Raw genomic sequence first — 576,716 nt, forward strand, 5'->3', positions numbered from 1 at the left:
TGGTAACTCAAATCTATAAATATTGGTTTATGACAAAATCACTGAAATCAAACTAAGCTGTTTCTAAGAAAAACATTCTATATAAAATCCCAGGCTGGTTTTAAATAAATAAACCTTTGAAACAATATAAAATTTTGATTGAATCCCCCTTGGCACAACTTGAAAGAATACAAAGTATAATATGACTCCATAATGAATATATACTGCTACTTGACAAACATGTTCACAAATGAAAATTCCTTGCAAACTGTTCCAAGCCAGTTATCCAGATGGAAGTCTCTAAAGTATAGGTTCAGCCTAGAGTTAGAAGGGACCTCAGAGACCTTCTAGTCCAACCCCTTAATTTTACAGATGAGAAAACTAAGGTCCAGAAAGACTGAGGCTTGCCCACATTCACAGAAATGATGTGTCAGGCAGTATCCAAACCTAATTTAAGGGCCATCAATTTTCCGACCATACCACATTACTTCAAAATATAACTTGTATGTGTATGTATGTGTGTGTATTACACACACACACACATATATATATATATATATATATATATATATATAGTGTGTATATTATACATATATAAATTGTTGTTTGTGTAGAGTATATGTAGAAAGAGTCTCATTAAGAGAGAATATTGGTAATCTAATTTGAAAGACATGAAAGAGATATACAGGTATTTGACACTTGAAATACAAAAACCAAAAAAAATGAAAGAATCCTTGAGAGAGTGAAAGGAGGGGATGCCATGGAAGGTTTTAGTAGTTATTTTCTTTCTTTTTTTTCTGAGGCCATTGTGGTTAAGTGACTTACCTGGAGTCACACAGCTAGGAAATATTAAGTGTCTGAGGTCAGACTTGAACTCAGATCCTCCTGACTTCAGGGCTAGTGCTCGATCCACTGTACCACATAGCTGCCCCTTAGTAGTTATTTTTATGCTAAAAGTACTAATCATCACCCTTAGTCTCTTCAACATGATAAGATTTAGAATATGTTCAACTTTCAATAGTTTTCTGTAGCCCAAATCTATACATACTGGAGATTATATGTTATCAGGAAAGACAAGAACATAAGTAAATATATACAAAATGAACTACAAGCAAATTTGAGAGGTGGAAGGCTCAGGAAAGGCTTCCTTTAGTATTTAAACAGAAAGTCAACAAAAGATTTTCCAAGAGGTAGAAGTGAGAAAGGGGGCATATGGGAAAACTAGCAAAATTTCTAGTCTGGCTGGATCAAAGTACTGAATAGGAAGTAAAATATAATCATTAGAAAGATATACTTATGTAGATTTCATAATTTACATAATCATAAACACTTTTATGTTTAGAGGCAGTAAGGAATATTTGGAGTTTATAGAATAGGAGGGTAACATGATCAGACCTGTACTTTAGTGAGATCATTTTCCACAGTGTCTTCCAAAACTTCTCATTTCTTCTCTCACTGTACTCTATCCACACATTCTCTCAGCTGAGAACCCTGTCTTACATTTCATAGAAAAATTGATACCATTCACTATGATGGTTGAATAATTCTTAAAATTCAAATCCACTATATTCTTGTAAAACAAAACTTATCACCAAAGGACCCTGCTTATAAAATATTTTAGATTGGTGAATATTTTAATCATAAACCAGTACATAGAAAACATGCAATAGCAACTATGTTTTGGTTAAAAGAAGAAGTTTCCACTAATTTAGAAACTTGGTGAATAGAAGTTATTTCTAAGAAATCAATTTAGATGAAAAATATTTATTATACATTGGTTGCCTAGTAATTTGGTTTGATCCTCTTGGAGACCAGAATCACAGAATTTCAAATGTAGCAAGTATCTTAGAGGACATTTAATCCAATCTGTAACTAATAGGAATTATCTCCACAACTTCTCTAATAAACATCCTCTTCTTGAAGATCTCTAATACTAAGTGTTTGCCATGTGCCCCATACTGTGATGAGTGGTTTTTGTTTTGTTTTGTTTTGTTTTGTTTTTAGGAGTACTCCACAGTTAATTATTAATAGAATATAAGAATTGCCTCATCAGGTCAGCCCCATTTCCCACCTCTTCTCAATGATAGTCCCTCAATATTGAAAGAGGTCCTCCAAGGCTCTTCTAATTTTTTTTAATGACACAACAGGCTTATCTTCCACGAATTCACCTAGACTATTCCTAATCCCCAGTTACCTGTGTGAGTGGGACTACTTGCTGGTAGTAACAAATTCCTTAAGCTTACTCTGTGTTATGTTAAAGGATACTTACTTGTAATCACTCTATTCCAGCTATAAAAGAAATCTACTCTTCTGACAATTCTGGAAAAAAAATTCATGTTCATCTGTTGGAATACACAGGAGCCACCTGACAGTAACTGCTGGAGATCCAACCAGAATGGATCTTCTCTTGTGAGAAGATAATACAAGGAGACTGAGAGACAGTTGCTGTTCTCTGACCTCTCTGACTAAAAGGCTGTTGAGCTGTCTGACCCTCTCCCCTTCCCTCTGCCTCCGGTTTATCTCATTCCCAGTCTGCAACATGTGTGTCAGCAAAGGCTGCCCTGCAACCCCTTCAGATGCTATGACTCACAGCTATGGAGGCTCTCAGAGAATTGACCTGTCCCTTAACATTCATCTTACACAATTTATAGACTTCAACTATCACATTTCTAACCTTGCTCTCTAACTTGGAGAATGCTAATTTTTAATGCCAAATCAATATTCTTTTCTAGTTTGGTCATGTCTTTCTCAAGCTATGACAAGGATTAACAAGGAAGGTACTGTAAAAATTCAGGTTTGTTTTTTTTTTTTTTTTTCAAATCATCTTATTTGATTCTCATGGCCCTGGGAGAAATCTACTATTATTATCCCAATTTTACAGTTGAAAAAACTGAGTCAGTCAGAGTTTAAGTGACTTATTAAAAGTCACACAGTTGTTGATAATTTGAGGTTGCATTTGAACCAATCTTCCTGACTTCAGGTCCAGCATTTTCTCTAGCATGCCAGTTACCTACCTTCTACTTGGGAGCAAGTAAAAATCTCTTCCATGTGAAAGCCTTTTTTAATATAATGTGGAAAAACCATCATGAGTTTCCTAAGTCTTCTCTTCTGCAATATTAAATAGCCTCAGTTTCAATTTTCATGCAAAGGTTTCCAGTCCTCTCCTTCACTACCTGATTTGTAAACATTTGAGACACCAAGAATGGAACACAATATGCATTAAATGGAGAAGCACCTTGTCCATGTGCTAGGTAGTCTGCTAAGCACTTTTCAAATATTATTCCACTTGATAGATCAGAATGATGGCATCAATTATCTAGACCTTATCAATCCAGCCTAAGAAGTGCTCTTTTTTTGGTTGCCATGTCACACTGTTAAAGGCTATTGACCCTATTGTCTACTAAAATTTCCAGACTTTTTTCAAATTGCTTTTAGTTATAGATCCCCTTTTCTCGACTTGTGACATTCACTCCTTTAGCCCAAGTAATCCTCTCAACTTCATGTCATCCTTAAATTTGATAAGTATATCAAAGCATGTATTAAGTGTGTTAGGTATTATACTAAGCACTGGGGTATAGAGAAAGGCTGCCCTCAAGGAGCTCACAACATAATACGGAGACAAGATACAACCAACCCGGTATATGCAGAATAAATTGGAGGTAATCTCATAAGGAAAGCACTAACATAAAGGGGGACTAAGAAAGGCTTCCAGCAGAAGGCCAGGATTTAACTGAAAATTGAAGGAAAAGGCAAGGGAGAGACAAAGGGGCCGCATTACATAAACCTTCTCTTCCATATAGTGATAAAAATCCTGAATAGCCCAGGGCCAAAGGCAGGTGCCTTGGCCATTCCCTCCAACATGACTCAATTCATTTATCAGTATAATTGTATTCAGTCATTCAGTTAAACCTAGCTACCTACTTATACCTTTAAATTATCCACATGTCTCCTTCTCTTCCACAAAAGTAATATCATTATCACTGCAGCTAACATTTAGTTTCTATGTCAGGCACTAGGCTTTACTTATTATGGCATTTGATCCTCACAATAATCCTGGGAGATAGGTTCTATTATACCCATTTTGCAGATGAAGGAATTGAAGTAAACAGAGCCTGTTACGTATCCAAGATCACACAGGGAGTTCAATGTCTGAGGCAAGATTTGAACTCAAGTCTTTCTGACTTGAATCTGGCACTATTACACCTACTTGCTCCTAAATTTGTCACAATTTGCCATCATTTCTCACTGAAATTCATGTGTTATGCTACAGCCTTGCCCTGATCTAGCAGTTTAGTTGTTCAGCCATTTCAGTTGTGTCCAACTTTTCATGAGCCCCAATTGGAGTTTTCTGGTTTGCCATTTCCTTCTGCAGCTCATTTTAAAGATGAGGAAACTGAGGCACATTAGGTTAAGTGACTTGCCCAGGGTCCAATGTCTGCGGTCACATTTGAACTCAGGATGATAAGTCTTCCTAACTCCAGGTTTTGCACTCTCTACACTGGATCATCTAGCTGCCCAGCAGTCTAGTAATACTGCCAAAAACAAAACAAAACAAAAACCCTGCAGTTACTATGACATGACCTGTCTTGAATACCTGTTTTGAATAAATCTATTCTGGTTCTTACTGAGTCTTCTCTTTCTGATTCTTCTTAAACCACTAGTTTAAAAATACATTCATTTCCTGACAATAAGTCAACCTTATCAGATGAGAACTCATCATTTTGCTTTTAACAAAAGCATGTCAGATGTCCAGAGACATTTTCCTGACACCTCTCCTTCTCTCCAATTTGTCAGATTGCTGACTCCAGGTGAGCAATCACATCCACTAGTTGTTTTGTTTTGATTTGGGGTTTGATTTTTTGGGTTTGTTTGGTTTTTTTTTTTTTTTTTTGTATCCTGTTTATCCAGATCAGATGATTCAAGGAAATTGAGAACAACTAACTACTCTCTTTATTCCTTCATTTATCTTAGATCTTAATTCCCTTTTAAAAATTTTTTAAAATTTCTAATCATGCTGAGTCTGAAGCTCATCCTCCTTGGCAAAGAAACAGATTTATCTCTCTCCCCCTCCCTTCCTTTTCTCTCCCTCCCTCCCCCCTTTTCTCTCTCCCTTCTTTCTCTCCTTCCCTTCCTCCTTATTTCCCTCCCTCCCTCCCTCCCTCTCCCTTCCTCTTCTTCCCTCCTTCCCTCTTTCCCTCCCTCCCTCCTTCTCTCTCTCTCTCTCTCTCTCTCTCTCTCTCTCTCTTCTTTCTCTCTCTCTCTCTCTCTTTCTCTCTCTCTCTCTTTCCCCCTCTCTCTACCTAAATTATTCTATTGGAGATATGATTAAGTGATAACTTCCTCTTTTTCCAAATTCCTCTCTGATATTCTTTCCAGCATTTTCAACAACCTAATAGTGGCACAAGATAGTCAACACTTTCTTCACTATAAATTCAGAAAAAGAGAGTGATTATACATAACCTACATAAGATATATCTTTCACTATTCTCTTTATGTATTGCATCCTATACAATCTCATTATTGTTCACTGGTAAAAGGAATTGAAGTGAACTTCTCTAAGAATAGAACATACCAGAATTCACTTCTTCCATCACTATTTTTCATAATTGCACCTTCCCTGCCCCAACCCAAATCTCTTTTCTCTGCTTTATTTGCTGCTTCTCTTTCAAGAAAAATTCAGGCTACAGGCTTTGTTTGTTTGTTTGTTTGTTTTAACTACCTCGGATAATACTTTTCTCATTAGAATGAGTGATTAAGAGCAATTTATTTATCATATCTAAGAATTTGAGTTACTGCCAACAAGATAAGAAATTAACAGCTTGTACATCAGGGAAGAAATTTTCAAGTTCAATGTTAAATAATAACTAAGTTTAATATTTATTCCTTTTATTCTGATGGAAAAAAAATAGATGAAGCATTCATGTTTCCACATGAATGAGCAACTGATTATGTATTTCTTAGATAATTAGATTAGATAAGATAATTAGCTGAGCCCAGAAGTAAAAAAGGAAGAGGAAAGTGGGTGGGAATAAATTTGAAAAAATGCAAACCACTTTTAGTGATATCCAGATGCTCCCTAACACACACACACACACACACACACACACACACACACACACACAATCATTGTTTTAACAGTATTTTCCCAGTAATGCTGTGATTCATTTAAAATTCAGAAAGAATTTTAAATAGCAAATGAATCAAAGGAGAAAGCATAGTTTCTCCTTTGGTTATAGTGTGTTACCCAAAAATGACTTGCAGGCACAAAGTGGTATAAGATATCATTAAAGCATACCCACTAGAAAAGGAGGTAGTCAAGTAGTAAAAGCAAGAGATGATAGCCTAAATGTTGTACTTGTTCAGTTGCTGTGCAATCATCTCAGTTGTGTCCAACTCCTTGGGACCCCATTTGGGATTTCCTTCTCTAGTTTATTTTACAAATAGAGAACTGAGGCAAAAAGGGATATGTGATTTACCCAGAGTCACAGAGTTAAATGTTTGAGGCTGGATTTGAACGAGTTTTTCTGACTCTAGGCCTAACACTCCATCCACTAAAATACTGACTTGTCCCACTTTACACCAGCATCCATAAAATATTAAGATATCAAGAGCAACTTTTCTTAACCCTTTTTGTGTCATGTAACCCTTTGGCAGTGTGATAAAGCCTAAAGAGCCTTTCTCAGAATGATGTTTTTAAATGTATCAAATGTCCAGGATTACCAAGGTCTAATCAGGATGTAATTTTTTTCCCTTCCAAATTTTAGTGGACCCCAAGAAAATTAAAAATCCCTCTTACAGAGGAAAGTGTTCAATGTATTAGACTAAGAATTTAGTGAATGAAATAAACAAGAATGGCCTAAGTGAGGAAGGCATGGATGAGTTGTCATCTGCCTTGCAGAAAGAGCACACATACTTACAGGATCACAACTCCAACAAAGCAGTGACATTTCTAGTCAAAAAGGATTGTTCTTTTTCTAGCCAAGACCTTGTTTCACTTCACCGTATGGAAGCTTGGTAACTTAATTAAACATTGTATTTTGTATCTAAGCAGCAAAGAAGGCTGTAACCTGAATGTCAATGACAATAACTACAGAAAACTTATGGATATCATATCCACAGCACCACAGTACTTTTCTCCAGACCATCTCCTACCTAGCTCATTCACTAGGGGCTACTTTCTAAAATACTCCAATTTCCACAATAAAAATTATTAGTAAGACATTTTTAGATCTTAAAAAAAAAAAACAGAATGCTACATTTCCATGTCCCATTAAAAAAAAAAAAAAAGGCATGTTGATACTACATTTTTATTACTACACATTACTGTACAAAAACCAAAATGTGGAGCTGAAAACATCTGTGAATTTCAATAACAGATTCTCTACCAAGTCTTAGAATATCTATATAATTCATTGTACGTTAAACAAATGATTATCTCTACTACTTTTCTACTGACAGGTATTAGCTGGATTTTCACTAAATTTACACAAGTCAGAAATGCTTACTCAAACTAAAGTAAGCTTTCTGAATCACAATTACAAAAGAAAAAAAAAGTAGCTCTCCAGGAGCTCATTCAAACATTCTGTAAAGTATTGTAAAATACAATATTAATTTAACTCAACAAGAATCCAGGTGACAAGACATCAAGTATTTAAACCCTCCAGAGATGGTTTTCACCATATAAGAAAGGCACTTGACATGTAATCCAAAAATACAGGTAATTCACTTGATTCTTAGAGAAACTGTTAACATCCCAAAATTAGAAACAATGACGAATAGGTTTGATTAACTTTTCTGAATCATTCTTAGTTACATATAAATACATAAGTTCTCCATTTCTGATCAATTGGGACAACCAAGAAATAAGTGAAAATCCTGACTGGCATCCATGTCATGTTTTCTTGAACTCCTGGGTTGAGTAGTCACAAAGAATGTCTTTCAAGGATCTTCTCTATAGAAAGTATTCCTTGATGATTAATTATATAATCAAAACAAAAGTATCTTTAAAAGCTAGATTTTCAAGTAAAATGTTCATTCTTCTTCTTGTCTTTTTTTACTCTTTTGTTCTTTCCCAGTTGCTTGGATGATTCCTCCTGAAAAAGGCAAAAATCAATATGGTTTTCTTCAATGAAAGAGATAGATAAAGGGCAAATATATTTTGTCATAATGCAAATGTGCTTAATTTTATTCTACAATAAAAAGAAGATTCATAAATAAAATACAAATAGTTTTAATGAAAATCAATTATAAAGACACTTGTAATGGTGACAATCAAGATAAAAACATAAAAACTCACAAACTTTTCACACCTCCCTTTCAAGCAGATGAACATAAAAAGAATTATCAATAATTATCTACCATTGATAATATTTCACAAGCATCTATAAGATCACATTTTTGACTTCTTTAAAATATTAAAAATAATCTAAGTATACTTTTGAGATATTTTTTAGGTTTCATAACATTTTCCAAATAAGAATATGACTTTTTGTAGGTTAAATTAATATATAACAAGCTTTAGTAGGAATGGCAAGGTTTTCAGAGCCATAAGAAAAAAATATAGCAATAATAAGTCATTAGTTAACTTCTACATACATAGCCAGTACACACACACACACACACACACACACACACTATGGCTATGTTACAAAATCATATAATTGCCATTAAAAAATTACATTGGTATATTAAGATTAAGCTATTGTCAAGAAATATGAATTCTATTAATAAAGAAGCCTCTTTATGTGTATTGTTATAAGGGTATTGAATTCTATTTTGAGGATAACTGGATAAACTTTAATTATGGATCACAACTGTTCCCACTTTCTTCTCTCCAGGGAAGAGGAAGGGTAGATAACTAGTCAGATAAATAATTATATATTAATATGATTTTAGCATCAAAAGTTCTCCAGCAATATCAAGGAACTTTCTGTTTGGATAACAATCAGCCTTAGATTATAAAAGGGACCAACTAGGGCTAGGAAACCAGTAAACTAATCCAAATTCAGCAGAGGATATTCTGGGATAAAAGATTTTACTATTGTATAGAAACCACAAGTAAATCAAATCAGCCTAAAGACAATAATGAAGACAAACATTAGCCTGAGGAATTTACAGGTTAAAAAATTTAGATACTGTGTGGTAGGGTGATTAGTAGTTTTCATTTATTTCTAAAAGTAATTTTATGTACTTTTAATTATCTTATTCAATTGAATTATTTCTGAATTGTACATTTTCTTTTCTCTTGTATTTAATCTTAGATGTGCTCTATCAGGAAATAGACACTCAGAGGGGAATATAATATCCAGTTGTAATTACAGGAGCAGAAAAAGGTGGATAAGGAAGACATATAGCAAATTTCTAAACCCAGGGATTAAGAAGGTTCAGGAAGCTGACTTCCATGGCCTTGAGGTGAGAGTCAGTGACCAGTGAAAAAGCAAGTAATGAGGATGAAAGCCCTAGAGCCCTAAAGATAAAGGACTTCAAGACTGATTCCAAAATAGGGAACAGGGATACCCCAGAAGTTAGTTGAAATCATCAAGGCCTGAAAACCAAGGTTTCATCTTTTTTACATAATAGGATCCCATTTACTATTCCAGGGGACCAGAAAGAAGGTGAGCTTATGAAAGCAGAAAGGTATTACTTCTAGGTAGATACCTAAGAAGTGACAGGCACAGTATTATCACATCACTTCACACTAAAAAGCAAGTTGCTAGAATAAAAGCAAAAAGAGCTTGTTTTAGGGGGGTTAAAAAAAAAAAAGTGACCTCAAGTGATATAGTCAAATCCAGATTCTGAAGGTAGGTAGGACTTTAGCTGTCACCTTGCTTACTCACTCACTGACTAGTAAGAAAACTGAGACTCAAAGGGGTGGTGAATTGCTTCTGGGCACTCTTCCAGTTAATAGTAAAAATATAACACAGTAAACCTTACTCCTACAAGGGTATTTTTCACTATACCACACCACTTTTACTTGTATGTCTTAAAGAATTTGTAACCAAAAAGGGTCTATCCAAGAATCACACAAAATATGAAATGTATGGTTTAAAGGTTTTAAGTTTTCAACTGCTTTTTTCAAACCTCAGAAGACAAGATATGTTATCTTTAGATACTATCAATAACAACTTACTGGTGAGTTTGTATAGTTCTCTTGAACTAGTATGTTTCTGGCACAGTTGTTGATGTGTTTAAAGCGATCTGGTCCAAGTAAAATACCACCATACCAGCGTGATACCACCACCAAAACATTCCGTACATTCAAAATCTGTATTTTTAAAACATAATTATTTGTTGTTAGGATGGATCTGTGATTTAATCAGGGCATGGCACTCCCCAGTGTAGAAACTACTTTTAATAATGCAAACTGAAAATTGTCCTTCAATTTATAGCCTCTGACTTAGTAAATAACTTGCCCAGAGTCAAACTGTACTGCTATTGCTGGTATATGTACAAAATGTACTTTGAATTAATTCTTCATCACTCTAAAGTTCTCTATCCACTATGTCATGCCACTTATAAATTAGTTATACATTTCCATATATAAATACAAGCTTTAAAGGAAAAAAAAAAAACAACTTCATATAAAATACAGCACAATGGTACTTAAAAATTAACTTCAGCAGGCACAGCACTAGGATCATATGAAAGTATAGAGGAAATCAGATTAGCAGTCAGAGATCTGCAGTCAGGATATAGAATCATGCAATTTTTGAGCTGGAAGGGATACAGAATTATACAGAATTTGACCCAAACTCCTCATTTTACAGATAATGAAAATGAAACCTAAAAAAGTCAATTCAATTCAAATCAACAAACACTTATTAAATTGATTAAGTTCAAAAACCTTATTCTACAAAACTATTTAAAAGGAAAAAGAACAGTTACATCAAAAATACTTTTAAAATCTCATGTTTATCTTTCTTCACACTATATTGTCAAAACATATTAATATTCATCTTTCTTTTACTACATAAATTTTTATGAAACATAAAAACCTTGATTTTTTTTCCTAAGACACATTTTTAAATGATTACAAAAAGCCAAGTTTTTCAGTTCACTTAAGGTTCTGGAGGATAACTTTAACATTTGAAACTGAGGAAATGAAAAACTTTAGGTTTTAAAAAGAGGAAGTAGAAGAGCAAAAGAACAAGATTTGCAACTGAAAACAGCATACCCAGCAAATTTAAGCATAGTCCTGGAAAAAAAAAAAAGACATTCAATGAATTGTCAGACTTTCAAGATTTTTGTTACAAAAAGACCTTAATAGAAAATTTAACATGTAAGACCCAAGAGAAATATCAGGTAAACATCAAAGATTAAATTAAAAGAACTCACAAAGGACAAACTATTTATGCTTTATATGTAGAAATATAAACCATATGTCTAAGACTATCATTAGTAGTTCTTTATTCGAAAGAAAGCTTTGCATAGAACTGAGTATGATGTAATTCTAAAAATCCAAATTCACATAGGAAAAGGTAAAAAGAATAATTAGATTACATGAATGAGGTGTGAGACCGAGAACTGACACAAGGAATTAGGGGAGGAAGCCTGGTAGTTCTGAAATCCTACTCACAACAGGAATGGGTTAAAGAGGGAACGAGAGAGAGAGAGAGAGAGAGAGAGAGAGAGAGAGAGAAGTGTTCTAAATTTAATAAGAAAAAGAGGGAGGAATAAGATAAAGAAGAGAGCAAAGAAGGGTATGTTAAATTAATGGGAAGGGAATAAGATTTGTATATTAACAGAAATAAAAAAAAGAGGGAAGGAAAGATAAAGTGGAAAGGTTGGGAAGAGAGATAAGTGAGTGATTCTTGGAGGAGGATAAGTTCAGCAAAAGTAAAGTTAAGATAGGAAACCAGCAGGAATAAGAAACAAGAGATATACACAATTATAATAAAAATGACCAGGAGTAGGAATTATTAGGAAAAAAATCAGGTGTAGTAATCATTTATCTCAAAGTTAAAGTTAAAATAGATTAAATCAAAAGAGAAAACTAGGAAGCTACATTATATATCAGTCATATTAATCAATATTGTTTTAGACTATTTAAAATAACAAATTTTAAATTTGTTTGTGTGATTGCTGTGATGTAGGAAATGGTGGGTTTAGAAATTGGTGGATTTAGAAAAATATGGAAAGACTTGGAAGTAAAAAGGATCATGTTATCCACCTTTCAAGAAAGGAAAAACAAGCACAGTACAAACTTTATGTAAATATATATGTGTGTATGATTATAAACAACCATTTATATGTATATGTATATTATAAATGCATATTTATATATGTGAATGTATATGTGTGTGCATATATATATACATACATGTATATATAACATCATATTCTAGCTGCATGAATGGATTTCAAAACAATGCTTTGAATATTTTTTGTTCTCTGTGCCTGTTAAAGTGGTAATCAATCTCCCTCTTTTTATCTACTTATATGGAAAAAAAATATTTATCTATGTAAAAAAAAAATCATTCAAAAGTTATTCTATAGATGGCATAGAGTGATTTGCTCTTATCTGAATTCATTTTTTTTATTACTGAGAAAAATCAAAGTACAGTGCTTAGAAAAGTTTTCTCTTATTTCTACCTGCATAAGATGAAGGAGACGTCCACCTGCTGCTGTTTCCCCATCATCTTCACAGTCCTGCAAGAAAGTCCGCCTATCTTCACAATATATTCTGCAAACATACATACTATTGTTAAACTCTAGAGACCCCAAATATCATTTTCAGCAAAATTTAAAAATTATTCTACAATATTGGCTGCTGTTGTCAAGATTTCCAAATTAGTACATCTGTAAATAATTCTATCTGAAGGCCATAATTTGGATTGGTTGTTCCACAATTTCTTATTAATTATCATTATTTTAAGGGATAAACTCTCTGCTAAAGTATATCTGTGACATTTCATTATGGCATGGAGAAATCCTTAGATTTTCAAAGTTATACGTACGGAACACAAACTTGCAGGTACCACTAAAATGGACAGGCTTTGAGCTACAAACTCATTCAGAGTCCAAATCCAATCTCAACTCCAATTTACAGAGGACCATCAAATAAAGGTTGGCTTCAAAAAGCTATATTTTCTGGGACAGAAAATTCCTGAAGACTGTCTTACTATAACACCAAGGGGCTATGATATACAGACACTGAAGGAATATCTACAATGATTAAAAAAAAAAATCAGGAAAAGGTAGATTCTAAATATTTTTAGTCTATTTTAGTCTATAATATTTTTTGTCTAATGAAGCTATTATTACTTGCAGAAACATCAGATGCCACTCCTTCTTCCCTGCTTCTTTCAAAGATATGTATCTTTTTCTTAAGATCACAGGATCTTTAGGATCACAGTTGATTAGAAGCAACAAATTAAAAGGAGAAAATTGGGTGTATTGATAGCAACAAGAAGTGATAGTTGACAGTTAAAAATTCTATAATCAATCTAAAAAACTGGACAAAACTAGACTGGTGTCAGTCTAGCACTGTTGTATCAACTAGTTCTTAAAACAGTATGCCTCAATGGACAGAGTGCTGGACACCCAGAAGACTTGAGCTCAGTCCTTGCCTGTGATACTTACAAGCTATATAACTACTGGCAGGATATGTACCTCAGGAAAACCTTTAAGACTCTACGGTATATCAACAACGGTACTGTCTGAGGATGTATTCTGATGGAAGTGGACCTCTTCGATAAAGAGAGCCTTAATTGATCAAAGATGGACAGAAGCAGCTACACCCAGAGAAAGAACACTGGGAAATGAATATAAACTTCTTGCATTTTTGTTTTTCTGGTTATTTATACCTTCTGAATTCAATTCTCCCTGTGCAACAAGAAAACTGTTCGGTTCTGCACACATATATTGTATCTAGGATATACTGCAACCCATTCAACATGTAAAGGACTCTTGCCATCTGGGGGAAGGGGTGGAGGGAGGGAGGGGAAAAATCGGAACAGAAATGAATGCAAAGGATAATGCTGTAAAAAATTACCCTGGCATGCATTCTATCAATAAAAAGTTATTAAAAAATTTAAAAAAAAGACTCTATGGTATAGATGGGTTCTGATAGGGTAGCAATTCTACACAGATGAAATCACAGGCTTTTAATATGTAATGTTTAGAGTTCACAATCATAATGAAAATATTAAATTATCAAAAAGAGATTAAATAGTATTTGGTAAGTTCTGCTTTAAGAGTCAAGGAAGTATGCAATTTAGAAAAAGTTCCAACAAAAAATGTGTAAAACAAATCCTTGTTTTTCATACAATTCTCAAATGAGGTTACAAAGTAAACCAGATAGATAAAGTAAACAAGCCCTCAACTGAATGGTAACTCTTCCAAATGCCCTATTCCTTGAGGAGTATAGACAGATAAAGATTTTATTGTAAGAGTTTGTTCATTCGGATTTTGATGATTGAAATTCTTATTTGTTTTCAATTTCATTTACTTCAGATACAGATTTTTTTTTCCCTTAATCTGTGGTTCTTTGCCTGGCTTTAAAAACCCTCCAACATGCCCTTAATGATCTCTCCCCTTTCACCAATTGCATGTGTTATATTCTAATCATGACTCACCTGTAAGCATAGATATTGTGGGTAGCATTGGCTATTTTCTTATTCTCATATAATTTGGCAAGAACCATTTTTACCTTGAAAATAAAAACAATTATTTTTTTCTCATACAAGAATAGTTGTAAAAGCTTTATAAACAAATTAAGAAACAATTTCACCTTAAAGCATTTTAACATAGTCTGTCATTCTAATAAAAATATTCAAAAAGCTCCCAGGACTGATGTTAATTGTTAGAGCTAGTCTTTTATCATTTTGACATTATATTTCTTCTACTTCAGATACTTTACTTGAGATTTCACACCAGGTAGAATTTCACAGGGCTTTAGATTTTAAAATATTCTCTATTCTGTTTTTATTGGGTATAGAAAGAAGGTTAGTACTGTTATCTGGAATGGAGAAGTTGGGGTTGGTATCTTTGATTCCATCTCTGAAGTCAAATCAAATGAAATCAACATATTTATTGGACACCTACAAGCAGAAAACACCACAGAGTACAAATTTTACTCACAATAACAATAACATTATGATAACTAGCCCTTATATAGCACTTCACACAACAACCATAGAAAGTAGGTGTTCTTATTATCATTCCCCACTTTACAGATGAGGAAACTAAGGCAGACAGAGAATAAATGTCTTGCCCAGGATCACCCAAGCTAATAAGTGTCAGTGACCAATTTTTAATTCAGGTCTTCCTCCATGGGGCACTGAATTCTATTCTACTAAAGAACTGTAATTTGCCTAACCAGACGCAATAGCCCAAGATGAAAATATAGATTGCTTTGAAATATTAAACTTCACAGCGTACTATGTTACATGACTTTTAACAATTCACATAAAGTATTTTCCAAATTTGAAGATATTTAAGAGCAATATTTAGATCAGGACAAATCTTAAATGCATGAAGTTATCTCTGGCAAGTACATAAATATAGAAATATATGTGTATATATGTATATGCATATGTGTACATATGCATATGTACACATATGCATATATAACAAGAGTCAAAATAATCTTAAAATAGGAAAAACATTTAAAATGTGTGATCTAATAGGAAAAATATTAAATAAAAAGTAAAGGTTAAAGTAACAGTTAAATTTAATTCTAATTACTTTGGCACAAAAATGAAAACAACAATTTTAATACTGTAAACTTACCTGCTTAAGGAAAACTACAGGAGCTAAATGTGCTTGAAAAGTGCTTCTTCGGTCAGTGATTGGAACACCATGCTTAATTGATGGTAGTTCTTCGGTATCTATATGTTGAAAACATGGCTTACTTTATTTTCTTTAATAAATACTTATTTTCAATTTCTAAGAAATACTGAAGGTAGTAAATGATTTTCCATGTCACTCTTTATACAAGTTCCCATACAACATTTATGTTCCACACTGACACAAGACTGGCATTATCTACTTCAGTGAGAATGAAACTATATGAAAGTTCATTTAAACTCTCCCGGTCTATTTATTAGTAATTCTACTAATTTTTCCCAAAATATTCCTACCTCTATTTTCAAATAAAAGCTGAAAAAACTTATTAGAGAAACTATAGATTTTCAAACAAATTTTAAAATATAACTTTGGAAATAGAGGTAAATAACAGTAAACCACAATTAAAAGAATTTTTAAATTGAAATAACAAGACAAAAATGGAAAAGACTGAAAAATTACTATTTTATAATGAATAATGTAAAAACCAGTCTGCTAAGTTAAGAATATTGCTGTTCCTAAAAATGCTTAGTTAGCTCTGATATTTTCAAACTGCTGGAGTTTTGATACTATCCTGCTGCATTTTTTAACTGAGCTACTGATCCTAATCTGTAAAATTGGAATGACAACAGTACTTATTTTGCAAAATTGCTGTAAAGTTCAAATAAAATTAAGTATTTTAAAATTTTACAATGTTTTGAAATATTTTACAAAACATTAAATCACTTTATAGATGTCAGTTAAGATGATGGTGACAATGATTTAATGGATATAGTTTCCAAGTAAATTAGATATTCAATAACAATATACCTGATTGGTTTTCAGTGATAACAAAATCCAAGGCTTCAATTGTATTTTTTGACTGATAATCAAAAAAATAATCATCTTCACAGTCAACATCTTTCTCTTCAGTTGTCTTCTTTATGTCCGGGCCTAGTCAGATACATATGATACACTGAAATTCTTTGTTTCCAAAGATTAATGTCTAAATTTGCATAACAGGCTTAGCCTAAACTATGGCAAGTGAATGGCCTACCCATGAAAATCAACAAGAGATATTCAGGTTTTTTTACTCATAAATTATTCCTCTTATTCTGCAAAATAGTTCCTGTATTTTCCAACAAAATCTTCAAACAAACTTATGAAAATATTTTTTCAAATGAAATCCAAATAAATTTTAAAATATTATTATGGAAATATGTACAAATAACAGTAAATCTTTACTTAAAGAAGTGTTAAATGAAGTAGAGAATTTAGATAAAAGTCTTATGGAACTGTAAAAATATTTTAAGACAACCAGTTTATCATTAGGATTCCAAAGGGATGCTAGTCAATGGTGCTCAACCTTTCTGCAATTTTTAGATTTCACTGCTGTTTTTATTTTACAACCATTCCCCACTGCTAAAAAGTGTTACAAAGTACAATCTTAACAATTAAATTTAAATTAATCTTTTTTTACTTTAATAATTATGAGTCACTTGCTAGGATAACTGAAGATTTTATTATAAAACTAGAGGTGGAAATTTTGAAAGTATAAAAAAAGGCAAAAGAAATATTCACATCAATAGGACAAGCTTAAGATAATAATAATACATTTTTCTTAAAAATACTAAAATTATGTATGTGCCCTTATACTATGATGTGAATACTTATTGGCACAGGTGGTTAAAATGCTTAAAATAATTACCTCTTTCTTTTTGTAGCACATAAACATCATGCTAAGGCTGGCTCTCTATTACTGATTTTCTGTGGAATTTATATTTGAACTATTACTTACACAATTATTCATTACATCCCTCGAACCAGCTAAAAACAATTCTACCACTTGCTGCAAGATTATAAACTTTATTACAAAATCATATCAAATAATGTTCTTGTTTATATGAGGCTATTCTGGTCAGTAGAAAAGACATTGGAACTTGCCAATAAGGATTCAATTATAGCATTCCATAAAATATATATTTATAATATCAATTGTATTACTTGAAACAAGTCACTACAGTTTTTCCAAAGCTCCTTTTTTAAAAACTGGAAACTAATTTAAGTTGATATAAGGTCACAGAGCTAGAGATAGAAGGAATCACAAAGGCCACCTGCTCTAAACACCCTCATACTGCAGATAAGGAAACTGTAACTAAGTGATTTGCCTAAAGATAAACAGGTAGTTTGTCGTAACAGTGGGATATGAACCCGGGCTTCTTTCTACATAGCTATTATGTTCTTTTCACTGTATTATGATGAGTTCAGTATTTTCAAAAGAATGGATAAAAAAATCCACTGATAATTTTATGGGATTCCAAGAAATACAGTAGGATGATTACTTTTGTGGCAACTTTATTCCTGATAAGAGCAAGCTATAGAGAAAGACCAACATGAAAAGAGTAAGAATGAGGTGAAAAGAAAAGAAAAGTACTAAGAATAACATTTACATAATATTTTCAGGTCAGTAAGTATTGGGACTAATAACATTTCTATAATGCTTTCAGGTTTACAAAATGCTTGGCATATGTAATCTTATTTAAGCTTTCCAACAATCCTATGAGATTCCAGCAACCCCATTCTGCAGAGTTATTGCTCTCTGCTGAGCTAAGGCTCAGGGACATTAAATGATTTGCCCCTTGCAGGATATGAACTCAAATATTCCTGACTTGAAGTACAGAGTTTCATCCCTTATGCTATTCTGCTGCTTATTGGATAGAACAATAGTTTCAAGGCTATAGAAGTCACAAACAAGATTGGGGCTTGGGGATTCCAAGGATTCCCTAGCTTGTCCTAAGATCTTGGACTGTGATGACCTTTCTCTTGTTTCAATGATTACTACTTTTGGTTTCTGTCAATATTTTTCAAAGTTTTTAAACCAAAATAATTTTAGGCAATCCTGCTAGAGTCTATTCTTTCATAAAACAGATTAGTACAAAATATCATGTTCAAATATTGTGCTGGGGTTGAGGAAAATCTAACAGGTTTGAATTATCAATCAACAGAGATAAGGTATGTAAAGTAAGCCTTAAAATGCCATACAAATCTGAGTTTTTGTTGTTTTTATTAGTAGTCAAAAGATACATATTTTATAGAATGTCTATAAAATGTCTGACAAATATGAATCTGTAGAAGGCTAGAAATAGTCATGGGACTTGCATGTATTTGTGTGTGTATGTGCGTGTGTAAGTAGCAAAGGAAATGTCATAAGCAGATGAATTTCCTAAAAGAAATTTCTTTCATATATCCTTAACTTGGACCAAGAACAGTCATGCTTCTGAATTTAGAGGCCTATGTGAATTCACTATTAAATGAAATACAAACTGAAGTTAAATTTTAAATCCTACCTGATTCTGATATCTGAGATTTTTCTATTAGAACTTCTCGAATTTTCTCCACCCACAAATAAAGAATACTTTCACCAATGTTCTGTCTGGAAAAAAAAATCCAAAACAAAAAAGTAAGTCAAGAATTTCAAAATATGTCTTTCTTATATTCAAGAAATTATTTGAGCATACCTAATTGTAACAGTCTGTGGGTGTTTTGCAATTTATAATAACAAGACTTACATACAATGGCTTATATGGATATTATGTAATACTCTGCTTCAGAAATAAACATATAAAATGTATTATTTTAGAATTTTGACATTTGGATGTTATGGTACTTTTACAAAGTAGATAAAAAATTAAGTAAAGAGATCTCTCTGAATTTTGGACTTGATTATTCACAAATGTGAAGAACTATGCCTACCTACAGAGTATTTAATTACTACAATCTAAGTAGTACAAGTGTTAGACTATCACTATTAAAATTACTGCATATTTTTCAATCTTTCTGAAAGACTTTCAACATCTCTGAAACAGAGAGTTAGATGGTATAATAGACAGAATACCAGGATAGAAGTCAGAAAGATTTGAGTCCAAATCCAAACTCAGACATGTACTAGTTGTGTGCCCTTCCTGAGGCAAGTGATTAAATTCAGTTTCCTCAACTAAAAAAAGTAATTTAACAGCATAGTCCTCCCTGGACTATTGTGAGAATTAATATTTGTAAATTTTTGTATTTGTAAATATATTGTATAAAGTATATTGTAAATATTTATAAAGTATATGATACACAGTAAGTACTTAATAAATATTAGTTATTATGATGATGATCTTAAATTTGACATTGTGTCTTTTCTGGAAAACTAGATTTTTGCTTTAACATACTAATTTATGAATGTTTTTGTTTTATATATCTGGAAAGAATGGGAACAAGGCGACTTAAGAGAAGGGGTTATCCCGAACTTTTTTCCTGCCTAATTTCTGAGCCTTCAGATTTACTTAACTATGCCCTAGTATGATTATCACTCAGCTTGCTGATTCTACAAATGGATAATACATTATCCTTACTTGGCTCCTGCCCCGATTAAAAATGAGAGGAAAGGGGAAAAAATCCACAGTGGCAGAAAAGTTCATATTTATATTGTTACTTTAGGGGCAACCATGCTGCCATTGCTTAAAATGTTTGGTAACACCTCTTTTGGAACTGTCTTCAGTAGTAATTAAGTAAGATTTTAAAATGTTATATAATCACACCTCATTTTTGATCCAAAATGGTATTTAAATAATTTGGCCTCATCTCTAAAATTTGGCTCTGAATGGCTCTTGACTATTTCCAAAAGACAAATCCTCCTTCCAAAAGAAAGTTTTAACACATAGATAGGCATCAAGTCCTAGAGGAATTCCCAAAAAAGAGTTCTAAGAATGTTCAAAAATGGGTACAGTCAAATTAGAAAATGAGTCATACTGTTTCACAGTCTAACATAATCCCTTCTCTACAAAAGCCCCTAGCAATTATTATCACTTCACACAATTACTTAAGTAATCACCTATTCATAAGGAATAATACAAATGATAATCAGTCTATTTAGTTAGTCAATAAATATTTATCAAACCTCTAATATGCACCAGGCAACTAAGTAAAGCAGATACAAAGAAAAATAAAGACAATCCCTGTTCTCAAAGATTTTTACAGTCTAATACCAGCACTGTAAGAAGGAAGACAACTAGTGAAAATGTCTTGGGAACTTTGGGCATAGTGGTGTGGCTGGAGAGGGGAGAAGTGTAAAATAATTTGAGATTGAAAGGATAGGGAAAGTAGTAAAGGACAGAGGATTTTATATTTGATTCTAGAAGTAATTGGAAATCACTGGAGTTTACTGAATAGAAAGTAACAAGGTCAGACTATGCTTTTAAAGGGATGGACTGGACAGGACAAGGGAACAACCAGAAGGCTATTATAATACTTTTGAATTTTCTTATAAAAATGATGTTATTCATTATGTATGCTTATGTTATTGTTTACATTATCTTCAACAATTTTCCCTTCATCAATTTTCCCACAACCACAAATGGGGAAAAAAAAGTGACATTTTAAATGTAAACAGTATTTTTATAATTTCTTATTGTTATTAACATGAAATAAGACTTGGTTTGAGATTTAATTATGGTAACATTATAATTAAGTACTCTTTTGTAGCACTAAATATTTTAATATCTACAGAAAAAACAAACAATATTATTCTAATGATGTAAGAATTTATATAATTTATACTCCCAAAATTTAAGATGCAATCCATTTTATCAAATTCTAATTTAAAGAGATTCCAAATAAGGTTTGTTTTTTGTTTTTTTGAAAGATTGTTTTTCTGGAACACTAATACATTGTTGGTGGAGTTGTGAACTCATCCAACCATATGGAGAACAATTTGAAACTATAACCAAAGGCTATTAAATTATATATAGATTGATACAGCAACATCTCTACTGGGTCTGTATCCCAAAGAGACAATAAAGGAGGGAAAGGGTTCCAGATGTGCAAAAATGTGTGCAGCAGCCCTTTTTGTAGTGGCAAGGAATTGGAAACTAAGTGGATACCCATCCATTAGAGAATGGCTGACTAAATTATAGTATATGAATGTTATTGTTCTATAAGAAACAATCAGCAGGATGATTTCAGAAAGGCCTAGAAAGACTTACATGACCTAATGCTAAGTGAAGTGAACAAGACCAAGAGAATACTGTACACAGCAACAACAAGATTATGTGATGATAGCTGATGGTCATGGCTGTTCTCAACAATGAGAGGATTCAGGCCAATTGCAATGGTCTTGTGATGGACAGAGCCATCTGAACCCACAGAGAGGACTGTGGAAACTGAATGTGGATCACAACATAGTATTTTCACCTTTTTTTATTGTTTACCTGGTTTTTTCCTCATTTTTTTCCCTTTTTTTTGATTTTTCTTGTGCAGCATGATAAAATGTAGGAATATGTATAGAAGAATTGTACATGTTTAACATATATTGGATTACTTGCTGTCTTGGGAAGGAGATGGGAGGAATGGAAAGACAAATATTTGGAACACAAGCCAGTACCAAATAGTTTTCATGACCACTGCTTTATAATATAGATTTCATAGATGAATGTTGATAAATACCTTTGCATATTTGAAAATAAAAATTATTTTTAAAAAATATTTTTAAATGGATAAGGAACTGAAAAGAGGTTGTTTTTACATGTTAAATTACCTTATATTTATAAATTAATTTATGTTCTTTTGTGATTCCTTTGCCTAAAGCTCCCACTGCTGGTATTTCTCAGTAAAGGAATATTTAAGAGGCTTCTGGCAATTCTTCTTGTAAAGCTTTACCAACTACAAATATCACCTAAATTATAATCATGTATAATTTCTGAAGTTTGTGATACTTTGTAAGTTGCTCCTTATAGGAATCTTTCAAGAAAAGATTGCATGACCATTTGTCATGCATGTTGCATAGAGAATTCTTATTCAGGTACAGGTTAGCCTAAATGGTTTTGAGATCGTTTTAATTCCTGTTATTCTCAGTATAAATGAAATGCATAAAAGTTATAACCAAATTATTATAACCAAATAAAATTATAAAATATATGACACATTTTAATTTATTTTTCCACCACATTTTTTTTTTTTCATATGTTCTCCTGTCATCTTCACAGGGACTAAAAGCTCATGTTTCCTTTATATTTTTGTTTATACAAAAACTTTTTAACTTAAGTTATATAACATATAACTTAATATTATATCAATATATATTCAAATATATAATCAAAATTATCTATTTTGTATTCAATAATGAAATACAGTCCCTCTTTGCCCATAAATTCTTTCCTTCTCCATAGACCTGAGAGGCAAACTATCCTTCCTTCCTTCTAAATTACTTAAAATATCACTCGTTATATATAAATCATGAATCCATTTCAACCTTAAATTGGTATATGGTGTTAGGTATGGGTCAGTGCCTAGTTTTTGCCATACTAATTTCCAATTTTCCCAGCAGTTTTAGTCAAATAGTGAGTTTTTATCCCAAAAGCTGGGAGTTTTTGGGTTTGTCAAACACTAGATTACTATAATCATTAACTATTTTGTCCTATGAACCTAACCTATTCCACTGAGTGACTACTCTATTTCTTAGCCAGTACCAAATAGTTTTCATGACCACTGCTTTATAATATAGTCATAAGTCTGGTACAGCTAGACCACTTTCATTTGCATTTTTAAAATTAATTCTCCTTGAAATTCTTGATCTTTTGTTCTTCCAAATGAACTTTGTTATTATTTTTTCTAAATCTGTAAAATAATTTCTTGGGAGTTTTATTGGTATGGCACTAAATAAATAGATTAATTTAGGTATATTGTCATTTTTATTATATTTGCTCAGCCTACCCATGAGCACTCGATATTTTTCCAACTGATGAGATCTGACCTTATTTGTGTGGAAAGTGTTTTGTCCTTTACATTTTTTATGAAGTTATAATAATATGGTTCTCAGAACCTTATTTATAACTGCTATCAAATAACCAGCAGGGGGAGTTCAACTTCTCTTAAGATTCTTATTAAAAGGTTGAATAAGACTTGTATTCTTAAAGGGAAAAAAAAATGATTTTCAAGTGACCTTACATATTACCAGAAGAAAAATAAGACTTTACATTTTATGTGAAGTTTTTTTTTTTTTCAGAGAAAAAAAAGTGAATGAAACCGAACATATTCAATGAATGCTGTTTGAATAAAGAGTGAAGTGTTTTAATTAGTTCTATAAATATTTGCTGTATGGTAGCTCTTTGAGCCATACAGTCTGTAGCCAAAGCAAAAAGATAATGGGTTTGGTTACCTGTAACCAATCTTTACACTTAAGGATCAAAGAAAGATATAAAAATGGACACTGAAAGGAATAAGGTCAAAGTAAATTAAAGAAAACTTTTCTGGTATTTCAACTACTGAAGAAATTTGGCCTCTCAACATTTAAGCTTCATTTTACATGGAACAATTTCAGAATCAAACTACAGATGGTTTAATGCCCCACCCCCAACATAATGCTTTTGTTTTCAAGTCACTAGAACATCAATCAACAAACATTTATTAAGCTTCTAATAAGTTCCAGGCACTGTGCTAAGACATAAAGAATAAGCCTAGGGAGTTCACATTCTACAAATTAGCAACAGTCAATAATGGACAGAGCTGGGGAATGAAAGACATAGTGATATACTGTGATGGAACTATAAAATTGTATGAACATTTCAAAAAGCAATTTGAAATTATGTTAAAAAAAAAAAAAGTAACTAAAATGTCCAGAAATCAGAAACTCCATTATAAAGTTTATACATCAAGGAAGTCATTGATAAGAATAAAATCCCCATATTTACATCAAATTATTTATAGCAGCACTTTTGGGTATAGTAAAGAATTGGAAACAAAGAAGATGCCTATTAATTGGGGAATGGTTAAAAAAATTGTGGGATAGGAATGTAATTGTAATATTGCTGTGCTATAAGAAAAGTTGAATGTACTGAATACAGAGAATCATAAAAAGATGTACATGAAGTAATGCAAAGTGAAGAAGAGCCAAGGAATCAAGAAAGCCAAGAGGTAAATAGAAAGAACAACCATACACCAAAAATTCAAAAGTGAATGTAACAAAATTATGAAGCTTAAGTACCATTCAAATGAAGAGCTATGAGAAGACACTCTCAATTCACTACTTCAGAGATGAATTACACATTGCATATACTTTTGGACTTTTTCAATATATTAATTAATCGTGCTGATTTTTTTTTCCTCTCTAAAGAACACTTTTTTAATATGAGCTGGTTCTCTGGTTCAGAATTAAGGGAGCAAGAGTTGGAATAACTATAAGAAAAAGGCTTCAATAAAATCATTTTTTAAAAAGCATGGGTTATTTGCAGCTTATCCACTCATCTTTAAAAAAATAGGTTATGGGGTTACTCACAACAGAGTATTTTTTATCATAAGAAATCATGAAACAATGAAAGATTTAAATTAGTCACAAAGAATGGTTCCCTGGCAGTCAAATCTCCAGGTTTATTATCCAGAGTTCCATGGCAGTTCCTCCAATGCTTCTCAGTAGATAAGGCAGCTTCAAGTCCTTCTGTGATCTTCCAGGTGCCAAGTCAATTAAGAGTCAATAATTAACTGCCCCCTGTGGGTGAGGGGCTGGGTTACTGTGGCACACCCCTACTGAAATTCAGCACCTCCTTGAAGAACCAGTGCTTTGAGGAACACTTATTCAGTAATTCCTTCTTCAAGGTCTTAGATTTGCTCTAATTAAGCATTCTAAGAAACTCTTAGAATGATCCTTGATAAGAGTGTGTGTGTGTGTATGTGTGTCTGTCTGTCTGTCTGTCCTCCCAACAAATATATCTGCACTCAGGTGATGCTCCAGCTTGGCTGAGGGACAAGTCATCTAAGCTTCTATTAGCCCTCTCAAAAGACTGGCCTCCCAGACTTTGTGGGACTTTACCTTAGGCTAGATGCTGTATTGAGTGACAGGACCCATTTGTCTCTGTGAAACTGAAAGAGATCAGTAGTTAGAAATCAGCCAGTTGCTAAGAGGATATTATGACCAACCTGCACACATCCTTGCTCAAATTAACTTTTGTTGGTCACCAAAGGGGAAAAATACAAAGAAAATAAGCATTTATATCGTGCCTACTATGTCCCAGGCACTGAACTAAGCACTTTTTTTTTTTTTTTTTTTTACAATTTTCTCACTTGATCCTCAAAACAACCCTGCAGGAGAGTGCTATTATTACCACCATTTTACATTGAAGAAATTTAGGTAAATAGAGGTTAAATGACTTGCCCAGGATAATAAAACAAGTAAGATGATAGAGTTTGGGGGGAAATTTAAGAGAAGAGAGGAATCCCCAAATTCCAGGATGATTATATATGAGTCCCTGGTATACAGAAGCCTTGGAGTTCTTTGTGATTCAACAATACTGGGCCCAAGGAGATCCCTAATCTATAACCTAGTTATCTAAGTCTAAAACAGAGATACTGCAGCAACTTGATTTACACCAGGCACCCAGGAAATAAATGGGGGTTTCTAAAATTGCTCTATATATCCCCACATAGAAGTTGGGCAATAAACCACAGAGCTTGGAAGGGAGAAACTGCAAAAAACAAACCAGTTACTTGAAAAAGAGTTTTTAGAAAATCCCCCTTCCCTCAACTATTTGAAACAACTTGTTTTCAAGATAGAAGCAGCTCCAACAATCCTCAACTTAGTGTGGAAAGCTAATGTTCTATCTATCCAGTTTGGCTAATCTGGAACTGTTAAAAAAAAAAAACCTTCCCTAAGAAGCAAAGTGCCAAGACTTGGCATAGACCTCAGAAAAAAAGTTAGCTAACTACTATATTAAGTCTTTATAGATGATGAACAAGAGCTGTTCCTTTCTCTTGTCTGTTATGTTCATATATATGAATAGTCTATTTGGTGAGAAAGAAATGAGAGTTGGTCAGGAAGGACACTTTCCTGAACTATCTGTTTAGCAATAGTTTAATTTGAGAGTTTTAATCTGTTTTTCCTCAGACTGATCAATAAAGAAAAAGGAGAAAACAATAAAAGGCTTTTTTTCATTCGTGAGATTTGCTGCATCAAACAAGAGCTGCACTGACAAGGTAAATTCGTGATTCCAAGCTCTTCTAGAAATTCATGTATTTTAGCACAAATTATAGTGAGAACATGATTGCACTTTGATACAATTACATTACATTTTCAATTTCATGATTAGTTTCCCTTGATATCTTTCCTGTATATGATTAAACTAGAAACTGACAGTTGAAAGAATCTGGATGTCTCATTAACCAGAATGAATTTTCTTATGCAAGTACAATTCTTGTTTCCCAACCCTGTTTAGGATCCACTGTCACAAGATGGGAGATAGCAAGAGTACAGATATTGTACTTCATACTTTAGTTCAACCCTATGTAATATACATTAATACCCATGCTTTCTTAGAACAGAACTGTATAGTATTCATAATTTCGCAAAAGTTAAACTAATCCATTCATGTGAGTAGGTATTTGATCAAGAACATTCTCATTTTGCTGAACAATGATTTGCATGTTTTGTTACACACTTTTTTTTCTTATCGACAGGTCTTATAAAATATATGCTGAGGCCAATCCATCAAGACAAGGTATCAACAAAGCTAAATGATCCCTAATTTATAGTTTTTGGAATGCAAAATAAATGTGTCCATGTATCCTTCCCCTAAACAACTGAAGCTATGCCTACATTCACTAAGTACTGAACTGCAAGACCTAGAAAATGAATTTTATATCCAAATTCTATGATTTGGAATGCTTAAAATTTTGATAATGAAAAGTAATAAATTTTCACATAAAAATCAATTTGGGTCAGTATAATTTAATGCCAATAGGAAAAAAGAAAAAAGGAACAGAGAAAAAAATGCCATTGACAGAATTTAGGATATTGCTATTATATAGAAGCCCTTTATAAAAAATTTAGAATCAAGATGCAGGAAAAAGATTTAAAGCAAAACTAACATCAGTCCCAACATTTCCAGATTTGAAAAGATAATAATTTTTAGGCTTTGAAATTTGATTTCCTAAACTATTAACCATGTAATTCTGAAAGGTTTGTTTTTTATGGGATTTTTATTTTGCTTTATTTTAGCTAAACCTGGGAATTCATCATATATGCAGGAAGAGCCAAGTGAAAACTACCTTTACCAATGCAGCTATAATCTCAGGAATTTGCCTGTGGCACTGAGAGTTCAAGGGATGAGCCCAGGAAAGGCCAATCAGAATCAGGTGCAGATCTTGAATCTAAATCTTCCTATGAAGCCCACTCTTATTTCCTCACTCTACTAACCTCTCAAATCTACAAAAATGTAAGAACAATTGATCTCTTTGGGCTCATCAGACCCATTTCCACTGGGAAAAAAAAGTAAGGTGTTTTTTTTTTTTATTATATTAGTGAAAGAAAATCACAAAGGGTATAGGACTATTCCTTACAGGTTATGTAACAAGTAGCACAGAAAAAGATGCCCTGCTCAATCTTTATTTTGCTTGTTTTCTTTGCCAAAGGAAATAATTTTTATACTGGAAAGCACAGAACAAAAAGTTACTATGAAGAAACAAGTGAAAAGTAAGGAGATGGGGGGAAAAATCACATAATTGTCCTTCATGAATTTAAATCACAAGGCCCAAATGAACTTAAGATGCTCAAAGAATTATCTGATGAATTTAAGTCAATGTCAATGATCTCTGAAATATTTTGGAGAATGGGAAAGGTGTCTCAGAACTTGAGAAGGGAAAATAGCAGTAGCCCAATCAACTTAGCTTTGATTTCTGAAAAAATTCTAAGACATATTATAAGGATGGTAAATAAACACCTAAAAATAGAAGCTCAGTGATTATAAAGAGCCAACACATATTCCTCAAGTCATTCACAACTTCATCTGGAAGTCATCTGCAAAGAGAGATGTCAATAGTTTAAATAAATATTTATTAAGTATCTGTTCTGTGCCAGGCACTGTGCTAAGCACTGGAGATTCAAGACAGGCAAAAGATAGTTCTTGCCCTAAAAGAGCTCATAGTCTAATGGATAAGAAAGCATGTCCAGAACTACTATGTATGATCAAGATATATAATGGATAAGTTGGAAATAATCAAGAAAAGGGAAGAAGACTTGTGAAAGGCAGACTAACCAGCAGTACATGCACTTAGTAGAGATGTTGTGAAAAGGTGGACTTTGCATCAGATTGGATATTGTGGAGTGAAAAAAAAGGAGTCAAGAATGACACCTTGGGTGGCCAGAAGGGCAGTAGTGTCCTCAATAATAATAGGAAAGTCAGGGAGAGCTTGAAGAAAGAGTTCAGTTCTGGACAGGCTGAGTTTACTATGTTTATGAGACATGCAGTGCAAAATATCTAACAAGTAGTTAGGTAAATAAGCCAGAGGGCAAGTGAGGTTGGGGCTGGATAAGGAGAGTTAAGAATATCAGAATCCCAGAAACTGATGAGATCACCAAGCCCAAGAGTATATAAGAAAAAGAGAGGAGGGCCCAGGACACAGTCTTGGAAGACAACCATGGCTGGCAAATGAAGATGCAGCAAAGAAGAGTAAAGATAAGAAGGAAGGGAACTAAGAGAGTAGTGTAACAAACACATAGAGGTAATAGTGATCAAAAGCATCAAAGGCTGTAGAGAAGTCAAAAAGAATGAGAAGAAAGGCCTATTAGATTTGGCAATTAACAGGTCATTAGTAACTTTGGAGGATTTTCAACTGAATGATGAGGTCAGAAATCAGACACAGAAGAGTTAAGAAGAGTGAGAGGAAAACAAGTAGAAACACCTATTATAGATGGGCTTCAGACACAAAAGGGACATAGAAATATGGGGATTTAGGGAATAATAGCTAACAAGGATTAAAGGATCACATACAGGTTTTTTTCAAGATGAAGGACACCCAGGCAGTAGGAGAAAATGACAAAATGAAGTACATTTCTTGACTTGATTTTGAAGAACTGATTGATGAATCAGAAATGGCAGGAAAGGTAGGTTCAGTCCAAGTCACAGCTACACCTTAGAATGCAAGAGAGGGAAGGGAAAAAAGGTAGAGTATATAACATGTTAGATCTTAGGAAATCGGGGTATTTTTTTTAAGTTTCAGAAAAAGAAGAGCAAGGATCTCACTGCCAAAAAAAATCTACAAGGGAAAACAGTGCAAAAAGCATAAAAGGGCCTCAATAATAAAATAGTAAAAAGGAAAACAAAAACCATCAGAATGAACAGAAAAGACAAGTATCAAAAAAAGATCAAAGTGATATACTTTGACATGCTCAGATTTTTTTAAAGATGTGCAAAACAATGGAAGCAAAGGCAAATAGATGAAGGTTAATACAAAAAAAAAAGAAGAAGAAAAAGAAAAAAATTAGTATTTTCTTTTAAAATATTCTCAACAATCACTAAAATTGCAATGAGTTGAGGCTGTATGTAATACTAAGCATAATGAAAACACTTTGTTAGGACCTCTGCTTTTAGTGAATGGAATAAGGATAGCACACAATAGAAAAATGACAAAACTGTTCAACTATTATATTATGCTTCTGTTTTCTCTGTCAAGAAAAATTATCTTTTGAATGAGTGATATTGGTTTCTAGAAAAGTTGTAAAGATTTCATAAAATTACCACCCCAATCAGAAGAATCATTAAACAAACATGCTAAGGGTTGCCATCACACAGAACTTTTGTACCAACACCCAAGGAAACTTTTCTTGTTGTTTAAAAGATATCATTGAGGGGCAGCTAGGTGGCGCGATGGATAGAGCACCAACCCTGACGTCAGGAAGACTTGAGTTTAAATCTAACCTTAGACATTTAACACTTCCTAGCTGTGTGATTCTGGGCAAGTCACTTAACTCCCATTGCCTAAGGGGTGGAGGAAGATATTGAGGTGAAGTTTGAATCACAGCTCTGAAACTTCAGGAGAGAAGTCACCTCTGTCTCAAATATAAAATGCAGTTATTCAAATTTTTGTGATCTCTCCCAACTCTAACATTTTGTTATATTCTTTTTTAAAATAGCTTTTTATGTTTCCAAAAACATGTAAAGATAATTTTCAACATTCACCCTTGAAAAACCTTGTGTTCCAAATTTTTCTCCCTCTCTTCTCTCCCACAGAGAGCAAGCAATCCAATATAGTTTAAATATGTGCAATTTTTCTAAATATATTTCCATATTCATCATGCTACACAAGAAAAATCAAATCAAAAAGTGAAAGAGAAAAAAAAAAAAGAAAAAAAAGCAAACAACAAGGTGAAAATACTCTTCTTTGATCCACCTTCAGTCTCCACATTTCTCTCTCTGGATTTGGATGGTTCTCTCCATCACAAGTCCATTGTGTCTTGAATCACCTCCTTGTTGAAAAGAGCCACATTCATCACAGCTGATCATCACATAATCTTGATGCTGTGTACAATGTTCTCTTGGTTCTACTCACTTCATTTAGCATCAGTTCATGTAAGTCTTTCCAGGCTTCTGTAATCAGCCTGCTTATTATTTCTTACAGAACAATAATATTCCATAACATTCATATATTATAACTTATTCAGCCATTCCTCAACTGATAGGCATCCACTCAGTTTCTAGTTCCTTACTGCTCCAAACATTTTTGCACATATGGGTTCTTTCCCCTTTTTTTTGATCTCTAATAGAGACCCAGTAGAAATACTGCTGGATCAAAGAAAGGGTATGCACAGTTTGATAGCCTTTTGGGCATAGTTCTAAATTGCTTTCCAAAATGGTTAGATCAATGCACAACTCCACCATCTATGTAATATTCTTTATGTCACTTTTTTACAGAAGCTGTTAAGTTCTGTTTTTCCTCCCAGTATCACCAGAACTTGTACTCCAGGGTGGTTCTAATAACTATATACATACTTAAGAACAAATACCTGACTGAATATTGGTATATAAATGAAGATTAATGAAGTCCCATAATTAGCAAAGACAATCTTTAAAAATTGAAATTGAGTCCTTAGAGCTCTACCCTGGTCTTCTTTCTTTGCCAATTTGCAAGTGGTGTCATATTCTGGATGTTGCTAATTTGATATCAATAGTAGTAGAAGAACAACAGAACTTTAATCTGATGGGCCAATATAAAAGTGGTAAAAAGAAAATTACTCATCATTTTCTCAAGAAAACATTTATTTAAAGCATTAAATTTAATCATTCTTATATACTTATCACACATGCATTACTTATAATTATTCTTTTGTTTTAGTGCTACCAATTTTATAAAATCCAAAAAAAAAAAAAAATGAAAGAAAATATAACTACATTGATGTTCACTAGCTATAGTAGAGTTTAGGTATTTAATTACCATATCCAGATAACCAGAAAGTAGTGAAAAATTAAAAAAAAAATTCTCTCAAAGTTTTTCAAGTTTTTATCAGAGATTAAGCCTATATTTATTATTCTTGCTGGGAGAACATTTAACGACAGTTTTTTAAAAATACTTTCACATATCACAGTTCATAAAAGAATGTACTATAAATAATAAGCAACAGGGAATTCTTAAAATAAACAAAAAAATGATGCCTTGCTTACACATATATTTCCTCAAGGCTGTTTCCTAATTCCACACGATCTTGTTCTCTAAGCCAAGGAGCACTGCAATTAAATAAAGCACATCACTGAATAATCTTGTCTTCAAATGTTTTTAAGGAACAAAACAAAAGCTTTTTATTTTATTTTCCATAAGCATTTATTTTACAGAGCAGACATTTTTTACATATTACCTGTGACATTATCTCAAAATCACAGAATCTGATTATGACCATTTGGTCTAATTCACACAATCAAGAATTCCTTCTATACCAACCAGCCTCTATTTAATAATCTCCATAAGAAGCCTGTTCCATTTGTTAACAGCTAGTCCACTAGTGAGGAAGGTATTTCCTTGGTTAAGTCTGAAATCTGTCTTTATTCTCTTTACTCTCTGATCTCTGGAATTTAGAAGAATTCTAGTTCTACCATCACAGTCTGTTACATAGCTGAAGAGCAATCATATCCTCCCTAATAATCAATTACCCCATCAAATACATAATTCCTTCTTTCCTCAAATAGTACTGTCTCCAATCTTCTCAAAATCCTATTCCTTCTCCTCTAGACATGATCTAGCTTGTTAATATTCATCTTAAAACATGGAGTCCAAAAGTGAACACTAGGCTCCATATGTGGTCAGATCCATTGCAGAGTAGGAGAAGAGTCTCCTTTCTAAGATGTTAGATAAAGATTAAACAATATAATTACCTTGCTTAACTGTCATTCTCAATATATTCTAAGCTTCCAAAATAACTCAAATTTTATATTATTGTTTTTCTTTCAAGGAGAAATTAAGATTTAATTCAGTTATTTTACTTGCTACCTCAAAACCGCTACTTCAAGTTGCAACTGATCTTAAAACTATTAAAGCCAAACTCCCTTTAAAATAACCAATAAATAATACTAATTTAAGCTTGGTTAAAGGTTTCATTTTCCATTTCCAAGGATAATCTTGTTAGTATTTTACACATTTAACTTCTATGTTTTTATTATATTTTTAGACTATGCATTTATCTCATTCCATTTTTCTAACTCAATACTTAACAAGTTGATCAAGTTTACATAATTTTAGCACCTATTACTAAATACCTGAAAAACATATGCATGAAAATAATCTTTTTTTAAAAAGCAATTTAAGTATAATTCTAGAAAATAAAAATAGAAGGCTTGCTTACTTCAGTTGATAAATGGGTGGAGCTGTATCTGGATATTCAGAAGGTAGAATCACCTGCAAAGCAGTTTAAGTGTTGATTTTTACTGAAATCCAGGCTCAAAAAAATTACATGAAAATATATGCACTAATCATATTCTTTAATTACTAACTCTTAGAAATGAATTTATTCCTTTATTAAATAGTAACCATTGAACTTGTTCTTTATTATGATGTCTCTGAACATAATGCATAGCAGCAAGAGCTCTGAGCTTAAAGTAAAAAAACATGAATTCAAATTCAATCTCAAATCCAAATTTATTAGCTGTGTGATGATTCTGGACACAACCTTCAGCCTCATTTTCCAGGATTGTAAAATGGAAGACTCACAATAGCACATACCTCACAAAGTTATTGTGAGGATCAAATGAGCTAATATTTGTGAAATGCTTAGCACCGTGTATGAAACATAGTAGATACTTAATACATGCTTTTTCCTTTCCCTTCCCTTCTGAACTGAATTTTATTTGAGTTGTTAATTTAATAAACATTTATTAAGAGACAAAGTACTATTCTAGATTCCATGGCTACAAAAAGGACTGACTGAGTCCTTAACCTCAAAGAGTTTACATTCTATTGTAATGTAACTGTTTCTTTTCTTTCTCTCTCTCTCTCTCTCTCTTTTTTTTTTTTTTTTTTTGATGAGGCAATTGGGCTTAAGTAACTTGCCCAGTGTCACACAGCTAGGAAGTGTTAAGTGTCTATGAGGTCAAATTTGAACTCAGGTCCTCCTGACTTCATGGCTGGTGCTCTATCCACTGTGCCACCTAGCTGCCCCTGTTGCTATTTCTTTAAGATGTGAGAAGAGGCCAATTATCTTCTTGAAAGAAGCAATGATATTTGAAAATAAAGGTGGCAAAGTATAATTCCCATAAGATCTCTTAAATCCCTCCCTTTCTGGGCACATACACAGTCACCAACCTAGTTCATGCCTAAATCATCTTTTGTCTGGACCATTGCACGTCTACTAGATGAATTCCCAGATCCTGTTCTCTCCCCTGTGTAAACCTGGTCTTCCACACATCTGCTAAAAACATCTTCCCAAAGCACAAGTCTGACCATGTCAGTCTATTGTGTCTAAAATAAAATACAAAATACATATATTATATTTAACATATACTTTTAACATATTTAACATGTATTGGTCTACCTGTCATCTGGGGGAAGGGGGAGAGGGGGGGAAAGGAGGGGAAAAATTGGAACAAAAGGTTTTGCAATTGTCAATGCTGAAAAACTACCTATGCATATATCTTGTAAATAAAAAGCTATAATTTAAAAAAATAATAAAATAAAATACAAAACCACACTACTTAGTTTGTCATAGAAATTCCTTCACAGCCTGGCTCCAGGTGTACCATACTGGACTCCTCTCCATCTAAACTGATCATTGCAATTCTTCCAATTCTGTCTCCTGAGGGCAGGTTTTTGTCCAGGCAGAAACCCAGCCCAGCCCAGTATTCCTAACTCACCTCTATCTCTCATGCTCTCTGACTTGAAATCCTGTTAGCAAAATATAAGCAGGGACTTTTTTTGTTTGTTTTACTCCCTCACACTTAGCATGCTCCCTACCCAATTTTTTTTTTGTGGGATTTAATTTAATTTAAAACATGACTATAATTGAGAAACTTACCACAATGTCAAAGATATAAAGTATGTTATTAATATTTCACAACATTTTTTCTAAGCTACATTTGTAACTTATGCTTATACATTTTGTGTAAATATTTATACATATGTATAATTATGAGAAAAAAAATCACCAAACAAAAAATAAGTCGTGATAAATCTATGTTTGAATATTTAATATGCAAATTAACAGCCTCAGATTTTCAAGTTCCTTTTCAATTAATAATGAGATCAGTGCAAAAGCAAATACTGTTAAATCATCCAACTTCTCTAATTTTATAGAGAAAGCCATATAAAATATTAGTTAACATAAGGTTCAAGAATAATATGAAATTTACCACCTACATACAATCAAGAATTGACAAAAAAAAATTAAGCATTCAAGAGAAATTTGTTTAAAAGCATAAAAATATTTGGCAATCATAAAAGAGAAAATACAGCAACAAGAGAAAAATGGGAAAAAAAATACCTGTAAGCAGAGTGTCCATTTGGGTTTTTCTAAATTATCACTAATCTTAATACAAAATATTCTAGTCTCTTCATCAATAACACACCACTCATCGCCATATATAGATGAAAGTGCTTCAATTTCATCAATCTGAAACAAATTAAAACCCAAAACTGGTTTTCGATAAAATCTCAACAATAAAACCAAAATGTAGAGTATAATTGCATTTAAAAACCTGTGTTTTAGGATTATTCCCTGCTTTATAATCCCGCTAAAAATCACGAAGCTGATGAGTGACATCTGAGAGTAAGCTCCTCCTGCAAAGGGTTCTCTCCATGACAACCACCCTACGTCTGTCATCTTTGGCAATTTTGTCAATAGCTTTCGACAAGGCTCCTTTTCACTGATTTCATCTAGCGTGCATTAGCAATACATCACAAAATTTAGTGCATGCCCCTGCATGCACAAGTCCACGTACACACGTACACACACAAATACACACGCGCGCGCGCGCCGCGAGAAAGAGGATGGCATTTTATGCCCGTTTTACAGAGATGTGAAATGGCCAGGCCAATCCCCCCGGGATGCTCGGGATATAAAAGAGGGAAAAGGCAGGGGTGGAGAGAAGCCCAGTCCTCGGGGCCGGGGTCCGCAGATCTAGCCGCAGAGACTAGGTGGGGCTCAGTCTACGGACTGAGATGTCACTTAGACCTGATGGAATAAGGACGACCGAGCGCGGCCGCCGGGTCCCTTCCGGCTCCCAGGCCGAGCCTCACCTGCCTCTGACTGCTGTCAGACTCCGCTGCAGCCATGGGACGCCTCTTGCCCTCTTCTCCTCACGGGTTCCAGAAAAGAAGGAGCCTGAACAGATTCAACCAAGTGATGTCAGGAAACCCGGAACTATTAAACCAGGGGGGGAGGGGGGCGCGGCAGCTTCCGGGTCAAGCAGTACCTGGGCGGAGAAGTGAGGGCGGTACCCCAAATTTGCCGCAATCCTACCTGCTCGTCTCCGCTTGCGCTTTAAAATTTGAGACGCTTTGTATTCGGTCTAGGAAGAGCTTTACATCTACCCTATAATAAAATGGGATCATTTTCCTAGGATTATAGTGGGATTCAAATGAGATAACAAGTCCTTGCCAACCTTAAAGCATGTCCTATAAAGTATCTATAGATAATAAAATAACTCCTTGTCCCTCTGGCCCCTTTTTTGTATTTTCGCAAGCTAAGTGTAAGTTTGTGAGAAAGGCAAAGGTCTTGCAAATAAACTATATATAGAATAAATTGATATTGGTTTCAGAAGGAAGACTGAGAAAGGCTTCTTGCAGAAAGGGAGATTTTAGCTGACATTTAAAAGAACTTATTCATCATGCCTTAAGGGAATTTCTCGAAGAAGAGAAAAAAGACTTCCAGAAACCTATAGTTCTGCTTTGGTACATGTGATGTCTAAGCTTGAGTCCAAATCCCTCTGCAATTGGGGGAATTGTACAAAGAATTGTGTGAGGACATATACTAGAGACCTTTGGAGGGATGTTTTGATCCAATTGTTCTTATTTCACCACCTTAGGAAAAAACAAACAAACCAAAAAACCTTTCTAAAAATTACTAAAGGCTCACTAATTCATGCTTAACTGATAATCTTGGAAGGAGGAGCAGGAAAAGCACCCTGGTCAAGATTAATTAATGGCATTAGAGAAACCCGTATTCCATCCTCAGGACCACTTAATGACATCTCTAAATGCTGATGGATCCCCAGTTCTGGTCCCCAGAATTTCTTCTTCTCAAAAGGCACGGGTGGGAGGGGTACTAGACCCCCTTCCCCAAATTAACTAATCAGAAACATCTTCAGGTACAAAGAGAAAACATTTATTTAGTTCCTGCAGGGAGAGGCCCAAGCACACTGGGGAGACATCTCAGCTCCCAATATGTGCTCCACTCCACAAGCTGGAAGCAATAAAGCTGCTTAAATAGCAAAAGACCCCAGCCTTTTCACTGGATAGACTAAAAGGAAGTAACCATTATTAATCAATGGTCACCAATGTTGTCTATTGAGAAGATTAGAAGGGAAGCAATAAACTGGGAAAACATTTTTACAGTCAAAGGTTCTGATAAAGGCCTCATTTCCAAAATATATAGAAAATTGGCTCTAATTTATAAGAAATCAAGCCATTCTCCAATTGATAAGTGGTCAAAGGATATGAACAGATAATTCTCAGATGAAGAAATTGAAACTATTTCTAGCCTTTTGAAAAGATGCTCCAAGTCAGTATTAATTAGAGAAATGCAAATTAAGATAGCTCTGAGATACAACTATACACCTGGCAGATTGGCTAGAATGACAGGGAAAGATAATGCAGAATGTTGGAGGGGATGTGGGAAAACTGGGATATTGATACATTGTTGGTGTGTGGTATAGAGAGATACATCTTCTACGTCCCTCACAGTGGAATTGTGAACACATCCAGTCATTCTGGAGAGCCATTTGGACCTATTCTCAAAAAGTTATCAAACTGTGCATACCCTTTGATCCAGCAGTGTTACTACTGGGCTTATATCCCAAAGAGTTTTAAAGAAGGGAAAGTATCCTATATGTGCAAGAATGTTTGTGGCAGCCCTCTTTGTAGTGGCTAGAAACTGGACACTGAGTGGATGCTCATCAATTGGAGAATGGCTGAATGAATTGTGGCATATAAATGTTATGGAGTATTATTGTTCTGTAAGAAATGACTAGCAGGATGATTTCAGAATGGCCTGGAGAGACTTGCATGAACTGGTGCTGAGTGAAATGAACAGGACCAAGAGATCATTATTTACTTCAACAACAATACTATATGATGATCAATTCTGATGGATGGGCTCTCTTCAAAAATGAGATGAACCACATCAGTCCCACCCAGTGAATCAGCTTCACCTAACTAAAGAACTCTGGGAAATGAATGTGAACCACTACATAGAATTCCCATTACCTCTATTTTTGTCTGCCTGCATTTTTTATTTCTTTCACAGGTTAATTGTACACTATTTCAAAATCTGATTCTTTTTATACAGCAAAATAACTGTATGAATATGTATACATATATTGTATTTAACATATTTAACATGTATTGGTCTACCTACCATCTGGGGGAGTGAGTGGGGGAAGGATGGGAAAAATTAGGACAAAAGATTTTGCAAATGTCAATGCTGAAAAATTGCCCATGCATATATCTTGTAAATAAAAAGCTATAAATAAAATAAAATAAAATAAAATAAAATAAAAAACCAATGTTGTCTACTTCCTGTGGGTCCCATCGCTTCCTGTTACTAACCAAGGGTCTTGGCCTTTACAAATCTCTAGGCCTACAGATCATGTGACTTCCTGCAACCTGGGCCCAACACCTGATCTTCTAGTTCTGCAGACCTCTGGGAATAGGGATCACATGACTTAGGCCTAGTCTCATAGACTTCTTAAGAAAGCGTCATCTGTCTATCTCACTCAGGCAAAAAGGGGAAAGAGGATGGGTCAGAGCTGAGGGTCTATTCAAAACTGCATACCTAAGGAAGGTGCACCAATAAAGTCTCTTATCTGTTGCTCCTTATTTGTCCTCTTCCAAAAAAAAAAAAAAAAAAAACCATCCTGATTGACAATACCTCAATAAAAGACATCCTGTCTCCTTATATGGTTGAAAAGGCATCTCCTTATTTGACTCCTCCTTATCTCTCTTTCATAATTTACATACTATCAACCTGCTAGCTAAGCCCCAATTTTTCAGTATATAAAGCCCTCTTGAAGTATTTTTAATTGGCTAGACTTTCTATTGAGGCTAGCCCAAACTATGGAGTAAATAAGCTCTTTTATGACTTTCAGATAATCTCTTTGAATTGTTTCAAATTATGAACCATGACTCTCACACACTTTAATACCACTTCTGAGAGAGAGATAGGGGAAGGAGGGAGTAGAAATTGGGATAAGGATCCTCCAAACTTATATGGGTTACACAAATGTCCGTGTTCATTTACTTAGGCCTATTAATTTATTAACAAGTGAGTAGTTTAAAATACTCGATAAGTTTAGTTTTGTTACTCATGTATCTTCAATAGAAAGAGATTCATTGCTTTAAAAAAACAAACTTTCATTGTGAAATTTGTCTCATCAACCAATTATAATGAAGAATGCTAAGAAAATGAGAATGACTTAAAGAATACTCATTAAGAACTATTTCCAAGTATGAATAACATTCTCAACTCCCCTACAATTTGTAATTACAGTATAATCATTAGCATAAACCAAGAAACTTACTGAGAAGTAATCGACCACTACCTTAATAAGCAATTAGTCCTCATAAACAATCCTCTCTCTTATGTGGAAGCAGATTGTACTAAGACCTCAGTTCTGCTAAAAGAAATTAAGAATTTATGTTGTAACAGTATATGTTGTTGGCTGTGCTTAATATCCCACTGATTCCTTCAAATCAGGAGCCATATCAAGATAAAGTACAGAGTTGATATCAAGATAAGGTGCTTAGTTCTTCAGATATCAAAACTGTTTATTAGATTTAGAAGAATATCCTTTTGTTAACTGAAGGAAGTATTCTTTAGTTTATTAAGAGAGATTTTTTTTTTTTTAATGTTGGACTTGACAAAAAGACAGAGCCTTTTTATTTTCTGAAAGATAGGTCATCTTCAAGAATAATCTCCATATATTCTGTTTGGCAAATCAAAACACCTTAAACTAGCTGTTTTCTTTTTATTCTGCTGTGGAATATTTATTTTGGTTTAATGATAATGAATGTAAGTTAGAAGTTCCTTGAAGCAAAGGAGATTGAAATCTCCTGGTCTGAAATGTATACCATATTACATATAAGTATATAATAATTTTACGTGTTTTTGTAAAATATGTGCTATGTACTTTGAAATTTTATTTTTACAAGCATTTATTATCTCTTCTTTCTACTGCTATGCCACAAATGAACAGCTTTCTTTAAAAAGGAAAATTCTCATAATAAATATGTATAGTCTAGAAAAACAAATCACCACATTGACTCTGGCCAAAAAAGGTATTTATCATTCTATATTTGAAATAAACCAAAAGAATGGCAAAATAACGTTTCATCTTCAGTCCTTAAACTTGTAATTATCATTGGAATGGTGATTTTTTCTTTATAATATTCTTGTCATTATAGAAATTATACTCCAAATACTGCTCATTTCACTATCTACCAGTTAACAGAAGTCTTTCTAGTTTCTTCCAAAATGGTCCGTTTTGTCATTTGTAATGGCAAAATAACATCCTATTAGCATTCTCATTGGATAGTTTCTTTAGCCATTCATCAATAAGTGAACAGTGCTCTTTTTTTTTGTAATTTAAAATTATAATTTAATTTGTTATAGTTTTTTTAAATTTTATTTTATTTAATAATAACTTTAAATTGACAGAATCCATGCCAGGGTAATTTTTTTTTTACAACATTATCCCTTGCACTCACTTCTGTTCCGATTTTTCCCCTCCCTCCCTTCACCCCCTCCCCTAGATGGCAAGCAGTCCTATATATGTTAGATATGTTGCAGTATATCCTAGATACAATATATGTTTGCAGAACTGAATAGTTCTCTTGTTGCACAGGGAGAATTGGATTCAGAAGGTAAAAATAACCCGGGAAGAAAATCAAAAATGCAAATAGTTCATATTCATTTCCCAGAATTCTTTCTTTGGGTGTAGCTGCTTCTGTCCATCATTTATCAATTGAAACTCAGTTAGGTCTCTTTGTGAAAGAATCCACTTCCATCAGAATACATCCTCATACAATATCGTTGTCGAAGTGTATAATGATCTCCTGGTTCTGCTCATTTCACTTAGCATCAGTCCATGTAGGTCTCTCCAAGCCTCTCTGTATTCATCCTGCTAGTCATTCCTTACAGAACAATAATATTCCATAACATTCATATACCACAATTTACCCAGCCATTCTCCAATTGATGGGCATCCATTCATTTTCCAGTTTCTAGCCACTACAAACAGGGCTGCCACAAACATTTTGGCACATACAGGTCCCTTTCCCTTCTTTAGTATCTCTTTGGGGTATAAGCCCAGTAGTAGCACTGCTGGATCAAAGGGTATGCACAGTTTGACAACTTTTTGGGCATAATTCCAGATTGCTCTCCAGAATAGTTGGATTCGTTGACAACTCCACCAACAATGCATCAGTGTCCCAGTTTTCCCGCATCCCCTCCAACAGTGAACAGTACTCTTGTTGCTATTTGAATGGTCTAGATTCCTTGTGGGCTAGAGATTAGTGGCTATAAGAGAGTTATTAAGAATATCCTTTAAATTGGCCATAGGTTTTAGAAGTGAAAGAATTCATTCATTCCCAAATATTAGTTGCAAAATGAAAGTTTATTGTTAGATAGAAATCAGTTAGCCAAGAGACTGATATAGTGGCAGATCTATGGAAAATGGAGTTTTGCGCTGAGAATGCAATTCTCAGTGGACAGAAGGTCCTGGCAGAAAAGGGAGCTGACAAAGTCCATCTTCAAAGACTTTAGTTGATGAAAGCTTATTATATTGGGTGTCTTGATGGGGGGCTAGGACAACCAGCGCAGATCAGAACCAGAGAGGGCTGGGAGAGCCCAAGTTGGCTCACATCCAGTGGGGACAAGGATAAGCCAGGATCTCCTATTGGAATTCAAAGGGATGCTTTTTGACCAGGATTTGTAATTGAATCAAAGGCTCTGGAATCCTAGAAAGACAACTTGTCTGGGGAGGATATATCTCAGCCATGAGGTGCTGAGAATCTAAAAGGAATCACAGATCAATAGGGAATACAGTTTCTTAAAGGGACCACAACCCTCTTCATTCTTAGTTTCCAATTTTTGTCTACTCTGAAAATATCTTTTATAAATATTTTCACACATATGGGTCAAAGAGATATGAGAATCATGTGCATAGACATGACATTAAAACCAAAGAAGCATTAGCAAAGAGATTAAAACAACTGATCAGCAGGATAATAACTATGACCAAGTGAGATTTATACCGGAAATGCAGGCTAGTTCAATATCAGGAAAATTATTGCTACAATCCACCATATTAGTAACAAAACTAACAGAAATCATATGATTTCAATAGATGCAGAAAAAGCTTTTGACCAAATACAGTACACATTTCTATTTTAAAAAAACAAACAAACAAACTAGAGAGTACAGGAATAAAGGGAGTTTTCCTTAAAATAATAAGCAGCAGCTCTATCTAAAACCAACAACAAGCATTATTTCTAATAGAGAGAAACTGGACATATTACTAATAAGATCAGGGGTGAAAAAAGGACATTCATTATTGTGAAGTAAGGACTAGTTCCTTGGAGGGCCTCGAAGTCAGTCAGAGTCAGGATAAATTAAAGTCCTTGGTCTTTAGGGGGAGAAGTGAAGGAGACAGACAAACTGCCACAATATAAGATCTTCTCTTAAATAAACTTACTTTTTGTAACAAAGAATGGCCATTATGAATTATTCACATGACCAAAACCCAACATTTGTTGTTTTTCCTAAAGCATGTCATTTGCTATATCAGTCATATTGATGTGGGGGTGGTCCCTTTAAGAACTGATTCCCAACTCCTCCTAGTTGAAGCAATATCAATCCAGGACCTTTTGATTCACAAATCCTGGTCCCTTTGAATTCCAATAGAAGATTCCTGCCTGTCCCAGCTCCACCTGGATCTGAGCCAACTTCGGACTCCACCCACAGGCCCCTTTAGTTAAATCTCTCCTTATAAAAGAATCAAGCTAGAATCCTCTCTTTGCAGAGGTTCCAAACATGTCAGCCTTATACCTGGCATGCCACAGATCTCTGTCCAAGGAAATCCTATTTCTGGTGCTCTTCTTATCTCTACCTTCATCTATTTCCTTAACTATACTTCCTTACTTCCAAATCCCATAATAAAGCTCTTTTTATCAATCTAGCTTTTGGGGCCAATAAATTCCTTTGTTGGGAACTCTCATGCTGCTACTAGACTTCAGTTAACTCTGTATCCTTGTACTGAATCCAAAGGGGTTGCAGTGGAGCTCCATTTGACTCCCTGTACCCTGAACCTGCCACTAGACCTCAATTAAACCCTAATTTCATTTAGGTACCCCATATCTAGACCTCATCAATATCAACAGGATCATTGCTAAAATGTTTTCCCTTCTTGCTGTAGCCTTGAGTCCCAGTTGAACGAGATAAGGTGAGATCTTTCAAGACAGTTGTGAAAATCGAGTAAGGCTTCATCTATTTCAAAGTTTGAGTAGGCCTGAAGGACTTTAAGCATTAAGTCAAGGGCACACTTAAAGTGTCTCCTCCTTGCTATTGTCCTAAGGGCATACTTAAAGTCTCCTCCCTGCTATCTTAAGTACATACTTAAAGCCCCCTCCCTGTTATCCCCCTAAGGGCATATTTGAGCACCCTTCTTGTTATCCTTCCTATTTTTGCCAAATATGGGCAACTGTGTACTTATTGGTCAAGTTCAATTTCTTGGGTAGTCCATGCGTTTAGAATGTAAAATCCTCAGCCAATAAGGATGAGGGTCAGTGGTGGGAGGGGGAATTTGCGTTAGGGATTAAAAGCGAAGACCCTGCCCCCTACAGTGCTTCCTCCCTTCAATTATCTGTTCCATGGGTGGGACGCCCCATTCTCGTGAGAACATATAATAAACTTTGCTTTGCTTTGCTTCTAGAGATCTATCCAGTCTTTTTTTATTAATGGTTTCTGACCCACACACAGTGAATAAAATATAGTGCTCTCCTTTGATCTGAACCCCACTCCAAACCCACATCTCTCTCTGCCTTATATGTGATGCCCTAATGATTTTCTAATGAGTTTAAATATCCTGCAATAAAGGTTTATTATTATACGAATTTACTGCTTCTTTGATTTTTTTTTTTGGAAACTTCTTTTACATCTGGAAAAGGCTGAAGCTGAATAACATCCTCTTTTTGGACTTAACATTGTAGAATTTTAAGCTGTGGAATCCAATATATTCTTTCTCTGAAAACTTTGAAATCTGCTTTCCCAATATTGAAACATAGATCATACTATGCTCAGTTTTCCCCTCTGTTCCAGGTCAGGCCTAACTGAAATCAGTTTGGTGATCCAGGCTCAGAATTTCTATGAAATGGAACTACATGACATATGGAATCAATTAATCAATAAACATTTATTAAATAAATAATGTGTGCCAGATATCAAGTTAAGCACTGGATACAGAAAGAAACAAAAGCCAGTCCCTGCTCTCAAAGAGCTTACAATCTAATAGGGAACATGATATGTAAGCAAATACATATAAAGCAAGCAATGGACAAGATAGGAAATAACAGAGAACGCACTGGAATTAAGAGGGGTTGGGAAAGGCTTCCCGTAAAACATGAAGTTTTAGTTGGGACTTAAAATGATCCAGGGAGATCAATAGTTAGGGTAGAAAAGAGGGGGTATTCCAGACATAGAGGACCCAGCCACAGAAAACTCCCAGAGCCAAAAGGGTGTATCTTATTTATGGAAAAGCAAGAGGGCCACAGTTATTAGATAGACAACTACATGTTGGACAGTAAAATATAAGTATATATAAAAATGTTATGCCACAGTTCTCTTTAACTGTCCTGACTCAGTTTCCTTGTACAAGTTTCCCTTGTCCCAGTCTCCCTAATTACTCCCCTAAGCTGTAAATCTCCCTCTGGTCCATGAAGGTTGAGGACCAATTAGTCTAAGGATATAAATTGTTAGCCCAAGCAAGATAAACAAGAGAGTAGACCTCCTGATTATCTTCTGTCCTTGAGAATTTACAGCATCCCTCTAAAATATTCCAAGATATTTCACTAACATCTTTATCTCTGGGTATTCAGACATCCTGTCTCTGGGTTCCTTTTTGATTGATAGCCTTTTCCATCTGGGCTTCCCGCTCTTTTCTACTCTTTCCCTCTTCTTTGTCTCTAAAAGGTATATAAAGGTTACAGATTCACCATTCATTGCTGGAGAATGGCGGCTGGCTGTGGATGCTGGACGCTGGATTCTTTGAGATGATAGTCTCCTCCAGACCTGGGACCTGGCATTACAAAAGTAAAAGTAAAGTATAAAGTATAAGACTGGAAGTGTAATGCCGGAAAAACTGAGGCAGGAGAGAGATTAGAGAGTTTTTAATATTTTATTAATGGGAGAGTAGGATTGACTGGACAGGACTCTCGTCTCAGATTATCCAGTCAGACAGAGATAAGTACACTGGGACCAAGGAATCCATATTGGTCCCAGGGCTGGAGGACCCAAAGAATCCAGCGTCCAGCATACAGCTGCCAGCCGCCATTCTCCAGCAATGAATGGAGGAACCCCAACTTCTTAAATACCTTTTTGGAGACAAAGAAGAGAAAGGGAGGGAAATTTTTTTTATCAGGGAGGGGAAGCCATAAAACCTAAAAATTCCAGAGACAAAGAAGTAAAGATATCATGGGTTAATCTTGGAATATTCTAAAGGAATATTGTAAATCCATAAAAGAATCAGGAGATCTACTCTTTTATCTTGCTAATTTATAACCCGAGAGCGGAAGAGACAGAACAGTAAATGAAACTGGGACAGGGAAACTGAGTCAAGACAGTTAAAGAAAACTGTGGCATAACATTCCACACTCTCTCTCCTAAATATTCAAACCTTTGAATCTTAGCACCTTCCTCTAGGTACCCAGGAGGTCTTTGACCCACCTTATGTAAAGCAAATGAGCCAAAAATAAAACTAGAAAAATGTAAGGACTCATATGGCAAGAGCAAGTCTCTCCCTGATAACCCCAGAGTTAACAGCTGTACAAAGGCTCCCTTGTTGCAAGCATGTCAGGCCCTCTACAGTTCTGGAGCACCACCTCAGCCAGAGAATCCAGTTTTAGATGGACAGTTAGGTCTGTGGTCATTTGTGCACTTAACTCAGTCTCTGCTTACAAAGCAGCAGGGTCCAAGGCCCATTCAGAGAGGCAGCCCTCTCCATGGGGGAAGGATGAGTCTTGTAGTAGCTCTACCCGTCCCCACCCAGAGAAACAGGACTGCTATTAGAATACAGATTTCTGAGCAGATTATGCACAGCTAGACCATCAAGGCAGGCAAACTCCAAACTTTTTAGGTGCCTCAAGCCAAACTTCAAGGTCCTTTGAAATCCTGAAATACTTAATGAACTGGGGTTACAGGAATGGAAAAACAGATCAGAGAGACTGCCAGTGTCAGGAGAGGTGTCTGATTTCTAAAACTTTTCTAAAAAATAATCCCCAAAACTGAGTCTGCCAGGGAAATTTTAACAAAATAAGGGATTCCAAAGCTAAAGCATCCAAATTCAATCTGAACTAGTGAGACAGGGGGTGGGGCAAAAGTGCTTAAGGCAAAGTGAATAGGAGCTAAGAGTTTCCATTCTTTCAGGTATTTTGAAAAAATATACCAATTTCCCCAATGTTCTATCTCTACCTCCCCTTTTTTTTTTTCTCACGGAAAGGAATTATCAAATGACCATTCCCCATATAAATCCCAAGAGCAAATCAAAATCCCTATACATAAAAGACTAATACAGTAGCATTTCCTAAAAAGGCCTAAAAAGCCCTCAAACATAACAGCAATAATTACAGTTTTAACAAATCCCATCCCTAATCTTAAACACACAGTAATAGATGATCCAGGCAAGGTTTAACAGTCAGTCATCAACCATTCCCAAAGTCCCTCATATCAGTCCAAAGTACAGTCGATGCAGGGTCCAGTCCATGGTCTCATTTTAAAACTGCTGCTTCAGGCTGTGAAGTGATAGGAGGCTCTCATTTCTTGCAGAGTGGGTGCGTCATGCTGACAATCAAGGCTGATCAAAGCTGATCCAGGTTCCAGAAGCAAACCAATATCTGTAATTTGACCAAAATCTAAAACAAAAACACAAATCTAACACATAAAGATTAGATCAGTCTCAGATAGACTCAGTTCACCAAACTGTTGCAAAACATGAGGAGGCCAAAATGGAATGGCCAGCAGTTTCCTATGTGAAGAGACGAGTTTGCTTTACAAGTCAAGCAAACGGTTGCAGTCTTACAGACCCCTGTTAATTGTCCACTTCTCATGTAGAAACCTTAAAGGAACAAAACACAAATATCCAGTAACAGACAGATAACCAGGCGAAATAGTTGCCCAAGCATTTAGGATACAATGATTACATATAGCCAGACTGAAAATAGCAAGGCTTGACATAATTGAATTGCATTAACAATTCTATTGACCATTGCTCTGATCAGAGAGATCAGTTACAGAAGGAAAAATTCAAGAACATAACTATAATATAACATAAGCAGTTGAGTTTTAACAGCTTATCAATCAATTGTCCCAGTAACTGTCAGAGGGTAGAGCTTTAAAACTCCCAAATAGCATTAGCTAATTAACTCTAAGCCAAAAACTTTTACCTCCAATAACAAATGTCATTAATCAAATTTCTGATAAATCTTAAACAAAGAGTTACCATAACCTTACAGTAATAACAGAAAGAAATTTCGCCTCAGTAAGTTCACAACTTAGAACAATTATCATATCTAGGTAGATGTTACATGAGTGAACATTATACATACAAATCAGTTTGCTTTTAAAATACCCAATACATAGAAAAATATCCCAAATTGCATATTGTCCATAACAGAAACATTTTCAAAAGGCCAAAGAAAAAAAAACTATTATGTTCAGAGGCCCTTTAAATAACCTCAGAAAGACCCAATACAATCAATTTAAACTTTATACAAAAGACCCAATTCCACATAAAAGAATTCAAGAAGGTTTTTTTTTTTTTTTGACATAGCAATTAAACTAGAAATACTCGGACCAAAGTATGGATCACATTTATGACCATATTCCTCAACCAAGAAAACTTTTATCTATCAAAAAAAAAACAAGTATTCAATCAATTTAACCTAAGTTAATCATGTCCTTAAAAATCACAGTTAGCTGCACTGCCGCAATCAGATAAGAAAAAAAAAAAAAAACAGCAGGAACACACTTTAGAGGGGTGAGGGGAGGAGAGGATTCCACATAGCCACCCTTTCCCCACTCCTGCCCCCTAGAAAAAACTTCCCTCAGGTTCCCCACTCAATTTCCTACATGGGGATCCTTTTCAAGATTTAACCCATCAGTTTCCCAATATCAGGTTTCTTCCCAAATCCACCCATTTCCAACTTTCTCTTTCCCCCTGACTACATACTTAAACAATCTCCTTAAAGAACTTTTCTTCCCAGATGCTCCTTTGGTAAAGTAGCAGAAAGCAGTGGGGGTGGGTGACTCCTTCCCCCACCTCTTCACCTACTCCCAAAAGTCTTTCTTTCACTTTCCTAACACCATGCGAACCTTTAACTTCCCTTACAAATCAGTCCTTCCTAAATCACCTGCATTCCTCTTTCCTTTTCCCTTCAAAAACCTGTAAGATTCACCCTATAGTGAATAACCCAAACCTCCACAAAACCCACACTGTCCAGCAGAGCTGGATTTAAAGTATAACTTATGTTAACAAATAACTCAATACATTTCAAAAGGTAACAAACTGAATCAAACTAATACAGCTGTTTTTTAAAGTTTTTTCTTCTACCACATTTCTTCTAACAGCTATTAGCATCTTATCTCCAGAGCTTTTTATTGCCCAGGCCAGGCTAAGCTTGAATTTTATTGCTCTTTACTCTAGTAGGCTTTTCCTAAAAAAATTTTAAATCACAAGCAAATTTTCCTTAATCATTGTTCTTAAACTTAACAAAGCTTTTAAATCAGCAAAAACAGACTAGGGGCTTTTTCCAGGATTCCCCACCCTCAGAGAGAAGTTAGTTTCACTTTGAATTCCTGTTTCCCATTTCAGAATCCAAAGGGGCTTCTGTGAACTTCCAAGGAAGCCCATTTAGTGCTTTTCTCTACCTTCACAGAGAATGCCTAGATATTCCATTCAAACTTCTTTCCTTTAAAATGTTAGTTATAACTTTCCGAACTTTCAAATCCCTTTCAATCTATTTTTTTCATTTCCCTTTTTTTTTTTTATTTCTTCCTTTCTCTCCCTTTTCTCCTTTTTTTCTCACAGGCTGCTGCAATCAGCCAGAAACAGAAGAGAGAGAAAGATTTTTCAAACTTCTTGATATTTTCTAGGCCTGCAACACAGAGGCTGAATTCTTATCTCTTACAAGCTTCCTAAATTTTAACACAGACACACACAGACAAACATGGAGCTCCAATTTACTATGCACAGTTGCAACATTGTTTTCCAACCAACAACATAACAGAAAAACCACACAGAACATAGAACATATATCACACACACTACACAGTTACAACATTAAGCAAACATACCCAGAGGATATTTTCCAGCGTCCCAGAAAATACCCGTCTCAGAATTTTTAAACCCGTCGGTATTTATTCTGAGACCACAGGTTGCTAGCAACAGAACAGACCAGAACCAGAACCAAAACCAGATGGTACCCCAAAAGGTACCCAGACAGACTCTGTAGGCCGGACTGAGGCTGAAGAACCGCTTCCTTTTCCTAGGAGGCTCTGGGGTAGCCAGAGTGCTGGTCTTTTCTCAAGGAACAGACCCAGGTCCTGAGCCCCCCCTCAGGCCTAGGTCTCTAATCTCTAATCCAGTTCTCAGTTTCTATTATCTCAGCCGGACCTCCAAATTGTAATGTAAATGTAAATGTAAATGTAATGTAATGTAATTGTAAAGTAAAAGTAAAGTATAAAGTATAAGACTGGAAGTGTAATGCCAGAGAAACTGAGGCAGGAGAGAGATTAGAGAGTTTTTAATATTTTATTAATGGGAGAGTAAGATTGACTGGACAGGACTCTCGTCTCAGATTATCCAGTCAGACAGAGATACGTACACTGGGACCAAGGAATCCATATTGGTCCCAGGGCTGGAGGACCCAAAGAATCCAGCGTCCAGCATACAGCTGCCAGCCGCCATTCTCCAGCAATGAATGGAGGAACCCCAACTTCTTAAATACCTTTTTGGAGACAAAGAAGAGAAAGGGAGGGAAATTTTTTTTATCAGGGAGGGGAAGCCATAAAACCTAAAAATTCCAGAGACAAAGAAGTAAAGATATCATGGGTTAATCTTGGAATATTCTAAAGGAATATTGTAAATCCATAAAAGAATCAGGAGATCTACTCTTTTATCTTGCTAATTTATAACCCGAGAGCGGAAGAGACAGAACAGTAAATGAAACTGGGACAGGGAAACTGAGTCAAGACAGTTAAAGAAAACTGTGGCATAACAGAAGGAAGAAGGGCAATAGATTTTGAAGGATTATAAATGGCAAACAGAAGATTTTATATTTGAACCTGCGTACAACAGGAAGCCACTGAAGTTTATCGAATAAGGGATTGACATGATCCAACCTGAGTTTTAGAAGAAAAATCTTTTTAGTGGCTGAATGGAAAATGAGTTGGAGTACAGGGAAACTTGAGGCAGGGAGACTTACCAACTGGCTATTGAAATAATCAAGGTATGGAGGCGGGGGAGGGAGGGAGGAAATACCAAGGCAGAAGATAATGAAGTCCTGCCTTAGTTTCATCAAAAAAGATTAACAAAATTTTGTAAATAGGTTTGTATGGGACCTTTTTTCTTTTCTTTTCTTTTCTTTTCTTTTCTTTTCTTTTCTTTTCTTTTCTTTTCTTTTCTTTTCTTTTCTTTTCTTTTTTCTTCTTGTTGCCCTCCTGGAATATGTGTTTAACCGTGAGATCTTTGGGTCCAAAAATAGAGACACTTTAATTTCTCTTTTTCTCTTTCTCCATCTTTCTCTCTGTTTCTCTCAATTCCAAGTAGTTTTCCAGACAAATTACCAATTCACAGCTCAAACAGTATGCCTGTCTTCTGGAGGCTGCTCTAATTCTCTAGCTCGAAGCCTCCTTTTTTCATTTAAAATTTTATTTTCAGTTCCAAACTCATTCCTTCCTCTTTACCCTCCCATTGAGGAGACAAGAAAATAAAACCCTTTACAAATTTTTTAGAGACACAAAACAAATCTCACCATTAGGTATAACATATAAATTCCATCTTTCATCAATATTGCTAATTTTCTGAAAAAGAAATAAAATCTCAGTTGTTTTGATATGATTGGTCTCATTATTGGTGATTTTGAACAATCTTCCTTATGGTTACTAAGTATTTATAATCTTTATTTTGAAAACTATTATGTTGCTATACAATTTTTCTTTGAATCCTGATTATATACTATCAATAAATAAGCCAATCAGGAAAAAGCAAAGGAAAATTGGCTTATATATTTAAATGTTACTCACTTCATCAGTGGGTAATGGGCACGTGTGTTTAATACTTTGACATATTGTGTGTGTGTGTGTGTGTGTGTGTGTGTGTGGCCAAAGTATTACAACATTAGGCAAGAAAAGGCACCTATTAAAACGAGAATAGTTATCGTGTATTATAAAGAAAAGAATGTGTCTTTGTAACATAAACATTTACACAACAACAAAAGAAGCAGTATCTTCTTTATCAGCCATTCAATAAGCATTTAATAAATCTACTGGTCTTACAGGGTAAAAAGAAGGAAACAACTTCCTTGACCTATCAGTCTCGGAATTTTCTTTTGTAGTCTTAAAACTTGAATAGACTGAAGTGAGATATTGAAAAGGAGTTTGCTTTAAGTTTTCCCTGCAATAAATGCCTAAGGAATCACATAGTTAATATAAGGCTAAGTACAGGATAAAATAGTTACTTCATCTGCTATGTATTAGGCACTGTATTTAGTACTATGGATACAAAAGGAGGAAAAAAATCTCTGCCTTAAAGGAGGTCACAATCTAAAGAAGAAGACAATAAACAAATGTGTATGTCTATTCATGTATATATGTACATGTATGTATATATGTGTGTATACATGTGTATATGTTATGTACAATTCAATATGTACAATATGTACAAATTCAGAAACTGAAAGGAATTTTAGAGGCCTTCTAATCCAATATTCTCATTTTATAGTTGAAGAAACTGAATTTAGAATGAAGAAACTCCAGAGTTCATTGACTTTTACAAAGACATACATCAAATAGATGAGGTGAGAATTAAATTCTAATTATCTGACTCCAAATTCTAGAACTCCACATGTGTTTTCCATACTGCTAATCTAAGTCTTTTTTTTTCTCCTTCCCCATGCTGCGTTACAGTTCTCCAGTAGTTCTTATTACATAGAGAATTCCTCTCTCTCTGCAAAGTAATTTATACTGTTAGGTTTATTGAGTTATTGAGTGTAATTGTTTCAGATCCTTATTTGCTTCGTTTATTCTACTGAGCTATTTTTTCATTTTTTTAACTGTCATCAAATAGTTGTGTTGATTACTGCTTTATAATATAATCTGAAGTCAGAAAGTGCTATTCCCCCTTTATTCTTACTTAAGAAAAATTATTTCCTTTCAGATACTTTATCTTTTATTCCTCCAAAGGAATTTTGTTATTATTTCTGGAGCTCCATGAAGTAATCCCTTTGTCATTCCTTTGTAGTTTGATTGGCATAATCTATGAAGTAATTGAAGTATAATTATAATTTTTAATAGTTTTTGTATCATCTAGCTATGATTAATAAGCATCCCTTCGAAGCAACAAACTGGGAAAACATCTTCACAGTTAAAGGTTCTGATAAAGGCCTCATTTCCAAAATATATAGAGAACTGACTCAAATTTATAAGAAATCAAGCCATTCTCCAATTGATAAATGGTCAAAGGATATGAACAGACAATTTTCAGATGATGAAATTGAAACTATTACCACTCATATGATAGAGTGTTCCAAATCATTATTGATCAGAGAAATGCAAATTAAGACAACTCTGAGATACCACTACACACCTGTCAGATTGGCTAAGATGACAGGAAAAAATAATGATGAATGTTGGAGGGGATGCAGGAAAACAGGACACTGATACATTGTTGGTGGAACTGTGAACGAATCCAACCATTCTGGAGAGCAATCTGGAATTATACCCAAAAAGTTATCAAATTGTGCATACCCTTTGATCCAGCAGTGTGTCTATTGGGCTTATATCCCAAAGAAATACTAAAGAAGGGAAAGGGACATGTATGTGCCAAAATGTTTGTGGCAGCCCTGTTTGTAGTGGCTAGAAACTGGAAATTGAATGGATGCCCATCAATTGGAGAATGACTGGGTAAATTGTGGTATATGAATGTTATGGAATATTATTGTTCTGTAAAAAATGACCAGCAGGATGAATACAGAGAGACTTGGAGAGACTTACATGAACTGATGCTAAGTGAAATGAGCAGAACCAGGAGATCACTTTACACTTCGACAACGATATTGTATGAGGATGTATTCTGATGGAAGTGGATTTCTTTGACAAAGACTCAGTTTCAATTGATAAATGATGGACAGAAGCAGCTACACCCAAAGAAAGAACACTGGAAACGAATGTGAACTATTTGCATTTTTCTTTTTCTTTCCAAGTTATTTTTACCTTCTGAATCCAATTCTCCCTGTGCAACAAGAGAACTGCTCGGTTCTGCAAACATATATTGTATCTAGGATATACTGCAACATATCTAACATATATAGGACTGCTTGCCATCTAGGGGAGGGGGTAAAGGGAGGGAGGGGAAAAAATCAGAACAGAAGCAAGTGCAAGGGATAATGTTGTAAAAAAATTACCCTGGCATGGATTCTGTCAATATAAAATTATTATAAAATGAAATAAAATAAAATATTTATATATTTAAAAAAAGCATCCCTTCAATAATTTAGATAATGTCATTCTTTATGTCACTAAAGCAAAGGGCTGACAGACTAGAGTGTTCAAGGACCAAATCCTTCTCTCTGCCTATTTTTGTAAGATCCAAGAGCTAAGAATGTTCTTTATATTTTTAAATAAAAAGAAAACTTTATTCAAAAATTAAAAAAATATATATTCTCAGCTTTTCATTCAAAATGGTTGATGTTCTGGATTTGTTTTTTTTTTTTAATATGTTTTAAGTCTATTTTGGTATTTTGGCTATCAGATATATTACACGTTTCATAATTATTTTGAGTGAGAGATCTCATTCTGTTATTTCTTCCTGGTTTTTATTAAGGTTAAGTAAAAATGCTAATGGTTGCTATGGATTTATTTTATATTTTTCTACTTTATTAAAACTATTATTAAAATTGGTGTCTTTAGTATTTCTATGGCATTCACTGGGTATTTAGAAAGGATAATTTTGTCTCCTCTTTGACAATATTTTTGCCCAAATTTCTTCTATTTTTTGTTGTTGGTATTTCTATGTCAAAGAATACCATTCTTACTTTCATATTACTGGAAAAATATAGTGTTTTCCCATTTTAAATAATACTAGCATTTAGGTTTAGAAACTTATTTTTATTATATTAAAATAAAGCCTTTCCATTCCTCTCTCATTTGTATAAACGTGTTCTATTTATATTAAAAGCTTTTTGTAATCTTATCACAATTATGTGGTTTTGTTTGGTTTTGTTTTTAATATGATTTTTATATTAATTGGCTTAATCTATAGATTCTATACTCTTCAATCCATTCTGTACAATGCTTCCAACAAATTATATTTCTTAAAACAATACTTTATGATGCTATGCTATGCTATACTATGAATGGCTCAAAAGTGCTCAGTGGCTCTTCATTGCCTTTCAAATAAAGTTTGAATTCCTTAACTTGACATTTAACACGTTCTGAAATTTGACCTATCTTTCCTTTCTGGTCTTATGTCCCACTCTTCTCTTATATATATATACCTTTTGCCCTTAGGCACATTTTTTTTTTCCATTCTCTTCCCTTCCCTTCCTCTTCCCTTCCTCTTCCCTTCCCTTCCTTTCCTTTCCCTTCCCTTCCCTTCCCTTCCCTTCCTTCCCTTTCTCTTCCCTTCCCTTCCTTCCCTTTCCCTTCCCTTCCCTTCCTTCTTTCTTTTTCTTTCTTTCTTTTTTCTAATATTCATCTTCCTTGTTCAATTAAAAATTTTCATTAGTATTTAAGTGATTATTGTTAGTTCTGTCTTTGAAATTCATATAGCACTTATTGTCTGTGCCATTCTTAGAATCCTATAATCTTGAGTTTGATGAGACCTTAGAGGTTAAGACCTTCTATTTCAATTATACATTCTTGACAAGATTTTTTAAAATAAATTTGTCTTTTATTCAATTAGCCCAAATCTGCCATCTCTTTCTCCCCTTCCCCAACTAAAAAAGAAAGAAAACAAAGCTTGGTTGGTAATTGTGTTTATAAGCGTTCTCATGTGTTTCAGAGTTGTTTTTATAACATTGTTATTATGGAAATTGTTCTTTTGGTTGTGCTCATTTCACTCTGCATAAGCCAATACAAGTTTTCCCAAATCTTTCTGAAACCACCCCCTTCATTATTTCTAACTGCACGATATGATTCTATCACATTCATATACTATAACTTGTTTCTCTATTCTTCAATTGATGGACATCTATCAGTTTTCAATTCTTTGGCACTACAAAAATAACTGCTATAAATATTTGTTCTATTCCCAGAGACATTCACCATGACATATGGTTATCTAATCTCTGCTTGGACACTAAAAAGGGCTTATTCTATTTTTAAACAGTTTCAATTAAATGTTTTCTTATGTTTATAATATTTCTCTAATCTATGAATTTAATAGCCCTTTTAAAATGGAAACAATTTTAGTGTGGCAGACCTTTTTTTTTTTTTTTTTTAATAACTTTTTATTAACAGAACCCATGCCAGGGTAATTTTTTACAACATTCTCCTTTGCACTCACTTCTGTTCCGATTTTTCCTCTTCCTCCCTCCACCCTCTCCCCAAGATGGCAAGCAGTCCTATATATGTTAAATATGTGGCAGTATATCCTAGATACAATATATGTGTGCAGAACCAAACAGTTTTCTTGTTGCACAGGGAGAATTGGATTCAGAAGGTAGAAATAACCTGGGAAGAAAAACAAAAAATGCAAACAGTTTACATTAATTTCCCAGTGTTCTTTCTTTGGGTGTAGCTGCTTCTGTCCATCATTGATCAGTTGGAACTGAGTTAGATCTTCTTTTTGTCTAAGAAATCCACTTCCATCAGAATACATCTTCATACAGTATCGTTGTTGAAGTATATAAAGATCTCCTGGTTCTGCTCATTTCACTTAGCATCAGTTCATATAAGTCTTTCCAAGCCTCTTTGTATTCACCCTGCTGATCATTTTTTACAGAACAATAATATTCCATAACATTCATATACCACAATTTACCCAACCATTCTCCAATTGATGGGCATCCATTCATTTTCCAGCTTCTAGCCACTACAAACAGGGATGCTACAAACATTTTGGCACATACAGGTCCCTTTCCCTTCTTTAGTATCTCTTTGGGGTATAAGCCCAGTAGTAGCACTGCTGGATCAAAGGGTATGCACAGTTTGATAACTTTTGGGGCATAATTCCAGATTGCTCTCCAGAATGGTTGGATTCGTTCACAGTTCCAACAATGCTTCAGTGTCCCAGTTTTCCCGCATCCCCTCCAACATTCATCATCCTTTTTTCCTGTCATCTTAGCCAATCTGACAGGTGTGTAGTAGTATCTCAGAGTTGTCTTAATTTGCATTTCTCTGATCAAGTGATTTGGAACACTCATATGAGTGGGAAAAGTTTCAATTTCATCATCTGAAAATTGGGCAGACCTTTTTCTTAAATGAATCTATGAAGACTCCTAGTAATCACTGTTTCCTCCTCTAAGTACTCACCAACAAACCATTTATTTCTAATTTTTCTTGAATATATGTTAAGTTCATTGAACATATGTTAAGGTCTTTCATTTCTAGCATCCATCTTTCTCTACTCTTAAAATAGGGAAAATGTTTGCTTTCATCCAGTTTTTTGGTGTCTTTCCTATTCTCTACAATTTCTCACAGCTTGCAGGTATCCAGATGTTATAATAATTACCAAGTTCAATGTATGCAGGGACATGGAACATCTAATTTCCTGCACCTCAACAATTTATATGGATTTGCTTGGCGATACTTGACCTACTTTTCATGCAGTTTTTTTTTTTTTTTAGCCAGTCATTATTTCCAATCCTCTCCAAAGTCCCAGCCCATAAAATCCTCCTTTAATAAGATTTAACAAGTCTGAAGTATATTTTTACTGGCACTTCAAAGCTCCACCAACATCTAGAGAGTGTTCAAAAAAAAAAAAAAAAAACTGGGGAAGCAGTGTGGGTTATTTCTAGCTTAGGGACAACACTAAAGGGGATATAAGCATAAGGTACTGGGCTTTGCAAGAAATTAATGGGAATTGTAAGAAAATGGGAATGGTCACATTCAAAGTACTCCTGAGCTAAAGTTACTCTAGCATGCAATCATAGTTAAGATTTAGTCATCCCATTTCTGAAAATTTTATGGAAGGCTTCCTATAATTTTTCTAATTCTGCTGGGGGCAAGATTAGTCGTTCCCCAAGCACTTGTATAATATTCCATTTAAAAATTATTATATTTTGGAGGAAATGGTTCAAAGCATTTGAAAGCACCAAAAGCAATATTTATTATTACTTTAAAATTTGATCTTGAGCTATTTGAATAGCTGACACTTTTATAGTTGTAATGTTTACAAAGCAATTCACATATATTGTTATAATATTCAGAAAATAACCCTTTAAATTAATTATTATCTCTAGCTTATAGACGAGGAAACTAAGACTCGGGAAGGTTATTGAATTATTTATGGTTATTCAGCTAATAAGTGTAGGAAGGAGGATTTGAATGTAGGTTTTACCTAGACTGAGTCAAGTTATATTTGTAATCTAAAGGTATGTTTGAGAATGTATGATTTAAGGATTGATGAGAGTCTTTTCAGGACTTCGTTATCTTGAGATACTACTTCTTGTTGCATTTTAAAGTATTTAAAAATTTAAAAGACATGAGATAAAAATGAGGGCAATAAACAGGATTTATAGGAAAGAGGAGCAAGGTTCTATAAATATGAATTGAGACATGTGATAAGGAAGGTTATGTGAATTATTTGTGATTACATAGCTAGTAAGTGTTGAAAGGAGGATTTGAACATAAGTTTCTTCTGGATTAAAGTCAAGTTATAGTTGTTATCTAAACATGTTTTCGAGGATATATGACTTAAAGATTGATAAAAGTCTCATTATCTTTAGATGCTACTTCTTGTTGCATTTTAAAAATTCAATGATAAGTAAGATATAGCAGTTTGAGACTAAAGGGAAAATCTAGCATATGATAGAAAGTAATAAGGAAAAAAAGAGAGAGATATTCCTAAAGGAATCTATGTGAATGAACATCTGCAAACTAAAATTTTAAAAAAACACACAAGTGAAAATGAGGACAATTAATTGAAGAGAGGAGCAAGATTCTGCAAGTATGAATTGAGACATATGATTAGTGCTAAAAATAATTTTTTAAAGGCTTTTAAAGTTCTGGTCAGAGCAAGAGAAAGATCTCCAAAAGGATAAGACCTCTGCTTGAAGTATATGGAAAGATAATAACAGATTATAAAGATCTTGCAGAAGTCTTTGTTATTTTTTTTCCCAAAGAGAGTCTCATTTTCTGGATGGAAATTTTAGAACAAAAAAAAAATTAGTTAATGTAGAATTGATTATGCAAATTTCATTGACAATCGTCAAATACTATACATATAGTACTGTGAATGGAGGAAATTGGGTAAAACTGGAGAGTTTTTATCTTTATTCTCAACTTCATTTCTGGCTTCTCAGATAAGCTAAGGCATGAGCTCTGAGGTTTCTTTTTCTCCAAGCAGTTAAATGTTCTCTGAATATCAATTTAGTTAAATAGCTATGTCAGCTTAATATCAAATGTAATTGATGCAAGGTACTTTGATAAATGTTAGAGATATAAAGATAAAAGTGAAATATTACCTGCTCTCAAGGACTTTAAACTGTAATTTATCATAGCCCTAAATATATAATGTAATTAGTTATATATGTTTATCATACATTTCACATTTTATTAATTTATTATGCCTGACCTAATGAGCTGGTCTTGACTATTAAATATTCTATTCCTCAAAAGTGTAATTTTTAGAAATTTGTATAGAAATTTAAATGTAGCCTACTTTATAATATAAAGATATGTTATCTGGTTTTGTTTTTTAACCCAGTCTCTCTACCTATATTTAATATGAAATGCTATTTAATAAGGAAAGGAAGAAAAGGATTTTTCTGTTATCCTTTTCTCTTTATATATGTTTCATCCCTATCTACTTCTAAATTAACTGATACCACTGTGTCATTTTTTGATAAGTAAAATAAAGCAGGGACATTGTTGATCAATTGAAACATAATTTGCATATAATGATCATGTTACTCACTGCATTAAGTTGATTACGTTTCTGTCAGTCAAATCTTCACAAACAAAGCAAAACCATTAAATGAGAAGATATCAAAAATGGAAGGGAGAAAACTATTTTCTTAGTTCCATTTGCCTGTTTTTCTTGGTTTCAGAAAAATTTACTGTAAGAGACAGTATGAAAAAATAGGAAGAGAGAGCTGCTATGTTCCTAGTCATTTTAACACTGTATTGACATATATAAAGTAATACATATTAGCGGGTGGATAGAGCACTGGACCTGGAAGGAGGAGGAGCTCAGACATTGGTTTCTGACACAAGCTGTATGATTCTGGCCAAGCAACTCAACCTGTTTGCCTCAGTTGTGAGTTGGATTGTTGTGAGGATTACTCAGGATGATAATTGTAAAGCACATATTAAGTGTTATATGTTTGCTATATGGCCTCTGTGCACTGCTAGAAGGGCATAGTAAGGTACTAATATTTCTGCGAAATCTTTTAAGTTTATAAATGTTTGTATTATTTCAAATAGAATACTCCTAGTTTAATGCTGTCCATGTTTCTTTCAAAAATGTTTTAATTTAAAGAAGTTAAAGCTCAACTTTGTAATCACTGATCTCCTTAGGAGAACTGAAGTTTCCCTCCCAAGTCTTGCTTGTTTATATTTTTTCTTTTTGTTATACCAAAGCAAAACCAAACAGATTGCTTTATTTACTGCAAATATAGCTAATTTTCCCATTTAACACAATAGTAGCATGTTTTCACTCTTAAGTCTACTCTACCAGAACACTACTGAAAGATTATTAACATAGAATCAAAGATCTGAACCCGGAAAGCTATGGTTTTGGTCCAACTCCCTCACTTAATAGATGAATAATCTGAGGCCTAGGGAGAGGAAATGTTTTGCCCAAGTTGACACACGTAAATATTTGAACCACATCATTTTTTAAAAATCATGGCTCCCCTCTTTTTAAGGCATTGTTGGGAACCACGTGTAGAGGTGAACTCCGTTTGGATGCAACACGCCACCCTCTGGGGTTTATGCACCAAAGTACGACCTTCCCAGGTTCCCCAGAGTAGACAGCTCCCCCGGGGTGAGCGCATTGTCCCCTAAGGTTCGGTCTAAAAGCGTTCCAAAGCTTGGTCTTCTTTCCGAAGTTTATGGACTCTTTTAAAGCTGCCAGCGCCCGCTGGACCCGGCTGACCAGAGCAGCAGACTGGAGAGCACGCGCTCCCAAGTTCCGCCCCGGCTACTGCCAGGTCTGTCACGTGCCTTGAGATGCTGGTGGTGGTAGTGGGACAATAAAGGGGGCTCGGGGAAGCGCGCGCGCTCCCGCTAGGACTGCGGGGACGAGGCTGCGGTGCACGCGCAAGGAGCGAGCCGCGTGCGCGGAGGCGGAGGCGGAGGCTGAGGGAGGGAGGGACGTACGAATGGATCCATCCAGCTAGGGTAGGAGCCACCATCTCCAGCCACGTGAGCCCTAATGCCCGGACCTAGGGGACATCTCTCTTGAGAGTACGAAAAAACGAGAGCAGGCTGACGCTTTCCAGAGGGGAGAGGGAAGCGAGTAGGCGGGGAGGGGGCAAAGGGTGTCGCGGCAAGGGAAGAGTCCATCAGTCTGTCCGTCTCCAGTGACGCTTCCTCCCCTCCCCCACTCCCTCGCTCTTTGTTCAGCCTCCGGTCTCCGCCCTGCTCGGAGCGTCCGCCCGGGGGGTCTGACTCCGGTCTGCGCCTTCAATTCCCCGCGATCGTTCTCCAGGCGGCCCCTTGGTGGAGAACTCGGCTTTCCAGCGCTGGCCGCGCCGCAGGAAGTTAGTTGCTCCAAGTAGCCGGCGGTTAGTATCTGTTGCGGCTTCCAGCGGGTCTGGCGCCCCGGGCTGGTGCTGCGGGCTTTCTAAGCACTGGCGTGTGTTTGTTGTTGTGTGTAAGGGGGCGGGAAACAAGCCTGCCCTTACTTTCCTTTCCTCCCGAGCTGAAGATCGTTGCTTCATTCACTGGAGTCAGGAGCTACTCATGTGACCAGTTTCACTTCGGACCACGGGTCCGTCTCACTGGCTGCATGGTTGTGTGGATTCGGGGAGGGGGAGTAGAGGACCCTTGAAAATCTGCGGCTGCGCAGCCTATCTTAAATCACTTTCAGGAGTTGTTTATGTACCTTGAGACTAGAGGTAACGCGGTTTTAGCAATTTGACTTGATGGATTGGAAGGAGCTTTTGAAGGTGTCTTAACTATCTACACCAGTTTGCCTGTATCTGGCTTTTTTGGGGGGGGGAGGGGGGAGGACGAGACTTAATGTGACTTTGAGCTGTTAGCAATACAACTTGTAACTTTAAACGCGTATTTTGAAATGTTATGTATGGATTTACGCGGCTTTGCAATAGTTTCAAATCTCACTTTAAAAAGTATCACTTAGAGCATTCATGAATTTGTAATTTTCTTCTGTATATTCTCTCATGTAGCTTTTGCAATATTGTTAATTAGTGCGTTCTGTTGGAGAGAAAAAAGCCTTAATGTCCTTATTCAGGATTTGGAAAATTCTTTTTAAGTGGTATTATATACTAAATAGAATGCTGGGTTCAGAGTAAAGAAGATCTGGATTCAGTTAGCACTTTTGACACTAATTGGTCACCCTGTCAACTTGAGCAATTTATTTCATCTGCTTCCTTATCCATGAAATTTCCATTTCCTAGCAGTTAACTTCACATAAGGGTTGTTTTGAGATTCCATTGAGAAAATCTAGGTAAAGTGCCTTGTAGAAATTATTACTCTTGAGCGAATAATACTTTCCAATCCCGATATAGGAGGTTATTACTATCAGCATTTTAGGTAGAAATTCCTAGTTCTTATATTAGAACTTCAAAAAGCTTTTTCTTCTGTTAATTAAAAAGTGAAGGGATATAGTTTCATCCACGTGCTAACTATTTAAGTAATGCTTATTATCTATAGAAAGAAGGGAGGAAGTTGATAATAAGCCTTCTTTATTGTGAAGAACAGAACCGTTAGTGATGGACCTCTCAACAATTTCAGCAGCATGTTTAAGTTAAAGTAACTGTTGGGTGTGAATGCGGTTTTTGTAGAGTCTTGAGGTCTCTGATAACATAAATAACGCCTGTTGAATTAGCAAAACTTTGTAGCAGTGTGGGGAGCTCTAATGCCTTTAGGTTTATATGATGACTCTTTCAGCCAACACTTTCCTTTTTCTTCCTCTTTTCTTTCCCTCATTTTGGAACTTTCTGATCATTTGCAGCTTGAAAATTTATTTAAAAAGCCAAACCAAACCACAAAAAATTTTTACTTTACTTTATTACTTTACTATGATTGACTACTTTAAAAAATAGTCATTCCCTATTTTAAATAGTCAATGCTACTTAAATATTCTATTGTTTTATAATTCATTTTTCTTTCTTCAAGTATATTTGTTTTGAGGTGTCCACAAAACACAAAAGTAGAAGCTGATGACTTTTCCTAGAAATAAGAAGTAGGAAGGGGGAACAAGGTTAAGCCATAATTAGCCGTCCTGGTCTAAATATACACATATACCTTGCATTTGCCATAAGAGCTATTATTGTCTTTTACAGATTGATTTCAACTTCATAGGATTTGAAACATCAATATTCCTTATTAGGTTTGCTGTTTTTTGCTAGTTTTTGTGACTTGTTCAGAATAGGCACAAATTATATATTTTAATTGTTTAAATTGTGTAAAACAAATGTTATTGAATTATGTTTCAATCCTTTGCTCTTTTATGCTATGGCATCCACATTCTACCAATCTTCAACTCTAACTATCATATGTCTTCTCTTCCATGCTCTGAACACAACTGGAGGATTGTCGCATATTCTTGACACATTCATGTGCTCTATCCCTCTGCTTCCAGAATTCTCTCTTCTCTCTTGACTTCCTTGACATTTCCCTCATGTCCTTCTACCAGTTTGACCATGCTTAAGTTCCCGTTGTTGATGAATCATCAGTTTCCTGCTCCTTGACAGTAGGTTAAGAATGTGTTCTAGACCTTCCTATGTTCTCATTAGCTCATGTATACAGTGATCATCTCTACCCAGATGACTTCCAAATCTATATATTTTGTTTTATCTATCTTCTAACCTTATACATCTTTAGAGACATGTCTGTAATCTCTGCCTGGATGTCACATTGGTATTTCAAAATATGTCCAAAATACTTTTTTTCTAGGTTGTCTTCTATTTTTTCAAGGGTACTGCTACTGTATTTTTAGTTACTTATTTTGTACTGTGAATTATCCTTAACTTTTCCCATCTGGTGTCATGTGAAGTCACTTCTTTCTCTTTGTACCATCTCTAGTATCCATCACCTTCTCTACAGTTTTCTTTCCAATACCTTCATTTAGGCAACTTTCCCCCTTATTTCCTGTAATAATAGCATACTAATTGTTACTGTCTTTCTCTTCTCCAATGGTTTTTTCATGCAGCCTCTCTGGTATAGCTGCAAAGATAATGTTAGAGCTCTGATTTGGTCATGTCAATCCCCTGGTTAGCTTTCAGCCTGGTATTTTAAGGGGTACAGAGTCAGTATGGCAGAATGAGAGAATGTTTGCCTAGCTATGCCAACATACTTCCTCTCTAACAACTTAGAAAACTTGCCAAGACAAGTTCTGAACAGGAGAGCCAAAAAGAAGTCATAGTTAGTCATTTTTTTCTGGCTTAGGTCAGTTTAGGAGGACAAACGGATTTCTTTGGACACTTAGATGGTGTCCAGGATGCTCAGGATGGCAATAGCAGCAGGGACTGGACCAGGAACATTCCAGTGCCCAGGTATAGAAAGGGGATAAAGAGAGAACCAGGACATGAAACATTAAGAGAGATCTGAGGGTTTCTCCTGAACTAGTGCTGGGAGCAGGAACAGATGCCATGTGGCAACTGTCACCCATTACCCAGTTCTGGATCATAGATCCAAGGCTCTGAGGAGTGACTGCAACCAAGCTCAGCCTAGCAGAGTATTGAGTCTGAAACAAATTCCAGAAGCTTAATAGTGTGGCTTTGAGCCCAGGAACTGAAAGGTGACTCAGTTTAAACTCTTAGCCCACCATAGAAATCTGGTGGAAAAACCAGGGCACATAACAAGACCAAATGGGAGCCAGCATTTCATTTGCTTTGAACTTGCAGAACCTGTTCTGAATCTCCAAGAGGGCAAATAGTGAATGAACCTAACAGTGTACCAAAATTCAACCACATACAAGCCAACGCAGGTCAGAAGTTTTCAGAGTTCAGATCCAGAGGGCAATGAATAGGCCTCTTTCTGAAAACTTGCAGGATTCTAGACTGAACAGAAGTGATCAGAGCCTAACTTAATATATTAATCAGAGTCAAGAAGTAGACTGGAAGAATCTGAGCAAACAAAAGAACCTGACCATAAAGACACAAAATAAAAGACAATAACATGGAAATATATACAAGCAAAACTTCAAAGAAGAAATGCATATTGGACATAAATCAAAAAAATTATTAAAAGAGTTGAAGCAAGAGCAGAAGAAAGATTTTAAAAAGATTTTTTAAATCAAAGAAGAGTGGTAGAGGAAAAAAGTGGGGAAGTAAGTGAGAACTAATCATGAAAGTTATGAAGAACATTAACAACTTGATAAGAGACTTTAAAAATCTAATTGAAGAAAATAACTCCTGAAAAATTGCAATTGCCCAATTAGTCAGCATGTTTTAAGTGCCAAATATATGCCAGGCACTGTGCTAAATATTAGGGATACAAAAAGAGGTAAAAAGCAATACTAACTCTCAAAGAACTTGAGGAACCTAAATTAGGTTCTAAATAGAACTTAATGATTTCATGAAATATCTAAAATAATAAGGTAAGAAAAATTATATTCAATTAGAAGTTTAACTTGATCCTGGAGGTCTTGTAGAAACAAGAAGAAAGTAACATTTCACAAGTTTTTATCTCAAAGTTCTTGAGAGCAAATTATTCTCAGTATTCCTTGTTCAAATTCTTGAATGTGACTTCTTATTTATTTTCTGAGATAAGCTCTAAAAAGGGAGCTTTTGCTGGAAGGTTTATAGTTCAAAATCATACCAGAAAATGACCTGAGAGAGAAGTGGGGTAGATAGAACCCACACTGGAAATGCACTGAGAGACAGACATAACATGTTTTTTTAAGAGGCAGTATGGTCAATTATTACCATGAACTTGTGGCATATAAGGCATTGCTTGCTTGTTCTTATGATGTGGCTTGGCTCTTGTGGAGACAGAATCTCTGTTCTGCTCTAAAGCTTTCTTTAAAAGTTTTCTGTATGACACAAGTACCTCTAATTGTGTTAAGTATAAACACAGTCCTAGTTTTGACTCTGAATAAGGTTAAAATGTGGGTTAAAATTTCTTGCAGATAAGAACAAAACTTAATTTGTTTTTTGTCTTTTATTATCAGATGAGTATTCCAAAGTATTTCTTTAAGGTAATATTCTTTTTTAAATTTAGTTTTTAATTATTATTTTATGTTTATTATATCACCATCATATTTTATGCATGTATAGCCTTTCCATATGACAAATAGTATTTTTTAGAGAGAACAAAAAAAGCACAACTGATTCATTGAAAAAATCCAAAAGAATGTGCAATGTGTAATACTTGTGGCCCTCACCTCCATAAAGGGTTTGGTTGGGATATCTTCTTTATTTGTATTCCATTTGATCTTTATAATTCTATTTTATTTATTTTGCTTTTTTGGTATGTAGTTGTTATTTCCAGTTACATTTTTGTAGTTATTATGTATATTTTCCTGGGTCTGCTTGTTATTAGTCATATAGATCTTTCCATGCTTCTTTGTATTCATTACACACACCATTTTTAATAGCACTCTAGTATTCTATCACATTCATGTATCACAAATAGTTTAACCATTTTCCAATCAATAAGCATCTTTGTATATGACTTTTTGATCACAAAAAGTCTTGCCACAAATGTTTTGGAGCATATAGGGACTTTTTTCTTATCAATGACTTCCTTGGGGTGTGAGTCCAGTAATGAAGTCTGCACTTCAGAGGATATAAACAGTTTAGTCCTTTTATTTGCACAATTACAAACTGATTTCTGTGATGTTTTTACTATTTTACAGCTCCATCAATAATACATTGACATGCCTCTCTTCTCACAATCCCAGCAACATTGAATGTTTCTAATTTTTGTCAATTTTGCCAATTTTTCAAGATGTGAAATGAAGTCCCTGGACTATTTTGATTTGCACTTCTCTTATTAATGTTTTTGAAATTTTTTCATGTGGTTGTGAATTCTTTGCAGTTCTTTTGAGAGTTATTTGTTTATAATCTTTGTATGTTTAACTATTGGGGAATGGCTATTATATACATATCTATAGATGTAGATAGATATAGATGTGTATATGTATATTGTTTACCTATCTTGGAAACCAAACCCTGTGTATTATCAGAGAAATTAGCCAATAAATAGAAGTATATATAGAATAATTTTGCATATATATGTATATACACCTATATTTTATCCATTAGTACTTATTTGGAATTAGTTTTTGTTATGGGACAGAACTTGAAACAAGGTTACTGGAATTGATAGAGACAATGCTTGTGTACTTAGTTCACACCTTTAGAGTTCACACCTTAAGAGAGCACATATAAGGAGGAGCCCACTAAAGGACAAGCCCACTAGAGACTTTGGGAGAGTCACAAGTCAGAAGCCCACAAGCCCACTCTCAGAGGCGGAGTCAAATTCATTCCAACTTCCATCTTTGGAATGGCTGGCTGGAGGCTTAGGTTGGAAAAGAGCTAGAGGCTGAATCTGGAAGAGACAAAGGACTAGCAGCAAGAGCTCTCGGAACCAAGGAGAGAGATAGGCCTCTAAGAAAACTAACCAGGCCCCAGGAAAAGATTCAAGACTTTGAAGAAGAAAATAAAGGATTTGGATTTTAACTCCTGGCTGTGTTTTGGGGTGATTACTCTCTACTGAAACTAGGGCTGCCTCCAGAAGCCCCCCCAAGAAACCTGCTCCCAGAGAACATAATATTTTAGAGAAGAGAACATTATAAATTTTTGCTTTCCACTCTTGCTTCTATTATTTTGGTATTATTATATAGAAATGTTACTGAATTTTGAGGATTTATTTTGTAACTTGTAACTTTGCTGATTCCATGGAGTTTTCCAAGTTAGCCATTATCATCATTAACAACAACAAAAATCCTCTTTACCTATCATTATGCCCTTAATTCCTTTTCCTTGTCCTAATGCTATTGGTAGCATGTAAAAAAACTATTATCAAATAATTCTATTATTTTTATTATTATTTAATATTAAGGTTTTTTTTTTGGTACTTTCTGTTCTTTTGGGAGACCTATGATCCCTAGATTGTGCTACACATAATTTCTTTGCATAAGTATTTTTGCTTGTATAATAAGTATATTTTTAATTTTTTTTATTCTTCTAGATTGTCCTTCAGTTTTGTGTATTTGTATTCTCAATCTACTCTTCTCTTTTGTTTCTTTAGTGAGGCTTGCCATTACTTCAGTTTTTCTTTTTTGCTCATTAGTATTATTTTTGCTGAGGCACTTGGGGTAAAGTGACTTGCCCAGGGTCACACAGCCAAAAAAGTGTTAAGTGTCTGAATTCAAATTTGAACTCAGTTCCTCTTGACTTCAGATCTGGTGCTCTGTTCACTATACCAACTAGTTGCCCTTTGTTTATTATTTTTGTTGCATAGGATATAAATTCTGCTTTCATTATTGTCGTTTTTATTTTAAACCACTCTGGAATAATGTGTTGTTGAGATTCCCTGTTCTCTTAAAATTCCACAGGATCTTCTGTCTTATCCTTCATTTTGCAGTATTTATGTCTGTTCTTATTGACTGGATCTGGAGATCATATTCCCTTCTCTAACTACCTTTCTTGTAATTGATCTTTTTATATTTAAGCTCTTTGATATTTCTAGAAATCTTTGATATTTTCAGTCTTTTTCTCACCATTATTTTCTTTGTCATTTATTTCCTGAGACCCTCACCTCTGATTGTGGTTTCCTTAGGGATTGGATCTCAAAATGTTTCAGCCACTTCCCACATTGGGCAATTCTCAGTATTTACTACCCCTAAGTTTCTGCCTCAGCTGATTGCTGTGCTTTTTCCCTCAAGCTTGGTGTGATGCTACAGATACCTACATACAGGGTGGGTGTTCTGTTCTCCTTACCTATCCTATTCTCTTTATTCCTTAGTTCTCTGGCATGGTATCAACAGTTCAGAATCTGCTTCTCCTGGCCCCAGCAGTTTAGAGCTTTAAAGTGTAAGTGTTTCTAGTTGCATTTTCCAGCAGCCATTTTTTTTTTACTTCTGAAGGACTCTATGACCAAGCAGGTTTTGGAGGCCTAAGCAAACTTATGCAGCTTGGAACCTTGAGATCTGTATAGCACTGGAAAGAGGGAGGAGGATTCAGGATATAGGGTTCTGATGTAATCCTCTGTTGTATCCTTGAATTTGCTAGTGCAGCCTCAGTACTTTTACTATATAAAGTGGGGAAGGAATGCTGAATGAGCTCAGGGCCATTGAAATTCAGTTCTTGGATTTTGTGGAAGGGAGGAATAGGTTTACTTTCTTTTGGACTGAATATCATAGACCATTAAAAAAAAAAAAAAAACAGCTGAAATTGCTTTTTCCTTAACACAGTCTGTGTTTTGAAGAAGCTTGAGAGATTGTGGGGAGTAGAAAAAAATGTTTAGTTTGCCATATTATTGTTCATATGACATGGAAGGCCCTCAATATCTTTAAGGTCACATTGGATTTCTTTGTGTATTGTGAGTGTTGAGAATACAAATAGATGAAACAATTCTGACACAAGGAGTTACATCCTAATGGAGGAGAAAAAAAGATAAAATGTTTAGTGTATACAGAATAAAAGAAAAACAGATGCAGAATTATTAAATATAAGGTAGTATGAAGGGGCACTGGCAGTTGAAAGGATAAGGAAAGGTTTTATGTAGAAGGTAGTCCTTATGGTATACTACTATATATGATATGCTATTGCATGTTAAAATTAAGTCAGCTTTGCACAGAGGAGCAAAGATTAGGTTAATAATTTTGTAGGTTTCCTATATGAAAAACCAGTCTATTGTAAGTATGATGTAAAGAGGTCAAGAAATTTCTGGTACATAATAGGAGCTTAATAAATATATTTTTTGTCTTCTTTCACACCATGGTCTACTGTATGAAAGTAGACCTAGCCTTTTATGTGGCTGAAGTCCTCCATTGACATGATCACAGTTTTGTTTACTGTGTTATAAAAGGGGCAGTATGGCAGATTGGAGAAAGAGCTTAACTTAGGGTGTCTCAATGCAACATATACCTAAATAATTTTATTTTAGGATCCACAATCAATTGGCTATGGGCTCCGGTTGTGTTAAAGTTGATTGTAGGGAAATGTTGGGAGAGTTTACTTGGGTTGCTATCTCTTCTGTGCCATCATGGCTCTGCCCTCTTTCAGATATGACTAATTGAGTTCATCAGTTTTATCTATTTGTTCTTTTTGTCCTCAAAGTCGGGGCCAGGTGATTTGAATTCCTCAAGAGCAAGAGATAACTTTTTATTCTCTCCTTATCTTAGGTGTCAACTCTCCATTAGCTATTTTTGTTCTGTCATTTTCAGTCCCTTCCCCTATTAAAGCCTTAGTTTTGTTTTTATAATAACATGGAATTAAAAGAGACATACTTTGCATCCCATCACCTTACCTTCTTTAGGAGAGTGTTTAGCCTACCCTGCTAACAGCCACGCAACTGTAGCAGAAATGTAAATATTATTTATTTGTGTATATAACATGGATTTAGCAACTTCTTTTTCTTACCATTCATGGCCCCTACTTACTGAAAATTCTAGTTGCTATTTTTAGAGACTCCCTGCATGGAATTTTTTACTGGCATAGTCTAGTATTCAACTTATCCTGACCCAAATATAATTCACTACAGAATTTCTTCTACTTTTCATACTAGTTGGGATTTGCAACTTTAAAAAAAATTTACTTGTATAACTTTAAGCACCTGTTTTGGTCATTTGTATTCATCTATCTAGCCTTTACTTAAAGGCCTCTGATGCTGTGGAGTTCATTATCTCTTAAGGTAGTCCATTCCATTTTTACATAGTTCTAATAGGAAATTTTTTCTTACATTAAACTTAACATTAAACTTACATTAATCAGGTTCAATAATTTCTAATCACCTGTACCTAGTTTTGTTTTCTGGAACCAAGCAAAATATGTCTAATCCCTCTATCATATTCTTCCCAGGTTTTTCTTCTCTAGTTAAATATATTTAGTTACTTCAACCCATCCTCTCATGATTTGTTGTAAAGGTCCCTTACCATTTTGTCCTTTACCATCTTCCTCTGGACATCTTATAATGTAATATCAAGAACTGAGTACAATGGCATTAATGGGACTTTCTTCTCAATGATACTGAGAATAGATTTTTTTGGATTGTTACATTGTTCTCTTGAGTCATTTACAAATTGCAGTCTACTGAAACCTTCAGAAATTTTCCCTACAAACTAATGTCTGGCCATGTTAATTTATTTTATGTTTTTGAAAGAGATTTTTAAAAGTTTAAGATTTTACATTTATCTCAAATTTCATCTTATAGATCTGGTTTTCTTTAGGCATTCTTTTTTCTATTCATAACTATTTCTTCATGTATTCATAGAGTAATTTCCAGTTGATGTGGCAAATAGAAATATAATTAGTAAATATTTATTAAGCACTTGAGGTGAACCAGACACTCTGCTATGTGTTGGCTATGGCAAAAAAATGAAATAACCTCTGACTTTAAGAAGTTGACTTTCTTTTGGAGGAAATAGATACAGATATAAGCATATATAGAATAAATACAAGGCAGTTAATGAAAGAGTGTGCCAAGAGATGGGGAATCCTGAAAGGCTTCATATAGAAGATGGGAATTGAAGTGTGTTTTGAAAAAAAGAGAAATTCTGTGAGGTAGAAGTGAGTGAATGAATTTCACTCATGTTGAGTACTGAATGTGAGAAGCAGAGACAAATACAATTTAGCTGTACAAAATACTGAGGGGGAAGTACTGGATAAATATAGAAGTATAGGTTGTGAAGGACTTTAGACTGGATTTTAAAGGTAAGAGGGAGTGACTGGTTTAAGTATGATAGTGGCATGGTCAGATTTACTTAATGAAAATCACTTTGATACATGTGGGGACAATAGATTGGAATGGAAAGAGACTGGTGGGTAGCTTTTAGGATAGTTTAGGTGAGAGGTAATGAGGGTATTAAGGTGGTAGCTGTATAAATAGGGAAGGGGTTAGATGTGAAGGAAGTTATGGAGGTAGAAATGGCAAGATTTGGGGGAGGGGTGTGTGTGTGTGTGTGTGTGTGTGTGTGTGAGGGGGGGGGAGGGAGGGGGGGTGAGGAAGGAGGAGGAGGAGGAGGAGAGGGAGGAACCTAGAGGAAGAGAGGGAGGGAGAGACAGGGAGCCAGAGAGAATATGAATGAATGTGAAACATAATGCTGAAATAATGAATGTAGTAGACTGCTAGGAATGGTAGTGCTCTTAACATGAATAAGGTAGTTTACTGGTAGAAGGGAGGATTTTAGAAAAATAATGAGTTCTCCTTTGAACATATTGAATTTGCACTGTCTCTAAAGCATCGAATTTAAAATGTCTTGTAGGCAATTAGTGATGTCAGGTGTGAGTCTGGAACAGTAATGGAGCAGAAAGGTAAAGTGAGTAAGGACTGAGAAAAGACCATCAGTTTAATAACTAAGAATTGGCTGGAGAGAAGTTTTAAGTCATTGACATCAGAAGTCAGATTTCTAAAGGTTGAAGTGAATGGAAGGGAAGTAAAGGCAATAAATATTGACAACATTTTTGAAGAGTTTGAGTAAGATTTGAGAGTTTGTGAGAAGGAAAGGAAAGAGAGGGAGGAAAAGAAGGAAAAAAGAGGAGGAAGAGAGAAGAGTCAGCCAGTAAATTAGGATGCTGTCTGGATATGCTTCAGGGGATAGTAAAGTTTAATGAAGGTTTTTTGAAGATGGAGGAGATTTAAGCATATTGTCTAGCTATGCCTCCCATATTTTAAAGTTGTACAATTGATGTTTTTGAACCGATGAATAAGACCTTACATTTATCCTCCTTAAATTTCATCTTATTAGATTTGGCCTTTAATTCTACTAATCTGTCAAATTCTTTTTTGTGGCTCTTCATTTGTTTTGGATTTTAATTTTGACATTTAATTTGTCAACAGTCAACAAGCATGCATTAAACATCTGCTGTGTGCCAGACATTGCTAGGTGCTGAGGATACAAAAATAAAAGATTGCTAACTGTTCTCAAAGAACTTATGATCCATTGAGGGAAACAATTGGTACATATATAAATATATGGAGAGAATAAATAAGAAAACAAATATATTCCAGATGAATGATTTTTTAAGGGCACATTAGTAATTGGAAGGATTACAAAAGGAAGTGCTTGTGCTGTGTCTTCTTTCTCTTTGTCTGGAAGATAATGATTCCAGGTGAAGATGAGGAAAGAATTCACTCCAAGCATGGGGGACAGTCATTGCAAAGTATGGACAGATGTCCAGAGTCTGGAGCACAGAATCTGGAGAGATGACAAGTTATATCATCCGAAGATGCAAGAAATGGTCAATTTCTTTGGATTTCAGGGTGTGAGAAGGGGAGTAATATCCACTGGACTTGGGTCCATATTATGGTTGGGGCCATATTATGAAAGTGTTTAAAATTTTAAACAAAGGGAGTTTGGATTTTATAATAGAAGTAGTAGGGATCCTTTTGGGTTTTTGTGGGAGTATTTATATAGATCTGTGCTAGTAGACAATCACTTTGTGAACAAAATGTAAGATGGACTTGAGTGCTGAGAGATTTAAGGTAAGGTGATCATTTAGGAGTTTTAGGTGGGAGGTGATATGGGCTTTGAACTAAGGTCTATGAGAAAAAAAGGGATGGTAGGATGCAAGAGATGTTATGAAAGTAGATTTGGTAACTGCTTGGATACATAGGATGACAGAGAATAAGAAGTTGAGGTAAAATTAAGGTTACAAACCTAGGAGATGCCTTTAATAGAAAATTTGGAAGAGAGATGGTTGGTGGGTAGGGAATATCATGAGATCTGCTTGTTAGGCAATTGATGACGATGAGATATTGAAGTTCAGAGAAACCAGGACTGGATATAGAAATCTTTCTATATAAAAATTTCCATACAGAGATATTTAACCCATAGTGAGTGATGAGGTCAAAGAATGTATAGCAAGAAGAAAAGAGGCCCCCATTAGTTGAGGAACAAATTGGAGTGATACATATATAATTGGCTAATTAGGTAATGTGAAATTTTCCTTCCATATTCAGGTAATGTAAAAGTTTTATAAGCATATTAGCACATTGTTCTGAGTCATGGAGTCATGAAGAGAATTTTGGATTCTGTTTTTTTTTTTTTCCAGATTTGTTTATCTGATAAACAAATAACAAAGTATTTATATGTGTTAATCCTTGTACCACGTGCTGGAGATGCAAATAGAAAGCAAGATGAGAGAGAGTTAATGTATGGGAGGATTTAGCTGCTAAGAAGATGGAAGGCCCTTATCCATGTTAGGATTTTGTAGCACAACAAATGACAATGCTGGGGATTCCGGAGGGTATTGTGGGCAATGCGTATGATGAATGGGCAAGTTCAAAGCATGAAGGACCTTAGAATGCTGGGGGGAAAGCAGATGGTAAAACATTGTTGTATTCATCTTACCAGATGGATTGGAACTTGATGCATTTCTGGGCTCAGGAAACTGTGTCTGCCCTACAACTGGGCACTAGATGAATTCAGGGTGCTACTCCAGGAGCTATTTTATTTGTTTTTAAATCCTTATATCACTGATTTATTTGGTTATAGTGTAAAGTTAAGTGAATTAATTGATGGTTGAAAAGCATTTTAAGCACTTACTAGTTTTTAAAATGGGACTTGAGATGACAATTGTAATAGAGGGGAAGTGGGTCTGAGGGTCAGTTTAGGAAAGAGAGTTTCAGGGCCCCTGTTTTAGGGATATTGAGAAGTAGATGTCCACTCAGTTACATTGAGAGAGGTAAAAGGGAAAAGAGGATTTCTAAGAAGGAATAGGGATCCCTAGTAGGATCTGGGTAAGGGCACATTTGCCATGGGAAGAGGAAGAGCAGGAGAGAAAGGAACAGAATTCCCTTCAGCCTGGTCTGCTCTGATCTGCTTGATTCTTGCTTTTTGGTAGTTGATATCTTTCTTTTTTTCCTGGCAATTTACATAATTTCCTTTTATGATGTAGTCTGGAAGTCTCATAATCTGTGGGGCAGAATTGAAGTTTTAAGTTTCGCTTTGTGGCAATTCATTGGACTTGTTCATTTGAGTCATTTATTTTTTATTATACCTTTTTATTTACAAAACATATGCATGGGTAATTTTTTCAACATTGATCCTTGCAAAATCTTCTGTTCCAAGTTTTCCCCTCCTTGCCCCTCTGCCCTCCCCTAGATGGCAGGTACATCTTGCCAATACATATTAAATATGTTGAAATATATGTTAAATGTAATATATGTATACATATTTATACAGTTGTCTTGCTGCACAAGAAAAATCAGATCTAGAAAGAAAAAAAAAAACCTGAGAAGGAAAACAAAAATGCAAGCAAACAATAACAGAAAGAATGAAAATGCTATGTCAGTTTCCGTAGTCCTCTCTCTGGATGCAGATGGCTCTCTTCATTACTGAATAATTGGAACTGGTTTGAATCATCTCATTGTTGAAGAGAGCCACGTCCTTCAGAATTGGTCATCATATAGTCTTGTTGTTGCTGTGTGTAATGATCTCCTGTTTCTGCTCATTTCACTTAGCATCAGTTCATGTAAGTGTCTTCAGGCCTCTCTGAAATCATCTTGTTGATCAATTCTTACAGAACAATAATATTCCATAATATTCATATACCATAACTTATTAATCATTCTCCAACTGATGTTTTTAGCTATTACAAAAAGGGCTGCCACAAACATTTTTGCACAATTGTGCCCCTTTCCCTCCTTTAAAACCTCTTTGGGATATAAGTCCAGTAGAAGCACTGCTGGGTCAAAGGGTATGCACAGTTTGATAGCTTTTTGAGCATATTTCCAAATTGCTCTCCAGAATGATTGGATCCATTCACATTTTCCCACATCCCCTCCAACATTGTCATTATCTTTTCCTGTCATCTTAGCCAATCTGACAGGTGTGTAGTGGTACTTCAGAATTGTCTTAATTTGCATTTCTCTGATCAATAGTGATTTGAAGCACCTTTTCACATTACTAGAAATAGCTTCAATTTCTTTGTCTGAAAATTGTTCATATCCTTTCTGTCCTTCAAATTATAACTTTGTCTTACATTGTTTCTAAATAGTTTTTCAGTTTGCTTTTCTATTTCAATAACAGTTTATTCCATTTTTGTTCTTTTGTGTTAATTCTCCTTTTTGCTGCATCTAATGAAAATTTTAGGTACTCTGTTACTTATTAATTACAGTGGCCAAAAATTGTTTGAGAAGAACATTCAAAGAGTTTTGTATCAAATCTGACCAGGATATATTATTCTAAGACTCTTGACAGATAAAATCCATTTCTTTTCATTTGGGAAAGAACAATTTGTTTCTAGTAAAAAAACATTTTTTCCTCTTTTTAATCTGATAAATATTTCTTCTGATGTTGATTGTTTTAAAATGCTTATATCAGTTATTGCAGTAGGTAGATATGAAGTGAATGAATGGGTAAAAAAGCATTTTAAGCACTTACTAGTCAGTCAGTCAGTCAGTAAACATTTATTAAGCACCAGTTGAATGCTAGGCACCCTGCAAAATACTGGAGATACAAATAAAAATAAAACAAATAAAAAAATTTTCCCTATTCACAGGGAACTCACAATCAAATGTGAGAAACAACTTGCAAATAATGATTTACAAAAAGCTATTCTCCTGCTTTCCTATGGGGTACGATAGAATTCTATACCCAATTGGGTATGTATATTATTCCTTCCTTGAGCCAATTCTGATGAAAGTAAAATTAAAAACAAAACAAAAACAAACAAAAATGTAAAGTTCAAACATTTCTCCTCTATCTTCCCCTGTACTGTATAATAGTTCTTTCTTTCCTCTTTTATGTGACATGACCCATTCTACCTCTCCCCTTTGTTTTTTTTTTTTTTTTCTTTTCTTTTCTTTCCTTTTTCCCCTGAGGCAATTGGCATTAAAGTGACTTGTCTAAGGTCACACAGCTAGGAAGTGTTAACTGTCTGAGAGCAGATTTGAACTCAAGTCCTCCTGACTTTAGGGCTGGCAGTTCTATTCACTGCGCCATCTAGTTGCCTCTTCCCTTTTGCTTTCTTCCACTACATTCTTCTTTATCACTCTTTAATTTTGATATGAGAAAGATTCCTTTCTTTGTAATTCCCAAACCCCCCTAGTTAATGTAATTACTCTTTAACTCACAAATCCCTGGTCCCTTTGTATTCCAGTAGAAGATCCGGGTCTGTCCCAGCCCCTTGATCTGCGCCAACTTTGGGGTTATACCCAAAAGCCCCTTGAGCTAAATCTCCCATTATAAAAAGGACACGCTGGGACCCCCTCATTGCAGAGGTCCCAAACATGCTAGTCATGTGAGTACCCTCTGTCCACTAGATCCTCTGTCCGGTGCCCTCTTTATCTCTACCTTCACCTGTCTCCTTACTTCCAAACCCAACAATAAACCTCTTTTATCAATCTGGCTCTTGGGCCAATAAATGCCTTTATTGGGGATTCACGTTGCTACTAGACCTCATTTACGGTGTATCCTTGCGCCGAATCCAAGGGGGATGTTTGACTCCCTACACCCCAAACCTGCCACTAGACTTCAACTAAACCCTAATTTCATTTAGGCACCCCAAATCTAGACCTTATCAATTTTACTTTTACCCTCTTCTCTATATATATTTCTTCTGTCACAGTAATAAGAAAGTTCTCAGGAATTACAAGTATCCTCTTCCTATTTAAGAATGTAAACATCTTAATCTTGTTATGTTTCTCTTTGAGTTTAGTATTTGAAAGTTAAACTTTCTATTCAGCTTTGCCCTTTAATTATCATTAACATGCATTGTTCATGTAATGGGAATATTCCTTTGTTATTTTATTTAGAAATGAGTACAGAAGCAGAACAACAACTTCTCCATAATGCCAGAAATGGCAACACTGAGGAAGTTAGGAAGCTCTTAGAAACTGTAGAGCGAAAGGAAGTAATCGCCAATATTAATTGCAAAGGTAAGTTTGTTTAGATTCTTATTTTTCACATTAGTCTTCATATGCTATCTACTTTTATGTAGGCATAATATTATTAATCTTCCTAAAGTGATGAATAGTTTGTAATAACTTTATAATTTCAATTTGCCTTCCCTTAGAAGCTGTAAGAAATCTTAGTGAAATATCTGAAGTATTTTTCTTCATCCTTTCTTTTTAAAAATTTTTTAACATGTTTTTTCCATTTACTTGTAAAAACAATTTTTAGCATTAGCTTTTTTAAAAATTTGAGTTCCTGGGTCAGCTAGGTGGCACAGTGGATAGAGCACCAGTCCAGAAGTCAAAAGGACCGAAGTTAAAATTTGACCTCAGACACTTAACACTTCCTACCTGTGTGACCCTGGGCAAGTCACTTAACCCCAATTGCATCAGGGCAAAAAATTGAGTTCCAAATTCTCTTAAGATAAGCAATTTGGTATAGTATATAGAAGTATAGTTATGTGAAACATTTCTATATTGGTCTTTAAAAAGTATGCTTTGATCTACTCTTAGACTCCATTAGTTCTTTTTTCTGGAGATGGATAGCATTTTCCAATGTAAGTCTTTTGGAATTGTCTGGATTATTGTATTGCTGAGAAAGTCATTCACAGTTGATCATCATAGAATATTACTGTTATTATATACATTATTCTCCTGTTTCTGTCCACTTCACTTTGTATCAGTTCATAAAAGCTTTTCTAGGTTTTTCTGAAACTATCCTTTTTGTCATTTCTTACCCTATTCTATATCTTCCTTCTCTCTTCTCCCAGTGCATTCCTCTTTTTTACCTCATGATTTTATTTTTTTAGATAATCATACCATTGTGGTCACTTCACAGGCTTGCTCTCTGTCTCTAAGTATATTCCTTCTGACTGCCCTTATTGATAAAATTCTTAGGAGATATAAGTATCATTGTCCCATGTAGGAATGTAAATAGTTCAAAACTTACTGCCTATCTTTTGTTTCCTTTTTTTTGAACCTTCTTTTTGTCCTATCCTTGAGCACCTTAAGCACTTTCACCAGGGTTCCCTCTCCCCTGTGGCTCTAGTGAACTAGTGCTGCTTCTCATCCTGGAACTGTGACACAGAACTGAGTATAGGTTAATACAGCAGAGTCCTATATCCAGTGCTAGCAAAGGGTCACCTGTAATCTCCTGATTGGTTATCTGACTCCCTTATTGTCTTTGGGATGAGACCTCCAGAAGCCACTCTTGCTGATTCACTTTCCCCCACAGTTTGCTATTGACTTTTCAGAGCCCACCCTGCACTAAATTGTATTCCACTCTCATCCCAGTGAAACAGACCTTTCATGTTGAACTTCTAAGCTATCTTGGACCAGAAAATTATTTCACTCCAACCTTTTGTTGGTTTTGCCAATCCAGAATTTGTTTTGAGATGATATTTTAACATTATTTCAAGGGGAATTTGGGAGAATTTCTATCTTTATTCCATCATCTTGGTTCCATCTCCTGCCAACATGCATTTTCAAAACTTCATGGAATATAGTTTTTACATGCTTTGAATGAGGTATACATAAGCTTTCTGATAAGAAGGCTTTCCATTTTCTAGGGCAGCAGAACTACTGACATTTGAAATCTGAAAAGGTTCTTTCTGCTACCTCTTTCCTGGCCTTTGTGTCTTAAGATTTTTGTTGACAATGTACCTTGTCATTTTTTGATTCCTAGTACTAAATTCTGGATTGTTATTGTTAGGACTTTGCCCCTGAATTCTAATTCCAGCTTTATACTTCTTCTGATACTATTGTTTATTCATCCAGGAATGTATTCAAGTGATTCTGCTGTAGCACCAGCCTTTCCATCCACATCTTTTCAAATGCTATGAGAAACAAAAATATATAACATTTTGAAAAATACATAAAAGTATATTAGAAATATTTAACCTAGTACAATATTCAAACAGATTTTTTAGGATATTGATACTATACAAAAAGGACATCTTTATTAAATTGAGTAACTAAGGATTTAGAATCATAGAATTTCAGAAATGGAATCAATCTTAGATCATTTAGTCTAATCATTTCATTTTTGTAAACAAAGAAATTGAGTTTCCTAGGAGTTAAATAAGTTGTTCAAGATCATATATATGATTAGTGGAAGATCAGAGACAAGAATCCAGATCTCTTAGTCTAGCATTCTTCATGCTGTCAGTTACATATAGATATATATTTTTGCCTTTCCTTTTTTTTTCTTTTCTTTTCCCTGTCCTTTCTTCTTGTTTTAAGATAGATACATTTCTATACCAATGAAATAGAAAATTACCTGAGAGACAAAATTACATTTATCATTGAAAATGAATTGCCCAAGGTCACACACTCAGAATATATCACAATTGCTTAATAGATTTCCTTGCACTGGGGCTAAGCATTGTTGGAGTAAATTGTGCTGGAGGATTAGAAAAAAAAAAATCTCATTATCGTGATAACTTTGTTACATAGTAACAATTGCTTTTACAGTTATTATGAATGTAAAATTTTTCATTTGCCTACAGTTTGTGTTCTGATAACATTTTTAGGGAGAAGTAAATCTAATTTGGGCTGGACTCCTCTTCATTTGGCATGCTATTTTGGACATGGACAAGTAGTACAAGATTTGTTGAAGGTATATTTATGGCTTTTTATTTTAAAGATTTATGCTTAGTAGTTTATAATAAATATTGTTTATTATTATTATTTTAATATTTTATTTTCCCAATTACACATAAAGACAATTTTACATTCATCTAAAAAATTTTTGAGTTCCAAGTTTTCTGTCTTCTTCTTCTACCTCTTTCCCTTCCCTAAAATGGAAAGTAATTTGATATAGGTTTAACAAATATTTTTGAACTGTCCTTATAGGAGAGTAAAAATATATTTTAGTCAATAATAATACTAGTAGTTGCTTTTTAAATTTAACCAGATCATAAGATGCATTATGGTTCTTACTAAGAACCTTACTGGTTCTGTAATAATAATTTAAAATTATCTGAAGTTAATAATCTTCTTGTGTGAAACTAATTTAAAACTTATAATTACTTTTGAATGCCAGAAGATTTTCATGATTTCTACAAATATCTCCAAAGTAATTAAAGAAGAAATAGGTTATTTTTTTAAACATTGCAAATTGAAGGTGATGTTTCGAAAATGTAAAGGATTCATGCAATGATCTAAATTATTGAATATCCTGTAATATATTAGTCACTGCTTTATCAATTTTTTAAAATATAAGTTAGAAATTTACATTCTTTTCCTGCTTTAGATCTAAAGAACTCAAGTTGTACTTTCTATTTCTTCCTATTTCAATATAAATTTTAAATTTTGTTAGTCATTTGTTTTTATTCAGTGGGTTAATTGATCTGTAAGAAGTGTTAAACTAATAAATAGTGTCATTACAGAATTTCTTTAGTTTGTGAAATATTTTATCAAGAAAAGTTCTATTCTAGTGTCACATCATGATATGAATGCAACCCTAGTTTCTCAAATGCTATGATTGTAGAGTATAATATTTGGCAAGTTCTACTATGTTCAAAAGCTTTTCATATTGTACTAGCAGCCGACGATTTCTGAGGACCAGCCTAACCAAGTATGAAGAGGTTCCTCCCCCAGAGGCTGGCCATTTAGTAATGAATTCTGCCATGACAACCTGTGAAATGAAGTAAAATACAAAATTATTCTCATTCCTGTGATCCCTCCTTCTTCATCTATAGTGACAATAGCAGAGTGATGGGCAAGGAGGGAAATAATGCTAAGAATCATATAATTTTTAGGCCTGATTCTCTCATTGTAAGCTCCTTGTGTAGCAGCAGTTGGGAGTAAGGAGATTAGGAAAGGTAGAAAAGACCTTTTGCAGAAGACCTTTTGATTTGAACTGAGTCTTAAAGGAAGCCAGGGAAAATAAGACAGAGGCAAGCAACAACAAATGTTTATTAGAAACAGCATAAAGGTTATTAAAGAGATTTATATACAGAAAAGAAGGTGACTTGTGTAGTGTGCCTCATTTTTAATCACATGTCAGAAGATTGAGAGAAATATCTTCTATTGCTTTAAAGCTTTTCTTTCTTTAAGTGCCTGTAGTATTTGAGGCACTGAGAATACAATGATCAAAAACAATTTAACTGCTACTTTCCAGAATATTAGACTCAAATGGGGTTAGGAAGTCCATACAAAAAAGTAGACTATGATAAGAACAAATGATAAGAGTTAAAATACTGTAAGAAAAATTGAGGACAGATTAGTGAAATGTTTCATTAAGTAAGTGGCATCTCAGTTACATTTTGAAGAAGATGTAAAAAGACACAGATGAGAAGGTAACATTGTATTCCAGGCATGGGAAGTAACATATTGAGAATGCATAGAAGTGAGACTACAGAGCAAGATTATGAATAGTTAGTAATCCTATTTTGGCTGCAACATGAAATACATGAAGTAGAGTAAAATAAAACTATAGAGATAGGTTGGATCTGAAGTGCAGAAGAACTTAAATTCTAGACCAATAAAGGGTTCTCTATTTTATTCTTTAGGAAATAGAAGTCTGCTATACTTAATTTATCAGGATATTTGTTAATTATTAACAAAGCCCCCAATCAACAATTATTAATAAATTATTAACAATTTATTTGATAAATCAAAATGTTATCTTAGAAGCTTTCCTGAAGCAAGATTTCTCCTGTGAGAAGGTCACAATTATATAAGATTCTTTGTAGAATGTATCAATACAGATTATCTTTTTAACATTTTTTTATTTTTAAAACCAGATTACCTTTTTGACAACTTTCTGATCAATAAGCAGCTAGCTGGCTCAGTGAATAGGATACTGGACATGTAGTCAGGAAACTGAGTTCATACTACCTCAGTTTTTTATCTGTAAAATGGAGATGATAATAGCATCTGTCTCTTAAGGTTGTTATGAAAATAAATTTTAAGGCATAAGATTTATAAGATTTTTTTCATATCCTAAAGTACTTCATAAATGCCAGCTGCTGTTGTTATCACCACTAAGACATTAGAGAGAGACATGCTTATCAAGGAGTTTTTTATTGTCAGAGAGGAGATGTAGTATGCCTTTTAAGTGATGTAACCTTCCAAATACTCCTATTTTTAGATGACTCAAGTTTGGAACACTGCAGAACCTCTTTGATAAGAGCTATGACTATTCAAAAGATTAACTTAACTAGTCAAATGGATTATGATTTAAGCCCAGAATATAGGAGGAATAAGAGAAAAGTAGGCTCACATTGCCTGTGGGAAAAGGCAAAATTATTTTAATGACTCTTAATTTCATTCCTAGAACAAAGGACTGTCTTTTAAATACCATCACTCTTCCAATGTTGTCTTATGGCCATGAGTCATGGCATATTACAGTCTCTTAGGATTTGAAATTGTGGATCATCCTAAGGGTAATGGAAATGTGCATGGTAGGTGCTAGCAGATGCTAGCATCTTATTAATAATAAATTACAAAGGGTAAATGGTATAAAGCATGCCAAAGAAATGTAACACTTAACAGGAGATGGGATGGTCATGAGGAATGACAACTGCTCTATTAGTGTCCTTGTAGTGTCAAGAGAAAGCAAGTTGGATGGACGCTCTCTGGAGAACAAATGGAGGGCATTTCTGCACAAGTCACAACAAGGTAGGCAGGCAGATCAGGATCCCAGCATGCGTTGGTGGGAATACCCTTTTTAAATTCATAGGCCCACTGGAGTATTTGAGAAGGAATGGGGACTCAGTAAATGATTTTGGGTAGGAGAGTCATGTGATCAGACTGGTATGTTAGGAAGATAAATTTGGCAACTATGTGAATAACACATTGAATTTATGCTTTGTAGATTATTTGTTGTGTGGTCATAAAAAAGACATTTTATTTTTATGAGCCTTAGTTCCCTACCTGTAAAATGAGGGGGTTAGACTAGATTATTTCTAAAATCCTGATTTCCTATAAGATACTGTCTAGTATACTAGTTCAGGCACAAGTATCTGAATTGGAATGATAGGCCAGTGAATAGAGAAAAGTATAAGAGTATGAAAATTGATAATTGTTTCTATATAATTGAGTTTTTTGCATTCCTACATATTTTTGTCATCCTTATGTATTATATTTTATGTGTTTAAAAATATTTTTCTGGAAAGGGGCTATAGGCTTCGTCAGACTGTCAAAGGGTCCAAAATACAAAGTTGAGAAACCCTGCTTTAGAAAGACAAATTCTTTAAACAAGATAATTGAATGCAATTTTATTCTCCTTGCTCTACTTCCCTGGATTACTTTTTATTCATTGACTATTTTTTTTACTGCTTCTTACTGAGACTTTAGTAAGTGTTATTTTCTTCTTTCTTTATACCTACTGAAATTCTGCAGTCCTTTTAGATCCTTCAAGAATATCATTTCATCCTTAAAGACTTTCATGGTCTCAATAGGAATGGAATAATCTTTCCTTCCTCATATAAGTAGCATTTCATATTTTTTTTTTTTTTTTTTTTTTTTTTTAGCATTTGTAGTGTTCTGTTTTTGGTATATTTGTCATATTCCCTTATTAGATTTGAAGCTTCATGATGACACAGAATTATTTTTATTTTTTTTAATAACCCACAATATTCTGTAATAAAATCACATATTTAGATCTAGAAGAGAACATAGAGATCATCTAGTCCAGCTCCCCCATTGTATAAATGAGGAAACAGGACCAGAGGAAGTAAGTGGCTTCAAATGTGGGTCCTATGACTTCTAATCCAGCATTCTTTTCATTTTAGCTGTACCATGCTGTGGAGATTTAGTAAATGAGTTTGGAATTGAATTATTTTGGCTTTTGTTTATTTATTGAAATATTAAAGTTTTATTTTTTATCTTCTAGGCAGGTGCAGAAGTAAATGTATTAAATGATATGGGAGACACTCCACTTCATCGTGCAGCATTTACAGGGCGAAAGGTAAAAATAGATTTTTAGGCATCTTTGTGTGTGTGTGTGTGTCACTCCATATGCACAGTATGACTTCATCTATGTATTTGTGTTTGTATTTATGACGTGTATATAATGAAAATATAAACCTTCCAAATGTGAAAACATTTGAAGAGGACATGATTTTGATATTGTATATTATACCTAAAGACTAAAAATAAGGGTTATTTTTTACAGAAGGGAATAATTCTTTTTTTTTAAAGATTTTTTATAGCTTTTTTTTTTATTGACAAAACATATGCATGGGTAATTTTTCAACATTGTCCCTTGCACTCACTTCTGTTCCAACTTTGCCCTTCCTTCCCTCCAACCCCTTCCCTAGATGGCAGGTAGTCTCATACATGTTAAACATGTTAAAGTATATCCTAGATACAATATATGTGTGCAGATCAGTACAGTTCTCTTGTCGCACAAGAAAAATCGGATTCAGAAGATAAAAATAAACTGGGAAGATGTTGGAATCCTTACTAACTGCTAAGTAATTAGAGTTGATCTAATCTTACAAGAAGTTGTTTTGGCCAGAACCTGAAACAAGGTACTAAGTAGAACTAATCAAGACAAGGCTTGTGTTCCCACCTTTACTCATTGGAGTCCATAAGTATGCTAGCTTCACAAAGTACACTTTCTAACTTCAAGAGAGTCCACACCTTAAAGCTCTTTGGGCCAGAGAGCACTATGGGAGAAAACCCATAATCCCATTCTTTCAGAAGGTTCACATATAAGGCGAGACAGCCATTCCAGAATACACTTTTTTCCTCTTGGCTGGCTGATCGCGCTGGACTCGAAAGGAACGACTCTTGTGCAGAGAACACTTTAACGGATTTCAGTGGAGCTACACCAGAAGCCCTCTCTCCGCGTCAAGTTGGTGGCTGGGCTCCCCAGAAGGAGATAAGAGAGACCTTCCATCTCTGTCTTGGTTGGAGGCAGAAGAAAGCAGAGTCAGAGGCTGAGGACAGAACCTTTGGATTTGGAGACATCCGAAGGACTCCAAGCCTCTAAACCGGCTGTGTTTTGAGAAGAACAAACTCCAACATTTGAACTCTAACAGGAAGAAAAATAAAAATTCAAGTAGTCCACATTCATTTCTCAGTGTTCTTTCTCTGGATGTAGCTGATTCTGTCCATCATTGATCAATTGGAATTGAATTGGATCTTCTCATTGTTGAAGGTATCCACTTCCATCAGAATACATCCTCATCTAGTATTGTTGTTGAAGTGTGTAATGATCTCCTGGTTCTGCTCATTTCACTTAGCATCAGTTCATGTTAAGTCTCTCCAAGCCTCTCTGTATTCATCCTGCTGGTCATTTCTTACAGAACAATAATATTCCACAACATTCATATATCATAATTTACCCAACCATTCTCCAGTTGATGGGCATCCATTCATTTTCCAGTTTCTAGCCACTACGAACAGGGTTGTTACAAACATTTTGGCACATACAGGTCCCTTTAGAAGGGAATAATTCTTAAGCAGATTCATTAGTCTGAATTATTTTTTGTAGAGTTAGATAATAGTGAAGTTAAAGGATCTTAGAATTTGTTTAATTTGGCCTTTCAGTTAATGCAAGAATCATGTCTATAGCAACTATGACAGATAATCATTAAGTCTAAAAATTTCTAATGATCAGGAGCTTACTTCCTTTTTGGGCACCACCGGCCATTTTTAGGATGGTGCTCTCCCATCTACATACCACTTTGGCTTTGAGGTCGCTGCCTGAAAATGGCACTTTGTAGACGTAGTCTGACTATTCCTATATGTATCTATTTATTGTTGAGGCTCGTATTTTTCTAGTATAATTAATATTACTGATTTCTAATCATTAAGTTCTGGATAAAACCAGAGAAAAATAATTAACCTAATTCTGACTGTCCTAATCAACTCTGCTTTAGCTACAATTGTAGTTCTCATTGCCTTCTTTTTTTTTTTTTAATTATTATTATAGCTTTTTATTTACAAGATCTATGCATAGGTAATTTTTCAGCATTGACAGTTGCAAATCCTTTTGTTCCAACTTTTTCCCTCCTTCTCAGCACCCCTTACCCCAGCTGGCAGGTTTACCAATCAATACATGTTAAATATGTTTAAGTATAAGTTAAATACAATATATGTATACATGTCCAAACAGTTATTTTGCCGTATAAAAAGAGTCGGACTTTGAAATAGTGTACAATTAGCCTGTGAAGGAAATCAAAAATGCAGGTGGACAAAAATAGAGGGATTGGGAATTCTATATAGTGGTTCACACTTATTTCCCAGAGTTCTTTCGCTGGGTGTAGCTGATTCAATTCATTACTGCTCTATTGGAACTGATTTGGTTCGTCTGATTGTTGAAGAGGACCACATCCATCAGAATTTATCATCATATAATATTGTTGTTGAAGTATATAATGACCTCCTGGTTCTGCTCATTTCACTTAGCATCAGTTCATATAAGTCTCTCCAGGCCTTTCTGAAATCATCCTGCTGGTCATTTCTTACAGAACAATAATATTCCATAACATTCACATACCACAGTTTATTCAGCCATTCTCCAATTGATGGACATCTACTCAGTTTCCAGTTTCTGGCCACTACAAAGAGGGCTGCCACAAACATTCTTGCACATACAGGTCCCTTTCCCTTCTTTAAATCTCTTTGGCATATAAGCCCACTCATTGCCTTCTGATTGCTGCAACTCTACCTATACCTAGAAAAATCTAGCCCCTACAAGTGTAGGTTTGATCCCCTAGGCTCCGCCCAATTCCCATTCTCAATAAAATATTCTTTCTTATATAAAAGGGCAAGTTGACTCTTTTTGATCCCAGTTTTATTTTCTATGATAATTTAGAATACATTTATTCGCTTTTTTACATGGCAGTCCTTCAGACTTTTGAAGATAATTATCATATTAACCTGGGAAGTTAGGTAGTGGAGTTGACAGATCTAGAGGCAGTAAGGCTCATCTTTTTTGTAAGTTCAAATCTCAGACACTGTCATTACTTTCAAATACTTCAAATACTTACTAGCTGGATGATCCCGGACAAGTCATTTAACTCTGTTTATCTTTGTTCTTCATCTGTAAAATGAAGTGTAGAAGGAAATTACAAATCACTACAAGGTTTTTGTCTAGAAAACTCCAAATAGGGTAAAAACGATTTCAAATGTGATTGAAACAATTGAACAGCAATATCATATTGATTTATGATTTCATATATTGAGAAAATTATTCCTCTTAACTTATAAGAGATTTTTATGCCTTATTTATGTAAGTGTACACACACACACATACAGATATATATATATATATATATACTCAATACTCAGAAGCCTCACTTTCAATACTCACTTAATAGACACTTTTTGAAAGCATTAATGCTAGAAAATGTACAGGAATTAAGAAATGAATATATTGAGTAATGAAGACATTTTCAGAAATGACTATTTGACTGCCACTTCCTCCTAATGCATATAAAAGAGATGTATTAAATTAATTCCTCAGTGGTTAGAGTACTGGACCTGGAATCAGAAAGATGAGTTCAGATTCTGCCTCAGACACTTACCAAGTGTAAGACACCCTGACCAAATAATTTTATTATTTATTTATATTTGCTGAGGCAATTGGGGTTAAGTGACTTGCCCAGGGTCACACAGCTAAGAAGTGTTAAGTGTTTGAGGCTAGATTTGAACTCAAGTCCTCCTGTCTTCAGGGCTGGTGCTTTATCCACTGCACCACCTAGCTATCTTCTTGAGCAAATCTTTTAACCTCTCTCGTCCTCTATTTCCTCATTTATAAAATGGGGATAATCATAGCTTCTGTGTGTCAGTGTTCTTATGAGGATATAATGAAGTAATTTTATAACATTTACAAACCTTACAGTATTATATAAATGTTGGTTTTTATTATTATAACAGATATTAATGACCTAAAACATTCTAATAACCTTATTCCTTATTAGACTTGGTATATGACTAGTGTTCAACAACAAAAAATATCTATCATTTGCTTCAGATGATAATAGTCAACATTCAAGATTAATATGATTATATGAAAACTGACTCTTGTGATGTTAATAGTTTATAAGATTGATCAAGAAAGAAAGAATCTTTATGATAAAAGTCTAATTGTGACCCTTATTCATATTTCTGACATTTATATTTAGATAACCTTTTAGATAAAATTGGGTATTAGCTGAGTATTAAAAATAAATTATGACGTGCTTTATTTTGTTAAATGTTTCCTAATTATATTTGAGTTTACTTCTTCCATCCTAAGAAGTATGACATGTGGGCAGTTGATGTGTGTTTGACTTACTGTTGTAAGCTATTGACATTCTTTTGTTTTTTTAAAAATTGTTTAAGGAAAATCTGTTCTCAGTTCCAAGTTCTTTTCCTCCACCCCCACCTATTAGCAAGGCAAAAACATAAAAGCCATCATAAGTATTTATAGACATTACAAAATACATTTCTTCATATCTCTCAGATTGGCTTAGATGACAAAGAGAATAATGAATAATATTGGAGGGGATATATGAAAACTGGAACTAATACATGGTTGATGGAATTGTGAAATGTTCCAATCTTTCTGGAGTACAATTTGGAACTATGCTCAAAGGGCCATGAAACTGTATATATCCTTTTTTTTTTTTTTTTTTTTTTTTTTAATTAAAGCTTTTTATTTACAGAGCATATGCATGGGTAGTTTTTCCAACATTGACCCTTGCATAATCTTTTGTTGCAAATTTTTGCCTTTTCCTCCCCACCTTCTCCCCTATCTGGCAGGTAGTCCATTACATATTAAATATGTTGAAATACATGTTATATCCAGTATGTGTAACTGTATATATCCTTTGATCCAGCAATCTCACTACTGAGTCTGTATCTCAAAGATATCATAAAAGAGGAGAAAGGACCCACATGTGCAAAAATGTTTGTGGCAGCCCTTTTTGTTGGGGCAAGGAACTGGAAATTGAGTGGCTGCCCCTCAGTTGAGGAATGGCTGATAAGTTATGATATATGAATGTAATGGAATATTATTGTTTTATAAGAAATGATGAGCAGGATGATTTCAAAAAAACTGGAAAAACTTAATGAACTGATTTTCCTACTGATACTATAATGTTGTCATCCCTATTAGTTGACATCTAACACATGCTTGGGAATTCAAAAGCTGTCCTCCTATTATGAATAGTTTACCAGAAATTTTTTTGTCTAAGTAATACTTTAGGTGGAATAACTCCTTTTTAACCTAACCAGTTTATTTTGTTTGTGGAAGCCTAAACTTGGTCTAAAATTTAAAATTGGTATTTAGATCCATAGCTCTTTAAAACTTTGCCAAGAATCTATAAGATGCCAAATATTTTGACAAGGAATAAACCAGTGTATGTGAGTGGTACAGCATTAGGGCCAAACTAGTGTTACTTTCTTTCCCCCTATTAGTTCTATTTTTGTTTCAAAATATTGCTTCTATAAATATTAAGGATTTTCCTGTCTCTCATAGAAAAAGGCTTCTTGATTAAATGTATACCTATTTATTTACATGTTTTCTCTATCTTACTATCAGCTCCTTGAGGACAGGGACTGTTTTTTGCTTTGGTTGCATCCCCAGTGCTTAATATAATGCCTAGCACATTAGGAAGTAAGAGCTTAATAAATGTGCTTGACTGACAACTTTATGTTATTCAATAGATAAACAAAATTGGATGTTCATTATTCAAAGAACTCACTGACTTTGTTGATAAATTTTGACAAAGCAAATATTACAAGTATTTCACATGAGTGATACTGAACAGACAACTGAAAAAAAAGCTCCAGACAACTGAACTTTAACCATTCACCAAATTATAATTTTTTCATTAACATTTTTATGAAAAGTTTTCCCTAATAAATTATACATTGCTGTCTTTTTTTTTTTTTTTTTAAATACCAATATGATTTCATTTTTTCCTAAGTATGGGATTCATGAAAATGTAGAAAATATCTCTCTGCCTATCTCTCTCTCTTATTTTCTATTTAGATTCCCTTGTTGTTTAGCTAAGATAATCATTTTCAAGCCTGGATTATATCACTCTCTGAGAATGTGATTGCTTTCAAAGTCTGGGATCAAGAGATGTCTCTGTGTAACAGAGTAAACTTTCAAAATGGAGTCTCTGGAGAGGTAGATAGGGGCCTTTACATCTAGCATAGTAGCTACCTGGAAACATATATTTAAGATACTATTGAGACAGGATTAAATAGATTTAGCAGCACTATGGAGGGCTTTGGGAAAGGGATATTGGGTTTATTTATTAATTTTTGTAATACAAATTAGGGTGCAGATTTGTGTTTAAAAAAATAAGATCCCAGGATTTAGAATTAGAAGGTCATCTGCTTTAGAGTTCATCTCCTTTTTTTGAACTTTGGCTAGTGATTTTGCCTATTTGTGCCTGTATTGTCATTTAAAAAATGAGAGTATAGGAATAGGTTCATGGATCCCAGGGTAAGAATCCCAAGATCAGCTTATTTTCTACTGTCTGTAAACAGAAACATCTTACTCATTCTTAAAAAATAGTTTCACTTGACCTTATTTTTTCCTCAATTTATTGTCCTATAATTCTTCTTTTCATAACCAAAATAAAAAAGTTATCTTCACTTCCACTCTTTCTTTACATACTCATTTATTAATGGATTACATTCTGTTTCTGAAATAGCTTTCCTTTTTAAAGACTTTATCTTTTTTTTTTTAACCTCTTTGCAGGATATGATGCTATTGACTATCTTTTATTAGTATTTACTCTCTTTTCTCCCCAATTGTCCTGTTTGTCTGGCCACTCTACATGAGTCTTTTTTCCTGTATAATCAACCTTTTCTTCCCAACATTAGTGCATATGCCCCAAGGCTTTGTCTTGGGCTCTTTTTTCTCTCTATACATCCTCTCTTTGTGATCTCACTAACGTGGATACAGCTATTATTTCTATGCATGTGATTCAACTGCCTGCTTGACATTTTTATCTGTAAGTCTCATGCAAATTTCAAACTAAACATGTGTAAATTCATTTTTTTCCTTAAAGTCTTACTGTCTTCCCAATATCCCTATTTCTATTAAGAATATCTCCATCCTTCTAGTCACCCAGGTTTATAGCCTAGAAATAAACTTTTTCCTTTCCCAAAGCCCTCCATAGTGCTGCTAAATCTATTTAATCCTGTCTCAGTAGTGTCTTAAATATATGTTTCCAGGTAGCTACTATGCTAGTTCAGATCCCTATTGCTTCTTGCATAAATTATGTTTATGTCTGTAAGCCTCCTAATAGATTTTCCTGTTCTGAGTCTTTCTCCTTTTCCATTCATCTACCACACAGCTGCCAAAGTGATATTCCTAAAGTATATGTCTGTCCATGTTACCCCAAACTCCAATAGCTCTATTTTGCCTATAAGATAATATACTAACTTTATATTTTGGCATATAAATTCCTTCTCAGTATAGCTGCAGCTTATATGAATAGACAAACCCTTGCTTTTTCTCGTGGATTTTAGTGTCCAGCCATACTGGATTATTTGTTATGCCTTATATATTCCGTGCTTTCATTCATGGGAAGTTCTCGCTCCTTTAGAATCCTTAACACAAAGTAGACATGTAATAAATGTCTTTTATTACATGTTTTTATTTTTGTTTTTGTCAGATTAATTCAATAAGTGTGATATAATCTTTGTAGGTGACCGAAGTCTTTACCTTATTTGGCATAGATATTAAAATTAAGATCTACTTTTACTTTTGATTTCTCCTGGCTTATTCCATTCTATTTTGCTTGTTTTTTATTACATGGTGATGAGGTACATGAGGCAAGAGTCAATGTTTTATACATTTATACTTCTATTCTTTTTCTTTTCAAGTCTACTACTTAGATTAAATATGGCAAATTGAAATTGCTCCATAGAGTATCATCTTTTCATACTTATTCTTTTCTCTAATTTTATAATGACTTTGACCTTTGCTTTAACCAATTGATGATCTTCCTGAACATAGCTGTTATTATGACTGCTATGTAGATAATTTCTTTTATTGTGCAGTCAGTAGAGAGATATGTTGAAAGGGTGTCTTATGAAGAATATTAAAGAAGCCTGGATCTCTTTATAACAGACCTGAAAGATAGATATCCCCATTTTATAGTTGACGAAACTGAGATGGATAACTATTATGACTGATCCAAAGTCTTGCAGATTTGATTTCAGATCTTCCTGTCCTCACACCCAAGCTATTATCCACTGTGCCACCTAGCTTATGTAACATCTAGGTGTCACAATGAAAAATGACAAGAAGGTACAAGTGACAATAGTGGGAATAGATCTGAGTTGTGTTTTAAGAGTTGAGGAGGTAAGGATTATGAGCCAATGTGATTGGGAGCTTGGTGGTCCCTTGAATAGTAATAAGGAAGTTAGGAAGTGAGGAAGGTTTGTGAAGAAAGATGATGAGTTCATTTGGACATGTTGAATTTAAGATGCTTGAGACATTCATTCTTTTATTAATAGTCAGTTGGAGGTGTGAAACTGGGAGTCAGGAAGGATTAGTTAGGTCTTATCAAATAGATCTGAGAATCATTTGTATCAGTGTGGTAACTGAATCCATGGGAACTAGTTTTTTATCATAATTGAAATAATGTAGAGGGAAAAGATAAGACGATCCAGGATAGAATTTTGTGTTAGTTGAAATAATCTCAAAGACTATTGAGAAGGAGCAGTTGATAAGTGAGAGTAGGAGAACCACGATTAAACAGTGTCATGGAAACCTAAATTGTGATGATTGACACCATCATAAGGTGCAGTCAGAAATGATGAAGGCTGAGAAAAGCCATTGGATTTGATAATTAGGAAACCATTGATAAAGTTGGAGAGAGTAGTTTTAGTTGAATGATGAAGTGTGAAATTAGATTCTAGAAGATTAAGAAGACAATTGAGAAAAGCAATAGCAGCATCAACTATATATGGCTTTCTCGGGGAATTTGATCACAAAAAGGAAGAGAGATATGAGAAGATAACAATCAGGAGTTAATGGACTGAGTCAGTGTTTTTTGAGTATTGGAAAGACATGGATGTGTCTTTCTTGAAGAAGTATCACTTGAAGATGATATTTGGCCAAAGGATTCTGAATAGGAATCTGCATGTCTTTGATTTTTTTCACTATCCAAATGATGTTTTCCTTTCTCTCTGCCGCTGTCTCTCTCTCTATCTATATTTGCATGATTCCCAAGTTCCCACTTCTGTGATATGATATGATATTTAGAAAGTACACTTAATGTGAGCAGCAGTGCTCTTTAAGCCAGAAACCTGTCAAGCTCATCCATCTCCTCTATTTCTGAACTAACCATACTAGATCAGTCATTTAGTTATTCATTTACCAGATACTACTCTGTACAGCCCAATTAGAACAGAGTTAACAGCAACACAACTTCTTTTGACAGAATGACAAAATCACTTCAAAACCCTTCTGCTTTTCCTTGTCAAGTTAGAGTTGACAGCAGAGCAATAAACCTTATGGAAAGTTTCACTTTCACAGGATAGATCTGAAAGATCATAACTGTCACTGGTAGTTCTTGATCAATGAAATCAATTCAAACCAATCAGAAATCATTCAGCTAAATCCTTCTCTCCTCTGATTCCCTCTAACTGTCACAGTTTCTTGCTAGTCACTTTTCCTTCCTTCCTTCCTTCTGTATCTTTATTTTTGCTCAGTTTCCTTATACCCCTCAACTCCAAAGTTGCTGATTTCTCTTGTCCTTCTGACTCTCATTATAGTTATATATTTCAGTGTCATAAGTGAGAACCTTCTGATTCAGTGACTCATATTCTTCATAAAAAGACCTCACTTGTCACATTTCTCCTGTGAAATCAATTCCTTTTTCAATCATTTCAATATCTAGATGTTTGTATAATTTCTCGTTTTCTAGTTTTACTCTTTTAAATTTTAAGAGTTAAATGCAAATTAACAGAGGCATCCATCAAGCCTTTTCTTAACTCTTTTAGCAAGGCAGTTTGGTGCTCTTGAAGCTGTTTCTTTATAAAGAGCTTTTTCTCTTTCTCTATCTCTCTGTCTCTCTCCCTACCTCCAACATTAAGATTTCTCCACAAGAGAAGCATTGATACATTGATAACAAAGTGATCCAATTCCTTAGATGCTCATTTTAAATCATTTTCTCTTCAAAATCCCATTAGAAAACTTTGTTAAAGTTTTTTTTAAGAAATAAAAAATGTTCACCTACATTAGGAACAGTATCCTTTTGACAGTCTTCTTTTACAGAAAAGTATTTTTGATGAACTTTTCATCTGTAGCTGCACTGTATGAAAAAAGCTTTTAAAAGATAATATACTTCATGTAACATAAGTTAGGATTATTTTCATGGTTGTCTATTTGCTCATTTATTGTGAGCCCTGGCTAGCAGGAAGACCAAGTATGGTGCCAAATAAAGTTTGTTTTTATATTTATGGATATGATCAGTTAATGAAGAAGTATCTATTAAGCACGAGGCAGGTAGCTGGGTGGTACAGTGGATAGAGTGCCAGGCCTGAAATTAGGAAGACTCATCTTCTTGAGTTCAAATTTGGTCTGAGACACCTAATAGCTGGATAACCCTGGGCAAATCACCTAACTTTGTTTGCCTCAATTCCTTCATCTGTAAAAAGAGCTGGAAAAGAAATGACAAACTACTCTAGTATCACCACCAAGAAAACCCCAAATGGCATCACAAAGAGTCAGAAATGACTGAAAAACAACTGAACTACCAATGTGTTAAGTATTATGCTATGCAGTGGGAATACAAACATAAAGAATGAAGGAATCCTAGCTCCCAAGGAGTTTATCTTAAGGGAGAGACAAATACTTAAAAAATATATATACAATATAAAGTAAATAAATAGAAATAAAAACACAGTCGTTAAATGGTTGGGAAATTAAGAAAGGCTTCATTCAAGAGATGATGCTTGGGTTATGTCTTTTTTTTAAGATATATGCAATTCTTTTTTTTTTTTCCCTGAAGCATTTGGGGTTAAGGGACTTGCCCAGGGTCACACAGCTAAGAAGTGTTAAGTGTCTGAGACCAGATTTGAACTCAGGTCCTCCTGACTTAAGAGCTGGTGCTTTACCCACTGTGCCACCTAGCTGCCCCATGTACAATTCTTTTAAACATATTTATCATGTTGTGCAAGAAAAATGAGACCAAAAGTGGAGGGAAAAAAAGCAAACAATCAAACCAAAAAAGGTGAAAATACTATGTGATCCACATTGAGTCTCTAGTTCTCTCTCTGGATGCAGGTGGCTTTTTCCCAAGTTTATTGGAATTGCCTTGAATCACTGCATTGTTGAGGAGAACCTAGTCCATCAGAATTGATCATCATATAATCTTGCTGTTGCTGTGTACAATGATCTCTTGGCTCTCCTCATATCACTTAGCATCAGTTTCATGTAAGTTTTTCTAGGCCTTTCTGAATTTAACCTGCTTATTATTTCTTGTAGAACAATAATATTCCATTATATTCATATATCATAACTTATTTAGCCATTCCTCAACTGAGGGGCATCCACTCAGTTTCCAATTCCTCACCATTATAAAAAGAGGTGCTACAAATATTTTTGTACATGTGCATCTTTTCCCTTATTTATGATCTCTCTGGAATACATACTCAGTAGTGAAATTGCTGGATCAAAGGGTATGCACAGTTTTGTAGCCCTTCAGTCATAATTCCAAATTGCTTTCCAGAATGGTTAGATCGTTTCACAACTTCTATCAACAGTGAATTAGTATCCCTGGTTTCTTATATCTCCTCCAATATTTATCATTATCTTTTCCTGCCATCTTAGCCAATCTGAGAAGAGTGAGGTAGTACTTCAGAATTGTTTTAATTTGCATTTCTTTAATCAATAGTGATTTAGAGCCTTTTTTATATGCCTAGAAATGGCCTTATTTTTTTTTTTTATCTAAAAACTGTTCATATTCTTTGACCATTTATCAATTGAGGTATGATTTGAATTTTTATAAATTTGTGTCAGTTATCTATATATTTTAGAAATGAGGCCTTTAGTAGAAACATTGGCTATAAAAATTATTTACCAGCTTTCTGCTTCTCGTCTAATCTTGGCTGCATTGGTTTTGTTTGCACAAAACATTTTAAATTTAATATAATCAAATTTATCTTGCATTTCATAATGTGCTCTAGTTCTTATTTTGCCATAAGAAACTCCCTTCTCTGCAGATCTGAGGAGCAGACTATCCTTTGTTCTCCTAATTGCTTATAGTATCACCCATTATGTCTAAAGCATGTACTCATTTCAACCTTATTTTGGTAGAGGGTGTTAGATGTTGGTTAGTGGCTAGTTTCTGTTGTTAAGGACTATGCCTAAGTGAAGGGGCAGGTAAATTCTCCAAGAGCCTGCACAGCTGTGAATCATAACATCTGAAGGAGTTATAAAGCACCCTTTGCTGATGCAGATGTTCCTTGTGGATGGGGAATGAAGTAAATTGGAGGGAAGAGGAGAGAGGTCAAACAACAAAACTGCCTCTCAGGAGAGAGGTCAGAGAACGCATGGCCTCTCAGTCTCCTTGTATCATCATCATCTTCTCACATGAAGGGATCCATTCTGCTGGTCTGAGTTGGATCCCCAGCAGCTACTGGCAGGTGGCTCCCATAACATCCAGCAGCCACTAGAAGGTGGCTCCTATATTGCAACATGTCATATTATTTTTCAATTTTCCCAGTCATTTGCGTCAAATGGTGAGTTCTTATTTCAGAAGCTGAAGTTTTTGGATTTATCAAACACTAAATTACTATAGTTATTGACTACTTTATCTTATGTACTCAATCTATTTTACAGATCCATTATTATATTTCTTAGCCAGAAGCAAATAGTTTTGATGACTACAATTTTATAATATAATTTTAGGTCTGGTAGGGCTGTTCCACCTTCTTTTGAATTTTTCTTTTCAGTAATTCCCTTGATATTCTTAAGAAGTAAGGGGAGTAACTTGGAGGTCTCAAGACTAAACAACTACCAGGATTTTGATTGGTGCTACCCCATATAACTGTAGAGGGCTGAAACTATTGGGTTGATGCATTGAGGTCAGGACTGCTGAGCGCTTGAGGCTAACTAGTGATTGGACAATACTCTATGGGCATATGCTTGGAAAATGGTCCTTTACACTATCTGTGCTGGCTCAATGATTGGTTTACAAAGGATTGTAGGAGGTATTAGGGGGTGGAGTAAGACTAGCCAGAGACACATTCTCGGTGGTAGATGAGGGAGAAGGCGGTCGCGGATATTCTGCTTCCATCCTGTTCAATCCTGCGTCTAAGATTGAGAATAAAGATTAAAGACTTTTGCTTATCCTGACTCTGGCTGATTCTGGGGTGTCCTGAGTGCTAGCACAGTCATTACATATAACAAATAGTATTTTTTTTTATTAAAACTTTTTATTTTCAAATTTCAAAACATATGCATGGATAATTCTTCAACATTAATCCTTGCAAAACTTTTTGTTCCAATTCCCACCCCTCTTTCCCCATGTCCTCTCCTAGATGGCAAGTATCCAATATATGTTAAACATGGTAGAAATATGTCAAATTCAACATATTCATTCATATTTATACAATTATCTTACAGCAAAAAAACCCAAATCAAACTGGAAAAAAATGAGAAAGAAAATAAAATGCAAGCAAACAACAACAAAAAGAATGAAAATGTAATGTTATAAAATACACTCTGTTCCCATAGTTCTATCTCTAGGTATAGGTGGCTTTCTTCATCACAAGACCATTGGTCTGAATCATCTCTTTGTTGAAGAGAGCCATATGGGTCGATCAGAGTTGATCATCATATAACCTTGTTGTTGCCGTGTACAATGATCTACTGATTCTACTAATTTCACTTAGCATCAGTTCATGTAAGTCTCTCCATTCCTCTCTGAAATCTTCCTGTTGATCGTTTCTTATAGAACAATAATACTTCATAATATTCATATACCATAACTTATTCAGCCATTCTACAACTGATGGGCATCCACTCAGTTTCCAGTTTTTTGCCACTACAAAAAGAGCTGCCCAAGTAGTATTTTTTAAAGGAAAAAAAGAGGAAAATATTCATACAATTGATCAGTACATTTTTAGAAGCAAAAATATGTGCAGTGTGCAATACCGGTGGACCTCCTGCCTCCATAAGGGGTATGTTGATGTATCATTGCATATATATTTATTCAAGTCATGTTTGAGCTATAGAATTTTCTACATTCAGTTTTGACTGTGTGTGTGTATAGTTCTTAACATTTAAATTGTTGTCATTGTGTATGTGGTTTTGTAAGTTTTGCTTGCTTCATTCTGTATCAGTTTTTATAGATTTCAGTATTCGTCACATTCATCATTTCTTATAGCAAAGTAATATTTCATTTAAAATAGCTGTGGGGGAGTGAGATAGGTTATAGGGAGGAACAAAAGGAATATTTTGCTAGAGTTAGGATCAAGTTATGGTTGAATAAATTTAATTTGGAATATTCTAGTTAGCATACTTGTGAGACTTCATTCCACTGAAACTGCTCTGTCCAAATTTGTCAATGGTCTTTTCTCTGATTACTGTCTCCCCGAATCTGCCCTCCTTTCTATCACATTTCTTTTCTCTTATTCCTTTTCCCTCCTACTTTCCTGTAACATAAGATAGATTTTTATATCCAATGGAGAATAACATATTCTCTCTTTGAACCAATTTTGAGGATTGTAAGGTTCATTCACCACCACCACCATCTCCCCTATCTTCCCCTACAGTATAAAAGTATTTTGTTGCCTCTTTTATGTGAAATAATTAACCCCATTCCACACCTCCCTTTCCCTTTTTCCTTAATTTTATTTTTTTTAGATATTCTTTCCTGTGCCTTCTGTGTATATATATTCTTCTTTTGCCATAATGAAAGTTTTCATAAGTTAGAAGTATCTTCCCATGTAAGAATTTAAAGTTTAACCTTATTTAAGTTCTGTATGATTTCTCTTTCCTGTTTACGTTTCAAATTTTCTTTTTTTTTTATCTTTCATTTAATATATTTTATTAATTCAGGAAAAAACAAGCATACAAACACCTTTGTACACGTTTAAAGAAAAAACTGTAGTTTGCAAATTAAAAATTCAAATAAAAAACAACAACCTCATGAGACAGTCTAGTTCTTAGCAGCAACTACAACAATAACGATCACTATTATGACTTCTAAAAATCCAACCCCTTATTAATCTCCCAAAGGGAGATTGGCCAAGGCAATGTTAGGAATGCAAAGTAAGATGATTCACAGAATGCATATTTTGGGTCTATTATGGTAACTATAAAAGCTTTTTTTTTTTTTTAATTTTTATTTAATAATTACTTTATATTGACACTCGTTTCTGTTCCGATTTTTTTTTCCCTCCCTCCCTCCACCCCCTCCCCTAGATGGCAAGCAGTCCTTTATATGTTGGCTATGTTGCAGTATATCCTAGATACAATATATGTTTGCAGAACCGAACAGTTCTCTTGTTGCATAGGGAGAATTGGATTCAGAAGGTATAAATAACCCGGGAAGAAAAACAAAAATGCAGATAGTTCACATTCGTTTCCCCGTGTTCTTTCTTTGGGTGTAGCTGCTTTTGTCCGTCATTTATCAATTGAAACTCAGGTCTCTTTGTCAAAGAAATCCACTTCCATCAAAATATGTCCTCATACAATATCGTTGTCGAAGTGTATAATCTCCTGGTTCTGCTCATTTCACTTAGCATCAGTTCATGTAAGTCTCGCCAGTCCTCTCTGTATTCTTCCTGCTGGTCATTTCTTACAGAACAATAATATTCCATAACATTCATATACCACACTTTACCCAGCCATTCTCCAATTGATGGGCATCCATTCATTTTCCAGTTTCTAGCCACTACAAACAGGGCTGCTACAAACATTTTGGCACATACAGGTCCCTTTCCCTTCTTTAGTATTTCTTTGGGATATAAGCCCAATAGAAACACTGCTGGATCAAAGGGTATGCACAATTTGATAATTTTTTGGGCATAATTCCAGATTGCTCTCCAGAATGGTTGGATTCGTTCACAACTCCACCAACAATGCAATAGTGTCCCAGTTTTCCCGCATCCCCTCCAACATTCATCATTATTTTTTCCTGTCATCTTAGCCAATCTGACAGGTGTGTAGTGGTATCTCAGAGCTGTCTTAATTTGCATTTCTCTGATCAATAATGATTTGGAACACTCTTTCATATGTGTGGTAATAGTTTCAATTTCATCCTCTGAAAATTGTCTGTTCATATCCTTTGACCATTTATCAATTGGAGAATGGCTTGATTTCTTATAAATTTGAGTCAGTTCTCTATATATTTTGGAAATGAGGCCTTTATCAGAACCTTTAACTGTGAAAATGTTTTCCCAGTTTGTTGCTTCCCTTCTTTGCATTAGTTTTATTTGTACAAAGGCTTTTTAATTTGATGTAATCAAAATTTTCTATTTTGTGATCAGTAATGGTCTCTAGTTCATCTTTGGTCACAAATTTCTTTCTCCTCCACAAGTCTGAGAGATAAACTATTCTATGTTCCTCTAATTTATTTATAATCTCGTTCTTTATGCCTAGGTCATAGACCCATTTTGATCTTATCTTGGTATATGGTGTTAAGTGTGGGTCCATGCTTAATTTCTGCCATACTAATTTCCAATTATCCCAGCAGTTTTTATCAAATAATGAATTCTTTTCCCAGAAGTTAGGGGCTTTGGGTTTGTCAAACACTAGATTGCTATAATTGACTATTCTGTCTTGTGAACCTAGCCTTTTCCACTTATCCACTAATCTATTTCTTAGCCAATACCAAATGGTTTTGGTGACTGCTGCTTTATAATATAATTTTAGATCAGGTACAGCTAGGCCGCCTTCATTTGATTTTTTTTTCATTAATTCCCTTGAGATTCTCGACTTTTTATTGTTCCATATGAATTTTGTTGTTATTTTTTCTAGATCAATAAAATATTTTCTTGGAAGTCTGATTGGTATAGCACTAAATAAATAGATTAGTTTAGGGAGTATTGTCATCTTTATTATGTTCGCTCGGCCGATCCAAGAGCACTTAATATTTTTCCAATTATTTAAGTCTGACTTTATTTGTGTGGAGACTTTTTTATAATTTTGCTCATATAATTCCTGACTTTCCTTTGGTAGATAGATTCCCAAATATTTTATGGTATCAACAGTTATTCTGAATGGAATTTCTCTTTGTATCTCTTGCTGTTGGGTTTTGTTGGTGATGTATAAAAATGCTGAGGATTTATGGGGATTTATTTTGTAGCCAGCTACTTTGCTAAAATTATGAATTATTTCCAATAGCTTTTTAGTAGAATCTCTGGGGTTCTCTAGGTATACCATCATATCATCTGCAAAGAGTGATAGTTTGGTTTCCTCATTGCCTACTCTAATTCCTTTAATATCTTTCTCGACTCTTATTGCCGAGGCTAGTGTTTCTAATACGATATTAAATAATAATGGTGATAGTGGGCAACCTTGCTTCACTCCAGATCTTACTGGGAAAGGTTCCAGTTTTTCCCCATTGCATATGATGCTTACTGATGGTTTTAAATATATGCTCCTGACTATTTTAAGGAAAAGTCCATTTATTCCTATGCTCTCAAGTGTTTTTATTAGGAATGGATGTTGGATTTTATCAAATGCTTTTTCTGCATCTATTGAGATGATCATATGGTTTTTGTTTGTTTGGTTATTGATATAGTCAATTATGCTAATAGTTTTCCTAATATTGAACCAGCCCTGCATTCCTGGTATAAATCCTACTTGGTCATAGTGTATTATCCTGGTGACGATTTTCTGTAATCTTTTTGCTAATATTTTATTTAAGATTTTAGCATCAATATTCATTAGGGAGATTGGTCTATAATTTTCTTTCTCTGTTTTCAGCCTACCTGGTTTAGGTATCAGTACCATGTCTGTGTCATAAAAGGAGTTTGGTAGGACTCCTTCAATCCCTATTTTTTCAAATAGTTTATATAACATTGGAGTTAATTGTTCTTTAAATGTTTGGTAGAATTCACATGTAAATCCATCTGGCCCTGGGGATTTTTTCTTAGGGAGTTGATTGATAGTTTGTTCTATTTCTTTTTCTGAGATGGGACTGTTTAGGATATTTACTTCTTCCTCTGTTAGTTTGGGCAAGCTATATTTTTGGAGGTATTTTTCTATTTCATTTAAGTTGTCGAATTTATTGGCATAAAGTTGGGCAAAGTAACTCCTAATTATTGCTCTAATTTCCTCTTCATTAGTGGCGAGTTCTCCCTTTTCATTTTTAAGACTAACAATTTGATTTTCCTCTTTCCTTTTTTTAATCAGATTTACTAAGGGTTTGTCTATTTTGTTGGTTTTTTCATAGAACCAACTCTTAGTTTTATTAATCAATTCAATAGTTTTTTTACTTTCAATTTTATTGATCTCACCTTTTATTTTTAGAATTTCAAGTTTAGTGTTTGACTGGGGGTTTTTAATTTGTTCCTTTTCTAGCATTTTTAATTGCAAACCCAATTCATTGACCTTCTCTTTCTCTATTTTATACAAATAGGCCTCTAGAGATATGAAATTTCCCCTTATTACCGCTTTGGCTGCATCCCATACATTTTGGTATGATGTCTCATTATTATCGTTTTCTTGGGTGAAGTTATTAATTATGTCTATGATTTGCTGTTTCACCCAATCATTCTTTAGTATGAGATTATTTAGTTTCCAATTATTTTTTGGTCTACTGTCCCCTGGTTTTTTGTTGAATGTAATTTTCATTGCATCGTGGTCTGAAAAGGATGCATTTACTATTTCTGACTTACTGCATTTGAGTTTGAGGTTTTTATGTCCTAATATATGGTCAATTTTTGTATAGGTTCCATGAACTGCTGAAAAGAAAGTGTATTCCTTTCTGTCTCCATTACATTTTCTCCAGAGATCTATCATATCTAACTTTTCTAGTATTCTATTTACCTCTTTGACTTCTTTCTTATTTATTTTGTGGTTTGATTTATCTAATTCTGAGAGTGCAAGGTTAAGATCTCCCACTATTATAGTTTTACTGTCTATTTCTTCTTGCAGCTCTCTTAGTTTCTCTTTTAAGAATTTAGATGCTACCCCACTTGGTGCATATATGTTTAATACAGATAGTGCTTCGTTATCCATGCTACCCTTTAGCAAGATATAGTGTCCTTCCTTATCTCTTTTAATTAGGTCAATTTTTGCTTTAGCTTGATCTGAGATCAGGATGGCTACCCCTGCTTTTTTGACTTCACCTGAAGCATAGTAGATTTTGCTCCAACCTTTTACCTTTAACCTGCATGTATCTCCCCGCTTCAGGTGTGTTTCCTGTAAACAACATATTGTAGGATTTTGGCTTTTAATCCATTCTGCTAACCGCTTCCTTTTTATGGGGGAGTTTACCCCGTTCACGTTTATGGTTAGAATGACCAATTGTATTGTATTACTTGCCATCTTGTTAACCCCGATTTATGCTTTTCTCCCTTCTTTCCCCTTTCCCTCCCTTCCCAGTATTAAGCTTGTGAGCACCACTTGCTTCTCACAGCCTTCCCTTTTTAGTATCCATTCCCCCGCCTTAGAGTTCCTCCCCCTATCTTACCCCTTTCCCTCCCAGTTCCCGTATTCCCTTCCTCTTAGCTTATTCCTTCCCTTTTCACTTTTCCCTTCTCACTTTTCAGTGAGGTGGGAGAAGTTTCACCATAGATTGAATATGTCTTAAGATTTTTCACTTAAAGCCAATTCTGAAGGCAGTAAGATACCCACTATATTCATCCCCCTCCATTCTTTCTCTCAGATATAATAGGTTTCCTATGCCTCTTCATGAGATGTACTACCCCCACTTTACCCTTTTTCTGATACAATGTCCTTTCCACATCAATTTCTAGAACAAGGTATACATGTATTCTTTATACATCTATATAGTCAAAATATAGTTCCCAAGATTAATCTTTACCTTTTTAGATTTCTCTTGAGTTCTATATTTGTAGATCAAACTTTTTGTTAAGTTCTGGTTTTTTCATCAGAAATAGATGAAATTCGCTTACTTCGTTGAATGTCCATCTTCTTCCCTGGAAAAAGATGCTCATTCTCGCTGGGTAAGTTATTTTTGGTTGCATACCAAGTTCCTTAGCCTTTCGGAATATCATATTCCAGGCCCTTCGATCTTTTAATGTGGATGCTGCCAGATCCTGGGTGATCCTTATTGTGGCTCCTTGATACTTGAATTGGGTTTTTCTAGCCGCTTGCAATATTTTTTCCTTCATCTGAGGGTTCTGGCATTTGGCCACTATATTCCTTGGTGTTTTGATTTTAGGATCCCTTTCAGTGGGTGATCGATGAATCCTTTCAATGTTTATTTTTTCCTCTGTTCCTATGACTTCTGGGCAGTTCTCTTTGATAATTTCCTGGAAAATAGTGTCCAGGCTCTTTTTTTCATCATGTTTTTCTGGGAGTCCAATGATTCTCAGATTGTCTCTCCTGGATCTGTTTTCCAGGTCTGTTGTCTTCCCCAGAAGGTATTTCACATTTTTCTCCATTGTTTGATTTTTTTGGATTTGCTTGACTGATTCTTCTTGTCTCCTCGAGTCATTCAATTCCACTTGTTCAAGTCTGATTTTCAGTGAAGTATTCTCTTCACTCACTTTTTAAAAATCTTTTTCTAATTGTCCAATTGAGTTCTTTTGTTCTGTGGAATTTTTTTCCATTTCGCCAATTTTGTTTTTTAGAGAGCTATTTTCTGTTTCCAGTTCACTAATCCTATTTTTCAAGGATTTTACTTCTTTATCCACTCTCTCTTTGACTTTCTCCAGGCTCTTTTGCCAAGCCTCCCTCTCCTTTTCCCAAGCTTCCCTCTCCTTTTGCCAAGCCTCACTCTGCTTTCCCCATTTTTCTTCTAGCTCCCTTGTGAGAGCCTTTTTAATCACTTCTATGAGGTTCATCTGTGCTGAGGAACAGATGATCTCCTCCTTTGGGGATTCACCTGGGGACTGCCTGTTTTTAGTCTCCTCAGGATTTAGAGTCTGCTCTCTATCTGTGTAGAAGCTGTCAAGGGTTAAAGTCCTCTTCAGCTTCTTGCTCATTCTGTCTATTAATCAGAGACAAACTACCAAAGAAAAACAGAAAAAACTGGAGTCTTTCTTTGGGGGAGGGGTTGGGTATGTTATCGAGCTTCCTCTACAGACTGCAGGGGGCAGCAGCGAGGCACTAGCAGGACTGTGTGCGCATGGGCTCTGAGATCCCAGAGTGTGCTGAGTCACTGTGGGGGGGAAGGCGGGGACGGCCAGGTCCCGAGAGACTCCAGCTGTTTGGGGTTGTATTCTTCAGCCCCGGTGTTTTTAGCTTCTCTGCTGGGCTGCTAACTTGCTGCCGGGGCAAAGTATCCAAACCTGTAGCGAAGCTCTCCCCGCAGAGACGGCTGCGATCACTCCCCACCCCCTCTCCAGTCTGCTCCCGTGCTCTCACTGCCGCTGCCCTCAGCCTGCGCCCGATCTAAAACCGTCCCAGCCCTCCAGTAAAGACAGACCTTTCTTGGCGGATCTCAAGGATGGCTTCTCTTGGTAACTATATGTGGGTTTTTTTCAGTCAAGCATTGATTCAGAGGCTTGTAATGAAGTGGATAGTGAGAGAAAGCGTGGAGCTTATGCAGCTGTGAGCCTTCTCTCCGCCATCTTAACCGGAAGTCCCTTTCAAATTTTCAATTTAGCTCTGGCCTTTTCATTAATGCTTGAAAGGCTTCTACTTCATTGAATATCCATTTTCCCCATTGATGGCTTACACTATTTTGTTATGACCGTGTATTTAAAATCAGCCGGAGTCAGAAATTCAGGTTAAGGGAAAAATCTTCAATCTTTATTGAAGTGAAGAGGTGAAAAAGGATTGCGATAGCAATATGGGCAGCTGCGACAGGAAGCCAGCTAGCAGAGGGGGATCGGAGGTGAAGGACAATCGTGATAGCAATGTGAGCAGATGTGACAAGATGCCAGCCAGCAGTCAGTCTCTCCATTTCCCTTTCCATTCCCATGCCTCCACCCACCAAAAACATCATTTTCTATGCAAGACATCAGGACTTGGACAAAGAGTGGGCAGGGGCCATTTCTCTATTCTTAATAGAGTATGGTCCAATTATTTAGCCTCACGTGCTTGGGACCTCAGTGCATCAATTCAAGCCTCAGCCCATTACACTGTTTTGCTGAATAGATAATTCTTAATTCTAATGTAGCTCCTTTGCCCTTTGAAATTTGATACTCCAAAATTCTTGATGCTGTAATGTAGAGGATACTACATGTTGTGGCTCCATGATACTTGAATTGTTTCTTTTTGGCTGCTTTCAGTATTCTCTTCTTGACCTGGGAACTCTGTAATTTGTCAATATTGTTCTGGGGAATTTTCCCTTTGAGATGTTTTTCAGGAGATAATTTGTAGATTCTTTAAATTTCTATTTTATCCTCCATTTTATCCTCCATTTTCCTTGAAAATGTCTTGAAAGATGATGATATCTAGGCTATTTTTTTTTTTTTTTGGTTGTTGTTGTTGTTTGGATCATGGATCTTAGGTAGTCCAATAATTTTCAAATTATCTCTTCTGGATTTCTTTTTTGGGTCGGTTTTTTCATTGAGATGTTTCATATTATCTAGTGTTTTTTCATTCTTTTGATTTTTTTTCTTGTTTCTCAATCTCTTATACAGTCATTAGCTTCCATTTTCTCAATTATAATTTTTAAGGGATAATGTTCTTCAGTGAGCTTTTTTACCTCTTACAATTGACCAATTCTAATTTTTAAGGAATTTTTTTTCTTTAGTGAATTTTTGTGCTTGTTTCACATTTGGCCAATTCTGCTTTTCAAGGCATTCTTTTCATCACTCACTTTTTAAACCTCATTATCATTTAGTGTATTCCATTTTTTAGGGTGTTAGAGTTTTCTTCAGTACTTTTTTTGTGTGTGTGTTTCCTTTACCAAGCTGTTGAGTCTTTTTTTTTTTCATGACTTTCTTTCAGCACTTTCATGTTTCTTCTCAATTTTTCTCTCTACCTTTTTTACTTGATTTTTAACATCTTTTTTGAGTTTTTCATGATCTGAGGCCAGTTCATTTTTTTTTTCTTGGAGGTTTTAAATATGGAGCTTTGGCTTTATTATCTTCTTCTGAGTGTATTTTGATTTTCCTTGTCAACATACTAACTTCCTTGCTGAGAAATTTTTTCTTTTTTTTAAATTAAAGCTTTTTATTTACAAAACATATGCATGGGTAATTTTTCCAACATTGACCTTTGTATAACCTTTTGTTCCAAATTTTCCCCTCCTTTCTCCCACCATCTCCCCTACCTGGCAGGTAGTCTAATACATGTTAAATATGTTGAAATATGTGTTAGAGCCAATATATGTATACATTTTATAGAGTTATCTTATTGCATAAAAAAAAAATCAGATCAAGAAGGAAGAAAAAGAAAAGCAGAAAGAAAACAAAATGCAAGCAAATAACAACAGAAAGAATGAAAAATGCTGTGTTGTGTTCCACACTGTATTCTCATGGTTCTCTCTCTGGGTGTAGATGGCTCTCTTCGGCACTGCATGAGTGGAACTAGTTTTAATCATCTTAATGTTGAAGAGAGCCACATCCATCAGAATTGATCATCCTATAATCTTGTTGTCGTGCATAATGATCTCTTAGTCCTGCTCATTTCACTCAGCATCAGTTCATGTAAGTTTCTCCAGGCCTTTCTGAAATCATTCTGCTGGTCATTTCTTACAGAACAATAATATTCCATAACATTTATATACTATAATCTATTCAGCCATTCTCCATTTGATGGGCATCCATTCAGTTTCCAGTTTCTTGCCTCTACAAGAGGGCTGCCACTAACATTTTTGCACATGTGGGTCCCTTTCCCTCCTTTAAGATCTCTTTGGGATATAATACCAGTAGAAATACTGCTGGGTCAAAGGGTATGCACAGTTTGATAAGTTTTTGAGCATAGTTCCAAATTGCTCTCCAGAATGGCTGGATCCGTTCACATTTCCACCAACAATGCATCAGTATCCCAGTTTTCCCACATCCCCTCCAACATTCATCATTATCTTTTCCTGTCATCTTAGCTAGTCTGACAGGTGTATGAGAATTTTTTGCTGCTGTTTGGTTATTTTTAAGTCTATTTCTTAACTTTTTATTCTTTGTTAATTTTGGGCTCTGCTTTCAGAGTAGAAGGCACACTGTCTTAAGTTTTAGGGATTTTGTGCAGCTCTTTTCAGATATACTCCTAGAGACCTGTAAGTTTTCAGTTTTTCCAGGGTAGTGTGATCTAAGGAGAGGTTCATTTATTGCTCTTCTGGCCTGTGCTGTGATCTAAGAGTAGCCACAAACATTTTTTTTTTGCTCTGAAACTGTGAGGAGAGTTCCTGATCCACTCTGGTCACAAGCTTTGGTGTGCTAGGAGCACTAGTCCTGCAACTGTCATCCAAGATTCTAACCTGGATCCAAATATGGACAAAGCAACAGAGTTTTGCCTCCAATGCTAGTAAAAAGACCTATAATATTCTTCTTTTCAGTTGTGTAACTGATTAATTCCCTTATTGTCTATGGGTTGAGAGCTCTGGAAACGAACTGCTACACTGCTGATTCAATGGCTCCCAAAACTGGATCATAATTTGTTGAGCCTGATCTGCAACTGGAACAGCCTGGGATGGACTATACTCCACTGTAATCCTGGTATGACAGAGTTTTCCTGCTGATCTTCTAATTAGTCTTTGGCTGGAAAATCATTCACTGTGTCCTTTTGTGGGTTTTATCACTCTAGAAATTGTTTTTACAACATTTAAAGGTTTGTGGAAGGGTTTTGTGAAGAGCTCAGTTTAGTTGCTGCCTTTTCTCTACCATCTTCTTTCAGTTATCTTTTCTCAATCCTCATTTTCCTAAACCTACTTTGAAATACTAATGCCGTTTATCTGTGAAATATTTGTTGGTGAGTAGTAGTATGGGATGGTGAATGGAAAGATGACTTTGATAGCAGGAAGATCTGGTTTCAAATTCTATGACACTTATAATATGTAATTATGGGAAAGTCACTTTATTTAGAAGTAACTTGGCCTAGACAACTAAGATAACAACTAAGATAATAATAAAGATAACAAAGTTGCAGATTTAGTGCAAACCTATATTGGTAGAGTTTCTCTTCACCTGGAAGTTTCTTGCACTGATGGATTTACATCAGTCAATTTATTTGTGAACAATTTTTGTTAAAAATGCTTTGCTAAAACTTTAAATAGCTATATGTATTATAGTGTTCTAATTTCTTAGTATAGTAAACTTGTCAAAAGAAGAAGTTTAGTCTGATATGACTTGATGAAGCCTTGTTGCTCAGTGTTATCTTTGTCCTTTTCCCCTAGATTTTTCACTAAGTATTTCTTTAATAGTCTGTTCCTTTTTGAAAATTTGAACCTTTTATATGAATGTTGTGGAATATTATTGTTCGGTAAGAAATGACCAACAGGATGATTTCAGAAAGATTTGGAGAGACTTATATGAACTGATGCTGAGTGAAACGAGCACGGCCAGGAGATCATTATATACTTCAACAACAATACTATATGATGATCAATTCTGATGGACGTGGCTCTCTTCAACAATTAGATGAACCAAATCACTTCCAATAGAGCAGTAATGAACTGAACCAGCTACACCCAGCGAAAGAACTCTGGGAGGTGATTAAGAACCATTACATTGAATTCCCAATCCCTATATTTTTGCCTGCCTGCATTTTGGATTTCCTTCATAGGCTAATTGTACAGTATTTCAGAGTCCGACTCTTTTTGTACAGCAAAATAACAGTTTGGTCATGTATACTTATTGTGTATCTAATTTATACTTTAATATATTTAACATCTACTGGTCATCCTGCCATCTAGGGGAGGGGGTCGGGGGAAGGAGGGGAAAAATTGGAACAAAAGGTTTGACAATTGTCAATGCTGTAAAATTACCCATGCATATAACTTGTAAATAAATAGCTATTAAAAAGTAAATAAATTTTAAAAAGCCCAAAAAAGAGTGTAGTGCAAAAAAAAAAAAAAAAAAAAAAGAAAGAAAGAAAGAAAAAAAAAAGAAAATTTGAACCTTTTACATTGTTAAATCCCATGTGTAAGGAGTGTCATGCTTTGAATCAAGAGGATTTTAGTTCACATCCTAACCCCTCTGACCTTCATAGAAATACTTTTTAGGGTTATTGAGAGGATAAAATGAGCTCCTATATGTAAAGTAAAATTGCAAAGGTTAAAGTAATATGTAAATGCTATCATTTATTACTATCATATCCCAAAGTCTTTCTCAAAGGTCATTGATAGTGGCTCAGTAATCACACCTGTAATTTCTTTATTCCTCAGACATGTAGTTCCCATTTGGCCAAGTGACTTCCATCTCATCTACTCTCTCTCTATTCATCTGGGATATCAGCTTTCTGTTAGTTCTTTTGATATTGTTCTTTCCTGTCCAAATGTTTTCCTTGGCAGAGAAAATAGAAGCAAAAGAAATGTTTTTAACCCTCCTACCCACTCTCAAAAGTGCTGTCCTTTGTGTGATCTCTGTCTTTTTTCCATACCATTCCTTATGCTTTTTATTGGCCTCTGTTTTCCTTCCCATATGTTATTCCCATTACTATATTACTTTGTTCATCTGTATATCCCTTTAAATTATAATTTCTCTTTAAATTCCAATGGTCTTTTTAGAAAGTTCTTTCTTTTTCTTATCTATATTTAGATAGACTCATCCTTGTATAACAGGTACTGTAATGCCGGAGAAACTGAGGCAGGAGAGAGATTAGAGAGTTTTAATATTTTATTAATGGGAGAGTAAGATTGACTGGACAGGACCCTCGTCTCAGATTATCCAGTCAGACAGAGATAAGTATACTGGGCCCAAAGAATCCATATTGGTCCCAGGGCTGGAGGACCCAAAGAATCCAGCGTCCAGCATACAGCTGCCAGACGCCATTCTCCAGCAATGAATGAAGGAACCCCAACTTCTTAAATACCTTTTTGGAGACAAAGAAGAGAAAGGGAGGGAAAGTTTTTTTTATCAGGGAGTGGAAGCCATAAAACCTAAAAATTCCAGAGACAAAGAAGTAAAGATATCATGGGTTATCTTGGAATATTTTAAGGGATATTGTAAATCCATAAAAGAGTCAGGAGAGCTACTCTTTTATCTTGCTAATTTATAACCCGAGAGCGAATAATCCTTAGTTTTACTGGGTCAGAGACAGAACAATTAAGGAAACTGAGACAGGGAAACTGAGTCAGGACAGTTAAAGAAAACTGTGGCATAACATTCCACACTCTTTCTCTCCTAAATATTCAAACCTTTGAATCTTAGCACCTTCCTCTAGATACCCAGGAGGTCTTTGACCCACCTTATGTAAAGCAAACGAGCAAAAATAAAACTAGAAAAAATGTAAGGACTCATATGGCAAGAGCAATTCTCTCCCTGATAACCCCAGAGTTAACAGCTGTACAAAGGCTCCCTTGTTGCAAGCATGCCAGGCCCTCTACAATTCTAGAGCACCATCTCAGCCAGAGAATCCAGTTTGAGATGGACAGTTAGGTCTGTGGTCATTTGTGCACTTAACTCAGTCTCTGCTTACAAAGCAGCAGGGTCCAAGGCTCAGTCAGAGAGGCAGCCCTCTCCATGGGGGAAGGATGAGGCTTGTAGTAGCTCCACCCGTCCCCACCCAGAGAAACAGGGCTGCTATTAGAATACAGATTTCTGAGAAGATTATGCAGTTAGACCATCAAGACAGGCAAACTCCAAACTTTTTAGGTGCCTCATGCCAAACTTCAAGGTCCTTTGAAATCCTGAAATACTTAATGAACTGGGGTTACAGGAATGGAAAAACAGATCAGAGAGACTGCTAGTGTCACAACAGGTGTCTGATTTCTAAAACTTTTCTAAAAAATAATCCCCAAAACTGAGTCTGCCAGGGAAATTTTAACAAAATAAGGGATTCTAAAACTAAAGCATCCACATTCAATCTGAACTAGTGAGATAGGGGGTGGGGCAGAAATGCCTAAGGCAAAGTGAATAGGAGCTAGGGGTTCCCATTCTTTCAGGTATTTTGAAAAAAATATACCAATTTCCCCAATGTTCTATCTCTACCTCCCCTTTTTTTCTCACAGAAAGGAATTATCAAATGACCATTCCCCATATAAATCCCAAGAGCAAATTAAAATCCCTATACATAACAGACTAATACAGTAGCATTTCCTAAAAAGCCCTCAAAACATATCAGCAATAATTACATAGTTTTAACAAATCCATATCAAATCTTAAACACACAGTAATAGATGATCCAGGTAAGGTTTAACAGTCAGTCATCAACCATTCCCAAAGTCCCTCATATTAGTCCCAAGTACACTCGATGCAGGGTCCAGTCCATGGTCTCATTTTAAAACTGCTGCTTCAGGCTGTGAAGTGATAGGAGGCTCTCATTCCTTGCAGAGTGGGTGCGTCATGCTGACAATCAAAGCTGATCAGAGCTGATCCAGGTTCCAGAAGCAAACCAATATCTGTAATTTGACCAAAATCTAAAACAAAAACACAAGTCTAACACATAAAGATTAGATCAGTCTCAGATAGACTCAGTTCACCAAACTGTTGCAAAACATGAGGAGGCCAAAATGGATTGGCCAGCAGTTTCCTATGTGAAGAGACGAGTTTGCTTTACAGGCCAAGCAAACGGCTGCAGTCTTACAGACCCCTGTTAATTGTCCACTTCTCATGTAGAAACCTTAAAGGAACAATACACAAATATCCAGTAATAGACAGATAACCAGGCGAAATAGTTGCCCAAGCATTTAGGATACAATGATTACATATAGCCAGACTGAAAATAGCAAGGCTTGACATAACTGAATTGCATTTAACAGTTCTATTGACCATTGCTCTGATCAGAGAGATCAGTTACAGAAGGAAAAATGCAAGAACATAACTATAACATAACATAAGCAGTTGAGTTTTAACAGCTTATCAATCAATTGTCCCAGTAACTGTCAGAGGGTGGAGCTTTAAAACTCCCAAATAGCATTAACTAATTAATTCTAAGCCCAAAAACTTTTACCTCCAATAACAAATGTCATTAATCAAATTTCTGATAAATCTTAAACAAAGAGTTATCATAACCTTACAGTAATAACAGAAAGAAATTTCGCCTCAGTAAGTTCACAACTTAGAACAATTATCATATCTAGGTAGATGTTACATGAGTGACCATTATACATACAAATCAGTTTGCTTTTAAAATACCCAATACATAGAAAAACATCCCAAATTGCATATTGTCCATAACAAACATTTTCAAAAGGACAAAGAAAAAAAACTATTATGTTCAGAGGCCCTTTAAATAACCTCAGGATGACCCAATACAATCAATTTAAACTTATACAAAACACCCAATTCCACATAAAAGAATTCAAGAAGGTTTTTTTTAACATAGCAATTAAACTCTTAGAAATACTCGGACCAAAGTATGGATCACATTTATGACCATATTCCTCAACCAAGAAAACTTTTATCTATCAAAAAAAAACAAGTATTCAATCAATTTAACCTAAAAGTATGTCCTTAAAAATCACAGTTAGCTGCACTGCCGCAATCAGATAAGAAAAAAAATGGCAGGAACATACTCAGGGGGGTGAGGGAAGGAGAGGATTCCACGTGGCCACCCTTCCCCCCCTCCTGACCCCTAGGAAAAAAACTTCCCTCGGGTTCCTCACTCAATTTCCTACATGGGAATCCTTTTCAAGATTTAACCCATCAGTTTCCCAATATCAGGTTTCTTCCCAAATCCACCCATTTCCAACTTTCTCTTTCCCCCTGACTACATACTTAAACAATCTCCTTAAAGAACTTTCCTTCCCAGATGCTCCTTTGGCAGTGGGGGTGGGTGACTCCTTCCCCCACCTCTTCACCTACTCCCAAAAGTCTTTCTTTCACCTTCCTAACACCATGCGAACCTTTAATTTCCCTTACAAATCAGTCCTTCCTAAATCACCTGCATTCCTCTTTCCTTTTCCCTTCAAAAACCTGTAAGATTCACCCTATAGTGAATAACCCAAACCTCCACAAAACCCACACATGTCCAGCAGAGCTGGATTTAAAGTATAACTTATGTTAACAAATAACTCAATATATTTCAAAAGGTAACAAACTGAATCAAACTAATACAGCTGTTTTTAAAAGTTTTTTTTTTTCTTTTCCACCACATTTCTTCTAACAGCTATTAGCATCTTATCTCCAGAGCTTTTTATTGCCCAGGCCAGGTTAAGCTTGAATTTTATTGCTCTTTACTCTAGTAGGCTTTTCCTTAAAAAAAGTTTAAAATCACTAGCAAATTTTTCAAACAACTAATTCCCAAATTTCTTAATCATTGTTCTTAAAACTTAACAAAGCTCTTAAATCAGCAAACAGACTAGGGGCTGTTTCCAGGACCTCCACCCCCAGAGAGAGGTATGTTTCACCTTGAATTCCCTTTTTCCATTCCAGAATCCAAAGGGGCTTCTGTGAACTTCCAAGCCCATTTAGTGCTTTCTCTGCCTCCACAGAGAATGCCTAGATATTCTATTCAAACTTCTTTCCTTTAAATGTTAGCATACTGCTGTATATTAACTTTCCAAACTTTCAAATCCCTTTCAATCTATTTTTTCATTTCCTTTTTTTTTTTTTAAATTTCTTCCTTTCTCTCCCTTTTCTCCCTTTTTCTCACAGGCTGCTGCAGTCAGCCAGAGACAGAAGAGAGTGAAAGATTTTTCAAACTTCTTGATATTTTCTAAGCCTGCAACACAGAGGCTGAATTCTTATCTCTTACAAGCTTACTAACTTTTAACACAGACACACACAGACAAACATGGAGCTCCAATTTACTATGCATAGTTGCAACGTTGTTTTCCAACCAACAACATAACAGACAAACCACACAGAGCATAGAACATATATCACACAGACTACACAGTTACAACATTAAGCAAACATATAACATACCCAGAGGATATTTTCCAGCGTCCCAGAAAATACCCGTCTCAGAATTTTTAAACCCGTCGGTATTTATTCTGAGACCACAGGTTGCTAGCAACAGAACAGACCAGAACCAGAACCAAAACCAGATGGTACCCAGACAGACTTACTCTCCCGAATGCCGAATCAAATGCCGAATCAAATGCCGAATCAATTTCGTTGTCCACTGTAGGCCGGATTGAGGCTGAAAAACTGCTTCCTTTTCCTAGGAGGCTCTGGGGTAGCCAGAGTGCTGGTCTTTTCTCAAGGAACAGACCCAGGTCCTGAGCCCCCCTCAGGCCTAGGTGGAGACCGAGAGATCTCTAATCTCTAATCCAGTTCTCAGTTTCTATTATCTTGGTAGGACCTCCAAATTGTAATGCCGGAGAAACTGAGGCAGGAGAGAGATTAGAGAGTTTTAATATTTTATTAATGGGAGAGTAAGATTGACTGGACAGGACTCTCGTCTCAGATTATCCAGTCAGACAGAGATAAGTATACTGGGACCAAGGAATCCATATTGGTCCCAGGGCTGGAGGACCCAAAGAATCCAGCGTCCAGCATACAGCTGCCAGACGCCATTCTCCAGCAATGAATGAAGGAACCCCAACTTCTTAAATACCTTTTTGGAGACAAAGAAGAGAAAGGGAGGGAAAGTTTTTTTTATCAGGGAGTGGAAGCCATAAAACCTAAAAATTCCAGAGACAAAGAAGTAAAGATATCATGGGTTATCTTGGAATATTTTAAGGGATATTGTAAATCCATAAAAGAGTCAGGAGAGCTACTCTTTTATCTTGCTAATTTATAACCCGAGAGCGAATAATCCTTAGTTTTACTGGGTCAGAGACAGAACAGTTAAGGAAACTGAGACAGGGAAACTGAGTCAGGACAGTTAAAGAAAACTGTGGCATAACAGTACGATCTTTTTAAGGACTGCCTGAAGTTGTTCAGGCTTAATATACATCTTTCCAAAGAATGATAGAAATAGAGCTAGAAGGACCCTTAGAGGTCATATAGTCTATTTTTCTATTTTACAGATTGGAAACCGGGGCCCCACTGCGGATTTGCCCAGAGTCACACAAATAGTGATAGAGGCAGGATTAGAGCCCAGATGCTCTGACTCCAAAGTCAATGCTCTTTCCTTTGTACAATATGTTTACAGTTGTATTCTACTGGGTTAGCATAGGTTCATCTCTAGATCAACACATATTTACAAATGCCAAGATGAAATATCAAAATTGGATTTTGTCCTCTTCTCCAGAAAATATTCTTTGTCATTTGAAGCTTGTTTTCTATTATTCTGCCTTAGTAAAGAGCATAGTAGAGGAAGAGAAGACTGCAGGGGCCATTTGATCCAACTTATTTTACAGAAGAGGAAACTGATGGCCAGGAAAATTATAAGACTTGTCTGACACAGATAGTATCATAGAAGATGAAGAATTCTCTTTTTTTTTTTTTTCAATTCCAGTATATTTTATTATCTTACCACATTCATAGTTAGTGAATCAAATATAGAAATAATTCTATATAACCAAACCAGAATTGAAATTTACCAAAATCTTATGAATTTATGAATGTTATTTTAAAATATAATATTTGTCAACCCATCTTCCCAATGGAAATCAAAACTCATACATCTCCCCCTCAGTTTGTAATGTAGAGTGAAATTAGAAAAACTATTTTAACATGTAACCAACCCTAGATAATTGAATACTTTTAAATCGCTTTGTCTTTTCTTCACTCTTTTAAGTTCTTTTTTTTTGTTTGTTTGTTTCTCCCTTTATTAATGCATTTTGAACCATTTTCAGTTTATATTTAACTATGGAGTGGTAGAGTGTTCTGAATCTGTACTGTGGTTTTGATGGGACATGGGAAAGTAATAGTATAAGTAGTAGTAGAAGACAGGCTTTGAGATACAGACTTTAAGTTTCCTCTTTCAGCCCCCACTCTCACTGGCAGGTTGGGTCCTCAGAAGGCAGCTAGCTATTTCTCCCCTCAGGCAAGGTCATAGAAGTAATCTTGAAGGTTGAGGTTTGTTATGAGCCCACAAGTGTGATTTTCATTTATTATTAAATAGTATATTCATCAGCCAGTCAAACTTAATTAGCTTTAAGAAGTAAATATTTACTGAGCTAGAATAGTACTGAAGATGTTCCCCAAGTAGGAGAACAAATATTTCTAAAATCTAGGGAGAAATGGATTCAGGCTTATTAAAGAACATATGTGACACAGGAGTAAATGACAGCTTTTCCTTGCTGAAGTCCTTTATTCTTCTTTTTGGGATCCTCACGAAGTTGTTTTGGGGTATATTATAGCTTTCTTCTGGGTTCTTTGTAAAAACTTGAAACTACTTTTTTTTCAGGCCATGTCAGCTTTTAATAACAGATACTGTCATCAGCCAGTGCTAGCTAGGGACACTTTTGCTGTCACAAATGGAAGCATCAAATTTTTCAACCTTTTGAAGTTCACAATTTTGTCAGTAGAGAGTGGAAGAAGACTGGGTTGGGAGGACAAAGATGAGACCAAGGCTCACCTTACCCAAATAATTTTATATAGGAGCTTGACTAAATCTCTTTACTACTATTAGATTGATCCACTACTATAATTTCTTGTTCAGTTGTTTTTCAGTCTTTTTTCAGTCATGTCTGACTTTTGGTGACTCCATTAAGGCTTATCTTGGCAGGGGATATTGGAGTGGTTTGCCATTTAATAGATAAGGAAATTGAGGCAAACAGTGTTAAGTGACTTGCCCAGATCACACAGCTAGTAAGTGCCTGAGGCCACCTTTGAACTTGGGAAACTGAATCTTCTTAACTCCAAGTGTAAAAATTAAAAAGCCTCTAGGAGCAAGGAATGCAGTTCTAGGCATGTGGGAGGACCTGAGGGATGAGAGATACAGAGGCACAGATGAGTTCTATGTGGAGGTGGGGCATAGCCCCAAGAGGCAGTGTCTGACCCCAGGTACCACATCTCCCTCCTTAGTGCTCTCAAAGCCTAGCATGCCCACCTCCCTTTTCTTGGGCCAATCCCATTATGACCTGCCCATCCAGGTTCCTAGAGGACCTTCCCTTCCCCCAATCTTCAGGGGGAGTCTAATGCTATCTAAGAAGAAAGTTCTCTTTCGCTTCACCCTTACCTCCTAGTCAGTCGGTCTCTGTGGGATCCAGGTTTGGTGCCTGAACATGGATAAGTGTGGCCTAGCCATGTCGTCGACAGATGAGCAATTAAAGAGTAGCCCAAAGGGGAGTTATAAGGATAGAGTAGCGTTACAGGACGCTACACCAAATATGGCATTCCATCCACAGCACTACTTACCAGTGCCTGAATTACTTTTCCAAAATCATATAGGGACCAAGTATCAGGGACAGGAGATAAAAACTGGGATTTTGGGATCTAAATCCCAACACTTTCTCCATTGCATAAGCTTCATAGGATATATTGCCTAGTCAGCCAATCCAAATATACTTCTTGTATTTGCTCTTAGCTTAAACCTGCTGATTAATTTAAGAGAGGTGTATGCCTTGTTTTATGCATGTCAGTCTGATTGACTGATTCAATCACAAAGTCCCCACCTGCTGTTTTCATTACAGTTCCTTGGACCCCCAATATTATAGTAGAATGCTAGGAATTGTCAAATTATTTAGTTCTTTCCCCTTTAATTAGATAAAATAGTTTTGTCTGTGTGATACTATTCATTCAGAGTCTTAAAAGTAAATCCATGCCAAAATCTCAGCAGTTTCCCCTCTTTGAATGTACTTATAAATCTGTGAACATGTTTCAGGAAAATGAAAAGCTTCCAGGATTTTGTTGGGATTTAGAATTTCTAAGATAGGAAGCTTTATATGTATATGTGTTGGAATCCTTACTAACTGCTAAGTAATTAGAGTTGATCTAATCTTACAAGAAGATGTTTTGGGCAGAACCTGAAACAAGGTACTAAGTAGAACTAAGTTCAATGAGTTCACACCTCCCTTGAAGCTCGTTGGGCCAGAGAGCACTATGGGAGAAAACCCATAATCCCTCTCTCTCGTATCCCACAATTCCTCCCTCTTGGATAAAAGAAACAGACAGAAGCTCTCGGTCAGATTTCAGTAGAGTTACGCCAGAAGCCCTCTCTCCGAGGCAAGGCAGAATATTTTCCACTTGGCTGGCTGGTGGCAGAAGTGTTCTTGAGAGAGGAAGACGCTACAAGTCGAGATTTCACCGGAATGACATGAAGAGTTGGAGCTGGCTGGAGGCTGAAGAAAACAGAGGCAGAGGCTGAAGGAGCTCTTGGAACCAAGCAGAGAGATAGGCCTCTAAGCTAACCGGGCTATATTGGAGATATTAAAAGATCTGAACTTTCATCACCTGGCTGCATTTGGGAAGAAGATCACAACATTTTGGCGCCCAACGTGGGGCCAAACAAACCCCTCAGTGGATTTCAGTGGAAAAGCTCCGATCCTGATTCAAGTGGAAAAGCCTCTGATCCTGATCCAGTGGAAAAGACTTCAACCCAGAAATTAGGGTGAGTGCAACAAAGAAATTTTGTTAGAAGAGTTAAAGTAGAATTTCAGCTAAGATGGGACAGATATTTAGAAAACAGTCTGTTTCTGTTCAAGGAAAATGTTTAGAGAGCATTGTCAAAATTATGGAAAGCCAAGGTTTAATTATAAGTTTACAGCAAATCACTGAACTTTTACAAACTGTAAAGGACATATGTCCTTGTTTCTCTCTTGATAAGGGATTAGATCTAAATGAATGGAAATTGGTTGGAGAGGATCTTTGTCAATTCTATGATAAAAATGGGCCTAACTCAATAATTAATACATATAATGTAATACAATTGGCTATAAGAAGTTATTTAGGTGATAGAATGATGAAAAGGAAAGTACAGGAGGAAAAATTGCCAACTTTACTAGGTGAAAAGGAGGACGAATCAGATGAGAATGGAGTTAATTACAATTCTGAGTATGATACTTCACAGCAGGAGGAATTAGGTGATTCCACATCTCATGACCCTCCCCCCACAATTAACCCTTCATGGGTGGAACAAGGGGGAGGGAGAGAGACAGAAACACAGTCAGCTTCTCCTGTAAAGCAGAATTTAACAAGATTAGAAAAAGCATTAATTAAGGCAAAAAATGAAGGAGAAGATATATCTGATTTTATAAATGCATATCCTGTGATTGAAGAGCTCAACTCCTCAGGTCAAAAAGAGAGAAAATACACTCCTTTTAATTTGGGAAAAATTAAAGATTTGAAAAAGGGTTGCACTCTTTATGGGGCTACATCATCTTATGTGAAGATGTTACTGGATAATTTGTCTTATGAAATCTTAACCCCGAATGACTGGAAATCCATCACTAAAACATGTCTTGAACCAGGACAAAATTTATTGTGGCTTTCAGAGTTTCATGAATTATGTAGGATTCAAGCCCAACACAATAGGCAAACAGGAGCTATTGTACAAGTTGCTTTTGACCAACTAACTGGAGAAGGTCAGTATGCAGAGAGTTCAGAACAGATTTATTATCCCATAACAGTGTATGAGCAAATTTCTAAGGCTGCAATAAAAGCTTGGAATTCTCTCCCTGGACAGAAAGATGGAAATAATGTTTTCACAAAAATAGAGCAAGGTCCCAATGAACCTTTTGCAGATTTTGTGGGACGTGTACAAACAGCTGTAATAAGAACCATTGGAGACAATGCAGCAACAGAAATAATGACTAAACATTTGGCTAAGGAAAATGCCAATGAGGTTTGCAAAAGAATTATATGGGGGCTAGACAAAGATGCTCCTTTGGAGGAGATCATTAGATGCTGTGCCACAGTGGGCACAAATGCTTATTATACCCAGACTATGATGAACATGGAAAGACAAGGTCCTTCTTGGCAGAGGAATTCTAGAGAAACTCGTCGATGTTTTCATTGTGGAAAAGTTGGACATCTAAGAGCCCAATGTAGAAATGGAGATAAAGTGAGAAGACAGGGTGAAAGAAAACCCAAAACCCCATGTCCAAAATGTAACCGAGGCTTTCACTGGGCCTCTAATGAGAGGCAGGGCCCAGCTCTAAAGTATCAATCAAAGGACAGGTGGGGCATGATAGCAACTGAGGTTACACCCAGAGAGACTTTAGAAATTCAGGATTCTGATGTCATCAACCAACAGAAAAGCAATCAGGATTACAGTTGGGAAGAATACAGGCCTTTTAAGACAACAAGACAATATCCAATGCAAACAGCTCCAATGTAATTACCAGATGATGAGGAGAAATCCCAAATTTGGTAAATAGAAGGGAATTAGGTTAATTGCTTGGGGAAGAGGATCTGCTTATATTTCCACAGGTGGAAAAGGCTAACAATGAGACTGTCAAAAGAACTTTAAAATCTTCAGCTTTCAGTTCCTGAAAAACCAGCAAGAATCATTGGGTTCCCTGAGAATGAAAAATTGTTGATGAGACTTTTTACAGTACTTCAGAGCTTACAGGAATTATTAGATTCCTGGCACATGAACTAATGGACAATGGATTGCTTATGGACTATTTCTAGGACTTATGGACATGTGTAAATTTTCAGGTTGATTTATGTTGTTACATTACTACTAGCCTGTGTTATATTACTATGTGCTTATGTATTTTAAGCAATTGCAAGAATCATTGGATTTCTTGAGATGAAAGATTGTTGATGAGACTTTTGCAGTAGTTAAATTTTCATGTTGATTCATGTTATTTGTTACATTACCACTAGCCTGTGTTATATTGCTGTGTGCTTTTGTAAATTATGTATAATGCCTCCCATATTGATGGATTTATGTATACCATGTATATCTGTTACAAAGTTCTGGCCCATATTGATGGATTTATGTGTACCCCCTCAGAAACCCCCTATGTTTTAAAACAAAAGAAAGGGGGAGATGTTGGAATCCTTACTAACTGCTAAGTAATTAGAGTTGATCTAATCTTACAAGAAGATGTTTTGGGCAGAACCTGAAACAAGGTACTAAGTAGAACTAAGTTCAATGAGTTCACACCTCCCTTGAAGCTCGTTGGGCCAGAGAGCACTATGGGAGAAAACCCATAATCCCTCTCTCTCGTATCCCACAATTCCTCCCTCTTGGATAAAAGAAACAGACAGAAGCTCTCGGTCAGATTTCAGTAGAGTTACGCCAGAAGCCCTCTCTCCGAGGCAAGGCAGAATATTTTCCACTTGGCTGGCTGGTGGCAGAAGTGTTCTTGAGAGAGGAAGACGCTACAAGTCGAGATTTCACCGGAATGACATGAAGAGTTGGAGCTGGCTGGAGGCTGAAGAAAACAGAGGCAGAGGCTGAAGGAGCTCTTGGAACCAAGCAGAGAGATAGGCCTCTAAGCTAACCGGGCTATATTGGAGATATTAAAAGATCTGAACTTTCATCACCTGGCTGCATTTGGGAAGAAGATCACAACATATATGTCTTTTCCTTTTTTTAAAAAAAAGTTTATAGATTTTGTTTAAGATACTGAGGGGGAGAGCATTAAGTAGCATTTAAAATTTTTGACTTGAGCAAGCAGGTTAATATAACTATATACTAAATCAAGAACAGACATTGCTGATTTTATTCATTTTATAAAATTGATATTGAAAATTCCTTCTTTAGATAATTCTCCCTTTGGGATGCTTTGGGGCCAAATATAATCTCTAGATAATTTTTGTGTATTTTTTTTTCTGCAGTTGACTGGTGGGTGTAAAACATGTGAATGTTTTATCCTATAGATTATTCTTTAAATTCCAATTTCAATTTAATTCTACAAGCATTTAATGAGCACTTATAATGTTCTAGGCACTGTTAATGTTATAGGGTTACAAAGGCAAAAAATTAAAGTCTTGTTCCTCAAAGAGTTTCCATTTTACTGGAAGGATATGTGCTTAGATAAGTAAATATGAAATACATAATAGAAATGTAAAGTGATTTTGAAGTGGTGACAACTTCTGAGGACTCAGGGTATCAGGAAAGGTTTATTATAATTTGTGACACTTAAGTTGAGGCTTGAAGGGAACCGGGAACCAAGAATTTTCAGAAGCTTAGATAAGTAAAGGAGATTATTTCAGACTTGAACACCAGCCTGTGCAAAAGCGCAGAAGCTGGAGAAGAAATACTATACTTGGAGAATAACAAGGAGACTCATTTGACAGCAAGAATAGAATTCATGAGGGACAGAAATAGGAAATCATCCTGGGACCATGGGTTAGAGAAAAACTGAAGGTGTTTGTGTGTCCAATAAAAACGTTTATATTTTATCTTCAAATAATAGTGAAATACGATGTAAGAAACCACTTAAGGTGGAGAATGACATGATCTGATTTGTACTTCAGGCATAGCAGTTTGATAGCTTTATGGAGGAAAGGAACAGGGAGTCAGGAAGACCTGAATGATTTTTGTAAGTAGAGAGAAGGTCATGGATGAAAAATATATTATGGACAAAGCATGAAAACAGCTTTCACACCGGAAAATGAGGAATCCAGGATTGTGAACCTGGGATATTAAATTAATAATGATGCTCTCTATAGAAATGGGAAGCTAAAAGATAATTGTATAAATATGTATGCATATATTGGATTTAACACATGTTTCTACTATATTTAACATAATTGGACTACTTGCCATCTAGGGGAAAGGGGGGATATTGGAACAAAAAGTTTTACAAGTGTTAATGTTGAAAAATTGTCCATGTATATGTTTTGAAAATAAAAAGCTTTAATTAAAAAAAAAAAAAGAAATGGGAAACTAAGAGAGGCAGGTCTAGGGGAAATGATGAGTTAGCAGTTGATACATGTGGCATATTTATGGGTCATCTAATTGGAACTGAGGCTCGGGTGATTCAGGATGAATGCTACAGAGGATGGTTGGGTATATGGATTTGGAAATTATCTGCATAGTCTTGCTATTCATTTAGATCAGACTGCTTTACCTGTTCTTGACTTTTCTTCCCTGAAGGACTCTTTACTCTCTATCACCAGGTAGGTAACATATTTCTGTTTGTTTACTGGAATCCTGATGGGTGATTACATCATCAATTATCAACTGTGCTTAATAAATACATTGATCAAAGTTCCTAATTCTTTCAAAGTGGTTTGTCTTTTTTTATTATTATTATTATTATAGCTTTTTATTTACAAGTTATATGCATGGGTAATTTTACAGCATTGACAATGGCCAAACCTTTTGTTCCAATTTTTCCCCTCCTTCCTCCCATCCCTTCCCCTAGATGGCAGGTTGACCAATACATGTTAAGTATGTTAAGTATAAATTAAATACAATATAAGCATACATGCCCTAACAGTTATTTTGCTGTACAAAAAGAATCGGAGTTTGAAATAATGTACTGTTAGCCTGTGAAGGAAATCAAAAATGCAGGCGGACAAAAATATAGGGATTGGGAATTCAATGTAATGGTTCTTAGTTATCTCCCAGAGTTCTTTCACTGGGTGTAGCTGGTTCAATTCATTACTGCTCTTTTGGAACTGATTTGGTTCCTCTCATTGCTGAAGATGGCCACGTCCATCAGAATTGATCATCATATAGTATTGTTGTTGAAGTACATAATGATCTCCTGGTCCTGCTCATTTCACTCAACATCACTTCATGTAAGTCTCTCCAAGCCTCTCTATATTCATCCTGTTGGTCATTTCTTATAGAACAATAATAGTCCATAATATTTATATACCACAATTTATTCAGCCGTTCTCCAATTGATGGGCATCTACTCAGTTTCCAGTTTCTGGCCACTACAAAGAGGGCTGCCACAAACATTCATGCACATACAGGTCCCTTTCTCTTCTTTAAGATCTCTTTGGGGTATAAATACGCCCAGTAGAAACACTGCTGGATCAAAGGGTATGCACAGTTTGATAATTTTTTGAGCATAGTTTCAAATTGTTCTCCAGAATGGCTGGATGTGTTCACAATTCCACCAACAATGTATCAGTGTCCCTGTTTTCCCACATCCCCTCCAACATTCCACATTATCTTTCCCTGTCATTCTAGCCAATCTGACAGGTGTGTAGTGGTATCTCAGAGTTGTCTTAATTTGCATTTCTCTGAGTAATAATGACTTGGAGCATATTTTCATATGGCTAGAAATACTTTTAATTTCTTCATCTGAGAATTGTCTGTTCATATCCTTTGACCATTTATCAACTGGAGAATGGCTTGATTTCTTATAAATTAGAGTCAATTCTCTATATATTTTGGAAATGAGGCTTTTATCAGTACCTTTGATTATAAAAATGTTTTCCCAGTTTATTGCTTTCCTTCTAATCTTGTCTGCATTAGTTTTGTTTGTACAAAAACTTCAATTTGATATAATCAAAATTTTCTATTTTGTGATCAATAATAATTGCTAGTTCTTCTTTGGTCATAGATTCCTTCCTCTTCCATAGGTCTGAGAAGTAAACTATCCTATGTTCTTCCAATTTATTTATAATCTCATTTTTTATGCCTAGGTCATGAAGCCATTTTGATCTTATCTTGGTGTACGGTGTTAAGTGTGGGTCGATGCCTAGTTTCTGCCATACTAATTTCCAATTTTCCCAGCAATTTTTGTCAAATAGTGAGTTCTTATCCCCAAAACTGGGGTCTTTGGGTTTGTCAAACACTAGATTATTAAAATTATTGGCTATTTTGTCCTTTGAACCTACTATTCCACTGATCAACTAGTCTATTTCTTAGCCAATACTAGATGGTTTTAGTAACTGCTGTTTTATAATATAATTTTAGATGTGGTACAGCTAGGCCACCTTCATTTGATTTTTTTTTCATTAATTCCCTTGAAATTCTTGACCTTTTGGTTTTCCATATGAACTTTGTTGTTATTTTTTCTAATTCATCAAAGTAGTTTTTTGGGAGTCTGATTGGTATAGCGCTAAATAAGTAGATTAATTTAGGTAGTATTGTCATCTTTATTATATTTGCTCACCCAATCCAGGAGCATTTAATATTTTTCCAGTTGGTTAGATCAGACTTAATTTGTATGGAAAGTGTTTTGTAGTTTTGCTCATAAAGTTTCTGGTTTTCCCTTGGCAGACAGGTTCCTAAATATTTTATACTATCAGTAATTACTTTAAATGGAATTTCTCTTTGTAACTCTAACTGTTGTGGTTTGTCTTTACTATATTTTTGTCATATAACTTGTTTTCCTTATCCTGTTCTTTTACATTAGTTCAAATAAATCTCCCCAAGTTTCTCTGATGACATTCCTTTTATTATTTCTTATAGCACAATATTCCACCATGTTTATATGCCATAACTTGTTTGACCATTCCTCAGTTGATGAGTATAACTTCAGATTCACATTCTTTGTCACCTCAGAGAAAGCTATAAATATTTTTGTACTATCATTAGAGTTTGTTTTTACTTAGGACAGGCCTCACCCTCAGTATGTGTCTTCTTTTTAGCTCCCCCTTTGTCTTCCCTGTTGAGTGAAATAATTTTTGTGCTCAATTATATGCGTGTATGTATATTCTTCCCTCCTTTGACCACTTCTGTCATCTCCATCTTGTTTTTATAGATTTCTATTTGCATTTCCTCATTATATGAGATAATTATTTATAACTTTCCTTTCCCTTTGTGTAAAGGGCTGAAACTTCAAAAAGGTGTGCTTGAATCACACAACAGAGCACTTAAGGCTAATTACCTATTCAATGTGAGACAATGACTCTATTAGCATACATTTGCATAAATGGCTCTTCTCATTGTTAGTGCTTGCTGAATGTTTAATGTTAAGATAATCAGAGGCAAGGATTGGAGGCTGAAGGGAGAGAGACAGTCACTTGGAGACAGGACTAGGAGAGAGATGGTGACTCTGGACTCGAGAATCCAGGATTCCTGTTTGGCAAACCTTGTGGCAGTTTACCTGCCTCTTTCACTTCTCCTCATAAAGACCAAGGACTTTAATTTATCCTGACTCTGGCTGACCCCAATGCCATCCAGGGAGCTGGGCCGTACTTTACACCTTTGTTCCTTTACTCTTATATATTCTTCTTCCTCCCTCTTTTCATTTTTTTCTTAAGATTATTAAAATATAACAGAATCTTTCCTAGTCTCTCCCTATAACTTTTGATGATGATAGACTTTGAGGAAATACATGATATTATTTCCCATAAAAGAATGGAAAAAAATGTATCCTTAGTTAGTCTTATATGACTGCTTGTTCATATAGTTATCTTTATATATTTTTCTTAGCTTTTCAATATAGGTTTGGTTTCTTCATTAGAAATGCTTGAAAGCTCTCATCTCCATGAAAGGTTTATTTTTCCCCCTATAGTTTTACCAGTTAAGTGATTCTTGTTACCTATCATTTTTTGTCTTTGGGAATACATATTCTAAATCCTTTTTCCTTTAAAGTGGTGTCTACTAAATTGTGTGGACACAATCCTACTGATTGCTTGTAGTATTTTTTTTTTCTTTGACCTGGGAGCTCTAGTTTTGGGTTTGTTATTCGTAGGAGTTTTCATTTTGGGATTTCAAGAGGTAGACTCTCTCTACATTTAAGATGTCTTTTTAAGACATCCTGTAAATAGGATGTCTAGGCTCAGTTTTGGTTATGTCTTTTACATAGTCTATTGATTATTAAATATCTTCTCTTTGATTTGTTTTCTAAATCAATTGCTTTTGCTATGAGAGACCCTATATTTTCTTTCATATTTTTAGTCTTCTAAGTTTTAATATTTTTTGTTGTCCCTTGGTATCATTGGCTTAAATTTGTTCTCTCCCATTTTCAGGAAGTAAAGGTTTTGTGCCTCTTGTTCCAAGCTGTTAATTTTATTGCCCATTTGTTCTTCTATACCTCTCATTTCTTTTTTTAAAAGCTTTTTATTGACAAAACATATGCATGGGTAATTTTTCAACATTGACTCTTGCAAAAACTTCTGTTCCAATTCCCCCCTCCCCCTTCTTTCCACTCCCTCCCCTAGAAGGCAGGTAGTCCCATATATGTTAAATATGTTGAAGTATATGTTAAATACTATATATATACACAGTTATTTTGCTGCACTAGAAAAATTGGATTTAGAAAGAAGGTAAATAACCTGGGAAGAAAAACAAAAATGCAAGCAAACAATAACAGAGTATAAATGCTATGTTGTCATCCACACTCATTTTCCAGTGTTCTTTTGCTAGGTATAGCTGGTTTTGTTTATTACTGATCAATTGGAATTGATTTGGATCCTCTCATTGTTGAAGATAGCCATTTCCATCAGAATTGATCCTCATAGTGTTGTGGTTGAAGTGTATAATGATCTCCTGGTTCTGCTCATTTCATTTAGCATCAGTTCATATAAGTCTCTCCAAGCCTCTCTGTATTCATCCTGCTGGTCATTTCTTACAGAGCAATAATATTCCATAACATTCATATACCACAATTTACTCAGACATTCTCCAATTGATAGGCATCTATTCAATTTTCAGTTTCGAGCCACTACAAACAGGGCTGCCACAAAGATTTTTGCACATATGGGACCCCTTTCCCTTCTTTAATATCTCTTTGGGATATAAGTCCAGTAGTAACACTTCTGGATCAAAGGGGATATGCACAGCTTGATAACTTTTTGAGCATAGTTCCAAATTGCTCTCCAAAATGGTTGGATCTGTTCACAACTCCACCAACAATGCATCAGTATCCCAGTTTTCCCACATCCTCTTGAACATTTGTCATTATCTTTCCCTGTCATGTTAGACAATCTGAGAGCATACCTCTTATATTTTTTCCATTTTTTTTAAATTAAAAATTTTAAATCTGTAGCACTCATTTCATTTGTAAGAACCATTTAATTCTTTTTTATTATTACTTTTTTTATTATTTTTATTATTTTTATTTTATGTCTTCCAGGAATTCTAGTTGGATTTGTACACAGGCTGTGTTTTTCTTTGAGGCTTTGCTTATAGATGTTTTGAAGTCATTCTCTTCTGGTTTTATATCCTAACTTTTCTTGCTTTCATAATAGCTAATGATGGTGGAATTTTTTTCTTGGGGGGGGTGGGGGTGGGGGTAGTTGCTCATTGTTCCAGCCTTGGATGTCTTTCAGGGTCTTTTACAGTTGCCCTCACTTTGGCCCAGATGTTAACCCTGAATTCCATATATGAAGCAAATGTCTGGGCTAGTCATCTTTTTTTTTTTTTTAAATCTCTTCTCATTAGTATTTTCTTTTTCCAATTACATGTAAAGATAGTTTTCAACATTCATTTTTTATGACTGTGTCTTCCAAATTTTTTTTCTCTTCTTCCCTTATCTTCCCCCTCCTCAAAACAAAATCTGAATTAGGTTAAACCTGTGCAATCCTTTAAAACTTATTTCTATATTTGTCCTATTGTTGAAGAACAATAAGGCCAAAAGTGGAAAAAAAAATCACAAGAAAGAAAAAGCAAGTAAACAAAAAAAAAGTGAAAATACTATGCTTCAATCTACATTCGGTCTCTGTCTCTCTGAATGCAGAGTGCATTTTCCATCCCAAGTCTTTTGGAATTGTTTTGAATCACCACATTGCTGAAAAGAGGCAAAGCCATCCCAGATGATAATCACACAGTCTTGCTGTTATTGTACATAGTATTCTCCTGGTTCTACTCACTTCACTTTGCATCAGTTCATATACGTCTTTTCAGGCATTTCTGAAATCAGCCTGCTCATCATTTCATTTCTTATGGAACAATAACATTCCATTGCACATATATACCATAACTTACTCAGCCATTCTCCAACTGATGGGCATCCACTCAGTTTTCAGTCCCTTACCACTACAAAAAGGGCTGTTACAAACATTTTTGCCTATGTGGGCCCATTTCCCTGTTTTATGATCTTTGGGAAGCAAACGCAGTGGAGACACTGCTGGATCAAAGTGTATGCACAGTTTCATATGGCCTTATCTTGCTGCTTTCTTGGAGTGTTGACTATAACACAATATTCTTAGGCTCTTAGAAATAAGTCAGAATGAGAACCTTCAGACTTTCAAGGATCTCAAAGCAGTCTGATGAATATGATCTAGGACAAAGTGTAATTGTTGTCTCTCTGCAAGTTTCTGACCTGGATTTGGGTGGCGGAGGCCAGAAAGCTTTCTCATTCAGAGTGACAGTATGGTTCAGAGTGATAGTATTGTAAACTTCTAATTCCCTTGATATTCTTGACTTACTGTTTTTCTAGATGAATTTTGTTATTTTTTTTCTAGCTCTAAAAAGTATTTCTGGTAATTTGCATTGAACAAGTAAATTAATATAGGTAGAATTGTCATTTTTATTATATTGGCTTGGCCTATACTCATGAGTAATTTATATTTTTTCCAGTTCAGATTGGACTTTATTTGTGGAAAACTGTCTTGTAATTTTCCTATAGTATCTAGATTTGTCTTGGCAGATAAGACTGTCCCATATGTTTTATATTATCTATAGTGATTTTAATGAAATTTCTTTTTTCTATTTCCTGCTGTTGGACTTCGTTGGTAATTTTAAAAAATGCTGATGATGTTTGTAGGTTTATTTTACTTTTAGAAATTTTGTTAAAGTTGTTCATTCCTTCAACTAGTTTTTTTAGGTTTTTTTTTTCCTCTAGGATTCACCAAGTGCATAATCATATCATGTGCACATATCCTATGTTTCCTCATCACCTATTCTAATGCGTTCAATTTCCTCTTTTCTTTTCTCATTGTTATAGCTAGAATTTCTAATACAACATTGAATAATAGTGGTAATATATGGTTATTGCTTCACACTTTGCTTCACACCCGATCTTATTGGGCTGGCTTCTAGTTTATCCCCATTATAGATAATGATTTCTGATGGTTTTAGATAAAGATTACTTATTTTAAGTAAAACTCCTTTAATTCCTATGCTTTCTGCTTTTTTAAAAAATAGGAATGAATATTATAATTTGTCCAAAGCTTATTCTGTATCTATTGAGATAATTTTATGATTTTTGTTGGTTTTATTATTGATATAGCGAGTTATGCCAATAGTTCTAATATTGACCTAGCCCTGCATTCCTGGTATAAATTTCACTAGATCATAATGTATGATCTTTGTGGTATATTGCTAAATGTCTCTGCTAGCATTTTATTAAAAATAATTATATCAATATTAATTAGGGAAATTGATCTGTAATTTTCTTTTCCTAATTTTTCCCTTCCTGGGTTAGGTATCTCTAGTATATTTGTATCATAAAAAAAAAAAAAAAAACCCAAAAACTGGAAAAGAATCCTTCTTTGCCTATTTTCCTGAATAATTTATATAGTATTGCAATTAATTGTTCTTTAAATCTTTGGTAGAATTCACTTTTGTGAATCTTATCTAGTCCTAGAGATTTTTTCCTAGAGAACTCATTTATTTAATTCCTAAGATGAGGCGATTTAAGTAATCTATTTCTTCTTCTTTTAGTATGGGCAATGTATATTTTTATGAATATCCATTTCACTTCAATTATTAGATTTATTTGTTAAGTTCATAAAAATTGCTTTAATCTCCTCTTCATTGGTGATGAATTCACTCTATTTTTTGATGATTAATTTGGTTTTCTCTTTTTTTCAAATTAAATTAACCATTGGTTTATCTGTTTTATTAGTTTTTCAATAAAACTAGCTCCCATTTTACTTATTAATTCATTAGTTTTCTTATTTTCAATTTTGTTAATTTCTCCTTGATTTTTCAGGATTTCTAATTTAGTTTTTAATTGGGGAATTAACATTTGTTCTTTTTCTGTTTTTTTAAAATTTCATGCCCAGTTCATTGATCAGATCTTTCTCTGTTTTATTGATGTTAGCATTTAGAAATATAAAGTTCCCTCTTTTTCTGAATCCCATAAATTTTAGTTTGTCTTCTCATTATCATTCTCTTTATTGAGATAATTTTTTTCTATGATTTTTGACCTAGTCATTTTTTAGGAATGGATTATTTAGTTTCCAATTTATTTTTAAAGTATGTTTCCATCATTCTTTATTGAATACAATTTTATTGCATTATGATCTGAAAAGGAAGTTTTTTTTAATAATTCTGATTTTTTAAAATTGGGTTGTGACATTTTTAGATCCTAATACATAGTTATATTTGTGTAGGTGTTATTTACTACTGAGAAAAATCTATATTTCTTTCTTATTTTCATTCATTTTTCTCTAGTAGTTTATCTCATCTGATTTTCTAAAATTCTATTCATTTCCTTAACTTCTTTCTTATTTATTTTGTAGTTAGATTTATCTGATTTATCTGACAGGGGAAAGTTGAAGTCTCCCAATAGTAAAGTTTTACTATTTACTTCTGTAACTTTAAAGTTTCATTTAATCTGGGATTCCTGCCCTAGTTATTTCTTTGCAGGCTTCAGACTGTGCTAGACGTTGAAGCTGAGATTCTGTTCTGCTAGCAGAGTCCCACTTATATTTCTACATGTTTCTGACCTTGCTTCTTGATTTTTTTCTTAGTTATAGATCTGACTTGTGTTGTTTCTTTTACTTAATTACCCTTTAAAAGAATGTAAATGTTGTCTTATTTACATATACAATCAATTTCATGATTTTAATTGTTAGGTAAATATTACAGTGAAATCAGTTACATCACCAATGTGGTTATTATATTGGCCATTTGTAGATAGAATAAATGTGTTCAGAAATATTTTCTATGTTGCATTGTCTTTATACTTTAAAACCAGAAGAGCCATTATAGTCAGATTTTATGTCTTAATAATAGCTAAGAATCATTTTTTTCACTTTTTTTAGGAATTGGTAATGCTTCTCTTAGAACATAATGCTGATGCTGCTGTTGTGAATGGGAGTGGACAGACGGCAAAAGAAGTTACTCATGACAAAGAAATAAGAAACATGCTTGAAGGTAATAAAATCTTGCTTATAATTATAATAACCTATCTAGAAACTAGCTTTTTTTGAAACTTATTCTATGTAGAATGTGACTAAGAATGAAGGAAACCAAAATTAAAACAATCAAAATATCAAATGGATACCATCGTGTCCATTAAAAGTTATGAGCATCTCCAAGTGAAGCATGTCCTAAGGAAGAAAAGACTTGAGGATTAGATTGTAATGGGCATGAAATATTTCATTTGAATGATTATTTGAAAGGTTTTAATGAAATATTTGAATGATTATCACATTAAAGAGTTTAAATGCTAAGAAAAACAGAATTCACAGAGTATTAGGAAGAACTTGAACAAAAATATTGGTCCAGAAATGGAATAGACATTCATTTTCAGATGGCATATTCTCTGTTTTTAGAAATGTTGTAGCAGACACTAGATAAGAACGTATCACAGATAATTTAGAAAGGATTAATAGCACCAATGGTTAAGATTCCTATGTTGCTTTCTGATCCTAGGATCTTAAGATTCTTTAGAGGAAAGAAAGAGGTAAAGGAGAATGATGAATCAAAGTTTTGATTCTGGGTAATTGGAAGAATTGTTACCTCACTGGACTGCTGGAGATTAGTCTGAATAGGAGTATATCTTTATGTGCGTGAACAGGAATATCATAAAATACTTAATTAGAAGTACAATTTTGATAAAATGAACACACATTTATTAAGTAAACAAACATTTATTAGGTCTGTACTAAGTAGTGGCTGATAGATTCAGCAGACAACTAAAAATTCTGTTTTACTATTAATCCAAGTTTCAGCCTTTTTTCCCCATCTCTTACATTCACTTCTTTTTTTGTTATTTCTGGAGAAGCCATGTTTTTCCTTCTTTATGTGTCCCCCTTATTTCCTTAACTCATCATAATTTATTTTCTTCCCTTTCCATTCTACTGGAACTGAATTCTCAAAGATAATAACCTCTTAAATCCCTGGATCCAATGAGTTATTATTCTCCTATCCATGTCTTAAAACTTCTTTACCTACCATTTCTATTGAACCTAGGCTAACTCTAACTTTTACCTTAACCTGAAGCCTTTACAGATGTACATGTTAATTTATAAGAGAAAAAGAAGAGGGTTTTCAGTAGTATCAGAGGCTACAGAAAGATTGAGAAAAATGAAGATTGAGAAGAAGCCATTGGTTTTTGGCAATTAAGAGATCACTGGTAACTTTGGAGAGATCAATTTTGGTGGAATGATGAGGTCAGAAACCAGAAAGGTTTAAGAGGAAGAGAAGTTGAGGGATATGTAAAAGTCCTTCTTAGGGAACTTAGCCAAAAAGAAGAGAAGATGGAGATAGATAATATGTACACCCATGTGGGTGTTTGTGAATGTTTTTGTACACACACACACACGTATATATGTACGTGTATATATATATATATATATATATATATATATATATATATATATATATATATATATATATATATACATACATATAATAACAGCAGGGATGAAAGGATCAAGAGAGTTTTTTTTGTTGTTGTTGTTAATATGGAGGAAACATAGATATGTGTGGAGATAGTAGTTAGAAGAAACCAATAGATAGGGAAAAATTGAAGAGAAGTGAGAGGGGTTAGCAGCTATTTAATGGAAACATCAAAGTTACTTTACTTCTGTTTTTTGTCATTGAAATTTTTGAAAAATGGTCCTCTGACTTAGAATAGATTACATTGCATTTTTTTTTTTTTAAACCAACAGCTGTAGAAAGGACTCAACAAAGAAAATTTGAAGAATTGCTTTTGGAAGCAGCAAGAGAAGGAAATACCACAGGACTGACAACATTGGTAAAAAAAATAATAATAATGGATAAGCAAATCATGAAGTAGCTTTTTGTGTGTGTGTGAATAACAACAAATTTCATACATTGCTAATCTTTTTTCTAAGAGAATTGAAGAGCAAGACTAAAATACTTTGGAGAACCTTTTTTTAAAAACGTGTTCAGTAGCTTTGTATTACTTATAAAATAAATATTAACTCCTTAGATTAGCTTTTAAAGCACTGTACAATGTTACTCTAATGTATCTTTTTCCTTTCCAGTCATATTTCACTGCTGTTCACTCGCACATACTCTACATTTCAGCTAAAGTGTATTATTAGCTCTTCCTTGATCTCATCATGCTGACTTGTACTTCATTCATGCCATCATTCATATCTGATAGTCATAGTCATTCCTTCCTTTTAAAAATAAATTCCCTTTATGTTTTTAAATGCTACTCTTTGAACCCTCAATTCAGATGCCACCTCTTTTGTGAAGATTTCACCAGCCTAAACAGTTTTCTTTTTATAATTTTGTAAAATTTCTGCTTCTGTCAGGCTATACCCTATATTATGTTTCTTTCTATACATGTCTTAATCCCCTTAATAGACTATAAATTCCTTTAGGTAAGGACTATTATTTTTTACCTTTGTAGGTCCAAGATCTTTCACATAGGCAGCCATGTGGCATAGTAGATAGTGTTTGAAGTTAAAGGCAAGAAGACTTAAGGTTGAATCTTCTCTCAGTTACTTAACTATGCAACCCTGGGCAAGTCATTTCTTGCACTTTGCCTCAGTTTCTTCATCTTTATAATGGGGATAATAATAGCATTTACGTTCCAGAATTGTTGTGAGGATAGTCATAAATTCACGACCTTTATTCACCTTCAAAGTAGTATTCTATCTTTTGTTCTACTTTCTATAAATCCTTATCAAGCCTTAAATTTTTAATTGTCCTGAATGTCATCTGTTTGATTAGTCAACTGAGTTATTTATTTGACTTGTTAAATGAACTGTAATAAAAATGTCTTTGATTTCCAAAATTTTAGCTCCTGACTTTTTACATAAACACATTTTTAAATTTGCAAAATGAAAAAAAAAGATATATGTTATATTTCTATATCTTTAAGGTATATTGTAATATTTTGTTACCTGAAAGGGGAAATGCAGGGCAAAGAATGAATATTGGTAAAATTAATTGTTAATCACAAGATATCTTTTGAACTTTTCAGATCTATAAATTTATCCATTTTGAAATAGCAATTGTTATTCCATTAATGAGATTTTAGTTATAAATGAATGCATAGTACTTAATTAATTAATTAACATGTAGTTATTTGAAGCATTTCTGTCATTTTCAGCTCAACAGACCAAATCCTCCTAATGTTAACTGTTTTGACCAAATGGGAAATACACCTCTGCATTGTGCAGCCTATCGTGCCCACAAGCAGTGTGCCTTAAAACTTTTAAAAAGTGGTGCTGACCCTAATCTGAGGAACAAAAATGGTAAGCAATAGTGAATTTCAGTTTTTATCATCTCATAATTTATAAATTTAATAAAATTAAATGTGTCATTATTCATTTTTACAAAAGAGCTTTAATTTAATTATTGGATAGGATAGTCCATTTAATCTTGAAAGTGAAAAACATTCACATACTTTAAAAAATTAATTTTATTTCCAAATTAGTTCATTAAAAATAGGGATAGAGACTAGACCTCTTATTTCAGTGATCTTAGGTACTCTCAGATAAGGAAACTTTCTCAATCAATACAGTTCTGTAAGCTCTCTGTAACTCAGTATTCTAGAGAGTTGCTCAGAGCCATGCATGAAAGAGAACCTGGCTTGCTTGGGCTCTTATAACTAATCTGTGTCTGAGGTACTGTTTGAGCTTAGTTTTTGATTCTGTCCTTTCTCTGTTCCATATTGTTTCTCAGAGATGTTTCTAATCACAAATAATATTTTAGTAGCATCTAATTGCTGCTTCAATTAAATATTGACAAACCATTATCCTAGAAAGTCTGTTACAAAAAGTTCCATTACCTTTGGGAAATGGGTTGGTTTGAAGAAAATTATGGATATGTTATATAACTGAGCTAAAATGTGTCATGTTCTTTCATACATATATTTTACCATCTAGACTTTAAAAACTTTGTAGGTTTTGTTTTAATTGTATGTCCAATCCTTTATATAGCAGTGCAATGACTTTTGTTTGCTTTTGTTTTTTATAGTAGAAAGAAAAATAGCATAGTACAGTGAATAGAAAGCCATCCTCAATTTCTGCTTCTGACATATACTGACCTTGGACAGATCATTTAATCTCTCATGATTCTAATCATCTTTAGATTAGTAGAGGGAATTTCCTCCTCTGAGAGCTCCCTAGACCAGTGATGTCTTATTTTCATTCCTGAAAATACCATTAAATAATGGTGTCATGTTTTAATATTCATTTGATGAAGCATAGTATTTTGAGCATATACAAAAATATAGTTCAATTGTGCTAGTTTTTTGCTCCAGTAAAAGTTTTCAAGTCTGATTCTCATGCTAAGAGGCCAACGTGAGCTTCAACTTTTGCCATCTGTTACTTAATGAAATAATAAATTTATTTTTATTTCTGAAAACCTTGCTAAACATGAAAATGGTTAGATGAAATTATGTTGGGGTTCATTTCTTTTCTAGAATTTCAAGACCCTTTGGGGTTATCTTAAATCTTGTCACATGTTGATGGCCATGAAAAAGGTTGTATAGAACTGGACCAAAAAGGTGATGTGCAATGGAAAATTCATATATATATAATTATGAGGGAATAGAAAAGAAATATAGCTACAATAGAAAATACTAATTATGTGTCACAATTGGAACACTAGACTCATAATACCCTTATGCTCTGCACATATTTTTTCTCATTGCTTTTATGTAGATCAGAGACCCCTTGACCTAGCCCAAGGCCTAGAAATGAAACATGCACTTGGTGGTAATAAGGTATGTGTGAGTGTAACAAAATGTTTGCACACATATTTATTTTAGAAAGAAAATTTATGTTGTAAAATATCATTTTAATGAGGAAATATTTTAAATAGGTTGTCTACAAAGTATTGAAACGATACGAAGGTCCTCTCTGGAAGGTAAGTCTTTTGGTTTATTTTGCTTATCAGAACTCTTAAAGCAGAGAAAATGTGTCCTTGGAAGTGTCATCTAGTGAATTTTTATTAAAAACAACATCTAATAATAAAATTAAAAGGATTGCTAGGAGTCATCTAATCTAACTTCCTACTTAATGTAGGAATCTTGTCTGTAATGTGCTCTTACTTTATTCTAAAATATTTCCATGTTGTTAAGAGTTGAATCCTTTTTTTGATGTGAAGAAGATGATTAACTTGTCCTGGAATAGCTTACAGCCTATTTGTAACAAATCTTATGGTTCAGTTTTTAATATGAACCATCTTTATAGTTTTTTCTTCTATAAATAAAATGTACTTGTATATATATGCACTCCTTCTGTATATGTATTGGGTTTTTTCTGTGAAATCAGTTCATTAGAAACTTTTCAAAGTTATCATTGTTAAGAATAGCTTATGTACTAACTTTATAATTTAGGTCAGAGAAGTACTACTTATTTATATTAACCACTAATCTGACTAATAATAACATTTGTTTTGGTTTTATGATTTACTTTTCTAAAATTTTGACCCTAATCATCAACAAATAACCATTTCATTATACAAAGAACAGGAACATGTATTTTTACTTCATGCAGTACCTCAGTTTGTATTTGATCCTTGAATAATATCTTACCATTTAATTTTAAAAAGTTTATTCTAAAAAGACAATTCTGATCATTTTAAAACTTTGCATATTTGGTTTTAAATTATATGCTAGCTTGCTTAAGTGATTTATTTTCTCCTCAGAGTTCAAGATTTTTTGGCTGGAGACTGTGCTGGGTAGTATTAGAACATGGAGTTCTTTCATGGTATAGGAAACAGTAAGTATTATTTTTCTTTTCTAAATTTAAAAATGTTCAAATCTAGTACATAGATAAAAAATATTTATTTTTACTTTTTTCCCTCTGGAAGGCCTGATGCAGTGAGTAATGTTCACCGTCAAGGATGCAAACATTTGACTCAAGCTATATGTACGGTACGAAGAAAATTTGACCTTTTGATCTTTTTAAAAACAAATTTTAATTAAGACTTAAAAATTAATGTTAGTAATAATTTGCTTAAGGAGCTCTGTAGAACTTGACATTCCATGAAATACAATGCTAGTGTGAAAACCAATACTAAAATTTTCATTTAAAAAAATTAGTATTTGTAGAATTTGCCATCCTGGGGATCTGAAAATGTAGGGACAAGGGGTCAACTTTAGATTTTTCAGCACAAATTTTGGGCTGAGATAGAAAATTGGAAGAGGACCACAAATAATAAAAAAAGTTATTTGAAATATTCTTCTATTTATAATTGAATATCAATATAATTGGTATTCTATAATTCACAGTATTCTTACAGTTTTATTTATCTACTGGTTGAAATATTTGACAAATTTAGAATGCTAATTTAAACTTAAAAGGAAGTAGAAACCAAAATGATAAATGAGATGTTATAGCTATAGCAGATGATATTACATAACACAACACAGTGAAGGAAATCATTGCCCATGCCCACAATCTATTCCTGGAAAAGGTATCAAAAAGAAAAATATTGAAAAATGGACCATTTTTTGTTTGGATTAAGAAGACTTGGTCTTGTTAATTGAAGTGATACACAAAAAAGATAAAACACTGATTTAATTGTATTAACAAACGTGGAAACTGAGCAATTTTACTCAGCTCTGGATGTGGAGAAGAGGATGAGAAGGGAGAGATAGTTCATTAAATATACAGATGGGTGAAATGAGGTGCTAAAAATTGGGAACTGTGTACAATTGTTGAGAAAAATGGATGCCTACTGTCCTGAAACAGAACTCTAAAATAAAATGGGCTTTAAATTAAAAAGATTGAAGGTGACAAGAAATTGCCTATTTATAAATCCTTCTACAAGAGATAACACAGAGTGTAGATCAAATGAAGGATGAAGAACGACCATTTAATAATCAGAAATTTATAGGTGACAAAAATGCAAGAAAGGAGTTAGTAAGAAAAACCATAATCTCAAACAATTGAGCAGAAATTTTTGGCAAAAAATATGATGAATTAGCGATTCTAACAAAAAGAGCCAAATTTGACTTTATTTAGATATCATTGAACTTGGGTGGGATAATGGTTAAAGACTAGATTTGGGTTCTGGCTCTGGCAAAAGGTAGAGTAGATTGATTTTTTTATTAAAGGTTGTTAATTCATTTTCTTGGCAAAGATCCTTAAATGAGCTGCCATTTTCTTTTCCAGTCTATTAGAGAGATATACTCATTTGAGGAAAACCGGGAACCATAGCAAAGGAGGATACAATACAGAATATTTTGGCAAAGATCAAAGGAAGAAAAAATAGAAACAGTTTTATTATGGAAATATGATACAGACCGTTTGGACAGAAAGAACAAATAGATAAGGAATTCATGAAGTAGATTATAAATTTTGCATAGAAGCATTTTATATATATAGCAGTGGTGAGGGAATTCAATAATCCAAAGATTCTATTAGAACTTTCTCACTTTGCCAAATGCAGAGTAGCTAATGATATTTTACTTGTTTTAGTGGAAATTTCATTTTTAAAAATGGAAGAACACATAAGGGGTAGTTCTCTTATATTGCACTGATTGTTATATAAAACCCCTCAACTCCAACTTTCACATTCCCTGTGTTACAAGGAAAAAGAAAATAAAACTTGTAAAAAAAGATGGGGACAGCAGATTAAGGCTTGTGGGGAAAGAGAAAGCAGCTTGGCTATATACTCTGGACAAAAACCTGGGAATTTAAATATAATCCTTCCTCAAAAAAATATGAACAGAAGATTGAAGGAAGAGGTTAGATAAAATAGGATGAATATAGCTAGTAAGGAAAGACAGCAAAAGGATTTTTCATTGTTTTCAAGGAAAGGAGAAAAAACAAGATAGAACTGCCATCTGAGGTAGTTGGGATGATGATAACTAATAACAGATAAAAAAGTGTCTCATAATAATAATAGTAATTTTTCATCAACAAGAGTACATTATCATGGAATATGAAATTTGGAAGAGACCTCAGTAGTTAGCCAGATCAATCATACTTAAAAGGAATTATCTGCTGTACCTGACATCTCATGACAAAATGACAAAAGTATACCTGTTACTTAAACAAGTCTTCAAAGAAGGGGAATCCATTTTAGGGGAACCTATTAAGGCATCCCATTCTGCTTTGGTGACAACTGTGTTAGGAAATTTGGGATTAGAAAAGACAAAACAAAAATGCCCATTAAGGAGTATATCCTCAATATAGAGAGTAAGAAAGCATATAGATACATGTAAGTATCTTTGATAAATTCATGTCATCATATTCACATGTGCTGTGTCTTAACATACTGTAAGAACTAAGTTTGGAACAAATATAATGAACTCCAGGAAAAAGGGAGTCAACAGGCTAGCTAAACAAGGGCAAACCAATAGAACAGCAGCCCTGAAGTCAGGAGGACCTGAGTTCAAATCTGGATTCAGACACTTAACACTTCCTAATTATGTGACCCTGGGCAAGTCACTTAATCTCAGATGCCTCAGCAAATAAAGAAGGGCAAATGGGGCAAATTTTTTTTCTCCCTTGAAAATATCCTGAAGATTTATAGGGAATATGGAACGAATGCAGTTTATTAAGTTGGGGATGGGGTCCATATATTCAGAAAGATCTTAGCTATGGGGATAAGCCTTCATTCTGTGACCATATTTGCTGAGAAGATTGGATAAAACTCTGGAAGAAATTAGATCCAGACCAATAACTTTCCCTGATGTCCCCCAGATCAATACCAAATCAAACCTCTGAAGTGTTTTTTTGAGTAACAGAACCCACAAATATTTGGAGTTTAACAAATTTCTAGTAGAAGATATTTTGGAAGAACTTTAGGAAAGATCTGTTTCACTTGGGCAAGGGCGGGAGGAAAGGTGGCAGAGTGCAAGGACCTAGAGTGGTGTCGCATCTGCCAGCCAGGGAATCAGACTCTTGGCCAAAATACACCAGCATTGGCTACTCTCCTGGTTCAGAAACCAATGGTTCAGCAGATTAGCAGTGAGACATCCAGTGTAAATACAAAAGGCAAATCGTGAGCCTCTGAACCCCAGAATAACACAGCAGTTGGTTACGCCCACCCAGCACAGGAAGGAAGTCAGGAGCACTGTTGCCTACAGAGGAAGCTTAGGACAATCTCCCCTTTGCCTTAAGAGCAGATCTCAGCATTTAAAAAATGAGCAAAAAAAGCAAAAAGAACTCTGAGCATAGGTAGTTTTTATGGAGAAAGAGAAGAACAGTTCTCAAATCCTGAGGACACTAAAGGCAGATCATCTCTAGATGAAGCCCCAAAGGGCAATATGAGTTGGTTCCCATCTCACAAGGCTCTCTGATGGAAGAATTCAGAAAGGATCTTAAAAGAGAGAAGAAAAATGGGGAAAGGAAATGAAAGCTTTGCAGGAGAGTTTGGAAAAGGAAACAAATTATCTGAAGAAAATGCCTTACAAAATAGATTTAGTGAAATGGAAAAAGCATATAACTCCTTACAAAATAGATTTGATAAAATGGAAAGAAAACAACTCCTTGAAAAACAGAATTTGTAAAATGGGGGAAAAAATCCATTGAACAAAACAACTCATTTAAAAATTCAATTGACCAAATGAAAAAAGAGCTAAAAAAGCTAACTGAAGAAAATAATTCACTAAAAATCAGAATTGAACAAATGGAACTGAATGACTCAATGAGACATCAAGAATCAAACAAAACCAAAACAAAGAAAAAATAGAAGAAAATGTAAAATACTTCATTGAAAAAACTGACCTAGTAAATAGATCTAGGAAAGACAATCTAAGAATTATTGGACCTCCTGAAGACCATGATGAAAAAAAAGAGCCTAGACATCATCTTTCAGCAAATCATCAAGGACAACTGCCCTGATATCCTAGAACCAGAGGGTAAAAAAGCCATTTCACCTATCACCTCTTGAAAGAGATCCTAAAATGAAAACTCAAAGGAATGTCATAGCTAAATTTCAGAATTATCAAATCAAAGAGATAATATTGCAAACAGCCAGAAAGAAAGAAGAAATATTGAGGAGCCACAATCAGGATTACCTAGGACCTAGCAGCTTCCACCTTAAAGGATGGAAGGGCCTGGAATCTGATATTTTGAAAGGCAAAAGAAGTTGGATTGTAGCCAAGATTCAATTATCCAGCAAAATTTAGCATCATCTTTCAGGGGAAAAGATGGACATTTAGTGATACAAGTAAATTTCATTTATTTCTTATGAAAAGCCCAGTGCTGAACAGCAACTTTGATCTTCAAATAGAGAACTCAAGAGAAGCATAAAAAGGTAAAAAAATGAAAGAAAAAAATAACTCTTTAAAAAGTTAAAAAGCTTACATTCCTATAGAGAAAGAGGATATGTTTAATTCTTGAAAACTGTATCTCTGTAATGAGTATACTTAGAGGGTACAGGTATAATTTGATTTTATTGTGATAATATAAAAAAAAATCTAGAGATGGAAAGGGGATTGTACTGGAAGAAGAGGAAAATGAAGGTAAAATGGGATAAAATACATCTCATAAAGAGACAAAAAAGATCTATTACGATTGAGGGAAAGAAGGGTGGGGGTTGAACATTGTCTGAATCTTATTGTCAACAGATTTGGCTTAAAGAGAGAATATCAAAGGTATTTAGCTTCACAGAGAAACTTGTCTCACCCTATAAGGAAATAGGAGGGGAAAGGAGAAAGGAAAGGAGGAGGCTAAGAGAAGAGAGAACAGAATAGCAGGGGAAATATAAGAAAGCTGGAGGGGCTGCAACAGAGGAGAGCTGTTTGAGGGAGGTGGTGTTCAGAAGCAAAATACTGGGGAGAAGGAAAAAGGGGAAAGTAAAAAGAAAAGTATAATGAGAAAAATAAGATGGTAGATAATACAGAATTAATCATTTTAACTGTGGATGTGAATGGGATGAATTCTCTCACAAAATGAAAGCAGATAGCATACTGGATTAAAAGCCAGAATCCTACAATATATTGTTTACAAGAAACATATTTAAAGCAGTGATACATATAGAGAGAAGGTAAAGGGCTGGAGCAGAATCTATTATACTTTAGGTGAGGTTAAAAAAAAAAAAGCAGGGGTAGCGATTTTGATCTCAGAGCAAATAAAAACAAAAATAGATCTAATTTAAAAAGATAAGAAAGGAAACTACATCATGCTAAGGTTAAAGTTACAAATTTCCCCCTAACCATTGTTTTAGCTATATCCCCCAAAGACTGGTTTTATTCTGATTGTTGTTGTCTTTAATGAAATTATTATTCTATATAAATTGTTCTTTGACCTGTCTTTTTTAGGATTAGACTATTTAAGAAGGGAAAACAGAAGTAGTAGGGGAAAGGTGTAAGAAAGGGGGAGGGACTCTAAAGGAGGAGGGCTATTTGAGGGAGGTGATCAGAAGCAAAACACTGGGGAGCAGGGAAGGGAGATAAGAAAGAGAAAGGCATAACATAAATGTTAAATAAAATGGTAGGGTATACAGAATTAGTTATTTTAACTGAATGTCAATGGGACAAACTCTCCCATAGAATAGAAGCAGGTAGCAGACTGGATTAAAAGCCAGAATCCTACAATATGTTATTTTCAAGCAGAGTCCTACATACAGAGTGAGGGTAAAGGGCTGGAGCAGAATTTATTATGCTTCAGGTGAAGTAAAAAAGACATTGATCAGGGTAGTGATCCTGATCTCAGATCAAGTAAAAGCAAAAATAGATCTAATTAAAAGAGATAAGAAGGAAACCATGTCTTGCTAAAGGGTACCATAAATAAAGAAGCAAATAAACATATATACACCAAGTGGTATAGCATCCAGATTTCTAGAGAAGTCAAGAGAGCTGAAAAAAGAAACAAAACTATATTAATAGGGGATCTCAGTTTTGCTCCCTCAGAACTAAATAAATTGAACCACAAAATAAATAAGAAAAAAGTTAAGGAGGTAAACAATGTTAGAAAAGTTAGATATGATAGATCTCTGGAGAAAATTGAATGAAGACAGAAAGGAATACACTTTTTCTCAGCAGTTCATGGAACCTATACAAAAATTGACCATGTACTAGGATATGAAAACCGCAAAATCAAATGCAGAAAGGCAGAAATAGTAAATCCATTTTTTTTCAGATCATGATGAATAAAAATTGCATACAATAAAAGGCCAGGGGGAAAACATACCAAAAATTAATTAGAAATTAAATAATCTAATCCTAAAAAGTGAATGGGTAAAACCACAAATCATAGACATAATTGATAACTTTATCCAAGAGAATGAAAATAATGAGATAACATACCAAAATTTGTGGGATGCAGCCAAAGCAGTAATAAAGGGAAATTTTATATCTCTAGATACTTAATTGCACAAAGTAGAGAAAGAGAAGATCAATGAATTGGGATTACAACTAAAAAAGCTAGAAAAAGAACAAATTGAAAACTCCCAATTAAATATCAAATTTGAAATACTGAAAATAAAAGGGGAGATTAATAAATTTGAAAGTAAAATAGACTATTGAACTAATAAAACTGAGTTGGTTTTATGAAAAAAAAACCCAACAAAATAGATAAACCTTTAGTTAATTTGATTAGAAAAAGGAAAAAAGAAAATCAAATTGTTTGTCTCAAAAATGAAAAGGGAGCACCTTCCACTGATAAAGATAAAATTAGAGTAATAACTGTATGCCAATAAATATGATAATCTAAGTGAAATGGATGAACATGTACAAAAATATAGATTGCTCAAATTAACCAAGGAGGAAATAAATTACTTACATAGTCTCATTTTAGAAAAAAGAAATTGAACAAGCTTTTAATCAGTTCCCTAAAAAAAAATTTCCAGGTCCATATGGATTTACCTGTGAATTCTACCCAACATTTAAAGAACAATTAATTCCAAAACTATGCAAATTATTTGGAAAAATTGGGAAAGAAGGATTCCTACCAAATTCTTTTTATGACACAGACATGGTGCTGATACCTAAACCAGGTAGGGTCACAATAGAGAAAGAAAATTATAGATCAACATCTCTAGTAAATATTGATGCAAGTCTTAAATAAGATATTAGCAAAGGGATTACAGCAAGTTATCTTCAGGATAATACACCATGACCAAGTAGGACTTTTACTAGGAATACAAGGCTGGTTCCATATTAGGAAAACTATTAGCATAATTGACTACATCAGCAACCAAACTAACAAAAATCATATGATTATCTCAATAGATGCTGAAAAAGCATTGACAAAATCTAACACCCATTCCTATTAAAAACATTCAAGAATAGAGGAATAATTGGAGTTTTCCTGAAAGTGATCAATAGCATCTATGTATAGTTATCAGCAAGCATCATATGTAATGGGGATAAACTAGACCTATTCTTATAAGATCAGGGATGAAACAAGGTTTCCCACTATCACCATTGCTATTCAATATTGTATGAGAAATGATGGCTTTGGCAATGAGAAGAAAAAGAGATTAAAAGAAGTAGAGTAGGGGCTGCTAGGTGGCGCAATGGATAGAGCACCAGCCCTGAAGTCAGGAGGAATCTGGTCTTAGACACTTAACACTTCCTAGTTGTGTGACCCTGGGCAAGTCACTTAATCACAATTGCCTCAGCCAAAAAAAAAAAAAAAAACAAACTAATTCTGTATACCCTACCATTTTATTTAACATTAAGTTATGCTTTTCTCTTTCTTTTCCCCCTTCCCTGCTCCCCAGTATTTTGCTTCCGATTATCTCCCTCAATCATTTGGTTTCCTCATTACCTACTTTAGAATGAGGAAACCAAATGTTTACTTGTGATGACTGCATATTTTAAAATCAGCCAGAGCCAGGAAGTCAGGATAAGGGAGAATCCTTGATCTTTATTCTTTGCAGAGGTGAAGGGGAATGGTGCTACAAAGTGAAAGCAATTGCAACATGAATCAGGCCAGCAGTGCCTCTGGCTCTCACACTCCACCCACCAAATCCTCTACACAATCTCCTATACAACACATCAAACTTGCACAGAGAGTGGGCGGGGCCATTCTTTCTCCAAGCATATATTAATAGAGTATTGTCTAATTGCTAATTAGCCTCAAGTGCTTGGGACCTCAGTACAATTACTCAAGAGCTTCAGCCCATTACAATTACTCTTTGCAGATGATATGATGATATACCTGGAGAATCAACTGAAAAACTGCTGGTAACAATTTACCACTTTAGCAAAGTTGCAGGATACAAAATAAATCCATACAAATCAGCATGTTTATATATTACCAACAAAGTCTAGCAGCAAGAAATACAAAGAGAAATTCCATTTAAAATAACTATAGATATATAAAATATTTGAGAATCTTCCTGCCAAGGCAAAATAAAAAACTATATAAATACAATTACAAAATACTTTCTACACAAATAAAGTCCAATCTAATCAATTGGAAAAATATCACATGCTCATGGGTAAGCCAAGTGAATATAATAAAAATGACAAACTATCTAAATTAATCTACTTATTCAGTGCCATACTAATCAAAATCCTAAGTAGTTATAAAGAGTTAGAAAAAAATAATAACAAAATTCATCTGGAAGAACAAAAGATCAATATTTCAAGGAAATTAATGAAAAAATATGCCAATTAAAGTGGCCTAACTAAAATCAGACCTAAAATTGTATTATAAAACAGTGGTCATCAAAACCAATTGGTTCTGGCTAAGAAATAGAGTAGCTGATCAGTAGAATAGATTAGATTCACAGGACAAAATAGTCAATATAACAATCTAGTGTTTGACAAACCCAAAGACCCTAGCTTTTGGGATAAAAACTCACTATTTATTTGATAAAAGCTACTGAGAAAATTGGAAACTAGTTTGGCAGAAACTGGGCATTGACCCACACCTACATATACCAAGATAAGGTCAAAATGAGTTTGTGATTTAATATAAACAGTGATACCATATAGTTTACTTCTCAGATCTGTGAAGAAGGAAAGAATTTGTGGCCAAAGAAGAAATAGAACTCATAATTGAACACAAAATAAATAATTTTGATTATATTGAGCTAAAAACTTTTTGTACAAACAAAACTAATGTAGAAAAGATTAGAAGGGAAGCAAAAAACTGGGAAAAAATTTTACATTCAAGGTTCTGGTAAATGCCTCATTTCTAAAATATAGAGAATTGACTCAAGTGTATAAGAATTCAAGCCATTCTCCAATTGATAAATGGTCAAAGGATATGAACAAACAGAAATTGAAGCCATTTCTAGTCATTTATTTGAAAAGGTGCTCCAAGTCATTATTGATTGGAGAAATGCAAATTAAGATAACTCTGAGATACCACTACTCACCTCTCAGATTGGCTAAGATGACAGGAAAAGATAATGATGTGCATCAGAATGTGCATTCCTTTAGATTCAACAGTATCTCTAACTGGGCTTGTATATCAAAGAGATCTTGAAGGAAAGGGACCCATATCTGCAAAAATATTTGCAGCAGCCTTTTTTGTAGTGGCAAGAAACTGGAAACTGAGTAGTTGCCCATCAGTTAGAGAATGACTGAACAAGTTATGATGTAAGGATGTTATGGAATATTATTGTTCTATAAGAAATGATTTTAGAGAAGTCTGGAGAGACTTACATGAACTAATGCTAAGTGAAATGAGTAGAACCCAGAAAACATTGTACACAGTTACAAGATTATGTGATGATCAATTCTGATGGACAAGGCTCTTTTCAACAATGAGATGATTGAGGCCTGTTCCAATGATCTTGTGATGATGAGAACCATCCACACCCAGAGAGAGGACTGTGAGAACTGAGTGTAGATCATAACATAGCATTTTCACTCTTTATGTTTTTATTTGCCTGCATTTTGTTTTCTTTCTCATTTTTTTCTATTTTGATCTGATTTTTCTTGTGTAGCAAGTTAATTGTGGAAATATGCATAGAAGAAACATGTTTAACATATATTGGATTACTTGCCATCTAGGGAAGGGGGTGGAAGGAGGAAAAGAAGGAAAAAATTTGGAACACAATGTTTTTCAAGTGTAAATATTGAAAGTTACCCATTAATATGTTTTGAAAAAAAAGAGCTTTAATAAAAAATAAAAAAAAACAATTTAATTTAATTAATGTTCATTTTCCCAGGCTCTTTCATGATATTTAAAGTTGGATTCTGCTCTTGGGATGGACAGGGCATTATCACAAGCAGCTTGTGGTTAGTTCATGGGGTCATGAGTACAGGATCTCCAAACTGGCCTCCTATGCTAAGGCTTAGGGCCTTGTAGCTGACTTCCTGGGGATGGCCTGCTGCTAGCATATCTAGACACTATCAACACTTGACTGCACTCCCTTATTAGATGAGTGAGAGAGACCTTTCCTTCCAATCTGATACATTGTTATGGACTTGAAAATTGTTTCAGCCCCATCCTTTTCTTGCTTCTTAGTTATTTGGTGGTGAATTCAGAAGAATTCTTTTCTTTCTTACTCTACCATCTTAACTCTGTCTTCATTTTCTATCTATATAAATTGTAACAAGTGTACAGCATATAATATGTTATATTTATTATATTATCTATATATTATAGCATATAATAATTTATAATGGTTTAAAATATGTTTGACTTCTTCAGTTTTGCTCTTTCTCAAAATTGAGTTACCTTTCCCTTTTAAAACTAGGTTCTTTTTTTTTTTTTTGAACCAGTATGTAAAAGACTATTAGCAAAGTATTAACAAGACATTTTATGTTTTTAGAATTTTATAGTGAGATATTGTTAGAGGTGGATTTTTCTTTGTTTTGTTTTATATTTCAGAATTGATCAGCTTACTGCTTTTCTTTTTATCTTAGGTAAAACCTACTGATAGCTGCCTTTTCTTTATTAAATGCTTTGATGATAGTATGCATGGTTTCAGAGTTCCTAAGAATAGCCTTCAGCAGTCAAGAGAGGTAAAATATCTAAATTCTTTTTTCTTATAATTTTAAAAATGTATGAAAACATTCAGAATTTTTAAATGTTTAAAAACTTTTATTTTAATATTTCAACTACTTTATATATTTGAAATATGCTACTTGATTAAGTTAGGTCTAGTTTGAGAAGTCTTGTTTATGACCTTACATAATTACAGTGTTTTTCCTAAGTTATAAACATTTCTATTAAATAAAATTAGGGATTTTCTGTTTCAGTAATTTCCATATTTTGTTTTCAAAATACTAAAAGTTTTCTTTTTCTGGTGTCTTGCTTGTTAAATCAGTCTCTAGTCCTAACTAAACCCTATATGTACGATTTAGACCTCAATAAAGTAGATAACTACAATTTTACAGTCTTCAACTTACTGAATATTTAAGCTAGAACAAAACTTGAGATATATTAATATTTATTGCTGAACTATAATTATTGCTGCTTATCTCTATTAAACGTTGTAAAAATCTAGAGAAATGGAAACATTGAGTAGAATTTGGAGAAGTTAGGGCATCCCAGAGTGTCAGAAGGCTTTCGGTTTTTTAGGGATGACCTGAATGATGGGAAATAATGAAAATTATGCAAAGTGTAACAAATGTGAACTATGTGAGGATTTATATTTGTAGCAAGCATCTACCTCTAAAGTGTACTATTAAAGTTCCTTCTTACTTTGAATCAGTAGTACCATATAACTTTATTATGGGAACATTGGATGCACACTGGAACATAACCTTTCATTTTTTTCCTAGTAGTGTTATTTTTCCAAATACATATAAAGGTAGTTTTCAACATTCATTTTTGTAAAACTTTGCATTTTAATTTTTTCTCCCTTCCTCTTTTACTTACCCCTACTCAAAGGCAGAAGCTTATCTGATATATGTTATATGTGTACAGTTCTTAAACATATTTTAAACATATCTTCTGTTAAACGTATTTGTCAAGTTTGTGCAAGAAAAATTAGACCAAAAGTGGAAAAAAAAAACAAAAAAAACCATGAGAAAGAAAAAACAAACAAAAAAATGAAAATATTATGCTTTGATCCACATTCAGTCTCCATAGTTCTCTCCCTGGATGCAGTTGGCATATTCCCTCCCAAGTCCATTGAATCACTATATTGTTGAGAAGAGTTAAATTCATCACAATTAACTGTCACATAATCTCGTTGTTACTGTGTACAGGGTTTTCCTGGTTTTGTTCAGCCTGTTCATCATTTCTTGTAGAACAATAATATTCCATTACCTTCACTTATTCAGCCATTCCCCACCTGATGGGCATGCATTCAATTTCCTGTTCCTTGCCATTACACAAAAAGCTGCTAGAGACATTTTTACACATATGGGTCCTTTTCCTTTTTTATTATCTTTTTGGTATATAAACCTAGCAGTAAGACTGCTGGATGAAGGGTATGGGCAGTTTTATAGCCCTTTAATTATAGCAGAACACAGTCAGCATGTAGCTAAAAATTGACATTTTTTTAAAGGATTGTTTTTGTGTAGAAATTGTATTTTTAGTTTTGTAAAATCAGTTAATAGGAAAAGAATGTGTTGATCCTTAATAGAAATCCATATCTATTGTACTGCAGTATTTATATCCTGCAAAATAAGATAGCTATGCTTTTGAATATCAGAAATTAAGATGAAAGAGCATTAAGTGACTTGTCCTAAGTTTGGCAGTGCCAAATTTGGCTGTGTCATTTAAAAATAAAATCCTCCAAACTATCAAGTTTATGTGCACATAGTTCTTTGAAAAGCATTTAAGAATATGACAAGATTTGACTGAATTATGTTGAAAGAAAATAAAACATAATCAAGACCTATGTCTTTAGACTTGCTATTCTCATGGCCTAGTGAAAATAGTAATTTCAAAATCACAATAAAAATTAGGATACTAGGGAAACAATTTGAGAAATTAAGAGTCTTTAATTTGTTGTGCTTACAATTTTAATTATAGTTAAAATCCTGCCTGGGATTGTCACATAAATGGATGTTTATTTCTGGTTTTCAGAATCCTATATTTAACTACAACTTAAGCCCACTATTCAATCTCTAATTGCATTTATGACTAGTAAAATTATTGGAAATGTCAATTCAGGAAATAGATTTTTTTTCCTTCTTATTGTACTTATTTATTCATGTCAAGGCCAAATGACTTATTGTGACGTGTTTCTGTTTTGAGCCATTAGTATTAATTTTTCATATGTAACTTTTTCTGTGATTTCAAGATAGCTAAATTATTGTATTATCTCTTTTGTGTGTGAAAATGTTTTTCTGTTTCTATTTCCTTCAGAGTTGGCTGGAAGCAATAGAAGAACATTCTGCATATAGTACTCACTACTGTTCTCAGGATCAGCTAAGTGATGATGAAGAAGAAGATGATGCTGTTTCTATAGTAGATTTGAGGGAATCTTTACAGGTAAATTGGCTCCTTACACAAAAGTAGAATAGTTTGTTTTTCTTTTTGTTGAGTCTATCATAGTAATATTTATCTCTGAGTACTATGGTAGAAATTTATGTGACAGGCAGCATGATGCAAGGGCTAAAGCTAGTTTTGACTTTAGGAAGACCTGAGTTTGAGGTCTGCTTCTCATTCTCTTTATGTACCAAGGAAAGCCATTTAACCTCCAAGATTAAAAAGTGGAAGAATTATTAGCTTGCATTGGTGGAGAAAGTTTCCTCACTGGGAATTTCCTACCTAAATGAAATCATAAGTCTGGTCATGAAATATATCTGTAAATATTACCCAAAAATCTGATTTGATTGTATATTTGCTAGTTGATTATAATTCTGACTAAAGACTTCTGCCAGCAGGGGGAGCCTGACTACTGTATACCTTCCTGCCCTTTATGACTTCACTGCATATTTTAGTGTTTAAATAATGCAACCATAGAGATGTATAACATAGTTGGTAGTTTCATTTAAAACCACTTGTAATCTTTAACTACTCCGTTTAGAGGTAAGATAGTATGTCAGTGTCTAATTTGTAAGGTCCTCTGATGTGACATCAATGCCTTCCCTTGTTTTAGTGATTGATGTAGTAATGTCATAATGTTTAGTTCAAGTAAAATAGGTGCTTTTTTGCAGACCTTTTTTTTGCCTTGATGCTACTTTTTCTCCCATGCATCTCATACAAAAAGAGTAGAAAATAGTAGAAATGGAACTGAAAAAAAAGATAATTAAACCTCTTTTGACAAACAGCAGAAACTTAGTCACTATATTTAATTCTTATTTTATTTTATTATGCAAATAAGGGGAATATGTAGATGAATAAGTAATTTTATTTTGAATTTAAGTGTATCATTCTCCAAACTATTCTTGATTTAAGGACCAGAGTTCCCAAATGAAAAAAGAAATTTGATTGCTTGGCCATTAGGCAGGCAAGGTTTTTTGTTTGTTTGAAAAATTAAAAGAACTTGAATTATTTCATGATCTGGTAACAATCTTATATAATATTATTATTATTAAGGACTGCTTTTTACTAGTAGTTATTTTGTTCTATAACCTATTGACCAAATGGAAACCCTTTATATAATCTTTATAACATAGTAATTTGAAGTAATGATAGCTTTTAAAGCATATTATTTCATAACTTAGCAGTTTTAGCCCAAAATTCTATTAGTGTATGGATACTCATTTTACCCATGCAGGTTTTCTCTCCTTTTTCACTTAGTAGAGAGTTTCATGAGTTATGGCAAAAATAATTCATTACTTGATGAACATTCTAGCTATGGACCTCTCAACTTAGTTACTCTGGTCTGTAGACATGTTACTAACAAACCAGTACCAAAGAATTTATAGTTTAGTAGAACTTACCAGAGTTTAATGTTGTTCTGGTATAACTTTTGAGTTAACCAATATCATTGTTAATTCTATTTTAAAGCATTTTTTAAAAATCCAACCAAACCGTTTTGTTTATTAGGAATAACTTAAATTTGTATGACTAAAACCACACTTAAGCTTCAAAGTAGAATATTAAATATTTCAACCCAGGAGCCAGTTTTTCAATAAGTAAAATATTTTTCTACTAATTATCCTGTAAATAAGCAAGCAATAAAATATTAAAAAATCCAACCCAGTATTCCAAGAATTTCACTAGGATTTAGACAACTTATAATGGAAAGTGGACATAACTAAATAGCTTATTATCTTTCTAGTTGAATGGATCTTGAAGACTAGTCTCTTTTTTAATTATGTTTTGAAAACTCTCAACTTATTAGATTTAACTAAAATCTTTAATGCTACATGGATAGTCTATTTTATAATGTTATCAGGTCCAAGGGATAGCTTTTAGTTTTTAAGTTACTTAAAATCAGAATTGTTTTATCAGATTATTACTACCGTCAGGGATTGTAGATGTATCGCCAACAAAACTTTGAATGCCAGTAGGTGAAAGCTTTAATGAATTCAGTCCCTTGGCCCCTTTCCTCTAGAGACCAGTCTAAAACTGGCCCAGTCTGAGGCTGATCTAGGAAGTCTGCTGAGGAGAACTGGAAAGTCCAATCTAGTCTCAAGCCATGCTTGATGCTGAGAGTATCTGAGAGGCCAGGTGAGTTCTAGGGCACATATGATGGTATGGGTCTTCCCTGTGGTTTCTCAGGGTATCCTCAGACCCTCCGGATCACTCTAAAAGGAGCTTGTATACCTCCAAAAGTATCATTGAACTGACTTGTGGCTTCCATTGATTCTTTGAACTGAAGAGTAACTAAGAACCTGGTTTGTTTCTCCATTTACCCCAAAAGTTGGACTATTATTACTGAATATCAAGAATGTAAGATACTATAAGTACAATATCTTACACCCTTTATTAAGTTCTAAGGCATCTGAGAAATGTATATAAAAATATATATCCCTTTACCTTTTGGGGAAAGAATTAACTTCACCCAAAACAAAGAAAGAATCCTAATAGTAAAGGTAATATTGCTGTTAGTGATTGTCTTGGCCTCAGTGAATCCCTTTCCAAAGGGGACCATCTCTTTCAGATTAAACTCCTTCCCTTCTTCTAACTCAACTAAAAAAATCTAGTCCCATATGAGACTAGTATTCTGGTTTATACCTCTAGATAGATCTTAGGGGCAAAAGGGAAGGCAGAGTTTATGACTTTTCCATAACATCAAATGGAGCACTTTAATTTTAGCAATTAAAAAGGGGAAAAAAGACAGGAAAGTTCAAGCACTGTGTTGGGTACTCATTGTCTTTTCATAATGATGAGGAGTGGAGATTTTTTGCTGGGATTTCTAGTGGTAGTCCTGAAGAGATTGCTGACTCAAAATTAGATGATTAACACTATTGGAATATTATGTAAGACTTAAATGATAGTATTGAAGCAATGTCTAAGAAGAATAAATGACACTACAAATTAAAGGGAAGACTTAGTGACCCCAAAGGCCTTAATTTTTCATCTGCTTAAACAAATTTTAAGATTTCCTGGTATATGATTACCATTTGGTAAAAATCCTAGCAAGTTGGAGGATGTGCTTTGTGTTTGTACTGTCATAATACCTTATTCTATTCCCCCCCCCCCCCCCCAAGCTACTTAATATAGAAGAAATGGTACCAGGGACAGAAATATACATATTGTATTCAATTAAAATTTACATGTAGCTAGAATCTTTTCTAGCTGATCTGTTTAGGTACCTCTTAAAACTACTTAATTATTGAACAAGGAACTTTTTTCATTGCACATCAGATGGATAAATGGGGCAAAGATATCTGTCACTCTCACTATGTAAAGATGATAGACTGTATCACTTGTTGTCTTTAAGGATATACCTTCTAAGACTAAGACAAGACTTCAGGCATTTCCACATTTCTTACATATGCATAGTCTGTAAATGAAGCCAGGGTATTTTTTAAGATATGCCTTTTGCTTTTATCATGGAGAGGAAATAAGAGAAGAATGATACTGGATCACACATGGACATAAGGGCTAAATATGTACATACCGATAGTGGTTATTTTCTATTAATGAATTAAAAGTGATGCATTTGGTTGCAGCACACATTTTCACTGCCCCCAGACTGACCTTTTCCAATTTTTTTGTCCCTTATCCTTATATCTCAGAATATAACAAGTATTTTTCTGCTTTTGCTTTTAATTAAAAAATATCCTTCCTTCTCAACTCATATAATCAATATTTTTATATGCTAGTGCTTATCTGGAAATATAAAGAACACTACAGTTGTTGGGGTTTTTGTTTTTTTTTTTTTTTAGAAGAGAATTGTATTGTAACTAATGCTGTAGCATGAATAATTCTGCATCAGTTGGGCTAAACTTACTTCAGTAGTGGTTAAAAATGTATGAGGTGAAATAGGAGAGAAAGGTGTTTACTTGTGTCACCTTGAAACTTTGTGCAAGAATGGAGCCAGTTTGGGGGCAGCAGGATGTTCATTGATAGAAATGATGAGACAATGTTAGGGGTACAATGTGGATAGGATGCATAATGATTAAGTTCTAATAAGAATGCAAGTCATTTAGTAGTTAATAAATGATTAGTTAGTAATGTGGTTAGTACCATGCCAATTCTATCATAGAGAGAATGTATAGGCATATAATTTTGCTTATTTATTTTTCCTTTCTCATTATGCGGATCCTTTGAGTAAAGGTGAAATTAAAATGACCAAAAAAATAAAGATTTATGATTTATTTGAACCTTTAAATTTGCAAAGGAGAGGACACAATAGTTATCATTATATAATCCAAGGAAGTAGAATTCTGAATTTGTGTTGCTTTTAAGCATCTTGGTTTGCAGAATTCCAAAGTAAAATGAAGATTTATTTCTAAAATTGACATGTTTCTCCTTTTTCTCAAGCTTTGTCTTGTTTTGGATAATATCCTCATTGGACCCTAGGTGGGAGTTATACGTACATAGGATGCTGAAGTAAAATCAACTTATGGTTTCCAAATGTTAGTACCATCTGTAGTATTTTTTTAAGTGGCTCTTTAAATATATTTTTAAAAGTGTCATTTCTTATTAAAGTTAATAACTTATGCCAAAACTGTTTATAAAACAATTTAAGAATTCCATTTACCAACCATATTAAATGTGTTGAATTACTTTTAACAGAATTTAAGGAAATAAATAGATATATACAGATATAAACAAAAAATAAGTATATACACACTGCAAACTTCTGTATACAGAAATTATATTTACCTTGAGATAAATAGCTATAGATATAAACATAAATATATGTTTAGGTGGTTATATCTCTATATTCCTTTATCTATGTAGCTCAAGGTAGATATGATTTCTGTATATAGAAATGTGTATTGTAGAGTGCATCTTTCTATACCAAGGTAGAGATATAAATATATATTTAAATATAACTACATAAAGCACATATCTGTGTCTATAGATATATAAACTATATCTATTTTTATATAGCTGTTTATCTCAAGTTATATATAATTTCTGTTTATAGAAGTTTATATTTTGTATATTTTATTAACTTTAATTAATTAAGAGCCATGGAAGACCTTAGCATATGTGTTTTCTCAAAAGTCATAGTGCTGTATTAAAGCTATTAAATTCATAGAGAAATTCCCACCACCACTACCACCACCACCACCACACTATTTTTCCCATTAAGGAAATAAGTCTATAAGTATTGTTTTACTTTGTTTAAAAACATTACCTCATCTACTAGTCTGAAACTGAATTAAGTAATTAATATTTGGGATTGATTTATTAATTAAGGTAGGAGGAATAAGCAAGACTTTTCTATAAGCATGTTTTCATTTTATTGTCCTTGATTTTATTTTCAGAAAGCACAAGAATGCCAACAGAGACTAGATAGAGAGATTTCCAACTTTTTCAAAATGATTAAGGAGTGCAACATGGCTAAAGGTAAAAAAAAAAAAAAAAAAGGTGGGGAAATGTATACTACATTTTTAAAAATATGTTTTTATTGACATATTTTAAAAAAACATAATAATATCCTTCAGAATCTTTATCCTTTACTGAGAATTATCCTATGTAACAAACAGTATTTCTTTAAAAGACAAATTTTAAAAAAAGAAAGTGAAAAACATCAACATAACCAATTGATACATTGAAAAATATGAAAAAATTTTAAAATATGTGTATTTTAGCACTTATAGATCTTCACATCTACAAAGTGTGGTGGGTGGAAATGTCTTCTCATATCTCTCCTTTCAAGAAATTCTTATTTATAATTTTGTAACTTTCATTTTTGATTTTTTTTTTTACATTGTTGTAGTCAATTTGTGTGTGTGTGTGTGTGTGTGTGTGTGTATTTATGGGTGTGTATATTTACCTCACTCTTTCTCAGCTTGTATAAGTTTTTCTATCCTTGTTTATATTTATCACATTGATTATTTCTTGATACACAGAAATATTCTTTCTTTTAAGCACCACATTTTTTAAAACTATTCCCTACTTGATGGATATCTTCTTTGTTTTCAGTTCTTTGCAGTCACAGAGAGTTCTGTTGTCAATATTTTGATTTATACACAGGAATTTTTTTTTGTATCAATGGTCTCCTTTTTAAGTCTACTAATGAAATATCTGTATTAAAAGATATGAATATTTTAGTCACTTTACTTATATAGTTTCAAATTGCTTTTCAGAAGAATAGTATTTATTCACAGCTCTATCCATAATGCATTGGTGTGACTTTTTTTCCCATAGCCTTTCCATCATTTTACTAGTCCCATTTTTTTGTTATCTTTGCCAATTTGGGGATATGAGGTGAAATCTCAGGGTTGCTTTGAATTGTGTTTTCTCTCATTTTTAGCAATGAGAGCATTCTTTCATGTGATTATTAATAATTTTCAATTCTTCTTTTGAGAACTATTTGTTTATATTCTTTGACCACTTATTTATTGAGGAATGACTTTTTATTTTATCTATATATGTTTGCTAATTGCTTTTATGTCTTGGATACCAAACCCTTATCAGATAAATTTGATGAAAATAATTTTTCTCTATTAAATATTTCCATTCTTATGTTAGGTGCATTTATTTTGTTAATGCAAAATCTTTGAAGTTTCATGTATAATCAAAACTATGTGTTTTAAGTACATTACATTTCATTATAAACTGTTACAGTAATTGCTAAACAATTAGGTAATTTTAAAGTAAATGGTTATTTTTGTTTGATAATTTAAAATAGATTTTGTTTTAGATTTGGAACTATTTTTGAAACAAAAAATTCTTTTTAATTCATTAAGGAAAGTTGCTTTCTAGTTTAATCCTGCAAATTTTCACATTTGTCATTAAAATAAAACAGAATTATTAGGGTGATGTATTTTAGAGTTTTAAATCACCCTGACTTTCTAATAGGAAGTTTGTAAATGTATGACTTATTAAGAATGAATATATATATATTTATACTAATGTTTCTGTCTTTTTTTGTCTAATGCCATTTCAATATTTCCAAATCTCTTGCTAATGTTTTGAGTTGTTTTTTTTGCTTTATCACTTTCTCTCTCCCCTTACTTTTCTCCCTCTCTGGTGGATAATAAGGAATTGATTATATTTATTAAAATCTCTTGTTCCAAAATACTATAATGTAATCAGTTCTATCTATTCAGCTGTTGGTAATCAATAAGCAGTTTTAAATCAGCTTTACTCCACGACTATTTTCTTTTAGCTCAGTTTCAACTTCCTCTGCTGCCTACCTGTTTTTCCCTTATGCGGAACCTTCAAAAACATAGTGATTGGAAACTGATTTCCATTGGAATAGGGTACTTTGAATGAGGAAATATCTTCTAATGTATTTTGGCACTTCCTTGTTTCTCAGAATCTGAAAGAGCTGCCCGGGGTCCCAAGAGCTTATTAGATGACCTATCTATTGATACGTGGATGGAGTAGAACTTGAACCCAGATTTTCCTAAATTGGAAACAAGTTCTCTATCTGTTATGCTCTGCTGCTTTTCTTAAAAAATAATAAACCAGTTTTAATGCTTAACTCAATCTAGCTACATATAGTTAGAATAAGCCAGCTGAGTGATGTAGTGAATAGAGTGTCAAGTCTGGACTCAATAGAGACTCTTCTTCATTCAGTTTAAATCTAATGTCAGAACTTACTAGCTGTGTGACCCTGGGCAAGTCACTTAGCTGTTTTTGCCTCGTTTTCTTCATCTGTAAAATGAGTTGCAAAAAGAAATGACAAACCATTCCAATATCTTTGCCAAGAAGTCCCCAAATGGGGTCACCAAGAGTCCGACACGATTGAAACAACTGAACAGCAACGTATGTAGAACAGTTTATTTAATTTGGTGATTACCTGTTAGGAAAAAAATAATATTTAACTTCTTACTGTAGTTTTAAAACATCAAATTAATACAATGGCATTGAATAATAGGAAAGCTTAGTATTACTTAATATATTGGTCATGGGTTGAAGGATTGAGGCAACTTCCAGTACTGTGAATCTTGCATACCCGTCAATTATGCTCCTTATTGATTACTAGCCAGCTAGATATAATTAGCTTTCAGATAAGGGAAGGGAGAAGAAATGTTTAAAACTATCTTTGCATGTATTTTGAAAAGTAAAAAGCTATTTTAAAAATCATTTTAAGATACAAGGTTTTCTTTTAAATTGTCAGTTTTTAAAATTTTTGTTTTTATAAGGTTACATTCTTATTCATGTGAAATTAACACAAGCAATAACATACTTTTAAAGCTTATGTCTAATAAGCTAGAAAGTGGTTTGATTTTTCAGTATTAACTTTTGACAAAATGACTAAAGGAGAATGTGGATGTTAGTGTTTTTGTCATATGTACTTTATTAAAACTCATTAAAACAAAACAAAATGCACAGTCCTTTCTGATAATGATATATACTTATATGAAAATGTTATCTGGTCACTCAAAACTTAATTCTAAACACTGACTCTACTGAAAAGTCTGATTCAAATAAAAATAAAATCTAAATTATGAATTTGGGTTGAAGTTTTTTTTTTTCCATAAAAGAAAATGGGGAGTGATTTATAGCACAGATTTTGTAAGAGGAATTAACTGATTTGACTTTACTGCCAAAAAAATTTCACAGAATAACCTTGTACCATGTGTTCCTTAAAAAAACCCAAATAACACCCACATCCTGTTCCACATTGCAGATATAGTTTGCCAGTGACTTTTTAAGAAGCCTGTAGAAAAAATCCTGCTCTTATAGTAGTAATTATTGGCTTTAAGTTCAGAGAAACAGCAGTAACATTAGGATCATGATTTTTATTTTTCATTATTCTTGCCTTGACAGTTTAGTTTAATGCACAGACTCTTATAATAACCTTATGTTATACAAAAATCTGGACTATACCTATTCAATTTTTCTGTGCACCAAGCCTAAACCATCTATCTTTTTTTTTTTCTTCTTCTTTTTTTTTTTTAATTACAGCTTTTTATATACAAAATATATGCATGGGTAATTTTTCAACACTGATCCTTGCAAAAACTTCTGTTTCAACTTTTCCCCTCCTTCCCTCCTCCTCCTCCCCTAGGTGGCAGGCAGTCCCATACATGTTAAATATGTTAAAGTATGTATTAAATACAATATATGTATTTAAATATACAGAAGCCCCCAAGAAACCTGCTCCCAGAGATGATAACATTTTAGAGAAGCTTATTACACAGTTATTTTGTTGCACAAGAAAGATCGGAGTTAGAAAGAAGGTAAAAATAATCTGAGAAGAGAAAACAAAAATGCAAGCAAACAACAAAGAAAGAATGGAAATGTTATGTTGTAGTCCATACTCATTTCCCATTGTTCTTTCTCTGGATGTAACTGGTTCTATTCATTACAGATCAGTTGGAACTGATTTGGATTCTCTCATTGTTGAAGAGAGCCACATCCATCAGAATTGATCATCATGTAGTCTTGTTGTTGAAGTGTATAATGATCTCCTGGTTCTACTCATTTCACTTAGCATCAGTTCATGTAGGTCTCTTCAAGTCTCTCTGTATTCATCCTGCTGGCTAGACCATCATTCTAAAGCATTTTGTGATGCTCTTTCTCCAAGACCATACAATCCCAGAATTTAGAACCAGAAGTGGTCCTTTGTCTATCTCTCTATACTGAAGCATTGTTTTCCTGTTGTCATTTCCCATGTATTCACATATTCACATGTATTTCCATAAATTCACATCAGTTGAATTTCTAAGTGGGAAAAAAACCAAACTATTAAAACAGAAGTTAGATAAGTAACTTTTCTGAACATAATAAGCTTTAAAATCAGCTTCTGCCCAATTTAAGTAAGTAAACAGAGAGTAGAAGTAAGGAACTGGAGACTGAGTGACATCTGATACCCCCATTCTTATATATACAAAGTTCACAGCCCATGGCCCATTCTGGTTTTTGCAAGTGGGCATAATTTTAATATCTTAGGCTCTAAAAGTAGGTCCCAGGTTGTTGGTCCTGTTGCTTCAGGCAGTAGCCCTACAGATTATTGTATTCAACCCCATGAATCTTTGCTTCAACACTTGATTTTTCATTCTCTAGTCTCCTGCTCCAACTGCCATTTCATTTTGCTCATTTGCAAAATGCCTGATACCACTACTAACCTCTTCTTTTACTATAGTATAGTAGTGCTCAGTTAAAAAAAAAAAAAAAAAAAACTTTTTGTGAAGTAGAAGTTTTTTACTTTAATGACCACTCCATAGCACAAGGGTCCTCAAACTTTTTAAATAGGAGGCCAATTCACTGTTCCTCAGACTGTTGGAGGGCCGGACTATGGTAAAAACAAAAACTTTGTTTTGTGGGCCTTTAAATAAAGAAACTTCATAGCCCTGGGTGAGAGGGATAAACGTCCTCAGTGGCCGCATCAGGTAGTTTGAGGACCCCTGCCATAGCATCTTCAGGCTCTGAGCATGCAAATCTTTCAATAAGTTATATCTCAATCATAAAGGACATCATTTTTGTTTATGAAGCAAATGAAAGAAACTAAAATTTAATTAAACTTAATTTTTAAAAATTAAAAACTAACCTTTTAAAAACTATTTTGCTTAGAATCCATTTTAACCACACACTTTCCCCCTCTTCTAAAACTTAGTCTTTTTAGTCTTATATTTTTGGATTTTTAAAAAGCATCTTTCCAACTGAATACTGCTCCTTTACCCCTATGCTTTGCCATGAATTAACAGAAGTTGAATTTCAAGACTAGTAACCAGAGGCTCATCCTTTTAAAATTTAGCTGATTTTTGCCTTCTTTGCTAATACTGAACATATTCTATTGGATGAACTATGGAAAAGAAAGGGGAGAAAAAGTTGATTTTTCCAGTGGCAGAAGTAGTGAGTAGGAATGATGAGTCAGCTTGCTTGATTCCAACAAGAAGTGAGCTCCTCCAAGGAGAAGTGCCATTTAAGGAGACCTTTAGAGAAGAGAGTCTCAGAAGTCTGTTATGAGTTGATCAGATCATTAAATTTGTTTTCTTTTTTTCCTCCTATACCGGAACCTCATGGAAGGTGGCAGAAGGTGACTAGGGAATTAAGGAAGGAAGGTAGTAATATCAGGTGTGACTCACTTTTTGCTTTTCCATTAACACATTCATTTGTATACCCCTGTAGGAGTAGGTGGGTCTTAGTGAGGGTCAGTATCATTGTAGTACAAGTGCAACTAAAATGGAGAGTAAAAATGGGACACAATTGATAGTAGCAGAATTGACAGGAATTGGAAGCTGATTGTGTAGGAGAGGTGAAAGATAAGAGTTGGAAACTTCAAACATGAGAAACAAGGATTATTGGAAGTAGAATAGAAAGCCAAGTGGTTTTGTGGTGGGGACATGTTGGAACATGCTAAAGTCATTGAGATGCTGATGAAAAACTTAAATGATCATCTGCTTTAGGCACTTACAGGTGTGAAGTTCAGAAAAAGGAGCTCAGGACTGGATGTACATGAAAGGTGGTAGTTGAAGCTATTGGAGTACATAATATTTCTAAGAGAAGAAAGGAGAGGACCAGCATACCTATAGTAAGGAATTGTAAAGATAATCAAACAAAGGAATAGTTTAAAAAAGTTGGAAAACCAATACTTCAATATATCTGAAACTAGTGGAGGAGAGAGAGAATTAGAAGGGAATGATCAATATTTGAAAAACCTTCAGAGGGTTTATGGAAAAGGATGGATAAGGATGGAAAAGAGGTCACTGGAATTGGTAGTTACTGATGATCTTAAAAGTGAATGGTTTTCTTAGAGTGGGGGAGAGTGAGGCAAAAGCCAGGTTAAAAGGAGTTGAGGAGAGAATGAATAATCCACAAATTATATTACTTGCTGAATTACTATACTGAATAAGTCAAGATTTGATTTTTCTCTTTGAAAGATATAATAGAAAAGGACTAAAAAAAGCCTGTAGATCTGCAATCAAGGTGATAAAAATAATCTTTCATTTTGATGAGCTGAAGGAAATATAATTAGCTTAGATACTACAGCTTAGGTGTTTGCTTAATGTGATGATTTTGTGAGTAGCTGCTGACTGCCTTTGTGGCCAGAAGTTCAAGTGGAATGAAATTTCTATAAAACAGACATGCCTCTATCCCTAACATAGAAATATTTTTCCTTTCATCTCAAATAATTTTTTCCACGGTCTTTTATTGTCTTTCTATTCTTACAGATACCCCATTCTTAAGTAAATAAATGCAGAATTAAGTATAATATGTACTTATAATATAATAATAATATATAATATAATACTAAGCATATAAAAGCAGAATTTACCCAATTGGAATTATGTCCTGCTCAGAATATTTTTTCTCTAACACATATCCTGCTCATCTTTGTTCTTTGATCCAGGAGTTCCCAGTTAAAGTGTTGCATATTGGTGGAACCACTTACTGTCACTGTAAGAGTTACATTTTTGTTTGTTTAACTATACAGGCTTGTTATATCTGAAGATGCTGTGATGCAGTTTTTTTCTTTTTTTTGGATCGGGGGAGTGACAGTGAAGGGAAATTAAACAGGTGGCAGGAATAGCAGAATACAAGTGGTGTTACCAAATACTTTTCTCATGGCTATTTTTGTCATCTTGAATTCTATTTTTGTTTTTTCTACAGAGATATTCTGTGGATATCTAGGGCACTTTCTATTTTGGTCTTTTCTTGCAAATACTTGTATATTATTAGTTTTCTAATTGACCATATGTGATAAAATATATACTAAAGCTAGATTAATTTAACAAATACAAATATTTGCTAAAACTTTCTTGTAAAGTATATTCCTATTGAAGCTTATAGGAGTTTGGAAAATGATTGTTTTGTCTTTACACCTTTGAACACAGATATTAAACAAAAGTTAGCCATGTTATCCAGTGGATTTCTCACAGAGGAAAATAGGGAATTATCTATGATTTTTAACTTTTTATTATGAATCTGTCTAAAGGACCACTTCATATGGTAGTAAAATTGTCTTTTGTTTATACTGGCAATAAAAGGATAATACATTTGTAGACAGTATGCCCAAAAGGAGCTTGGGAAAGCCTCTCTGTGCCCCCTGGAACACTTCTTATCTTTTTTTAAGGAGATGCTATTCCCCTGACAGCATTCACTCCTTGATAAATATGATATGAACTCATCTGGGCCTGATTACTTCTTTTGCCTTCTTAACCTAATGAAGATGATGGTCCAGTGTATACACTTGGGTTTCCCCTTGGACTTGTCTGTGTAAGAAGAAAAGCAGAATGAGATGAATGACAAGTAAAAGAATTGGGAGTTACAGAAAGGAGAAAGACTGTATACATAGACTTAATTTCTTGGAAGTGAAACCTGTTCATTTCCAAGATCCCTCCTGAAATTCACCTAGTGCTAGGAAAGACAGTGGCAAAGAGTTTCTGGGTAAAACCTAGAGCTACCAGAAGCCAAGCAGACAGTAGGAGTGACAGTGCCAAGGATGTGTCCCTGGACTGTACATCTTGGATTTCCTCAGAAGAGGAGTTTGTAAACCAAGCAGAGTGATAGTTTAGGATATTGAGTTATATGGACTGTCCAGGTTTAGAGGGATGGAATGAGCTTTCCAGAGACTTTGAACAATTTTCTTGGGGTCTGAGGAGGTAGGAAAGGTGGACTTCAACCCTAGGGCAGACCATAATTCAAGAGGACTCTAAGTTATTGAATGCTGGGTGACTAGAAAGGAAAGGAACATTGTTTTAATTGGTTATAATGTTTGAATACAGGTTATTTTGGGAAGTTTTGTTATATCAAATAAAGTGTGTTATATATTCATCATTTTTTTAGTATAGGAATTTGAATGGGAAGTGAAAAAACTTTTCTTAATAGTATAGAAATATAGTTTAGTTTGGACAGAGTTTTGCAGCTCAGATGATAACATTATATAATGTTACATGGTGATTATAACAGAGTTAGAAGATAAAGTGTTTTCTAGTAGCTTGAGGCACAAATTACTAGTCAGGAAGATCAAAGAGATAGTATTGTGGGCTTTAAAGGTTGCAATGGTAGGAAGTCATCAAATGAAGTGGGGGAACAGAGAATGTTCCAAGAATAGAGAAAGAAGGTGGTGTTTTCCAAATTGTAGAAAGCCTTTGCTTGCCAGGCAAATTATTTGGAAGCTCTCAAGTCAGTTTAATATCTTCTTTCAAAACCTGTCATAATACTTTGTTTCTCTTCTGATTCCTTAGCATATTCTACTTGATGTTATAATTATTTTTGTACTGGGTATTGTCTTTATTGGACTACATGCTTTTTAAGAATCGGGGCAGCATCTCATTTATCTTTGTCTTATATCTAGCTCAGTGCCTTGGTATATAGTACTTGCTTAGTAAATATTTGTTGAGGGGCAGCTAGGTGGTGCAGTGGATAGAGCACCAGCCCTGAACTCAGGAGGACCTAAGTTCAAATATGGCCTTCCTAGGTGTGTGACCCTGGGCAAGTCACTTAACCCCAATTGCCTCAGCAAAATAAATAAATACATATTTGTTGAAGTTTTGAATATGGATATATTACAATAAAAATCAGCCCCCCATATTTTAGTAATTCAAAAAATCTGTGATTTTCTGTATGTATATGTGTGTATATGTGTTAGGAGGGTTACTCCTACCTGAAATTATCAGTAGTATAAACAAGTGATAAAGAAATTAATGAGAAAAACTTTCAAAGCTGTTCTGCTTGTTTCTTCTGGCTTTCCCTCTTTTTTATATCTTTTACAGATATATTTTCTCTTTTCTTTCAACTTTTGGAGCTTAAGCCTATTAGTAGTATTTCTAGGCCAATTTCTATACTCTATGGGGCATAAATGATTTACTTTTTGGTCATTTTCCCAAATGTTTCTAGAATGGTTTCTAGAATGGCTGAATGAACATCAGCAGAGCATTACAGTGGTCTTTTGCTCCCAGCCTCCTTCCTTCCTTTCCCTAGCACTTAGCATAGTACATGGCACACACGAGATATTAAGTGCTTGTTGATTGATAGATTTAGAATATTGCTACATCACAAATTGAAACTGGAAATTGTTATTTTTCACTTCGTTTCTACTTTTTCTTTATTTTCTTCTTGATGTTCTAGCTTTTTTATTTTCTATTCAATGTTTAAATTATTTTATCTAATTTTTATAAAGTATCTTTTATAGTTTTTTTGGGATTGGCATTGATATACTATTGATGTGTTTTATGTATGTTCTATTAACATAAATTTAAAGCATAATGTGTTGATCTAAAAGAACTATCTTTTTAAATGTAAACATTTTAGATGAAAAAGCAATTTTCAAAATTTTAAAAGTTATTTTTAGGAGCAGCTAGATAGCATAGTGGATAGAGAACCAATTATGGAGTTAGGAGGATGTGAGTTCAAATTTGGCTTTAGACATTTAATAATTGGTTATTATTACTTAATCCCAATTGATTTTAAAAAATCAGTTTTGTCTTAAAAATGTACAGATCTCAGGCTAAACTTGCAGTAAAAATAACTACTTATAGGTACAGAAACATAATGGCTGCTATCTTTTAATTAGGAGTTATTAAATGGCTGAAATGTTATTATTATATGTGGTTTCCTATAACAATTTTACTTATTAAATATCAAAGTAGAAACAGTATCATCTCAAATGTCTTCTGCTACTAATTATATTATGTATTATCCTCACTAGGCTCTGTTAAAATTTGTTTGTGGTTACTCTTTAGGAACTGTAGCTCTTCAGTGAAATTACATAACTTTTAACCTAGTTTCAGACCACCAAGTTGGCTTGTTTTTGTTGTCATTTTTTCTTAGTAATTTTCTTCCAATTCAAGTTCTTGAGATAAATTACAAAAAGAATTTAAAAATACCAGGTCAACTATTTGTTTTAGTAATATGTATATTGTATTTAGAAGCTCATAAGCACTCCTAAATGAAACAGTTGGTGGTTCAGTGGCTAGAGGCCTGAGCCTGGAATCAGGAAGATCTGAGCACAGATCTGGCCTTAATAGCGTAATATTATAGGTTTGTGACTCTGAACAGATCATTTAATCTCTGCTTGCCTTAATTTCCTCAATTGTAAAATTAAAATAATAATAGTACCTATGTTGCTGGACTATTGTGAAGATCAAATGAAATAGTATTTGTTTAAAAAAAATTAGTATTTAACACAGTGCCTGGCATATAGCAGCCATCATATAAATGATTCTTGCCTTCCCCTTCTCTATTTTAATTATGCCTACTTTTTGAAATTGCATTTATGCATTATTCAGAGACTGCATAATTAAATATTTGCCATATGTATTGCATTGTACTAAATGCTTGATTATATAGATAGTTATTTGGCATAGCAGATCAAGTACTGGACTTGGAGTTCGGAAAAATTATATTCAAATATATAACAGATACTAGCTCTGTGATCCTGGACAAGGATTAACTTCTCTCAATCTGTTGCCTCATCTATAAAAACAAGGATAATAATAACACCTAATTCTTTGGGGTTTGGGGGGATTCAAATAAGATAACATGTAAAATACTTTGCAAAAAACCATTATTGTCGTATAGTTTTTTAAAGGCTTTAAAAAAATTATTTAAATTGTGGTTTTGATTCCCTTAACTCTTTTAGGAAATAAAGTATCAGATTACATTATAAATTTCTTAAAGGCATATGTTAGTCTATTTTTTGCCATATTTCACCTGATATTTTAGTATGTAGCATTCAGCTACTCACATGGTAAAGGACTAGTCAGGGCAGTCTAGATTTTATTATCAAGGATTAAGGAGATATGATTAAGTAAAAATATGTAAGATTATAATTGGGATATAATGTATATTCTAATAAATATTTATTAAATATGTTCAAAATGCAAAAATAAATGTCATTGAGAGTTCAGAGAAGAGAGATTATTTCAGGGAAGTAGAGATATTTATATTGCAAACATGGTACATAGTGTTATCATTGAACCTCAGATTTGGAAGAGACCTCAAAGTCATCATCTGCCCTCTGTTCTACAAGTAGTCACCTGAAGTTCACGTTAGATCTTTCATGAGGAAACTCAGTGCCTTTAAAAGTTATTTTCCTGCCCTATTTCTTACTTGTGGGTATGAGCCCAGGGATTGCCAAATAACACCAAAGTATACAGAGCTCGGGTCTCTTATCTGGAATCGGGAAGAGCTTAAGTTAAAATGCAACCTTACATACCAACTAACTGTGTAACCCTGACAAACCCCTTAATTCTTAGTCTTGATTTTATTAACAATAAAATAAAATGGAGACCACAACACCACCCACCTTACAGAGTTGTGAGAATCAAATGAGATAATTGTAATATGCTTATAGCATAGTGCCAAGCACCTCATAGATATTTAACAAATACTTGATGGTTTTTTTTTTCCCTTTCTTTTTTTCTTAGGCAGTCTGGTAGCTCCCTCCACCCATGGGCTTAATGTATTGCTCCAGACTTAGTGTGCCTACCTGATCAGCTTTAGTTTTGTTGCATATCAGAACTCCTCTAGTTGAAGCAATCCATCCCCCTCTTCCCTATCAGCAGTGTTTACAGGAGTCTGCTACCATTACACTGGCTGAATTTCACTTTTGGATAGCTTCCATTTGGGGGCAGTTTTTCTTTTTATTAAACTTTAATACTACTTTTCAGTTTTTATTCATTGCTTATAGTTATGCTTTCTGGAGCCAGAATGAATGTCTTAATTTTTTCACATAATAAATCTTTAGATAGGTATTTGAAGATACTATTGATATTCAATCAATCTTCAATTTTCATGGGAATAATCTTTAAAATGATATGACAGTAAAAAGTGCAAATATTGATACATTGGATTTATGGGAAATAAAAGGGAAGATTCTCATGACCAAGTTGCTTAAAATATACTTTTTTTGCAAACAATTTTTTATTACAAAACATTTATTCTGTTAATATATACTTTCCCTAATACAGTAGCCATGAAATAATCCATAAATGCATTACACAAAATAAATTGATAACATGCAAAGCATTATTTCTTACTAGTAATTCCCTAAAATTGAATTCTATGACCATTTGTGCTAACATCGATTAAAAAACTAAACAGAAAATCCATTGATTTCACACTGCTTTACCTTGGCCACCTCTGAAAATCAAGAGAGAGGTTGCTGGGACCTTAGTTGCTGCTGTTAGACGACTCTGAATACAGGTATCTTTTCACTCTGCCGTGGTAGTGTGAACAAGACTAGTGAAGTACCTCACGGGATCCTAGCTGCTTTATGATCTTGATTGTATTGTGGCTTTCATTTTCTCTACTGTGCATGGTTGCACATTTGAAAATGAAAATGAGGTTATTAATAAAATCATATGAATGCTTGAAGACATAAAAGTTAAATGCACAAATATTGAGGATTGATTGCACTTCCATAATTCTGTTTTCCAAATAAATACCTCTGATTTTGTTTATTTGGTGATCCTGTTGCACAGCTCCTATTCATATCACTGTTATGGTTTCCCTTCCCAGCATAGTCTTCATTTTGTTAATTCCCTTTTAAACTAGTGTCCAGAAATGAAATTATTCCAAGTATGATCTAACTATCTTCATTTTAGACTATCTGCTTTTTTAAATGAAGGTTAAGATTATTCAAGCTTTTTTGGCTGCCTTGTCACACTGTTAATTCTAATTTGCATTCTATTAAAACCCCTACATATTTTTCACAGAAACTATTTGTTGATTAGAACCAGGTCTTCATCTTGAATTTGTGAATTTGGATTTTTGAAACCAAGTGTAGTGTAGAGTTATTAGTATGATAATTTTATAGTAATCATATTATTGTTATTATCCGGTAGTAATCATCATTATTATAATTATATATGTGTGTATATGTATATGTGTGTGTGTGTGTATGTTCTTCAACAACTAGCATGCAGTCCTCAATAAGAAGTATTACTGATAATGATGGATTCTGTATAATTTGTTCATTATAGTTCAAAAGTATCATTACATTAGTAGTATTTGAAGGTATTTGTGTAACATCAGTATTGCTAAAGTACCATTAGTTTTATTGCTTTTTTTATTTATAGAAATTCTTCCATCATTTCTTCAGAAAGTTGAAGCTGTCTCAGAAGCCTCTGGAGAAACTTGTGCAGCTTTGAATGATTGTCTTAATCTCTTCACCAAACAAGAGGGGGTAGGTATTTTGATATTAAATTACCTCAGAATTATTTTGACACTATATCAGCAGACTAGACAGCATTTCTTATGGCTAGTGCTAGAAGAGAATTGTATTTTAAGTAACCCAAAGTTATATATTAATCCAAGTTTTGCTTTTCACAATTTAAATAGTGATGTGAATTTTTACTATCTTGTTCTCAACCAAATCAGAAACTGGGGATACAGTTTAGGGGGACATAATTTTTAATAATTTGAAGGCAAAAAGCTTTTGGGAGATATGGAAAATTTTCTATGAGGAAGAGGTAGACAGAGCTGAGCCTTGAAGGAAGATGTAAGATGAGGGAGTAAGTTGTAAGTATATAGGCTCTTCCAATGTAAAATAAGAAGATGAAATGTCAGGTTTGGGAATAGTTTGGATTATAGGATTATTGGATTATACAGGAAATCAATATGACTACATCATATAGTATTTAAAGAATATGTTATTTTGGCAATTAATAAACTTGTAGAAAGTTGAAACTCTAAGGGACCTTACAGGTTAATGATGCCGATCCCTTCATTTTGCAGAGAAGGAAACTGAGTCCTTAAGTGTTGAAACTACTTATCACACAGTAGCAGATTCTTCTGCTGTATTTGTTTTTCTTCATCTCAGGTTACTCTCACAGGTGGTTATAATCAAACAGTCAATCAACAGGCATTTATTAATTTATACATTGTACCAGATAATCTGTTAAATGCTAATATAAAAAAAAAAAAGCTCTTTTTAGGAACTCGAATTCTAACTCTGTGTACATCACAAATATATTTAGGTATATACAAAATACCTACAAAGCAAAGCCCAACCCCTCTCCCCCCCCAAAAAAAAAAACAAAAAACTCAAGAACAAATTCATCTAGGATTCCTTGAAGAAATGAAGCAAGCATTTTTTAAAAAGAGCTAAAATGTTTTTTAAATGAAATTAAATACTTTTGAAGAGAAAACATGGAAAAGAAATGAGTTATGGAAGAAAGAATCAGAAATGGAAATACCTGCTTGGGCAGAAAAGATATAAAAGCTTGTCCAACTTAAATTTCCTGAATATTAGAATAGATCAAATTGAAACCAAGGACCCCGTGAGATAACAAGAAATATTAAAACCAAGTGAAAAGACTGAAAATGTAGAAAAAAATATAAGGTATCTTATAGCAAAAATCAACTGATCTGAAAAAACAGAGGAGAAAAAATATTTAAGAATCATTAAGCTACTTGAATGCCATGACCAAAATTCTATTTCACATTTCAAGAAATTTTAAAAGAAAACTGCCCAAATAATATAGAGCCAGAGGGCAATGTATATATACAATTTACAACAAAAAGTGAAAATACTGTGTTGTGATCTGGACTCAATCCCCACAGTCCTTTCTCTAGGTGCAGATGGCTCTCTGTCATAGGACCATTGGGACTGACCTAAATCACCTCACTGTTGAAAAGAGCCAAGTCCATCATAATTGATCATTGTATAATCTTATTGTTGCTGTGTACAATGTTCTCTTGATGAAAAGAATAGAACTGTATAGGAGTTTAATAGAACTTTGCGATTTAAAATTAATCAGAAATATAAAAAGGTAAACATTAGTAAATATTAAGAAAGATTAAACAAAGGAAAAAACTGTATTCTAATGTAGTGGAACGATATTTTTGTTGTCTCTGAAACCTGTCATCATCAAGTGTCCTAGAAAGAGTCTAATGGGATAGGAGGTCTGAGAGTATTTCTTTTGTGTTTTGATGATATCAAGAGAATTGTGGAAGAGTCAAGATGACAGATCAAGAGAGCAATACAACTTTGTTGTTCAGTCATTCAGTTGCATATGACTCTTTATGATCCCCATATGGCATTTCGTGGCAGAGATATGGATTAATTTGTCATTTCTTTCTCCATGGATTAAGGCAAACAGAGGTAAAATAAGTTGTCAAAGATCATAGCTAATTAGTGTCTGAAACTAAATTTGACTCCAGGCTCAATGCTCTATTCACTGAGCCATCTAATGGCCTATACCTTAGCTCCCCACTATTTCTTTTTCTTCCAATTAATATTATTTAATTTTTTTCTCAAGTACATATAAAGATAGTATAGCTTTTCAACAATCTCAAAAGTGTACCAGACTTGAAGTCTGATTGGGAAAACAAAGGCCAAAATGAATAAATTTTTTTCAGTCAAAGACAGTTTAGAGGGACAAGTAGAGAGTGGTCTTTAGACAGTAGGGAGAAGCTCTGACCAGGACTGAGTTCAAAATATTCCCAGAACCCAAGAATTGGAAGAAGGCCAAGACATGGAACCAGGACAGAAAAAGATCTCAAGTGAATTAGCTCTGGGTTCAGGAATGAGTACCATCTGACAGCTCTGTCACCTGCTACCCAGTTCTGAGTCTTATTTACAGAGTGGATAGGAACAGTCACAAACATGAACTGTAGCTATGTATTTTTCAAGGAACAAGTTCCAGAAACATAGTTGTGTAGCTTTGATCCTAGTAGTAGAGTGGTGACTTAGTTTTAGTGTTAGCCTAACAAAGTAAAGTTGCAGTGGAATTTTAAAAAAGCAAATGATATTAGTAGAGGGGAATATGGGGGAAATCAGCAGATAGGACTTAACTGAAGAAAATAACTCCTTAAAAATTACAGTTGACTAAATATAAGGTGATGACTCCATGAGACATCAAGAAATAAGAAAAAGAATCATAATTCTACAAAATTGAAGAAAGTCTGAAATAACTCGTAGGAAAAATAATTGATCCAGAAAACAGGAGAAGAAATGATTAAAGAATCATTGAACTCTCTGAAACCCAGGAACATAAAAAAGAACATAGTCATTATATTTCAAGAAATTGTAAAAGAAAATTGCTCATTTATTATAGAAGGCAGATGAATTAGGTTTACAACAAAAGGCAGAACAGAAGCTGAAAGAATCCACTAGTTGCTTTCTGAAATAAACTTCAAAGTGAAAACTCCCAGGAATATTATAGCCAAAACCCAAAGTTCCTAGTTCAAGAAAAGTATATTATAAACAACCAGAAAGAATAAATTTAAGTACTAAGGAGCCACAAAGAGGATCACACAAAATTTAATTAGTCTAATTTTAAAAGAGTAGAAATCCTGGAATGATATTAATAGAAGGCAGGTGAATTAGCTTTACAAGATTTGTTTGTCTACCAAAAGATTTATAATAGTAGAAGGGGAAAAAAAGGACCTTGAATGAAATAGAAGACTGAGCATTCCTATGAAAAGATCAGTTTTGTATACAAACAAGGGAGTCAACAGAAGTGTTTGCAAGGGTCAATGTTGAAAAATTTGCCATGCATATGTTTTGTCAATAAAAAGCTATAATAAAAAATTTTAAAGAAGAAAAAATAAAAAAAAAAGGCTTTGATTAAAAAATGCACAGTTTGATAACTTTTTGAGTATAGTTCCAAACTGCTCTCCAGAATGGGTAGATCCATTCACAACTCCATCAACAATGTATTAGTGTCCCAGTTTTGCCCCATCCTCTCCAACATTCATCATTATCTTTTCCTGTAATCTTAGCCAATCTGACAGGTATGTAGTGGTATCTCAGAGTTGTTTAATTTACATTTCTCTGATCAATAATGATTTGGAACACCTTTTCATATGAGTAGAAATAGTTTCAATTTCATCATATGAAAATTGTTTGTTCATATCCTTTGACCATTTATCAATTGGAGAATGGCTTAATTTCCTATAAATTAGAAATATATAATTTCTATTATATATAGAATTTTGGAAATAAGGTCTTTATCAGAACCTTTAACTGTAAAAATGTTGTCCCAAAACATTTATTGTAAAGCCTTTTATTTTCAAAACATATGCATGGATAATTTTTTAACACTGACCCTTGCATAGCCTTGTGTTCCAAATTCTTACCTCCTTCCACCACTTCGCCTCAATAGCAAGCAATCCAATATATGTTATACGTGTTAAAATATATGTTAAATCCAATATATGTAAACATGTTTATACAATTATCTTGCTGCAGAAAGAAAAATCAGATCAAAGAGGAAAGAAAATGAATAAGAAAACAAAATGCAAGGGAACAACAACAAAAAGATTGATAATGTTAAGCAGTGATCCACACTCAATTCCCACAGTCCTCTCTCTGGGTGTAGATGGTTCTTTTCATCATGAGATTATTAAAACTGCTTCAGTCATCTCAGTGTTGGAAAGAGTCACATCCATCAGAATTGATCGCCATATAATGTTGTTGCCATGTATAGTGATCTCCTGGTTCTGCTCAATTCACTTAGCATCAGTTACGGGGAAGAAAGATTGCGATAGCAATATGGGCAGCTGCGACAGGAAGCCAGCTAACAGAGGGGGATCTGAGCTGAAAGGGTCATTGCAATGGCAAATGCAAGCAGTCTCTCCTTCCCCTTCCTTTTCCACTCCCCTGCCACCCACCAAAATTGTCATTTCCTATACAACACATCAGGACTTGCACAAAGAGTGGGCGGGGGCCATTCTTTCTCCAAGCTTATATATTAATAGAGTATGGTCCAATTACTATTTAGTCTCATGTGCTTGGGACCTCAGTGCATCAGCTCAAGCCTCAGCCCATTACATCTCCCGCTTTCTTTTGTTTTAGAACACAGATGATCATGCCATCCCTGACTCCTCAGGGAGGTCAGAGTCCCCAAGGGGAGGTGATCACACCCTCCTTGACTTCTCAGGAAAGGAGGTGAAAGCACCGAAAAGGAGGTGATCACGATCCCCCTGACTTCTCAGGAAGGGAGGTGAAAGCACTAAAAAGGAGATGATCACACCCTCCCTGACATCTCAGGAAGGGAGATGAAAAGCATCAAAGGGAAGTGGGGGTAGCTAGCAGGTTTTTGGGCTGAAGGGTCTTATTATGCACAAACCCATCAGCATGGGAAGTATTACACAAGCACATAGCAACAACGCAGAGGCTATTAGTGATGACTCTCCCCACAGTCCGTGCAGGCTTGATGTGGTATAACAAACATGAATTATATACCCAAGTAACGGTATAACAAACAATATAAATCAACATTGTGTTGTAAAAGATTGCCAGAAGTCCTAGAAGGTGAGTATGTAAACAGCAGTCACACATGCACCTTCTTCAGCAGCCAAGAGATAGTCCAAAACCAATTTATTGTCCATTGCTTCACATATCAGGGAATCCAATGATCCCCCCAAGTTTTTGAAGTCCAACAAAAGTCTTTTTATGTCTTAGGGAATCCAATGATTCCAGTAGATTTTGAAGTCCTGTAACAGTCTTATCATTTCTCAGAAAATCCAATGATTCCTGAGGGCTTTCAAGTCTTATGTCTCAAAGAATCCAATGATTCCTGAGGGATTTAAAGTCCTACAACAATCTAATGTCTCAGAGAATCCAATGATTTCTGAGGGTTTTGAAGTCCAATGATTTTCTATGTCCATGAGTCAAACGCCATAACTGCCACACTCTTTCAATGGTGAGCACAATCAGCAACAGAACCACCCGATGTTTCTTGGGTCTTCTTCGTTTCAAGGGTCTGCTCCGTCTCTCTGCGATGGACAAGGCAAATACGGCTCATTGGTACCCATCTGATTCCTTCTTCACCTGTAGAGATATAAGCAAATCCTCTCCCCCAAGCAGTTAGCCTATCTGGTCCCTTCCATTCCCCACTTTCTGGGTCTCTCCACATCACCTGACGATTATCTAAAGATAGTGGAGCTGCTCGCACTGGACACTGCCCTTCTGGTGGGTTATAAAACCTGTCTGCCGGAGCCATTGCATCTTAGTCAAAAATCAAGAAGTTAATAGTATAAAGTGCTAGATTTAGTAGTTCTCTAGGGTTACCTGTGGCTCCCCCTTTCTTTTGTTTTTGGAGTAGTGTCTTAATGTCTCTGTTTCTCCTCTCTACTATTGCCTGTCCTTGAGGATTAAAGGGTATTCCAGTGGTGTGTAGAATCTTATACTGTGCACAAAAATGTGCAAAATGTTTGGAGGTGTATGCAGGACCATTGTCTGTTTTTATTGCTTGTACACCCATAATGGCAAATGCTTATGTGAGGAATTCAGTGACCATTCGGGCTGTCTCTTTTGCTGCTGGTATGGCAAAAGTGAATCCTGAAAAGGTGTCTACCACAACATGGATAAAAGACAGACAACCGAAAAATTTATAATGGGTCACATCCATTTGCCAGATTTCATTGGGTCTCATATCACGAGGGTTCTTCCCTGGAGGCAGTGTAGAAGTGTGGAAAGAAAGGCAAGCTGTATAGCTTTTTACTATGCTCCTAGCTTCCTCTTTTGTAATCCCAAATTGTAAACGCAAAGCTCGAGCAGCCTGATGGTATTTAGAATGGGATTCCCGGGCCTCCTGAAATAAAGGTGTACTGGTTAACATAGTTAAAAGGCTATCTGCCTTCGATTTCCCATAAAAAATAGGACCTGGAAGTCCACTATGTGAGTGGACATGCAAGTTATAAATCTTACCTGGATGTTTTCTCACTTGCTCCTGAAGTTCCTTAAAGAGCTGATATATATTAGAAGCTGCAAATTTTATTTGGGCTGTGACAATTCTTTGTACCACACCTACTGAATAGGCTGAATCAGATATTATATTTATGTCTCCTGGGTAATAAGTGAGAGCTAACATGATTGCATATAATTCATTCTGCTGAGTGGACTGAAAAGGAGTTCTGATTACTCTTTTATAGTTAAGAGATGAGAGTATACAGCACAAATATTGTGTTTGGATGCATCTGTAAAGATAGTTGGTCCTTTAAGAGGAACTTTAGAAACTTTTTCTTCAAAAATCCATTGCCAATTATGTAAAAGTCTGGTTATCTTTAATGGAGACCCATGTGTAAAATTTGGAGCCATGGCTAATAAAATTTGCCACTCTGGGATGGTCTCACAACACACATTAATTTGTGTATTGGTGTAAAAGGTGTATATCTTATCAGGTCTTGCCTCAGATAATTGTAGTGCTCGCTTAATGGCCTTTAACAAAATTCTAGCCACAAGCAGCGGGTAAGGAGTAAGTCATTGTTCTGGTTGTGCCGGGAGGTTCACCCACTCTATCACACTGTCTCCTTGATGAAGGACTGCTGTGGGTGCCTCTTGTGTGGCAAAAACTGATATTTCCAAGGATTTTTGAGTGACTCTTTCAACCACACTGGATAAAGCCAGTTCAACTTTTCTCAAAGCCTCTTGAGCTTCTTTTGTAAGCTGGCGTGGTGAATTTAACCACTGTCTCCCCTTAAAATATCATATAATGGTTGTAACTGATACGTAGTCAAGCCTAACACTGGTCGCATCCACTGATATCTCCTATCAATTTCTGAAAATCATTTAAGGTGTTTAGCTTCTCTGTTCTTAAGGACAGTTTTTGTACTGTAAGCACCTTAGGGTGTACTTCATATCCTAAATATTGAAAAGGAGCATGTCTTTGAATTTTCTTTTCAGCTATGTATAATTTGTAGTATCTTAGTGTTTCTATGGTCTTTTGTAGACATGCTTCTAGCATTTGTTCCTCAGGTGCATATCCCAATATATCATCCATATAATGTAATAGCATAACTTTTGGAAATGCTTTTCTTATTGGAGCAAGAGCAGCAGCAATATACATTTGACACATAGTGGGGCTGTTTTTCATTCCCTGTGGCAAAACTGTCCATTCATATCTTTTATAAGGCTCAGCTAAGTTAACGCTGGGCACTGAAAAGGCAAATCTTTTCATATCCTCCTTATCCAGAGGGATAGAATAGAAACAATCCTTAATATCGATGACCCAAAGAGGCCACTCTTTAGGCAATTGAGTACGAGATGGAAGTCCAGACTGAAGAGTTTCCATAGTTTCCATCTGTTCATTTACTTTTCTTAAATCAGTGAGCATCCTCCATTTTCCCGATTTCTTTTTTACAACGAACACTGGGGAATTCCAAGGACTTAGAGAAGGTTGTAAATGCCCTTGTTCAAGCTGCTCCTGTATGATATCTGATAAGGCCTGAATTTTATCGCTACTAAGGGCCACTGTTCTATCCACACTGGTGTATCAGTATTCCATTGGATAGGAACAGGTGAAAGTGTTGGCAGGCCTTCAACAGCAGCCCTGCTTTAAAAACCGAAGTACTCATTTTTAACCCTAATTGTTGTAAAACGTCTCTTCCCCACAGATTGATGGGAATTTTTTCAACTATAAAAGGAGTAAAAACTCCTGTTTTGCCTTCAAAAGTCCATCTCATAGGGGCAGCACTAATTTCAGCTGCTATTGATCCTCCTACTCCAGACATATAGATGTCTGCTTTAATCTTTGGCCAGTGACTGGGTCAACTGGCACTTCTAATAACTATACGATCTGCACCTGTGTCTACCAATCCTTCCAATGGTAGGCCATTTATATAGATCGTGAGCATAGGTCGGTCAGCTGTTACAGCTGCTGTCCAGTATATTTCTGGATGTTGTGGTCTGGAGTCAGAATCTGGGTGACTATCACCAGGTTGCTTATTAGGATTCTGTATGAGTAAACCTGATGCTACTACTTCTCCTGGGTGATAAGTCACACATTGTCTACCTGTATTAGTGACTGGGATATTATCTACACATTCCCCAGTTTCCCACATTAGTGTGTGGATGGACACTGTTTTGTATGTACAAAAAGGAGGTGAAATGGTCAAGCTTACTGTGCCTGGAGGTAAGGGATCCATAGGCTGGAGAGGAACAGATTTCACCTCTCCAGGGAGTATCTCAGTTGTCCCAGCTGCATACAACTCTATTCTCCTCAATTGCAATCTCTTTCTCCCATCAGGTTGCTTCCTGGTTGGTTGACTGTGTAATCCCCTTCTCCCATATGGCTTTCTGGCTGATTGGTCAGATCTGGGTACTGAACTTGTAGGCACTCTCTGGGTGCACCATTGGCTGCCATCATGCCCCAAGTGTTTTTTGCCTTGGGCCCTGGGGCTGGGCCCCTCATCCCGTTTCCCTGAATCTGTCTACATTCTGAGGCCCAGTGGAAGCCTCTGTTGCATTTTGCACATGGGGTATTGGATCTTGTTCTCCCACCTTGTTTTCCCATTCTATCTCTATATCAATATTGAGCTTTCAGATGCCCTACTTTTCCACACTGAAAGCATCTACGAGTCTCTCTGGAAGTCCCTTGCCAAGAGGGACTCTGTCTTCCCATGTTTGGATTTTGGGAAGTCTGCATCATAGCCTGGCTATAAAAGGCATATGTGCCCACTCTGGGACAGCATCTTGTGATCTCCTCTAAAGGAGCATCCTTGCGCAGTCCTAGTATAATTCTTCTGCAAACCTCATTAGCATTTTCCTTAGCAAGTTGCCTTATCAAAATGTCTGTTATTGGATTTTCTCCATTTGTTCTTGTGATAGCTGTCTGCAAACATCCCACAAAGTCAGCAAAGGGTTCATTTGGCCCTTTGTTATTTTTGAGAAGGCCCCACCCTTGTCGTCTTTATTGTGGAGAGAAGCCCATGCTTTGATAGCATTAGCAGCAATTTGCTCATATGCTGCTATAGAATAATTAATCTGTACTGTGACATCTGCATAAGGACCTATACCTGTTAATATGTCACAGGTGATTGCAGCATGAACTCCACTTTGACTATTTTGTTGGGCTTGTATCCTACAGAGCTCATTGTATTCAGAAAGCCACAAGTAGTTTTGTCCAGGTTCTAGGCATATCTTTGCTATAGATTTCCAGTCATTAGGGGTCAAGAGTTCAAAAGCCAAATTCTGTAATAACATTTTAACATAAGCTGATGTAGCCCCATAAAGAGTGCAAGTTTTTTTCAGGTCTTTGAGGATATCTGTATCAAAAGGAGAGTATCTTCTTCTTTCTTGACCTGAAGAATTAAACTGTTGAATAACGGGGAAAAAATGTGGTGTTGAAATTCCAATACATTTCTTCCTTCCTCTTTGGCCTTAATTAGTCCCTTTTGCAATCTACTCAAAGGAGCAGCTGGATGCAGGGGGGGGAGGTGCTGGTGCTGTCACTGCCCCCCCCCCCCCACTACCCCTCCTCCCTCCATCCCAGAGGGTGGAGTTGATGGAGGAGAGTCAATTACCTGCTCCTTAGGTGGGGCTGAAGCTGCCTCAGATTCACCCCACCCTTGAGCCTCACTTAAATCTCCATGCCCTGTGGGCATATGGCCATTAATCTGTTCTTTGTCTTCCTCCTTTATCTCAGGCTTCCCCATTTAGCTATTCCTAGAGTTTTTTCCTTTTCTCCTAGAATTTATCAGTATCTTAAGGCCAACTGTATCATATTGTATAAATAGAATGCCTTGATGGAAATTGAATGAGGACCGTTTTCATTATAATATGCGGAGAGCTGTTGACCAACCAATGCCCAGTTATCTAGAGAGATTTGCTCTTCCTCTAAGAACCAAGAGGAGGTGCGTTTTAATGTACCCAGAAGTCTAGCTGCCTGTTCCCAAGTTATTAGTAGCCCTTGATCTTCTATCAGCTTAAGCAGGCTTTCTATAGCACCACTGCTGGGTGGGGCTGGGGGTAGGGGGGTTGGGGTGGGGGATGGAGAATCTTTACCTAGGATCTGTCCCATTTCAGCCAAAAAGTTACTAGTTTAGTCTTTAAGAAAATAAGTTCCCTGTTTGTCTTATACTCACCTAAGTTCCTGGTCACTGGAGACTTCTTCAGTGAAAGTAGGGTCCTTGGTTCCCACCGACCACGTCAGGAATTCAGGTTTAGGGAAAAATCTTTAATCTTTATTGAATTGAAGAGGTGAATAAGGATTGCGATAGCAATATGGGCAAGAAAGATTACGATAGCAATATGGGCAGCTGCAACAGGAAGGCAGCTAACAGAGGGGGATCGTTGCAATGGCAAATGCAAGCAGTCTCTCCTTCCCATTCCTTTTCCACTCCCCTGCCTCTACCCACCAAAATCGTCATTTCCTATATAACACATCAGGACTTGCACAAGGGGGGGGGGGGGGGGGGGGGAGGGGCATTCTTTCTCCAAGCTTATATATTAATAGAGTATGGTCCAATTACTATTTAGCCTCATGTGCTTGGGACCTCAGTGCATCAACTCAAGCTTCAGCCCATTACACTATAAGACTTTGCAAGCCTCTTTAAAATCATCCTGTTGATCATTTCTTGAACAATAATATTCTATAACATTCATATGTCAGAACTTATTCAGCCATTCTCCAACTGATGGACATCCACTCAGTTTCCAGTTTTTTTGCCACTACAAAAACATTTTTTTTGCCACAAACATTTTTGCACATGTGGGTCCCTTTCCCTCCTTTAAGATCTCTTTGGGATGTATATATCCTGTAGAAACACTGATGGATCAAAGGGTATGCACAATTTGATAATTTTTTTGAGCATAGTTCCAAATTGCTCTCCAGGATGACTGGATCTGTTCACAATTCCACCAACAATGTATTCTTGTCCTAATTTTCCCTTATTTCCTCCAACCTTCATCATTATCTTTTCTTGTCATTTTAGCCAATCTAATAGGTGTATAGTGGTATCTCAGAGCTGTCTTAATTTGCATTTCTCTGATCAATAGTGATTTATAGCACCTTTTTATATGACTAGAAATGGTTTTAATTTCTTCATCTGAAATTGTATGTTTATAGCTTTTGATCATTTAACAATTGGAGAATGAGTTGAATTCTTTAAAAATTGAGTCAATTCTCTACCTATATATTTTAGAAATGAGGCTTTTATTAGAACTGTTAAAGGTAACAATATATCCCCGATTTAATGCTTCCCTTCTAATCTTGTTTGTATTAGGTTTGTTTGTACAAAAACTTTTTAGCTTAATATAAACAAAATTATCTATTTAGTGTTCATTTATGAGTTCCTGTTTTTCTTTGGTCACAGATTCCTTCCTTCTCCATAGATCTGAGAGGTAAACTATCCTATGTTCTTCTATTTTGCTTACAGTATCACTCTTTATGTCTAAATCATGAACCCATTTTGACCTTATCTTGATATATGGTGTTAGGTGTGGGTCAATGCTTAGTTTCTGCCATACTAGTTTACAATTTTCCCAGCAGTTTTTGTCAGATAGTGAGTTTTTATCCCAGAAACTGGGGTCTTTGCGTTTGTCAAATACTAGATTACTATAGTGAATATATCCTGTGAATATAATCTATTCCACTGATCAATTGGCTCTATTTCTTAGCCAGTACCAAATGGTTTTGATATCTGCTGCTTTATAATATACTTTTAAGTCTGGCACAGCTAGACCACCTTCGTTTGCATTTTTTCCCATTAATTCCCTTGAAATTCTTGATCTTTTGTTCCTCCAGATGAAATTTGTTATTATTTTTTCTAGATGTGTCAAATAATTTCTTGGGAGTTTATTTGGTATGGTATTAAATAAGTAGATTAATTTAGGTAGTATTGCCATTTTTATGATATTCGCTTGGCCTCCCCATGAGCACTTGGATATTTTTTCAACTTACTAGATCTGACTTTATTTGTATGGAAACTGTTTTGTAGTTGTGATCATATAGTTCCTGATTTTGCCTTGGCAGATAGAGTTTTAAATATTTTGCATCATCTACAGTTATTTTAAATGGAATTTCTCTTTGTAGCTTTTGCTGCTAGACTTTGTTGGTAATATATAAAAATGCTGATGATTTATGTGGATTTATTTTGTATCCTGCAACTTTGCTAAAGTTGTGAATTGTTTCTAGTAGTTTTTTAATTGATTCTCTAGGATTCTCTAAGTATACCATTATATCATCTGCAAAGAGTGATAATTTGGTTTTCTCATTATCTACTCTAATTCCTTTAATGTCTTTTTTTTTTCTATTGCCAAAGGTAATATTTCTAATACAATATTGAATAGTAATGGTGATAGTAGGCAACTTTCTTTCATTTCTGATCTTATTGAGAATGGTTCTAGTTTGTCCCCATTACATATGATGCTTGCTGATGCTTTTAAATAGATGCCACTGATCATTTTAAGGAAAAGTTCATTTATTCCTATACTCTCTAATGTTTTTAATTGGAATGGATGTTGGATTTCATCAAATGTTTTTTCTTCATTTATTGAGATTAATTATATATTTTTTGTTAGTTTGATTATTGATATAGTCAGTTATGCTAATAGTTTTCCTAATATTGAACCAGTCCTGCATTCCTGGTATAAATCCTACTTGGTCATAGTATAATATCCTGGAGATGACTTTCTGTAATCTCTTTGCTAATATTTTATTTAAGATTTGTTTATCAATATTCATTAGGGCAATTGGTCTATAATTTTCTTTCTCTGTTTTCACCCTACCTTTCAGCATCATATTTGTGTCATAAAAGGAATTTGGTAGGAGTCCTTTTTTCCTTATTTTTTTCAATTCATTTATATAGTATTGGAATTAATTGTTCCTTAAATATTTGGTAGAATTCACATGTAAATTCATCTGGTCTTGGAGATTTTTTTCTTTGGGCATTGATTAATAGATTGTTCTATTTCTGTTTCTAAAATGAGACTATTTAAATAATTTATTTTTTCTTCTGTTAACCTGGGCAGTCTATATTTTTGTAGGCATTCCTCCATTTCATTTTGATTATCAAATTTATTGACCTATAGTTGGGCAAAATAACTCCTAATTATTGCTCTAATTTCCTCTTTATCTATCAAAAGTTCTGCCTTTTCATTTTTGAAACTAACAATTTGATTTTTTTCTTTCTTTTTTCTAATCAAATTAACTAAAGGTTTATCTATGTTGTTTTTTTTTCATAAAACCAGCTTTTAGTTTTATTAATTAATTCAATAGTTTTCTTATATTCAATTTTATTAATCTCTTTTTATTTTCAAATTTGTTTGTTCAATAGTTTATTTTACTTTCAAATTTATTAATCTCCCCTTTTATTTTCAGTATTTCAAATTTGATACTTAATTGGGGGGTTTTAATTTGTTCTTTTTCTAGCTTTTTTAGTTGTAAGCCCAATTCATTGATCTTCTCTTTCTCTATTTTATTCAAGTAAGCATCTAGAGATATAAAATTTTCCTTATTACTGCTTTGGCTGCCTCCCACAAATTTTGGTATGTTGTCTCATTATTGTCATTCTTTTGGATCAAATTATTGATTGTGTTTATGATTTGTTGTTTTACCCATTCATTCTTTAGGATTAGATTATTTAATTTCTAATTAATTTTTGGTCTATTTTATTGAGTGTAATTTTTATTGCAGCATGATCTACCTTTCTGCATTTGATTTTGAGGTTTTTATGCCCTAATACATGGTCAGTTTTTGTATAGGTTCCATGAACTTCCAAGAAAAAAAGTGTACTCCTTTCTATCTCCATTCAATTTTCTCCAAAGATCTATCATATCTAACTTTTTAAAAAATTTATTTACAAAATGTATGCATGGATAATTTTTCAACATTGATCCTTGCAAAACCTTCTGTTCTGAATTTTCCCCTCCTTTCCCCCACCTCCTCTCCTAGATGGCAGGCAGTCCAATACATGTTAAATATGTTAAAAATCATATCTAACTTTTCTAACATTCTGTTTACCTCCTTAACTTCTTTTTTATTTATTTTGTAGTTTGATTTATCTAGTTCTGAGAGAGCAAGATTGAGGTTCCCTACTATTATATCTTTGCTATCTATTTCTTCCTGCATCTCTCTTGATTTCTCTTCAAGGAATTTGGATGCTATACTACTATGTTTAGTATAGATATTGCTTCATTATCTACGGTACCCTTTAGCAAGATATAGTTTCCTTCCTTATCTCTTTTAATTAGATCTATTTTTGCTTTTATTTGATCTGAGATCAGGATCACTACCCTGCTTTTTTTACTTCACCAAAAGCATAATAGATTCTGCTCCAGCCCTTCACCTTCACTCGGTATGTATCACTCTGCTTAAAATGTGTTTCTTCTAAACAACATATTGTAGGATTCTGGTTTTTAATCCAGTCTGCTGTCTGCTTCTGTTTTATGGGAGAGCTCATCCCTTTCACAGTCAGTTAAAATAACTAATTCTATATACCCTGCCATCTTATTTAACATAAGTTATGCTTTTCTCTATCTTTTCCCTCTTCCCTCCTCCCCAGTATTTTGCTTTTGATCATCTCCCTCAAACAGTCCTCTCTGTTTAAAGCCCCTCCCCCTTTCTTACACGTTTCTACTTACTACTTACTATTTCCCTTCTTAAATAATCTAATCTTAAAAAATATGCAGATCAAAGAACAATTTATATAGAATAATAATTTCATTAAAGATAATAACAATCAAAATAAAACCCATCTTTGTGGGATTCAGCTAAAACAATAGTTAGGGAAAAATTTGTAACTTTAGAATGCTTTTTCAAAAACAGAAAAAGAACAGATTAATGACTACATCATGTTTATAAAATACTGCACAATGAATTAAAATACCTTTAATAAAACACCAAAATTGAAATCTTTAATATCAAAGGAGAAAGTAGCAGAATTAAAAGTAAAGCAAAAAGTATTGACTAATAAATAAAACAAGTAACTCTTTATTAAAAAAACAACCTGCAAAATAGATAAGCCATAAATCAAATTACCACACCAAAAATGAAAAAGTGAGTTTATAAGTAGTGAAAAGGATTAAAAAGAATTATTAGGAGCTATTTTACCCAAATCTGTGCCAATAAAAGTGTTGTTCTAAATAAACTGGGTGAAAATTTATAATAAAAATTAAAAACCCACATTAACAGAGTAGAAAATAGAATATTTAAATAAAGTTATCTTTGAAAAAAAGTTGAAGAAGCAGTAAATGAACTTTCAAAGAACATAATTCTAGGATCTTACAGATTTACATGCAAATAGTAACCAACATTTAAAGAATAATTTTAGTATTACATAAAGTATTTCCATGGGGCAGCTAGGTAGCGTAATGGATAGAGCACCAGCCTTAAAGTCAGGAAGACCTGAGTTCAAATGTGGTCTCAGACACTAACACTTCCTAACTCTGGGCAAGTCACTTAACCCCAATTGCCGGGGGGGGGGGGGGGGGGGGGGGTTGCGCGGGAGAAGAAAGTACTTTTAAAATATATAAGGGGGTATCACAAACTTCTTTTATGATGCAAAAATAGTCTTTGTGTTTACATTAGGAAAATTCAAAACAGATCAAGAAAACTACAGAATATTTCCCTCATGAATATTGATGCAAAAATTTTAAACTATGTATCAGCTGGTAGACAGCAATATATAATTCAAAGATCATACACTGTTGATCAGCCTAAATTCGTATTAAGAATGTAGGGCTGCACTATCACCATTACTATTTAATATTGTATTAGAAATGCTAGCTTTGGCAATAAGTGTTGAGAAAGAGATTAAAGGGATAAGAGTAGGCAACGAGGAAACCAAATTATCACTTTTTGCTGATGATATGCTATATTTAGAGAACCCCAGAGATTCTACTAAAAAGTTATCAGAAACAATCCACACCTTCAGCAAAGTTGCAGGATACAAAATAAACCCACATAAGTCATCAGCATTCTTATGTATCACTAACAAAACCCAACAGTTAGAGTTACAAAGAGAAATCCCATTTAAAGTAACTACTGATTGTATAAAATATTTAGGAATCTGTCTGCCAAGGGAAAATCAGAAACTTTATGAGCAAAACTACAAAACACTTTCCACACAAATTAAGTCTGATCTAACCAACTGGAAAAATATTAAATGCTCTTGGATTGGGTGAGCGAATATAATAAAGATGACAATACTACCTAAATTTATCTATTTATTTAGTGCTATATCAATCAGATTCCCAAAAAACTATTTTGATGACTTAGAAAAAATAACAACAAAGTTCATATGGAAAAACAAAAGGTCAAGAATTTCAAGGGAATTAATGAAAAAAAAAAATCAAATGAAAGTGGCCTAGCTGTACCAGATCTAAAATTATATTATAAAGCAGCGGTTACTAAAACCATATGGTATTGGCTAAGAAATAGACTAGTTGATCAGTGGAATAGGTTAGGTTCAAAGGACAAAACAACTAATAACTTTAATAATCTAGTGTTTGACAAACTCAAAGATCCCAGTTTTGGGGATAAGAATGCATTATTTGACAAAAATTGCTGGGAAAATTGGAAATTAGTATGGCAGAAAGTAGGCATTGACCCACACTTAACACCGCACACCAAAATAAGATCAAAATGGTTTCATGACCTAGGCATAGAGCATAGGATAGTTTACCTCTCAGACTTGTGGAAAAGAAAGGAATTTATGACCAAAGAAGAACTAGAGATCACTATTGACTACAAAATAGAAAATTTCGATTATATCAAATTGAAAAGTTTTTGTACAAACAAAATTAATGCAGACAAGATTAGAAGGAAAGCAATAAACTGGGAAAGCATTTTTACAGTCAAAGGTTCTGATAAAGGCCTCATTTCCAAAATATATAGAGAATTGACTCTATAAGAAATCAAGCCATTCTCCAATTCATAAATGGCCAAAGGATATGAACAGACAATTCTCAGACGAAGAAATTAAAACTATTTATAGTCATATGAAAATAGGCTCCAAATCATTATTAACCAGAGAAATACAAATTAAGACAACTGTGAGATACCACTACACACCTGTCAGATTGGCTAGAATAACAGGAAAAAATAATGATGAATGTTGGAGGGGATGTGGGAAAACTGGGACACTAATGCATTGTTGGTGGAGTTGTGAATGAATCCAACCATTCTGGAGAGCAATCTGGAATTATGCCCAAAAAATTATCAAATTGTGCATACCCTTTGATCCAGCAGTGTTTCTATTGGGCTTATATCCCAAAGAAATACTAAAGAAGGGAAAGGGACCTGTATGTGCCAAAATGTTTGTAGCAGCCCTGTTTGTAGTGGCTAGAAACTGGAAAATGAATGGATGCCCATCAATTGGAGAATGGCTGGGTAAATTGTGGTTTATGAATGTTATGGAATATTATTGTTCTGTAAGAAATGACCAGCAGGAAGAATACAGAGAGGACTGGCGAGACTTACATGAACTGATGCTAAGTGAAATGAGCAGAACTAGGAGATCATTATACATTTCGACAACGATATTGTATGAGGCCATATTTTGATGGAAGTGGATTTCTTTGACAAAGAGACCTGAGTTTCAATTGATAAATGACGGACAAAAGCAGCTACACCCAAAGAAAGAACACTGGGAAACGAATGTGAACTATCTGCATTTTTGTTTTTCTTCCCGGGTTATTTATACCTTCTGAATCCAATTCTCCCTATGCAACAAGAGAACTGTTCGGTTCTGCAAACATATATTGTATCTAGGATATACTGCAACATATCCAACATATAAAGGACTGCTTGCCATCTAGGGAAGGGGGTGGAGGGAGGGAGGGAAAAAAAAATCGGAACAGAAACGAGTGTCAATATAAAGTAATTATTAAATAAAAATTAAAAAAAAAAGTTATCAAACTGTGCATACCCTTTGATCCAGTAGTGTTTCTACTGGGCTTATATCCCAAAGAGATACTAAAGAAGGGAAAGGGACCTGTATGTGCCAAAATGTTTGTTGCAGCCCTGTTTGTAGTGGCTAGAAGCTGGAAAATGAATGGATGCCCATCAATTGGAGAATGGTTGAGTAAATTGCGGTATATGAACGTTATGGAATATTATTGTTCTGTAAGAAATGACCAGCAGGATGAATACAGAGAGGACTGGCGAGACTTACATGAACTGATGCTAAGTGAAATGAGCAGAACCAGGAGATCATTATATACTCAACAACGATACTGTATGAGGATGTATTCTGATGGAAGTGGATTTCTTTGACAAAGAGATCTAACTCAGTTTCAATTTATCAAGGATGGACAGAAGCAGCTACACCCAAAGAAAGAACACTGGGAAATGAATGTAAACTGCTTGTATTTTTGTTTTTCTTCCCGGGTTATTTATACCTTCTGAATCCAATTCTCCATATGCAACAAGAGAACTGTTTGGTTCTGCACACATATATTGTACCTAGGTTATATTATAACCTATTTAACATGTATAGGACTGCTTGCCACCTGGGGGGAGAGGGTGGAGGGAGGGAGAGGAAAAATCGGAACAGAAGTGAGTGCAAGGGATAATGTAAAAAATTACCCTGGCATGGGTTCTGTCAATACAAAGTTATTTAAAAAAAAAAAAGGTTTTGTAAGGGTCAGTGTTGGAAAAATTACCTATGCATATATTTTGTAAATAAAAAAGCTTTAATTAAAAAAAAAAGATTATAGAGCTGGTTTGACATTAGAAATATAAACGTAATAGGCCATGTTGATAACAAAAAATCATATGAGTATTTAAATAGATGTTGAAAAAGGATTTTGTCAGAACACAGTAGTTATGCTTATTAAAACCATTAGAACATGTAGGAATAAATGGAACTTTTCTGAAAATTATAAGTAGCATATATCTAAAAGTAAGACTAGCATTATTTGTAATGGGGCTAAGATAGAAGCCTTTCCAATATGATGAAAGGTTAAATCATTATTAACATTACTAGTCACTAGGCATCTAGAAATATGGACTGTAGCAATACAAGGAGAAAAAGTGAATTAAGAAATTATTAGAAAACTAATGAAATCAAGAGGGTGAGGTCTTCACTTGCAAGTGAATTGGGTTTAAGTGAGGCTGAGCTCTGCAAAGTCATCAGCCTCATTCTCTCTTTCAGAATCATTGGAATTCATTGGCACAATATAAGTCAGGATAATTGTCATGGCTCCCCAATTGAAGGAATAAACTTAGGCAAAATGCAAAGAAACCATTAGGTCTTACAGATAATATAATGATGTATTTAGAAAACTCAGAAAGTGCACTTAAAATATTAAAACCATTTACAACATTAACAGTGAAATCTTGTAGGAAGATGTACAAACAGAAATTTCATTTAAATAATTAAGGAGAGTTTAAAATACTTAATCTACCTACCAAGATGCATGCAAGAAATATAAGAACACAATTACAAAACACTCTTTAAATAAGTGAAATATATTTTACATTTGTAAAGGTTAAGAATATTAATGGAATCAGTGAAGTAAAATGGCAACAAAGGGGATGAGTGGTACCAGATAACAAAAAGCCATAAATATTAAAACAGTCTGATCTGAGGTAAGAAAAAGAGAGATTGAATTAGATACCTAGATACACATATATAGAGAGAAGCATGTGATCACAGCACCCATTGTTCACTAATTGACAAAGCTTTTTAGAAAAACTGGGAAATAGTGTGGTAGAAACTAAATTTAAACCAATAGCTTAAAGTACATATTAAAAGAAGTTCCAAGTAGGTATGTAATTTGGACACAAAGATTCATATCCTAAGCAAATTATAGGGGCATACGAGAAATTATCTATCAAATTTATGGAAAGGTGAAGAATTCTTGACCAAACAAGAAATAAGATATTCACTAAAGGTAAAGTGTACAATTTTGATTACATAAAATGTCCAAGTTTTAGCCCAAAGAAAACTCATATGGCCAAAATTATATGAGAAGCAGAACTTTTGGGAAAGAATGTTTGTAGTAAGTTTCTCTAAAAAGTCTTATTTATAAGAAAAACTTAGTCAAATTTGTAAGAATAAGAACCACTGTCTATTTTGTAAATATAAACAACATTTTCAAAGGAAGAAATATTTTTAAATTCTCTAAGCTATGAATAGCAAAATACAAATTGAAACAACTCTGTGATACACACATTAGATTGGCTAATTTGACAAAAAGGGAAATGATAAATGCTGGAGAGCATGTGGGAACACAGATGTTTTAATGCAGAGCTGTAGACTGATCTACCAGCCTTTCTGGAAAGCATCATCTTGAAACTATGCAAAAATTCTATTTATACTCTGCATATACTTTGACCCATTAATACTGCTACTAGTTTTATATCCCAGAGATATCAAAGAAAAAATAAAAGGACTTATAAATGTACAAAAATATTTATAGGAGCTCTTTTTGTGGTGTGAAAGAATTGGAAACTGAAGGGGAGTTTATTAGTTGGGGAATAATTGAACAAGTTTGAGTATATAAATAGAATTCTGTTGAATTGTAAGAAATGGTGAAGGAAGTGGTTTCAGAAAAATCTGGGAAGACTTAACATGAACTGACACAGCATGAAGTGAGCAGAGCCAGGAGAAAAAATGTATCATAACAAAAATATTGTAAAGACATCACCTTTGAAAGACTTAAAAACAAAGATTTATGACAAAATCAATTTCTAAAGAGATGAATGGACTCAGAGTACAAATTGGACAATATATTTGTCTTTCTTTTTTCTTTTGGACATAGCTAATTATTTTGCACAATTATATTTAATTGTAACATCTTGAGATTATTATTATTATTATTATTATTTTTTGGTGTGTGTGTTTTGTGTTTGCTAGCTTGATATATAGGAAGTGAGGAAGGAGGAAAAATATAGAACTAAAAAAATGAAATTGAATTTTTAGAAAATGGAAAGGGAAGGTAAAAGGAATGCCTTTGGGAAGAAAGGAAAGGAAAGCTAAGTTACATCATTTATCAGTCTTGGCAAGTAGAGATCTATCCAAACAAGATAAAATGAGTAGCGTTAGTGGCTCATACTTGATCTTCACTGATATTTGTCCTAGTCAAAAGAGAGAAGAATCCATATATAGAAAGTTCAGACAGATATATTTCATTCAGCAGGGAAATAAGAAACAGGAGTTATAGGAAGGATAGTTTAATGTTTGTTTTAGTCCTAATCATAATAAACTCAAAGGATTTATACATTTAGTTCTCTTTTTGAGATGGTAAAATCTTAATGGGTGCTCATCATTTAGAGAACAAATGAACAAATTACAGTATGTGATTATAGGGGGATACTATTGTACTGTGAGAAATGAAGGGGCTTGTTCCCAGGAAACTTAGGAAGATTCATATGAATTAATGCAGAATTAAGTGAACAGAAATGGAAGAACAATTTATACCTGACCATAGTATTGTAGGAGGTAGCAGGGTGGCCCAGGCCAAGTCAAGAAGATATGAATTTGATGTCTGACCCTTATTAGCTATGTGACCCTGGGCAAGTCACTTAACTTTTGCTTATAATTCACTAGAGAAGTAAATGTTGAACTCCCTCATATATTTTTGCTAAAAAAAAAAACACCAAGTGGGACCACAGAGTTTGACATGACTGAAACAATTGAATAACTTAATAAAAATAGGGATAGTTTTAAGAGAAAAGAACAGTGAGTTCTGCTTTGGACTTTTTGAGCTTAAGATGCCAATCAGGCATCTACTTCAAAATGTTCAGTAGGCAACTAGTAATGCAGGACTTTAGATAAAAGCTGGGCTGAATATAGATCTGGTCATTGTTTGAATGTAGATAATTTTTAAACTCATGGGAAACTAATAAGATCATCAGGTGAGAGTTTAAAGAGGAAAAAAAAAAGAAGAGAGTCTAGATAGTGTATTGGGGTCACTAATGAGTATTTCATGGATTGAGATCTATCTTGAACCTGAGGAGTGGTCAGACCAGTGGGAGGTACACCAAGAGAAAGCAGCTTCATAAAACACAGAGAAAAATATATAAGGAGATGGTGATCAACAATGGCAAATGCCATACATAGGTCAAGAAGGATGAGGAGTTTAAAAAGCTATCAGATTTGGCAGTTAGATATTAGTAATCTTAAAGAGATCAGTTTTGGTTTAATGATGAAGTTAGAAGTGATGTGGTCAAGATCAGATGGTCAGATCAAATGAGAATTTTTTTTTTTAAAGATGTGGACACTTGTACATATTTGTAGCAGCATTGAAAGAATAGTAGTAGTTAGGAAGAGATTGAAGTTTATTGAATGAAGATGATAATTGAGACAATGAGATCGAGTATGTGTGTATATAAAGGAGTTAGCTTATGCCACTGGAGTTTAAGATGAGATTATGATAGATGATATTAGAGGTCTCTATAAATAGCTTTAATTTTGGGGGTCAGATGTATTATAAGCCCTTAACTGAGCATGTGATCAGATATTTCAGAGTTACTGAACGTAGAAGCAAAACACTTTAGGTGATAGAAGATCAAAAATATGACCTTTCCTACAAATATCTGAAGGTTATAAGATTTAGGGTCCTGATAGTTGATTAGATTGAGGAACTCCTAAATTAGAACATTTGAGGAAAAAATCAATGTGTATTTTGAAGTTTCTGGAATGAGACCAGGACTTTTGATGAAGAAATAGACTATGATTTAAGCATGGAACGCACTGTTAAGTAATTACAGTTACTGTTACAATAATTCTTACTGTAATCAGAATTATCAATAATGTCTTCCTGATTCAAGAATAGGTGATAAATTTGGATTAAGTAAACTTTACAGGAGTAGAAATTGCTGAATGATTATAGGGAAAACTTGAAAGTGAACATTAGAAGAAAAGAGTTATGGCTTGACCACAGAAATCATTTCTGTGATCTTTTATTTGTGAGGGAAATGTAGTACTTAGAACTATTTCTTCATACCTAGTTATAGCTGGGCTTGGAAGTCCTAGGATTTAAATTTTGACTCTGACATTCTTTATTCGACTTTGGGCAAGTTGCTTAACACTTAACCTCAGTCTCTCTTTAAAAAAATTTTTTTCCAATTATTAGGCTTTTTCCCCTCTTTCCACCTTTCTTCCTCTTTATCACTCCCATTGTAGGAAAGGTGGGGGAGAGAACTTTGACTATGTCTAACAGTGTTTCTCATTCTGCATCATTTCTGTCAGGAGATGGGTAACAATATTTTCTCATCCATCATCTAGATTTATGGCTGTTATTTCATTGATCAGACTTCTTAAATTTCAAAGTTGTTAATTTTTACAATGTTGATGCTGTAGTATAAGTTGTTTTAATTATGCTTGATTCACTTAAAATCACTTTTGAGTGTTCTTCAATTTTTCTGAAAACTGTCTCTTCATTTTTTGCTACGTAATACATTCCATTATGTTGATAGATCATGATTTGTTCATCCATTTCCTAATTCATAGGTAGACCCTTAGTTTCTAATTCTTGTTACCACAAAAAGAACTGTTAAAATGATGTTTTGACATATAAGACCTTTTCTTCTTTATTTGATCTCTTTGGCATATAGGCCTCATTCTGGTATTGGGTGTGTCAAAGAGTATATATATACGTAATAACTTTTGGGACAGTTCCAAATTGCTTTCTAAAATAATTAGCTCACAGCTCCACCAAAAATATATCAATGTGACTTTTCCCTCAGAGCCTCCAACATTTGTTATTTCCTTTTTTTGTCAGTGTTGCCAGTTGATAGGTGTGAAGTCGAACCTCACAGTTTTAAAATTTGTATTTCTCTAATTATTCGTGATTTGGAGCATTTTTTCATATTGCCATCCCAATCCATTTTTCATTCAGCTCTCAAGGAGTTTTCTGAAAGCACAGGTGGACTAATGGACCTTTGTCACATTCCCCTGCCCTTCAACTCAATAAATGCCAATGGCTCCCCTATCACTTGTAGGATCAAATAGAGGATCTTCTTTGGCATTCACAGCCCTTGAATGCCAAAACCCTCACTCTCTGCTCTCTAATCTTTTTGCAGCTTACTCTTTGCCAAGAAATCCTCAATCCAGTAATACTGGCTTCCTTGATGTTTCACAAACAAGACAGTTCATCTCTTAGTACTGAACATTTTCTTTGGCTGTTTCCTATGACTGGAATGCTCTCCCTCCTCATTTCTACCTTCTGGCTTTCTTCACTGTCCTTAGATATCATCTTCCACAGCAACCCTTTCCCAAACTCTCTTAATTCTAGTACTTTCCCTCTTTTAATTATTTCCTGTTTATCCAGTATAAATCCAGTATAAATCTTCTTTGAATCTATTTGTTTGCTTGTTCTCCCCTTCTTTCCCCCGCATTGGACTGTGATCTTCTTGAGGGCAAGAGCTATCTTTTGCCTCTTTTTGTAACCCAATTTCTTAGCATAGTGCTTGGCATATAATAATTGCTTATTGACTGATTTACAGGCTATATATAAGCTAGTTTATATTTCTTCTCTTGAGAACTACTTGCTCATATTCTTTGACCAGTTATCAATTGCAGAATCGAAGAACCTCCAGTTATTAAATGAAATAGTATTTTTAAGGTGCTTAGCATAAATGCCTCTAACATATTACACAGCATTTATATGCTTATTCCTTCCCCTTCTTCCCTTTACCTCCAGTTTCTTAATCTTTAAAAGGAGATAGTACTTGAATGATCTCCTTTTCCTGTTTTTGTGAGAGAAGCACTTTGTAAATATTATTATTGAAATCTCCTTATTGTCACTCAAATGATGAATAGAGAACTTAGTGTATTTGTTCCCAAGTTAACCCAAGATTATGACTAAAATAAAAAATACTATTTGCTAAAATAGTTAATATTTTAGATTGAAAGCTTTTTGAGAGCAAGATGTGTCATATCTTTTGTTCTACAGAACCTAGCACATTTTCTTATCCATAATAAACACTTAATGTATATATATTGAAAGTTTCTAGATTAATTTAGTACAATCAGAACCCGAATTAAAAAACTATGCCACCATGTTATCTGAAAGGATTTTAAGATTACTACTTAGAGAAGAGATTTCAGCCTTTATCCTTCAATTGGTTGTTAATTTTATGAATAGAGCTCATGTTTAGATTTCCTAAGATGAAAATTTACAATGAATTATGAGAAGCAAAGAAGTATGTATGACACTCTGTTCAGTTCACTATGTTTTAGGAATATAGGCAAATGAATCCAGGTATCAGGTCATTACAGCAAACATTTATTAAATTCTTAATAAGTGCAAAGCCTTTAGTTGGGCATTGTTATTGATTTAAATCATACATTTTTTAGGGCTTTAAAAAAAGTTTTTGTTGATATCTTGTGTTTTCACATGATCCAGAATATTTCATTCCTAACCCAACAGCTATTTCTTTAAACAAAAATGTTTTTTAAAAAGATTCATCAAAAGCCACTCTTAGGTTTAGGTGTGCTTTCAATACAGATTTTAGCAGCTTACTTCTTTAGAACCTGCATAATAATTTTTATTTGTGTTTGCAGTAATGACTCTTGAGATGCTGAGATTACTTAAATTATCAGAGAGCTTCAATGATAGGCACTATGGTGTATTCACTAAGGCAACAAAGTAGCCTGATAGGAGTAGAAAGATTTTCATGTGGAAAATCGTTAGTTCTTGCTCCTTTTCGTTTTTCCAGTTAACCAGAAATTTAGTTACTGAAAATTCAGGGTAATTGGGGTTTTGTTGTACTATATAATTATAATCTAAAGGAATCATTTGCTGTTTATCATGTTGTGCACAAACTTTGATCTTTCATTTTGCCAGAATCAGTCGATTAGTAAGCATTTATAAAGCTTCCCACTGTGTCAGGTGTTTTGTTGAATTTGGGTGGATACAAAAAAAAAAAATGCAAAAACAACTTCTGCTCTTAAAAAGCTAATTTTGTAACAAGAGAGCCCCCCCCCACATATATTATAAGTATATATATATATGTGTATGTTTCTTAAAGGTACAGAATACATGGAACTTAACCTTAGAGGCAAAAGTACAACCTTCTAAGTCTACTAAATCTAAGTATTTTCTTTTTAAAAGGCAGAGCTAATTGAACCTTAATTTTTCTGAGGACACAAACGGCATTTCTTGACTCAGAAAGTTGGCTCAAATACTGAATGAAGGTGATGTGAGTAATAAGATATTTGTGAAAGGTTCTCAGCATGTCAAACTGGTCGTGTCTTGTTAAATAAGAGCAATTTTCTTCCCCGTAAAAGGGAGGAGTTGGAGAGGATTGTTTTGACTTTTAAAAGGGGTGGGGCTAAAGGTGCAAAAACAATCTGGGGAAGAGCCCTAGAAGGTGAAGAGGGTCAAGTCTAGACCAAGCCTACATTTCTGAGTGTGCGCGTGTACATAGCCCACTTTAGGACCTCGCAGGCGCCTCTACGCTACTTGCGTCCAAGTAGCAGGCTCCTTACTTCCCGTCCCAGAAAAATCCGGACAGCTGCTCCGCTCTGCTCCTTTTCCTGAGGGGTTGTTTGCAGGGGCTCCGGCCGCTCCTCCCTCCACTCTGGGCTTGCCCCGCCTTTCCCGTTTTCTACATGTGACTCGGTGCCTATCTGCAAGGAGGGAGGGAGACTAGGGCAGAAGACCAGGATCAGATCAGGAAAGCAGAGCTCCCCGGGCCATTTGCAAGAAAGCGCAACTCCTACTGATCAGGCGCCTTCTACGGGCAGCCGGGGGGGGGGTCACTGGCTGGCTCCCATCGAAGCCAGAAACTACAAGTACTTGTCCCGCCTGTGTGCAGGGACGCAGCGGGCCCCGGGGACCCTGACTCTCCTCTCTCGCGATAAGCTTTTTGCAGAGGGGCTGCAGCCCGTGTCTACCGCGAAGGCTGTAATTACTGCCGCGGCTCAGCTGCTGTTTTCTAGACTCGAGCTCTGGAGAAGGTAACTGTCGGAGCTGAGATGCTGGTCGATCTTATGGGGATGGCAAGATCAGGGGTGTTGTAGCTTGGGAGGGGGCTGACAGCGGGAGTGCTGCTGCTGCTGCTGCTGCAAAATCATTGAACAGTATTGAACTCGCATCCGGGGAAACTGTCTGGAAGATCCCGCAGTGTGTGTGTGTGTGTGTGTGTGTGTGTGTGTGTGTGTGTGTGTGTGTGTGTGTGTGTGTGTGTGTGTGTTAGTTATTGATGTGGCCAGGTTATCAGCCTCTGAAATGGGTTGCAAAGGAGGGAAAGAGTGGACTTCAGCCAAAAATCTGCGTGAATGGCTTCTGGCCAAGCTTACAAGGGGAGTAGTTTAGCTCCAGAGAATTGGTTGGGGTGGGATGAAGAACGGGAAGCTGACCCCCATTGTGCCTGACTTAGGAAAATACTGCAAGGTGAATGCTTAGGTTGTCTTCTTGGTGGGGGGTGGGGTGGAGTAGGTATTGCTCTGGGAAAGACTTGGAACTAGAGTTAAATACCCCTTTGATTATTTGTGGGATTTTTGTTTGTTTTTTTGTTTTTGTTTTTTGGCTAAATACTGCTCAAAGGTCAAATAGGAGGCACTGAAAGAAACTGTCCTAAATAACCTTTCAAGTTAGTGATTTGTTGCCTATCACCATTCTGCTTGACATTGAGATGAACTTACCATGGGTTGTTGAGAAACCAAGTAGAAAAATGCACTGAGAAAGAAATGGAAATGTTGATATTCAGAGACTCAATTTAAAATTCTTAATATTACTTAATGTTTTTGCTTATCCCTAAGCTTTTGAGCTTTTTGTGGAAATCTTTTAGAAATGTATCTCGTGTATGATGTTATGCTAGTCTTTTGGGATGGGGTGGGAGAGTGGAGGTGTTGAGAAAAGAAGAGAAATGTAACTGGATGCCTAAAAAAATTATTTTAATCATTTTTTTAAACCTATAAATTTCTGGATTTTATTTTGTATATGTACTAGTACAACATTTGACTTTTGAAAGCATAGTTCTTTTATCTGGACAGCTTTTCCAAAATAGAAAAATGTTTGAAATGTGTGTTGGTGGAAATAATATATACAGTGGTGGGTTAGAGTCTCTGGATTGAAATAATAACTTTGCTTTCACTTTCTGGTTTCATTAAAGTTTGGTTTCAGCCCAGATGCTGATATTTTTGGCAAGTTCAGCTCATTTTTATTTCAGTGGATATTTAGTATGAACAAACTGTGGGGTAAAAGCTATTTTTGTCCTTTGGCTCAGTATAATTCTATTTCAAGCTGAAATTCCATTTCAGCAGTAAATGAAGTATCTTATTTGTTACATTTAAAGAAATGATGTCCTTTTAAGACAGTCATGTTTTGTGATCCATTTTCTCCTGTTTTGAAGGATTGGAAATTTTAGGGTTTTAAGATTAAATTGCTATCAAGATGCCAAATGCAAATCCTTAAGCCTCAGCTATGTTCCTTACAAAAGGAGAGGAAAATTTATTATTATAGTATGTTTAAAAGCTCATCAAGATGTAATTTTTCATATTTATACTTTAAGTATCCCACACATGCTAAAATTACTATTACTTCAGTGTTTGAATCACAAAGTCAGAGGGCCCTCAGAGATCATTTAGTCCAATTTGTACCTGAAAGGAGTTTCTCCCGTAACGTACTCCCAAATCACAGATTTTATAATTGATTTGTTTTAAATGTACTGGGATATCAAGGCCACAGAGTACAGTAAAATATGTAATTATTTTCATTATTAAAAGATATTATATTTCTGTCACTTAAACTACTAGGTTTATCAGCTCCAATGCCAGAGAGAAATTTAATATTGTATAGCTTACATATTTAATATTTCAGAAATTATTTAAGAAAAGCAATATATAATACTAAAACTGTTATTCTTTTGAGTTTTTCCCTTTACCTATTCCTGTATGAAACATAATTAAAGTTCATTTGCAACTTTAAATACATAACAGAAGTACTATCTTGATCAGGTCTATCAATCATCCCCCCTAGTGTCCTATTTCTGAAAGTGATACCAAGGAGTATAAAGCAGGAGAATATTGCCTTTGAATTCATTCATAGATATATCACTACAACATTATTTAATTTTAATTGGCTATTGTTCTATCCATTAATTTTTTTTAAACAATCTATTCATGTTTTGGGATCAGTATAACCTTTGGGAATAGTATAAGTTTTATTCTTTGCTGAGCTAAGTAATATTTTCTTTACTTTGTCCTACAGATGTCCTCTTCAAAGCTTAAAAAGGTTGCCCTTTCCTATTAGTAATCTGGGATTTGGCTGACAAGTCTGTGTTCACCATAACTATAACCCTCATGATTTGCTCACAAAGTGGCACAGAAAAATGCATATAATCTATAGGATATATAAGGTCTTTGAGGTCAAGGAGTGTTTTTTACTAGCACAGTGCCTTGCATATGAAAGTTGGATTAGATTGTAAACTTTAAAACACTGTGTAAATGAGAATTATTATTTTATAAACTTTTAGTTTACTATATTCTTTTTTATATTGAAGTTTTAATCTCTTTCAGTCTGTAGCATCTATCTTAATATTACATATATAGAAAACTGTTGAATATACATTTCTGATGTAAAAGTTTTCTCATATTAATCATAGGAGGTTTTCTGGTGTGCCTCCATTTTTAGAATGTAGAAAAAAATGACCCAGAGAACAAATGACTGACCAAGCTTATATAAATGGAAGAAGCATTTTTTTCAAGCTAGTATTCACAGATCTTGAGTTGTAATTTATTGTTCTCACTATTTATTTCTTCTTTGCATTTTTGGTGCTTTATAAATTGCTTTTGGAAATATTTTATTTGCTCATTAACACCTCAAGAATTTGGAAAATTCGGGCCTTTTCTAACGAATAGAAAAAGAAGTAAATTAGTAAAACAAGTTATTTTCAATTTTTAAAAATGAAACTAATGGCAAAGAATTTGTGTAAAGAACACTGTGCAGCGGTTGTAGTGTGTTTTGTTTAGATTTTTGAGTTACATTCATTACAGATTAGTTCAAATCCAAGATTAACAAGCATTCATTTTTACTGCTTTTAATTTTTCCCCCTGATTTTGTAAGTTAGATTTATCCATTAGTTGTAGATAGGATCTTGGGACATCTCCATGAGAAAGAAAACAGAAAATATAATTTGTATTTTATCACTTATCAGTCCTACCCAACACTGTATATCCAGGCTTGGCATTCACTGGTTCTGCAACCTCAAAACATTTGAGAAACCTTGGGCTCTACCATGGCTTTAAAAATTAATTAGATATCGTTTTGTATCAAACTATATCCTGCCAAAGTGAGATAGTTCAGGATTTTGTACATTATTTCCTAAAATTTTGAAATGTTATAAGAATTTTATTGTGGTCTGATTTCATTTTCAAAAATATAGTTATTTGACAGTGACTTTTTTTTGTTACATGATATTTTTATTGTATTTTCATGGCCCAAACTTCAAATATTAAGTAAAAGCTACTGTATCCTAATACAAATCACCTGGTCATATAGTCTATCTTAGCATTTGAATTTAGTATTGTAGTAGTTCAAAGAAAATTCTGTTTACTTTGTTGTCTTTTGATTACCTTTCTTTCCATATTTGACTTTTCCTAAGTTTTCTTTACCCTGTATAACCTCCCAGCTGGAGAATGAGATTGACTCTCAAGTCATTTTTTTTAAATAAGATTTTGAGTTAGAAATTTTTTTTCTTTCCTCTCTCTCCCTCCCCCCCTGCAACCTCCAAAGCAAACAATTTGACGTAGGTTATACATGTTCTGCAATCATGTTAGTCATATTTCAGTGAGATTGACTCTCTCTGTTCAAGTGTTGTCCCTGGCTTACATAAACTGTATGACCTTTGGCAAAATCCTTAATTAACCTCTTAGTTGTTCCAACCCATTCTCTAATACCGTAAATTATAGAGCAAATACTAATCCATATTGAAGGAGTTCTTCATTAGGAACTCCCTTCTCTGATGAAATTGTTACCATCCCCAACTCCAAAACACAAAAAAGGCTATGGTAGAGTACTTAAGAGCTTTGCTCCAAGTTGTTGTTTTTTTTAATTCATTTTTCCTTCCTTTCCTTCCCTTCTTTTTGTGTCTTTTGTATGTGTATTCTACAAACTTACTCTGATTAATGAAATTCCTTATAGAATTGGATTGAATCGTACATCCACATTAGTCTCTTTGGACAATTGAACTTTTATTCTTTATGGGAATTGTATCCTTTTTTGTCTTCAGAATTTAATTCTTTAGAGAATTTCATCATTTGGGGATCAGGTGCCATTATAGAATTTTAGTTTCTGTAATTCTGTTCTTTTTCTGAACCCTCCCTCTAAAAGAAAAGTTTCAAAATTGATGGAATATGTTAAAATAGTGCTAAGTTTTTCCCTATCACAAATTCTAAGATGAAATGGCTTCTTATGTAAAAATTATTATCTTATTCTGGTCCCCCTAAGCATCTTCTTCCTTTATGATCAGTGTAATAAGTATAAGTAGCCACTATAAAATGGCAATAGTAGGAAGATTGCAAGGGAAACCAAGAGGTCACAAACCCTCCCAAAATTATCAAAAGATCATAATTTACAAATTGTATCATTATATTACCCCAAAATTACATCCTATCAATAGGTGCTAAATCAGGGAATGTCATCTAGGCCTTGTTACTGGGGCCTTATGTTCTTGTATTATGTAAATCTCAAGGCATGTTCCAAATGTCTTTAATAAGACCATTAGATCACCAAATATGCTGATAAATTTGAGATGATGCGTTAAAGTTTTACATATAATTGAGATAATCTGGAGATGCTAGTGAACTAATCCCAAAGCTGCATAGGTAAGTAGTAGTCTTATTGTCCCCCAAAAACCATATAAAAAGTGAGACTTCAATTTTCTTCCCCCCATCTCCATCTAGATACAGGCTGTCAAGTTCTCTCAACTCTAATCTGTAAATACCTATTACGCTCTGTGCGTCTCCATTCCATCTTCTTTCCTTGTTCCCTGCCTTCATTCACCCTATTACTGACCCTTCCCTGTCTCTGTACCCTTTTTCACTATGTCTCTATTTTCTGGGCCTGTTTGTCCTTGTACTTTCTGATTTCAACTTCAATTCCAGCTGCCATTGTGATCTTTCTCCATGAGAAACCAAAGAACCAGGTTTGCCTGCTTCATTTCATAATTTCATAAATTAATGATCAATTCAGCTTTCCCCTCAACATTATCATTATTTATATTTCAGCAGCCACTTTTTCTTGTCACTGGGATTCAGATCTAGAACAGCAATTGTCCTTTTTGTCAAGTCTCAGGATATCTTGACTATTCTGGTTTGAGCAGAAGGTATTCATTCCATCAACTGTCTAGATAATTGGAAGTTCTTCATTTTACCTCTATCATCATCATCATCATTATCATAACCATAATCTTTAAAAAGAGTTTTTTGAATATTTAATGTTTGCCAGGCATTGTATTAAGTGCTGGGCATGCAAAGAAAAGCAAGAATATGGAGTTAATACTCTAATGAAGATACATATTTAATAAGTGTGTATATATGTTTATATCTATATTAAATACACATATATGTATAGGTATGTGTATACACACACACATATGTCTATATAAGATTAAATGGGAGGTAATCTCAAAAGAAATGTACTAGCAGTACTGGTGGGAGTAAGGTGAAGAAAAGCCTCTTAGAGAAGGTAGGTTTTCAGCTGAGTCTTTATTGAGACCAGGAATTGCAGGGGAGGAAGGAGAACAATTGGGGGTGGGGAGGGGTCAGATGGGGAAGGGAGTGGGAGGGGAGGAGAGAAGGGGGAGTTGGAGTTATGGTTAATGTTACCAACAGAGTGGATCATAGAGTTCATCGACGGGAATAAAGAAAGTGTAGGAACTGAAAAGATAGGAACAGGCCAGATGGGGTGTGAAAGGCTTCAAAAGTTACACAGAAGATTTTCTATTTGATCCCAGAGCCACTGAAGAGTAAGGAGGTGGCATGGTCATGCTTGTGCTTTATAGAAAGATCTCCTTGGTAGCTGAATGAAGAGTGGATTGGAGGGGGGAGAGACGTGTGACAGGAAGGCTAACCTATTGCTATTGCAGTAGTCTAGAAGAGAGGTGATGTTGGATGGCGTATGCTAGGAGGTTGGGTATGTTTGGAGCATACTTGAAGGCTTCTATGAAGGTAGAGATGACAAGACTTGGCAACAGATTGGCTATGTGGAGTAAAGTGAAATGAGTTGAGAATGACAGGTTGTTAGTCTGACTTCCTGGGAGGATGTTGATGATTTTCACAGTAATAGTAAAAGATGAAGGTTTTGGTGGGGAAAGAGTTCTGTTTTGGATATGAGTCTGATATGCTTACAGATTATCAGATGCAATTGGAGCTCAGATGAGCTTCTTTTTGATTTATGCTATATAGAGAAGATATGTGTGTGTGTGTGTGTTTATCAAGTTGTTTGCATGTTTTCTCCCCAGTAAGCTTTTAGGTCTTGGAGCAGGGACTTTCTTTTGCCTTTCTTTGTATCCCCAGCAATTAGCATTATACCTGGCATATAGTAGGGGCTTAATTAATACTGACTGAATAGGAATGAATGTGGAGCTTACAATGAATGGCTTCAATTTTCTCAGTAATATATGATCAGTCAGTCCCTGCTTTCAATATAATAGGAAAGATGACATTTACACCATATACAAACAAGATACATACATACAACACACACATCCACACACACATACACAAACACACTCACATACACGATAAGTTGTAATTAATCAACAGAGGAAAGACATTAGAATTAAAGGGCAGGGGGAACGAATTGGGAAAGGTTTCCAGTAGAAGGTGAGATCTTATTCAGGACATGAAGGAATCCATGGAAACCATCCAGCAAAGATGAGGAAGTGAGGAGGGAAAAACATCCCAGGTTTGGGGGATGATCAAAGAAAATGTCTGGAGTTGACTTAAGTGATTTATTCAGGGAACATTAAAGAGACAAATATATCTGGATCACAAAATATGATGGACATTAACTATAAGAAGACTAGAAAGATGGGAGAAGGGCAGGTTGTAAAGGGCTTTGAATGCCAAATAGAATTTTATATTTAACCCTGAGGTAATAGAGAGCCATTGGAATTTATTGTTTGGGGATTAAGGAGGGAAGAGAATTGGTAAATTTTGACGGCTGATATAGGACTGGGAAGATTCATATGGCAGTCATATCATATCAGCAAGGCTTTTCAGTAATTTAGGCATGAGGAGGTGAGAGCATGGTGTTAGAAGCAAGAAGGGAATATAGCCAAGCAACAAATTGGAGGTGGATGGGGGAGAAAGAGGAGAAGAGGTGAGGGAGTAGAGAATTGAGACTAACACCTAAATTGGGAGACTGGTGATAGCCTTAGTAGTAATAAGTAAGGATAAGGAGTGGGGGAAGGTTTAGGAGCAAAGATAATGAATTCTGTTTTAGAATTTAGAATGTTGAGTTTAAGATGTCTATTGGACATTCAGTTTGTTCAATAGGAGTAAGAGATTCAAGACTGAAGGTCAGCAGAGCAGTTGGGACTGGCTAAGTAAATTTGAGAATCGTCTGAATAGAGTTAAGTGAATCCATGGGAGATGATGAGATCACCAAGTGAAATAGTATAAAGGGAGAGAAGTGTAAGGTAAGGTCCTCAACTGAGAGAGTAAGGAGAGGAAGTACTATGGGACCTAAAGGAAAGAAGATAGACTTTGGAATAGATGATGTGGTTTGTGGGAAAGTAAATTGATTTGATGAGAGATAAAAGAGAATTACCTTGCTGTGGTTCAGGACCCAGTTGAAATTATAGAATTTACTAAATTTGTAGCGGACTTAAAGGAAGTTTGTGAATAGTTTCCTCACATCCTCATTAATTTTTAATGATAATATTGCTCTGATCATTCTCACCCTAAAATTCTTTATCATATTTACTCTACATTGATTCCTGTATTGCCATTTATGAGTCTATCTTAATCTCTAGTATTTCATGCCTCTGCTTGCCATCTTACCTATCCCACTTTGCCATTCATCTTCCTGGGCTACATAGTTTTCTCATTTATAAAATGAAAGGGTTGAACTAGATGGACCATTCCATTTCTAGATCTACTACTATCATGAGAAGGATACAACTTGGGAAGGATATACCTTCCATAAAATATATTGCATACAGTATGCTCTTTTAAAGCCCTATTCTTATCGTGAATCTTATAGGATCATATATATCTAGATACCAACTCTAGGCCAACCTCCCCATTTTGCAAATGAGGAAATGAAGACCTTAAGGAGGTTAAATGATTTGTCTAAAATCACATATGTAGTAATGTTCATAGGTAGGATTTGAATTCAGATACTCTTGACTCTTGCGAACCAAGTCTTAGTGAAATAGATTAAATTTGCCTCCTTATTCCAATGTTCATTTTATCAACATGAGATCATAGAATTAAAATGGACCTTGAAGGCTATATAGTTAGTTACTCTCCTCTTTCATTGCAGAAAATGAAACAGACCTGGAGAGAGAGGTTAGGTAATTGTCCTGAAGTCACAAAGTAGAAAGTAGCAGATATGGGATTAAAATAAAGTTTTCTGACTTTAAATCTAATGTACTTTTCCTTGCATAGTAATTTAATCTCTGCAATTATTGAGCTTCCATTGATGAGTTTGTTTAGAAAATATTAGACAATTTTTTGGAAGTGATATAGAACAGGTAGTGATGTTCATCCTTAATGGAACTTCTTTATACCAATGAAATAGGGCATCTGGTTTAAAAAAAAAAAAAAAAGGAAACATTTTGATAGGAACTGGAGAATTTAAAGTGATAACAGAAAGAAAACTTAAAACTACATTATTAGGAGTTGAGATAAGGCATTTCTGAAAATGTAATATGTCAAAGAGAAAAGAAAACTTTAAAATAAATTGTTTATCCTACTACCTTAGCCTTTAGTATTACTTTGAACTCTTCTTGAATTTATACTGCTCAAGTCCTAGGAATTCTTACATTAATGAAATTTAATTTGTTTCCGTTATCATCTCAATGGCAGTGATGAACTGTTGAATTGTACCATTTAAGATTGAATTGTACAATATTGAGGGTACAATATTGACCATAAGATTTCATGATGATTCCTTCTTATCCTGGTAACTGATTCAAGGAGACCTGCTTTCAAAAATATTAGAGATTTTCCTTGTCTTTTGAACATGTTGGTTATTTTTTATTCACCTGTATTTAGACATTTGAAGTCAAGTCATGGATTTGATTAGTGGCTTTTTCTTATGTTTTGTCTCCTGTAAATTTTTGTGTACCTGCTTTTTTTTTTTCTTTTCTGTGCTATGCCTGCTCTTCATAGTATCTAGTACAATGGTTGTTTGCATGTATATTCTCTAGTTAAATGCTATCATGAATCATCTGTTAACAACATTAACCCTTTTTGAAGATTAAAAACTATACATTGTGCATGTGTTCTATAGGTCCTTATGTGCAAAATATACCCTTATGTGGGTATATTAATAAGTATAATGAAAAGAATTAAGTTTTTGATAGGGTTACAAAGTATATCTACATCAGAAGAGAAGTCCAACTTAAGGGACTAGGTCTATTTTTGTTAAGGAAGTAGTATTTGAATTGGGTCTTGAAGGAATGGATATGACTTAACTTAAAGAAATGGATGTGAATATGCGACAAGCACATTCTTTGCACTGAGAACAATGTAAAATTAGTACATGGAAAGAAAAGGATGGATCGGATTTAGGACAAAACAGAGAGCATCACAAGAGCATGAAGTATATATGGGGAAGTAGTGTGAGGTTAGCCTCCTTGCTGCTTGTATACATTTGAGAAAGAGAGACAGAGACCTTATGCTTTACAAGAATATTTTCTAGATGAGGAAATTAGGCCTACAGAGACTGAATGTCTTGTCCAAGGGCATGCAGGTAGTCAACATGAATTTATTAAGTACGCACTATGTACAAAAGTGGGGATACAAAAAAAAAAAAAGCAAAAACTCATTCTAATACAGAGAACAATATGTAAGTGTCTGTACATACTTGATTAGAGAGAGTAGATAGAAAGTAATTTCAGATGAAAGACACTAGTTAGAGGTAGAAAAGGTGGCCAGAAAAGATCTCATATAGAAAATAAGATATGAACTAAACTTTGAAGAAAGCCTGGAAAGTAGGGCATCATAGGTGAAGAAGTAGAGCATTCCAAATGTTTAAAGGCACAGTCAAGACCATCTTTCTTTGAGAAACTATAAGTAGGTCATTTTATCTGTATCATACCGTACTTAGGGGAGCAAAGTGTAAGAAAACTTGAAAAGGTATGAATGGGCCGGATTGGGAAGGATGTTAAGTGGCAGAGGGCTTTATATTTGATGCTCAAAGTAATAAGGAATCACTGGATTTTCTTTAGTAGGGAGACAACATAAACCTGCTGTTTAGGAAAAATCACTTTGGTAGCTGAACAGAGCATTGATTGGAACAGGAAGAGACTTAAAGCAGAGAGATCTAATTAGAAAGCTATTTCAGTATTCTAGGAAAAGAGGTGACAAGTGCCTTTACCAGACTGGTAGCTGATTGATTCGAGAGAGAGAAATTTCTAGGAGAGGTGTTTTAAAGGTAGAGATGACAGGGTTTGATAATGGATTGGCTATATGAGATGAATGAATCATAGAGCATTATACCAAAGTGGCAAGCTAGGCCTGTACAGTAATAGGAAAGTTGAAAAGTGAGAAGTACTTCTAGAGAAAACAGGATAAATCTGGGAATCATCTTCATAGAGATGATAATTGTACACATGGGAGCTGATGAAATCACCAAGTGATAATATATAATAAAAAGAGAAGAAGGACGACTTTGATGGAGCCATGGGGGAAATCCATGGTTAAGAGGAATAACCTGTATGGAGAAAGAGACTTCTAAGGCGCAGGATACAGATAGGAGAACCAGGAGGAAACAACGTCTTGAAAAGGTAGAGATTATGTCTAGTAGGAATGTCAGCGTTCTTAAATGGCAAAGCAGGATTTGTTCGACTCAAAATTCAATGCTCTTTCCCCTGTGCCGTGATGCCTGTACTGGAGGCATGAAACTTCCTAAACTGAACTAGATTACAGAGAGCTTTGTGTGTTAGGCTAAGGAATTAGTCATTTATTTAGTAAAAATGAAGGAGTTTTTGAATGTTTTTGAGCAGTAAAGTTATAAGACTTGTGTAATTAAAAAATAAATTTGTTGGTATGAAGGATGGACTTAGCATGAGATATTGGAGGTGGAAAAACCAATAAGATGAAATATAGTATAATAGAAGGAGCCCTGGACTTGATGTTACAACATCTGTATCTGAATCCCTCCTCTGACCATTTCTTTCTCTGAAAAACAACTAGGGATTAGGGATGGGCTAGATATCTTTTTGGTTTTGAATCTATTGTGTCAGAGACCTATTAGTAGGTCTATTTGTTAAATATTTGTTAAATTGTCTATTTGTGAAAACCACTGTTTTCAAGGCCAAACTCATATGTTCCCGCTGAAATCTTCCCTGATTGAATCATCCCAAATGAAAGCAGTCTTGCTTTCCAGCTTCCTATTCAAACTTTGCCTACCTTTCCTTTTCCTCCTTTACATTTTGCTTTATATCATACAGATTTGTCATATACATCCTCGATGAACTAAATATTCCTGAAGGGCTGAGACGTGTTTTTCATCTTTATATTTTTTGCACCTATCACAGTGTCTTGCATATAGAAGGCATTTAGTAATTATTTGTTGTAATTAAATTAGAAGTGAAACTTACCCTAATGTATCAAGTGTTAAAGACAGTCTTAAATGTAAGCTTTGTACCTATGAAATGACAGCTTGCTTTGGTTTATATGTGTTTATACACACACATACACACACACACACACACACACACACACACACGTTTTGAAAAGAAAGTGTCATAATGAATTGCTTAACATCCAAGTCCTGGAGTGCTGCTAAATAAGTATTAAAGCAATGCTTATTGCCATTTTTGCTGTTCCAGATATTAGATGGGAAGATGACAGCAGGAGATCCCTCAAACATGTGTTAGAGGATGAGCTGAAATGAACATAGATCAGATGGTAATGGACTAAATTATAAGGCATAGAAAAAGTCACTAAAGCAGATAGGACAGAGTTATGGTAACAATGATAAATGAAATTCAGGTGTGTTTGGTTAAAAAAAAAAAAAAAAACGTGGATTTAAGAAACAGAGTTCTCAACAATAATAAGCTTTAAAAAAAAATCACCGAAGCTACCAAACTAAGAATGTTTTGGCTAAGTATAACATAGGGTAGCAAATCAGATGTTTGGTATGTTTGCCTATTTAGCAGCAAGGCTGTGCATTTAATGGGCATACTCTATCTAAAATAGGGAAGATCCAAGTGCTAAATCAGCCTCAGAAACTAACTATATTTGTGATTCTCGCCAAGTCACTTAACCTGTTTGTCCCAATTTCCTCAACTGTAAAATGCACATGGTCACAATATTAACTATGTAAGGTAGTTATGGGGATTACTTCATTTCAATTAAGTGGATAATAATTAAGCTCCTACTATGTGCTAAATACTGGAGAATTAAATCAGAAAGATAATCTCTGCCTTCGTGAACCCTTAGAATCTAACATGGAAGTGGTGGTGGTGAGGTAAGAAGGCAAAACATAGAAAGAAACTGAAAAGGACAAGTACAAGTTAGGAAAGGCACTAAGGAGTACCCTGTACAGAGACATGATGTTTCCTGGGGAAGAAAGCAAGCAAAGCTGCTGATGAAAAATGGAGTTATCTGCAAAGTTCTGAGCCCTGTATAAAGGGATGCATTGGAGGAGTTTATTGCTCTACCCTCCAGCCTTCTAATCAGAAGGGAGAGGAGACTGAAGGAGTTGAGAAAAGTTGAGTTAGTCTGCATGGTAATAAGATTGCAGGTGATCAGCTTATCCTGGGGTATTCTTGTGAAGTGGAAACCAGTAATGTGAAATGGAAATTTTTGTAAAGTGCTTAGCACAGTGTAGACACTGTAGACACTGCTCCTCCCCCCCCACCCCCTTTCTCCATGTCTGTAGGCTAGTAATACTTTCTGCTACAAGACTAATCTTAAAATTGCCATTGATTGAGGTATACTGTGTAGGTCAAATCATGTTCCTTTTTGTTACAAATTAAGTTATCATTTCCATACTCCTGCCTCCAGCATTTTAAAATTGTTTTACTCTGTTGTATGGCATAAATCCTCCTTTTCTCCTTATCATTCTGAATAATACACCCTGCTTTAATTCTTCATTACTTCTTGCATGAATGAATGCAGTAGCTTCATTGGAATCATAAGATTTAAAACTAAAAGAGTTGTAAAGATCCCCTACTCCTGCACACTCATTTTAAAGATTCTGCTCTTCAAGTGATTGACCTAAGGTCATATAGATATACTGTACTTTTAACACAATAATCCAAACTAAAATATGGTTATGCCCCAACATTTGAAAATAATCTCTGTCTATATAAAAGCACCCATAAGAATAGAGGTAGAAAAATTAATCACCTTGGACTATTGATAGGAATTTAATGGCCATCAACAAGCATAAGCATTTTGATGTACAGGTCTCTTTTATATAGTGGGGATTAAGAGTGCAGTGTCATGCGCCGCACCCCCTCTTCCCCCCCATGATCTGAAAAAGCAAAATTTTTTGGTCCTACCTCTATACCAAGGAAAAAGTCTGAATTTTTTTTTTCTTTTTCTTTTATGGGGTACTTACTGTATCTTACTGTAAAATTTGGGTTGATATTACATGGCACTATACATTATATTTTGTATATTTCTGAACTTATAAACTTTTTTTCTGTGGCATTTTCTGGTTTTATCATGTTATTTATGAAACTCCCCAAAAATTCTCATTTAATTTTTTATGCTAACCCAAAATATGTCAATACTGTGGGGGGGAAAGTTGCAATGTAGGAGGGATAATTACCATGAAGAATAAGAAAGATTATATAAGGAAATGTGAAGTTCTGTTATATGCAACTTTTTTATGTGTATACATACATAGTTATATATACATATAGTTAAAGAATCTTTTTTCTATCCTCTTATACACTTTAAAAAAATTATGCACTTAAAATGCTTTACGGATGCCCTTTTTTTAACTTGTTATTGCCCCCTAATTCCTTTTACTTTCTGCCAAATGTAAGTCATCCCTTGTAACAAGTATGCATAGTAAAGCAAAAAAAAAAAAAAGATTAAAAAACAAATTTTAGCCATGTCTAAGATTGTATGACTCATTCTGTACCTTGCCCATCACCTCTTTGCCAAGATGATCATAATTGTAATCTAAAAAAAAAAAAAAAATTGAATACTGTTCAATAACTAGTAATAGTTGAATACCTTAAAGTTCCCAGAAGCATAAGAAACATTTTAATGCTATGGCTTTTGAATTTAGTTACTTGAAGAACTCATTCCCTGAAAACACTAAAGCCAATTTCTTCAGTGGTTATCTGAACCATGATTTGCTTTTTTTTCCCCTTCAGGCTCTACTTATCAAATAAAATGTCCCAGATAAAATTTACTTAAGTTTTTAGGAACAATTCATTTCTGTTTAGCCTCTGTTGGCACTTCTTCCTCCTATCTCCTTTACATAAATGTCCCCAGATGCTCTCTCTTAGGCTCTCTTCTCTCAGTGTACTTTCTCCCTCATTTATGCCCATAGTTTCAATGACTTTTTCTTTTTCTTTTCTTATTTTATTTTATTTTATTTTATTTAATAATAACTTTATATTGACAGAATCCATGCCAGGGTAATTTTTTTTTACAACATTATCCCTTGCACTCATTTCTGTTCCGATTTTTCCCCTCCCTCCCTCCACCCCCTCCCCTAGATGGCAAGCAGTCCTATATATGTTAAATATGTTACAGTATATCCTAGATACAATATATGTTTGCAGAACTGAACAGTTCTCTTGTTGCACAGGGAGAATTGGATTCAGAAGGTAAAAATAACTTGGAAAGAAAAACAAAAATGCAAATAGTTCACATTCGTTTCCAGTGTTCTTTCTTTGGGTGTAGCTGCTTCTGTCCATCATTTATCAATTGAAACTGAGTCTTTGTCAAAGAAATCCACTTCCATCAGAATACATCCTCATACAATATCATTGTCGAAGTGTAAAGTGATCTCCTGGTTCTGCTCATTTCACTTAGCATCAGTTCATGTAAGTCTCACCAGTCCTCTCTGTATTCATCCTGCTGGTCATTTCTTACAGAACAATAATATTCCATAACATTCATATACCACAATTTACCCAGCCATTCTCCAATTGATGGGCATCCATTCATTTTCCAGTTTCTAGCCACTACAAACAGGGCTGCTACAAACATTTTGGCACATACAGGCCCCTTTCCTTCTTTAGTATTTCTTTGGGATATAAGCCCAATAGAAACACTGCTGGATCAAAGGGTATGCACAATTTGATGACTTTTTGGGCATAATTCCAGATTGCTCTCCAGAATGGTTGGATTCGTTCACAACTCCACCAACAATGCATCAGTGTCCCAGTTTTCCCGCATCCCCTCCAACATTCATCATTATTTTTTCCTGTCATCTTAGCCAATCTGATAGGTATGTAGTGGTATCTCAGAGTTGTCTTAATTTGCATTTCTCTGATCAATAATGATTTGGAACACTCTTTCATATGAGTGGTAATAGTTTCAATTTCATCATCTGAAAATTGTCTGCTCATATCTTTTGACTCAATGACTTTTTCTATGCAGATGTCTTCCAGATCTATTTCTCCAGCTTTGATCTCATTGCCAATAATCTAGACTTTGATTTGTAGTTGTTTGCTGACCTGCTGGATAAGTTTCCACCCAGATGGAAACTTTTGTTACCTAATATTTCGCAAGTCGCAAAATAAATTTATCACCTTTCTTCCTAAACCTGTTTTTCTCTCAAATGTTTCTGTCAATAGTATCTCTATTCCCTCATTCATTCATTCCTATGTAAAACTCATCACACACCAAACCCCCATCACCTCTTACTTGGACTTGTTCAGTGACCTAATTAGTTACTGCCATAAATCTTTTTATTTCACCCCTGTTTGCCTCTATCTCCTATGTCTGTGTGCTTTTATATTAATTGTCATCCTCACCTCTTCCACCTCAAAGAATTCTCTCACCTCATATTAAGACTAAATGATGTCTTTACTGATTCTCCCAAGCTGTTCAACCCTTCTTTTACTATCTTTTATTTAACTCCATTGTGTTTGTATTTTTTCCATTTTTAATAAGTTTGTTATTCATGTATATTCGGGTTTTTTTTTTTAATATATGTTTCCATATGAGTCATGTAAAGAGAGAAACCAAAACCAAAGGAAAAATCATGAGAAAGAAAGAAAAAAAAAGAATGGTATACTTCAATCTGCATTTAGTCTCCTTAATTTTCTCTCTTTTTGGAATGGTATTTTCTATCCAAAGGTTATACGAATAGCTTTGGGTTGCTGAATTGCTGAGAATTAATTATATCGTAGTTGATTACCATGCATTCTTGCTACCACTGGGTAAAGTGTTTTCCGGCTTCTGTTTGTTTCACTCAGCATCAGTTCTTGTAAGTCTTTGCAGGCTTTTCTGAAATCAGCCTGTTCATCATTTCTTACAGAACTATAATATTCTATTGCTTTCATATACCACAACTTATTCATCTATTCCCTACCTGATAGGCATCCACTCAGTTTCCAGTTCATTGCCACTACAAAAAGAGCTGCTACAAACATTTTTGCACATGTGGGTTCTTTTCCCTCTTTTATGATCTCTTTGGGATATAGACCCAGTAGTGTTGTATTTATTTTGTGTATTTTTAATTTTATATATATATATATATATATATATTTTAATTTAATTTATATTACATATATTTATTTATTCTTTATATATATATATACACAAAAGAGAATTCTCTCTTTTTAAAAAAATTCTGAGTAAAAAACCTGATATATTTACAGTAGGTGTTTGGTAAGTGCTTATTGAGTCATCAAATCAATTGCTAATCCTTATCAGTTTTACTTCTGCAGTGTCTTTCATATCATATCTATAATGTCCTAACTCTTTATCATTCTCACTGATACCACCTTAGTGCAAGTCTTTATTATCTCCTGCTCAATATGAATTATTACAATATAATTATACCAATAGAATTTTGAGTATAAAGGTTACCTCAAAGATGATAAGCTTTTTTTTAGATGCCAAAACTAAAGTCCAGAGAGGTTAATTGTTGATCTAAAATCACTCAACTTTTACTGGCAAAGTTGGAATTGAAGACTGAACCTCTGGATGCAGTTTGTTTTCAATATATCATTTGCACTGCATGGTACTGAGGAGTATTTGTAATTTTTAAGATCATAATATTCCATTAAATTCATAAATCATAACTTGTTTAATCATTCCTTTATCAATGAAGCACATACTTGGTTTCCAATTTTTTGCAATTAAAGTATTTTTGGATATACATGCATATGTATACATACACATACAGACACATTATATTATAATATATGTGTGTGTGTGTGTGTGTGTGTGTGTATGTTATAACTCTGCATAAAAGACTATAACATTTTAATGTTTGTTCCCATAACTTCAAAATCTTTTCCAGAATGAATGAAGAAATTCATAGGCTAACAAACTATATTAGTGCAACTTCTTTCTAAGGCCCAACCAGCATTGAATGTTTCTGACCTTTGTTATTCTTGCCACTTTGTTGGATATGACATAAAACCTCAAAGGTATTTTTATTGTCATTTCTCTTATTATTAGTGTTTTGGAGTATTTTTTCATAGGTGTGTTGATACATTGTAACTCTTTTTTTGAAAACATTTTATTTTTTGACCACTTAGATACTAGGGAATGGCTCTTAGTCTTATATATTTACCCATTTACATTTTAGGTATTGTACTTTTTTTCAGGTATTTAATGCAAAGAAGGTTAGGTTTTTTTTTTAATCTATGAAGATGCCCAACAATAGAAATACACATTTCTTAGTCACTTTGCCTATGGCTGTCATTCAGAAGGGACATAAAGATATATGCATATATATTTATAGGTTTATAGATATATACATATTATACATATAACAATCTTCATGCTTTATTTTTTTTTCAATTTTCCTTAGACTGTATACCACAGTTAGCAATCTTCTGATTAGGAATCACAATAAACAACTTTATGTATACATGGCAATATTGGCTGTTTTTGTGGAATGTTGTTAGGTTGAAAATGAATTTATAGAATTTTACTCATGACTTTTTATTCATAGGCTTTTTCAATTACATGGGATGATATTTTTATCACTTAACAATACTAACTATAGAATAGAGACTGGAATTGTTTCTGTGATGTCATTGGTTGGGAAAATTCCTCCTGCTAATGCAAATCAATGCCTTCTTTATAATTTGTAGTCTCATGAGTTTCCTAGAGTGCCAAGAAGTTAAGGGACTTGAGCAGAGTCATATAAACAACACTGCTTAATCAAAGGTACCCTTATTTTATTGCATTTGAGACCAACTTACTGTTCATCATTATTTTTACATTGTATCATTTTCTTTGGCTACCTACAATGCAGTTGTTCTTACTGCTTTGGTTACTTAGACTTGATGTGCAATAATGTATGCAATGTAAACAGAAAACCCTGTAAACAAGACAGAAAATATGTGGGTATGTAATTTTTGTTGTTAAGGATCTATGATTTTTTTTCATGACTCAGAGACCATCTTTCCATCCACTAATCAGTGCTACCCACTATAACATGATTTACTTAGTTTGTTTTGCCCATTTGAGCCAAAACAGTTTTTTCAATCACATTTCATATTAGTGTGTATATATGATCTAATAGAAGTGCTATTTGATTTCTTAAAGTCTATTTTATCTCTAGCATCCTATAATTCTGAAGTATTAAACCAGAGTCCAACTGGTTTTTATAAGTTAACTTTTCCTTGCCAGAATATTTGCTACAAGTTTTTGGACACATTAAACTATTCCCAAAGACATCCATTCTGCCACTGAGTAGTATATAGCAAACAAGGAAAATAAGACATAGGGCATTTGCCTACTTGACTATAGTTTAAAATTGTTAGAAAAGATAATTAATTGTTTTAGGTAATAGATGAATTTGTGGGAGCTGGCTAAAGGAGGGCGAAGAAGGTTTAAATATAATTTGTAGACTTTATTTTAAAAAATTTCTTCATGTGAAAATAAGAAAGAGAAATAAATCAAGTTTGTGGATGTTTTCCTTTATTTTCTTGTTAATATTTTCTTTGTTTCTCTCTTTTTCCTGTGCTAAATAACTCTCCTAATATCCTACGCCAATGTATCTTTGTTTCATTGAACATGATCCAGGATTCTAGAAAGCTGTGTCACTAGAGTTTACCAGACAGAAAATACTTTTGATATAGGTCTGTTGATAATTTATACAATCAGTCCTTCCTCAGCTTTTCCATTCCTAGGAAATGGAAAGAAAGTAAAAAATATAAATGTTGATTTATTGAACTCAAGAGAAATAGAGGGTTAAGTTTCTGGACCACTAAAAACTAATCTTTTTAACCACCAAAAACTAGAGATTATGGAAAATGCATTTTTCTGCATACAGTTCTTTATGACAAAACATTAATTCTGATAATATGCAATATTCTGAACATGAAGTAATCCATAAAATTGGCAACATTTAAAATATTTTTCTCACTAGAATTCCCTAGAATCTCTATAACTTTTGTGTTAATATCTCAATGTTTTAGAGGAAAAAAAATTTATTTCAGATAATTAACTTTTCATAACACATGAAATCTAAAGACCACAAATAACTGTATAAGGCTAATTGTACAATATTTCGGAGTCCAATTCTTTTTGTACAGCAAAATAACGGTTTGGTTATGTATACTTATTGTGTATCTAATTTATACTTTAATATATTTAACATCTACTGGTCATCCTGCCATCTAGGGGAGACGGTGGGGGGAAGGAGGGGAAAAATTGGAACAAAAAGTTTGGCAATTGTCAATGATGTAAAATTACCCATACATATAATTTGTAAATAAAAAGCTATTAAAAAAAAACAATAACAAATTAGTTACTTAAAATTAAAGTAGAAGTGTGAGATAGTGGAGTGAGGCCATTGTACTGTGTCTTATATTGTTATGCAATCTTTTAACATGGACTGTCCTCTTAAAACTAAGGGAGAATTTGCTAGGGCTTTGCTGCTATTGGAAGGCTCTAAATTCTCAATATCATCTGTCCTTCAAAGCTGGTGGATGGCGTTGGAAATTGTGAAGGACACATCACTTTGAAGTAATCCATCAAAGGTGTCTGCTTCGTGAGCCATTTGAGATTCTTAAGTATCTCCCAGCCTGGCATCTGCAGCTATTCTGGCAGGAAGTTTATCTAACACTTTTATTTTCTCACTAAGCTGCATGACTGACTTTGCATTCTTGGGTTTAGAGTCAAGAGTACTTGCACACTATGTTTTGGGGACATAATTGCCCCACAAAGCTGGAGTTTTAAAGGCAAACAATAAAAATATGCAATGAACACTCAGGAAACACTTTATAAAGATAGGTGAACAAGACTGTTGAAGCACCAATAGAACAGCCAGCTGCTCCACAAACTTGCTGCATCATTTGTCTTATTTTTTCTGTTGCAGGTAGCTGAGAATATGCATGGTTGCCAAAGAAAGTAAAATTGAGGTTCCTAATACAGTTACGTAGATGCTTGGAGTTAAGAAAACTTAGGCATGCAGATGCTATGGATTGGCTATAGATTGTCCAAATATCAAACTAGAAAAGTCTGGAGACTCCTCATTAGAGCAGTTACAGGATTGTACATGTTTTTGACAACAGTAACCCCTAAGATATTGCTATCTGCCTTGTTGGAGGGAACAAACACACAGCTAGCTGGCACAGTGTATAGAATGCTAGGCCCAAAGTCTCATACTTCTTGAATACTAGTTGTGTAACCTTGGACAAGTCACTTAATCCTGTCTTCTTCAGTTTCCTCATCTATAAAATGAACTGGAGAAGGAAATGGCAAACCACTCCAGTGTCTTTGCCAAGAGATCCCCAAATAGGGTCACAGAGGGTCAAGAGTGACAACTGAGTAATAATAGCAAATAAATACTGAAGCATAAATTGGACAAAAGGAGGGTCTAAAGAGGACAGACAGTGGCAGAATGAGCAACTTGAAGATGACATGATAGTTAAAAAAAAAAGAAGTTTGCTCCTAGGGGAAGTTGTGGCAGTTCATGAACGTTACAAGAGATTGTGACAGAGACATGTGTTCAGAGATAAAGCCTTAAAAAAGTCATAGACTCTAAGAGTTGGGGACAGCCATTTGTCCAATCTATACATGAAAGGAGTTTCCCCTAGAAAATAGCCCAGACAAGACAAGACTAAGCCTTTCCTTGACATCTTTCATGGGAGTGTAGGGGATTTTATCTCTTTACAAAACAGTCCGCACGACTTTTCTGACATCAAACTTTTCATTGTTACTTTGACCCATTGCTTCTAATTCTGCCCTTGGAGACAAGACAGAACAAATCTAGCCTTCCCTCCATATAAGCCTTTTCAATATGAAGTCAGGCATATTGCTTTTCTTGGGAAAAAAAATTGAGATAAAAAAATTACATTGGGATTATTGCTATTTTTCCCCTTGCAAATATAAATCAGTTATAATAATCTGCGGTCTTGTAAATGACAGAAACAGTCATTTCAAAAGTTTGCTTGGAAGAGTAATTACTATGTAAGGACAAGAACAAAGTAATTTGGATTTGTACTCACCCGTGGACAACATTAATACAATCTCACATGTTACAATTTGACAATGTTGATGTATCCTGTGAACACAGGCCCCCTCCAAATGAACTAAGGAGTAATGGGAAATGATTAATTATCATGAACTTAATAAAATTCCCAGAGTTAGGAAGCTTATATTCTTTTGATCTGTGTTAACATGTTAATATGCCACATCAACAGTAGAATTAGGAAAAATAGCTTTTTTTCCCTAGCAGTTTTTATATTTATATCCTTTGACTTATTGATTTATGAAGATTAATTTGCTCTTAGGAGGCAGCTGATGGTGTAGTGGATAGAGTGCTGGGCACGGAATCGGGAAGACTTGTGTTCCAATCCAACCCTAAACACTTGTTAGCTTTGTGATCTGGGGTAAATCACTTAACATCTATTTGCCTCAGTTTCCTCAACTGTAAAATGAAGCTAGAAATAGCACTTGCCTTACAGGGTTTTGAGGATCAAATGAGATAATATTTGCAGAAGTACTTAGCATAATGCCTGCACAAAGTTGGTGCTTAATAAATTACTTATTCCTTTTTCTTCCCCACCCCTCCTTTCCTTTCGTTTTGGTGGTACTGTTGCAAATTGCATTTCTATCATTTCCTAAAAGCAAAATCAGGTAAAAATGCCACTGAATGGCAGTAGGACTTTTTAATCATAAAAATTAAGGGGCCCCAAAAGGATTTAACCAATACTAGTTCACTGAGGAAGCTGGGCATACTTGATTTCTAAATACAAATGCATTTGTGGTTCTCATATTACCCTTTTTAAATCACCTTTAACTGAATATATCCTATCTGAATAAAACTCAGATGTTTGGAAAGAATTCCCTGTAAAAGAAAGTTAAGAGTTCTTTTGGGAATGAGAAATCTCATTTCTTTTTCTTTTTATTATAAAGAAGGAAGGAAATAACTGTTAAATAACTTTTGGGAGTACAAGAATATTTAAAAAATCATTTATCCAGTAGGATTTTGCCAGAGGGAGGGGTGTGTGTGTGTGTGTGTGTGTGTGTGTGTGTATAAACATACACATGCATGTAGGTACATGAAAACATCTGTTCTATATGTTATATATTAAGATACCCTCTTAATATTTGGCATTTAAATGCCATCTGTGAGCAAATTTTCAAAATATTATCATTTAACAGCCTCAATAGTAGTACTTCCTTGTTTATATTTGTACAGTTCTTTCTAGTTTACAAAGCACTTCAGCACTAGTGGTCACTAGATTTTCACAATGGTTATTAGGTAAGGCAGGGATTAACTAATTCTGGTTTTACAGACAAGGAAAATGAGGCTTTAAAAGTTAAATAATTTTATTCAAGGTCATAAATAATGAAATTAAAAGCTATAAGTCTTTATTCTTACTCCTGTTCTTTCTCCTCTAGATTGTATTGTCTTTATGAAATATAATCAGAACCAGATTTTAAAATTTTATTTTAATTGATTTTCTAAAGTTATGAACTCAATGATTTTGAGGACATATCCTCATCTTGCTTGCATAATCATTGATGACATTGGGGGATGGGGGATTGTTTTGTTTTTGCTTGTTTCCCAGTGACTACTGAGTTGTTGTTAATTTTTTTTTTAATTTACTAATTTATGGAACAAAAACATGAGGAGCTTGGAATCAGGATGTTAGTTACAGTCATGACTCTGCCTCAGGTAGGATAGATTACTTAGGTTTTTTTGTTTTTAAATTTGATTATTACTGGAACAAAAGATGGTGGACTTAAATCCAAGTACCCACCTCTGTCACTTCTTGTGTGACCTTAAGAAATCACTGATTTTCCCTGGGCCTCTCTTTCCTTATCCATAAAAGTGGGCAGCTAGACTAGATTGCCTAAAACCTTCCTTTCAGTTCAAGGTCCAGTGCTTCTAAGTTTAATTATGCCATGCTATAGAGCCTTTAAAATTATATAAATGGAAATCCATACATTATTAAAATATTAGATTTGTTATTTGAAAGTAAAATTGTCACTACATGGCAGAAAGGATTTTTTAAATATTAAAAAACAAGAGATCTGAAAAGGGTGTATTTAATACTATTTCACTGAGAAAGCAGGATATATTAGATTTCTAAATACAAATGGATTTGTGGTTAAATATAAGCCATCTCTTGCTCTAAATGTCTCAGGAGATGGTTTCTATTGTTTTTGCAACACAAAGTTATCTTGACAGACTTTCCGCATTTCTTTTTTACCCATATTTTCCCTATTCACATCAGCCTTTCAGTTATTTCTAACTTTTCATTCTCATCTATATGTAAGTTATTGCCCTTTTTGGTGACTGTCTGAACTGAAAACAAGAGTTAAAAGCTTTAAGAGGGGAAGCGGGTTACTAAAATTGCTAAAGAGTTTTAGCTTATTTTAAAGCAGGAACCACAAGTTAATGTTGATGTTCTGTGTTGTGTACATTCTGATTTGTTGTAATGTGCAGTAATTCAGTTCAGCATTGGGTAAGGATCTGCTATCTGCAGATAAGACATGAATGACAGGGTCCCTACTTGTGTGGAGTTTGCATTTTCTTGGCAGGAGACAAACACATACAATGATTATACTACAGAATGAAACAAATGCAAAAGAAAACTATAAACTCTGTAAAGACTGAGTGGGAAAACGATCAATAACTTAGCTATCTGGGGAAAGTTGTTAGAAAGAAGTACAAACTATTTTAGAAGACAAAATGAAGGGGAGATCATTCATTATTAGGAGTAAGAAGCAGCTGAAAAGAGGACACTGGTAACTGTTGGGGAAGGGTGGGATGGAGAATAAGGAGATGAATAATTCTTTCATTGTATTATAGTAGTATGAAATAACAAGATTGTAAAATTAGGATGGCATGAGTAATAAACTGGTTCTTTTTAATACATTGAAGTTGAGGCTTAATTGTTTATTCTAAAACAAATGTTATGAAACCCAGACAGGTGACTTCCTTGCTCTTAGAATAATTATTTATTGATCCACATATCCCAAAAATGAATTTTCTGAAGTCTTTTTTTTTTTGCATTTTAATTTTTTTCACTGTACCTTACTTAGTGTTTTGGTTTTCCTTAAGTATCAGTGACAAAAGACCTTAAACACACATTAACAGTGTCTGTTTATCTGTACATATATATGTATGTTTACATATGTACTTGCATATACATATGTGTATATAGTGGTAGGACAGATGGCAAGATGTCCAGGAAAGTAGGCTTTGTTTTCCTGATGGATTGTTTTTTTTTTCTCTTACCAGTTTACCAGTTAAACATTCTTCAATCATTTGACACATGTTTTGTTTCAGTTTTTTGTTGTTCCAAATGTGGTTGCTGTGAATTATTTTATTCATGAATCTTTACTTGCTTTCATTAACTTCTACTATATTCTAATGGTGACATTTTAAGATCAAATAATATGAATAGCTTAATAATTTTTCTTATGTAATTTCAAATTGATTTCCAGGATAGGTTGATCAATTGACATCTCCACTAGAAATGAATTTGCATCTCTGCTTAATAGGATCATAGATTTAAAGCTGGAAGAAACCTTATAGACTATCTAATCTGGTTCTTCTCATTTTGCAGATAAGAAAGTAGACTCTTAGGGAAGCTAAATGACTGACCTTACTAATAAAATAATAAAACATGGAAAAAGTATAGGAGAAGTTTCATGAAAAGCTAAAGCCACACCTGGAGTTACAAAAACTTGATTTCAAATCCAGTCATGCTCTTCACAAAACCTTTTTAATATTTACTTTTCCCATATTGTATTATCTTTGCCAATTTGATGGATGTAAGGTGATGCTATGAGATTGCTTTATTTATTTATTTAGCTAATCAAGAAGCATTTATTAGGCATCTACTTAACCATTCCACAAAACCAAGTCAATTCCTGTTCTTACATTCTGTTTGACATTGGAGGGTGAGGCAGGGATAGGAGCGAGCAGGGGCAAGGGCAGGGGCAGGGGCAGATGGGGTTTGAATAGTTTTTCAGAGATTTTCAACTCATCATCTGAAATCTCTTCATCTTGGAGGCTGACTTAGCTTTGTAACCCAGCATTTCCTCTTTATTCTGTTGTTTCTCTCCTGTTTGGAGCAAACTTTTTCTAAAACCTTTCTTCCCTTTATGGAAGCTTAGAATTTTCCAGGCAACTCTTTATTTCCCATAAGCTTCTTTGTTTTGCTTTAAATACATGAACACCATGCCTTGTAAACTCATTTCAAATTCTCTTTAGTAATAACTCTATTGCCCTACCCCATCAAAATGTAAACTCTTATAAGGCAAGGATTGCTTCTTTTTCTTATTTGTATCCCTAGTGCTTACTAGGGTAGGTGGCACATACTAGGCACTTTAATAAAAGTTTGACTTTATTCTTTGAAAACCTTATCTTTTGATTATTTGTCTACTGAAGACAGATTTATACCTTAAATAGATCTGTGCAAATTCCTTGGAAATTTTGGATATAACATCTATAACATCGTTGTGTCAATATTTAAAGATTTACCTTTATGTTTTCTTTTTAAAAAACACATTGATAGCTTTTGGTTTTGAGTCACTTTTGTTTCTAAATGTATTCCTCCCTAACATAACAGAAAATTTAAAAGATCCAGAAAAAGTAATTCATCAAAACTAATCAACATAACAATTAGGTCTGAGAGTATGTTTCTCATCTCTATCTGCCTCCTTTTCCTTAATTGTAAGATGGGGATCATAACATCACCTACCTCACAAAGCAATTGTGAGGATCAAATGAGATGTTTGTAAAGTGCTTAGCATAGTGCCTGGCTATGTATAGGTGCTTAAAAACATGTTTTACCTTTCTTTCTCTTGTTCTCCTTACCATCTCATAGAGTAACCATCTTGGTTTAAGTCCTGATTACTTCTTACTTGAACTTTCACATTGCCTCCAATTGACCTCCTTAGTATTGGTTGCTCCCCTCTTGCAATCTATCCTCAGTCCCAGTGCCAAAATACTCAAGTACAGACTTGATCCCTACTTTGTAAGGTCCAGTGGTTTATCTCTTACCGCTAGGATCATATTTATAGAAACTCTTCTTTTTGGCTTTTAAAACCCTTATCAACTAGGTCCCTATTACGTTATATATTTTCTTTCCACATTCTTAAGGTCTAGCCAAATTGATCTTCTCTTTTTGATATCTTCATGCTGGCTAACTCCAATGCATAGAACATTTTTTTCTTCTTTACCTCTATTTCCTAGGACACCTTTATTCCTATAATTTATGAATAAGTATTTATTAATAAGTGTCTGCTATCATCTGAGTATTCAGGACTCAGCTACACCACTTTCTACATAAAACATTTCTGGTGCTCCTCCCTGCAATTGGTAATTCCCTCCCTGCCATATTTATCATTTATTCTATATAGTCTTATATATGAATATGTTGTTTCCACCAATAAAATATATGTACTCTTTGAAAAGAGTGATTTCTGTTTTATCTTTTCATCAAAAAGTGTTTGACACATTGAAGATTCAATAAATGCTTGTTGATTGATTGCACCAGCAGTATCAAAATTTTAAAAGCACCTAACCATTTTCTTTCAGTACATCTCAGAGGGAAAGGTATCAAAACAACTAAAAAATCTGAGATAATACTTTTATCAGAGAGTAAAAAAATGGCCTAGAAGACATTAGCAACTTTTGACCCACTTGCCTGCTTTTTGTCTCTAAAAATCTGAGGACTTATGTACTTACTATGAGCACCATCAATGAAACAATAAGAAAAGGACAAATAGCTTTTTTCATGTGAGACTTTTTCCCACCTATCAGTTACATCTTTACCATCACAGTAGGCAGAGAGGTGCTTTAAAAAAGTCTTTTTTGTTTCTTGTTTATTGATTTTCAGAAAGCATTTGGCTTAGTTAACTGCAGGCTTACCGGCTCTCCTGAGAATTAGGCTCTCTCAGTGCTTTGTCCATGACAGACTTAACTCTAGAGATTACTTCAGTCAGGACTCCATTGAGTATTGATATACAGTCAGGTGTTTGCCAAAAAATATCATAAGAAATATCCTTTATATGGTCAAGGTAAAAATAGGATTTCACTTTTCTGTTTGAAAAAATTTTTCTTTATACTAATGCTATCAATCTCTAAAACAAAGTCCCTAGAGAAAATAAAAATAATTCAAAAGAAATTATTTCAATTGTACATATTGTTAAGTTATAAAAACAAAGAGAATGAATAAAACCATTAATTTTTTTCTCTCCTTTTCTGTAGCTGGATAGCTAAGTCATGGCTTAGTTCATTAATATGTATATATTGAATAAATATTTCAAATGGATACTGAGCTGGGCATTAAATTGAGGAACTGAGAGAAAAATTAGAGAAAGTGATTGTAATTTGGAAAATTATATCATTTCCTCAATAATGCCCAATTGCCCATCAATGCAAAAATTCCACTCTGTATTCTTCTTGCATTGTTGTAGAGTTGTGGAATATAATCAATCATAAAAGAATTATAACAGCTATAACTACATAGCTATATATAAATATATATAGTTAATTATAACTATAACAACTAAAAGGTAAGGGAAAATTACATGGTGGCTCTATAAACAGGCTGTTACATATTATTAAAGATCACTTTATGAAAGAAGCAAAGTAAAAAGGATCTTGGCTTCATTTAGGACTTAAAATAACTGACAAAGAAGTGGACTGGTTGACAAAAGTGCACTTTTAATCTTGAAATGCAAAATGAACAAGAAAAAGGTCATTTATTGAGTAAGTCTTCTATTGAGAATTTACAATAAAATGTTGCTAAGAATTCTTTAAGATAAGATGTGACCTGTGTTGGTGGAGGAAAATATTCAAACTAATGACATCAGCAATCATTCAAAGTTTAGTAAAAAGTTATTTTCTAATAATTAAATTTGTCCTGTAATGTCCAGGCTAGCTTTCCAGAGGGCCTTGGGACCAGCCTTCGTCTTAGCAGAATAATCACCATGTGAATAGTCAGGAATAAAGTCCAACGTCTTTATTGTCTCCTTCAGTCTCCCAGTCTGAACCAGTCTCCCCCATAGTGCAGGAGGCAGGAGAACCACCAAGAATCTGGTCAAAGATAGAATGTCTATTTTCCAGTCCTTGTTAGTCCTTATATATCTTATTGTAATTACATCATTACAGCATACTGATTATGTATGAACTTAGAGAACCATTACATCACCATGGTAAGTATTAATATATATATGAACTAGAGAACCATGATCTCATCAATTCCACTGAGTTAATACCTTGTTTCATATATACTTCTCCAGAGTTCTGGCTCTCTACATCTCCTGGCTCTCTACATTGTCCAACTTTTATAATAGGCTGAATCTAGGAATTAATAAAATTTCTAAAACAATATATTTAAACAAAAGCTAGATGATTGTCTCATTTGGAGGAAGAAAGGAGCTTAGAAGTCATGTCATTCGATTGCATTTTATAAGTGATGAAATTATTTTCCTAGAATCACACAAATAGATGGTAAGTAAGATATATAGGTTCAAATTCTGGCTCTGAAGTTTACTACTTTTGTAACTTGTATGAGTCATTTAAACTTTTGGAGACTCATTTTCCTCAATTGTAAAATGAAGAAATTGGACAAAATGATTTCTAGGTCCCTTCTGTTTCTAAATATGTGATCTATAATCTAAACAGAATCATAGGATCATACAGTGAGAGTTTCAATGGACCTTAAAAGTCATCTTGTCTAACTTCTTTATTTTACACACAAAAACACCTGAGGCCTGGGGATCACTTGCCCCAGAATCACAGGTATTTAGTGTTAGAGGCATGATTCAAACTCAGGTCTTTTGACTCCAAAGAAGACATGTGTATGTGCACTCACATATGCATGCACGCACACAAACACACATCTGTCTATAAAGAGTTTATAAGTGGGATTATCCCCATTATAAAGAGATTATCCCCATTATTGAGCCAGGGATGCCAAGACACAAACCCAGAATAAGAGAATAATTTCACAATATATACAAGCACAACCTCAAAGAAAAATATAGTTTGGCCTGCTAGAGAGTCAACTAAAATTTCTGAAAGAAATGAAGAGTTTAAAAATCATACCAATAAATAAAATGAGATATTTTGAAAAAAGAATTGGGAAAAAAATGAGAAAGCTAGAGAAAAGACTTGGAAGAAGATGTCTGAAACCTTGTCCAAGTAATAGGTCCCCTGCAAACCAGAATTCCCCAAGAAATATTAATGATAAAAGAAATAAAGGATACCTCAAATCCAAAGCAACTTGTCCAGGAAAATAGGTGGAGGGAGAAAAGAAACAAAGAACCGTTGTGTTTTTTTAAAAAGCCATTAAATGTGGGGGGGGGCAAGAAAAGGGGGTAGAATCTATATATTGTATTTCAGAGCACCTAGCTGTGCTGCAGTGGATAGACTGTGAGGCCTGAAGTCAGGAAGATGGATCTTCCTGAGTTCAAATCTGCTCTCAGACACTTACTAATTCTGTGACCCTGGTTAAGTCACTTAACCCTGATTGCCTCAGTTTCCTTATCTGCAAAATGAGCTGGAGAAGGAAATAGTAAACTATTGTGAGATCTTTGCCAAGAAAACCCCAGGTTAGGTTGTGAAGAATTGGACACAATTCAACAGTAACCATATTTTTAAATATGGTGAAAATTGCTCAGACTCAGTAGAACCAGAGTACAAAGTACAAATAGAATCCAATGATTACCTCCTAAAAGACACCTCAAAATGAAAATTTGCAGGAAAACTATAGTCAAACTCCAAAACTTTGAGGTTAAAAAAAAAGTTGGGGCATCTAAAAACAAAGGCACAATCAGAATTTATAATCTTTGTTTTTCATAGTGCATATATTGAATGCTTCTATTATAAGACAATATATAATTAGGTAAATTACCTTTTTTTTTTAACAAGGCTAAATTACTTGTCATTATAATTCAAAAAGATGACGAGTATGTAGCATATTGATGTATATAATGAAGCATAAAAGTAACTTGAAATTTTTACAGAAACATTACCTTATGTTAATTTGCTAACTGTATTTTGAAATGAGTCATTCCTTTGGCAAAACAGTCCAGCAAACAGTATTTTTGATCCATAAAAATGTAGAGCCATGTAAATTTAGAAATATAAAGTGTGTCACTATTGTCTTTTTCATCAGTAAGAGAAAACTATTGTAGATGGTGTGTAGTATTGTCATTTTATTCCTATTCCCATTTTGCTTTGAGGGGGAAAACAGTACATTAAGTGAAAGTAAATACAAAAGAGCTTTTAAAAATTCTAAATTAAAATTCCAAAGCTTGTTGAACAAAGCAGTAGAGTGACTGCATGAAATATTGGTGGAATATTCAGGGAGTGACTGGCACTATGAAAGAATGCTGCATTGTTTACACAGCCATGGTTGTTACACAGGTTGCTTCTCTTGAGAGCTGTAGATAATTATATTCATTCATTTATGGCTTCTCCCCCATGACATAAACTTGATGTCATTTTTATGTACATCAAAAATTATGTAGTTTAGATTTTCCCAGTTAAACTCCAGTGGTTTCCTGTTAGCACTAAGATCATCTACGAACTCCTCTAATCAGCATTTAAAGCCCTTCACAACCTGACCCCATTCTACCTTTCCAGTCTTCTCCATTAGTCAGCCATCTTCATGCTCTTTATTGTGCTAGACTAGCCACCTTGCTGTTCCCCACAAGGCTGTCATTCATCAGCCTCCTTCTGCGTGAGACTTTTCCATTTTACTCCAACTGTTAAAACCATACCCTTCTTCAAGGAGATACTTTGTATCTGCTTTGTATCTTTGAACACCTAATGAAAGTTCCTTGAAGGGAACAAAGCTGTTTGACTTGTGCATAGTAGGAACTTAAAAATTTGTTGATTGATTAGGTCTTACCACTTCTTTCCTTTGTATATTTCTTCTGCTCATATAATCAAAACTCCATTTCCATTTTACACTGCTTTACACTTGTGTTTTTTTAATAAGAAGGTTTTAAAATTTTATTTTCCATATAGATTGTGAACTTCAGATGAGCAACACCCTCTCATTCATTTTTCCCAAAAAGTACTTACATGTAGTAATTTACTCTAGGCAGTGGATGCAAAATTTGCCTTGTTTTCTCTTACAGTTTTTCAAGTTAGTAAAATTCAGTTAGCATATTCTGTCTTGTTTTCAAAGAAACATCTAATGCTTCCATGAAAAGAGATGAATGGCTCTTTTGCAAATGTCACCTTAAATGAAATGCTGTTAATGGAGACAGTTTTGGAACTAGTTCAAAAACACTAATAAGATTGTCTGGCTTATTCTGTTACATTGACATTCCAGTTGGAACCTTAGAGGTGATTAGGTCTGTAAACACCTCATTAAGTAAATTCTGAATAAATCAGATTCTGCTCTTCCACCTTCACTTGATATCTAAAACATTCTTCCCTAATTTATTGTTTCCCTAATCCCTGTAATCCATAATTATTGCTCTATAAAAAGTATTTTGAAAATTTTCACCTAATTTAAGATTTAGTAGGTACCTCAAAGGTCACCTATCCTCAATGCTTTTCTCTTCAAGAGGCCCTCCTACAACATTTCTAATAAGCTTTGGAAATTTCTAAGGAGAGGAAATTCACAATCTTTCATGACATTTCTTCTGTCTCCACTTAATCTTTTCAAGCAGGTTATTCGGGATGTCCATTAAATATCAAACTCCACATGTCCCAAACTGAACTTGTTTTTTTTTTTTTTTTTTCTCTTCTTCCCTCTTCTTAACTTGCCTTTTATTGTCAAGGGCAACACCATTCTCCTAGTCCTTCAGCCTTGTAACTTCAGGTGTCATCTTTTAGTCATTATCTTTAATGCTTGCATCTTTAGAATACAACCCCTTCTCTCCTCTGACATTGCCATCATTTTATTTATTTATTTATTTATTTATTTTTTAAATTTTTATTTAATAATTACTTTATATTGACACTCGTTTCTGTTCCAATTTTTTTTTTCCCTCCCTCCCTCCACCCCCTCCCCTAGATGGCAAGCAGTCCTTTATATGTTGGATATGTTGCAGTATATCCTAGATACAATATATGTTTGCAGAACCAAACAGTTCTCTTGTTGCATAGGGAGAATTGGATTCAGAAGGTATAAATAACCCGGGAAGAAAAACAAAAATGCAGATAGTTCACATTCGTTTCCCAGTGTTCTTTCTTTGGGTGTAGCTGCTTTTGTCCGTCATTTATCAATTGAAACTCAGATCTCTTTGTCAAAGAAATCCCCTTCCATCAAAATATGTCCTCATACAATATGGTTGTCGAAGTGTATAATGATCTCCTGGTTCTGCTCATTTCACTTAGCATCAGTTCATGTAAGTCTCGCCAGTCCTCTCTGTATTCATCCTGCTGGTCATTTCTTACAGAACAATAATATTCCATAACATTCATATACCATAATTTACCCAGCCATTCTCCAATTGATGGCATTGCCATCATTTTGGTCCAGGCCCTTATACCTAGGCTATTGTAATAGCCTGCTAGTAGGTCTGTGTACCTCAAATATCTCCCCATTCTGATCTATTTTTCACTCAACCACTAAAGTAATGCAAATTAGGACACATATCCTTACAGCAAGCCAGAATCTCCTTTATTCAGAGGTGGCTATTTGCATTTTAGTTTTTAAGACCAGATATAGCAAGCTTAATCTTTCTTCTGCATAAGTCTAATAAATACTAGGAAAGTACCTATCATATCCTCATTTCTTATGTTTTTTTCCAGCATAAGCATTCCTAAGTACTGCAATAGCTTTAGTATGGTCTTCAATCCTAATCAACCCTGACTGAAAGTATTTCCCTTTATCAGCATCCTTCCTAAAATGTAGCACCCAGAAGTGAACAGAGTTCTTCAAGATGTGATCTAAACAAGGAAGAAAGGAAGAATACAATAAGATTATTATTGACTTTCTTGTTCTGGCTATGGCCTTTTACTGGAGCCTAGGATAGTGTTACCTTTTTTAAAAAATTTATTATGTCACATTGTTGACTCATTTTAAGTTTATAGTTTGCCAAAACGTGTTAGATATTTTTCACATGTATGTAAAGGTGTATTCTTTAGGATGATTTGGTAATTGAGAGATGATGAATAATGAGGTAATTGGTAATTCATCTTTGACATTCATCTTTGGAGACAGGAGACTTGAGATGGAAACTCTGACATGAGATTCATGACATCATGAGAAAATTACTTAGCCTTTCTGAGTTTGATTCCTCATCTTCAACTGGGAAACATTTGTCATTACATACCTGTTGGCAGCTGTTTTGTAAATCTTAAAATGTGTTAATTCTTATAATTATTGATTATTCTTGCATCTCAAAACAAATAGTTCTGAACATAGTGCAGTAAATATTCCCTCTCGATCCTAAGGAATATATAATGATACAGATTTGAAGAAACAGGAGAAATTTATGCCTTTTTGTTTTTAATCAGTATGAGAAAAATGTTGTAGGTGGTTTGGTAATGTTTCCATTTTAAGTCATCTTCTTGAACATATTTTTTTGGGGGGAAAGCTTTTGAAATGCTGAATCCATTATGGTAGAGTGACTAGGCATGAACTATTGGTGGCATAATCAGTGAGTGACTGGCACTAGGAAAGAATGCTGTATTGTTTTCGTAGTCATGATGAATTCAGTTTGGAACATGCTGAGTTTGAGATGTCTGCAGGTGGAGATATATTCCTGGTAATTTCGTCCTTCACAGGGTAGATTTATGAAAGGGAAAGGAAATGGTTCTTCTGGATCCATTCCTGACCAGTAAGAAAGAACTAGTTGCTGAAGAGTTGAGGAAGGATAGCATTCCAGGAAAATGAGACAGAGAAAATGACTAGAACTGAGGGAAAGATGGTATATCTTTGTGCAGCAAAGCAAGGTGGCCATTGTCATTGGATTGAGGAGTAAATGGTATGGATAAAGACAAGAAATTTGAGAACTTTGGATGTCAAGCTGGATTTTGTATTGGGTTCTGGAGGTGGTAGGGAGCTACTGGAATTTATTAAATAAGGGAGTGACATGATCAGACCTGCACCTTAGGAAAATTACTTTGGAGGCTGAAAAGTTTGAAATATGGAGAGACTTGAGGCAGATAGGCCCACCATTAGCTATTGCACTAGTTCAGGTGAGAAGGGATGAGGGCCTACACTAAAGTGGTCAGGCTGAGGAGAGAAGGGGAGATTTGTATTTGAGAAATGCTGCTAAGGTAAAATTTGTAAGGCATAGAAACAGAATAGATTGTGAGAGTAAGAATTAAGAAATCAAGGATAACATCTATAATGTGAATCTGCGGAATTAAAAGGATGTTGTTCTAGAAAATCATAGGGAAGTTGGATGGCGGGAAAGTTTAGGGGGAAAGATGAGTTCAGTTTTGTACATTTAGATATCCAGTTCAAGATGTTTGAAAGCATTTGGAGATATGAAATAGGTCAATTTAGGGTAGGATAAGTAGATTTGAAAATCATCAGCATAGAGATAGTAGTTAAATCTATGAAATGATGAGTTCATTAAATAAAAGAAGTAGTGTAGAGGGAGAAGAACAGAAGGCCCAGGATCGAACTCTTAAGTTAGTGGACATGACCTGGGTAAAGATTCAGAAAGGAAACTGAGAAGGACTGATCTGATAAGAGGAGAACCAGGAGATAGTGGGGTCTCAAAAACCTAAAGAAAACAAGTATCCAGGAGAAGAGGATGATCCTCTATAGATGTCAGAGGTTACAGAGAGGTCAAGAAGATTGATAACAGACTGCTAGTTTTGACACTTAAGAGATCATTGGTGACTTTGGAGAGAGTAATTTCAATGGAATGACAAAGTCAAAAACTGGATTGTAAGAGCTTAAAAGAGAGTAAAAGGAGAGAAAGTGAAGGCATCTATCGTAAATAGCTTTTTAAAGGAGTATAGGCGTAAAGGACAGAAGAGATATAGAGGATGGTAGTTATCAGGGATAGAGCAAAGTGAAGATTTTTTGAGAATGGGGTAAGACATAGTTATGTTTATAAGCAGTAGGGAAAGAGCCACTAGACAGCAAATAAGTGAAAATAAATGACAGCGTGGGGCTGACAAGAGGCAATCTATTGGAGAAGATAGGATTAGCCTGGAAAAAGGAGTAAAATTAACTCCGCATATGAGATTGGGTTTAAGGAAGAAGTAGTACCAAGAAGAATGATCATGAGAATAGGAAGTATGGAATAAAAATTTTTAACAAAGAATTAAAAATTGAAATTAGTAAGAAATGGTTAGTACACTAGTAGATGCTTTCATTAAGTTAAGTCATTAGGCTTAGATGAGTTACAGAATCTTAGGATACTAGATGATTTCTCAGAAGTAATTGCTGAACTGTTTTTGGTGTTCTTTGAAAAAATTAAATGTGTGAGATTTGGTAAAGAATGGAGATTGGAAAATGTTATTATTTTTTTTAAAAAGGGAGACTCAAAATCATTTGCCTGTAAAAAAATAAAAAAGATAATGATATTAAAACCATGCTTTGTGTGTCACTGGGAATGAGAAGGGTTGGAGTAGTATAGATTCATGAAAAACTAAACACTTATTAAGCACCTATTATATACCAGGCCAATGCTAAGTGTTGGGGAACGCAAAGAAAAGCAAAAAAGTCCCTGCTTGTAAAGAGTTCACAGTCTAAAGGAGGAAGCAACATGAAAACAACTGTATGTAAACAAGGCATATATAGGATATACTGAAGAAATCAGTAGTGGAAAGGCAACTAGTTGGTCGTCAGCATATAGATAGTAGTTAAAACTATGAAATGATGAGTTCATTAAGTGAAAGAAATTGTATAAAGGGAGAAGAATAGAAGGCCCAGGATATGCCAGGCTTGGAGTTGTAAAAACTCATCTTCCTGAGCTCAAATCTGACCTCAGACACTTGCTAGCTGTGTGACCCTGGGCAAGTTACTTAGCCCTGGTTACCTGTAAAAAGAGCTGGAGAAGGAAATAGCAAACCACTCCAGCATCCTTGCCAAGAAAACCCCAAATGAGATCATGAACACTCAGACAGGATTGAAACACATAAACGGCTACAGGAAAAGCTTCTTGTATAAAATGGAATAAATGAGAAGGAAGCCAGGAATTCGAGGAGGCAGAGATGGGAATGGTGAGCATTCTAGGTATGGAGTCAGCTCATGCAAATACCTAACCTTGAAAGGATCGTCTTTTTTAAGGAGCAATAAGAAGGAGCAACAACAATCCGGGGTCACTGGATTACATAGTAAATCATGAGTTATAAGATTTAAGAAGACTGGAAAGATGTGATGGGGTTTAGGTTATGATGGACTTTGAATGTTAAATAGGATTTTCTATTTAGTCCTGGAGCTGATAAACAATCACTGATGTTTTTATAGGTGGCGGGAGAAGGGGGGATGACATTGTTAGCCTTTCTTTTAGGAAGATCACTTTGATAGCAGACTCTAGTGAGGAGAGATTTGTGGCAGGTTGAACAGCCAACAGTAGTCTAAATGAGGGGTCAAGGGCCTGCACCGGCTTAGTAGCAATGTTAGGAGGGGATATATTAGACTGAGCAGGGGAATGTATACTTGTATTTCAGGATGGTATTTGACAAATTTTAGCATTGCATTTTGTGAGTGAGAGAAAGTAAGTACTTGAATGACTTATCCAATGGAAACTGTTCCAGTGGAAATGGTATTGCTTAGATGCTTAGTAGGATTATTCCTTAGGACTTGAATCTGTCCAAATATAAAATCAACTGCTTTGGGAGATAGTAATTTCAGTTCACAGAAGTTCATAAGTAAAAGCTGAATGACTCAATTTAAAGGAGTTTCTTGCTCAGTTACAGGTAGTTAATGGTAAAGGTTCTTGTCAACTGTGAGATTGTATGAATTCTGGGATTTTGTTAATTCTTTTTCTAATAGACAGTTGGAGATGTATACCTGAGAAGGTCGGGTGAGTAGATTTGGAGATACAGATTTGGAAATTATCTTCATAGGGTTAATGAGATCATAGGATTTTTTAAAAGTTGTGTTGATTTACTTGTGGTATTAACATTAGAAACATTTCCAGGTTACCCCCATTTGAGAGCTTACCTGTAAGAAGCAAATTAAGCAAAACTACAATATAGTGACCTTATTTGAAACTACAGGCAATATTCTACATCTATTGCATCCCCCAACTCTCTTAATTATATTGTTTCACCTCTCACGTCATTGGAAAACAAAAAAGAACAAATTCCTTGGAACAATTATGCATAGTCAATCAAAATCCTCAGTTGTTACTTATACAAAATATGCATCTCATTCTCTACAGTGCAGGGGTCCTCAAACTAAGGCCCGCGGGCCAGATGCGGCAGCTGAGGATGATTATCCCTCTCACCCAGAGCTATGAAGTTTATTTAAGGGCCCACAAAACAAAGTTTTTGTTTTTACTATATCTGGCCCTCCAACAATCTGAGGGACAGTGAACTGGTCCCCTATTTAAAAAGTTTGAGGACCCCTGCTCTACAGTCAGGAAGTTGTTGCTCAGCTTGTCCTTAGCTTTGTAACCCTATGAACCAGAGCACACCCATATGGTCCATGGGGTTTTCTTGGCAAAGATACTGGAGTGCTTTGCTATTTCTTTCTCCAGAGGATTAGGGCAAAAGAGATAGGGTGACTTTTCCAAGACATACAGTTAGTGTCTGAGGCTGAATTTGAACTCAAGTCTTATTGACTTCAGGCCTGTTGCTCTATCTGAGCCACCTTGCTACTTTCTAGGCAAGCAGAAGTTAAGGGACTTGCTCACAGTCACACAGCTAATTTCTGAGTCCAGTTTTGAATGCAGGCCCAGCATTCTATTTACTGAATCATCTAACTTCCTCTAAGACCTGAGTTCATATTTAGCCTTGGACACTTACTAGCTATGTGACCTGGATAAGTCACTTGTCCTCTGTCGGTTTCCTCCAATGCAAAATGGAAATAATGGTATCTATTTCCTAGAATTGCTGTGAGGATAAAATTAGATAATGTTTGTAAAGTGTGTTTGCTTCCTTCTTTCCTTTAAAATTATCTAAAGATGGTATGGCTTGGTAAATAGGGAGCTGACTTCAAAATTGAAAAGACCTGGATATCAATTTCTGCCTTTGTGCTGTTTGACCATGGGCAAATAACTCTCAGTTCTCTAGGCAACTCTCTTTAAGACTAAAAGTTACTGGGGAAGATGCCAATCTGCAATGGTGAAGTGAATTTCCTCATCTGAATGTTCTCTATACCAGTATCACAGGTCCAGTCTATTTCCCTATTATAAAAATTATCTATGATTTCTCCAAGTAGGTGATTACAACTTTATGTTTGGGCATGAGAAAGAGTTCCTTACTGTTCTTTCCTCATCTTGTCTAAGCCTTATGATCTTAATTGTTTTTTATGTGAACTCCTTTTCCAATTTAAGAAGAGAAAATTTATTTTCTAGTTTCAGTGACTTATGATTTGTGGCTTTTTGTATATAATTATGTTGTTATTGTTCAACAGTATCAACATTAAGAAGAATTTTTATGAAACAAAAGAAGTCTTGATAATTTTTAAAAAGATGACTTTTATAATGCAAAGGAATTCCATGTTAAATAGCTACCTTAGTAATTTGTGTGGGCATTATATTAAGAATAGAGACTATTCCAAATTGTTTTTCATTTGGATTGGATAAATTACAGTAGATGTTTATATAAAGGGCAACTCCCTTGGATTTATACATATTCTTTAACTAAGTATTTATAGAATGCATTACAATCTTAAGGCTTTAAAGTATTTCTATTCCATTCTTCTGAGGGTACCTCTTTCTTCCATTCACCTTGATTCACAATCTCAGATTGTCTTTGACTCTTCCTTCTTCCTGAACTATTATACCAATAAAATTGCCAGAGCTTGTTAGATCTTTTTCCCCAAAGAATTTCATGTCCATCTCATTTTCTGTCCTTAAGCAATTCCCTCTTTCATTGAGGCCTTCTTTTTTTCCCCTTGACCCTATAGCAATAATCTCTTTACCTCAGCTCTCTTCTCTCGAGTTCATTCACTACACATCTGCCAAATTACTATTCATAAAAGTTGGAGTCTAACCCTATCACTCCTTTGCCCAAGAGGTTCCAGTAGTTTCCTCTTGTCTCTGGAATAAAATACTAACCTCTCTTTAAAGCTCTTCTGAGTCTAGCTCCAGCTTACCTTTTGAGGTTTTCTGTGACTTTTCTTTACACTTTATGCATGCTGTTGCTTGCACAGTATTCCTTTTATTTTACTAACATGCTTTTTCTATGAGCTATTTGCCATTTGTAGGATATATTTTCCTCTCCCCCCCCACTTCATGTTTCAGATGCTACTTCTTCCAAGAACTTGTTCTGATTGCCCCAAATGCCAGTACTTTCCACCTAGAAAGTACTTTGTGTCTACTTTGCATCTATTTTGTATTTTATTTTGTTAAGTATGCTTTTCTATCAATATAATGCAAGTAAGCATCTTGAGAGCAAGAATTATTTTGCTTTCCTTTTTGCCCCTTCCTTCCCCATTTCTAGCATAGTTCATGACATATATAGTAGACAAGCATTTAGAAATGTATAAGTGAAGTGTACCAAAGGAATGAAAAGGTAACATTAATACATTGCATTCTGGCTACAGATAATGCAGGGTATTTCAAGGGAATATCTTGTCTTTTGTTATGTTGACAGTGTCACTGTGTTGGTCAAGAATTAATGCTCAAGAATACTAGGCTGTTTGAAATATTTCTTTATGTAAGTTTTCCTTAAAAATGTAATGACATCATAAAACCTTGGCTATCTAAAATGGAGCTCTTGATTAAACATTCCTAAATTCACTTTGCCACAGGGTGCTGAAATCTCCAGTGTCCATTTCTCCTTGGCCAGTTCTGCCCCACTCCCTTCCCTAGGGACTGCAGGGTGCCTATAGAGCAAATAAATTTCAAGGCTTTATTTTCTCCCCATCTCTCCTTCCTCTCGCTCCCATCATATTGTGGGATCTCTTCTTTTCTTTCCTTTGTGTTATGAGTTTTCTTCACCCTCCCTGTCTTTTTTTAAATACTTGGCCCATGGACATTATATAGTACAAGTTTTAGGTCCATAATTGATAGTTGAGATAATTTCACTCGCCATAGAAGGAAGACACACAAATGAATTTTTAATTTAATATTTTATTTTCCCCAATTACATGTAAAATAATTTTTTTTCTCAGTTGTTTCCTTCCTTCCCCTCCCCCCAAAAGGGAAGCATTATGATTTAGGCTATCCATGTGCATTCATATAAAACATGTTTCCATGTTAGTCATGCTCTCAAAGAAAACAGACAAAAACAATCCAAGAAAAGTAAAGAACATGAAGATTAAGTATGCGTCAGTCTTCATTCAGACTTCATCAGTTCTTTCTTTGAAGATAGATGGCATTTTTCATCATTAAATTCTTCAGAATTTTCTGAATCATTGTATTGCTGAGAATAACCAAGTCATTCTCAGTTGATCATCAAACAGTATTTTTGTTACTAAGTACAGTGTTCTCCTGGTTCTGCTCTTTTCATTTTGCATCAGTTATTGTAAGTCTTTCCAAGTTTTTCTGAGAGCAACCTGCTTGTTATTTCTTATAGAACAATGATATTCCATCATAATCATATATGTCATTCCTCAATTTTCAAATCTTTGTCACTACTAAAAGAGCCTCTGTAAATATATTTGTACTTATTAGCCCTTTTAAATTTTTTTTAAAATCTCTTTGGGATACAAATCTAGTAATGATATTGCTTCATCAAAGGGTATGCATGGTGTTTTATAAAGCCCTTTGGGGCATAGTTCCAAATTTTTCTCCAGTATGGACACATATTTAAAAGACTTTTATTACTAAAGGTTGAGATGAAAAAATTTTCCCCAAACCTTCCTTTAACCAGAAAACATTTCCTGCATCTGTTGAGCACAATTTTACAGTATCTATTTTAATACAGTTGCTAATTATTTTAGCCAGATTAAATTGAATTATTCTGATTGGAGTAAGTTTAATCTGTGTGTATTAAGAATAAAGTTTAAAAAGAGAATTAGTAGTTTCTTCATGCAAATTGGCATATGGTTTCAAATTATTTTGAAGCATAATTTTTATCACTCTGAAGAAATATGCATTACAATTTTTTAAAAATAAATTTTTAAAATAAATTCTTCTAGCCACCTCTTTGTTTTCCAGAGTGGTAGATATTATTGCATGTATATGTTTATTTCTTGTACTGGGTGTCTTTTGATTGAACTTTTTGTTTAGTAAATTCAGTATTCTTCATAATGGCAGTTGTTTAACCTATTCATGCAGCATGGGTTGTTTAGTTGTAGCCATCTTTCAGATTTTTCTTTTTAATGTGGAAAAAATGTCATAGCCAACACAATTGGGGAACGGCATTTCCCCCCCTCATAAACATCACAGAAATGATTTCCAACTCATTAATTGGATACATTTTTCTGTTTTTGCCACTATTTCCAGCCTCTTTTTTATAACAACTGTTGACACATGTGAAAAGTTGAGCCTTTCTTTCAAAGATGCTTAAGAGATGCTCACTGCAAGACTTGTAAACAACTAATTCAGAAATAACCATTTAAATTCAGTGCATCTTTGTTGCAAAATGTTTTTCCGCATCTGATTATTAGTATTCTTATTTTTGTAAATCTCAAGAATCATAATGTTCTTTTTTCCAGATGTGATCAAGAAGACAGTGTTTTAAGAGTTGGAAGGAATATCTAAACACTCAGTTTCTTTTGGTGGTAGTATCTTAATATCAGTCATCTTTAAAGCTACTTAAAATATACTAAGCACATAGCAGTGATACACAAATGAATATTCAAGTCCTATCTCTGTTCCTTCCCCTCAATTATTTGGCAGATCTGGTCTCTTGCTACAGTATATCCCTGAAAAGTATATTGTAAAATGTATCAACATAAATCATATTAGGTTTTATTATGGGGATGTTGTTTTAATTGGTGGTTTTTTATTTTGACCAAGGACTTGACATTAAATAACCCTTAGGTTCAATAATAAGCCATAAAAATAAAATGTAAAGCTCATAAATCTATATCTGTTCAAAATAATAGGACATTCCACATTATGAAATATACTCTGTATATCAGTTATAAAAGGGATCTGAGTGTATATAAAACACATAAAAATAGCTACAAGGTGTTACAGATTTAACCCTCTTGAAATTGATTTGTTAACTAATATTATTAATTGAGCATTTATTTAACACAGGCTTATAGATTTAGAGCTAGAAGGGACCTTAGAGGTAGAGTCCCCTTATTTTGCAGTTGAAGAAATAGAAACAAAAAAATTACATGATTTGCCTGACGTCATTCTGCTACTAAGTGTCTGAAGCAAGATTTTGTTGAAGCTCTTCCTGACTTCCCAAGCCTGATATTTTATCTACCATGCTGCTGAAATGCTTCACTCTTCTTAGAATTTAAAAAATTCCCTGGATAATTTGGATAGTCTATACTTTTTCTTAAAAGCTGTCCAGGGAAATTGGAACTCATACCATATCCAAATATTTGAAGACTTAAAAAGTCTTATAAAAATAGACTTTAAAGTTGTGACAGTTTGGAGAGGATTTTCTTGTTTATTCTTTGCCTTAGCCAAAAATAGTTGACATTTCCATGATATATTGAAATATATAAAGCATTTTATTCAAAAGAATTGTGAGAAATAGCTAATTTAAGTAATAGTACCTGCATGTTACATAAGAAGAAAGTGATAACTAAGAGATAAAGGTCTTGTCCAGGGTTATATAGCTAGTAAGTTTTGGTGGTAGGTCAAGTTTGGGTCTCCCGTGACTCCAAATTCAGTGCCTTTCTCCCACTAATTCTGAAGGTAAAAAAGAGGTAAGAAAAAAAGAAGCTGGCACCAGCTTTGGGCAGAAAGGGAGTGGAAAAGACAAAAACTCAAATCTTATCTGGAGTTGGCAGCTAGAATAACTCTGTGAATATGCCTTAGGGCTTTTTTAGTAGCATTAACAAAACCAGTTCCTCATCCTTCATATATCTCCTACTCTCCCAGGGAACTGAGATAGGGACTCTGTGATCTGATATCTAAAGGCAAGAGAAAATGAAGTATAGGAGTTTATTAGGAAATGTGGAATGAGTGGACCAATGAAAAGAAGGATTACCAATGAAAAGGATGAGGAAAATTGGAAATTCATCTGTGCTGATGGAAACAGCTCTGAATTTCTAACTCACTAGTTCTCTGAATAATTATATGGAAAATCTATGAGTACTCAGTGAATTGAAATATGTAAACACAGTAAGTACTATGTTCTCCAAGATTGTGATAGGTAATATAACTGTATAATGGAAAGAATACTCTTTCTAAATCAGATAATCTGGATTCAAATCCTATCTGTACTGTTGACTACCTGTGAGAATTTATGGGAAATAACTTAATCTCCCTAGACCTTTCCGGATCTAGTCTAAATAAATGATCTATAGTTTTGCTTATGGATAATTAATAGATAATTTCTACAATAGTGACTTGTTTTTTTGGTTCCTCCCTCCCTTTCCTTCTTTCCCTCCTTCCTTCTCTTCCTTCCTCCCTTTCTCCCTTCCTCCCTTTTTTTCTTCCTTCCCTTCCTTTTTTCCTTTCTTTCCTTCTTCCCTTCTTTCCTCCCTCCCTCCCTCCCTCCCTCCCTTCTGTCTGTTTATCTAGAAAACTGGCAGTCCACTTCAGTCCAATAAAGATAGGATTATCAAAAGGTCATAGATTTAGAGGTGAAAGGCAACTTAATTGCCGCCTAGTCCAGTCCTTCAGCTCACAGATAAGGAAAAAGCTGAAGTACAAGGTACCAAGATCACCTGGTAGTAACTGGCAGTCAGTATTGCTACTCAGGTCTTTTGATTCCAACTCCAATGCTCTTTTTATTTGTTGTTGTTCAACCATTTTTCGTTTTTATTATGCCATACTAATAGAAGTGTTTCTTATTTTCCCCTACACAATAATTATAAATAATTCAGAACTCACTTCTTTTTCCTGTTTTATTTCCTCGTTTGTTTATTTTGTCTGCACCTTATTAATGGAATAACCTGTGAGGGATATTTCACTCCAAACCCAACAATTATGGATTCTGTTGACTTATTTCAAATCCTCAAGTTTCCCCTGGCTACATTACTTTAGAAACTCTGGAGTAGGGGTATTTGTGTATATAAAGAAGCATTGTATAAAACTTAATTGAAAATACCAACTTAGGTCTTAGTATGATGGATTTTTATTTTTATTTTTGCACATCTGGTGTCTCTCAGCTGTGTTACTTATTTTTGGAAAAACAGAATAATTGAAAGTGGAATAACAAATTAGCCTTTAAATGTATTTTTCTTAAGCCTCACTGATATTGTGACATACAATGTAGCCAACTATTTTGGATGTTTTAGGGACTACTTATTTTCATATTTAGGCATTTCCTTTTAGGATAAAATGTTAAAAATTAGTTACATTGTTTTAAAACTGATCCTCTTTCTAGTATTCATTCAACAAGTCCTTGTTGGCCCTAGAAAGAAAAAAGATTAAATGATGAATAGTTCTTGCCTTCCAGGAATTTATAATTCTGTCTAGGTGGAGGGGTGGAACATTTATAAGTATATATAAGTATAAAATGATGTGAAGAGGGAGAGAACATTAACAGTTAGGGGAATTAGGCAAAGCTTCCTATGGGAGTTAGGTTTCCTTGAAGGAAATAATGGATTCTAAGAGACAGAGGTAAAGTTTTACAAGCACAGAAGACAGTTTGTACAAAGACATAAATAGGGGATAAAATAAAAAGTTTGGAGAGCAGCAACATTGTCTTTATGATGATGAACTTATTAAGGGTAGTAATATGAAACAAATCTATACAGTTATACAGGAGGCAGACAGTGAGTAATTTTTAATTGTCAAACTCAGGAAGTTGTACATTTGTATTATGTCTTAGTCTATAATAGGGAGCCACTGAAGATTATTGAGCAGGAGAGTGACATTTTCAGACCTTTGTTTTAGAAGATTATTTTAGAGCTGATGATTATTTTAGAGAATGATGATTAGAAGAAGAAAGTCTAGAAAAGCGTGTAGCCTAGTCAGGATTTGTGAAAATAGTTCCGATCAGGTGTGAAGGGGAATAAAGGGTTAAACTAGGTGTGAGTAGTTATGTAAATAGAAGAAATGCCTAGATACAAGAAATCTGGAGGTAAAGTTGATAACACTTGACAATTGATTATATTTGAGACTAAGAGCTAAAGAATGAAAATTAGAGAAGAACAATGAGGTTGCTAACTTAATCTGACAACTGGAAGGAATTTAGCATTTTCAAGAGGGAAAGGGGGGAAAAAAGTTTACCATGGAGAAGATAACATACGAAACATGAGACATCCTGAATTTGAGTTGTTAAGACCTCCATTGGAGCTGTCCAATAAACAGTTGTTGCTGTCTCTATATCCTAGAAGAGCCATTAGGGTAGAATGGTATATAACTTAAAAAACAATTCTGTTTGATAGTAATATAAACATTGTGTAAGAAGAAATTAATCATGAGTAAATTTTACCTTTTTGAAAATCATAATTAAAAATAACTTTTGTTCCTTCAACCTACTATGACAGCTTTACGTGAACTCTATGATACTGCATTCTCTTCTGCATCTCTCATAATCTGGCACTGCATCATGCATTTTGTAATACAAACCAAAGATTCTGCATCCCTGGTAATTTAAAAAACAATGAGAATGTCATCAAAGTCAAGCCAAACTAAAATAATTTAATTTGAAATATGGAGGGTAACATTTCTTAAATAGAATAAAAATATTAAAATGACTTCCATGCAGACTGTTTCACAGAAAGACTAAAAATGTGTTGCTTGTGTTCTTCTATAAGCGTCTATCTTTAGCAGCAAATAAATATGTTAAGGAGATAGCTAGGTGGTGCAGTGAATTAGAGGGCGAGTCTTGGATTTCAGGAAACTCATTTTTTAAAATTCAGATGTCAGATACTGAAGCTTAAATTCTTTGCCACATACTGAGAAGACAGGATTTATTGAAAAAGACTATGATGATTGGAAAGATTGAAGGAAGAGGAGAAGGGGATGGCAAAGGATGAGATAGACAGATACTGTGTTGGCAGCAACAAATGTGAGCTTGCGCAGACTAGGAGGTACTAGAGGATGGAAGGATCTGGTATACTATGATCAATGGTCACAAAGAGGCAGGCACACACTGCTGACATCTGTACAATAACATGTATGTTGTCCTGTTACAACAAGAAAAAGGCCAATTTTCTGGACTATTTTTTCCTATTTATTTTAATGAAAAGTTAATTTTCCATTAAATATAGTAATTTAAATATTTCCATATTACAAAAGTGGATCAAGCAACTGAATCCCCTTTTTACCTGCTTCAAAAATCTAGAAATTCTGAATTCTAATAAGTAATTTGTGGTTTTTGACTGAATTTATTGCTTTAACCAGGATTAATCTTTTTGCTTGGCATTTAAATTATCATTAGATTTTTGCCTTGATTCTATTCAGTAATACTCAAATACAATTAGGTATCTGTGATAACCTAAAATATTTTTTATAATACAGGCTTAAGTGTCTTTATAATTCAATTTATTAACTGACTATATGAATAAATTAAGTGAATGAATACTTGCCTGTTTCAGTAAGGAGAAGCTTTACTGATTAATTACTCTACTAGTTCTATTTCTGATTCTATTAAAGTTTTTAACACTGATTTTAAGATATTCTTTCTATGTTGTTCAAGGCCAAAGATATCTTTATAATTTCTAAGGAACTGTTACATTTATAGGGAATAACAAAATAGGGATATGTCTGTTCATATGAGACCTTTTTTTGCAGATGAGAAAATATACCTTGGACCATTATTTCCTAATGTAGGCTTTACATTTCCTTAAGGTCCAAATTACTAAGGTAATATAAGAATAGTTCTGGTAGAAAACCTCTTTCTACCATTGCAGGATTCCTCCCCCTCTTCTGCATTTATACCCTTCTTCCTGCCCTCAATAAATAGCATAGGGTTATAAAGTAGACTATAGATTAAATATGAATAATCAATATGACACTCTTTCATTGAAAAGAATATTTGGAAGTTTATTGTTAACCTGCAAAAGTAAATTAACATAAGATGACACTTTACTATTATGTGGCTGGAAATCAGTCTCTAAAAACATTGAATCCATGATATGCCAAGGGCCTTCCCTATATCTTCTATATAGCAAAATCAAGTATGTTTTAATAAAGTTCAGGTTTTTTTTAACCTTACAATATAGTTTGAATTGGTCCAGAAACCATGGAGTTTCAAATAGGCTAATCTTTTAAGTATATAGTGGAGGGAAATTTGGGATATATGGAAAGATTATGAAAAATATCAATGTTAAGAGCTAAGATTTGATTGTGCCCTCTAAACTAAGACTATATCCATTATTTACAACTTGTAAAATAATTTAATGTGAAAATAAAGAAGCATATATTTCTGGATAAACATTGAATGTGAATGTTGTTTCATTTATATAACCACGGGGTGCAAATCAATCCTGCTCATTAAGGAGGCAGAATAGTATCTCCATTTTCAGTCTCAAGTAATTGTTATTTTGTACAGCTGTGCACTCAGTAGCCAAGAAGAAATGAGGAAATCTATTGCTGCTGGATTTAAAGGAAATAAGGTCAGTTGAAAGAGCTAGACAAGATTGACCTACAAGTCCAGAATCTCACCTATCTTAAACACTGGATAATTGGACACTGTGCTGTGAATAATGAGTATCAGTGTCCCGCTTAAAAGTTTTTCTTTGAAAGGAGTTGTTCATTACTTTTCACTTTTTCTCATTTTATTGCACTTTACCTATCTGCCTGATCTCAACACTTTATGTAATTAAATTATGTTATATGTTACATAGTGTATATGGCTAAAATGCAGTTTAATTCTAGAACTTTTATAAATTGTCTTTTGTGTGCAGAGATGTTTTAAAAAGTCCTTTCCTATCTGTACACTGCTGCCAAATTTAACTTGCACATTTGATCATCTTAATGAGCCTTCTCCCAGATCAAAAACTTCAGCAATTTCTCATTGCCTCCTGAATAAAAAACAAGGTACTTCACTGATAATTCAAAGCTTTTCAAAATTTGATTACCCCATCTAATTTTTCAGCCTTATCACACACTAATACAACATCTTACACATAGTAAATAAATACTTGTTGAATAAACAAACTTTAAAATGAAATTAAGGTATTATTTAGAAATTTTCAAGTTTTAGAATAAATTATTAGTATCCTCTAGCTTTATGAGTATTACTTTTAAGAGGAAATGTTTTTGTTCCTTTAAAAAAATTGAACATTTGGACACATAGCTATAATAGGAAGAGGATATTTTTTAAAATTACCATTAATAAATATTTTAAACAGTTAACATATACAGCACATTATACAAATTCAATTAAACTCTAGTCAGCAGATATTAATAGCTTATTATGTTCGATGGCTTCACTGTACTAGAAGCCAGAGAGTTTTTTATTAGTAGATTAGATAGATTAGGTAGGTAGGTAGATAGATAGATCCTTTTATCCAAGAACTTCAAAATAAAGGCAATCATATCAAAGTTGAATCATAGGATGATAAAAAATAAGGACTCTTAAAATGTCATCTAATTCAATCCCTTCATTTTACACATGAGGAAACTACAGTCTTGTGAGCTAAAATGGCCTCTAAGCAGCTCAGTCATGTAGGTAGTGAAGGGTAGAGCAAAAATTGGAACTTTACTTTCCTAACTTTCAATCTATTGTTCTTTTTACTACACCACACTAATAAATTACCCTTTATACACAAAAGTTAGGCAAGTACTGATGTAAAAGCATTGTATTAAGAATATTCAAATAATATTGACTTTTTCCTTCATACAATAATCTGCATCTATCTGAAATCTGTTGAATGGAGGTGTGAAGAAAGTATATAGGGTGCCATTATTCTGGTGACTTTCAAACAACTAAAAGCATCAAATAGTAAGAGAGAAGAAGATGATAGTGGTGGTTTTTAAATGGAAAGATTGTATTAATGTATACTTACGTACTTATATAAAAGGATGAAAGAGCTTTGCCAAATATTTTTTCTATTATATGTTCCTTGCCACAGAGATGAAATTTTGATCCTTAAATAGGAAGTTTTCTTCTTTGCAGAAAACTAATTTTGAAGCTGTTAAAGTGTCCTTAGATAAGTTGAAAGAAGAAAAAATAAAATAAGAAACAGAAAAACTCCCCATCCCCTTTTTTACTCCTACTCTTAGAAAAAGTGAGAACAGATGTAGATGTCACAGAATTGGAGAGTTGTTTATTTTATAGCTGTTTAAAGTTGAAAGACAACTAAAATTTTGATTTAGTTTTATTTTAATATTTTTGCTTATATCTTTGTTGAACTTGAATTGTTTCTTGTCATTTATTACTGAGCTCTACTGAAATTGAATTTACGTATTAAATAAGTATACTTGGTGTTTCTTGAACAATTTTGTTGGTAGAGCTTGCTTTCTTACCTTTTATCATGGCTTTTGAGGACTTAATATTTTGATATTTTGAAAACTGAAAGAGAAATGATGGAGACAGGGTGGAGACCACATTGATTTATATTGAGTGATTGGATACACATTTCTTTTGCGTGAAACTTTGTAGACTACTATGCAAAAATAATGTAATGAGGGTCCTCAGGTATTTTTTTCCCCCATTCAAAGAGAGCAGGAGTTATTTTGGGGAATGTGTCAAACTTCACTTTACTTGTTGGGGGGGGGGGAATAGATTGCTCTTAAGTAGCCCATTTGAATGAATGATTATTTGGAAAAGGGTCAGCTATTTTAAAGTATAATTTTATCTAAACTAAGAGAATACTCTTGATCCATAATAGCTATTACACCTCAGATTACAGAGGGAAAAAATATTTTTCAATTTACTTGACCATTATGCAAGAAATTTACAAATACTGGAAACACACTTCACTGACTTTTTCAGCTTTGCATGATGTCAGTGTATATTGTACTATTTTTGTTCCTGTAGCTCTAATAATGACAGTCTAGTTGCCATGATGATAAACAGTAAGATGCCTTAGGAACCATAACTAGTCCCAAGATGGCAAAAGGTTAATTTTGTTTCTACTGTGAACTTAGCTATTCAATAAACAATGTTTTTAACTTGCATTATGGAGTTTTTGAGGAGCTGCATTCTGTGACACAGGTTTTAGGAGTACTGTGCCCCAGTGCATTGACAGGCACTTTATAAATAAAAGAACAGGTTGAAGAGGGTTCTGGGCTGAAACAATGAAGGACTCTCAAAAGACATCATTATATGCTGCAGAAAGAAGGTAATGTGAAATACAATTTGGAGAGTAAAATAAACTAGGGACAGCAATTCAAATGACAGTAATTTGAGAAAATAGCAATAGGAAAATTTATAGGACAGAGCAAAAATTGTGAGCTAGTTCCACAACATCCAAAACCCAATAAAAGGAGATTGCCGAGTATTGTGGATTTAAAAAGTATCCCTAGAATTCTGGCACTGGTGAATCTACCTATGACAAATCTAATTTCTGACATCTGACTTGCTATTTTCTCAAGGCTGATTGAATTCCAGCCAAATTTCAGAAATGTTTATACTTAGAAATTTGGCCTGATCTTCTGAGGTTGTTCCAAGATGACTATGTGACTGCATGACAATAAGATTATATGCCTACTATGTTCTGTCCTATGGAGTTTGGAGGTTGATCTTTTTTGTTTCATCAAAGTGCAGGGTATACTGCAAGAATAATTTCAATTAGTGTTTAATATACAATGAATTCATTAGTAACTTGTTTCTCTGTCATTAACTTTATAAACTTATTGGATATAATCTGGCCAATAATATTTGTTCAGACTTTTATTTCTTAAAATGTTATTGCTTCATTTTATTTTTGTATCAACTTCATTTCCAAACATCTTTCTCTTCTCCTACATATATCCATCCCTTCTAAGAAAAATTAAAAAAAAAAGGAAATACACATTTTAATGTATTAATTAGTAGAATTCTGGTATAAGGAATTGATTTTTTTTAAAGCTGAAACCTTTTTAATGAAATAAGTCTTACTCCATACCACATATATGATAGCAATTCTCATTAGTACAATCAATATGTAGGAAAGAAGTGGATTATTCCATTACTTATTCATTTAAAAGAGGAATATTCCCTGTTTTTTAATTCAACTTCCAGAACCAATAAATTACTAGATTTTGCTGATGCAGTACTGATTGCTTGCAACTGCATTTTAGTTTTTTTTTTTTACTTCTTAGTCTGTTTTTAGTAGACAGAACTGCTGTGAGAAAGGGACCCAGAAGAACCCAAATTTTGTGTAATAATTTTGCTCATTTCATCCACAAATATATAGTATGGTTATTTCACTTCTCTTACTATAATTAAATTGAACCAAAGGCTGTTTAGGGGTAGTTACCTTCAAGTTTTTATTTATATACATTTTTATTTCTAGGTGAGGAATTTGAAATTGGAACAGGAGCAAGAGAAAAATAAAATCTTATCAGAAGCATTAGAGACTCTGGCAACAGAACATCATGAATTAGAACAGTCTCTCGTTAAAGGATCTCCACCTCTTAGCATCCTGAGTGAGGAAGAGTTTTATGATGCTCTTTCAGGTAAGTACAGAACCATTCATAATTTATTATTCACATGTGATATTTTATTGTTATTTTTCTTAAGAAAACTACAGCATTTTGATCACTTAAGTACTCTCAAAGGTAGGTATCAGCATTAGTTTCATTTTATGGGAATGAAAAAGGTAAAAGCTTGTCGATTATCACTCCTAAATTTACTCACTTTTCTTTTAATTTGTCACATTCTTTAGGGAGACTTCAGATTTTCTCTGAGTCCTGTCTTCACAGTCATTATGTTTTGCTTGGATATAGAGGTTATTTTCTTTTAATTAATTTTGCACCTCTTCTAGATAGTCCTTCATTTATGTTTAAATGTACATTTCAAATTGATATTTTTTTTCCATTTTGTTCCTATGGTGAGACTTGCCATAGCAGATTCTAGTTTTCCTTTTCTGCCCATTCTTTTTGCTTTCATAATTCTCATATCTCTTCCAAAACACTCTGAAATAGTATATTGTGCTTCCATGTCCTCAAATTCCACAAGATCCTTTGTCTTATCAAATGCTGGATAGTTTTCCTTTGTTCTCTAATATTTATGGACAGATGCATAAACTTGTTTATTATATCTGGAGGCTGTATTTCCTTCATCTGTTCATTTTTTCCCTGCTGATTTTTCTGCTTATGTTCAAGGTCTTTCAGTTTTCTTCATGGGATCTTTCAGTTTTTTCCTCCACTATTTTCTCTACTGCTCTCCTTCTGACTGACTCTTCTCTAATCAAATTTCCCTGAGGGCTGTGTCTCAGAACTTCCCAGCCTCTTCTCACCACTCTAGTGCTATTGTAGGTTGTTTTATGTCATTTGTAATTTGGGACTCCAAAGCAGTAAGAGGATGGAGTAGGTGGGGGAGGTATAGTGGTTAGAGTGTGAGATTGATTCTGACCTTGTTTGCTCAGTTTTTCCTATAGAAATTTTTTTGTGGCACAGAATGCTGCTGAGTTGCTGACCCCTAAGGTTCCAGCTAACTTTCACAGCTTAGAACCCAAATCTTTTCCATGTCACTGGAAAGAGAAAAGGGGGGCTTCTGGGATCTGGAGCTTGGTTATTTGTAAAGCTTTTGTTCTGGTTTTTGGGTCAGCTAGTTTAACTTTGCTTCTGGTAGCATGGTGGGTATTGGGGGTAAGGTACTGAGGGAGCTGAAGATACATAGCCATTCAGTTTTTTTTTTTTTAATTTTGAATTCCAAGTATCATAGACCATGGACATAAATGAAGTTGCATTGTCTTTGGTATATAATTTCTGTTTTGAAGAAGGTTAAGAGGTCATGTAGATCAGAAAAATGTCTATCTAGTTTTTCATCTTATTGATCAACTAACAGAAAAATCTGTCATCTACATTTCTTTGTCATTTTGTTCATTTCTATTTCTAGCATAATAGTGGTAACCAATAACTATGAAGACTAAATATACTATTTTCTTTTATCAGAGCTCTTAAAACTGCATAAAATATGTTCTTTGAGGAATTTATATTCAAACCTGATTGTTCAGAAATCTAAAGAAACTTCTTTTCCTAAGGGGCTTTTCAAAGAAAGATTTTATTTTAAAACTTAGGGTGGAATAGAAGCAGCTTGTTAATCAACTTTAGAAACAGTCATGATCCATTGTTACCACGCAGTTTCAAAAAGGATTTGAACTTCCAGAAGAGAGATTTTGGTGCTTGTGAAGTAGGCTCAGCATAGGCTGTGATTGGATTCCTAGGAGGTAAATGAAGGAGAGCAAGGTTCTTAACCAGAGTGTATGGAAATAAAAAGGAGAGTAAAGTGACAGGAAAAAAATATCAATGGGGTTTAAGTGGAGAATTTTGAGATTAGTAAATTTGTTACATAGAACACATGGGAAACATTGGAATTTCTTTTAGTAAATGTTTTTTAGAATAGAAAGAAGAAAGAGTCTGATTAATAATGGTATTACAAAATCTTAGAGATGGAAGGGATCTCAGAGGATATCACTTTAACTTCTGCATTGTGCAGGAATCTTCTATGCTGTAATTATATTTAAATGTTACTTTAAGATTAGTAAAGCATTTTGTTAATCCAAAGTCACAACTCTGTAAGACAAGTGTAGAAACTGGATTTATTACAAGTTGAACATGCATGTGAAATGCCTCAAGTGCAAAAGAGTCCACAACACAGGCAGAAACTTGAATATTTATGGATTACAAAAAAAGGTGGTCTCATGGGAAGAGGAGCGGGCAATTCCCTCCCAAATGGGAGTGGCATGGAAGGAAGAAAGGAGCAATAGGAAAGGGAAAAAAAATCAGTTCTCCCCTCTTCAAGGAGGGGAGAAAGGCAGAGTAGGGGAAGAGAAGCATAAGTAAGATGGCAAAAAAAGCGTTATTTCCCCTCGGGAACTGCCGGACTATGAAGAGATGGTGGTCTGCTTATCTGTATGGGTCGCAGCTATATAAATTAGTCTGGTGCAGACGGATTAGCATCTGCCTTGTAGCTAGTTCAGTTGTTAATAGTTGATTAACAAATTGCTTCTATTCCACCCTAAGTTTTAAAATGAAATCTTTCTTTGAAAAGCCTCTTAGGAAAAGAAGTTTCTTTAGATTTCTGAACAATCAGGTTTGAATATAAATTCCTCAAAGTACCCAGTCCAGTTCAACAAGAAGAGGAGGACTCCATCCTTGACTCGTTCAGGGCTCCTGCATACACTTTGGTTCAGTGTTTCTGGAAAATATGGCAACTCAAGAAAATAAGTTCAAGGAGGCCTTTTCAGACTTCCAAGATTATATGAATCAGAAAACATGAAAGCAACCAAGATGCATAGAGTAGCCATAAGCACATCTCAGGTAGGATTTAAATTCAAGGCCCCTGCCTACAGAGAAAAAAAAAAAAATGCAAACAATTATGGTATGTCCTTTCCACTTCATTATGCTGAAGTTTAGTCTGGCCTCAGATACTCACTAGCTTTGTGATTGTGGGCAAGTCACTTAAACTCTATTTGCCTAATCCACTGGAAAAGGAAATGGCAAAACACTCCAATATCTTTGCCAAGAAAACCTCTAGGGTCACAGAGTCAGGCATTACCGAATCACTGAACAATCAGGGTATTTATTAGTCTCTTTTTTTCAATGCCAAACCTTCTCAGCTCCCTCAACTCTTTTCTATCCAAAATTCATGATTAGTTCTAGCTTATTAGTGTTTTTCTTAAAATATATTGCCTACAACTGAGCAATGAATTTTAAATGTGGTCCAGGTGGATGCATAGTAGTAGGACTATCAATACTCCTTAATTCTGGACATTATATTTTTTAAAAATTAACTTCAATTTTTTGCAGTAACCAAAGCTCTGCCTTTTCTCTCTCCCAGATTTTCTCTTTAGTTGAGAACAAAAGAAAAACAAAAGATTAAATAATAAATAAATTAAATGAAAACTAAATAAATAAATAAATAAAATGTTAGATAATGAATAAATTAAAATAATAAATAAATAAAATATTACAAGTGTATAGTCAAAACAAATTTCTGCATGGGCCATATCTAAAAGATACATATGCATCATTCTGTACTTTGAATCTTTAACTTCTTTATCAGAAAGTAACAGATTTTTTTCATTTATCCCTCTAAAATCTCGGCTGCTCCTTACATTGACCAGTGATTTAAATCTTTCAAAGTCATTTATTTTTACCACTGTATAAATTGTTCTCCTGGTTTTGTTCACTCCACTCTTTATTCAAATTTTTTCCAAATTTTTTTTCCAAATTTATTTGAAACTACCCAATCATCCTTTCTTATAGCACAATTCTATGATATTTATATACCATAATTTGTTCAGCTATTCCCCAATTGATGGATACTCCCTCAGATTCCCATTGTACATCATCTCAAAAATAACTATAAATATTTTTTTATATCTCCTTAGTTAGGAGTTTATTTTGCTTAGGACTTCTCTCTTTTAATTTACTTTCCATATAGTTTTCCTTTCTTACCTTCTTTTTTTCCTTTTTTTCCTGTTGAGTGAAATGGATTTTCATATGCAATATATATGTGTATGTATATTCTTCCTGTTTTTGAGCAGTTCAAACAAGAGTAGGGTTCAAATTATATTTGCTTCTTGTAACACCTCTCTTGTTTATATAGATATTTGCTTGTGTAATATGATTATGTGAGGTCATTTTCCGTAATCTTCCTTTCTTATTCTCTTCCTCTTTCTTTATATCTTCAAGGTATAATAGAACCACTCCCAAGTTTTATCTCATTAGACTCCTTCTATGAAACAATAATAATAGGTTTCAGAGGAGACACATATATCATCTTTTATCATCATATTAGGATCATATTCCTAGGATTTTTGTTTTATCTATTATCATTATTCATTTATGTTTGTCTTTTTATAACTTTTATGTTTGAATTTCAGAGTTTTTCTGTAGTTGTAGTCTTGAATGTCTTAAATACTTGAATGTTTTGGAGCTTTCTTTTGTTTGTTTGTTTGTTTGTTTTTAACTAAAAGGTCGATTTTTCTCTCCTGGAGGACTAGACGAATTTTCCTGGTCAATTATTTATGGTATATATACTTAGCCTTCTAGAATATGATATTCCAAACTTTCTGTGCCTTTATTGTGTTGGCTACCAAATCATGAGTGATTTTGACTATAAACTCATTGTATCTCATAAACTCGAAGATCCAATACAGGCAAGAATTCACTATTTTGAGAAAAATTTCCAGGATAATTGGAAGCACCTTGTTTGAAACTTCATAAATAAATAATAAATGAAACAATACATCCTTACACTATTTATTAACATTCTTTAAGTGGTTACATAATGGGTATCTAAAGATAGACATACAGGGTGACAAACCAGAGAAAAGTAGAAGAAATTACCAGTATATATTTGTCATGGATTTTATTTTTCTTGTTTTCTCAATGGATGGATAAGAAAAGTTGGGAGGGAAAGAATTTGAAATTTATACTTGAATTTTAAAAAAAGAAAAGAAACTGCTTTAGTTCATTAGACTAGAAGACAAAGTACAAATTTAAAGAATCCACTAGCTACCTCCTAAAAGAAACTCCAAAAGTAAAATTCCTAGGAACATTATTGTCAATATGCAGAACATCCAGGTCAGATTAAAAAAAATACTGCAAGCAGCTAGAAAGAAAGAATTCACCCACAGTCAGAATCACACATAATTTGGGAGCCACTACAATAAACCTTTTCCATGCCCTACTCTTCCAATGTGTTCCTTTCTCCCACTCTTTCCTTTTAAGATTACCAAAACATGAGCCCTCATAATTTTAGTGTTTATAGGAGACACAAGAAGTATCATCTCCCCTGTATGAAAATATAACCAGTTATTCAAGTTGAATCCCTTACTTGTAATCTCATATATACCATTTCATACTTCTCTTGCCTCCTGTATTTGAACTTCAATAATTCTACTCAGCTCTGATTTCTTCATCAGGAATGTTTGGAATTTTTCTATTTCATTAAAGATTCATTTTCCTCTAGAAGATTTTCCTCACTTTTGTTACGTGGGTTATTCCAATCCCTCCATTTGTTCATAGCATTGTTTATTAAATCTTGTATGATTCTGATTGTGGCTCATTTGTACTTAATTGTTTTTTTTTTACTTCTTGCAATATTTTTTATTTTACCTGGTAACTCTTGATTATAGCTATAATGTTCTTGGCAGTTTTTATTTTGAGGTTTCTTTTAGGAGGTGGTGAGTATATTTCCACTTTTACTTTGCTCTCTGAGTGAAAGAATCATCAGATATTAACCTATTATTGCACCCAGAACAAATTAATGGATCCCCTGAGATCTTTCCCTGTTCTGGTACTTTCTGCTCTAGTGTTCCTTATTAGCTTATTATTAAGTTGCTATATCCTAGAATGCTCTGCTCAGCCCACTTCTTCCCAGACTGCATTTCTACTATCTGCATATTTCTCTGGCTGCTTTCCCAAACTACCCTGGGATGGAAAAAAAAATGACTCATTGTGACTTCATTTTGGATTTCCTGATTAAAATTCAGACCATCTGGGCAGTTTTCTTTTTAAGATTTCTTCAAATATATCTTCCTTCTTGCAGGCTTTTAAGTAATCTTCATTATTTTAAAATCTTTTTTTCTTGATCTATTTTCCAGGTCACTTTTCTTTTCTATGATATATGCTATATATTCTATTTTTTTTTGACTTTGTTTTAATTTTTTTTATGATGTTAAGAGTTTCAGCATGATTTATTCAAATTTTCAAAGAGTTTGTTGATTGGGCATGATTTGTAATTCTTGTCCAAAGCTATTAATCTCTTTTCGATTTTTGTGGAAAATTCTTACTTCTTTTCTAATTTTTTCCTGTGCCATTCATTTATTTAAAAGAATTAAAGTGTAAACTTTTTTTTTTTTTGTTAACTCTTACTCTATTTCTTCTAGGAATTCTTGTTGAATTTGTAGCTAATTGGGTTCATGATCTAGACATAAAGTATGATATAAATAAATTAGAAGAACATAGGATAATTTACCCCTCTGACCTGTGGAGGAGGAAGAAATTTGTGACCAAAGAAGAAATAGAGATCATTATTGATCACAAGATAAATAATTTTGATTATATTAAGTTAAAAGGTTTTTATACAAACAAAACTAATGCAGACAGGATTAGAAAGGAAGCAAAAAACTGGGAAAACATTTTTACATTCAAAGGTTCTAATAAATGTTTCATTTCTAAAATATATAGAGAATTAACTCAAATTTATAAGAAATCAAGCCATTCTCCAATTGATTAATTGGTCAAAGGATATGAACAGACAATTTTCAGATGAAGAAATGGAAATTTTATTAATTAGAGAAATGCAAAATAAGACAATCCTCTCAATGCTGAATGTTGGAGGGGATGTGGGAAAACAGGGACACTGATACATTGTTGGTGGAACTGTGAAAGAATCCAACCATTCTGGAGAGCAATTTGGAACTATGCTCAAAAAGTTATCAAACTCTGCATACCCTTTGATCCAGCAGTGTTTCTATTGGGATTATATGCCAAAGAGATCCTAAAAGAGGGAAAGGGACCCATATGTGCAAAAATTTTTGTGGCAGCCCTCTTTGTAGTGGCAAGAAACTGGAAACTGAGTGAATGCCCATCAATTGGAGAATGGCTGAATAAGTTATGGTATATGAATGTTATGGAATATTACTGTTCTGTAAGAAATGACGAAAAGGATGATTTCAGAGAGACTTGGAGAAATTTACATGAACTGATGTGAAGTGAAATGAGCAGAACCAGGAGATCATTATATATGGCAATAACAAGACTATATGACCAATTCTGATGGATGTGGCTCTCTTCAACACTGAGATGATTCAAACCAGTTCCAATTGTTCAGTAATGAAGAGAACCTCTACAGCCAGAGAAAGGATTATGGAAAATGATTATGGACCACAACATAGCATTTTCACTCTTTCTGTTATTGTTTTCTTGCATTTTTGTTTTCCTTCTCAGATTTTTTTTTTCTAGATCTGATTTTTCTTGTGCGGCAAGATAACTGTACAAATATGTATACATATATTGGATTAAATATGTATTTTAACATATATTGGACTACCTGCCATCTAGCGTAGCTGGTGGGAGAAAGGAGGGGAAAATTTGGAACAGAAGGTTTTGCAAGGGTCAATGTTGAAAGATTACCCATGCATACATTTTGTAAATAAAAAGCTATAATAAAATAAATTTTAAAAAAAAGAGTTTGTGATTAACCTATACTTTTCTTTGATTCTTTGATTCTAGATGTTTTAAAAATCATTCTCTTTTTCTAGGATTGTGTTTTGAGCATCCCTTTAGCCATAATAGCTTTTCATGGAAGGATTTTTTTTTTGTTTGTTTGAATATTTATTCATCCTACTTTCTGATTTCTGATGTAGAATTGGGCTCTCTATATATCTAGAGAGACAATTAGTTTAGTCCTATTACTAATTTCTTTGGGTATTGAATATCATGTTATTCTAAATGCTTAAGGAGAAGCTTATTCTGGGAACCTGCAAGCTTTATGTATCCCCAGTTATTTGATTCATGATTCATGCCAATAGGTGATTGCAGTCTCCTTGTTCTGAGTACTAAGTTCTTAAAATCAGTTTAGGTCTAATCAACAGTAGATTGTTCTGCTCATATAGAAAGTTAAAACTGCAGGCTTCCCTTGAATCTGGTATTCTTGCCTTTGTTGTTATTTTTCAAGCTTCATACTATACTAGAGTTTCAGACTGTAACAGAGACCCTGCTTTGCTCTAAGGCCACACCACTGTAGCTTGCTTCTAAACTTATACTCTTCTTTGTGTATACTAGTAAAGCCCATTATGTCAGCCCTGGGAACAGGTCCCATTCTTGATCCATCCTGTATTTGTGACTGGGATTTGAATAGTGAATGACAGAGCTGCCTGTTGGCACATGTTTTCATACTCTGCATAAGCTTGCTGTATCCCACTATGACTCTGCCATCTTCTCTTGCCCTTCATTGAAATGCTATACATGGGATGTTCCCAGTGTTCATAGACTTCTCATAGACAGTGTTCTTATGCTGTAATAGTCTGGGAAATTACTTACTGTGACTTTTCTTAGATTTTCCAATCAGATTCAGTCTACTACATTTTTGGGAGTGTATTTGGAGGAGGGTTGGTAGGAAGTTCCAGCTGTATTTCTTCCTCCTTTGCTGTCTTATTTTTTATGTACTTACCTCTTTGTGGTTCTAGTCATACAATTTAGAATTACATTGACTTCTTTAGAATGCTGATTCATGTTGAACTTGCACTCTATCAAAGTCACTCACTGCTCTATAAAGTAAGATTTATTTTTCATTATTTTTAGGCTCTCATTAATCCATGCTTTACCATTTCTCACTTTATGTAAATAGATCGCTCCACAAATTTCTATGTAAAGTGATTTTTATATGATGTAAATTTGCCACCATTCACCTCTTTGACTTAGCTTATATAACAAAAGTATACATTAAATAATACTTTTATATAAGTCATAAAATGTACTAAAATACAGACATATTAAATACTAAACCATAATAAGGAACAGAACTATGAAAGGTAAAGTTAATTGATAAAGTATGCAGAGTATACAGAGTATACAGAAAGGTTAATATAAAAATAAAATAAACTATGTGCTCCTTCTCTAGCCCCTATACCAAGGCTTTATCACTGGTGATTGGCTGTGCAACTTTTTTTTTTTTTTTTAAAGAACAGTAAAAGATGAAATGACTGAGGAAACAAAAGTTCAAGCTTTGGAACATTTATTAAGCAGAACATGCTATTTGCTTAGCAAATCAGGACCACTTCTCCCCAGTTTAGGACTGGATTCAGAATATGGGAGGGGACAGATTTTTATACATTAAAAACAATCAAATAAGATCAATTAGTTAAAAGAAAACTATTAACCAGGATGCAAAATTAGGTAATCTGATTTCTAACTAGAAGAAAGATTAGGGACTTTCTAAGTTGGGATGGGGAAAGGAAACAGGTACAATTTCCTGCAATTGGGTGGGGGGGAAGACCCACTTCCTTCAAGTGTCTATATTCAGTCAGAAAAACATAGAAACACTAATTAACCAGTGTAGAGAATAGTTTTTATATAGGACTATGGGTTCTTTGAGATGTATAATAATGAGAAAACTGTATCAGTCTTCAGATCTAACTGGGTTTCTAGTTAGCATAATCCAAATCCTTAGTTAAGGTCTCTAAGCAATAAGTAGAGGTAGTTTGGGTTTCCAATAACATAGGCTAGGTTCAAACAGTGCAACAGTGTCCTCTCCCGGTCTCCACAATAGAAAGTAAGTTTTTATTCTTTGTATTTTGAATCACAAGATAGAGTCAGGGTGGTTCACTCAATTTTCACTTGCTGTCCTAATCACTTTAATTCCCTCAGTGCTGTCTAGAAAATGATTGGATGGTACCTATCTTATATATATATATATATCTGATAATAGCAAGTAGTATTGTCCTCAACTAGTATTTGAATTTTTAAAAATCTTAAAAGGATTTGGTTCCATCTTACAAGAAAAATATTTGTTCAGATGAAGAAATGCTTCTGCCAGCTATTTGATTGTGAACCTTTTTGGTTCAGTCTCGAGTTTTGAAGTTTTCCAGGCTTTGCAGCTTTTATCTCTGTCAGATCCTGATAAAGAATTGTCATTTGGATTATTTTCAGAAATCTTTACAGAAAGTTAGATTTGTGTAATGCAAATTTATATAAAGTGTAGGACTGTGTCCTTAAAAATAAAGTATGCTGCGTGTGTGACATTTTGAACTTATTCCATAATGCTTATTAGTGTGGCAATGATATTGCTGCTGATTTATAAGTTAGTATGAATATGCCTATCCCTAGAATTGGGAGGAAGGAGTTGTCCTTAATACAAAGGAAAGCTACATTTCTTTTTATGGAGTTATAAAGGGGAAAATGCAAAAGTATAAAAGAAAAATGAGTAATAAATATTTCAAAACAGTTATTTTATAAATTATATGTAGTAATTTATCCTCTCCCAATTGCAAATCCAAAAGCTTCACGTCCTATTTGTACGTAAGCATACAAACAAGCTACAGAAAAATCTGTGATTTTTGAATGTTGAAATTCTTAAAGCATTATTCTTATTACTATCTGCTTACTCTTAATGTTTTTTTTAAGCAATATGTTAATGATTTTTTGCTTGCTAATGTTTCCTCTTCATGCTATTTTCATTTAAATGTTCATGAATAATTTACCATAAAATCTAATTGTGTAACCTAGGAAAGCCAGTAAATGTTCTCAGATTTTCTTATGTCATATACTTGAGATAGTTTCAAATATGTTGGAAAGTTAGGAAGGGATAATGTTTATAAAGAGCTTTAAATGACAATAGCGGGACTTCTGTTTTATTCTAGAGATATAGGGAGATACTAAAGTTTGAGAAGGGGTGACATTAAAAGAGTTTATTGAATATTGAAAAGAACTGTACTTTAAGAAATAACTTTGACAGTTGTGTGGAAGAGAGATTGGAATGAGAAAAGTCTTAAGGAGACTAACCAGAAAATTATTGCAATAATGAAAACTTAAATTAGGGTGAAGAGAGAAAATGGGCCATAGCTAAGAGGTGCCTTGGAGATAGAAATGACAAGACTGCTAGGTCTTTAAAAGTAACGCTGGGAATTGAAGATAAGTATTCAAGGGTAGATACTGTAGGAGTTATCATCTCTAATTCTGTACAGCAGAATCTAACACAGCCTAAGATTGGGTTAGTTTTTTTTGTCTGATATATCACATTTTTTTATTATAGCTTTTTTTTTTTTCAAAATACATGCAAAGATAAATTTAAACATTCACCCTTGCAAAATCTTGTGTTCCAAATTTTTCTCACTCCTTTCCCTACATCCCCTTACCTATACAGCAAGTAATTCAATATATATTAAACATGTGCTGTTCTTCTATACGTATTTCTACATTTATAATGCTGCACAAGAAAAATCAATCAAAAAGGAAAAAGATGAGAAAAAAAAGACAAGCCAACAACAAAAAAGGTGAAAATACTATGTTGTGATCCATATTCAATTCTTCTAGTTCTTTGTGGATACAGGTGGCTGTCTCCATCACAAGTCTATTGGAATTGGCCTGAATCATTGTTGAAAAGAGCCATGTTCATCCGAGTTGATCATCACATAATCTTGTTGCTGCATTTCACTCTCACTCTCATAACTCATGTTTTTAGTCACTGAAGCCCTCAGATCTTTTTTTTTTCCAGTGATATTTTATTTTTCTAATTACAAGGAAAGATAATTTTCTGCATTCTTTTTTTTTCTCAGTAGTATTTTATTTTTCCAAATACCTGTAAAAATAGTTTTCAACATTCATTTTTTTTATTATAGCTTTTTATTTACAAGATATATGCATAGGTAATTTTTCAGCATTGACAGTTGCAAATCCTTTTGACCCAACTTTTTCCCTCCTTCCCCCTACCCCTTCCCTTAGATGGCAGGTTGACCAATACATGTTAAGTATGTTAAAGTATAGTTAAGTACAATATATGTATACATGTCCAAACAGTTATTTTGCTGTATAAAAAGAGTCGGACTTTGAAATAGTATACAATTAACCTGTGAAGGAAATCAAAAATGCAGGCAGACAAAAATAGAGGGATTGAGTGGTTCATAGTCATCTCCCAGAGTTCTTTCCCTGGGTATAGCTGGTTCAGTTCATTACTGCTCCATTGGAACTGATTTGGTTCATCTCGTTGTTGAAGAGGGCCACGTCCATCAGAATTGATCATCATATAGTATTGTTGTTGAAGTATATAATGATCTCCTTGTCCTGCTCATTTCACTCAGCATCAGTTCGTGTAAGTCTCTCCAGGCCTTTCTGAAATCATGCTGCTAGTCATTTCTTACAGAACAATAATATTCCATAATATTCATATGTCACAATTTATTCAGCCATTCTCCAATTGATGGGTATCCACTCAGTTTCCAGTTTCTGGCCACTACAAAGAGGGCTGCCACAAACATTCTTGTACATACAGGTCCCTTTCCCTTTTTTAAAATCTCTTTGGGATATAAGCCCAGTAGTAACACTGCTGGATCAGAGGGTATGCACAGTTTGATAGCTTTTTGAGCATAGTTCCAAAGTGCTCTCTAGAGTGGCTCGATGTGTTCACAATTCCACCAACAAGGTATCAGTGTCCCAGTTTTCCCACAACTCCTCCACTATTCCGTATTATCTTTCCCTGTCATTCTAACCAATCGACAGGTGTGTAGTGATATCTCAGAGTTGTCTTAATTTGCATTTCTCTGATTAATAATGACTTGTAACATCTTTTCATATGGCTAGAAATAGTTTCAGTTTCTTCATCTGAGAATTGTTCCTATTCTTTGACCAATTAATCAATTGGAGAATGGCTTGATTTCTTATAGATTAGAGTCAATTCTCTATATATTTTGGAAATGAGGCCTTTATTAGAGCCTTTGACTGTAAAAATGTTTTCCCAGTTTATTGCTTTCCTTCTAATCCTGTCTGCATTAGTTTTGTTTGTACAAAACCTTTTTAATTTGATATAATCAAATTTTTCTATTTTGTGATTAATAATGATCTCTAGTTCTTCTTTGGTCATAAATTCCTTCCTCTTCCATGGATCTGAGAGGTAAACTATCCTTTGCTCTTCCAATTTATTTATAATCTCATTCTTTATGCCTAGATCATGAACCCATTTTGACCTTATCTTGATGTATGGTGTTAAGTGTGGGTCAGTGCCTAGTTTCTGCTATACTAATTTCCAATTTTCCCAGCAATTTTTGTCAGACAGTGACTTCTTATCCCAAAAACAGGGGTCTTTGGGTTTGTCAAACATTAGATTATTAAAGTTATTGGTTATTTTGTCCTTTGAACCTAACCTATTACACTGATCAACTAGTCTATTTCTTAGCCAATATCAAATGGTTTTGGTAACCACTGCTTTATAATATAATTTTAGATCTGATACAACTAGGCCACCTTCATTTGATTTTTTTCATTAATTCCCTTGAAATTCTTGACCTTTTGTTTTTCCATATGAAGTTTGTTGTTCTTTTTTCTAGATCATTAAAATAGTTTTTTGGGAGTCTGATGGTTATAGTGCTAAATAAATAGATTAGTTTAAGTAGTATTGTCATCTTTATTATATTTGCTTGCCCAATTCAAGAACATTTAATATTTTTCCAATTAGTTAGATCTGACTTTATTTGTTTGGAAAGAGTTTTGTAGTTTTGCTCATATAGTTTCTAATTTTCCCTTGGCAGATGGATTCTTAAATATTTTATACTGTCAGTAGTTATTTTAAATGGAATTTCTCTTTGTAATTCTAACTGTTGGATTTTGTTAGTGATATATAAGAATACTGATGAATTATGTGGGTTTATTTTGTATCCTGTAACTTTGCTAAAGGTGTGGATTATTTCTAATAGCTTTTTAGTAGAATCTCTGGGGTTCTCTAAGTATACCATCCTATCATCAACAAAGAGTGATAATTTGGTTTCCTCCTTACCTACTCTAATTCCTTTAATTTCTTTCTCAGCTCTTATTGCTGAAGCTAGCATTTCTAATACAATATAGAATAGTAATGGTGATAGTGGGCAACCTTGTTGCACTCCTGATCTTATTGGGAATGGTTCCAGTTTATCCCCATTGCATATGATGCTTACTGATGGTTTTTAATAGATGCTACTGATTATTTTAAGGAAAAGGCCATTTATTCCTGTTCTCTCAAGTGTTTTTAATAGGAATGGATGTTGGATTTTATCAAATGCTTTTTCTGCATCTATTGAGATGATCATATGGTTTTTGTTAATTTGGTTATTAATATGGTCAGTTATACTAATAGTTTTCCTAATATTGAACCAGCCCTGCATTCCTGGTATAAATCCTACTTGATCATGGTGTATTATCCTTGGGATGATTTTCTGTAGTCTTTTTGCTAATATCTTTGTTTAAGATTTTAGCATCAATATTCATTAGGGAGATTGGTCCATAATTTTCTTTCTCTCTTTTCAACCTAGCTGATTTAGGTATCAGTACCATGTCTGTGTCATAAAAGGAATTTGGTAGGACTCCTTTCATTCCCTATTTTTTCAAAGAGTTTATATAGCATTGGGGCTAATTGTTCTTTAAATGTTTGGTAGAATTCACATGTAAATCTATCTGCTCCTGGCAATTTTTTCTTAGGGAGTTGATTAATGGCTTATTCTATTTCTTTTTCTGAGATGGGACTATTTAAGCAATTTACTTCCTCCTCTGTTAATCTGGGGAGCCTATATTTTTGAAGTTAGTCACCCATTTCACTTAAGTTATCAAATTTATTGGCATTCAACATTCACTTTTGTAAGGTTTGTATTCCAAATCTTTTCTCTCTCCTTCTCTTAACTCCTTCTTCCCCAGGACAACAAGCAGTCTGACTTAAGTTATACATATACAATGTTTTTTAACATATTTCCATATTTGTCATGTTGTGCAAGAAAAATCAGACCAAAAGAGAAAAAACACAAGAAAAAGAAAAAAAAAAAAAAAAACGGTGAAAATACTATGTATGTTTCAATCCACATTCAATCTACACAGTTCTCTCTTTGAATGTGAATGGCATTTTCCATCCCAAGTCTATAGGAATTGTCTTGGATCACTGCATTGCTAAGAACCACTAAATTTCTCATAATTTGTCATCACAATCTTGATGTTACTCTGTACAGTGTACAGTGTTCCCTTGATTCTGTTCGCTGCATTAAGCATTATCATCATTCATTTTTGTAAGATTTAGAGTTCCAAATTTTTTTCTCCATCCCTTACCTTCCCGAGCAAGCAACCTGATATGTTATACATGTACAATTATTTTAACAATTATTTCCATATTAGTCATGTTGTGAAAGAAAAATCAGAACAAAAGAGGAAAGTCATGAGAGAAACAAATAAACAAAGAGGCAGAAGGTCAAAGTAAATACTTCAATCTGCATTCAGTCTCCATAGTTCTCTTTTTGGTTATAAATAGCAGTTTTCCATCCCAAGTATATTGGAATCATCTTGAATCATTGTATTGCTGAGAAGAGCTAAGTCTATCATTACATAATCTTGCTATTACTATATACAGTATTCTGGTTCAGATCATTCTTATAGATGGTTTTTATTTAAACATCCTTCTATCAAGTTCAGAACCTGAAAAGGGGAAGTTAATTTTAAAAACATATATATTTATTTTTATTCCTTGCTTAAAACACCAAACAAAATGTGTATTCCACATAGTAGAACAGAAAAAGAACATTCCATCATGTTGAACTTCTCTTTTTAAATAAATATATGTTCATCTTGAAACTTTCAAAGTTGCCCTGCTTGTCTATGTTTCTTTGTAACTTTTCTTCTCTTCATTAAAAAAAAAGTCTCAGTGGTCCTCCTTTCCTTTCCCTTATTATCCCTAGTTATATTCACCTTTCCCATTTGCCCATTTAAACAATTCCCTTCTTCATCTTGAGAGTGTCAGTTTTCTCTCAAGAGATGGGTAGCAAGTTTTATGAATCTTCTGTCCAAAAATATGTCTTATTATTCATCTTAAGGGTGTCAGTTCTCTATCAAGAAGTGGTGAATAGCAACTTTTCTCAGTTTGACAACATAATTGATCATTGCATTGATCAGAGTTCACAGATCTTTTAAAGATGTGCTTCTTTGTGATGTTTGTTTCACTCTGCATCAGTTACATAGTCTTTCCAGGTCTCTTTACACCATCTCTTTTTTTTTTTTTTTTTTTTGGTCATTTCTTAAAGTAATATTACATTATAATCACCTACCATGATTTGTTTAGTCATCCCCCTTCATTTCTAGTTCTTTGCTACTACAAAATACTGATATAATTTTTTTTGTAAATATAAGTCCATTTTCTCTTTATTTTATTTTTTTTAAATAACTTTTTATTGATAGAACGCATGCCAGGGTAATTTTTTACAGCATTATCCCTTGCATTCATTTCTGTTCCGATTTTTCCCCTCCCTTCCTCCACCCCTTCCCCCAGATGGCAAGCAGTCCTTTACATGTTGAATGGGTTACAGTATATCCTAGATACAATATATGTGTGCAGAACCGAACAGTTTTCTTGTTGCACAGGGAGAATTGAATTCAGATGTTATAAATAACCCGGGAAGAAAAACAAAAATGCAAGCAGTTTATATTCATTTCCCAGTGGTCTTTTTCTGGGTGTAGCTGCTTCTGTCCATCTTTGATCAATTAAAGCTCTCTTTATCGAAGAGATCCACTTCCATCAGAATACATCCTCAAACAGTATTGTTGAGGTATATAATGATCTCCTGGTTCTGCTCATTTCACTTAGCATCAATTCAAGTAAGTCTCGCCAGTCCTCTCTGTATTCATCCTGCTGGTCATTCCTTACAGAACAATAATATTCCATAACATTCATATACCACAATTTACTCAACCATTCTCCAATTGATGGACATCCTTTCGTTTTCCAGCTTCTAGCCACTACAAACAGGGCTGCCACAAACATTTTGGCACATACAGGTCCCTTTCCTTTCTTTAGTATCTCTTTGGGGTATAAGCCCAGTAGAAACACTGCTGGATCAAAGGGTATGCACAGTTTGATAATCCATTTTCTCTTTAAAAAAACCCTTTAGGTATTTATATCTAGTAGTGCTATGTTTGTTCAACACATATGTATATACAGTTGAATGACTTTTGGGGGCATAGTTCCAAACTGTTTTGGAAAGGCTAGATCCAATTCATAGATTCACCAGCTAGAGTATACTGTTTTTCTGCACTTTCCTTTTTTTTTTTTTTTTTTGTCATTTTGCCATTTTGTGGATATGGACCAGAACTTAAAACTTGTTTTAATTTACATTTTTCTAATGTGTAATTCTATTTACATGTTTTTGATTATTAATGATTTCTTCCAAGGAACCATTTCTTGTGACAAAGTATTTTTTTTTAGGGGAAAGGAGAAAATCATAACAGGTGATGGATACATTGTACAAGTTTTCAGACTTTTTTCAGTGTGCAACTGCTGTTAATCTCCTACCTCCAGGAAGGGTAGAGTAGGGGTTGTTTTTTTTATCTTTCTTCATGTCATGCTTGACCTTTATAATTGTGTGTGTGGGGTGTGTGTGTGTGTGTGTGTGTGTGTGTGTGTGTGTGTATGTATGTGTATCTGTCTTGGGATCCCACTTACACTGCTGCCTCTCTGGTTCATGCTTTCATCATTCCACATGATGTACTGCAGTCATTTCCTAATTTATCTCTGAGCTTCAAGTCTTTCCCTTTCTCACCTACCAGAATCATGGTTTCTGATGATACTCTAATACCAGTGAGCTCAAATATAAACTTTTTGGCATTTAAATTCTTCCTAACCTGCCCCATTTCTTACACTTTCCCCACACTTTATTCCAAATGTTCCTCAACATGACCCTTTCTTTTTCATCTCCCTCTTTTATGCTGGGCTCCTCCAGGCTTGGAAGACTCTGACTTTGAACCTCTTAGTTTTTTTCCTGGTTTCCTTCAAGATTCAAGTAAGCCTCTACCTTCTAAAGAGATATTTCTTTGAACCCACCATTTGTACCTTCATCTCTTTAGTCTAGATGTATCCTGTGGTTACCTAGAACATATTGTCTCCTTCATTAGAATGTATCCTCCTTGATGGTAGGACTATGTTTTATAAACTCTCTGTATCTCTCAGTGTTTGTCACAGTGCCAGTCAAACATAATAAATGCTTATTGACTAACTGACTCCTTTTTAAGTGCAATCTAGAATTGCATCCTAGTGGATTTATCTGTATACTTCACAAAAAACTTTATGGGCCAAGAATTTCAAGAGAAGAGATTGCAAATTCTGAATTTAGTAGTCCAAAATGGAACATGTGGAAAATTTTCATATGGATAAATTGAGTGCTGAAGATATTTATTTGGTTAGAGTTATGTATATTTTGTAATATTTTTTAGCCTTTGAAAAACAGGTTAGTTTATTTAAAAATTTTTGTTGACATTTTTAATTTCATTCATTGGCATAATTATTTTCAGTATCTTTTTTCCCTTTCCCTCTCCATCCCAAATGTTCTCAAGGAACATTTCATATAATAAATAATATAAATAAATGATTCTTATATATTTTTAGGAAAAGGGGTAAAGTCAGTACAAATGATGGACACATTGTACATGTTCTCAGATTTTTTCAGTGTATAATGTGTTAACCTCCCACCTCCAGGAAGGTAGATTAGGGATGTCTTCTCATCTCTCTTTGTTCATTCATTCATTGATTTTATAATTTTGTTACATACTTTTTGATTTTGGGTTGTTATTTTTTTCATTTACATTGTAATTATCATGCATATTTTTTCTTGGCTTTGCTCATTTTACTCTGTATCACATTATATAAATCTTTCCATGCTTCTCTGTATTTATTTTAACATGGTAGTTTTACTTGTATGGGAATTAATAATTTTAAGTTAATTCCTAAATTCTACTATTATATGCAGCTAATTTTGACCTTGGCCTTCATTTGGAGTATCTACTTGAAACATCTCTCTTACCTCTTTTTGTTTTTTTGTCTGCCAATAGCATTATGTTTTATTATTTACTTCCTCACTAAGCCATTGTTACAATATCTTAGCAGTTTTTCCTTTGCTTGTTTTTTTCAGTTTATAGCAAATTTAGAATAGCATATAATTTCCCCCTCTATAGTAATCATAAGTAATTTCTATTTTATTTTTTGGATTTAGGCAGTCTGGAAGCCTGTCCTTATATCTGTATCTTTCTCTCACGCTGGAACAAATGTTTGAGATTTCCTTAGGGGCACACATTTGAAATGTTTCCAATGAGTGCAGAATACAGAGTTAATTCATGGACTTTGCATGCTTACCCTTGATGATTTAATAAACCATAATGTTAACTAAATATTTTAGTCAGCCATAATGTTTACTAAATATTTTAGTCACTGTGATATTTTGTTTTCAAAATTCATTGAAAATGCAATCACTTTAGCATTATTTTCAAGTATTATTAAAGTTATATATATATATCTTTCTTCCCTCTCCTCTTCTGTCCTTTTAATTTGAAGGATTTTTAAATCCTTAGAGGCTCTTTAGCTATAAAGACTGATTGGATTGTTTCTAAAGAGTTTTCTCAATTTTCTAGGCTTCTGAAAATCTCAATCTATGTAGGGAAAAAATCATTTTTAAACTTCATTTCATGTAAAAGACTGATTGGAACATTGATCAAATACTGTTAGCACAGTATGTTTTAATATTCCATTCTGATACAGCTAACAATCATGTTGTATAGTTCTTAATTGTTTGAAAGGTGTTTCAAATGATTGTTAAGGCCTGTTTTAAGCAAATATTTGAAGATAAGTATTCATGAAAATATTTCCCTTTAAGCATGTCATTCTTTTGTTTTTATTCATGCTACTCTTTTTAAGTGTTAATTCATCTATGTAAGGACCTTATTAAATTGTACTTTAAACAAGTCATTAGTTTTATAAAATTAAGGGCTTTCTTTATAGTCTAGAACAGTAATTCTCAGTTTGTGATTCAGGCAACCTAAAGATCTCCAACACACTTTTAGGGAATTTACAAATTCAAAACTGTTCATATTAATTGTAAGACATTTCAATTTCTGTAATAGTAAATTCAAATTCTAAGATATAAATAGTCCTAATATAGTAACAATACTAATACAGTAAAATTCTACTCCTAATGGCAAATTCTATTGCTAACATAGTAAATATTATTCAAAATTTTAAAAAAGCTCTTTAACAGGGGGTTGAAATCCTTAATTTTTAAAAGAGTATAAAGGGACCCTGAGAGCCAAACATTTGTTTTAGAGTACTTCTCTTACATAATATAGTTAGATTTTCAGGTTAGCTTTAAGAATATTTATATAAAATATATGGTAATTTCTTTATAATTTTTTTAATCAAATGTGATATAAATGATTGTGCCTTATTTAAAAAAAAACTCATTAATTTGAGATAAAGCATCAATCAGTAAAGGTTTTCCATATTAATATATTAAGGATTATTATTTTGAGAAACATGTTAAAAATTCTAAAACACAAGTTAGAACTTGATTTTCAAAAAATAATAATTGGGACTCAAACTGTGATTTCATTGCTATGGGAAACTTCCAGGTATGGGAATTCCCTAATCCACTGCAGATTGGTACTTTTCTTTGTAGCTTTTAGTCTTCAAGAATTGCCCAGAACATTAGGAGGTTAAGTGAATTGCCCAAAATCAAACAATTTGTATGTCAGAAGTACAACTTGAACCCATGTCTTCCTGACTTTATTTTTTTGTTCACTAATTTAGAAAGCAAAAAAACTCTTTAAAAAGAAGAGAATATTGCTGAAATTTCATGTCTGTAGGAATTAGAGTATACTTGGTAATTCCAGAAATTAAAAAAAAAAATTACATAGATGATAGCATAATTGTGTTCTTAAAAATTCTAAAATATTTAATACTTGATATTACATTCTCTATAATTGTTTATACATAGGCAGCAGTTTTTATTTTGTTAATGATATTTCAACATAATTATTTTCCTTTAATCTTATACATTTAGACTACCAAAGAGGCCTGTGACAGAAAAATAAGTTAAAAACTCTTATATTAATGGCATAACATCTTAGGCAAAACATCTGAAATTGGATTGCAATTGATTTATATTGGTTTATGGATTGATATAGATGTTTTGTGGCAAAGTCTTATATTAATTTTTTTCAGAGTTGAGGTGATATCACTTATGTCATAATAGTCCTTTACAAATTATTACAGCACAACTTTAAAATAATTTTGGGTAGGGTTATAAACTTTTGTGATGGTTTTAACTATTTCTGTAGTTGCCCAAACTGGTTGACTTCATATTTTCCTAGAAATGTCACTTGATCTCTGGGAGTTCAGTCTGTTTAGGTGTAAATTTTCAGCTGAATAATGACACAGAATGTGGAATCTTAAAATTGTGATTTAGTTGAAACTGTGGAGCTAGAAAGGACCCTGAATAGCGGCCAGGCACCAGATATCTTTCATGTGACATTGTCTCCTACTAATACATAATGGGGCAAAAATAGCAGTAGAGGCAGGAGAAGAAGAAAAGTGTAAAAAGATCTCATCTTAGGAAGACAGCTTTTCTGAGGATTTTGGATTTTCTGGGTTGTGTGTGTTTGCTTTGGTGAGTGTGGGTATCCTTGTGTGCATTGTATATTCCTCAAGACATTCTGTTGATTCAGACTGTGTAACCATGCTATTGAGCACCTAGAATTTCTGCCACAATGAGCCTCTCTCGAGGTCAGCAGTAGTGATGTCCTTGAGCAAGAGTACCCTCAAAAGTACACTTTTTTCTTTTCGACTTTGTTTTACTTTGGTGGTATCACAGATTGGAGTGCCCTGACATCTTGTATTTGAATTCACCAAATCAAGGCTTCGTTTTGTGAAATGTTTGTAATTATTCTAGCAAGCAAAATTTATTCTGGAACTCTTTTAGTACACACTGATTATAATAGTTATTTGGGACTATATTATACTTTGTCTTTCGTAATCAGTTTTTTTTTTATGTGTATATCTTTTTATCACCACATTTAGACTTGTAAGCTCTTTGAAAACAGAGGCCATGACTTATATTTATTTGTATCCCTCAGAAAGTTCAACACAGTGCCTTACACATAGACGCTTAATAAATATTAGTTGATTTTTCTCATTGCTTGAAATGGTGCCCTCCACAACTATCTTATCTTCTATTATTCTCACCCATTAGTCTTCCCTAAAGGATCTCAGTGACCTCAATAATATTCTCTTATTCTTTTACTATCTAAGGGCTACAGTTGGACTAGGAGGCTATATATCTGTTGTCTCCTATTCTTATTATATGGTTTGTCAGCTTTCTTTTCTGTAAGACATTAATGCCATTTTGTGATAATTCACACCGCTAATATACTGCAGCTGACTTACACTCTTTTACTACTCTCCTTCTTTCCATTACTCCTATTTGTCATTTTGATTCTTCAGAGATAATCAGGTTCCATGATTTAAAGCCACATAGTGTTTCTGAGAGAAACCCAGCATTAAAGTAAAGAGTTCAAAATTTGGAGCTGCAGACAATTTGAGATTACTTCACAAATGTGATCCAGTCTAACATTTTATTTAATTTTGGACCCATTTTACTGTCCATTTTTAGTACCTGTCTAAAGTATGTGTGTACATTTTTATGTTACTTATGTTTGATATCTAGACATAGAAAGATTATAGACTTAGGCCATCCTGACTCTAACACCAGCTATGTATCATTCTGCCTTCTCAGGGTATATACATATATAGATATGGCTGGTTTGGCCTCTTGATCTGCCTTTCAGATTCTAGACCATGTGCATTTTCACCTCTTTTGCTTTGAAACTGTATCTAATTAAATTAATATTTTTCATATTGCATGAATTTCGTTGAAAACATTTTATGGTGTACTAAAGCTTATTGAAATTAGTCAGACTTCCTCTCTAGAAAGAAGCACCAATGACCACTCACTTCATTAGGATTTTTTTTTTTAGTACATACTTTGTACAGGATATCTTCTGTGATTTGAATTACTAAGCCCGTCTGGTGGGTATTCCTGTAATTCATACCTTGATTGTTGGCAGCATTTAGCAGATTATTGAAAAAGTTATCTCCATTCACTAGCACAGCAGAGTCACAATGGAGCAGTGACCTTGGTCAGAGTTTCCAGATTGAAAAGAGTACTTGTGGTCACTTATAAACCATTGCACATTACAGGACCACAGTAAGCATACCCCTCTCTGGATCATAGAACCTTGGAAGTGCCAATAACTTACAGGTCCCAAGAATTACTCCTGAAAATATTTATAGAAAAAATCTGAAACTTGGGATACTGCTCCTTGAGAAGCAGAATTCCACTTTAACATAGTTAAAAGTCAAGAAATAGACTGGAAAATGAACAAACAACAATAAAAAAAATTCTGACCATAGAAAATTAGTATGGTGACCGGGATGATCAAAACACACTTAGAAGACAAGTCAAATTTTCTGCATCCAAAGCCTTCAGGAAAAATATTAATTGGTTTCAAGCCATAAAAGAGATCAAAAAGGATTTTTTTTTAAATCAAGTAAGGGAAGTAGAGGAAAAATTGGGAAGAGAAATGAGAGTGAAAAACAAAATCATAAAAAAGAACCAGCAGCTTGGTAAAAGAGGCACAAAAATCCAATGAAGAGAAGAAAGCCTTGAAAAGCAGAATTGCCCAAATGGAAAAAGAGATGCAAAAACCCACTGAAGAAAATATTTAAGTTAAAATTGGGCCAGCAGAAGCTAATGACTTTATAAAACATCAAGAAATCAAAACAAACAAAAAACAAAACCAAAGGAATGAATAAATAAAATATACAATATCTCATTGGAAAAGCAACTGACTTGTAAAATACATCTACAAGAAATAATTTAAAAATTTTTGAACTAATAATTAAAGTTATGACAAAAAAAAGAGACTAGGCATCATCTTTCAAGAAATTATCAATGAAAGGTTTCCTGTTACTCTAGAAGCAGAGGCTAAAATAAAAATTGAAAGAATCTATTGATTAATTCCTAAAAGAGATCCCAAAATGAAAATTCCTAGGAATATTTATTCAAATTCCAGAACCTCTAAATCAAGGAGCAAGTAGCCAAAAAGAAGCAATTCAAGTATCACATAGCCATGGTCAGCATAGCACAAGATTTAGTAGTTACTACATTAAGACTCAAAGGACTTGGAATATAATATTTCGGAGGGCAAAAGAGCTAGAATTACCACCAAGAATCAATTACCTAGCAAAACTGAGTCCAATCATTCTGAGAGAAAAATGGACATTCAGTGAAATATAGGACTTTGAAGCACTCCTGATGAAAAGATAGAAGCTAAATAGAAAATTTGACTTTCTATAGTTAGTAGAAAGCTTCAATAGAAGCATAAAAAGATAAACATAAAAAAGAAATCTTAAGAGACTTGATAATGTTAAATTGCTTATATTCTGACATGGGAAGAGAATATTTATAACTCCTAAAAACTTTCTTGAGGCAACTAAGATTACACAGTGGATAAGAACACTGGCCCCAGAATCAGCAGGAGCTGAGTTCAAATTTGGTTTCAGACACTTAACACTTCTTAGCAGTGTGACCTGGTCAAGTCACTTAACCCAGATTGACTTGCTAAAAAACAAACAAACAATTTTCTCATTATTATGGCAGCTTGAAGGAATATACATTAACCAAAAAGTAGAGCTATGTATTTGAATGTGATATGATTATCTAAGAAAATAAATTAATTAAGGAATGAGATGCACAGGGAGAAAGGGAAAGGAAGAGGTAGAGATATGTTATATCTGACATAAATAGAGACCTAAAAGAGATTTTACAGTGGAGAGGGAAGGAGTGGGCTTAATAGGGAAAATATGATATAGGGAAAATACATCATGGGCAATCATTAATGATAAAAAAAATCTACTTTGAGTTTCTCTGGTAAAGACTTCATTTCTCAAATATATGGAAAATGGAATCAAATTTATAGAAATAAGAGCCGTTCCTCGGTTGATAAATGGTCAAAGGAGATGAACAGGCAGTTTTTAGACAAAGTTATCAAAGCTGTCTATAGCCATATGAAAAAAAAAATTCTCTCAATTACTATTGATGAAAGAAATCTAAATTAAAATAACTCTGAGCTACTACTTTAAACCTGTCAAATTAGTGAATATAACAGAAAAGGAAAATGACAAATGTTGGAAGGGATGTGGGAAAAATCAAATACTAATGTACTGTTGATGAAGTGGTTTAGTTTCTGGGGAGCAATTTGGAACTATGCCTAAAGAGATATGAAATTACATATACCCTTTGATTAAGCAATACTAATTATATATATGTATGTGTGTGAATGTTTGCCTATATACATATATACATACATACATACATACACACACACACACACACACACACACACATATCCTCAAAAGAGTAAAAGAAAAGAAAATGGACCTCCATATACAAAAACATATAGCAGCTCTTTTTAGTGGTGGCAAATAATTGGAATTCCATCAATTGGAGAATGACTTAACAAGTTGTTATTTATGATTATGATGGAATACTATTGTGCTTTAAAAAATGATGAGAAAGTATGCTTTCTGAAAAACCTTGAAAGATTTACATGAACTGATGCAAAACTAAATGAACAGAACCAGCAGAATATTTTACATAGTAATAGCAATATTACTTGATGATCTTCTATGAATAACTTAGCTATTCTCAGTAACACAGTGATTCAAGACAATTGTGTAGAACTTATGATAAAAAATTGTTGTCCTCCAGACAAAGAACTGGTAAAGTCTGAAAGCAAATCAAAGATACATTTTCTTTATTTTTTTATTTTGAAGTCTGGAGAGATAATTCTTAAAAAGATTTTTTTATAGAGGTGAGAAAGTTGGCAGATGATTCAGCAGATCCTGATTTGTCTCTCTTTTGTTTATTGTGGGAAGAATACCATCCTTGTCCTTTATTATTCTTTTGGAATCTTTTTTTTTTTTTGTTATTTTTATCTTGAACATAAATCCCCAATTGCCTTTAAAATTATGTTATCACTAGCATGCTTTTCTTCCTTGACTAACTGCTACAATGGATGATGAAGCAGAAATTCTCTTAAATAGCTCCATATCAGAAGTAGCTATATCTTTGTCAGAGGTCATATTTGCACTCTGAGGCATATAGAGGGGAACAAACATATGCATTGTTATACCATAGGTTATCTCAAATCGTTTATTATATACTTATTGTGGTGAACACATAGGTTAGAGCACTTGGGTACTTGCAAAGATTATTTAAGAAGTAATATCAAACTCAAATATTGATCTAGAAACCCATAAATTAACATCATCTATATTGTATTTTTATGTATTTTATTAAACATTTCTCAATTACATTTTAATCTAGTTCTACCCAACACTCAGGGGAAATTTTGATGCTTTTGGTTTAGATAACTGGTGAAATTTTGATACTTCTGGTTTAGATAACCCATGGACACTGCTTTTTTGGGGATTGTACTGTAGTATGAGGATAAGAAACAGACAACAAATATTATAATAGAAATAATACACTATAATTGTGTTTGGGTGTTGCAAAATAAATTGTTGTGTGAATTCTGAAGGGAGGGAAAGGTCATTTTAGTGGAAAAACAATGGGAAAGGAAACAACATGGCTTATGATGTCCTTAAAATAGTCTTTGTGCAAATAAGATCATTTAAGAGATTTAGGCTCAAAACATACATGTACTATTGTCCAGCTACTAATTTTATTTTTTGCTAGATTATAGTGCTAAAAATTAATGAAGCATATACAGCATCTTATTTTAGCACTATAAATTTTGGAAGAATAAAACTAATAGGGAAGAAGACAAGGGGATAGCAGAAAATGTCATATTCCTACTAAGGAATTGGGAGTGAATTCTTTGATTAAAAAAATACACTTGAAGTGCATATTAATGATTTTTTACTACTAGAACTATTCCCAAATGATAATTTCATAAATCAACTTTCATTCTAACAAAAACTTAGTAATTCTCAATTTTTTAAGTTCATAATAATTTTTTTTAAGTTCATAGGGATTCAGAAAAATTGCCCTGTCTAGGAATAATGGATAAAGGACTTAGTTAAATATTCTGAATATTTGGCCCCACAGGGGGCCAGCAACCTCCTAGTTCTAAGGCTGGAGAGAGGCTTGAGTGATAAAAAGCTCAGAAGAAACCTACAAAAAAAAAAGACTTCTGATGTGATGAATAGAATTATGCCATAGCGTAGTCCTTTTTGTACTACGGGAGTGTGGTGGCCTTAGAATGTTCCTTCTCGTACAACATCTCATCATCATTGGAATATTGTTAGAAATATTGGTACTACTCTTATTAAAAGGAGAAGGGTAGAGTGGAAGTGGAATCACATGATTATCCCGGAGGTTAGTAGGAACGCAGAACTGAGAGACTTTAGGAAAGTCACTGAACCTTTTTGGCATTTTATTTGTAAAAGGTAGGCTACTTTAAAGGGTTTTTTTTTTTTTTTTTTTATAAAGGATCTAAGAAGATAATTCATCTACTAAGTGCTTTACTATTTGGGCATACAAAGACAAAAATAAAACAGTCCCTACCTTCGAGGAATTTAAAATCTCCTGGGGGAAATCTGGTATGTCCACAAGCAAGTAAATACAAAGTATATACAGAGTGACTAGTAGTAATAAGTAATTAATAACGAACTAATGGAGAAAATCAACAAACATTTTTTAAAAAGTTTCAAACCTCTTTACACATTTTACATAAGCTTGAATTTTATCTAGATTGCTGTAACTAAGATTAAATATAGATTTTTGCATTTAGAATGTATTTAATATTAGAATTAATTTCTTGTCTTTATCATTTGTTCTATAAATTCAAGCAGAGCTTAATGCTTTGTAGAATGTTAGCTTTTTATTTACACTGTATAGATTCTCTGAAATCCCTGTAAGGGAAGTTAACAAGTTGTCTCAAGCTGTCTCAAGGACAGAATAGTCTACTAGAGTTTCAGAGTTTGGTTCATTGAGGGAGGTATCTGTTGTTTCTTGAAGTAGCATCAAAGATCTAGTCATTAACATGCACCTGCTCTACTACAGATTCAGAGTCTGAACAGTCCATAAGTAGATTGGAAACAGTAACAGCACGTTCATTTGAAGAGAGGAGAGAACATTTGAACGATAGAAAAAGCAGAATGTCTGAAGGAAAGGATTGTGGTGGTGGAGATTCCCTGTCCAATGGCATCAAAAAACACAGGTAGGATGATCTATTTTAATATAAAATAGTTGTGAATTTTGTGGTGTGGAAAAAAATTGTTTGGATTCAATAAAAATATTTTCTTTTTCTAAATCTTCCCTCTGCCTCGGGTGCTTAATGTGCCATTGCTTTTCAAATTGCTTTTTCTTCTGTCTGCTTAAGAGAAGTATGTAGAAATTAAGGGGATAAGGCACAAATTTTTTATCTTTTCCATTTGTTTAAGCAAACTACTTTGCAGACAACCTATAAATGCTTCAGTTGCCTTTCTCAGACTTGTCTAAATGTGCCTACTGAATTTGATGCTGGGTTCTTTTTTTTCATCATACATCTTTTATGACGATGCCTTCTATTGCTATTTTAGTTTCCAGTCATTTGATCTTCTTGTTGATTTTATTAAGAATGAATGGTAATATTGCCAGCCTGATGACACAAGTTTAAGCAAAGACAATTTAATAAGAACCACTCTTTGCTGCACACGTCCAATTTACATTGCCTAATAAACTTAGTCCATTTTTTATCCCCTTGATAGTTTAGTCAGAGACTTTGTAGAGTTAATGAGATGTTATAGACACCACTGTTCTCCAGTTTCAGATTAGAGGTATAAGACAGTTCAATATGCAAATGTCACATTAATATCACAAATTATTAGTGTTTAAAATTAGTAAGAAATTGATTTCATGTAGTAAATGACATTTCTCTGTTGGGGAAGAAAAACTACTATACAGTAGATTTTTTTTGCTTGGTTTTCCAGTGCTTTTCCTTAATTTAGCGATGACAGGGAGAGGCCCCACTATGGAACAAAGGAAAATATGCCCAATTTATATATAGTTAGAGGACCTGAATTTAAGTCTCAGCTTTTCCCCTTGTGACCTCAGTGACATTGTATAAGGCACTGAATCTCTTGGCCTCAGTTTCTCATCTGTAAAATGAAAAAGTTGGAATACATGGAATACATGATCCCTTTTAGCTCAAAATCTCTGATCTTAATCATTATCTTAATTACAGTATAACTTGGACAAATCACTTTCTTTCCATGATGATTTTTAGGAAAGAGTAAAGAGAAGTGTGTCAATTCAATTCATAAGTTTTAGGAGCTCTCTGATTTCTACCATTGCCTCAGTGGAAAGAAATTTGAGGAAAAAACAATCTACTTACATATTTCATTAGCATGCATATCTTTTTCCTTTAAAATCTCCAAATATTTACTCTGATAATATCATGGATTGGTTAAGTTGTCAAAGGTTCTTTTTTTCAGTTATAAGACATTCATATGTTTTGGCTACACATGTATAACCTATATCAAATTGCTTACCTTCTCAAGGTAGGGGGAAGGGAGAAAGAGAGAATTTGGAGCTCAGAATTTTTACAAACAAAATAGCAAAATAAAAAGATGTGGAGAGGGGGTAAAGATATGCCCCAAACTTGCCAGTGATAAGAGATTTTCACTAAAAGAAAATCCACATTTATAATTTCTTCTGTGATGACTTTGGGTAACAACTGTGGACTCCTTTGACTGCTTTGTGAACATAGGACTGAATGTGCACTCTCCAAGGATGACATTTATCCACAAACATAGTAGATTATTTAAAAAGGAATGTTAAACTTTGACTCCTTGACAAAAAATTATTAACCATATCAGTTCAATGAAATAATGTATGTGAATGTACTTTGAGAGGTACAAGTATGATGATGTCAGTGTAAATAGCATTGAAAAGTGGCATAAAATAGATTTGTTTTGTTCTTTTTCTGAGATAGGATATACTGTGTAGTATGTCTGACTAAGATCACACAGAACATTTGCAGCATTGGGCTGTCTTATCACAAACTTCTTTATCCTGCCTTCATGTAGTCTTCATTTTGTTCTTTTTAAAGTGTTTTATTGGTACTTTCTGCAGTTTTCTTTTTCTTTTTTCTTTTTTTGAGGGGTTTAGGGGGGAGAAGGGATAGACATTTCATACCAGACCTTTCTTCCCTTTCCCAGAGAGCGCTTCCATATAACCAAGAAACTTGTTGGGCAGCGACTACCTCTGAAAGACTAGAATATATACTGCTCCCATAACTTACTATCTTTCTAAGAAGAAAAGCTGCTTGACAATCAGTGCTCTCCAGAAATGGGGTGAGCAGTCTCAAGTAGCAGAGTCCCCTCCCTGGAGCTTGTTAAACAGATGCTGGATAGTGGTTGAGACAGTTGGGGAGTTTCCAAGGGGATAGAAAAGAGGGAAATAGACAACAATGATAACTGTGAATGTAAAGAAGCAGAATCCAACAAAAGTTACTTAAGACATTACACACACACGAAGATTCTCACAGAATTAAAATAAGGGGACAGAATAAAATCTATGTTGTTTCAGAAGGGATACATAAGCAAGAAAATTACATTATGCTTAAAGGCACTACTGATTATGAATCAGTGTCAATTCTTAATATATATGTACTGAATATAATTGCTAGGAAAAATTAATTGAATTTCAAGGAGAAATAGACAGCAAAGAGTGAGGGACTTTACTTAATGTAGTCCATTCAGACTTAGGTAAGTCCTCCCCGCCCCAAAGAAAAAAAGTTAAAAACTTGAATAGAATTTAAAAGATGATAATTGATAAATAGAAAAAGAAATGAATTCAAAAATTCTTGGCTGCGCATAGTATCTTTTCGAGTTTTTCCTTATTCCAATCCATCTTCCACTCAGTCACCAAAGTGATTTTCCTAAAGTACAGGTCCAACCATGTTACATAACTAGTATCAATAAACTCCAGTGGCTCATTTCCAGTATGTAATACAAAATGCTCTGGAATTCAAAGCCCTTCATATACTAGTGCCCTATTAAATTTCAGTCTTTTTACACCTTACTCTCCAAATAAGTATTCTTTGATTCAGTGACTCCTGATTAATCCATGAACAAGACACTACACCTCTTGACACTTTCTCTGGCTATTCCCCATAACTGGAATGTTCTCCCTTGTCTGTTCTACCTACTGATCTTCCTGGCTTCCTTGAAAGGTAAAAACCTTTTCTTTTACCTGAAGTCTTCCCTCTCCCCTCTCTTATTTCCCTGTTAATTATTTCCTATTTAACCTGTATTACACCTTGCTTTGTAGATATTTGCTTACATGTCTCCAGTAGGCTTTAAGTTCTTCTTCTTGTATCCCCAGCCCTTAGCACAGTTCCTGGCACAGAGGAAAAATTTAATTGATAGTTCAGGAGAGATAGCTTGGGAAAGAATTGAAGGATTGAGAGTTGGGAGGTTACAGTGTAAATAAAAGCAGAGGGACATGTGGGAAGTTAATAGTTTATAGTCAGATAAGAAGATGTAAGAATTGTTTAACTTTGAAGTGGTACCTCTGTGGGCAAGGACAAGACCTAGGATATAACTATTTTGTATGTTCCTGAGATGTAATGGAAGAGTAGGTCATAGGAAATGAGCAGATTGAGGAACTAAGTGGTTCTGAAGGAAGAGTTAATATGCATGCTGAGAACCTCTAGTACGAGGGCAAGAGTTGGGGAGGAGAGGAAAAAGGTGAGTCATATGCCAAACTTGTTGAGAAGGAAAGAAGTTGCATAGAGGTCTGCATAGGGTTTTGATTGGGTAGAAACATGAATCTCAAAGGAATATAGGTTAAGTGACAATGGGGAGCAAGAAGTTATTGATTCCCTCATCTCAACCAGTAAGTTGAGGGAAATGAGTAAAGGTGTAACCAACAATGAAAAGGGTGACCAGGGAAGCTGTGTCATCAGGGGGTACCAAATTTCTGTAATAACTAGATGGATTTAGGATGAAGAGGAGTCCATTACCTGTGGAACAAGTATTCTAAGAGGCACAGTGGAAGGGTTGGCTGGTGTTTGGTTGTAACTACAGGGTGAGAGAGGATTAAATTAGATGGGAATAAGGAATTAGATAGGAGGGAAGGGAAATAGGGGTTAGATGGTGACTTAGAGGTTTCAGAAGCCCTGAAATATGTAAAGTATGACAGGTATGAGAATGTTCCTGATTGAGCAAAAGGTAACACTCCCTTTTCCAAAGCAGGCTGGAGATTGGATTGGAGACAAATGTAGTACCAAAGGAAGGAATATTTGTTCATTTTGTTACTTCTTGTCTCTCTAAAGCCTGGATATTAGACAAGAAGTGGTACAGCAGGGAAAGAAAATCTAGGTCTCCACTTTCCTCTTCCTCTTCCCACAAGGGACAAGTCAAGCAGGAGCAGGAGATAGAAGACCTAACGCCAAAGAGAAGATTGATCCTTCTCTTTTCTCCTTCCCTAAGGTAATAAAAGTGTTAGGACTTAACCCATACCAAACTATAGGAAACACCACCAATAGAACTTTATAGAGTCATCAATAATTACTTTTGCAAGGTAACCCTTCATACAATCATCTAGTTACCTTTATGTAATCATCTAGTTACCTGACAACATGCTTCAGATCAGAAGTTTCTCCAATATTTTACAAAGCTATTAGGGATTCACTGAAAGAATATGTAATTGAAATGCAAAGTTTAAAGTTTTGATTTCAAAGTGGAGGAGAAATGTAGAAGGACTCAACAACTTTACTGAGAATAACTGGTCCAAATCACTTACTTCTAGCTTATTAATATATTACTATGCCTTAATATTATATTGAATTAATACTTGATTTCATAAGCAAGAGGAACTAATGGTATGATAATTCTCTCCATCAGTAAAACGTTTTATGATTTATTAGACACATAAGTCCAAACCTAAGATAGAAAAAGAGGAACTGATGTATTCAGAGTGCCACAGCGGGTAAAAAGGTAGGATTTTAACCCAGGTCCAAGTCCGGCACTCTTTTCATTATATCTCATTGCCTTGAAACAGAGTAACTAAACTAATATTTAGTTAAATTACATTTTTAGTTCCTCAGTTTTCTATATAGACCATTATCATAGAAATAATATTTCAGTTCACATTTAAATAGAACTTTATGATTTACAAAACACTTGTCATAACCATCCTGTGAACTGGATTAGTTTTAAATATTATTTCCAGATTACTGATGAGGAAATTGATAATCAAAGAGATTAAGTTACTTGCTTAGTGTTTACATGGTTAGTTACTTTTAGAGTCATAATTTGAACACAAGTCTCCTCTGTCAAAATCCAGAATTTAGGTTGGCAAGATTTATTCTGCACTGTCACACTGATCCCTACCCCAAAATTTTATATTCTTTTAGGAAAACTCAAATTTTTTTCATGATTTTTAAAATATGTTCCATGTATTTTTACAATTTGCATAGCTTATCTTTCATTTTAAAGTACAAGGAGTATCTGTCCTTTTTCATAATCCACATATTTTTTCCTATCTTTGATGAAGTCACAAAGATATCATCTGATTGTTTGTAATGACAACAGCAGATTAAAATCCTAGGACATAGGTCATTAAATTGCTGACTCAAAACAACAAGAACAAAACCAGGAAGTATTTTAAGTGTTCTGGAATTTTTTTTTTTACAATTTTGATTTGGCATATCAAAAGATATCGGAGCTAGTGCTTAATTAATTGTTTATCTCTGAACACAGATGAATTTTTAAAAATAAAGATGGGGTGGGAGATAAGGAGAGATAATTTAAAAGCCTCTTTTATTGAAACAGGCATTTTATCATTTTACATTTTCCTTGGTTGTCTTGGATTTTTCTTTTCACTTGTACCAAACTGAATTTGATCCATGGTCCAGATTGATGGTCAACAAATTAATAATGGGCTACTATAACAATGGACTCAGATCAAGACTAAATACAATCCTTAGGAAAGCCTTCAAAAGATAATTTATACAGAGGAAAAATATATTAATTAGGCAACTGGACTATAACTAATATATAAGTAATTCTTTTCTGGCATTATTTTGAAGCACTTGCCAAATAGCCAACACACCCAAATAAAAAAAGCAAAAAAAAACAAAACAAAACCCTGAAACAAAACAAAACAAAACTCTTTCCAGGAGATAACAAGTAGAATTGGGGATGGATTCTTGGTTGTGGAAAGAAACCCAATAGTACAATGAGAAACTTGGGGGCATTATGTCAAAAGAGAAAAGAACAACAATAAAATTTTAATTCTCCTAATAAAAAACAAGTGGCAAAGCAGGTAAGAGGTCTGGATAAGCACTCAAGAAGACTTGTATTTAAACCCTGTTTCAGATGCATACTGAGCAAGTTTCTTTAACTTCTCAGCCTCCGTTTTCTCAACTGCAAAATCAGAATAATAACAATACTTATTTCTCAGGATGGTTGTGAGGATGTGACAAGAAGCTAGTGGCAGCTGGCATTTACTAGTGCTTTAAGGTTTGCTAAGTTGTTTACAAATATGGTCTCTCATTTAATACTGGGAAAGAGTTATTATTATTAATCCCCAGTTTACAGGTGAGGTTATTGGAACAGAGAAAGATTGAGTGATTTGGCCAGAATCACATAGCTAATAAACTTCTAATCCAAGATTTGAACTAAAGTCTTCCTGACTCCAGATCTAATGTTCCACCTATTTAAAGTGCTATGTAAAATGTAGAAGTGCTACATAAATGCTAACCAGTATTATAAATGCTAAGACATCTTCAGTGTGAAAGCTTATCAAATAAATAAAGGTCCTGGTCTGTTCATTTCATGAGGTAAACTCAGGCATTCAGCTTAGACTTGTTATCACTCATTAATTCATGATGGATTATTCTCCAGTAGAATATGAGCTACATGTCTTGTTAATCTTTATTGCTTTTACAATCTGCATCTCTTTTATTAATTTAAATTATTTCACATAGGAACAATTCTATTTTTCTATATTTCTCCTTTTATTTACCTAGCTTGAATTCTATATATGTACATATGTACATCACCTTTTCCAGAGAAAGATAGCACTTCATTCTCATCTGTCATGATGGGTTAGTAGGTATGTAAGAATGGGTAAGTCATCTAAGTTCTCAGTGCTCTAAGTCACAGGTTTCAAAAGCAAATAGAAACAGAGGCCACCAACCATACATAAGGATCCCTGTAAGTAACATACTGACTTAATTTTAAAATGTAATATGAGCTAAACTTTATTGTATTTTTATTTATTTTGTTAAATACCTCTCAATTATATTTTAATCTGGTTCAAATCATACTCTGGAGTATTGTGGGCCACACTTGTGGGGCATGCTAAATGCTAACAACTCTTCTCTAGGAGACTTTTATAAGAGTATAAATTGTAAAGAAGGTGATAACAAGCATTGATAGAAGGAGTTTCCTTTATTCAGATATTCCTCATAGTAGTGAATCACAGGTTTAACACCAGTGTCTATCTCTATCTTTAGGAGTGGCAGGCATCTTGGTATAAAAGATAAGAGTTCTAGAGTCCATAAGATTTAACATCTTTAACATTTATGAAATGTGTGACCACGGGAGAGTTATTTAGTTCTACAAGCTTCCATGTCCTATTTGTAAACTAAAGGAGTTGCATTGGAGGTCCCAAGGTTTCTTCTAGCTCTAAATCTATGATTCTATGAATTCAGACTAAGTATACTGGTGAATCTTGGTTTCACAGGCCAAATAATGAAACAAAATCAAGAATTGTATTTGGATGATGTTTAGTTCTTCTACATGTCACATTGTAGGAAAAACATTGATTAACAACTATTCAAGGGACCAGGATTGTGAAAGACCTTGAGATCATACCCTGTGAAGATCAGTCAGAGGAATTAGAATGTTTCATTTAGAAAAAAAGAAGAATTATGGGGAATATGATAACCATCTTTTAAATATTTGAAGGGCTCTGCTGTAGAAGATGTATTAGACTTGTTCTGCTATGGCAGAGTTAGGAGTATTGGGTTGAAGTTGCTATAAGACAAGAATTATATTCAATATAGAGAATAGCTTTCTAATAATTTGAACTATAAGTTAAAATCAGTTGTCTTAGACAACAGTTGATTCTCTCAATAGTAGTCATTTGACCATTGCTTAAAGACTTTGTTGGAAATGTTGTATAACTTATATATACATGATGTTTAACATGTTACATGTTAAACCTGTTCATGTACAGGTTAAATCATTTTTGAGATCTCCTCAAACTCTGACACTCATTTATACTTCAAGTTATGATGTCTAAGTATGTGCACATCATGTTATATGTTTCTTGAATATATATATATGTATATATATATGAGACTAGTTTTCAAATCAGATAAATAAATTTAGATGCTATGGTTACCAATGCCTGTTGATATGAACAGAGCATCCAATCTTGTCAAGTATGGAGCACATTAAAAATACAAAGACTAAAAAATAACCAATAGAGATTACTAAAGACTTATAAATAAAATTATTTTGATCTCATCCTCTTGGATTTATATATTTTGTTAATTTAGCATTTGCATTTTAGATTTTTTGAAAAATTACTTTGGAATAAAGGAAGTCTCTTGGAAATATTTAAAAAACCTTCTATGAAAGTACTTTTCTATTGAAAATTTGAGTTTTTATTGTTTTGCCGTGTGTGTATGTGTGTATGTGTGTGTATTATCCTGCTTTGAAGTGGCAGGAGAGCAAAAACCCAAAGTCTTCAACATTTTAAATTTTGAACTGGAATTTTAGAAAGAAGTAGTTAGAATGAAAGTATTAATATTAGAATAAAAGTCATTTACTTTGGATAAATATGTAGAAAAGGAAATTGCTTATCTCTTATTGGACATGTTTTGTACCATATTTTAAAAATTAAATCTCTTAGAATAATTAAATTGAGTTTCTTTCTATTTAGGAAACTATAATTTGGCTGATTTCCACAAAACTGGCTATAAACTTATATTGTCAGAATTGTAAACAAGAGGTGACTAGAGGCTCTTAGCTCTATTATTCATTCACTGGTCCCCTGACACCACTTTCCTCATCCAGAGGTCTCATTACTTTCTAGCTCTGATCACGAGAGTTTTAAATGCCTTATATAAATATCATCTTCCTGTTTCAATGTGCTCTGTAAAAGCTTAGGATCAATTTAGAATTTGTTTTACTTTTGCACTTATTTGTTACAAGCATTTTGTTTTCCTTTTTCACCCCATCTCCTACCCATGGAGGAGGGGAAGATGTAGGACAGAGAAAACATAAATGTTTAATAATCGAAAATTTTTTCTAGAATACTCCTAATTCTTAAAAAATGACAAAGGTATTATTTATTAAAGAAAGTTCCTTAATTTTTAGTCTTCCTTTGTTCATAAGAAAGTATACACACATACATATTTATTCTACATTCTCAGGAAATCTTTTTTCTAATTTGTCTATGTTTCACTGATTTTAATTTTATTTTTGCCATTCTGAAAAAATATTAAGCCAAATAACAGACTTGCACCTTGATTTCTGCTGGCATAAGGAATTTAATACCGAGAAATATATTGAAGCAGAATTTTTTTCCTCATTGGAGCACTGCCAATCTAAAGTTTGCCTTGAAGAGAACACTACCTCAGGGGATGAGGAGTTGTTCAGTGTTACCTTTCTTTGGGACTCCTCTGGGTTCATATGTAGGTGTTCTTTATTCTAAGTGTACCTGATAGGTGGAAAATAGAATTACAAAATAAATAAAGGGCAATTACATGCCTTTTAGGAAAAAATATTAACCACCAGATTTCTTTCCACAGTGACCTGCTTTGGCGCATGCATTAAAAATTGGTTTTTTGTTGAGTAGGAACACAACCTGTTATTTTCTTGGTATAGGGGGATTTTCTCTGAGAACCCACTCTACCAATACAGATCAGCTTTTATTCTTTTCATCTCATGGTCTTAGCCAATTGTCTATGGCTCTGAAAAGTTAAGTGACCTGCCTAATGTCACACAGTCATCATGTGTTAGAGGCAGGCCTTGAATCCCAGATCCTCCTGCCTCCCAGTCCAGTCAGTTTTCTATACATTATGCTACACTGCCTATAGTTTAAATAATTAATTGTTTTTTAAAAATGATCTGCAATTTTGCATATTACATTTATTTCATAAGCCAGGAATGCTTTTCATTTGTCTGGACTGATTTGTTTATTAGGCATTGCATACAACATTTGAGTAATATAGTTCTCTGTTGATGAAAGAATTACTTTAAAAGTGTCTGTATTTCATATGGATGTTCTCTTTATAACAATTGTCAGTATTCTATTTCTGAACTTTTTACTTAGTATAAAATGTGACTTTTGCATAGCATTAACTCCATTTAATAAGTATTTTTCCTTTTTGTAAAACAGTTATTGATACCTCAATCAACTCAACTCTACTTGTTTTATCTCAGAGAGTTAGTTTCTTTGTTTCTTAGACTAATTTTTCTGGAAATTGTCTAGTAACTGATGGAAGAGTGTTTTCTAATATACATTTTACAGAATGAAATTGGAGCCTCTGTGAGAAAATTCTGATGCTACTAATATGACCCCTTTCAAATATTAAATAAGAAACTATTATCCTTATGTAATACCTTTAGGACATAAAATTTCATCAGTATAGATGCTACTTCACTAATCCAGATCGCAATCTTTCTATTTTTAATATAAACTATTATATGAAACTTCTTAAAATGTAACTTTTCATTACTTTCTTGAAGATTTTTTCATGTAGACAGAAGAGATTAGATTTTTTGTGTCTGGTCTCAGAAGGCAGATTGAGGAATACTGAATGGAAATTCAAAGTGGTAGATTTAGGTTAAATAGTAAGAAAACTTTTTAACAATTAGAACTATAGCAAAGTAGAATGGACTGTGTCAGGATGAAATACTATTGGATGGATGTCACTTATCAGGTATGTAGTAGAAGAAATTCTTGTTAAATGATGATTTGGACTAAATGGATTCTCAGGTTCCTTCCAATTCAGATTCAATAATTATAATGCAGGACTGATTTTCTCTTTAATTTGTGTAATGGCAAAGCAAAGGATGAGATTATGGTCCCAAAGTATTCATTGGTCACGTCACTATTCTAGATGCTGTTACCTAGCCTGTAGGAAGCTATGACATAAATTTTTAAACAGTAATAGCACATCATAGAAAAGGACATATGGACATAATGAGAGTTATTCAGATTTTAAACAGAGCTATGAATTCATTTATCAAATAAATGAAGGTTGAAAATTAGTTGTTACTAAGCAATATTTAAAGAAACCATTTCTTCTCCCTCCATCTCCCAAGTACATTGTCTTTCCAATCATCTCCAAATCTTTTCCCAAAGTGTGTGTGTGTGTGTGTGTGTGTGTGTGTGTGTGTGTGTGTGTGTGTGTGTGTGTATCAGGAAGATAGAAGCATAATCTCATCATGGAAATGATGAAGCTAACCCTTTGACTCATTGAATTGATTACAAAAGCTAGGACTCACATTTACATAGTGCTTTAAATCTCTCTTCAGCTTTTACAGAATACCAGAATTAAAAGGGAAGTTTCCAAGTTTTTTAGCTAAATTTGTAACTGAGAAATCATTTTACCTTTTGGTTTCAGTTTCTTTTTTTTTCTTTTCTTAATAACCTTTGTTTGCTCTGAAGGAGTAACAGGGGAGACAAAAATATATAGGTTTTAGCCACATATCACATGGAAAAGTTTCATAGTCCTTAGGATGCAGAAGCAAATCATATGTTAATACCTCTTCTTTAATGCTATTTCCATTGATGTAATTTTATCAGTTTTTTTTAATATCGATTATATCAATTTCTGGTATTGAACCCTTTGAAACCAAGGACATTGTTGCCAACAACTTGCTTTTCTTGGTATTCAGTAGCTATGGCTATAGTACCCATAGGAGCTAGTGCAGAGTAGCATCTCCACAGGGATAATGTGGCTGTGGAGTATTAAGTGCCTAATGCGTACCAGGCACTGTGCTTAGTACTGGGAGTACAATGAAAGGTAACAGACAGTCCTGCCCTAAAGGATCTCACAGTCTAACAAGTGAGATCACATGTCAGTGACTACAAATAGGTCAAATTAAAAATAATCAAGAGAAGGCACTAGAATTAAGAGAGACCAGGAAAGTCTAGAAGGTAGGATTTTAATTGAGAATGGAAGCCAGGAGGCCTAGATAAAAAGGGATGAATCCTTTCTTTATATTGTACTGTGTACATGGAAATGTTGTCTTTTTGTATTTAAATTAAAAATAGTTATTTTCTCAACCCCTCAATTCTCTCTTAGACCATCAACCTTGCTGTAGCCACTTTCTACTCTTTCACCCATCTTGACCAGGTCAGTTCTGCTGTTCTCTTGTTTTGGAAATATCCATAGATTCCTTGTGAGGTATTGACAGTTTGTCAGAACTATCAACATGAAGATATCTAGGAAGATATATATAATAAACTCTGGTTTATTATATATATATATATATATTTTAAAAATCAGGATAAACTCTAATTCTGAGTCAGGAACAGAGATTTCCTAAAGCTTATATAATTTCTTTTTTTTTAATTGTGTCTATTTTTAACTTAAATACAAAAAGACACACAAAAAAAGACCATTTCCATGTACAAAGCACGACATAAAGGATTGGATACTTACTCTTCTATGAAAAAGCATGTAATAAAGACTACACATTGTTTCGAAGCTACCCTGCTTTTCGGTGCTTCCTTCTTAAGTTTTCTTTTGTTCTTCCCTATGTGACTTAATTTTTTTCTCCCTCTCTCAATACCCTGCCCTAAAGAAGGTTACAATAAAGCATAAGTATGTGAGAGAGAAAGAGAAAGAGAGAACGACACTATACATACTTTTATTCCTTTGTCTGCAAATGGACAGCATCTTTCTTCATAGGTCCTTTGTAGCCAATTTGAATATTTAACTTAAATTGAATTGATCATTTAAATTTGTTCTTAGAACAATATATCTGTTACTATGTATAATGTTCCATTGGTACTTCTCATTCAGTTTTCATTATTTTGTGTAAGTCTTTAGTTTTTAAAAAATCAACTGGCTCATTCTTATAGCCCAGTAATATTCTATCACAATCATATGCTACAACTTGATTAGTCATTCTCCAGTGGAAGGATATCTGTTATTTTATCTAATTTTATTGGTATAAAATGATAGCTCAAAGTTGTTTTAATTTGAATTTTGTAATTCAGTGATGATTTAGAACATTTTTTTCATGTGACTACATAGTTTTGATTTCTTCACCCACCTATCCTTTGACCGTTTATAAACTGGAGAATAAGTCATATTCTTATAAATCTGACAAAATTCTTTATATATTCATAGAGAAATGAGATCTTTATGTGAGGGATTATGTTAATTCCCCCCATTTTTTTTCTTTCTTTCTGATTTTGACTACATTGATTTCATAGAAAAATTTTATTAATTTTAATTTAATATAAGTGAAATCATCCATTTTACACTTAACAGTGCTTCCTATTTTCTGTTTATTCATAAATTGTTCTTCTGTCCATAAGTCTGATAGTTAATATGTTCCAAGTTCTTCAAATTCCATTTTAATTTTGAAATGGTTTAAGATATTAGTCTATGCCCAATTTCTATCAGATTATTTTCTAACTTTCCCAACAATTTTTATCAAATAATGAATTCTTATCCCCAAGACTTAAATCTTTATGTTTGTCAAAACAAGGTTATCATAACTACATATGATGTACAAAAATGTTCATAATTTGAGCTTTCACTGCTGCCAAGCTATTTTTCTATACCTTTTTTAATAACCACTCTCCACAGTAGCTCATCAAAATTTTTCATCTCTCATCAAGCATAGAAGCCACTTCCCCATGCCTTCTCATCTCAGAAATTTACTTTTAAATCTGACTGAAAAAATGGATAGTATTCACCAAGAGTTCCCTCTTCTCCTCCCTTCATATCAGTCAGATGTCTTCTGCTAGTATATTTTACTTCACTCCTATCTCACATGAAGAAGTAACTCTCTTTTTTGCCAAAGCAAACCTTTGTGCCATCAAAAGAATCCCTTTCTGTCCCATATCATCCAATGGATTGCTCCCTCTGCCATCTTCACTCATGTACTCCTTAGCTATTAAATGCTTCCCTATTGCCTAGAGACACGCTCATGTATACCCTGCATCTTTCCATCCACTCTTATCATCCTATACTTATTCTGTCATTGTGGCTAAACTCCTTGAGAAGACCATCTCTAATAAATGCCTGCATTTCTTCTTCTTCTTCTTTTTTTTTTTTTAAACTAGGTGCCATCTGGTTTCTGGCTTCTGGCTTTTATCTTTTGAATGAAACTGTTCTCCCCAAAGTTACCAAAGATTTTCCAAATCCAGTGACCTTTCCTCATTTCTCATTCTTCTTAATCTCTCCACATTCTGTGACCTCTTATTCTTCATCCTCTCTTCTCTCTGGATTTTTGGAATGCCACTCTCCTGGTTCTCTTCCTATCTATCTTATTGTTTCTTCTCAATGTCCTTTGTTGGTTTGCTTTTTGGGCACATCCACTAACCAGGGGTGTCCCAGATAGTATTGTCCTAGACTTCTCCCTCTATATTTCATGGTGATCTCATCAGCTATTATAAATTTAATTATCTCTCTGCTGATCATTCTCAAATTCACTTATCCAGCCCTACCCTCTCTGCCAGTCTTACAGTCTTATATCATTAACTGCCCTGCAGAGCCTTGGACATCTTAAACTCAGCATCTCTAAAATTGAGTTATTTTTCCCCTAAATCCTCCCCACCTCCAAACTTCACTGTTGATGTGGAGGGCAACATTAGCTTTCTGTATCTATCCTCAGGCTCCTAACTTTGATGGCATCCTTGACTTTTCCCTGTCTCTCACCTTTCATTCTTCCTCCTCCTGTTGCCAGTCCATCCTTGCATTATCTCTGAAAGTGCCCTTTTCTTTCCTCTGCCACTGCCTCTCTATGGCATAACCCATTATTACTTCATACCTGAACTGTTACAGGAGTCTGTTGTTGGGTCTTCCCCACAAATTTCTCTTCCATTACATTCTCCAAACAGTCACCAAAGTGAATTTTCCTAAAGTTCAGGCTCAATCATTTTACTGTCTTTTAACTCAGTAATTCCAGTGCTTCCCTGTTATTTCAAGAATCAAATATAACATGCTTTATTTGTCATTCAAATCCAGTCCCTTCTTACCTTTCCAGTCCTCTTACTCTATCTAAAAATACTGGCCTCCTTGCTGCTTCACAAACAAGATACTTTATCTCTTGCCTCCAGGCATTTTCTTTTGCTGTTCTTCTGGCTTATAATACTCAGTGTCATTATCTCTGCCTTTTGGCTTCCTTTAAACCCCAGCTAAAATCTCATTCTACAAGAAGCCTTTCTCAACTATCTTAATTCTGTTGCCTTCACTGTTTTTTCCTGTTTATCCTTTAATCTTTTTGTGTGCACATATGTATATGTTAATTATGGCTGTATATTACACATATGATATATATATATATATATATATGTTTGTTAATCATCTTTCTCATTAGGTTGTTAGCTCCTTAACGACAGGGACTGTTTTTTTTTGCTGCTTTTCATATCTCCAAGGCTTTAATACAATGTCTGGCACATAGTAGTTGCTCAATAAATATTTATTAACTGAGTATACTTGGTTTTCAGTAGCATCAGTTCAACAAACTTTTATAAAGTATTTGGTCCAAGCAAAAATTTACATAAAATGACAACTTTGCATCTCTTCTAGTAAAAAAGACAAAATATAAAAAATCCCAAACAAGTAACAATTAGAACATTTCAATTCTTTTTCCTACAGAAAATATTTTATATTACCTGTCCGATGGGAGTCAATTTACAACAAGCATTTATTAAATATTGACAATATTTCAAACACTCTACTAATTGCTAGAGGTAGAAATACAAAAAATGAAACAAACATTATTTTCAAAGACTATACATTTAACCAGGAAGTTAACAAAAATAAATGAATTTGTTTATTGAATAAAGATGATTATAAAAAACATTGGGAGCTGATAAAGTTAGCCAAGAGTGTAGAGAGTGGAGAAGAAAGTCTAGGATGAACTTTGTGTAACATCCATAGTTAGGGTGTGTGATCTACAGGATGATCCAGCAAAGCAGACTGAGGAGGAATAATCAGATAGTAGAAATAAGGATTATTGTGGCAAAATTCTTTTTTTTTAAACTTTTTATCTTATTTTAATAGTTTAAATTTTTTTAATTAACGCTTTTTTTGCTTTTTAAAAAAATTATAACTTTTTATTTATAAGTTATATGGATAGGTAATTTTACAGCATTGACAGTAAAGCTTTTTATTTTTAAAACATATGCATACAGTTTTCAACATTCACCTTTGGAAAACCTTATGTTTCAACTTTTTTTTTCCCTCGCTTTTCCCCACTCATTCCCTTAGAAGGCAAATAATCGAATATGTTAAACACGTGTACTTCTTCTATACATAATTCTACATTTGTCATGGTGCACAAGAAAAATCAGATCCAAAAAAAAAAAAAAAAAAAAACCAGAAGGAAAACAAAAAACTAGCAAAGAACAATAAAAAAAGGTGAAAATACTATATTGTGAAACATAATTAGTCCCCACAGTCTCTCTGGACGCAGATGGCTTTCTCTATCAAAAGTCCATTGGAACTGGCCTGAATGACCTTGTTGTTGAAAAGAGCCATATGTTGCAAAATTCTTGTGTAGCAAGGGAGAGAGCCTAAAGAAGGAAGACAGAGTAGTTAGAGCTGTTAAATGTGGCAGTCAGAACTATTAAATGGCAATTGAGAAATCCTTAGCAACTTTAGAGAGAACTGTTTCAGTTGCTTGATTAAATCTGAAGCCAGAGAGCTGAGGACTGAGGAATAGAGGAAGTAGAGGCAACAAGGGTAGACTACTTTTCTGAGAATTTGGCTGGGCAGAGGAAAAGTAAAGAATTACAGCTTGAGGAGATGTAAGATCTAGTGAAGGTTTTTAAAGTACCAAGAGAAGTTTTATTTACCCACTAGGTCTGTTGAATTCTATTCCATCTGTGTCTGAAAGGTTGATTAAATAGATTATTTTGACCTTGACTTTGTCTCCAAACACAGCAGACTGCTAGCATTCTAAAGTGAAGTTACTTCACTGATACTTAGGGTAGTCAGAAAGTAAGTGTTAGAAAATATTATGGTAGTATTATGTGTCAGCTGTCAGGAAGGAACCAAAAATTTCACTCTTTCTCTAGAAATTCTAGCCTTCTGACGGTAGACAGAAAACAGCTCAGTATTTAAAGGAACTTAAATCAGGCTGAACAGAATGGCTGTGTAATTCAGTAACAGATCAGATACTACTTACTCTAAAATCGAGGATGTGGCTTGGAGGAGAGAGACTTGGAGGCCTAAAAACCTCATGGCTTCTAAAGAGGCAAGAAATAATGGTATCTGGGATCCAGCTGAGCTCTGCTTTCTCTTGAATCTGTTCAACCTTGTTATGTCTATGGCTTTGTCCTTCATCCCTACACCTTTTCAGGGATATTTATGTACTTCTTTCCTGTACTTTTCTAGATGGTTTAATGCTCTCAGAAGTCTGGGTCCAGATTTACACAGTTAGAGGAATCAATAAACTGCCCAGACCCTCTTGTTCAGGGTCAGACATTTTTCCAGGGCAACAGCCATCTAGATATCTAATCCCATTTGACAGGATTTTAAAAATAGTCTAGTTTACCTCCCAGTTCCCTTTTTATAGTTGAAGAAACTGAGCTCTACAAAGAGGAAGGGCCTTTTTAAGAACACATAGATTATAAGTAGTAGCTCTAGCATCCAACCTTAGGTATTCTGATTTCTACTCCCCCAACATTTTTTTATGGGAATGATCTCTGCCTATTTTTGTTACTATAGTTATTTCCTAGATTTGCCCTTAATCTCTTATTCATCTTATTATTATTATTATTATTTTGGACACTGTTAAAAGAGATTCTGAGTACAGTCCACCTGCTCTGCTTAGTATCCCAGGTGACTCTTAAGATTCTAGTTGTAGAGCTCCCTGCTTTAAGGCCGACTCTCTAGCCACTCTACCATCCTCTTATGCTTTAATTTAGGTTAAAACAACCTTCTCAATATCCATTTCATTACTTCTTTTATTTTCACTTCGTAATAGTCTTTGTAATGTTATTTAAATGAAGTCTTCACCAAGCACTTAGCCCAATTGTAACTCCTAAGTAAAAGTCAGAATGCATATTCCAGCAGTTCTCAAACTTATTGGTCTTATTTATTTATTTTAAACATTCATTTAAAAATGTTTTTTTAATTTAAAAAGATTTTGAGTTCCAAGTTCTTTCCCTCCCTCAAAATCCTTCCCACCACTACTGAGAAGGTAAGCAATGTTATATAAATTATACATGTGAAATCATGTCAAATATATTTCCATGTTAGCCATTTTACAAAAAAGGACGAGAAAAATAAAGTGAAAAAATTATATTTCATTGTACACTCATAGTTCTTTAGTTCTTTCTCTGGAAATGGATAGCATTTTGCATTATGAGTCTTAAAGAATTGTCTTGGAACATTGTATTGATCAGAGTAGCTAAGCCTTTCACTGTTAATCATCGTTAAAATATTGTGGTTTTGGTGTACATTCTTGTCTGGTCACTTTACTTTGCTTTAACTCATATAAATCTTCCCAATATTTTCTGAAACTATCTCCTATATCATTTCTTATAATATAATAGTATTCCATCATAGTCGTGTACCATAGCTTGTTCATCCATTCCCCAATTCAGGGCATCCCTCAATTTTCAATTCTTTATCAAAGGGTAATGGTTTTATGGCCCTCTGAACATGCTTCCAAATAGTTAATCCAGAATTAAATCAATTCACAACTCTACCCATCTATTAGTGTCCTTATTTTTCTACCTCTTCTCCAGCATTTCTCATTTTTCTTTTACATTGGTTACTTAATTTGATCCTTTTATACTTTTTTAAAGTTATTGAGGAGCCCAAAGAATTTTTGTTTGTGTGGGTTATTTGTATAGATTTTTGCTGTATTAGAAATTAAAGTTGATAACTTTTTAGATGTTTATGAATTTAATTCAAAAACAACAATAATTTTAAGGAGTATAACATTTTCCAAAGCAAAAATAATTTAATAAGAAAAGTAGAATTGTTTTACATATTACATATTTTTACAACTCTTTTTCATGTCCAACTTAATAGAAAATAACTGAAATTCTTTTTGAAAATTTTTTTATTATAACTTTTTATTTACAAGACACATATGCATGGGTAATTTTTCAACACTGACCCTTGCAAAACCTGTTCCAACTTTTCCCCTCCTTCCCTCCATCCCCTCCAACCTGTCCCCTAAATGGCAGGTAGACCAATACATGTTAAATATGTTAACATATATGTTAAATACAATATATGTATACATATCCATACAGTTGTTTTGCTGCACAAGAAAAAATCAGACTTAGAAATAAGGTAAAAATAACCTTGCAAAAATGCAAGTGGACAAAAACAGAGGGAATGGAAATGCTATGCTGTGGTTCATATTCATTTCCTATAGTTCTTTCGCTGGGTGTAGATGGTTCTCTTCATTATTGAATAAATGGAACTGATTTGATTCATCTCATTGTTGAAAAGAGCCATGTCCATCAGAATTGATCATCAAATAGTATTGTGGATTAAGTATATAATGATCTCCTGGTCCTGCTCATTTCACTCAGCATCACTTCATGTAAGTCTCTTCAGGCCTTTTTGAAATTATCCTGCTGGTCATTTCTTACAGATTAATAATATTCCATAACATTCATATACCACAAATTATTCAACCATTCTCCAATTGATGGGCATCCATTCAATTTCCAGTTTCTGGCCACTACAAAGAGAGCTACCGCAAACATTTTTGCACGTACAGATCCTTTTCCCTTCTTTAAGATCTCTTTGGGATATAAGCCCACTAGTAACACTGCTGGATCAAAGGGTATGTACAGTTTGATAACTTTTTGAGCATAGTTCCAAACTGCTCTCCAGAATGGTTGGATTTGTTCACAATTCACCAACAATGCATCAGTGTCCCAGTTTTCCCACATTCCCTCCAACATTCAGCATTATCTTTTCCTGTCATCCTAGCCAATCTGACAGGTGTGTAGTGGTATCTCAGAGTTGTCTTAATTTGCATTTCTCTGATCAATAGTAATTTGGAGCACTCTTTCATATGAGTGGAAATAGTTTCAATTTCATCATCTGAAAATTGTCTGTTCATATCCTTTGACCAATCAATTGGAAAATGGCTTGATTTCTTATAAATTAGAATCAACCTCAATATATTTTAGAAATGAGGTCTTTATCAGAACCTTTGACTATAAAAATGTTTTCTCAGTTTATTGCTTCCCTTCTAATCTTGTTTGCATTAATTTTGTTTGTACAAAAGCTTTTTAATTTGATATAATCAAAATTTCTATTTTGTGATTAATAATGATCTCTAGTTCTTCTTTGGTCACAAATTCCTTCCTCCTCCACAAGTCTGGGAGGTAAACTATCCTATGTTCTTCTGATTTATTTATAATCTCATTCTTTATGCCTAGATCATGAACCCATTTTGACCTTATCTTGGTGTACAGTGTTAAGTGTGGGTCAATGCCTAGTTTCTGCCATACTAATTTCCAGTTTTCCCAGCGTTTTGTGTCAAACAGTGAATTCTTACCCCCAAAGCTGAGATCTTTGGGTTTGTCAAACACTAGTTATTAAAGTTTTGTCCTGTATACCTAACCTATTCCACTGATCAACTAATCTATTTCTTAGCCAATACCAAATGGTTTTGGTGACTGCTGCTAAAATATAGTTTTAGATCTGGTACAGCTAGGCCCCCTTCATTTGATTTTTTTTTCATCAGTTCCCTTGAAAGTCTTGACCTTTTGTTCTTCCAGATGAATTTTTTTGTTATTTTTTTCTAAGTCATTAAAATATTTTGGGGGGAGCCTGATTGGTATAGCACTAAATAAATAGATTAGTTTAGGTAGTATTGCCATCTTTATTATATTCGCTCAACCTATCCAAGAGCACTTAATATTTTTCCAATTGGTTAGATCTGACTTTATTTTTGTGGAAAGTGTTTTGTAGTTTTGCTCATATAGTTCCTGACTTTGCCTTGGCAGATAGATTCCCAAATATTTTATACTATTGGCAGTTATTTTAAATGGAATTTTTCTTTGTATCTCTAACTGTTGGATTTTGTTAGTGATATATAAGAATGCTGATGACTTATGTGGGTTTATTTTGTATCTTGCAACTTTGCTAAAGATGTGGATTATTTCTAATAGCTTTTTAGTAGAATCTCTGGAGTTCTCTTAAGTATACCATCATATCAGCAGCAAAGAGTGATAATTTGGTTTCCTTATTACATACTCTAATTCCTTTAATTTCTTTCTCAACTCTTATTGCTGAAGCTAGCATTTAGTGGGAAACCTTGTTTCACTCCTGATCTTATTGGGAATGGTTCCAGTTTATCCCTATTGCATATGATGTTTATTGACAGTTTTAAATAGATGCTACTGGCTATTTTAAGGAAAAGCCCGTTTATTCTTATACTCTGAAGTGTTTTGAATAGGAATGGATGTTGAATTTTATCTAATGCTTTTTCTGCATCTATTGAGATGATTATATGGTTTTTTATTAATTTGATTATTGAGATGGTCAATTATGCTAATAGTTTTCTTACATTCCTGGTATAAATCCTACTTGATTGTGGTGTAATTATCCAGGGGATGATTTTCTGTAATCTTTTTGCTAATATCTTATTTAAGATTTTTGCCTCAATATTCATTAGGGAGATTGGTCTATAATTTTCTTTATCTCTTTTCAACCTACCTAGTTTAGGTATCAGTACCATGTCTTTGTCATAAAATGAATTTGATAGGAGTCCTTCATTCCCTGTTTTTTCAAAAAGTTTATATAACATTGGAGTTAATTGTTCTTTAAGTGTTTGGTAGAATTCACATGTAAATCCATCTGGTCCTGGGGATTTTTTTTTTAGGGAGTTGATTAATAGTTCTATTTTTTTTTTTCTGAAATGGGACTATTTAAGCAATTTACTTCTTCACTCTATTAATCTGGGAAGCCTATATTTTTGAAGTTAGTCATCCATTTTACTTAGGTTATCAAATTTATTGGCATAAATATGGGCAAAGTAACTCCTAATTATTGCTGTAATTTCTTCTTCATTGGTAGAAAGTTCTCCCTTTTCATTTTTAAGAATAACAATTTGATTTTCCTTGTACTTTTTCTAATCAAATTTACTGAAGGCTTATCTATTTTGTTATTTTTTTTTCATAAAACCAACTCTTAGTTTTATTTATTAATTCAATCATTTTTTTTTACTTTCAATTTTATTAATTTCTCCCTTTAATTTGAGAATTTCAAGTTTAGTATTTTATTGGGCGTTTTAAATTTGCTCTTTTTCTAGCTTTTTAAATTGCAAGCCCAATTCATTGATCTTATCTTTCTCTATTTTTTCAAGTAAGCCTCTAGAGATACAAAATTTCCCCTTATTTTGGTCTGTTGTCTCATTGTTGTCATTCTCTTGGGTGAAATTATTAATTGTGTCTATGATTTGCTGTTTCACCTCTTCATTCTTTAGGATGAGATTATTTAGTTTCCAATTGCTTTTTGGTCTATTTACCCCTAGCTTTTTGTTGAATGTAGTTTTTATTGCATCATGATATGAAAAGAATGCTTTTACTATTTCTGCCTTTCTGCATTTAATTTTGAGGTCTTTATATCCTGATATATGGTCAGTTTTTAATGTAGGTTCCATGAACTGCTGAGAAGAAAGTATACTCCTTTCTGTCTCCATTCAGTTTTCTTCGAAGATATTATACCTAACTTTTCTAATATTCTATTTACCTCTTTAACTTCTTTTTTATTTATTTTGTGCTTTGAGTTATCTAATTTTGAGAGTACAAGTTTGAGATCTCCCACTATTATAATTTTGCTATCTATTTCTTCTTGCAACTCTCTTAATTTTTCCTTTAGGAATTTAGATGCTATACCACTTGGAATAACTGAAATTCTTATATCTATTTCAGTATTCAATCTGTTGTGATGTTATTTTGATTGAAGTATATAAAGAAAATCCAACCTTTCACAATTATGTAATTATAAGAAAAGCAGGGTTTTTTTTTTTTCATAAGCAAATAACATCTCTGTATTATTCTGAAAATAGATTTGACATAGAGTACCCTCTGAAAGGGGGTTATCCTCTGGTAACCCTAAGCATTCAAATATCTCACTTTAAGAACTGTTGATCTATTCATGTAAGGGTCTGATTTTCAAACTTTCCCTCTGAGGATGTTAAAATCTATTTTTTTTATTTTTTTTTCATTTAAAATCTGTTTAATTAAAATTAAAAAGTAAAAAAAAAAAATACTCAATAAAGTAATAACAGATAGAGCCAATTCTAAAACCCAGTGTTCCAATATAGAAAGTTTAGGATGTTCTGAAATCCTTCCTGATGCATCTTTGGTAGGTACAGTAATTTCTTTAAAATACTTGTGGACCACTTGATAAAACATCCTGAAACCTTTGCTGAAGCTGGGGGAAGGATACATAAATGTGTGTTATAATCATATCTTTGTATTTAATCATTTCATTTTATAATCACATGCTCAAATTTTATTTTTCACAGATAATCTTCTCTCCCTATGTCTTATTTCAAAGTTTCAATATTGTCTTCAACCTAATAAGCGATAACCTAATGCATTTTTTATTTTCTTAAGAAAAATGTAAAGATTTTTTTTATAACAAGTAGTTGAAACTTTATCTGAAGTAGGTCTCCAAGGAAGTGCAGAATTGCCAGACAATTACTTTTTTCCCCCTCCACACAGGAGGCAGGATGTAGTCTTATTAAAATCCTGAGCCTGAATGCACTTAAACTCCCTATTGTAGGATGTTTGCCTGACACGTTCTGTCTTTTTAATTTTTATTTAATAATTACTTTATATTGACACTCGTTTCTGTTCTGATTTTTTTTTCCCTCCCTCCCTCCACCCCCTCCCCTAGATGGCAAACAGTCCTTTATATGTTGGATATGTTGCAGTATATCCTAGATACAATATATGTTTGCAGAACCAAACAGTTCTCTTGTTGCATAGGGAGAATTGGATTCAGAAGGTATAAATAACCCGGGAAGAAAAACAAAAATGCAGATAGTTCACATTCGTTTCCCAGTGTTCTTTCTTTGGGTGTAGCTGCTTTTGTCCGTCATTTATCAATTGAAACTCAGGTCTCTTTGTCAAAGAAATCCACTTCCATCAAAATATGTCCTCATACAATATCGTTGTCGAAGTGTATAATGATCTCCTGGTTCTGCTCATTTCACTTAGCATCAGTTCATGTAAGTCTCGCCAGTCCTCTCTGTATTCATCCTGCTGGTCATTTCTTACAGAACAATAATATTCCATAGATGTTAAAATCTATTAAAAGGCAATGGGGTAAAGTAAGTAAAAAAAAAAAAAAACCCAAATGTATATTGCAAGCAAAAAAAGGAAAATATTTTAAAAAGAAAAATATGTGCTTTATCACTAAGTGTTCATATATACTTGATAATGATGTGAATTTAAGCTTTTGCACTTAATGCAGCAATAGTAATGAATTAAATACCAGCAAGAAACAAATTTGTTACCATATTTCTAAGATGAACTGCTATTGGACTAATAGGATAAATATTAGATTTCAAAAATTTAGTATGAAGTTCACATTTCCTAGTTTTTATTCAGCAAGCCAGGTCAAATAAAATACTGTTAGATAATACTCCATTTTGTGATAAGTAGACAAATCATTAATAATTTGTCATCAATTACAAAAACCCAGTTATAAAATTGAACTGCCAAAAAGACTAGATGCTGATTCCTATTTATCAGTTTCAGATTATCAAACTATACTCTCCCTTAGATTTCCTTTTTCTATCTTTATTATCTTGGAAATTGGAACTAAATTAATTTAATGTTTCCTTTTGGCTTGGAGGCTTCTTGAATGCTACACCCAGTGTGTTGTACAGTGTGATATGTTCTATCAATCTGTAATGACAAGTTGTAGACCAAGTAGTGGTCCATCAGAAGTCTAATCCAATTTAAAACAAACAAACAAAAACCTATCACTGGAATAATAGATGGTGAATTTTTTCAGTACCCACAATTCATAAAAACTATATATAGGGCATAAAGGGGTTGTAATCTGTATTGTTAGAGAGAATCTCTACTGATCAAACATTGATAAATTTTAATATAGAATATGATTAATAAAAAGCTTGAACTCATCATTCCAGAAACCTGATTTTTATTTTCTAAATCAAAACTTCTTAAACTGTTGTTCATTACTTTATTAGGGGGTCACATAATTGAATGTGGGGGTGACAGTAGTAAAAAGTATCAAATATTCCACCAAGATGTAATTTTTTATATAAAAATAATTAAGTGCTTCCATCTCATTAGTAGGCAAATTTGCTTTCATCTTTAATAAATGGTACATATATCAAATAATTGTTTCATGATAAATTTCTTTTATCATTTATTGTCAGTGTTTGATATATAATCTACATTGCCAGAGTCATGTAAAAATTTCTTGGGAGAAAAGGGGTTACAAAAAGTGGAAAAACTTAAGAACCTCCGTTCTAAATTATATATTAAAAATTATGATTAAGCATTTAAATATTATTATTTCTAATCTTTGGAAGTGCTGCAGATGTCATTATCTATATCCCAAATGTCAATATCTCAAAAATATCTGTAACTTACTGTTTTAAGAGAGTTGCTCAGGGTCCTGGGGAATTAGATGACTTGTCAATAGTTGCTGTCAGAATTAGTACTTGAACCCAAGTCTTTCTGACTCCAAGATCAGATTTCTTTCTACTTTGCCTCTTCTTAAAAAAAAAAAAAAATCTGCTTTGGTAGCAGGGACACAACAGAGATGGTTGAAGAATAGCAAAAAATGAACAGCCATTATTTGAAACTTTTTAAGGTAAAAGGAGGAACTTTGGGGGGGTTTTGTGGAAAGGACTGTAAAGAAGCTATTAAATTCAGTTCACTGAATATTTATTAAGTGCCTATTGTGTGTCCCACATTCTGTTAGTTTCTAGGAATACAAACACAGAAAATATAATTATTCCTACTTTTGAGAATGGCAACTTATTGATTATTTTGGATCCATAGTTAGCAGGAAAAGAAAGAGAAATCTTAAGTAAACTACATAACCTACCTTTCATACTTCCTAGTCAGAATGGTTGGTGCTGTATGTCTGTTGCAACTCAGCTTTTTAAATATAGAGGGAGTTGTATTCTTTTTGGTTCTTTATGTCCCAGTAACGAGGAATCCTGAATAGAAAAAGAGTTGATCAATTTCTGGCACTGGAATTTGAGATTTTTCTTCTAAATAAGAAAGTCTAATAAATTGTGGGACTGGGCAATTTAATTTTTATACCATATTTCCCTTTCTGAATTTGTTTCAAGTATACTTTTGAAAAGTGTGTCCTATATTAATTTCAGCAAAGATTGTGGTTTAATAAAGATTATGAAGTCATTTACTAAAAAATTTATTTGGATTTTTCTAAGTGAGTACTCAATACTATCATTTACCTATTGTTATAGGGATTTCTTGTGCTTATTTTTAATCCTCCTCATTTATCCGATTGATGATCAGAAGTTTCTTTTAGGAGTTAATTTTTAGTCGATATTTTAAGCTTCCTGATTGGATAGATTCCTCCAGTTTGGGGCATTTATTGAGCATTAATTATGATAGCATTCAATGTATTAAAGAGCTTAATTCAGACTTTATTCTGTAGACTTTTAAAATCACATAAGACTAAAACTTTGTAGGAAAGTTTGTGGAGCAACTAAGTGATACAATAGATAGGACTTTGGATCTGGAGTCAGGAAGATGTGACTCCAGCATTTTTACATACTTATTACAAGTTTTGTGACCCTGGGCAAGTCTCTTAATCCCTATTTGGGGTAGTTCCTCATCTAGAGAATGGGGACACATTGGAGAAGGAACTGCCAGATCACTCCAGTATCTTTGCCAAAAAAACAAACAAACAAACAAAACCACCCTGAATCCAGTCATGAAAGTTGAACCTGAATGAACAACAAAAATGTGCCAGGAATTGTGTTAAGTCTTATATAATTATCTCACTTGGCCTCACTACAACCTTGTTAAGCAGATGCTATTATTATGCTCATTTTACATTTGAAGGAACTTAGAAAAATAGAAGTTAAGTGATTGGCCCAGAGTCACACAGCTAGTAGGTATCTGGGGCCAAATTTAAACTCAGGTCCTTTGACTCCAGAGGCATAACTCTATGTACTACACCATCTGTCTGCTACATCATGAAATAACCAAATCCAACTAGGGTTGGATAGTTATGGTCCTCTTTATTAAATACTGATTGTTATGGGGATCCTGCAAGCTGCTGAAATCCATTTGAATATGATAGCACTTTAGATTGGAGGGAGATATTGGATGTACTCTAGTCCAACTCCCTTGTTTTTCTTTTCTTTTTTTTTTTTAATTTTTATTTAATAATAATTATATTGACAGAATCCATGCCAGGGTAATTTTTTTTACAACATTATCCCTTGCACTCGTTTCTGTTCCGATTTTTCCCCTCCCTCCCTCCACCCCCTCCCCTAGGTGGCAAGCAGTCCTATATATGTTGGATATGTTGCAATATATCCTAGATACAATATATGTTTGCAGAACCGAACAGTTCTCTTGTTGCATAGGGAGAATTGGATTCAGAAGGTATAAATAACCCGGGAAGAAAAACAAAAATGCAAATAGTTCACATTCGTTTCCCAGTGTTCTTTCTTTGGGTGTAGCTGCTTCTGTCCGTCATTTATCAATTGAAACTGAGTCTTTGTCAAAGAAATCCACTTCCATCAAAATATGTCCTCATACAATATCGTTGTCAAAGTGTATAATGATCTCCTGGTTCTGCTCATTTCACTTAGCATCAGATCATGTAAGTCTCGCCAGTCCTCTCTGTATTCATCCTGCTGGTCATTTCTTACAGAACAATAATATTCCATAACATTCATATACCACAATTTACCCAGCCATTCTCCAATTGATGGGCATCCATTCATTTTCCAGTTTCTAGCCACTACAAATAGGGCTGCCACAAACATTTTGGCACATACAGGTCCCTTTCCCTTCTTTAGTATTTCTTTGGGATATAAGCCCAATAGAAACACTGCTGGATCAAAGGGTATGCACAATTTGATAACTTTTTGGGCATAACTCCCTTGTTTTTCAAATGGGAAAATTGAGGTTAGATAATTTGCTTAAAGTAAATTCAAGTCTTCTGATGTCAGATCTACTGTTCTTTCCAAAACTCATGATAATCCTTTCTGTGTTTTGGGTATTATTATTAAAATGTCCTTTTACCTTTTTTTTTTTTAAACATGAAAATAAAACTGAAACAAAAATTTTTGGTGACTGTAAGTTGTCTGACTAAAAAATTAACATCATATGTGCAGAACTTTACCTTGTATAGCATTACTTGATCATAGACATCATTGATATATTACGTTCAAATCCTGTTGTAACAGAGCAAAACCCATTATAAAGTCATCTGGCGTGCTATCAGACAAGAAAGAGAATCTGAAATGAGCTTCTAATAGTGTTCCCTCCTTTGAAAATGAGTCGGTTTTCTGTGCCGTTTCTAACACTCTTGCTATGGAGGTGCCTGTTTTGTTGTTCTAAGATGGGTTTTTCTATAAGCGTTTAGTTACACCGAGAAGGGTGTGTCTCATCGGGCTTAGATTTCAGCATCATCCAAAGAGAACTAAGGCAGTATCCTGAGCTGCCTTTTCTTCTTTGCAGTCTCCCTTGGCAATTTCATGTACTCCTAGGGAGTTAATTATCTACACAAAAGACTGTGTGCATGTGTGTGTGTGTGTATGTGTGCACCTCGTGCCTGAGTGTGTGCATGCATATGTGCATGTATATTGAGGGTGTCCCAGAAGTTATAGTGCAGTTTTATATTTGGCAGGAATACATCCTGGAGAGGTTGACTGTACCATCCAAGCCATAGTCCAGACTCGCCACATCCAGAGTAGCACTTAGTTTGTGTTTGTTTTCTTTTATTCAGCTTGCTGGGTGCTCAGGAATAAAAAAGACAGAGGAGCTTATATTTCTGTTGGGGAATGTAACCTGGTATATGTAGATATACAGAAAGTATATTCAGAATTAAATACAAGATAATTTTTAGTGGAGAAAGGACTAACAGTAGTTTCAGGACATTGATGGTATGGACTCCTCATAATAATGTTTTTAAATGCATAAAATAAAACACATAGGATTATAAGGGAAATCTAGAAAAAGGCAGTTGAATAAGTCTTAAAGGAAACTAGAAATTTGAGAAAATGAAAAGAGAATACCTTTTGGTGTAGGAGGATGGAGAGCCAATACAAAATGTACAAAAGCCTGTTTTTGAGGAACTCTAGGAGGACCAGCTTGACTGGACTATGGACTGTGTGAAGAGTAGTAATGCATAATACTGCTGGAAAAGTTTGGGATTGAGATGTAAAAGATTTAAAAAAAAAAAAACCTTAAGGACTTTATATTTGATTTTAGAGGGAATAGAAATTAGGTTTTGGAACTTAGTAGCATGGTGATAATAAATTAGAAAGTAGAGAAACTTAAGTCAAGAACATAGAAGCCTTTATTTTTTGCAGCACAGGCAAGTGGTGATGAAAGCACAAGCCAGGATGGGGGCATACAAGTAGAAAGATGATAACAAGTAAATGAAATGTATTGTGGGAAAAAGCCAGGATTTATCAAATGATTAGGTAAGTGGAGTGAAAGAGAGTGAGAAAGAGGTCACCCAGTTTTCTAACATTGGTTGACTCTGAAGTTGGTAGTACATTGACAGAAGTGATAGGAGAAAATTAGGAGTAAATTAAGGGCAAAAGTGAATTCATGAAAAGTGAATATGTCTCAAGCACTGTTCAGTACTAAGAATACAAATGCAAGCAATTCAGTTAGATCTTTGTTTTCAGGTAGCTTACTTAGGGGAAGACAATACACTAGCAAGTAATAATCAATACCAAATGTTTTAGATAGGACATTCAGAGGAAATAGTGACAGGGGTCATAGGGAATTGATTGATACCTTTTTCATAAATAGTGATATTGATTTAGAATTGGAAGATGTGTTGGGCTTGAATTTGAGAGATTGGGAGGAAGATATGGAAGAGATAGATAGTTTCCTATTTTCCCACTGACTGCTCACCAATCCAAGGGCCAGGAGTGGGATCTTAAATTCCAAATCAGAAGTAGAAATTTGGAGACAGTTGATGAGGTATAGAGATGACTAGCAAATGTGGTGTGGTATATCTGAGCCTTTACAGACATGTTAGATTTGATATGTCTATAGGATATCTAGTATGAAATGTTCAATAGATAATATGAGTATACTACTCATAGACTTGATTCTGCAGATCATAGAGGTTATCCCATCTTTTTTTTATTTGGAATAATTGAGGTCCCGAAACATTGTGACTTTACCATGTTGATGATCCAGGTTACACATGATGGAAAAGGAATTGAAACTCATATCTTCTAACTAACTTCAGAATTCTTTCCTGTTCACCAAGCACTTTTCCTCTAGATCAGAGGTAGAGAACGTCCAGCCCAAGGACCATATAAGATCCATGAAATCATTTGCTAAAGCAACTGAAGACAATGATGAACTGAAACCTAGGTATAACAACCTCCCACTGCTTGACTTCTATAAGTTGGTAATTTTGTATATCTGACAAATGATGTTATAAATGGCCCTAAGCAGAAAAAGATTTCCCACTCCTGTCCTAGATTTACCTTTATTTGAGAATTCTTTATATCTGTTAAAATGTTACTGTTTCAATCAAGTGTTATAATGTTTTATTGAGACTTCATTTTATTTCTTGACCGATATATTTTAATACTAAGTAGTATTGCCTAGAGAACTAGCCTCAGAGTCAGGATAAGACCTGACTTCAAGTCAAACTAAAAACCATCTCTTAACTCTGTGACCATGGTGAGTAATTTTTTCATTTACTCTCTCAATGAGAAGTAACTAGAGTGGAAAGCTTTTTTTTTTTTTAATATATATAATAATTATAACTTTTTATTGACAGAACATATGCCTGGGTAATTTTTTTTACAACATTGTCCCTTGCACTCACTTCTGTTCCGATTTTTCCCTTCCCTCCCTCCACCCCCTCCCCTAGATGGCAAGCAGTCTTATACATGTAAATATGTTATAGTATATCCTAGATACAATATATGTGCAGAACCGGACAGTTCTCTTGTTGCACAGGAAGAATTGGATTCAGAAGGTAAAAATAACTTGGGAAGAAAAACACAAATGCAAACAGTTTACATTCATTTCCCAGTGTTCTTTCTTTGGATGTAGCTGCTTCTGTCCATCACTGATCAATTGGAACTGAATTAGATCTTCTCTTTGTCGAAGAGATCTACTTCCATCAGAATACATCCTCATACAATAGCATTGTTGAAGTATAAAATGATTTCCTGGTTCTGCTCATTTCACTCAGCATCAGTTCATGTAAGTCTCTCCAGGCCTTTCTGAAATCCTCCTGCTGGTCATTTCTTAGAGAACAATAATATTCCATAACATTCATAATACACAGTTTACCCAGCCATTCTCCAATTGATGGGCATCCATTCATTTTCCAGTTTCTACCCACTACAAACAGGGCTGCCACAAACATTTTGGCACATACAGGTCCCTTTCCCTTCTTTAGTATCTCTTCGGGATATAAGCCCAGTAGTAGCACTGCTGGATCAAAGGGTATGCACAGTTTGATAACTTTTTGGGCATAATTCCAGATTGCTCTCCAGAATGGTTGGATTCATTCACAACTCCAACAATGCATCAATGTCCCAGTTTTCCCGCATCCCCTCCAACATTCATCATTATTTTTTCCTGTCATCTTAGCCAATCTGACAGGTGTGTAGTGGTGTCTCAGAGTTGTCTTAATTTGCATTTCTCTGATCAATAGTGATTTGGAACACTCTTTCATATGAGTGGAAATAGTTTTAATTTCATCATCTGAAAATTATCTGTTCATATCCTTTGACCATTTATCAATTAGAGAATGGCTTGATTTCTTATAAATTAGAGTCAATTCTCTATATATTTTGGAAATGAGGCCTTTCTCAGAACCTTTAGCTGTAAAAATGTTTTTCCAGTTTGTTGCTTCCCTTCTAACCTTGTTTGTGTTATTTTTTTTTTTTGTACAAAGGCTTTTTAATTTGATGTAATCAAAATTTTCTATTTTGTGATCAATAATGATCTCTAGTTCTTCTTTGGTCACAAATTCCTTCCTCCTCCACAAGTCTGAGAGGTAAACTATCCTATAAAAAATAAATTTATTTATAATCTCGTTCTTTATGTCTAAATCATGGACCCATTTTGATTTTATCTTGGTATATGATGTTAAGTGTGGGTCCATGCCTAATTTCTGCCATACTAATTTCCAATTTTCCCAGCAGTTTTTGCCAAATAATGAATTCTTATCCCAAAAGTTGTGATCTTTGGGTTTGTCAAACACTAGATTGCTATAGTTATTGACTATTTTGTCTTGTGAACCTAACCTATTCACCTAACCTATTCCACTGATTAACTAATCTATTTTTTAGTCAATACCAAATGGTTTTGGTGACTGCTGCTTTATTAATGTAGTTTTAGATCACTACAGCTAGGAGTGGAAAGCTTTTTAATAGAAGATTGGTTACCAAAGGGAAAAGAAATTAGGAAAATATCTTAAAGAAGACAGAAGTTGAGTTTTTTTTAAGGATAGGGTAATTATGGATGTGTTTGTAGGCAGTATTTTGGAGAATGCTTAAAGAATAGAGGAAGCAGAGGACTGCTGTTATAATTTAAAGAGGTTTACTTTTTCCAGATATGTCAACTTCTCACTCCTCTTTAGACTGAACTCCAGATTTTGTCACCTGTGTTGCAGAAGCCCTTTCATCCTGGAAACTCACTACGGTCCTGGAATTTACACATTAGAAGTTTCCTCTGCCCTTTCAGCTTTTCACTCTAATTAGATGGTTCCTTTCAGAATTTCTTTTGAAGGAAGATGACTAGACTGGCCATGTCATTTTTTTTCTCTAGGCTGCATTCTCAGTGTCAGCAGATTTGCCTCATTACTTTTTGAGAAAAATAAAAGTATTTATCATAAGTTCCTTCTCTCTGAACAATTATGTTAAATTCCCTTGATAATATACTCCATTCTCATTTTCTTGTTTTAGTATCTGATGAAGCAGTATCTTTTTTCATCACTAAGCTAGTCAATTTTCACTGATAACTTTTCTGTTATCAGTGCCTTTTCTACCAGTTTCATCCTTCAGCCCCTCTCCTTCCTCTATTCTTTAGTTTTACCCCATTGCTGCCTACCACTCATCCAATATTCCCCGTCCTTAAAAAATCTTAACTTATGTCTTCTCAAGATATTTTCCTAAATTTTTCTTCCCTTTGGTAGCCAGTCTTCTATAAAAAGCCTTCTACTCTAATTATTTCCATTTCATTTCCTCTTCCACATTCTAGTCCAGTCTGGTTTCTGACATCATGACTTAGCTAAAGCTGTTCTGCCCAGATTTGCCATAACAGTCTCATAATTCCTCAATATGAATACCTTTTCATAAACTTCTGCAATCCTTTTTTCCTGGATAATTTATTTTCCCTGGGTTTTCATAACACAGATCTCTTACTTTTCTTGGTCTCCTTTCCTAGATTAATCAATCAACATTTATTAACTGCCTACTATATGCCAGACACTGTGCTAAATGTTAAAGGTACCAAAAAAGGCAAAAAGACAGTCTCTACCCACAAAGAACTTACAATCTAAAGGAGTAGTCAGCATGTAAAAAAAACTGACCAAGACACGATAAATAGGAAACAGTTAACAGACAGAAGGCACTAGAATTAGAAAGAGCTAAGAATGTCTTCCTGTAGATGGTGAGCTTTGATTTGGGATTTAAAGGAAGCCAGTTAGGCAAGTAGTTGGAGCAGAAGAGGAAGAGAAGTACAGTCTCAGGAAATAGCTCAGATCCAAGAGACAGAGTGTCTTATCATGGAACTGCTGGGAGGCCAGTGTCACTGGACTGGAGGACATATAGCAGAGAGTAAGGTAAAGAAGACTGGAAAAGTAGGAGAGGGCTAGGTTAGGAAGAGTTCTAAGTGCTAAACAGCATTTTATATTTCCTCCTGGAGGCAATAAGAAGCCACTGGAATTTGTCAAGGCAGGGAATGTGACTTGATTGAACCTATATTTAAGGAAAATCACTTTGGTTAGTGAATGGAGGATGGATTGAATTGAGAAAAGACTAGACCCACTAGCAACTATTATAATCATCAAGGTATTAGAGAATGAGGGCCTGCATTAGATTGGGGACATTGGCAGGGGAGAGAAGGGGGCACATTGGAGAGTTGTTACAAAGATGAAATTGACAGGCCTTGGCAAAAGCTTAGATATGGGGATACCCACTCCCCAGTCATGGATTTTACCCAGAACTATTCTGAGTCTGCTGTTCAGTTTCTGTATCCTTTCCCAATAATATTTTCTACCTCTGGTTCCATTTTCATGTCTTTGTGCTCCAACAACTATCACCAAAGGTTTATTGGCCCTTTACCACTGGAGGTATCTCAAGACTCCACAAATCCACAATAGAACTTATTCCTCTCCCCTTCCCCATAACCACTCAGTCTCTAGACTTCTCTATTTTTACTGATATAATTTGGTCATTTCACTCACTTACCCAAGAACTTTGAATGCTTCCAGGATAAAGCATTCGCCTTAAATTGACAATCCATAATCTGGCTTCAACCAACTCTTTCAGGTATATTATACATGACTTCCCTTCCTATACTTTATATTTTACCCAATTCTGCACTCCATTTCCTTCTTCCAAGCTTTTGAACAGCCTTCAATGACTTCTCTTAGTATCTCAAGCTTCCTGGAAGACTCAGTTCATTTCTATACTACCTCTTAAGGAAAGTCTTTTGTGATCTTACTAATAATCAGAATCTAATGGTTAGAACTCCCTTCTTCTCTGGTCATTGGTATATATTTATGTGTTTTCATTTCTCATCTTCCCAAGAGAATGTAATCTTGAGGACAAAGATGTATTTTGGCTTTGTAACTCTAATACTTAGCACCATGCGTATCATAAGTTCTTTATAAAAACTGGATTGGAATAGATCACTTAGAAGTCTTCAAGTAGAGATTAGATGACCACTTCTTGTTGTAGAAAGAATTCCTTTTCATGGATAAACTGGATTAAATGATCTCAAATCTCTTGGAACTCTGAGTTTTCTGTGATTCTGTGAATGTTTCAAAGCTCATTGATTTTTAAAACCATATTTAAAACTGCCCTAAGTAAAAATGCATTAAGATAATATAAATGCAAAGATTCTTGAAGAAATTAGGGAGTTTCTTCCTGTGCCATCATACACTGTTAAAGATAACTGTTTGTCTGATGTTTCTAAAGCCAGTTAGTCATTTTGATTTTATAAACTAAACTAACTAGAGCTTGAAGTAAATCAGATTATTCTTTACTTTGCCTTTTTTTGTGGAGGGAGGGAGAAAGTCATTTTTGTTTTTTTCTGTTTTAATTTTGGTCTGTACCTATGGATACTCTGAGCATGAAAACTTCTTGTGTATCTCCAATAATGGTGCACAACTTATCTGTTACTCAGAAGATTCCTTCAGTTTAAGTGATTAGCCTTGCATCACAGAGCTGGTATGTATCTGAGTCAGGATTTAAACCTCAATGACTCATTGTCCACTAATCCCATTGACCAAATTAACAGGATTTATGTATTTGTTTGCTTTGTCTTGATATTTGTTTTGTTATTGGGTGTTAAAGACTTAACTGACATTGTTAATCCTTTTCAAAGTGGGAAAAAATCTATAGAACTGGATATTAAAAGTTTGAAAACTAAGGCAGATTCAGTTTGAAAAAGGCTATGTTTGTATAGTCTTGTATAATCCTATATGTTTATATAATTTATTGAAAAGAATTTATTACCCTTACCCCCAAAAAACCCAAACTGGTTTACTGATTTTTTTCACTGTCAAGCTAATTTTTGTACTATTTTAGAGTCCTTAATATCATTAATATGTTTGATTAACTGAACCAGGAGTATCTCATTCTTAGAAGTTCTTTTAGGATGTTTCTTGTCTGGGCAAAGAAAAAAAGTTTAGAATTTCGCATTCTTAAGTATATTCCAAGGAAATGAGGAATAACTAATTTTAAAAAATTATGTGTGTGTGTGTGTATACGTGTGTGTACATACATATATATGTGTGTGTATGTGTGTGTATATATATATATGTATATATATATACACATACATTTTTTTAAGTATCCATATGTTTAATTTCTCCTATTTTGTATTATTATAATTGGCTTGGTTGGATATGAAGTTTTTTCACAAGTGAACTTTCCAAATAGTGGTTTACATGGTTAAAGTTTCTATGAAAATATTAAATATTTTTATTAAAAATTTATATTATATTCATTTACTTGATTTTAATCTTTTTTTAATGACTCAGAGATATCATTATGAATGTCAGTCAAACTGCTGCATAATACAGTGATATCCTTAGGAACTATTGAGGTGTATATGGCTGTTTGCCCCTACACCAAGTGGCTCTAGATGGCTATGCGTTTATATTTCTTCTGTCTGCTTTTTTGTTCTGTCTGTTCTTGCTGCTGTAAGCTATTATTTCTGTTGTTCTCTCTGTTGTTTCCTGCTTTTAATAAGTTGTCCTAGTGAGAGCTTGAAGATGACTATACCTTTCCTATAAAGTTCATAGGCTTTGTGATGATATTTGCTACTCGAATGCTTTTTTTCCCCCTTTCTGTTTTGTAGCTATGTTCTGGATAATTAAGGTTATTAAAAGTCTAGCCTGTAGATAAATTTTAGGCATTGATCTTCCTTTATAAAACATAATACAAGCTTATGTTGCCATGAAAATAAGAATAGTAGAATATTCTTGGACAAAATTACCTGCAGACTAATTCTATAATGGTTTCTAATCTAAAAATGATTTTAAATCTTGGCTATTTTTTGCAACACTAAACAGTTTTTTAAAATGCAAAGTTTCCTTACCAGTAACTTTGAAAGCCCTATCCTTTGGAAAAAATGGACACTTTTGTCCATCAAATATAATTTTCCATTATTCTGCACTTTTTTTTCCTCCCAAACTTGTTTTTTATTTTTTGAAAATGCAAAGTATTTATATTTTAGATTTGAAGAGGCAATAACTTGAAAATACTTTTTCATATGCATTAAGCAACCAGTGTTTTCCCAGAAGTTGATAGAGGTCATAATGTTATTTTTCTGTGATTTGGCTTTTTTTCATGAATAAAATAAGTTTATTTACAGCACCAAGATTCGATGTTAAATGTAAATGACTTAGTACTTTTTCAGTAATTATGGAAATAAGGAGTACTATATTATAGATTTTTAGTCCTGTTATCTGATTCAGTTTTTACTCAGAAGGTTTCTGGTTCTTGGATAATTGGATAATGTGTCATTTAGAAACTATCTGTGGTCATCAAATAGATTTTTTGGATGAAATAGCATTTGAGTATATAAATAATAGAAAAGTATTTAGAATTTCATCATTAAAATTTATAGTGAATATTCCTACTTAAAAACTAAGTGTGGAAAAAAGTTAAAGGTTGGATGACTATAAAAATAATTATGGAATAACTTTTGTTTGTTTTAAAGTCAACAAACTGTGTGACCACTGCGCTAGCACCCAGGACACCCCAGAATCAGTGGGAGTCAGGATAAGCAAAAGTCCTTAGTCTTTATTCTTGGTCTTTAGAGGCAAGATTGAACAGTATGAAAGCAGAAGCTCTGCAACCGCCTTCTCCCTTGTCTACTGCCAAAATGTGTCCCTGCATAGTCTTATTCTACCCCCTAATCCCTCCTACAATCCTCTATATACACCAATCATTGAGTCAGTACGGATAGTGGGAAGGACCATTCTCCAAGCATATGCCCGTAGAGTATCGTCCAATTGGTAGTTAGCCTCAAGTGCACAGCAGTCCTCTCCTCAGTGCATCAACTCAATAGTTTCAGCCCTCTATAAAATTGTAGTATTCTGGGTTTAGTTTTTTGTTTTATTTTGTTTAACATTTGTACTCTAAAAAGAATTAGTAATGTGTATAATACTTTGTCCTAATAATTTGCCTTTATAGTCTTGTAAAGCTTTTTCATTTCACATTTTTCTTGACCTGCGTAAAAAGACCAAAATATTGATCAGCGCTGAATACCAAAACCAGTTATTTAGATGCCTTCTAGTATTTCTCAAGATAACTTTGTACTATATGAGAACCTTTTTGGTTTGTGGTAAGGTTAATTGAATACTTTGTTTTTAGTATAAGGCAGAGCCATTTCTGCCCTTGTCCAAGGGAATTGAATTTTGAAGTTGCATAATGATCTTAGAAGATACTTAATGTTAAAACACACACACACACACACACACACACACACACACACACACACACACACACAACAGGCTCCAAAAACAAAGGTTATAGTTTTCATATATTTAGAGTGACCTGGATGGACCACTGGGACTGAAGTTAAAGAAATAGAAGAGATAGAATTATGTAGTAACTATTCTTCTTAAAAACCCAAGAAGTGTCCAAAATAGCAGTGAAATACAGGGGACAGCCTCCCATTTGCTTGACCTGTGGGCAAAGCTCCAGCTGCTCATTCTTCTTGTCTCTCTGCATCTGGCTGAATACAATATTGCCATAAATAACCACGGATTTTTTTTTCCTTAAGTTACTAGCACTGATATGCAATTTGTTTCTGCTTCTTTTCCCAGAACAAGCTTGCCCTCTCCAATGTTTTCCAGAAATGACTTCAGTATCTGGAGCATCCTTAGAAAATGCATTGGAATGGTAAATAAACAAATGAATTGTGTAATAGAGTATGAAGTAGAAATGTGTTTAATTGTTTAACTTTTTGAGGCATTCAAAAATTTACCCATACTATAGGACTAGCATGGTGAAATTAAAATGTATAGAGATGCTTATAGAAATGGAAATTCTAATATATACTATGCTAGAATGTTTTTAAACCATTGGCTACATTGCCTTTATTTTTTTAATTAAAGTTTTTTTCAATAAACAGAAATCTATTTTCCTTCCTTCCTATTTTCTTATCCCCAACTCCCCATCATAAAACAAACAAAAAAGAAATAAAGGAAATATCTCTTGTAACTAATAGGCACAGTCATGCAAAACAAGTCCCACTCTGACCATATCCAAAAATAGAAATGTCTCATTCTGAACTATGAATCCATTATGTCTCTATCTGGAGCCGAGTATTATGCTTATTATCAATCCTCTGGAATCATGGTCGATCAGTGCCTTGATCAAAATTTTGAAGTTTTTCAAAATATTTTTCTTTATCATGTTATTATTATATAAATTGTTCTCCTGGTTCTGCTTACTTTATTCTGCATCTGTTTAAACAAGTCTTCCTAGGTTTCTCCAAAATTCTCACCTTTATCATTTATTACAGCAAAATATATTATTGCCTTAATCTACATTAAGATTTGACTGAACATACAATTACTATCTCCCATGTTATAATACTTTTATGGTTCCCATCCTTTCCGTTTAATAACTAGTTTGAATCAGTTCTTTCCAATAAGTGTTATTGTTTTGTTTTAATATATATTAGAGTTTTCTAAAAATTTGCTCCTGACTGAGATTTACCTTTTGAATTAAATAGTTTTATGCTCAGGTGTCAATCTTAGGGAAATACCAAAACTTTCTTTTATACTAGATGATAATGGCTAGGTCTTAATTTTATTTTCTGTTTTTGAGGCTCTTTGGAGTATTAGCCATTTTGACATTTTTCTACTTTGTCCTCGCTGTCTTTATACGGAGTATTTTCAAAGTTTTCACAGACTTTTGCAGGTTTCTCAGGATCCTTTTCTTCCTAATAGTTCAGATCTCATCCATCTCCTCTGTGAAACATTTTTTGATTCCCTTGTATTTTTCTTCCTCAAATGACTTTGTATTATCTTTGTACATGTTATATCTCCTCCCCCTATTAAAATGTGAGCTTCTTGAGAATAGGGACTTTTAAAATTTTTTATTTGTATCCTTGCCTATAACAATGTCTTGCAAATAATAGGCTCTTAATAAATGTTTGTTGAATTAAATTATAAATTTGAAAATATTAAATCTACCTCCCAAAGATCATTAGCAAAATTTTGAGAAAATATAGAAGATAATAGTTACTTTCCCATAATTTTCTAAATTTTATTTTTTATATTGTATTTTACATAAAATATTCTCAGCTAACAATAGGAATACAACATGGTCATATAACTTTTGAAATATCCATAGGAAATAACTACCAAAAAAAGGGATTGTACATGAAACTATAAATCACGATTACATAAAATTTGTTTTTTCCTTTAACAGTGATTAATTTGACATGTAATTTTCAAATCTCTGCTTGTCTGTGTTTACTTCTGGAATTCCTTCTCTTCTCTACTGAGTATTAAAAAATATTTGTTAAAGACCCCCTTTTTTGTGCATGTTTTAGCAACACTATTCCTAATCCCATAATTTTTCCAATCCTGCTGCCCACCAAAGAAGGAAAAAAAAAAAGAAATCCCTAATTGTTATAACAAATCTGTATTGTCAAAGCATCCAAAAATGTATTTTATTTTGCTTTTGAGTCAACCTAGCATGCTTCTTCATGGTCCCTATGTTATCTTTAGAAATGATGGGGTATTGGGGTTCAAAAGCATTGAACCCCCCAAACATTGGGATTTTAGGTTTTTCCCACATAATCCACTAAATGTTGGGGAGTAGAGAGGGGTTTGACCACAAAAATATATTGGCTCAAGAGGTGTCCCAAAAGATTTAGATTATCTCCAAATCAAGATTTTGTTATTACACTGGTATGCTATTTTCCAAAGGGGATTAACAAGGAGAATGACTCAGGTTCTACAGTCTCTAGTGGAACTCAAACCAGGGGAATATGTCATAATAAAACAAGCCAAATTCTTAAAGAAGTTAGTGGGAGATTACTCCATTAGTGGGCTTACCCTAAAAGGAGTTAGCTAAAATAAGGAGAAAGGCACCATAAGACAGCCAAAGCTCCTAAACAATTTGCTGCCATAAGGCAGGCAGTTCCTAATGAACCCCCAAAGAAATGGGGTATACATATGTTCTTTTAGAAGATTACTTTTAACCTGGAGTTAACATGGGCCTCCTGATTGAATACAATAACTTTGGGGTCATATACATTAAAATTCAGGCCCTCTCCTGTTTCTGCTCCTTTCCCCTATGGCCTATGAAGCTACAAAGAACTTGAGGCTTTTTTGTTAGGGTTTTATTCACTCCATCAGAAGTATGAATCTTTTAAGTATGAAGTTGTAGTTATTATTATTTTTATCCTATTTTTCCTAGACTGCAAAGGATATCTAATAACCTTCCCATTTATTTGTATAAAATAAAAACAAAATTCCTTCATGTTTAAAGAGGATCATGTATCATCTTAGAGAAATTAGGCATTTATCATAAATGTTTAGCTATGGACAGTTAAAACCTGTAGTTGATAAAAATGGATAACTGTTAGAATCCTAGTGTTAACTTAATGGAACTGATAGAATGCTTATTGGTTCACACCTTAAAGCGAATCCTTACTAAGTGATAAGTCAGTTGCCTAATTTAGCCTAGTACTTAGCAAATTCTCTAGCTCACCAATGTATTTAAGTACTCATTGGAGGTCACACTTTTGGGAGATTCACAAGTCAGTATTCAGTATGAGATTCACAAGTCAGAAACCCACAGTCCCACTCTCGGAGGAGGAGTCAACCTTTTACACCGAGCATAAAAAGAGCTTCAGTGAGTCAGTCAGAGTTCAGTTCGGAACATTGCCAGGAGTCAGAGAGGAGCACTCTGGGACAGACACAGAGTACTCTGAGAGAGCCAGGAGCCCTCTCTCCGAGGCAAGACAGATTCATTCCAACTTTCACCTTGGTGCTGGCTGGAGGCTGAAGAAAGCAGACACAAAGGACAACAGCAAGAGCTCTTGGAATCAAGCAGAAAGATAGGCCTTTAAGAAAAACTAACCGGGCTATTTTGGAGGAAGCAATAAAAGATCTGAACTTTTAACACCTGGAGTGATTATTACTCTTAACCGAAACTAAGGCTGCCTCCAGAAATCCTCCCTAAGAAACCTGCTCCCAGAGAAAACCATTATATTTTAAAGAAGAGAACACCACAGATAACATGCTCCATTAAATACTTCTACCTGATAAAAGGTTTAGTTTAAAATTTTAAACAGGATTTATATTTTCATCCACCCCAAAATCTTTGTTTTCATTTCTGACCTTTTTGCAAATGCCTCTCCTTTCTTTTTCTGCTCTACTAAGTGTCAGCTGTATTGTGCTAGCATCTTATTTCCTTACATTAGTGGCCAAAAACCTTCTTTGGGACTGTGTCTAAATAGTAGAAGTACTGTCTAAAGTTAGATGAGCTAGTATCTGAAAAGATGCAAAATTATTTGGTTTGACTGGCTTTATTCTATGTTGAAAGATGTCATTAATTCTCAAAATTTGTTAAGTAAAAATTAGAGCTGCAGAGGAATTGTGTGGATTGGAGTGCATTCTTTGTTAAGCAAACTCCAGAAGCTCCAGGCTTGTAGGAAACATTTATTAATGTGGTTTGATTGGAAATTCTGTCAGGCTTCCCTGGAAATGACAATTCTGTGCTACTGGCACCCTCTGTTGTAGTATTCCTCTGTTTTATAGTCAAAACAGACACCAGATCACTAAAATGGACAAGTGCCAAGTATTTACTATCAAATTGCAGTGTCTTAAATAACGTGTGTTTTGAAAGACAAGTGTGAGTAAAGTGTAGTGTACTTCTTTTTTCTTTTAAGATTATTTTTGAGTGGATTAAATTTATTTATATCCTAAGCCCTCCTTCCCCCTCCAAAAACAAAGAAGCAGAAACTGGAAACATAGTTCTATCTAGAGATCAGGTTTACAAGCAAAGAAAGGAAGTAAGGAAAAGAAAAGTCATCCCAAAAATTGTAGGGTTTGTGTTCTTGTGAAATTTAAAACTTTAATTTTTAAGACTCCTTTTGTGAGATCTCACAGTTTTCCTCCTTAACCACTTTTATGAATTCATTAGAAAAACTAACAATCTACATAATTAAATCTTCTTTCCATTTTCTGCATGTAGTCTACTCCTCAATCTTTTCTTCTGAGTTTCATAAAGCAGTTTTCTAATTTGCTAACAAATTCATAGATATTACAACTAGAATGGACCTCAAAGGACATCAAATCTAACTCCTTCATTTTATATAAGAAAACTGACCCAAGAAGGTCACAACTTACCCAGAGTCCAGTATAGCTACATATATCTTAAACCAGGGAGTTGGGGTTAGATTTGAGTCTTAAAATTTATAGTACTTTAAAAGATGTCACTAATTCTCAGAATTTGCTAAGTAAAAAACAGAGCCTTCAGAGAAAATGCAGATTGGGGAATAATACAGAGTATGATCATCTTGCACTTGACAAAATACAGACCTGAAACCTGCCCATAAATTTAAAATAGTTAATGTTCTTTATTTATCATGTATAATGAATGTTTATAGAATTCTTAGTCAGGATTTTAAAAACCTTCATCACAAAATGAATAACCATAAACAAGTAGACAGTAAGAAGAGCAATCTTATATAAAACCCACAACATTTAACAACATAGAACCAAAGTAACTAACAAAAAATTAATATGTCCCTTTCATGCTAGATCTGTCTGAAATTATGCTTCTTCTGGCATTATTTTCTTCCTTTTAAAACAACATCAAAAACAAATTGTATTTAGTAGATATACAATTCTGTTACTAGTAATTTTGTTTTGCATCACTTTCTACAAGTCTTTCCATATTTTCTTCAATACTTCCTGTTATTGCTTGTCATCAGAAGTGGTTAATGCCATGTGACCTTGGGCAAGTTACTTAACTTCTTAGTGTCCCCAGGTAACTCTTTTAGAACAATTGCCCCAGGGATGTGGTAAATCTCCAGCCTCCTCTCCCATCCCTTATAGTACTGAGCTGTAATTTATCCAGTGGTTTTTTATAGTTGTATATAGGTTTTAAGGATTTTGTTTGCTTTTGCTATTTTAAAGGGGTAATTATGAATTTTTTGTGTACAAATAGAGCCTTTTTTTCTTCTTTTCATGCTTTTGGAATGAGGGATAATATTGATGGAACTACTAGATCAAAAGATATGAATGATTTTTTTCTACTGCTATATATTATCATAGTGCATTCAGAGTGTTTGTAATTGTTTGTGTCTCATGATCAGAGTATTATTAGAGTATTATAGATTCAAAAATCAGAACTTTTTTTAAATTTTTTTTTGTCCTTTAGGCAGATAGGATAAATTTAATTTCTGATTTTAACAATCTGAAAATGCACAATTTTATCATCTCTGACTTTTCACATCATCCTCCAAAGCAGAATATATTACCCTGTCTTCAAAGTTAGAATCCTGGGGATGGTGCCAAGATGGAACAGTGATGGGAAGCAAACTCCCCTCCTTCGAAATCTGCTAAGCAAATCTGAAAGATGTACTAGACAGAACCTTGATGGGATAATCCAGAAAAAAATTATCTTGAGTTATTTATCTAGCTCAGGTTAGCATAAGGAGACAGGGCGGTCTGAAGATACTGGGGAGAAAGAGTACCCAGGGAGAAACTGTTTACTAGGAAAAGAGAGGCATTATACCTGTATTTGGCCACAGGGATAGATGCAAACTAGCAACTTTGTTACCCATTACATAGTTCCAGGTTACAAATCTAAAAAGGATTAAGAAGGGTACCAAAAAGATGTTGTTCCAGGTTAATAGTAGGTAGACCCTGGGTAATGTACCTAGAAAGGAGGAAGCAAGCATCAGTTGTGTGCCATAGACTTGCAGAGCAGACTTACATTTCCATCATTTAATTCAGCCTGAAGAAGAATAACCAAGACAAAAAATCCAGTCCAAAGGGAAAACTAAATTCTTCCATTCTGAACTTACAGTTTTTTCAGCCAGCATTTAAGGGCTTATTCCAGTAGCAGTCTACTCTTGCTCATACTCAAACCCAGGTCAGGAATTTACAGAATTTAGTAAAGGGCTAAGAGCTGGCAAGGAGGCACAGGAGACAGCAATAAGACTTTGCCCTCAATCCAAACATTTGGGAAATATTGAAAGCTCGCAGGTTTTCATCCTGTCTCTAGAATCCTGGAATTATACAACATTCAGTACAGTAAGAAAGTAGCAACAGGACCAGCATAGACCTTCTTTCGAGAAGGATAGCAGAGCCTAACTTTAATATCAAGTCTGAAGTAGGCTGACTCATTGAACAAACAAACAAAAAAAGAATCCCATCAAAGTGGTGGATTAATCTGAAGACCCAAATCCAGATGATAACGTTTCTAAAATATCTTTAAGTAAATCTTCAGCCAATGACTCCATGAGGCAACATAACTATTAAAACAAAGTCAAAAGACTGAAAAAATAAAATCTGAGATGTCTCAGTAAAAACCAACTAACCTTGAAAAGAGATTCAGGAGAAAACAAATTAATCACTAAACTATCTGAACACCAAACTCTCAAAAAGCCTATACATAGAATCTTACTTCAAGAAATCTTATCAGCTCTCCAGAACTAGAGGGTAGAGGAGAAGTAGAAAGAATACACAGTCATCTACTGAAAGAAACCTCAAGTGGAAAATAACCAAAAATATGGTAGTCAAAATCCAAAACAGAAGACTCTCAGGAATATGATAAGCAAAATCGAGAGCTTCCAAGACAAAGGAAAAAAATAATGTATTCTAAGCATCCGGAAAGAAAAATTCAAGTAAGAAGAAACCACCACCTCAAAACATGTGATTTAGTAGCCACCACTATAAAGGAACACAAAACTTGAAATATAGTACTCCAGAAAACAAAAAATGAACACTTAATGGGATGGGAAACTTAGAAGCTTTCCTGATGAAAAGCCCAGAGTTGTATAGAAAATTTGAAGTTCCAATAGAGGAGCAAAGAGAAAGATAACAAACAGAGACAGGAATGAATAATAATAAATGACCAGCAGCTGCAGAGGACCAAGTCATATATTTATTGTTCATCATTTGCATCAAGAATTTGATTAATATGCATTAGGTCACTTACTGCTATGACACCAATAAAGTTAGCCTAACCCAAGTTGGACTTAACAAGGTCAGATTATTATTGATATATATTAATTCATTCAACAATAATAAAATACCCACTATGTCAGCCACTGCATTAGATCCTAAGGCTAAAAAGACCAAAAAATTGCTGTTCTCAAAGAGATTTTATTCTTCAATATATAGATGTTGAGGTGAAATGTATAATTCATGAAAATTTTGCTTTTTTTTTTTTTTTTTTTTTTTTTGGTTGAGAATAAAAAAAAATCTTGTTCTTTCTGGAATTTCCTCCCCACTCTTAATTTATCAGCTGACAAACAAATGCAATTGAGAATTTCTTCAGTTTCATCATTGGTTGTTATTAATTTGCATGGATAAATTTAAACCTTGGCTTTCAGCTCAGTCACAAGATGGGACGATCTGTTGTGAATACTTAATTCTACTAATTGAATCTCCCTGTGATAAAAAAATATTTATAGATATAGATATATACTGGTTCTTGTTTCTTTTCAAAACTTGACCCTTATAATATCAGAAATGTTTGGAAATAAATACAGACATGTTTGCTAATTGAAATATGGATCATATTACATAAAAATTACAACAAAAATGTGTTAATTTCTGAATTCCCAAGGCATTGTTTAATTATAACTATATTTGAAAGAGAAAATAAGACCTAGTTATGTGTTGACTTTTCTGTTACCTTGTAAAATTACTCTGAAAAATAGATTTTTCAATACTCAGAACTAAGTTTAGGTAAAAGAAGAAAAAACTGTGATATATGCTCATTAGTACCTTTATTTAATAACAAATAACTTTTATTATTTTTGAACTTGAGAAGCCCCAACAAACAGGAGCATTTCCATGAACAAAGAAAAAAAAGATTGTAGTTCTAACAAAATCTGTTATGTACAGCTTGGTTTTTTTAAATAAATAATAAATTCAATACTTTCATTTCCAAATATATTGTTATCTCTGTCAACCTCTGTATTTTCTTCTCTTTGTGGATTTTTTTATATGCTTAAGCAATTTTCCTTTTCTTTCTTTGCTTTCACTGTCACTATCTTCCCTATCCCTGTATTTTGTGAATGTATCTATTGAGGGATGATTCTTTTGCTTATATATTTGAATCATTTCCTTATGTATTTTGAACTTTATATATCTTTATCAGAGAAACTTGCCCCCAGATTTTTTTCCCAGTTAACTTTTTCCCTTCTGATTTTTATATCTATTTATTTTGTTAGTATAAAATCAATCTCATATAGGCAAAATTGTCCATTTTATCTCCTGTGATTCATCCACCTCTCAGTTCTGTCTCTTGAGGCCAAGTAAAATAAGGTCAGTCCCTCTTTTACATGATAGCCCTTCAAATATTTGAAGACAATTAATGAATTATCCTCTAACTAATAATATCCCAAGTTCATAGCATGATCTCTTTGTTTCCCTGGTCATTCTGTCTTGCAGGCTGTCCACCCAGGATTAAACACATGATTTTATTCTCTTGTCTTCCAAAACAGACTCTTCCTACTCTAATTTTAATGAGGTGGAGTGGAAAGAGCCTAGGATTCAGCAGTAGAGAAGTAATAATGTGGTACCATGGCAAAAGCACAAGATTTACAATCAGACAACAGGTTTAGATCCTTCTGCTGTAGACTAACTAGGTTCTTTTGGACAAGTCACCAAACATGTCAGCTCTCTTTTCCTCGTCTGTCAAATAAAATGAATGAATTAAATAATCTCTTGGAATAAATAAAGTTTCAAGATGCTAAAACTAATCTAAAAAAAGAAAAATCTAAAAATAGATTTTAATAAAAACATGTCTATCTGAGCCACCCTGGTTAAAGAAAAGTCCATGATGGAATACTTATCTGCCCTGGTTTTCTTTTCTCCTTTCTTCAGTCTCTCATTTTCTACCATTTATACAGTCTGTTCAATTCTCAAGAGAGTTAACACACTACTAAATTAAAGATTTATAAGCATTTTGCCATATAGTGTTTTCCAGAAAAAAAGACAAAATACATTTTCTGGATAATTACTGTTCTCCTTCCTGCAATTTAATTTCAAATGTGTAAATGCATTTTACTGGTATAAAATGAGGTGTGACTGGCAAAGAAAAAAAGTGCAAAATACATGAACTAGAAATTAAATTGCTTACATAATTTCTTGGTCAGAGAACAGCTGTGATTCAACTGTGGGTAGCTATTTTAGTAACAGTCCCTATTGCCTCAGGTTTTGTGGGTTCTATTCAGAATATCCATCCATCTGGCCACACTGAAACATCCAAAAGGAGTTTGATAGGATCCTTCATGACTAATAGGAGAAAGCAGCAGCAACTCTTCTTTTATTCTCTTGCTGAACTGCATTCATGGTAAGCACAGTTGCTTTCTAGACTATCTAGGCATCTCTCCAAGGTGCTGAGCAAGTACACTTCTTGAACTGTAATATGTCAGAATTCCATTTACAGAACTTTGCTTAGCAGCTCATAATTTAGATTTAGGCCAGTATCTAAGCTTCCAATCATACTTACTCTTCTTTATATTATCTTCCTTTTTCTACCCACTTCTTTTGTGCATTGGAAAAGATTTCTGCACCATAACATAACTGAGATTCTGTAGCATTGGGAACAGAGAATTTCTCCCTAAATTTTTACTCCACCAATTTGTGTAATAATTTTATAATGCTGGGGTTATGAAGTATAAGCACAATAATGATCATGAAGGAGTTTTACTTTGTGCTCATTGTATTTATTTAGTACCTATTATGTGCCCACCACTTGCTGAGTCCTACCTGGGATAGAGGAGAAGAATGATATTCCACAAGGAATATAAAGTATAATTAAGGAGTCAAAAGACTAATATATGAAAACAGCAGCAAACAATACAATGAATGTTATAAAAAGAGCTGACATTTATATAACATCTTAAGTTTTAAAACATTTTACATTTATTTCTTTATAGACAATTAGAGCATAAACTAACCAAAAATAAAAATTCATATATTTATTCAACAAAAATTTAATTAAGTATTAGTTTGGTGTGATTAGGATTTACTGCTCTTCTCATTCTATTTTCCAACTCCTCAGCCTTCTTTTTTTTATACATAAAGCTTTTCATTTTTAAAACATATGCATGAATAATTTTTCAACATTAACCCTTGCAAAACTTTGTGTTCCAATTTTCTCTCCCTTTCCCCACCCCTTCATCTATATCTGTATCTCTATTTTCAGTTCATCACAAGTCTTTACCTTGGGCCTTATATTTATTCATTCTATTCCTACTGATGGTCTTATCAGGGATGTCTGTGAATTCAGTTAATATCTTTATATAGCAGACTTCCAGATCTCTAGGTCTAGCCCATTTCTTTTTTCCTGAGTTTTAGTGTGCCACCACCAACTTTTGAATGTTTTAAATTGGACTACAGCATGTCAAACTTAACATGTTCAAAACAGAATTCATTGAGGTGAAAACCACTATTCTTTAAATCACCCAGGAGTCACAATCTCAGAGTCATTATCAATTTTTCACTTTCATCTCTATATCCAATCACTTGACAAGTTTTTATTCTATCTTTAGTATATCTTCAGTAGCTATATTCTCATGGCTACCACCCTACTTGAGACTCTCTAGTCTGGATTATCATAGGTACTTCTAATGGGTCTTCCTGTTTCAGGTCTGTCCTCTCCCAAATTTTCCACAGAGTTCTCAAAATGATACTCCTGAAACCTAAATCTGTTCCCTTTATGCTGTTCCCTTGCTCAATAAATTGCAGTGGGCTTCTTATTGCCTCAGAGATAAAATTTCCTTTATTTCCCACTTAAACTCATTCATGATCTGGCTCTTGTCTACTTATTACTTAATATTCCTTTTCTTGACATAATAATCTTTCCCCCTTGCTCTGTGGTCCAGCCAAGATGGTTTACTTGCTTATATTAGCCTTGCTACTTCATATACTGGATTTACCTCTTTGCAAAAACTATTCCCTATGCCTCAAATGTTCTCCTTTCCTTGGCTTTGCAGAGTTGCGAGCCTAGAAGAGATATTCCTACTGTATTTAGAAAACTAACTTTGAACTGTCCTTTTTCATAGTTTTCAGTGCTTCATTAGTAAGAGTAGAATATGTACACCAAATTTATCTGAATTCACTAGGACCTAAAAATATTCAAGTTAAACAGACCAATTTGATCATCAGCACATTTTTTTTCCATCAGCACATTTTTTACTGAGTTTCCACTAAATGCCCAGCATTTTACTTCTCAGTTTAAAATACTTTTAAAATTGTGGTTCTTGTACTCCAGCTCTTAACCATTATAATAATTTTTCTAGTTCAGCATTTCTCTTCATTCTTTCATTCAACAAACATTTATTAATCACCTAACATGTGCTAGGTGTTGTGCAAGAGCCAACTTTAGAGAGATCTAACTCTAAAACCCAACTTTTTAATCTTCTTTTTAAATAGGAGCTGTCCAAGATCACGATGCCAGTTATATTTAATGAACCTTTGAGTTTTCTGCAGAGACTAACTGAATATATGGAACATACGTACCTCATCCACAAAGCCAGTGCACTTTCTGATGCAGTTGAAAGGATGCAAGTATGTAATCACTGATTTGTATTGGTTCTGTGTATCCAAAGCACATAGAATGCATTCTTTAATAAACAGTTTACAGTAAGCTAAAAGAAAAAATATTCTTGAAAAAAAATTATTCTGGAACTATCAAAATAAATCAATAGTTACTTTTTTAGTGTCTGTTATATGCCAGAGACTGTGCCTGACACTGGGAATATACTCTATAAGGAGCAATGTAAACCATCATATATGTTTTTTCTCTTTTAGTTAAGTATCTATGATAATGTATTTAATATTTTAAGAGCAGAAACACTGTTATAGCCTCCTCTAATATAACGACTAGGTTTATTAGTAGCAGAAAAATCACTGGTAGATCATCCTATCACAGTAAAAGTATACAAGGAGACACCGCTGCCATTTTGGATTCTCAGTTTGGTCTTTTGGGAAAATGAAACCAAACACATAATTGCAATCCAGGAAATGGTTCTTTCCAGAATATAAGTTAATTTAGAGTGGTACAATGTGAATAAGATTTATGTTTTACATTAAGGTAAATAAAAGGAACTTTAAAGGTAAGCCATTATTTTGTGCCTTCTATAACTAGCAATCTTTTTGAAATTGATAAGCAACAGATTTGACTCTCTAGCATGTCTTTCACTTATTTATACTTAGAAGGTGAAGTTATACCTGTGAAAATTAATATCTGATTTTGAAGAAAATTATCTAGAGATTTACAATGTCACATAATCTTTTCTTAGATATTCAAAAAATGAATATATAATCATAATTTATTAGGTGAAACCGGGTTGCCCCATTGGTAAAAACTAATAATTTTTTTGAATGCCTTGAACGATACGCTATAGTGAGAAGAGCCTTGGATTTGGAGATAGAGGCTTCAATTCCAGCTCTGTCATCATTATAGCACCATAGGTATGAACTTCTACTGGGCTCTTTCCTCATCTGTAAAAAGAAGGGGGTAGACTAGATAATTTTTAAGATCCTTTATAACTCTGAATCTCCTCCTGTCATTGGAAAAAAAAAAAAGAAATTAAAACAGGAATTAGCTACATGTCCTTTGAATGTTATCAGGATACATTAGTGGTTTAAATGTATGCAGCATTCCACAAATTTTTACTCAATATGCCCCTAAACTCTTCCCCATACTATCAAGACTTTTAAGGATCTTTCTCACAGCTGAATATGCTGTAATCAGAACAAAAGCATTGATGTATATTGGATACCCTATTATTTTTCTGCAAAGTACCACAGTCTTCTGAAATATATATATTGTTTCTCTTATGCAAAGCAATATAGTATTTTAAACAGAATTCATTTTTTTCTTTGCTTTATGTAGCTTTATTGTTCTAATCCTCTTAGGAACAAATACTCTATGGGTTCTTTTTTAAATTTTTATTTTTTCAGTTTTACCACATTCCCTTATCTTTCTAACTATTGTTTAGATCATGATTAAAAAAAAAAAATTAAAGCAAAATGTTGGTTTGCAATTTACATCAAGTCCTTCAGATAATTTAGGACACTTTGAGGGAGATCATAACTCCAGAGTTTAGATAGAACATCACTGGTAGATGATCAAAGTAATTTTTACTTTAAAAAACGTTTTTATGTATACCACTAGTGCCATTGTTTAAACTGACTGCCTAGGGATTATGAAAGGTTTTGAGAATTCAGAGTAAACATACCAATAAAAAATAACTATAGTATATATGTTAAATGAAATCTTGATTCTTGAGTATGAGATTATTTTTAGCTTGAACCAATGTTTTGTCCCATAGTGTGTAGCTGCATTTGCTGTATCTGCTGTTGCTTCTCAATGGGAACGCACAGGGAAGCCTTTCAACCCACTGCTTGGAGAGACGTATGAATTAGTCCGGTAAAGATATCTCTGTCACTACATTTAAATATAGTTGGTGGGATATGGCTGATTCTTTCTAAGTGTAGTTTTCCTTATAACTTCTGGTTTGTTTTTATACCTATTTTTCCTTTTATTAATGAAGTGTTGCCTGACTTTCCTACATAATCTGGCCTTTAGAATCTGTGACTGTTTAAACTATTTTCTTAAGAAAAAATTTTAGTTTGAGCCAAAAGGTAATTTTAATGCCTTCTAGGAAAAGGGAACAACTCAGAACTTTACTTAAAAACTTTTGTTGATAACACTAAAATGACTTAAAAGAATTTATTTTAACTAATATTAGGCAATAGTATGCTATTAAAGTTCAAAAAGAAGAAAATTGTCATTTAATTATTGAGGGTCCTTGAGATTTATTGTACTTTCTTAGACCTGCTCTGTTAACCAAATTAATTTTTCAAAAACATTTAGTATGTGCAGCTATGCATATAATAGGAACAAAAAAATATGATTTTATTTAATTCCTCGTGCTTGTGTTTTCCAGCATATTTATGTGGTTTACTAAGGAATCTTTCTTGATGTTCAAATTTCACACATCCACTTCTTTTCTCCTCTACCTCTCATGCCAGACCCTGCCTTTTTAAACTAGAAATAAAACTCTTGACTTCGTTTAATTTTTCTCCCCATAGAAAATTTTACAGATTGAAGTATCAGGCTTTAAATTTCTATAGGTGGCATCACTGTGCCCACACATTTATATGTTAATAATAACTTTGACATGAAGAGTAGTTGATGTGAAAATGGGTCTTGGATTCACCAGTTTTGAAAATGCTACTAGAGTTTTGAACTGGTTTCTACTGTGGTGTTCTGTACATCGGGATTATAATATTGATTTATTTACTTAGTAATTTCTTTTTAAGTCACAAAATAGTTATATCAGAGATGTCAGGAGTATTTTATGGTTTACCAAGCACTTTGCTAATATGCCTGTGAAACAGAAAGTCGTATCATAACCATTTCGTAGGTGGGGAAACTATGATAATGTTTAAGTCACTTGCCTCAAGTCACACAGCAAGTAAGAGTTAGAATCAAGACTCAAACCTAGTTATCTTCAGCCTGGATTTTGTGCTCTTTCCTTTTATATAAGTGACTGAAATAATAGCATTACAGAACAAATTTAATTTACAGTATTTTTTTCATTCTTGAAGAGATGATCTTGGATTCAGACTTATCTCAGAGCAAGTGAGCCATCATCCTCCAGTGAGCGCATTTCATGCTGAAGGATTAAACAATGACTTTATCTTTCATGGATCAATTTATCCCAAACTCAAGTTTTGGGGTAAGAGTGTGGAAGCTGAACCCAAGGGAACCATCACTTTGGAGCTTCTTGAGTAAGTTGATATGCTGTCATTAGTCTCCCTATGTACATGCACATGTGCACATACACATGCACACATTTTTTAAAACTGAAAATTATTCATTTAAAGAAAACAATCTACTTCATGTATAAAAGGAAATTCACTATTACTCTACATTAAATGAAATAAAATCTATATACGGTGGATGGAATCCATTCTGCCAAAACTAGAGTATTTTTTTTCTTATTATTTCTTATTCTAGGGATCACATTCTAGGAGAGATGTTGACAATTTCATTGTGTCCGGCTTCTCTGAATATTTGAAGGGGTGATATGTGAAACAGGGATTAACTTGATTCTCCTTTACTTTAAAGGGAAGACGTTTTCAGAAGGAAAAACTCCCTAATACCTAGAACTGTCCAAAAAAATTACAGTCTAACCCTGGGAGGTATTGGATTCCCCAGGAGTGAAACAGTTTAAATAGAGACTGGCCAGCCAGTTATGGAGAATACCCTAGTTGGGATTCATGCTTAAATTGCTAAATCTTGAACTTAGATTTACTTAGATTAGATGTCGTAGTTTCTTTTAACTGCAATTTCTTTGGTTAAATTACTGCAATTAGATTCATGCAATGTGAACAATGTTTGTATATTTTTAAAAATGGAATTAGTCTGTGTTATAATGTACAGTCATAAACGTATTCTCAAATCTTGCCAAACAACCTTTGTAAATGATTGTAACAGTGTTTAAGCCTGTAATCTGCCATTTTTCTAAATGAATTAAGTTCTGTCATCATTTCACATGTTTACTAATTGTGAAGATAGTTTCAGAATGTCTAACAAAAGCATAGAATTTTAGAATTACAAAGTATTGTAAGGATGATCTAATCCATCTTCTACTTCCTTTCCTCTTCTAAAAGAATATTTACAAATCAGACCAAAAGTTATGGTAAAATCAAGCTCAAGTACTAATCTGTGTTTTTTTTTTTTTAAGGAGCATTTGCAATGCACCAAAATTTTCCTGCTTTGTTGATGAGCTAGTTTGAAATTTGTTTAGAAAGCCTTTTGGGATCTTGTTCCACTTTTCTACTTCATTTGCATTTGAGGAGGGGATGTATACTTCTAGTTATTTTCATACAAATCTTTTTTAATCAGTGATAATAGTTTAATTTAAAGTTTGAGGGAATTATTTAGAATTATTCCTATAATCTAAATTTGTTTTCAGAATACACATTAATGTATGTTCCATTTTATCTTTTTGCACACTAAGTGCTTAGGCATGTTACTAGTTTATTTCAATATTGGATATGTACTAAATCATTTCTTTTTAAATATATGTTATAGTTTTTTAATATCACCATAATTTCCTCTAGTTCCCTAACCCTCAACCCCTGAGAGCTGTCCCATATAACCAATAATATTTCCCAAAAGAAAATAGCAGCTTCACTGCCCATTACCAATATCAATCTTTCATAAATGTTATCTTTCTCATTAGACAATGAGATCTTTGACAAAAGGGACTATCTTATTTTTCTCTTTATATTTCTTGCATTTAGCATAATAGATCCTTTAATTATTCAGTATGCTAAAAATAAAAGTCTAAAACTTATACTCATAGACTTCCCACTTCTGCTAAGGAGTAGGGGTTATGAAGTCTTTTCATAGTTTTTCTTTGCAGACAGTCTCTTTCTTTTAATTTTTTTCATTGTTCACTTTGATTTTTTTTTGTTGTTGTTGTTGTACTCGTGTGATATATTGTTTTCTTGTCTCTGCTTACATCAATATGCATCAGTTCATATAACTCGTTATATGCTTCTCTGTATTCATATTCATCATTCCTTAACAGCACAATAATATTCTTTTACAATTATGTTCCACATTTCTTAGCCATTCCTCATTCAGTCTTCACTTTGTCTTCAATTCTTTGTAATCACAACAAAGTACCACTTTAAGTACTTTGATATATATGGAAATTTCCTTCTTGTCAAGGCATCCTTGACACATAAATCTTACAATAGAATCTATAATAATTTCTATAAACTAATTTTGTTTTCTTTTCAAGAAATATTTTATGTATATCACTTGGTTGTTAAATGACATTGTGGAAGGCTTAAGTTTTCTCAGCCTTCATAATGGCATTTGCACTAAATTCATCAAAAATGCAAATGCCAATAAATAATTCTTCTCTATTGACAGCTAATGGGTTGGAGTTTGTTGTTGTTTTTAACCTTGACTGGGTGCTACTTTTAAACTTCTTAGGCTATATCATTTAGAGAACACTTTGTTATATGTATTATATCTTCCTTTATAAGCCAGTGTTTTATTAGCTAAGTCAAACAACATAATAATAATGTCCTATTTCTCCTTTACTTTTTTAGGCACAATGAAGCCTATACGTGGACAAATCCTACTTGCTGTGTACATAACATTATTGTGGGTAAACTCTGGATTGAGCAGTATGGCAACATGGAGATAACAAACCATAAGTAAGTTAGACTTTCACAGTGGAATCCACATACATGTTCTTTTAAAGCAGCTAATGGAGTTTTGTGAGTTTCTGATAAGAATAACTGAAGTGTGCCTGGGAAACAGCAGGCACTTAAGAAATGCTTGATGAATGAATGATTGAATCTGTGATAGTGAATGAGTCTTCACTTTTTTGAGCCTCAGTTTTCTAATCTGTGAAATGAATAGGTTGTAGCAATTGATCCCTAAGGAGATAATATTTATAAAAGCTCAAAGTAGTGTATAAATAAAAGCGATTGTTATTGTTAGAGTAACTATGAAAAAAAAAGGAAAAGAAGAGTAACTGTGGTGGAAATTGATGAATTATCTGAGAAATAAATTGGGACATAGTAGTAGAAGTGGAAAGAGGCTGATTTGGCGATGTCAGGACCCAGGGTTTGAATCCAGACTCCCACCCTTGGATAATGTTGTGATCACAGACATTTGCCTCTTCTCTGAGTCTTAATTTTCTTAGCTACAAAATGGAGATAATATAATTGCACTGATTGCCTCAGAAATTGTGAATAAACTTTTTTATAATTCTGTTATATCAATGGGAGCAGTAGTTATTATAAGCAACAAACAGATCATGTTGCATCTAACTTTATTATTCAACTTTTGGTATTATTATACCAGTAAGTTGGTTGGGGCAATTTACTTCATTCTGTGTCATGCTCTTTATAAATTTTTGTCCAATAAATGTAGATAGTCATTTAAATGTGATGTCTTTATCTTAGGACTGGAGAGAAATGTATATTAAACTTCAAGCCATGTGGCCTTTTTGGAAAAGAATTACACAAAGTGGAAGGTTACATTCAGGATAAAAGGTAATATTCCTATTTTAATTATGAAGTAAATAGAAATAGGCTTCCACATTAAAACAGTTATGAGATAAATTTACAAGGAGTGTTGGCAAGAAGTTGAAATGTTCACCTACTGTCTTTTTTATTTTTATTGAAGCTTTTATTTTCAAAACATATGTATGAATAATTTTTCACCATTGACTCTTATAAAATCTTGCAATCCAATTTCTCCCTTTCCTCCCTCCCCTCTCCTAGATGGCAAGTAATCCAATATATATGTTAAACATGGTAAAAATATATATTAAATCCAATATATGCATACATATTTATATAATTATCTTGCTGCACAAGAAAAATCTGATCAAAAAGGAAGAAAGATGAGAAAGATAATAAATTTCAAGCAAATCACAACAACAAAAGTGAAAATGCTGTGTTGTGACCTTCTCCTCTCACTCCCCCACCCCTCCCCACATCCCCCCCAGTCTTCTCTCTGGATCTTCCTGTCTTTTTTTAATGTAACTGACAAACCCCGTTAGAGCAGAGCCCTGACTCCCTGTGCTGATGCTAGCCTCTTTTTACAGCAAAAAGAAGCTACGGGCCCTCTACGGGAAATGGACAGAGTGCTTGTACAGTGTGGATCCCGCCACCTTTGAGGCGTGTAAGAAGAATGACAAGAAAAATGCAGATGAGAAGAAAAGCAGCAAACAGGTGATTTTTGTGACAGTACATTCGTAGCAATGTCAGACACTATCATCAGGCATGCCTTGTTCCCTTCACAGGAGAGACATGGTGGGACCACATATAAAGTTGTATTCCCACAGATTTCTGTTTGCTACAAGAGCTGTTTTTTGGGTCTTTTTCTAGAATATGCATTTTAGTCTAAAATGCATTAGACTTGATACATTAGCATGTGCCCCCAAATGGGCATGATTTTCATCCCTTTTTATCAAACGTTTTAGATTGATCAAAAGTTGTGTTTTTATCTAATTGACCCTGAAATGGAAAAGTTGATTCATTCAACAAGTATGTAGGTACCAACCAGCATTTTGCCAGGTATAGCCATAGACTCTGATAAAACCAAACCGTGTTTGCTTCAAGGATCTTGGATTCTGTACAGAGAAAAGCAGATATATATGTAGGTCAGAAATAATTTTTAGAGGAAAGACTATTAGCAACTGGGGGGGGGGATGCAAGATAGGCTTCCTCTAGTAAGTGGTACTTAGGCTGAGGATGAGAAAAGGAGCGAGCACATAACAGGAATGGGAAAGTTGGGGAAGGTGTTCAGTTTGTAGTGATTTGGAGGCAAGAGGAAGAAGGAGCTGGATGAGAAATGGAGAACATAGAGTGAATGAAGGAGCATAATGTGTGATAAACTTGCAAAGGTATGCAGGACTGTTTTCACAGAGAACTTTAACTGCCACACAGAAGTGCGTATTTTATCCTAGAGATAAGAGGGAATTACTGAAGCACGAGAGGAGGGATGTGGTTAGACATGTGCTTTATGAATCTCTTCTTGGTAGCTATGTGGAAGAAGGTTGGGAAATGGAAGAGACAAAACAGAGAGGCCTGAACTAGACTGGTACTTGAGTGAGCCGAGGAAGGTCACGTAGGAGAAACAGTGAGATCTGTCAAATTATTGGATAGGTAGAAAGATGGAGCACAAAGAGTTAAGGGTGATTCTGAGGCTTGTACACATAAATGACTGGAAGGAGAGTGGCACCCTTAAAAAAATAACAAAGTTAAGATTGAAAGATTGAAAGGGGCAGCTAGATGGCTCCAGCCACTAAATAGAGCACCAGCCCTGAAGTCAGGAGGACCTGAGTTCAAATTTGGTTTCAGACACTTAGCACTTCCTAGCTGTGTGACCCTGGGCAAGTCACTTAACCCCAATTGCCTCAGCAAAAAAAAAAAAAAAAAAAAAAAAGATTGAAAGATGATGAATTCTCTTTAGGAAGTGTTGAGTTTGAACAGCCTATGGCACAATTAGTGGGACCAATGGGCAATTGGTGAGATGGAACTAGAGTTTAGGAAAGAGATTAAAACTAAATAGAACTGTTAATTTTCTATGTAAATGATAGGGGAAATCCATGAAATTGATGAGATTTCTAAGAGGACGAATGTAGATGGAAGAGAACAGGACCCACAACAGGGCTCTCAAAGTGCCCATACACAAGAATCAAGTTATGGATGTAATCCAGTGAAAGAGAATGAGAAAGAACAATCAGAGAGATAGAGGAGAAACATTCACAGAAACACAGGCAGAGAGCAATAGAAAGTTCATGGAATGTTTCCATTAAGAGCTCCTTGGTAACCTTTGAGAGAGAAGATTTGGTTAATGATGAGGTCATAAACCAGATTGCAACAAATTGAGAAATGAGAGGTAAGAAAGTGGAATGGGTGAGTCTAGAGAGTTTTTTGTTTTGTTTTGTTTTTAGGAATTTGGCTGTGAAAGAGCTTGGGAAGAATGGGGGTAGGGAGAATGTAGAAAATCAAATGAAGTTTTCCTAAAAATTTGGAAAATCAGGGCATGTTTGTAACTAGTAGGGAAGGAACCAGTGGATAAAAAGAGACTGAAATTTAGGGAGAGAATCTGATCCAAGGGGTAACAACTGACATTCAGGACACAAAAGAAAATGGTTTATCATTGGCAAGGAGAAGAATCACTCATCTCTTTCTCCAAGACCAAGTCAAATAAAAAGAGGGTAAAGGGTGTTATGGGAAGAATTTGAGAGATAAAGGTGGAGAAAAGGTTTAAGACGAATAGCTTCAGTGTCTTCAGTGAAGTATGAAACATGGTCTTCTGCTGAGAGGGCAGGTGGTGTGAGAGGCTTGAGAAGAAAAGAGATTTGAAATAGATGCTGTGGGAATTAGGATTAAATATCAGTCAGGGAAACAAAAAAGGATTAGTGTTGTATCAGTTGGGAGCCCACTTGAGATTATATAACATAAATTTGGCGAGGATACAGTGAGCACAGTCATGTGACTTCCTACTGTACCATTCAGCAGCAGAGGAAGCGAATAGAGGAAGTAATCCATAATAATCTGTTGTTGGGGGGAAAATGAATAGGTATAACATAAGAAAATAGATAGTAATTTTACTTTCTCTCTCATTGTAAGTGCCTGTGACTGACATGCTACATACTTTAAATGTTAAAGAGATATTTTTTCCCTAAGAGAAGTTTTGTATTTTATTTTAAAATTTGAAGTTCTTAAACTATACAGCTTTTCTTGAAATTTATTTTCATAGTTAATGAATGCCATTCTATTGTCTTTTTTTTTCTATGAATAATGAGCATGATAATAGTCACAGAGGTGAATTAGCTTTAGTGTCCTGTTGCCATTCTCTTTTTTAGACCTTCCTCTTCTAGTTTTCAGAGTTTCTGATCACTCTTAAAATCCAAATAAGTTATAAGTAAATGAGTTACTGAGAAACAGATACTCGAAACAGATACTCTGGTCATTTTTTACCATAAGTAAATATTTCTTTTCTAAGGAGCTGCTTTCCCTTGAACTCTCACATAAATATCATATTTTTCTGCCCATTTCAATAAACATTTCTAAAAAGAAAGTGATGCTATCTTAAATACATATGTATATATACACATGTATATATAATATATGCATTTGCATGTATCATTAACTCTACACACAAATAGAGCCCCTTCCTCATAGCAAAGAAAAAGTTAACAAAATAAAATGACACATTGAGACATATCTAACCATGCTGTAAGAATTTTGCAAAAATATTCTAATCTGTACTTATCTTTTTCTGCCTCTAAACTAATTATTTATTGTCTCATTATCATCATCGTCATCATTAGAGATTTAGAAATGGAAATGACTTTAGAGATCATATGCTATGATCCCTTTGTTTATAAATACAACACCAACTTCAATAGTTTCTCTCACACAAAAGGAAGATACTCTGACCCTTTAAAAGGAAATAGAATTTTTGAGAGACTGAGAGTTCAACTATCATGTCTCTCACACTTGCAATGTACTCCCCTCCCTTCTCATGTCCACCTCCTGGTTTCCTTCAAGTTCCTGCTAAAATCTTGCTTTCTAGAGGAAATCTTTCTTAATCCTCTTAAACTTAATGTTTTTCTTCCTTCTGTTGACTATTTCTTATCTGGTCTATATATAAGTTTGTTCATACATATTTGTTTGCAATCTATGTAAGTGTCCCCCATTAGATTGGAAATTCTACAAAGACTTTTTGTTTTTATTGTGTCTCCAGCACTTAGCACAGTTCCTGACACATATAGGAGCTTAATAAGTGTTTTCTGACTGACTTAATTAAGAGAGGCTACATGAAAGAAAATAAAGAGAGCTGCTTTCCTGAGTGAACTCTTTATCTTGTTAAGAAATATGAAGAGATTTTTTTTTTTTTTGAGAAAGGATTTTAATTAGTAAACCTATGTTTTCAGAATTGAAAGGATCAATAGTTATAGTGATGATTAAAGGTGATTCTGGGCTGTGATTTTTTCCACAGCTATTATATTAAATTTGTTGTTAATTACTTACAATAAGTAGCATAGGCTGTAACCTTTGTTTATATAAGCCTAGCAGATTGGGGACGTTTACATATAAAGATGAATATAAGTTTATTGGAAGAGAGGTTTCTCCTACTTATTAAATAAAGAATACTTAATAAACTGGGGTAGGAACTCAAAGCTAAATGATTATTTTAAAAGATGTTAAGTTTTTATAAATAAGGGAATATCAAAGTATACCTTGATCAGCTTAAAATCTGGAATGAAGCTGAATCAGGAAAATGGGCCAATAGTAGAGGAATAATTAACCCCATCTAAGCTATACACGAGAGTAATTGATTTTAACCTCTGTTAGACAAAGGATAGTTTTTGTATTCTACATCATATTTGTACCTTTCATGTGCTTTTATCATATAGGGTTATAAATAATAAGGTTATTATTTTTCCATTATATATACCCACTCTATTTTTATTTTTATTTTATTTTATTTTATTTTTAAAATTTTTTTAAATAATTTTTTATTGATAGAACTCATGCTAGGGTAATTTTTTACAACATTATCCCTTGCATTCACTTCTGTTCCGATTTTTCCCCTCCCTCCTTCCACCCCCTCCCCCAGATGGCAAGCAATCCTTTACATGTTGAATAGGTTACAGTATATCCTGGATACAATATACGTGTGCAGAACTGAACAGTTTTCTTGTTGCACAGGGAGAATTGAATTCAGAAGGTATAAATAACCCGGGAAGAAAAACAAAAATGCAAGCAGTTTATATTCATCTCCCAGTGTTCTTTCTTTGGGTGTAGCTGCTTCTGCCCATCTTTGATCAATTGAAACTGAATTAGCTCTCTTTATCGAAGAGATCCACTTCCATCAGAATACATCCTCAAACAGTATCATTGTTGAGGTATATAATGATCTCCTGGTTCTGCTCATTTCACTTAGTATCAGTTCATGTAAGTCTCACCAGTCCTCTCTGTATTCATCCTGCTTAATCACTCTATTTTTAAGAAAAAATTTTATATTTAAATTATAAAATCTTAAAAAGTAGAAGTTGTTTCTTGTTTTCTTTTTTTTTTTTTGTATGAACACTTAGTACATTGTTTTGTGTGGAAGCTGCTTAATAAATACTTGTTAGATTTAATCATACAAAGCATAATGTATTTAATAAGGAGAGATACAAGTGAAGTATTATGAAAGGGGAGTTGATGGGAGATAGCTTAGAAAAAGGAGTGACTTTGATTTACACTATCTCCTTGGATAGGAATCCTATTTTATAGTCCTCAAATGTCCCACTTATAAACTTGTCCAAATTTGAGCAGTGTTTAGTAAATGTTCAGTGGTATACTTAGTTTAAAAAATACTTAATATTCATTTTAACTCATATTTATTAATTACCTATCTGCTAAGTGTTGGAGTTGAACAAACTAATGAAAACATTGTCCTTGCCCTTTAGGAGCTTACAATCTAGAGATTTAGAAGAGATGACATTTACAAGTGTATCTGATAGATAAAATTAATTTTGTAAGAGTGTTTTGAAATAGTTAAAAATATCTCAGTTGATAAATTATCAAAGGATGTAAACAGGCAGTTTCAGATGAAGAAATCAAAACTATATATAGGCATGTGAAGAAGTGCTCTAAATCATTTTTGACCAGAGAAATGCATATTAAAACAACTTTGAGATACCACCTAACATCTATCAGATTGCCCAATATGATAAAAAAAGGAAAGTGATAAATGTTGGAGAAGATATGGGAAAATTGAGGCATTACAGAGCTATGAACTCATCCAACCATTCTGGAGAGTAATTTGGAACTGTGCTCAAAGGGCTATAATACTGCATATTCTTTGACCCAGCAATACCACTAATAGATCTCCATCCCAAAGAAATCATAAAAAAAGCAAAGAGGATCAATACTTGCAGAATGGCTGAAAAAAAAATTGGTATATGAATGTAACAGAACACTTAATCATGCAATAAGAAATGATGAACGGGCAGATTTTAGAAAAACCTGGAAAAACTGAAAAGTAAAATGAAAGGAACAGAACCAGGAAATCATCATATACAGAATTAGCAGCATTGTGTGATGATAAACTGTGATTTATTTAGTTCTTCTCAGGAACTTACAAAGGAAAATACTATTCATAAACAAATAAAAAACTGATGGATCTGGAATGTAGATCAAAGCATTTTATCCCACTTAACTTTATTCTTTCTTGTTTTTTTTTTCCTTTAATCTACTTCTTCTTTCACAACTTTGACGAATATGAAAATATTGTTTCACATGATAGTACATGTATAAACCATATCAAACTACCTATCATCTTTAGAAAAGGAGAGGGGAGGGAGAAAGAAAAATAAGGAACTCAGAATATTGTAAAAATAAATGCTAAAAATTTTCTTGACATATAATAGGGAGAAATAATAAAATACTATTAAAGAAATAGTTAAAATACTGAATAAATCTATAGTAAAATTTCAAAAGGTAAAGTTGCATATAAATTGTGCTCATCTGTTTGCTTCTTACAGATGGGCACCTCTGAGGAACCAGATGAAATGCCATTGCCAGATTCTGAAAGTGTGCATGTCATCCCAGGAAGTGTTTTGCTCTGGAGGATAGCTCCAAGGCCTCCCAATTCTGCACAGGTCAGATCATGATTTCTGCCTACTCTCTAAACCTCACATTTTGCAGACAAAAACTTTGAGGTACAGAGAACTTAAGTGGCTTTTCCAGTGTTACAAAGCTAGTAAATATATGAGGCAGGATGTGAGCCCCAGTCTCTTGAGTCCCAAATCTAGGATTGTATCCCTCTACCAAACTACCTCACCAAATATTTAACGTGTAAGACTTCCTAAGATAGTTTTTATTATATCAACTAGACAGTGAATGAATCTCCAAAAGTAGAATTTCATACACTTTGACATTTGGGTGAAAAAGGCCCTTTGGGCTTGGTGAAAGGTGGGCCAGTGGAAAAGACAGGCCAGCTCTGATCATGCCATTTGTCTGGCTTTGGCAACTCAACACATATGAACAAGTCACTAGCTTGAAGGTAAAGAGTGATTTCTAGTGAAGAAGAAAAAAATTAAATGCTTTACCTGATTACTGTCTATATACTTTGGGATGACAGCATAGTGATAGCTGGATTGGAGTCAAGACTTCATAAGCTTCCTGCCAATGGAATCCTGGATGGGGACATCAGCATCTCTGAGCCTCTTTTTCTTCGTATAGAAAATAAAAATTATAATAGCCTTTATCTCCCACGATAATTAGGAGATTCATGTGATATAATGTGGCATGGTGCAGCAGATAGACCATCAGGCCTGGAGACAAAAAGACCTGAAGGTTAAATCTGGCTCAGACACTTACAATATGTGTGACTCTGGACAAGTCACCCAACCTCTGCCTGCCTCAGTTTCCTCCTCATAAGATTTGGATAATGCTACTATCTACTTCCCAGGAATGTTGTAAGGACAAAATGAAATGATATTCCAGGCACATAATTTTAATAAAAGCTTGCTTACTAAATGTTTGTTCCCCATCTCTCCCTAAAGGACTTTGCAAATTTTTAAAGCAATACAGAAATTTCAACTGTCATTTTGGGGGGGGAGAATTTGGGTCAGAATTTTGGTGTATCAAGAAGCATTTATTAAATATTTACTTTGTCCCATAGCATTATAATGCTGGGGATAGAAAGACTGACCTCAGATCTATTTGAGGTTGACACCCTTAAGTGAATTAATTTAAATTAAGGAACTTACAGGTTAATCCTCTGATTTAAAATTCTTAACAAGAAAGCATTAGTGTCTAAGGAAATATCACATGTTAAGGATTTGTCTTTGTGTTTTAAAGATATTTCTTTCTATGAATATTTGTACTTTTTGTAATTTGCAATTTTTCTCTCCTTTCAGATGTATAATTTTACTAGCTTTGCTATGGTTTTGAATGAAGTAGATAAAGAAATGGAGAGTGTTATTCCTAAGACTGACTGCAGGTTACGACCTGACATAAGAGCAATGGAGAATGGAGAAATAGGTAACTTCTGAAAATGTTAATTTATTTGGAGAAATGTAATACCACTGATTATTTGCATCATTAAGGACCTACTCTTTTCTTATTTCCTGGGTATTTTTTCAGCATTACATATATAGTATAATTGCAGTATTTCAAAATACTTTCTAAATTTAAAATGAATTTTATTAATGTATAGAATTATTCATTACAAATGTGACTTTGTTAATAATTAAGTACATTCCATATGACTGGAATCAAAATACAAGTCAGAAAAAAAAATTAGTTATTAGCAAACTTTCCATCCCTGGTTTAAAATCCATTATTTCAAGACGTTTTTAAATCCTCAATTAAAATCCTTTTTCAGTGCCTCATTGAGGGACCTGATCCCTAATTGTTGAAATTTATACTATTAGAGCATGACCTCAATCAGATCCTATTACTTGGAAAAGATTTCAGTATGTGTCTATCAACAAATTCTGTCTCTAGTGATTAGTCTTGTTAGGGTTGGAGACAGAAACTCATCACTATAATGCAGGTAACCAAAACTCTTCTGGCCATAGGAACTGATAAAGATCAACTCCTGAAGAAGGGATGGGCTCCCTGTTAAGAGCATTCACACAATGAAATAACAGGATCCAGGAAGCAATATATTTTGAGACTCTTTGATATTTCCCTTGGCAACCCTATTTGAGGACAAAGAAAGGGTCTATTCCTTAGAATAAATCTTGGAATTGCAGTCCAGAGACCTCATGGATGGCATGATCCATTCCTTGCCCAAACCATGAATCTTATCTTTAGCATCAACCACAAGCTGTCATTCAACATTTGCTTGGTAACCTTCAGGACTGAAGGAACTCATTGTCTTCTGAAGCTCTTAATTCCTTTTATTGACTGCTTTAAGGTTTTAAATTTAATACTTGATTGTTATACTTTTCTTTTACATAAGTTAATTTCTGAATATATTCTATTTCCCCTAACTTAGTAAGCCTATATTTATACCAAAGGTTTTAAAAAAAGAGGAAAAACAATTTAGCAAAACTAACCAACACATCAGCCACATTTGATGGGTTCATTATATTCCACATCCATATAAATGACTGTAATTGTTAGGAGTTGCATATTCCTTAGATTGTACTAAAATCTTCCTTCCTATTGCTTTCATTCATTGGCCTAATGATGACCTCTAGAGACAAGCAACAAAAACCTAATTCTAATTATGTTACAGCCCTTCAAATACCTCTGTTCTAGCTCTTCTTTTCTCCCCAGAAAGGTATCCCCAATTTTCTTTACCTAGAATTTCTGTGGCACAGTTTGGAGTACTTCCTATATTGGATGTATGCTTCACCTTGCCATTGTTTCTCCAAAAATATGGCATCTTAAACTGGACACAATACTCCAGAATAATCGGTAATTAATGATAATCATCAAATCTTTTTGTTTTATTTTAGAAATTGTCAAATTTCTTCCAACCATGCTATCTTCATATTATTAAGCCAAGCAGTACTTTTAAGGAAATCTCAGATTTAATTCAATATTTATTAAATATTTACTATATGCAAAACACTGAACATACAAAGATATGTACAACAGAAACCATGCTCTGAATGAGATTACACTCTAACATAGGGAGAACACAAGTCAACAAATAATGTGAGCAAGAGGAATAATAAGGGCGATGGAGAGGTCAAGCCTAGAAGTCCTCAAATTTTGTGGTCTCAGGACTACTTTACACATAAAAAAATGTGAAATCAACTCTTCAAAAAGCTTTTGTTTCAATGAATAATATCTCACATTGCTCACCATATTAGAAGTTAAGCCACCTTAGTTATTATTGTGAAAGTAGTTTGGATCTCAAAGATCCCCCTGAAAGGGCCTTTCAGCAACCCCCAAGGCTCCCTGAAGTGCACTTTAAGAATCATAGGTCTAAAGAAATGACTGAGGAGCTGCAGGAGGCAGCTCTCTCCTGGGGATGGAAGGAGGAGCAGAGACAGTGGCAGCCAAGAGATGACGCTCTGCCAGATAAGGAATAGCCAGAGATCTTAATGGAGTCTCTCTTCTCTGCATACAAGGTCAACATTTTTAGTGGGTGCCAGATTTTTTTCATGACTCTCCAGCGAGATTTTTGGAATATTTCTTTGCTTCTAAACTGTGGTGAGTTGCTTATGTTTTTAAATGCTCTTTTTTAGACCAAGCTAGTGAAGAAAAGAAAAGACTAGAGGAAAAACAAAGAGCAGCCCGCAAAAATAGGTCCAAGTCAGAAGAGGACTGGAAAACAAGGTATGTGCATATGTGAGGGAAGTGTACATTTGTTGGCTGTTTTTAGAGATGATAGGCAGTGTGACATATGTGCTGGAAAAAGCCCACAAAGATGATCTGGGGATCTAGTCCCATATCTCAGACACATCCTGGCTGTGTGATCATGGGCAAATCACTGAGCCACTCAGTGCTCTAAGTAACCCTAAGACTATAAGTTGTGGAGAAGATACCAACTTGCATTAGTAGAAGGAATTTCCTCACTTGGGAGTTCCCTGGACCAGTGAAGTCAAGGTCCAGCCCCCATCTCTTTTAAGCAGCAGCTATGCAGATCCAGATTAACATCGAAATTTGACTGGTCCCTCCCAGACCTTTGGAGTATGCATAGCCATCATGTTTCTGTCTCTTCCTAGTCCCATTTGTGCTCAATTTAGAAAATTACTAGTGACTGGTACTAGGACTAAACCTGTCCTGTCCACCCCAGCACACAGCTTGTGAATCATACTTTTTTCACCTATAGCCATGTGTAGGGGAAAGGGTGTAGCATGTCTCCTTAGCTTTTAAAATACTCCCTTTTCTATTTCTTTTGGTTTTTAGTAGTCTGAAAATGCTTAGGAAAGTCCACATTTGAAATCTGGGGAAAAGAAAGATGATTTCTAACAGCTTATCCTAGGCTTACAGAAATGGCCATTATCTGAAAAAAATGATATGGCTGACTCTTAGGAATACTGATAGTTATCACATATAAATATGTAATTAAACAATTGTTTTTTGCAAATTGAGAGTTATTGTGGGGTAGGGGATAAAGCACTGGGCTTGTAATTAGCTTATAGACCTGGGAATTCAGGTCTTAATTTCAAGAATCTAACTGGTGATTAAGGATGGGCAAATCACTTATCCTCTACTACTTATTCTATAAGATGGCAACAATAAAGCATTCCCCATATATCCCTCATAGGAAGGAGTACATAGTAATAAAGTTTGCAAAAGTACATGGTGATAAAAGTACTTTGAAAACATTGAAATTCTCCTTAAAGGTGACTTAAGTCTAACAAAATCTACTTTTCTTCACTAAAAAAGGAAATTAATTCCACAGCTATAAACTTTGTTGTAGCTAATTAATAAGTACTCTTTTTTTAAATTATTTTTTGTTTTTGTTTTCAATAGTGTTTTATTTTTCCAAACACATGTAAAGATAGTTTTCACCATTTATTTTTGTGTCTTTGTGTTCTAAATTGTTCTTCCTCCCTCCCTCACCTCTCCTCTCCCCAAGACAGAAAGCAATCTGATTCAAGTTAAACATGTACAATCATTAAGTACTCTTTATGTAATTTCCCACATTCCTATAATGCTCTTGCAAAAGAAAACAAATTTGATAGATGACTAAACCATAAAGCAATTATCTTGAATTCTACTTGGAAATAGAAAGAGCAAATATAGGATAAATGTTTTGAATGTCAACAATAGTTGTATCATTGATCCTGATGCATTAGACTTAAGAACAAGGATAGAACCTCTTTCATTTTGATGACACCCTATAAAAAGAGAACAAAATAAGTATATTTTCCCTAAATTGAAGAATCTATGTAAAAGGATTCTAATTTCTAGTCTAATTAGCCTTTTTATTTTTAATTTTGTTTCTAATGTATCTTGAAGAAAAATTCACTATTAATAACAGTATTTATTTTCCATTATAAGCTCAAACTCTTTAAGCAGGGGGTTTTGTAAATTTATTTCTATCAAAAAGGACTTGTAAGAGAAAGATAGTACAAGAGGAAGGAAAGGTGAATGTTATTAGTCCCAGAATGACATATACTCTCCCTCCCTCCCTCTTCCCCCCCCCCCCCCCCCCCCCCGCTCCAGTTGCCTGTTTAGATCTTTAGGATCAATTAAATATATGTTATTTGCTGTATCAAAAAAGGACCCCACTTATCCACTAGCTAGCTGTAGAATGTATTCTTTGAGTTATCTACCATCAGAAATAGTGATGGATTTGCATACTCACTGGACAAGTCTCTCTTGGGACCAAGAGCACACAGATAGAATTCTTAAACCTGGTCAGTTTTTTTCTGTCTATATAAAAGAAGTTTTTTTTTTTCTTTTGAAAAGCTGCCAGACTTTTTTCCATTCCATTCCCACCCCCAAGAGCTACACTCTGTCTCCTCTTCATTAGCACCATGTTCCAGCCAATGAGACTAACAATGAGACTAATTTCTATTATTAAAAACTGTTATCAAAGTTCTTTCTTTGATGTCATGATTGGAAATCCAGTTCTAGAGAATTGGATCCCCCAGTAGCGAACATAAGACCAAATACTAGATGTAAAGGTTGTTTTCCTATAACAGTATATAAATGGATGATTCCAAGCAGTTGTATTTAGGCATATCTACGCCTTTCCATTTCATGTTTAAGAGATGCTCTACAGTGAATAACAAGTCTTGGAACCTACAGTAGTGGCGGGTGGCACAGCATTAGGCTCAGCACCAGGCCTAGTTAAGCATCAGGCCTGCAGAATGCCATTATCTTGTGGGCTTGGCTCAGTCAGTCCTGAACCCCTCCGAACGGAGGGATTTAAAACTGACCCTCATTACTGACAATTCTTACTACCAGCGCATGCTGCTTTGTCTCACTTGAGAACACTAGGTCCACTCACCTACAGAATAGAGCCAGATATTTATGGAATGTCTTCTTTGGGGCTAGCCACTCATTCTACTACGAATAGAAACAATGGGGGCAAAGTTTATATGAGGGAATTGAGGGGAGCTTTGGGAAAACTGTTGATGGAGTGGTGAGAGGTATGCAACTTGGTGAGGAAGAAAAGGGTTATGGCTAGTCTTAGGGACCAGTGACAAAACAGTCCTGCATTTTACTCTTGTGAGATAATTGCATATTGGTGCTTTTATGTAACACATCTGCTAGTCTTACGAAGTAAAAGGTATTATTGAGAGGCAGGCAGTATGGGAGTAAGAGGCTCTTGGCCTTAGAATCTGATGACCTGGGTTTCAAGCGTCACCACCGGCACATATTGACTCTTTGACCTCGGAGCTAGTCACTTATATTCAGTGCCCCTAAAACCTTTAGTTGCAGACCAGCCAGTGACCTGTCTGGGGAGAGATTTCCTCACCAAGAGTTTCTCTGCCATTGAACATCACAGTCCTAGACTGATACTGCTGGTAGTAGACATAATTTATTTAGGATTTGAAATGAAGGGGCAGTAAAGGAGTTTGGGAGAGAGAGGAAGGAATGAGGAAAAAGATTCCTTTAGAAAGATCACTTTGGGGAAATCTCTAGATTTTAGACTGATAACTATGAAAAAAAAAATGAGTTAATAGCATTTGCACAAACCTGTGTCACACGGTCCAGGACATCAAATATCTATGGAAAAAAAGAATGTCTTAGTTCAAAGATTAGGCAAACCTTAAAAAGGCAACAGGTAGACATGGCAGGAAATTTATAACCCTTAGGGATCTCTGCATTTATACATGAGGAAGAAAAGGTCCAGATAAAACCTATCCCTCTATGTATTTTACTGGATGCAGCTATTGAATCTGTCTCATTGCACGGATGACTTATTTTCCCTTACCCCTTTCCATTTTAAAACAGAAGAAATCCCATGGTGCAGGGCCCCAGGTTGGATAAGTTATGCTTGCTTACGATGACCTTGATTTTGATTTGCCTGTTCTTTTGAAGTGCTTTATTTGCTAGGCATGTGTTTATTTCCTCTCCTTTTGAGATCTGGAATGTAACTGTGCCTCTTGTTTTAAATAAAAATGCTGGGACACTTGGCAAAAGCAGCTGTGCTAAGCCTTTTTCCAGTAACTTCTGTGATTTGGGAATTCTGCTTTTGATTTGAAGCTTTTAAAAGCCAGTTATCCTCAACTTCTCTCCCTTCTCCCCCCACCCCACACTGTCTTCTTTAAGAGAATAAAGAATAGATATGTGAACAAATCAAGCTCTCATTTTGTGTGGAGCTGATTAAGAGTACCACTCATTTGGAGACCTATCCTTCTTGACTTTTACCTCAAAATTTATTCTTTTTCAAAAGAAAAGCTCTCTTGAATAAATAATTCAATTTAACAAACACATTTTAAAGAACTAACAATATTATTAATAGGGCCTGGGGATACAAAGATGGAACAAAATCCTGCCCTTAAGGCAGAAAGGAGATTGCATATTAAAATCGAGATCAATAAATCATGATCGATAAGTGCATGATAATTTGGATGAAAAAGAGCATCAGCTACTGGGAAACTCAGGAAAGGCATGTTCTTAAGAGACACAGCTGTGGGAGCGCAGAGTGCATTCTGGATTAGACCTGGCTGGGGAATAGGAATGGAGGCAACTCATGGAAAATCAAAGAGAGCGGAACTAGAATGTTGAATTTCCTGGTAGGAACATAGAAAAGGAGAAAGGGAATAATATGAAGGGTCAGAAAAGGTACATTGGAAACTAGTTATAGAAGTTTAAATGCCAGGTCAAATTTCTTTTTTTTTTCCTCAGGGGCACCAGGGACTAGTGTAGCTTTTTGCACAGAGAAGTGACCTGTGTCACCAGTTCAGAATTAGGAGGGGCATCAAAGATTGTCTAGTCCAGCCCAGAGGCAAACAGTCAACCCTTCTTCAGCCTCACTGACAAGTGGTCAGCCAGACTTGCTGCAAGGGCCCCACTGCTTCCTAAAACTGTTCACCCCACGATGTACATTTCATATTGTTTGTCAGTAGGGTTCCATGAGCAGCAAGAGCTTGAGTAGTGTCCCAGGAAGGAGTTCCAGGAAGGACCAGAAACATTGGGGAGAGGCAGAAAAAAAATTTGCCTCAAGTAGGAGAGAAGATCTTATGTATGAAAAAACAATTTCAGGTTCTTTTTTTCAAACATTCAAATATCCTGGTACCTTATTTTGGATAAGTACTTGCCAAGTATTTTGGTAGAATTGTTTGGGGTGTTTGAAGTTTTTGATGGGAGTTTTTTGTTTGTTTCTGCATAAGAGCATGTTAAGCAAGGGATTTGATTATTAAAATGTATAGGTGAATGGAATGACAATTATGGGGAGCAGGATGCATTTTACTTTGGGAATACCTTATAATTTTCAAAACCTCTTAGTTAAAAATTACATTAAACCCTCAACATTTGAGTTTACTGCATGTATATTCCCATGTGCTATCTTACCTTAAACCCTGCTTGACCATCTTTCTGTGACCATTTTCTACTCTTGTTCACATTAATAAACTAACACTTATACAGGTCTGTGTGAGAGAAAGAGAGAGATTCTTAGAAAAATTAAATAGAAAGAAAAGTATTTTTAAAATTTGTTATGCCCATTGACTGATTCTCATTGTTTAATGAATTAAGTTAATGAGAGAAAAAACTTAATTTAACCAGCATTTTTAAAATAATTACATCCTACTATATTTATATCTTAACTATACTTAGTATACTATAAGTAAGCATTGTTAAGCACTATGCTAGGCAGAAAAAATGTTCTTAAGGATCTTAATAGTACATATGTTAATATGTACAGAAAACACATTATCTGTCATTGCTTCCTCTATCTTAAAAAAGTGCTGGGGAGGGAAGGGCTAAAAGACCTGTGATACAGGAGTGCCCAGCTCATGGGGCTTGTGAAGGTAGGCGGGCCCACCAGATTTGACTGCTAAGGGAGAACATGAAAAGAACCAAAGAGCAGGGAAGAAGAATGGCACAGGTACAAAAATGACCTAGATAGACTGAGTAAAGGGAGCTTGGGGTAATGGCACTGTAGCTCCTGTTGTTTTCCCTAAGCCATGGAATAGGATTGGGACATCTCAGTTAGCCATGATCTGTAAACCCTTAGGTAGATTTGTGTAGCTCCTAAGGACACTTCCTTTTATCTAAACTTCTAGTCTTTCACGCTTAACTTCTTTGGGCCTCAGTTTCCTTTTCTGTAAAACTAGGAGCGTGATCAAATGACTTCTTAAGTTTCTTTTAGATCTGGATCTGATTCTTTCAAGCCTAAATTGTTCAATTAATGACTTTTATGCATTGTTTCTTGTCCTAGTCCTAGGGGCCAACTAAAACAAGTATCTCTCACAGCACAACAGCCCTTCATATGTTCAGAAAAGAATTCTGAACATAAGTGATTCATGTTCCACACATCTCCAGGTTCTTCTCACTCCTAGACTAAACATCCATTTATCTTTACATGATAAAATCTTCAAGGTCTTCACCATTCTTATTGCTCTCCTCTGCACACTTACTACTTTGTTAATGCTTCTCCTGAAATACATCACTAAGAACTAAACATGGAAGTCTAGGGATGTTGAGCAAGGCAGAATGCAAAGGGACTATCTAAGTCCCACTTCGAGATGGCTCTCTTTCTTTTTTGACTGTCAAAGTATGCTATTGATTCACTATGCTTGTAGTCCATTAAAACTCTCAGATCTTTTTAAGATAGTTGCTTTTTCATACAGGATATTAATTTGGCACAGATCTTTTCTTCCTTAAGGTGCTACCTATTTCAATGATTTACTCCATGAATCAAATAATTTTCATTTGTTCACAAGAGGAAAATGAAATCAAATCAAGATATCACTTATCAAGTTCAAACTGTAGTAACTAACCACAGTTTTCATGTGGGAGTAGTGATATTACCTGGATTTAAAATTAAAAAAAAAAAAAAAAGATTTTGTAAATTACCCCCCTCCTGATTAGGAGGAAAAACTTATCATTTTGGAAATATTTTGTTCTTAACATTAGAGCAGAATGGAAAACAATAGCCTTAACATTTCAATAACCCTAAATTATAGAACTTCTGATTCATTTCAAGTGTTTAAAGGGAAGGCCATTCCATTCTGTTGATTAGAATAAGCTAAGGCATCATTATCCAGTTTGTGGATTATCCATTTATCTTGCTTTCTCTTGCCCTATGTATATGTATCCTTTGGGGCACATTTAACCTTTATAAGATTACATTTGGAGGATAAAGCAGGAAAAAAAGGTAAAAAAAAAAAAATCAGTTGATACTATAATGGTAAATATTAGGTACCTTTATGTGGAGAACACTGTGACAAATATTGGGGAAAATAATAGCAGTAATGACTAGAATTTGTATAACTTACAAAAAGCTAACAAAGATTGTTAGCATAGATTTGATTTTCACAACTGCTAGATGTGAAGGGGGGTCCTGCAGACATTCATTTTGCAAATGAATCACATAAGGGTACTGAGAGTCTAAGGGCCTCCAGCCCCCCAGATGCTATATGTCAGTGTCAGAATTTGAATTTAGTTCTTCCAGACCCAAAGTCCATGATGTTTTCTGCTATTCCATGCCGCCTCTTCAGTTCTTTCCATAGTTTGAATAATGACATGAGATTGTCCATTTGAACAGCAATAGTGAGGAAGCCAGAAGGTAAAATGTATCCACAAGAATATTATAAATCAACATCCATATGACTTTTTAAAGGAGGTGTGCTTAAAGTTTAAAAGCCTATCAGTAGAATTTAGTAAATTCACGATACCCCAGAACAGTTTTTTATTTTTAATTAAAGGTTATATTGAAGCTCCCATTAGGCTCTGTGTTTTCTTAAATAAGTCCATTTCAAATGAGTCATGCTAAAATAGGAAAACATTTTCAATGCTGCCTGTCAATTGATAAAAGTACTTTACACACAGGATTGGTTCATGATAAGATGATAAGAGCTTATATTTGGATGTTGATTTATACTTAACAAAGCACTTTAGACACATTATTTCATTTGCTTCTCACAATATTTTGAGACATTGAATCATTCCAGTATTACAGCTGAATAAATTAATGCTCACAGAGTTTAAAAAACTTGATAAAGGTGAGTGGACAACCTGGAATTCTAAATAATAACTTCTGATTCCAAATCTAGTCCTTCCTCAACTACTCTGCTTTGAAAAGATTTGGTGGAAGACACAGGAATAAATTGTTGACCAGCTTTTGTTCTTGTTCTTGCCTTCTTGGCCTCAGTTACCAGAGTTAAAGTTAAGATTTTTTTTTAATAGAAAAAAAATCAGGTTGAGTTAGTCTCTTAGACTATGAAATTAGTGTTAAGAACTATATCTGTTTGGTGGCTTAGTTGATCTTTTTAGCCCAAAATCTCTGAAATTTAAGATATAATTTCCTGTTTTTCTCTACATTCATTTTCCACCCAACCCTGATCTTCTATCTCTCTGAGGGACAAGTCAAAATACCTCTTCTTTTTCTCTCTCTTACACACACACACACACACACACACACACACACACACACACACACACACATTTAACCTCTGTGCCCATTTTTGTAGAGGAGGACTATATTAACATCTTTGTGTCTCAACTTCCTCATCTGTAAAATAAGAGAATTGAACTCTGAAGGCCCTTTCTGCCTCTACATCTGTGATAGACTAATCAGTCAGTCAGGAGCCATTTTTTGTTTACTGATGTTAAAAAGAGATTGGAATATTTTTTAAACATCATTCTGGGATTTTGAGTCCATTGGTAATTCAGACATCATTACTTCATTATGTTTTTAACAACTCTTAGTCTTTTATTTACCCTGTTTTCTAATTCCTCTTTACTATTACTCGGTTTACTCGCATTTTCATAAACCAATTTCTTTATAGAATATCTCATCCATATCACCATAGAGATATACCTGTGAAGCAATCTCATTTCCTGCAGACTGTGAAAACCAATTTCAGTCCTTTATCTTACTTATTTCTTCATGTAAAAAAGAAAACATGGAAATGTTACGATTAAAATACCACTCTTGCTAGTGTGTACAGCTTGCAAGAATGTGTGTGTGTGTGTGTGTGTGTGTGTGTGTGTATGTGTGTGTGTATAAGGGAGGAGAGATCTCACACACAGTTCAAATTCTCTTCAAATCAAATAACCAAATAGAAGTATCATATTAATATTTTGATACAAAATTTGGCAACACATGTGAGGCCTAATTTCCTTACTTTGCTAACTCAGAGCTAAATGAAATTAGTTTATTTTTATTGCACATAAAGCATTTGCAGAAGTGTTTTATAAGTTAAATGCTTTGCTTTTTTCATGTACTTATGCTACAGAGTTAACTCGATTATTAGTCTAATTAGAAAGGTAGCAGTGAATAATACACAAATTTTTTTTGTGCTATGGGGTTTTTGCTTTTCTACAGAAAATTCACCATCTTGATAACATTTGCAGAAATTAATTGTAGTTGCCTAAAATCTGTTTGCTTTACCTAAACTCCAGACAGGGAGGGAAAAGGAAATAAATATGGACTGAGTAACCACAGAGTCACATATGGGGACTGAAAAAAAAAAATGTCAAAGAATATCCACATTCAGATTACCTGGGAGTTTGTAGCTTCTTTTTTTGAAAGTAATTAAACTAATACCTAAGCATAAAAAATCAGATTAAGCTATTTACAAAAAATGATCATTGGGGCAACTAGATGGCTCAGTAAAGCTGGCCGTGAAGTCAGGAGGACCTGAGTTCAAATTTGGTCTCAGACACTTAATGCTCCCTTGCTGTATGGACCTGGGCAACTTAAGCCCAATTGCCTCAGCAAAAAAGAAAAGAAATTGTCATCAGAAAGTCAGATTTGGCAAGCTATCACTTGACATTACTATGACTGCAAATTATTAACCTAATGCTGCAGGTTCTTGTTTTGTTTATATTATGAAACCTGTTTTGAGACTGTTTCAAATATTATTCAACTTTTTGTTTTTAAATGCTTGAGTTCTTTTAAAAAACATTTTTGAAGAAAATTTGAGGAATATTCTTATTAACCTACAGATTACATTATTAGTAGCAAATCTCAATATAGATTTTGAGAGAAGGTTCAGTTCTTCCTTGGACCTCAAAGGTAGAGAATATTTCCTACATAGGACTGATTATTACAGTTAGGATTATTGAAGAATGAAGTTAGAATTGAAGGACAAGCTGAAAAGTGCCTTAATTTTCCTAGAGAGGGATCTAGATTTATTTAGGTATGTTGTCTAATTTTTGGTCTTAGTTTTCATTTTGAGGAACTCTGGTTAGGAGAATCTTTTATGATAATGTTAACTTAGCATTGCAGGTGGTTTAAAGATGGGGATAGAAAGTAGAGAAAATTAAAGAAGCAAAATTATTCATTCTGGCAGTCCTGCAAGACTGACCATATAAGCTAACTTCTTAAGCTTTGTGTGTAGTATCTGTGATTCTGCTCCCATTTCAACTGGGTCATTATCCCTTCAAGGAGTACTACATTGTTATAATTGTTCTCTTCTCAGAACAAAGGAAAATGTTAAGCCAAGGAAACACTTTGAAGCAATAGGGGATTCCTATAAAGGATGTGTTGCTTGTGGTGGTTCTGTGTTTTGACAAGAAGCCAGTCTGCATGCTTATAAGTTTCCTTTATTCAAATCTGCTTTGAAGAAAATACTTAACTGACCTCTTAATTTGATATCTTTGTCAGATACTCCTCACAATTACAAAAATTGTTCCTGCTTTCATATCTTTAAAATAATGCTTTTGCAGCCATTTCTAAACATGGTCTATTTAAATTTAAAAAGTGAACAGCATATTGGATTTTCAAGACATTGCTTTTTGTGAACATTTACATCTCTCAAAATTAATCTTCAGTCTGAATCTGTATAGCAAAGCAGTTTTGAATTCTAAAGTGTTGGTTTTTTGGGGGAGGGGGGCGGGGGTTTATTGTTTTGTTTTTTTGAATAGTCTTTCCCTCATGAATCTTATCCTCCTTTTATTCCAACAGGTGGTTCCATCAAGGACCCAATCCCTACAATGGAGCACAGGACTGGCTTTACTCAGGCAGCTATTGGGACAGAAACTACTTTAATTTGCCTGACATTTATTAAAAATGTAGTCAGGACCATTGGTTAATCCACAATTAAGTCTTAAGTCTGTATTTCTAAAGGATTTTGTTTTCTTTGTTTTTATTCATCTTAAAAAAAAAAAAAGGAAAGTTTGCCCATGGAAATTTGCATTTCATACAACTAGTAATGTGGTGGCATTGGTTCTGAAAGATGACTTGGGGAGAATAATAGTTTTGTTGAAAATACTCACTTGGGATACAGTTTTATATAAGGGGGGACCTGTTGGGGGAGTACTGATTTTTTTAATGGCTCTTTCCGCAATATATGTTAAAGGAAATTGCTACCCAAACAGAAGCTTTGGTTTGTGGAAATTAAAGCAAGTTATAGAGGTAGTCTTTATGCAAAAATGGTAAATGTAACATAGGAGTCTTGAGAATACACTCAAATGTTCATGTGGTTAAACTTTTAAAAGGATAAAATATTTTGTAAAGATTTACTTCATTAATTAAAATAGCTTTTTTCTTTATATTAATTCCCTCCCTTTTCACCCATTACCTCAACCCCAGTCCAGAATATTCAGAATAAGTATTATTGATTTAAAATTTCTCAAGGATTAAAATGGTAATAGGCAAGGTATTTTATGTTTTACTCACTTCAGTGCAGTGTATTGAATTTGCTTTCACCTTCTCCTGTAACCAATCTGATTTTAAAACATCAAAAAACATTTAAATTATACAAATTTGAATCAAAAATATATACTCCTAAGAAATCAATTTTTTTGTTGATTCATAAAAATGCATTAGAAATTGTAGGGTGTTGACCATCAAAAAAAATGACAAGCATTTTTTAAAATGTCAATTTCCATTGGTACATACCACTGGAGAAATTAAATTGCACATGTGTACGTATTGTAAGTATCAAACTATATTAAAAAAAAAGGAGGTCTTGTGCATTTCAAGTCTACAAGGCACCTGTATACTTAAGATATGTATGGAGACCTATTGTACAGTAGCTTTGCCCCATTAATTGGGGTTTATATCTTGTGGTATTTATACATACACGCGCGCGCACACACACACAAACACACACATATATAAATATATATATATATATATATACACCCACGCACACACACTAAACTGGGACATAGCTTAGGAGTGCTTAAGTAGCTCCGGCAAAATGTTTTAATTGCTCTCTTAAAGTTAACAGGTGTTATAATAAAAAAATTTAACTGCTGCTAAATAAAGACTTTAGAACATTCCAAAGATGTGTGGTTTCTTTTAAAATTTTAAATATATTTTGCTAACAGTGACTTTTATTATATTTTCTTTACTACTGTCCCCCGAAGCTACCTGTATAGAACTCAGTAATTTTATCCATATTGTAAGCATGCAATATTATATAAATGCATGTAGTAAATATATATTTAAAATAGGTGTAGTTGAGAATTTAAATGTTGGTCAGAATATTTAATCTAATAGGTGGAAAGCCAGTTTATAAATTCATGTAATGAACAGATGCTGGAGTGGAAATGGTTATTGTTTCTCCCCATACATACATACATAGATACACTGAAGGTCATATCTTATTACATAAATTGAACTTAATATTTGATCTGCCAATTCACTTTAAAAAGCATTAAATATTCCAATAGCTTGCATACTTTTAACTATAGAATATCTAAATAAAAAAACAAACAGGAAAACAATGCAATGCTTGCATGAAGTTTATTGATATATTATTCATGGTGGTAGTTCCACCTTGAACGTTATCTCAAACAGCGTCATTTTCGGCATCTGTTAAAGGGAATAATGTACATGTTTAATGTTTAAATTTAGGCACTATACTGAACATGTTGAAATGGATGGTGAATTAAAAATCCGCAGTTCTCATCTAGATTGTTTCAAGAATGCTTGATTATTCTTTATTCAGATTATGTTGGATCCATCCTTGGTAGTAGTGATGTTTAACTGCTTTTACACTAAAACTGGTTTAGCAATTGATAAAAATTGTGCTAGAAAGTAGATTATTTCAAACTTGGCTTACATGAATATTTTACCTCAATTTGTGAATTTTAAGGATCTGAATCAGAAGTTATTTTGGGAAATAGTTATCTATATGGTTTGTGCCACATTGGAGTAACTTGAACTGTCAAAAATCAACTTAATTTTTCTTATATAACAGTGAAAAGATGCAGGGCTTTTCTTGATTAATCCCACAGGTTCAGTTCAGATGACTCCTTGAACTAAATGTGTCTACATATGTAAATAAAATACACTATATGCTATGTATAGATAAGTACACATACATATTTAAATATGTAAGTACATCAATATATCCACATATGTATGTGTATATCTACCAACCTGTTACATGCACACACACAGAAGTGGAGAAGTATCATAAATGCCTCATTTTGGAAAGATCCAGCTTTTTTCCAAGAGCTCCAAGGAACAGGTTCATTTAAGATTTACAGGAAATGAATCCACAGTTTGTCAAGCCTCTAGTCAAACTCATAGATGCCATTACTGTATAGTTCCATCTCAGCAGCATTAATTCAGTGATAACAGACTATGGGAGAGAAAAGGATGAACTTAGTACCAATGAAGAGCTTTTGCCCAACTATATGCCAGGATGAATACTTATATAGATTCCCCAGATTAATAGACGAATTTAATAGTTCCATTTTAGAAAAAAAATTGAACAAGCTATTAACTCCCTAAGGTAAAAATCTCCAGGGCCAGATAGATAATTCTACCAAACATTTAAAGAACAATTAATTCCAATACTATACAAACTATTTGGAAAAACAGGGAGGAAAGGAGACCTACCAAATTCCTTTTATGACACAGATATGGTGCTAATACCTAAACCACGTAGGCTCAAAACAGAAAAATTATAATACATCAGTTTCCCTAATATTGATGCAAAGTTGTTAACTAAAATATTAGGCAAAGAAATCACAAGCAATTTATCTCCAGGATTATATACCAAGTAGAGTTATACCAGGAATGCAGGGCTGTTTCAATATTAGGAAAACTAAAATTGACTATAACAGAAATCACATAATTACATCAGAAGATAGGAAAAAAATCTTTTGACAAAATACAACACCCTATTAAAAACACTAGAGAACATAGGAATAAATGGAGTTTTCCTTTAAAATGAAGACTGGGGAACCAAATACAATGTCTTCAACTATGTTTAAAAGTGTTACAGATCTTCTAAAAGAATCTTGGTAAAACTTTTCAGGATATAATTCTATAGTGCTCAATGAAGTTCTCAGTAAAGGCTGAGCTTCACTTTGAACCCTTCTAAATAATTAAAGCCTCAAACCATAAAAATGCCTTTTTCCCCTCTCTAATAGATTATTTGCCTCTTTTAATAAGATCTTACATTTTAAGAGATATCCGATACCCTGATTTATGGAAATTTAAAGTTTGGACATTGATATTCATTTTGAATATGTCTAATTATCCTTTTACTTTAAAAATAAGGTGCCTATACGAGTCTCCCTATTCCTCCTTCCCAAGGTTACCACAGATTAAGAACACTGTGAACTCATGCTAATACTAAAACCCAGTAATTTCATCTCTCAGAATCATCCTGATTTTCTAGCATATGTCTGTTTTCACTGTGATTGTGCTTTGTCACTGACACCTCAAAAACAATTTCTTCAGCATAATACCTCGGTTATGTTGCCATTAATATAAGCTGTTTCCTTAATGAAGACATTAAAACTAAAAATTTCTAACTAGAATTCCTACCGGAGCAGAATGAAAACAGCATCACAAACCGATGCAGCTTTTGAGCAGGAAAGGACTTCAGATATCATTTGGGCCAAGATCTCAACTTCACATACAAGTAAAATGATACTCATAGGATTCAGAGACTTGCTGGGTTGTCCCACTGAGGCTGTCACATCCTAAACCTGTACCCGTTCTACTGCACCATTACTATGAACCCCTGATCTCACTGATAATAGGAATTCCTTCTATTGATAGAAAATATATCTCTTCATCTTTGTATGCAAAATTGGTGATTTACAGTGATTGAGATAATTCATTATCAAAATTCCAGTGATAAACCTCTCCTAACTTGGCTAGATAACATTCCAGGTGATACATTTCATCATGGATTCATATTTAAAGTCTTTCCAGCTTGGTAAAATCTGTCAGAACTTCCACTTCACTGAAATAGCCTTCAGTAACTCTTCATATGAGACAATGGAAAGGAGCTTCTGTGTACTTTCTAAGGTATTGAACCACAAATTTAATGACTAAGTCATTGTAATGCATAGGAACAATCCTCGGAACAGGCAGACTCTTTTCCCAAAACCAGCTCATCTAAGGGCCAAGAAACTTGCTGTTAGGATGCCCACTGATGACATCTTTGGCCACAACAATCCGTGAAACAATATAACTATGGTCTTTAGTCCTGTATGACCAGTCCCTCCCTACTGCTGCTGTTATGGTAACAAACTAAGGGACAGCAGAAAGTGCTAAAAATTCTAGGGTTTTTTAATCATTATAAAGAAAATTAACTCTTTGGAATTTAAATGTGATAGCTGACCAATAACAGAAATGGGTCGTTATTCTCACAATAAAGAAGCCCAGAAGGTGAAAAGAACTAAAAAACTAAATGGAAGTGTTGGTTCTTAGGTTCTCTTTGGACAAACAAACAAAGAACATTGGAGCTGGTTTTAATATAAATCCATAAGCAACAAGCAGTCACTGGATGCTTGGTCATCCATATTGCATTGCTCAGAAGAAAGACTTGTTAAAGGACATAAATGAAGGTTATAGATTATGCATCCACAGAGAAAAATTCCACAAACTACTAGCTAGATAAGCCTTTCAAAAATGAGCCAATTTAATGCTTTAACATTTAATGACTTCAGCCAATGACAAACAAGAAAGGACAAGTTACTGATGACAGTTTCCAGACTGTATACAGACTACTGATTTTAGAACAATTTAAAATGAAATTGATGAATGACATTGAAAATTATGAAATTGATAAAAGAACAGATATTGAAACAGATTATCACCATTTCTGAAGGCTTAACCCAATTCAAATAAACCATCTTAGCCATAAAGCACTTGATGTCTTTGATAGCTAGAAAGGCATGTCAGTCACATGCAACATCAATTTAGAATTTCAACTCATTTGTCAATATTTCTATAACAACCTATTTGCTCAATCAATGACAGTGAAGCCTCTATATTTACTCTGAAATCATACTCCCTTCATATGTTACATAAGAAAGTCAAAATGGCACTAAAACTTTTTAAAAGAAAAAAAAACTGGACTAGAGCAAGAACAGAAGAAATCTATGCTGAGTGATGATCATAATAGGTGAGAAGATAATAATGAAAAAAAAAATGGGGGGGGGGAGAGAAAACCTGTCAATATTTCTATAACAACCTATTTGCTCAGTCAGTGATAGTGAAGTCCCTATATTTGGACTTTGAAATCACACGCCCCAATATGCTACAAAGAAAGTCAAAATGGCACTGAAATTTTTTTAAAAGGGAAAAAAAAATTGGACTAGAGCAAGAACAGAGGAAAATCCATGCTGAATGATGATCCAAAACTGTGAGAAAGTTGAAGGATCAATTATCAAACCTAAAAGTTAAGAGTAATCAAACCTTTCAAAAAATTACACCACCTTATTACCAAAAAGGGAAGAGCTAAAAATTACAATTAAGTATTCCAGACAGTAAGAACCACCTGCAGGCATAAAGGACATTCTTAAGGCAGGCAATAAAAAAGGAATAGGCAAATTCTTACAAATGACATTGTGATTAACTACCATTTTTAAAGTAGAAGTCTGAAAAGTCAAGAGAATAGAAGACCTTATAGCCACTAAAGCTATCAGCTCTTAAAAAAAAAAAAAAAAAGTGAGGAGGGTATTTTAATTTGCCAATACAAAAGGCTGTCTTCCAAAAATATCTTATGCATATTTTAAAAGTATATTAAGACCCCTTGAAAGATATAACAACAGAAATAAGAAACCCTTTTGTCATCAGTTAAGGCATAAAACATGCAAACATTCTTACCAAAAGTATTTGTCATTGTCATGAAGGACATAGTCCATCAGAGTTCCAACTGAAAAATGGCATCCTATCTATATCTAGTTAACCCTCCCCTCTTTGTTAGTGAGTTGGTACTGATTCCCAAAATACCATCAGAGAAGGCACTGAGCCTTCTCAGAGATCTCCAAAATCATTCAAAACATTTCTCATTCCGTTGAGAAAAGACAACTAGATGAAGAATGCGTTTTATAAAATGCAGTTAAGTTTTGGACAGGCAATCCAACAGAATATCTTGGACAATTATTGCAGTTGGACAATAAATTAGACTCAAATTTTAGTAGAACAATAGATTGCATTGCATTTGGGAAATTGAGTTACTGATTCCAAATGTCTCTCTGAAATAAGGAACTTATATTTGCAATAATATTCTTAGTTATCATAGCTAGCTATTGTTTGTAGTAAACTACACTCACAGTGGCAGGTCACCCAAAGAATAGTAGGAAGGCATAATAAATAAGCAATTGTGGGCATCTATAGGCTATATAAACCTAAATTAATCTCAGCAGATTAGGAGAAAAAACTTGAAGAATGCTTTCTCATTCGTTTACCAGCTATGTCATTGACAAGATGAAACAGTTGAATCAAAGGGAAAACCAAAGACATGAATCAAAGACTAAGTTACACATACAAGATTGGAGGATAGAATAATGAAATGGAAGAAAAAAGCTCTCTTCTCACTTGAACTCTATAGGAACCTGAAGTTCTTCCTGGACCTGGCTCCTCTTGAGATGAAAGCAGTATCCTGTGTTCCACAGAATGAAGTAGAAATAAAGAAATCCACTATTACCTCCAGAAAGAAAATATAGGTCAGAAATTTGCAATTCCCTGGGAGGAGGGCAGACATAATTTGCAAAAGAAGTGGTATATTAACTTGGCTTCGTTAGTCCAGGGTTAGCTAGATAGCACAATGCACAGACCATCAGGCTTGGAAAGCAGGAAAGCTTCCTGAGGTAGGAATTTAGGTTGGGCTTCAAATTATGGAAGCCAGGAAAAGGGATGAGGAAGAAAATTTCAAAATGAGGGACAAGCTAGAAAAATGCCTAGAGCTGACGGATGACGTCTCCTCCAGAGGAACAGTAGGGAAATTAATGTTACTAGACCAAAATAGTATGTGGGGGGGCTCCAGGAAAAGAGGAATGTGAGTGAGAGCAAAAAAGGGGAAGGAAATTGGGATATAAAGGGCTTTGAATACCAGAAGATCTTGTATTTGATCCTGGATGTAAAAGGGAGCCACTAGAGTTTGACTTGGGAGTGTGGTGACATGGTCAGAACTACATTTTAGGAAAATCACTTTCAGGCAGATTAACCACTTGTAGCATGTCTAGATGTGAGAAGAGATGAGGGCCTGCACTAGGATGGTGATGTTATCAGAGAAGAGGATGAATTCAGATGACATAATAGGTGAATATTGAGGGAGGCAGGAGGAGCAAGCTTGTGAATTGAGGATGACATCTAGTTTTGAGCATCTGAACCAGACTGGAAGGATGGGTTTTGCCTCCAAAGCAGTAAGTTTAGAAGTGGGGATGATGTGAGAATGTAGTATTGAGTTTAAGCCACTTAGTTCAAGGTTATCCAGCTAGTTAGAATAAAGTTGAAGTTTTGACTTGAATACGTATCTGAGTTGGTTCTGTAATCTTTTTATTCAATCATATTGATGTCTGCAATAAACATGCCAAGAAGGAAGGGGAAAAGCCAATAGAATGAACTGGAGAATCAAGATCTAAGATCTTCTCAGTGTGGAATGATGGCCTAAATCTAACAAGATTTAATTTAATGAGAAACACTTTCTTCTTCCCTCCCTTAGTTTCTATAATACTGACTCCTCTACTCTCCTCCCAACTTTCCCTAAGTCTCACTCTCTCAAGCCCTTTTTATTTTACACTTTGTATTTCCCCCAGCTCTTCAGAATATTTATCTCCCCCACCCTTTCAACACTATCGTCTTTTTATGCAGATCTTTATCTCTAGTCATTATATTAGGCATTTTCATTTTCACAGATTTCCTCAAACTCCCTCTCTGCCAAAACACAATACCAACTACTTTCTCCTTTCTCAATTTTGCTATTTTGAGGGTTATATGATTCAGTGAAGAGTGTGCTGTGGGGGGGGGGGGGGGGGGGGGGGAGTTTCAAACCCTATACCCTTTTCAATCCCATTAATAAAACAAATCTCTATGCTACGGGATTAATATGAGGAAAATGCTTCTCTGAAATTTCAGCATCACATAAGTGAGCTGCTATTTTTGTTACATGCCTGTATCATTCTCCCAGGCTCAAAATCTTGATCTTGGACTTTTCCCCATTCTTCTGCCTTTGCTCATCTTAAGTCCTGTAACATGACTCCTTTATCCTTTTCTCTTGAAAGTGTGTTTCCTTCCTTTCCAATCTCATCTTTCCCATGTCCAAATCATGTTGCTGCCAGATTATCTTCCTAAAATTTACTTTCATTACTATACTCCCTTCCCCACTCAAAAGCCAAGTCCAAACTCTTCAATTTATATTCAAAACTATATTTTCAAGCCTATATTTTCAAGACCTTATCACCTGGCCTCTTTTCCTATTGGACACTATTCTCTTACTTGTTTTCAAATAGAAGCACCCTGCTCTAAAGTCAGGCCAGTCTCCTTATCATCCTTCCCCGCACCCCCCCCCCCCAAAAAAAAAACCTTCCTATTTTGTGGCTTTGTTCATCCTAATTTCAATCCAACCTGCCCATATTTTTACCCACCTTTCAAGGGTCAACTAAATCTTTCATACTAAATTAAAGCTTCTCTATTACCCATGCAGATTTCTCCATTTTCTTTCATCATAATGCCCCTTTTTTTCAAGTGGCAGCACGTATTTTTGTCTTGTTTTCAAAGTGTTTCAAGTGAATTATCCCACTCAATATGCTTCTTGGAAATAGGAGCCATGTTATAACTTGATAATTTGTGCATTATTGGATTGTCTCTTATTTTATGTACTGAGTTTCTTGCTGCAGGCCTGATATGCAACAACTGAGGGGTATATTTAATATCAATTGGTAATGAGGAAGTTTGGAGAGACAAATGAATAGAACAAGTTAAGAATATATCCCAACTCATCACACATTAACTTGACTCAATTCAATTTAATTTTCTTTTTTCTTTTTTTTTTTTAAAAAAGTCACTCTCTAGATGAAACAAATCAAGACTCTGAAGCTCAATGTTAAGATTTCCAGACTTCCTCCAAAAAATCATACCCTAATGGCAGGGAAATTTATCTACCATTTTAAGTATCTGTTCTGCGAAGGTGAGCAGTAGTCACGGTAATTTCTCCAGCAATACCGTAACTTCCTGCAAAGGGAGCCCGTTTGTCACCAGATCCTGACCCCTTTTTGGCTGCTTCTTCTATTGGTATAGCAACAGAAAGAAAAACTGGGCTTTGTGGCCTGGCGGGATCTTGTCCATTTGGAGGAGAACTACCATTCTGGGGGGCGGGGGTATGTTTCTGGAATTTCTGCTGTTCTGTAGGAACAGCTATGGGAACTTGGACTGCAGTATATCTCTTTGAGGGATCTGGCTGTGAAATAACAGCATGTCCAGGAAGAGGTTTCCACTCCTGTGTTTCCTGAACATTTGAGCCTACTAAAATAAAAGGTGGGGCACCGGTCCTCTTGGAGTCGTCCATCATCACATAAGTTGGAGAAGTAACTTTCGGTGGATGCTGCAGAAACTGTGGATCCTTAGCATTAGATAGATAGAGGGTTGCTTGGGAAAAAGGCCCGGGTGCAGGTGGCGGTGATGGGCGGCTTTGTTGGTTCATATCAGTAAGACAATAAAGGGTCCACATGTTAGAATATGGTGGTGGTTGTCCTGCTTCACTTGCTGCTATCGCTATAAAAAACAAAAAACAATTTGCAGGCATTAAAGGTTTGGTCTCTGTATCAAGCGCTATGCACAGAAATGTCTTGGCAATTTTTTTTAACATATCAACAAGTGATAACGCTATTGTGCCATAAAGCATGCTATAGAGAGAGCTACAAGAATTGTATTTGGTAACATGAAAGAAAAAAGGAGGAGTTTTGCACAGTTGAAAAAGGAGAACAGCATTGGGGCTCATAGGAAGTAGCAGGGACATGAGGGTTGTGGCTAAGGAGGCCCCTTTTATTCCAAGTTCCTGTTTCCTTTGTGCTTAAGCAAACTTCAGACATGGCTTCTGCAGAGTCCTCAGACAGGACACTGATAATTAAATTCAGCTTTACAAAAATATCAGCTGAGAAGGGTGCTGAGCTAATGAAAACAACATTAGTGCCATTATTGCACCTGCAGAATGACGATTTCCTCACTGAAGGAAGTCAGCACTGGAGGCTATATTTCAGACGCTTTTACCAAACGACAGAACCAAAATTCTGGCTCCACTGGCACCGCAGATTCTCCCCATTTATACGCCACTCCGTATGAAATGACCCATGCTCCCTGACTCAGTGCCCCAGAGAGCACCTCCAGCAAAGGCAGGGCTTGAGATGATAGCTCCAGAGAGGCAGTAAAACAATCTGCTGGGCAGAGGATGGGCAGATATCTCTACTACCCGTCAGGGCCTATCATGTCAATTCTGGTTTGCCTAGAGGAGACATGTGCTGTCTTGGGAAACTGAGTCCCAGAACAGGGGAAGGAGAAAGTGGACTCGATGCGTCCAAAAGGGAAGGTAAACCAGTGTTTTGCTTTACTTGGTGTGCCGACTTCATCTTTAGCCCCACACCAGGGATTTTAACCCCCCCAGTGCAGCCTTCCTTCAGTAAAGGAAAAGCCCCATTATGCACATGCTGAGAATGATGTTTTCAACAGTCAAGGACATGTTTTCAACTGATCTTTTGTTAAGTTTTAAATCATATATTATGCACACAAGCCAGGTCTTCCTTTTAAACAACAAAACAGTTTGAATTATCAGAGTCCTAGGAAAACACGAGATAAATCTCATTTTTTTAAAGTGCTGGATATTCTGATAGCTCAATCTCAATGAGTAAAAATATCCTCTTACAGCTGATGACCACAAAACCTGGCCAAATAATGGCAGCTCAAAAGTAAGAACATTTTTTTTCTCCTTCAAAAATACTTAAGCATTTGAAGACAGGAACTTGGGATGGAAGTGCTGCCTAATGCCACAAGTCTAATGACCGTCCCACATGCTACAAACCCCAGCACTGTGCTTTGCTTTTGCATCGGTACTGAACCCCTTTTCACATTGCCAAACAGAATTTGATATTTTTTTCTAAAAACCTGCTTTGCTAACACTTTCCTAGTCACACTTGGCTCCTTTAGGAGCCCAGGTTGGGAGAGATTCTGCAGAAGGGAATGGGGGGATTGGATCATGCACGTCCCTTCCCTGAGGAAAAATTCCAAGGACTTCTGCAACTGTCCTGCTAAGGAGATGCAAATCACCTCCTTATAAAGCTGGATCGAGATGAAGGGCAAATCAGTGCACATGAGGAATGTGATGGAGACATGAGAAATGATTTGGCAACTGAGAAAACAAGCTAGATATTAGTATACCTCAGGAGAGGCAAAGATCGTCAGCCTAATCACCTGAATCATGTTATCAATCTTTGAACAAGAACTTGGCTGTCCTTCTAGTTACCAAAGTCATCTGTGATGTCCCCAGCAATTCAAAGCTTGCCCCAACTTTCCCTCTCTCCATCCAACTATTATGTTGCTTACTAAGCTGCAGAAATCTTCCCAAGTGCAAGGGGGAGGACAAGGGAGGAACTTAATGCCTGCCCCAGTTCCTCCAACCCAGATGCAGAATTCTCCTGACCCAGTGCGAAAGCAGTTGAACACACCACCATTTCCCCCCTATTTTTGAAGAGGAGATTTAAATGCCACCACCTATGTAAATGCATTGCAATCGAAGATATTTTACTTTCACAGAAGTGAGAAATTTCAAACTGATGGTCAAGTCTTTAACAAAAGCACACTCTCCATTCAGTTTTTGTATTTTATAAACTTGATGAGCCCCACAAATTTGCAGAGCAAGGCTTTCGAAAACTGGTATATTTCTTGGGTTCGATTTTTAAAACCATCACTCCTGTGAATGTCAAATTTCAAACCATAACAAGGCATTTAAAAGGAATTGACATTTAAAATATACAATGGAAGTTAAAGACCTTATGAACCAGACACACTACAGCAAGCTAATACCATATGTCAACCTGTAATATAAATTTTGTACAAATATCTGTTTTTCTTACCTTGAGGCACCAAACCTTCTTCAGGCGCTGCTTCCCCTTCGACTTCCCCTTCTGGCACATCCGTTTCACCTTCTGGGGCGCTAGCTGCAGAGTGTACTGATTTTGGAGTTCCCCCAGAACTGACATTTGTGATTTCCTCCGGGGATGCAGAGTGAATGGATTTTGCAGACCCTTCAGCACGCACAGATTTTGCAGAACCTTCAGCGTGTACAGATTTTACAGAACCCTCAGTGTGCACGGATTTTTTAGACCCCTCAGTATGAACAGATTTTGCAGAACCCTCAGTATGCACAGATTTAACAGAACCCTCAACACGCAGGGATTTTACAGACCCATCAGCAGTGTGCACAGATTTTACAGACCCCTCAGTATGCAAGGATTTTAGAGATCCTTCAGCAGTGCGCAGGGATTTGACAGATCCTTCAGCAGTGCGCAAGGATTTTGTAGACCCCTCAGTATGCAAGGATTTTACAGACCCCTCAATTTCCAGGGATTTTATAGACCCTCCAGCAGTGTGCACAGATTTTATAGACCCTCCAGCGTGCACAGATTTTGCAGAGAGAGACTTTGCAGAGGCCTCTGACCTCAGAGACCCTGCAGAGGTCCCCTCTTGGTTAGAGCCTATGGATTTTGTAGACACCACGGAGGTTGTCTTTCGATCTATCTGAATTTGGCCTTCTGATGGTTCATCAAAAGGGATTATTATGTGCTCCGATATTTGCTCTACAAAAGCTGCTCCTTCGGTCTCAGGCTCATTCAATTCAGGTGAAATATATTGAATGGATGATCTTATTTCATTATCAGCCTGGAAAGGGACGTTAGGAGCTTGATCGTGAGCAGGAAGGTCTTGTTCACCCTGCAAGGGGACTGAGGAAGCCGAGGACGTTTCAGCCTTAGTTTCTTTGGAACCTAACTCTACACGAATGGATGTCTGACTCAGAAGCTGAGGCGTTTTATCTGAAAGGCGGGCCGAGGAACCTGGGTCTTCAACAGCCTCTAGGGACACGTACATATTGGGCAGAGAATGCATACTTGTTGCCACATCCACCATTAACACTTCAGAATGAACAGATGAAACGTTACCTAACATCTGGGCAGCTAGCTGTGCTGGGTCGGCTGGGACGTAGGCGAATTCAGGTGAAGCAGCTGCCAGTGGAGATGGCGAAGATGGTGGGGTGGATACCTTAGGGGTGGATGCTTTGGGAGAGGGCTCACTCACTGACTCAGTTATCTCTTCGGCCTCGGTGAGTTCAGTGTGAACTGATGGGAACTGGGTCGTTTTATTGCTAAACAACGGGCCCGTCATGTTGTCCTCCTCTGTGTCCGTGGACTTCTCTTTCTGTCTGGGTTCATCACAAAACAGAGTTTTTGTTTCTTGCTCTTTGGCACACTCTGCTTTCTTCTGTGCTGTTCCTTCTGACCATTTCTCTACTACAGAAACAGAAAAAAAACAATGGAGGGCGAGTTAGAAGAGGAGTCAGAGGGTGGGCGCTGTGCTTCCTCACCTCCCCCAAGACCATTAAAACTTCATTCATGGTGTAACAGAACTTTTGTAGTCTTCATCAGACATCACGTGGATTTCCAAAGAGTCTCACCATCTTAGGACAACTGAATTAACTAGCATCCAATAGGGCATTTTTCTGCTGTTCCTCATTCTTGCTTCTAAAATACTTATTTGTAGTTAAGACATAATAACCATTTACATTTCTATGACACCTTAATAAAGCACTCTGAGATAACATCTCTAACTCTTGAGAGACAAATATTTGCTTGCTATATTGACTTTTATATTTATATTCATACATTTACATTTTTACATGGAGGTATAAAATGGTAGAAAATTTTTTATTGAAGTTTTTTATTTTTAAAACATATGCAAGGATAATTTGTCACTATATACCCTTGCAAAACCTTGTATTCCAATTTCTCCCCATATCTCCTAGATGGCAAGTAATCCAAAATATGTTAAACATGGTAAAAAATATATATAAATCCAAGGTAGACATATGTATTTATGCAATTATCTTGCTGCACAAGAGGAATCAGATCACAAAGGGGAAAATGAGAAAGAAAATAAAATTCAAGTAAACAACAACAAAAGAAGTGAAAATTCTATGTTGTGATCCACTCTTAGTTCCCACAGGTCTCTAAGTGTAGAGGATTCTCATCATCACAAGATCATTGGAACTAGTCTCAATCATCTCATTTTTGAGAAGAGCTATGTCAATCAGAATTGATCATCACATATTAATCTTGTTGCTGAAATCCTGAGTTATGCTCATTTCATTTAGCATCAGTTCATATAAGTCTCTCTAGGCCTTTTCTGAAATCATCCTGCTGATCGTTTCTTACAGAACAATAATATTCCATAACATTCTAACTTATTCAACCATTCTCCAACTGATGGGCATCCAATTAGTTTTCAGTTTTTTGCTTCTACAAAAAGGGCTGCCACACACATTTTTGCACATGTGGGTCTCTTTCTCTTTTTTAAGATCTCATTAAGATATAAGCCCAGAAGAAACACTTCTGGGTGAAAGGGTATGCACAATTTGATAACTTTTTGAGCATAGTTCCAAATTGCTCTCCAGTGGCTGTATTCATTCACAATTCCAAAATGGTAGAAATATTATAAGGAAATAAAACCCCAAATTGTGCCCGAATATGCAAGTTGTGGGGCACAATGGATAGAAGCAGAGGTCTGGAAGTCAAGAACACTCATCTTCTTCCTGAGTCCAAATCTAAATTACGTGGAAAGAACAACATATTCCCACCTGCACTTATAGGCAATTCCCTTCCTGACATCATCATGAATTTCCCTAGCACCCTCATCCTTTCACAGACAACTCACAGAAAACTACATAATTCATATGAATTATTCCTGTTAAAACAAGAAGAAAAACAGCAAATCTTCCATGCTTTCAACCCCACCCCCAACTAAACCCAATCTCTTCTACAGAGGCCAATTGGCTACTATCTACGTATGCTAGGAGAGCTCTACTATTATATTCAATAAATAACTTGGATTGATTTGTGCAGTCCTTTGATATTTGTCCAGTAATTTGTAAGTAGTTTCTGCCGGTTGAATGTATCTGTTTTCCACAAAACCAGAAATTGTTATATCTAAACACGTTTTGTCCAGGACCCAAGAAAATGTTCTTAACAATTTAAAGTCAACTTTACTCTAATACCTATTGAGAAGTAAGAACTCTTAAAAACCAAGGATTTTCAATTTTTTCTTTCTACTTCTAAATTACCCTTACAGCAAAACTTCCCCATGCTCCAGATAGGATATAGGTACTCTTAGTCCAGAGATTGTAAAGGGAGGGGAGGGCACACTTGACAGAGAGATTGTAGAGGGTCCATTGTTGGTATTGGGTACAGTTGGTATTAAACTATATTGCTCATATACAGAATTCAGAGTTATAGGTCCAGGGCAGAGAGGAAAGCTATGGTGACTCTGATCAGTCACAAGACACAGTTCTGGGGCCAAGAAGGGTATTGGATAGTGCTTAAGGCTAAAGCTAAAGAGGACCAGAAGCCCTTTTGGGTAAAGACTTAGAGCACAGACCAAGAAAACCGTGAACACATCCCTCTCCCTCGATCACACCACCTTCTTGGAAACTTCAAAAACTTGTAGACTCTCCCCAGAACTTGCACTGAAAAAACCTAAAGCATGGGACAGTGCCTCCCCTATTCAGGTGAACAGAGCCCAACTTAAAGTTCAAAGTCAAGAAACAAAAGGAAAAAAAATGAATAAAAATGACAATAAAATGTCAGTAGAGATAAAAACGCCAACTTAGGATGACAATAATGTGAAAACAGCTATAGCCAAAATTGCATATCACTTTGATGAAGTACTACTTCTGAAACTAAATAAGAGTTTCAAGGGAAAAAAATATGGCAAGACTTATATGAAATGATGCAAAGTGAACTGAGAAGCAACAGCAATGTAATAATGATGAACAATTGTCAAATGTTTGCCTCTATTCTGAATAATAATCGAAGACAATTTCAAAGAACTCAATAAATAAAATATAATCCAATGCCATATATTCACAGAGAAAGAGAGAGAGAGAGAGAGAGAGAGAGAGAGAGAGAGACTTACTTTGAGTACAAACTGAAGTATAATTTTTTTTTGCAATATGGCAAATATGGAAATATGTTTGCACAATTTCAATATGTAATTGATATCACATTTATTGCCTTCTCAGTGAGTGGTGCAAGGAAGATAGAAGGGAAGGAGAGAATCAAAATCTAAAAAGAATGTTAAAAATAAATGTATTTTCAAAACATAAATATCATTATAATATCAGGCACACTGATATGGAGAAAGGAACATTAAATGGGTATCAAAATCTAAAAAGGAGGTTAAAAATAAGTGTATTTTCAAAAAATAAACAAAATAATATCAGGCACACTGATTTGATCAGTTGAAACACCTAATAAACCTTTAATTTAAGTGCTACTCTCAAGGTATGTTGTAAAAAGAAAAATACTAAAGCTTTGATATTATTTCTGCCTCATTCCTCAGTAACTATGCAGCCACACTCAATAATTTTATATATTACAAGGCTGGGATAAGACTGAACACACAATGTACTTTAGTGAATATACAATATACTATCTAATTATGGTTTGAAGGGGCTTTAAAATAATCTAATCTAATCCTTTAATTTTATAAATGAGGAAATGCAAAAGAGGCAGTCTTGTACTTTTTTCCAGATTGAATGTTTTTTTGGGGGGAGAGGGGGAGAAACACTACTTAAAAGTCTATTGCAAGTAAATAACCTGCTCATTCTGAAGCTCCATGAATTTTTGGACCATTTCTGATTTGACAGCAGAATTAGATTTGATTGTAGTAGTTAAAATTTCCATTGAAAAAATTTAAAATTTCACAAGGATTATTTTATAAATGTTTAAAGATAAGGCAAATAAAATCATAGAAATCATAACTGTTAGTGCTAGAACAAACCTCAGAGGCCATCTGATATACCTCCCTCATTTTCAAGATGAGGAAATTAAGTTCCAGAGAAAGAAACTATCCCAAGATTATACAAGGAGTACAGGTACAGGGAAATCAAGAAAAAGCCTCCTCCCATATAGGATTTAAGCTGAGTCTTGAAGGAAATCCAGAGAAGCTAATGGGTCCTCTAGATGAAAAGAGACTGTTTGTTTTCTATGTCAAGACATAAAAATGGGAAAGATGCTGTCAAGGACAGCAAGGAGGGGTGTGTGTGTGTGTGTGTGTGTGTGTGTGTGTGTGTGTGTGTTGAAAAACACTGAAAAGATCAGGTCTTGTGAAGAACTTTAAACACCAGATGAGTCTTGGTGACAACTCATATATGTGTGAGAGATATTGTAAAGTAAGAAAAATAATGATAATAAAACAGCAGGTTCAAAACATCTAAAATACTTTAATCCAAAGCAGGATTCTTTAATTACTTTAACTCATTTATATATCTCTTTGCTCAAAAAGCTGCTTTTTGGAGTGCATTTCCCCCAAAATTTTCACATGGGCTAAGAACCTACAAAATGTTCTCCCTGACTCAGTCCTCTCTTCCTTTTCTTATCTATCCTTCACATGGGTACCAAAATAATATTACTTAATTCATAACTCTTCCCTCAAAACTTTCACTGATTTCCTGTGAATACATAAAATTATTCCTCTTGGATAAAATATAAATTTTAGCCTGACAATTTAAGGCTAGCTATACAATTGAACCAATAATTGAACCAATCTACCTTGATCAAGTTCGACTTGGGTTGCTTGCTTTTAGGGCTTTTTTTTTTTCCTTTTCTTTTAGGGCTTTTTCACCACCATATTCAGTTTCTGTCTTTTTCTCTCTCTAATCCTAAACATAAATTTTCCTCTTGGACTCTTTTTCTCTTTATTCCTCAGAATTTCATTCATTTACTTAATGTAGATTTATCAACCTACCTCCAAGTCTTTACACAGGCAACTCAGTCATCTCGCATATAATTTGCAAAATGTTTTTTCCCTACTAATTCCTCTCCTCCTCTACAACCCACCTTTTCTCATTTCCCCCCTAACTCTCCATTCTTTTTTCTTTTTTTTTATAGTTATAACTTTTTATCGACAGAACCCATGCCTGGGTATCCATTCTGTTTTCTCATGTTCCTTACATTTCCAGAAAATATATTGCCAATGAGATTGCCCTTTTAGTTACCTGTGAATACATCATGCTTTATCTACATGGGAAGAATTATAAAGATACTTGAGGGGCAAGGAACAAAAGGAACTTTTGTCATTTTTCATTTTTTAAATTCCTATCACCTATATCAAAGAAGCTATGAATAAATAAAAGACCCTTAATAGTAGTTCTTTAATGAATGGATGAAATTTAAAATCTTGGTGATCAGTTTGAGAGCAGAGTTTATTTGACAAAGCTTAAGGAGCAAGAGGAAGCAGAATTCCAAGGGCAGAAGACCAAGAAGACAGCAGAAAAAAGGAGTTATATTGACAATAATTTCAAATACTTTCTAGAAAATGCCATTGTCCTAGGCTCACAACAACTTCAGTGTCATCTTGGACACAGACTCTGCCCTCTACATTGCATAACCAAAAATCCATTAAAAATCTTGTCATTTGTATCTTTCATAACATCTGTCTAACTCTCTACTCACACAATTGCTATCATATTTCAGAAAGGCTGTCAATCAAATTATAGTAGACCTTCTAATTCATTTGCCTCCCTGAATTTCAGTCCATTTTTTTTTACTAAGATGTGAAAGTGATTTTCCTAAAGTGTAGCTCTGCCCATGTTATGGTCTTCTAATAAATATTTCCAATAATGCTCTATTATTTCAGGATCACATAGAATGTCAATGAGTATTTATTAAGCACTATTATGTGCCAGGAACTATATTAAGCATTGGGAATAAAAAGAAAGGCATTGATAATTCCCTGATTTTCATAATTTAATATGGGAAACAACATGAAAATATATATGTACCAGAATTTTATACACATAACATATATATGTATAATCAATAAATTATGTGTATATATTGTATATCATGATATATATAATTAAAAACCAGAGGATTTTGCATTTTATTCTGGAATATTAGTTTCTTGAGGTCAAGGATTATTTTTGCTTTCTTTGTAATCCCCATACACACACAGTGTCATAATACAAAATACAAACTCAATGTGTGCAACTGACCGAAGGCTGTCAAAGATACCGGCCCAAAGCGTCTTCCAACCAACCTCAAAGCATGAACAAATACAATAATGGAAAAATGCATAATAATCCTCTGGCTTTTAGTTACATATATCATGATAATGAATAGAAGCCAAAATCATACATGATCCACTCTCTTAAGGTTTCAAAAAAGTCTTAGTGATTTATAAATAAATTCATGTAAAATAAATTTAAGGATTTTTTTTTTTAAGAAACATGAATACACACAACTCTCATTTGTACTAAAGTGTTATCTTGAGAAGACTAACCCATATCTAATGAAACTTTTAGATTCCAAATTCAAAATTTCATCCAAAGGTTACATCCAAGACAAGTCTTTTACAGGGAAAGAAAGACTAAAAAAGGAGGGGCGGGAATCCCCCAGTAGCAGACATAACAAAGCACACTAGTCCTATCTGAACTAGGGGAAAAGATAAAAATTTGCAACATTAAGTTGTGTGATTGAAGCGTGATACTGTGATTCAATTTTGGGTGCTCCTATGCACTCCACCTCCCACACCTATTGATTGCCTGGCTCTACAAGTGGAGATTGTTTCATCCTTGCCTAAAAACATGCACAACTGGATTTCTATTCAGAGCCAGCTTATCCAATATTTAGTGAAAAGAGAATTCTGCTAACAACTCCATTAAAAAGTTTTGTTGCCCCAAGGCATAATCATAATACCAACAGGATTTAAAATTGTAAAGAAACTTCTAAGATCATCTCTTCAGCCCTGCTGATGAAAAAGTGTATCCTATCATAATGGCAATGTATGCTTTTGCTTTTCCAAAGATAGGCAAAGCTGAGATAAGCTGACAAAATAATTTTCAGTGGCCTATCATTTCTATGAAATTTTCATTAAACTCCATCTACACAACTAGGGGCAACCTTATGGAAAACATAATTATGACTTTTAGGAGTTTTTTTTAAATAGCAGCCTACATCTGAATCATATAAACCCAACAGCAAGTTCTGAAAATATACCGATTTAAAAAAAAAAGTATTGTTAAAAAAAAAAAAAGCAAAGATATCAAATTCAAATAAGATATACATGGCTTTTGAAATTTCTCTATGCAGCAAAGTACCTCCATGTATATAAAAATAAACACAAGGCAATGTATGTAAAAGATATGACTATGGAGACAACTTTGTTCAACCATCCCATTAAATAGCTTAAATAAATTCTCTCAATAAGTTCAAAACATATCTTTTCATACCCAAACTAAAACTGGATTATTTATATATTTATATGTAGACAAATGAAGGCCTTTTTTTAGTTCTTTCAAAATTCTTAATTAGACAAGCACATTTGTTTTTTTCTATTAAAAAAGAAAGATAGTAGCAACCAGTGGACAGAGCTACAGATTGAGATTTGAGTTGGAACCAAAATACTATTTTTGCATATTATATGCATATATAATAATTTCATCATCTTTCGTTCCACAGACCCATCTACAATCTATCTAGACGTTCTGAATACCATGATATCTTTTGGAGTGAGCTAAGATTTCCTATAAGTCACAGTCAAATACCAATCATCAAACAATGCCCAATGGCATCTTGTATGCTATTTGTCTGCTCAAACTCAAGAACAAAGATGAGCAAATGCAACATGTTTTCACTGCTAATCAAAAAGGACCAATTCAACTCATCTTTAAGTAAGAAAAATATTCTCTTATTCTCCATAAAGCAATCATGCAAATTAACTAGCTTTTATATCAAATCAAGAGAATCAAAATAGACAAGGGGCAAGTTATGTGACCAATGGCCTCACTTCAAGAAAGGCCATGACATCGTTTCCTGGGATTCACCAGCATTTATATTGGCTATCTACTTTGAGGATCAGTACTCCTTCATACAACATGTATTATATGGGGACTTCAAAAGTTGCAAAAGAGGATGATGAAATCCTAAAGTAGGTTTTTTTTTTTTTTTTAATTAATAGTATCCCCCTACACCAATAAGTTCTTCAACTCCAAAACTGCTCCTACATAGATAGATTTAGAAGCTTTAAATGAAATAAACTATTAACTCCTTCACTTTAGAGGAAGAAACTCAGGTCCAAAGAAATAAAGTGAAGACTTCCAAGGTTACTTGACCCAGTCTAGTAAAGCATCTGAGGAGTGATTTGAACCCAAGTTATCTCTGATTTCCAAGCCTGGCAGTATCCTATCCACTCATACACTAAAATTCTGCCAAGAACCACACCAAGGACTTTCAGCTTTGGATTCCCCCACAAATACCATTTATTGAACCAGAAAATACAATGTTGTTGCTTTCAAAAACAAAACAACGTTGTAGCAAAACTTCATGACATGAAATACCACTACTTCTGAGGATGTTGATACTCATACTCATCATTGGAATTAGGCTCTCTCCACATATCCATCAGGGTAATTAAGGGCTTTGCAATCTTTTCCCATTTTAGACCTTACTCTGCTACTAGGAGCCTTAAAACTTTTCAAAGCATTGCCTTGTGGACCCTCTGCTCCTTCCACAAGATTTTTCTCCCTCCAATTTGTTTTCCCAAGCCTAAGCTTAGCTAGGTATATCACAGGCATTTAAATGTTCATATCCTTTCTAGGACCAGGTCCAGTTTAGATTCCAAAATTGTTACCAAGTTTTACCTATCCCTACCCTCTTCGGTTTGACACACAAAGAACTCATTAGTTATGCCATGGCAATTCTATTTTTATCCTTTCTCCATCCTGCTGAACAACAAAACAGTATTTTTGAATGTCTGCTTATCAGGGCATAACCCATTTTCTTTCATTAAAGGGCACAAACAAGTCATCCAATAGGCCCCAGATATAAAAGGATTTAGAAAGTCTTGACTTGCACTGCAGGGATATGTCTTGTATCCTTGTTCAAATGTATACCTTGATCAAAAATTTTTTTCAAGGCAAGTGCTTCCCTAGGGGTTGCTGATAGGCAACAGCAATCAATGGATTGTACACAAATGTTACCTCCTAATGAGATAATGTCTGTTTTTAAAGTGCTTAAAAGTGTCATGTATTAATATTAGCTCCCTCTTTCACACCTAGTTTGTATGCTCATAGACCTAATTGATTTTTTGAATTCTCCAATATTCTCAACAAAATCCAACCTTCCATATAGTTTGTCAAAGTGATTTTTCTAATAGACAAGGCTCAAGGTCTTTTTCACTTGCTGGGGGTGGGGAGGGTATTCAGTAAACTATAGTAGGAAATCCTGAATCTCCTCTTTTTAAAATCAACTCCTCTGTTAAAAATTTTTTTAAAAGCTCTTCATAAAGTATGATTCTGAGAAGATGGTGGAGTACAGGTTGGTAAATTTCAAGCTGTCCTGATTTCCCCCACAGCCTCAGAGCAACCAGACTGGTGAAAAAACAAGACAAGTTAGGGCAAAATAGAGGTCAGTCCTCCAGATACAACCCAAGATCTGGAGAAAAAACCCCGGGCTGGGGATTCATCTTCTGAAGTCCAAACACCTATGGACTGGCTCCACAGAAAAACCAAGTGGATGAGTTGGGTGTGGCTGCAGCCTTCAACAGACATCACAGAAACTTTTACCGCCCAGACTGTCAAACCCCATACTGGGGTTTGAGTCTGGGAAGATTGAGTGAACCTCTGCTGATTGGGAAGAACAGGCCCCGCTGCTGAGGTGTGGCATTAGGTGAGAAGCAACTAGTACTCAATTAAGTGCAGAGACAGTGGGAAAGGGTCATTGCTAGTTGCAGACACTTGCAGAGGGGTGAAGTTTGGTGTTTCTGGTCTTCCACACCCCACAATTAAAGATGTTTACACTCTCATTTTAAGAATTGAATTGGCAAAGAAGAAAAATCCCCATCATTGAAACATATCGTAGAAACAGGGAAGACCAGGGCAAGATTCATTTTCAGAGGAGAACACTTTAGTATGAAAAAAAAAATTACCCTAAAGAGTAATGTGAAATAGCTCCCTGGCCAAGGAAAATTTGTAGGAGAAGCAGCCAATGAAGCTATGAGAGATCAAGAAATAACAAAACATTATAAAGAATAAGAAAACAAAACAGAATGTGAAACATCTCATAAGAAAAATGATAGATGTGGAAAACATCAAGAAGAAAAAACACAATAATAATTGGACTGCTAGAAAATTGGGACCAAAAAAGAACCTTGGCATAACAATGCAGGGAATAATTCAAGAAAATTGTCCTGGAATGATAGAATATGAGGGGAAAATAGATAGAAAAAAATCCACCAATCCCCACTTCAAAGAGATCCTTTGTGGAAAACACAGAGGAATATTATTGCCAAATTTCGAAACCCCCAGATCAAAGAGAAAATTTTGCAAAAATCAAGAAAAAAATTCAAATATGGTAGAGCTACAATTAGAATTTACAAGACTTATCAGCAACTACAATCAAAGACCAACATGTGGGTCCTAGAGTCACATCTATCGACATTAAAAAGAAGTAGGCCTGCAGCCAAGAATATCATATCCAGCAAAATTATCTATAATTTTGGAATGAGAATGGCCCTTCAACAAACTTGTAGATTTTCAAGATTTTCTATCTACCAAATTCGAATGTAACAGAAAATTTAACATATAAGAGTCAATATGAAAGATTAATTTTAAGGGAACTTAACATTGGGCAAATTGTTTAAACATGGACAAATTGCTTTTTTTTACATAGAAAAAATGTATACTATATATTTAAGATTCACATCAACAATAGGGTAGCTCAAAAGAAAGGTTAGCAGAGTAAAGGTAAAAATAGTAAGCATATTATACAAATGAGGTGCAGCAGAAGAACAGAGGCAGGCATTAGAGACGGGGAAGAGGGCTGAAAAAATCTGCTCACAGGCAATGAATTCAATAGACAATACTACATATACACCATGAAGGGTATAGCAACTTCCAAAATCTATGAAGTATTAAAGGAAGAGGGATGGGAAGATGGGGAAGCACAGGGTGAGGAAAGAAAAGGGAGGGATCTATGGGTGGTGGGAAGTAAGTAATAGCAAGGCAAGTTATGGAGCAGAATTTACTTAAAGAGGCAGCAGGGATAGGAAATATGTGTATGTGTGTATGGGTGTGAGTGTGTATATGTATGTATGTGTATTGTTGTCATCAATATTCATAAGTTGATATTTACATTTGTGACTATATTTGAACTTTACAATTTTTTTTTGGAAAAAACAATGATTTCACTTAGCTTCAAAACAATAATTTTTCTGACTTAGGGGGTTAGACTGAGGATGCTATGATGCTATCTCCTCAAAGTGAAATCCAAGTGAGTTTAATACAAGTGGTTCAGCTATCTGACTCCTAGAATCTAGTATTTGATTCAAATTCTCTTTATGATTGCTCCCCACAAGAAAATACCCCCCTTCCTCCCCCAAAGGCCTAGAAATTTACTTAAAAAATTGGGAATGTATTTTGATCCTTTGGAGTTAAATGTTACATATTTACCATAGATGAAACTTTTACAATAAGTGTTCATATTAATTAATGAATAATTTTTTACAGTATTCCTATATCAATTAGTGAACAAATTTTATCTACGATATGTGCCTTAAACACCCATATATAAATAAATGTATACCTTTACATTTCACATATAGCTTATATAGAGGGGTAAGGGATGATCCTCAATGCTTTTTTCCTGGAGAAATTCCATTCTCTGTAATCTAAATAAAAAGGCACTACCCTACCACTGGCCACGCTACTTGTTTTTTAACTCAATTAAGAGTCAGTAAAAATGTACTGACAGTGACACCACAAGATGTGGTGGCTGGACTTGGGAGTCAAGAACCTGGGTTTAAATGCCTCAGACACTAGGATTAGGTTTCACCAGTAAATTATACTTAACAGTATTAATGCATATTGGTCTGTTTACATGGGGCCTTGAAGGCCTATGGACGGATATGAAAAAATAGTTATTTAAAAAAAAAAAGGAGCTAAAACTGTACTTGGAAGAAATTAAGTACTAAATTTCCTGAGCTGCAAGTTTCCAAATAATAATATTGTAAAAAAAGTGCTTTTTGTAAACCTTAAAAGCATGCACTTTTTATGTAGCATTATTATTATTGTTATTATTGCTGTATTTATTATTTTCCTCATCTTAATTACATATATTTGTGTTGAGGATCAAAATTCAATAAATCACTTAAATGCTTATTACATAAATTTTGCAAAATGTGAGCTATTTACTATTTGTAATACAGATTTAAAAGTGAATGCATATGTTGCAGATATTACTATTATATTTTTTGAAATACTACTTGATAATTATATAATCAACTCTGTCCTCACAGTAGCCAAAATATAAATTTCTCCATTAGGCTATTATATTAATCCATAACAAACTGATCTCTGCAAATTACATTCTGTCCCCTACACCCTCTTATCCAAAATTCTATTATAATTAATAATTTACAGGTTTGGGAAAGGTTAAAGAGGAGTTAAATTCTAGGCTTTCAGAAAGCTTTCTGAAAGCCAAACCTGTAAATCAGAACCTATGTACTATTACTTGCATCTGAACCTGCTACTTCAGATATTTTTAAAATTGAAAAAAAAAAAAGCAAAACAAAAAAAGCTGCAATATCACCCATGCATGCCTTGAAATTTTTTTTTTATTAATTGGCCATGATTTGATCATGCAAATCACGTGACAACCCCCTATCTTGTTAATTTACATGAGTTAAAGAATCTTTTTTCTCTGACAATCAAGGAAAAAATGGCATTGATATTGAATCAGCTTCTATTTGTGGATGCTATTCCACTTATTTAAGGAAATATTTTCATTTCTGCCAATGTTCTTTTTGTTCCCTGATATATCATCAATCTGCAAAGACCTGAAGTTAGTGATAATCCAATAATACTCATAGTAAAATTATTGAACAAGTTTAAATTCCTGAAAAGGTTTTCTTATAGACTTTTTATTTAACTCATCATCGGAAAAATGTATAAGGGGCTAAAGCATCCCCTTCACAAATCTTCTTTTAAAAAAGGACATTTTTAACATTGTTAGGTCTTTAATAATGGTTAAAATCTAAATTCTTTATCTCACTAAAGATTTTTTAAAATTGTAATTGAAAATGTGATTTTTTTTAAGGACTGAGAAATTCTGTTTTACAATGGGTAATGCAAATAATTTACACTATTAAAAATCTAGGAGTCATAATAAGCAAAATTCTCTTACCTTTGATCTGATGAAATTGTTTAACCAAGTCTTTTATATCCAATGAAGAATTTGCTAAACGGAAAAAAAAAAAAAAAGAAAAAGACGATTAGTGCCTTACACCACATGCTTTGGGGATTTGCCAAGTAATAACTAAAAGAAGCTTACATTTAAAAAGCAAGAAACAAACCTTCTCTGAACAAAATAAGCTCTTTAAAATAAAGAGCTGCAAATTGTGTGATGTTCCCTGGATTGGTTTTGAGAATGGCTCTGCTAACTCCTTCTAGTAGAGTCTTCAGGCCATAAGGAACCACAAGCCTGGGTTTCGAAGCAATCATTTTGGTCGATGGTGCTGATGCTGACGTTGTTATTTGATTACAATCTCTCAGCTATAATAAAGAGAAATAAAGTCATAAATGTGTTTTCTATGAACAAATAATACTCCCTTATGACCAAATGCTATGAATGAAATTTCTATGAATGAATCAACCTCCTATTATAATTACTACCTTCATTTCAAATTTGTAGACATTCATCTTTGGTTTTATGTGTTGATCTTGCTGATGGTTCAAATAAGGAAAAGGCAGGGTAAGGCTTGAAACAAGTAGTTTTCTACGTGAAAAAAGCAACAGTAAATAATTCTTTTTTTTCTTCTAAAAAAAATATTCCGGAATATCATCTCTCACCTTTGCCAGTATGAATAAAGTGATTCTCCACCATGGAAAGTAACTTACTCAAGCACAACAAAGGGCTCCAAAAGAATGAAGAGTCACTTCCTCCTTATTTCACAGTAAATGTATTGTTATGAGTTAGATTAACCCCATTTTTGTATTATTGGCAGAGCAGGCATATTATTAGCATGTCACTGATACCATATTTTCTTCTGTTTTCTTCCCCCTTCCAAACTCCCTCCCCTCCTAACATTTTTCCCCCTCTCCTTTTCCCCCATTCTTATTATGGCTATATTAGTGAGCCCCACCCACAGCCTTCTCTGTGTTATCTTCCTTGATGACAAAAGCAGATGTTGCTGATACATTAATATCAGAGCATCTTGAAATAGCAAAAATACTAGCTATTTAAAAACAAATTTCACATTACTCTTAGAAATAGGGTTTTCATACTGGCCTTGGAGGATGATGGTTAACCTTTAAAAATTTTAAGCTTCTTAAAACTATGGAGTTACTTAACAAAATAACATTTAAAAAGTTCTTTAAAAAAATTCTTGACATACAAAAAAAGCAGCCTCACCCCACCCCTTTTTGGTCAGTGTATGGACAACAAACTATGAGGGTTAGATCTTATACTTTGCTAATTAGTCAGCTTGGAGAAAAAGCTGACCTAAGAGCATTGAGGGGGAAAAGGTGAGCGTGAAGGTGCGGAGAGCAGAGGACTGGCAAATTTATTTTTATAGTTTCATGTCATTAAATTAGCTCTTTGCTCCGAACGGGACAAAAGCAAAGGCCCTATATAATTGACACACAAAACGGGAAAAATAGTGAGGTTTTAGTTCTCACGTGAAAAAAAAAAAAGATGCCAAATCTTGCCTTTCTTATATGACTCAGTTTTTTTTTTTTAAAGCAAAAAACCAAATAAAACCTAAAATATTCAAAAATAGCAACAAACTAGTATTCAGCCCAGGTCTAGATTTGTTTTTTTCCCCCCCACCTTTCTAAAAATTTGTCTGGGAGGTATTTTATAGATGAGGCCTTTCTGGGAAAAGAAGCCCCCCAAAAATCCATTCCTTTTCCGAGTCTTGATTGTTTTAGTCTCACTTTTTTTTAGCCATTAAGTTAATTAGTTTGGTTTTTCTTTTTGCAAGTGTTTTTTTTTGTTCGAAGTCGCTGATTTTACATTAATTCCTTTTCTACATAAAAGCATTGAACCAATCCAACTCCAACCCTCATAGGCGGTAATTTTGCCGGCTTCTTCGTCCTGGCCCCTCCTGGGCCGCCTCCCGAGTCACCCAACCCCTGCGACCTCCATGCGCTATGGGGACACTTCCCACCCACCCATCACACCCAAAGCCTCAATCCCTTCCTCCCGGCCAAGGCCCGCCGGTGTCCCCCCCAGCCATCCCCGTCCCTTCCTGAGGCTCCTGCGAAGCCCACACGGCGCATCCCTCCAAGGGACACTCGCATCCCCGAGGGCAGGGAGTTTCCCCCGCCCTCTCTAAGTCTTTCTTTTCTCTCCGGACTCTCGCACACCTTTTCCTTCTCAGCTACGCTCTAAGCGATTCCTCGTTGCCCCCTTGCCGGCGGCTCCTGTAAGGAGGCGCAACGCAAGCCGGACTTTTTATACCAGCAGGGGCGGGGCCTCCCAGTGAGAGGTCAGTACTGTCACAATGGTCTCGCGGTCCACTGGCTCCGACTACCCTGTCACCAATGAAAAGGGGGAGGGGTCGTGGGGGGCCAGGGCCAATGAGAAAGCTCCAAGCACAAGAGGGAACACGCATCAGTTGCCCGGAGTTTTCTTAAAATTCTCGGACAGACTCACTTTCTTTAATGTACATTAGGGTACCTGTGCACTTGCCAGGCGGGGAAGTAAAAAGGAAATTCCTAAGGAATGTTGGAGTCAAGGGAGATGGCAAGACAGCTATGCACTCATTCGTTATTTGCCAGGCAATAATGAGATAAGTTTTCATTTTTTAAAAGGAGAAAGGCGCAAACTTTATTATACTTACTTCAATCTACTCTACTTTGGAGAAAAGGTCCATCTTCCCCTTGGTAACTCTTAAATAAATCATCTGTGCCAGTGTCTGTTGTGGTATACAAGAAAGTGAGCAAAACAATTTTTTTTAAAAAAACATGTCACTACAGTTAACAAACCACCTTCCTCCACAAGTTTCTCTTGATAGAAAGTTAAGAGGAAGTATAAAAATGATAATATGGTACATTTCTAAAGGTTCCTGTTGACTCCTGATGTTTATAAACTCTGGATCTGAAGCGTGCTCTCTCCTCTCCTCTCTTCTTTTCTCTTCTCTTCTCCTCTCCTCTTCTCTTCTCTTCTCTTCTCTTCTCTTCTCTTCTCTTCTCTCTCTCTCTTCTCTTCTCTTCTCTTCTCTTCTCTTTCTTTTCTCTCTCTCTCTCTTCTCTCTCTCTCTCTTCCTCTTCTCCTCTCTCCTTTTCTCTTCTCTTTCTTTTCTCTCTCTCTCTCTCTCTCTCTCTCTCCTCTCTCTCTCTCCACTCTCTTCCTCTTCTCCTCTCTCCTTTTCTCTTCTCTTTCTCTCTCTCTCTTCTCTCTCCTCGCTCTCTCTCTCCTCTCTCTCCTCTCTTCTCTCTCTCTCCTCTCCTTCCCCCCTCTCTCTCCCTTCCCCCTCTCCTCTCTCCTTTCTCTCTTCTTTCTCCTCTCTCTCTCTCCTTTCTCCTCTCTCTCTTCTTTCTCCTCTGTTTCTCTCTTCTCTCCTCTCTCCTCCTCTCCTCTCCTCTTTTCTCTCTCTCTCTCTGTCTCCTCCTCTCCTCTTCTCTCTCTCTCTCTCTTCTCTTTCATCTCTCTCCTCTCTCTCTTCTCTGTCTCTCTCCTCTCTTTCTTTCTCCTCTTTCATCTCTCCCTTCTCTCTCTCTCCTCTGTTTCTCTCTCTTCTCTATTTCTCTCCTCTCTCTTTTCTCTTTCCTCTCTCTTCTCTCTCCATCAGATTTTGCAAAGAAATTTCTAATTATATAATCTCCCCACACCCACCCCGACCACCAGCATCCAACATACCATTGCACTGGTTGACTCTCATGCATAGAATACTCCACTTAATTCCTAGCTTCAAGACTCCTCAAATGCTACTTGAATAAAGCTATTCCTGAATCCCCAAGCTGTTAATGCCACATAATATATATGTATATGAAGACATATGCACACATATATATTTTTCCCCAAGAAGCATTTGTTTTCTCTCCTCATCTCATTGGAATGAAAAAGGGAAAAACAAAACTTGTAACAAATATATGTAGTCAAGCAAAACAAATTCTCACATTGTTGTTCAGTTCTTCAGCTATGTAAGATTCTTCATGATCCCATGGAACACTGAGGTTTCCTTGGCAAAGATACTGGAGCGGATTGCCACTTCCTTCTCTAGTGGATCACTTTTTGTCAGAATTCTCCAAAATGACTTGTTTGGGGGTAATCCTGCAATCAACTGAACTATGAAAGCCCCTCTTCCACAAGGCAGTCAGTGATTCCAAAAATTTGTCTCATTTGGAATGTTTAATCTATTACCTCTCTTTCAGGGGGTAACATTCTTTGTAATTATTTTGTAGATTTAAATAGTACAAATTGTTTCTCCTAAGAGAATTATTTGCCTTATGTATATTTATGCCATATATAACAAAGACCTGCAAAAGTTACTTTTATGCATACTCTATATATCTTGCAAATATTTGTACAATATAATACTTGTAGTGATATATGGGCTATTTATTCACTAGTAGAACATAACATCCTTGAACGTAAGGATTTCTGATTTTTCTATTTGTATCCCCAAAGCCTTCCTCAGTGTATGGCATATCACAAATCTCTGTGTTTACTAAATGCTTATGAGTTGATTCTTAATTGATGTTCTCTTTGGTCACCATTTTTCTTTGTCAAGCAAGTCAAAGCAAGCTAATCAAGAAAAAGAACTTTTTTTTTGGCTTTTGACTTCCTTGTTATAGTAATTGAAACACAGTGGTAACTTCTGTCTAAACATTATCATCAATCATGTCATTTCAATTACCCATTTTTTCATTATCAGTTACTTTTTAAAAATAGTTCAATGATTTTCTTTCAATTGCATACAAAACTTTTACTATTCTTTCTTCTAATTTTGTTTTAATTCTAATCTTTGCATCTGGTATGTGTTCGTATGATCTACGTATGTGGTTTGACAGTACACACAGCTGATTTAGGGAGGAATCCAAAAATAGTTATCCTTAAAAAAATTCTTTTTTTTTTTTTCAGTGCTTGCCACTTCCAGAACCTAGAAATTATTTTCTCAAAGGACATATTGATGATGTAAAGGTAGGAGATTTCTGTGAAGTTTACAAATTCTTGTCTCTTCATTTTCCCATTGCATATGCTGGCTGGATAAGGCTGGTCAAGTAATTTACCTTCTCAGGCTCTATGCTCACATATGAAGAAGGTGTTAGTTAACTTACAGGGATAAAGGGAGTTTCCTCATGAGAAGATCTTACACTAATGAGCTAATCTGTCTAGTCTCTATTCCTATTCAAAAGTTCAAGGGTGCTAATGTCAAATCATTAACTAGATCACATGATATTGCTTTTTTTTTTTTTTAGCACAAATAGGCTTAAATTAAAAAAAACTTATTACAAAGTAAATGTTTAATGAAAGATCTATGTTGAAGGAAAAATCTACTACTAACTTAACAGAAGGGTAACTAAATGGATGTCATTGTTTTCATTAATATGTATCCAATAATTTTTAATGATCAAGGAGTCTGAATGCAGATTGCATACTTTTAAAACTTTTTTCTTTGCTCTGTTTTCTTCTTCTTCTTTTTGGCTGAGGCAATTGAGGTTAAGTGATTTGCCCAGGATCACACAGCCAGGAAATATTAAGTGTCTGAGGTCCATATTTGAACTCAGGTCCTCCTGACTTCAGGGCTGGTGCTCTATCCACTGCACTAACTAGCTACCTCTACTCTGTTTTCTTTTGCAACATGTCTAATATGAAAATGAACTTGAAATAAAATACTCTAATTACTCCAAAACCAAAAAAGTCATAACCCATTAATCATATACCACAACTTATTTATATGCCCCAGTCTATAGGTATCCCCTTGAATTTCAAGTCTTTGTCACCACAAAAATAGCCGATATATTTTCTTTCTCTTTTTCTTTGAAATACAGACCTAGTAGTAATATAGCTGGGTCAAAGGGTACTATAGTCCTCTGGGTTTTGTTCCGATTTGTTCTCCAGAATGCTTGGACTAGTTCACAACTCGAGCAGTACATTAATATCTCAATTTTTCCACAATCTCTCCATCATTTGCCATTTTCCTTTTCTGTTGTTAGCCACTCTAAGTGTGAGATGGTATCTCAGGGTTTTTTAAATTTGCATTTCTCTCATAAGTGGTAATTTAAAGAACATTTTTCATGTGACTATTGATAGCTTTGATTTCCTCTCCTGAAAACTGCCAGTTCATATTCTTAGACCACATATCAACTGAGGAATGGCTTGTTTTTTTTTTTATAAATTTGGTTTAATTTCTATATATTTGAGAAATGAGGCCTTTATCTGAGAAACTTGCTTTAAAATTAATTTTGTGTTTAATTTCATGTAATCAAAACTACCTATCTTAGGTCCCACAATCTTTTCTATCTGTTGTTTGGTTATATCTCTTATTGACAGATACATTTTTCCATTCTCCCCTAATTTATTTAGGATAACACCTTTATGAAGGTCATCACTTTTCCATCACTAACATCACTTTTCCATATGGTGTGTGCTGGAATATGGTGAGATGTCAGTCTATGTTGTTTATTTCAAACCCTGTGCAATATTTTAAAATTTCTTCTGAAAGTAGCATTTTTGCCTACCTGGCATGCCCTAGAGACACAATGGCACTGTTAACTAGATCCACCTTAGTATCCCTTATCAAGAAGTTGCCAACTCACAGTAGTCGATTAAGTTCAGAGACCATAGAATCATATAATAGAGTTGAAAAAGGCCTCGAGGATCAGAATCCAAATCCCTTATTTTATAGCTGAAGAAACCAAAGGTCAAGAGGTGGAATGTCTTGCCTTCTTCACACCATGAACAGATGAACTTTCATCATTTTACCATTCTTTAGAATATAATCCTGTTCACAAAATCACAGAATTTTGAGTTGAAGGGGATCAGAAGTCCAATTCATATATACAAGGAATCTCTATTATAATATGCCTATCAGGTAATAAGTCGTCTCGTCCGCCATCATTCCTCAAGCCGTTCTACTTGTAGATAGCTCTAAGTGATCCGAAGGGCAGCTAGGTGGTAGGTAGTGCACAGTATGGCTCATCTTCCAGAGTTCAAATCTGACCTCAGACACTAGCTGTGTGACCCTGGCAAGATACTTAATCCTATTTTTCTCTCTTTCCTCATCTGGAAAATGAACTGGAGAAGGAAACGGACAACTATTTCAGCATCTTTGCCAAGGAAACCTCAAATGAGGTCACAAAGAGTTAGACACAACTGAAGTGATGAGCAACTGATATGATGGCTATCTCGACATCGTCTTAATTGTTGGCAGCTTCTACCACTGCTTCTGTTTGTGTTTCTTGTGGCCTAGCAGAACAAGCATAACCTCTCCTTCTGTAGGATGGATGAGCAAATCCTTGAAGATAGAAACGATCCCCTGGTGCCTTCTATCCTCTAGGCCGACATAACTAGTTTCTTCAACTGAAACACATACTCACCCACATAGTTGATCACAATACAAGTAATTCCAAACTAATGGCTTCTTAGCCTCAAGGAAAACCATTTTATATTATTTACTTTCAGATTGCCTTAGGAAGCAATCTAGAAAGGCTTTGGTTTTTACAGAAAAGTTTGAAAAAAAAATCCATCAGTTTGTGTTTTCTTTTCTTTTTACTTGGCAGAAATATAAAAGTGCAATTTCTATAAATTATTTACTTTTACAATACACCACAATAAATATTCTAATTTTTAGTGACATTTCAAAATTCATTTTTTTTTTAAACTTAGGAGACATAGCCACAGTGAGCTAAAAATAAAGATGCCTGATTTTTTTTTATTAAAGATAAAATCTTAATAATATTGGTTAGCAAGATGCATATTCTATTATTGCTATTAGATCATGCCTCCGAGTTTTTCAAATTATAAAAACATATGCAGATGACATTATATACATTTGATATTGTTCTCATCACAGGCATAATCTAATATAAAAGGGTATATGACATTTATAAATTGGAGATGCTCCAAAGAATCTCCCAAAGTAGGAAGAGGGAGGTGGCAGAAACAGAAAAAAACCAAAAAATCCAAAATACTACACATATACAATCTGTTCCACTTAGATGATTATTTTGTGAATTAGTAAGGGTAAGGGGAATTAAATTTATATAGAAGTGAATTACAGTGCAGATCACAATTATTGTCAATACATTGGGTAAATCATAGCACACTAGCTAGAAAGTTTTGTTTCTAAATCATATCAATTCAAAGCGCTTATTCAACTTCTTGAAGAAAATACAGCTTTCAGTTATCAGTTATTCTACTTATACTGTGCTCTAGTGATTAGTCCCTTTCACATCTCTCCCATAAATGTTAACACAAAGGTACTATAGGAATAAATTGGGATGACTGGGGGAAATGACTCACTTTTAAACCTACACTAGAAATATTAAAGGAACTCTGAATTAGGAGTATAAACAATTTGTCAGAGTGAATTGTACTTGATTTTAAAAGAAACAAAATGCAAATGAATAAGTAAAAAGAAATCCATCTAAATTTAATACTATTTCTAAATTACAGGGTTTATGAATAATCTTTACATATTGAATAATGTGTTTCCCAATATTTTTGCCTCACTTGACAATTTAAGTATAGCTCAACACTATAGCAAGAATTGCACTCAAAAATGATCCTTAAACACGTTACAGAGATGTTTAATGTCTGTTAAATGTAATAGCTACACATACTAGTGGTTAGAAGAGAATAAAAGTTTCATTAAGATACATTCTGAAGATTCATATTTTTCCCCTCATCCCAGAAAAACCAGGGAATTCAAATGCAACCCATAAAATTAAAAAAAAAAAAGTTACTCAGTCATCTTGATGGAAATACCCTAAGATTTCCATCAGAAAACATTTATTTGCTTGTGAATCACTTAACAAATGGGAGAACCCAGTCTTTTTTCCCTGGAGCTTAAATCAATGCAGGGAGGGATTTTCTGACTCAAGTAAGTCTGCAAAACACTTTGGTAACTTAGTCCAAGAAAGTGGCTAGTAACAAATGAGGAAACATTTGAGGATTGCCTACCCAGAGTAAGGAATACAATATTTAATAATCTACGATTGGGGTCATGAGAAGAAATAGCTGAATCCTAGTAAGATCTAGAAAAACATTATTTAACTGAACATTGCAAGTTAAGCTTCTTGTCTTCCCAGATTCATGTTAAGTGTAAAAAAAAAAAAACTATTTGAGCTTTTCCATGGTTTTTTTCCTTTTGATCTAATACTTTTTGCAAAGCATGACAAATATGGAAATATATTTAGAAAAACATGTTTAACCTATAATAGATTGCTTGCTGTCTAGGGGAAGGAGAAAAATTTGACACAAGGTTTTGCACAAGTGAATGTTGAAAACTATTGCTTGTATTTGGAAAAATAAAAAGCTATTATAAAAAAGAATAATCTATTAATTTGTTTGCTAAAACAAATAGGCCTGTCTTAACAATTAATTTTTGTTTTCCTTATTTTTTTGGTTGTCTTGAGAAAAAGAATTCTGGTCTTTGCTATTTTGAAAAATACTAAAATCTGGAGAGATAATTATTTTGGATTATATCATATGAGTTAAAAGAGTATGTGGCTTTTTTCTAAGGAAAAACATGGAGGTCCAAGTTATAAATTTTTCCAACAATAGAGTATGGGTTTGGTATGGTAATCATACCATAAGGAGACCTTGCTCTGTCATTAACTCAATGTATAACCTGGACCAAGTCAAAAGTCTCTCTGTCTCTGCGTCTTGTCATCTATAATACTGAGATAATGTTATTTTATATATTTCACAGGAACATTGTAAAGATAAAGTAAAAAGATTGAAAAGTGTTTTTATTGTTTCAAAGCGCAATACAAATGTAGGTGATGATATGATTATTAATTTTACTTTTTAATAATACAACTGTTAATGTGATCAAGTCAAATGTGTGCTTATAATTATTTTTCCTGAATAATTATTTATGTTTAGCTTGAGAAACAAAAATGAAAATGAAAAAATCTAAATTGTTTGAACAAGGTCACTTAACCCTCTCACCAACTGACTTTCTATATTTTTTAAAAAGTTATTTGTTTAGAAGAGAAGATTTTTAATGTGTCAGCCCAACTCTAAAAACGTATCTCTGGCACAGGTGGTTTTCAGAAGAAGCTGAAGTTGATCTTCCCAATAGCTCAATCTTCTGCATGTGTTTTACAGTGCAGAAAACTGTGGGACAAATCAAGACTTCTGGTCTATCACTGAGGTACCACTTCCCTCAAAGAGGCTAAGGCGGCATGGATGCGGACATGTAATCTGTTTTCAAAGTCGTAGCCAGTGAATTCCTCCTGTAAGAATGAAGATAATTAACTGAATGTTAGCTAAAATATCACTCAGCACTATAGTTTGTCACAATGATTTTTGTACTCTTTTATTTATTATTATTACTTACTATTAATGAAGATATTACTTATCACCCAAAAGACTCAAATTAAGCAATTAATCTTTATAAACTTCATATACAATTACTAAGAATGTTCATTTATTAAGAAAATTCCCCATATTGGCCCTAGAATTAGTCTTAAGTGATGCTCCATATAAAAGAATATTATCAAATCTTACAAATCTACAAGAATAATGTACTTATAAAGTCAAATGATGCTTTTCTATCTTAAAAATACATTTATAGATTTAAACATTAAGACTATAACATCTTTACAAAAAATACGTTGTTTATTTAAAAAATTTATTAGTAGTGGGGCAGCTAAATAGTGCAGTGGATAAAGCACCTGTTCTGAAGTCAGGAGGACTTGAGTCCCAGCCTCAGACATTTACTTGCTGTGTGATCCTGGACTAGTCTCTTAATCTGAACTGCCCCCCAAATAAAAAAACAAAACAAAACAAAACAAAACCATACATACTAGCAAACAAAGGAATACATATTAGTAGAACTGAGAAGATTTTGAGTGATAAGTGATCCCTGTATTAGTGTCTTATTTCTAGTCTCTTTAATACTTTCTGAAGCATTCAATTTTGAACTGAAAAATACATTTTTATCTTTCAGGAAGGAAAAAAATAAGAGTAGGGAAAACTGGTTGGGTTAGTGTTTTTACCTTTGCTTGTAAAAGCAGAGTTCTACCTCTTGCCACAGTCTATAAAAAAGAAAAACGCTATTAACAATCCTTCATGTTGAAAACCAAAACATTTTAGTTAGAGCAAAAATTTTTACTGAAAATGTATATGAAGTGAAGTAGTTAACATGCTTGAATCCAAATTGAGCATAATGCTTAAAAGTATTTGTTGAATTGTTAAAATTAATATATTGAATTAAGAATGAAATCCAAATTGTTGATTAAGTATAAAGGTTTTTCAAATCTCCTCTACATACTATGACCATAATTATTTAATCCTCAGGTAGTTTTACTATTTGTTTTTAACTCAGAAGCTCTACATAAAGATCACTATTAGCCTAGATTCATATTAAAAAAAGACTGGATCAATTGCTCATACAAATTAAGTGAAACTTTTCTTTTATAATATAAGAATTAGTTGATAAATAATTTTCATACTTCCCAGGATTGCTTAAAAGGATATACTTGAATTAAAAAACAACAATAACCCTGAAACTCGACGACTAATGGCTTAGAGCACTAATGACTACTAAAGCATTCTAAGCATTATTAATAATAATACTCAACAATTCTATTTTAAATTCAGGAATTGCTTTCTTTTAATGAGAGATTAGAGGAAATGAAAAATCCTTATTATTAAATAGGCTAGGATTGGTTATTGAAATTAGCATTAGGAGTGATAAAGACTGTAAACAATATGAAAAGAATCAAGATTTTATTCTACTTTACCATACCAATTTATAAATGTTTTAATCTAAATTTTAAATTTAAAATATTTCCTCAAATGAAATACAAATGTATGTCAGTAAGAGAACTGTTAGGATTATAATTCAAGTTAGGAAAAACAAGTGCCACAATTTTGCTTAATTTATAGAATTTAAAGAATCTACATATTAAAGAAACAATGAATTTACTGAAGATAAAAATTCAAAGGACTCATTAAATCACTTAAAATATATTTAAATTAAAAAAAATTTTTTTAATTTAAATTTTTAAAAGAAAGTACCAAGAGTATATCCCAGTTATATATAGCTCAAGATAGAGATAATTAGGATATTACAAATTAGATTTTCAGGATCTACATACCTCCCCATCCTATACTGAATTATAATTCATAGATGATACTACCAACTGGACTACCATTGTCCAAAAATATTATTTATCATTTTAATTTGATAGATGATGCAAACCTAATTTTAAATGAGCAAATAAAAAAGGGCTTATTTCTTATTTCTAAACAGATTCCTGGGAATTTGGTAAAAGAAAAACCACTAGTCAATATTGAGAACTAAAATTTAATGGAATGATTAAGAGATCCTTTGATATAAATTTTACTTTAAAATAAAATATAAGAACTTAAATACAAGAAAACAAATGAAATGGATACATCTTATAGCTTAAAAAAGTTAATTTGTTTACAATAGACTGCTTAAGTTCTATACCTTTGCATATTTTCATTTGTTAATAAAATATACAAAGTACATTATGTCTATATATTAATATACAAAGTATATTACATATTAACATACATATATCTACACATACATTGTATTTGTATACTAGTATACAAAGTATATTAATATAATAATACAAAGTATGTCATCTTACCTCTGGGTTATCCAATAAGAGACAGCCAAGTTCATAACAAGCATATGGTTGAACATATAAATTATTCTGACGGCACAACTCATCTTTGACAGCTCTCTGAAAGAACTGTAAATAAAATAAAGTTATTTAGGTTAATGATTTCTTACATCTATAGCTAAACAAAAATTTCCTTTGGATCTGATTTTCTTTACTCTATGGCTTTCTGAAACCTGTATCTTAGAAAAACTAAAATCAAGTTTGAAAAATACTTTCACAGCTCTATTTAAAAACCACATTATGTATTTATAGAAGCTATTCATCAACCTCCTTTATCAATACCTATCCCATCTCCTACAGTGACTCTAACAATCTTGGCAGAGAGAGAAGCAGAATGGAAAGTAAAAACATATTTTGACTTCTGCTTATTTAGGTATTACCTTGATGATAGGATGTTACTCACATCATCAAAATTTTTTTCTCCCTTGTGAGTTTCACTTTCAATCTCTCTTTCAATTTGGACTAGCATCTTTGGTTGCATAACACGGCAAAACTAATCTATGCATAATGTACAGCAACATTTTAAAAACTTTTGTATATTCTAGAATTTATTTTGCTTTGGATTAATCTCCCCAATCTCTCTTCTCCCTTTTCTTCTAATTTCCTTGAATGAAATATATTTCTGTAATCAACTATGTGTATTTTTTCATCCTTTAACCAGTTCAGATTTATAGTGAGTTGAATTGTTAGCTGCCCCTTGTTTGTACAAATGTCTACTTGTACGCTCCTGATTATTTGAGATAATTTCCCTTAACCTTACTTCCCCCTCCTCAGTCACTTCAGCATATTCCTCTTCTCCCTTTCTTTTTTCTTTTAAGATCATTAAGACACAACAGAACCACTTCCAGACTCTCTCTATGGACCTCTCATGGTGTTCAGAGGTACACATATATCATCTCTCCATATTAGAATGTAATCAGTTTAAGCTTATTTAATGCTGTAATCATTCTTCATTTATATTTATCTTTTTATGTTTCTTTTAAGGCTTGTAAACAAATTTCAGTTTCTATATAGCTCTGCTCTTTTCAGTAGGAATGCTGAAAGTCCTCTATTTCATGAAAAATTGACTTTTGTCCTATAGGAATAAACTTGATATTGCTCGCCAAGTTATTCTTGGCTGTATATCCATATTCTTTGCCTTCTAGATTATTTTATTCTTCTCTGTCCCTTGAAAGTGGTGGCTGCTAAAAATCATGTATGATCCTGACTGTTCCTCCTTAGTATTTGAATTTTTTTCTTTCTGGCTATTGTATTTTTTTCCATTGACTAGAAGCTGTGGATTTTGGCCATAATATTCCTAGGAGTTTTCTTCCTGGGGTTTCTTTCAGGAGGTGACAAGTAAATTCTTTCTATTTCCATTTTGTCTTTTGGTTCTAAGAAATCTGATAAACTTTCTTTTAAAGTTCTCAAAATAGATTGTCTAGGCTGTTGTTTTAGTGATGGCATTTAGACAGTCTGATGAGTCTTAAATTTTTTTTCTCCCTGATCTGTTTTCCAGGCATTTGTTTTTGTTATAAGATGTTTTACATTTTTTCTGTTATTCTAACCTCTTACTTTAAAATTGTTTCTTATTACCTATTGAAATCAATGAGTTCTACTTTGGTGCATTCTAATTTTCAGGAGTTTGTTGCTTGGGAAATTTTTTTTATAGCTTTTTATTTATAAGACATATGCATGGGTAATTTTTCAGCATTGACCCTTGAAAAATATTCTGTTCCAACTTTTCCCCTCCTTCCCTCCACTTCAGATGGCAGGCAGACCAATACATGTTAAATATGTTAAAGTATATGTCAAATACAATATATGTATACTTATTTATACAGTTATCTCGTTGCAGAAGAAAAATAGGATTTAGAAATAAGGTAAAAATAACCCGAGAAAGAAAACAAAAATGCAAGTGGACAACAACAGAAGGAGTGGAAATGCTATGTTCCACACTCATTGCTTGGGAAATGTTTTGTTCCTTCCGTGCCAAACTAGTACTTCCTTTTCTAATTTTTTCTTATATAGTTTTCAATTTTTTCATTTGGTGTCCTTATTTCATTGACAAAAAAAAAAAAAACATTGTTTATCTTTTAAAAAAAATTCTTACTTGATTTCTTCTACAAATTCTACCTGTATCTGATCAAGCTATGTGTTTTGGGTTTTTTTTGAGACTTTAAAAATGTTTTTAAGTCATTCTCTTCTGAGTTTGTCTTAAGTTTCCTTGTCACTATAATAGTTTTTAATAGGAGGATTTTTTTGTTTGCTAATTTTTCCAATCCAATCTTTGAATATGATGTTAAAACTAGGATTTGTGCACTTTAGGAAGGAGGGCATGCTGTTGCTGCTTTCTTGGAGTATTGAGTGTTGTGTTCTAGAATCTTAGGGATAACACAGCACAGGCAGGGGATCTTCAAGATTTCTGGGCTTGAAAAGTAGCCCAATTCAAGGTAAAGTCTGATTGCTGTCACATTGTCTGAGCCCTAGAAGTTCCTGATTTGATTCTGAGCAAGAGTAGATGCTGCTGGACTCAACTCCTCTCAGCCTAGTGAGAAACTCTGCTAGTCCAGGATAATGGAACTGCAACATCTGCCTACTCCAGGGGACAGGCACAGTTCCTTTCAACTTAGCATCTGTAACTGAGAATTAGTTAGTAGACAACAATGTTGTCAGTTCTCCCCCAGGTCTATCTGAGAACCATCAGTATGGGTATTCCTTATAAATAAAATTTTAATTATAGTATATGAAGGACATTTTCTACTGTCAGTTATAAATAAGTTAGGAAGACTAGAATTTACACCCTTACACACACACACACACACACACACACACACCCCTATATGTTGGTGGTAGAGTTTTTAAAAATGCTTCATTTTCTGCTCCTTCCAAGCATACATTCAAATGATTTTCAAAACTTATTTTCTTTGGCTATGTCTAGAAACATTAGCAAATTACCTGAATAGCATCTTCTGAATTTCCCAAACATTTGTGTATGGCACCAAGAAGCAAATTTTTTAATCCAACAGCAGAAGAATCATCAACCTCATGGCAAGCTTGGAGAGATGAGAGGGAAATTACAGGAGGAAGGATAATTAAGAACTCAATTATGATCAATACTACTAAACAAATATTTCATCTTTTAAGCTAATGTGTCAAATTTATGTCTCTGAACCTCAAACTTTGTCCCCTGATGGTACATATAGCTATCTTAAGAGCTAAATAAAGATGAAATTGCTGAACTTAACCTGATGTACATATAATTTTAATTCATTCATTCAATAATTATAAGTGCTCACTATGTACAAGACATGATTCCTATCTTCAAGAAATTATAATCCATCAAAGGGGTTAACACAAGTGCAAAATTAAAAATATAATATGTAGTAAATGCCTCAAGAAATGCATTAACTTTTACAGATGTTCAGAGGATAGTGACAACACTTTCTGGCTTGGACAGAGAGGAAGATCAAGGAAAGTTTCATGACAGATGTGACATTTGGGCTGAACCCTGAAGGATTATAGATTTGTGGAATCTTAGAGGCCACTGATTGTCTGCTTCTCATTTTACAGTCCAAGAAAATGAAGCTGTAAGAAGTGCCTTTCTCAGTGTAAAGTCTGTGAAATATCATTTGTTTTGATGAAGCCCTATAGACAATAGACAAGGCTGTTGGTAGATAAGGTTGTAAAGATAGACTTGAATCTCTTGCAAGCTAAAGAGTTTGAATTTTTAAAAATTGGGATAATCTATCAAATAAATTTTAACAAGGAACTTGAAGACAGAATCATGGATTTAAAGTTGGAAAGTATCTCAGAGGCAATTTAGCTCAATCTTATCCATTTTACAGCTGGAGAAACTGAGACTCAGTGAGTAAATGACTTGCTCAAGACCATAAAAGAAGTGGCAGAAACTACATTAAGATTCAGGTCTACTATATGTACAAAAAATATTCACAGAAGCTCTCTTTTCAGGGAAAAACAGTTGGAAGTTGAGAGGATACCCATAAATTGGGGAATGGCTCAATAAACTGTGGTGTGTGTTTATGATGGAATACTATTGTTCTATGGGAAATGATGAGCAAGATACTCTCAGGAAGAAAAAAATATTGTAAAGTCCTCTATGAACTCAAGCAAAGTGAAACGTACTGCATACAAAGTAATACTGAAATGAATTAGAGATTGGGGAAGGCTTTTTGTGGTCTTGGGTAGAGAATGAAAATTTTTCAGTGATACAAAGGGGAAAAAAAAGAGTATGGCAGAGAGAACAGGACAGGAAAGAAGAGGAGAAAATAGATTTTGGGAGACTGAGGGTTACAAAAAGGAAGGGATCAAAAACAGGATCAGCCCTTAATTTGATGAAATTTCAATGTGACAAGTGATGAAGAATCTTGAAGAATATAAGAGTGATAAAGAACAGGCTACAAAAAAAAAAAAAGACTTGTCTTTATCTTTTGAGCTGAAGAAGAGAAGAAGAGAATGCAGATAAGTAGTCACACTTTAACAATGTAAAGAAGATAGGAGTCTCAGAATTGTTACAATTGAAGAGACTTAAGAAACACAGTCCATTTGAAAACAGAGGCAATCCCATTTTTTTTAAAAAATTATTTTTAAAAGAATTACTGCTGATTTAGTAATTCAATTACACTATCTCTATGAAGAAATTTAAAAAAATTCTGTCCCTTAAGATAGTTGGTCTATTATGTTACTCTAGTGAACTTTAATAAATTAAATTCCCAAACCTCTCTGGGTAGTTCAGAAAGGTTTTGCAAACCTTATTTTCGGCAAATTCATTAAGCATATTTTCTTTTGCTTTAAATTTGATATCATCAATGATATCAGAAAATGATTATGAAGAATAAAGTCAGTGTATCCTTTAGCTTTTTTTCCTCCAGACTAAGTAAAGCTAACACTTTACTATTTTCTAATAATAATATTTCAATTATTTTGTTTATCTTCTTGGCACTTATCCACCTTTCCCCAAAACTTCTTAAAATATTGAACTCAAAACTAGAATTTAAATTGTGTGTGATTTGTTCAGTTCTGGGTATCAGTTCTAGATATTATATTATTACATCATCAGGAAGTCTCTTTACTGAATCATATCTATTCATGTTCAGATTAAGACTTCACTAAGAATACTAGATCTGATATAGTAAAAAGAATGCTAGATTTCAAATAAGATGCTCACCACATATATTACCTTAATTTAAGTCTCAGTTTCGCCTAGGCAGATAGTTAGCACAGTGGATAGCATGCTGTGTCTGGAATCAGAAAGACCTAAATTCAAAACCCTGTCTGAGATACTTTCTAACTGTGTGATCCTAAACAACTGACAACTTCTTTCAACCTCAGTTTTTCCAACTATAAAATGGGGATAAAAGCTATCTTGCAAGATTGTTGTGAGGATCAAATGAGATAATATTTGTTAAGTGCTTAATACATAGTAAATACTTAATAAATGATTGTTTTTTTTCTTTCAAATGAGTTAAATATAGTATCTCTTCTACTAACCACATAGAGTTTATGCATAAAAGTGCTTTAAAAACCTTAAAATGTTTTAAACCTCAATTATTATTACAACTGCTAGTTAAGTATGTTCATTTTGTGCATTTATTATTCATTATCCCTTTGGTAGACTTATGATGTGGAAATTTTCTCTAATAAAACTAAATTTAAAGACAACTACCAAACTATCCTTATAATTGGATATTTTTAAGGATTCTCGGTTTTCTTCATTTTATAAGGTATGACTATAATACAGTGTCTCATTCTTAAACAAACAAATATACTATAACTTGCACTTGGATAGCTATAAACTTATTTCAATGATACTGTCTGTACTTAAAACAATTTATGAAACTCCATTTTTGGAAATGAAATAAGTATGTATATAGCAGCAACTATGTACCAAGTACCATGCTAAGATCTTTAAACAGATATTATCTTATTTAGTCTTTACAACAACCTTGCAAAATAGGTATTATTATTATTACTATTTTCTTTTTACTATTAAGTAAACTGAAGGAAAGAGAGCTTAAGTAAAGTTAAATAGTTAGGAAGTATCTGAGGCTGGGTTTGAACTCCCAGCCCCAGTACCCCACCATAAAGAAAATCAATCTCTACTGCATCATAAGAAAATCAATCTCAGTAATTTATTCATCTAAGTTGAGTACCCATGTCATTCATCAAATTTAATTCTAAGTGGCTTTGAGCTGTTTCAGAAGATCAAATATACTATCAAAGAAACAAAAATTTGCTATGACTAAAGCTATGTTAAAGAGTAAGCTACAGGGTCCAAAGGCTATTCCAAAAGAGGTACTCCCAAAATGTCCAGTGGCAGCATAACTGGACAAATATTCTAAGGTTCTTTGAAGATCAACTGTCATCTTGATGAAGAAATTCTACTACATTTCTTTTTTTAAAAATCCATCTCATTTTGCAGTAAAACTTCTGAAGCTCTAATTTATGTTCATTACCACCCACAAGAAAGATAATTCAAAGTAATTTTTTAAATTTACAAATAAAAACAAAACATCACTAGATTTTAAGTCTGTTCCTTTTTAATTCATACAAAGTACTTTACATACTGAGATATCCAATGATTGATTGTAATAATACATCTGTGACCTGTTTCTTTAATAGATGGACAGAAAAATATGGATGTATAAAAAATTTTCATGTAGTTGACTGCAAATACAACATCTGTAATAAACAATATTATTATGCTACCATGTATTTCTGTTAAGATATATACATCTTATTATTATACCTTAATTTCTTCTATTGCTTTCTATTAAAATGTTCTTACATACCCTATCTTTTATGTAAGAAAAATATCTTTGCCCTTTTTGAATCAGATACAATTAATAACTGAAAAAAACACCATTATTGAAAAAGAAAGAAATAAATCTTTTACCTTGGCTCATTCTCTGCAGGTTGGGAAAGGAACAATTTGGAAGGGCTTTCCACAAATACAGCACTTCAATGGATGCTAGCACACAAAGTTCTTTGGTTGGTATTTGCTTACGAAATCTCTCTGCCTGTAAATTGTTAACATAATAAATCATAATAGCCAATATTTATACTAGCTAGTATTTATACAGCACTTCAAAGTTTACGAGTGCTTTCTACATGTGATATGGTTTTAATAGCACAACAACCTTAGGAGGTAGATGCTGTTATGAACATGCATTTTATTGATGAAGGTATTGAGGCAGACTGAGGCTAACTGATCAGATCTTAAATTAGAAGTTAGGGGATGCCTAGGGAGAAAGATTCTCTTTTTCCATGCCCTTGTATCTCTATCCTTCAATATCTGGAACACATCCTTACCACTCTTGACTTGCCAGCCTTCCATATATTTAGCAATAATTTGTTTTTGTTTTTGTTTTCTCATAGTGATCACATGTGCTCCATTAAACATTGGGAGTCTCTGATTACCTGAGGTGAAGCTCTCCATATCTTAGGTATATTACTATACAAGTGGCTTCATCTTCACCAACAAGAGATATCTCACTACTCACTCACTACTAGGAATAGTATGACCTATTTTTCCCGATGAATGGAACAAAGGAAAAATGCTGAACCTCCTAACAACATATGGAGAGAAGAAAATAAGTAATTAAAGCTTCAAGGTCCAGAAACCAAATTCTTATTTATTTTTTTTTCTAGAAAAATAAATGGATAACAATAGGAATAGTGAACTTGCATAAATTTATCTGGGCCTCATAAGTGAAATACATAGATTATAATTGAGGGCTGCTGGAAAGAGATATTTTGGAGAAATTATTATAATGCTTTAAAGTAGGTTTCCCACTTAGAGTGAAATTTGATTTTAATGTACAATTCTCAGCTTTCATAAAGATTAACATTCCTAGAAAATTGTACAAAATTAAATAATATAAATATTACTGAAACTTAAAGGAAATGGGGGTGGAGTTCCGGCTAACACCAAAACTGTACTTTTTTGGTTAGAGAGCTAAAAGTACACTTTTTGCATATAATTCTTTAAATCAAAACATTATTTCTGATAATGTATTCTTTTCCTAACACAGTAATCATGAAATAGCCCATAAAACACAGTACAAAATAAAAGTGTATGCAAATCATTTTTCTCACTAGTAATTCCCTAGAATTCTATGAGCATCTGTGCTAAAATCTAAATTTTAAAAATCTTAATTTGAGATAATATTCATTTTCATAACACATGGAATTGAGAGTACCATACTTTCCTTCTTTTTGCATCTATAATGAATTGTCCATTTGTTAACACCAAATCATGGCTGACAGCAGCTGCAGATATTCCAGCATGAAGTTTATCTCATACCTTTATTTTTTAACTAGGTTTCATTATGAACTTTGCAGTTTTGGACTTAAGAGCCCAAAGGATGTGTACTTGTATTTGAACTAGAAGCTTTAGCAGTCATTGCATATTTTCATGGTTTTCCCCCAAGCACACCCAGGTTCAATATCAGCTGTTCCACAAACTTGTGTGCATTGAGCTTCTTACTTTTTTTCCCTTCTATTGCACAGATCCAGGAATGAGTACAGTAGGCAAATAAAAATTATGTTACTGATAAAATCATGCAAATGCTTGAAGCTGTGAAAAATAAACATACAATGATGAAGATTGACTAGCAAATGTATTATTATGAATTAATGTTCATTAAGGTAACTTTATACAAGATATGTCTGCATTGAATTCATGCTCAGCATGAATAATAATAATGCTAATAGTTTTATATCTAATGAATTTATATCTTTCCAATATTTTAAAGGATGTTGCTTTAACTGACCACATGCAAATCTGCCTCATTTATAACTAACACACTTTATCAAGACATAGAAATTTTAGGAATGTAAATGAAAAAGAAAGTAATCTTTACTCATAAAAATATTCAGAATACCTGCTACAAGATGAATTTCTAATGTGATCTTTAAAGCTGGATTTTTTTTTGTTCTATAATTTTAGTGAATTTTAAAAAATTTTACTCAATTCCATTACTTTTAGCTTTATCTTCATATAAATTCTAATCCATGATAAACTATTTCATATTATCTTTCTTTCAATGTAATAAATTTAAAATGATAAAACACAAAATAAATTTAAGTGCCACAGAACCCAACATAATTCATTTTAGTATCTCTTTAGAATTCAGTCCTCTTTGGTGAACAATTCTGGCTTACTTTTATTTTTCTTGAGTCAAGACCTAAATGTTCTCTGAGGTCTCCAATTTAGAAAACCATGTGCTTATTACCTCTTTCCTAGCATTTCCCCTCCCAATCTTTAGATGGTTTATCCATAGATATTTGATCCCCTTTTCCTTGGGGGTCCCCATATTAATATGAAAATCAGTGCAGATATCTGATAAGCTTAGCCTGCTAAAGCTCAGAACTCTTCAGTTCAAAGGAACCACACTCCTTGGCCTACTAGGTAGCTGTAATTACAGACATGGGCTTCCATGCCTACCTAATGTCACTAGCTTTTAATATAATTATCTGGTACATCCCCAAAAGTACTACTGGTTATACATGAGAATAACTATCAAATGGCAGATATAATATCAGTTTCAATGTACCTTTTTGACCGAGAATTGTTCAATTTGGTTGTTTTTCCTTTTAAAAAGCCTCTGTACTTCTCTGAATACAATCTGTGCTCCATCCACATCACCAGTGGCTCCCTGACAAACTGTAAGAAATCATAATATTTTTAGGATATCAGAACAGGTAACTGAGGGAAGCTTACTTTTATCACATCCTGCATACATTATAGAAGAAAAAACAAATAAAGTAAATATTTTCAGAGAGAAGACAAATATTTAAGTAAAGAGCTGCAACATTCTGAGAAAAATTAGTCAAATTAGTATTTACTTATTAGGTATTTATATTCCCAGACCTGTGGAAGATATCAGATGCGGGAGACATGTTTTTTGTTTTCTATGATCTCTGACCTTGCTGGGGAAGAGATCTTCAATGTAAATAATTAGCTAATCTTAGAAGAAGATATGTAATTAAATGCTAGATTATAGCAGAATAGGCTAAATGTTATGCAAGTTCTGAGAGAGAGAGAGAGAGACAGACAGACAGACAGAAAAACAGACAGACTGACAGAGAGAAAGAAACTGAAAGAACACAGTAAAGTTGTAAACAGAATGGATAGAGTACTAGGAAAAGTTCATATGAAGGAGTTTAAGCTGAAATTTGAAATTCATTCATTCATTTATTTATTCATTGACCAGCTTAAATGATGATGATATCTTCCTTTAGAGTCTTAGCTAACGAGATTGCTTCCTGACGATATGCTATGGTATGCTAGCTTTCTCGTGATTATGTGTATATTTGCCTTTTCTGTCCTACAAGATTATAAAATGTTGAGGGCAGAGACCACTTTTTCATCTTGCACAGAAATAGGGCACAGACAGTGATCTCACTGGCCCAAGAAACTCCTTGAAGCGGCATCTGCCAATTCAGGTTGGCATCTTCATAACGTCTAGTCCTGGGGAGCTGTCCAGGATACTGAGAGGGTAACCCACCAGGGAAAGCCTGTATGTCAAAGGCAAGATCTGACACCAAGACTTCCTGGATGAGGATAGTCCTCTCCATCTTACTTTTCATAAAACTTAGCATGGTGCCTTGCCATAAGTGTGAGCCTCTGATTCTATTGGTGTTATGATAAGCTTAGGAAGGCAGAGTAATAGACCTAGATAGGAGACACGTTGGCTGAAGCAACATCCTATTGTTAAACACAAACGTATTACACTACATTTGAGTTTATTTCCTAGTTTTGTGCACACTAAAGGTGGTAAAAGCTTTCATACATTGTGTCAGTCTATGGATAATTTAAAAATGATTAAATTACCTTACAGCCTTCCCTTTTCTTGGATAAATAAGTCCCTTCTACTAATAAGACTCACTCACCTTACAATCCTTAAATAAGATAATACATGCAAGGCACTAAAATTAATTACTAGTTGATTAAATTTCTTCTCTGAGGCCATGAAAATTCTGCATATTGCCTTAAGCATGTATCATATTATCACGAATCAATTACAAGCTAATAGTTTATGTAAACATAAACCAACATGATATAAAAATGGCTGTCCTTTTGGGAAACCTATAAGCAAGAATACATAAATGCCTTCGAATCTCAGAAAGGAATAATGCCCTCCCAACAACAAGGCCTATAGGAGATTGTCTACATATGAAGATATCCATGATATGCAAAATTGAATCTCATAATTAGCTAAATTTTGCTTTTAAGGGTTGTGAAAAAGAGAAATGGTATCTTTAAAGCAATGTTAAAATTAATCTAAACTCTTGTGTGGCATAATAATGTACCTTCATAATTTTGATCTCAAATGATAATCTTATGGAATACTTCACTCTTACTAAGAGTACAGCATGTATTGCAGTTTAATTTTTAAACCACACTCTTTTTATTAATTCTGTTTTCACAATCCTGTTTTTTCTGCATGAAAGTTTGCAGAAAATTAGACAATCTCTCAGTATTTCTTCTAATTTGAAATGACAGAAATATAAAACTATGTATTGGATGACAGATTGATTATGACTTTTCCCCACTAGGAGGCAATAGCTCTCCACTTATTTCATTTGCAAAACCTCTCAATACTGAAGAACTCACTCATCCCAAAGAAAAGACTTCCCACTCACCTGCAGTTAAATATGCATAATAGCATTGAGACCACCTTGACTCGTTTTTGAGTCTTTCAAAGGAAGTGAAAGCATCTTTAAAGTTCAGTTCTATCATACTGCACCAACCTATAAAAGAAATAAGCTTTAAAATGATCACTTAAAAGCAACGAGTTTTAGAGACTCACATTTCTTTTATTACTACAGAATTCTGAACAGCTGATCTGTTGTTTCTATCTTCAATCAAAAGATATGTGCTATCTGAAAACTAAAAGCACAAATTTCTTTATCCTCAGAAAAAGACTTCATGTGGAAGTTGTAAATAAGTCAAAGCACTTCTTGATTTCAGGCTCAGAATAAGTATAATAGGGAATGATTTAAAGATTTCTAGGAAAAAAAATAGTAGTTTGTCTTGTTCAATTCTCAGAGTTGCATTGATCAAATAGTAAAAATACAAACATATAGTTATGTGATCATGGAAGTGAAGGATATGAACAATTCACTTCCTACAAATTGTTCCCTATTAACATAAATATAAAAGGCTATCAAAAACAGATGTGCATATCAATGTATGTGTATATGTATGTGTGTATGTGTGTGTGTGTATGTGTGTGTGTATTCTCCTGATTATATGAACAGCATATTATGCAATAAAGCAATCTTTCAAATACTGTCATCATCTTGAAGAGTATTATACAAATCAATTCCAAAGATGTTTGAAGCATTTATTTGACTCATGGTATGAATTCTCAATGAATTCTATGAAATAGAATTACCAGGCAGAATCTTTTTAATAGATGAGAAAATAGATGCAAAAGGCTAAAGCTACTTGTTTAATATTTTTTAGTAAAATAGTTGTGAGGCTATTAAAAGAATTCATTTCCCAATTCAATCCCCCCAACATTAACAACTGTTATACTAATAATAATAATGGTTAGCTACAGGAATGGTTAGAGGTATCTTCAAATAAAGACATGCATTTAATTCTTGTAACAGTTCTGACAGTGGCTTGTGATATGAAATCTATGTATTTTGGAGTCAACTAATTATCCCCAAATTCTGAGAGCACAGTAATTTATGTTATTAAAAAGTCATGATCTAGATCCAAAAAATTCATGAGTAAAGGTAAAAAGGGATTCAGTGTCACTTCATTCAATTTCACTGGGACCCATTTTAGTACTGCTTTATGACCATTAAATTTCAGCAAAATGCAGATAACATTAATGTATTTTATAGCCATATTTAATCATTTTCTGTAGTTATTACAAGGATTCAAAATTCAAATTTTAATATCAATTACTGAGTAATTTTGAGTATCTGGATTATTCTCAATTTGGTTTTTAATCACAAGCAGAAATCATTTGAATCTACAGTTAGGAATGAAGAAGTGGCTATATAAAATGATGTGCTTAAAGCACACCAATGAGGGATTCTAGGAAAAGTCACCAAAAGGCCATATTAAAGCATTCTCCCCCTCTCTTAATTAGGAGTATCTTTTTGAGAAATATTGACTTTTAGTTGAAAGAACTCTTGGTTAAAGTGTTCAAAGATTTGTTTGCTTTGTTTATGTCATTTTTCTGTTAATAAATACCTGTATCAGGGAATGGAATTACATAATAGAGTGGATAAGTGTCGGTTTTTGTTTAGTATTTTAATCAATTTGAAATATTTGTTTTACTTTTTATTTACTTTTTAGCATTCTTTCTTTAAAGTTTTGAGATCTAAATTTTCCCCCTCACTTAAGTCCTTCCTCATTCACTGAAATACCCATTATACATGTGAAGTCATGCAAAAGAAATATTTTCTTTAAAAAAATCCATAACAACTACACAGTACTGGCAGACTGAAAAAGAGCAGGAAAGGAAGATGCTTATTTCAAGTTTGTTTTATAAACTCATTTAAAGCAAAGAAATAGGTGTTGTAAGTGAACCTTGAAAATTAGGTTTTATATTTTAATACTCTTCCTAACATTTTCCCATGTTATACAATTAAAACAACACTATCTTAGAGTAGTAATATGAAGCCAAACTAGAACAGCAGATTATTATTATATACTCTGCTAGCTCTGTGATGGCCCTTGATACTTGATAAACTAGGAAATTTTAAAAATATACACAGCTTGAAATGAATTAAGGAGGAAACAGACAACAACATAGATATCCTATGACAACAAGAGGCATGAACTTTAAAGTATTTACCAATTTCATAGAGACAGACATGTTGAATTTCTCGTTGATCTATCGCAAGTTCCAGAGCCGTATGGAAAGAAGTCAAGGCACTGTTGATCTGACACTAAGGGGAAAAAAGCAAAAATGAAACACACAAAATTAACTTCTATTATCTAAAATTATATCAGCAATAGATATCATTATAATAAAAAATTGTCATAGCTACTACTATGTACTGACACCTTGAAATGCTTTCTCCACTATCTAAATTCTGCATACATTTCAAAACATAATTTCAGCCTCATTTCTCCATGAAGCATATTCTTACTGCTATGATACTCAAAGATTTTCCCATTTCCTGAATATTTAAGGATACTCATGCCAACCAATTACAGGAGTTTGTCATTGCCATAGGCAATGTCCTATACAAAGGCCAAATAAGATGGATTTCCTACAGACCTCAAGGTTCTCCAGAAGTTTTGGATGTGGATAACATTATGCCAATTACATAAAATTTTAGATCACTATAAGGTCTCATCAATGAGTACTACAACTACCAAAATTGGACTGAGCTACCAATATGCACATGAAAAACGAAACGGGTAGCCTATTATTGCTCAGATGATGACATACTATTAGCTGGATTGGCAGATGGGAAGCCCCACTGATTTAGTCTGTTAACAAATACAATTATCCATTCTATATCTCAACTTTCCCCACAGTGATTTCAACCTATTGTGAGTCAACACAAGATATCAAGTAGAAATTTGGGAGGAGTTTGGCAGAAGTCATAGAGGACAGAGAAGAAGTTTAGAAACTCAGAAATGCATAAAATTTATGTATTATTGTATAATATCAACATATATTATCTTTTATAATAACCCAATTTTTTTTGATACAAAGGGAAGGCCCAAATCCCCATGATGTGTAAAGGATAAATGTACATCCTGGAAAAAGAGATTACAAAGAGATAACAAGCAGGGCTGTACTGTATCTAGGAAATTGGAGAGCTCTTTCAAAGAAAGGCCTTCCAAATTGTTCCCTTGATGCAAAAGTTTATCTTTTAAAAGTTAATATCCTTCAATATATGTTATATGATTATAATCCATTAAATATTTTAATGTCAGAAAAATTAAAATTTTTAATAACCCAAAGGACTAAGGAGACAAAAACACACGGGTGTAGGTGTAGGTGTAGGCAAAAGACTTGCACATAAAAAAAGTTATGAAAAGGAGAATTGGTAATGTAGGTAATTAAATGGCACAACCAAGAGTCAGGAAGAAGTGAGCTCAATATGACTTCAGATACTTACTGTGAAACTCTAAGCAAGTCTCTTAATAGTGAGGCAGGAAAAAAACTTCCATTTCTCAGATAGTGAGAGAAAAAAATGAATTAACATATACAGAATTTTGCAATTTTCCAAACCCCGAAATACTAGCTATTACTAGTGTGAATGAAGGTAAAATCTATGACCCAAATCCTATAGTGGCATTCATGAAATATTAAAAGGAAATAAAAGATTTCTTTCAAAGCACTAAATAATCCTGGAGGACCTATGGAAAGACATGGACAAAATTTACATAAGAAAAGTTAGATTGGATTGTGATTGCTTCTGAAGGATGTGCACTAATGAACATAGGATTGATTATAGAGAGCTGAAAAGGCACCTCAGAATCGATCTAGTCCAGAAATCTTCAAAATCTGAGATCCATTAAATTTTTAAAAATATTTTTATTGCTCTGTTTCAATGTGATTAGTATTTAAAATAATTATCCTTCTTTTTATATTTCATATTATGTATATATATACATATACATATATACATATATATATATATATAATTATCTTTCTGAGAAAGGATCCATAGACTTCACCAGATTGCTAAAGGGGTTCCATGATACCAAAAAAGTAAATGGCTGCTTAAACTATTCCAGTTCTCTCATTTTATATATGAAGAAGCTAAGGCCCAAAGAAGATAGAAGAACTGAGTTGTCCAACATCACACAGAAAGTAAATGACAGAGCCAAGTTTGAGATTCAGGACTTCTGACTCCATATTTAATAATCTTTTCACCATGTTGCCTCTAGCTTAAAGTCTGTAGATCTATCAAAGTATTAATTATTAGAAGAAAAAATGGATGTTTTCCTTCTATAGTAAAAGATTCTTTTTAAACCATTTTTTAAAATATAAGCTCTGAGATCCAGAGCTTCCTTGCTGGTCCTCACCCAGGACATTCAACTCGCCCAGACTCTGGACAGTTTCTCAGGCTGTCTATCCTCTGGATTTGGATTTTTCTTCCTCCTTATCTCCACTTCCTGACTTCCTTTAAGACCTTTCTCAAAACCCAACTTTTACAGGAAATTTTTCCTAATCCCTCTCAATACTAATGCCCTCCCTTGTCTCCATTATGTTTCTATATAGTTTTTGCATGTTATCTTTTTGCTATTAAACTGTCTTAAAAATAGGGATTATCGTTTATCTTTCTCTGGAGCCTCAGTGCTCAGCAGAATGCCCAGTATATGGTAGGGGCCTAATATTTTCTGACTAGTTGGCTGACTAAAAGAACAGTATTTGAAACAGGACACGAGTTAATAAAAACAGAAGCCAGTAGTCTTTACTATAAACACTAATTTAAAAATTCTAAATACCTATGATTTCTTCAATATTATAGATACATCTTTGTTGGAATCCTTACAAAATGTTAATTTAGCATGGTACTTAGCAAATTCTCTAGCTCACTAATGTATTTAAGTACTCATTGGAGTTCAGACGTTTGGGAGATTTCAGGGTTAAGATATCTGAATTCACACCTCCCTTAATCCCTACCTCCAAAAGGAGTCAACCTTTGGGAGATCATATATAAAGAGGCTCTTAGCTTGGGTAAGTTACTTTGGAACATTGCCAGGGGTTGGAGAGGAGCACTCTGGGAGGAAGCCCACAAGCCCTCTCTCCGAGGCAAGAGAGATTCATTTTCAATTTTCACGTTTGTGCTGGCTGGAGGCCGAAGAAAGCAGAGGCAGAAGCAAGGGTTCTTAGAACCAAGGAGAGAGAGAGACCTCTAAGAAAACTAACCAGGCAATACTGAAGGACACAATAAAAGATTTGGACTTTTATCACCTGGCTGTGTTTGGAGTAATTATTACTTTTAACTGAAACTAAGGCTGCCTCCGGAAAACCTCCCCCAAAAACCTGCTCCTAGAGAGAACCAATATTTTAAAGAAGAAAAACACCACACACCTTCTACCAAAAGGATTTCTATATACTGTAGAATAGACAGATAGGTCTTCCTGGCTCCAGGTTCACTGAACTACCTAAGTCCAAATTTAGTCTCAGACACTTACTAGGTTTGTGACACTGGACAATTTAACCTTGTTTGTCTCAGTTTCCTCATTTATAAAATGAGTTGAAAGAGGAAATAGCAAGTCACCCCACAAAGAGTGGGATATGACTAAACAAAAAAACAAAAACCAAAAAACAACTACAAGTTAGTAACTATTCTTTATAACTTTATAACTGATAACCAGAGGAATTCATTATCTTATGATGACCTTTTGCTTCATGTCTCCCTAATCTTGGCTAACTTGGTCCTTGGGCAGCAAGCTCAGAGCCCATTACTAGATTCATGATGAAAGCCTTTCTTCAAATGTGCTTTTGGGAAATAATCTTAAAAAACACAAAGTCTCCTCCAGGCCATAAAAGATGTACTGGAATAAGATTTTCCTAGATTGAAAACAGATTAATTCTAAGTGAAGTCATAATAAAATGAGAGAATGTTAGCAACAGCAGACAGAAATTCTATCCCTCTTCTTCCCATCTGGATTTCTTGATGAACCAATTCAGCTCTACACTGTTTTCTCTCATGAATCCCTACTCCTTAGGCCTCCCATTATATCACCAATTACACTTGGCCAAGTCTCAGTCTTGCTATCTTTTGCTTCTACTCATGATGTTCAACAAAAATGAAGAAAATCACACGACCATTTTGATTAGTCTATATATTACACAATCTCAACTGGATCCTCACTGTTATCCACATCTTTTCATCCCTCTTCAAACCCCCCTTGGCTTCTCTCCCCCAGCTTACTCAGCTGAGAACCTTGCCTCCTTTTACAGAAAAAAATAGAGGCTATTCAAAGGATAGCTCCCTCTTCTCACCTTCTCCTTATCTCCTTTCATTCAGGTACTGTCTGCCATTATTCTTCCTTCACCCTTACCTCACATAATGAAGTGGTATTACTCTCTATACCAAGGATAATCCCTCTACTTGTTCAAGCAATACCATTTGATCCTGCTTCCTCCAAAAAATTGCTCCTCCTTTAATTTTCACTCTTATTTTCTTTAAAGTTTTTTGAGTTTTATTTTCAATTCCAAATGATCTATCTCTGTCTTCTTCTCTATACATTAAAGGAGCAAGAAATACAATACTCATTTTATATAAGAAGTCATGAAAATCATTTTTCCACATTGGCCATCTTGGAAGAAAAAAAAAAGCAAGAAAAATAATGTAGAAAAAATATGCTTCAATCTACACTGGAAGTTCTTCAATTCTCTATTTAGAGGCAGATGGTGATTTTCAACATGAGTCCTTTGGAATTGTCAAGGATCCCTGTAGTGAGCAGAGTAGCAAAGTCATTCATAGTTGATCAGTTGATATTGCTGTTATTTTGTACTAAGTTCTCCTAGTTCTGCTCATTCTGCTTATTTCATTTTGCATTAGTTCATATAAGCCTGCCCCTCTATCAATTCTTACAGCATAAGAGTGTTCCTTCACTGTTTAGCCACTCCCCAAATGATGGAAACCCCCTTAATTTCCAATTCTATGCCATAACAAAAAGAACTGCTATAAATAAAATTGTAAGGCAGGTAAGGATTGCAATGGAAAGAGGGCTGGGCCTGGAGTCAGAAAGACCCATCTTCCCAAGTTCAAATGTGACAGTCATTTACTAGCTGTGTAACCCTGGGCAAAATAACTTAGTTCTGTTGGCCTCGGTTTCCTCATCTGTAAAATGAGCTTTAGAAGGAAATGGCAAACCACTCTAATATCTCTGTCACAGAAAGTTGAACATGACTGGGAAAAAAACCAACTGAACCACAGTTAAATATTTTTGTACATATAGGACTTTTTCCTTTTTCTTTGATCTCTTTGGGAGTGCTATTACTAGTAGTGATATTACTGAGCCAAGCGGTAGGTGCAGTTTCATAGTCCTTTGGCAGAGTTCTGAATTATTCTCTGTCACTTATTTTCAACTTCTCCCTTGCTACTGATTCACTCTCTACTGTCTATAAGCCTGCTCAAGTTTCTTCCCTAGCCTAAAAAAAGTTATCCCATTTGATCCTTACCTCCTGTCATTGTCCTTCATCTCTTTGGCTGTCTACAACTCTCAACCTCTTATAATCCAGCTTCTGATCTAATCATTCCACCAAAGTTGTTCTTGCCAAAATGACTGGTGATCTCTCAGTGGCCTTTTCTCAGTTCTCATTCTCCTGGACCTCTCTGTAGCTGCTGACACTGTTGATCACTCTCTCGAGTTTAATGCTCTTTTCTCTTTAGATTTGGGGACATCCCTCTCCCTCTGCTGCTTCTCTTACCTACCTGATCAAACCTTCTCTGGATCCTTTGCTGGACTCTCAGATCATGTCCTCTGTCAGTGTTCCTCAGGGTTCTATCCTGGGCCCTCTTCTCATCATCCTCTATACCACTTCCCTTGGTAATCTCATCAGCTGCCCTGGATGTAATCACTATCTCTATACTAATGATTCTCAGGTCTAACTCCTGTCCCAGGCCTACTTAGCTCTAATCTTCAAAAGTCTCTCAGACAGGTCATACTAGCTGCTCAGTAGATGTCCCATAGGTGGATTAAATCTCCTAGGCCCTCAGGCTCACATCCAAGAAGTCAATCTGTTCTCACCCCCAATCTCTGCTGATTTCCCCTCTACAACATCTCTGCAACATGCCGCCTTCTCTCCTGGGACACTGCCACCACTCTTGTGTAGGCCTTCATCATCTCACTCTTGAACGGCTTGCCTCAAGTCTCTCTCCTCTTCAAACCATTTGGCTACTAAAGTGATTTTCCTAAGGTCTAATCAGGCCACTTTCTCTGCCCCCCTCAAACTCCAGTGGTTCCCTATTGCCTCCAGAAGCAAACAGAAAATACTCGGTTTTGTATTCAAAGCCCCTCATCACCTAATTCCTTTTCTATCTTTCCAGACTTCTCCAACCTTTACTCCCTCAACATGTACTCTTCATCCAGTGTCACGCCTGGCTGTTCCACCACAAGAATCTTCCTCTCTCAACTCTGGCCATTTTTTCTGACTGTTCCTCATGCCTGGAATGTGTTACCTTCTTCATCTCTGACTACTGATTTCCCTAGAATCCTTTCAGACCCAACCAAAAATTCACCTTTTACTGCTCCTCTTAATTCTAGTGCCTTCCCTAGTGTATATGAGCATGTTTTACATATAATTGTGCATTGTTTCCCTCATTAGATTATAAATTCCTTAAGAGCAGAGACTGCCTTTTGCCTCTTTTTGTATCCCCAGGATTTAACACAGTGATTGGCATATAATTGTTGCTTAATAAATGTTTATTGATATTGAAAAACAATTATGGAACAGGAAACTGAGGCCTATAGAAGTACAATAGCTTGCTGAGGCAAGTTGCTACCATAACTAGGATTAGAATCCAGATCTCTAGAGCTTTTTTACATATCTATCAGGATTTATTTTTAATGCAAAGTACCCACAATTGTAGTAAAACAACTCTTAATTATACTTATGTTCTGGGATAAACTTGTATGAGTACTCTAACATAGTTATAAGCTTCTTGACAAGATCCTGATCTTATTCCTTTTTGAATCTTTTCTAAAACTTACTGAAAGCATATGGAGTCTGCTTAATATATATTTATTGACTCAAAATGGGAGGGAGAGGAGAGGCAGATTGAAGATTAGGAGAAACATCTGTCCACATCCCAAAGCATAATATCATAATCACTTGTAATAAGCATCTGCTTTTATTGAAATATGTGTGTTCATTCAAGATAAAGAAAAATTGTGACTTTGGACTTCTTTTGTATAATTCCGGAGGGGAAGCAGAAGTTGTAAAAAGGATTGGAGCTCAAAGTCAAAGTGTTGATGCAAACCCAAATGACCACTACTGTCAGGAATGTCACAGAGAGCTTTAATAAAGGTCTTCAATGAAGGGTTGGGCAAGGTGACTTCTAAGACTCCATTTAATTAATCAGTTTCTGAACCAGCTAAAGACCCATATTTCCACTCACCAAATAACCACATGATCAGTCCAATGTCATCTGTGATTTTTAGGTCCTAATATTTTACATAGTGAAAGATAATACAACTTGGCTTAGTTAGCTTAGGGCTCTTTTGGATATATTTACTTCTCTATTTTGAGCAAGGACGAGCAAGAGATGCATAATTTCATATAGAAATTTTGTTTACTTGAGCAACAGCATAATTTAAGACAGAGTACCATAATTTGAATCAAGTGTACTTTTAGTCCCTAATTCATAACATAAAATTTGACCCTAGAGAAGTCATTTTTTTTCTGTAAAATTCACAGCATGAATAAATAATTGCTCTATAAAACATCTGCCAGTAATACTAAGAGACCAGTAAAAATATAAGTGAACTACTTTATATTTAAAGTAAATACTGACAATAAATGATGTTTCTAACAACTTGTTTTAGGCCTGCTGAGAAAATTTCTTGATCATAGTTGGAATAATAGCTAAGCCTGCAAAGTCACATGGACTTACCACAAATGACTATGTATACAATCTCATCAGTAGTAAAAAGGAGCATATGAACACAGTTCCTATAATTTTACCTCAGTTTCCTCTTCCTAATTAGAGAACATAGAACATGTGTGAATTGCATAGAATCACTGAATAGTCAGAGTTGGAAGAGCTCTCAGAAAACCCTTTGTCTAGCCCCTACCAGGCCAAACATATCATCTACAACATTACCAAATGATTACTCAATCTTAACTCAAAGACGATTAGCAAGATCATTTATTACTCCAAAAGAGTCCAGTCTGTCTTTGGAGTCTACTCCAAACCTCTATATCTTTTTGAAACCTGCCATTACTAAAAATGCCTTTCCTATCTTGTACTTATGAATCTCTTTGCGCTCTATTAATTTGATTTCACTGTGTTCAGCTCAAAGTTCTGACTTAAATTATTTCCACATTTAACATTTTCCTCTTTAACATTTTATATTTTTCTCTGGCATATTAGCTAATATGATCCACCTTGCAAATGTGACACGCAAGTTATCCAAGTATTTTAATATATCACATTGTCTGCTTACTTGCTCCTTAAATACTGAAATATCATCAAATGAATTAAGGGGATAGCATTTACAACAGTCTCATAGATTTAAGGCTAGAAGGAAGCTCCAAATATCTCATTTTACAATATGAAGAAACAAACAGTAGAAGACGAAAGGACATATCCTAGTGAAGCGGGTTGTGGTCCTTTTAAGAAACTGTATTTCCTATTGATTTGTGATTCCTTTCAAATTTTTTTCAGATTCCCAGCCCCTCCTGGCTGGGGCATATCAGTCCAGGATGCCAGGGCCTTTGATTCACAAATCCTGGTCAAAAGCATCCCTTTGTGCCCATCAAGTGGAGATCAGTTGGGTTAATTGTGGTATATGAATGTAATGGAATATTATTGTTCGGTAAGAAATGAGCAGCAGGATGAATACAGAGAGGCTTGAGAGACTTACATGAACTGATGCTGAGTGAAATGAGCAGAACCAGGAGGCCATTATATACTTCAACAATGATACTGTATGAGGATGTATTCTGATGGAAGTGGATTTCTTCAACAAAGAGAAGATCTAACTCAGTTTCAATTGATCAATGATGGACAGAAGTAGCTACACCCAAAGAAAGGACACTGAGAAATGAATGTAAACTGTTTGCATTTTTATTTTTCTTCCTGGGTTATTTATACCTTCTGAATCCAATTCTCCCTGTGCAACAAGAGAACTATTCAGTTCTGCACACATATATTGTATCTATACTGTGACATATTTAACATGTAAAGGACTGCTTGCCATCTGGGGGAGGAAGTGGAGGAAGGGAGGGGAAAAAAATCGAAACAGAAGTGAGTACAAGGGATAATGTTGTAAAAAATTACCCTGGCATGGGTTCTGTCAATAAAAAGTTATTTAAAAAAACCAATAAAATCAGACTATAACTGCAAAAAAAAAAAGCATCCTTTGAATTCCAATAGGAGATCAGGGCTTGTCCCAGTCCCCATCAGATTTGACCCAACTAGGGCTCTCCCAGCTCGCACTGGTTTTGATCTGCTCCAGTTTCTCAACCCCCCACCAAGACAACCAATATGATGAGCTTCCATCAACTAGGGTCTTTTCAGATGGACCTTGGTGGCTTACTCAGCTACCAGGACTTTCTGTCCACTGAGAACTGCATTCTCAGTGCGAAATTCCATTTTCCATACATCTGCCTGCTGGAATAATATTCTTTTCCAGTGTGATCCTCTCCTTATCCTCACCTATTTCCATAACCAGACTTTATTTCTAACCTTACTTCCAATCCTCATAATAAATTTCTTTTATCAATCTAGGTTTTGGGGTCTGTAAATTCCTTTACAGAGAACCTCTGCATGGCCAGAAGGGAGTCCCCAAAATTTCCTACCCTTGTGCTGAATCCCAAAGGGTTGCAGGGGAGCCAAACCTCTCCATTTGGTTCTCTGAAACCTGAACCTGCTACTAGACCTTATCATTCCATTTTAGTTCCCTAAATCTAAATCTCATCACTAGGTGTAAACATCAGGCAGAATTTGCCCTCAGGTTCCCTTGATTCTAAAAGTAGTACTATTTTTACTACACCTCAAGGTACATGCATCACCCTAGTTTTCTTTGAATATAACATTTCATTCATGTTGTTCATGCTTTTTAATTAGAACTATAGACCAAGATGTATATCTCCCTAGCCAACTTTTGAATCAGAATTCTGAAACACAGGGCTCTTACTGCATATTCTGCTTTGCTCCAAGTAGTTCTTTGATCTCTGAGCCCAACTTGTCAAACCAGTTCTAGAAGTTCAATTTGTATTTCCAGCACCTATGGCATCCCTTTTTCACCATCATGCCTTTCATAGTTGTTTTGATATTTTCAGCTAGAAATCCAAATGGAAACGGGTGCCAGAATGCCAGTTTCTGGTAACTATCTCCATTTTCTAAGGAATTTATATTGAGCTATTTAAATGCCACTATGTACAATTATTCAATCCTAGAAAAAATTCTCTAGGTGCTTAATGCCCCACTGTTCAATATACAATAATATTTCAATTAACTTAATTTCTACAGCATTCTATTTTAAATAAGAAAATGGATATAATTTAAAAAATGTTTTGGCAAGAATTTGTTTTGTTATTATAGAAAGAAGCAGGTTCAAAAGTATAAACTCTGGTGTTAGTATAAATTCAGTTAACTCACTCTTCTATATTTGCAGTACAAGTTTTCAACAGGGACTCCAGTAGAATGTATAATCAGTCAAGTATTTATTAAGCACTTACTACATTCAAGGTATTCCAAGGCCTAGAGTAAAAAAGACGCAGGTTCAAATGACTTTGGACACTACCAACTATGTAACAAGTCACTTAACCCTGTTTGCCTCAATTTCCTCATTTGTAAAATGAGTTGGAGAAAGAAATGTCAACTTACTCTAGTATTTTTAACAAGAAAACCCCAAGTGGCGTCATGAAAAGTTAGATTAAACAACAACAAAACATACAAAGTACTTTGATATATACTAGGGAATTATGAAAAAATATAAATTATTGTCCCAATATCTTAGAATATGAGGAAAGATGGAGAGATGCCTATCCAAAGTTAACTAACAATACAACTAATTCTAACCTTAATTACCTTAATTAACAATACAAGATGTATATAACAAGTGTCAAATGAGTGACTAGACAACATGATACACCAGATTTTGTTGAAGCAGATTCTAAATATGGAAAGGTTTAATTAATAAATATAGCAATTTCAAAGGATGATGAGTCCAGAACAAATTTGTGGTGACTATAAGATCAAAAGACAGATACAAATGAAAAGACATTATAGAAGAACATAATTCTTCTTGAAAAAATAATCTACTGAAAAAGGATATTATACATGTGGAAAGCTAAATATTTTTGTTTTGTTTTAAAAACAAGTGCTGTGGAGATGTCAAGTTACTGGAGTTACTCAACAAAATTAAGAATTTATTTTACATAAACCAGTTGCTGCACAAACCAAAAATCACAGCCAAATTACACATAGGATAACTTGAGAAAAACAAGTGAAAGAAATGAAATCTGCAAATAATAGTATGCCTTAAAAAAATGCAGTTCTAATCCAAGATGTATTAAAATGTTCTAGGTAATCTCAACCAAGGTATCAGTAACCAGGTATGGAATAGAATTCATGAACATCCCAAAGACTGATCAAGCTGATCTTCCTATTCTCTTGTTCTCCACAAATCTCACCTACTAATAGTTTTCAACTCTCAAAGAAAATGGATTTTACAAGTTTTTACAAAACAAAAAGTTTTTTTTTAACAAACCAAAAGGATATTAGCAAAAAGAAAGTAATTGACCAATTATAGATACAAAAATGCTAAGTAAAGTCTTAGAAAAGAAAACAAACAAAACTTTGTATAATTTATTTACCTTGAAAGAAATTCCCCAGTTTCCTTAAAAACTTAGCTTGAGTATCCCCAGGAGTAGGAATCTTCAAGCCTCTCCATTTACTAGTGCCTTTGTCACCTTCCATTTGGTATGCTAAATTGTATTTTTTTAAATAAATGTACATGTTGTCTTTCTATTAGAGTGTAAGCTTCGTGAAGGCAGGGCTCATTTTTCTATTCTTTTTGCATATCCAGTTACTGGTATAGAATCTGGCCTATAGAAAGTGTGTTATAAATGCTTGTTCATCAATATTGATATAAATCAGCACAGGAAGACAATATTAAAATTATATGATCATCTCAATAGAGGCCAAAAAATTATTTGATGAAATGAAGCCCTTATTCTGCATATAGTCTATATTTCATGTGGAATATAAAATATGTTTACATGATAAAAATGATAGTTTTAGAATGAATTAATATTATACTTAATGAAGAAAATATTAGGTAATGGTTCCCTCTAAAAACAAGGACAGGTTCAAAAAGGCTTGCAGAGACTTAAATGAATTGATGCTAAGTAAAATAAATAGAACCAAAAGAACAACGTACCCTGCAACAACATGATTATGTGATGATCAACTCTGATGGACCTGACTCTTTTGAACAATGAGGTGATTCAGGACAGTTCCAAAAGATTAGTGATGGGGAGAGCCATTTGCACCTAGAGAGAGCACTATGGGGAATGAAGGTAGATCACAGAATAGTATTTTCACTTTTTTTGTTCTTGTTTCCTTTTTCTCATTTTTTTCCTTTTTTATTTGATTTTTCTTGTATAGCATGATAAATGTGCAAAAATGTATAGAAAAATTACACATGTTTAACATATATTAAATTACTTGCTGTCTAAGGGAGGAGTTGGGGTGAAGGGAGGAAGAAAAATCTGGAACAAGATTCTGCAGGGGTGAATGTTGAAAGCTATGTATATATTTTGAAAATAAAAAGCTAAAAAAAAAGAGACAGGGAAAACATGCTGTTTTATTACCATTTCTATTTAGTAAAGTATTAGAAAGACAAGTACTTACTATTAAAAAGACTTTTTAAAAAAGATGTATATATGTGTGTGTATACGTATTTATGTAAGAGTGGGATTATTGGGACCTCTTCCTTCCTTAAGATATTAAATTAGGTGTGAATAAGAATTATATATATATATCCCTTGAAGTAATCACTCCACCCCAATTAAAGTAACTAACAAAATACTCCATGCCCTCATCAGGTAAGAATAGTTTTACTTAACAAATTGATGCAGTGCTAGTGGTTGAGAAGAGGTGTGAGAATTGAGATGGGGAATCCCCTCTGGTCAGCACAGGTCCAGTGGGAAAGAATTCGTGAACCCAAAAATATGAGGCGAAAGGAAATTTTGTTGGCACTGAGAAGTCAGCTTTGCTATGAAGACAGACTTCTCAGTGGGTAAGGTCCTGTCAGAGAAATAATAAAGGTTAACACTGAGAAGTGGGTATCTTCACAGTGGGCAAGAGTCCTGGCAGGCAGCTTTGCCAAAAAGAGAGCTTCTTAGCAAAGCAAATTCATGGGATTTCTGCAGAGATTTGGAATTCATAATTGTCTTTTATTAGCAGTCTGAGGCTAGGGCTTCCATTCAAAATTGAATGAGAATCCGTCAATGTCCCCAGGCCTAGATTTCCAGTTTAAAAGAGAGTACTAATCTTGGAGATCTCCAACTGAATGAGACCACTTCCGAGGGCATAGTCTGGGAGAGGTACACTTTTCTCAAAGGAGAGCTTGAGACCCCAGTCACCCTTCTTTTATCGAGTAAAGGGGACACAGTTTTAGGGTTCATCCCCGTTAAAATGTCCCTTGTCACTTTCTATGGGTCTTTTATGAAACGCAAATCAGCCTGGAACCTGAGATTCAAATGTCCAGCAATTTAAAAGGACTTATTTCAGGCAAGCCCCAGAGATGAAACTGCTTTGGTGGGGGTGGAGAAAAGAATAGCCTTGGTGGCATCCTCAACCTCCACCAGAGGACAATCTTGTGAGCTCAGGAGGGTAATAGGATTCTGACCTCTCAGGTGCCACTGAGTGTGTCTACCACCCTCCAGGAGGGCACCCTATCAGTGTCCCAAGAACAGCAAAGACTGGCTAAACACACAAGGAATGGCAACCTCAAGACTATATGGAGTCTAATAGAAAGCTATATAATGCCTAAGGAGAATATCATGGATAATACACAAAAGGAAGAAAAGAACTTCCAACAACCAGGAGCTAATACTTTCATATTAGCTTAACTAAGATAACAAGAGCTGCTCTACCAAAGGAAATTTTTAACCCTGAATGAGATAAACAAAGAGGGGGGAATTTTTAATCTTAATGAGATAAAAGGATTATAGTTTAAAATATATCATCAGGTTGGCTTCAGTGTGACAAATTTTTTGGCCAGAACAACTCTCCAAGACCATTACTAAATTACAGAAGGTTTACAAATCTGCATTGTTGATTGTATCAGTTATTTAATTCTTCAAGGATTTCATGGGTATAGTTTCATTAAATATAGTTAAATATATTTTGCTATAAGCTGGAACAAGTATAAGTTATAATGATGACTCCATGTGTGTATATACACATGCTAAATACTTAAAGCTAAAATGAAAAGCTTTTTGAGAGGAAGCCCAGAGAAAAACTGCATCTGTTGTCCTTTAGGACCAGCATAGCTAAATTCAAAGGAGTTTATTACAAGAAGGTTCACAGTCGTTTTTTTTTTTATTATTATAACTTTTGAAATCATCTATTAAGATATGGAAAGCTTACACACTCATGCTAAAAGCTCTCAGAGTGTGTACACGTACACAGCTTAAATAGTGGACTTATGCTAGATTTTAACTTTATGATACAGAACTACGAGAAAACCACATAAAAGAGGAGAATGATATTCTAGAAATATCCCCAAACTGCTGTAAGAAAAATAAATAAACCAGGAGTAATATATGAGACAAGAATAACTATTTAATTAATGACTATTATTGGAACATCATCAGAACTTCAATAAACTCCAGATGAGTCAAGTTAAACAAAAAGAACATTAGAACAGTGTCTCTCCAATACGGGAAGAAGGAAAATTTCGTGACTTTTGAAAAAAGTTGCTGTTCATTTGTTCAGTTGTGTACCATGGACCAAGAATACAGGCCTGTCTAGCTTCTACTATCTCCTGAAGTCTGTCCAAGCTCATATTTGTTGTTTCCATGATACCATCTGTCCATCTCGTCCTCTGCCATCCCCTTTTACCTTTTGCTTTCAATCTTTCCCAACATCAGAAGGAAAAGCAGAAGACAGTTATCAGGTAAGATGGTTGGAATCAAGTTTAAAAAATTCCACATTTCAAAATAAAATAATAAAACAATGGTATGAAAGGAAATTATCCAAAAGGAAAAAAATGAGCAAAAATATAGGGTAAATATTTCTTACCACCCACAAAAAACACAAAGACAATATTCATATTCTACTTATAAGTGATAAAAAGGGGCAAGATTATGTGGAAAAGACTATAAAATATTTCTGGGGCTGCAAGAGACCTCAAAGAGCATTTGTGTAATCTAATCATCTTACTTTAGAGATAAGGAAAGTAAACCCTGGAGGAGAAACCTGGAAAATAATGATTTGCCCAAGATCCCACAAATAGTAAAACCCAGAGGTGAGATTTGAACACAAGTCTTTTGATTCTGAAAGAGACAGAACTCTTTCCATTTTAATATATTGCCTTCCAAAGGAAAAAAAACAGGCAGCAAAATCTTCACATGGAAGAAATGTCTAATCTCATCAGCCATTAATTAAAATCAGAACAGCTTCAGTTATCATTGCATGCCTGTTAAGACTAGAAAAATGATGAATACAAAAAGTTCAATAATGATGAGTATATAAGAAAACAAATATTCTTACCTTGATAGCATCAGAAAATGACTTAAACGTTTTAATGGTATAATCTCACAATATGAACAATAGCTATAATTAATTTTTATATTTCTGCTTCTGGAAATCTACCTCAACTGAACCAATTGAAAAGTTAAAAAAAATTAGAGACAATCTTAAATATACAGATCTGTCTCTCTCTCTCTCTCTCTCTCTCTCTCTCTCTCTCTCTCTCTATATATATATATATATATATATATGTATTATATATAATTAATATACACACACATATCCACATTCACTAGGAGTCAAAAGAAATAGTTTGTTCAAATACTATTTCTACTATATATCTTGGGTAAATCATTTTGCCTCTCCAAGGTCTTATTTTCTTCATCTCGAAAATGAAAGTGATACCTAAGATCCCTGGCATCTCTAATATTCTTTGAAGAAGAACTGCATGTACTTTAATAAATATTTAAAGAGAATATGGAATGTTAAAAAGGTTTCTATTTATTAGTTCTTACCATTTATAGTTGCTTAAAATTCCTAAAGAAAAATACAGTCAACTGGCTAAAAAATACTTTCCTAATTTATAATTTTCTAATGTATAAATTTCTAATTTATACATAGAAACTAAAATAATGACATTATACTAAATATAACCCTATACTAATTTCTACTATGTAGAAGAATCAATGTTCTATCAAGGTGGTTTTCAAGGAGGCTCTAACAACGGATTATGAATCTCATCTCTATTCTTGGGATTTGGGCTCTTGAGAATAAATGAAAGCTGATCCTCTTATTCATATAATTAGTACACTTAGAAGTATGAATGATAGGTGAAGAATGACCTATAAATCTGTTCCACCCAGATAAACTGTACAGAAAGGGCTAAAATACACGAAAAGCAAAGATGTCTTATTTATAAGCATTTCTGTCATGTTTCTGTTTTCTAGGATGAAAAGAAATCATTAAGCCACAGAGCTTAAGTTAGAAGTGAAAAGCTTCCCTTTTCAGCAAACAGAAACTAAAAATATGCTCTTGGTCCCTTCTACCTAAGGATTAATTCCATTTTTCCCCCCTGACTGAATGCTGTTAAACAAACAGCGTCTTTGAAATAAAAAAGGGAACCATGTAGTAAAAGGAATTAGAAGACTACGATTAACTGGATTTCTGGGAATTATTTCACTCACTGTATCTCTTTCTTGGTCTATAAATAAAACCATTACATCATGCTGATACAGCAAGCTGTTCAATTACAGGAGGAAGGTTTGCCCTTCAACAGATGCAATGAAACACTGCCACCAAATGCCGTGGATACAGGGATAGCAGAGAGGTTAATCATTTGAGATTTCAGCTTCCACACTTGCCAGTGCCACAAATGAACTGCCCATATGCTAACAGAATCTTTTCTGATTTAATTTTTAGCCATTTTACCTTTCTAACTGATTTGCTGAACACCAGAGCAAGACAGAACTGTCTTTTTCTATTGAGTCTCAGATCTGATTCTCCTAAAAATCAAGAAATAACAGAAGAGCAAAATGCCTAATTTTTCCACAAAAAATTAAGAATTAATGGAGAACAGTGGAGGGAACAAATGTATTTGGACTAATGCTATGATGAAACCTTTAAATTATAAGACTAAGTAGAATTCGCTTGTAAGAATTTGTAAATACTTAAAAATGAGATATGGTTGATTTGTATAAAGGCAATGAGAAGGGAAGTACCCAAGTATTGATAGAGCGGAAACAGATTAAGATTTTAGAAAGCACCTAGGTAGAGTCCTAGGCCCAGGGTCAGACACTAACTGTGTAACCCTGGGCAAACCACTTTGTGTGCTTTAATCCACTGGAAAAGGAAATGGCAAATCACTCCAGTATCTTTGCCAAGAAAACCTCATGGCCAACACTATTGTGCTATGTATGGTCCATGAGGTCATAAAGAATCAGACATGACTGAACAACAATAATAAAGTACTGGATTTGGAGTCAGCATCTGCTACTTGCTAATTTTTAACATTTTTTTTTTAAATTTGAGTTCCAAATCTGTCCCTCCTTCCCTGAGAAGACAGGCAATTTGACATAGATATATGCAGTCATGCAGAACATATTTCCCTATTAGCTATGTTACTGGGGGAAAAAAAAGTTGTTGTTTTTTTTTAAGAGACATTTTCCCTCTTTCTTTGATTTCTTTAATGTTACCTTGTTTAATTTTTTTAATACCTCTAGGATTCAAGGGATCATCAATACATATGCTGAAATCCCCTGGCATGAGAGCAGAAGAAAGACCATGAAGCCAGTTTGTAAAATGAGGGGCTTAAATTTGATGGTTACAATGTCCCACCCTGCTCTCAATCTATGCCTCATTCTCTGCTCACCAATAAAAGGAAAGAGGAAGGGCCAGAAGTCAGTTACAAATCAAAAGTAAAAACAGGTTTCTTCTTCTTTAGAAGTTGAGCAGCAAACCCAGCAGCTCAAAACACCAGAGGTACTGAAGTGATGTGGGGAAGGGGCTGCAGGAGACAGAGCCCTGGCCATCAGCAGCAGTGCTAGATGGAGCCCTGGCTCTCTCATCTGCTGCTCCTACAATCCTGGACAAGCTACTTTAACCGGTAAAATGGGGGCAGTATCTGGCACAGAGGGAACAACTATATCGGTTGTTCACTTGTGTCTGACTCGTCAGGGCTTGATAAACCATGCTATCCTGGGGTTTCCCGGCCACGATACTGAAGAGATTTGCCATTTCCTTTTCTAAGAATTAAGGCGAACAGAGATTAAGTGACTTGCTAGGGGCCATACAACTAATAAGTGTCTGAGGTCACATTTGAACTCAGGTCCTCCTGACTTCAGACCTAGAGCTCTCTCTAGTGAGTCGCTTAGCTGCCTCTATGTACTATGTAAGTGAAAGCTACTAGTATTATAATGTTTGTAAAAGGAGTTAATAGAAATTACATCAATCATTCTAAGGCTTGTCAGGATCACACTGAATATCAATCATCAACAAGAAATTACTTAACACCTATGACATGACAAACCCTATGCTGGGCCATGGGGATGCAAAGACAAAAATTAAATATTCCCTGAACTCAAGCTTAGGTTCCATCAGGGAAAAAAACATTATAGGTAAAAGGGAAGCAGGTGACACAACCAATAGACTATTATAACCAGAGTCCAGAAGATATGAGTTCAAATCCAGCCTCAGAATTGTACTATCTTGGGACTCTGGGCAAGTGACTTAACCTGTTTGCCTTAGTTATCTCATCTGCGAAATAGGAATAATACCTATAATAGTTACTGTGAGGATCAAATAATATTTGTAGACCACCTTGCAAACTTTGAAACTATATTAATTCTACTATCATTGTCATTAAGAATATATGAGCTGAGTTTTGAAAGAAGTAAACAATTCTAAGAGGCTGGGATGAAGATGGAGCACATCAAAGTGAGGGCAACAGCAAGAATGCCAGTTTGACTATTCTTGACTTCTGATATTTAGATAACTACCTTTTGGCCAGTGGGTTGACCAGTTTTTTATTGTTTTAAAGTTGTCTATTTTCATAGTTTTGCTTTTTAAATGTAAATGGTTCTCCTGTTCACTTAACTCCATATATGAATATACAACTTTCCTTGGGAGGGAAGAAAGGAAGGAGGGAATATGGAAGGAGTAAAGGGAAGAAGGAAAGAAAAGAAAGGAAAGAAGATAGGAAAGAAGGAAGACATAGAAGACAGGAAGAAAAAGGAGCAAGGAAAGAAAAGGGGAAGAGAAGATGGAAGAAGGGAAAAGAGGGCTGTTTGAAGCACTTCACAAATATCTCATGTGATTAGTGCACAATTGTCATCTATTACATCATATAACATAATAATATATTACTATAATATATTAATATTATAATTATATAATATTTAGATAATAATAATGTGTTATTAAAATAAATAATTTGTTTAGCCTTCTCCACTTGATGAGTACCCCTTACTTTCCAACTTTAGTTCTTTACAACCAAGAAGAGATATGCTATTAATTATTTCCATACACAGAACATTTTCCTTCCTCCTTTGATCTCTTTAGGATATATAGCTCTAACAGCAGTATTCTTGTGTAAAAGGGTTTACAGAGATTAGTAAATTTGGGGGCATATTTCCAAATTGCTTTCCAGAATGATGGGACCAACTCATTACTTCATCAATTGCATTAATGTTTTTTTGTTTTCCTAAGCCCCTCCAACATTTGTTATTTTCTTTTTTTGGTCAACTTTACCAATATGATGGGTATGAGGGAGAACTTCAGAATTATTTTATTTTGCATATTCCTAATTTTTAGTGGAGAATTTTTTATAACTATAGATAGCTTGGATTTCTTTCCTTCAGAACTGCCTATTCAAACCTTTGATCAGTCAAACTGATATTTGGTATTAAAATTATTTGACTCAATCTTTCCTAGATGGCATCAAGAATGTGTATTTTATTTAGAGATAGGCCTAAAGAGAAAAAGTTTCAATATTTTGATGAAAGTTCAACAAAGGAAACTGAGAAGGACTAGTCAGTCTTAGAGAGGAGAAGCAAGAGAGAGCAGTGTCACAAAAATCTAGAGAGGAAAGTATCCAGAAAATGACTGATAGCATGAAAGACTTTGTAAAAGTCAGGAAGGATGAGAATCAAAAAGAAGCCAGCATATTTGGTAATTAAGACACCACTGGCAACTTTGGAGAGAGCAGATTCAGCTGCATGATGAAGACTGAAGCCACGCTATAGAGTGTTTTTAAAAAGAATAAGAGAAGACCTAAGAGAGATACTTCTTAAGTTTAGCCACAAAAGGGAGGAGGACTATAAGATGATAGTTGGTGGGGATGATAAGAGAACAAGTGAAGGTTTTTGAGGAATGTGTTTTTTTTTTTTTTTAATTAACCAAAAGAACTTGCTTTTGTTCAGTTTTTCCAGTCATGTCCAAATCTTTGTGACCCCAATTGGGGTTTTCCTGGAGAAAATATTGGAGGGTTTGCCATTTCCTTCTTCAGCTTATTTTACAGATGAGGAAATTAAGGCAAAGAAGCTTAAGTGGCTTGTCATGGGTCATTCAAACCAGTGAGTGTCTGAGACCAGATGTGAATTCACTAAGATGAGTATTCGTGACTCTAGACCCAGCACTTTATCTACTGTGCCACCCAGCTATTCTACAAAAAAAGTAAAACAAAAACAACTTTCTCTCATTTCCCATCTTTTACTATCCTACAGCTCAATTCGACATCGTCCCTTATTCTAAAATCCTTTGTTTCCATCTCTGATCATATACCATTGGCCACCTTTATGGCTCCAAATAACATGCTGCTGGTGCTAATCACATAGTACTAGAGAAAGTCATCATGATTTCTGGATCCAAATTTATGGATTGTAGTATGAATCTGTGTTACATAAGCTCTTTTAGACTCTCACTACAACAAGGCAATCCTTTTAATGTCCCTTATTACTTTTGCTATCCCACTCATACAGAACAGCTTTTCCAGATTTTTTCATTCTTTCCCAAGCTTCCTTCATAATGCTTCCTCCATCTTCTCAAGCTGAGATCTCTTTCTCATACTTCACTGAAAAAAATTAAGACCTTTCCTAATGTGAGGATTCATTTTGGTTGACTATATAAATATTTGTGATTCCTGTACAAATGCTTTAGAGATCCTCCAAAGGAAGTCCTCTTGATGTTCTGAGGATTTTTTCTCTAAATCTCCTGCCATTTCATGGATACCAGTGAGTTCCAAAGGCTCCACTGATTGAACCTCATTTTGCCTAGATAACTGTTCCATCTTCTTTTCTGGTTGTACAGTTTGCCAATGTGAACACTGGCTTATATCTTATGGTTACAAGTCATGGAATACATTCTTCTGAAGAAATGAAGTTGTGGGTCACCCACAGAACAATGGAGAGGGCCATTGTGGTTATGCATGGATTGTAATATATAACCAATTGAAAATTACATGGGAGAAACAATATCCAAGATATTGTCAGAGATGTATGACAAAACTACACATGCTTATTAAAATTAACTAGGGAAAACACAAACTTATGCAAAGCAGAGAATTAAGGTTTCAAAAGAAAGCAAAGAAAAGAAACCAAAAACAAATCTGTCTCACCACTTAAATAATAACACTTAAAAATAGCCAAGGAGCAAACTCAAATCATGTATTTTATATATATATAAAATCTCACTTAGCTGGCTCTAGGTCTTCAAAGGCTCAGTTGGTAGTTACCCTTCACTGCCATCTATAAAACTAATGGTAAATTTCTTCTTTTTGAAAAACAGTATATCTCTAGTAAAATTATTATAGCCTTTCTGTGGTCAGATGACTAGCTAACTCTATTCCATGACTCTACCTCCTAATAGCCAAATGAATTATGTAAGTATAGAATATATTCAAGTATGTATGCTAATGTAAAACCTTAAAATATCTAGAGTCCTGTCCTCTAGAACCCTTAGACTTCCAAGAACAGTACTAAATGTGCAAGTAGACATACTCCTTCAAAAGAAGAATATGGGGGTAGCTGAGTACCCAGCTACAGTCCCAAAAGGCTATAGCTTTTTTGAAAATAGCAGACTCAAGAATTCCAACAAGTATTAATCATTAACAGAAGGAAAAGCTCACAATGAAGTGAGAGGAAGATGTCATCTATACTTCAAAAGTTTCCAAGGGAACAGGAATACAACATCTGTAGATCATGTACCTGAAGCTTTATAACACAGAGCTCCAAGATAAAATGTTTCTACAGTGTCAAATAAAATCATGACATCAAAATCTGGAAGCAGACAAAGACTTAGGGGTTTTGCTACTTCAATCCTTTTATGAACAAGAACCTCATATTTCAACCATATAGAATTGCATGCAAAGTAGAACAGCTACAAATATTGGACACACAGGCTCAAAAAATTCATTCAATTATCTAATTATTTGAAAACCCTCAGATCCAAAGGAAAAGGGAAGAAGCTTAAAAGGAAAAAAATATACATCCTTACATGACTTGAAAAGGTCAACAAAGTAAAATACTAATAGGTCAAATACAATATTAATTCATCTGCTATCAGGGCTCAGCTATTAAAATTCTTGAAAAAACTGTATCATCTAAATTGAGGAGCAGTACCATATGAAACAAATCCAATGCACCATATGTTCGTTAAATTTCTATATTCCAGAAAGCACTATGCTGGGTTAGATATCAGGCTCTTGTTGGACTTACCAACACATATAACAAACATACACAATATTATATGTAATAGTTAATGACATGTTAGAAAGGTGCAAAATAAAGTATTATATATGAGATCTAAATGGAAAGTCAACTTATTTCCAGAGAAACAAAGAGGACTCCCACACATGATTAGTTTTAAAAAGACAGATAGGAATTAAGCAGATGAAGTGGGGTGGGAGGAGGGTCCAGGAGAGAAGTCTTAAAGCATAAAGAATAGCATGAACAAAAGTAAGAGGTAAGAGAACAAAGCACTTTATTTTTTTTTGGGGGGGAGTGCCTTAAGGCATCTAGGTCAGGAGTCAGAAATGCTATAATTTACATCCAGTTTCGGACACTTAATAGCTATATGACTCTGGGCAAGTCTTTTAACCTATCACAATTTCCTTATCTATAAAATAGGGATAATAATAATAATCCAAAGATGACAAAAATCAATCACCTTATGGTGTAGGTATATAAGTATAAATATAAACACTTTTCAAGGTATGCTCATTCTGGAGGTTCATACAACACAAAATTTCTATCATTGTTCCAGGGCTTATAATGGAGTTAAGCAATTTCTTATTGCTTCAAAAATAAAAACTAAGGGATGAATAGTCAAAATAATTTCTTCTGATTAGTTTTATGTTTCCATACCTTCAGTGAAAGATCATTTCAATGTGACATCATCCTCGTAATATCATTGGTCCTCTAAAAAAGGACAAATAAATATGCTTCAAAGCTATAGGCTTATGAATGTTAAGTTATTCTATTGCTGACCAAGTACAAAACTCCCTATGAAATAATAGTTAAAGAGAAGGAATATTTTTACCATCTACCTGGATGATTCAATTTCTGGATCACAGTGTTAGTCAGAGTAATATGTTATTACAGGAAAAATCGCCTGAGAAAGCTGTCTCATCATACAGGCATCAATCTCATAATAATATTTAAGCTATCATTTCTAATCCTGGTTGAGTGTGGAATTCTGTTCAAATAAAAATACTATAGAGGGGCTGAAAATGTTTTAGTCTGGTGTCGAGTCAAAATTGCAATTTTTTTAAAGACTGTGTTTCCATTTCTCACCCAGGATGGAAGTGCAGTGACTATTCATGGGCCCAATTCCACTACTTATCAGCACAGAAGCTTTAACTTTCTCTATTTTTTGACCTGGGACAGTCTCTCCTCCCTTAGGAAGGTTGGTAGCTTCCTTGTCCTAGGAGCTCACCATATGAATCCCAGATTCAGTGTGAACAACTTTAGACATGCTGATCTCCAAATTCCCAAGCTCAGGAGATTCACCAGCTTCAGTTTACCTAGTAGCAGCAGGGACTATATGAATGAACCACCATAACTTGTGTCATTATCTCCTGATAATAAAGAATCTTTGTGATTTAGAGTAATCCTATATACAAAAACAATACTCCTTAATATTCATTCAACAAGCATTTAAATAATCAACTATTACATGTAAGGCACTATGTTATAGGGGACAAGAAGACAGACAAAAATAAAACAATTCTTGCCTCTGACATGCCTTTGGTTTTTCCTACGTGGGAGAAACACATATACAGATAAATAAATATAAGATGTAGGCACAAATACGTACAAAGTAATTTGGAAGGGAAGAAAACTAAGAACTGCAGGAGGCTAAGGAAATGATTCATATACGAGGTGTCTGTCGATTGAGTTGAGATTTGAAAGAAGCTAGAAATTCCAAGAAACAAGCAAAAATGTAGAGCTAGATAATGGAATGTCATGTATCAGAAGCAGTAAATAATCTAGTGTGGCTATAATGGAATGCATGAAAATGAGGTGAACAATGTGAAATGAATTTTTAAAAAAAGTTGGAGAAATATTGTGAAGGACCTGAAATGACCATGTATTTTATTCTAGAGATAAGGGACTAGCTCAAAGATTCTTGAACAAAAAAAGTGAAATGGTCAGGCCTGTGCTTTAAGAATATTTAAAACCATATATCAGACTTTACAACATTTATATCTCACTTTACTAGATAATTAAGACAAAAGTACAACCTTTGCATGCAAGTATGAAGTATGCAAAATTCTTACTGCTTCTTATTTCCTTGTACATATTAACACCTTTTTTTGTTGTTCTTTATTCCTTGATATCTATACCCACCATGTCAATAAAACAATAAAATAAAATGTTCGTGTTATCTGTAATAACCACTACTGTAAGAATTACTTTTATTTTTATAGTACCTTAACAATTTTCCCATTCATTATTTTGTTTGAACTATACAAAACCACCTTTGGAGAAAGAACTGATACAAAATGTTAGAGTAACTAAATCAAAAAGTATCAGGCTCCCACCAAAAATACATCATTAAAAGCAAGAGCAATGATTAAAAATAAACAAAAAAATAAAAGTCAAAACAATAAAGCAAAAATGAATGTTAACATAATTTTATACACTAAAGAGCAACTGAATCAGTAGAAAATCCTATCTTGAATGAAGGCCTGGGATGAATAGCCACCAATTTAAAGAAATGAAACAGAAAATAATAATGCTAAGGAATTCAGGAGACCAAATAAAAGATGGAAGCAAGATGAAAAATCACATGAAAAAATTAAAAAACAAAAAAATGAATGTAAAGAAATAGTGAAGATAATGACCAATATGGAGAACACAATAGAAACCCCTCCCCCCAAAAAAATTCAAAAGCAATGACTAGCAGCTTAAAACTCAAAAGAGAATTTCACACAATACAGGACAGTTAGAATTATTAGAACCACAAACTCACAAGAACCCAATACTGAATTATCTAACCTGTTTGAAAACCATTAGAACATGAGCTCAGTGAAAGAAAGGACTCTTATCCAGTCCTTTGTACAGTGATTGCTTGGCACACAGTAGACATTTAATAAATGTTTACTGACTGAAGAATCACAGTGCAACAACAGAATTAATGATGTCCCAGAGACCTTAAAAAATAAAATATTACAGATATCTTTCCCCTAGGAAATTTGACAAAAATTTCCAGTAAAAACTGGTGGAAATAGTCAATGACTATAATAATCTAATGTTTGATAAACACAAAAACCCCAGCTTCTGGGATAGGAACTCACTATTTGACAAACATTTCTGGAAAAATTGTAAATTAGTATGGCAGAAACTAGGCACTGACCCACACCTAACACCCCATACAAGATAAGGTCAAAATGGGTTCATGATTTATACATAAAGTGATACTATAAGCAAATTAGAAGAACAAAGGATAGTCTACCTCTTAGATCTGTGGAAAAGGAAGGAATTTGTAGTCAAAGAAGAACTAGAACATTATGAAATAAATACAAAATGGATTATTTTGATTATATTAAGTTAGAAAATTTTTGTATAAACAAACACAATGCAGACAAGATTAGAAGGGAAGCAGTAATCTGGAAGAAAATTTTACATTCAAGAGTTCTTAAAAAGGCCTCATTTCTAAAATGTAGAGAGAATTGATTCAAGTTTATAAGAATACAAGCCATTCTCCAATTGATAAATGATCAAAGGATATGAACAGACAATTTTCAGAAGAAGTTAAAACCATTTCTAGTCATATGAAAAAATGCTCTAAATCATTATTGATCAGAGAAATACAAATTCAGACAACTCTGAGGTACCACTACACACCTCTCAGAGTGGCTAAGATGACAAGAAAAGATAATGATGAATGTTGGTGGGGATATGAGAAAACTGGGACACTGATACATTACTGGTGGAGTTGTGAACTGATGCAATCATTCTGGGGAGCAATATGGAACTATGCCCAAAGGGCTATCAAAATGTGCATACCCTTTGATCCAGCAGTATCTTTATTAGGCCTGTATCCCAAAGAGATCATAAAAAAGAGGAAAGAACCCATACATGAGAAACATTTCTAACAACCTTTTTTGTAAGTAACAAGAAACTGGAAACTGAGTGGATGCCCATCAGTTGGGGAATGGCTGAATAAGTTATGGCACATGAATTTTCTGATTTATTATTGTTCTATAAGAAACGACCAGCAGGATGATTTCAGAGGGGCCTGGAGAGATTTACATGAATTGATGCTAAGTAAAGTGATAAGAATCAAGAGAACATTGTACACAGCAATAACAAGATTATGTGATAATCAATTCTGATGGACATTGCTCTCTTCAACAGTGAAATGATTCAGACCAGTTCCAATAGTCTTGTGATAAAGAGAGCCATCTGTATCCAGAGAGAGGACTGTGGGTACTGAGTGTGGATCACAACATAGTATTTTCACCATTTTTTTTTTTGCTTACATTTTTTTCTTTCTCCTCTTTTTCCCTTTTTGATCTGATTTTTCTTGTGCAACATGATAATTGTGGAAATATGTATAGAATCTTAAGGAAGAAAATGCCTTCTTGAAAACTAAAATTGGGCTTATTTTAAAACTAAATTAGTAAAACTAAAAACTAGAATAGGGCTACCTGAAAGCTACAATGACAAAAAAAGGAATCTTGATACAATAAAATAAGAAATAAAGATAATTGTCCTGAAGTGAGGAGGAAAAAGTAGAAATAGAAAAAAATCTACTGATCACCACCTGAAAGAGATCCTACAAGGAATATCATAGCCAAATTCCAAAACCTCCAGAACAAGAAGAAAGTATCATGAGCAAGAAGAAAAAAAAATCAAATACAGCAGAGCCACAATTAGAAAAATACAAATTCATCAGTGCCTACATTAAAAAGACCACAGTTATTAGAACACTCTATCAAACAGCAAAAAAAAGAAAAAAAAAAACACCTAGGGTTTCAGCCAAAAATATCATACTCAGAAAAGTTAAGTATAGTTCTGAATGGAAAAAAAAAAAGAACAAGAACATTCCAGACATGAGCTACACTGTGAAAATGCATAAAAGTGAGATGGAATGTTATGGATGAACAATTATGTAAACCAGTTTGGCTAAAGTAAATGATCATACATTTAAGAATCATACAGTTTTTATACATGAAATATAAAAATTATATATATATAATATTAAATTATATTACTCTACAGATATTAATTCCATAAATATTAATTTAGTAATTGATATTATAAAAGTGAGATTCTTGTCCAATAATCAATGGCAGACTAGAGGAGAAAATAAACCACTTAAATATGAACATTGATGGTAGAAATAAGATCAAATGAAGAAGGAAGCTCATAAAGTTAAAACTAGAAAGGAGCAATTAAATGAAAGTATTGTTCCGAGGTTCTCCTTGGAGAGGCAGAGAAACTGGTAGAGATAGTTTTACTATGCATTAAAAAAAAAAACATGATTTAATGATGGGCTTGGGTCTTTTCATGTTGTAATAGTCATGGTATTTGCAAAAAGATCATGGAAAAAATTTGCAATGTATGTCAGAATCTTTTGCAAAGAATAATTAGAAAAAGAATTTCCACAAAAAACTCAAAAGCCTTGAAAGTAAGGCTCCATATATGTACATTCTTGGTCATTTTAATTCAAAAGTAGGTATAAATGATGCCGGCATAAGATACATTAAAAAATACATTTCAGGCTTAAGAAATTAAGGCTATCAAAAACTTGTAGTAGAGACTATACAAATACCTTAAACCTCTACAGAATTAATATCTTTTTCAGGAAAAAAATTTAGAAGGTGTTCAATATAGAAAGCACTAAGTGACATACCAAAATAGAGAAATGATTTTATTTTAACACATAGGAAATGATCTATTAAGGTAGTTGAATCATTTCTGAAATAGATCACAGATTTATTAGGGCAAGTTTAAACATGTCATGAATGATCAAGAGTGATTGTGTAAGCTATAGCTCATTTTACATAGGAGCACCAGAAAAGTAGTTCAAATCAAACCATATTTTTCCAACCCATTTAGATTTTGCCAATAATTTATCTTCATTTTGGAATGATTTTCAACAGGAGTAGCTTTTAATAGTTTATCTGAAAGTTCTTCTGTGCCTTAGCCTGTTAGGTATTCAGTGATCTGTAAATGAAGACTTGGATAAAACAGGAAAGTTCTTAGGTAGGAAAAAACAAAAAGTGAAAAAGAATCTCATAAGTGTATATCCTGTATGGTCATCTATTCCCAATTATTTTTTTCTAATAAATGAACATATGTACGTACACACACACACACACACACACACACACTTGGATGGCACAGAATAAGCTGCCTCTCCCAGGATAGGCTCATCACTTTTAAATTTACCACCATGCTATTAACTCAAGCCTTGACTGAAACCACCTCCCTTATCCTCCTCTGCTCTCCAACTGAAGGACAGAATATCAAACTCTTCCCAAGTCCTTCTTTTACAGAAGGCAGAAAATGGATACTCAGTTCACTCCACTTTGCATCTGTCCAAGGAACAAGATGTCCCTGTATCAGTAACCAATTTCCTGTCTCCCTTTGTATGTTGTCTCTCCCTTAAAGTGTAAACTCTTTAAGAATAGGTACTTTTTTCCTTTTTATTAACTACATCTTCAGCACTTATCACAATTCCTGGCAAATAGTAGGCATACTTAATAAAGTTTACTGGATTATTAAGTTAGATACTGCATAAAGACACATTCAAAGGAACCATAATGTCACTACTGGACACTCATTTTATGGAACCCTTCAAAATTAAATCATTTTTGAAATTTGAATAACTAACCTTGTATATCTCACACTGATTTCCACTATTTGGCAAATAGCATACCTAAGAGCATAGATTACTACTTTAATTATATAAAGCACAAATCCAGTAAGAATGAAAATTTGTCAGATTTGTCTAGAAAATCTCCAAATATACCTAATGAGCCTTAATTTTATTATTAAGCCATAGCTATTAGTTTGTAGGATATTCTGATTTACTTCTAGACTCATATCAATAACAGGGTCCATTTACTTGTCAGCCATTTTCCTAGTCCCTAATAAAAACTAACTGGGGTAGAAAAATGAATTTTGCTTTTGTACAATTGGAACCACAATTGCCAACCAGACTAAGCAGTTTCTAAAGGAAATGTTAACTCAAAATTATTTGGTTATAACTATAAAACAGAAACAGAAGGAAAATTTCCCAAAACATAAATGCTTATCTATATAGATTTTCATCTGCTTTGAAGGAAATTTTGAAATATATATATAACATGCATATACAAAGTTGTTTTCTAGTCAATGTAATATTACAATATAATGTAGTCAACCAAATTAAACAAAAAGAATCCTTTATTTCTTAACCACATTATTCTATAGAATATTATTTTAACCTTCACAGTTAACAATAATTGGCATTTATTAAACTGCTAAAGTGAGGCAACAGAATTACCAGGTTTTTTAAAAGTATCTTTTTAAAAGAAGCCTCTCAGAACTTATGTTCTAAAAGGGGGAATTACTGCCTACTAATCCAACTTTAGCTTCTGAAATAGTTCTCAAGGTACTAAAGCAGAAATTAATTTAAAATTTCCTTACTTCTATATAATATATTCTGAGGGTCAATGAATTTTTTAAACGCCTTGAAAACCATTATATTTAGGATATGATATCTTCTGCTATAATACAAAGACAACCCCAAACTCTAGAGAAAAGAATTCTGAAAAATTTTCCATCTAAAATTCAGAATAGTTATTTAACATTGTTGATGAAAATGAGAGGAAAAAAGGAGAAGGTAATTAATGATCAATCAATCCTAGATTCTGACTGCCATTGCCAAGAAAAAAAATTTAAGAACTGGTTTGCAATGAAAGTGCTCAATACTGACAGAGAGAAGATCCAATGCAGAGTCTAAGTTAAGGAAGAATTTTCTATAGATAAGGAGGTTCTCCAGATGCTCCCATTTGAATCAAGACCTGAACCACTAAAGAGCATCCTAAAAGAGATCCACAATCAAAGGAATTTGGTATTACTATCTACACAAATAAAATCAAGCAGATCTAGAAAGTCTATTGTACAGAGGATGGGATGAAGTTGAATGGACAATCTACAGAGGTTGTTCATCAGTATAGATAAAAATAAATAAGACATGGATTACTTTTCAAAAATTGTAAATCCTTTTAAAATGCCAAACTTTCTTTCAAAACAAAAACAAAACACCATCACTTAATATCAACATACTTCCAGAGGTGTGTGAATGGCAGTAAGTCATCAAATTCTACAATCTGTGAAGAACTGGAAGAGAAAATCACCAAAAGGGCACAGTAGGCATGAGCAGATGATAACATATTACAAATAAGAACTTATAAAGACTGAGTGGTGTAAAGGAAACCAAATAAATATGCACACTTTTAAAAAAAGAAAAAAAGACAGGTCAGTCTCAGAGAGAACAAGGAATACTGGACAGTATACATGCTTCCTTGGTAGTCTTGCAATGTCAAAAGAATGCAGGAAAGCGCTCATTTAGTTGGAAAGATTTCCTGGGATGAAGTTATGGGAGGACATGGACTAAAATCTTAGAGGATGAACAGATAAATGATGGGTTACAGCAGGAGAGAATAGCCATATTAATGAGACCATGGATCTATTTAAATATGATTGAACCTTGATACAGTGACCACTAGTCAGTGACCCAAATCATAAATCAAATGGGCTGATGATAATAGAAGCTAGTATTTAGACATTGCAAAGTTAATTCTCTTTTATGCATATGCATGCATAAGTGGATGCATATTGTATTATCCATTAGATTATAAATGTCTCAAGGTCAGGGAATGCCTTTTGCCTTTTTCTATATGCCGAGTGCTTAGCCTAGAACCTGACACATAACAACTTAGTCAATGTTTATTGACAGACTTATTTTATTAGTCAGTCTGCTTACTGTCACATTAAGTTTTTTAAAAATAATTTTTATGATAATAAATATAAAAACAATAGATTACTCTTTATACCAATTTATACTTAAGTAAATAAAATTCAAATTATCAAATATAATTTTTCAATTTAGAGCTGAACAAGCTTTTTTGTTCATTTATTCAGTTACTTTTTCTCTGACATGGTCAAAATCAGTATAAACCCTGTTATTTGGGTTTTGCTTTTTCTGCTTATTTCCTACAAATTTCTATATTTCTTAATATTTCTCATACTTGTCTGTCTTGATGGAATTATAATATTCCCTCTGCTTGAATATACTATAATTTACTTAATCATTTCCCCAATGGAAAACATTCAGAATGCTTCCAGACGTTTTTACAATTACAAATAATGCTGCAATGAGAACAAATAGGTACTTTGTTGTTTGGTGTCATATAGAACTAAGTGCTGCTTTAAATTAACTTCTAATGTGGTATTTCTGGAGAAACAATAATTGTATTAAGTAGGAAATGGATGTAGTTAAAATAATGGTGTTCCCCCTAAAAGAAAAGCAGCATTAGGGAAGTCTCATATATTAAACAACTAATAAGAAAGTAAAATAAGGCTCTGAGCACACAGACTGAGTCACCACAGCTTTCAAGAAACACTAGAGCTGGCCAAAAACCTTACTTGACTTTAGAGTGACAAATTAATCATATGGATGACAAGTAACTGAAGTTAGACCTCTCAACTTATTCAACTGCATTATGGGTCAATCCACATTTGTTCTGTCAACAGCTACCCTCATTTAAATTATATAGATTTTGGTTTATGTATCAAAGTCTATAATTAATGTTTCTGAATTTTCCAAATTATCAAGAAATAATTCCAATTGAAATATATATATAACATGCATATACAGAGTTGTTTTCTAATCAATGTAATATTGCGATAAAATGTAGTCAGCCAACATATTTAACATGTATTGGACTACCTGCCATCTAGGGGAGAGAGTGGGGGGAAGAAGGGAAAAAATTGGAACAGAAGGTTTTACAAGGGTCAATGTTGAAAAATCACCCATCCATACATTTTACAAATAAAATCCAGCAGCATTTACCATCATTTGATGACTTTAAAAAGTAGATAAATGAGATGAGATCCATAAGAAATTCTAAAAAATATGTTTTCTTAAAGTTCTAAAATAGATGTTGCCTCTAGATCTGAAGCAGGACTTTTGCAGAGTTCTTGAAATAAGAATGTGGCTGTGTGGATATCGTACACTGTTGGATCTAGAACTGGGTAACCTGGATAAAATGTAAGTTTCTTGAGAGCATGGGTTATTCCACTTTTTTGTATCTATCCTGGCATAGTGTCTGATTGTTTAAAAAATTATATAAAATTTATTAATAAATTATTATAGTAAATATTTGCTTATTGACTAAGTGAGGAAACTGAGGCTGTGAGAAATTTTCTCTCTCTGTTAAGCTTAAAATACACTTATCTTGTGTCATCCTTCCTTCATCTAAATAAAAATGATTGAATTTTCTGTCATTTTTTTCTGACAATAATGCCACAAGCAGACAAAGAACAAAGCTCCCTTCCATGATATTTCTGGTTGACTTTGTAGAATATAGAATATTATCTGAAAATTTTACCCATATGCAACAATGAAAAAAAATATTCTATAGGAATTTTAATTAAAATGTATGTAATTAAGGTTGACACTGTTTTATAATGTACTTATTGAAACTCGTACAAGATATAATGAATATTTTTCTTTTAAAAAATCTGATATATTGTACCTCTAATCTCTGTATTCGTCCCTTGAAGAACATAAACAGCGAAGAGTTTGGATAAGCAGCTTCTTTCTTCATAAGAATCTCCTTAGCTTCATCCAAGCCTGCTTTGTTATCGCTGCCATCCAAGGCAAAGAAAGGACGAACAACAGTGTGATACCATAGCAGAGCTAATCTAAAGAAAATCAGGATAATGAAGTTTAACAAACAATTTCAATGGTCTTTGTAGTCTTTATTGATAAGGGCATATATCCTGCACCCTTCAAACATCTTTCAATTAGCACATTCTAAATATTATTCTGACCCAGATCTGGATTTGTATAGCCTCTAGAAATAAAATACTATTTTTTGATATATTTTAGTAATGTCAATACTCTTGAAAATCTCAGTTGAGTGCAAATTAAAAAGCAGTCTGCTTTTTTAAATTAGATGACTAAATTTTAAAAGGAAATGGAAACATTTCCATTTCTTGGGTCACTTAAAAATGTTAGAGGGTCAAGTCAAACCAACAATTACTCAAAATTCAAACAATCATTTACTTATAAATTGAAGGCAAACAAAAAATTAAAGTAAATTTAAATAATCAAAATATAAATTAAAAACCTTAACCTTTTAATCAGAGGCCTCAATTTCTATATCTGTACAATGTAGCAGTTAGAGTAGATAGCCTCTAAGGTTCTTTCCAATTCTAAATCTAAGATCCTATGTATTTTTAGCTGCTTTAAATAAGACAATTACCAGGTCTTTTCCACTTTTCTCAGTGGGTATACAATCTTCCTTCTTTACAACAAAGATAGTTAATCATAGTTATAGTATAATAAATATACTCTGATACAATAGTAGATCCTAATAGCTATAACTCACAAAGACTAGTGGTGTAGGTCTCATCACTTGACACTGATAATAAAATAACAAGCTACAGTCTGAAATTTCAACAGACTGGATTATAGTAGACAAATGATCTAAAAATAAGATAGAACCTTTTCCTTACTATTCTAAAACTTAATCATTAATTACATCTAGCTATTAATTGTAATGGATGATTATAATATACTCAGCTTTTGAAAATTCAATAATCAAGACTGATAGAGCCACTATAACTTATAGAATAGATTAAAAAGAACTGTTACTTTATTGCTTAGAAGGAATTTTCATCATTTTATCACCAGTTTAAATGAATAAATAAAAATGATGAATAACTGGCATGACAGTTGTAAGTAAATGAGAACATGCAGTAATCAGTCATATTTCCATAATATTTTACAATTTCCTCACAACAATAGTGAGAATTAGGTAGTGCAAATATTAGTATCCCCACTGAAGCAATAGAGAAACCAAAGCACTGAGAGGTTGATGGTCACATATGTAATTCAATAGTGGGGCTGGGACTTGATTCAAATCTTCTCACTCCAATCCACTAATCTTTTTATTTTCCATAAAATTATAGAAGGTTTTAGTCTGTTCTCTTAAGAACAAGTATCTCCATTATGCATTTCAACAACAATATTGTATGATGAACAATTCTGATGATCACGGCTCTCTTCAACAATGAGATGATGCAAACCAGTTCCAATTGTTCAGTGATGAAGAGAGCCATCTACACCCAGAGAGAGAACTATAGGAAATGAGTGTGGATCACAACATAGCATTTCTATTCTTTCTGTTGTTGTTTGCTTGCATTTTTGTTTTCTTTCTCAGGTTTTTCTACCTTCTTTCTAGATCTGATTTTTCTTGTGCAGCAAGATAACTGTATAAATATGTCTACATATATTGTATTTAACATACGCTTTAACATATTTAACATGTATTGGACTAACTGCCATCTAGGGGAGGAGATGAGGGGAAGGAAGAGAAAATTTGGAACAGAAGGTTTTGCAATTGTCAATGCTGAAAAATTACCCATGCATATGTTTTGCAAATAAAAAACTATAATAATAATAAAAAAGAACAAGTATCTCCCTAAAAATTGTTTTTATGCTATGAGATTATTTATTCAATCACTACAAAGGATTATTCAGATATGGGATAGGATAAGTTTATTAAAACTTCAAAATCAATGGAATGCACATGAATAATGAGTAGAACAAGTGCCAGTTTGAGCTGCCTAGCTTCCAGAAATAAGAAAATACCTCTGTGTTCTGCCATCGTTGGGTAATATTTAGAATATTGTGATCAATTCTGGGCACTATAGTTTAGGAAGGATATTGCCATGCTGGAGAAGAGAAAAACTGAGATTCTGAAAGGCCTTGATCAAGTTCATGCCATAAGAATCCAAAGAAACAACTGAAGATGTTAACCCAGAGGAAAAAAAAGTTGGAGGGATGGGATAGCTCTATTCAAGCATCTGATGTGCTATCAAGTGGAAAAGGGATCATACTCTCCCTAGCTAAGACTGGAAATAAGAACCAAAAACAATAGTTGGAAGTCACAAAGAAAATCCAGTCTCAGTGTCAGCAAAAACTGAACTATCTAAAAGTGGATTAAGCTGCCTTAGAGACAGTAGGTTTATCCTCAATGAAGGTTCTGATACAGAGACAGGATTACCACTTGTAAGATAAATGATGGCAGGGAATCCTCTCAGATATGGGTTGGGCTAGAAGATTGCTAAAATCCTTCCAACTCAAATTTGGTAAATAAAAGACTATGTTCTATTATTTTCACAAGACTGTATTGGTAGGTACTTTGAAAAATGATTTTAAAAAAGAGATATTTGCATTGCCATGTGTAGAAACTCTCTTCATCAATGCAGGTCAGCCCTTTCTCTCAAGTTATAGTCTCAGAAAGTTATGTAGATATAAGAGCATAACACCCTGTTACCAAGAACATGGATAGGATAAGTTATTTGCCTGTAGTCACACAGTTATATGTCAAAGGCAAGCCTTGAACTCAGATTTTCCTGGCCAACTCTATTCACTACACCATGTAAATAAACATGTATCTTAAACTAGAGTATAAACTCCTTTGCATGCTAAGATTAATTAAGCACTCATTTGTAAGGTACCAGGCACTGTATTTATAGGAACAATTTAGAATGGTCTCCTTGATAGCACTCCCTTTTTGAGGTATTTGACAGGAAAGAGTAAAGTGTAACTCCAGAAAGAAGTTCTCTTGTATTATTATTTAATGTCAACTGACATTCCCAAAGACAACCTTCTATGATGTCACTGCTGACTACTATAGAATTAAGAAACTTGTCTAATAGCCCTTTGTTCTAGCTGAAGAAAAGCAGCTTCTCCACCCACTGTTCCAGCACTTGTGTTCCCAATTATTGCACAGATAGAACAAAATAATAGGCTGAGTTTGACTGATATGTAAAATGTCAATCATACTTACAGCACTAACTTACTGATTAATATGACACAGAACTAGATTTCCAAACATTTAAAGTCTCTATAAGAACAGAATTCTTAGAGACCTATAAAATTTTATAATGAACTTTCACAATTTCAAACCTAAATCAGGGAAGATAATCTCAAAAACACAGTGTTTGCACAACTTCAAAAAACATTTGAAATTGTAAATTGCAAGGCTGTTCTAGGCTGGTCTCTAGTTTGATGGCGCTTTTCCAGCTCTAACTTTCAGATTCTATGATTCCTTCACTTAACCAGATTAGAGTACAATTAAAATTCTTACTGGAATTTTAAGAGAACAAATGATCTAACTATCTAAAAGTCTACCTTACAGTATTACCCTCCAATAGAATAACAGCCACCAATGATGTGACAAGTTCAATAAGGTATCACATTGTATCAAACAACCGATTGTTTTACCTGATGTTTCCTTTAAAGTCTCATTTTTGATTGTAGTTTACTTACTTTCAACACTATAATATCTACTAAAGCATTGCAATATAGCTACTCACGTAGCTAAAGGAGCCTTCATGTCCTTACTTTCACTTGCATACATCAATGAAGAAAGGCCCTGTAGCCGGTCTCCAGGAAAACCCAGTAAGTTGATGATTTTGAGGAGGTTTGGGGGTACCATGGATATACAAAGATGAAATAGTCCATATCCAAAGCTAACAGCCCCTTTCAGTCTATTTAGAGATTCCTCTGACACCCCTTCCACAGCAATGTGATTATCATTTGCAGCATCTGAAGGCTCTTCAGTTAGCTTTTTCTGATACAGTTCCTGAAGGGCATTGATGTCTACATAGCACTTGTTGTAGATTTTCCAGGCTTTTCTAAGGATCCACCCACCTTTTATATATGCTAAGGAAAAAAGAGAAAAATGAAAAAAAGTAAGGTTTTTAAATATAAATTACCATATTCTATATATAAGAACAGTTATGAGAATTTTCAGCATTGCATATTTTCAGCCAACATGACAACCAGGCCATTTTTTAAAAGACAGAATGGCATGGATTCCAAATTTCATATGAAGACTATCCAAAATTTTTCATTTTAAATATTAAAATCCAGCAGATTCCAAATTTCATATGATGACTACCCAAAGTCTTTCACTTCAAATGTTAAAATACAGTCACAATTCCATATGTGATCACTTAAATTGTTGGCGAACAATCTAAGTTAATTTGATGGGGGGGGGGGGTGGGTTTCAGTTTGCATTAACAGTATCTTTTTTACAAACCCCTATTTTATATATAGGATGTGCAATAACACAAGGGTATTAGGAACAAGCCATTCTCCTATTATTACTTTCAAGGCTCCCCCACAATTTTTCGCTACATCCTTTATCAGAATGTAGCTCAAAACATGGGTCACAAAGAAGACAACAATAATTAAAAAAAAATACATGTACACAACATATCACAGTACCTAGTGGTATGCTTTTGGCAGAGGCCCTTCCCCAATAATGCTTTTACCAACAAATTAAAAAAACAATTTAGCTTTTTAAAAATTCAAATATGATCACTTCCACAACACAAAATCAGGAAATTATAGGGAATTTGTGGCAGAGCAAATGTATATACTTTCCTCATCTGCAAAACACATATATACTACAGACTTGTGACCACTTGGAAACACAGGGAGAAGGATGAAATCAATGCTTTGCACAAGAAAAGAAACAATTCAAATTCCAGGAACTTTTTATAAAGAATTCAAGTGACCAAGGATGGTTGGGAGAACTGAGATTGTATTTCACTTGGAGATAATCAGTTCACTAACCAATGATTATTATGTCTCGTGTAGGGGTCAATATAAACAATACATCAAGCCTAAAAGTATTAAGTTATTAATGAATGAAGATTTGCAAAACAAAATTTCAAAAAAATACCTCAATTTTATACAGCACTTTAAGGTTTACAACACTGTGAAGCATACAATGCCAAGTATTATAATTTCCATTTTGTAGAGGAGGAAAACTAAGACCCAATGACTTGTCCATGGTTACAAAATAAGTGATATATTCAAACCTAGGTCTCTTGATTCTAAGTCCAGTGTTCTCTTACTACTATCGTATGCCAGAAAAAGGGATTCAATGGGCTCACAAAGCATTCATTTTTTTCCCTCTTTAAAGAAAAAACCAAATTGAAACAAAAAATTAAAAGTATGGCCAAAATAATGCAAAACTTTTGCGACTCAAAGATCTCAAAATGTCAGTGTCACAAGTACAATCAAAATGATTAATTAAAATTGGTGGCACAGATTAGCAAATAACAAATAAATCTGAAATTTTAAAAAATGCTTGAAAACATTAAAGTGAAGTATGTGAAAATCATGGTTCAAAGTTTGAAAGAATTCAAAGAGATTCTTTTAAAGTCACAAAAGATAGTTTATTTATATCATAATTGATGGGCTAGCTTCCAAAGGAAGTCTAGCAAATTAGAAATAGTTCAGGAGGGCTTTATATAATGAAAATTTAGGGCTTAACTAGCAGGCTAACAGCCTACAAGGTTGTAAATTATGAAAAAAAGAAAAGAAAGAGGAAGTATTCAGGAAGCCTTTTCATCCAGGTGAGGAGTCACGATACCTTTTAGCAAGGTATTGTCAAACAAAATGGGTTTTTTGAAGAGGACAAATATGGAGCAAAAATAAAGAGGTCTTATTGCTACACATTCCTTGGCTAGTTATGCAGTTTTGATTAGACCCTGGGCTCTGACCCATTATCTCCCCCCTTTCTGTCTTTTGGGAGGGAAAATTCTGGGGACAAAGGCTGGGGACCCATCAAAAACATGAGCTACAAATAAAATGTTTGAATCTGAGAATTTATAAAAAACCTAAAATTGTTAGCCAAACAACTATTAGCTGAGAAGTATGCAAACTGGATTTAACACTGAAGTTGTAAAGAATAGTTTTTGTGCTCTCAAGAGTTTACAATTGGGAAGAAACAAATACACATGAAATAAAAAATGAACAATGAGTAACAATAAATAAATGCAACTGACACTAGATTACTAAAATTACCAATGTATACTGGCATACTTGTGTCACTGCCCCAGTCAATGTTATTTTGCAATAACATGATGACATAACTGTCTTCTTACATAAACCATTCTAACCTCTTCAGGTTCCTGAGCTGTTCCTGCTTCTTTTTCTCTATCAAGAAAGCTCTAATTCCTACACCTATGCCTAAATCAATAAGCATTTATTAAGTGTTTACTCTGTGCCAAACAATGCTAAGGGCTTATACAAGTATAAGCAAAAACAAAACAAAACAAAACAAAAAAAAACAACAATCTCTACTCTTAAGAGTCTTATATTTTAATGCAGGAAGATAATACCTAAAACCTAAAAAGGAGCTGAAAAAGCAGAGAGGGTGACAAGAGACTGGAACATACAGGTACCTGGTAAGGGGAAATGCTAAAAAGTTTAGAATGCAGCCTGTAGAGGAAGGAATTATAATTAGCCTAGATGCCTTCCTTAAAATTGAAAAGGAAGGGAAGAGAAATCATCATTTATTAAGCACCTGCAATATGTCAGGCACTGTGGGAAGTACTTTACAAATACTATCTCACTGGAAGTTCTAAGAGGAAACATCCAATTAGAGACAGAGGCCTCAGGGGAAGAAAGTATTGCTAAGGAATGAATGCCATACCTGGAATGAGACTTCAGATTGAAAAGCTTGGAGGATGGGCGAGAGAGAGTCTAGAGGGCCACCTGATGGGGACAAGATCTTCACCATTCTGATAGAATCACTTGCCCCACTATAATATTATTTTCCGTAGCATGCTTTCATGGAGCAAATAAATGACATTATCAAGCTAACATATTATGTTCCCCAGAAATTTAAAGTGCATGTTGGAAAATAGCACAAAATTAGGTTATAGAAAGGTGGGTGCAGAGTATGGAGGATTTTGAAAACCAGGCAGAAGAGTTATTGTGTTTTTAATACAATTTTAAAAAGCCAATACTGGTCTCTAAACAGAAGAAGGACATAACAAAAAGAATGTTTATGGCCAAAGACTTTCATAACAGTATAAAAGACACAATGGAAAAGGACAAAAGAGGTCAGATAGAAGGTTTGCAAAAATAATTTCACCTGGAAATAATGAGAGCCTGGACAAGGGTAGAGCAGGGGAAATATCATCCTAGCTTCCAAATAAAAGGAAACCTCGCCCATTGTGCATATTACATGGAGCTCTCTTTCAAAAAATTAAGTCCAATTTAAAATAAAGAATGAAATGAAATGGAAATTATAGAATCTGACATCACAATTCTTTGTTCCTTGAAAAGTATATAAAAAATAATAAAATTCCATAAATTTTACTGCTCTCAACTGTAGGTTGGCAAACAGAACTTTAAATTTAGATGTGAGCAACTGAAGACAAAGAACTGATTGCAATGAAATTCAAAATAATTTTCCTTTAAAGGAACATTTTATTCTTACTATTTATGGTTATGGCTAAGTACAATAACCTTCATACTGCACTGTTTCATTATTATGATTCTAAAAAATTCTAAACACTGCAAGGCTCAGCCAGATGAAGATTGAGGGAATTTCAGACCAGGCTCAGTTTGTATTGCATACTCAATAGTACTGCAGCTTAGAGAGGAAAAGTTCTAAGGCCAGACGTCTGCAGCAATGCAGTCAATGATGTCACACTCACAAAGCAGCAGCAGTGAAGGAAAGCCAATAATCTGTCCCTCCTACACACACACACACACACACACGCACACACACACACACACACGCACGCACATTCTGTTCTCACCTCTTAATGATGAGATGTTTTAATGATGAGATGCCCCTCTGAAATGTCACAGACAATCAATGAGCCTGTCAGCTTCTGAAAGTCTGTACCATTGAAATGATACATTGGCACAAATAGAAAACCATAGACAATCTGCCTAGTTGGAATAAAGTCATGGTCCAAGCTAGCTAGGAAGCAGGACTGGGGTCTCTGTCCCAACAAAGGAATCTTTGGTGCTTTGATCTGTTCATGGTAATGAGTAGAGGGTTTAATTGTTAAATGAACATATCAAGATATACTGACATTTCCCAAAAGTAAAGTTTTATGGTGATTGAGTAAAATGGGGAGGGGAAGGAAGGAGCAGGATACATTTTCATTGGTAAATAGATATACTATTGTTACCACTATTATTAATAATAACAACTTCAGTCCTTAGCATAGTTCTTGGCACTTAATAAAATAGGCACTTAATATTAAGGCTTATTGATTCATTAATAATATAATTAGTATTTATATGGTAGTCTAAGGTTTTGTAAAGCACTTTACATATGTTACCTCATTCAAGATAAACAACTCTGTGAGGAAGATACTATTATTACCCCCATTTTACAGATGAGGAAACTGAGGGTGGGAGAGATTAAGTGACTTGCCCAGGGTCACACAGCTAAGTGTCTGTTTCAAACTCAAGTCTTTCTGCCTCCAGAAAGCCATCTAGTTGCCTATACTACAAATATTATTTACATGTGTCCTAATATACCTACCACAGTAAAAGTAACATAAGTCTTCCTCCAAATGCTCTCCACCTACATTGCAGAACAAGCAGATGAACTGGTTTTCTGGCAAGTTGGTGGCAAACTGCCTTTCCTATAGTCTTCAATGTCCCTTGGCCAACAGTTGCTCTAGAACCAATCCCTACCATGGATCCCCCATTCCTGTTCAAGACCCAACACTAGGAGAGAATTAGTTTGTTCCTGCATGGTATAATGCAAAGGAGGGCTGTCTAAGGGATTAGGGGCCCTTAGCTTCTGTCCTCACATAATTACCATAAGCCTCCCTTTTCAGTTCTGGAACCCTATCCTCTCTATTCTTCCATGTGGGAACCAGTCCAGTCCAGCCTTCTCAGGCTACACCCACCTCATACCCATGCTCCACCCCCACCCCCTCAGGTGAGGCTTGGGTCTTCTAACTATTTCACTCCAAGTTGTGAAACCTTCTCTACACTCCATATTCCATAACCATTTTCATGCCCTGAAGACTGACTCCTTCTGCAAGAGATAAGGCACTGTAAAGAAGTGATGGCAACTCTGGATGTAAAGTGCTCACTCACAGGTCACCAGGTTTTATATTTCTATTTTGTATTTATAGTTCCACCTCTCCTGGATGAAAAATAACAAAAATAAACAAAAACAACTAAGCTGTGTGATCTTGGGCAATAAGGATAATGATTAACACACCACTTCTCTATAACCCCACAAGATTGTCATAAAAATGTTTTTTTTTTAAATATAATGTACAAAAATGTGAGTGAATATTACTACTATTCTGATCAGATGATCCGCTAATCCCACTACCTACCGCTCATCTCCTTGCCTGGTGGCCAAGCCACCTTATCCAGGAAGGCTGGGAACTTGTTTCCACACCTCCCTAGCTTGCACGTCCCTCCAGAGAGAAGAGAGGAACACCTACAACAAACACCTGAATACTTTCATGCCCAGGAGGACTACTTCTCATAGGAAAAATGTCCATTCAAAAAACACCTAGAAAAAAAATCCCAAAACGCAAAATCAACACAGAAGAAAATAAAATGGTAGCTCAGTGAGCTACTGCAAGGCAAGTTAAGCACATTTCTATTTTGCATATTGCTGCTTTGAAATATATGTGAAGCCACTCAGCAGAAAGCTATTTTTGTTGGAATCTGAGAACGTCATGTTTGTCACAATTTCATTTCAACATCCACACAAAGTTGTTTAGCCGCAGAAAGAACCAGGTAGGTACATTGTCAAAACAGCAAAGACTAAATATAACTCAAATGAACTCATCCTGGAAAAAAAAAAAAACAGGATTGACAAAATAATTAACTCATGTTTCAACTTCTGTCTATAAAATAAGCTTTCTTTCCAAAAGACTTTTAAGTATCAAAAGGAAAAATAAGGAAGGCTTACAATCTTAATAAGAGATCTCTACAGAACCAGATTTTAGTGTGCTGTGTTTCAACAAAGAATTCCAAAAAAACTATTTTTCTTTCATTTCTGGTGCACTATAATGGGTAAAAGAAAATGATTAACTTTTTAAAATTATTGTACTAATCCCTTTTTGCAGCATGGTCCAGAATCTATATCTTTTGATTTGTAGACCCTTCACCAGAACATTCAATGTTCATGCCAGTAAGTCACTGGAAGAGAATGAGATAAGGAAAATAAAAAGATCTACCACAAGTAACTTGATCCAGTTATAACCCTTAGATTTTTCAAATAACAAAAATGACTTCAGAACATTGTATGATAAGAAAAGTTTTTATCTCAACTAAATAACAAAATATCCTTCACAATTTTAAAATAAAATTTTGTTTTAGATTTTTGGTTTTTTTTCCAAAGAGTTTTAGCCTTTTTATCGGATAGGCTTTTACTAGTAGGACTGGACAATCCCTTGACAATGAATATCTAAAAAAAGCAATTTATTTTATTAAATTTGGATATTACTTTCTGGTTAGAAAATAAGATACTATTGGATGATTAAAGAATGCATAGAATTTTCTATGACTAAACAAAAAAAGAAACACGTTTCCTTTTTTAAAAAGGAAGATAAACATGTTTTTCATTTATGGAAACTAGATTATTAGTAATGTCTTTTTTCAGCCTTCAAAATCTGTATCCTAAAGATAGAGCTAGTAATTTCTCACTTTAAGGTTCATCACATCACATTGGTTCCACAAAGGAAGGAAATATAAAATAGAAGACAATGGTCATCTCCACTTTTATAACGAATATGAAGTGACTGTCTAAATACTGCTGAGACAAGAGGATGAAACAGAGACATAAACAGCTACTATTCCTGTTTTGCCAAGTATTTGTTTTTGTGCATTTGGTTTACCTTTTTAAGCAGTAAGTAATAAGAAGCATCTAGTATCATATATTTTCAGAGCTGAAATAGAAGACCTTCTAAAAACAGTCCTACTGATAATTTACCCACTAAAATGGAATAAAGCATTAAAAATGTTCAACATTACCTGACAACTCTTGTTTCACAAAAGAAAGTACAGCCAAGTAAACCTGACAGTCTGCTATAATTATTTGCCTCTGAAGACGATCAACCATAGATGGTGCAGATTTTCGGGCATCAACCTGTTTGAGTAATGCAAAAAAGGAAAGGAGATGTCATGATAAAACATAAAATTAGTAATCCTATGCACTACTGGTTTTGAGATATCTCTTCATTGAATGAAACAATTCCAAAATTAGAATTATGAAACATAATTTCTCAAAAGTATGTCATAATTTAACAATGTTTTATATATAGCTTCATTGACATGACTTGGTATTTTAAGAGTGTTGTCTATAGAATATCTAGTCAAATTTATAAAATTAAAAGGATCTTAAAACATATAACTAAAAGTAAATTTTAAGTCTGCAAATCTTTCTTTACTTTGTTTATAAGAATAAATTTTTACTGATATGTTTGCTTTTTGTTACTTTTTCAAGTGTACCAAACCCAAAGTCTCCCACCACTTAAAGAAGGGGAAAGTGATTGCTTCTTCTCTCTCTTCTTTGATTATCTTAATGCAGGTTTCAGTTTTTTTATCTTTTAGTTAAACAGTCAATTCTTCTTTATGCAAAGCGAATAGAGCAAAGTGATGTTACAAATTAATATAAAGAATCTAAAAGTTAATTTGAAATATTTGCCATCCTTTAGGTTTATATTAAAAATCAGCTTATAATCCTATAGTAACCTGGCTTATGGTAGCTAAGAGGTTAGAGAGTATGAGCAATCAGGGTAAAAATATCTAGGAATCTATTGGATAATTGATTTCACACACACACACACACACACACACACACACACACACACGCCTTAAAAATAAGTTCCGGAAAACTCATAAAGAGAAATGTACGCTTAGTTGAAACAACGCTCTCCCCTCTCCCCACTATGTATTTTTAGGAAGATGTGTAAGAGGGAAAGGAGCACCTACAACTTTGCTCTATATCATAAAAGCATTTTCTTAAAAGTGAAAAAAGATAACTTTACTATAGAACATTTTGAAATTTTAAAATTAAATTTATTTTATTCGTGCCACATCCAATCCTAGAAATATCTGAAATATTTCATGATTTTCCATTTAAAAATTCTTCCCCCTCCACAAAGTCCTACCATGGAGTCTACTCATCATGATGCAGAGTAGAAGGAGCTGGTGTTTTTGAAGGCTCTGCCAATGCAACATAAGCTCTGGGCAGATTTACTAAAACTGAAAGAAATTATAAGTGTCATTGGGTAGAGAGTAGCTAAATAGTTTCGTAGAAAGAGTGATGAAACTGTAGTCAGAAAGAATTGAGTTCAAATGCTTAGACACTTAAAATTTGTGTAAATATAAGCAAGTCATTTAATTGTTCTCAGTTTCTTCATCTGTAAAATGGAAATAATAATAGCATCTTTCTCTCCAGGTTGTTGTAAAGATCAAATGATATGCATTAAGGATTTTACAAACCTTAGAGTATTATATAATAGGACTACATGAACTTGAAAGCACTATATATTAGTGATTATAATAATAATAGTAATAAGAAGTGGGATTTCTAAAGCACCAGGCACCAGGCACTGCATTAAGAGCTTTAGGAATATCATCTCATTTGATCCTACCAACAAGCCTTTGAGAAAGATGCTATTATTATCCCACTTTCACAGAAAAGAAAATTAAGGCAAACAAAGTTTAAATGAAGTACCCAACTAAGTATCTAGGCTATACTGGGTCTTGATTCTCCCTGACTTCAAGCCCCCATGCTCTATCCACTGTGCCTTTCATCAGTCTTCCTTTCACAGCAAACATGCCTGGGAGTAGTGTGGGAGGACAGATATTATTTTCTAAGGATGAAAATAAGATGTGGTCTACAGTTTGCAACTAAATATGGAAAATTAAAGCTTCCCTTATAAAATGTAAATCTAACTAACATGGATAAATCAGATATAAGCATTTATGAATGATTCCTAAAGTATTTACATGAGGAATAGGACTTAATGATGAAAATAGCTGGTGTGACTAATATTCCCTTCTTGTCCTTTTATTTCCAGTGATTCTACCAGTAACTCTCTTTTTTATTTCTTTAATTAACAGGTTCTCCGAACTACTATCAAAAATATTACTGGATTCTCCCCCCTCACTAAGATTCAGCATAGGGGGCTTTTTGTCTAAATGAAAGAAAGAGCCCATTTGGAAGAACCTCAAGCTTTAGATTCAATTTCATTTTTTCAGAGTGACTGCCCCATATCTTTAACCATACTGACTGTTCAAGGAAAGCAAAAGAAAAGGACTTGGGAATCCATCAGTGGCCACAAAATAAAAACAAACTCAATTTTTAACAAGCTGTTTTGTAAACTAAAACAAAACAGAAACACCAACTCTCCCAAAAAACCCTCTGCAGACATCTGAGTTTTGCCCAGCACCCCTCAAAAAATGCTTGTGATAAAACAAAAATGGAGGTAATGGTCTCCTCTTACTGTTGTCACCCATCTTCTAATATGAAAAAAAAAAAATTGTTACTAATTCCTACTAATAGTCTGATGGGCAAATTTTCTTCTCTCTGTGGTTTCATAGATATCATAAGACAGGATGTGAGGAGTCTCTCTCTAACCAAAATAAAAGTTAGTGATCAGACACCAAATTTTAAAAGGCAGAGATTAGCTTCTCCATAAAAAATAATCTTATCCTGATGATTCATTTGGTTGTGGTGTTGGCCTGAGTTTCTACCAGAAGAGTTCAGAAGTGCAGGTTGCAGCAAGTTTATGATACTGAAAAAGCTTGTGAACATCAGCCTAGATGGTTCTCAGAATCATGGCTAAGTAAGGCTTATTATTAGAAGACTAGTCACTAGGTAGATGACAATTTTTTTTTTTTGGCTATATCAACTCATGAAATGGAGAAAAAATACTGTAGCACTCTTAGATTTCTATGGTACAAAGTACTAAAAATCACATAATTCTTAAACTGTCTGAAAACATTAAACTGTTGCTATTCTTAAGGACTGACCTTCATTCAACAATCATCAAGCTGCCGCACTACTGAAAACTAGCATAATGGAAAGAGTGCTAAACTTGGAATCAGATGGCCTGAGTACAAGTCTTGACTCTTTCAATGACTAGTAATGTGATTTTGGGCAAGTCACAACTTCTGGACCTCAGTATTTATATCTATAAAATGGGGATAAAAATACTTATATTTTCTAGTTTCACAGAACTAGTAAAACTGTGAAACACTACATAAATTCAAACTTTGATCCACAAATGAGCCACAGAATTGAACAAAGTGAAATTTAATAGAAATAACAGCTCTTTCAAAGATTACCAATAATTTCAACTGTTAAATTTGATATTTTTTTTCAGTTCAAAACCTGTGCAATTTTTTTATACCATTGAACACCATCTAACCCTGGAAATCCTCTCTTCCCTTTGATACTGCTCTTTATGGGGTTCTTCTACCTTTATGATTAATATTTCTTTGGTCTTTGCTAAATTATCATCCCATTCCCATCCCCAAGTGCTACCCTGGGCCATGCTTTTATTTATTTCTCTACATCATGGTGATCCTGTGCTAAATCCTAGGTTCTATTCTTGCTTTTTTTTAATGTTTTCTGGACACCTCCCCCTAGGACCTCAAGCTGAGCATGTCAAAAAGTAAACTCATATTCTCCTCCCCACACATTCACTTTCTCCAGACCTCCTTGTTTGTAGTGAGGTTACTAGCATTCTCCTATTCAATTGCTTATCATCCTCTACTCTTCCTTCTCTCTTACTCTTGATATCTAAATCACTATTAAATAAATCTAATCAGCTCTACCTACACAGCATCTCTTTCACAGATTCTTTTATTTCCATTCACATCTCTTGCCTACACTACCATAATAGTCTCCTAATGAGTCTTTCTGTTTTTAGTGTCTCTCCTACCTAATCCATGCCATAAATCTCACTAAAACATTCTTTTTTTTTTTTAATAATTTTTTATTGCAGAACCCTTGCCAGGGTAATTTTTTTTACAACATTATGCCTTGAACTCACTTCTGTTCTGATTTTTTCCCCTCCCTCCCTCCATCCCCTCCCCCAGATAGCAAGCAGTCCTATACATGTTAAATATGTCACAGTATATCCTAGATACAAAAGGTAGAAATAATGTGGGAAGAAAAACAAAAATGCAAACAGTTTACATTCATTTCCCAATGTTCTTTCTTTGGGTGTAGCTGCTTCTGTCCCTCATTGATCAATTGGAACTGAATTAGATCTTCTCTTTGTCAAAGAAATCCATTTCCATCAGAATACATCCTCATACAGTATCATTGTTGAAGTGTATAATGATCTCCTGGTTCTGCTCATTTTACTTAGCATCAGTTCATGTAAGTCTCTCCAAGCCTCTCTGTATTCATCCTGCTGGTCATTCCTTACAGAACAATAATATTCCATAACATTCATATACCACAATTTACCCAACCATTCTCCAATTGATGGGCATCCATTCATTTTCCAATTTCTGACCACTACAAACAGGGCTGCCACAAACATTTTGGCACATACAGATCCCTTTCTCTTCTTTAGTATCCAACAATGCATCAGTGTCTCGATAAAACATTCTTTTTAATCCACAGATATGACAATGTCACTTTCCCCAACCAAAAAATTTTAACAGTTCTCTGCTACCTCTAGGATAAAATATAGACTGTCTAGATTGGCATTTAATGTTTCAAATAATCTTTTTCAGTCGTGTTTGATTTTTCATGATTCCATTTGGGGTTTTCTCAGTAAAGATACAACAAAGGCAGGGCAGCTAGGTGGCACAGTGGCTAGAACACCAGCCCTGAAGTCAGGACACCTGACTTCAGACATTTAACACTTCTTAGCTGTATGACCCAATTGCCTCAGCCAAAAAAGAGAGAGAGAGAGAGAGATACAGATACAATAAAGGCTTGCCATTTCCTTCTCCAACTCATTTTACAGATGAGGAAACTAAGGCAAATTGGATGAAAAAACTTGTCCAGGGTCACACAGATAATAAGGGTCTGAGATCAGGTTTTAGTGAGATTTATGGCATGGATTAGGTAGGAGAGACACTAAAAACAGAAAGACTCATTAGGAGACTATTATGGTAGTGTAGGCAAGAGATGTGAATGGAAATAAAAGAATCTGTGAAAGAGATGCTGTGTAGGTAGAACTGATTAGATTTATTTAACAGTGATTTAGATATCAAGAGTAAGAGAGAAGGAAGAGTGGAGGATGATAAGCAATTGAATAGGAGAGGCTCACTTCAGACTCTGTACTCTATCTAGCATTCTATCAATTTATACAGTCTAGCTCTATCTAAACTTTCTTAGTATCGCTTATATCGCTACTGTCCTGCATGTTTTCTACATTTCAGAAAAACTAGACGACTAACTGTTCACCCAATTTATTGTTTCATCTCCTGTCTCCATGTAATCATTCAAACTATCCCCTCTTTGCTATGTATTACCTCTTCATTTGGGTCTTTCAAAATTCTAGTCTGTCTTATTTACTAACTTACTAGGCCTAGATGAAGTGCTCCTACCTCTGCAAAGTTTTCTCTGATGCCCCAGCTGCTAGCGCTTTCTCTCTTCTCAATGAGTTACATTTTCATGCATACAATGTAGCTGTTATATAGACCCAGCAGAATATAAACCCTTTGAGAATAAAGAGTTATCAATTTATTTTTATCTTTCTATCATTAGAACCTATCATATTGCTTTGCACATAGTATCTACTTAATAAATTTGAATAAATTTAAAGAGTATACTCTGGATCAAAAAAAAAATCAACTGAACAAATAAGGACAGGGAAAGTATGGCTACATAATTATCATCATATAAAAGAGATGAAGGAGTTTTGATGGACGGCTAAAGGGAGAAAAAATCATCTGTAGTCTGCCTGGTGAGAGTATATAAAGAATACTGATTTTAGTTCAGCCTGTTGAATTTTAGGAAAAACACTGACAGTTTGAGGAATATTCAAAAAAAGTCAACAAAAATTATGAGGAAAATGGAAATTATGTTTGTTTTCAGGTAATAAGATGAAGAACCTAAAAGAAATTAAGTGTAAAGAAATGCTGAGTCCAGGGGTATGATGGCTATGTTCCCCCTCATACACAAATACCTATTGTGATACTAATTCCATGAACAATGGCACTGCTGGAAAAGGATTTTTCAGAAATATTTGCGAAACAGGATAGCACTAGGAATGGAATTCCTGAATACTGCTGCAGTATGCAGTGCCAAGCTTGGTACACAAAATGCATGTTCCTTGAGGATAGTCTCTGTCTGGGGTTTTTGTGTTTATATATTCTTGGTATCTAGCATTCTTGTATTGTAAGTCATAAATATATCTGTTGATTACAAATGAATTAAGTACTTGAATGACTGGTGAGGAGAAGAAAGATCCCTGAAAACAGAAGGAATAAGTGTACTGAAGTTATACAAAAGCAGATGTTGTTATATAAGGGGAAAGAATTCCTAAAAAGCTGAATAGACAATCTTGAGGGGCAACAAGTTTCTCCCTCATTAGAAGCCTTCAAGTCAAGAGTATTATAACTATTAGGAATGCTACTAATTTAGCAAGTAAGCTGGGTGACAGAGTCTTTTCCAATTGGGAGATTTTGTGATTCTGTGATACATATTTTGGAAATATGATATAGGACAATGAGCTGAACCTCAGAACTATGTAAAGGAATTTGGAATAGATTATATTTGAGAAATTACCAAGTAATTTTATATGATTATATAATTCCACAATGAACTCTATTTGCAGCAATAAAAGCCCATCTCTTGAATTACTGTCCAAGTGATGCTATGTGGCTTTCCATTATGGAAAATTTACAGAAAATATAAATAAGAATTACACAGAAAGGAGTATAGACATCAAGGAATTGGTGAAATTATAAATATCAAAGTTTCAAGTTTTCCTAGTCAATATTTTGTTGATATAGGACCTAAGTTCCTTGAGCAGGAGCTATTTTCATTTTACTTTTATATCCCCTCATCAACATTCACAGTGTTTTGAATATGGTAGGCAATATATTTTTGAATTAAAGAGTAACTAACACCTGTCCTCCAATGTGTCAAGTAAACTTGGCTTTTAAAGCTATATAAAACGTATCATTTTTTGTATAGATATAGAAATAAAATCCACGCTTATGCTTCATTATGGCATTGGTGGGGAGTGAAGTGTTAAGAGTTAGCCTAGCAAAACCCAACTATTTATTGTATCATGTTGCAAAGATTCTATTTACACAGCCTGAAGAAGGGATCCTGAAACTTTAAAAATCCTTGAAGGAGAAAATCTCCTTCAACTCTGCCTCAGTGAGGGACCCCACCTAAGGGACAAACAGTTTCATTCTGTTATCTAGATGAGGTCAGTTAGTCCTAAAACTCATTGAATCCTATTCAAATTCAGCTCAAGCTGAAATCCAGATTGTAAAACTCCACCCATGAGTTCCCTTCAGTTTGTAGCCAAAGCTCCTATTTAAAAAGAGCCAATCTAAAATCCTCTTTTTGCAGAGGTTCTAAACATGCCAGCTATGCCATGCTTGCTATGCCAAGGGCCTATTCCCACTGGACTATTCTTTTCCAGTGCCACCCTCTCTTTACCCTACCTATTTCCCCAATGAGACTTTATGCCTCTTTGTCAGGATTTCTAACCTTACTCCCCAATTCCTATAATTAAACTTCTTTTATCAATCTAGGTTTTGGGGTCTGTAAATTCCTTTACAGAGAATCTCTGTGCCACCAGAAGGGAGTTCCCCAAAACTCCCTATCCTTATGCCCAATCCCAAGGGGGTGCAGGGGAGCCAAATCTCTCCTTTTGGTTCCCTGAACTCCGAACCTGCCAATAGACCTTATCATTTAACTCCCTGATCACCAGAAACTCTAATCTCATTTTGGTTCCCTAAATCTAGACCTTGTCAAGCCTAAACCTTTATGTATCATGTTCTAAAATACATAAATAAAATTCAAAAGTTTACAAATTATATCAAATCACTTATCAAAACATTTAAAAATATTTTTATTTAAAAATATTTCTTCTCAATTACAAGTAAAAACAGGTTTTTTAAAATTTTTTTTTTAAGTTTTCAGTTCCAAATTCTATTTCTCTCCTTGAGAGAATAAACAATCTTATTTATCAAAATATTTAAAAATACAACTTTATGAATCCCAGGTTAAGAATCTTGATCTAAAGTGTTTATTAGCAGTGAACCAACCTATTAGCTAAGTCTGGCAAGGCTCAACTGCCATATAACAATTTTTTTTTTATCACACCACTTCAAGCCATCAGTGAAGGCATGTAAGGATTGAAACCTGCAAAGGTATTAGAAGTACCCCATACCAATGAAATAACAATTTTGTGAGTAAGGTAAGAAAACTGAAGTACCAACTAAAGTCACAAAATTAAAAACTAACTGATTTCTATCCTATGTATTGGGAAGACTATAGAATATCTATCCAAAGATATAGAATACTTTTATATCTATAAAGAGAACACAGAAGGAATACAAGGAAAACTAAGTGAAAATAAGCTTCATTCACAGCAATGAGGGCAATTTCATTTTGATGTTTATCTCTTCTGTGCTCAAATGTACTAACTGGCAATCTGGTGTGGTTTTTAAAAATAATTTCATGGTCACAGCCATTCTTTTCTTTTTTTTTTTTTTCAAAAGAGGCAAAATCTTGGCCACAAAGCTTTTTAATTTCTTCTACAATCTCCTTGGATTCTATCACTTAAGGAAAAAAAGAAAGAAACAACAAACCACCAACATTTCTCAACAACTCTAATTCATTAGAGTTATTTACTAAAAAAAAAAAAAAAAAAAAAAAAAAAACCAACATTTCTCAACAACTCTAGCTCATTAGCGTTATTTACCTTTTGTATTATGGACACTTTTGCAAACTAATGAAATCTACAGATCATGGAGTCTTCAGAATGATATTTTTAAATACATAAAATAAAATATACAAGATTACAAAAGAAACCAATTATAATGAGAAACCATTATCAAAATACTTTTAAACAGCAGGTTCATAGACAGGTTAAGAAACTCTTTATTAGAGTAAGTTGTGTTTGAAACTATAAGAATAGAGGATTTAAGTTAGAAAAAAAAATTAATGTCAGAGGGGACTATTTAAAAAAAATTTTAACTTACTTAGAGAAAAATAACTCAATGCTCTAAACTTAGATAAAAATACTGAAGTGAATAATAATAGGAGTGAATTTGACTAATATTTGTCATGGGCTTAACATAATGAATATAATAAAAAGATTTTACATATTGCTAAGAAAGCATAAAACTATAGTGGCCAACCTGTGAGTTGTCTTCATTTAATGATTTTTCTCATTGGACCCTATAAAAGCCATTCTAAGAAAATGAAATAAAGCTTATCTAGTAGTTACAGAAATAAATATTGAAAAACATCATGATTATGGTAAAAATTACCATTAACTTTAGACTAATTGAAAATAAACTTTTAAAAATTCTATGCAAAAAGAAAAAGGAACGAAAGAGTTTCAAAGTATCCATAGATCATTTTTAGATTTTAACTACTATGATTAATTAACATCGACAAGTACTGTCATAACATTTCCAAACTTTTCACAGAAATATACAGTGAAAATGTTTTTCAAATATTTCTGGAATGTAGTTTTAGGGCAAAGGCTAAATGAAATTTAGTATTATAAACTAAGGATTCCAAAATATCTTTTTAAAAATATGTTAATACTTCAACTTATAAGCAAGAAATACATTTAAAATACAATAAAAAATGAAAAGTGCATGCTGAAAATTCAATTCAACAAATATTAATACCTATTATGTGCAAATCATTATATTTGAAATTAGAAAATAAATGAGACTTCTTTTAAAAGAATCCAAATAGATGTTGAAGAAATACTACTGGAAAAATTTATAAATTACTACAGTTCACACACACACACACACACACACACACACACACACATCTTTTAAAAAAAGAACACAAGAACCATGTTATGACCACATTATTGATGCGTGCTGAAGCAGTCATATTAGTGCTTAAATGATAGTAGGTAGTAGTTTGTTTTGTTTTGTTGTTAAATACACTAATACAAATGGGCTGAAAAAATTCTGGCAATGTTTTCCTATATTCTTCTTTATGCACTTGAAACTATAAATTATCTACTAAATGAAATCTTAGGAGCAATAGTGGATAGGAAAAGGTTTTATTTATTTAACATTAGTCAAGGGCAACTAGATGGTGCAGTGGATAGAGTGCCGGCCCTGAAGTCAGGAGGACCTGAGTTCAAATCAGACACTTAACACATCCTAGCTGTGTTACCCTGGGCAAGTCACTTAACCCCAATTGCCTCAGCAAAAAAAAAAAAAAAAAAAAAAAAATTAGTCCAAGATATTCTTTAAGTGTATCTTGAAGGACAACAACTGGAGAATAAAGAACATTCAAATATTAAAAATATATTCAGGAGAGAAAAATTAATATCAAATCTTCCCATCTCTCCCACCCCTAATTTCCAAATACATAAATGCCAAATTGCTGATTACATGAAATATTTACCTGTTCTTAGGAACTAATCATAAGATTGGTAGAAGGATATTTAGGGGTTATTCAGAAAACTGTAGAAGTGGAACAATTACCTCTAAATATGAAGCTTCCTTCTTATGCCAAATCATCACTATGCATTTCCAGAATCATTACTGAATACAATATGCTGAATAAAGTAGTACCTTTTAAGTATTCCATTAATTAGAAAATGCTTCCAGTTGATAAATATGTAAATTAGTTTCTTATTCTTTTAATAATATCAAATTTGTGTTCTAACTGCCAAAATCATGGCATAGTAGTAATTAATGTCAGAACCAAGTAGCAATCTTTCCAAATGTGCAAAATTCACCATTTAAATGATGATAGACTTACATTCTTCTTGATCTTATTCTTGATTGTTTCAATAACCCCAGCTTCTTCACTTTCACATAGTTTTTCTGTTGTTTTTAAGTCATCACATGCCAATTGCATTTTTTCTTCCTCAAATGTCATCATGGCATTCTTCCAAAAATAAAAATATGAAAATTTGAATCATGAAATGTCTAAGACAGTTTATTACATCAAAATTTTGACAGAAAAACAGAGATTTACACAAAGTTCCAGTAGCCCCAAAAAGAAAAAGAAAAGTTATTCTCCTTCAATTAGTTAGTTCTTACAAAAGAAAAATAATTAATAAAGGCTTTAAATTTTCCAGAATCAGAATTTAACTTTCATTCAATTTGTTACCCATTAAATCTAATATAAAAAGCTACCATATGACATCTGTAAATAAAAATTTAAAGTAATAAATATATATGTACTTACTGACTGAAACAATCTTTACTACATTAAATTAGAGTGTCTTTGCTATTTTAAAAAAGTAATAAAGACCTTTTACTTTTTGATTAGCATACCCACAGTAGCAGCTTTCACTCTAGGTTCTCAGTTCTAAATCAGTTCTGCCTGCTCAGAAATTCAAGTGGAACAAATACAAAATATCAATTCTTTATACTTATACAAAGTATGATTCTTTAAGAACAGACTCAAAAAATGTTCGCTGTTGATCATCCAGTTAATTTCCCCATTTTAAAGGTGAGAGAACTAGCACGTGACTCATTTGAGGCCACATCTATTTAGCTAAAGAACTGAGACCAAAATCCAGTTCTATGGACTTGAGCCTGTGAATTTTCTACTACACCATTATAATCATAAATCTTAAAGTATCAGAACCATACATGGTCTCAGAACTCATCTAATTCAAACCTGAAGAGTCTTTTCAAACAACAATCATTTTAGATGGTTACTAATACAGTAATCTTATTGAAAACTCCAAAAATTATGCTATCCTTAGTAAAAAAAAAATATATATATATATATATATATATGACTGGAAGCTAGGTCTCATTTTTCATATGAAAAATGATACCTAGCTTCCAGTCATGTTATCTGCTCAACTAGTTCCAGGTAGTGGCAGGAAGAAAATGCAACATTGTCTTTATTAATACCATCATTATTTCTAATCCCATTTACATCCTTTAGAACTTAAGACAACAACAGTAGCAACAACAAAACCCCCAACCACTACCCATCTTCATTAACCTTTACCAGAATTGTGTGAGGTAGAAAGGGTAAGCATATCCATTTTACACAAAAAAGCTAAGAGAGTAAGTATTTTGGCTAAAATCACATGGCTAGTAAGTGGGTAGAGGCAGAAAAAAAAGGCCAGAAAAACCAAAGTTCTCTGAGTCCCAATATCTAATGATTTTTTTATTCAGCTATATTCCTTTTGTGGCCAAAGTTGTAACACTGACCATCTTATTTTCTGCATCTCATTTTACTAATAATAAGGAATTAATGCTAATGTTAACTGGGGCAGCTAGGTGGTGCAACAGATGCTGTGTAGGGCCTGTAGTCAGGAAGACCTGAGTTAAAAATCAGGCCTCAGATACTTACTGGCTGTGAGGTTCTGGGCAAGTCATTTAATTTCATTTCCCTCAGTTTCCTTATCTATAAAATGGGAATAATAATATCATCTACATTCCAGGTTTGTTATGAGGATTAAATGAGAAGACAATCCTAAAGTACTTAGCCCAATGCCTGAGGGCACATAGCAAATGCTAAATAAATATCAGTTACTATTACTATTATCATTATTATCATTATTACTCCTCCTCTTTCTCCTATTTTTTTTTTTTACTGTTTTTGCCTCTACTTGCTAATTTAAAACTGGAGGTAAAGAATGATTCTATAAATATTTATTATTAAGATTTTTAAAAACATGCTTGATTTAAATATTGTTTGTACACTATCCTATGCTTTTCTATATATGAGTTAATAAAAAGTACTCAAATCATGAATTCTTACACACTACTCTATTTATTGTATAATCAAGTTCTATACTTACCTTATTTCCTATATTTGGGCTTCCAAAGTGACAATAATTGGCAAATTTTGGTTTGGCTATCCTGACTTATATTCATAATTATGTTAAAGTATAATTTTATTATTTAAACTTGAATTTCATTTCGTTCAATAGTGCTAGAGGGAATTTTCTCTCTTTTTCAATTTTATCTCTATTTTAATAGTTGATTTTTAAAATAACTGAATAAAGAAAGAAAATCATTAAAATAATTGAAACTTTCTGTTTCAAACTCTATATTTTCCAGACAGTAGGTAAAGAATATCTATTCTCTTCCCTCTTTTTTCTCTTCCCAAATCAACTTACCAAAAAACTGACAAAGCTGGCTCCGAAACTCATTAGTGGGCTATGATTTCTGTCAAGGAAACACAAAAATTATTCCTGTGTTAATCTTGATGCCCCCTTTTAAAAGTATGATAAATTATTATAATGATAAAACTTTGGCAATGGAAAGATAAAAATTCTTCAGTACCTCAGGTAGATGAAATTCTCTTAAACACAAACCAAGAAATAAAGAGGCTTCTCTGGTGTGAGAAGCCATGCAATGTATTCATTTACACATTTTCAGAAATATAAAAGCCAATAATGAAAGATTTATAAAAATAGATTATATTTTATATAGTATTCAATACAGGTATTATATTAGTGCCACTGAAATTAATATGTCTGTTTTCTGTAAGTTACTTTTACCACTCAAATTGCCTTAGAGTTATACAGAGTTATAAGTCTGTTTTTGAAAGGAGCCAGTTGGGAGCCTGGAGTTAGCCAATCTTGCTTACTACTCATAGACACTTTTGCTGGCGTTTGCTGGCTGACCTTGCAGAGCTATGTCCCCCAAACTGGCCCAAAACAAAACAATGTGTTTCTGTGTCCCACCTTTTCCTGGGAAAGACTGTCTATTGTTTTTTCCTAATTTCTTCTTGAAGCTCCCTTTTGTGCTTTTCATAAATAAATCTCTCAAGCCTCTCCAATTTTCCTCCTAATAAAACTTTTCTGCTTTCAATCCAACTTGGACTTCTTTGCATCTTGAGGGGTGGGCTTCACCTGGTTAAAATTTCTAGTATCAGAAGTGAGATTCATCAGGGACTTCTTTGTGACCATTTGGGGGGCATGATACAGGCACTTTGATATCATCTAGGACTCTTTAATTCCAGCCTCACTTAGGATCTGGTGAGTGACTCCTTGCTTGAATTTTGAATTCCTTTCAGATGAATTCATTTATTAGGAGGAAAAGGGATTTGGATACCAGAGGAGTGGCAGGGTAGGCAAAGCCCTGGGAGGGGTAATATGCATCAATGACAGAGGCTAAAAAGTCTCAGAGATTAGTGGCCACAAATAGAGACCCCAAGAGTGGATTCCACTGGTGACACCATTGTGGGCACTATAGGGCAGGCATCCTACTATGAGGAACCTTTGAAGGGAAGAAGAGAGGAAGAAAAAGTAGGAGGAAGGGAGGTAGAAAGGGAAGGAGGAAGGAAGATAGAGAAGGAGGAGAAAAGAAAGGGAAAAAAAGAGAAATTAAAGAAAAAGAAAGGAAGGAAGAAAGGAAGGAAGGAAAAGAAAAAAAAGAAAAGAAAAATTCTGGAATAAAATAAAATCTTGACCAAGTTCCCATGAGTAACCAAACTTCCCAAGATGCTAAAGGCACCCTGTCCCACCAAAGAGACAATAGTTGGCCATATGTCGCTACATTATGGTCCTCAAATCTGCAAATATTTAACTAATTAGGAGAAATTGATCCAAGACAACTCATCACCAATTTAAAAATAAATTACTCTGAGAAATGTTTTGATGAAGCCAGCAAGAAAATTTAATATCCCAAGTGGGATGCTTTTAATAATGGGCTACTCAAAACCACCAAAATAAAAGCCTCTTGTAACTTGGATTCCTTTAAGGAAGCCTTAAATAAAATGAAAAAGAATGCAGAAAGAGAAGAAGAGAATATCTGTACCTCCCTAGGAAAGATTCATGCTCCTCACTTTAAGGATAAAGCAGGGAAGGAAGAGTTCCTGAAAGCCATAGCCCCAGGACCTAGTGTATACTAAAACCCTTTTAAAATCAATTCAGTTGAATTATGTGACTTCTGACATAAATTTGCAAGAGCTTTAACTGGTAATCTGTGTTAGTTCTAATTTGATTCCTAACATTATTGAAAATTAAAGAAATGATGACTGATCTTTGAAAAATCTTATCCTGGTCAGATGAATTTTTATTTTCGTTTAGCAGCTATAAGTGGTGGTTTCTGCCCACTTCTACCTAAAAGGGTTTTCTTCTTTATATCCCTATGGGTCTGTCTTATAATTTTGTAGGCTTGTATCTTTGTAAAATATAGGAAAATTTTTATCTTGTATTATGTTTGTTTGTAGATTCTGTTATCTTGAAAGATTTAAAATGAAGCCAGACAGAAAAACTTCTAAAGGCTGTAACCAAAAAGTTTAGAACACTAGGAAAGATTAATGAATTTTCATACTCGAAGAAATTGTCCTAGTAAGCTCATTTAAGGCTTTCTGTAGGGAATTAGGTAATAAGAAAAGAGAAAAAGAAAAAAAAAAAAAAGACCTGCAAAACATTCCCCTTGGCAATGGTTTCAGCTTTGGCCACACAGAAATTATAGAATTAGAGTCAGTTAATAAATGGAGAGGGGAAGATGACACTTAAAATATGAGCCTGGGTGGACAAAATAGTCAATAACTATAGCAATCTAGTTTTTGACAAACCCAAAGATCCCAACTTTTGGGATAAGAATTCACTATTTGACAAAAACTGCTAGGAAAACTGGAAATTAGTATGGCAGAAACTAGGCATGGACCCACCCTTAAAATCGTACCAAGATAAGATCAAAATGGGTCCATGATTTAGGCATAAAGAATGAGATTATAAATAAATTAGAAAAACATAGGATAGTTTACCTCTCAGACTTGTGGAGGAGGAAGGAATTTGTGACCAAAGAAGAAAATTTTGATTATATCAAATTAAAAAGCCTTTGTACAGACAAAACTAATGCAAACAAGATTAGAAGGGAAGCAACAAACTGGGAAAACATTTTTACAGTTAAAGGTTCTGATAAAGTCCTCATTTCCAAAATATATAGAGAATTGACTCTAATTTATAAAAAATCAAGCCATTCTCCAATTGATAAATGGTCAAAGGATATGAACAGACAATTTTCAGATGACAAAATGGAAACTATTTCTAGTCATATGAAAGGTATTCCAAATCATTATTGATCAGAGAAATGCAATTTAAGACAACTCTGAGATACCTCTGTATACACCTGTCAGATTGGCTAAGATGACAGGAAAAAATAATGTTGAATGTTGGAGGGGATGCGGGAAAACTGGGACACTGGTGCATTGTTGGTGGAGTTGTGAATGAATCCAACCACTCTGGAGAGCAATGTGGAATTATGCCCCAAAAGTTATCAAACTGTGCATATTCTTTGATCCAGCAGTGTTACTTCTGGGCTTATATCCCAAAGAGATACTAAAGAAGGGAAAGGGATCTGTATGTGCCAAAATGTTTGTGGTAGCCCTTTTTGTAGTGGCTAGAAACTGGAAAATGAATGAATGCCCATCAATTGGAAAATGGTTGGGTAAACTGTGGTATATGAATGTTATGGAATATTATTGTTCTGTAAGAAATGACCAGCAGGATGAATACAGAGAGGCTTGGAAAGGTTTACATGAACTTATGCCAAGTGAAATGAGCAGAACCAGGGATCATTATACACTTCAAGAATACTGTATGAGGATATATTCTGATAGAAGTGGATATCTTCGACAAAGAGAAGATCTAATTCAGTTCCAATGATGGACAGAATCAGCTACACCCAGAGAAGGAACATTGGGAAATGAATGTGGACTACTTGCATTTTTGTTTTTCTTTCCAGATTATTTTTACCTTCTGAATTCAATTCTTCTTGTGCAACAAGAGAACTGTACAGTTCTGCACACATATATTGTATCTAGGATATACTATAACATATTTAACATGTATAAGGGGAGGGGGTGGAGGAAGGGAAGGGAAAAATCGGAACAGAAGTAAGTGCAAGGAACAATGTTGTAAAAAATTACTCATGCATATGTTCTGTCAATAAAAAGTTATTTAAAAAATATGAGCCTGGGCAAATGGGAAGACAATAGTGCTTTCTTAGAGAAGAGAGGATGGAATGGAAGCATTTAATCTTAGCAAAGACAAATGCCACTCATCATGTGAGAAAGAGTTAAAGAAGGGGATGGAAGAAGCCATCTCAGTGATATGAGAGAAGGATAGAAGAATGAACTCTTAAGAGAATGTCTTCAATAATTTCAGTAAAATATGAGGTAAAGTTCTCAACTGAGAAATCAGGAATGGGATAGGGAGTCATAAGTGGTTTAAGGAGAGATGAAATTTTGAAGAGCCACTGTGGTGAGCAGGACAGTGGGGAAAAAAAAAAAAAAACAGACTAGCAGCACTGAGGGCCCAGTTGATGTTCTATAACAAATCTGTAGAGGACCTAGCCAGAAGGATAATATGATTTCTCCAGCTGGGTCCTTCAGCACATGTGTATAAGTAAAAGCAAACTATGATGAGAGTGATCCAAGGTTGAAGTTTAGCAGTATACAATAAAGTATATAATAAGAACAAGGGAAAAAAAAAAGATTACATACAAAGTTGAACTGGCATATCAAGTGGACAAGATGAGGAAAGGGACAGAGTAAGCGATGACCTAGCAGAGTACTGAGGGGTCAAGGGATAGGAGGTCACAATGTAGATAAAGATCAGTTTAATATTGAAAGGCAGAGGGAGTCCTTTTGGCAAAAGACCAGATAGTTCAGGCATTTACTATATAGACCCAAAAAAGAATACATTTTTCTAGATACCACTGCCTTTAGCCTATTACAAATTTAAGATATGGTATTTTATGTGAGAGTGAATGTGTAGTAAAACAATTATATTTTTCTCAACTGCATTTATTTATTCCCTTTTTAAACAAGGGAATTTTGTTTACATTTTGTTTAAAGATGCAAAGCAAAGTTTACCTCTCACACACAGTATATGCCTTTGATTCTTCTACCTTTGATTTGCATTTCTATTAGTTAGTGGCTTCACAAAACAGAAGACTACAGGATTTTGTATTTAATACTAATTCTTTAAGATATTGAAGCAGGTGTGGTCCCTTTAAAAAACTGATTTGTGATCCTTTCGCATTGAGATTACTCCCAGCCCCTCCTGGCTGATGCATTATCAGTTCAGGAAGCTTGCACCTTTGATTCCCAAATCCTGGTCAAAAGCACCTCTTAGAATTCCAATAGGAGATCCGGGCTTGTCCCAGCCTCCATGGGATCTGAGTCAACTTGGGTTCTCACAGCCCCATTATTTTCACTTAATTCTTTCAAAGTTAAGTGAATGAGAAATAGTATTGGACCTTCTAGAAACTTTTATCAAATCATACAGCTCTACCGAAAACATCCAGAACAATGAATACCATCATACTGTCAGTTTGAAATCTGATTATTTCCTTCTTCAATAACTCTATCTAAATGAAAACTCTATACAATAATCAATTATTTGCTACTATGCTGTAAAGTAGCAGTTAGGTATGCTATAAGATGGCATTTAAGTACCAAGAATAGACAGAGTATTTTATTTATCTTCCCCAAAATTTATAATTTACACAAGGAAAGGAGAAATATCCAAATAAGTATAATACATAGTAAGATATGATCAAAGATCAAAGGAAGTAAAAAAAAAATACTTAAAAGGTAAGCGTTTTTGGTTGAGCAGAAGCAGGTTTCATTCAAGGACACACAAATAAAACTAGAAAGGGATTTTGGTAAGCTATTATTATTATTATTGCTTTTTTTTTTCTGAGGCAATTGGGGTTAAGTGACTTGCACAGTTATAAGAAGTGTTAAGTGTCTGTGGCCACATTTGAATTCAGGTCCTCCTGACTTTAGGGCTAGTGCTCTAACCACTGGACCACCTAGCTGCCCCTGCTTATCTAATTTAAGGATAATTCTGACTAATCACCACTCTTCTCTTCCATGATTGTCATTTACTAATGACTAATGAGTATCCTAAAACTGTTTAGATTGAACATGTAGGATGCAGGATATCCACAAAAAGAACACTTGGTTTAAAAAAAAAAAAAACTTTTGTTTTTAAAGATTACTTCCAAAAATAATAGTAAGTAAAAATGTCACAATACAAAGATAAAATCAATTAAAGAAATACTATGAAAACAGAATTTTATAGTAGGGAAGGTTGGCCTGAATGCTAAAAATGTTCTTTTCTGGGAGACTGTTTTTAAATCAATTGTCACGGATGTTTTTTAGAAACAGCAACATATTTATAATTATCTATTTTTTTTTTTTACTTAAAAAGTTAAGCTTCCCCTCAAAACAAGTGATTCTCATAATAAATAAAATATTTACATATTTTAAATAGACACAAAATATACAAATGTATTCAAATTTCAAAACAGCAGATGTGAATATTTGTTATCAATTCTCATGATTGCACTAATATTACTAAATCTAAGAATAATAAAATTATTCTTAATAATAGAATAAAATAAAAGAATTTTTGTAGAGTAAGATGGATTAAAAAAATATATTTTTTTAAATCAAGTTGGAAGTCTTTCTGGAGCATGATTTGAATTTTTATAAGTAGAAAGAAAATGAAAAATGCAGATAAGGAACAAATGAAGATAGTTACAAATAATTTATAATTTAGACTATCACTTATTACAAAGTGAGGAAAATAGGAAGATGTCTCCTCTGTTTTCTTACCTGGAAACAGAATTAAGAAAATTCAACTATTTTAATTTTCCTTAAACTTTAAAATCTTACCCCCTAAGTCACTTCTTCCCATGAGTAACCACCATTATTTTCTTTCAAGCTTAGATCTTTGGAATCTGTTTCTTTTTCTCCATATATTCCATTCATCATTAAGTTCTGCTTCTTCCTTTGTAATCTGTTCCCCCTCTCCTTTTCTTTTTAATTTTCTAGTCACTTCCCTTGTCTAGGTTTCTATCACCTCAAAACTGGGCTTCTGTAACAGCTCCTAGCAGATCTCTCTGCTACTTCTCTCCAATCCATTCTAAAAAACTGCTCAAATCATCTTTCCTAAATATAATTTTCATTATGTCACTCCTTTTCTAAAAGCTACCAAAGACTTTCTAAAGCTCAGCTCAGTACATATAACTACAAGTCCTGACCTTCAAGGTCCTCCAACAATGTATCTCTTCATCTCACTAACTTTATTTATAGCTTCTCCCTGAATCAAGATGGTCTGCTGCAGTTAAACATATTTCTGATTTCAATCCTCTGCCAAACTTCATGCCCTCCCCACCATATCAGATATTTAGAGATAGAAAGACCTTAGAATTCTAATTTCTATTTATAGGTGAGAAGTTAAGTAATTTATTCAAATTCATAAAATCAGTAAATAGCAACGTTTGGATTCAAATTCAAGTATTCTGACTCCAAATAGAGAAGTCCTCAGAGGGTACAATGTGGACAGAATAGCAAACTCACTGGAGGACATTCAAGATCCAAAGTAGAGGAAACAGTATAGGTCAATTGAAGAAAAAGAAGTGATATGAAGAAGATAATGATGATATAAGTCAAAGGCATAGTATTAATAATGAAGGAGCTTTAACTTTCTCAATATATATGAAAGGGTAAATTCATCTTCCTCCCCTTCTTCAAAATTTGGGTTAAAAACAATTCAGTCTTTTCAAAGAATGTTCTCTCTCTTTCCCCCCACAATTTATATACATTCCTTTAATTTGTAGCTTCTCAACACTAATGTAAAAGGTATACCTTGTTTTTATGAAATATGAAATATGTTTCACCAATTGTCTGGCCAGAGCAATTCTCATCCAGTGCTAATGAAATTATCTTAAAAGAATAAGAACGATCTTTGGAAAATATACATAGTCTCTGTGTGGGACAATATTCAAAGCCTTTATGACTTGAAGAGTCATGGCAGAACTCATGCTTCACTGGCAGAGACCTTTAGAACACTTTACTACTTCACCATGAGGTAGTAAAGTAGGAATATGTTCTCAGTAAAACTGGCTATAAAGCAAATCTCACCTTTCTATTGACCTGACGTTATGAAAAATGAAATATATTCCTGGAAAATTTTTCTGCAAGTTGGAGTTTAAAATTAGAATAGTGTTAGAATCTAGATGTGATGTGGCAAAGCATCATTATTGTTTCTAAAAAGTGCACTGATCACTTCTTTGATTCTGGGGTGTTCCCTTCAACACTATCTCTTTGAAAGCACCTTAGCTTACCCATTTTTCTACAAAACTTTAGGGTCCAATAATTAGAGTATTTTGCATGTAAAATTTAACACAGAGATAAACTGAGGCAGTCCTTCCACACAATATATTATTTATTAACAGGGGCATGCAATCTGATAATAAAGGGTCAGTAGATTGTTTTCATTTACACCAAAGATCCAGAATTGAAGATACATCTCATTTTTATAAGTACGAAAAAACCTAAAAACAAAATAATCAAATAACTGGCCATCATTACAGAGATGAGAGATTATGATTGGTTACCTTAAGTTAAGTGGGCATATCCCCCACATGGAATGAAGACCATCAGTCTCTCTTTGTCTTTATGAATTTTGTGAATTCTAGCTGCATCCTAAGGTTACAGATAAGGGTCTAGTTATATAGATTAACTGGTGACTCAAGGATTAGACAAGATCATCTTTTTGGAAGATGGGACAAGGTCAATTAATTCATCTTCTCAAGGAGGACACACAAACCTTACAGGAAATGCTGAGATAATGGTATATGAAAGTACTGAGAACAGAGGTTTTTTTTTTGTTTTTTCTTTTGACAGTGATTGTGAGAAAGCTTATCTAACCAGAAAGAGAAAGACTGGACGTTTGGACTCATAGCTTTTTGTTCAAAGACAGAGAAGAGCCTTAAAATATAGAATATAGTTATAGAATAAAATCATTTACAGAGTAATATCCAATACAAAGTCAATATTAATTTTTACAGGAACTCCCAAATTCCATAGTTAAAGTTTTATGTTACTTTGGTCAGAAAATTTTTAAGTCAATTGTGTTCTACTATACTCCAGATGGCGTTACTCTGTTACACCAAAAGTACTAATAAGTTCTTAAATTTGAGGCTTCATGACTATATGTGGCTCATAGAGAAAAACCAACTTCTCTGCTTTATTGATTAATTCTCTAAAGCTAATAAATCTGTCTGGGGAAGAAGATGTTGGGTCTGATTTCTGTTCTTTTTCAATTAGGTAGAGCATATGCTGTATCAACTTTTTAAAACACCAATTAATTCAATCCAAATATTTATTAAATTTCTACTATGTGTAGAGCAATTAGGTGGCACAGTGGATAAAGTGCTAGACTCATCTTCCTGAGATAAATCTGGCCTAAGAAACTAATTATGTGACCCTGGGAAAGTCACTTAACCCTGTTTGCCTCAGTTTCTTCATTTGTAAAAAATTGAGTTGGAGAAGGAAAAGGCAAACCATTCCAGTATCTTTGCCAAGAAAACCTCAAAGTGGGTTACAGAGTTAGACACAATGGGAATGACTAAACAATAAAGTATGCAAAGTAATGTTATAAAAAAATAAAAGTATGGTTAAGACATAGCTTGCTTTTATACTTCCCAGATATTGTATAATTGTTGTCTATTAGAATGCTCTCCCTATTAGATCAGAGATTTAGATATAAAAAAATCTCATATGAAGAGAACCAGCTACATTCAGGAAAAAAAAAAAAAAACTCTGGGAAATGAGTGTGAACTACAACATAGCATTTCTACTTCTTCTGTTTTTGTTTGCTTGCATTTTTAATTTCCTTCTCAGATTAATTTTACCTTATTTCTAAGTCCGATTTTTCTTATGCAGCAAAATAACTGTATGGCTATATATACATATATTGTATTTAACATATATTTTTAACATATTTAACATGTATTGGTCTACCTGCCATCTGGGGGAGGCGGGGAGGGGAAAAGTTGGAACAAATGATTTTTCATGGGTCAATGCTGAAAAATTACCCATGCATATATTTTGTAAATAAAAAGCTATAATAAAAAATAAATTAAAAAAATAAAAAATCTCATAGAATTTCCAGTATAGAACAGAAAAATGACAAGATATACCCATAAACACATATGTACAAATGTTATATATTTAAGTATAAAATACATAAGCTGATCACAGAGATGCAGGCAAAATAGTGTGATAAGTTAAAGGCAGGGAAAATCATCGATAATCACTGATTTGAGAGGGGAAGTCATGGGAATAAGGAAAATCAAGGGAGGTGACATTTGTATTAAACTGCTAGAAATTCAATGGCAATTGATGACAGAGGACATTCTAGGCAAAGGAAAATGTGTGAAGCATATACAGGGCAAGGAACCATGTAAATTAATCAGCAATTATAATAATCAGTAAATTAATTATAAATATGTATGTGTATATACATAATATATATGTGTATATATATATAATATGTATATATATATATATATTTTTTAAAGGATTACCAAGTTCTTTTGTAGAGATAATAAAATACCAGAATTGGTAAATAGATTTAGGAAAGCATAACTGTAAGAACATTATAATAGAGATTTGGTTATAATTCAATCAACCTGAAAAAATCAAGACAGGTTTCTATCAAAGGTCACAATGGTTTGCTATTTTATTTTATATGTAAATAACTTCATGAGCTCAAGCAAATACAACTAGGCAAGGTAGTCATACTGAATAAATAATTTAGTTTGGAGAAATACATTCTTTTATAGCTCAGTGGAATCTATCTGGTTGATCAGATCCCAGATCTGTCTAAAGATATGCTAATCAAGATCTCAAAGGTTGTTTAAAGATGCTAACTAGGCAGTCTCAGGTTGGAGTTGTAGACAATAGCTATACAAACAGGACTAGATTATGGTTTATAATATATTGCCAGATAGTCTCCTTCCTGATAAGCAAGGAGAATAAGTTGGTTTCAGAGTTCACAACACTCTGGCTTTTCTCAGCAATATGGTGATTCAAGACAATTCCACCAATAGACTTGGCAAGGAAAATGCCATTCATATCTGTTTATATCCAGAGGAGAACTATGGTGACTGAATATGGGTAAAAGCATAGTATTTTCCCCTTTGTTGCTTTTTCTTTCTCATGGTTTTTTCTCTTTTGGTCTGATTTTTCTTGGACAATATGAAATATGGAAATGTGTTTTAAAAGATTCCACATTTTTAACCTATATCAAATTTTTGGTCTTGGGTAGGTGGGAGGTAAGAGAGGAAGGGAGAAAACTTTGAAATCCCAAATTTTATAAAAATGAATATTGAAAACTACTTATATGTATACTTGGAAAAATAAAATACTATTGAGAAAAAAAAAAAAGAATTACCAAGTTTTTGTATATATATTGTACAATTTCAACCAGACTTAACTGGAGAACTGAAGCCATTTAATTTCTTTTCTAACTCCCCATGGTATTTCACTAAAATATTTAACTGATTAAAAAAATACTATGGTTCTGAATATTAATTGAATTCAATTTAATAAAAACTTAACCATATATATGCAATACTCTGTGCTGGGTGATGGTAATACAAGGCAAAAATAAAATAGTCCCTGCCCTCAAGATTATAGCTAGTGAGATAAACGTTGTAAACGAATAAGTAAATGCAAAGTAATTTGAGAAGTAGCTTTGCTGGTAATGGTCAATTTTTCAAAATGCTTTAATTTAATTTGTTTTACATTCCTCTGCTTTTTAAATCTTTAAAATTAATGATTTCTTATATGACTCCTGAGTGAAGTATAGTGAAGTAATAATCTTCAAACTCTAATAAAACTTACAATTGCTTCTATTTGCTATCTCATATGAGCAGAATTATTTTAAATAAGGGAAGTAATGTAAAAAGGACAGACAAAAAAGGCAGTAAGTATTTACGACAATGCCAGCAGAGTCTGAGAGCTTTGAAGCTATATATACAGAGTATCATTAGACCTTATTTGATACTATTTTAAGTTTTACAAATAAAATCTACATACTTATTAGAATAAAATTAAAATTAGTCTTGCTTTTGTTAATGTTATCGAAAAAAAAATCAATAATCTTTTTGAATTCCTCCCCTTCCTTTAAAGTCTAATGAAAATGCTGTCTTAAAGGAAGCCTGACCAGGCTGCCTCCTCAAACCTCACAATGTGCTTCCAATGTACCTGGTAATGCTCCAGTGTTAACAGTCTTCCTTTTCTACTAAAACAAAAATTTCTTTAAGGCAGAGACTAATTCTAATCTAAAAATTTTAGATACTCCAGTGCCTAGCACAGGGATCTCTTTTTAATAAGTACTTAAGAAATGATTACTAAATGACTTAATGAATGAATAGCTATTGAATGGAGTGTATACTTGAATAACTCAATTAACTCAGGTCCTTTTAAGGTAAAGGAGGATGTCACCCTATTTAATGAACCAATTGGTTTCTATTTCCTTGCTAATCAATTAATGATCACCCTATCAACCTTAAGAAATGGAGTATAAAGCATTTTAACAGGGTCTATAAAGCATATGGAACAATTTCCAAAACTGATAATTTAAAATAATTTTATTAGTGGTTTAAGAGCATATATTCTCAACTGAACAAAAATAGCAAAAGAAAATAATTGCATTTATAAACTCTTTTTTGTAACCCAACATTCTTGTAACAGTTGCTCACTTTTTTCCTTGGATTCTCATACCTGTCAAGAAATTCTTCATGGCTTTCAACCTTATTAAGAATTACTATATAACATCGTTTTCTTTGTCATCAAAATGTCTTTGATTTGTGTTTCAACTGTACTCATAAAATTTTTGTACAGATGAATAAGTAGTATGGTTCAATAATAAGATCTGACATTTTTTCCCCATGCCTTTGGTATCTTTACTGTATAATACCTTCTCTAAAATACAGCTTCTTAAAATGTGGGTCCCAATTCTATATGGGGTTTTGTAACTGAATGTGGGGGGTTGCAAAATTATTATTTATTTTCAGCATATGTTTGATTTGCATACCTTTTTCATAAATTTACATATCTAAGGTCATGTAAAGATTTGACAAAAAGGAACTGCACATGTAAAATTTTAAAAAGCTTGGCTAAACAATATAGCTTTGCTTTTCTCAACTATCTTAATGTTGTTTGCCATAGTTCTGTAGTGAAATGAATGTAGTTGTCAGCTTTTTTTACTCTGTGATAAATATCAACTCTATTTTTCTGGTCTGTCAAATATCCAAAATGAAAGTCTATATATATGAATCACCACAACAAATAGTCATGAGTTGGAAATTTTAAAAGGAACATAATGAATAATCAAATGTATATTTTAACATTTACTGACTTTGACAGTAAAAGGGAAATATATTTGCATGTAGACTGGGGAAATATGCATCATTACCATTTCAAGATGAAATATCTTGATTAAATATCAAGATTAAATAAATATTTTTAAATGTTTTGGTTAAACATGGTTCAATATTAGTGCCTGTTCCAAAAGAACTCATATGTCTTATTTCACATGGCTCAAATAATGATAAATTTGAAAAAATAAATTACATTAATTCAAAGGATTAAAAATTAATATTATTCTCCTATGGAACTTATGCTCATACAAGTCACCTGAATTTTTTGTGCCTTGGTTTCTTCATATGTAAAAGGAGAGATCTGGTTTGAAGAAGAGATGTCAAAATTATCTCTGTCAAATTCCCAGGTGCTAGTGCTTCCAGGACATTAATTGAGAAATGTTTAAAAATAAATAAAGAGGTAAGAGAGCTATTACCAAAGTATTATTGACATTGAGAACCCACTTGAACTTATTCATGAAATGATTAACAAATTCTGTCCAGGTTATACATCACCCATCTCAATGATTTTGAAGTCCACCTCCCCACCCTGAGCTGTTATTATTTAAATCTTCCCCCAATTCACTTTTATGTTCCACTAAAACTGCACACTCCATTCACTGTGCTCTCTGCAATGTCTGCTCCATAAGTACCAAACATGGTTTCATTTTAAATCTTTTCCTTTCTCCCTCCTTCCATCTTCTGGCTTTGAATGACACCTGGCTCCCTCATAAAGAGAGAGCCATCCTGGCCATCTTCTCTAGGGCTGGATGTATTTTAACTCATTTTCCCCAACTCATAGGTCAATATGATCCATTCTATATGCTAGAAACCTTCCCAATAAGATCAGGAGTAAAGCAAGAATGCCTGTTGTCACCACTATTATTCGACATTGTACTAGAAATGTTAGCTTTAGCAATAAGAGAAGACAAAGAAATTGAAAGAATTAGAATAGGCAATGAGGAAACAAAACTATCATTCTTTGCAGATTATATGATGGTATATTTAGAGAATCCTAGAGAATCAAATAAAAAAAACTGCTTAAAATTATTAACAACTTTAGTAATGCTGAAAATTATAAAATTAATTTACATAAATCATTGGCATTTCTATATATTAGCAAGGCCTAGCAGCAAAATATAGAAAGAGAAATTCCATTTCTGTAGATAACATAATATTTAAGAATCTACCTGCCAAGATAAATCCAGGAACAATACAAACACAATTACAAAACACTTTTCACACAAAGTCAGATCTAAATAATTGGAAAAATATCAATTGCTCATACAGTGGCTGAGCATAGTTTAATAAAAATGGTAATTTTACCTAAATTAATTTACTTATTCATTAACATACCAATCAAACTATTAAAACATATTTCACAGAACTAGAAAAAATAATCAGAAAATTCATCTGGAAGAACAAAAGGTCAAGAATATCAAGGGAAGTAATGAAAAAAATTACAAAGGAAAGTAGCCTAGCTATTCAAGACCTAAAACTGTATTAAAAAGTGGCAATCAGCAAAACTATTTTGTATTGGCTAAGAGAGTGGTAGATCACTGGAATTGCTGAGGTTCACAAGACAGTAATAAATGATATAGTAATCTACTATTTGATAAACCCAAAGACTCCAGAGCTTCTGGAATAAGACTCATTATTTGACTGAAAACTTCTAGGAAACTGGAAAAAAATATGGCAGACAATAGGCATTAACCAACATTTCACACATAATACTAAGAAAGTTCAAAATGGATAAGATTTAGACATAAAATAATGCCATAAGCAAATCAGGAAAGCAAGGAATAGTCTACCTGTCAGATATGCAGAGAAGGGAAGAGCTAAACAGGAGATGAGACAGAAGACATTATTGAATGCAAAATAGATAATTTTGATTACTTTAAATTAAAAAGCTTTTTCACAAAGTTAATGAAACCAAGACTAGAAGGGAAGCAGAAAGCTGGGAAACAATTCTTACAGCCAGTGATTCTGAGAGAGGCCTCATTTCTAAACTATAAAAAGAACTGAGACAAATTTGTAAAAATACAAATCATTTCCCAATTGATAAATGGTCAAAGGATATGAACAGACAAGACAGTTTTCAGATTAAGAAATTAAAGCCATCTGTAGTCATATGAAAAAATATTCTAAATTACTATTAGAGAAATGCAAATTAAAACTACTCTGAAGTACCACTGCACACTTATATGACAGAAAATAAAAATGATAAATGTTGAAGATATGGGAAAATTGGAACACTAATGCCTTGTTGATGGAGTTATGAACTGAACCAACCATTCTGAGAACATTTTGGAACTATGCCCAAAGGGCAATCAAACTGTATATATCCTTTGATTAGCAGTACCACTATTCGGTCTGTATCCCAAAGAGAACATACAAAAATCAGAAAGGGTACAAAAATGTTTACAAAAACTCTTTCTGTGCTTCAAAGGATTGGAAATTGAGGGGACACCCATAAACTGAAGAATGGCTACACAAATTGTGGTATATGAATGTAATGGAAATACTATTGTTCTGTAAGAAATTATAAATAGAAAGATTTCCAAAAAATGTGGAAAGACTTATGAACTGATTTTGAGTAAAGTTATTATACTTTATATATATATCTATATATTATATATACATATTATACTATATATACACTTCTATATAGAGAACATTGTATATAGTAAAGCAATACAGGGACACGATCAACTTTGAAAGACTTTGCTCATTTGGAACTATGCTCAAAAAGTTATCAAACTGTGCATACCCTTTGATCCAGCAGTGTTTCTACTGGGCTTATACCCCAAAGAGATATAAAGAAGGGAAAGGGCCCTGTATGTGCCAAAATGTTTGTGGCAGCCCTGTTTGTAGTGGCTAGAAGCTGGAAAATGAATGGATGCCTATCAGTTGGAGAATGGTTGAGTAAATTGTGGTATATGAACGTTATGGAATATTATTGTTCTGTAAGGAATGACCAACCAGCAGGATGAATACAGAGAGGACTGGCAAGACTTATATGAACTGATGCTAAGTGAAATGAGTAGAACCAGGAGATCATTATATACCTCAACAATGATACTGTTTGAAGATGTATTCTGATGCAAGTGGATCTCTTCGATAAAGAGAGCTAATTCAGTTTCAATTGATCAAAGATGGGCAGAAGCAGCTACACCCAAAGAAAGAACACTGGGAGATGAATATAAACTGCTTGCATTTTTGTTTTTCTTCCCAGGTTATTTATACCTTCTGAATTCAATTCTCCCTGTGCAACAAGAGAACTGTTCGGTTCTGCACACATATATTGTATCCAGGATATACTGTAACCTATTCAACATGTAAAGGACTGCTTGCTATCTGGGGGAGGGGGTGGAGGGAGGGAGGGGAAAAATCGGAACAGAAGTGAATGCAAGGGATAATGTTGTAAAAAATTACCCTGGCATGAGTTCTATCAATAAAAAGTTATTTAAAAAAATGAAAGACTTTGCTCTTTTCAGGAATACAATTATCTAAGAGAATTTCAAAAGAATCATGATGGAAAATGCCACATCCAGAGAAAGAACTATAGAATCTGAATGCAAATTGAAGCATCCTGTTTTCCACTTTGGTCTTTTGGGTTTTGTTCTGATTCTTCTTTTACAACATGACAAATGTGGAAATATGTTTAATATGATTGTATATGTATAACCTATTTTGCTTGCCATCTTAGGATGGGAGGAAAGGAGGAGAAAGAGAAAAAAAATCTGGAGCTTAAAATCTTATAAAAATGAGTGTTGAAAACTATCTTTACATGTAATTAGAAAAAATAAAATACTATTAAGTGGGAGTAAAAAAGCCTAAACTCAACACATACAAAACTAAACTCATTACCTACTTCTCCCCCACTCCCATTCCATTTTCATCCCAAATTTCTCTTTTACTGTCCAGAGTACCACTATTCTCTAAGTCACTCCTGGCTAATAATATAGGATAAATCCTTAAATCCTCATTCTCTTCCCCCACCATATCTAATCTGTTGCTAAGGTCTCTCAATTTTATCTCAAGATATTTCTTTATATATACTCTCTCCTCTCTGAGATGTCTATCAGCCTGATGTAGGATCACATTATCTCATGCTTAGACTCTTAAAACAGACTGCTGAATGTCTCTCTGCCTCAAGTGTTTCCTCACTACAATCCATTCACCTCCATTCAGTTATGAAAATGATGTCCCTAAAGCACAGATTTAACCGTGTCACCATCTTACTAAATATATTTTGATGGCTCCCTATTACCTCTAGAATCAAGTGTAAAATTCTGTTTGATATACAAGCCCTTCATAACTTGGCCCCCTCCCCCGCACCTTTCCAGTTTTTCTTAGACCTTAGATCATCCATATGCCCTTTCCTGCCATGCCTGGCAGGTCAGTAACATTGGACTCCTTGCTGAATCTCCCACAAGATATTCCATTTCCTGAATGGATATGTTAATTACTTGTCTTCCATATCTGAAATTCTTTTCCTCCCCTTCCCTGTCTCCTTGCTACTCTGATTACCTCCAAGTTCCAGATAAATCCTATTTTCTGTAAGAAATTTTTCCCGCTCTCCCTTCATACCAGTGTCTTCCTTCTGTTGATTAGTTCTAATTTATCTTATATATAGCTTGTTTGTACAGTTGTTTGCATGTTGTCTCCCCCATTTTGACTATGAGTTCTTTGAGAGAAGGAGATGTCTTGTGCCTTTCTTTGCATCGCCAGCTTTTATCAAGTACCTGGCACATAATAGGTACTTAATAAATGTTTACTGACTGACAGAAATATAAATGGAATCTAACACTGGCAGCCCTCCCAGGTCTTTTTTTGTATATAAGGCTATAGCAGGGAGACCATTTAAACAATTATTTCAAGAAATAGTACTGATGTACTCGTTAAACAGCTCAAGATGCCATTGCCTGATGCAGTATGTCATGATGGCGAACTAAAATATGAGCTGCATGGGCAAACTATAGGATTAAGAACTGGACAATACTCATGAATTGAGGAAGAGGCAGCACTAAAGTGATTTGTGGTTTTTTGTGTCTTTCTTTTCTCTCCGTCTTGGTATAAATGAACAGCCAAGGAGACCCTAAAATACAAGCAAGTCTAAAACTATCAGGGATCTCCATTACATCACTATGTTGTTGGAGAAAACAAGAAGAAACAATGACAAGTTATATGTTTTGAATTCACCCTATAAAGCTTGACTCACAGTTTCTAGGGAAGCTCATTCCTGTTAAGGCATTGGGACATAACACTGAGCAACTCAGCCGTCTCTCACCTTAGTCAGCAAACAATTATTGAGTTCTTACTACAAAGAAATATGGTAGATATAATTAATAAAAAGACTCAGTCTTTGCCATTATAAGTTTGTAAACAGGAAGATGGATAAAACATGTATAAAAATAACTATAATACAAAGCAGCCTGTAAGAGAATATACAAGGTACACATAGAGAAAGGAGAGATAATAGTCTTTTTTTTTTTTCTCTTTTTTTTTTCTTGGGAAGATGGGAAAAAAAAACACAGAAGTTTAAATGATGGAAGATATATCTAAACTTTTAAGAATGTGTAAGATTTGGACAGAAAAAAGGTATAGTAGAAAATGAGGAAAAGGACAGAATCAAGTTAACAAGTACCCAACACAAGGCAGGAAGTCTTAAGAATTCAAGTTTTTAAAGTAATTTGCAGCCACAAAATGCTTGACTAGGAAATTTGAACTTTAATCAAAAATCTTCAATGGCTATCCATCTACTACATAATGAACAGAGGAACTGAAATGATGAACAATGTATGGGATACTTAGGAAGTACACAAAGAAGACCCCAAACTCTTTCTAGAGCAGGGGTAATTAATCATATTTCTTCCAAGGGCCATTTGAATAACTTTTGCAGGCCATACAAAACTATCAATTTATAGAACTCAAATAGTGGGAGATGGTTGTGCCTAGCTTTCAGAACATCATCTCCTGTGGTGGCCTAAGCAAATGATTTCAATGGCCCTAGAGATGGAGGATTCCCTCTCCTATTCGAGAGTAAGTACTGAAGGGAAGTAAAACAGGAGATAGGAGGTATGAGAGTCATCTAATTATTTGTTAATTATTCAGACAAATGCAGTGAAGGACTGGAAAGCATAGAAGGGCTATCTATGGAAGAACTTGATAATTGATTAGAAGTGAGGAATAGAGAAGACAGAAGAATTAAGGATGATTCCAGAATTTTAAGCCCAGGTAAATGGGAATTATAATGAATTGGATATTTAAAAGATCAGGGGGAATATTATAAACCAACACAAGAGAACCCCTTCATAAGAAGCATTTGAGAATAAAACATCTTGGCAAACATGTCATAACCAAATGCAAAAACATTTATTAAGTACCTAAAAAGTACTAGGCAGGCAATGTGCTAGGTGCTGAGGATATACATATAGTGAATTAAATAATCCCTATTTGCAAGGATCTTATGGATATTGTAATAGGGAACATGAGTATAAATATGAGGATATATTCTTGAGGATATAAAGAATAAATATAGAAAATACAAATAAATACAAAGTAATTAAATAAAAAAGATATTTTAAAGGGAAGGCCATAGCAGCAGACAAGGCTTTTGTTTGGGGGATTCAAATTATTTTGAAGCCATAATCTCACTATACATCCAAATTCTGTAATGCTAAACAGTATTTTAAAAAGAAAAAAAGGTTTTATTAAAATTAATGACAGCTTAACATAATAATAGCTAGAATGTATATAGCACTTTAAGATCTGCAAAGTGCTTTACAAACATATTGTCTCACTTTATCCTCACTTCAATTCTGGGAAGTAAATGATATTTTTATACCCATTTTACAGATGAGGAAAGTGAGACTCTATAGGTAAAATGACCTTTTAGAAAGTATCTGAGGCTGAATGAAGACATATATCTTCCAGATTCCAGGTTCAAAGTTCTATAAACTGCCACCAAGTTACCTTAAAGGGAAGAGTGCTGGCACTGACTTCAAAGAGTTGAGCTCCAGTTCTAGCTTTCATGGTTACCAGCAATGTGACGTGGCAACCCATGTTGCTGGGGTTTCTTTTCACAATGTTCTTGGAACATCAAATTGGTATACTCCCACAGCACCCAGGGTCATCTCCAAGTGTCCTGATCTGTTCATCTGGTCACTAGGTCCAGATGGCTCTGGAGGGTTAAGTGGGATAAGTGACCCTACACAGCCCTCCCTCACTTAAACCCAATTCGGTAGTATTCTGGAACAAATGATAAACCACAACGACTACTAGCATGGATTAGGTTTGTTGAAAGCAAAGCACTCTGTAATAAAATAAAAAAGGTGAAATATAAATATCTTTCAATTTTGCTACTTTTCATTATTCTATACTTTTACAAGTAATTAAAGCAGATTTAAACCAATATCTTCTAATATATCTATGCTATAATTTTCTTTTCTATTTCAATTTTCTAGTTTAATTTATCTTATTTCATTATTTGCATTTCCCTATGAGAGTTTTGTCTAAGATTCAATCATTCAAGTTAGGTGATATAACTTGAAGCATATTCTTCAGATCAAAATCAGGTAAACTGAGTTTTCCTTATTTAGCATTTCTAATTAATTAGGTCAGTAATGCAACAACATCATTCTGAACTCCAGATATGCCTCACCTACCACCATTAATAGGCTCTACTGTAATGCGACATACATTCCTCAAAACTGGGCAGAGCAAGCAGGACAGAAACATGACAAATGGGAGGGAATAAGAGCTAAGCTGAGTCAACTGCAAACTACACAAGCTTATACAAAAGCATTTCCTAGCATTTTGGTGGAGCATAATTATAAATGTCTTAATGAAGATGCTGTTGTAAAATATTGTTTCTGGTCCCAGTCTGGTAGGGTATGCTAGCACCTGTTTTAATTCCATTTCATTATCAAGTAAGTCAGCATTTTTAAAGCATAGGACAATGCTTGGCACATAGTAGGCACTACATAAACATTTCCTTCTCTTATGCTCTTTTCTTTACTATGAATACAACATATTATCATTATCGGTTATTTATGGTACTGAACACATGGCATGACAGAGAATCTTTACACTTACACTTCAATATCAAAAACACTAATTATGCTTTAAGAGAAATGCAAAAATAAATAAGATAAATTTTAATCCTACTTCCCAAACTTTTCACCAGAGCAACTAAAAAAAAGGGAGAAAATGAAACAAATTTCATTCCTTTGTTATCTCCCCTACAAACTCTCTCAAAAGGATGTTAAACCAACCATACAACAAAGTACAGTGATCCACAATTTGATAAGACTACTTAAAATTAAAATTTATTGAAAGAATACAAATCAGCAAGAATAAAAATGATTTCATTTATACAGAACACTTAGAAGATTGTACGATTACTTTCAGGAAAATGCTTTCTTTTGCAATTTCAAAAGTATTTCATCAAAGAACTTTGTAACTAGAAACTGAATTGCCTTTCCTGAATAATGAAATCATAAGTAATTAGCTTCCTTTCGTTTGGGACCAACTAGCCTTAACTATCATAGTTCCATTCATTTGACTTTATTATTCACTAAATTTTTACTCATGTCAAAGAAGAGTTCAGAACTCATCTTTGCCTCAATTGAAGGATATAATTATCTGAGACAATACACTTCAACTCTGTATTAAGAGACACAATCCAAATCTCTTTTAGTTTCAAATTTGTAAATTACAGATCAAATCAGCCCAGATCAAAGACAAAAACCTGTCCATGAATGTTCAATCTAACTTTCATGCCTTGCCGATTTTACTTTGGCAATCTTTCTAGAAAAAAAAGGTCTCTAATTAGACTTTGAGTAACCTCTTATTAACATTTGTGTTTAAGGATGCTGTACAAACAGGCATAGTTCAACATTGATTGCAAAGATCACTGCCCAATTCTTGAAATCTTACACAATTATTAGAAGCCCAAGCCAAGTCATTTGCTCCCAAATGCCCTCTTCCTTCTGCCTCCTCAAACTAAACACTTCACTTTACAATCCTCTAATAAATTGAGCACCTATTATCAACATTATCTATGTAATGGATAGACCTTATTCTCCTACTAAACAGTAAGCTCCAAGAAGGTAGGGTCCAGGTCTTAGCTCAATTTTTTTCTCTTTTCTAGCCCTGTCACAGCTAAAGGGATACAATAGGTGCTTAATAATTGTTATATAACACCAGTGTTCCTTCTTAATTTCTATTTGTTACTTCAGGAACATTTGTAGCACGATTGGCAATTTTTATTCATTCCAAAATTAGTGGCTAATGAAGTATACATACCTAAAGTGCAATCCTGATGGGGAAACCCTGAAACTGTCCTGACTTTGGGGTAAATGCTTAAGAAACTCTCCTTGAACTCTGGAGAAACTCTCCTGGGAGAGGCCTGCCTCAGGGAATCAAGATAAAGTGGTTTCATTCTGTTAACTTGGGGGACTATTGACCTCTATTCAGCTGAAAATTGGCTCAGGACCACTCCCAATAAGTGGTCCCATTCTACTGGAAATCTAGCATGGTCTATATGTCTGTCAATTCTTTCTACTAATTCTATGTGGTTATGGAACAATATGCCTCAGGTTTATGGAAAAGAATGAGTTTGTAGGCATTTAGCAAAACCCCTTTCCTTGAACCAACTGGATACACTGACTGATTTGCAAAAAGGAGCTTGTGGGTTAATTTTAAGAACGTAGCATGAAGTATCTTAAATATGTTATCTTCCTTAAAGATCCAAATGGCAAGAACAATTTGTAGGGGAAGGAGATTGGTAAACTCCCAAAGTTAGGGCCACTCTGCCTTGTCTATTAGATTATAAGGTCCTATAAGATGTTACTTTTCTCCGTTCCTTTAACTCTTCAAGCCAGTGTTCAATGAATATCGATTACTCAATAGCAAGAAGAAATAGAAAATGAATTTTTATTTTTGAAAAAAGAGAATTGAGGGAATCTAGTTCAGTTGATACTTTAGTCTCAGATTTCCTTATAAAAAACGACAATATTAAACTCATTTCTTTGAAGAAGGTCCAAAACAGGACCATGCCATGCCAAGGAACCCTTTATTCCTTTTGGCATAGCTGCCTGTCAGAACCCCCTGCCTGCTGAGAAAACATTCTCTTTCTCAGTGTTAAACCTCTGTTTATCTCTCTGTGTCAGGACCTTGTCACCAGGGAGTCAGTCTTCCTAGCAAAAGCTGATTTCTCAGTACCAATAAACTTCTTTTTGCCAATATAACTTTTCGGGTTCGAAAATTTTTTCACGTTGGACCTGCACTGACCAGAAGGAATTCCCCACAACTCTCTGCCCTGCCCCTTATCATTTGGTGCCTGACTGAGAAAACCCAGAAAACCTGAACAAGGTAAAAGCCTTTTTTTGTTGTTGTGTCTATTCTACACCTAGACACTCAAACACCTGGGAAGGTTTGAGTCATCAGAGCCCCAGGCTCTAGCAGTATTCTCTCAGGGATGCCTGGTTGAGAATATCTACATTTTCTGACAAAAAGTCCCCTTACTCAGGGAGCATTTTGTCATCTCTCCATCTCTAGAGATGTCTAGAGATGAGGAGCTATGGAATCAGGGAACCTAAGGTTTTTTTTCCTGGCAAAAATGGGACAAAACACCTCTTCTTGTAAGAATATTTCAAGTTTGGCCTGAAAAATCACCAAACTGGAAAGCTTAAGATGTTGCTTTGATTTGCTGGACAAGAATCAGACTCCTTCCATCCAGCCCCTCTAGAGACAAAGGAGCCTTCCTTTGCATCTCAATGAACTCCTAAATCCCTTTCAGAACAGTACTTTATCTCTTTATCTCTTTCACCTGAATTAAATCCTGGAATTTCCAGTTTTTTTCCTGACACTCAGAGCAGAGGTGCCTCTTTCAATGCTGAATCTCTTCTAGATGAGAAAGAACCTGGCTATTCTGGGGACCCCACCTAACATTTTGAGGGGTCCAAGGCCAACACCCTACTTGATCTGTTCTGGGGAGATATATCGAGGGAACTAGAGAAGCTAATTTTGAGCCCTCAAGTTTCTCCCACTCCACTGTTACAAACAGCTGTTGAAGTCTTTAATGACAGTGATCAGACTTTAGCCGAGGAGAGAGGTCACAAAATTAAATCAAGATTTGGAGACATGTCTCTACTCTTGGCTGCTACTCCTGGGAACTACAGAGGTTTGTGCTTTCCTTGTCCTGAGTTCCAGCAGAAAGAGCACTAGCGGGATTGCCCACAGGGTTGAGCCATCACCCCAGTGTCCTGCCCTCTGGCAGGAGTTTGGGGCTTGGTCAAGCTCCCCCTCTCTCCAGTTTCAACATGACATCAAGAGTGAAACCCTTGCTATTCCCAGAAGTGGCTAGTAAGAACATTGCATTTCTTTCTCCTTCACTCTTGATCTGCAACTCTGGTCTCTCCTCCCCTTGCCTTCATAGAGTGGGGATAGTAGAGGGGGACTCAAGAGCTGTCTCAAGATCTCTCCTCTGCCTTGCCAGCTTGGTGATTTAAAGGTGAGACTGAGGACTCAACTCTCTCTTCCCAGACCTCTAGAGATTTTTTTTAAGCACAAACTTTTAGACAGTTTCAGGGTTCCCCCCATCAACCTGACATGGAATATCTGAAGCAAATAGTATTCCTATATAAACCCAGCCTTTTCCTGAAGATAGAAATTTTAGGAATACTGAGGAAGAAAGTTTGGAATACTATTATTCCACTGATAATGCTAACTTTACATAACACCAGACAAATGTATAGCTAATTACTTCAACCTACTTCTTTATCTCAGATCTAAATAAAAGAAGTAGGCAAATATGTGCTTACTTTATGGGAGACACAGATCTCAAGCTTCTTACATTGCACATATACAATACACAGGAAAAGCTTTTGAGATTCACAATTCAAAGAAAACAAAACAAATCCAAAGCCTAATAATGATTCACTAGGCTAAAAGTAATTCTATGCAGCCTAGATTAAATTTTACATTTGGTTTCTTCTCATCCATTAGGAAACAAACTAAATTTGAGGTGAAAGCTATCTCTGCTAGCCATCTAGATCACTGTGTACTAGAAAGGAATTCTTGTCATAATGCTCATCAAGCATCCCTGTAACTGCTTGAAAATCTTCAAGGAAGAGGGAACCTACCACTTCTGAAGCAATTCATTTTATTCATGAGCAGCACTAATGATCAGGAAGTTTTTCTTCACATCAAACCTAAAGTAGCCTCTTTGCAACTTCCATCCCCTTTCTCCTATTCTATCCTTTAAGGCCACAAAGAACAAACCTAATTCCTCCCTCTCTAGGCTCAACATACCCAGTTATTTCAACCAGTCCTAATATGACATGAATTCACCAGTCTAGTTGCCTTCCTCTTTATCAAAGCCCTCTTTAAATCTTATTTTTTTTTGAGATGTCTCTTCAAAATTTCCTTCAAGTACCACAATACAATAATGCCTTTCCGGATCCCCTTAACTGTCAGTGCTCTCTTTAACTACCTTAATGTACAAGTTGGCTTTCCTGATAGACTCAGAAGCTCTAAATGGTCTCCCCGATTTCCTCTCTGCTGTCATAGGCATTCTTCCCAACTTCCAGATTCACCTCAGAGAATTTTGGTTTTGCTATGTCTATCACAAATTGAAATGCTGACACCTTTCTCTCTATTCACATAACTGCAAAGTTTTCCTAATTGGCCTCCTTACTTCCCCCACTCCAATTCTTTCTCCAACATCGGCCAATGTTTTCTTCAATTACTTTTTTTAAAAGAATAAATCTATATTAATTTCCTATTTAATAAATTTTAGTGGCTTCCTGTTGCTTCTAGGATCAAATGTAAACTCATGTTTGGGTTTTGCAACTTGGTCCCAACCTATCTTTCCAACCCCATTCAATATTGTTCCCCTTTCTACACTTGAAGCCCACAAAGACTGCACTTCTCTATTCTTCACATGTGCCACTCCCATTTACCAGCCTTTGTATTGGCCTAAAATGTACTACTTTTTCATAGAGGTTGAAGTTGAAGTTCTTAAGTACCACCTTCTACACTATACCTTTCTGACCTTCACAATGTTTTCTTTAACCAACTTGTATTTAACTACCACATATTTATTTTGCATTTATTCTTCAAATATTTAAATGTGTAGAGCTTGTCTTTCTGACAGAATAGTCTCCTTGAAAACAGGTACCCTTAGTATTCAATGTTTCAGGAATTAAAAATTAGTCCCTCAAATTTATCTGAGGTCCTCAGTAGACTAAATCCTGTTAGGATTTTTAGCAAAGGTAGTTTTTTTTTTTGGTTGTTTTTTTTGTTTTTTTAGCAAAGATGGGCTTACACTGAGAAATAACTTCCTTAGTGGGCTTTCCTGATTAGGAATTAGCAAAGATTTGGAGTTCAGCCTTTGATTATATTGGATTTTTGTGGCCCAGAGCTAGGGAGCAATTGCCATGTGAATTTGAGGGACTAATTTTCAATTCAATAAAGATGATGATTATGCCCCAGGCCAAGATCTCTAATTGAATTGTAGGTGGAGATTGCTATGGGAGTTTCCCTAGGAACAGGAGGATAGGGCCCCTCCCAGAGGCCAGGAGGGGTTGAGATTTTTCCAATTACACGTAAAGATAATTTTCAATCTTCATATTTGTAAAATTTTGTATTCCAATTTTTTCTCTCTCTCTTTTACTTCCCTCCTCCCCAAGACAGCAATCTGATAAAGATTATACATATATAATCATTTTAAATATATTTCCATATTTGCCATGTTTTGAAAAAAAATTAGAACAAAAGGGAAAAACCATGAGAAATAAAAAGTAAAGAAACAAACAAAAAGGTGAAAATATAGAGTGCTTCAATCTTCATTCAGCTGCCATCTTCATTCATTCTCTCTCTGGATGGAGATGGCATTTTCCTTCCCAAGTCTATCAGAAGATCATTGTATTGCTTGGAAAAGTCTACCATAGTTGATCATCATGTAATCTTGTTACTGTGTACAATGTTCTCCTGGTTCTGCTCACTTCACTCACCCTATGGCTTTGATTGGAAGAATATGTTAGTAACAATATTTTCACATGGTAAAATAGCAGGTGATATAACTCCTTTAGCCCTTGCTCTTCCCAAACATTCTTTTTGGAGCCACTTTTTCTTTTTTTTGTTCAGGGATTTGGGGTCATCACTATTTTGATCTTGCAGTATCACCAAAACTTTAAGCCCCAAAAGGAAAGGGCTATAATTTTAGCCCTATGTACACCTTGCCTAGGTAGCTCTTCATTTTCTTAGTTATGCCACAACATAATTACAAAATTCTGAGTTAAGATACTGATGAAAAATATACACTTTGGCAATCATAAGGGAACCAGAGATTTTCCTGCTAAGAAATTCACAGATTCTTTTCTTATTACTTTAGGCAAAACACATTTTTTTCAGAGATCAGTTTTGAAAAGGTTAAGAATCTCAACTATCTGCTAATCTGTGTATAAGAGTAACCTTCAAACCTTTCATTCTAGTTTCAATCTCTTCCTTACAATTCCCACCTGAACACAAAAAATAATATAACTCATCAAGTTTTAGCTATTTTTTTGGTAGTCTTCTGTACTTAAAAAGAACTAAAAATCAAGGAATGATCAAAATGTAAGCAGCAGAATAGAAGAGTTGGAAATCAGGCTCTGAATAACCAAAGCTGGCTATGCCCACAAATGTAAAGACCATACTGAGGAAGATTCTCAACACTCATCTTAAAGAGTTATAGATAGAATCCAAAAAGAGATTTAAAACAACCAGGAAAATATCTTCTAATTCACATGCTAGCCTAAAATTTAAAAATAAGTTAACTGTATTTTTTTTTCAAAAGAAAGAAATCTCAATGGTATTAGGGGAAAATGCATTAGAAAAAAGTCATCAATTTGGCTGCCACTAATTTTGTCATCTGCCATAATTATGGGCAGGAACTAGATTTTTTTTTTATCTTTGTCTTTCCACATAGTTGGAAACTCAATAAATATTTGTTGACTGGAACTAAATTCTACCTATGAAAAGAGGGTATGTATGACGAGCAAATAAGAAGCATAAATAAAAAGATTTCCAGGGTAATATTTGTCTACTGAAAAGAACATCCTTTTCAAGCACTTTCAAAACATTCAAATATGCCAACAATATGCCTATGCCAGGTAAGAATACTATGGTTGGAACACTAAGTAAATAACAAACACAAGATCCCAGGATTTGAGTATGTAGGCCCAGTTAGCTTTGCTCTGTTTGATGATATGTTATGCTCTAAGACAACCAAAAACACAAGACATATGGATCAGAAAAAAATCTGTTACCACTAATCAAAAAAGCCCTCAAACATGAATAAATAGCCTCTTTTCTCTTTGTGGAAGATAGACTATTATGCTATTTTTGATTATTATTGTTTAAGCCGGTGGATGTAGTATACCTCCAAAAAGTAAAACTTAATTAAATATATATATATATATTCTGGTATAGTGGATAAAGATCTAGATTCAAATCCTACTTCTGACATATACTGTCAATATGACAGTAGACAAGTCACCTTAATCTCTCAGTGAACCTAGATAATTTTCTAAAACCAGAAAGTAAGATAGAGGAAAAGGTAAAGAAAATTTTCTCACCAGGAATTCCCAAATAAATCTGTTTGTAGAAACAGATACACAGTATGATTCAAAAAAACCCTTTATCCTAATAACTCTGTATAAGTGACATTAACTATCTATTTTAAATCATTTCCTTTTCATCATTCCATGAGAATCTATTTCTATAAATATTTCCTATAGGTAAACATGTTTTTTCCTCTTATTTTAGTTCTATAAGTTGCCAGCAGTAAAAGAAGATAATAATAACTGACATTTAAGAAGCATTCATTTTTAAGTTTGCAAAGACTTTCATGTATATTACCTTATTTATTCTTTACAACAAAATTATGAGGCAATTACTATAGTTATCATTATCCCTGTTTTACAAAAAAAGAAACTGAAGAACAGAAAAGTGAAGTGACTGGCCCATGAATATACAGCTAATAAGAAAAAAAAGAGAGAGATACCAGGATTTAGAGCTGAATGAAATATTAAGCATTGAAATGTTAGGTTTTCTTGAATCCAAGTCCAATACTACATATTCTACAGTCTGCTGCTTTACAGAAAACTAGTGGTAGCTAAAGATGGACAATAGCACAAGAATGCAAGATGCCAATGTAAACTCAAATCTGGAATTTTCTAAATTCAAGGCTCAAATTGTAATAATTAAAAGAGCCTTAAAGACACTTGTTTTCTATTGTTAGATTGGCAAGGTAAAACGAAAACCTAATAATCAAAATGCATTTCAAGTAAAAGAGTTAGAAAAGAAGCAATTTGGTGATTTATGAAGATCATTGTGGCTTCCAATATCACAAATCTGATTTTTAAGAAGCAATAGGATATGTCATAAATGGTGACACTGAAGTGCCCATTCAGAGAAAACACAGGGCAGCCAAAATAATGAAAATTTAAGAGTGTTTATTGCTAGCTAGCAACTGAACCCCACCAGAACAAGGGAGTCAGCGAATGAGTGGTCTCAAGGCCACATATTTATAGAAAGAAGAGAGAGACATCAAAATGTTTCTTGATACATTTGTCATAATAAAAGGAATTTGTATTCTAAACAGGAGGCAAAAAGTTATCACTCTAAGGGTGTCATTCCCAGAGAGCAATAAGCAGTATTTCTTTAAGCTTATCAGGTTGTCAAGGTCTCAGGTTTTTCAGGACAGCACATCTGGGTTGTTAAAAATACCATCTGCATTAGGGAGTGAAGAACTAGTAATAAATTTCTAACTACAAAGATTCAAGATTATGTTTCTCACAGTCCCATTTGGGATGCTTTTTCACTTCTACACCTTTTTTCAAACCTTTAAAAGACTGTTCAGGGAAGCATGAGTGGAGAGAAAAAGGACAAGGAAGCAAGAACTATTAGATTATGTTACTAGCTTTAATTTTTACTTCAAACAAAAGTTACCTATCTGTATCTTATTTCCCTCAGAAGAGTTTTCCTCACTTCACATCATTTTCCTAAAATAGTATTTGTTTACATAATTCTCTGAATGAAGTATAATTTGCATGAAAGATATATCAATAATTTAAAGATGATCAGAAGAATTTGCACATTATAAAACATGTAACTGTTGAGGAAGAGGCTATCAGAATGTCATGGGAGGGATGATAATTGCTACAATTAGCACATATGGGTTTTTGGCATATCTGAACCTCTCAAAGTACTCTTAATGGTCCACTATTCCAAACCTTGCAAGGGTAAAAATTAAACATTGTGAAGGATTCCCTCACTGTTATGCAATAAGTCATGGTATGGCATTATAAAATATAGTATGTTGGCAATTAATTATTTAACAAGAAAGGCTAAGAACAAATGCATCCTTTAAAACTGTCACCCTTCACTGCCTTTGAAAATAGTCCAGTAAACTTAACCCTGAATGAAAGTAAGCTTTGTGTTATTTAAAAAGAAAAAAAATTAAAATGTGACATATTTACTTATAAAATTCACTTGCCTAAAAGACTTATTTCTTGTCTAATGAAAACGAACCAGTTCCAACTTGTAGAAGTAATTACTAACACTTTGAGAGATCTAACGTCTTTAAAGACATTATACTGAAATTACATTCTTTAAATGGATTCATTTGTAATTTTTAGTTATTCTTGAAGATTTTTAGTAAGTCTATTATATACTATTACTTCAACCAAACCAAATTTTAATATGCAAAGCGGATGACAGTTAAAACTTTTCAGGAAAAATAACCAAAAGCAAATGTGAATAAAAGACTACTAGATCTTGTCATCCCTCAAAACATATGCTACTTGCTTAGGCAGAAAAAAGAAAAAGAAGATGCTCATAATAAAATAAATGTTCTCCCACCATCTTCAAGCATATTTCTACAATGTGGCTAACTTTTAGCTATATTCTCTCTATAAAAATACAAACCATGAAAAGCTGCTTCTTTTCCTTAAAATTAAATCCAAGACTTGTTAAGCACCTACCGTGGATAAAACACTACTGCAGAAGTATCTACCAATCTATCTGCACAGATGCAACCCTATGAATCCTGAAGGTGGAGAATAGTATTTCGTTTAATATATATGTGTGTGTGTATAAAATTTCTTCCTCTTCTCCTCATGTCTTATATATATATAAAATTTCTTCCTCCTCTTATGTTATATGTCCTTAGGTGAAACACATTTTCTGGTGCTTTCCATGCCCTTCTGGAGATCATATTTTAGGGTAAGTTTTCAGAAGACTGGGGAGAGGGAGAAAGATACAGAGTTCAGTCTAGTTTTAGTCCCATATGGCAATTATGTATCTTAGTTTTCAAAGAATAGATATATCAGACCACAAAGGTAAAGCGCCTGGAGAAGCTACCCCCTAAATAGTTAACTATCACAGGGAATCCGCAAGCCATCTACAAATCCTTGCACAACATACACAAGGAAATGTTCTCTATCAACAGCCTAAGATCACAAGGCAATTCCGACTCAGGTTATTCCCTCAAGTAGTATCTAGTCCAAACAAAAATGATCTTCAAAGAGGAAGAGAAGGAGGAGAGCACCGTGGTGAGAGAGCGGGAAATGAATACGTAAAAAACACATAGAGGCACACATGCCCTCACACCTCCCTGGAGAGGGAGAGAGATGGATGCGGGAAGAACCAGCTGCAGAAAGAACTAAGGGGGAGAGAGGGGAGAGCGAGTCAAAGCTAAATTCAAAAGGGAGGAAAGAACTGAGGTTAATTATAAAGCGTCTTCTTTTTGGAAGGGGAGGATGTAGATCAGGTGTGGTGGCAAAGGGATGGGCATCAGTTTGGGAGAGGGACAGGGCAAGGCACGAGAGCCAACAGGAAAGGCTCGGTGGCCAGTGGCAAGGGCAGCGCCCAGACCCAATGGAGGGAAATGGAATAAGAGTTTAAATGAACAGTAAAGGAAAAGGATGAGAAAGCTAGTGCAGAGAATAGGGGTGGAGTGGGGGGGGGGGGGGTCACCTGTATTGTTTGAAGAGCTGGTCCGACTCTCGGAAGCCGTTGTTGAGCAGCATGTTAATGCCGGCCAGGGCCAGCTCGGCATCGTGCAGGGGCGCTGCGGCCGCCGAGTCCTGCTCGCTCTCTTCCTCGCGCCGCCGAGACGGCTGCTGCTCCGACCCGGCCATGGGGAAAGAAGAAGAAGAAGCGAGGGGGGGGAGGGGAGCTTGAGGGGAAGAGTGGGGCTCTGAGAAGCCCCAAGAACCAGTGGCACCGGCCCCGGGAAGAGCCTAAAGGGCAGCAGCTGCAGGGGAAGAGCCGGGAGGAGGAGCCGGAGCTGCTGTTGCTGCGGGAGCCGCTACTGCTGCTGTGCCTGCAGTTTGTCGATAGGACGTGGAAGCTGAAGCCTCGCGTGGCGGTGGCCGCCGCTGCTGCTGCCGGCAATTACTCAGCAGCCGCTCCGGGCCGACTGGTCTCTCTTCTCTCCCCACGCTCAGAGATCCTGGGGGCACTGAAGCGAAATCCGTTTCCGGGGTGCCTTCGACCCCTCTCCACCGGTCCCCCGAGGGGCTGTGCCGCCGCCCCCACTTCCTGCAGCGCTCTCCCCTCCTGGAGTCCCCGTTCCAGGCTCAAACCTTCTCCCTCCCTCCGCTTGCTCCCCCTCTCCCGGGCCCGCACCACCACTGGCCCGCCAGCCCGGTGAAAGGCTGACCGTGAGGCTGGGAAAGGCGGGGTGATGAGCTGTCCGACTCTGGGGCTCCCACGCGGGATCGGCCCACTTGGTCCTTCTCCCCGCACTAAGTGGAGCTGCAGCGGCCCGGGAGTCTCAGCTCCCTAACCCCACAGCCACGCCACCGCCCGCTCCGAGCCACTGCCGGGCTGCGGGGTGCACCCGGCAGGTAGCTCCGGCAGAGGGCCCCCGCTCCCTCCCGCGCCAGCTCTAGGTTTCCTCGAGCCTCGTGCAAGCTTGGCAGCTCCTGAACAGCACCGGCTAGGGCAGAGCACACCGGCTCCCCCCGCCCCTCACCATCCTGGACTGAACCATGCTGAGAAAACGCGGGTGAATATCTGAGGAGTGAGACGAAAAAGAGCCTACTGGAAAAAAGAAGGCAAGGTCAGAGAAGGGAAATAAATATGAAAATAGAGTTACATAAAGAACCTTGGTTTGTAAGCCAATAAACTCGAGAAAAGATGGGGGTACAGAGACAACTTCCACCTGTTCCTCCCCTCTACTCTTAGTGCTTGTGTCTCGTTCTTAGACCCTAAGTGTCTCATAGGCGCAAGCTCTTTTCCCCTAGTGCTGTCAGGTTTACACACACCCCTCCCCCCACACCAAGCTTCTTTCTTCATTCTGACATCTAGGCTCCTCCCTCCTCTCTCTACCGCAGCCAATCCGTAGGGAGGAGGGAAGAAAGGGGAGGGTCAAGGGGCTCGGACACGTGGGAATCTGTGCAAAGACGAAGGCCAGTTGCCTTAGGTTACTTGGGGATGCTTAGTTCTGACAAGTACCGGGGACGTTTGCTTCCTGAAAGAACCCCCAAAGTGTCAAGATCCGAAAGGGTTCTTCTTCCTCGCACTAATTCTTAAAAGCATGGAGATCCCTCCCTGGCCTTTTTTTTTTTCTTATGCATTTTAGGACGTCTTAAAAATGTAGAATTGACAACTCCAATATTAGAAGTTTCCCTTAATGCTCAGGGAAAAAATAATAAGAAAGCAGAAAGGAAGAACAAAGTCATTCACTTACAAGGCTTCTCTCTCTCTCTCTCTCTCTGTTTGTCTCTGTCACACACACACACATACACTGCCGTTTCCTAGATCCACTTCTATTCTTGAATTTGGTGCTTTTTTCTGAAAGAGCCTGTTCACTCAATGAAGAAGACAAGTTGGGACTTGGGCTATCTAACAAAGTGGGTCAATGGTTCAGGATGAACCAAGGTTTTGACCTTGACCACATTCTATGTCAATACTACATTCCATGTATTTTCATTTCTTCTACTTTTGATTTATTAATTAAAAAGCTCAAAGGGACCACAGAGTCTTAATCCAATCCCTTCATTTTACTGATAAGGATGCTAGGGCCTAAAGAAATTAAATTATTTGCCCATGTTCACCCAGGCAATGAGATCTGAATTAAGCCCTCTTTCCATATTCCTGTTGCTACCTTCTCAGATTACTGGTAGCCTATTTCCACTTATATTTTCAAGTCATCTAAGAATTAAATTAGTCGTCTAAGAATTAAATTAGTGCCATACGGTGTTTTTCATGTCTTTAAGGGCTTGGGTTTTTGGTTAGGCTTGTGCATATGTGTTTTTGTCAGAAACTCTGATTTCATTTCTTTAGAGAAACTGCCACTACCAATCTAGATCAATGATTCAATTATAATTTCACAAAATCTTAGGAAAAGAGCAGGAAAATACCTTAGTGCAAATCTTTGATTTTATGGATGGGGAAACTGAGGGCCAATGCAGCTACGTGACTTGCCTCATGTTTCATGTGTATTAAGTGTAACAGAAACATTATTGAGAGATTACTATGTGCTAAATACTGGAGAAAGAAATAAAAAAGAATAGGAGCTTATAATCTATCAGAGAAAGACAATATACAAAAAGAAACTGAAAAGGAGAAGGGAGAGGATATCAAATACAGTACTAGGTTATGATATGATAAAATGGAGTCAAAAACAAACAGAGCAGCTGATGGGAAAAGAGAAGTCTGACATTTTAAATCCTATCCTTATAGCCAATGAAGCCTCTGATCATCATTGAGAGGATTATATAGACCTTGGGAGATCTTTAAAAGTAGAATGAGAAATTAAAATTTATGATTGATCATTTTCAGAATCGGGAAACTCTTTTGATTAACTAAGAGAAATGTCCATTAATCACTAGGCCTTCATCAGCCCTTTGTCAGCAATATTTAGGAGCTTTATAGTGTCATCAATATTCTGGAAGTGTTCCACAGTCTGTAAGACTTTAAGAATATTTATGACAACGAAAAAGGAAAGGAAATTATGGTTTTACAATCCTAATTCTCTCAAACTACTCTTAGGAGTGGGGGAAGGGATAGTGCTAATACAGCAAACTCTTAATACAAGTTAATATCAGATGTAACAAAGTATAAATCTATCCTATAAATCAATTAGAAGTAACACGATAATCAACATATAATTAATTATGACTGTGATTCTCACAGCATTAATTAACACATCTAAATCAAACTTAATTAACTCACTGATTATTGATATCCATTGAATCACAATGAATTAAATGCTGATTAAATTGAGTAGGAGGATTAAAATTATTTTCACAATTGCTACCATTTATGTAATGCTTTAGGGGTTTGCAAAAGGGGCAACTATCTGGCCCAGTGGATAGAATGATGGCCTTAGAGTCAGTCAATATGACCCAAGTTCAAATGGGTCCTAAGCCACTTACTAGATGGGCAAGTCACTTTAACCTTGTTTACCTCAGCTCCACATTGTCAAACCAGTATATCTGCCAGGGAAACCCCAAAAAGGTCACAAGGAGTTGAAACAATGACAAAAATGGTTTGAAAAAATACTTTACAAATATCTCATTTTATTCTGACAACAACACTTAGGAGGTTTTTTACAAGTAAAGAAACTGAGGCAGCCAGAAGTTTAGATGCCATTCTTAGGGTGACAGAAGTAGTAAATGCAGAACAGGAATAGATCTAGGAATTTATTAATTATGTATTGTCCTAATAAAGGGCAGGGAGAATCCCAGATCTCTGCTAGGTTTCTAGAGAACTATTAGACTTGAACATTTGGTCTGGACTAGCACTTAACTAAAGATTTAACATATTTTTTTAATTTAAATTTTGTTATTGTATTCTGAACTTAACAAAAGAAAAGCATTATACACAAAAACGAGATTCTATGTAAAACTGGGAATCTACATCTCACAAAACTTTCTTTTCCCAAAAAATGTGTAACAATTTCTACATGTTACTTTCAAAGCTGTTCTTCTTGTCTATAGTATCTTCTTTTCTGTCCTGTGGAACTTTAAAAAGCATTATAACAATCCTCTTTTTTTTATTCCAGCAGTTACTATCCCTTCTGACCCTTCCCTCCCCCCACAATCCTAATAACATATAAACATAGTATAGCAAAATGAATTTACACAGTGGCCAGCTCCATAAATGTATATCTCTGTATTTCATGTTCATCACATCTTTCAAAAATTGGTAATATGACTTATCATAGATCTTACAGGGACATAGTTGGTCTTTGTTTAGATCAGAGTCAAGGCTTTCAAAGTTATTTTTCTTTACAATGTTATTATCTTTTATGGCTAATGTGAAAGCTTGTTTTACACGATTAAATACATACATATGTGATTTTTTTTCTTTGAATGGGAGAGGACAAAAAAGGAAGATAATTTGGAATTGAAAATAATATAAAATTGAAAAAAAATCAACATTCTTGTGTTTGTGTAACCCTTGGATTCTGGTTCTTTTCTTTTCCTCACTTTGAATCCTCTCTTAAGGCTCAGTAAATTTGTTTTGAGACTATATTTATTTAATTAACATGTATGCTATTTATCTATGTACCTTGATTATCTTTCTACTCTTCCCTTTGGAGATACATAGACTTGAGTCAAAATCTAAACTTAAACTTAAAGTCATTTTTCCCATGAGTGTAGAAATAAAATTAGCCAAAGAGAATGAGAAAGGAAGTGTAACCTTTCTTATTAGAGGCTAGGCTCTCCCTGGACTGAACTCAGTCCAAAAGCATGAATGTCTCAAGGGCAGATAGGTTTCTTAGAAGATTCAGTGCCTTAACCTACATGGTCCCAGAAGCAATTAATTTGTTAAATACATTTGTTAATTTTTATTTGTTTGTTAAATTGTTACTTTCTATTTCCAAAATCACATTAAATATTATGAAATAAACTATATATAAAAAATACAAAATGTCATTATCCCACTAATTTAAAAGTCATCAGATAGTTTTATTTTTGTTCAAAAATAGTAATAACACCTCATATTTCTATGGTACTTCAGAATTTACAAAGAAAGCACCCTTCTCACAACATTCTTATGAGGTAGGGTTTATAGTATTTTCATTTTACAGATGAAGAAACTGAAGATTCAGAACAGTTAAGTAATTTTAACACAGACAGGAATTGTCAAGTATTCAAACTCAAGTCTTCTGATTACAAAATCATTTCCCACTTCATCCTGTGCTACTTTTTTTAAAATATCACTTCCATAACTGTCTAAAAATGAAGAATAAACACATTGCATAGTCCAATTAAATGCTGAAAATCCACAGGTAGGAACAGTCTACAATCCAAAATAATGTAACATCCTTGAAGACAAGAATTGTTTTCCTTTTGTTTTTAAAAAGCATTGTACACAGTGCCTGGCACATAGTAGGAAATTAATAAATGCTTGTCTAGCTGGGATAACACCCTTCTCAAAAGCATATCTCATGATCTTTTCCACTATCATCTGCAAAGTTTGTTTTGAAGACTAGCCTTTTTGAGAGCAGAATTGGTTTACTTTTGTCTTGGTATACTAGTACCTCATACATTCTCACAAACTGAATAAATTGTCTGTGATGAAGCTGTCTGGCAGCTAGGTCTAAATGAATGTGAATAATGATTCCTATGCATCATTATCACAGGGATTAGGGGCATAACATCCTCTACCCCCAGATCTGGAAAGTCTACATAGTATATTTTGGTGCTCCCTGGTTCAGAAGTCTGAATTATTGCACTATTAAGAGACAAAATATATTGATATTATACGATTCTATGCATATATTTTATGCATTTCTGAGTTTCTAAACTTTTTCTGCATTACTTGAAGGCCTTCTTATGTCATCTGTAGTTTCCACAAAATTGTTGTGAGAAAGGTGCTTTCTTTCTAAGCTTTGAAGTACCATAAAAATATGAGTTATTATTTTTGGACAAAAAGCTATCTTTCTGATTTTTTTAATTAGTGGAATTTTATATTTTTACATCTGGTTTAGGTCATAATAATTAGTGTCATTTTGGAAATATAAATTAACAATTTAACAAAAATAAATTTTAACAAATGTATTTAGCAAATTCCCACTTAATTTCTTAAGCCAACTCATGCTATATCAAAAGCATGATAGGAAAAGGATGCAAAAGGGGTAACTGTATTTGAATGTGCACTATTCAAAATTATAATTATATATAAAATATTATTATGTTAGCCCATTGGAAATCTGTAATGAAGATTCAAATAATATGACCACTTCATAGATTCATTCACACTAATAAGGAACTAATTGTAGTTGATCCTTTAAAATTCTGTGTTGATTCATTAGTTGGTTGGTTGAAGTCAAGCTTTTTAGTTTCACTATCTCCTAATACATTAAGTTGCTGATTTAAAACCCATTTCTTCCTGAAAAAATCAAAGTTGAATAAAAAGTCTTCTTTGGTCAGTAGAAATCTGTCATTTATGATCTGTTTCCTTCCTCCTGTTAGGAGGCTGTCAATTATTCCCACAAATATAGTAACCAACATTCTAATGGTGCTGAAGTACAGGAAAGATAAAGAATACCATTTATCCATTAGGGGAGTTCTTTCAGCACTATGAATTTCAAATGCATTTGGAGAAACTAGTGTTCCTGAAGTTGTGGTCCAATTCTTCTGGTGGTGGAAATTGGTTATGTTACAGTCATCAGTAATGAGGCTCAAAGATAAATTGTTCTCCAGAAGGGGGAAGGGGAGGATAGAGTTGAGCTCCAATTCCAACTCAGAGAGAAATGACAAATCCAGCAGTAAGTCCTATAAATGCCCCCAATGAATTGGCAAAGGAGGCCAAAATGCCCAAATCACACCAAAGATACTGAACACTACCCCTAACAAAGCTCCCATAAGTGATGCTACAGCTGTCATTCCAATGCACAGGACTCCATACAGCACACTTGTCACTTTACAAAGCCAAAAACAGAGTCTTTTCAGAGAGTGATGAGAAGTGAGGTTTAATGAGATCTGAGATTGTAACTGCAGCTAAAGCATTGATGCTGGCCAACACAGTGCTCAATGTAGCACTCTATATACATGCCACAAAAAGTCCGGGGAGTCCTGGAAAATCTTGCAGAATGTCCAGTGCTAAATAGGGCATGAGTTGGTCTGGTGCTGACACTTTCTTTGATGTCCAAGGATCGCAGTCATGGTATCTTGAATAAAGGACAAGACCTTTCTTTGTCTTATTGTAGAAGCAACATTGTTGGAGAAGCAAAAATTGCCCAGCATCCTATAAGATTCACACAGAGGGACATTTTTGCATGGAAACGATTTTTGCAGGCATTGTATCTCTGGATTTGAACTGGAGTGATACCATAGAGCGAGGTGACAGAACCGCCAATGACGATTATCCAGAAGGTATATCTTCCAAGAGGATTGGGATTGAAGTCCCAGAAGTTTAATCTTCCTCCATGATAGGAATCAATTAGGATATTTTTTATTCCACCTTGAACCACAGTACCCTGTATGATCATAGAAAAAAATCCAGCCATCTTGATTCCAACTTGGAAAACATCGATCCAAACAACAGCATTGAATTCACCCTTTGAGCTATAGAAGGTGCATACCACTCCCGTGGCAATGATTGTGCTTCACAAATTGAGATCCCTAACTTGATTCATTGCAAGAGCTGGAGCATAAATGACAGGTCCAATGTACAAAATCGTTTGGAGCATGAACAGAATCGTTCCACAAAGTCGAATGTATCTGTTAAAACGAAGCCCTAGTCAGTGGTCCTCAAAGTGTAGTCCAAAGAATTGTTGGGGTCTCTGAAACCCTTTCAGAGGGTCTACAAATTCAAAATCTTTTTTATTTCTAATATAGTAAATAGCTATAAATATAACCCATGTGAACAAAAACTCTTTGAACAGATCCTCGATAGTTTTTTAACATGAAGATACTGAGAACAAAAGTTTGAGAACCACTGCAGTCTAGATACTCGTAGGTGCTGGTAATTCCCAGCTTGTAAAAGACTGGGAGAAAGACTTCCGAGGTGAAGATGACTACAATGATGTAAGAGAATCCATACATAGTGAATATGGCCCCGAAGCGACAGATCTCGAAGGGGATACCCTGGATTGGGATGGCGGATCCGAAACTGGAAATGAGGTACAGAGCCACGGGCACTTCGATCATCTTCCGGCCGCCCATCAGAAATCTTTCTGGGTCTTCTGGCCACCCTTGCAGAAGACAAAATAAATACCTATGGCTGTGGAAAGGATGAGCATCCCCCGCGAACACCAAATAGTCCCACACCACGAAGGTCCTGGTTTCCTGCAGTAAGCTCAAGGCTCTGCTGCGCAAACTTTCTTCTCCCCAAATAACGTCGAGGGTAGCTGTCTATTTGGGGACTGCGGTTTTCCGTGGGAGACAGACTTGGCGAAGTGACCAAAGGTCAGCCTGCTCACACCAAATATCTCCGATATTTTAGTTTAGGTCCAGCTGCATGAGTGTTGCGCTTCTGCCTCCACTGAGTCCCCGGGGACGGACATTGTATAACGCAGGGCTCTGAGGGAGCGTTGAGGTGAGAGTTGCAGTACCTCTGGCTGAATCTCGAACTGGAAAAATCCTTTAAGAAAGGAACCTCGAGCTGGAGAGAGGTGTGAGGGGGAGGAGGTAGGAGGAACTGGGCGTGGGGTGCACAATTTCAAGATTTAATACGATCTTGAGAAAAACTGGCTGACAGAATAAGATATACCAGCCTGCCTAGGAAGTTGTTTGAGAGAGTTGAATCTTTGATCACAATACTAAGGAAGAGGAACTGGATGTGCGGTTTCATTAGAACAGGAATTCTATGTCTCACCCAATATAGATCAAGTTGTACCTTCTCTGTAATTTAAGAGTTTCAGGGAATGTAATCCTAGAGCGCTGAGATGGGGAAGTAGGTCCTCCTGACTGAGATTCTTTTGTATTCACTGCCTCTCAAAATAGGAAAGAATCTATTTCTTTTAGGCTCTCTTCAGCATATTAATATTTGTTCATGTACTTTATAAAACGAAACATAAATTGGATGAAAAATGAATTATTTCTACACAAAACTTCTGTTTAAACAATATATAGTTTTGGAAGAAATTGGCTGTAAATTGATTCTTATTGGAAACAGAGAGGGAGTTTAAGAGTTAAAAAGTCCCAGTGTGTGTTTTTTGGCAATGTAAAGAATGTTTTTATACAGATTACAATCATATCTTACTTATCTTTTGCAAAAATCTGTATTATTATCTGTTACTTATACTTAAAATGAGACACACCTTTAAGGTCAATAAAGAGTAAAGAAGTGAAAATATGTCAACCATATGTAATAATGTCCTCCAGTCTCTACTATCAAAAATAATACATGGCTTCTATACCTCATTTAAAGGGCACCTAAGTCCTGGAGATTCAACTTCCCAAGTTCAAATCTGACCTCATACACTTACTAGCTGTGTGACTCCAGGTAAGTTACTTAATACTGTTTACCCTTCATTTCCTCACCTGTAAAATGAGCTGAGAGAAGGAAGTGCAAATCGCTCTAATATCTTTGCCAAGAAAATCCCAAATGGGATCACAAAGAATCAGACATGACTTAAACAACTAAACAACAACAAACCATCTAATTTAAAGAAAATATCACTGCATATTGCTTATAAAACAACAACAAACCATCTAGTTTAAAGAAAATATCACTGCATATTGCTTATATTTTCCCTAAAATTCTGAACATCAACAATAAATGTTGATATTAGGTTGTAAGCTCTTTGAAGGTAAGGGATAGTATCAGGCTGCCTATCTCCCTAGTACCTAGCATAATTCATTGTACATAGTTGATACTTATAAGTATTTGAATGAATAATTACACTGAGTATTGTACATCTATTAAGCATCTCTTAATATGCAGAATACAATGCTAGGCACTATCAGGGAAGATATATGGAGTTCACAGACTGCAGGAAAATAAAGCCAGTGAAGATAATTGTAGTCAATGTCTCACTCTGAGCTCTCCATTTAGCTAATCTAGGTTCTACATATTTTTGTAGGTAAGGATCCTCTTCAAACCATAACTCAAACCTTCATTGTACATTTTACTAGCCAGATTGACACAGATTTAATTCATAACAAAAGCATTTTCATTACTTAGCAAGACAAATACAACAGAGAACAATCCCTGTACCCTCACTTCTCCCTCCAAAATAAGCCCTTCAGTTATTTATTCTCCCACAAATAAACTTAGAGGACTTTAGGAAGACAGAGTGTAGGGAATAATACACCTGGGAAATATATGTGACTAGGACTCTATGTGAAGAGGGTATACATACAAGGAGGAATACATGTAACCAGATCACAGGCATGTTGCAAAGCTGCTTTCTACTTGATCTACTTCCTGCCAAACATTGTTCTCTGCTTTTGCTTCCCACTAGGCATTGCTCTTCGTTCTCTATGGTTGTCAGCTGTTGTTATTTTCAGAATCACCTGTACAATATAGCCTGGAGATTTTATAGTGACAGTTCTTTGGGTCACCTCCATCATTCACTTGTAGTTGTAATTAATAAGTCTTCTTCTTCAGGGAAGACTATGGTGAGTCAGCAAACATTTATTAAATTATTTCTATGTGTCAGGCATTTTGCCAAGTGTCTGGCTTTGTCTTCAAGGAGCTCACCTACTTATAATATATAAACAAAATAGAGTGAAGATTAATCTCAGCTATCCTCAGTCAGCATTCTCAGCCAATGGCTAAAAAGGATTCCATCTCAGTCAAGTTGCACCAGAAAGAATAGAGACAAAGTTCAAGTCTGCCCTGTGAAATCTTTCTAGCATTCTTCACTTAATTGCTTCTCTTTGAAACTCTTTCTTAAGCTAATTTTGAACTTTCTTCCATTGAACTTCATTCTACTGCCTCTTGGATCTCTCAGTTCAAATGTCACCTAACTTATGAGAAACCTATTATGCTGTAATGCTTAGATCTTGTATACTCCCCCCACCAAAGTAAAACTTCCCAGAATTCTACTTTCTCAAATACAAAAGAGATTGTAAAACTCTGATAGGAAAATAGTTTAAACCTCACCTTAAACACTCCCTCTCTGTTCTAGGCAAATAGTAACTCTCTGCAGCCTAAAAAATTCTGGGGAAAAAACTCATCCCCAATTCCTCCAGAACAAATTAGTCTAGGGTCTCTCCTTTACTTCTCTATTCTTATACTACTGGTTGTGATAAGTTATATTCATTTAAGTTTTTGTTTTTAAAGAAAAGCAATATTTAAGTTTTAGAGAGAGTTGCTATCAATCTGGGAAATCAGGGAAGTTTTTTGTATTCCTTTGCCATAGGAAGCTACTGAAGATTTTTGATCAGAAAAGTGATATGACTTTCTATATCAGTGAATTTGTCAATAAACTTAATGGCACTTACTGTGTGACAAGTATACACATATAACCATATTTGGTTATGCTCCATATATAACAAAAGGTAAAAAAAATTCTTTCAAGGAGCTCATAATCTGAGCATCATAATCTGATGGTGGAGATAATAAGCAAATGATTTTCTTTAATAAATTATATGCAGGAGTATGGGACTTTTCCTTAAAATGATCAGTAGCATCTTTTAAAACTATCAGCAAGCATCATATGTAATTGGGACAAACTAGAACTATTCCCAATAAGAGCAGGGGTGAAAGAAGATTGCCCACTATCACCATTACTATTCAATATTGTATTAGAAACATTAGCTTTGGCAATAAGAGAAGAAAAAGAGATTAAATGAATTAGAGTAGATAATGAGGAAACCAAATTATCACTCTTTGCAGATGACATGATGGTATACAATTCAGGGATCCTCATACTTTTAAAATAGGGGACCAGTTCACTGTCCCTCAGACTGTTGGAGGGCTGGACTATAGTAAAAACAAAAACTTTGTTTTGTGGGCCTTTAAATAAAGACACTTCATAGCCCTGGGTGAGGGGGATAAACATCCTCAGCTGCCGCATCTGGCCCACGGGCCGTAGTTTGAGGACCCCTGGTATACGTAGAGAATCACCTAAAACACTACTAGAAGCAATCCACAACTTTAGCAAAGTTGCAGGATACAAAATAAATCCTCATAAATCATCAGCATTTTTATATGTCCCCAACAAAGTCCAGCAGCAAGAGATACAAAGAGAAATTCCATTTAAAATAACTGTTGTTAGTATAAAGTATTTGGGAGTCTACCTGCCAAGGCAAAGTCAGGAACTATATAATAACAACTACAAAACACTTTCTATACAAAGTCAAATCTAAACAATTGGAAAAATTTGAAGTGCTTTTGGATAGGGAGTGAATATAATAAAAATGACAATACTACATAAATTGATCTACTTATTTAGTGCTATATCAATCAAACTCCCAAGAAATTATATTAAAGATCTAGAAAAAATAATAAGAAAATTTATCTAGAAGAACAAAAAGTCAAGAATTTTAAGGGAATTAATGAAAAAAATGCAAATGGAGGTGGTTTAGCTGTACCACATCTAAAACCATATTATAAAGCAGTGGTCATCAAAATCATTTGGTACTTGCTAAGACATAGAATAGTTGACTGATGGAATAGGTTAGGTTCACTGGACAAAATAGTTAATAACTATAATAATCTAGTGTTATAGTTGACAAATCCAAAAACCCAGCTTTTGGGAGAAGAACTCACTATTTGACAAAAACTGCTGGGAAAATTGGAAACTAGTATAGCAGAAACTAGGCAATGACTCACACCTAACATGGTATATCAAGATAAGGTTGAAATGGATTCATGATCTAGACATAAAGAATAATATTATAAATAAATTAGAAGAACATAGTATAGTTTACCTCTTAGACCTATGGAGGAGTAAGGAATTTGTGACCAAAGAAGAACTAGAGATCATTATTGATCACAAAATGGATAATTTTTATTATATTAAGTTAAAAAGTTTTTTGCACAAACAAAACTAATGCAGACAATTTTAGAAGGGAAGCAATAAATTGGGAAAACCTTTTTATATTCAAGGATTAAAGGCCTCATTTCCAAAATATATGGAGAATTGACTCTATAAGAAATCAAACCATTCTCCAATTGATAAATGGTCAAAGGATATGAACAAACAATTTTCAGATGAAGAAATTGAAACTATTTCTAGTCATATGAAAAGGTGCTATAAATCATTATTGGTCAGAGAAATGCAAATTAAGACAGCTTTGAGATACCACTGCACACCTGTTCGATTGGCTAGGATATCAGGAAAAGGTAATGATGAATATTAAAGGGGATGTGGGAAAACTGGGACACTAATACATTGTTGGTAAAATTGTGAACTGATACAATCATCCTGGAGAGCAATTTGGAACTATGCCCAAAGACTTATCAAACTGTGCATACCTTTTGTTCCAGCAGTATTTTTACTGGGCTTATATCTCAAAAAAATTTTAAAAGAGGGAAAAGGACCTACATGTGCAAAAATGTTTGTGGCAGCCCTTTTTGTAGAGCAAAAAACTGGAAAGCCAAATGATGGCCTTCCATCAGTTGGAGAATGGCTGAACAAGTTATGGTATATGAATGTTATGGAATATTATTGTTCTGTAAAAAATGACCAACAAGATGATTTCAGACAAGCCTGGAGAGACTTACATGAACTGATACTGACTAAAATGAGCAGAACTGTGAGATCATTATACACAGCAACAAAATTATGTAATTGATTATGTAATGATCAATTCTGATGCATGTGGCTTTTTTTTTCAACAATAAGATGATTCAGGCTAGTTCCAATAGTTTTGTGATGAAGAGAGCCATGTGCATTCAGAGAGAGAACTGTAGGAACTGAAGGAGGATCACAACACAGTATTTTTACTCTTTTTGTTGTTGTTTGCTTGCATTTTATTTTCTTTCTCATTTTTTTTGGTTTGATATGATTTTTCTTGTGCAGCAAGATAATTGTACAAATATATATGCATATATTGGATTTAACATATAATTCTACCAAGTTTAATAATTATTGAACTAGACATCTAGGGAAGAGGGAGGGGAGATGGAGGGGGGGAATTGGAACACAAGGTTTTGAAGGGTTAGTGTCGAAGAATTATCCATGCATATGCTTTGAAAAATAAAAAAACTTTAATTAAAAAAAAAGAAAAAATAAGGTATATGCAGCAAAAATTGAAAATAGTCAACAGAGAGAAAACACTAGAATTAAGGAGGCAATAGGAAACAAAAGGTAGGATTTTAGCTGCAAAATGAATAAAGTCAGGGAAAGCAGGAGGTAAAGATGGGAGAAAGAGAATTCCAGACAGGGACCAGTCTGGAACGTTGAAAGATGGAGTGTCTTGTGTGAGCTATAGCAAGGAGGCCTGGAACCCTGGACCTTAGAGTACATACATGAAGAGGGAATATAAAGTAAAAGGAGAATGGCAAAGAGGGTATGCTGTGAGGAGCAGATTATGAAGAACTTTTATATTATTCTGCCACCAATCTGAAAGGTGATACTAGGCTGGTAGTAGTGAAAATAGAGAGGAGGAGATGGTTGCAAAAGATATTACAGAGATGAATATTATGGGATTTGATAATTGGATGTGAACAGTGATGAAGAGGGAAAAATTAAAGTTACCCCTAAGATTATGAATATGGGAGATCAGATGACAGTGATGCCATAAATAGAGTCAAGTCAGAAGGAAGAACAACTTTAGAGAGAAAGATAATATGGTGATTTGAAATATACCAGTTCAGGTAGAATCATTTTTCAAGCAGTTGGTGATACTAATCTAGTACTCAGAAGAGAAATTAAGACTAGGTGTAAAAATTTGATCATTACCTGCCAAGTAATTGCAGAGAATGAATAAAACTGCCAAAGGACATGGTCTAGAAAGAGAAAAGAAAGGAACTAAAAAGGAGACATTTGATGAACACATATATAATAAGAGATAAAGAAAATGATGAGGAACCAGACAAAAAAGACAGAGAAGGATTATTTAAAGATGTCAGAGTACCAAAAGTAACAACAAAGGAATTGATAATGTCCTAAAGAGGGACTTGTTCAATAATGCCAAATATTGCAAAAATATCATAAAGAATGAAGACTGGTAAAGGATCATTAGATTTGTTGACTGAACTAATGAATAAAATTCCAAATGTTTAGAATTATAAGTAAGAAGATGGAAGAATGAGAATTGCTTCTTAGTTCTGTTTTATGAAATAGATTCAACCCCCTGAATATACAGAAATTAAGATTGACCTGTTTTAATTCATCAGAACTGATTTTATGGCAGGGATTTAGATGTTGTGCAGAAGCAACATCACATTAGTATTGTATTTTAAATTTTCCATTAAAATTGCTTCTAAATATGAAAAAATGACTTTTTAGAATGTATAAATGAACAAAAAGGGCTACTTTTGAAGTTATTCAAATAATATTGTGATTTTTACATAGCTACACACACACATATATATATTCATAAATGAGGAAACTGATTTGTTAAGTCTAACATTCATGAATGATGTAGCTATTCTCAACAATACAATGAACCAAGACAATGACAAAGGAACTCATACAGGAAATTGCTTTCCATCTTCAAAGAAAGAACGATGAAGTCTAAATATAGATCAAAGCATATTGTTTTTCATTTCATTTTTTTATGAATTTTTTTGTCTATGTTTTCTTTTACAGTATGACTAATTTGGAAATAACTTTTTCATGATTGTGTATGTGTAATTTATATCAAATTGCTTACCAGCTTGAAGAGGGAGGAAAAGATAGAGATAGAAAAAGTTTGGAATGTAAACTTTTTTAAAATAAAGGTTAAAAATTGTTTTACATGTAATTGGAAAAAATCAAAATATTATTAAAAACAACCCTCCCAAAAAAGTTAAAAATAAGAAAAAGTGAAAAAATTACCTATGTATAAGTTTTATAAATAAAAAGCTATAATAAAAAAGAAATAAGAAAAAGAAATTGAGTTATTATAGTGATTTTAAAAAGTCTCATAGCTAGTAAGTGTCAGAGGTGGAATTCAAAGGTGAAATTAAATCTTCCTAGCTTAAGGGCCAATGCTCTAACCAACTGGCAATATTGCCTCAAAAAACTCTTTGTTATCAAAAGCATAATTTGTTTACTAAAAAGTAATGGAGAAATTTTAATTAAATTTTGGAAGCTGGATGTGAAAACAGAACTTAAGAATTGCAAATGACTGCTCTGGACAAGAATTTCTTCAATAATGTACCCCAATTAGTTTAATTAATTTTTATGACTAACTCTTGAAGTCTTATACATCTTTTTAGAATAATATTTTTAAAGGCATAAAATACATAGGAATACAAAAGGAAACAAATTTTATTAAAATTCATTTAATGAAATAGGTTTTTAAAATTTTTTATGATATGGAATATTTGTATTACAGTATTTTATTTATAAAACATATGCATGGGTAATTTTTCAACATTGACCCTGCAAAACTCTTTGTTCCAAATTTTCCCCTTCTTTCCCCCACCCCCTTCCCTAGATGGTAGATAGTCCAATACATGTTAAATATGTTAAAATATATGTTAAATCATACACACACACACACACAAACACACACACACACATTTATAGTTATCTTGCTCCACAAGAAAAATCGGATCTAGAGAGAAAAAAAACCTGAGAAGGAAAACAAAAATGCAAGCAAACAATAACAGAAAGAATGAAAAATGCTATGTTGTAGTCTACATTCATTTCCCATAGTTCTTTCTTTGGGTGTGGATGACTCTCTTCATTACTGAACAATTGGAACTGGCTGGAATCATCTCATTGTTGAAGAGAGCCATGTCCATCAGAATTGGTCATCATACAGTACTTTTGTTGCTGTGTATAATGGTGTATAATGATCTCCTGGTTCTGCTCATTTCACTTAGCATCAATTTATGTAGGTCTCTGTAGGCCTCTCTGATATCATCCTGTCGGTCATTTCTTTCAGAACAATAATATCCCATAAAATTCATATACCATAATTTACTCAACCATTCTCCAATTGATGGGCATCCATTCAGTTTCCAGTTTCTAACCACTACAAAAAGGACTGCCATAAACATTTTTGCACATGTGGGTACCTTTTCCTCCTTTAAGATCTCTTTGGGATATATGCCCAGTAGAAACACTGCTGGATCAAAAGGTATGCACAATTTGATAACTTTTTGAGCATAGTTCCAAATTGCTCTCCAGAATGGTTGGATTCATTTACAGTTCCACCAACAATTTATTAGTGTCCCAGTTTTCCCACATTCCCTCCAATATTCATCATTACCTTTTTCCTGTCATCTTAGCCAATCTGACAGGTATGTAGTGGTATCTCAGAGTTGTGTCAATTTGCATTTCTCTGATCAATAGTGATTTGGAGCACCTTTTCATATGTCTAGAAATAGTTTCAATTTCTTCATCTAAAAATTGTCTGTTCATTTCCTTTGACCCTTTATCAATTGGAGAATCTTATCAATTTGAGTCAATTTTCTATATATTTTGGAAATGAGGCCTTTATCAGAACCTTTGAATGTAAAAATATTTTCCCATTTTATTGCTTCCCTTCTAATCTTGTCTGCATTAGTTTTGTTTGTACAAAACCTTTTAAACTTAATATAATCAAAATTATCTATTTTGTGATCAATAATGATCTCTAGTTCTTTGATCTTCCTCCTCCACAGGTCTGAGAGGTAAACTATTCTATGTTCTTCTGATTTATTTATAATATTATTCTTTATGTTTAGATCATGAACCCATTTTGACCTTATCTTGGTATATGGTGTTAAGTGTGGGTCAATGCCTAGTTTTTGCCATTTTAGAAATTTTCCCAGCAGTTTTTGCAAATAGTGAATTCTTATCCCAAAAGCTGGGATCTTTGGGTAACAAAAATAGTTTTTAAAATTTGCTATGTGATATTGCATATATGCTTCTTTATTAGTATATTAAATAAGAAAATGTATCTAAAATATTGGCATATTATGAACTGATGCTAAATGAAGTAAGCAGAATTAAGAGAACATTGTACACAGCAACAACAAAATTATGTGATGATCAACTCTAATGGACTTGGCATTTTTAAACACTGAAATGATTCAGGCCCATTCTAATAGACACTTGCGTTGGAGAAAGCCATCTGTATCCAGAAAGGGACTATGGGGACTGGAAGTGGATGACAACAGAGTATTTTCACCTGTTTCATTTTTGTTTGCTTGTTTCTTTTTCTTTCTCATCTTTTTTTCTTTTTGATCTGATTTTTCTTGTGTAGCATGATAAATGTGGAAATGTGTTTAGAAGAACTGTACATGTTTAACCTAGATTGGATTACTTGCTGTCTAGGGGAGGGGATAAGGTGGAGGGAGGGAGAAAAATTTGGAACACACGATTTTGCAAGGGTGGTGAAAATTATCTTTTAATGTGTCTTGAAAATAAAAGGCTATTATTTAAATTTTAAAAATAAAATATAGACATGTTAAAAGTTAAATTTTAAATAAATAATATGAGATTTTTTGTTTAGCTTGAAAGAGAACACTGAATTGTAGGATGGTCTTTGACAAGGCAACATGCATGTTATGTTGGACATCTAATACATTTTTTACTATAATATGAAAGTAACCATGATTTGTATCAGTGCTAAAGTCATAAGTACTACTAATATTACTGTGGTTTTTGGCCTAACTTTATAATGAAAGGAAATACTAAATTTCAGCTAGAGGTTAGTGAAAATAAAGAATTTTTTTTTTTACTTATCTGAAATCCTTGAAATCTATCCATAGAACTTCAGGTTGAAAACTTTTGTTCAACGCTTAGAGAGAATTCTTCCCCAAATAGCCATGACAATGCAAATACCTAGAGCTTGTAAACCTTTTTGAGACCAGTAAAACTCATCTGTAGCAAGCAGTCATCTGCTCTAGACATTGGATATGCCTTCTTATCCTGTCTAGCATGTTCCGTGATTCTGTGAACTTTTATAAATTCCTTTAATTAATTACTCCACTTATGTGTTTATGTATGTATGTATTTGTTATTTAGTTAGTCCTATCCAGTCCTTGTCCCCACCTTCCCACCCCAATCAATACCTAATATCTTCCTGACAATGATAGCCCTCAAGGTAAAGCAACCAAACCTACCAGGTGAGCTTTGTGGAACTGAGTGTGCCAAGTGTGATGGAGATGTCTCCAAAGACCTCCTTTCTCCTGCTGTGGTGACTGACTCCTCCTATGGCAACTGACTGAGACAATTCTTTGCCTAAATAGTCCCTAATTCCCTTCTAATTTTCCATGTTGCTACCTCCTTTTTGTTTTAGAACATGAACCTCTGTTGAAGAGACTTAAAATGAACAATAATAAATACCTATTACCTTATGCATTCTCAGTCTATCTGATTCATTTATGAAATATCTTCAAAGTGCTCTAATTGTTGATAAGAACTGAGACAACAGCATTCTCCACTTTGGTATAGTTCTAATTGTTAGTAAGTTTTTCCTTCTAACATTAAACATAATTTTGCTTCTTTGAAGTTTCCATGCATCACTACTGGCTTTGTCCTTGGAGACCAACCCTAACAAATCTAATTTCTCTTACTCCTTCAAGTATTTGAAAACAGCTTAAATCTAAGAGCTTAATTTAGCTTCAATTAGTTTTCTGTAAATGGGGGTAATCAGGGGAGTTCCCCTGATCAATTTACCAACCATATTTTTCCCTGCTCTAGAATAAGGAATATACCTCTTGATAGTTATTTAGAGGCTAAGACAACTCCTTATTGGCTTCCAATGTCTAATCCCATCTATCCCCAACATCATAAGTTAACTGAGGCTGGATTTTCTTTTTTCTTTCTTTCTTCTTTTGACAAATAGTATTTTTTCTCCAATTACATGTACAAATAGTTTTCAACATTCATTCTTTTTACAAGATTTTAGTTCTAAATTTTTCTTCTTCCTTTCTTCCTTTCCTGCCTTACCAAGATGGCAGGCAATCTGATATAGGTTATACATATGCAATCTTGTTAAACCTATTTCCATATTACTTATGTTGTAAAAGAAGAAACAAAACAAAAGAGGAAAACCATGAAAAAAATTTAGAAAGTGAAAATAATATGCTTTGACTTGCATTCAATTTTCATGGTTCTTTCTTTAGGATATGGAATAGCATTTTCTATCATGAGTCTTTTGGACTTTGTCTTTTGGAATTGTCTTGGATTAGGATATTGCTGAGAAGAGCAATACTTATCATAGTTAATTGTCACTCAATGTTGCTATTACTGTGTACAATGTTCACCTGGTTGAGAGATGGACTCATGGGAGGAACTATCCCTTCCCAAAGGCCTGTAAAAGTCTATTTTTAGTGTGTGCCATTTCTTTATTTAGAAGATCAGCCAGAGCTTACCAAACAGGCCAGTTTGGAGATGGGAAGTAGAGAAGAGGAAATTTGTTTATACAGAGTATATTTATCTTTTTTTCTTTTTTCTTTTGATATGGTGATTTATTTTGATTCAAAAGTAAACTGGCTTTAAGCAAGACAAGAGTTGCACAAAGTTGTCAGCCTCATTCTCTCTTCCAGGGTCATCACTGTCCAATGGCAAGATAGAGTCAAGATGACTGGTGATGACTTGAAATACAGTAGATGACCTTGGTGTCTTTGATGTTTAACCAAGTTTTAAGTGCTCCACAGCACCTGCTTCACCTGCCTTCATGGCTGCTGGAACAAATTGTTTTCATCCATCCATTCCACCAAGAGAAGTCTTCACATGCTTCAGGTAGATACCCCTCTAATTCACCATAGGATTTGAGCCCTTTTGGTTACTCTCCCCCTGGTTTTGCCCATCTGCCAAAATGGTTTACTGGGATGTTGCCTCTATACATGTTATAGGTTTTTTAGTCACAGGTAAGAGTTAGGTGGATCAGGTAGACACTGAAGAGGGAAAGCAACACACCCTATCCTCTACTGAAGGTCTTGAGCCAGATATATACCAATAAATCAGTAGATACTTATTAAGCATTTACTGTGTTCTAGAGTTACATGAGGGACCACATTGGATTTTCTTTTTTTTTTTTTTGTCCACAATTTCCTTGTTCACTTGGCAAAAGAAAGAGTTCTTGACAAGGAACTTTCCCAGGCTAAGAGAAGGCAATGATCAAGGGTAATTGTGGAGTATTAAGGGTTTCTTCAAATTCTAAAATAGAATAGCCATTTCCTACCAAAGTTCTCATCATTTTCTCTCTAAATCAAAACAAACAAAATGCAGTTTCTAATTAGTTGTTGGTGAGAATCAATTCCAGAATTTCTGTTGTAATTGTTTCTCCTTTCAAAGGATGAAATAATTCTTAACACAAATCAAGAAATCGTTGGCAAAGCTTAAACATCTCCCATTTATCTACATTATGCCTCTATGTCACACTTGATGATGTCCAAACTCATCAGTTTTTTTTCTCTTTCTTTTCAAGCGGTTTTTATAATATTTCTATGATCATGTCACTTCTTTTGCTACTTCTCCTGATCTTTACTTAAATCCTTTCTACAATGCTGCTTCTACTGGCTTTTAGATAGCCTCACAATATATTTTTTTATTATACAAAGCTTCCCCCCCTTTTTTTTTTACTATTGTATTCCTGTTGAGTTAAATAACTTTGCAAAGTCATATTCTAGACATGTCTCATTCTGCTAAATTTCATAGGTACTTATGAGATCAAATTTGCTTCTGTGAATTAGAATCTCAAGTATATTGTGCTTCTTATATGTATTATAGGGAGCTAGTGAGCAGATTCAGCTCATGTAATCACCCTTTTTGGAAGAGGTGTGGAATCCTGCTTCCAGAGAGGCATGCTGAAACATAATAGAAGTACTTTGGAGAGACCTAGACCATGCATCAATTTTTGGGACTAGTTCCTAGTCTGCTAACTAGTAATGAAAAGTAGCCTTTTTATTAGCTATATTATAATGTATACAAAAGGCCCTACTCAGTCAGAACCAGAACGTCGGTCTGATTCCTTCTTTATGGCTATTTTTCAGTGAGAGCAGAGGGGAGGGGCATCTGGCTTGCTATCTCTGAAGCTAAAATATGGCTTGACCATATGGGGCCCAAGTTTTGCTCCAATATTTGCTCTTTCCTGTTTTAGGTGGAGGAGTCTGGCGATGACTATGATTTTGTACACTTTGAGAAGTCAGAAAAATGAGTCACCAAGAAGTCCAGAAGTGGACTCCATGCAGGCTTTTACAGCCTCCTAATTTCAATATTAATGCTCCAAAGAGCAAGGAGTAAGGAGTAACATTCAGACTCCACTCCAGTGGTGACTGAGATACTAATTCACCAACAGGCTGTGCCATATTTGGATGGGAACTTTCTGGGATCAATATTATGCACTTACCATATTCAGTCTGAACATTCTTTACCCAGGAACTAAATATCAGGAGATTGTATGCCCTACTCTCTTCTTTCCCTACCAGGTGTCAGGGGAAAATGTTGGTATCTCCATTCTTGCTATTTCCTCAAAGCAAATATACTTTTGTAAAGACTAATTGATGTGAACTGATTGAATGAACCTGGGCATTAATCATTATTAGTTAATGGTTGTGGGGAGCACGTTGGAACTGGACTTGAGCTAATTCCAGTAGAGAAAGATTTTCATAGTTTAACTCCCAACTGAGATAGCTGGTGGTCTAAGCCACCAGTATTGGTCTTAAAATCAGGAAATCCTCAGTTCTGCTCCGATCTCAGACACTTACCAGTAGTTGACCGTATAGGAATCATTTAATCTTTTGGAGTTTCATTTTCCTTAACTGTAAAATAGTTCTTATAAAGATTAAATGAGATATTTTTGATAAATGTTTAGCACAGTGCTTGGTATCATATAAATGCTTATTTCATTCCAGCCCCATAGGATACTCCTAGAATGTAATCTTACTCTGAGAGAAGCAGGCCAGAGAGTAATTGATATATATATATATATGCTATTTGAATTTATATATGGAAATTTAAAGCAACAAGTTTTATTTCTTGCTTCTTTATTGGTTTGTCTCCGATGAATTGCTGAGCATTAGTACTGATATTTCCTACATCATACCTATTCTTTATATTACCTTGCTTGGTGCATGTATATTCACAGTTTTTTCATCCTTCTATCTTTTTCAATTTAAAACCCATTTAATTATATTTGATTACATTAGGCTGATATATTTTTTTCTGGTCCTCATTAGGTGCAGTCTAAAGGTACCCATGATTTCTGTATTTTAAGCTATGATCAAGAACACCAAACCACATTCTCAGATACAATTTTAAGCAGCTATTTATTTCTCTCTTACTGGCATTTCTTTGTAAATGTCTTTCTTTCCAATGGATAGTGGTAATAATAATACTACATGTGTTCTTCAGATCTTCAGTTTTTCTAATTAATCCTTAGCATTTCTTTCTTCATACTCAGAAAAGACGGCTAAAAAGAAATAATTATTAATGTACACTAGACAATTTGGCACATGTTGATTGATAAGAAACATAAGTAGATTTTCTTCAAAATCTATAAAATTATTTTTTTAAAGTTCATTTAAACCTGAACTTTCCTGAATTATATATCCATCTGGGATGGCTTTTGTTTTGAAGATTAGTACTAGGAAATGAGTAATGCCTAAGCTGTATGAAGACATTTTATAATCAAAACAATTTGACAGCAAAGTCAAATTAATTCAACTTAATAAACTCTTATTAAGAACTATTTGTGACACATTATGGTAGGCTCTAGGGATATTCAAATAATTAATAAATCTGTATCATCAATATGGATATCTCCTTCTAGGAAGCAAACCAAAACCCATCTATGCTTGCCCATTCTACCCTTTCTTGTTCATAAGTTCATCCAAGAAGCTCACCCAACATACTGGGCCTTTTTCATTTTTTCCTCAATCAAGAAATGACATGGGAGCATATAAACTCTCCATCACTTATCTCTCACTTTACCCTCTGATCATTGTCTACTAGGCAATAACAAAATAATTCTACGGCTCCATAGAGGGGGGATGCTATCAAACAAGTAAATAATCCAAAGTATATGTCAAGTAAGTTAACTCCTTGAAAGCATGGACTGTTTAATTTTTTCTTTGTATATTTAATACAATTCTTAGTATATAAGAAGTATTTTACTGAATTGAATGCAAAGAAGTGTGTATTTTTTTTTGTATGTATGTGTGTGTGAGAGAGAAACAGAGACAAAGAAAAAGACAGAGACAGAAAAAGAGAGACAGAGAGATCAGAAATGATTCATGTAAGAAGTATCTGAATTGTTCCTTTTAATGTAAACTGGGGTATGAGGAAAATTTAGAAGGAACCTATTATAAGCCCTGGGGATGAGCTATTTACAGGAAAAAGGCAAGAAATAAAAGGTCTTGCACTGATTAAGAAACAGCGAAGTTGACCAATAGGACAGATTAGCTATATGATAAATGAAAACAAATGAGCATAGTAGTTTAGTGTTTGGTAAATTCAAAGACCTCAACTACTGGTGTAAGAATATATTGTTTAAAAAAAAACTTCTAGGAAAATTGGAAAGCAATTAGGTAGAACTTGGGAACAGACTATTGGGAATTCCCAATAGACTTGGAAATCACATACTACATACCAAAATAAACTTTAAATCAACATATAACTCAGATGTAAAGGATGATGAACAATTGAGAGCATCAAGGAAGAACTTCTAGATTCATGATAGGTAAAGAATTCGGGACAAAAGGATCTGTGAGAGGATCATAGAAGATAAAGTAGACAACTTTGCTTATATTAAAATAAAAAAATTTTGCACAATCAAAAACAAAGTAACTGAATTATAAGGGAAGAAGGTAACTATGTGGTGAGGAGAGGTAGGGTTGAGGAGGTTAGAACTTTGCAGCAAGTTTCTCAGATAACTTTTCAAACTATGTTGAGAAACTGATTTAGTTTTGTAAGAATAAGAAATTCCCAATTAGTAAATAACCAAAGGATATGAACAGGAAGGTTTCAAAAGAAGACATTCAAGCTATCAATTACTCTATACAAAATGTGCCAAATTACCAATAATTAGGTCAATTAAGGCAACTTATTAACAATTAAAGCAAATTAAAGCTGCTCTAAGAGTCTGAATCACACTCTTCAGATTGATCAAGTTGAAAAAAAGGAAAAATATCAAATATTGGTTGGTCTGTGAGAAAACAAGTACCTTAATACATTGTTGGTAGAGCTGTTAATTTGGTCTAGTCACTGTGGAAAGCAAGCCAAATCATGGCCAAAAAATTATTCTATTGTCTATGATCTTTGATCCAGTGATGCAACTATCAAGTCAGTATCCCAGAAAAGATGAACAAAGAAAAAAAGACCCATGATATAAATCATATTTACATAATTTTTTGTAGTGGCAAAAAAAAACTTAGAAATTAAGGGGATACCCATAAATTGAGGAATGGATGAATAAATTATAATATGTAAAGATAGTAGAATACTATTTTGCTTATAAAAAATGATGAAAGGGTTGATTTTGGAGAAACCTGGGAACATTTATATAACTGTAATACTCAAACTTATTGGTATGGTACTTTTTCCTGATTGGTGAGCATACATTTCTTGTCCTGTATAAGGGGTAGGAAAGGGTTGGTAAGAGTGAGAAAATTCAAGTAAAGTCAGTTCTCATTCAATCTTCTTCAACTTTTGAATCACTTCAAATGATTTTGTTTTCTAGCATCAAGAAGGAAATTGGAAAAAGCCAATCCCACTTCAGATTGCTGAAGAAAAAAACTTGTAAGCTATGAGAGAAACTCCACCATGCCCCTATTCCCAGTTTGCTATAGGAGAGACTTTAGGGAATTTCCCCTTGGGTAAGAGCTGAGACTTCCTCTCTTCATTGAATTTAGTTATCTTACTCCAATGGGATAGCTCCTTCACTCTGTATTTATTGGTATATATCCAACATCTTATAAAATTTCTATTTTTTTTGTTTTTCCTTTTTTTTAGTGAGGTGAAATGGAGAGAGAACACATTCTTGTTAGTTAAAAAATGAAAGAATAAGTAGTCCTGAATATCTACTTTAACAGAGCCTAACTGTATCATTGTATCATGGCACAATTAAAAACAATTCACATTGTGTAATTATAATGACCAAATTTGGCCCCAGAAAAGAGCTGATTAAAAAAAAAGTAATGAAAATCAACTCCCTCCTTTGCATGAAGAAGTGAGTGTTTATATGTTTAGAATATTGTATATATTCAGATGTAGTAAATATGTTGGTAGATTTTGCTGAACTACTTTTTTCTTCTCTTTTTGAATATTATAAGGGAAAGTTTTCTGGATACAAGAAGGAGAAGGATCTAGATATGAATTATAAGCTAAAAAAAATAAAGAAAGAATTGATGGAAATAATGTGTGAATCATTTGACTATCTTGTGGTATAAAAAGTTAGGATATCATTTAAAATTAGAACCAAAAAGGTTCTTTTCAACCTTTGTGACTTTCAAATATATTATTGTGACTTTCAAAAAAAAAAGATATGTCATATAACATCTTCAGTGTATTACAGTCATATAATTTTGAATTTGGGAGGGACCTTTATTACTCAAATGGTTCCATCATAACTATAACCTAACAGAATCCTTATTACAATATTCCTAACAAATAGTTATCCAGTAATGCATTCTACTCATTAGTGGTTTATGCAGTACACTATTTTGGAGTCAAATCAAACTGTTCTATTTTAGGGTAGATACACTCTTTATTGGTGAGTCAAACACTGAATTTGCTCCCTGGTTAAGGAATAGGCCTTCATTAAGGAAGGAAGTCTGAAAAGCATGCCTTTAGAATTAATTTAAACCCTAACCCTGAGAATTCAGTTAAATAGATACTTGTGAAGGAAGAAACAGAGTGGAAAGCTACATTATGGCTAAAAAAATAAAACATCTTTGTTCATCTCACTTCAGTCTCTCCATTCTGTATCCTCTTTTGGGAAGCAAACTGAATTATAGAATGTTGTGTGATGGGAGAAATGAGGAAGAACTTTATATCCACAGACCAAGAAACATAATACTTGTTTTTTTTTTCATTCACAAGAGCTAGTAAGGAACAATGCATTGCTGAACTGAGGGCAATTTCATTTTTTCTGCTGGTCTGGAAATGAAAACAAACCCCTGGGGAGGTTGAAACTTTATCACTGCTTTAAAAAGGTTAGCTGTTAAAGGATGTATTTTCTCCCACAATATGGAGGGAAGGAGCATAGCACAGTGAGGAAAAAAACTGGGCTGGGAGTAAGACTTTGAGGGACCTGACACTTACTAGTCATGTACCCTTGAACTATGACCTGCTGGACTTTATAATAGAGCAAATACCCTGTCTAAAACTTCAGTGGCTTCTTTTGTTAAAAAAAAAAAAAAGTAAATAGACAACCTATGTAGGTAATTTTTCAGTTCTTAAGATTATCTAATTTAATGACAATGAGTGCCTACTATGTAAAAATATAAACATATAAAAGAAACTTTATCCTATAGATGTCCATTACTTTACCTTGTGACAAAGGGCTTTGGGAAGTAAACTGCTTGGCTGAAGTCAGAGAAGTTGAACAATTAATTCATTGTAAAAGTGTTCTTGACATATTAATGACTTAACTGGCTCCTTAGACATTGAGGCAGAATGGCAATAATGGGGGCAAAACTGAAAAGCGCTATTGTGAAGGGGCCTTTTAGAATAATAGATGATTCAGGGTTGGAGAGAGAACCCATGATAAGTGGAGGATTCAGAAGTATTCATCCCATTAGAAGAGAATAAAAAAATTAAAATAAGGAAGAGAAAAGAGGGCTGGGTGTGGAGAATGATGGCATGCTGCAGAGAGATAGCTTAGCCTAGAGACTGAGTACCCAGAACAAAGGGGCTAATAAAGTAATGTCTTAGGTCAGTCTAGAAGTCTCTAATCCAGTTAACTGATCTGAGGATTGAGGTATTTTAATCTGAGGCCAAATCAGGGTAGGCCTGGGATTTAGCATCTTTCTTCTGGTAGTCATTTTTATTAGGAAGACAAGACAGAGACCTTTAGGGTTAAGGCAAAGAAAGGCGTTTTTCTATTGCAAAATTAGTAACAAGAGAAAATGCCTGGGAAAGTTATGCTAAGATAATTGAGTAATGTAGGTTTGTGTATTTGTTATTTTCCTGAGTATCATCTTCAAACTGATGAATAATTTGGGCACAGTTACCCTCCAACACAATTTACTAAATAATAGAAAGTTTACTATTTTTATTCATGGAAGAAATGCTTACATTGTTAAAATCTTGGCTCTTTGAAATACTGAGTTATGATTCTTTTCAGTTATATAAGATATTTACCTTTAGTGTTACACATATTGATTAGTTATACAGCTGGATGAAATCTTACTATTTTACTGTGGCAGATGCAGTGAAAAAGTAATATCAATCAAGAAAGGAAAGTGAGGAGGAAACTATGAGCCCAAAACATCAGCATTTAGAAAAAAAAAAAAACTCCATAGCCACCATCATCACTTCTGCCCTATGTGAGTATTAGCAACAGAAAGCTACTTAAGGAAATTAGCAATGGGAATCAGTGTAGAAAGTCTTCTATTTGGAAAATCTCTCTGGGAAGAATCTATAGCAGGGGTCAGTAAACCATAACACACTGCTTGTTTGGGGATAGCTAAAAATGGGTCAAACAAAAACAGCTAATCCCTCTTCTACAGTGTACTGGGATATGATACAATAAACACAATATATTCTGCAAATAGGAATATCTGGAACATGTGTGGCATCTAGACTGTGCCTGATAAATGTTTGCTAAAGGAATGAATGAATGCATGAATGGATATTTTCTTGCTTTTATTTTTATTTTTTTAAAAAAAGTTATATATATGTATGTATACATACATACATATGTATTTAAAGGTTACATGTTATTTAAAGATTAAACTATTTGCATCCCTAGATGGGAAAATGATAGCTGTAACTCTTGAGAACTGTATTTGTCACTGGGGCAGAGGGGAGCATGACATGGACTGAGAGTGTGGTTGTGAGTAGACTCTGATGTAATGATATCAAAGAAAAAGACATTAAAGGTGGGAAAAGAGCTAAACTGGAAAAAGAAGAGAGGGGAGATATGATGGGACAATTAAGTTCACATGAAGAGGTGCAAAAGACCTGTTATAATCAAGGGAAAGAAGGGAAAGGAATAAGCATTGTCTTAAACTTGATCTCATCATTTTGGCTCTAAGAGGGAATAACTTAATCATTCAGTTGGATATACAATTTTATCTAACTTTAAAGAAGTAGGAGGAGAAAGAGGAATGAAAAGAGAGGGATAGGATAGAGGGAGGGTAGAAATACTAGGGGAAAAAGGTAAGAGAAGGGGGGAAAGGGTGATGGAAGATAAGGTAGTAGGTTGAGTGGGTTAAAAAATTACTAATCTAATATAATAAAAATGACAATTCTGCTTAAAAAAAGTTTTATTGATATTTGTTTTTCACATGAATCATGTCATTCCCAGGACATCTTTCTTACTCCCAGAGAGCCATCCAATATAAAAATAGTATTTTTTTAAAGACAAAAAGAGAAAAAAGCTGGCACAACAAATTAATACATTGAATGATTCTAAAAACATGTGCAATGTGTAACACCTATGGATCTCCCATCTTCACAGAGGTGTTTTTTTCATATTTCTTCATTTGAGTCCTGATTGATCTTCATAATTGTTACATTCATTTTTGATTTTTTTAGTATGCAGTGTTCTTTGCATTTATATATTCTTTGCATTTTGTATATTTTTTTACTTTACTCTGCATTAGTTCAAGTAGAGTTTTTCATGCTTCTTTACTTTCTTATATATCATTTCTTATAGCACAGTAATATTCCAATGCATTCCTTTATTTAATTAACTAAATGGGTTAATAGATAGAGCGTTGGGTCCAGTCAGGAAAACCTGAATTCAAATATGGTCTTGGACACGATTAAGTTGTATAATTCTTGGCAAATCACTTAACCGTTGATTGCCACTGTCTCCTTAACTGTAAAATGAGAATAATAGTAGTGTTGTTTTGAGGAAAGAATGAAATAATATTTGTAGAACATTTATCATGGTATCTGGTATGTAATAGGTACTTAATAAATGCTGATTCTCTTCCTTCCCATTTAATTAATGTACTATAATATATTTAGCCATTCCACAATCAGTAGGTATCAAATGAATATAATTTTTTAAAAGTACTGCTTAGTCATTAATTCCATTGGCACAAATAAAAATAATAACCTAAATAATAGGTTATCCAGTGCTATAAAAACACTTGCAAATTTCTACATTAAAAAACCTCAGATTTTATTTAATTTGAAGAACATGAAAACCAATATTTAAATGTCAGAAATTTATTTGCAGTCATCTAGGAGACATAATAATTGGTTGTTTTATTCACAAATTCCGTTACCTTTTAACTCTTTAGTAAAGTAAACAAGTACCTCTTGAAGTGCAAGCAATATTTTGATTCTAGCATCTGTTGCAAATTAATAAATATATATTTGAAACTAGACTAGTATATTTAGTAGGCATTTATTCATTCATTTGCTTATTCTTTTATTCATTCACTCAACAAAACAATTTTTAAGGATCTAGAGGTAAATGTTGAGTGAAATATGAAGTTTGGTTAGTTCTATCCTTTTAGAGTTGAGAGTCCATTAAGTATTGAAGATGGAAACATGGACAATAACTAATCTCTAAAATTTGCTTTGAAGTTTACAAAATCCATCATTCTCCTTTAAGTTTCAAAACAACCCTATGAGAGATGCGATAGTTTTTTTGATTTAGACTCTGAAGTTTTATTCATGTAGAGAAACTCTCCACCAGTGAAGGTTTTCAACTTGTCTGTAATGTAGTCATAGAGAGTTGACAGGGGTGCCAAGGTAAAGTGACTTGCTTACAGACAGCTAGTCTATATAAGAGAATAATTAAATCGAGTTCCTTCATACTTCCAAGGCCACACTGCTTCTTAATAATACCACAGGTGGTTTTAATTTACATTTTATAGAATCATAAAATCATAGTTCTTGGGCCTCAAAGTAATCTTACTTCTCACATTAATTAGTGTTATTGTTCAATTGTTTCAGTTTTGTCTAACTTCATAACTCCATTTTGGGGGTTTTCTTGGGAAAAACACTGGAGAGGTTCTTCATGTCCCCATTTGGGGTTTTCTTGGCAAAGATACTAGAGCAGTTTGCCATTTCCTTCTTCTCTGACTCATTTTACAGATGAGGACATGCCCAGAGTCACACAGCTAGGAAATGTCTGAGACCAGATTTGATCAGCAAGATGAGTCTTCCTGATTCCAAGCCCAACCCACTATCCAATACAAGACATAGCTGCCTATTTTCATTTTATAGATGAAGCAACAGAATCTCAGAGAGGTCAATAACTCACCCATAATTATATAGTTCTGCTCCTTACTACCTGTGTAATCTTGGACAAATCACTTAAACTTTCACCCAATTAAAAAATGAAGGGGAAAAAAAAGAGAAAAATGAAGATTGGATTAGATGAAATGATCTCTAAAATTTCTTCTAGCTTTTTCATCTGATCCTAAGTATTGGAGGAAGAAGTCAAATTTAGACACACAAATTTAGATCCATTATATTCTACCATCTCCATGACAAATAACTAACACACAATATTAATGGAGGTTTGATAATCATTAAATAAATTAGCCTAACAATAATGTAAACAAGAAAGAAAGAAAGAAAAAAACCATACAAACTAAATGTTGTATAAGCAAAATGATCAAGCCTGGCCTTCAAGAAGAGCTGAGAAAATGCACCCTGAAGTGGGTGTGGAGCCTTACATATACTGCCACCCTAGATCCACCTGTTTGTTAGTTTTGCTGAATTGCTTTTTTTCCTCTTTCGTTTTCATTCTTTGGGATCAGGGATAAATTCTTGGTTGGAGGATTGGTAGGGATATGTTCAGAAATTAAGGAGTAAAAAATAAAAGCTGGCAACCACAATTAGTGTTTAAAGCAGAATTTTGAACATGAGGCAGCAAGAATATGGGGGGAGAGGGAAACATGTACTTTTAAAGAAAGGTAAGAAAGATCCCCATTTTTATTCCTCTAACTTTATTCCTTTAAATCTCCTGACATCTCCTTTCCCCTAAGGTATGTATGAAGTAATAAAAACAGATGACTACCCACCTGTAATTAATAGATATAGATAATTGTAAGGCACCTGTCAAAAAGGTCTTGAGGGATTGAAGACCACGATTTTTATCATTTTATTATAATGTTCTTTATCATCATTATTATTTTTCCTCAATAATATTTATTTGAAAGCACCTAAGTAGCACTATGGATAGAGTTTAGATCTGGTATACCATTCCAGTATCTTTGCCAAGAAAACCCCAGATAAGGTCAGGAAGAGGTGGATACAGCTAAACAGCAAAATCTTTATTTGAGTCAGTTGAAGGACTATGGAAACAAAAAAAGATTATGGCAAAAAACAATATTAATAATAACAATAACAAAAAATTTGGTTCTTTTTCATGTTTTTGTGTTTTGTCAACATAACTGATTTTTTTAGATTGCTATGACAGGATCCTGCTGCTCAGCATTTCAAAGAAAACCAATGAATGGCATGACTTTCATTTATTTTTGTTTTTTTTCTTTTCTTTGTTATTAGCAAAACAACCATATAAACACATGAATATTTCCATATACAAAGTTCAGGGGAAAAGATTATATATGATACCCCAAATCTCTATTATTTATAGATTTTAAAAAGATATATTCTGGATTATATTAAGTTTAAAAGGTTTTATACAAACAAAACCAATGCATGCAAGAGTAGGAGAGAAGCAATAAGCTGGGAAATTTTTTTACATCCAAGGATTCTGATAAAGGCCTCATTACTAAACTATAAACAAAACTGACTCGAATTTATAAGAATTCAAGCCATTTTCCAATTGATAAATGGTCAAAGGATATGAACAATTTTAAGATAAGAAATTAAAACTATTTTTAGCCACATGAAAAATGCTCTAAGTCATTAATGATCACAGAATTGCAAATTAAGACAACTCTGAAGTACCATGACACATCTCTCAGATTGGTTAAGATGACAGGAAAATATGAATGTTGGAGGGGATGTGGGAAAACTGGGACATTAATAACTTGTTGGTGGAATTGTGAATCCAACTATTCTGGAGAATAATTTGGAACTATACCCAAAGGGTTATCAAATCATATGTACCCTTTGATCCTATAGTGTCTCTACTGAGTCTGTATCCCAAAGAGATTTTAAAGGAGAGAAAGGGATGCACATGTGCAAAAATGTTTGTGGAAGCCATTTTTGTAGTGACAAGGTGGAAACTGAGTGGATGCCCATCAATTAGAGAATAGCTGAATAAATGATGGTATATGAATGTTATAGAATAATATTGTTCTATAAGAAATGATCAGTAGGATGATTTCAAGGAGATCTTGAAAGACTTACAGGAACTGATACTGAGTAAAGTGAGTAGAACGAGGAGAATACTGTACACAGCAGCACCAAGATAATATGATGGTCAATTCTGACAGACATGCCTCTTTTCAACAGCCAGGTGTTTCAGGCCAGTCCCACTGTTCTTTTTTTTTTTTTTGATTTAATTTTATTTTATAATAACTTTATATTGACAGAATCCATGCTAGGGTAATTTTTTTTTACAACATTATCCCTTGCACTCGCTTCTGTTCCGATTTTTCCCCTCTCTCCCTCCACCCCCTCCCCGAGAAGGCAAGCAGTCCTATATATGTTAGATATGTTGCAGTATATCCTAGATACAATATATGTTTGCAGAAACGAACAGTTCTCTTGTTGCACAGGGAGAATTGGATTCAGAAGGTAAAAATAACCCGGGAAGAAAAACAAAAATGCAAATAATTCACATTTGTTTCCCAGTGTTCTTTCTTTGGGTGTAGCTGCTTCTGTCCATCATTTATCAATTGAAACTCAGTTAGGTCTCTTTGTCAAAGAGATCCACTTCCATCAGAATACATCCTCATACAATATCGTTGTCGAAGTGTATAATGATCTCCTGGTTCTGCTCATCTCACTTAGCATCAGTTCATGTAAGTCTCTCCAGTCCTCTCTGTATTCATCCTGCTGGTCATTTCTTACAGAACAATAATATTCCATAACATTCATATACCACAATTTACCCAGCCATTCTCCAATTGATGGGCATCCATTAATTTTCCAGTTTCTAGCCACTACAAACAGGGCTGCCACAAACATTTTGGCACATACAGGTCCCTTTCCCTTCTTTAGTATCTCTTTGGGGTATAAGCCCAGTAGTAGCACTGCTGGATCAAAGGGTATGCCCACTTTGATAACTTTTTGGGCATAATTCCAGATTGCTCTTCAGAATGGTTGGATTTGTTCACAACTCCACCAACAATGCATCAGTGTCCCAGTTTTCCCGCATCCCCTCCAACATTCATCATTATTTTTTCCTGTCATCTTAGCCAATCTGACAGGTGTGTAGTGGTATCTCAGAGTTGTCTTAATTTGCATTTCTCTGATCAATAGTGATTTGGAACACTCTTTCATATGAGTGGTAATAGTTTCAATTTCATCATCTGAAAATTGTCTGTTCATATCCTTTCAGTCCCACTGTTCTTGTGATGGAGGGAACAATCTGCACCCAGAAAGAGAACTATGGAGGCTGAGTATGGATCACAACATAGTATTTTTATTTTTTTATTGTTGTTTACATGCTTTTTATTTTTCTTCTCATTTTTCCCTTTTTTTATCTGATTTTTCTTGTACAGCATGATAATTGTGGAAATATGTATAGAAAAACTGCACACATTTAACATATATTGGATCACTTGCCATCTAGAGAAGAGGAGGAGAGAATGGAAGGAAAAAAATTGGAACACAAGGTTTTGCAAGGGTTAAAAATTATCTATGCATATATTTTGAAAATAAAAAGTTTTAATAAAAAAGAAGAAAAATTAAAAAGATATATTCCAACATTACCTTGCTTGGGTATCTCCTGCTCTTTTTAAAATATCTTTTTACTTCATCTTTTTAATATAGATTTTTATTATTTCATTAAATATTTTTTAATTACAAGTTTAAAAAAAGTTTTAATTTTCATTTTAAAATTTTGAGTTCCAAATTTTCTTCCTCCTTCTCCCCTATTGAGAAGGCAAACAATATATAAATTATACATATGAAACCAGACAAAACATATTTCCATATTAGTCATATTGACACTGCTTTTTAAAACATAATTCAGTCTCCTGTTTTCTTATATCATAGCTTTCATTTATTTCTCACTATTGGATTTTCTATTTTGTTTCACATCTTTTCAGTTTTGCATTCCCTAATACTTTAAAATTTAATGATAAAATAAAAAATACTTGAAAACTAATGCAAAGCACAAAATCTCTGTAGCTTCCCTAGCTGAGTTGTAAATATGAGCACTTTATTAATTATAATTTCTCGTTAGAATTTAAGATAATTAGGAGCATTCTGGTTGGATGTTGGTGATGTCATAGAATGTCAAGAAGCCTTCTAACATTGTTACAACTTCTGTGCTCTGAGAGCCTGATGACCAGAATTGTATACTTTAAATGGATTATTATGGTAATTATTATTCTATAATTAGTCAGCCTTTGGTTTTGTGCCTTACAATATACCCAGACAACCCTATAGCCATCCAGAATGTCATTTCTTATTGTGGCACTGATTAAATATTTATGAACAATGAACTTCAAGCTGTTATTTCTCTAATAGCTACTCCAAGATACAGTGAAACTCTGAGTTTCAGGACTGGCAGACTTCCCCTCACTTTCAATACATTTTGTAGCCATTATTGACTATCCACTGAGTATTACACTGGAGCTGTGCTTTCTCTTTATCAAATATCTATTTTTCTAACTTAATCATAGCATAGGAAATGGGAAAAGATGGTATCACATTTTGTCACTTGCCTTGGACAATAAGGAAGGATCAAAGCTTTGATTTCTCCCTCTGAGGAAGGTTTTTTCTTTTACAGAAACTAATATTCATAAATAGGTTTTAGATTCTGTTACTTTATATTGATAGATACTCCTTTCTATCATTTTAGTTAGATTATGATGATGGGTTCGGGTCCCTGATCAATTGGGTTACTACATTAAAATATGTAATAACTAAATGAAATGACGCCAAATGACAAAAGTTTTTCTTCTTGGTTCCTAATTATATATCCACCCACTTGTCACAGAGGGCACATGGAATTTAATAACTGAGATTCTGGGAAATACTGGGAAATCAGTTAATGGAAAAATAAAAAGTATTCAGCTATGTTTTGGGGGGAACAAAGGGAAAGGGAGCCTGGTGGCTATATTGTCATCATCATCAATGTAATTTTTGCAGTAAGCCAAGACTTTCAGGAAAAGCAAAAAAAAAAAAAAAAAAAAAAGGAACCTTGAAGGAAAAGGATCTCTTTCTCTTTACCTAACTCCTAGTAAATGTGGCTGGAAAATTAAGAGATATGACTACAATGTTTTTTTCCCAGATAGCCCATCCACTCATGAATACTGTCTGAGACATTCTATATCACATTTAACCCATAACAGGGAAGCGTATCTCTGCTTGCTGTGTATTAATCTGACCTGTTATCTTATTTTCTTATTATTTCACAATCTGTTTTGCCTAAGAAGCATGCTCTGCTTTTAGGTTGTGGCAACTTGGCACTGAAAGTCAAGAACACAGCGACTGTTAATATTTTAAACAGAATGACTATTATAGTTGCGGCTAAATGGAACAATGACTTTCTCCTACAGACCCAAAATTGTACTTCAATTAGTCTATAATGAGACAGCCATTCATTCAGTCACTCATGCATTCAATAAGCCTTTATTAAGTGCTCACTATTTTACAGATACCCTGTTCAAAGGGGTAACATAAAGATAAAAACCAAAATGGTCAGGAGTCAGTATAATGAAGTATGTCTTTGTGTAATCAAACAAATTCAGCTTGGTACTTAAATTGTAGGGAAGAATAATTAATTTGATGTTTTCAATTTAATTTAATTTAATTCTATTTTAAAAAGCTTTGGTTAGACATTAATGTGATCTGCATTGTACAAGTTGAATCTCTGACTCAAAATTTACACATCGACCTGGTAGTACTTTATAAAAGATAAAGATATTGGTAACTTTCAATGTCTTGATTGTCTTAGAGGGTCAGAAGAATGGGAGAGTATGTGGGGGATGACCTGGTCTATTAGTTTCTTTTCCTTTCAGTATCAGAATATATCTAACTTCTCTGGCAAAAGCAAATAGCTTTCCTAATTTTAAAAATCCCTTGGGAAAAGATTTCATTAGTTCACTCAGTAATTAATTCCAAAGTTTAACAAGTCTGAACATGTCTACTATGCCCTTGGTTTATAGCAAATGTTAAGTAAAAATGATCATTGCTCTTTCGAATTGGATATAGCAACAAAACAATTCCAGCTAGTGAATCCTTGGCATGAGTTGATACTTGAGCCTCTGCTTTTAAGTTCAATAATGTTGGGGTCAGGTAAGGTATGTCTTATTTTTATGCAGCTTTTCTGCCAGAAGAAGACATCTTCCTAATTCCTTTTGTATTTTGACTTACTCAGCAGTTTTTGGTGGTCAATGGCTTTAGGGCAAAGGTTGGGTTCTGAAGCAGGATCTGGACCATTTTACTCTGGAGAACCTGAAGGTAGGATCTACTTTGTTAAATTATTACCTAGCGGCAAAAGTTACAAGCATCACTTTCTCCTCCAAACCATCTGCTTCCAATGGCAAGATATAGATCAGTATGATCTGTCATTTAAATCCAATTCACTTAATGTCATGACATCACCTCCTTGATGTCTTGATCCTCTTTGAGAACAAAAGACAAATAACAATTTTGTGGCAAAGAATTGGAAATTGAGAAAATGCCCGTCAATTGAGGGATTGACTGAACAAGTTGTGATATGTTAGTGATTGAATTCTATTGTACTATCATGCAGAATGCTTTCAGAAAAACTTGGGAAGAATCAGATAAACTGATACAAAGTGAAGTGAGAAGAACTAGGAGGACATTGTACATAGTAACAGCAATATTGTACAGTGACCAACTGTTATAAAGGGCTGAAACTCTGAAAAAGGTGTGCTTGAATCAGACAACCAAGCCCTTAAGGCTAATTACCTTTTTGATATGAAACAGTGACTCTATTAGCATTTGTTTGGATAAATGGCTCTTCTCACAGTTGATGCAGGGTGAATGTTTGGTGTTAAGATAATCATAGGCAAGGATTAGGGGCTGAGGGATGGAGGCCAGAGTCAGTTTGCGGCAGGAGGAGAAGGAGAGAAGTTGGTGACTTTGGACTGAGAATTCAGGAGCCTCATGGCAGTTTATCTGTCTCCTTTACTTCTCCCCCTAAAGACCAAAGACTTTAATTTATCCTGATTCTGGTTGATCCTGAGGCCTCGAGGGAGCTAACCCAGATTTAACAAACTGTGAATGACTTAGTAAATGAATTCTCAGCAATATAATGATTTAAAACAATTCCAAAAGACTTATGATGAAAGAAAAATGCTCTCCACTTCCAGAGAAAGAACTTATGGAGTCTGAATGCAGACTGAAGCACATTTTTAAAACTTTATTGGTTTTGAATTGGGTGTTTTTTTTTTTTTTGGTCTGAATTTTCTTTTTCAACATTGCTAAAATGGAATGTTTTGCTTGATTGCATATGTGTAATCTCCATCAAATTGCTTGTCTTCCCAAAGAGAGAGAATTCGGGATTTAAAATTTAAAAATAAAAGAATGTCAAAATGTTTTTGTTTAAACATGAATAATATGGAAAAATTTTACATTGCACATATATAATAACCTATTTGAAATTTTTTTGCCATTTTGTGAAGGGGTAGGGGAGAGAGGAAGAAAAATTTAAAGCTCAAAATTCTAAAAATTGAATGTTAAAAATTGTCTTTACATGTAATTAAGAAAAAAGTATTAAAATAAAAAAAATAATTGGGTTAAATGAAAAAGTTTGTTTACATGGAATTGGAAAAAATAAAAATAAAGTAATTCATACCCTAGTTTTCTTCTGCATATTTATTGATGCTACATCTTATATTTTAATGAAGTTCCAGTGAGGCAGTGTGGTATAGTGGAGAAGGTACTAAATTCCCAGTCAGAAAGACCTGGGTTCAAATTCTACTTAATAGTAAGAAGTTAGTAGGTAGGAAAATACTTGGTCTGAAAATCTGAAAATACATATTACTAATTAGAAACAGCTAGGTAGTACAGTGGATAGAGTGACAGTTTTGGAGTCAGGAAGACTCATTTTCCTGAATTCAAATCTGACTATAGCCACTTGCTAGCTGTGTGATGCTAGGCAAGTCACTTAATCCTGTTTGCCTTGGTTTTCTCATCTGTAAAATGAGCTGAAGAAGAAAATGGCAAACCACTCTAGTGCTTCTGCCAAGAAAACCTTAAATGAGATCACAGTCTAAGACAACCAAACAACATAAGTTACTTCTTAACTAACCACTCCTTAATTAATGACTTAAAGACTTTTTGAAAAGAAGTATGGTATAAATGTTTGGCAATATTTTTATTGTGTATTATTACCCTTGATCTTAGGACTTTGTAGTTAGAAGTTTTCTTTCTCTACTTTCTTGTGCTAAATCCCTTTATAAATAAAGAAATGTGCTCATGGTCACACAAATATTACTAGTCAGAGTTAGGCTTCTCACCCAGGTCCTCTGTCTCCAAATCTACCAGACTGAGTACAGTTTCCCCTTCCCTTTTTTATTTTGTCTTGCTCAGCAGTTTTTGTGGTGAATGGCTTCAGGGCAAAGGCTAGGCTCTGAGCAGGATCTGGATGAAATCATACCAGGATGCCTCACTCATTTGCTCACACCATCTGGACTCCTGAATGATTATTTGGCAGCTGTTCTTGAACATGCTATTTAATTTTCTTGCAGAAGCCTAACATTAGATTTTTAGGTGTTGTTGCCTTTTCTCCAGGGCCTCATGTGATATATCTTTCTTCCCATGGGAGAAGTGACTCAGTAGCACTTTTGCTGAAGAAGGCCTCAAAGTGATGAATTGTAATGGCAGCTCATTCACAAGTCTGCTCATGCATTATGGTGTTTAGATTAAGATTTTTTGGGGGTTTCTTTCAAATTCTTAACACCATGACTCATTTTTGTCTTGGATTTCTAGCACTGTTTTCAGTCACTAATATGCTCTGAAACTTCATGTTTTATTGGAGAAAGATTTGATTATTTGTTCCATATTTCTTATAATAGTAACAATAGACATTTGACTAGAGTTTATATTTCACAAAATATGTTTCTCCTGTCTCATTTGATCTTCATAACAATCCTGTGAAGTCTGTAATGAACGTATTTACACTTTATAGATGATGAAACTGAGTTTCAGAGAAGTTAAATGCTTTGTCCAAGGTCTCATATAGCTTATAAGCAACAAAACCAGACTCCTAACCTGGCTTTTTTTATTCTGTCATGTGTACAATCCACTTTGCTATCATTTCCCATATATATAAAAAAATCTATTTTATTCTGATCAATACAATGATCCAAGAAAATTTCAAAGGTGTCTTGATGTAAGAGTCCTATTCACCTCCAAAGAGATGAATTCAGAACTGGTGAACTCTAAGTGCAAATTGAAATATAATTTTCTCACTTTATTTTTATTGCTTTTTTTTTGAAATATAACTAATATGGAAATATGTTATACATGATTTCACACATATAATTTATATCGTATTCCTGGCATCTCAGTGGTTATGAAAGGGTATAGGAGAAAAGGTGGAGAATTTGAAACTCAAAATTTAACAAGAAAAGAATGTTAAAAAAATTAATAATAAAAGAAAATATTTAATAAAATTTATATTATGGACTACCTAATAGCAAAAAATATATATTGATAGTTATTAAAGAATGAACAAATTTATCTTTATGATTTTTGAGTCAAATTTCAATTATACTATTGTAAACTTTATATGGCCCTTTACATACAATATCCACATCTGATTTTTTACACTTTTAAGGCTAATGCTGTTAGCCCCATCTTAACAAAGAAAAAACTAAGACTTGTTCTTGTGATACCTGAAAGAAGACACAGTTGCTAAAAAACAGATTTTTGACTCATCACCAAGTTGCTAATTCAAGCCTTGGATACTACCTCTCTTAGTCTCCTGTCCCCTTTGATTGGAGGGTGAAAGGTGGAGTACTAAGCTTCCCCCAAAACTTTCGTTTAAAGACAACAGCAATTGGTCTTCAGCTCACTGCACTCTCCATCTATAGCTCTTTCTGGTTTCAGCTCCATGATACAAGCAGCCCCTGAAGTCCTCCATTACTCTTCCCCCTTCCCCACTCCATCACCATTTTCCAGTTTTCTTTTGCATGTTGTATTCCCCCATTGGATTTAGATTGTAAATTCTTTATTTCCTGGGCTCAGCACTTTGACATTCAGTTGGGTTCAACTCTTCATGACCCCTTGGAACCTAACATACCAATGCTATTCATGGGGTTTTCTTGGCAAAGATATTGGAGTGGTCCGTCATTTCCTTCTCCAGTGGATTAAACAGAGATTAAATAACTTGCCTAGGGTCACTCAGCTAGTAAGTGTCTTTGACTAGATTTGAATTCATGGTTTCCTGACTCTAAGCCCACTGCTTTTTCTAGGTGACTGAGTCATCTAGCTGTCTCTGCTGCCATATAGTAGGTATTTAATAAATGCCAAGAACATAATACTTAATAAATATTTGTTGGATTGAAGAGTGATGCATCTATAGAGAAACATCTCTGAATAGAAACTTATTTCAATCAAATGAAACAAAAGAAATACTTGCTCTATTCCAATTGGCTACATTAATAAGACATTTTATGATAAGACATTCCTACTAATAGGATGCAGAAATACAATGGAATAAAAATATTTCTATCATGAAAAAGCTTCTGTTTTAAAGTAATATATGGTACAGTCAATTAGAATTGGGTATTGACATATAGAATAGACAATTGAGTATAGTTAAGAATTATATGTTCAAACAGTATAGTTTTCTTTGAATAATAGTTACTATCCTTTTTTTTTTTGTTTTCCCTACAAAGTAGAAAAATCCTGTTAAAAACAAAATAGAGTTATTTCCATTCAAAGTTAGCTAAATTCCATTTCAAGCTAAATTGCTTCCCTAGAGTAAGTGGAGCACTTGTATTTAAACTGACTCCAAATGGCTAATTGCAAATCTAGGACTCTTTTCATTATACCATACTACCTATTGATTTTTTTTGACTAAGTAAAAGAGGTCATGTTTTGCCTCAGTACTTAACCAGTCTTAATTACTGAATCAGACTGAGACTTGTTAAAGACCTTAGTGTAAAAACTCTCCCTACCAGTTAATTTGATAATCTGCAATTACCTTCAACATTTAAAAATGAATACTATACAACTGAAGTGCCACTATATGTAAAGGGAATAATGAATAGAATGGAGTCAGTTCATCCTCAGACACTTCCTAGCTGTGTGATCCTGAGTAAGGCATTTAATCCTATTTGCCTCAGTTTGCTCATCTGTAAAATGAGCTGGAGAAGAAAATGGCTAACTATGCTAGTGTCTTTGCTAAGAAAACCCCAAATAGGTTTAAGGAGTCAGACACAAATCAAAAAATGAGTCAACAACAATGTATGTATAAATTGCCCAAAATACAAATTGGCAAACTAATTTTACCTTGCCAATTGTATTCATCTAGAGCAACAGTTGTTTTTTTCAGTTAGTCTCTGGAGATTCAGATAGTCTTTAAAAGAACATTTATTTTTCATCAGAGCTTTCATATGCCAAAGATGAAGTGGATTTCCTAATCTCTTTTCTTCAGTGCTTGCTTTTAAATGGAATCCTGGGAAACATCACCTAATTTAAAGAAATGTTGGCAATGGGTTTACTGTTATGATTGGAAATTATTAATGCCATCATGGCAAGAATGATGATTTTTGCCATTTACTTGACTGTCAAAAGTGAAGGTTTTTTTTCTGAATCACTTAAACAATTGCCCTAATTTTTCTTTTGGCTTTAAAAGTGAAGACACTGTGGCTAGCCTCAGTAAAACTGTGGTTAAGGGGAGCCACAAAAGTCACATTACTCTGGATATCCTCTGTCTGTAAATTGTATCAGTCAACAAACATTTTAAAGTGTTTATTATGTGGCAGACACAGTGACAAGCATTTGGAATAGAAGAAACAGTCTCTGACGTCAAGGAGCTCATAGGAGGAAGAGAAGGAAGAATAAGTATTTATTAAGTGTCCATTGCGTGACAGTCAATGAGCTAAGCACTTTATAAATATTATCTCATTTGATCCTCACAATAACTCTGTAATGTAGGTGCTAAAAATAATAAGGTAGATGCTTATTTTAGAAATGAGATTAGGCAGAGAAAGGTTAAATGACATGTCCAGCATCACTCAGCTAGTCTCTGAAGAAAGATTTGAAATAAGGGCTTCCTGACTCCAAGCCCAGTACTCTATCCACTTTGCCACCTCTGTTGAGAATAGATGACTTTAAAAAATTGTACATGCAGAATACAGACAGTGTAAGAGAAAGGAAACCTCACAAATATTCACTGAGTGGGAAAGGAGTGGGATGGAGAAGTGGGAGATTGGGAAAGACTCCCTGCAGAAGATGGGCTTTGAGTGGATTCTTTAAGAAAACAGGCTGAGGCAAGGAGGGAGAACATTCCAGGGATGATCCTAGAGAAAAGACAGGGAATCAGGAAATGGAAGAATATAAATTCATAAAATCATGTTATCTAGCACTGGAAGGGAACTCAGTAGCCATCTACTCTAACTCCTCCACTTTACAGGTAAAGAAACTGAGACTAAGGAAAGAGAAATGCTGTCACAAGGGATGGGGCCAATGTAGAAACCCAGTTCTTCTGAGGCTGGAGGCAGCCCCCTCGCCTCTACACAATGCTACCTTTTCATTGTCTCTTCATAACTTTTTGGTGAAATTTCACACTTTCCTTTTATCATGACAACTCTAGGAAAAACTGTAAGGAAGGAAAAACTTACATATAGCTCCCATACTTATTTTATTGCACTTTCCCCTCCACATCTTCCCTTCTTCATACTTTTCAGCATCTGTCCATCATGGATGACACATCATCAGGAACATGGTCTCAAGTTACCATTGGTCATAGCCATACATGACTTGCTTTGGCCATACTCTTACTCAAAATTATCTTTTCTTGTTAATCAATCCACAAGTATTTATTGACTGTCCACCTATTAATAAACATATATTTAAGTATATATACTATATTTCAGGCACTGTGCTAAGAACTGGGAATACAAAAAGTAACTCTATGCTCTCAAAGAGTTTACAATCAAATGGGGGAGACAAAATTTGAATAAATGAAAAAAACAGGCTATATATGGAATAAATAGGAAATAATTAATAGCACTAGAAATTAGGGTTGGGGAAAACTTTCTGTAAAAGATGGTAATATGTAACTTAAAACACCTGAGAAATCCATAATCCGAGCAGCAGAGGAAGATCATTCCAGCCATAGGGAACAATCAGAGAAAATCATCGGAGGTGAGAGATGGATTGTCCCTTGTGGAACAGTCAGAAATCTACTAAAGCTGCATTGAAAAAATATACGGTGGAGAATAAGAGATAAGAAGACAGGAAAAGATTATGAAGGACTTTGAATGACAAGCAGATGACTTCATATTTTATCCTGGAAACACTACTGAATAGGGGCCTGATATGATCAGGCCTGAACTTTAGGAAAATCACTTTGGTGACTGAATGGAGAATGGATTGTAGTGAGAAGAGACTTGAGGCAATCAGACCTACCTGCAGGCTATTACAATAGCCCAGGTCTGAGAAGATGAGGGCCTGCACCTTAAAGGAGGCAGAGACAGAGAAGATAAAAGAGTATATAAGAAAAATGAAGCAAAGGTGAAATCAATAGGTCTTGGCAACAGCTTGATTATGAGAGGTGAAATAGTGAAACACTTAGGATAAATCCTAGGTTGTGAGTAAGGAACTGGGAGGATATGTTGCCTTCCACAGTAATAATAAGGAATGGAGGAAGGAGCAGGGTTTAGAGAGAAAGATAATGAATTCTGTTTAATTTAATTAAATGACACATTAAAGATAAATTCTGTTTACTGGACATCCAGTTCAAAGTGCTTAAAGGCAGTTGGAGATGTAAGATTGAAGGTCATCAGAGAGATTAGAGCAAAAAAGATTTGAGAGTCATCAGCATGGAGATGGTAATTAAAACCTCTGGAGCTGATAAAATCACTAAATTAAGTAGTATAGCAAGAGAAGAAAAGAGGGCACAGGATGGCACCTTACGGATAGTTAAGATCCAGCAAAGGAACCTGAGAAGGTCAGATGGGTAGGAGAAAATCCAGTGGTGTCCTGAAAACTTAGAGAAAAGAGTATCATGGAGGAGAGAATGATCACCAGTGTCAAAGCCTGCAGAGAAATCAAGGAGAATAAGCATTGAGAAAAGGCCATTGGATTTGGCAACCAAAAGATCACTGGTAACTTTGGAGAGAGTATTTTTTGGTGCAATGTAAAATTCAGAAACCTTTTTGTAAGGGGTTAAAAATGAGGGGGGAGAGAGAGAGTGAAGGTGCCTATTATAGATTTTTTTTTTTTTAGTTTATTTACAAAGGGCAGAAGAGATACAGTGGAGATGGTTGAAACAAGTGAAGATTTTTTTCAGGATAGGTAAAATACAGGCATATTTGTAGGTAGCAGGGAAAGATTAAAAATTTATGACTGAATGGGGATGAGAGAAGGGCCAATCAGTTGGAGGAGAAGGTTAGAAAGAGATCACTTGAACATATACATTAGTTTAGACTTGGTAAGGAGCAGGGTTATTTTAATCACGTGAGAGGGTTGAAGAAGGAGATGGTGGTTAAAAAAGATGAGGAAGAAGGGAAAAAGGGATTCACAATAAATAATTCCAATTTTTTTCTGTTAAAAATGAGGCAAAGAACTCAGTTGAGAGGATAAGGTATTGGGGAACCAATGAAGGTTTGAGGAGGGATGAAAAAATTTGAAAGTTGCTATGGAGCAGCAATGAGAGCTTAGTTGAGGTTGTATAACATAAGTTTGTAGTGAATTCAGTCAGAACAGTTACAAGATTTTCTCTATCTTCATCCAATAGCATGTGTGTAGGAGCAAAAGTTGTAAATGGTGGGAGTGTTCCAAGGTGAAGTTTGGCAGGGGTAATTAATGTTATGATAAGAGGGCTAGGGATTCAAAAGAGCAGAACAGTGCAGAACTGAAGCAAGGGGTCAGGATGACAAAAAGAGAAAGTATATCTAGCACAGAGAAGGTAGGCTGGGAGAGAACTGATAAGTCAAAGGATTGGAGGTCCTTTAGATGAAGGATAGGGTTTTGTTAGAGAAGGCAAAAGGAGAGTGTGTAATTGGCTATCCAAATCTATAACATTGCCTCAAAAGTCAATGGCCTTATAATCTAATTGAGGGAGGAAATGTTACATTTAGATGAAATAATTAGGGAACAATGAAATATCTGAAGTCTACCATGCTTCCTCCTTCTCTCTTCCAAATACAAATATCTTTCTTTCCATGTTGAGCTCACTCACTTTATTCAAAACCCAAACTAGGAGTTATTGTAATGCCAGAGAAACTGAGGCAAGACAGAGATTAGAGGGTTTTTAATATTTTTAATAGTGGAGAGTTTGGACTGGCAGCCATATTAACTAGCTGACTGTATGGAACTTGTCTCAAAGCATCCAACCACGAGCAAGGGATTACTGAGATTCTTATGGGGCTCCAGCAATCAGGGAAACAAAGGCAAAGGGGGAGCAGAGCACTGGTGAGTGAAAACTCCAGGAAGGACCTTAATTCTTTTAATTCTGACAGGTTGAGGGTGAAGAAGGAAGGAAGGATCATAAATTCTGATAAGTTGGGAATGAAGAAGCTAGGAGCCAGGAAGCCAGGAGATGCCCAAACATTTGAGATAAGCCATCTGGAGTTTTATGATTCTTTGGAATGCTAGAGTGGCCAAAGTTCCTAGCCCTAATTATCTCAATCCTAATGGTCAGGAAGCGGAGATTGCCACCAGGGAAACTGAGGCAGAACAATTCAGGAAAACTGAGGCAGGGAAACTGAGATATAACATTATCATCTCCATGTAGATCTCTCTGATACTTCCTGTTGAAATATACCCTTTCTTGTAAGTTTCTCATAGCAATTATATTTGTCTCTTTGGGGCATATATTATATTCTGGCTTATATTCTAGTTACTTGAATTTGTTTTCCCAGATTTTGTTGTTGTTCAGCCCTGTCTGATTCTTTTTGCCTCCATTTTGGGTTTTCTTGGCAGAAATTTGGTTTGCCATTTATTTTTCTGGCTTAGTTTATAGATGAGGAAACTGGGACAAACAGAACTAAGTGACTTGCCCAGGGTCACACAACTAGAGAGTATCTGAGGCCATATTTGAACTCAGGAAGATGAATCTTCCTTACTCCAGGCATAGTGCTCTATTCTCTGCTCCACTTTGCTGCCCCATTTTCCCAGTAGCAAGTATTGAAACAATGCTTGTTAATTTGAATTGCTAAATTGTGTTTTATTTACTTGAAGTACAACCCACTTTTCTGGCCTGACTTTACATTACACCATTTCACACACTCAGCATTCCAGTCAAATTGAAATATTATCTGTTCTTTGATCTTGTCATGTTGTCTACCTCTCCTTTATATTTTCACTGCTGACTGACCCCAATGTTTACAAAGCATTTTCTTCCTCAGCCCCACTTTTCAAAATCCTTATCCTATTGCAAGACTCAGTTCAGGAATCATATCCTTATGAACTCTTCCCTGATTTCCCCCATTTGACAGCTCACTACCTTCTCAAGTTTTCGGAGAGTACCTCCAGCAGTGAAGTGGTTCAGTGGATAGAGTGCTGGACTTGGGAGTCAGGAAAACTCATCTTCCTGAGTTCAAATCTGGCTTCATTTAACACTATTATTTTCAGTTTCCTTATCTACAAAATTATCTGGAGAAGGAGACCCCAAGAAAACCCCAAATGGGTTCATGAAGAGTTGGACACAACTGAAAAACAACTCAACAACAATAAACTTTGAATAGATTTCTCCCTTGTTCCCATTTCATCCTATTTGGTATTATTCTTATGGATGCATATGAAGTGCTCTGCCCCCAAGGTGCTTTAAAATGTTTGTAAAAAGAATGAATAAGCATTTATATAATCTTCTCAGGCTTTTTGTAATTTCCAAGTTTTTTCATAGAATCACAGTTTGTGTAATGCCAGAGAAACTGAGGCAAGATAGAAATTAGAGAGTTTTAAAATAATTTATTTAAATGGGAGAGATATACTGGGACCAAGTGGATCCATGGGTTGGTCCCAGGGCTAAATGAGACTATTGTCTTCAAGAATCTAGCATCCAGCAGTCAATGCAAGTTCTCAATGACATATTTATATACAGTAGCTAAACAAAGGCAGGGGGACAGAGTGCAAACTTTGGTGAGCGGGAATCTCCAAGCAGGAACCATCAACTCAGTTCTGACAGGTTGGGGAGTAGGACCATAAATTCTAACAAGCTGGGAGTTAAAAAAACTGTCTGATTACAGACACAAAGTCTGGAGTCCCCCTTTCTGAGTTTACACATTGACAATTTATAACCTTAGAGCAAATAGCCTGAGTTATATCAGTCTTCATGAACCATAGTGGGAGTTGCAACTAAGGGGATTGAGGCAGAACAATTAAGGAAACTGAGGCAGGACAATAAAAGAGAACTGTGGCACAACATTTGGAGCTGCAGGAAACCCTATAGAAATGTCCTCTTTTATGGATGAGAAAATTGAGACCCAGAGAAATTAACTTGATTTACTTAAGTACTAAATGGCAGTCTGCATTTAACTCCAAATTTAGAATTTTTTGTACTTCGTTTTGTATTTGAGATGTCAATTACTTATTTCATAATTATCAGTGATTCATTAAATATTATTACCCTTCATTTTCAGTAGTATATTTTATAGAAACCCTTTTGATAGAATCCTTTAGAAAGAATGGATTATACTTAATAGTCAATAAAAGAGTGACAAAAACAGTACTGGAGTTTAATCTCAAAAATAACCAAATGATATTTGTTTGAATCCAAGGCAAATCATTCAACATCATAGTAATCCAAGTTTATCCTCTGATTCTGAAGAAACCAAAATTGATTCATTCTATGAAGACCTATGTCTTCTAGAAATAATTCTTAAAAAGAGATGTCATATTCATAATGATGGATTGGAATGTTAACATAGGAAATCAAGATAATTTGAATAACAAGTAAATTTGGGGGTACAAAATGAATTAGGGAAGATACTAATAGGATTTTGTCAGGTTAATATCTAATTGTAGCAAACATTCTTTCTTAACAACCCCAAAGTGACTTTACACATAGATATCACTAAATGGATAACATAGAAATTATATTTATTATATGCCTGCCGCTAGAGGTAGAGAAGCTCTATATAGTCAGTTAAAACAAGACTTGGAGCTGATTGTGGATCAGATCATGAGCTTCTTACTGCAAAATTCGTAATTGAATTGAAGGAAAACCATCAGACTATATAGGTATGAATATCCCTTTTGAATATGAAGTGAAGGTGATGAATAGATCTGATAGATAAGAGTGACTATAGACAGATGTTCACAGTATTATACAGGTGGCAGCAACAAAAAAAAAACATTCCAAAGAAAAGGAAGATCAAGAAAACAAAATGACTATTTGATGAAGCTTTACAAATAGCTAGGAAAGAGAGAAAGCAAAGGGTAAAAGAAGAAGGGAAAGATATATTCAAAGAAATGTAGAAATATAGAACATAGCAAAGAAAAAGAAAAGGGTTTTCTCAAATGAGGGAATGCAAGGAAATAGAAGAAAACAATAGAATGGAAAAGATGAGATCTCTTCAAAAAAATTTTATGCAAAAATGAGCATGATGAAAAACAAAAATAGTAGGGATTTAACAGAAGCAGAAGAGAGTAAGAAGAGGTGGCAATATACAAAAGGAAGATCTTAACATCACCAATAACCACAATGGTATGGTTACTGATTTAGAGCCAGATATCCTGAAAAATGAAGTCAAGTAGGCTTTAGGAAGCATTGCTAACAATAAGGCTAATGGAAGTGATGGAATTCCAGGTGAGCTATTTAAAATCATAAAAGATGATGATGTTAAAGTGCTGCACTCAATATGCCAGTGTATTTGGAAAACACAACAGTGGACACTAAATGGAAAAAGATCAGTTTACATTCTAATCCTAAGGAAGGATTATGCCAAGCAATGTTCAAATTGCTGAACAATTATACTCATTTCACAAGTCAGCAAGGTTACACTTAAGATTCTGTAAGCGAGGCTTTAGCAATATATGAACTAAGAATTACCAGAAGAGCAGGCTGGTTTTTGAAGAGGCAGAGAAAAGACCAGTTTGCCAAAATCAATCAATCAATCAATCAATTAAAAAGCAAAGGAGATCCAGAAAACATCTACTTCTGCTTCATTGATTACCTCTGTGAATCACAATAAAATGTGGTAAATCCTCAAAGAGATGGGAGTACCAGGTCATCTTACTTGTCTCCTGAGGATCCTGTATATTTAATAATTAAAACTAAACATAGAAAAAACAATTGGTGTACAATGGAAAAAGAAATATTACAAGGCTGTATATTGTCAATTTATTTATTTAACTTAAATACAGAGTACATTATGCAAAATGCTAGATTGAATGAATCAAAAGTCAGAATTAAGACTATTTGGAGAAATGTCAATACTCTCAGATATGCATATGATACTACTCTGATGGCAGAAAAGGAATAAGAATTTAGAAGCTACTTTATGATGTTAAAAGAGGAATGTTAAAGCTGGCTTGAAGCTTAACCTAAGGTCTTGGCAACAGGTACCATTCCAAAACCTAAGATCTTGATAACTGGTCCCATCACTTCCTGATAAATAGAGGAAGAAGAAATGGAATCAGTGTTAGATTTTATATTCTTGGGCTCAAAAATCACTACAGATGGTAACTGCAACCATGAAGTTAAAAGATGCTTGCTCCTTGGAAGGAAAACTATGGCAAATCTGGACAGCATACTAAAAAGCCAACAGAAATTCATGTAGTCCAAGTTATGATTTTTCCAATAGCAATGTATAATTGTAAGAATTGGATTATAAAAAAAAAAAAGCTGAGCACCACAGAATTGATGCTTTCAATTATGGTGCTGGAAAAGATCTTTTTTTTTTTTTTTTTTTTTGGAGAAGACCTTTGAGAGTCTTTTTGACAGCAAGGATTTCAACCCAGTCAATATTTAAAGAAATTAATTCAGGCTATTCACTGAAAGGTCAAATACTGAAGCTGAAATACTTTGGCAATATAATGAGAAAACAGAACTCATTGGAAAAAAACCTAATGTTGGGAAACATTGAAGGTAAAAGGAAAGGAGGATGGCAGAAAGTGAGATAAATGGTCACATGGACTAACTGAGCTTGGACAGACTTCAGAAGACAGTGGAGAAGAGAAGAGCCTAGCATGCTCTGATCCATAGTATTACACACAACTGAATGAGTAAAGAGCAACAAGAAAGTTAGCACTTACTATATTCCAGGCTCTCTGCAAAGTACTTAATAAATTTTATCTCATTTAATAATAATAATGATAACTAACATTTATCGAGAGCTTACTATGTGCCAAGTGCTTTATAATTATCTCATTTAAAATATTTTCCCTCAATTATATAATTATTATCTCATTTTATCATCATAATAACTTTGCGAGGTAGCTGCTGTAAACTCCATTTACAGATGAGGGAAGTGAGGCAGATGGAAGATGATTGCCCAAATTCATAGAGTGTCTGTGGCTGGAACTGACTTAGGTCTTCCTGATTATATTTCTAAAGTTCTATCCACTGAACCATCTGACTGTCTGGGATGAGAAAAAAAGAAATAAGGATTGGTACAAGAGAAGGATAATCTAGGAGTATAACCTCCAACTTTTTTCTGTGTTGGCTTGGAAAAAAACAGTGGTAGTGAGCTTGGACTCATCTTTGTGTAAGGATAGGATGAGTGTTTACATATCATAGCATCTGGGCAGCTCAAAGAGTTATTATACTAATAGTGAACATGGAGGGCTGATTCATAGGAAGCCAGTAAAGAATTGGGGGGAAGGAAATGCAATACATTTGGGGACCAACAGAGTCTGAATCTGCTTAAATCACACCAGTTCTTCTAATTATAGTAACTTCTCTGTTTCTCTCTGGTAGATGTGGGTTTGTAAACATTTTGGTGCAGTTTCATTTTTTTGGTTTGTAAATAGCCATCTGATGTGTCATGCTCTTACTCTGAGCTTTGATTAAATCCCCTTGTCAAGACTGAATTACTTTCCAGGCTACTCTGGGGACATGTGATATTTTTATAAAGACAGAGGTCATGTTTGAAACACCAGCACAGTGTTTCCTGAGTGTTTATGAAGAATCCTGGGATGACTGTTGTTGGTTTTTTGTTTGTTTGTAAATAGCCAGCCTCTGTTTTCTTTTGTTGTTCAAAGACTGTCATCAATATGCTCTGTCTTTTTTAGATTTAAGATTCATCATGTTTTTTAATTTGACATATTTCCTTTTTTTAACTGACAACACACCCTGAAATTTTCTTCATTCCTTCATTCCTTGTAAGCTCTGTATTTTTGACTTTCATTACAGATTATTTTCATTGCAGATTATTTTTGTTCAGTTAAATATAAACAAGATTTTCTGGAAGAGAATTAGGGCATTTGAAGCCAATAAAATATGTTAGCAAGTATATAGCTCTCTTCTTCCTCTTTTATTTGTAATATAACAACAAAAGAGCAACATTAACTCATTCTCAGGTGCTGCTTGCTTAGTTCATAATTCTGTCCAAGGAATCTTTTATTTGGGGCCTTTTTCTTTTGACCTTTTTGCTGCTTGTCATTACCTTTGAAAAAACTGAAAAGATAAAAAGCTCAAGAAATTCAACATGCTGGTCAGGCAGAAGAATGAAATCACTTACTGAGTGGGAGCAGCAGAGGCTTTGTTTCTGTCATCATGGTTGTCAGTGTTCTGGCCTTATCCAGATTGTATATGGAAGGAACCTACCTTACTGTACAGCATTATCCTGGGAGAAGCATGTTGCCAAGGAGGTAAAACATATACATATTAGCTAACTAACATGTTTCCACAGTTAATCTATCCAATTAGCCTATTATCACCCAACTAGAGAGTAGGGCCCCGAGGAATGGGGCAAGAGACAGATAAGTTTTGAAGAATGCTAATGGGGGAATGGGAGGTAGGGACAAGAACATTATGGAGCATGGAATATAGGAGTGAGGAATTAACATGGTAAGTTCTAAACAGCATCCTGGGTGCTTAACAATGTGTGAATAGGAGAGGCTTAGAGACAAAAGAGAAGTAGAATAAGGGACAAAGAAAGATGAGGTAGAAAGACTCTGAAGATAAACTTTGTCCACTCAAAATATTGAATCATTGCAGACCAGGATAAGGTTTTGGAGGGTTTTTTTTTTTACATATTAGAGCTAGCTAACACAACTACACTGGGCCAGTAGTTGTACTTACACTTCAGTTTTGGCCTTGAAGTGTGAATATTAACTATTAGTAACCTTCCTCCATTTCTGAACACACACACATATATATATATATATATATATATATATATATATATGCACACACATCTCTTAAAAAAATCTTAATAGTATTTTATTTTTTGCTAATTATCTGTAAAGACAGCTTTCAACATTCATCTTTATAAGATTTTAAGTTACAAATTTTTCTCCCTCCCTCTCTTCTCTCTCCCCTCTCCAAGACATCAAGCAATCTAATATAGGTAATATATGTACAATCATATTAGGCACATTTTCACACGAATCATGTTGCATACAACACATATCCATGCACATATGAACATATATGTCACAGTGATCCTATAATTTAGAGATGGTATTTATCTCCTGAGAAGAATGATAACATCAACAGCACACTTGGGGGAAGACTGAGCTCCCTAAAGATTCAGGCAACCCAGAAAGAAAAAGATGAAGGTACTAACAGCAGAGCTGGTAGCAGAAACACTTCACCTGAAGCAGGATTTTTATTTCTGAAATGATGAGAAATTCATTTGCCAGCATTCAAAAGCTGCTGACAGCTGCCAACTCCACACTTAGGTAAATCAATAATAAAAACAATGAGTAATAGACGTATAAGAAAGGAATCAGCAAGCCTCCCTCCTACCCCCACCCCCACCATCATCCAGTAAAGAAAGCCTTAGTGCTTTTACTGCTTGGACTTCTTTTATTCCTTCCTTCCTTCCTTCCTTCCTTCCTTTCTTTCTTTTTTCTTTTACTCCTTTTTTAAAGGGCAATTTATTTCTATGGAAAGGGATTTCTAAAGTTATGAGATTCTTTTATTGAGTGGGAGACTTGGGAAGGTTATCCAAGATTCTTTCTAGTTTTCTGATTCTGTTACTATGAATCTAATTCCATTAAGTTGCCCTTTTATTATCAATCCCCAAAGGAAATGGGAATTAATCCTGTTAGATATTTAGTAAGATCATAATCACTATTAGCAACTAATATTACTAATGAAGTTAATAGGGTCAGAAGCTGAATTTGTGGATTATAATTCACCAAACGATTTTATAAAAACCAAATAGTTTGGTGAATTACTGTAGAATCCAGCAATGGGTTAGGTTGCTACCTAGAACTAGCTAACAAGCTGACAAGCCTAGAAATTAAGAGATGAGCAAATAATCATTATTCATTCACATATGGGTTTATTTTGTTCAACAGCATTCTGGTGTGTTGCTAGAATATCTTGCTTCTGTTTTTCCTTGTAGCAGTCTTATAGGATGTTGCTTTTTCTAAATGAAGCAGTGACCACATTAGCATTAACTATTAATTTCTAAGTTGTGTCTATTTCATCACGTGATGTGTATTTTCAGAAGGCTTATAACAGACTAAAATGACAAGACTCCATTTTATTTTGTTTATGTTTTTGAGATTGCTAATGATTCTCAAAGCCATCAGTCACAATAAGAGTATTTGCAAATAAAAAGTAATTAGTTAATAAAATATGAAGTCTCAGATTTTAGAATGAATAGAATTTAAACACCAGAAATTTAATTTATTTATTCATTAAATGTCTTTCTTGAAAAACACTAGGATTCTAGGCACTTGGGGAATATAAATAATTTAGATAAGATAATATTTCCTACCCTTATGGAACTCAGATGCTATAAAATGGATGAGACACAAACATATATAATTATTGTGTGTACTGTATGGTAAGTATGTTGGAAAATTATACAATGAAATGCTATGTGCAGGTTGTTAATGATGAAGGTTAGAAAGGCTTTCTGGAGGAGGTGACGTTGGACTTGGATTATAAAGAACTGTTAGAAATTGGAAATACAAGTCACTTATCAATTGATAAATGGTCAAAGGATATGAACAGGCAGCTTTTAGATAAACAAATCAAAATAATTTATAATCATATGAAAAAATGCTTTAAATCATAATTGATTAGAGAAATGCAAATTAAAACAACCTCAAGATATCATTTTACACCTATCAGGTTGACTAAAATGATTGAAGTGGAAAGCAACAATTTTGCAGTGGAAAAATTGGGACACTGATTAATTGTTGGTGGAATTGTGAACTGATCCATCCATTTTGGAGAGCAATCTGGAATTATGCCCAAAGAGTTATTATGCTTCTTTTGCTCTTCTAGCAATACTGCTATTAGATCTATTTCCAAAGATGATTAGGTAAAATTGAAAACTTACATGTTTTAAAATATTTATAACAATTTTCTTTGTGGTGGCAAAGGACTGGAAATTGCAGGGATATCCATCAATTGGAGGATGGTGGAACAATTTGTGGTAGATGGTTATGATGGAATACTACTGTGTTATAAGAAATGGTGAACTCAATGATCTTGTAAAAAATATGAATAGAGTTGCATAAAAAAATAATGAAGAACAAAATAAGCAGAATCAAGAGAACTTTGTATACAGCAATAGAGTTTAAAAACAACTTATAAATTGAGTACAAAGGACCTATGAAAAAAATCACATTCATGCACACACACATATGTAAATATACTTATTTTTGTCTAATAGTAGCCATTTCTAGGGTGAGGGAGCAGGAGACAAAAGAAAAAAAGGGAAAAAAAAGAAATGTACATGGTATTTATTATATATTTTAAAAGGATACCAAGTTTTACATAATAGATTTACAATTTCATGTGCAATCATTTTCTAAAATTATAATGTTATTTATTCCACATCTCCATAAATTCCATAAATTCAAATAGGTTTCACGTTCTATAAATTAAAAATAATTTTTAAAATAAAAAATAAAAGCAAAGGTGGGGAAATAACAGCTTGAGTCTTAAAGGAATGGATAAAGCTCAGAGTATCAGAAAGTTGGAAAGTTAGAGACCTTAGAGAAGAAGGTAAATGTGGGTTACTCCTCCAACAGGAAGGATCTCTTTAAGCTGTTATGGATTGTAAAGAGTCCTGGATTTGGAGTGATAGGATTTGAATTGTTACTTTAACATGGCTAATTGGGAAATATGGTTTTCATGACTATACATGTATAATCTATATCAAATTCCTGCCTTCTTAAGGAGGATGGAGGAGAGGGAGTAAGGGAATTTGGAACTCAAAATTAAAAAAAAATAGTTACAAATTGTTTTTACACATAACTGGAAAAAATAAATTATAAAAATGTTCACTTAATAATATTAACAAAAGTAGATTGAGGGGGGCACCAAAAAGTAAAACAGCTTTGAACTATAAGTTAAATTTAATGGAAATGTGAGGTATATTATAGAATTCTTCCCCCTCTCCAGTTCTTCTTTGCATAAAGAAATCCTAATGTTTGGAAAAAATAAAAAACTATTAATTTTTTAAAAAATGTTTATTTTTTTGTACTCAGCAAATATCAGCAAACATTAGGATATCCAAAAAAAAAAATAAATGTTTTTAAAATTTTTAATAGCTTTTAATTTTTTCCAAACATATACAAAGATAGTTTTCAACATTCACCTTTGCAAACCCTTGTGTTCCAATTTTTTCTCCTTTCCTTCCCCCGTCCTGTAGTCAGAGAACAATCCAATATAGGTTAAACATACAATTCTTCTAAATATATTTCCATATTTGTCATGTATGCTGTGCAAGAAAAATCAGATCAAAAGGGAAAAAAATAAGAAGGAAAAAAACCAAGCAAACAACAAAAAGGTAAATACTCTGCTTTGATCCACATTCAGTCTCCATAGTTCTGTTTCTGGATGCGATAGCACTTTTCATCACGTCTATTGAAATTGCCTTAAATCATCTCACCAATGAAAAAAGCCAAATCCATCAGAGTTGATCATCACATAATCTTGTTACTATGTACAATGTTCTCTTGGTTCTGCTCACTTCAATCCATAGTATCAATTCATGTAAGTCTTTCCAGGCTTTTCTGAAATCAGCTTGCTTGTCATTTCTTATAGAACAATAATATTTCATTACATTTATATACTATAACTTATTCAGCCATTCCTCAACTGATGGATATCCACTCAGTTTCTAGTTCCTTGATGTAAGGATTGCTTGTAAGGATGTAAGGAATTCTTGAAAAAGGATTGCTACAAACAAAAAAAAAAAAAAAAAAAAGGAAAAAATCACAATTGCTACCTACTAACAATATGGCCATAGACAACTTATTTAATAGTTCCAGATTTTAGTTTTCTTTTTTAATTATAGCTTTTTATTTATAAGATATATGCATGGGTAATTTTTCAGCATTGACATTGCAAAACCTTTTGTTCCAATTTTCCCTTCCTTCCCCCCAACTCCCTCCCCCAGATGGCAGGTTGACCAATACATGTTAAATGTGTTAAAGTATAAGTTAAATACAATATATGTATACATGTCCATACAGTTATTTTGCTGTACAGAAAGAAACGGACTTTGAAATAGCATACAATTAACCTGTGAAGGAAATCAAAAATGCAGGCGGACAAAAATAGAGGGATTGGGAATTCTATGTAGTGGTTCATACTCATTTCCCAGAGTTCTTTCACTGAGTGTAGCTGGTTCAATTCATTACTGCTCTATTGGAACTGATTTGGTCCATCTCATTGTTGAAGATGGCCAGGTCCATCAGAATTGATCATCATATAGTATTGTTGTTGAAATACATAATGATCTCCTGGTCCTGCTCATTTCACTCAGCATCATTTCATGTAAGTCTCTCCAGGCCTTTCTGAAATCATCTTGCTGGTCATTTCTTACAGAACGATAATATTCCATAATATTCATATGCCACAAATTATTCAGCCATTCTCCAACTGATGGGCATCCCCCCTCAGTTTCCGGTTTCTGGCCACCACAAAGAGGGCTGCCACAAACATTCATGCACATAGAGATCTTTTTCCCTTCTTTAAAATCTCTTTGGGATATAAACCCAGTAGTAACACTGCTGGATCAAAGGGTATGCACAGTTTGATAGCTTTTTGAGCATAGTTCCAAATTACTCTCCAGAATGGCTGTATGTATTCACAATTCCACCAACAATGTCAGATTTTAGTTTTCTCATGTAGAAAGTGAGATGGTTGGGTTAGATGTGTTTTTAACAATTGTTCTAACTTTGAATCTATGATCTCTCCCATACTCTATTGTGACACCAGAAAGGATATTTAAGGTTCTGCAAGGGGATATTTAGGGACATTGGGAAGTAGTTAGAAAGTTGAATTATGGCACAGTAGTATGAAGAGAGAGTGATTGTGTGTCAAGCATGTATTATACATGAGAGTAGTGGATGAATAGGAGAGGTGATTATTTTGGTGAATGTTGGGTATGGCTCAGCAGGTAAAATTATAAAAAGATTTAAGTACAGAATCTGGGAGGTTTTGGTGTTTTGGATCTTGGGCTGCAGTACTCCTTCATCTGGAACTACAACTAAAACAATCCTAAAATAGGTGTAATAATAATAATATTAATAACCCACATTTATAGGATGCTTTGTCTATAAAATCTGTATGGAAATAATTCATATATGTGCAGAGGGAATTCTTGACAAAAAATATAAGAAAGGAAAAGGTAAATTCTTGCAAATGTAATTTTATAGTAGACTAAATGTTTACAGTGATAGGAGTAACTGAAAGGTGCCAAGAATACAAAATATCAATGTGCTTATGTTTGTTAAATAAAAAGTAAAGTTCATTATGTAGATGACTTACAGTCTCTTCCTCTACAAGGTAATTCATATACCATGATTTCTTTTTTTATATCAGAGATTCTTAACTATTTGTTGGTGTGCCATGGTTAAACCTTTAGACCCCTTCCCAGAATGGTATTTTTAAAAGTCACATGGGATTACATAAATAAATAAAGGTGCAGGTAGGTGGCACAGTAGAGTCAAGAAGACATCTTCCTGAGTTCAAATCCAGACCCAGATAATAGCTTTTTTTTTATTATAATAACTTTTTTATTGACAGAACCCATGCCAGGGTAATTTTTTATAACATTATCCCTTGCATTCACTTCTGTTCCGATTTTTCTCCTCTCTCCCTCTCCACCCCTTCCCTTAGATGGAAAGCAGTCCTATATATGTTAAATATGTCGCAGTATATCCTAGATACAATGTATGTTTGCAGAATCGAACAGTTCTCTTGTTGTACAAGGAGAATTGGATTCAGAAGATAGAAATATCCCAGCAAGAAAAACAGAAATGCAAACAGTTTACATTCATTTCCCACTGTTCTTTCTTTGGGTGTAGCTGCCTCTGTCCATCATTGATCAATTGAAACTGAGTTAGGCCTCTTTGTCAAAGAAATCCACTTCCATCAGAATACATCTTCATACAGCATCGTTGTTGAGGTATATAATGATCTCCTGGTTCTGCTCATTTCACTCAGCATCAGTTCATGTAAGTCTCTCCAAGCCTCTCTGTATTCATCCTGCTGGTCATTTCTTACAGGAACAATAATATTTCATAACATTCATATACCACAATTTACCTAACCATTCTCCAATTGATGGGCATCCATTAATTTTCCAGTTTTTAGCCACTACAAACAGGGCTGCCACAAACATTTTGGCACATACAGGTCCCTTTCCCTTCTTTAGTATCTCTTTGGGGTAGAAGCCCAGTAGTAGCACTGCTGGATCAAAGGGTATGCACAGTTTGATAACTTTTTGGGCATTAATTCCAGATTGCTCTCCAGAATGGTTGGATTTATTCACAACTCCACCAACAATGCATCAGTGTCCCAGTTTTCTTGCATCCCCTCCAACATTCATCATTATTTTTTCCTGTCATCTTAGCCAATCTGATAGGTGTGTAGTGGTATCTCAGAGTTGTCTTAATTTACATTGCTCTGATCAATAGTGATTTGGAACACTCTTTCATATAAGTGGTAATAGTTTCAATTTCATCATCTGAAAATTGTCTGTTCATATCCTTTGACCATTTCAGATAATAGCTTGAAGAAATCGTTTAATCCTATTTACTTCAGTTTCCTTATTTGTAAAATGAATTGGAGATGAAAATGGCAAATCACATAATGATCTTTACAAAAAAAAAAAAAACCTCCTAAATAGTGTCTCAAAGATTTGAAATTGACTATAAGTGACTGAACAACAACAAAAAATTTAAAAAGCCAATGATTTTGAAATAGTTATTAAAGTATTAAAAAAAACAGGTTTATGGACACCAAGATAAGATCCTTGGTGGCTTATGTATGTGTTAAAATCACAAATTAATTCCTTTAGAGACACAAGAAGTAATTTATTATGCCCTCTTACTAACATCAAATGACATGAAATAGAAAGATACAATTACCAAAGATATTTGCCTCTGTCATAGAAAATGTTCCAGAGTAGAGTCCAAAAGAAGAGAAATTCTTCTAGGGATTTGAGGGATCCCAGATGCTTTTGCTGATGAAAATTTGTTGATTTCATCAAGCCCTAGAACAGTGTGAAATATCCAAAACAAGATTCATAATTACTCAAAAGAATTCATCTTTACCAATCTACACAAGAAATCTCAGTGAATAAAGAATGTTACATGTAGCTTGTTGGGAAAACCCTAGAGCTGGGTTATTAGTTTATATATTGTATAGACACTATAAGTGGACAATGAGCCAGACCCAGAATTGAATAGACAGAAGAAATAAGATTTAAATTCATTTTAAAAATTGTGGAATACTTGAAACAAGAACCCATTTTTTTGGCCAAAATCCAATATTATTGCATATTATGGAAATGCATAGCCTATATAGAATCAAAATTCTAGGTCATCCAAAGGGTAGGATAGAGATATATGATGGATATAAATAGGCATGTTACTTATTATGAATTTCATATATGAAAAGTGAAAAGAGATATGAAAGAAAATATCAGTGTAAAATAAAGTTCCATCATATTATGAAAATGAGAGGTGACAAAACGCCTTCTGGGGTGAATTTGTATCAATGTCACATTAAGAGATCCAAAGGTCTCTAGCTTGACCTTTTTGGCAGGAAATATGGGAGGACATGGATAAGAGGTAAGTTTTGCATTGTCAGAGACAGTTCCCATATAAATGCTGCCACTAATTCACTGAAGTGTTATTCATGAGAAATGAAAATTTGGTTTAGGCATTCTGCTATGGGATCTCCCTACTTCTTAGAAATCCCCAGGAACCTACCAAACTTGAGTCATTAAAGGGCAAATAATTTATAATGAAAGCTAAAAAAAAGACTCTTTGGGATCATCTTGTTGGCCTGACATAAGTTATTGAATGCCGGCTGATGTCAATGAGACCAAATTTGAATTTCACAAAGGGATCTTTTAATTAAGACATAGGATTTGGGTGACCTTAGATTTCCTGAGCTTAAGGCTGCCATATAGCATATTATTTCTTTATAAAAGTTGTTTAAGAGAAGCAAAGGTTCACCAAAATGAAGGATATATGGAAAACTGGTCACTGGTCAATGTTTTTCAGTAGATAATGAGAGATAAGTGTTGGAACATGCTAGGGACTGAAACAAAGGGAAGACAAACAAGCAAGTAACAGAAATGGAGAGCTATTTTGGTGATTAATTACTATTTTCAACCAGACTCATGAGCTTAATTATCTGTTATAGGCATGTGGATTTGGTCAGCTGTCTCTAGGTAGCTAACTTTAAATCTTCTCTAAAAACATCCTGCTGTTATCAAAAGATTGTCCATGGAAAGAAAGGGAGGGTGGTAAGGAGCCAAAGGGGAAGAAAATCTTCTTGTGGTCAAAAGATAAACTAAAATTAAAATTATTATTTTTGGGGGGAGAGGCTAACGAGGTGCTTTGTTAAAAACTTTTAGAATGAAAGAGCCTGATGACTCATGTTGGAAAGAGATGGATTCCCCCTTGATTCCTAAGAAGATTTGCAACCACCCTCAAGATGCTAGATTTGGTTCTTCCTCATCTGGATGATTCTGGAACATAATATTCTGAGGCAGAATTGAATTTGCTTCTGCCTAGCAGTTAATGTACCAGATCAGTCACAGTTGTGGAGTTCACCTAAGAGTTCACAAATTTCTGCCCTCGGATAAAAATAAGCATGGAAGAAACATGAAGATAAACTAGAATGAGCTCATTTGTAAGCAGGACGAGTTCCTATTTTGCTCTCTTGGTCTTCAATTTGTTTTGGCCTTTTGAACATTAAAAAAAAATTAAGCAGTGTTCTTTGTTTTCTATTTTTAGATTATAGTGCTTTCTTCCTGATTGTGAGTTTGAGGAAGAAAAGCATTGGTTTTACAAGACTCCTGTGAAAGGGGAGGTGTGGGAGGCCTCCTTCAAAATTAGCATCTTGTGTAAATCCCAATCATGTGACATACAATAGAACAACTGGAAAAGTATTCATATCCATATCCAGAGCTTTGACTCCAAATATATCCTTCAGTATATTTTGCCTGTAAGTGACAGTTTCACTACTATGAGGTCCATTTAATTCTAGCAAGACTAAGTGCTTTTTCTTTCTCCCAGGTTTCACAAAATAATAAGTGGCCAAAAAAGAGCTTTCTTTCCCTTTTTTCTGAAACAGCCTTTAATGGATTCATTAATGTAGAAGTTTCCACATTTTGATTCCACACCTTTTTTTTAATCCCAAAAGACTGTCATGTCCATCACAAACTTTTCATAAATCAATCAAGCAAATAATTTAGCTCACATTTGCTTTAAATAAAATTAAGAATTTATTGAAATTTTATAACCATGAAAACTATTGCTTGTAGATTCCATATATTTTTCATTTTAAAAAATCCATATATTGAAATTTTGTCTTCAAATGGAATTACTATGAATAGATTTGCAAAGGAGCATATATTCCATACATAAGTCAATAATAAGTCATCCATATAGTATATATACATGCATAGATATGTAATCAAATCTGTGGTTTTATTCATTGGAAATACAAAATAGAAAGATTTTAGTTTCTCAGTTAATTGATCACAAAGGTCTTCCAACATATAGGCAATTATCTTTCCCACCATATTGTCTGCAAATGAAACAGTTTGAAGCTGCTTTAAAATAAGATTTACTAAGCATTTTGACCATATTAATTGCTGTTATTCCTATTGAATGAGGCTTTGTGCACTTATCAGTACTGTAAACAACTTCATAGAGAATGGGCAATCTTTTTGATTTCACAGACATAGTTTTGGAAAATGTTTTTTTTCCACTAAAAGCATCTAATTTTCTCTCACAAAAAAAATCAGATTTCTTACTATGATAAAATAATTCATACAAAACAAATAGCATCATAGATCTAAAGGAACTTTAGAAATTAGGTGCTCATTTAGTTTAACCCTCTTGTATTACAGATGAGGAAACTGAGACCCAGTTAAGTTAAATGAGGGGTAGTGAAATATTAGAGTCAGTTCCTGAACTCAGGTCTCTTAACTTTAGTTCAGTGCCTTAAATTATATCCTCTTTACTGCACTATGTCCAACAATAACATATTTATAACTATGTAACATAAATAGCAATGATATATATGTGTGTATATATATATATATATACATATATATATAAAATTGCTTATCACTTTCAGGAAGAGAAGCCTGGATGAAGGGAGAAAATTTGGAGCTCAAAGTTAAAAGAAAAAGTATGTTATGGGCAGTTGGATAGTACCTGAGTTCTAAATCCATCCTTAGATACCTACTAGCTGTGTGACTCTGGACCAGTCATTTAATCTTGATTGCCTCCACTTAAAAAAAAAAAGAATGGTAAAAATTGTTTTTACATGTAATTGTGGAAAATACTCTTTAAAATACCAATACTAGATTGAATTTTATTGTCTAAATTTGGATTTTGAAATTTTTGTTTCTGCTGCTTTATTGTTTTTGCTTGTATTATGTTCAGTAGCTCAGTAGATTTTCTTTTCAAGTCAGTTACGTATTTACCCATTATAAAAGAATATTACTTCACTTTAAAAAGTTGAGGTAATAAAAATTGACAAGTGTAATTCTTAATAATTTCAAATAATTATATAAAATCACTTTCCAGTTTTTTTAAGTTATAGTTTAAAAAAACTAGATTATTATGTTATACTTAACAAAATCAATGATATTGAGAAATAAGACAATTATTACAGGACATTACTTTCCATGAAAGGATTATATAAATTTAAAGATGCACCAGCAGAAAGTAGCACAGTGACCCAGTTCATTGACTGATGGTGACAATAGTATATGATACCTTCATTGAAAATCCATAAATGTGACCCTTTTAAATTATTATTATAGCTTTTTATTTACAAAATATATGCATGGGTAATTTTTCAACATTGACCCTTATAAAACCTTCTGTTCAAAATTTTCCCCTCCTTCCCCCTACCCCCTCCCCAGATGGCAGGTAGTCCAATATATGTTAAATATGTTAAAATATATGTTAAATCCAATATATGTGTACATAGTTATACAGTTATCTTGCTGCACAAGAAAAATCAGATCTAGAAAGAAAGAAAAAAATCCTGAGAAGGAAAACAAAAATGCAAGCAAGCAATAACAGAAAGAGTGAAAATGTCATGTTGTGGTCCATACTCATTTCCCATAGTCCTCTCTCTGGGTGTAGATGACTCTCTTCATTACTGAACAATTGGAACTGGTTTGAATCATCTCATTGTTGAAGAGAGCTATATCCCTCACAATTGGTCATCGTATAGTCTTGTTGCCATGTATAATGCTCTGCTCATTTCACTTAGCATTAATTCATGTAAGTCTTTCCAGGCCTCTCTGAAATTATCCCATTGGTCATTTCTTACAGAACAATAATATTCCATAACATTTATATACCATAATTTATTTAGCCATTCTCCAATTGATGGGCATCCATTCAGTTTCCAGTTTCTAGCCACTACGAAAAGGACTGCCACAAATATTTTTGCACATGTGAGTCCCTTTCCCTCCTTTATGATCTCTTTGGGATGTAAGTCCAGTAGTAACATTCGTGGGCCAAAGGGTATGCACAGTTTGATAACTTTTTGAGCATAGTTCCAAATTGCTCTCCAGAATAGTTGGATTCATTCATAGTTCCACCAATAATGTATTAGTGTCCCAGTTTTCCCATATCCCCTCCAACATTTGTCATTATTTTTTCCGGTCATTTTAGCCAATCTGAGATGTGTGTAGTGGTATCTCAGAATTGTCTCAATTTTTATTTCTCTGATCAATGGTGATTTGGAGCACCTTTTCATATGACTAGAAATAATTTCAATTTCTTCATCTGAAAATTGTCTGTTCATATCGTTTGACCATTTATCAATTGGAGAATGACTTGATTTCTTATAAAGATGAGTTAGTTCTCTATATATTTTGGAAATTAAGCCTTTATCAGAACTTTTGAATATAAAAATGTTTTCCCAGTTTATTGCTTCTCTTCTAATATCTGCATTAGTTTTGTTTGTATAAAACCTTTTTACCTTAATATAATCAAAATTATCTATTTTGTTATCAATAATGATCTCTTGTTCTTCTTTGGTCACAAATTCCTTCCTCCTGCACAGGTCAGAGAGGTAAACTATCCTATGTTCTTCTCATTTATTTATAATATCATTTCTTATGTTTAGATCATGAGCCCATTTTGACTTTATCTTGGTATATAATATTAAGTGTGAGTCAGTTCCTAGTTTCTGCCATATTAGTTTCCAATTTCCCCAGCAGTTTTTGTCAAATAGTGAATTCTTATACCAAAAGCTGGTGTCTTTGGGTTTGTCAAACACTAGATTGCTATAGTTAAGACTACTTTGAAATTTGACCCTTTTTGAAGTTGGATAACACAGTATTGGACATGCAGTAAAAAAAGACTTCATTTTAAATCTAGTCTTAGACATTACTAGATCTGTGATTTTGCTCAATTTGTGCCTCAATTTCTTCAACATAAAATGGGGATAATGGTAGCATATACTTTCTTTTTTTTTTTTTTTATTTTAGATAGGAGAGTATTTTTTTTAAATTTTTTTTATTTAATAATTACATTATATTTACACTCATTTCTGTTCCGATTTTTTTTCCCCTCCCTCCCTCCACCCCCTCCCCTAGATGGCAAGCAGTCCTTTATATGTTGGATATAGCATATACTTTCTAAGGTTGATAAAATGAGATAATATTTGTCAAATACTTATAACGTTTTATAAATTCTATTATTATATACTATGTTCACAATCGATGGGAATGAGTCAATTATATTAGTCTTGCTTTGTTGAGTTTAATTTACACTAATTTTCACTGGAAAAGGGAGTGTATTTATGTGGGAGTTAGTACTAAAAATATACGATAATTTTTGCCATTGGGTTATATAATTCCTCACTGATGCCATCTTTTCCTCGTTGGGGATTGTACTTGACAGTTTGGAAAACTTCATGATGGATCAATTTTCCATTCATCTTTTTATAGAATTAGAGTATGTTGGTGTAGGATCTGAAAACCTTAAAAATTATTGTTCCTTTGATTATCTTCCCCACTTACTCAATTACGGAATTTGGACAAAGAGGCAGGAGAAAGGTATAAAAGTAGCTTTCTGGCCTAATATTGTCTTGCTATTAAATGATATTTGTTTTCACACTGTGTTCTTTTCAGTTTTTTAATTATTGAAAATGCCAAAATGAAGACCCTCCCCATGACTAATATTTTATGTTTAACTTCTTGTACTTATGCTGTACCTGACGTCCCAGACTAGAGTATGATAAGGTTAATTAAGTGGAATGTTTTGCTTCATAGGCTCTGTTTCTTCTCCCTGTTTTATCTTCTTGATTTAAACTTAGTTTCTGATCAGAGTTCTTAATGCACTTTTAACGGGGCATGCTGCCAGGGGTTGGGATGAGAGGGTAAAAGGAGGAAAGTTGATTAGAGAAGTTTCCAGATCAATAGGATAAAGTTTCTAGGGGACATATATTCTCTTGGAAGTTTTGTCCATGTCTTCTTATGAAGATTGTGGATATCACTACTGGCACTTGTTTAAGTACACAAAAGACAAGGTTTAATTATGTCTCAATGACAGGGACTGACCCAAGATGATGAATTGGTTGGTTTGAATCCACCCCTTTGGTTCCTACTAGAAATGAGTTTTAGTGACTGGAGATGTCCTCAGAACTGCTGACTAAAACTCTAGCGAATATTGACTCAATTGAAAGAAACTAGACTTTGTATTGTTTTATGAGTGAGCTGATAGACCAATTCATCACCTTTAAGACCTATTATTGCTTTATTCTGAAAGATCTTTATATCTCAGAAAAACTGAGTGAGTGCAGATCTTAGAGACTGAAGGAATAGGTAGAAGCCATTAATAGTGCATTGAAGCAGAAGTGCCTATTTAATCTGAAAGAGTATATTGCTACTTTGTCCCTCTTATTCCTGTCAGTATTCAGACAGTGGAATAGCTAAGGGACACAGGGGATAGAATGCTGGCTCTTTAGTCAGAAGACTCATCATCCGGAATTCAAGTGTGGCCTCAAATGCTAGCTATATGACCTCATAAAAGTCACTTAACCTCGTTTGCCCCAGTTTTCTCACCTATAAAATGAGCTAGAAAAGAAAATAGCAAACCACCCCAGTATCTTTGCCAGGAAAACCTCAAATGGGGTCACAAAGAACTGGATATAACTAAAAATGACCAAACAACATACATACAAACACAAGGATATATGTAAGATAGTTATAGATGATCCATACTTCTTAAGAAGTTTCTTGTAATAAAGTATCATTATCCTTTCCATATCATTCTAAGATAGTTATAGATTATCCACACTTAAGAAGTTTCTTGTAACAAAGTATAGCTATACTTTCCATATCATTCTAAGATAGTGATAGATTATCCACACTTAAGAAGTTTCTTGTAACAAAGTATAGTTATGCTTTCCACATCATTCTAAGATAGTTATAGATTACCCATACTTCTTGAAAATTTTCTTGTAACAAAGTATAACTATATTTTCCACATCCTGAGCATTAGGAATATGGTATCCTAGTGATCTGGAAAATCAGTATAAAACTTTTTGTCCTTCACTTCATATCAAAGAAGAATGCTGACTTTTTTATTTTTCTTTTATGGGCATAGTATCTTATTGTAAAATTGGGGTTAAATGTTTAGTCACAGGCTCTGTGTCATCTGCTGGCCGCTGTGATTTTTCTGTGCTTTCATGAAACTCTCCAAATTCCCATTTAACTTCTTATGTTGACCCATGATATATCAAAACCATGATGAGGAAAGTTGTGATGGGAAAGTCACAATTTGGAAGGGATAACCATAAGTCTTCATGAAGGGATTGATTAATTTTTATTTTTGTATATTACTAAAAAAATAAGGAGGAAGAAATAGGAAAGAGAAATTCTAATTAAAGCAACAACCAAATGTATTTAATATCTGGGAATTAACCTATCAAGACAAATGTAAGGCTTAAACAGAGCTGCAAAGTATTCTTCACAGAAATAAAATAAGACCATGATAATGAAAGAAATCAGTGTTTATAACAGGGAGCTGCTGATATAGTAAAAATGGCAGTATTATACAAATTACAAGTTCAGGACTGTTCTAATTATGTCTCAATTTCTATTGCTAAAATAATAGTCTTATTAGATAAAATCAAAATACCTTTCATCTGGAAGAATAAATAGTCAAGAATATTCAAGGGATATAATAAAAAGATCTTAGACACAGTAAGTCTTAGTGGTATGATTCTCAAAATATATTATTAAGTAATAATTATCAAAATTATCTAGTCCTAGTACATTATGGAATAATTTTGATTATATTAAGTTAAAAGTTTTTGTATAAACAAAACCAATATAGACATTAGAAGGGAAGCAGTAAACTGGAAAGAAAATTTTCATCCAAGCATTCTTATAAAGGTCTCATTTCTAAAATACATTGAGAATTGATTCAAATTTATAAGAATACAAGCCATTCTCCAATTGATAAACGGTCAAAAAATATAAATAAACAGACAATTTTCAGATGAAGAAATTAAAGCCATTCCTAGTCATATAAAAAATGCTCTAAATTACTATTGATTTGAGGAGGTTAAGAAAACTCTGAGGTACCACTACCTCTCATATTGGTTAAGATAACAGGAAAAAATAATAATGAATGTTGGAGGGGATTTGGGTGTTGTTAGTGTAGTTGTGAACTGATCCAACCATCCTGGAGAACAATATGGAACTATGCCCAAAGGGCCATCAAATTGTGAATAATTCACCAGTGTCTCTACTGTGCTTATATTCCAAAGAGATCATAAAAAAGGGGAAGAGACTTATATGTGCAAAAATGTTTGTAACAGCCCTTTTTGTAGTGGCAAGGAAGTGGAAAGTGGGTGGATGCCCATCAGTTGGAGAATGGTTAAATGAGTTATGATATATGAATATTAGGGAATATTATTGTTCTATAAGAAATGATCAGGAGGATGATTTTAGAGAGGCCTGAAGTGACTTTACATGAACTGTACTGAGGGAAATGAATAGAACTAAGAGAACATTGTACACAGCAATGACAAGATTATACAATGATGACTTCTGATGGACATGACTCTTTTCAATAGTGAGGTGATTCAGGTCAGATCCAATAGATTTGTCATGAAAACAGCCATCTACACCCAGACAGAGGATTGAGGGGACTGTGTGCATCACCACATAGTATTTTCATTTTTTGTTGTTTGCTTGTGTTACATTTTCTTTCTCATTTTTTTTCCTTTTTGAGCCTATATTTCTTGTACAGCATATATGTAGAAGAATTACATATGTTTAACATTTATTGGAATGCTTGCTGTCTAGAGGAGGGGATGGAGGAAGGGAGGAAAAATATTTGAAAAATGGGGTTTTGCAGGAGTGGATGTTGAAAATTATCTATGCATATATTTTGAAAATAAAAAGCCTTAAACAAAAACAAAACAAAAGACGGTTATCTGGTCTTGTATGAAAAAGAAAATAAAAGGATAGATCAATGGGATGAACTTGCTAAGCAAGACCTAGAAGAAATTCCCATAGTAGTTTTGATGTAATGTCCCTTGCTTCTCCTCTGCTGCTTAGGGAAGGAGTGCTTTGGAACTGGGGAGCAGGAAAAGAAGGGAGGCAACATCATTTGGAGGCAGAGAGTTCAAGGTGATTAAGTAACACAATGTTGGCAAGATGGTGGTGTGTCTCCTTGCCATGATTTAGACCTGAATGCCCTTTGTCCTATTCTGCAATGGGGTTTTTGTGGCCAAAAACAGATCAGAGCAAGACAACTGGAATTGGGAAAAACCCTAGACTGTCGTGAGTTCCAGTTTACATCAGAACCTCCAATATGTATCCCAGAGTTCTCTGAAATCTGAGAACAGAATTTTTGCATTTTCCTTTAACAAATGGCACTTTTTTGTCCACTGAAAGGATAATTATAAAAACCTCAATGCATGGAGGAAGTTTTTGGGGAAAGATTTTAGATTCAGGGCTGGACAGGTTAGATTCAAGTTGCCTATGCAACTTGCTTTGTGACCTTGGGGAAATCCCTTAAACTGCTTTCTGCCCCAATTTCCTTATTTGGGAAGTGATGAAATTTGACTAGATGGAATCTAAACCAGCTCTAAATCCATAATTGTATGATTCTAGAATTCCTAGTTTTGTAGAAGTTTTTGTGTTATTTAGGGGGTCTTCTAGGGTTAAGGTCATAGTGAATTTGTCATTATTTGATAGATGATTAATTATGCATTGCTTATTTGGTTGAGGGAAAACAATTATGCACAATTCAAGTTTTTTTTTTCTTCTGTGGAAAGCCAAATCCATTAAGTCAAGATCATGTGATTAGGGCTCACTGAGCATAGCATATTCAAGTAAGGGAGGGAATTTGCCAGTGCATGATGCTTCAAAAAATGTTTTCAGATTCAATAAACCCATAAGTGTACCCACCTCTTGATAAGTGAGTCAGCATTGCTCCATAGAAAAAAACAGATCTGAGGAATAGAAAGTTGCTGATTCTGTGAGAATCACAGAAAGCAGGTCATTTAGTACGTCTGCCCAGCAGGGCGTACACAAACTCAGAGGGTAAGAGTAGAATTCCTCAGAACCTGGATTCTTAGAGCTGAAGAGAATTGGGTAAGTAGCTGTCAATGCCATCTAGTGGCTGAATGGATAAACCCCAGTACAGAAATTACTGGTTCTATAAGAGCTGCTTGGTAAAAGAGAAAAAGCCTTCCATGTTTCCATGAGAATCTTAAAATGTATATCATAATAAAATTCCCAATAAATAATCTAAATATTGAGAGAGATATCTCAAAATTAGCAAAGCTGCATACATCTTTTATGATTATGCTATCTTATAACCAGATATAGAGCTCATAAAAGGCAGTAATTAATCAAATTAATCAAGATCAAAACCTTTGTATGAGTAAAATCAGCTAAAAATCAGAAGAAAAGATAAGGGTTTTGGAGAGAGAGAAATCTTTTCACTAAGTATCTCTGAGAAAAGTCTGTCACCCAAAGTCTACAAGGAATTAACACAAATCTTTGAGAGCTTTCTTCAAATAAGAACTAAAGGATATGAATAATTTTCAAAAGAAGAAATATAAATTATCAGTTACTACTCAGAATAATATTTAAAATCACTAGTAATCAGAGAAATACAAAAGAAACAATCTCAAGAAATCACTTCCCACTTATAAAATCACACACTACAATTCCTTATACCTAATCTTCATGTTCCCTTTCACCCCAGCCTCTAGTAAAGTTGTTTTTTGAGACTGAATTGGGTGTTGAAGTGAGCCAGGTTTTGAAAAAAGCATTTCATAAATTAGAAGAACATAGGATAATTTACCTCTCACACCTGTGGAAGAGGAAGGAATTTATGACCAAAGAAGAACTAGAGATCATTATTGATCACAAAATAGAAAATTTTGATTACATCATATTGAAAAGTTTTTGTACAAACAAAACTAATGCAGACAAGATTAGAAGGGAAGCAATAAGCTGGCAAAACATTTTTATAGTCAAAGGTTCTGATAAAGGCCTTATTTCCAAAATTTATAGAGAATTGACTAATTTATAAGAAATCAAGCCATTCTCCAATTGATAAATGGTCAAAGGACATGAACAGACAATTCTCAGGTGAAGAAATTGAAACTATTTCCACTCATATGAAAGGGTGTTCCAAATCACTATTGATCAGAGAAATGCAAATTAAAACAATTCTGAGATACCACTACACACCTGTCAGATTGGCTAAGATGACAGGAAAAAATAATGATTAATATTGGAGGGGATGTGGGAAAACTGGGACACTAATACATTGTTGGTGGAACTGTGAATGAATCCAACCATTCTAGAGAGCAATTTGGAACTATGCTCAAAAAATTATCAAAATGTGCATACCCTTTGATCCAGCAATGTTACTATTGGATTTATATCCCAAAGAGATCTTAAAGGAGGGAAAGGGACCTGTATGTGCAAGAATGTTTGTGGTAGTCCTTTTTGTAGTGGCCAGAAACTAGAAACTGGATGCCCATCAGTTGGAGAATGGCTGAATAAATTGTGGTATATGAATATTATGGAATATTATTTTTCTGTAAGAAATGACCAGCAGGATGATTTCAGAAAGGCCTGGAGAGACTTATATGAAGTGATGCTGAGTGAAATGAGCAGGACCAGGAGATCATTATATACTTCAACAACAATACTATATGATGATCAATTCTGGTGGACCTGGCCATCTTCAACAATGAGATAGACCAAATCAGTTCCAATAGAGCAGTAATGAATTGAACCAGCTACACCCAGTGAAAGAACTCTGGGAAATGAGTATGATCCACTATATAGAATTCCCAATCCCTCTATTTTTGTCTGTCTGTATTTTTGATTTCCTTCACAGGTTAATTGTATACCATTTCAAAGTCCGATTCTTTCCATACAGCAAAATAACTGTATGGACATGTATACATATATTGTATTTAACTTATACTTTAACATGTTTAACATGTATTGGTCAATCTGTCATCTGGGGGAGGGAGTGGGGGAAGGAGGGGAAAAATTGGAACAAAAGGTTTTGCAATTGTCAATGCTGAAAAATTACCCATGCATCTATCTTGTAAATAAAAAGCTATGATAAATAAATAAATAAATAAATAAAAAGGAAAAAAAAAAAGAAAAAAAGCATTTCAGCAGAATGGTAGACTGTATATCTACTGTTCAAAGGTCAGTCTTACTAATTTTAGATGGGTTTATTAACAGGTTTGACATAGGGCTACATGTTTTTTGGACATAGCAAATCTCAAAGGCCAACTCCTAATATGGAAAATGGTCTATGATTTGTATTGGCAGAGAAATTACACAGGGCAAAAATCACAGATGTCTACAGTACTTCTTTCTGCACATACTAGCAGAACTTAATAATATTTGTGGAATGAATAAGAGGGGAAAAACCTTTATATGTAGGAAATATGAATCAGAGGCTTCATAGTGAAAGTTTCTGAATCAATGAGAGCTGCAGAAAGTTTTTCCTAGTCTTTCTAGGACCAAAGGATGAGAAAAGGAAACAGGAAGGACCATTTGCTGATAGGAAAGGCCTCACTTTTCCATGATTCTATGGACTCAGGGTGCATACCTAGAAAGATGTCCAAAATTGCCAATAAGAAGCCTAGAATGCTTTTGTAAAATCAGAGTCTATAAGGAGTCAGCTTCCTAAACAAAAATAATTTTGTTTAACAATTTGTAACCACATCTTGGCAGAGATACTGAAGTTATTTGCCATTTCCTTCTCCAGCTCATTTTACAGATGAGGAAGCTGGAGCAGACAGGATTAAGTGACTTTTCCAAGATCACAC

General features: G+C 34.3%; 4 protein-coding genes, 1 long non-coding RNA gene and 1 pseudogene across 12 annotated transcripts; 1 reads left to right on the forward strand and 5 right to left on the reverse strand.

Annotated features, from left to right (window-relative positions):
* Nucleotides 1-7,272: 7,272 nt before the first annotated feature.
* Nucleotides 7,273-36,383, reverse strand: IMPACT (impact RWD domain protein). Of its 2 annotated transcripts, XM_051970324.1 has the most exons (11): nucleotides 36,265-36,383; nucleotides 35,510-35,638; nucleotides 33,380-33,432; nucleotides 32,208-32,270; nucleotides 19,092-19,177; nucleotides 16,576-16,698; nucleotides 15,712-15,809; nucleotides 14,556-14,629; nucleotides 12,571-12,661; nucleotides 10,109-10,243; nucleotides 7,273-8,072 (listed from the first exon to the last, which is right to left on the reverse strand). In XM_051970324.1, exons 1-11 carry the CDS (start codon nucleotides 36,298-36,300, stop codon nucleotides 7,998-8,000), a joined length of 963 nt encoding a protein of 320 aa, XP_051826284.1. In that variant the 5' UTR covers nucleotides 36,301-36,383; the 3' UTR covers nucleotides 7,273-7,997. The 2 variants fall into 2 exon arrangements, with proteins under 2 accessions (XP_051826284.1, XP_051826285.1); XM_051970325.1 differs by lacking the exon at nucleotides 35,510-35,638.
* A 25,153-nt stretch (nucleotides 36,384-61,536) lies between these two features.
* On the forward strand, nucleotides 61,537-360,509 carry OSBPL1A (oxysterol binding protein like 1A). Of its 3 annotated transcripts, XM_051970326.1 has the most exons (28): nucleotides 61,537-61,623; nucleotides 77,954-78,076; nucleotides 80,623-80,708; nucleotides 84,933-85,007; nucleotides 133,790-133,901; nucleotides 135,644-135,729; nucleotides 137,062-137,206; nucleotides 138,620-138,681; nucleotides 138,780-138,824; nucleotides 139,608-139,681; nucleotides 139,773-139,836; nucleotides 150,691-150,789; nucleotides 153,089-153,214; nucleotides 158,563-158,644; nucleotides 172,222-172,328; nucleotides 252,052-252,214; nucleotides 280,342-280,498; nucleotides 319,226-319,301; nucleotides 331,049-331,183; nucleotides 332,953-333,050; nucleotides 334,235-334,417; nucleotides 336,761-336,868; nucleotides 337,625-337,714; nucleotides 338,272-338,398; nucleotides 344,719-344,835; nucleotides 346,099-346,222; nucleotides 348,388-348,478; nucleotides 359,184-360,509. In XM_051970326.1, exons 2-28 carry the CDS (start codon nucleotides 77,956-77,958, stop codon nucleotides 359,284-359,286), a joined length of 2,856 nt encoding a protein of 951 aa, XP_051826286.1. In that variant the 5' UTR covers nucleotides 61,537-61,623; nucleotides 77,954-77,955; the 3' UTR covers nucleotides 359,287-360,509. The 3 variants fall into 3 exon arrangements, with proteins under 3 accessions (XP_051826286.1, XP_051826287.1, XP_051826288.1); XM_051970327.1 differs by lacking the exons at nucleotides 61,537-61,623; nucleotides 77,954-78,076; nucleotides 80,623-80,708 and adding an exon at nucleotides 83,634-83,716; XM_051970328.1 differs by lacking the exons at nucleotides 61,537-61,623; nucleotides 77,954-78,076; nucleotides 80,623-80,708; ... (8 more) ...; nucleotides 150,691-150,789; nucleotides 153,089-153,214 and adding an exon at nucleotides 155,247-155,344.
* A 446-nt stretch (nucleotides 360,510-360,955) lies between these two features.
* Nucleotides 360,956-367,455, reverse strand: LOC127543941 (uncharacterized). Its single transcript, XR_007949339.1, has 2 exons — nucleotides 361,611-367,455; nucleotides 360,956-361,040 (listed from the first exon to the last, which is right to left on the reverse strand). It is a non-coding gene; the product is annotated as an uncharacterized LOC127543941 (long non-coding RNA).
* Nucleotides 367,456-368,429: 974 nt separating this feature from the next.
* CABYR (calcium binding tyrosine phosphorylation regulated) lies at nucleotides 368,430-388,907 on the reverse strand. Of its 5 annotated transcripts, none has more exons than XM_051970330.1 (6): nucleotides 388,581-388,907; nucleotides 386,410-386,512; nucleotides 386,091-386,289; nucleotides 385,922-385,975; nucleotides 371,546-372,976; nucleotides 368,430-369,194 (listed from the first exon to the last, which is right to left on the reverse strand). In XM_051970330.1, exons 2-6 carry the CDS (start codon nucleotides 386,434-386,436, stop codon nucleotides 368,590-368,592), a joined length of 2,316 nt encoding a protein of 771 aa, XP_051826290.1. In that variant the 5' UTR covers nucleotides 386,437-386,512; nucleotides 388,581-388,907; the 3' UTR covers nucleotides 368,430-368,589. The 5 variants fall into 5 exon arrangements, with proteins under 5 accessions (XP_051826290.1, XP_051826289.1, XP_051826293.1 ...); XM_051970329.1 differs by lacking the exon at nucleotides 388,581-388,907 and adding an exon at nucleotides 388,105-388,574; XM_051970333.1 differs by lacking the exon at nucleotides 388,581-388,907 and adding an exon at nucleotides 388,105-388,571 and having other exon boundaries at nucleotides 372,629-372,976.
* A 4,528-nt stretch (nucleotides 388,908-393,435) lies between these two features.
* On the reverse strand, nucleotides 393,436-503,692 carry TTC39C (tetratricopeptide repeat domain 39C). Its single transcript, XM_051970334.1, has 14 exons — nucleotides 502,396-503,692; nucleotides 470,295-470,343; nucleotides 467,963-468,091; nucleotides 457,030-457,144; nucleotides 449,571-449,919; nucleotides 445,715-445,883; nucleotides 412,401-412,494; nucleotides 410,224-410,331; nucleotides 408,132-408,241; nucleotides 405,470-405,593; nucleotides 401,512-401,609; nucleotides 398,539-398,643; nucleotides 396,913-396,951; nucleotides 393,436-396,147 (listed from the first exon to the last, which is right to left on the reverse strand). The coding sequence occupies exons 1-14, from the start codon at nucleotides 502,557-502,559 to the stop codon at nucleotides 396,058-396,060; spliced, it is 1,743 nt and encodes a 580-aa protein (XP_051826294.1). The 5' UTR covers nucleotides 502,560-503,692; the 3' UTR covers nucleotides 393,436-396,057.
* Nucleotides 503,169-512,897, reverse strand: LOC127546918 (sodium-coupled monocarboxylate transporter 1-like; annotated as a pseudogene).
* Between the last annotated feature and the right edge of the window lie 63,819 nt (nucleotides 512,898-576,716).

Source organism: Antechinus flavipes, chromosome 1 (assembly GCF_016432865.1).
Source record: "Antechinus flavipes isolate AdamAnt ecotype Samford, QLD, Australia chromosome 1, AdamAnt_v2, whole genome shotgun sequence".
NCBI lineage: Eukaryota > Metazoa > Chordata > Mammalia > Dasyuromorphia > Dasyuridae > Antechinus > Antechinus flavipes.

Excerpts from the sequence above, each read along its gene's own strand:
- TTC39C (XM_051970334.1), bottom strand. The coding sequence starts at position 502,559 with ATGGCCGGGTCGGAGCAGCAGCCGTCTCGGCGGCGCGAGGAAGAGAGC. Across the intron at positions 468,092-470,294 it reads CCAGCTTTGTCAGTTTTTTG|AATGCCATGATGACATTTGA; the intron begins GTAAGTTGATTT and ends TATTTTTGGAAG. Across the intron at positions 398,644-401,511 it reads ATTCAGAAGATGCTATTCAG|TTCTTTCAGAGAGCTGTCAA; the intron begins GTAATTTGCTAA and ends TTTTATTTACAG.
- CABYR (XM_051970330.1), bottom strand. The coding sequence starts at position 386,436 with ATGAATGTCTACAAATTTGAAATGAAG. Across the intron at positions 385,976-386,090 it reads GCTTATTTTGTTCAGAGAAG|CAAATTCTTCATTGGATATA; the intron begins GTTTGTTTCTTG and ends TTTTCCGTTTAG. Across the intron at positions 369,195-371,545 it reads AGAAGGTTTGGTGCCTCAAG|CGATAGCAGCAAGTGAAGCA; the intron begins GTAAGAAAAACA and ends TGTTTTTTATAG.
- IMPACT (XM_051970324.1), bottom strand. The coding sequence starts at position 36,300 with ATGGCTGCAGCGGAGTCTGACAGCAGTCAGAGGCAG. Across the intron at positions 15,810-16,575 it reads TATCACTGAAAACCAATCAG|ATACCGAAGAACTACCATCA; the intron begins GTATATTGTTAT and ends TTCAACATATAG. Across the intron at positions 14,630-15,711 it reads CTGTAGTTTTCCTTAAGCAG|GTAAAAATGGTTCTTGCCAA; the intron begins GTAAGTTTACAG and ends TTTATTTTCAAG.
- OSBPL1A (XM_051970326.1), top strand. The coding sequence starts at position 77,956 with ATGAGTACAGAAGCAGAACAACAACTTCTCCATAATGCCAGAAATGGC. Across the intron at positions 172,329-252,051 it reads TCTTCACCAAACAAGAGGGG|GTGAGGAATTTGAAATTGGA; the intron begins GTAGGTATTTTG and ends TTTTATTTCTAG. Across the intron at positions 334,418-336,760 it reads ATCACTTTGGAGCTTCTTGA|GCACAATGAAGCCTATACGT; the intron begins GTAAGTTGATAT and ends TTACTTTTTTAG.